Below are 513,962 nucleotides of genomic sequence, written 5' to 3'. Positions count from 1 at the left end.
GCTTGAGCCCTGGAGAAAGATCTGGGAGGCTACTTCTAGGCTGATTTACTTCTAACAAGCAGTGTGACCACATCCAAGTCACAACCTCCCAGCATTTCAAATTCCTCCCCTGTAAAAAGAGGATAATGATCCCCCTTCGGACTCCTTCCCAGAACTTCTTAGAAAAAGATACAGTGGGATGGCAATACCAATGGGAATGGCTGTCATTGTTGACACTTCTTACATATCAGGTACATTATATACATCATCTCACTTAACCCAAAACATTCTATATGCGCGAAGGGGGTTACTATATTCCACGTTTTTACCTACCGATGGGGAAACTGACTCCAAATTGTCATATGGCTTACCCAAGATTACATAACAGAACCTGTATTCAAACCTAGGTATTTGCCATCATTTTTGCGTAGTGTCCTGATAATAAGAGGACAGTCATAAAAAAATGCTTGGAAAATACACAGTGCCATTACAATGCAGGGTATGACAGTCATACTATAACACAGACGGCTGATTGCTGCCCCTTCTTTGTTTCCTTTTCCCAATGCTCCGTGAAAGGATCCCTCTAACAAAGATCAAGACCATGCGAGAAACCCTCAGGGAAAAAAACTTGCTGACAAACTTCCTGGAGAAGAACAATGATGACAGGTCCCAGAATGTCGCTCATGACCCGAAATTGTTTCTTCATCCCCTGAGGAACTACCTGGATGTGAGTGTGTTGGGCGGATGGCACTCTACCGCGCCCCCTGGTGCTCTGGCCTGGCACTGGGGTTCATCTGGAGGCGCCAGGCGGCGTGTTGGGGCTAGGGCTCCTGCAGGAAGCAGAGACACTGGGGAATAGGGACCCCATTCCCAGAGAAGAAGGCACTCTCATCCTCAACTCTTGGTCAGTGGTAACTGGGCCCAGCAATGACCAGGTGGCAGGTAAACATCCATTTCTTGCCAAAGATATGTCATTAGTTTCAGGGAGATTGTTCCTCCTGAACTAAGTGAGCCACTGAGTTACAGATGAAAGGTGAGCCATGTCTGATCGAAAGATAAAGCCAACTGCACATCAAGATTGAAACCCCAGGCAGACAAAGTTCAGCCTCCGCAGATCCAAGAAGGACACAGTAAAAAGTTACTGAGCCCCTATGGCCTGTGACGCCATAAAAATCTAACACTATGGTGATTGTGACTGATTTTTAAAAAGGTCTCGTCTCTTCATCAGGAATGCATAGGACAGCCTGAGTGATAGGCAAGGAGTAAATACATGTCAAATAAAAGGGCCAGCAGCGTGGTGGTGATAGGACATGGTCTGAGTTTAGAGGAGGTGGCCTGGGGTGACCTAGGAGGGCCAACTGGAGAAAGAAACAGGCTGGGCCTTAAAGGGGACACTGGGGAGCTGCTCAAATGAACGCACAGGGACTTGCCTGGAGGTCCAGTGCTTAAGACTCTGCGCTTCCACTGCAGGGGGACCGGGTTCGATCCCTGCTCAGGGAACTAAGAGCCCGCATGGAGGAAAAAAAAGAAAAAAACCAAATGAAGGCACCGGTCTGAGCAGAGGCTGTGAGGTGGGGTGGTTGGAAAGTGATCTCAGGAGACACGGGACACCTCGAGGGAAGCAGTACTCCGGGAATCGAGGGCGGCCAGGGCAGCCAGGTCTGACCAAACCACCCCTCCCCGGCCCCTGTAGCTAGCCTATGTCGGCAGCATCACCATTGGAACGCCCCCTCAGCAGTTCAAGGTCATCTTTGACACCGGCTCAGCTGACTTGTGGGTGCCCTCCACCTACTGCGACAGTGTCCCCTGCCGTGAGTACCTGCCCTCCCGCCCACCTTGTACTCCCCCTCCCACCCCCTTCTCTGTCCTTGGCACCTGACGGGCACACATCTCTTGTGTCCGCAGATAAACACAAGGTCTTCAACCCTCACTTGTCCACCACCTTCCGGCTCTCAGGCCGGCCCGTCGACCTCACCTTCGGCTCTGGGAGGATGGTTGGATTTCTTGGCTACGACACTGTTCGGGTAACTGGAAACCAGAAGCCAAGTCAGGGCTGGCCCTGGGAACGACCGCTGCTTACAAAACAGATGCAGGGCCAACTGGGAGGGCCCGTCTTTCCCAAAGTCCCCTAGTGGCTGGCCGCCCACCCCACAGTGCTGTGTCCCTGGGGAGACAGTGTCCCTGCTGGCACATAAACTCCCAGAATGGCTGACCCAGAGAGTGGCCTGGGGTGTGGAGTTGCAGCTCCTTTGCTCATGAGCTGCTCAAGGTTCATTGTGCTGGGAGCAGGGAGAGAGGGGAAAAAAGCACCCACTCTTATATCCTCAGGCTGTGCCAGGTACTTTCATGGTAACAACTCGTTTAATTCTGCAGCAACCCCACATAGGAAGTGCTATGATTAGCTCCATTATACCTATGAGGGAACAGAGGTGCAGAAAGCCAGGGCCTTGCCAAGGTCAGGCATCAGGTAAGCAGTGGAACTGGGCTGGCCAGTCAGGATTCATGCAGGTGTGCGGTACTTGCGGAGAGGATAAAACTGATCTTGGGCCCTTGCGGGGAACTGAGGGCTTTGGGATTCCAGACAGGGAAAGCAGGGGGCCACAGATGTGGGAAGGGCCTGATAAATGGGGGTCCCCGAGTGGGGGCCTTTGTGAGTCTAGTAAAAACTATAGCCTGCATCCCCCAAAGGGCCTGAGTATTCTCTCTCTCTCTCACACATGCAGACGCACATCCCCAAAAGCGTGTTTCCCAGGCAGAATGTTCGTAAGAACCCTGGCAGCGACATCGTACAATGGGCTTCTGTCTTCCTGGGCAGATGCAGAACCCACGATGCGCTGCAATGGATTCAGTCCATTTCTGGCATCAGATCATAGGGATGCCAAAGAGAAGACTACCCTGCTCTCTGCTCATTTTGTCCTCAAGTGGGAACTATTTGGTCCTCTCCTGAGCCTCAGTTTCCCCACCTGCACAGAAGGCATGAGGCGAATTTGACTCACTTCAGATAGTGTTTGCAGGAGGGGCAGGTGTTACTTAAAAGCCACAGCCCCACACAAATGGAACCCGAATTCCTGTCCCAGCTTGGTCTAACCATCTAAGGTCAACCCAGGGCACAGCCAGGCCTCAGTTCTTCTCTGTGGTGCTCATGGCATCTGCATCCCAGCCCAGTCCCAGCCCCACTTCCCAAACCATTATGTGGGTACACTCCCCTCTCCCATAGATCGGGAAACTTGTCGATGTGGTCCAGCCGTTTGGCCTGAGTAAGTCGCAGTTTGGGTTGGAGGATGCACCGTTCGATGGCGTCCTGGGTTTGGGCTACCGCAGCCTCGCCATCCGAGGGACCACCCCCGTCTTTGACAACCTGAAGAGACGAGGCCTCATTTCTCAGCCTGTCTTTGCCTTCTACTTGAGCACGTAAGTCTGAACTGGACAAGCCCTCTCTCTAAGTCAGCTGTAAGATGCTTTCAGTTCCACGAAAAGTTGTAGCCACCTGATCCAGAAGTTTTCTGAGGGACAGTCTAGCCCAGGATAACTATGGCCCCAGGGCCACATCTGGCCTCGCCACTGGTTTTTGTGAATAAAGTTTTATGGGAACACACCCATGCTCGTGAGCTCAGGGGCAGCAGCTTGGTCCAGGGGGTGTGAAGGGAAGAGGGAGAGCAGTGGAAGGTGTCAGGATACAGGTTGGAGGAAAAGGCAACAGGATGTGCTGATGGATTTGATATGGAAGGAAGGAGACGGATGGCGGGAATGTTTCCTCTTCACTATCACTTTACCGGGAGCCCAGAAGCAGCTTCACAATTCGCAGGCATCAGTGCGAAATGAAAACGTGGGACCCCTTGTTCAAAAAGTATTAGGAATTTCAAGACAGGGATAGCAGAGGCGCAGGGCCCTGCTGAGTGTGAGGCCCCATGGCTGGCACAGGTCACACACGCTGGTGAAGCCAGCCCTGGGTGAGCCTGAGCCCACACCCTTGGCGCCCTCGGGCCTCGGCTTTTCTGAACAATGACAGGCTAGGCGAGGGGGCAGCCAGACCCCTCCGGCATGGTGTCCTCGGGGGGTGTCTCTGAGCACTCTGGTTGCTGGAGGGGGCCGGGCCCTCTTCAGAAGGGTGGGTGGTCGGAGCCCAGCCAGGCTGCCCAGCTTCAGACCCCTTCTGTGCCACTCATTAGTCGGTGACCGACCTCGGACAGGTTCTCAATCCCTCCGGGCCTCAATTTCCGCCTCTGTAAAATGGGGACCATAGTAGTGCCTCGGATGGGTGGAGAAGCACAGCCCTCAGACAGTGCCTGCCATTATTCTCCTACAACGAGCCCTCCCTCTTCTCTCCTCAGCCGGAAGGAGAATGGCAGCATGGTGATGTTTGGCGGGCTGGACCCCAGCTACCACAAAGGAGAGCTCCAGTGGATACCAGTGTCCCAACCCCACTACTGGCAGATAACCATGAACCGGTAAGCCTCTCCCTCTGAGGGCCACCCCACGTGATGCTACCACACGTGCATACGGACACATGCAGACACACACAAATAAACGCACAGACACACAGTCACACACACAGACATACGCTCCACCCCCAAAGACACACGTATAAACACACACATAGGCACACATATAAACACACACAGGCACACAGATACACACAAAAACACACACACAGATACACATACACACACACAGACACACAGAGACACACACCACCCATGGGTTCATAATCACCCCAGGCCCCTGACCAGGGCTCTGACCAGGGTCCTGAACAGGGTTCAGAGAGACGTGTGCAGCCCAAGAGGGCTGCACCCACCACACTGTGAGGCAGGGAGCACGGTTTGAAGACCCTAAAGTGCAGTGAAAAGAGATCAGGGAGGATTTCACCAGCCTGAATAGAGTTGTGATAAGTCGACCAACTGTCTAGGGCTACCCGGGACCGAGGGAGTTCTCACTACACAAAACTACCAGTTTCAAAACACGGAAAGTCCTAGACAAACCAGGAAAACTGGTCTCCTTAGGGAGAAACTCCCTGGCAGTGGAGAGAGGTTGGCTGCATTCTTGAGACCTGAAAGCAACTCATACAAAGAGACACTCCCCCCACCCATAGTCACCCACCCCCCATCCCGGGCACACAGTGGGGCAGGGGCTGTGACAGAGAGAATCAGGAAGCCGGGATCCAGGAGTAGCCTGAGAACAAGGGGCAATAATTGATGGGATTCTGAGTGATACCCTCAGACAAAAGCTCACGTGTCCTTTGGAGGCCCCCCGGCTAGCTCAGGCATCGCCTGGCCAGGGCCCTCAGTGTCTGAGCTGGGTGAGTGGGCCCTGCTGGGAGACAACCTCTCCCAGAGCAGTCTGTGTCTCTGACACCCCTACTCTCAGCATCTGCTGCCCCGGAGAACCTCCATCTTCACCACGTGGGTTGACCCATTATTGGTGACACAGCAGATACAGGGCTCTGGTTGTTCCTCATCCATTTTTTCATTCATTCACTCATTCAACAAACATACATTGTGCATCCGCTGTGTGCTAGGCACTTGAGAGAGGCACTGAGGCTACAACTTGCCCTAACATCTAGTAAGGCAGACGTACATGAAACGAGTCACACACATAATAATGAATTTCCACTTCGGTACATGCTAGAAATGAGGAAGAGTCTACAGACAGTGACCAAGACAGGAGCCTGATCTAGTCTCGGGGGGAAGACTTCCCTGAAAAAGTGACAAGTAAGCTGGAACCTGGAAGATGAGGAGAAATTAGCTAGACAAAGGGGATGGGGGTCTTCTAGGAAGGGCGACCAGCACATGCCAAGGCCCTGAGGCACCAAAGAGCCTGATGCATTCAGGAACTGAAAGGAAGTCAGCAAAGTTTAGGTGACCAGAGCAAAGGAAAAGAGAGTCAGGGCATGAGCTGAAGGGAGACAGTCAGGGAGGGGGGCAGTCGTGGGGGGAGACTTCAAGTGATCCTGGTGTCCACTTTGTCCCACTGTCTCTCAGCATCACCATGAACGGTGTGGTTTTTGGTTGTCTCCACGGCTGCCAGGCCATTTTGGATACCGGGACCTCGTTGCTAGTTGGCCCAAGTAGAATGATCACCACCATCCAGATGCGCATCGGCGCCAGCCCTGTCGGTCACGAGGTGAAGGGTCATGCCACAGGGTCACTCCGGGGCTCTCCACACACCAGGGATCACCTGGACCAACATCTCTCCCTCTTTCTCTAACAGTATGCGGTTTCATGTAGATATGTGACTCGCCTGCCTACTATCATCTTCACCATCAACGGCAACAACTACCCAGTGCCCCCTGAAGCCTACATCAGAAAGGTGAAGGGCCAGCCCTGGTGGAATTTCAGGAACCCTTGGGCTCCTGCTTGCAGGAGGGGGCCCTCTGCAGGCCAAGCCACACCATTGCAGATGCCACGGAGCCCCTGTGGCTGGGCCAGTGCCTCCCACAAAACCAACCACTTGAGAGTAATGGGGCAGTCTGGGACTTCCATCATCCTGAAATAAATGGGACACCGCCCCGTGCCAGCCTGCTGCGAGGCACTAGGAGAAGGGAACACTAAGGGCCTCTGCCCTCAAAGAGCTTCAGTTCAACCAGAGCCCTCAGATGGATGAACACGGAAAGTCAGCTCTAGCAATCCCCGCAATAGGCCAAGTGGCAAGTGGGGTGGGTGGGCACAGTCTCAGTGTGTTGTCCCACCATGATGGTTAACGGTCTCCCTCCCATCTCGAAAGTGTCCTGGTTTGGATGACAAATTACATGGTTACCCTAGTCCTCGCCTGCAACTTCCCCTTGCTAAGCCCCAGTTCCCGCTCTGTGCGTTGGGGTACCAGACCCCTCTGTGGGGAGGCTGCACGCTCACGTGAATGAAGGGTACACGGTGACTGCGTGGCCCTTGCACAGGGGTGGGGCTTAATGTCAGCTCCCTATGGGAGTTCAGAGGAGGCTGATGGGCTCAAAGAAGGCTTTGAGGAAGAGAGGGAATTTCAGTCATTCTAAACCCCCAGCCTCATGGAGGCACGAGGAGGCCTGCATGGGTCGAGGCACATCTACACTGGACCCCATGCAAATGGCACCCCCGGGGGCTGAGCCAAGGGGTGCCGGGCGCAGATTAGAGTGATGAGGGCTATACACAAGGGGAGCACCAGGGTAAGTCACCCAACCCGGCCTGGAGTGGCCAGGGAGGGTGAGCGTGGGGCCAGGAAGGCTTCCTAGAGGGGCTGAGCACAGTCTCTAAGAACGGGCTGTGGGGAAGAGGGAGAAGCAAAGGCATTCCCTGCAGAGAAAACAGCGAGCATGGGTCAGGAGGAAAGAAACAGCACAGTATGAGGGGAATTACAGGCCATTCTTGCTCTCTTTTTTAAATTTTTTTTCAAGTGTAGTTGATATACAATGTTGTGTTAATTTCTGCTGTACAGCAAACTGACTCAGTTATACATGTATTTGTATTCTTTTTCTTATTCTTTTCCACTACAGTTTATCACGGGGTATTGAATAGAGTTCCCTGTGCTATACAGTAGGACCTTTTTGTTTATCCATCCTCTCTATAGTAGTTTGCATCTGCTAATCCCAAACTCCCAATCCTCCCTTCCCCCACCTCCTCTCCCTCATGGCAACCACATGTCTTGGCCGTTCTTGGTCTTGGATGGACACCCCACTTCCGCAGCTGCTGAGAGAGCCACTTGGTTCTTACCAAAGGAGGGAAATAAAACCGAGAAGCTGCCGGCTCTGGATGCCGAGATGGTGGCAGGTAAGGGCTCAGGCTGACTGGTGTGCATTTCCATCTCCCGCAGAACCTTAAGGGCGTCTGCCTCAGCAGCTTTGCAGGGGGCACAGAGAACATGAGCCAGTCGGAGACCTGGATCCTGGGCGACGTCTTCCTGAGGCTGTATTTCTCGGTTTACGATCGGGGAAACAACAGGGTTGGCCTGGCTCCCGCAGTGTAAAGGCTGGGGCCGCTCCAGCAATCAATCAGGTGCCCTGCAAACACACATTCACTCACACGAAGGGCACTCCCACCCAGGGATGGCGGAGGACCGTGTTTGGTGCTCTGCAAAGACCCATTCTCAGCAAAGAATAAAAGTTTCCATTCTCAACGGTGCTAATACAAATGGGTGCCTCTCTTTGCGTCGGGAAGGTGCATCATAATCGGGCAGGATCTAGAACCTAGTCTGAACCACAAGTGAGAGGAGCCCAACTCCAACTGGCTTCAAGGAAAGGGGAGACTTACTGGAAGGACACTGGGGATGCGGGACACAGGAACCACAGCAGATGCAAAGATCTCAGTGACTGGACCCAAGACATCAGAAGCCATCAGCTCCCTCTTTGTCTCCCTCACTCTTTCCCGTCTCTCATCTTTGATCCTCTTAGCCTGACAACTTTCTTCCCTCACACTTCTACACATATATCCCTAACGCGCCTAATCCCTACGGAAAGAAGCTCAGAAAAACCGCAGGATACCAAGGAGGGCTCTGATTGGTCCACCTCAGATCATGTGTCCAGCCCTGGACCAACCATCCTGGCGGGGGGGCTTGGGGTACTATGATTGGCTTTACTTGATCACGTGGCCCTGCCCAACGTGATTGACAGTCTCCTCCAGCACCGCGTGACTGCAGCTGGGGCGAGGCAGCCCCAAAGGAAGTGGCGGGGGCTGTTCTAGACTGTGGAAGTTTGTGATGGCCCCCACCAAGTCCGCCCCCTCCTCATTCCGAGGGATGGTAACGGGTAATAAAAATAGATTCTACTCTTCCCATCTCAGAGGTCCTTTGGCAGTGGCCTTCTGCTCCAGGGCGGTTCTGGGTGACGCCCTTCAAGCTGAGATGGTTCCCCTTTGTCCCCCCACCCCAGTCACCAGCTCTCTGCCACCCACACCTGCAGTGTCCTTTCCAGTCCCACTTCCCAAGTGACGGGCCGTGTGGATCCCTGAGCCATGCCCACCCCTCCAGAGCCCAGCATGCTCCGTCCCTTGGCCTCCAAGGCTGCTGGGGAGGATGCCACGCGTGTAAAGGGGCCCCAGGGTGCAGTAAGCCTTCAGCCTTTCTCAGCTTCCTCCAGGGGCAGAGCTACAAACCACTGGTTCGAGCTGCCATGGTTTGGCACATTTGGAGTGGAAGCATCACTTCTTCCCACCTGGAAGCAGAGGCCCAGGCTGGGGACACCAGGGGTCAGAGGTGGAGGGAGACCCACATGAGAGAAGGGGCAGGAAAGAATAAACAAGGTGGAAAACACACCCCGACGCAATGCACAGTATGGGCCTTTACTCGGGCAAGACAAAGCAGCGAAAGGGACGACTCCCTTCCTTCCTCATCTTTTCATTCAGGACAAATTTACTGAGCACCTACTATGTGCCAGGTGCTGTGGTGGACCCCAGGGATAGAGGGCTGGGTTAGGAACCCACCACTGATTCATGGAGACAGATAAAGGACAACCCCCAATGGGGAGGGCCAGATGGAGAAAACAACACAGGTGTGGGTAGGGGCCCAGAGGAGTGAGGGGCTTCCTCTTTGGGGACCAGGGAAAGGCTGCAGTAGGGCGAGAGGGGGGCATTAACTTCAGTCTTGTCACCCCACCCTGAAACACACCCCTAAGCCTTGCAGTTACCTTCTCTGTGCAGATCTGCCATATGTCCACGGTTACGTGTGCCTGGTCCCTCTGGGATGGCACTGGATTATGATCGGCTTGAGGGGGGTGAAAGAGGACTGGTTGCAGAGCTGATAAAGGGGGAAAAGGTGAGAGCAGAAATGGCTTTTTTTTTAAAACAGTAAATATCATGCACTGGGCTTAATGGAGACTCAAGTGAACAGTTTGTCAAACTCACTTTCCAAGTGGTCTTCATGGAACCATAAGCAATGTCTCTATTGGGGAGAAACTACCAATAAGAGTAAGAATAATAGCTCTGATTAATTACATATGCCATTTCACTGTCTCCCCATGAGCCCCTGCGGGGCCTGACCCCCATTGTACAGATGAAGGAAGTCTCCTCCAATCTTCTGGCTCCAGTACTGGTTACAGGCACATAGTAGGCCCTCAATAAGTACATGTTGAATAAATGAATGGATGAATTAGTAGATGCTTCCACTAGAACGCACTGCTGCATCCATGTCGGGAGACATATGGTGTCAGCATGGCTTACTGCCATAATACCAAGCAGAAAAAGTCAGGCTTTGCTTCCCTAGATGAGCCTGAGGCCAGGGCTGGAGCTGTGTCTGTTAATGAGCCCAGTGTTCTTGAGGCTCTATATTTGTAGTCTGTGCTACCAACATGAGGATAAATTCTGATCTTCATCAACTTTTTTTTTTTTTTTTTTGGCCAAGCTGCATGGCATGTGGCATCTTAGTTCCCCGACAATGGATCAAACCCACATTGCCTGCATTGGATTCGTGGACTCTTAACCACTGGACTGCCAGGGAAGTCCCAAAGTCTGATCTTCGAAGCAACAATCTTCCCCCACCTTCCACTTTTATCCTTTACCCCCTGCAGACCAAAGAGATTTATAGCCACCAGTGAGAGAAAAGGTAGAAAAAACAGGGAATAGATAGATCTTGAACCTTCTTGAAAGAGTGTAAATTGGTACAATCTTTTTGGAGATGACTTGTTCTTAAAAGATGTATAGTCTTTGTCCCAGTAATTTTGCTTCTAAGGTTTATGCTAAAGCAATGATCAGAAGCACCTTCAAACATAAGTAAGCAGGGATGTAGTCCTCAGAGTCTCTTACAAAAGGGAAAATCTGGGACATCCCAGGCCCATTAAACATAAAGTGTCCACAGCATAGATAGGCCATCATGCAACCAACCGCTTTAAAATTGTGTTTCAGCAGAATATTTAATGTTATGAGAAATCATTCCAATATGACATTGAGAGAAAAGAACAGAATACAAAACAGCATGATCCCAGGTTTGCTAAGCACATGGAAGACAGTGCAGCGTCCTCGCCAGGCATGTACATCCTGGAGCTTTTCTGCCTGGGTTCAAATCCCACCTCTGGCCCCTACCAGTCATGTGACCTTGATAAGTTCATCTCTGGACATCAGTTCCCTATCCTGTAAATTTGGGATAAGGATAGTTCTTCCCTCACTAATCATCAAGAAAATGCAAATCAAATGACAATGAGATACCATCTCCCATCTATTAGGATGGTCATTATCAAAAAACAAAAGATAACAAGTGTTGAGGAGGATGTGGAACCCTGTACACTGTTGGCGGGGATGTAAAATGGTGTAGCTGCTGGAAAACAGAATGGAGGTTCCTCAAAATCTTAAAAAGAGAATTACTATTTGATCCAGCAATCCCACTTCCGGGTATGTATTCCAAAAAATTAAAATCATAATCTCAAGGGGATTTATGTCCTGTCATGTGCATTTCAGCATCATTCACAAGAGCCAAGATGTAGAAACAACTTACTCCATCACCAGTTGAATGGATAAAGGAGATGTGGTAGAGATATACAATGGAATATTATTGAGCCTTTAAAAAAGAAGGAAATCTTGCCATTTTCAACAACATAGATGAAACTTGTGGACGAAAAAGTGAGATAAGCAGGACAAATACAGAAGGATGAATACAGTATGATTCCACCCATATAAGTTATCTAAAATAGTCAAACTCATAGAAGCAGAGAGTAAAATGATGGTTGTCAGGAGTCAGGGAGGGGGGAAATGTGGAGTTGCTATTCATCTGGTATGAAGTTTCAGTTACACAAGCTGAGTAAGTTCTAGAGATCTGCTGTACGGCTTGGTGCCTATCGTTAACAATACTGTATTGTGCACTTGACATTTTGTTAAGACAGTAGATCTCATGTTAAATGTTATTACTACAATAAATAAATAAACACATAAATACCTTTTAAAAAATGAATAGTCCTTTCTTTTTTGTTTAATCAGAGAAATGCAATTTATTTATTTTATTTTTATAAATTTATTTCTTTATGTATTTATTTATGGCTGTGTTGGGTCTTCCTTGCTACACGTGGGCTTTCTCTAGTTGTGGTGAGCAGGGACTACGCTTCGTTGTGGTGCGTGGGCTTCTCATTGCAGTGCCTTCTCTTGTTGCGGAGCATGGGCCCTAGGCACACGGGCTTCAGTAGGTATGGCACACGGGCTCAGTAGTTGTGGCTCACGGGCTCTAGAGCACAGGCTCAGTAGTTGTGGCACACAGGCTTAGTTGCTCCGCAGCATGTGGGATCTTCCTGGACCAGGGCTCGAACCCGTGTCCCCTGCATTGGCAGGCGGATTCTTAACCACTGCGCCACCAGAGAAGCCCTGAATAGTCCTTTCTAATTGGAGGGAAAGGAGTAGAGTTTGACTGCCAATATGTGCACGGTTTCTTTCTGGGGTGTTGAAAATGTTCTAAATTTAAATCATGATGATGGATGTACAACTTCATGAATATATGAAAAACCACTAAACTGTACACCTTAAATGGTAGAAATTATGATATTTGAAATACAACTCAATCAGACAGATATATAGATATAGATATACAGGAAAGAATAGTCCCTAATCCTTCTAGAGCTATACTGAGGATTAAATTAATATCTATAGAAAACCTTTAGGACAGTGCCTGACACACAGTAGCATGAGCTGTTATTCTTTCACTCGTACACCAGAGAAGGACCAAATGTGTGTAACAGTGGTTACATACAGATGGTAGCAATATGGGCAGTTTTTCCCCTTATCTTATACTTGTCTTAGTTTTTTCAGGAATGGCGTTTAAGATCAGGGTAAAGCTGAGCATTATTCTATAAAAGACAGAGGCTTCTGACAAAGAGAGGACCTTCTCTTTGCTGGAGTTGCCTGAGGGAGCAAATTGATTCCCATAGAAAAAGCATCCAGGAACGGGTGGTGAAGCACTGACATCTAGTGGCCAAGATGGATATTGCAGGCACATTCCACATGGTCTTACCACTCTGCCGGGAGACCTGCCCATTGATTCCAACTACTGATACTTGTAAGGGCTATTTAGCAACATGAAACCACTGTCACATCAACTCTCCCACATTTAGACCTGATAATCACACTTTGACAAATGGATTCCAAATATATATATTTAGTTATAAATATTGTCCCAGGGATTTGATTTATACCAGTAAAAGTTGGAAACCACCCTAGATTCTTTTTTTTTTTTTTTTTTTAATTTTATTTATTTATTTATTTATTTATGGCTGTGTTGGGTCTTCGTTTCTGTGCGAGGGCTTTCTCTAGTTGCGGCAAGTGGGGGCCACTCTTCATCGCGGTGCACGGGCCTCTCACCATCGCGGCCTCTCTTGTTGCAGGGCACAGGCTCCAGACGCGCAGGCTCAGCAATTGTGGCTCACGGGCCTAGTCGCTCCGCGGCATGTGGGATCTTCCCAGACCAGGGCTCGAACCCGTGTCCCCTGCATTGGCAGGCAGATTCTCAACCACTGTGCCACCAGGGAAGCCCCCTACCCTAGATTCTAACATCAGGGAAATTACCACCCAGAAGAAATCAGCTCGTGGCTCTTAAAGTGATGAGTGTGGACTATGGCCATAGATTTGCAGCCTGAATCTCGGGTCACAAACACACTTACACTCCCTTCCTCACCTCCTTCAGATCTATAGGCAAATGACCCCTCCTCTATCTAAAATGTCAACCCTCCCTGCCCCCTCCCTTGATTTCACTTTCCTCCCACATCACCATTTCACACACTGTATCATTTATTTCTTTATATTTGATTATCTGTCTCCTTCCCTGGAGTATAAACTCATGAGGGCAGGGATTTGGGTTTGTCTTGATCCTTGATGAATCTCCAGTGCTTCAACTAGAGCCTGGGACATCATAGATGGTCAATAAATATTTTGGTGACAAATTTATGTGAAATCAATGTTAAGAAAACACCATGTCATTGGCTCGTGCTGAGTACAACTCTGCAAAAGCAAGAGGCATAAATATTGCCAACTGTATCAGTCTGCATGGGCCGATACCAGATACCACAGACTGGGTGCCTTAAACAACAGACATTTATTTCCTCACAGTTCTGGAGGCTGGAAGTCTGAGATCAGGGTGTCTGCAGGGTTGTTTCTTCTAAGGCCTCTCTCCTTGGCGTGTAGACAGCAGTCTTCTCCCTGTGTTTTCATAGGGTGTTTCCTCTGTGTGTGTCTGTGTCTTAATCTCCTCTTCTTATGACACCTGTCAGATTGGATTAGGGTCCACCCTGGTGACCTCATTTAATCTTAATCATCTCTACCTCCAAATACAGTCATTCAGAAGTACTGGGGGTTAGGACTTCAACATATGAATTTGTTGGGGGGGTGGGGGACATGATTCAGCCGATAACACCAATAAACACAAAAAACCCTGGGATGTGTCAAGAGAATACAGGAGTCAGCTTAAGGGACTCCCGTGGGCCAGATATGGGAAATTTCAGCATGAAAATAAATAATGATGATAATGGATTATAACTCACTGACTAAAACAAGAACCTGTGAGTCCATACCGATCAATAAATATAAACAGATAAGTAAACAAATAAATAAATAAGATGAAAGGAAATCTCTTCCTTACCAAAGAATGACAATGTCAGAAATGTACGGACTTCCCTGGCGGTCCAGTGGTTAAGACTCCATGCTTCCACTGAAGGGGGCACGGGTTTGATCCCTGGTCAGAGAACTAAGATCCCGCATGCTGCATGGCACAGCCAAAAAAATAAATAAATAAAATGTAAAAGAAACAACAGAAAATTACAACTCTACAAGCATCATTTCAATCACTGATTCAGGCAGAAATCCTCAATGGTTGCTTAAACTTCGAGTGAAGATTAGATGGGCCACAGGTTACTTATACATTCTCATAGTATCTCCCTGCTGAACACCTTCATAATCACAGCCCAATAACTGCAGTGGAGAAGTTTGGCAGAAGACACCACCTTCATCAAGTAATCAAAGTTAATGTCACCAGTAAAGGGACAAATCAACATCATGTGCCTCCTGATATGATGCACTGAGGACACAGCATTGCTTATATGATATTCCTGCTAAAAAACACATAACCTGAATCTAACGGTAAGACAACATCAAACAACCCCAAATCAAGCGACGTTCTACAAAACTGGCCTGCACTTTTCAAAACTGTCAGCATCAGGAACAAATGCAGGCTGAGGAGCCATTCCAGACTGAAGGGGAGTGAAGTGACGAGATGACCAAAAAAGATGACCCTGGGTAAAATCCTGGAGCACAAAAATCACTAAAAGGGACAATTTTAGGACAATTGACGGACTCTGAACATGTGCCATGTGTTAGATAATAGCGTTGCATTGGTGTTAAATTTCCTGAATCTGATCATTGTGCTATGGTTCTGTAAGCAAATGTCTTTGTTCTTTGGAGAATCACACTAAAGATCAGGAGGAAAGGTCATGATGTCTACAACTGACTCAGATTATCTGAGCAAAATGTAGTAACTCTGTGTGTGTGTGTGTGTGTGTGTGTGTGTGTGTGTGTGTGTGTGTATGCACGCAGAGACAGAGTAAATATAGTAAAATGTCAATAATGGGTGAATCTGGGTGAAGTATGTATGGGAGTTTGTGGCCCTATTCTTGTAATTTTTCTGTAGATTTGAAATACTTTCAAAACAAAAAGGTTTTTTTAGGCACTTCCCTGGCGGTCCAGTGGTTAAAACTCCACGTTTCCACTGCAGAGGGCGCGGGTTCGATCCCTGGTTGGGGAACTAGGATCCCGCATGCCACGCGGTATGGCCAAAAAACTTAAAAAAATAAAAAGTTTTTCTAAAATTTTAGATGTTTCCTGCCAACAAAAAGAAAATGAAGGGAATATTCAAAAACAGAAAGACAAATACCATATGATATCCCTGATATGTGGAATCTAAAAGACAGCACAAGTGAACCTATCCACAAAACAGAAACAGACTCACAGGCGTAGAGACTTGTGGTTGCCGAGGGGGAGGGGGGTGGGGGAGGGAAGGACTGGGAGTGTGGGATTAGCAGATGCCAACTATTATATATGGGATGGATAAACAACAAGGTCCTACTGTATAGCACAGGGGACTCTATTCAATACCTGTGATAAACCATAATGGAAAAGAATATGAAAAAGAATATATATATATATATATATGGGCCACTTTGCTGTACAGCAGAAATTAACACAACATTGTAAATCAACTTCTTGTCAAGAAAATTTTTTTAATTTAAAAATTAGAAAAGAAAAAAGATTTACCTTAGGAAGGGGAAGTTATGAATGATTTCATCTCTCATAATGTTGTTCTAGTGCTTTGACCATAGCAAGGTCACATTTCTTTCCTTCCCACAACAGAAGTGAGGAGAGAAGGGCCCTACATTTTTCGGTTGCCAACTATGGACCTATTTCATTCTATCAATGACCCAACAGGCTAGGTTTTAATGCCCGTTTTAGAAATGAGGACAGTGAGGCTCACAGAAAGGTGGCTCAAGGTCACTGACAAGGAGGCAGGAGCTGAACCAAGGCCCGACCCCTGTTTATCAGCTCTGTCTTTACGTTCTCCACGCCCTGGGCCAGGCCGGAGCAGGTGCTGCCATGAAAGGCTGGGAAGACCCTGTCCCTGTCCTGGGTTCACAGTCCACTGCGTGCGGTCAGGCCACAGGTGCTTAGTGCTGGGGGACAGGACAGCAGAGGGGGACGCTGCTAAAACCTAAGGGAGATGGGAGCTACCAGGGGCCCTTTTTTTCCTTGGCCTCCAGATTCTTTCTCAGGGATCTGCCCTGCTCAGAGCCCAGGAGGCTGCCCACAGGCCCCTAGGGTGGGCGTAGAAGCCCTAGCAGAGATCGGAAGGTGGAGAGGGCACAGACACTCACTCCTGTGCTCTGTGATCCCAGCCCCTGCATCCCTCTGCCTTCAGAACCCCAGGTTCTGGGACTTCCCTGGTGGTTCAGTGGTTAAGACTCCACGCTCCCAATGCAGGGGGCCTGGGTTTTATCCCCGGTCTGGGAACTAGATCCCACATGCCGCAACTAAGACCCGGCGCAGCCAAATAAATAAATACATACTTAAGAACCCCAGGTTCTGGTGGTGCTGCCCCCTCCCTGGCCCCTCCCCCCTCCCAGTGCCGCTGGCTCCTGTGCCTCTCAGCATCCCTCTTTGGGGTCACCCTGCTCCCCACCCCTGTACACAGCCCCTCCCTAAGTCTCTTCAATCAAACCTCTGGGTGGCCATCAGTTTCCTGCAAGGACTCTGACCCCTATACCAGGTGAGGGGAGAGAAGCGCATTCAAAGGGAACAGCATGCGTCAAGGCCCAGAGGCCAGGGAGGGTGCCGCCCACTAGGAGTCAAGTGGCCCAGGCTGACCTATGGGAAGAATGGAAGGCAAGCTGTTCCAGCCCAAGTCACAGCTCTCAGCATTGAACTGGGACTGTGACACCTCCCCTCCCTCCATCCACCACCCCTGCCCGTATGACCCATTGGTAGAGGTCTGCCTACAGCCTTACCTGAGCCAACCATGGGGGCCGTGGCCTGGGTCAAAGGGGCCAGAGGAGGCAGGCCTAGGGCTCCACTCCCCATAACACAGGTCCGCCTCCTGCTGCGAAAACTTGCGAGGCTGCTGTTGCTTGTACACCAGCAATGTGATTTCGGAGCCTCCTGCCAGGCTCGGAACCCTCCTCCACGTTTCCTAGCAGTCCAAAGCTCATTCCACAGGGTCAGCTGGGGTGTTTGATGCTCAACCATTAGCCCAACGTGTGCCAAGTCCAGATCCCCGTGAAAATGTGATTCCCCCTGGGGGATTTTAACTTCCAATCCAAACATTATTAAGATAGATCAAATGCCTCCTCCTCCATGGCAGCCTCCTGGATGCACCCTGGAAGTGAGCTCCTTTTTCTAAATGACCCATAGCACTTTGTCTCTTTTCAGTATCCTGCTCTAGTTAACTATTACTGTCATTTTCTGTCTTACAATGATTTTTAAATGGGTCTTATTCCTCCCATTCAGATGTGAACCCATTAAGAGCAAAATTCACAGCTGATTCAGCTCTATTGAGCTTACTGCCTCGCATGTGGAATGAATGAATGAATGAAGAGATGAACAAGGCAAAGGAATCATGAGGGGTCTGGGTGCTCAGGAACCCAGCCACGGTGGGTGGTGCAAGGCAGGCAGGAGGGCATGAGAAGATGGCAAAGCCTTCCACTTTGACTGCGGCCTCATCCCCCAAATCAGCCAAGGCATGAAGTCGCCTGAAGCTGCTGCTGCCGCAGGCCCTTTGGGCAGGGAGGGCTGGGTCCCCCGGCTGCTTTAAGAGTGGCTTTGTCCATCTGGAGCAGGAACGCATTAAATACCCACCCCGTCACACCCAGCTCCCTCCGCTGTAACCAAACATGATAAAGATACCAGTCAGAAGCCAGGACACAGGTCATCGCAAGAAAGAACAGGGCCTCCATCAAATCAGATTGGATCAGAAAATGCATAGAGGATCGGGTCCAGAGCTGTGCTCACCAGGGAGTAATGTGGCGTTAGAGATACGGAGAACAAAGGAGATGGGGGCCAGTGGGGTGAGACCCATTATCAGCAGAACGAACCCTGACCTCCGTCCCCAAGTGGGGTTCACCCAGGCCACCATCTCCAGTAGGTTCGTGCTGCAGCCCTGGGCAGGTCCAGCTCAGAGGAGGCACAATGAGGAGGAGTGAGGGGCTGCGAGGGGCAGCGGGGGCCTTCTGAGAATCCCTTTGTCCCTGCTGTGGGACTTCAAGCCAATTCCTTGGTTACGCTCCAGTTCTTAGGAATTTTCCGTACCCTGGTTAATAACACCATCCCCCGCCAGCCCACTCCCAGGTTCCAGACATTTCCTTGTCTGCTTCCAGTTAACCCTTGCTCGGCCCAGTTTAAAATTTCTGCCTCCCCCAAGGCCTTCTCTTGCATTTTACCCAAAGCAAGTGTCAGAACCCTTTCTGAAGGCCGACCAGCCTGGTCGTGGGAGGTTGGGGTTGAGGCTCTGGCTATGCCTTTCCCTTCCCTGGACTCTGCGTGGGTATATTCCTGCCCCAGGAACTACTGCCTCCTCTCTGCTTCCTGCCTGTCCTCAAGAGCTTGGACCACAGTGCCCCGTGCCCCCCTAGTCAAGGACCCACAGAGTTGGGGTTATCAAAGCCCAGGATGGTTCTCACTCCCCATGGTCCTTGTCCCTGAAGGCGAGCAGTCTCCTGCTGTCCCCAGGGGGAAACTCATTCATTCATTCATTCACTTAATTAATCTGTATGGAATATCTATTCTGCACCAGCTGCTACATGGCGTCTAGGCCTCTGCTTACATACCTCTCATGGAGCAGAGCTCACTACCTGTATGTCACCTTATCCACGGTCAACAACTCCATTTGCTCAAGGCTGGACCCCAGGGATGGGCTTTGGGAGCTCTGAAACTGGGCGTGTGTGTGTGTGTGTGTGTGTGTGTGTGTGCGCGTGTGTGTGTGTGTGTGTGTGTCTTCCTGGGACGCCACATTCTAAGAGGCAGCAAAAGAGGCACAAGTGTGGACTCAGGAACCAGACAGCCTGGGTTTGAACCCCAGCTCTGCCCCCTGCCAGCTGTGTAACCCTTTAACAAGTTACTGAACCTCTCTGGACCCCATCATTAAAACCGGAGTACCTACTTCCTAGCGTTGTTGAAATGAGACTTAATTCACATCACACAGGTGCCTTTATAGATGTTAGCCATTATCGTGCTCCCGGGCACCTATGCCTTACTGCCACTGGCTCTCATCTGCCTCCTTGTCCCGGTGACTTGTCTGGGTGGAAGGGGCTTTGTTCCACCTGCCCCAGGGAGATGGACTGCGCTGGGGTTTTCAAACTGTGTTCCTTTGATTCCCAAGGGTTCCCTAGAGACGTCTTGTGGGGCTGGTGGGTCTTCATCCCCTCTGCTGCCTGAGCAACTCAGCTGTCCTCCTTTTTCTATAATGGCATCACGTGCACATAATGTTTTAGGAAAAGATATTTTGCTCCTAACAAATTAAATTTCTGTTGTAAAACTCCTACAAATTGTAATAAAAGACAAACACCCTAATTTTTTTTAATGGGCAAAAGACTTGAGCAGATACTTCCTAAAAGAAGACATACAAAGAGCCGATAAGCACATGACAAGGTGCTCAACATTACTATTCATCAGGAAATGCAAATCAAAACTACAAGACGATACCTCCTTATACCCACTAGAACAGCTAAAATTAAAAGACCAACGTACCAAGTATTGATGAGGATGTGGCGCAAGTGGAACTTTCACATGCTGCTGGTGGGAGTACAAAATGATAGAACTTCGGAAAACTGTTTAGCAGTTTCTGCTAAAGCTAAACATCTGCCTACCCTGTGCTCCAACAGTTCCACTCCTGGGTCTATACGCAACAGAAATGCATGCATATGTTCACGAAAAGGCATGTACTAGAATGTTCATAGCAGCACTATTCCTAAGAACTCCACACTGGAAGCTACCCAAATGTCCATCAACCAGAGAAGAGATAAATATAATGTATATTTACACAATGGAAAAATATATACAGCAATGAAAGTAACCGATCTGTACCTATACACAATACTGGTGTGAATCCCACAAACATAATTTTGAGCAAAGAAGCTGGACACACAAACATGCTTGCTACATGGTGCCGCTTATCTAAAGTACAAAAATAGGCCAAAGTAATCTTTGCTGTTTGAAGTTAGAGCAGTGATTACACTTGGTTCTGGAGGCTGGGTTTGTAACTGGAAGGGAGCCTGGGGGAGCTTTGGGGGTACTTGTAACATTCTGTTTCTTGATCTGGATAGCAGTTACATGGATATATTTGTGAAAATTCATCAAGCTATTCCCTATGACATGCATTGTTCTGTGTGCATATTATATTTTAAGTTTAAAACATGATGATGTAAACTTTTAAGAAATCACTTGGAAAATACATGAACACTTAGTTTTTCTTTTAAAATCAGGTTGCACTAGCCAGTTGGAGACACAGCCCCACCCACCAGCAGGCATGCTGCCTTGAGACCCTCTGAGCCTACAGCCACCCTGGGACACAGCCCTGTCCACCAGAGGGTCCAGGACCTGGCCCCGCACACCAGTATGCTAGCACTAGCCCCAGGACCGCCAGGGCCCTGTAGCCAGAGACCCCGGGACCCAGCTTTGCCCACCAGTGAGGCAGCATTAGCCGCTGGACCCCCTGGGCCTCAGCTCCACCCACCAGCAGGCTGACGCCAGCCCTGGAACCCCCTGACCTTGTAGGCAGAGACTCCAAGACACAGCTTCACCCACCACTGGGCTGGCATTAGCCCCAGGCCCCAGCCTCACCTACCAGTGGGTGGGTACCAGCCCTAGGATCCCCTGGGCCTTGACCCTGCCCACCAGCTCTGGGACACCTTGGGTCCTTCAACCAGCTGCCCCAGGATCCAGCCCCACCCACCAGCAGGCTGATATCATCTCTGGGACCCCCAGGCCCCTGCCACCAGAGACCCAGGAACATGGCTCTGACCACCAGCAGGCGAGCACGAGCCCTGGGACCTCCAGGGCCCTGCAGCCAGCAGCCTTGTGACCTAGCCCCGCCTATCAGGGGCCAGCAGTCTCTGCACAAGGCAGGGCCAGGCAACCAACTAGACCGGGGGCCATCCACATCTACCAGACCACCCACAGTAGTCAGCTCACCACAACAGAAGGACCCACACAGCCCAAATAGAGGACACCCCAAGAGCATATAACTCTGGGACTGTAGGGCAGTGCACTGCTGGGACACATAGGACGTCTTCTACAGAGGGCCACTTCTCCAAAGTTGGAAAATGTCACCAACCTACCAAATACATAGAAATAAAAATAGCAAATTAGGCCAGATGAAGAGACAGAAGAATACATTCCAAATGAAGGAACAAGATAAAGCCCCAGAAGAAGAACTAAGTGAAGAGGAGATAGGCAACCTACCCAATAAAGAGTTCAAAGTAATGATCATAATGATAATCAAAGAAACTGAGAGAAGATTGGATGAACAGACTGAGAAGTTAGACGTGTGTAACAAAGAGTTAGAAAATATAAAGAAGAACCAAACAGAGATGAAGAATTCAATAACTGAAATGAAAATACATGAGAAGGAATCAACAGTAGAGTAAATGATACAGAGGAGCAGATCAGTGAGCTGGAAGACAGAGTAGTGGAAATCACTGAAGCTTAACAGAAAAAAGAATGAAAAGAAATGAGGAGGGACTTCCCTGGTGGTGCAGTTGTTAAGAATCCACCTGCCAATGCAGGGGACACGGGTTCAAGCCCTGGTCCGGGAAGATCCCACATGCCGCGGAGCAACTAAGCCCGAGCACCTAGAGCCCGTGCTCCGCAACAAGAGAAGCCACCGCAGTGAGAAGCCCACACACTGCAACAAGAGTAGCCCCTGCTCGCCGCAACTAGAGAAAGCCCACACGCAGCAACAAAGACCCAACACAGCCAAAAATAAATAAATAAATAAATAAATGAAATAAAAATTTTTAAATAAATAAATAAATAAGGAGAGTTCAAGGGACAATATCAAGCACACTAATATTCCCATTATAGGGGTCCCAGAAGGAGAAGAGAGAGAGAAAGGGACAGAGAACATATTTAAAGACATAATAGGGACTTACCTGGTGGGTAGTGGTCAATAATCTGCCTGCCAATGCAGAGGACACTGGTTTGATGCCTGGTTCTGGAAGATCCCACAAGCCGCAGAGCAACTAAGCCTGTGTGCCACAACTACTGAGCCCACGCACCACAGCTACCGAAGCCTGCATGCCCTAGAGCCCGCGTGCCATGACGACTGAGCCCATACACCACAACTACTGAAGCCTGCGCACTCTAGGGCCCACATGCTGGAACTACTGAGCCTGTGTGCTGCAACTACTGAAGCCTGTGCGCCTAGAGCCCATGCTCCGCAACAAGAGAAGCCACCGCAATGAGAAGCCCACACACCACAACGAAGAGTAGCCCCCGCTTGCTGCGACTAGAGGAAGCCTGTGCACAGCGCCAAAGACCCAACGCAGACAAAAAAACAAAACAAATTCAAAAAAAAAAAAAAAAAGGCATAATAGCTGAAAACTTCCTTAACCTGGCAAAGGAAACAGTCGTCCAAGTCCAGGAAGCACAGAGAGTCCCAAACAGAATCAACCCAAAGAGGACCACACCAATACACACTGTAATTAAAATGGCAAAGATTGAAGATAGAGAGAATATTAAAAGCAGCAAAGGAAAAGCAACAACTTAACATACAAGGGAACTCCCATAAGGCTATCAACTGACATTTCAGCAGAAACGCTGAGGCAGAAGGGAGTGGTATGATATATTTAAAGTGATGAAAGGGGAAAACCTACAACCAAGAATATTCTACTTGGCAAGGCTTTCATTCAGATTTGATGGAGAGATCAAAAGTTTTACAGACAAGCAAGAGCTAAGAGAGTTCAGCACCACCAAACCAGCTTTACAAGAAATGTTAAAGGGACTTCTCTAAGCAAAAAAGAAAAGGCCACAACTAGAAACATGAAAATTACACAAGGAAAAATCTCATTGGTAAAGGCAATTATACAGTAAAGGTAGTAAATCAATCACATTTAAAACTAGTAGAAAGGTTAAAAGACAAAAGTAATAAAATCATCTATAGCTGCAATAAGTAATTAAGGGATACACAAAACAAAAAGATGTAAAATATGATGTCAAAAACAGTAGACATGTGGTGGGGAGTAAAATGCATCCTTGTTAAAATGCATTTGAACTTAAGAAATTAGCAAATATATGCACCCCTATATTCACTTCAGCATTATTTACGATAATCAAGATATGGAAGCAACCTAAGGGCCCATCAATAGATGAATGGATAAAGAAGACGTGACATAGATATATTTGCAATATATATATATATACACACACACACATATACAATGGAATATTACTCCACTATAAAAAAGAAGGAAATCTTGCCATTTGCAACAACATGGACAGACCTAGAGGGTATTATGCTTAGTGAAATAAGTGAAACAGAGAAAGACAAAAATTGTATGATTTCATTTATATGTGGAATCTAAAAAATGAAACAACTGAACAAACATAACAAAACAGAAGTAGAGTCATAGATACAGAGGACAAACAGGTAGTCACCAGACAGGAGCAGGGTGGGAGAAGGAAAGATATAGGTGAAAGAGATTAAGAGGTACAAACTTCCAGTTACAAAATAAATGAGTCACAGGTGTGAAATGTACAGTGTGGGAAATACAGTCAATAATTATATAATATATTTGTATGGTGACATATTGTAACCAGACTTATTGTGCCGATCATTTTGAAATGTATAGAAATACCAAAGCACCATGTGTAACAGGAAATAACATAGTGCTGTAGATCAATTATACTTCAAAAACAAAGAAATAAACTCATAGAAAAAGAGAGCAGATTTGTGGTTACCAGAGGTGGGATTAGGGGAAGGGAGACTTGGATGAAGGCCCTCAAAAGGCACAAACTTCCAGTATAAGATAAATAAGTACTAAGGATGTAATGTACAACTTGATAAATTTAATTAGCACTGCTGTATGTTATATATAAAAGCTGTTAAGAGAGTAAATCCCAAGAGTTCTCATCACAAGAAAAAAATTTTTTCTATTTCTTGAATTTTCTATCTATATGAGAAGATGGATGTTCATTAAACTTATGGTGGTCGTCATTTCATGATGTTTGTAAGTCAGATCATGATGCTGTACACCTTACACTTACACAGGGCTGTATGTCAATTACATCTCAATAAAACTGGAATATAAATAAATAAATATCAGGTTGTAAAACAATGTATACGGTATCGTATGGCCTCATTTTTGTAAGTAAGTAAATATATTCATTTACAACATTAATGGTGGATAGCTCTGGGTAGTGGAGTTGAGTTATTTAAAACTATTTATTAACCTATAAATATCTGCAGTGAACATACATTATTTGCAATAACTGGGCCCAAAAATGTTCTTAAAATTTTCATTTTTAAAACCTGGAGAAACTCCACAGATCTGGGACTGGGGAGTGGAAAAATGTTCTCTGTATTGTTGGATGACCACGTGCCTGGGGTGAGACCCTGATTGAAAGCTCCCAGGGGACCAGCCATCCCAAGGCCTCTCAGACCAGCTCAGTAACACTTATCGTGCTTAATGTTCCATCCCAGCCTTGCCATGATTCACTTCTTTAGATTTCCTTCCATTGCTTGATTTGATATGTTCACGGAACATTTCTGAACACCTGTGCCCTTGGCAGGGGGTACTATGCATTAGCAGTGCAGTTCCCAAGGCCCCCTCAAAGCCAAGTGCCAGGTAAGGCTAATGGCAAAGTAAATGTTGCTATCTAATCTTTCTGCCAAGCCAGTCTGGCACAATGAGATTATGTGGTTTCCCTGCTGGCAGTCACGGATCAGCCCTGGCTGACATCAGACTTCATGAAGAATGCTCAGTCCTAGAGTCAGGATTCCACCTTCCCTCCCAAGGGTTCCTCTGGGGACTGGATAGGATGGCTTCTCTGAGTGGCCCTGGGGTGTGACGGGCAGCAGCCATCACGGAATGTCCATTGTACACTCTAACCAATAGACAGAAACCAGGTGGATGTGTGTGGCTACAGAGCCCGGCCCAGGACAAGAGCCTCCCAACACCAGAGCCTTCTAAGAGCCGGGTTCTAGTCCTGCCTGTGTCACTACTTAGTTATGTGAACCTGCACTGATCACTTAACTCTTCTGAACTGTGTCAATGGGGATAATGCAGGAATAATACGTTTTCAAAAGATCATGTATCTCAAAGCACTCAGAAAAGCATGAAGAGCCACAGAAATGCAGTCCTGGTTGTATGGATGGGGGTTTGCAGATAAGCAGACCAATGATGTCAACTCCCTCCTTCTCAGGTCACTTGTATTGCCTGAGCAGAAAACCACCTTGCAGAACACTGAAATGGCCCCCAAATGGAGAAAAGCGTGAGGCAGCCACGTGGATCTTTGTGGAGTTTTCTAGGAGGTTTCTAGCCCTGTATTAGCTTTCCATTGCTGGTGACAAATTAACACAAACTTAGCAACTTAAAACACCTCACATTTATTATCTCAGCGTTTTTGTGGGTCAGGAATCCAACTCATATTTATTATCTCAGCGTCTTTGTGAGTCAGGAATCCAGGCCTTGTTTGGCTGGGTCCTCTGTTTCAGGGCCTCTGATAAGGCTGCAGTCAAGGTGTTGGCCAGGGATGTGGTCTCATCTGAAGCTCGAATGGAGAAGGTCATCTTCCAGGCTCACAGGGTCATTGGCAGGATTCAGTTTCTTGGGGGTTGTCAGACTGGGGCCGTCAGTTCCTTGCTGGCTGGAGGCTGGAGGTCACCCTCCGTTCCTTGCCATGTGGGTCTCCTCATGGGGCAGCTTGCTTATTCAGAGCCAGCAAGGGAGAAAGTCTACACAAAGAGTCTGCTGGCAAGACCCAAGTAACAATCTCACATAATGTAATCACAAAAGTGACACCCCATCTGCTTTGCCATATCTTATTGATGAGAAGCAAGTCACAGGTCTTGCATACGTTCAAGGGGAGGGAATTACAAGAGGCATGAATACCAGGAGGCGAGGATAATTGGGAGCCATCATAGAGTCTGCCATATATTGGGAATTGGTGACATCAAGCGTGTCAGCCTCCCGCTTATGAAGTTTTCCCCAAACTTCAGTATCTTCACCAGTCCCATTAGGGCTTCCCATTAGTGTGATCCAAAGTCCTCTCCAGGTGGAAAGGAAAGGGGCCTCCCCCTCTGTCCTCTCCTGACCTGACCACAAACTCCTCGAAGGCATGGCCTAGTTCCATCTTCCTCGTGGATGCACCCCCAGCAACTAGAACATGCGTACCCAGAACAGAGCAGGTACAAAATAAACACGTGTTGAATGAACGTGTGCGTGTGTCCTGCAGGTTACCGCCTGAGGAGTCTCCTTGGGAGTCTGCTTCCCAAACGTATTTCTCCTCTATCCAAAATTCCCATGTGGGTCCCACAGACAAGCAGTTCCCCGCAAACTGATGCCTAATCTTGGGCCCCAAGCACGGCAAGCCAGCTCCAGGATGCCCAGAGGAGCATCCCTCCTAGATGCACTCTGGTCCCCCCACCCTTACCCCCAGGATAGAATGAAAGAGCCCATCTGGATGGCCCAGCACCCAGGGGTCTGAGAAACGTTCACAGTCCCCACCCAGCTCCTTGGAGCTTCGCCTCAGCCTGCCAACCTTGTCACCCCTGCCATCAGACACGGAGCGTGGACAGATTTTACTCATGGTTCAAAGGACCAAAAGGGAAGCAGGGATGATGACTGGTTGTTCTTTTCTTTTTTGTTTTCTTTAGTCGATTACATCATTTTACTTGAAATGAACCCAATGTGTCCCCTCCAAGGCCTCCACAGCCTTGGGCAGAGCCTAGTATACAATTCTGCCTTCGCTCCTACTGTGTGGCCATCAGTGGCTGAGCACTTCACATGCTGTAAAGTCAGATGTGTCTGGGCTATTGCCACCGAGTGAAATTTACCTCTTCAGGTGTTCAGTCTAGAGATAGACTATTTTTATCCCCCTACAAAGTTCCCCCAACCCCCCCCTTGTAGTCAGTCTCCTACTCTGACCCCAGCCCCTAGAAACCACTGACCTGTTTTCTGTTCCCATTATTTTGCCTTTTCCAGAATGGCATATAAATAGAATCCTACACATGTAGCCTTTGCGTCTGGCCTCTTTCACTCAGCCTAACGCCCATGAGATTCATCCCGTAGTTCATCTGTTTCTATGGCTGATGGTCCTCCATCGTTGGCCATACACTGTTCACTTATCCAGGGACCAGCTGAAGGTCATCAAGTTGTTTCCAGTTTGGGGCAATTACGAAAAAAGCTGTTATAAACATTTGGGTCCAGGTCTTTGTGGGGACATATGTTTTTCATTTCTTTTCAGTAAATACCAAGGAGGGGGAGTTTCTGGGCCAAATGGTAGGTACATGTTGACTTTATAAGAAACTGCTAAAAAGAAAATAAATAAATAAATAAATAATTTTAAAAATAAATAAATGAAACATTTAAAAAATAAAAAAAATTAAAATTAAAGAAACTGCTGAACTGTTCTCCAAAGTGGCCGTACCACCTCGCCTTCCCACCTGCAGTAGAGAAAAGTTCTACTTGTTCAGCATCCTCATCAGTACTTTTCATTTTAGCCGCTGTATGTGTATGGCTGGTGAGCGCTCTGTGTTTAATCCTCACAACAATTCCATGGAATTGATGGTACTATTTATCTCCCTTCTACTGATGAGAAAACTGAGTCTCTCAGAGACTGGATCACCAGCCCCGGGTCTTGCAGCTATTCAGAGGCAGTGCTGGGATTCAAACCCAGAACCTGGAGCCAGGGCTCTTCCTGAGATTCTTCCACAGCCTCCAATACACCTCAGTCCGTGGGTACATAAGGGAGCAGGCACAGGGAGTGACAGAGACCCGGATTCAAGCCCCCGTTCAACCACTTCTTACCTATGTCACCTCAGGCAAGTGGCACAACTTCTCTGGCCCTCAGTTTCCTCATCTGTAAAATGGGGATAATAACGTCACTTACCACAATGAGCTAAGAGTAGTGATCAGTGAATCAGAGCTCCCCTGTCTCCCCTCACTGCCAGGGAAGAGAAACACGTGAACGGTGTTGTTCTGTGTCAGTTACTGCAATGGCTGGCAAACGGCAGAAACCGCCAATTACAAAATCATGGCCCTACTCTGAGCACGTTCCCAAATTGCTCTTAAGTAAGCCGAGTTTACATGGGATTAATTAAAACACTATGTTGAACACTTGATGCACCATATAACTCACTGAGGGAGATGGAAGATGAATAAAACACACGTAATGTTCTTCATGGTTCCTGCCCCACATCTCAACCCTGAGGGTTCCTTGACTCACCCTACTCGACCCAACCTCAGTTGCCTCCATTTCTAAGTTGGAAAGTATGGAGATCCTCCCTTATGTTTTTTAAAGTGTCATGAACAATTTCATATATGCATAACATACACATAAAGTGTAAAGAATCACGATGAGCACCCATGTACCCAATGCCCAGCGTGAGACACCAGGCACCTCTGAAGGTCCCGGAGAGCCCCCAGCACGTGCCCCTCCCTCCACCCTCCAGGAGGGACCCTTGAGCCAGGCTTTCCATCGGCTGCTCCCAGGACCTAGGCAGGCATCTTCAGGACCACCAGCTCCTCCACAGAAGGGCTGAGATCCGCCCAAAGGTGATAGCGTAGATCAAAGCAGAAACGCTCGAGGGGGAGGAAAAGAGAGCAGAGAGAAAGCAGGCATCAAAAGATGTGAAAATGGAAAACGCAGGTCAAGGATCCGCATTTGGGGCACAAAGGTGTCTTAATGGGTGAGTTTGAAATGCCAATATGCTTTGCACTAACCACCACTGGTCCCAAACAAACTTCATCCACACTCCTCACCTCTCCGTACTCATCCAGAAGCGCTGGGGGAAATTTGGAGCTTTTATAGAATCTGTGTCTCCCAATGTTGGAAAAACCAGGGGTGGCCCAGGGAATACGATCTCAGAACAAAATCTGCAGACAGGTCTCGCCGCCTACTGGCAACCTCCCTCCTGCATGCCCCCCTCTGCCACAATTCCTGAATAGAAGTTCTCATTCCACTTTGTCCACTGAATAAACCCCACAAAGGGAAGAATCCATTGGGTTGGAAAGCAGGGGGGATGGGTTCGATCCCTGGTCAGGGAACTAAGATCCCACATGCCACATGGCACAGCCAAAAAAAAAAAAAAAAGAGAGAGAGAGAACTTTTCTAAGTCATTCACACCCTAGTATGAATTTTCCCAGATTGCTTTGCTCACTGCAGCTGATTCAGCCAAGTTTTAAGCACGGAGCACCTGGGAGTCAGACCCAGATGGGGTCTCAAAGGTGGAGGCTTTGAGTAACTGAGAGGGTAGGAGAGGAGCAGTAGGAAGAAAGGGGGCGCAGAAAGTGAGGGGCACAGATTCCAAAGACGAACTCGGCCTGTTTCAAGTTTGCTTCCTCCAGGAAAGGAAGCATTCTTCCACTCCATTCCCTTCCTGTGTACTGTACACACCACTTTCCTAAGACTCAGCCCAACAGCCACAAGAAGCAAGAGCAAAATAAGGCCCATAAGCTAGTTAGACATCCAGCAACCCCATATAATGACATTTCCATGGGGAAAATGTGTCCTGAGTCCCAAACTACGGACCTATGAATGTGCTTGAGGAAAGCAGCTCCAGGGACACGGCCTATCACTGAAAGGACTGCTGCTCTCCAAGGATCCCAGCTGTCTGTCCCATCAGGACAAATCAGGGTGCCTGGAGCTCCTTTGACATCTGTTCAATGTTAAGTGTACTTTGGACCAATTTCGTCAAAATATTCAACTTGTCAAGTTTGGATGCATTCTATTATTTAAGAAATAAGCCGCCACTTCGCCGCTTGCTTTCTGCAGGGCCATCCCAACCCAGGATGTGGTTACAGTGGAAAGCTACTCAACTGGAAACTTCCCAGAACATGGCTCAGGGCAGGGACAATCTTATCAGGAAACTTTCTGTTTGGGGTGAGGGTAAAGAGTGACGTTTAGCGGCTGATAAGGCCATGCCTGAGGACTTGGGCTGTATATAAGGAGCGGCTCCTTCCTGCTGCTGTACCCCTTCCCATCTTCCCTTCTCTGGAGTCTTGGGAGCCAGGAAGAACCATGAAGTGGCTGCTCCTTCTTTCCTTGATGGCGCTCTCCGAGTGCACCACCTACAAGTGAGTCTGGGGGACGCGCTGCACGAAGAGCAGCTTCCCAGGGGCTATTTCTCTTTGCTGCCCTTCCCACTGCCTTTCTTTCCTCCTGTATTTCTCCTCTTCCCTTCCTCCTCTCTCTTCAACCGTCCCAAGCCTCCTTTCTCTGCTCATTTGGGGACACAACACGGCAGACGTGGCTAACAGCCCAGACCCTTCAGTCCAGCCCGGGCTGGGTCCGCAGCTCCAGCACTGGGCCGGGTGACTTTGGGCAACCACGTACCCTCTCTGCATTACTGTGCCCAAAATGGGAGCAACTCCCCTCTGACTTCCTTCTTCCGCTCTTGAGCCAGCTTTCTTTTCCTTCCAGGCCTTCCACGGCACCCCATGAGCAGGCCCCTTGGCTAATTACTCTTCTTCCTCCAAACCATCTGTTTGCAAATGCTCCGCCACAGGGTCTCGCTCACCAGAAAGAAGTCCTTGAGGCAGAACCTGATCGAGAATGGCAAGCTGAAGGACTTTCTGCAGAATCACCAATACAACATAGGCAGCAAGTACTTTCCCTCGGAGGCCACCACCTTGATGTCCGACGAGCCCCTTCAGAACTACCTAGATGTGAGTGCGTGGGCAGGCAGTGGGCCCGCTCCAAGGACTTGGCCCAGTGGAGAGAAGGGGGTGCCAGAGGTCTGGGAAGATGGGCCAGCGCTCCAAGCCCCCAGGCAGCAGTAACCCAGGGATCTGCTCCCTGGATCTCAGAGGCACAAGGAGGGCAGGAAAACTCACAGTCAGAGTTGTCGTTCTCATTCATTCATTCATTCATTCATCCAGTGCTTACATGGATGGAGCCCCTTCTATGTGTCAGGCACTGTGCTGGGCCCAGAGAAGCAGCAGTGAATGAGCCTCAGGGAGCCCCCAGTCTAGTAGGAGAGCCTCACAAAGCATAACGAGTACAACCAGGCTGAGGCCACGCAGTGAATGTGACACACTGAGTGTGTTGCAGGTGGTGGGCAGGGGCACCTCTCCGGAGCAATGAAGAGACAGCGGGGGTTCCAAGAGGACAGGAGAGGGTCCCAGAGAGTGGGACGACTTGCACTAGACCCTGTGACACTGGGGAGCAGAGTGTATTTGAGGAAAGGAAGCCCGTGTCCATTTTCAAAGCGAGGTCTGCGGGGGTCAGTGGGTGGAGCCAGACCAGAGTCTGGGATAAGGGTCTCCATCCTAATTGCCACCGCATCATTTTAACTAGGGAATTTCAGGAAGATCACTTTGACTCTTCTGTTTGGGACGCAAATCCCTTCAGTAGATAGTGTGTCCCCTGTGTGAAGGCCAAGGTTAGGAAGCAACGCGGCCTCTCGTTAAGAGCTTAGCCTGTGAAATTTGCCAGACCTGGAGCAAATCTAGGGTCTAAAGCTCCCGAGCCATGGGACCTTGGGCAAGTCATTTAAATTCTCTGAGTGAGACTCAGCTTCCTCGTCTGTAAGACAGAACCATTACTATCTACCATCAGAGGCTCGTTTCAAGTAATTCATGCAATAATGTAGGTTTGGGGTTATTTTGTTTGTTTGTGGAGTGCTTAGCACAGAGCCTGGCCCTTGGTAAGAGCTTGTTCAAAGCTTGATAAAGTTAGCCCCTTTGTTCACTTAACAAATATTTATGAAGTGCCTACCCTGTGTCAGAGGCTCTCTGCCAGGAGCTGGGGAAACAATGGTGACTGAGCAAAGATCCTGGAGCTTATATTCTAGAGGGGAAGACAAATAAGAGACAAACAAATAAGAATGTAAGATAATTCCAGGTAATGACAAGTGCCACAAGAAAAATTAATTAATTAGAGTAAGGGGAAGAAGAAGAATGGGGCAGGGGCGAATTTAAATACAGTAGTCAGGGAGGGCCTATTGGTGCAGGTGACATTTGACTAGAGCACAGAAGGATTGATGAGAAAATCTAGAATGAACATTTTCCTAGCACAAGGAATAGCAAGTGCAAAGGCCCTGGGATGGGAATGAGCTGGTCATCAAAGAAGAGCCACATCAGCGTGGCTGGGACAGAGTTAGCAAGGGAGAAACTGCTGCCACTAAGAATAAAAAGCCTGAGGACACCCTTTCTTGAAACCCATTATACGCACCCAGATTTAGGAATAAGATATCTCAAGGGGTCTCCACCTTTAGGTGGGTGACTTGTTTATCTCCCCTTCAACAACTTAATGAAAAAGCGCTTAAGCATTTACTCGGCTGGGTGCTGTAAGGTTCCACTCCTGTCCGAGAGTGTACATTCTCTAGGATGGCAAGACTAAGACACTCAAGGCAAGAGGGGACAGCAGATTATTATTGGGTGTTAACGAGGCTTGGGAGAGAAGAGTCAGTGGGTGACAGGAGAGCAATAGGGGAAGACTTCAAGGAGGAGGGGAGACCAGGCTGGGCCTTAAAGGATGGATACACTGGAGAGAGAGACAAAGGCAAGGAGGCAGTGAAGGGAAAGGCGGGAGGTGGCCGAGATGACCCAGAGACAGTCCCCGGGGAGGCCAGGCTGTGGGGTCCCCAGTCACTGAGCTATGCCGTCCCCACCCTGGCAGATGGAGTACTTCGGCACCATTGGCATCGGAACCCCCGCCCAGGACTTCACCGTCATCTTTGACACCGGCTCCTCCAACCTGTGGGTGCCCTCCATCTACTGCTCCAGTTATGCCTGCAGTGAGTGCCCCCCTACCCTCTCTGGGCCCCCAGCACCAAGTCACCTAGGAGCCCTGAACACTCAGGGGCCTCAAATAGGTCCGATTTCAAGCCTGCTGGAGTCACTCAGGGATCCACTCAACAGGCATTCACTGAGCACTTACTATGTGCCAAGCACTAGGCTTAGGTGCCCTGGGAGATGAAGGGGGGAATCACACGTGGTTCCAGCCCTCAGAAATTTCAGTCCAATGGCAGAGAGAGTGTGAAGCTGCACATCACCACGGGCAGCTGTGGGCCTGCTCCACTCGGCGTTAACCTGGGGGGTCCTCAGGAGGGCCTTCAGTCAGTGAGATGGTTAGCCAGATAAGTTAGCTTTCTCCTCCAAAGCCCCGCCCAGAACCAAGGCACCCACCCAGGAAGACGCCCCCATCCCATGACTCTGGCTCAGCTTTTGAAGTTTGACAATGCCTCTTCTTGCCCTCACAGGCAACCACCACCGCTTCAACCCTCAGGAGTCCTCCACCTTCCAGGGCACCAGCAAGACGCTCTCCGTCGCCTATGGCACCGGCAGCATGACAGGCATCCTTGGATACGACACAGTCCAGGTGAGCCCCCGCTGGCCAGCCACCTCGTCCTGCCCGGCCCTGGGGCCAGCTTCCAGGGACCGCACACGCCCCAGAACCAGGTCATTCAAGCAATACGGGTCTCGGTGATCCCAAAAGTAACCTGATTGGGGCATGCGGAAAGTGGCAGAGACACCACAGACATTTCTAGCAGAGGAGCAGCAGTGGTAAGGGGGTGGGTGCCTGGAGCCAGAAGCCAACCTCAGAGTCACCCAAGTTGAATGCTATGGAGGGGGCAGCGAGAAGGGAGAAAATGCCTCAGTTCTCTTTTAGCACCTCCTCTTCTTCCTCCTCCCCCCAACCCACAGCCCCCCTCGAGTCACAAAATCTCCACAAGCACCCCCATTTTCCAGGGCACAGCAGGGGTCAAGGGCTCTGATTTGCCTGGGGTCTGCTTTGCATCCGATCTTCAGAAACACAAACACACGGTGACCATCTGTTCCGCAGCAAATTCTCACACCAAGTTGCAGACGGTGCCCATCTGGAGATCAGCCTCGACTGTTACTTCCAGTGGAATAACAGGCGTTCCCAGGGATAATCCCTCTCCTCTCCTTCCAGCCTGATGCCCCGGAAGCCAAGTCCTACACGAAATGAACCAGGGATGCTCTGGGCCCGGGGCTGGCACCCCGCAGTGCTCAGCCAGCACAAGCTGATTATGAACATCTTGGTTTCCCCACCCAGGTTGGAGGCATCTCCGACACCAACCAGATCTTTGGCCTGAGTGAGACAGAGCCCGGCTCCTTCCTGTACTACGCTCCCTTCGATGGCATCCTGGGTCTGGCCTACCCCAGCATCTCCTCCTCCGGGGCCACCCCTGTTTTTGACAACATGTGGAACCAGGGTCTGGTTTCCCAAGACCTCTTCTCCGTCTACCTGAGCAAGTAAGTTAGGCAAGGAAGTTGCGGTCACCTGGTCCAGCAGGGGGCTGTCGAAGGCTGGGTGGGCTGGAGAGAGTCTTGGCAAGCCGGGGATTGGAAAGGTCAATGTCTAAGGCTCTCTAAGGTATATCTTTGGAGAGAATGGTGCCAAATTCCTCTCTGATGAACCACCTTCATTCGTCTTATTTTACTAGCGAGAGTCTTTGTCACCTTGCCTTACACAAGTCAAATATCATTAGCCATTTGCTCTCCTGAAGACCACCATTTAAAGTGAATCCACTTAAAAAAATAAAAATAAAAAAAATAAAGTGAATCCACTTAAAATTGGGGCCAAAAGTCCATAGCAAAAAATGAAAAGAAGATTTGATTGGGACTTACATCTTGAACAGTGAAACTTTTAAATGATGAAAGCAAGTTTCTTTCATTAGTTAACAAAATCTAGGTTCCAGGTGTGACTATGAGTTAATTCTAAGAAAAAGGAATTACAAAGTCTTGATTTTGGCTGAGTAGAAGTTTATGCCAGAATATCTGAGGGTGTGTCCTCGACTTTCCCAAGACACTCAACTTTCCTCTGACATTCACATCCTTCTCTTTTGAAGCGATTTGTCACCATCGATGTGCTTCCCTTTAGTTATTGACTGTTCTGCTATCATCTCATTGTGACACAGATGCTGTCAGATGTTTACAGGGAAGACAGGGTGGGGTTGGGTGAGTTGGGGTCACGTTCTGTCCGTGTCCAGTTCTTCAGTGATTAATTTCTTATTGTCATCTACATTTGTTTCCCTATCTAACCGAAAACTGCAGAGATTTAGACAATGAATATTCCAGTAACCAGAACTCCTGCAGTTTACAGCAGGAGGGCCCTTTTATCCTTTTTTCCTCTTGGCCACTTAATATTCAAGTTTCAGCTCTTAAACATAATCTGCTTTTATGGGCACTTAGATATTTCACATGGGGCCGACTAGAACAGAGTTTCTCAATCTCAGCACTATTGACATTTTTGGACCAGATGATTCCTTGCTGTTGGGGGCTGTCCTGGGATGTCTGGTAGCCTCCCCGGCCTCTACCTACTAGACACCAGGGGCTCCCCTGACCCCCACCCAATCATGACAATCAAAAACACCTCCAGACGTTGGCAAACCATGAACTACACTGTCAAGGCCTTAAGAGCAGACACTGTCATTCATTCATTTCTCTTGAGGTCCCCACAGCAATGAGAGAGAGCATTTGGTGGAAACCACACAACACTTCAGAACCAGAAAGACCTGGGTTCTAATCTTGGTTTTGAGACTCCCTGGCTGTGTGACCTTGGGCACATTGCCTCACCTCTCTGAGCCTCAGTTTCCTCACTGTAAAATAGAAATAATAATAACAATAGTGACTATGGCATGGATCTTGGTGTAAGGATTACAGGAAGCCCTGTGGGTCACACACTCTGCGTGGCTCCTGGCACCGGCAAGAGTCCGATCAAGAGGAGCTCTTAGAATGCCCACAGTTTATATGTTCAGTTGAATGAGTGAATGAATGAATGAACAAATGAATTCCTGCCTTTTCCCCTCCACTTTCCATAGAGATGATGAGAGCGGCAGCGTGGTGCAGTTCGGTGGCATCGATTCTTCTTACTACAAGGGAACCCTGAACTGGGTGCCTATTTCTGTTGAGGGTTATTGGCAGATCACCGTGGACAGGTGAGGTCACCATGGATGGGCAATATCCTGGCATGGGCCCCAGACCCCATTTCTTTACAGACTCATAGTTAACTAAGAATTCCAGGATCCCCCTGGAACAGGCAGCACAGGGAAACGTGCTCCAGGAGGAGAAGGCAGAGGTTGGCCGAGCCAGAGAGACCCTGACAAGGGCACGTCACAGGAGGAAGAGCGCTGTCAGGAACCCCCAGACACTCTGCAAGGATGAGACAGCCACTTCCCTTCTGAGCAAGGAGGCAGGACAATCTACCAGCATCCCTGGGGAGAGGGGAGGACCCCCCCTGTCATACATCTCGGCATTTAGGGGGCCTGTCACTTTTGGTCTAGGATCAGGGCAAAACGGCAGAGAAGTTGTTTCAAACCATTTCCTCCCACTTTCCCCTTCAAAGCCTGTCTGCCCCCAGGCAGCCTCATCCTCTGGCTGTTCTGCCCCCAGCTGGCCTGCTAGGGTGACCCATTGCCCAGGTTTGCCCAGGAGTGAGCAGTTTCCAGGGATGCCAGTCTTTGAGTACTAAAACCAAGACAGTCCTAGGCAAACTGGGACACACTGGTCACCCTACGTCTGCCCCAGCCATGCTAACACCCCGTCAGTTCCTCGAACTCCCGCCCCTGCTCCCCTTGGGTCTAGAACAGGGCAGTCAGGGCTGGACTTACCTGGCCATCACTCCAGTGTCTCCATCACTCCCCACCCTCTGTCCCCTCTACCTGTGATGTCCTCCTCCAACTCCTCACCTCCCTAGCAACCTCTGGGCGTCTGCTTCCCTGAGAAGCCTTCCCTGGTTGCTCCACACCACCCACCCTCACCCCGGCTTGTGTTCCTGTTCCCTGCTCCTCCTCGATCATAACTTATCTTTCCAGCTAGAGTGGAAGCTCCCTGCAGCCAGAAACCGTGCACCCATCTTGTCTGGCTTTGCATCTCCTGTGCCTAACACAGAGTAGGCACTCAGTAAATATTTGTAGAACACATGAATGCATAGAATGAATGAGTGTGTGAATGAGAGAAGCTGAAATTTTATGCATCGGCCAAAGGATGGGGAAGAGGGACCCTCCAGGGTCGCCTGGTTCCTCCTTGGGAGATGTACCCCCTGGGGGCTCAGGGGACCCTGACTTGCATCTCATCCTCAGCATCACCATGGGTGGAAAGCCCATCGCTTGCAGCAATGGCTGCCAGGCCATCGTTGACACCGGTACCTCTCTGCTGTCCGGCCCAGCCAATGCCATTGCCAACATCCAGAGCTACATTGGAGCCAGTGAGACTTCCTATGGCAGTGTAAGTCCAGCCCTGACTGCCCTGTTCTAGACCCAGATGGTGGATCTGCCACACAGGAGGGATGAAAGCCTTTCTAATCCTCACTCTTTCCAGATGGCGATCAGCTGCTCCAGCATCAACAGCCTGCCCGACATCGTCTTCACAATCAACGGCATCCAGTACCCTGTTCCCCCCACGGCCTACATCCTGCAGGTAAGGGGGCTCTGAGCCTTCCACCTAGATGTGCCCGCAGAGCATGTGGCCACATACTCCCCCTTGGCACAAGGGCAAGTGCACTTCCACAAGCTGGAGCTAACATCTGCTCTGGACAGCCTCTGGAGAAAAAGAACACTTCAAAAATAAAGGCATGAATGAGAATTGGGATGCAACACCCCCAGGGGGAAAAAAGCAAGGCAAGGGCTGATGACGTGAAAAGAGGATTTTTAGTTGGACACCAGAGTCCAAGCTCTGGGTCTCAATTACTAGCCCGTAGATATTGAGCAAGTTACAACCTTCCTTAGCCTCAGTTTCCTCGTCTAAAAGCTAGAGCTTTCCCCACGCTCAGGGTGTGGTTAGGGTAATCACGCGAGATTGTCCACATCAAAGCTACGAAGGGTTGGGCAAATAGAAATCACAGCTTCCATAGGGTAAGGGCTTATGATGCTCCTATTGCCTCTACCAAATAAAAACCTTTAGTCAGATGAGCCACAGGAAAATTCTGCCTTCGATTACAATGCCGGATGGAAAACTAGTTTTGCCCGGTGGGTAGATGTTATTCAGCAAGAAGTAGGGAGGCCCAGGCCCCTCCCCCAGGGATGCTGATTAATTAGGAGGGAGTGGGGCCTGAGCCATGGTGGGAGGTGGGGCACAGGGGGGGGGGTCAAAGCTCCATAGGTGATTCTAATACACAGCCAAGGTTGCTGGCCCAGTGACTTAGTGAATGAAAAGGACTAACAGCTGATCCCATTTGCCACTGGTCAGGATCAGAATAATGAGAAAAGGCTGCGTCACCAGGGCTTCCAAAATCCTTCCCGGCAGCTGAGTTCTCCCTAAAGCCCTTAGCTGCGATGCTGACGTCAGGGCGTATGCATCTGCCAGAAACACTGGATAATGTCTGGTAATCCCTGGAAACCAAGAGTGCAGTAAGCCCCTTATACAGGCAGATCCCAGGCCAGGAAGAGCCAAGTCCCCAGGCACGAGCCAGGAAGCTCCTCCTTGCACGTGCCTGGCAGGGGACCATGACCCTGGATGTTCACGCCCCAGCGCCTGTCACTGCTGGGTCTGTGTCCCAGCTCCAGTTTTATTCTCCTTTCCTCCAGAGCCAGGGAAGCTGCTCCAGCGGATTCCAGGGCATGAACATCCCCACCGCCTCCGGAGAGCTCTGGATCCTGGGTGACGTCTTCATCCGCCAGTACTACACCGTCTTTGACAGGGCCAACAACCAGGTCGGCCTGGCTCCCGCGGCCTGAGCCCGAGTCTTTCCGGCCACTTCCCAGGAAGATCCCGCCCTAGTTTCTGTCCCTGTTTGCTCTTCGATGTAGATAATTCTCCTGATTGTTCTTCCTCTGGGATTGTGGAGGTGGAATCTTGGCCCTGTTCCCTGTCACACCAATAACGTAGAATACATCATAACCTCCTGGAAAATGCTTTATGGGGTTGCATCTCTTTGTCAGTGTTCCCCTTTACATCACTGGGGTCAGAATGCCAGGGCAGGGGGACAGAAATGACCACATGCATTTGGACAGCACCAAACACAGTGCCAGTGGCAGCACACTCTCTGTAACAGAGCCGGGAAGATGAATGGGCCTCGGCTGGGCCAGCTGGGAGCATCATATAAGGAGTTGGGGACCAGAAATGCCAGGCCCGTTGCCTCCTCATAGAAGGGAGCACCTGAGTTCTTGGTTGAGGGAGTAACTTCTTATTTTCCCCAAAGCCAAGTAGAGATAAGGAGAAAAGGAAAAAGATTAAGGGGAGGTGCCCGCTGTTGGTGACTTCCTAAGTAGGGCAGGCAGGGCGGTAATGACCGTGAGACATGGGCAAGAGTGGTGAGAGAAGCTGACACCCCACAATCTACCAGGCTGTCCTGTGGCGAGCTGGTTGATGCAGACTAACCCTTGGGAGCCCCTCAGTACTCTGGGTGCAGGACACCAAGCTGATCCGTTTCCCCATTGGTGATTGAAAGAGGATGGTTTTCCATTCCCCAAGGAGAGGTTGAGAGAGGGAGCTGACATGCCATTGGCAAACCTACCCTAGAAAGGCAGCCAGGAAATATCTAGAGCAGCATTTCTCAGAATGGGTTTTGGTAGCAAAATGTTGAATGAAAAAGTTTCAAAGTAAGTACGGAACAGGCTACCTTCTAGGCCCTTCTTCGAGGTTCACAAGGCACAGTTCCCAATCAAAGGCTCTGAGAACTCCTGCCGCAAAGTGATCTGTTTCACTTTGACTCAGTTCAGCTTGATCCCCATTCCTCTTCTGCTGGTGAACCTATTCCAGTCCTGTGCTCCTCGGCGTGCACGTTGGAAAAGTTCCCATAGCGCCTGCTTCTGCTGGGTTCCAGGCTGTCCGCTGGAGATACCGGCCTGAGCGCTGGAGCTGGGCCTCCCTGCTGAGGCGGACTGACTTCCGGGTGCCCAGAACAAGATGGCTTTAGGAACTCTTGTCACATCATCCCCCAATTTGTAATTTGTCACATAAATACAAGATATTAGGCTCAAGGAAGGGTGAGGTGAGCTCTTCCTACCCAATGCCCCAGATCTTCCCAATGTCACTTATACCCTATCTAGCTGCGCAATCTTTTTAAAACATAAATTCGATCACAACCCTCCTTTGCTTCAAACCTTTCATTAATGCTCTGCAATTGCACTTGGAATAAGACATTATATCTTTGGTGTGGCTTCAAGGCCCTGCGTGCTCTGGTCCCCATGGACCTTCCCTGTCTCACCTTAATCCCTCTTACCCTGAGCTCCCACCTCCCTGGCCTTCGCCCACCTCCACAAATACCCAAGTTCTTCCCCACCTCCAGGCCTTTGCACACACTGTTCCCTTTGCTTGCTGTTCCCTTTTTCTTGACCTGCTAACTCCTAGCATCCTGCAGGTGTCAGCTTACACATCAGTTCCCTGTGAAGCCCTCCCTGACCACCCTCTCATGGGGTGGCCCTCCTTTCCTTTATGGCACTGGGCACAGCTGGAGATGATGCCTTAGTGGGAGTGTTTGTGTCAGATCCACTAAGGCAGAGACTGTGATCATTTAACTGTTGAAGCCCCAGCAGCAAGCGCAGGGCCTGGCACATTGGAGGTGCTCAATAGATATTTGCTGACTGAGTGATGAATTCAAAATAATTCTTTTTTTTGACCGCACTGCGCAGCTTGTGGGATCTTAGTTCCCCGACAAGGGATCGAACCTGTGCCCTCAGCAGTGAAAGCATGGAGTCCTAACCACTGGACCTCCAGGGAATTCCCTCAAGATAATTTTTTTAAAAGGGAACAACTAGGATAAGACAAAAGAGTGGATCTGATTTGAGAGAGGCCATGGTTAAGACCACAGATGGGGGACTTCCCTGGTGGCTCAGTGGTTAAGAATCCGCCTGCCAATGCAGGGGACACAGGTTCAAGCCCTGGTCTGGGAAGATTCCACATGCTTCAGAGCAACTAAGCATGTGTGCCACAACTACTGAAGCCCACGTGCCTAGCGCCCATGCTCCACAACAAGAGAAGCCACCGCAATGAGAAGCCTGTGCACCGCAACAAAGAGTAGCCCCCGGTCTCCGCAACTAGAGAAAAGCCCATGCGCAGCAACGAAGACCCAATGCAGCCAAAAAATAATTAATTGATTGATTAAAAAAAAAAAAAAGACCACAGACGGGTCCACTCTCACCCCCACTGACATTCTGTCCTAGTCATACTTGGTCATGGGACCAACAGGTGGATTCTCAGGCTTCTGGGGATGAATTTCATGATGTCCTGGCTCTTTGCTGTGTTTGTGTTTCTGATATTTCCCCGAGCACCCCCCATGCCCCAGGCAGTATTCTAGGCTCCAGGGATGCAGCCAGGTCTCGCCAGACCCTTCCTGCTCTCCTGCTCTTGGCCCCATCCCCTCCCCCCACCCCGTGTTCCCCCTTCTCAGCCCCGGCAGCTGCAGCTCAGCCCCTCAACCCTGGGATGCTTGGATCCAGACAGAATCTAAAAAGGATCCCCATTAGACAGCTCATTTATACTAGAAAACCCCACGCTAACATATCTGATCTGACACTTTGCTCCATAAGATAAGGTGGATTCACATTCCTTCTCTACGGTCTCAGGCCTCTTCCCCATCCATCTTTCCCCATTTCCTGAGGGCCTCGGGGATCTAAGCTCAGTTCAATCCATCTTTTCCACTCAGACTCGTCCAGGAGTGGTTTAGGTGTTTTTCGTTTTTTGTTTTTTGGGGTTTTTTTGCTGCACCACATGGCTTGCAAGATCTTAGTTCCCCAACCAGGGATCGAACCCCCGCCCACGACAATGAAAGCGCCGAGTCCTAATCACTGGACCGCCAGGGAATTCCCCAGGAGTGTTATTTTCATCTCATAGGTCTCTGCTCTGATCTGTGGAACCCAGGCCCTCCCGAACGTGGATTCCTGCACATCGCTGGAGGGGGCATCCGTTGGTACAACCCCTAAGGAGCGCCATTTGGCAGTATCCATCAAAATGAGAAATGTGTATACCTTTTGGCCCAGTAACTTCACTTCTGGGAATTTATCTTAAAGATAGACTTGCACACGTGCAAAATGATGTAAAGCCGAGGTTACTCTTTGTAGCGTCTTTTGTAAGAGCAAGATTTGAAACGACCCAAATGTCCGCCCCCAGGGGATGGTTAAATGACTTCTGCTGTGTGCGCACAGGAGCCACTGCGCAGCTGCAAAGAGCAAAGAAATGAGGATGCTTGCTAGGGACTGGGACAGAAGGATCTTGAGAAGAGACTGTTCGGTGAAAAACCACAAACAAACTGAAAGACGGGTGATAACAGAGCCTATGCTATTTTATCTTTGAATTATAAAGAAAATAAGATTTGCTTGCACATACATAAACAGAGAAAGGGTACCCAAGAACCAGACACCACAAAAGTGGTGAGGAGGGGGCTTCCCTGGTGGCGCAGTGGTTGAGAATCTGCCTGCCGATGCAGGGGACACGGGTTCGAGCCCTGGTCTGGGAAGATCCCACGTGCCGTGGAGCGGCTGGGCCCGTGAGCCACAACTACTGAGCCTGCGCTTCTGGAGCCTGTGCTCCGCAACAAGAGAGGCCGCGACAGTGAGAGGCCCGCACACCGTGATGAAGAGTGGCCCCCGCTTGCCACAACTAGAGAAAGCCCTCGCACAGAAATGAAGACCCAACACAGCCATGAATAGATAAATAAATAATAAATAATAATTTTTAAAAAAAAGTGGTGGGGAGGGAAGGGGGGGCCTCGGTGGATGTGGGGATGGGGAGACCCCTCACTAAAACAATTTTACACGTCTTTATTTCTAGTGATGGGATGTACTACACATTCAAAATAAGTTAATGGAAGGCATTTTTAAACCTTTGAAAGTTTATCCTAACTTGAAACCTACTGTGGTTTGTCCTCAAGCCCGTTTATCTGATCAACTCCAAAAGTAGGTCTCTTGAACCGGGTCCGATCATTTGGCCCGTCGGCAATTTCCTAGGTCCAGTGACACTGACCCTGTGGAACAGGCTCCAGCCCACCCTCCGCGTCCTCTACTGCAGGGGTCCCCGACCCCGGGACCACGGGCCATACCACACAGCAGGAGGTGAGCGGCAGGCAAGCGAGCGAAGCCTCATCTTCCGCTCCGCACCGCTCGCGTCACCGCCTGAACCACCACCAGCTCCACCCCGTGGAAGAACCGTCTTCCACGAAACCGGTCCCTGGTGCCAAACTGCTGGGGACCACTGCTCTAGTGCTTCCTAGAACCCGACACATGGACTCCTAGCTAGGGGGAAATGCAGGGTGTACTTCCCCAAGAACAAACGCCCCACACACACACACCTGCTTGTTGGAGCCCAGGCTGCTAAGATTCAGACCAGCTCATGCATTCGTTAAAAGCACTCTGTGCCCCGGAATTCCCTGGCGGTCCAGCGGTTAGGACCCGGTGATTTCACTGCCATGAACCAGGATTCGATCCCTGGTCAGGGAACTAAGATCCCACAAGCCGAGTGGTGTGGCAAAAAAAAAAAAAAAAAAAAAAAAAAAGCACTCTGTGCCCATCTGGGGTCTTGAAGGTGGTCCTCTGGCCTCCTGGTGCCAGTCACTGCTGGGCAGGGGGCGTCACACTGGGGCTTATCACAGGCAGAACATGTTCTTACCAAGTTGGGTCCCACCAAGGCCTCCCAACATGTCACAATGGCACTACCTACCCACCGGGTGGGGGGTCAGGGGGTTGGGGAGAGGGGGAGGAGGAGAGCTCCGAGCTGCCCTCAGTGGTCCTGAGAAGGGCCTGTGGTGGCCACGGTGTGGGTGGTGAGAGCCCTGGCCAGCCACGGGGTGCTCTAGAGGAAGCAGCTCCTGCACCTCCTCCCCAACCCCATCCCCCAGGTCTTCTTATGCCCAGAGCGAGCAGACAGGAGGCAGGCGTGATCCTTGGGTGAGGCCAGCTGGGCATGCTGGAGAGCCGACAGGAGCCCAAGAGCAAGAGAGGGACAAGAGTGGCATCCTCAGGCCTTCGGGGGACAATTCTGAGGTGTGTGCCACGTGACCTCCCAGAGGGTCCACAGGAGGAAGGGGTGCCAATTGCCCATGGCAGTGACCTTTTTAACAAAAGCTGATTGGTTTTCTTCCCTTCTCTGTCTCCCTTCCCCCTCCCTCACCGTGCTCTCTGGGATCACCTTCCGGGGCAGCGACTCTCACCCAAATCTCTCTCTCCGGGTCTGCCCTTGGGGAGCTCAAACTAAGATAAGGCGGTCTTGGCACCTTGAATAAACTGCAGCCATCAAATGTCTCTCTGCAACTCCAACGGAACAAGCCAACCAAATGCGACTTGAAGGGGAAAAGCCCAGACTGGGAGTCCGAAGCCCAGAGCCCTCCTCCCAGATCAGCCTTCCTAATCTGTGCAACCTTCGGACACTCTCCTGACCTCTCTGGGCTTCTGTGGTCTCAGCTGTAAGCGGGGGACGGGAGTGTCTCAGATAATCATGTTTTTATACTTGGACCGACTCGAGGGAAGTGTCTACAGCTGTCCTCCCGCCCCCCACCCCTCAGCCTCTTTTTCTTTTTATGGCCACGCCACGCTGCTTGCGGAATCTCAGTTCCCCGACCAGGGACTGAACCCAGGCTCCGGCAGTGAAAGTGCGGAGTGCTAATCACTAGGCCACCAGGGAACTCCCCGCCCCAGCCTTTTTTTTTTTTTTTAATATTCAAAATGAACACCATTTACCTGAGTTCTATGGAGAGGGGAGACTAGTATTAAATCTTGAATTGCATCCTTTATTGAACAGAGGGATAGCGGTGAGAAAATTGGCCCTGACTCTGAGCCTCTACCATGTTGAGAGCTGGCTTGTTTGAGGAGCAGAGCCAGTCAGTGTTCTACACTTTCATCCTGAAGTTAGACCCCAAGTGGCATCATGAAGCTGGGCGGGCTGCCCAAGGTCACAAGCACAAAGCCCCGAGACTTACGGAGTCTGTATTATATGCTATCATCTCAACTGCATGAGGAAGGACTGTTGTGATCCCATTATACAGATGAGGGAACCGAGACCTGAGGGAACCGAGACCTAAGTTCTCACGGCTAGTCACAGCGAGTAGGGCTCAAACATGGGTTTCATGGCACCCCAGACCTCATTCAACCACACCCTTTGTGTCTTAACTGGTCTCTAAGTAAGATGGTCTCTAAGTCCTTTGCATCCCTAAAGTCTTTGGTTTTCATGCCCCTAATTCCAAATTCATTATTCCTGCCATCCTGCTTGGATTAGGACCCCTCCCTACACTAACACCTGGGGTGGATAACCCAGATGGCCTTTGCAGCCAGTGCCCACTGGGGACGCTCCCCACTGGGGACGTTTCCCACTGGGGACGCTCCCCACTGGGTTACGTGGTGAGCAGCAGGGCAGAGAAGAGGCAAGGGGAGGATGGCCCGCGCCAGTGTAGGTGCAGGTTATTCTGCAGCCCCCTTGGGTTTCAGGGATAGCAAGTTGGTGACACGGTGACAGCATAGTTCTCTGTCTTCCACCCCCATCTCACTTTCCCCCAACGATGCTAGCACTGTCCTCTTTCCAGCTGTCATGGGAACTGGGCTGCACCGTCCAGATGCCCCCTTCAGGATAGATGCATCTATTACCCCAGCCGCAGGGAAGGTTGTTGACCGACAGCTCTCAGCCATCAGCCCTCACAGGGAACTGCCTTGGCTGACACCCCTTTCCTGGGCCCGCTCCCCGCAGACAGAATTACTGGCCAACATGGGGGCACAAAGCCCTGTCCCCTTGCCCCAACTTGGGCTGACTCTGAAGGCCAGCCCAGCCTCAGAGCTCCACAGGGGGCTGGCTGAGACCGTGCCAGCGCCGGGCCCCACCCCTGCCTCCTGCTTGCCTCCCTCGGCCCACAGATGTTAAAGCTAAGCACAGGCCCTAAGAATCCACCTGCCTACTATTCCCTCCCAGGGAACCCAACCTGCGAAGGCCTCTCCATCCGTCTTTTCCGCCCCCTCACTTTAGAAGTCTCCTAGCATCAAAGGCCACCAGGTACTTATCTAAGACCCCTCCCAATCTAGCCCCAGGTCTGTGCAGGCTTTTCTCCCAAGCTGGGGGTTGAGGTGGGCACTAGCTCAGCACCCGGGGGCTTGCAGTGACGTTTTCCCACCTTTCCAAAGGCGAGAAGTGAACGAGCAGGGCAGCCTGGGGGAGACCGAGACAGATTTTAATCAGGAAACCTCGGGTGAGGACACATGACAGCTGGTGGCACAATCCCAGTGGAATCCCAGGCCCCTCGGACCCTCCTCCTCCAGAGGAGGGACTCAGCCGCCCCAACCTTTCTCAGAAGACAGGCGGCCCACGCAGCCCAGGGAGGATGCTGACGGTGGAGAACGTGCTGCTGGATTCTCACAGCGCATCCCAGATGCTTCTTGGGAGCAGGGCTACATCGGGCCCTGAGGGTTTTCCACCCCCGCCAGGGGTCCTGAAGGAGTCAGCAGCCTCACTGGCCCCCAGAGCCGCCCTGCAAGCTCCCAGGGCCTCTGGCAGAGTCTTCTCTGTCTGGCGTCTCCCGGGCACGGCCCTGAAACAGAGGCCTGCTTACACTGTGGACTCCTCCTCCGGTGAGGGCCCCATGCTGGGCTCCTGGGGGCCAGGGCTGCCCGTGGCTGCAAGGGCTGCAGAGAGTCTGGAGGTGGCTGGAGACAGTCTGCGAGGCCTGAGGATAGTGACGGGGGCCTCTGAGGGGCTGGGGCCCATCGTGGAAAGGGCTGAGGCTCTACGCCGGATGGTGGCAGGCAGAGAAGGCTGTCTGGATGCGGTGTGGGCCCCGGAGGCTGAGGATGAGGGCTCTGGAGTAACAGGAGGTGGCCCGGGAGCCCCGGGAGAGGCCGGAGGTAGAGAGGAGGCTCCTGGAGGGATTGAAGGCCCTGGTGAGGGCCGAGGGGGCTGGGAGGCCCAGGGCTCCCCTGGGAACATGCCCCCAGGCCCCAAAGGGGGTGAGGGTAAGGCCTGCGCTCCTGAGGGGCTCACGGGTATAGTCTGCATGTTGGACAGGTTCGTTCTCAGGAGGAGCTGGAGGAGCTGGAGCGCTGGCCTCTGAGGCGACACCGCTGGGGGCCCCGGGCAGGAGCTGCAGTTGAGCAGGGCCTCGGGGTCTCCACGGGGGGTCCGGGCCACTTTGCTGAGCTCAACGTCTCCACGAGGGGAGAGACCCCGGCTTTCTTCCAGGGAATCTAGAGAGGGGGCGGGGCAAGAAGATGCACAGTGGTTCTTCCCTACAACTGAGGCAGGTCTGGGATGAGCTGCACCGAGGACAGTGCCCCAGCTCTGTCCCTTGAGGGTCCCTGTGCACCGGCAGCTGGGGTTGGGGGATCCCGCCGGCTCCTGCCTCCAGGAAGGGAAGACCCAAAAGGAACCATGAGCAGAGGGAGACAGTTCACCAAGGCACTGGCTGTGTGACCTTGTGTGAGGCACATAACTCCCCTGGGCCTCCATTTCCCCATCTGTAAAATGGGCATCATAATAACAGGATGACCACATAGGCCACGCAATGAGGACTGAATGAAACGGAGCCTGAGAGGTCTCAGCCTAAACCCAAATGTAAACTCTGGACTTTGGGTGACAATCATGTGTCAGAGTAGGTTCATTGATTGTAGCAAATGTACCATCTGGTGGGGGATGTTGACAGCAGGGGGCGCTGTGCGTGGGGCGGGGGCAGGGGGATTCAGGGAGCTGTCCGAACCTTCTGCTCGATTTTGCTGTGAACCTAAAAATGCTTTTAAAAAAAAAAAGTCTATTGAAAAAATTTGTTTTTAAGTCTCAGCCTGGAGGCCAGCGCATCATAAGGGCTTAATCCATGGCGGGAGAACAAGGGAAGGAAGGAAGAATATTGGAGAAAGGTATGATCAGGGAGGAGACGGAGGCTGGTAAACACATTACAAACTGGAATGATTACATTTTAAAAATCATCAAAAGATAACTTATAACTTTTTAAAAAATTGTGAATCACCCTGCTGTACACCTGAAAGTTATATAATATTGTACATCAAATATACCTCAATTGAAATATATATATAAACCATCAAAAGGATAATCACAAAAACCACTTTACCAAAAACCACTGAATTGTGTACTTCGAGCGTGTGACTTACAGGGTGTGTGAATTATATCTCAAGAAAGCTGTTCTTTTTTTTTTTTTAATTATCAAAAGGAAACAATTCACCTCGTATTTCAATAAAAAGCATTTCTTCTTAAAATGAGTTCGCACATGGTGAACGCAGCTGAGGCAGGTGCCCCAGGAGAAGGAGGTGGGCTCTGCATCTCACCTCTTTGGGCCTCAGTTTCCCCATCAGGAGGCAGGAGAGCAGAATGGGAACGAGCATGGGGTGAGGAATCAGAGAGACCTGGCCCTGAGTCCGACGACACTACCACCTAGAACGTGGCCTTAAAGACAGAAACTTGGGAATTCCCTGGCGGTCCAGTGGTTAGGACTTGGCACTTCCACTGCATGGGGCCCCGGGTTCCATCCCTGGTTGGGGAACTAAGATCCCATAAGCTGTGCGGCACGGCCAAAAAAAAAATTTAAAAGTAAATAAATTCTTTTTAAAAAGACAGGAACTTAACTTCTCTGAGCCTCCATTTCCCCATCTGCAAAATGGAGACAATAAGAGCACCCATGCATAAACATTCCTGGGGCATTTAAATGAGACAATACAGGTAAAATGCTCCATACACCGCCTGGCACCTTAGCTAACGATTAGTCTCTAGAAAGCAGGGGAATAATACCCATCAGCTCGCACAGGGTTTTGTGCTGGTTCAGGTCGAATCTATAAGCACTCAACAGTTCCCAACATAATGACTGTATGGGATCAGGGTGTTTCCAGCCCCAGCAGTCCTGACAGCAGCCCTCCATCCACAGAACTGAAGAGCTGCCCTAAATACAGGATGTCCTCTTCAAAAGGTCAAAGGAGTTAAAGAGGTATTTTATACAAGAGGAAATTCAGGCCACAAATCCGTGGAAAAATTCACTGTCTTCCTGGAAGTTTAAAACATGTACAATAGCCACCGGTAAGGTACTTTATGGACATGTTAAACTGGAAAAATTAAATTCAAAACACAGTGTAGACTTGGTGGGCATATGGGGCACCAGCTACGTCTCTGTAAGTTTCCTCTTTCTCTAGGACCCCATCTGGTAACGTGCTGTCATGCCCTAGGAGTCACCAAACCACTCCCGACACCCTGTGACCTAGTTACTGCACCTATTAACCACAGGGTCTGAATGCAATTCACAAAATTTGAAAACAAAAGTTGTCTGACCAAAGATTTTTCACAGTGGGTCCATTATGGATAGAAAAGAAAAAAAAGAAGAAGAAGAAAGAAACCACCTAAATGTCAACCAAAAAGGCAAGGGGTAAGCAAACCATAATATTTGGGAGCTTTTTTAAATGGCCAGCTGTGGGCTACATCAATATTTTGAAACTGTGTGTTACAGTGGGTTGTCCATGTCCTGTTTATACCTCTGCAAAAAGATGCACATGGACAAACACTCATGATGGAGAAAGACAAACAGATGTGAATCATTTTCAGGAGTCAATGTAGCAGAGTAGCTAAAAGCATGGACTCCGGGCTCAAATCCTGGTTCTACTGTCAGCCAGCTGTGTGACCTTGAGCACCTCACTTCACCTCTCTGTGCCTCAGTTTCCTCACCTGGAAAATGGGGATGCTAATAGTATCTATCATGAAGAGTTGCTGTGAAAATAAGACATATGAAAACAGACAGATGGCCAACAGGGACATGAAAAGATGCTCAACATCACTAATCATCACGGAAATGCAAATCAAAACCACAATGAGATACCACTTCACAAGTGTCAGAATGGCTGTCATCACAAAGACAAGACACAGCAACTGTTGGTAAGGAAGTAGGGAAAAGGGAACCCTCGTGCACTGTTGGTGGGAATGTAAACTGGTGCAGCCACTGTGGAAAACAGTATGGAGGTTTCTCAAAAAACTAAAAATAGAACTACCATATGATCCAGCAATTCCACCACCGGGTATGTATCCAAAAAAAAAATGAAAACACTAATTCAAAAAGATATATGCACCCCAAGGTTCATTGCAGCATTATTTACAATAGCCATGACATGGGAACAACCTAAGTGTCCATCGACAGATAAAGATGGATAAATATGTGGTGTATATATATATATATATATATATACACAATGGAACATTATTCAACCACAAAAAAGAATGAAATCTTACCATTTGCGATAATGTGGATGGATCTAGAGGGTATTATGCTAAATGAATAAATCAGAGAAAGATAAATACCATATGATCTCACTTATATGTGGAATCGTTTTTTTTTTTAAAAACTGAGCACACAGATATTGAGAACAGATTGGTGGTTGCCAGAGGTGGGAGGAGAGGGGTGGGCAAAATGGCTGAAGGGGGTCAAAAGGCACAAATTTTCAGTTACAAAATAAATAAGTCATTGCGATATAATGTACAGCATGGTGACTATTGTTAATAATACTGTATTGAAACACTATACTTGAAAGTTGCTAAGAGATTAGATCAGAAGTTCTTATCACAAGAAAAAAATATTTTGTAACTCTGTGGGGTGACAGATGTTAACTAGACTTACTGTGGTGATCATTTTGCAATATATACAAATATTGAATCGTTATGTTGTACACCTGAAACCAATATAATGTTACATGTCAATTACACCACAATCTTAAAAAAAGAAATAACATTCAATACATGATGTTCCCTGACACATAATGGATACTCAATACTTATTAGCAATTATTCTTCTGCAAAGTTGATTCAGTTCCTAAATTCTAATTTTTTAAAAAGGAAGAAAGCAGAGGAAGAGATTCAGAAAGGAGGAAATGAAGAAGAAAAAGGAACAGTAAACAGACTCGGCAGACGGCACGGCACAGTGTGCCATAGCACTGACGAGGGTCAGCAAGCCCATGCTTGGGCCTGGGCGCACCACGTGCTGGCTGTGTGACCTTGAGCAGGCCACGTTCCCTCTCTGAGCCTGGGTTTCTCACATCCAGCCCTGTACAAGTTCTGTGTTTCTGGGCGGAAGAGCAAAGTGGAAAAGGACGGTGGTGAGGCTCCAGGATGCAGAGGCCGCTTACCTGGACAGGAGAAGCAGCAGTCCCTGGGGGGCGTGGAGGGGTCCGAGCAGGCCTGCTGGCAGGGCATCTTCTCGCAGCTCACCTCTCCCAGCTGGGGAAGCAGAAGGAGACACGTGAGGAAGCCCGGAGCATCTCACCCCTCCACAGCAGGGCCCTCACGGACCTATTACACCAGCAGCTGGACCCACGGAAAGATCTGGGGCAGAAGCTGCAGGGCCTGACCCTCACCTGAACAACAGGTGAAGCCAAACACAGTGGGGCCGCCTTAAGGAAACAACAAAGGTAGAGGACACCACCAAATCCGAAGGTATCCCCACAGGTAATTAAAGTTGAAGAATGGCAGGCGGAAGACCGGCGTACGCTGGCTAAGGGGCTCCGAGTTTCACAAAGGGACAAAAGGCTAGAAGCAGCCCCTGGCCCGGCAGGTCCAGGGTCCCCAGGCCCAGCTCACCTGGCATATGCACTGGGTACAGGGCTCATCGTCCAAGGTGAACACCTGGCCGTTCCCCACCTTCCTCCCCTCGTAGTTGCAGTCTGCAGGGGCAGAGGAGACAGGGGCCGTGAGAGCCAAGGCCCACTCAGGGGCCTTGCACGAGAGGTGGCTGGTCCCACTCACCTCGGCACACTGGACAGCACTCCCCGTCAGGGTGGAAAGGGTAGGAGCAGGTGATGGGGCAGTCCACAGGCGAGCAGGCCACCGAGCCCAGCTACAGGACACAGAAAACGCTGAAGGCCCTTTGTTCTGGGGGGCTGATGGGTCACTCATGAAGGACACATCACATGGCCATTGAGTGCCCATCGGAACCATCAAGGTCAGGTGAGAGGTCCATGGTGAGGGAACAGACTGAGTTAGAGTCTGTCCTCCCACTAGAACGCAAGCCCCCCAGGCCCAGCCTTGTCCTCAGAGCTCCTCTGTCAACAGCTACCTGTCGAACAAATCCATGAACCTCCCAGGGAAGCTGAGTACCAAAACCTTAGGGGGAAGGACCCAGAAGCCAAAGCTCCCCAAAGCACATGGCTGTGAACGAACAGGGCCACTCAGAGGCCAGAGATGTTCACCCCAAGTTTCTCGATCTTTCTGCAGACCCGTCCCTTTTCACCCACCGCCAGCAAAGAAGCCCCATCAGCATGAAACATTTCTAGCATGACAAGCAATAAGGACTTATTTTTTCCATTTTCCAAATACTAAATGATATTCCTGTCATTTAGACTGAGAGGCAGTATGGCTTAGGGGTAAAAGTGTGCTTTCTGAAGCAGACTCAGGATACTAGAATTGATTCTTGGCACTTCACTTGACTAGTTGTGGGGGTCTCTGTGCCCGGTTGTCTCACCTAGCAGCTGGGGATGGAGGTACCCACCTCATAGGATTCCCCATGGATTAACAGGTCGTGCTGAGATCAGGGATTGGCACATGGCAGGTGCTCGAGAATGTGAGTATATTAAAGATTCCGTACAGAGTCCTGGGTTTGCGTTCCTCACCTCCACTCTCAGGGAGAATCCCTGGGCCATATTTTATACCGTAAGGCCCCCAAGACCCTCCCTGGTCACCCAGAAGCAGAGGACTTTTGCCAGGCAGGGTTAAAAGTATTTCTCTGGTCCTGGGTAAAGTCACCCCGGGCAGGGCTGAAGGGAGCCAGCTTTCACCATGATCCAGAAGTGACCATTCTCTTGGAGGTCTCTGGATCTTGCCTCCAGGGTTCAGGAGCTGGTGGCTATTTCTGGGGAGTTTCCGCAGACAGGGGTCGGGTCTGGGGGGTCGTACCAGGCAGATGCAGCTCAGACACGGGTCCAGCACGGACGCGAAGGTCTGGTTATTGTAGAAGATTCTACCTGTGTAGGTGCAGCCTGCCAGAGAGAGCATGTGGTGAGGGCCAGCCAGGGAATGGCTGGCCTTTGCCAGGAAGAAAGTCCAAGGTGTTTCTAGGCAGCAAAGGTCAGGCCAACGGCCTCTCTAGACACTTGCCCAGGGGGCTGGGGAAGGGACAGAACATATGTCTGGATTGGGTGCTGACTTTTTTCTCGCTGGATTCAGCAAAGGGATCATAGTGTCTTTACTTCAAGGTTCTCCCCCAGGGAAGGGAGCCGTTCCTCCTACCCCCTCACTTGGCAGGATCAGGATGAGGGACCCGGAGAATCAACCTGGGTGCCAGGCACCACGGCTGTCCTCTCTGCTCCTCTCCACTCAGTCGAATCCCAAACCCCACCTTCCAGGAGGGTCCCCTACAGCTCCCGTCTCTGCTTTCCGAAGCCCACAGAGGCCCCATCTGAGTGCTGCCACCTTGATGATATTTATCACATACTGGTACGTATAAAAGCAGGTGATGGTGGGCTTCCCTGGTGGCGCAGTGGTTAAAAATCCGCCTGCCAATGCAGGGGGCACGGGTTCGAGCCCTGGTCCAGGAAGATCCCACATGCCGCGGAGCAACAAAGCCCGAGCACCACAACTACTGAGCCTGCGCTCTAGAGCCCGCAAGCCACAACTACTGAGCCCACATGCCACAACTACTGAAGCCCACGTGCCACAACTACTGAAGCCCACGCACCTAGAGCCCACGCTCTACAACAAGAGAAGCCACCGCAATGAGAAGCCCGCGCACTGCAATGAAGAGTGGCCCCCACTCGCCGCAACTAGAGGAAGACCGCGCACAGCAACAAGGACCCAATGCAGCTAAAAATAAAAAATAAATACATAAATTTATTAAAAAAAAAAAGCAGGTGATGGGACAGTAGAGAAACATTTTATAAGAGAAAATATATAGGGAATTCCCTGGCAGTCCAGTGGTTAGGACTCCACACTTTCACTGCCAAGGGTGCGGGTTCCATCCCTAGTTAGGGAGCTAAGATCCCCCAAGCCGTGTGGCTCGGCCAAAAAAGAAGAAAAAAGATATAACAAACATCTATGATATGCTATGTATCTATGACATGATAGATATATAGATATAGATGCATGTTACAGATATGTTATAGAGGTAGAGGTATATATAGATACTGATGTTATATCACAAAAAAGAGACTAGGAAGATAAAACCATGAAGTTAACAGTGATAATGGGTCCTTTTTAATTTTTTTCTTTGCTTTCTGTATTTTCTAAATGTTCTATAATAAAATATCACTTCTGAAATAATGGAAAAGGTGAAAATTACTATTAAAACATAAAGGATCACTTTAATTTCCTCTCCCTGTTCTCTAATTGTCTCACAGGTATGTTCCTTTATCACCCCACCTAGGCTGCAAGCTCTGCATATCTTCATATCTGCTTCCAGCACCCAGACAGGGCCTCCCTTGAGCAAACTGCTTTCCGTCTCTGAGCCTCAGTTTCCTCATCTCTAAAATGGGGTTGCCCCATGGGGTTGTTGCGAGGATGAGCAGAGACGAAGCATGTGTGGTGCTTTGCACAGAGAAGCCTGATACAGGGTGACCCCTGATGTGGGGGCCAGGGGTGCTATGCCGTCCCCGGCCCCCCAGGCAGGGCCTTACCTGCCGAACAGTCGGGGCAGCACTGTCCGGGGATCCGAATCGGGTGAGGGCAGGAGTCCACACAGTCTGTCCTCTTGCAGCTCACTGAACCATCTGCCTGAAGGGAGGAAGAACTTCACCAAGACCCCACCTGCCACGCCAGCTCCCACCTCCCCACCCCACAGGCCCCCAAAAGAAAGGGTGGTGCTGCAAACTGGCCGGAGCCTGCCCTAAGAGGCACCATGATGCAGCTGGGAGGTGGCAGGGGTCCCCCAAAGAGGACCGGCTACTTGGGAAAGGGGGTGTGAGCCTTCCAGAAAAAAGCCTTCCCATATCCCAGAGGGGGAAGGTCGGAGCTGGGGTTTTGGTCTCCTCGGCTTCCCGTCCCTTCCCCGCAGCAGCCAAGGCTGCACCATAACCTCATCCAAACTCTTCTCCGAGTTTCCCTGAAACCCTGGCTCACCCCAAATCTATGGAGTCCAATAAAATCCTATTTTTATAGAAAGCTATTCCACCGGAAATGTCTTTCAGAAGATGAAAGCGCCATATACAGTTTTTTTTTTTTTTCGTAAGAAGTTGAAGTTTCGTGTTATTTTCTTGTAATATGAGTGCCCTAGATCAGTCCTGAAGGAGAAAAAAGGCAGCGGAGGTACTTTGCTCCCCACTCTAATTCCAATGAAACGTTTCCAAGTTTTCTAAGGGTCTAAGGCTTTTTTAAACAAATGGCGCATCAAAGGGACTTGAAGGCCGCGCTTCTCACGCGCTCATGTGCACGTGAGTCACCGGGGGATTAAAATGCAGATTCTGAGTCCGAGCCCCCGGGCAGCCTTGAGGTTCTACCAAGGCCCCCCTGGTGATGGCAACGACACAGCCAGGGCAGGGACCTCATTTTGAGAAATAAAGCTCTAAGCTCCAAGCGACTAAAAACTCTCTTAAAGTAGAAAGGAAAGCCAACCGTACTTGAACATGAGCTAAAACGATCACGTTTCTTGGCAAATAGCTGTGTTTGCATGTCTGTCAATCTGACTCTCAAACTCACGCACCCTCACCCACTTCTGATGAGGTGAGGTCACGTGACTCACATTAATGGAGGAAGCCTCGCAATTTCACAGAAAAGGCCTTAACTACTAGGCCTCGGGCTGCCCAGCTCCCTCTGTTATCGGTGCCCGGCGAAAACCTGCTCCTGGGAATCCTATTTCCAGCTCCATAGGCCAGCAGCTCCCCGCACATGCACGGTGGGTCACACAGCACTCTTACGACAGACAGACTGCCAAGCTCTGTCATCCTGAAAATCTACCGAGGACAGAATAACCTGGATCCCAGCCCCTTCTGTAAAAACGGGATTTGATAGCATGGAAGCGAGACTGGGACAGGCCTGAGGTGGCCCCGCTTCCGCAGGGGCAGGGCTGCCCGGCCCGGGACGGGGAAGGGTGGGGAAAGCAGCTGAAGGCGCGCAGGTTGTCATTCACCTGGCAGATGCATAACTCACAGGGATCACCGGGAGACCAGATCTGTCCAACCGGAAACTCAACCCCGTTGTCGTCCAGAGAGCAGCCTGGCCAGGGGACAGCGGGGGAGAAAGGACGAGTGGGCAGAAGTGCCGAGGAGGGTCCTGAATGCCCGCGGGACCTACAGCACCACCCAGCAAGGACAGACAGACGCCTCTGCTCACTCACACTGAGTCCACGCAGCCCCCCACTGGGCCCAGAGCTGCCCGCTGCTGCCGCCTGGCTCCCTCCGTTAGTGAATTTTCCTGCCTGACATGAGCCTGGTATACACAGGCACGCGCACACAAACGTACACGTCCACACACACCCACAAACACACCCATTCACACACACAGAAACCACTCCCACGCAGACACATGCACACAGATACAACGGACACACAACAAAAACACACGGACACACACACTCAACAACACACACACAGATACCACTCACACACAACCACGCAGACACGTACACAAGCTCACACACAGATGTCACTCATATACAAACTTAAAACACACAAATATACACACTCACAAACAGACACACACAACACACATAGAGAGCACTCACACACACACACAGAGTCTCAGTGGGTGAAGCTCAGCCTCCCCCGGCTCGGGCATCCAGGCCTGGGGCTGGGTGCAGCCTGGGATGCAGGGCTGAGCGGCCCTCACCTGTCATGGGTGCGGGTTCCCTGCAGGTGAAGCAGCACTGCCCAGGGCCCAGCCACCACTCCTCGCGGGGGCAATCCAGTTCTGGACATGGTGTGAAGGAACATTCCACCTCCCCATTCTGGAAGAGAGCCAGGGGGCACAAACCAGTGAGGGCCAAAGAGGAGGCCGGCAGGCTGCCGTCACCCCCCTAAAAGTGACAAATCTCCAGGGAGCAAGAGTGGAAGGATCGGCGAGTCCTTCCCTGGGGGCTGGGGCGGGGCTGGGAGAGGGTCCCAGGAATATGCCGGCTGCGTGGCTGCAGGGCCCCCGGCTGCCCTAGCTGCAGCCTCCAGAATCTTCCTCTCACTTCTGCAACAGCTTTCTGCTCTCACTCCAATCCACTCCCACCTGCAGCCAGAGAACTTTCTCATGCACCAATCCGATCACATCACTCCACCACTTAAAACCCTTGGCAGCTCTGCCAAGTCCAAACCCTCTGCCTGGCTGGCAAAGCCCTTCATGACTGAGACTGACGCAGAGGCTATCGCTGCCCCCTCACAGACCCCTTCCCCTAAGCACTGCCCTTGGCTGATGAGGGTCACGTCCTCCAGGTGCCTGGATGGTTCATTCACCCCCACTCCCCGGGGAGCAAGGAAGTACCTACAACCACCTGATGCTGGGGGTAGAAGAGCCCAGCTCCCTGGCCTCTGGACACACCCACCTCTGCGGGGCCACTCACACTCCAGAGCTCCCCGTGGCATCAGCCCGAGACCCCTCTTCTTGTGGCCCCTCCCCCTGCCTGACTTGCTTCCCCAGCCAGTCTCTCCCGAGAGCACTCCTTCAGAAAACCACTTACACGAGAGGCCCACCCCAGGCCCTGTTCTTGGAACTCAGCCCAAACAGGATCCCCACCTCAGCCGCATTTCCAGTCCCTCTCGCAGTCCGGGCTCCAGCCAGGATGGACACCCCCAGGCCTTAGAACTCGCCCTGCTCTCTCCCGCCTCCGGTCTTCTGCTCACGCAGTGCCCTCTGCCAGGCACACCTGTCTCAGCTCCTCACCGGGTTGTCCTAGTCATCCTTCAGGTCTCGGCTTAGCATCCCTCCCTCCGAGTAGGCTTCCCTGAAGCCCACAGCCTCGTTAAGAGCCCCGCTCCCCTGTCCATTGCCCACCTAGCTGTGGGCCCCTGACGGAGGCGGCTGGGGCTGTCTTGTGCTCAACTGCGTCCCCAGCGCCCAGCATTGTCCCAGGCACACAGTAGGTGCTCTATAAATAGCAATGCTGAAGGGCGAACTTCAATGAGACTGCGGGAAGGCCTTGGCGAATGCTAAGGCCCCTTTAGTCTCTTTCTTGCCTCAGTTTCCCTTTTGCTGCATGGCGGCTCCTCTTCTCCTGGTCAAGGCATCCTGGGAAAGTCGTGTGCCCTGCCCCCTCCCCAGCACCCACCCACTCAGCCCCCTACCTGGCAGACACAGGTGGTACACTCGTCACCACCACCACTGAACACAGCCCCATCTGCATACCACCGGCCATGGAAATAGCATCTCACTGCGGAGGAGAAAGGAAGAGGCAGCTCAAGGTCTCTGGGCAGCTAAAGAAAAGGGGGAGCAAATGGGTGGGGGGGGGTCTCTGGGAAGAAAACACACCCCCACAATATTCCACGGCACACCCACACCCAAAAGCCCAATCGCTGCTCCCCTCCAAACCCTCACCTAAAGGTACACCAGTAGTTAAAAACTGACAGAGAGGGACCTCTCTGGCCGTCCAGTGGTTAAGACTCCGAGCTCCCAATGCAGGGGGAACAGGTTCAATCACTGCTCAGGGAACTAAGATCCCACATGCCGAACGGTGCGGCCAAAAAAAAAAAACTGACAGAGAATGAACCACATGCAAGTTAAGGTCCTTAACCAAGAAGGAAGGGAAGCCCGGAATAACTAAAGAGTAAGAGAAAAGAAGAAATGAAAAAAGACGGCCCCAGACACCTATGGCAAGGTCTGGGAATGCTGCCAGCCCCTGGAGGCAGGGAGGATTCAGTGAGAGCCTCTCATATGAAGATCCCCCATCCCTGCTGGTAAAAACAACCTTGAAAACCTGCCGGGGCCCACCTGGCTTTAGTCAGAGGGCACTGGGTTCAAATCCCAGCTACACAACTCACTACGGGCAAGATACTTAAGCTCTCCTAAGCCTCAGTTTTCTCATCTGTAGAATGGGATTAACAGTTCCTACCTCACAGGGAGTATATTGCCTGTTCAAAACATGTTTTAACTAAAAATAATATAACATTTGGGACTTCCCTGGCGGTCCAGTGGTTAAGACTCTGCACTTCCAATGCATGGGGCACAGGTTCGATCCCTGGTTGGGGAACTAAGATCTCACATGCCGCGCAGCGTGGCAAAAATAAATAAATAAATAAAATTAAAATAGCATTCAAAAGTCAAGGGAAAAATAGTATTTAATAAGAACACTAGCTTTGAAATCAGGTAAGCTTGAGTTCAAGCTCTGCTCCTTTACTCACTGGTGTGTGTCTTTGGGCAGTGATGACCTCTCTGAGCCTCAGTTTCCTCATCTATAAAATGGGGCTAAGAATAGTACTCCCTCAGGGCTGCGCCACACGGATTCAATGAGATCAGGACTGGCAAGGGCCCCACAGAGCAATGGTCCAGAGCCAGCAGTGACGGCCATGAGGTCATCTCAGGAAAGAGAACCACATTTTAACAAAGGACCAACTCATTAGTGTGGCAGGGGAGACCCCCTCCCAGTCTCGGGACAGAGCCACGCCAAGGGTGGACCCAAACCCCTTCCTGTCTGTGTTAAAGGCACCAACCCCGGCAGGGGGCAGGCTGGGCTGTGAGCCCAACCTAGCATCCAAACCACTATGCACACAGTAGGTGCTCAATTAAAACGGGCACTTTGAAATGCTTCATTTGATCTGAGTTTCTAAAGCAGAAATCAATCTCCTTCCTCTCTCCTCCACTCACCCCCCCCCAAAAAAAAACATACTCTAAAGACACCGCTCCACCCCCGTCATAAATTCACCCTGTCCTCTCCCCAGAAAGAGTCCCTTACCTGGCACACAAGTACAGCAATCCGACTTCGGGGAGGCCTGACAGGGGCCAGGAGGACACTCGGGGGAGATGCAGGACACATTTCCAGCCTGAGGAGGTGAGAGGAGGTACGGTTGGGGGAGGGTAGACCGTCAGGCCCAACAGACCAGCTTGTTCCCTATTTCACACCACCCCCAGGATTCCTGTCCCACATGAAAGCCTCCTAAAGGAAGCTATCCTGGGACTTCCCTGTTGGTCCAGTAGTTAAGACTCCACACTCCCAATGCAGGGGGCCCCGGTTCGATCCCTGGTCAGGGCTAGATCCCGCATGTCGCAACGAAGATCCCGCATGCCGCAACTAAGACCCGGAGCAGCCAAATAAATAAATATTAAAAAAAAAAAAAAGGGAAGCCATCCAAGACCTTTAAATGCCACCATGGTCACACAAGGATACTGTGCTGGGACCCAGTACCAGGGTTTATTATGGTGTAGTTTCCAACATCCCCCTTTCCAAGACGAGGGGCAGACCAGAGAGCAGGGCACGCTGCCTTCCTCGTGAAAATGGACGAGCCTAGCCTCCCATGGCACTGCCCCCCATGGCATGGCCCCCACCATGGCATTCCCTCCCATGGCATACAGAAGCTCTGGAAGGATGCTGAGAAGTGGAGAACAGAGGTTACTCCACCAGAGACACCTTCCCGTGCATCTGAGTTTTGAACCAAGTGACTAATACCGGCCAAGGAGTTAAATTTAAAACTCAATTTTTAAAAAATTGAAGTTAAGACAAAAAAGCCCCCGGCTTTGGAGTCAGCCAGACCTGAGGTCCAGGGTCTGCTCCTCCAAGTCGTGTGACTTTGGGCAAAGTATATCACCTCTCTGAGCCTCCCTCTCCCTATCTGTGAGATGAGCTGGAAAGGGCACCTCTGCTGGGGTTGCTGAGGATTGAGTGAAATGTGATCAGGCACGAAAGCGCTTGGCCACTTCACAAGTGTGGCGCACAGGAAGGGCTCAATAAGGGTGGCGGTAGCGATCTACGTGCCCCGCCCCCCCGCCCCGCCTTTACATTACAGCTTCCGCCATCACTGCCAGACCAGGGCTGCTTTTAAAGATGGTGAGAGGCAGTGAGGGTTGGTGGGCAGAGCCTGGGCTTTGGAAGCAGACAGACCGCGGCTCAAATCCCAGCTCTGCCACCTCCCAGACTCAGTCTTTTCACCTGTAGAATGGGGACTGTAAAGCCGACCCTGAAGAGCCGCCAGGAGCCTCGGGTGAGGAGCTAGATGGAAAACACCAAGCCCCTTCCTGGTATGCACCGGGGGGGGGCTCATGATCCAATCCAAGGGACAGCCTCTGGCTGGGTCTGGCACATGGTAGGAACTTAATAACTATTCTTGGAGGAGTGAATTTGCCTCAAGCAAAATACTCTTAACAAGCTGAGTCTGGTAATGAGCCTTCTCCCTCCCAACACGGCTACCTTTATTGTGCCGGCAAATATTTTGCCTGGAGAGAAAAACTGCCTCCCTGGTAGGAAGTTTCCGAGGGAGTTTCATCCCCTCCCCTTCCTAGACAGATGGACCCTGTTTGCCTGTTGGCTCTTTTCTGCTCAGCAAAAGCCTCCCTGACTCCACAGGCTACAGGTTTCCCATCCCCCACGCTTTTAAATTCCACAGGTTCCGACCAAAATCCACAACCTGAGAACTCTCCCTCCATTCAACGAGCTCACCTTTAACATCCGGTCTTTCCCCCTTCCTCTAAAACCCCCAAAGGTTAAGAAAACACCGGCGAGGCTTCAGGGATCTTGTGATACTCACCAGACAGACACAGACAGTGCAGTTCTGGTTGGGAGGTGAAAACACGTCCCCTTCAGCCCGGATGACGCCACTGTGAAAACAGCCTTTGAAAGACAAACAGGAGTGGAGGCATCAGACCTCTTCAAAGTAGAGGAAGCTTGAGGTCTCATTACTTTTCCAGGCATAATGTACCTGGAACCTTCTCTCACTGGCTCGGATGCCCCAGGAGTGACAGATCTAGGTACTCAGAACGGTGTGGTCCCAAGACCCCTGGAGAACTACAGGAGACACCCACACAGGGTGCCCTGGGAGGGTCCCATTTATGTCTGATAAACCCAGAACTGTGTTGAAAGCATGGCATTTTATTCCCATAAGGCAGGAAAGGCAGCCAGACAGCCCCAGGTTCCAAAACTGGCCTGTCACCTGAGTGGCCTTGGACCTGGACATGTCACTCAACCTCTCTGGGACTCAGTTTCTTTACTGTAAAATGGAAATACTACCACCATATGCCCTGCAGGGGACTTGGAAGGATGCACAACCTCAGATGTAATGTACACAGCAATTTACACTCAGGGCTTAGTACACAGTAGGGACACAGTGAAAGATCACAATTATCATTAAGAAAATCAGTTAAGTTGCATTCTCATTTTAACCCTTAGGAAGACTTTTCCACTGCTGCTCAAAGTGCAGCAACCTCAGCATCTTACCACCAGGAGCTTCATAGAAATATAGCCGCTCAGGCCCCTCCCCACATCTACTGAATGAGAATCTGCATTTTAACAAGATTCCCAGCGATTCACGTGCAGGGTGCGTGTTAAGGAGCTCTGCTGAAGGACTTGTTAAGATTTGAGGTCTTTATCCTAACAGCAATGGGAAGCAAATGAAAAATGGTCAGTAGATTGTGGGAGGGAATCAGAATGGGGGTAGAATTTATAAATGATTACTCCTCCTGCAGTAGGAGGGGGACTGGGGCAGGGGAGGGGACTGCAGAGTGGGTCTGGAGAAACTTGCTGAATGAAGGAATAAATGAAAGAACGAAGCCCAAAAAGGATCCCCGGAAGGTCAGAAGTTCCCCTTGAGAGCACAGACCAGTGGTTCTCAAAGTGTGGTCCCCGAAGCAGCAGCCTCAACGTCACCTGGGAACTTGTTAGAAATGCAAATTCCCGGGCCTTACCAAGCACCTGCTAAATCAGAAGCTCTGGGGGCTGGGCCCAGGGATCACCCTTCAGGTGACACACGGAAGTTGGAGAACAGCCTTTCAGCTGCAGAAAGGCTCGGAAAGGGAAGAGGCAGTACCATGTGAGAAACTCACAGCCTTCCCCAGACCGGCTCCCACCTGTACACAATGGGCAGCATCCCCCATCTCCGGAGGGAACCGGGTGAGAACAAGCAGCTTCACACGTCACCTTTTCACAGGTCACCTCCCCATCCTAGAAGCAGAAACTGGAGTTCCAGCCACCACAATGCCCCAGACACCAGACCAGGGAAGCCCGGAGGACCCCTCACACCCACCTCGCACCAGCACTGGGAACAGCCAGGCTCTGTCCAGCGGCTCCCGGACTCATGCATGGCTCCCAGGTGCCAACAGGCAGAGGGCCCTGGTGCCAGCTGTGTGGCCTCAGGGCCCCTGGGCAAGGAAGGGGTCACCACCACCTTCTCCTGGATTTGTGAGGGAGGTCTGAGGGTCCCCAACAGAGAGGGACTAGGCACTGGGGTGGCCACTGGGGTGGACAGCAGCTGCGTCAGGGCAGAAGCAGAGGCCGTGGGCAGTGCAGGTGTGGGAGATGGCAGTCGTGTGGTCCTGACTCCAGTTGGGGGTCCTGGAGCCCCAGAAGGAGGGCTGTGCCCTGGGGAGAGGGCGGGCCGGCCTGCCTCTGGAAGCAGCAGTAGCATCTTAGGGGGGTGCTTCAGGGGCTGCAGGATGGCAGATGGGGCCAGCACGGCTTTGGGGAAAGCTGAAACGGAAACACAGAGGCGTCTGCAGGGAGGCAGCAGGGGCGGGAGGTGAGATTCGAGGGGCGTGGACTCAGGCCCACCACCACAAATCACTGAATGCCTCTGGGCCAGTTTCTTCATCAACATGATAGATCTAATACCACCAGTTCAACCTCAAACTAATGGGGCTGCGGTGACGATCACGGGAGAAGATTGATGAAAAAGTACCACGAGCAGCCCGAAGTTACAAGCTGGTGGTGCGGGAGGTCCAGCTGCTTCAGATGCAGCAAAATCAGCGTCTTCTCCCTTCCCTTCCTCGCTGGCCACAAAGGAGACTCGGGTTTTCCTGAACCAGGCAGACCTTCTCTAAGCCCTCAGGGATCCGACCTGGGAGTGACCCTTCCCTATTCCTGACAAGTCAGGAGTGTGTCCCCTACTCTCCCATCCAGATGTGGCTTCCCAGGAGGAGAGGCTGAGGCTCAGGGGGAGGAAGAGCCCAGGGTCCTCTCTGGGCCCATGGCAGACAGGCCAGCTTCCAAGAGGATGTCTCCCCTGAGACACACACACACTCGCACACACACACTTAGGAACAGTGCACATTTTCCCTGCAGATGGACACCAACTGCCCAACAGTCTGAAAGACAGAAAGAGAGAGAGAGAGTCCGAAAACAAGAGGGCGGCAAAGGAGGCAGATGAGGGGCAAGGGTGAGAGACAGGAAAAAGGAAGAGAGTCACAAACCAGAGTGAGACGGGGAGAAAACAGGTTGGGCTGGGAGGGGGAAACGGGGTGGCTGAGCTCAGACCATCGCGGGCGATTACACGCTGGAAAACTGGCCCTGGACTAGAAAGAATGCCGTCGGTGTTGACACGACATTATATGGACGTTTACACGCACGCTGTTAAATCATGGCAGAGATCTGACACCACACCGTCCAAAGTGCCCCTGGGAGCCCAGGTTACTGGGACTCCTACGTCACATGCTCCTCTATCATTGTTTTTTTTTTTTTTTTTCTTTTTCTTTTTTATTTTATTTTTTTATTTTTATCATTGTTTTTTGTTGTTGTTGTTGTTTTTTTTTCCTTTTACTATTTGGGAGGAAACAGTAGGGCTGGGGAAACAGTGAAAGGAAAATAAAAGAATGGATAAAGAAGTGGAAGAAGACACAAAGGATGAAAGGGGGATGTTGGAAATAACAAACGAGATGAACTGAAAAAAAGTTCAGGGGGAAGGAAGAGGGCCCGCTCCGGGAGGGTGGGGCCTGGGGCCGGGGGGCGGGGCCTGGGACCGGGGGGCGGGGCCCAGCGCTCACCTTCACACGACACTCGGTCAGCTCGGAGCCTGAAGCCAGGTTGGCAGGTGCACAGGAAGCTGCCCACGGTGTTATGGCAAGAATGGTGACAGACCCGCCTCTCCAGTGGCCTCCGACACTCGTTTACATCTGCGGGAGAGCCTCGCTACCGACGGCTGCCTTATCGGGGCTACCGAGTCCTTCTTCCCCCATCCCTTACCCCAAAAGGCTGGGGGAGTCTCCCTGCCATGTTCTTATGGGGTCCTTCCCTGCCCCAGGGTGCCAATGTGACTCAGATGTCTGGGAATGGGGCTGAAATCTAGTGCTAGTCTCCTTGGAAGGTTCATACATCCAGTAGGCATTTAATGGATGCACCAGTGGCTCATACCCCAGCACTGTGCAGCAATGATTAAGTGTTGGCTGGTGGGCATGGGCCCCACTGGGAATCTCATCTCCAAACCTTCCACCAACCCACTGTCGGGCATCGGGTGCTATGGGCCCTTCTGAAAAAAGAGTCTCAAAAATCACCACACTGCTCAGGGCAGGCTTCAGGACAAACACCCAACTCTGCTAGAACAAGGTCTCTTTTCAGGCCCATGGGACCCCACCTTCAACCCATGAGCCAAGCTCAAGCCAAACATGCCAATCCCTTTCTGGAAATTTCTGCAATGGGCTGAGAAAACAGGGGTCTCCTTCTAAACCAGAGGAATCAAGACATAACGTGCTTTATTTACCAAGGGGAGCAAAGGCAGCCAAGAAAATGGGTGAGCAGAGAGGAATCCTTGGGGTGTATCTGGGAGAGGGTGGAAGAGAAACATAACAGGATGAAAGTGGCATGTGGCCAGGAAAAGTCCAAGACGGGGTCTTCCATTAGGAGCCACGCCAACCCCAGGGAAAGGCAGGCTCTGAGCAAAGGCTCAAGCGCTTGCAGGCTCCAGGGAACCAGGAGGTCCGGACTGTTGACCTTTCCCTGTCCCTGGGCTCGCCCTGTCCGTCTTCCTGATTGGCAGCCTAAGTGTGAAGACAACAGGGTCCCCTGCCTTACCTACACAGGAGTGCCGGTTGCCGTGGAGATGGAAGCCAGTTCTACAGGAACACCTGTAGCTGCCAATGCTGTTTTTACATCTCTGCTGGCAGGGGGTCCCAAGGCATTCATCAGTGTCTGGAAGGGAACAGGACACAGCTGGAGCTCATTTCCCCGTAGAGTTTTGGAAATAGGTGGTCCTCTCTACCTACCTCTCTCATCACTATCCCCTACCCGACTCTTAACCCCTCTCCTTCTCACCACCCACATTCAGTCTATCAACTCCTAAGTCCTCCCTGGACCAGCCCACTTCTCTCTACCCTCACTGCCATACCCTAGCCCAGGTGCCCTGGGCTTTGTCTCTGGTCTAGAGGATAACAACAGCCTTGTGTGTCTCTCTGCCCCTCCCTGTGCTCCTCCCAAGCCACCCTCTACAGAGCCCCCAGGATATTCTGACCAAAGGGCACCTCTGATCAGGCCACTTTCTGCTTAAAATCCCTCCAAGGCTCCCACAAGCACCAATGCAGCACCATAGCTCACGAGTCCTGGGCTGCCTTTCCCACCTCTCTCCTTGCCCCTCACCTTTACTCTGGCCCAAATTCTTGCCATCTTCCAAAGGCACCATGCTCTTGTGGCCCTCCCCCTTTGCCCATGTTCTCCTATCTGCTTGGAATGCCTTCCCATCTTGTCTGGCTGGAAAACTCCTACTCATACATCGAAACTCAGCTTCTAAACTACCTCCTCTGTCAAAGCTTCCCCAAGCCATTGTTTGAAATTGGGAAAAAGCTGGAAACGATCTGCATGTTCATCAATAAGAGAAGAGTTAGTAAACTATGGGATATCTGCACTGCAGAGTACCAGGCAGAAGCTGAAAAGAATAAAGCAAGTCTATTGACCCTGATGTGAAGAGATTTTCATGACAGATTGTTGAAGGGAAGAAAGCAGGCAGAAGAATGACTGGGTTCACATCGAAGCTCTAATGTGATCTTGAGAAAGTTAACTTCTTTAAGCCTCAGTATTCCTATCAGGAAAATGGAACTAAACAGTACCAACTTCATAGGACAATTTTGAGGATGAAATTGAGAAAATGCATGTTAAATGCTTAGCATGGTGCCGGGAATACAGGAGTTCAACAACTGTTAGCCACCCATCTCTTATCATCATACCTCTGTAAGTGCACATGTGTGTATGTACACATACTGGGGAGAGGCAGGCAGGGCACTCATCAGATTGATAACTAAGTGCTATCGATGAACTGCATTCCCTCCAAATTCATAAATGGAAGCCCTAACCCCCAATGTGATGATATTAGGAGGTGGGGCCTTTGGGACGTAATTAGGTTTGGATGAGGTCTTGAGGGTGGGGCTCTCATGATGGGATTAGTGCCCTTAGAAGAAGAGCCATGAGAGAGCTTGCTCTCTCTCTGCCTTGTGAGGACACAAAGAGAAGGTAGCTGTCTGCAAGGCAGGAAGAGAGCCCTCACCAGTAACTGAGTGGGCCAACACTGTGATCTTGTACTTCCCAGCCTCCAGAACTGTGAGAATAAATTTTTGTTGTTTAAGCCACCCAGTTTGTGGTATTTTGTTATAGCAGCCCAAGCAGATACTGACACCAGGGCTATTCTCTAGGGAGCATAGAGGTTGGGAGTGGGAGAGACGGTCTGGGGCTAGTGCCATGACTTTTAAAACTTTTAAAATAATTTATGAAAATTTCAAACACCCAGAAAATGATACCACAGTATCAAGGGGAGCTTCTGTCTTAGCTGCCTTGTTAAAGAGAGAATGTTTTCTGACATAATTTCTGTAAATAAAAATCATTTTTAAGGAATGAGTAATTATTTTAAAAGGTCTCGCTCATCCTGTTCACTTAGTTGGAAAGATTCCTTCTCTTCCCTGGGTTCCCACAGCACTTAGCCCCTCGACCCACCCTCATTGTTCTTCCCCTCCCACCAGACCGGGGGTGGGGGAAGTGGGGAGGTCGCTGGAGGGCAGGATGTTTTCTTACTGGCTGTGTGTCTCCAGGGCCTGGCCCAGTACCAGGGCAGGTGGCTGAGGTGACTCTCACAGCACGGCTCTCCCACAGAGCCCCCGGGACGTGTCACCCGTCCCCTCAGCCCTCCCCCAGCTCAGCGGCCTCCTCCCTCCGGTTAGTCTGCTCTCCTGACCCTAGCCCTCCCCTCGGCCTCTCCCTCACCCCCACCACCCCCCTACCCTACAGTGATGGCAGCAGCAGTTTCTACTGAGTCGTGGTCCGGAGCAAAGGCCCTAGCGTCAGACGTGCCCGCATGCAAGCCGACTCCTTCTCCTCCTACTGACAGAATGGCCTTGGGCAAGCCTCATCCAGAATGTGAGGATGAGAACAGCATCTCCCTCAGAGGACTGTGGTGAAAGTGAAACGCAATCATGCCTGGAGAGCACGCGTTGGGCCTGGCAGGGCCGTGAGTTCAGCATCAGAGCCTAGCAGCGGTGGCGACGGCACCACCATTACCCCTTCCAGAGCCACTCACCTTGGCAGCTGTGGCGGTCAGCAGACAGCTGCATGCCTGGCCCACACTCGCACACGAACCCGCCTTCCGTGTTCACGCAGTGGCCCTCACAAGAGGAGCTTAAACATTCATCGATGTCTGGGGAGCGAGGAAACACTCTTGCATAGCTCATGCTGAACGTGGTTCGGGTGTGGGGAGAATATGCACCCCACGAGGACCCTGTGCCCACACAGGGCCTGCCCTCAGCAGGGTGGAACCCACCCCCACCCCAGGAAGAAAGAAGGCACCAGGTTAGTCATACAGCTTTAGGGATGCCCCCAGAAAGAAGAGGCCGAGGGGCCAGGTCTCTTTTTGACCCACGCAGAACAGACGACGGAGAGGCTGGCTGAGACAGAACTATTTCCAATGGTCCCACCTGCAGGGTAACCCCGAAAGGGCAGGGGGAGTGGGCAGGAAGGCTGATTAAATTCCCTTAAATGCTTATTGAGCACCGCCTGCATGCAGCAGACCTGGAAGGGGGGCTGCCGAGGACACAAATGTCACTAAGACACAGTGCTGACTCTCCAGATGGCTGCAGCCTGAGAACATAGGAGCCACGACACACAGCCACGACACACAGCCACGACACACAGCCACGACACACAGCCACGAGAGGCCCGCGTGCGGCCGGCAGTATGCGCCCTACCAGGGACTGCCCGGCCACGGCAGGTGTGTGCTGGAAGAGAGGTGGGCTGAGAGGACCAAGAGGCATCAGGAGGGGGGCCCACAGAGTGGAGAGTGTCTGAGAAGCTTCCGGGAAGCACAGGGACCGCCGGGGGCCCAGTCTGGCTGAAGCTCAGGTTCCCGTCGGGGCAGTGTGAGGCTGAGCTGGAGAGGTGGTGGGTAAAGGCTCAGCGATAGAGCGCAAAGGAGTCCTGAGGCTTCTGCCCAGGGTGGGGTGACTGGATCCAAGTAGTGCTTTAGGGAGGTTCAGGCCTGAGGGGGGAGGGGGGCTGGGAGACAGATCTTCAAGGCAGCCCTTCCTATCTCAGAACCTTAAGGACCTATGAGGTCAGCTCCGCCCACTCCAGTCTACTCTGCCCACTTGAGCCTCCCTCCCACCCCCTGGCCCCCATGCCTGCTGGTCACCTCCATTCTCCTTTCTTGCTCTTCCCACAGCAGGTACCTTTGGGACCACACCCACCACTTCTAAGAAGCCCACCCTGATTCACCCGATCCCACTGGGCCCCTTGTGATGGTGGCCAGGGCCCCACTTCCCTGCACTTGCTTTGACATTGGTCTCTGGCTTTTCCTTGGTCCAGTTTGCCTCTGCAATGAGAAGTGTGTCTGCAAAGTACTTCAACCTTCTGGAAGGGGCTGGGGGGGAGAGCACCAAAACTCCTTCATGGGACCCTTGACCCAATAGTTCTCTTTCTGGGAATAGTCAGAGGGGCTGACAAGAAGCCTCTTTATCGCAGCATTATTTGTAGCAGTGAAACACTGCAGACAAGCTAAGGATGGATAGCACAGAACTGGGTACTTAGATTATAGCAGCTACATCTGCAGCCGTTCAAAATGATGTTGTATGCTGAGCAGCAGGGACTGTCATCCTGCCCTGCCACTACCCCCAGGCTTCCATCCCCAACCCGGGCCCAACTACCCTCCCTTCCTGCCCCACCAGATGCAGCCGCAGGTCCCACCGCTCCATTACCAAGAGCTCATGCCACCCGGTTCCTGCATGCTGGAGGAGCCCAAGCCAAAGAGGGTGAGAAGGTCGTGGCCCCAGAAAAGTTCTCATCTCAAGGCACACCTGCGAACCCACACAGGTGAGAAACCTTACCACTGTGACTAGGACGGCCGTGGGTGGAAATCTGCCTGCTCAGATGAACTGACCAGGCACTACGGCAAACACACTGGGCACCGCCCCTCCCAGTGCCATTAGCGCGACCGGGCATTTTCGAGGTCGGACCACCTTGCCTTACACATGAAGAGGCACTTTAAAATCCCCAAACAGTGGATATGGCCCACACTGCCAGATGAGAATTCAGTATTTTTTACCTTTCACACTGTCTTCCCGGTGAGGGGAGGAACCCAGCCGGAAAGCACTACAATCATGGTCAAGTTCCCAACAAATCAACTTGTGAACGGATGATCAGGAGACATGAGGAAATCAAACAACAAAGCACATATGGGGTCTCTGACTGGATCTTCTATCATTCCAATTCTAAATCCAACTTGAATATATATTCCTGGACTTACAAAACGCCAAGGGGGTGACTGGAAGTTGTGGATATCAGGGTATAAATTAGATCCGTGAGTTGGGGGGAGGGAAGACCAGAATCCCTTGAATTGTTTCGATGCAATATAAGCATAAAGATCACCTTGTATTCTCTTTGCCTTCTGAAAGCCATTATTACGATCTTAGAAGAAGAGGAAGAAATTCAGGTACAGAAAATGTGTTTTAATAGCCTAAACGATGGTGCTTGGTGAGTCCTGGTTCTAAAGGTACCAAATGAGGCCAAAGTTCTCAAACTGCTGCATACTTTGACAAGGAAAATCTATTTTTGTCTTCCGATCTACATTTATGACCTAAGTCGGGTAAATACACATGGTTTACTTTAACCTTTTTATGCAGACAGTCTGTTATGCACTGTGGTTTCAGATGTGCAATAATTTGTACAATGGTTTATTCCCAAGTATGCCTTAAGCAGAACAAATGTTTTTTTCTATATAGTTCCTTGCCCTAATAAATATGTAATATAAATTTAAGCAAACATCTATTTTGTATATTTGTAAACTACAAAGTAAAAAAATGAACATTTTGTGGAGTTTGTATTTTGCATACTCAAGGTGAGAATTAAGTTCTAAATAAACCTATAATAGATTATCTGAAAAAAAAAATGATGTTATAAGGACTATTTCCTACTCCCAAGACAAAGTTAAGTGAGAAAAATAATGAACGAAAACTATAGATAAGGTATGATCCCAATTTTATAAAACAGACAGATAGGCATGCCTGACACACATATACCCACAGTCATACACACTCACAAACACCTACACACCCAGGGGACAGGGCAGGGAAAAAAAATAACTTCATTTTAGTAACAAATATCTCTGGGTAGGGACTTCTGGGACAGGTTTATTTTCACCTTTCTACCCTTCTTGTACTTTCCAAATGTTCCAAAAGAAGTTATTTTTTACTTTTATATTCAGGGGAAGAAAGGTTATTTTTACAAAATCCAAATTAAAAAAATTTAAAAAGGCTTTCAAGCTCTCTGGAAAGATAGGTAAGAAACTGGTCACCGTGGCTGCCTCTGGGGACAGTAACAGACTGTGCATAGGAAATTTTTAAAATCGTGAACCAATAATACTTTTACAAAATAACTATTGAGTTTCTCTTGGCTCATATTTCAAATGTCACTTTCCTGAGGGAGGCTTTTTGCGGTCAAGCCCACCTCCAGTCCGGTTCCCTGTGCCCCTGTGGGCCCTGGCACTGTGCACTCCACAGGTGATGGCCCCATTATGGGGGGACTGTCATTGTCCTTAACTTGTCTCCCTGCCTCACATTCTGAAGTAACATAAGAGCAGGGACTGCCCTCGTAACCCCAGCCCCAGCTCAGTCCCCGGTCCATGAGGTGTGCTCAATAAGTATTTGTGAGATAGCAGAAGGGGCATATTTCTTGTGTTTGCCTGCCTGCCTGCCTGCCCACTCTTACACTTCAGAGCTGCTCGTGGCTCAGCTTTGCTCTGGCATCTCTCCGGAGACCATCCTGGGAGGACAGGGAAGAGACCTCATTCCCGCCCGCCCCCTCCTTGCTGCTCCCACGCCTCTCACCAGTACACCTGATGCCGATAGCTGTCTCTGTCATCGAGAAGCCCACAGGGCACACTCGGGCCACCTCCTGACAGCCACCATGGTTACAGGTGAGGTCACAGCCGTACTCCCCACAGGGTCCGTGGGCTTCTGAAACAGGCACCGCACCTGTGAGCATGCGCCACTCGACAGTCCCAGCCGCCCCCGCCTTCCCCGGCTCCTCCTAAATTCTGCTGGGAAGGGGGCTCTGGAGGCAAACAGGCCTGAGTTTAAATTCAGCTCTGCCACTTGCTGGCCATGTAACCCTGGGCGAGACACTAGCTTCTGTGCCTCGGTTTCATCATCTATAAAATGGGAATGAGAATGTCTACCTAATAGGGTTGTTTGAAAATGATATGCTAGGGCACAATTGCCCAGTGCCTGGCACATTCTCAGTGTAAATAGAGTTCTTCCCATCAGCCATTGCCCGCCCCCAGTTACCTGGGCAGGTGGGCCCTTGCTCTCCATCCTGGCAGGAGCAGACATTGGGAGCGATGCAGATGCCACTCCCGCAGCCAAAGGAGCAGAGGGCTGAGAGGATAAAGACAGGCGAGGGAGTGGGGACTGGGGCCCCCAGTCTGTCCCTCAGGCAAGCCCAGGGAATGAGCGCCCTGCTGTGGAGGATGTTTGGGGCACGGGGACAGGCACTTACGAAGGGTGCAGTGTCCACTGCCCATGGAGGGCGCCCAGCCAGGGCAGCAGCCACTCCCGAACCCCGAAAGGCAGACGTGGGGGCCCAGCCGGCGTCTGCAAGAGAGGAGAGAGCACCTTCCACATTCTGTACCAAGGGGAGGATTCACCTACTGGGCAGTGAAAGCCTCCCAGCCAGTCAGTACGTCAGTCAACAAACAGTTCTGGAGACCTCCTCCACTCCCACTCCCCGGGAGGACAATGGGAAGTTTCCATAGAAAAATGACTCAGACAGTCAGTCCCTTCTGGAGGCAGGACAAAGACAAAGGTATAAGAGAACAGACACTAGTCTCCTACAGATGCCTGCCCCATGGACACAGAGCAAAGAGGGTCTAAGAGCTGAGGATAGAAGACAGCAATGGATGAAGAGCCGCAGGGATGGCTGCCTCAGGGCCTTTGCACTTGCAGTCCCCTCTGTCAGGAAGGTTCTTCCCCAGACACACACAGCTCCCCCACTCCTGTAAAAGGTCTCTCTGCTTATGTCACCTTCTCAGAGAGGCCCTACTTGTCCACCCTTACCTTGCTTTATTCTGCTTCATAACACTTACTTCCTGGGACATTAAATTACTTATTAGTTTGTTGATTTGTTCATTGCCTGGCTCCCCTACCACTCCCTGAGGACAGGGGCTTCATCTATTTTCTTCAACTCCGCAGCAAGGGTAGCGCCTGGCACATCATAGGTGCTTAATAAATGGCTGTTGAGGGAAAGGTTGAGAAGGGAAGCCAACAGAAAAGAGAAAGGGGGGAGCTGGAGAGAAGTCATTCCCCAGGTGACATCTCTGGGATGGGGGAGGGGGCACTGGTGAGCTGTCCAAAAGAGTGAAGGGGAATCCAGTGTGCTCGAGACTGGGGGAGGCAGTCCAGCCACGAACAAGCCACTTTCCCCACCTTCAAGGGGCGGACAAGGAACCAGGTATAACAACATAGCGTGACAAGTGCCAGAACGTTACAGGCTATGGAGGCCCAAGGAGCTCAGGGGAGGTTTCCTAGGCTGAGGCTGGAGAGAGAATAGGAGAAGCCGGTGAGAATGGAGGAATGTTCTAGACAGGAGCTGCATGTGCTCAGGCCTGGAGGGGGACAGAGACGATGACTAGAACTGGTTCTGGGATGGGCTGGGCAGAGGATGATGAAGTCCAGCCTGGTTTGAACTGGGAATCCTGCTGCAAAAGAATAGGGACAAGAAAACCCTTCCCAGAGACTTCCGTGGTGGCACAGTGGTTAAGAATCCACCTGCCCATGCAGGGGACACGGGTTCGAGCCCTGGTCCAGGAAGATCCCACATGCCACGGAGCAACCAAGCCTGTGGGCCACAACTACTGAGCCTGCGCTCTAGAGCCCGCAAGCCACAACTACCGAGCCCGCGTGCCACAACTACTGAAGCCCGAGCTCCTTGAGCCAGTGCTCTACAACAAGAGAAGCCACCGCAATGAGAAGCCTGGGCACCACAACAAAGAGTAGCCCCCGCGCGCAGCAACAAAGACTCAATGCAGCCAAAAATAAATAAATTAATTAATTTTAAAAAAAAAAAGAAAAAGAAGAAGAAAACCCTTCCCAGCTGTGTTCTACCCGTGTTTGGAAGCTGATACTGCCAGTCAGGCAGTCTATAGAGCACCCGTGATGTGCCAGGCACGGCAGCAGGCACTGGGGACGTGAATGGAAAGACCCAGTCTGCTCTGCGGGAGAATAATCTGTGTCAAAAGTGACAAATATTCTAGAAAGGGAAACTCAGGGCACATGGCAAAACAGAAACGTCTGCAGAAAACTGTCCCTGGAGCCTCCAAGAGCCTTTTCACTCTCTGAAGTCATCACAGAAGAAGGGGCCCTGGAAGGGGGTGGGGGATGCAGCAGGGATGTCTCACCCGCTGCCCTCGCTGGAGCGATTAGGGCAGCAGCCTGGGAAGGAGAAGCCGGCAGCTCCTACTCCTCAGATGGGGGTCTCAAAGGGACAGGAGTGCCACCAAAGCGGCAGATGGAAGGATTCCCGGGAGGCTGGTGGAACCTCACCCTCAGGTGGGCAGGGGCCGAGCCCCCGCCAGAGCGCCCCAAGGAGCCTAGGGCGGGCGGTGACGGGGGACAGGTGGCAGGCAGGAAGGCTCTGACACGCCGCGGAGCCGGGCAGATCTGAGCAGGAACTGGCGGTGGCTGCGGAACACACGTGCGAGTTGCGAGCCTGGCGGGGCCGCCCCCCTGCGCGCCCCCGAGGCCGTGGCCGCGGGCCAGGCCGCCCGCTGACACCGTGTTCCCTCGCTCGGAGCATCACGCACACACGCGCTCGGCCCGCGGCGGCCCGGCCTCCGCCGGGAGGAAACGCTAGGGGAGGGCGACATCAATCGGGAAAGAGCAAAGGGGCAAAACACCCAACCCCCGACCGCGCGCACACACAGGCGGAAACCGAAACATAACCCAGAGAGACCCCGGCGGCTACAAGGTCCACGGCGTGCGCAGAGCCTGGACACAGGGAAAGCCCCCAGCCTCAGAGCGGCCAGAGCCGCGAGGCAGGCCAGGCACTGTCTAGGCAGAGCCACGGGCACGTTCGGGAGCGAAAGCCAGCCAGTCCGGAGACCAGGTGGCACGTCCCGGGGTCCCTTCGCCAGGGGTCGGGGCTCCACGGGACTCAGAGCGGCTCACCTAGCGCCTGGATCTCCGTTCCCCCGGCCAGATCCCAATCAGGACAGCCGCGACCAGGGGCGCAGAACGGGCACCCGCCCAGAGCACAAGCTGCTGTCCCTTTGTCCGGACCTCCTGGGCTGCGCCCGCGCGCGGACAGTGGCCCAGGGGGGCGCCCCGACCCGCAGCTCCGGGACGCCCCTCCGCGCCTCCCCGCACCGCGCCGGTAGCGCTCCCGCGGAGGGGCAGGGGAGGGGCGCGGGGCGCTTACCTCTCGGCCCCGAAGTGCCCGGGCGTCTTCCTCCCGGTGTAGCCGCGGGCCGGGGTCCCCGGCAGCAGGAGCGCGACGCAGGCGGCCCGGAGGAGCAGTCCGGCCCACATGACCGGCGGCGGCGGGTCCCCCCGGCTCGGCTAGGCTCTGGCGCCGCGCGCGGGGGAGGGGGTTGCCGGCCCTCGCCCCTCCTCCTGGCGCCGCGGGGAGCGAACCAGCGAGCCCCGAGCTGGCACGCGGAGCCGAGCAGGGGGGCTGGGGACGCCGAGAGGAGGGGCACGGGGCCGCGAGGGGACGCGGCGGACGGCTGGGCGGGGGGTCTCTGGCACCTCGGAACGAAAACACACAAAAGGCAAAGGCGACCGCCCGCCAGCCGGTGGCCATCAGGGGAGGCGCGGAGCCCGGGGCGGGGGCAAAGATCAGGGACCCCTGGGGGCGGGGTTTCGTCCTCGGCCCACACCCCCTGCCCGGGTTTGGGAGTCGGCTTCCTGCGACGGGCTCTGGGCGTCAGACTGAGGCCCGGAGAGGAAAGGGACTCCGGGAACAAGGCTGGAGCAGGAGGCTGCGCGCCCCGGTCATTGCTGGTCTAGGTGGATCCCGAGATGACTGTGCTGTACAACGTGGGACGCTGGGTCGTTTCGCTGCTGAGCACTTCTAGGCCGGCCCCCAGCCTGCCAACAGGTCTGCACCCTAACCCTGGGTGCGCCGGTCAGTGGGTCCACCTGCTCCCTGGTCAGGGGGCACTAGACAGTCTTGAACCCACAGATTCCTCCTTGTCCCCTTCTGCAGCTGCCTCAGGCCACAGTCAGGGATGGTAGGCAGGGAAGTGGTGAGCAGGTGGCGGATGAAAATCAGGATCATCCAGCTGGGAGAAAGCTGAAAGGTTGACTAAATTCTACCTTCAGCTCTGTGCAGGTACCTTCCCTAGCCACCTAGACCCCATCAGTCAAGCTTTTGCTTAAACACTTCCAGGGATGAAGACCTATCAAAAGGCAGCCCAATCCAATTTTGAATAACTCCATTTGTTAGGAAGTGTTTTTTCTTCCCGGTTGAATAACCCCAGTTCCTTTGGTTCTACCTCTGCAGTCCCCACTGGGTACCTCAGCCTGTCACTAAGGTCCTTAACACTGGTGGCCACAAATGAACATGGTGTGCCAACAGTGGTCTGGACTCTTGCCTCCTTCCTTCCAGATGCCATACTTCTATCAACACAGTCTAATATTACCTGGCTTTTCTGGCAACCCCATGATGCTGTTAGTTCATAACAAAGTTTACAGTAAAGGGAAGCCTCAGATGCTTTTTGTTGTCATGTCTTTGTTATTAAACACAAGCTACTAAGCCGATCTCCTTACCTTAACCTGTGTGGTTGAGTTTTTGCAGATGTTCACTTTAGGGCTGTTATCTCACCTTGTTAGTTTTGACCCGTCTAAGTAACACATTTTCAACAAGTAGGTTGCCAAAATCCTCCGTTATCTTGAGATGAATGCTACTTCCATATTTATGTCCATTCTGAGTCCTAAGGACCCTCAGGCCATCTTTCCTTTTTATCTCAAACATCCAAAGGTGCACTTTCCCCCTCTGCCGCTCAGACTGCATTCCTGTCACTTACAAAGTACTTCAATGCCCACCTTCAAGGTCCAGAGTCAGAAATCTAGCCCTGAATTATTCAGTAGGGATAAACAAAGCCCTTCCTTCACTTGAGCCCGCAAAATCTATCGCACCACTGCCCTTATCATTCCTACCTAGACCACCACTCAATGTCAAATAGACCACCACTCATTCTTCCTGGCCCTAGAAGCTACCCACAAGTTCTTAACTCATTTACACAGGACAAGGTTCCTTTTACACACCTGTCACTCCTTGTGCCATCTTCTCTCACACTTCCGCACACCTCGGCTTTCTCCATTCTGAACTCGACTACTTTATGGTGCCCCAAGCCCTCCATATCTCACCCCTGTAACTCTGGCAGGCTTTGCTCCATATTGGTCAGTGGGCAGCTGCAATGACTGAGATGCAAGTTTGTGCTTAAAGAAAATCCTCATCTACCCTCAGGAGGAGGAGCTCAGGACATTTAAGACTAAATTCCTACCAGTGAATTTTGAAAGAAACTTTCTAAACAGCCCCTGACATTTCTTTCATTTCCCATTTCTTTGACCTTATGGCATTCACCTTGCTCCTCACATCAAGTTTGTGTCTTTAGTTTGGTTTTCACCATTTTCTGTTTTTCTTATCTTTTGGCTTGTTTGCCCTTGAGGCTTCTCAAAGTTTGGACCCTGAGAGTCGCTCACTTAATATCATTCATCTTCAAGGACTAGTTTGGGTGCTTATTAGTTCCTCAGTGTTTCCTCCCCAGTTCTGTGGCTTGTGGCTTCTCAGTTACAAAAGGGACCCTCCACCAAGGGCGGAGGATTCAAGTTGTTGTTGGCTGTAGAAAGAAGGCCTCTGGCTTGTGACCCTTCCAAATGGTCATGTGATGAGTCAGTGTTTCTATTATTCTCCCAAAGGTCCATTCGTGCAGAGGCCTGGAGTGAGGCGAGCTCATCAGCGCCTACATGGAAAGGAGCCATTCCAGCTGGCTGTAGCAAAGCTCCAAAGGCAACCTTTCACCCTGGGAGAGGTGATTAATGGTTTTAAGAGGGGATGTGGGAGTGTGGCAGTAGAACATCAGTTTCCAAAGGATTGCTGGAATTCAATCCAGAGTGAATATACCCAAGATTGTAGGAAACAAAAAACTGCAAGGACTCCAGTTTCCAAAGTCAAGACTGAAGCCACTGGTTAAGTAATAACCTTCTACTGAACATAGCAGGTCTCCGTGGCTGCAGGTCAGACCACTGAAAAGCATCAGAATAATAATCCCACCACATTGTTTTTCTGACCGTGGCACCTTATAGTCAATCCTCCCATCTAGGATTAAATTTTTTAAATAATCACAATCTGGAGACCGTTGCTTGCCTGCCTCATTAAAGCTGGTCTCTGGCATGGGGGCAGGCCTTTTCAATTCAAACCATGACTTGAAGAATTCAAATCACAGTGTTGAGTTTCAAGTTCAAACTGTGGTTTTTGAGAGATGATTATTTTTTCCCCTAAGACCCTTATCCTCCACCCTCAGAAACCCCAGGAGAGTAAGGGGAAAAGAACAGTAAAGAAACACAAGGAATGCCTCCAGGGAAGGAAACTCACTCCGGAAGACCCCCAAAGCAGAGATGCTTCCTTGCTCTTTTCCTTCTAAGCTAGAATCTCTCAAAACCACAGTTTGAACTTGAAACCACAATTTTCCTGACACTGTATCAAAGGCTGGTCTTAAAGGAGCCAGCCAATATGCCTGGGATCAACCCTGCTCCACTGTTGGGACAGAGCAGCCTTTATTCCCACTGGATCACTGGTGGAAATATGGGCCCAGACACTCTGACCCACTGAGCTGAAAGAAGACAGGCTCTGTGTGCTGGATAGAAGGGTGAACCCCAAATGTGCCCTACTCCTGTATTTTCAAACCTAAGGCACCAAAGGTTTACTCAATTAAACCAGAAGAAATAAAATCAGAATCCAAAGCCCATGTGGCAACAGGAAGCTGGGCAGTGAATGAGGAGCAGTGCCTGGGGAGCTAGTTGGCTGAATGTTCCATATACAACTGGCTGTAAAATGACATAAGGAAAGGCAGGCCAAGCAACCCCCAGGCCCCGCACATTACTAACACAGGCACCTGGGAATCAAACAATGACTACAGAGTCAAGGGCAACCAAAGACCACTGAATTTCAAAAACCTGACATCCATCATCCTTGGGATCCCACCAAGAGCGATCACCTGACAAAGGAAATGGACAGATGACATTTCACTACTTGAAAGGAATGTTCCAGCAGCAAGGACAAGGGACTGCTACAGTGGCTGTGAAGGAAGGGATGGAGCTTGCAGTAAACTGGGCACAGAGTGACTGGGATGCTGGAGAGCCGAGCAGGGGAAGAAAAGCAGAAACAAATGGATCCTTCTTCTTAGACTCTACTTTATTAGGTAAAACTCAGAAACTAAACCACCAATTCATGTCCCCCCACCTCCTTCCCTCTGAAGAAGGCAGTTCCCCAGAGACAAAAAGGCTGTGGCTTGGAGATCATCCACCATCTGCAGGTTTTATACTCAAGCAGCCCAGTGTCTGGTGGTCAGCCCTCCAGACCAAAGCTCTCAGAGGCAACAGAAGAAAGCAAAGGAAGCTCTCATTTCAAAGACGACGAACCCCTCCCGCCCCTCCTCCCTGCTACCCACAACCTCCCCACACCCCCAACCTAAATAAAAAGATAGTGAGGACAATGCATGAGTGTGGGAGACACACACACACACACGCACACACACCACACACACACACACACACACACACACACACACACACACACACATACACAGAGCTTCCTTTCAGCCAAAGAGCTGCAAAATTGCTCCCTGGAAGGACGACAACTGGCTACACCAATCAAGGCTTGGTGGCCCAAGGTGATGGCTGGAATCATGTGAGACTGGTAAAAATCCAGGGAGAAAATATTTCACCTTCAGCCCTTTCCCAGGTCTCCAGCGAACTGGTTTTAGTTCTACAAAATCCCTGTTTCCACACAGGTAGGCCGTGGATTCTAGGGCAGCTGGCCTAGGGAAAGATTTCCCATGGCCAAGAGACAATGGCAGGGGAGGAGGAGGAGAGCAGGCGGGCAAAGCCTTCAGAGAGGGCCTGGGAAAGGGGATTCCTGCCCTCGGCTAATGGATCCGAGTTAACTCCTCCACAACCTTGATCAGGTCATCCGCGGTGGCTTCTCGCTTCATTCCGCTGCCATCATCATACTGCAACGAGGAAGGGGCAGGAGGAGAGGCTGTGAGGGCCGAGAGGGTGCTCTCCCTCCCCTGGGAAAGGGGATGCCCACCACAAGGGAGGCGCCCCATTCTACCACTGCCATGGCAGGGAGGAAGGACTCACAGTCGGAAGCCCACACCTCTCCTTGGGGGTTCAGGTCAGCCAGGTCGGCTGACAGCAAAGCTGCCCGGAGCCTGCCACCCAGTATATACTCCCCCAGAGGCACCATGTCCAGTGGGCAATGCCCCAAACCCCAGCACCATGGAAACTTCTCTTCCCTACAGGATCCTGACCCTGCCCCCTTCCTATGGGTCTGCCAGAGATCCCAGACATGCCCAAATGTGCCCTCGTTGCTAAAGTTACAGTGTTTGGTGCCTGATGGGGGAACCCACGAGCCTCAGCTTTATCTCCTTGCCCTTGGACCCCACCTTCCCGTGTGGGTAGAAGACAACTTGAAAAGGGCCGTTAGCACGTGGGGACCGAGTGAGGGGAGGCCCCGGAGTTCTGCCGGCCTCCTGGTATGCCCGGCCCTGCAAGGGACTTGAGAAACTGGCCCAGGGCTAAACCCTGAGCAGCTCACCTGCAGGTTTGCCACAACCTCCTGCATCTTGGGCCGGCTGATGTCCAGGAAACTCTCAATCAAGTCCCCATCGATGAAGCCTGTGGCCGGTTCTGTCTTCCGTTCAGTATGAAAGGATCTCCAGGTGGACAGGTGAGTTAAGGAAAGTGCCAATTATCTGGAAATAAGTACCCTTACTATGAGTCACCCCCACCTCTGCACAAGGTGCACCTCTACACAAGGTGCACAAGACCACAATCTAAAACAATCACCAGGATAAACAGGAAACAACATTTTCAACTAAAAATCACACGGCTTTTGGGACAGTTTTAGAATTTCAAAGACCTATAAGCTATTACCTCATCCAATGGTTCTTAACTGGAGTAATTGTCAAAATAACATTTAAAAAAATACAGGGAATTCCCTGGTGGTCCAGTGGTCAGGACTCTGTGCTTTCAATGCCAAGGGCGTGGGTTCAATCCCTGGTTGGGGAACTAAGATCCTGCAAGCCGTGCAGCAAGGCCAAAACAAATTTAAAAATAAAAAATACAGATTAAAACAAAATACAGATAAGACTCTTAGTTCAGAGCCTGGACGTGTATGGATGGTTTTTTTTTTTTTTACAAGTGCTCCATGTGAACTGGATGCTTGCCTGGGAAGAACCACTCTTTAAGTCTAGCCTTGACCTTCACAGAATAAACTGAGGCTCGGGACTTCCCTGGTGGCACAGTGGTTAAGAATCCGCCTGCCAATGCAGGGGACATGGGTTCGAGCCCTGGTCCGGGAAGATCCCACATGCCGCGGAGCAACTAAGCCCGTGCGCCACAACTACTGAGCCTGCGCTCTAGAGCCCACGAGCCACAACTACTGAGCCCGCGAGCCACAACTACTGAAGCCCACGCGCCTAGAGCCCGTGCTCTTCAACAAGAGAAGCCACCACAATGAGAAGCCCACGCACCGCAACAAAGAGTAGCCCCCGCTCACCACAACTAGAGAAAGCCCGTGCACAGCAATGAAGACCCAATGCAGCCAAAAATAAACAAACAAACAGAGGCTCAGTAAGACAAGAGATGTGCCGAAAGTCCTGCGGGTTGTGGCAAAAACCAACCCATCAGCCTCCCTCCTCCCTGACTCATAGCAGGAGCCCCTCGCCCCTCCCGCCTCCCGCCTCCCTCAGGCTCCTTGTCTCTCTCCCGTAATAAACAAACTTCCAGCAGTACTTGGATCCTAAGTGTCCCACGGGGGCTGATCCTTGGGCTTCTGGAGTTTGCACATTCTTTGCTTTTCCCCTCTTCTTCCGTTAGCCTCTCTAGTGAGGGTCCTCAGATACTACTGCCTCCAACAAGATCTCTGAAAGGATGTTCCGAAGTTGTGATCTAAACTTACGTTTGACAAGCAACACCAGAAAGGCCAGAGGCAGACACATTTCAGGAACAAAAATGTACATTTTCAAGATGAACCAGTGAAGCTGGGTGATAAGTACATGGGGATTCACTACACTGTTCTCTCCACTATTGTGTGTTTGAAATTTTCCATAAGAAAAGGTTTTTTAAAAGCCTGTTCCCCACGGGAACCTAGTCAAGACATTTCCTAAACGGACAGCAGTTTCCAGAGGCTGCTTAGGGTAATGCAGCTCTCTGCCTGGGTCAGAACGTGCTTCCTAGCAAGGGGGCACCTCTGGGAAGGATATAAGGAGTGTTCAATCTTGCCCACACTTTTGATGACTTTATTGAGTCGATTCTGCATGTCCAACAAGAGGTTGTACCAGCTCTCTGACAGTGAGGTCACCAGGCCTGAGGAAGCAAAGGGAACAGGGAGCTGCAGAGCGGGCACTGCCCGCCAAGGGCAGCCCAGGCAGCAGCACGAGGAAGGACGAGCTGGCCACAGGCTCCACCACGAAACCCTGCTCTTCCTCGTCCCCCAGAACGGGAGCGCTGCTCTCAGGAGGGAGGCCTGCACGGGAGGTGCGCCCCACAGAGGTCACCCTTACCAATCATGCCGTTGACCGTGCCGAAGAGCACCGAGCCCTGTGTAGGGGTGGAGGTCTCGCCCAGATTCTGCATGACCAGAGAGCCGTGGCAAAAGACGTTGACAAATTCGCCCAAGTGGAACAGCCCAACCTCCTGGAGGTGCTGCCGCTCCTCGTCAGTGGTGGCGGCGCTGCGAGGCAATGCGAGAAACTCACTACCCAGACTTCTGTCCCCCCCCGACGGGGCCCCGACAAGGACTGCGTGCAGCGGACAGACTCCCCGGTGAGCCCACCCGCTCCACAGCAGAGGATCCAGCCTGAAGAGCTCACCTCTGTGGCCTGCCTGTCTCATGGAAACCCTAACCCTCTGTGAAGAGGAGCACCGGAGCCTGAGAGAGGACCCGGCGTCCTCATTCCCGGCAGACCATACCCACAGCTGGTCACTCACCTATCCTTCTGACACACAAACAAGTTAAAGGCATTTTCAGCCCCCAGGAAATTGTCATCATCCAAGATTTCCACAGCACTCATCCAGTTGGGGTTAAAGTCTCGAGCAATCTTAAAAAAGACAAGGTACAAAAGGAAACACAATCAGCAGTTTGCATGGAAGCCATTGCTGGGACTTGGCCAAGAGCCTGCCCTGCCCCATGTTTAACAACCACCCCTTCAGAGAGATTCTCCCCACAGTCTCTGGCCAACTCAGCCCAGAAACGGAGCCTACTCAGAGCTCACGTTGGGGGTTTCTAAGAACACTTAACGGATGTAGAATGTAGGCTCCAGGGACGACATTTCTGCCCTCACTGGGCTCGATTATCCCTCACCACCAAGAAACACCCTCGGGGTCGCAGCTTAAGGGAGAAGTCTGCCCCCTGCCCCGCTACCTCTTCGAAGTTGCCCTCCATGGGCTTGTAGGCCAGCAGCAGCACCGAGCGCATCAGGTCGCCCACCAGGATGAAGTCGCCCTTGGTCTTCAGGTACAGGGCCATGATGTTGTTGTAGTGGTTGCACTCGGTGCGGAGCTCCTTCTCCGTCGTCCACTCGTAAAGCCGCACCTGGCACAGGCATTGCACTTCTGTCAACTCGAGGGGCCCGAACCCTCCTTAAGCCTCCATCTGCAGCACCATTTACCCAAGTGCAATGTGGGGTGTGAAGTGGTTTGGTGTGGAACTTGCATGAACGTTTTTAATTTCAGTATTATGTATTTATGAAAAATGAAAATAGAATGAGCCCATGAAACTAATAATACAAAGTTTTCCTTTATATAAAAAAATGAGTCAGGGTAAAGAAAAATATTAAGTAAACAGTAACGCAAGTAATACTATGCATGTGACAAGAGATGGTTTTGTGACTGAAGTTTGGTAACTGACGTACAGAAATCGCTCTAGAAATAGAGGATCCATCTCCAATTTCCTGATCAGAAAGGAACAAGATCACCTCCCAACAAACTGCCTCTTCTAACCCCTTCTCAAAACTCATACATTCCTGGCACCTTTTGATATGAACCCAATGAGCAAAGAAAATAGCATGGGAAAGTCCAACAGAAGCTAAAGGTCTCTAAAGCACTAGACTCTGTGGCCACCCCTCCACCTAAAGGGAAAAAAATACCCCTTTTTTCTTCTCCACTGCAATGTTTCTTCAGTTACAACTACAGCTCCAAAAGAATGAAGATGCTTTAGAATCAGCAGACAGATGAACAGATACTCAGCACAGCCCAGCCCTGGCAGACCCTTCAGGGTCCAGGCAGCCCCACCCATGGCCTCTGCACATACAGACACTCTGGACAGAATATATTAAGCCATGATTTCTCGAGATGTGTCCAAAGGATCCTAGCTCCACAGGTATGCACTCCAAGAGTCATTCGTAATAATTACAATGGCTACCACACCTCCATCGGCAGGGTTAAGGGAGCCCAGAACACCCCAGACTGGGGTAAGCCCAGCCTGGCTGGGCCTCCAGTCCTCCAAGAGTGGAGTAAAGTAGAGGCCAAGAGCTCCACACGCTCCTGGGAACACACCCCACACACCCCTCTTCATACTCCCAGCCTCCCTTTCTGCCGTGGAGGTAGTCAGGACCAAGGTCAGACACCACCACTCTCAACCCAACAGGTCCTAGGTCCCCACTGTCCAATATGGTAGCCACTAGCCACATGGCTACAAACACCTGAAATGTGGCAAGCCCAAACTGAGATGTGCTTTAAGTGTAAACTACACACGAGATGTGGAAGTCTTAGTATGAAAAAAATGTAAAATATCTCACTAATAATTTTTTATATTGATTACATGTTGAAATAACACTTTAGATGTCCTGGGTTCAATAAAATACATTACTAAAATTAATTTCACCTACTTTGAACTTTTATTCACGTGGCTACTAGAAAGTTTAAAATTACACATGTGGCTCCTATATTTCTATTACACAGCAACGGGCGTCTTATAATCTGACCCCCCCCCACTTCCTGCATCTGCTCACGGTACCCTCTGGAATACATGCTCGCTACTCACAGGCAGCCTGCTCTCTAGCCGATCCCTTGTCAGTCTAACTGAAACGTGGGTCTTTCAAAAGGGTTCTGTGGCCCTCTCAACTGGGCTATTCTCTCTCCCACTGTCCCTCGTACCACTGGGACTGCAGGGAGGACAGCCTTCCATGCACCCTGCCTGCCTCCTAAACATGCCAGTTCTCAAGTTCACACCACCAAACAACTGCCCCACTGTCACATCTCCACCCCCACGCCGTCACTCTCTCCTAACATAACACCCCGGTAATTCTTAGTGACTTTAATGTTCACAGAGAAGATCCAATACCCTGATCTCTGTCCTTTTCTGACCCCCTCTTCCCCACCTACCTTGTCCATTCCTATGGTCACCCCTTAAGAGCCTGTCATTAAAAATAACTCCAGAATCTTTTGTCCCCAGTTTTACTGCTTCTCAGATGCCCAGAGTCCATCACCACAATCCTCGTCTTATGGATTCTCCACTCCCTTGCCCCTCTCTCCCTCGATCATGCTCACCCAACAAAAACAGACTTTGGTAAAATTCTAATTTTCAACTACAAGCTGAGGAAAAACCACCAACCAGCATGACTGGTCTCATTTTAAATTCATACCTCCTCCAGTCTCCTCAAAACTCTAATACCATGGGCTTCTCTGGTGGCACAGTGGTTAAGAATCCACCTGCGATTGCAGGGGACACGAGTTCAAGCCCTGGTCCAGGAAGATCCCACATGCCGTGGAGCAACTAAGCCTGTGCGCCACAACTACTGAGCCTGAGCCCACAAGCCACAACTACTGAAACCCGGGCACCTAGAGCCCATGCTCTGCAACAAGAGAAGCCACCACAATGAGAAGCCCACGCACCGCAACAAAGAGTAGCCTTCGCTCGGCTCGCCGCAACTAGAGAAAGCCTGCGCGTAGCAACGAAGACCCAACACAGCCAAAAATAAATAAATAAACAAAAACTCTAATACCTCCTCTTCCAACCTTCCTCTCAGCTACTTCACAGAAGATGGACACAACCGAAGGAGGATTTCCACCTGCTTCCACCATCTGAAGCCAACACTGTGCATTAGAGCCCCCTTAGCTACTCAAAACATGGCTCCAGCAACTCTCCTTTAATGGACCATTGCCATCAGCTAGAAATGTGCAGCAGTATTTCCTAACTTAAAAAATTAAAAACTCTCTTGTGCTGACATTCCCCTGTAGCTACCCTATTACTCTCTTCTTTACTGCAAAACTCCTGGAAAGGGTTTCCTAATCCTAGCGGTCCTCGCCTCCTCGTCCTGGTTGAACCCTCTTCAGTCAGGTTCCATCCCCACCACTCAACCAAAAGAGCTAAACCAATGGCCATTTCTCGATCCTTATGTTACCTGACCCACCGACAGCACTTGCAGTTTATCACTTCCCTCCTGCTTCAAATACTTTCTTTCCATGGCTTCCAGAACACTTTTCTTGGTTCCTCTCCTACTTCACTAGGCACCTCCTCTCTGTTTGGCTGGATCTTCCTTCTCGCCCCAACTTTGAAAGGCTGGAGGGCCCCAGGGCTCAGTCTTCAGATCTCTCCTCTACCCACTCTCAGCAGGCAGGTGATCTCAGGTGATCTCCGCCACTCTCAGCTTTACATGCCACCTAATAACTGCCACCTGGTATCTCCAGTCTGCTTCTTGCTAGAACCCATACCTCTCTCATCCACCTACCTACCTGACATCTCCACTGAGATGACTACTGAAACTTAGCATTTTCAAAACCAAACCTCTGGTTTCCCCACTGCAACATAAGAAGAAGTATACATTTGGTCTCTGCCCCCTGTTCCTGACATAAAACTCCTAAAACCTTTGTAATTTCCTAATAGGAATGTTTTACACAGAGCTCCTAAATCCCCTGGAATTTCCTAGGTGATAGGAGTCTTTTGTTCTAATGATGCAATTCTTGGTGGTTCCTGGATAGCTACAGGATGGGGGATGGTCACCAGAAAGACCAAGCCATGAACAGAAGCTTGGAACTTTCAGCCCCACCCCCATTCTCCAGGGAAGAAAGAGGGGCTGGAGATTGAATTAATGATGGATCATGCCTATATACAGAAGCAGCTATAAAAATCCCTAAACTATGGGGTTCAGAGAGCTCTTGGGTTGGTGAATACAGCCACATCCTGGGAGGGTAGTGCATTCCAACTCCACGAAGACAGAAGTTCCTGCCCGCAGGACCCTTTTGGACCTTGCCCTACATACCTCTCCATCTGGCTGTTAATTTGTATCCTTTATAAAATCCTTTGTAATATGCCACCAAATATAAGTAAACATTTCAAATTTTGTGAGCCCTTCCAACAAATTTTCAAACCTAAGGGGGGTGGGGAATTTGGGGAACCCCTGACTTTGTACCAAGTCAGACAGAAGTTTGGGGACCACTTGGGACTGGGGTTTGAAGTAAGGACAGTCTTGTGGGACTGAGCCCTTAAACCTGTGAGGTCTGACACTAACGCTGGGTGGCTAATATCAGAATTCAATTAAATTATAGGACGCCTGGTTGGAAAACGGGTTGGTATAGGGATTAAAAACCCCATACATATGGTGTCAGAAGTGTTGTGAGTAAAGAAACAGTTTTCCTTTCCCCTCCAAACCTGCTCCACTCACAATCTCCCCCCATCAGTACAGAGCAACACCATCTTTGTTACTCAGGCCAAAACTCTTGGCCCTTTATTCCCTTCTCACGCCTCATCTTCAATCCATCACCAGAGCCCCTCAATACTAACATCTGCAGAATCTGACTACCTTTCACCTCCTCTATCAGCACCCTGCTCCCATCAACCACCAACTGCTATCTGGATCATCACCAGAGCCTCCTAACTGATCTCACTGCCTCTACCCTTGATCCCCTACGACCTTTTCCAGCATGCGCAACGAGCTTTTCGAAATATAACTACAGTCATGTCACTCATTCGCTCGAACCCTCTAGAGGTCTCCATCACCCTCAGAGTAAAACCCAAAGTCCTTACACACTCGGCCTATCAGGTTCCACAAGTGCTGGCCCTCTGCTGCCTCTCGGACTCATCTCCCGGCACCCAGCAGCGCCCACCCACGCAGAGCTCAGGCTGGCCCCGGACTCCTGGCACTTGTCTTCTCCCAGACCGAGGCATGGCTTGCTCCCTCCCTTCCTTCAGGAACCTGCCCGAATGCCACTGCATAAACAAGACCCTCCTGGCCACAGGACAAAACAGCGCCACCTGCCATGCTTGCTCTGGTACTCCTTCGGCTTCTTGTCCCGTTTTTATTTCTCACCATGTATTTCTCATGGTCCTGGGTACACATATGTATTCTATTTGCTCACTGGCCCCAGAAGGCTAGCTCTTTGTCCATTCCGTCTACTGCTACATCCCAACTACCAAAACAGTGCCTGGTATACTGCAAGCGTTCAGTTAATATTTCTTGAATGAATGTTGATCTAACGTATTTAAATAACGTCTCTCTACTCTGGATCTTCTCAGAACCTTTAATATGATAAGATGCACCATGAAGCTTCTAAGAAGAGGATACAGGATACAGCAGTTCCCAAATGTATTTGACCATGAAACTCATTTTTTTTTGCAAGGGAGGAGGTGGGGTCATGCCAGAAGCAAAGTGGCACATTTCACAGGCCTAGTATTTCAGGGACGTACTCAGGATAATGCGGTTTGGCTCATTTTGTTCCACACAGATGAAATATTCTCACGTCACGACACATTCTAAGCGCAGGGACCACAGCTCTTACCCCTTTCTCAGTTCCCGCAGCGCTTAGGATGATACGATTGGGCTTCACATAACCAAATCTGCTGTCCGGTCCAACCCCAGCTCCCCATATTCCCAACCCCATCCTCCATACTCACTACTTCGTTATCCTTAAAATCGTGATACACGTGCAGCTTCAAGAAATACAAGGGAAACATGTTCTGTGGACAGTGGTGTGAGGCCTAAGGCATGACACCAGTGGGAGGGGCCTCACCGTGCTGTTGATGCTGGCTAACAACTTCCCGTTAAATTCCACCATAGAGTACACAGCCCCTTTCACCTCCTTTTCAGCCACAGTCTGTAGTTTTCCTGGGGGAAAAAAGATACTCTTAAGTCTCCTTTACGAGCCCACGCTTTAACTAATCAAAAGAATCCCATGCTTCCCCTCTGGCTCTAATTCCTGCCCCCAAAACCACTCATCTGAAAGCAGGAAATACAGAGTCAGTATACACTGGGGTTAACCACCACTGGAAGTGTGAACCCCAAATGTGCAGTGATTCTACACATCATTGAGGATGTGTCTCCCACCCTGAGACTCCAGATCTCTCTCTCAAGATGGAGACCAAATTCCATCTCAGCCACCTAATCTGAGATTTCGGGGCTGACAGCTAGTCTTTAGAACCATCTTGAGTAGGGGAGATGAGAAAAGATGTAGAAATGAACACAAAGTGCTGACGCTGGGAAGAGGACCTTAAAGGCTGAGCAGCCAAGTGGGAAACACACCTAGGATTCCTACTAGGATTCCTAACTCTCGTTCTGGTCGGCAGGTTCTCTTATTCATAGTTCACCTCTCCCCGCTGTTCCTTCCTTTCAAAGAGTAAAAAAGGAAGAAACACGTGCTAGATTTTATTTGTGCCTCTGCTCACATACTCCAAAACTCATTCAGATCATCAAGAGCTTAAGAGAAACATCGTGAGTCTCACGTCACAGCAATTAACCCAAGTTCTTCTGCGTAACTGAGACTGAAACCTAAAAGAGTCTGCTTACTTTCCCAGTTCCAAATCTCTCAAAAGCCGGAGACTGCGTCTGCTTACCATCTGAATACTGAAAGACCACAATACGACCCTGCTTGGGCTCCGCCTCTTCAGGGTACACCATGGCCGTGCCCACGATGAAGTACGTGTTGGGGTCTTTGCCCAACCTGCAGGAGACCAGGCTGAGGGCGTACTCGTTCTGCAGGAACTGGTGGGCGTGGAGCACTAGAAGGGAGGAGAAGAGACGCGACTGGCTGACAACTCCCATGCAAGCACGCTTCTGTACTTCTGTGAGGCCCACAGCTCAGCTCGAAGTAGATCTGCCTCCTGCTGTTCCTGTCTCCTCACCAATCTATTCTGACCTGAGGAGGCCCAGCACTCTGGACTCATGGCCAACTCAGAGGCCCCACCCCTTTCTGCTCCTCCTAGGATGGTCTGCCAGTGTCTATCAAATTCTGGAATACAGCAGAGCCCAGAAGAGCCTAGCTTAGGGAGGACGTACGTACAAAATGACAGAAAGAGCTCATTTGCACCTTCAAAGGTGTGCTGGTCAATGATAAGGAGGTTATGCACCTCCACCTCTTCTCCAAAGGAGGTCTCGTGAGGGGCTGTGCTGCTGGAGAACAGCTTGCTGGAGCTGACGCTGCTGGACAGGGCCTGGGAACAGAGAGAACACACAGCACCCCTCTCAGAAGCAGAACGGGTGCCGGGAACAACAGAGTGAGCATCAGGCAGGATCAGGGAACAGTGGCTGAGTCTGAATGAGGAAACCTTAAGGCTGGCCGCTTGCATGGAGCCTAAAGAACAGAGGGCTTCCAAGAGGACTCAGGGACCAAGGCTAAGGATCCAAGTTCCATATGGTATTGACATAGCAATCCAAAACACCGCCAGAATCCAAGGGCATTAGAGAGCACTAACACATTGATGCTACGACAAGCGAGAAACTCAGGCGCCCTAGTAAAGTGACAGGCTTCCACCTCTCTCAGTGGGAAGAGCAGGAGAGCACTGCAAATAAAAAGAAAAATGTAAAGACCTTCTACTCTGGATTAAGGGAAGAAGCCATACCACAGATGTCTGCGAGCAAGGAAGGCAGAGAATACGTGGAATAAAATGATCAGCTAACATCTCCATTGGGTCTGTGATGTGCGGCCCCATACTGTCCCACTATTACCATTTTGCAGATGAGAAAACTGAAGTTGCCCAAGGTCACGCAGCTAGCAATAAGCTTCGGAGCCAATGCTGTCAGACTCCAAATCCCATGCTCTTACCTATTATACTGCACTGTTACCAATACCCTACACAAAGCACCCAAACTGATGTTAAGAGAAAAGGAATTATTCATCAGGCAAGGCTACCAAGTAGCAAAATCACTGACAGCCACGCTTACTCAAAGTTCTTCTCAAGCCTCTAATGAAGGGGCCAAATCCAGCTCACTGCCTGTTTTTATAAAGTTTTATTGGGGACTTCCCTGGTGGCGCAGTGGTTAAGACTCCGTGCTCCCAATGCAGGGGGCCTGGGTTTGATCCCTGGTCAGGGAACTAGATCCTACACGCATGCCTCAACTAAGGAGCCCGCAAGCCGCAACCAAAGGAGCCCTCAAACCGCAACTAAGGAGCCTGTCTGCTGCAACTAAGACCGAGGGCAACCAAATAAATAAATAAATAAATTTTTTTTTTTTTTTTAAATAAAGTTTTGGGACTTCCCTCGTGGCGCAGTGGTTAAGAATCCGCCTGACAATGCAAGGGACACAGGTTTGATCCCTGGTCCAGGAAGATCCCACATACCGCGGAACAACTAAGCCCGTGCGCCACAACTACTGAGCCTGCGCTCTAGAGCCTGTGCTCCGCAACAAGAGAAGCCACCGCAATAAGAAGCCCATGCACCACAACGAAGAGTAGCCCCCGCTCACCTCAGCTAGAGAAAGCCCGTGCACAGCAATAAAGACCCAATGCAGCCAAAAATAAATTAATTAATTAAAATTTTTTTTCTTAAATAAATAAATAATAAAGTTTTATTGGAACCCAGCTATGCCTACCTGTTGTCTATGGCTGCCTTTGTAATGGCAGAGTTGAGTAGTTGTGACTGAGATCATATGACCTGCAAAGCCAGAACTATTTACTAGCTGAGCCTTTACAGAACAGTTTGCCCCGCTCTCACACCATCTTTCTTTGTCCACTGCCCTCACCTGGGTGCTGGCGCTGGGCCTCAGAGCAGTTGTGCCCCCACTCGTGTCCTGGACTTCAATACGGCTGGAGAGGACCCCAAAGCACTGGGACACCTCCTGGTAACAGATCTTCCTGTAGAACAAGTACAGAGCAACAGGGCCCCCTCAGGAGAAGTCTGAGGCGCTCCACACCAACCCCCAGGGCACCCCTGCCCCTGCAGCTCCCCTACCCTGCCCTCACCTGGGAGATTCGTAGAGGGGAACTGTACGAATGTGCAGCTTCTGGATCTCATCAATGGTGCCAATGGTGAGGGTGCTGTTGTTGGCCAGTGCCAGGCTGGAAAGAAGGTTCTGGGTTTAGACTGAGTAGACCCAAGATAGGAAAGGATTCTACGAGGCAACTCCATAAGGGGAAGGAAAACAAGGCAGAATTACACTAGCTTACCCCAGGGTAGTGGTTCTCAACTATGACTCTATGCTAAAACGCACCTGGGGAACATGCCTGGTCCTGCCCCTGAGATTTTCCTATTTAATTGGTCTGGTTGGGCCTACGCTGAGATTTTTAACAGCTAACAATTTAATACTAAAGCATTCGAATATAGAACAGTGATGCTCAAACTATCAAACCATGCTGTAATCAGAATCAGCTAGGAGGCTTGTTAAACTGGACTGCTGGGCTTCCCTGGTGGCGCACTGGTTGAGAATCCGCCTGCCAACGCAGGGGACACGGGTTCGAGCCCTGGTCCGGGAGGATCCCACATGCCGCGGAGCGACTGGGCCTGTGAGCCACAACTACTGAGCCTGCGCGTCTGGAGCCTGTGCTCTGCAACAAGAGAGGCCGCGACAGTGAGAGGCCCCCGCACCGCGATGAAGAGTGGCCCCCACTTGCCACAACTGGAGAGAGCCCTCGCACAGAAACGAAGACCCAACACAGCCAAAAATAAATAATAAAAATTAAAAAAAAAAAAAAAAAAAACAACTGGACTGCTGGGCCCAACCCTGGAGTTTCTGATTCAGTGGATCCATGGGTGAGGCCTGAGAATTCACATTTCTAATGCGTTCCCAGGTAGTGCTGTGGCTGCCACGAGGAGCCACACTTTGAGAAACCCTGCCCCAGGGGTTTACATAAAGATCTCTGCGTCAGGGGTTCTGAAACTTGACTGATCACTTGAATCGCCTACGAGGTTTTCTAAAAATATAGATTCAGATCTAGGGCTCAACCCTAGATCCACTAAATCAAACTCTAAGAAGGATTCAAAAACAATTCTGTACATTTAAAAAGGCTTCCAAGGTGTTTCTACTGCATAGCCAAGATTTGCAAACCTCTGCTCTATACTTCCCATCTCAGCTGGTCACTGCCTCTGTCACTGGGAAAGGGCTGGAGGGGGAGGGTCTGAGGAAAACAACACGATGTCCTCACTCCTGGCTCTTGCTGAGGAAAGAAAAAGAGGCTCACCTGTCAGGGTAGCCATCTGAGTTGAGGGGACACATGTAGTTCACCTCCTTGAGGTTGACATTGGAGAAGACCAATTTGTGGTTGCTGCTGTAGATGACAGTGGGGCGGTCAGAGCAAGCAAAGACGTTGGTGGTAGAAAGAGAACGGAAAGTCCTCAATACGGTGGGCTGTGTGCCCAGAGTCACCTTCTTACGGTCGCTCAACAGGCCTACAGAAAGAACGGCATCCGGAGAAAAAAGGAAAGAAACGAAACAGGACACACAGCTAGATTGTGAAGCTTCAAAAGTAGCACCCTGAGGCTAAGAACTCTGCCAACTCCAATACTCCAGATTTTCCGAAGAGCCCCTCATTCGAAGTGCTAGTCTCACCTGTCTCAATGTTGAGCCCAAAGTAGAAAAGCGCCCCATCTCCCAAGGCACAAAGGAGGTAGTGGCTACTCTCAAAGGTGGTCATCAGGATAGAACGAGGAATGATCTCTGTGGGAAAGAGGTACATTAAGTTCTTGTTCCAAATTCTGATCCCAACCCACGTCCTTAAAAGAAACACACCTCCACCCAGCATCTCTTTGTGCAGTAGCTCAAAAGAGGGCAGCTTCGCGATTCGGGCTGAGATGTCTGTCCAGAGACCAATAGCACAAAGAGGGGACATTCCATTGCTGTCCCCTAAAGGGGTGATGTCCAAGCAGGCCACTTCGTGTTCCATCTCTGTGTGGCTGAACAAGGAAGAATATGGCAGAGGGAAGGAATCCAAGGATCAAAGAAGTCCCAGAGAACAGGGAGGGCAAAAAGAGCAGATAAACACACACCTGATCTGTCGGAGCTCCTGAGGATGGATCTGCAGGTAGTAGAGGGCCCTTCCCACGGCTACCACTACCTGGCTGCTATTGCAGGAAGCCACACTGATGTTCTTGCCCTGAGGCTCCTTCCACTCACTGACGAGAGCTTTGGGATCTTGAGAGACCAACCTCACAGATGCTGAAGTGATCTAGAGAAAGAAGAGCAATGTCTCCAAGCCCCTGCAGGGATCTATACAGGGGTGAGAAGGTGGTAAACGCTGCCCTGGTGGAACCCTAAGAATAAGCTCCTCTGCCATATAGATACATTTTTCCAAAGTTCTGCAATGATTAACTACATGAAGGTGTCATTTTTAGCTGAAGCCCTGAAGAAGACTGGCTTCAGGCAGCTTACAGCTTACATACCTACAGGCAGAAAAAGAGAAGGCCTGTTTCTCTCTGAGTAAGGCTTGGGTAACACACCCTATGGAAAGGTATCGATGGAGTAAGACCTACAACTACAAGTCTAGCTGTTTTTCTCAACCCAAAAATCAGACCTCTAAAATATCCAAGTTCTGGGAATTCCCCGGTGGTCCAGTGGTTAGGACTCCGCGCTTTCACTGCCGAGGGCGCGGGTTCAATCCCTGGTCAGGGAACTAAGATCCTGCAAGCCACGCAGCACAGCCAAAAAAAATAAAATAAAATAAATAAAATATACAAAATATACAAGTTCTTTACTATGTATGAATACCTTTTATACATTTATTTCATCACTGAAATAAAACAAAAAGCAGGTTGATAACACTATTACGTATCAATACACCTTACTTATCAAAATTGAGTTTCTACTTAAAGAGGAAAGCCCTTTAGAATTATAAACACCATGGGGGATACAGAAACACTACAAGCTATTATTCATACTAATGAACTACAATGGGATTACATAATACTTCAAAGGGTTATTAGTCTTTCCATTTGGTAAAGAAGCCCATCATTGTAGAGAACAAACGTATGGACACCAAGAGGGGACAGTGGCGGGGGGTGGGTGGTGGTGGGATGAATTGGGAGATTGGGATTGACACATATACAATAATATATATAAAACAGATAACTAATAAGAACCTGCTGTATAAAAAAATAAAATAAAATTTAAAAAAAAAAGACATCACTATAAAGACAAGCCTCAAAAAAAAAAAAAAAAAAGTATATGAGAAGGCTCATTTAGAGGGTTAGAAAGAAAGTTAGAAAAGAGGGAAGTGGACAGAAGCTCAGGAAGGACACATCTCAAGAAAGAGGCAGCAGCTACTGGAATGTGCACCCAATTTAGTAGGAGAGGTCATATCGGGCAGCCTGCAGTGAAGACAGAAGGAAGACAGCCAGTGTAGACAGACTTTTTTGATTCCAGAATCTAGATGAAAACGGAGATGGGGCAATAGCTGGAGGGAAGTCCTGGGGTCTAGAAGGTATTTTTTTATTTTTTTAAGGCCAGCAAGGTCTACGTGTAATTCAAAGCTAGAGGAGCCAAAGGGGGAGGGGTGGTTGTCTTCAAGCCCCAGTGCAGGGTCTAGAGGACCAAGGACAGGGTGTGATGCCAAGCTGAGGCTGCAGGATCACAGCTCTGAGAAAGGAAAGGCTCTAGTTTGGGAGAGATCAGAAAGCAGAACTCTGGTTTCATACACAGAAAATGTGGTCCTTTTGATGGCTGAACAAAGGTGTTTCAGAAGCTTCAATGGGGAAGACTAAAGATTTTAATTAAAAACCTAATACTGCCCTTGAAAAAAAAAGAAGAAACTCATCATTAGTAATAATTGGGCTGGTATAAAATAGGAAATCAGCTTTTGAAGGGTCTGGTCTAGTGTAAATTATAAAATCAGGGCAGCTGCATAATTCTGAAAATCAAAAAAAAAAAAAAAAAAAAAAAAGGAAAGCCCTTTAACAACAGATATGTGAGTTGGGGCCAGTATTCAGGCCACCAGTTAGAAAACACTGACAAAGCGATGAGTCAGTAACTGGGCACTTCCCACATTTGTTCAACAAACTGACAGAAGCTTCCCTCTGGTTTTTACCAAAACCACCACTGCCTGTTGCCTAAAAGGAAGACCAAGAGGATAAAAAGATAGAGACAGTTCAATAGTCCTCAGGCCCTCAAGTGCTATACCTGCCACAGGCAAATCACTGACTCTGCTCAGTGTGGAGAACGGCTCAAAAGGTGAGGAGGGTGTGCAAAAAACCAAGAGCATCATGGTCACTCCAAACTTAAAAAGACCGCCAGGCGTTGAGAGGTGCGAAGAAATCAGGCTCTCACAGCTAACAAAAGTGCCAAAAGGTTATATGCCCCCCATATCACAGAAAGATTTAAAAAATAAGGATCTGAACAGAGTTAGAACTCTGATTATAATAATTAGTACCTTGTAAGTGCTGCCAAAAGTCATATATGGACGGTAGCCTATGACTAGTTTTTTTTCTTCTTTGTGCTTTTCAGTATTCTCCAAATAAGTATATACTAACTACTACTATAACATGGGGAAAAAATGTGCCTCAGAAGACAGGATGTAATTAGTGTGAAAATGATATCCCCCTGCCCACTCCCCAAAAAATATATATATAATGATCCCATCCATAAAAGAAAATGTGAATAAACACAATATACAGTCATCCCTCAGTATCTGCAGGGGACGGGTTCCAGAATCCCCCAGCCAATACCAAAATCCGCAGATGCTCAAGTCCCTTATATAAAATGGAACAATAATTGCTTATAAACTACTCACATCCTTAAGCGTACTTTAAATCATCTCTAGATTAATTATAATACCTAATATAATGTAAATGCTATGTAAATAATTGTAAATACAGTGTAAATGATACGTAAATAGCTGCTGGTGCACAGCAAATTCAAGTTTTGCTTTTTGAACTTTCTGAAGTTTTTTTTCCCCATTTTTTTTTTTTTTTCGGCCGTGCCACTTGGCTTGCAGGATCTTAGTTCCCTAACCAGGGATGGAAGTGAAAATGCCAAGTCCTAACCACTGGACCACCAGGGAATTCCCACCCCAAATATTTCTGATCCACGTTTGGTTGAGTCCGTGTATTACGAAACCCACAGATACAAAGGGCCGACCGTACATACATTGGCAAAGAAAAATTAAAGCTAAAAGGAACAACTCCAAAGTTAAAAGAGTTAAGTTGCTCTCAGTAGTGGGTGATTAGGTAATTTCAATTTTTTCCCTAGCCTTTTTACATTACTTTTAGAGCCATAAAAATTGACTTCAAAAATCCGGTGGTACTCTGTACTGCACTCCAGGTCAAATTCAAGTGTAAACGAGGCCCGCCCTTTTCTCCGTTACTACCTGGATGAGTTGTTGATGAGCCACGTTGCCACAGAAGAAAGTCTGCTGATCGTCCACAAAACCCATCAGTTCAGTTTCTTCCACTTCCTCTCCGTTTAACATGAGAACTCTGCAGCAGAATGGAAGGCCAGGGTCAGCCAGACCAGCTGCCCCACCTTGCAACCTTCACATGAGCACCTGGAGCTGGCACCAGACTCATCTTACCTTGTCTGGCCCACAAAAGAGAGCACCAAAGTGTCATCAGTCTCCCGATTAGGATCAGACCGCAGGGGCCACAGGCCTGGAACAAAGATCAAAGATTAAGAGGCACAGCACAGACCAACACTCGGCTCCCACAATCTAACGAAGGAGCAGCCTAACCCCACGGGAAGAGCGAGAAATTTGGCGTCAGTTCTGAGATGAAATACCCACTCTGTTCCTCCCTGGCTTTAAGACTCTGAAGAAGTTAGATATTTTTAAAGCTGTTTGAGCCTGATATTTTTAAGTTTTTCATTTGATTTTGCATGGGATAATTCATTTCCATGACTCAAAGTCAAAAATTATTTTTTATTTTTTAATTTTTTTTAAAATTTATTTTATTTTTGGCTACGTTGGGTCTTCCTTGCTGCACACAGGCTTTCTCTAGTTGTGTCGAGCGGGGGCTACTCTTTGTTGCGGTGCGCGGGCTTCTCACTGCAGTGGCTTCTCTTGTTGCGGAGCTTGGGCTCTAGGCACACGGGCTTCAGTAGTTGTGGCACGTGGGCTCAGCAGTTGTGGCTCGCGGGCTCTAGAGCGCAGGCTCAGTAGTTGTGGTGCACAGGCTTAGCTGCTCCATGGCATGTGGGATCTTCCCGGACCAGGGCTCGAACCTGTGTCCCCTGTATTGGTAGGCGGATTCTTAACCACTGAACCACCAGGGAAGTCCCAAAATTTATTTTTCAAATATTTAACACAGAAGTCTCACCCCTATACCTCTCCTTCCAACCTAGCCCCAAAATAAGTAAACAATAATAGTTTATCCTTCCAATTCTTTTTAATTTAGGAAAATAGGTAAACACTGTGTTGCAAGCCAACATATACAATAGCCTATCACAAACTGCACCTTGTTTTTTCATCTAATATATGCCTGAGCCCTTATGAGAACAGAACAGTTTCTTGTTTTTGACATCTGCACAGTATTTAATTGTATGGATGTAACAGTTTATTAGTTAGTTCCCACTGATGGACCCTTTTTCAGTATATTGCCACAATATACAATGCCACAATGAGTAATCTTGTATTTATGTCATTTTATACATATAAAGGTCTATGGGCTAGATGCCCAGAACTGGGCTTGCGCGGCAAATCACTAAATGCAGTTGTAGTTTCCGTAGACATTTTCAGTGAGCATGCTCATTTTCTCACAGCCTCACCAACACCATGCGTTGTCAAACTTGGATTTGGGCATCTGGTAAAGTATAGTATCGCTATTTTGTTTTGATTCGCACTTCTCTTATTATAAGTTAGGCTTGTTACCTGTCCATTCATGTACTTTGCTAATTTGGGGGAAGGAAATTTCGTGGTCTTTCTAGAAATTTTTTATGAATTAAGAGAGATTAGGCCTTTGCCTATAAGATGAACTACAAATGTTTTTATCCAATTTGCCATTTCTTCTAACTTAGCTTACAGTGTTTTGTTTTTGCCATGCAGAAGTGTTCTATTTTTATGCTGATGAATTTATTAATCTTTCTTTTTGGCTTCTGTACTTTTGAGTCATTGTTTGACTATCCCCACTCCAAAATTAGAAAGGAATTCACCACCTTTTTCTTTTAGCTTTTGTATGGCTTCATTTTTTTACATTAAGTCTTTGATCCATTTAGATTCTAGCAAGATATATATTGCACAGTATGGATCCAAACTTATCTTTTCCCAAATGACTCCAGTTATCCCAACACCATTTATTCAAAAGAATTATCTTTACCTTACCGACTTGAGATACCACCACTATCGTACACTAAAGTCCCACATACAGTTGTGTCTATTTCGGGACATTTGAGTCTGCCCATGGGACTCTTGCCTATTCTTGCACCAAAACCACACTTTTAATTTCTAAGGTTTAATAGTACGTTTTTATATCTGGTAGGACTAGGCCCGTCTCATTACTCTTTTTCAAGTTTTCCTAGCTTTTCTTGCTGCTTCTGTTTCCCATTTGGACTTTGACTTGCCCAGGCCAAAGAAAAAAAAAAAACCTATTGATATTTTTATTGAAATATATTAAATATAAAAATCAGAGAGAAAAGGCTTTATAATGTTAATTTATAAGACCTTGGCATGTCTTTTTCATTTGATCAGTCTATCCTTTTAATCCTTTAAGAGTATCTTAAAGTTTTCCTTACATAGGTTTTGCACAATTCTTGTTAAACTTATTCCTTGGTGTTTTATCTTTTTATTGCTATTGTAAATTGGCTCTTTCCCTCTACTACACCTTCTAATTGTGTTTTTACATGAAAACTATTGATTTCAGTACATTAATTTTATATCCTACCTTAATGAATTCTTATTGTCTGTAGTTAGCTTTTCAGTTGATTCTCTTGAGTTTTGTAGTTTTATGATCTCTTCCTAATTCATAAACCTCTATTTTTTTATTAATACGTTCTCATCCTCTTACTTTTTTATATTCTGAATTACTTTTTTTTAAGATGTGCCTCCTATATACTACTTTGAATTAATTTTTGCCTTATGATCCAATCTGATCATCTTTTTCTTATAACAGGTGGGTTTAGCCCATTTATGTTTACTGGTATCAGATATCTGCTACATGAGTTACTCATACAGATGTTTGATATCAGTTCTGTCATATTATTTTAGACTATGTTTACTGTTTGTATATTATAAAAGTCTTTCACTATGTAGTCTTTCTTTGATCTTTTTGATTATTATAGTTCTCCTGGAATTTACAAAGATCTGTACTTTTGTTCTAGAAGTTACCTTTACATGTACATCTTTCTATGATATTCTCAGTCTCCTCTCTCTTTAGGGATTCTATCAGTTCCCTTACATAAACAACATTAAATTTCACTTGTAATCTTTCTTCCACCATTCCTCTACTCCACTATCCAATTTTGGTCAATATTCTCTTTAAGTTTACTTTGGAACTTTTCAATATATTTAAGCATCTACCGCTTATTTGGCATTATGACTTTTTTTACTCTTCATTTGATCTGCTTTCCTCTAGCTCCCCCCGGAAGTGTCTTCATGACATGTAATGAGGCCAAAGTCACTCAAATAAGATCTGCATCCTATGTCCACCAAAAAGGTACCTTTGATGCCTGGCAAGTCAATGCTGGCATGCTCGTGGATTCCAATTCCATTCCGGATGATCCGCAAGGAGCCTTCCTTGAAAGCCCCAGAGCAAGTGACCAGCTGCAAGTAGAGAAAAGGTTTCTAAATAAGCCCCTCCAGACTGGGGCAACTACACTGATGCTCAGAAAGTAAACAAACTATACCTAAATCCAAGGACCCTTTGTTGTGGAGCTAGGTTTGAGGATGCAGACTTAGCAGAGGTTGATCTCCAAAGTCTCTCAAATTTATCAAGCAGACAGGATGTCCTAGTCCAAGAAGCAAAAGGCTCCTACCACTATTCCTAGCAAGCTTGTTTCCACCCTGGGAACCTAGTTTACTGGAAAGAGCACAGGATCTGAAGGCAGACATACCTGCCATTTAGTAGTTAGGTAACCTTGGACAAGTTGCTTAATCCTCCTCAGCCTTAAGTTTCCTCACTTCTGAAATGGCCAAGAATCCCTATCTAACACAGTGCTTGTGTGATTATAGATAATGTATGTAAAGTGCCTGGCAGACCAAGATAGGCACTCAATAAATGGTAGTTATCCTCACATCACTGGAATTAGTGAGTGAGGCTCTTAAAAGTTATCTGCAGTGCACACTCCCCATTCTAGCTAAGCAGACCCAGGAGGACACAGTTTGAGTGGGCATACCAACTATCCCTTTCCAGGATGACCCCCTTACCTGTCCCTGCCCCTGCCTCTCCAGGTCCACCACACACATGTCCACAATGGGTCCTAAATTGGTAAAGGTTTCCATGGCCACTACATAGGAGCCTTGTTCGTTGCTGTCAACATTGAGCTGAAAAAGAAAGAACAATGCTAGTCCTAGAATGCTCCAGACCCACCCTAAAGAGAGAGTTATCATCCAAAAGAAACTCAACCCTAGTAGATCTTCTTATGCTCTAAGATCTTATGCTCTTACGGATGCTTCTTATGCTCTACTGGATGCTTCTAGAAGGGAACTGCTAAGGAACATGGTTATCCTACAGGTGACCCACTAACCAGCCAGGGATTGCTAATCTGGCATCCCATGGATGGATTTCAGAGGAACAGCTGGAAATTAATGTAAAATGTTTGCATGCATTCTTCTGCAGAGAAGGTTCAAATTCTCATATTCTAGAGGGGATCAAATACATTAGACTATGACCTATTTGAAGGTAGAAGCTAGTTCTTGTTCATCATTGTATCCATAGTACCTAGCACCTTGCCTGGCATATTTGTTGAATGAACATTTAGGACAAAGAGCTAGTCAGGGTGGGATGCTAAGTCAACCAAGTAGAAAGGTGGATAGTAGGCATATGCATGAACTGAAGAAACTCTGAGAGGTACTAAACACAGAAAGAACCTAATGAAGAAGCAGTGAAGACTGCAAAAAAGAAGCCAGAAAGAAGAAAATGTCTTCTCACCTTCACAAGCTGGGAGTCACCAAGGCGAGACCCGACAAACACAACGCCGTTATCAAGGTATGTCAAACACTCAGCAATAGAGGTCTAAAAGAAAATCAAGGGCATGAAAGACATGAGAATGGACTTCACGTGGGATCCAGACACCGTCCTACCCACCTCTCAGACATGTGCTGAGAAAAATCACACCTGCAGTCATGATTCCCAAAACAATTCTCCATTTCAAATCCCCAGGTCACACTCAACAATCATTCCTAAATCTCTGAAGTTTGTGACTCTTCATTTATCACATCCCTATAGTCAGAAAAATCAATAATTTGTCTTGCAGGTGCCTGCTCCAAATAATCATTTTAATCCCAACAGCTCCAGTCTCCTCAAAATAGCTAGAGACCTCTAAAATTTGCTACATTGTTCTTAACAATACTTTTTTAGAACGTCCCCCCATAACTGAGTATCAGCCTTAGATTAACCTTTAATTCTACAGCGTATCTTTTTTGTTTCTCTTTTTTTTAATACTTGAGGTAGTATCCCACTGCCTGTGAGATTCTCGAGAATCTACTCATTCAAAAACCAACTTCCACGGCAGGACTGAGCATTTGTTGTTGGGTGTTAAGTAATATAATTCCCAGTTGCAGTTTGGGACCACACATCTGGGGTCACTAGGCACTGAGGAGAATGTAGAAGAGGAGGGACAGGGCCTACCTCCCCAAGGAGTTCCACTCGGAGATCCTTGAGGGTGACGGTGCCATCCATCTGTTCCTCCTTCTCCAAAAGCAGCATGAAGAGCCGTCCTTCCATGTCTCCCAGCAGATAGCGGGAGCCATTGGGGTCCACGCGATTGTGACACACAATTGTGCTTTGCTGCCAAGAGGGAAGACACAGTCATTAGACATTAAGCGTCCTCCACAACCAGAGAATAAACCCTAGCAGACCATTCCCTTTACCAAACCCAGCCACTTCATGAGCAAGGAATCCACTCAGCTCACATTACATGTGTGATCAAAAATGAGGACGTTTTATTTTGAAGACAATGTTCTGAGGAGCTCAACATACTTTAAATGTTTACTCACATATTATTTTACTGGAAAACAAATACATAAAAGAGGAGGCAGCTGTAAGTATTGACTGGACTATGCATGCTGCAACAGATTTTGTTATTTATCCTCAAAAAAGAAAATATAATTAAGCTTTTAAGCCTTCATTTCTATGACTTGAAATTCTAAGGTGAAATTTTTTATGATTAATTTTTTAAGTCTATATATATTTTTCACTATATTATTTACCTGATTTGAGCTCTAAAAACATTAACATTCATTAGAATTCCCGAAATTTTTCCGTTCTTCAAATTGCCCCAATGAATGGAAAGGATAAACCAAATTTTGATTATTTCTCTCCCTTAGTTAGCAAGCAAGCTCTTTGTAAGCAACACCAAGCCAATCTCTTTGTATTCCCAATGACCAACACAACATCTTATATACATAGTGAATAATGTGACAGATAACTCTGAATCCCCTTCTGACAAATGGTGGGGAAAGGAAGGGGGGGAACAAACAGAAAGAAGAAAAAGGGAAAAGAATGCTGCTCACCTTAATGATGGGAGGGGCAATCGCCAGATATTTGTCACCGTTGTGATAGGTGATTGATTCCTGTCCAATGATGATGGCGCCTCCAAAAGGCTCTGGGACTGCAGGAGAAAGAGTAGCATTAAAATGCTCAGCATCTGGGACCTGCCAAACCCTGAGGCAGCAAAGGCACTGATCCAGTTATCTCTGAGGCAAACTTGAAGATAATCATTTTTTAGACATCAAAGTCCAGGGAACATGATAACCTTTTTCTGAGATTACTGTCTTAGAAATTGTAGGCTGCCCACTCTGTACTCCTGGTTGTATTTTTATTGCCACTCTTTCAGAGTTTCTGAGATTTTTTTCCTTGTTCCTTAGCTTCATTTCCCCCATTATCAGGGCTACCATATAGAAGAGCCAATTTGCACTTAATAGTTTTAAAACTTCTCTACTAGGTGAAACACACAACAGTGTTGGGGGAAGAATATAGGATAAAGAGCAAAGATGTCTGGATTCCAGCCTAGGCTTTGTCAGTGAGGCACAGGCATGGGCAAGTCCCTCGGCCTTGTTTCCTCATCTATGAAATACAGGAGCCAGATAAAATAAGCTCTATTGGTCCCCTTCAGTTTTTTTTAATTTTTGCCCAACAATAAAATAATGAGACTAACTTCCATATGCCACTCTGCAAATCAATCTCATTGTTTTAGTTAACCTCACCACCCCAAATAAAGGAAAGTTATACTTTTGGGGGAAGGGTAAAAAACAAGACAATCCCAAAGACAGAAATGCAAAAAACAAAGGGAAGCACATTTACAGATAGGAGACATAAGGGAGGGCTGAACAATGCATGTGCTCAACAGCAGTGGAGCGCTGAGATGAAGGGCAGAGAAGGTGAGGAAAGAGCAATAGGGAACTGGCCCAGAAGTGGGGCAGAGGCAAATTTCCCAAATCCCCCAACAAACCTGCAATCACCATGGAAGCTTCAGCTTCTACGTTTTCTTGTTTCCAAGGGCCCTTATTGAACTCCTTCTCTCGGAGAGACACCTCATAGGTTTTTACGTGCCGCCCCTGAGGGTCCTAGGTGAGGAAAGGTAGAATCGTTAGTCCCTACAAAGGGTGCCCTGGGCTGGAGAGGGGCCCTGAAAGGGACAGCATCTGACACTCCTGTCACGCCAGCCTTCCCAACCTTATCCATCAGCATGCTAACGGCCACCAGCTGAGCTTGTGATAGTCTGGGTAGACTGTGACTGAGGCCAACTGTTTCTAACAATTGAACCAACAAAGAGAGATTTAAAAATTAGAAAAATGAACTTGTCACGCTGTACTAACCACTACAGAAATATAATGTACATATGTGTACATTTGTGTGTGTATACGTACATAAATAAGATATATATATATATATATATAGTCTCTGGTCCTTATCTTCAAGAAACTTATAAAATAGCTAAAGAGGAAAAACAAACACATTGAGAAGTGAAACACATCTAACAAATTTTTAAAATTTGTTTGATACAAATGAGAACCTACTGTATAGCACAGGGAACTCTACTCAATGCTCTGTGGTGACATAAATGGAAAGCAAATTCAAAAAAGAGGGGATATATGTATACGTATAGCTGATTCACTGTGCTGTACAGTAGAAACTAACACAACACTGTAAAGCAGCTATACTCCAACAAAAATTTTTTAAAAATAAAATAAAAATCAATTACAGTCTAAAACACAAATCCGTCTGATACAATTCTCAGATGCATTCTGATAGGGTGACGGTAAAGAGCAGAGCATGCTGCTCCTCTAAAGTCAGTAGAAACCTCCAATCCGGACACTGTCAACACCATCCTCCCCTCCTTTTTTTGAATCATGACTCACTTCAGACCTGGAGCTATCAAAGACACCTTTAAGAGACTAAAAGAGCCGGCATGGGGCCAGTGGAGGGTGGCCTCATCAAAGGCCAGACCAAGCTCTAAGAAGTTATGGAAGGAATCCGACAGCGTGTTTCAGGGCAGGGCCCACATCTTCATCATTGTTACAGCTCCTGAAGCACTCTGCATGACTACCTTTCACATGGTATTTTCCTTCTTTTTTTTTTTTTTTTTTTTTTTTAATTTTGGCCACACCACGTGGCTTGACGGATCTCACTTCCCCCAACAGGGATTGAACCCGGGCCACAGCAGTGAAACCGCTGAATCCTAACCACTAGACCACCAAGGAACTCCCTCACGTGGTATTTTTCAAATTGACCTTTGGGCACAAAACAGGAGAAAAAGTCATTTTTAGTTGATGAAAAGATTTTCCCATCAATGATCAGGGGTAAGACTCAACTTCACCATAAATTCAAGCTGGGGTTTGGATTTGGACCTCTGAGACACACATACGGAAATGAAGATCATTCACAACCCACAGCCCTGAGGCTGCACAGAGTCAGCCTTGAATAACCAACATCAATGTTTTAATGACCTGATATTTACAAAACTGAAGAAGTGAGAGAGATTCCAAGTTATTATTTCAGACCTGATATTTAATGTATTGTAAATAAGATTAAACAAAATCTCCTAAGTTGGTTTCAACCTATTCAAATGAACTTTATATCAACCAGCCTCAAAACTACAGCACTTACTGTGACACTAAGAAATACAAAAAAATACATCAGCATTTCCAATACTTAACACAGTGTTTAAAAACTGTTTACATGCCCACACACAGTACTACAGTACTTAGATTTGGACTAAACTTTCTTCCATCATTTATTCAACCACATGCTAGTGAAATAACCTCATACTGTATGGTCCTTTGTTAAAAGGCTGAGATATTACCAAGACACAAGCATATTAGTCTGGTGCTCTGCCACCCTGCCCCCACCCCACACCCCCTCAACAGATGTAGCCCAGAGAACAGCTGCCCAGGATCAGCTCTACAAAAGTTTTAGGCACAGACTAAAATAGAAGTCAAGAGCCAGCGGTCACCAGAAAGTGAGTGCTGATCAAAATGTACCTCTTCTTGGAAGACACATAAAGCATCCCCAAGACATTTTCTCATTGCCTGTAAGGGAATTTCCAGATCATTTCTTTACAGCTAAGTTTTAATAATCCCCTAGCATGCCAGTAAGAGACAAAGTATAAACTGGGTCACCCTATAAAATCTCCAAGGCCCACAACCAGAGTGTAATCTCAGGATTAAAGCCTGCTACAGGCCCCAGACTGCTTCCTGCCTCCACGATAAGTACTTCTTCTCTCAAGGTGCATCCAAAACCTGACACATATTAATTATATCATTCAAAACATTTCAGGACAAATACATTAAACACTTCTGCCTACCCTACCATGACATCCAGACATTCTGATTAGCAAAAATGAACTCCCACTGTGCCAAACCATACGGCTTCTCCCTCTCTCCTCCTGCTCCAGTACCTGGTAGACAAAGCAGATGGTAGGTGCTTGGCAACCATATAGGAACTTGACGTCAATAACATGCAACTCCTCCAGGCGGATGTTAAAGGCCTTGAGCTCTTTATTGTCCCGGTCTAGTGGAATAACCTTGAAAAGGCCATCATAGAGTCGCAGGCCAATCATTCGGCACTCGGGGTCAATGATGCCAATAATGCCCGTCTCTGAGGGGCGGCCAATTCGGTCCTGAGAAATAAAACTGGGGTTAGGGAAGAACCTCAAACACCTAGAGTAACAGAGAACGCTGGGCACCACCTTCCCAGGATGATTTTAAGAGTGGCAATAAAACTAGTGGCGTCTTTTCGACATGTCAGGACGCCCAAATGCCAGTGCACGCCTTTTTGCAAAACACTGAATCTCAGTGAATTATTACCCTCTCCCTTGGACTCTGAGTAAACTACAGAAGTCCTTAGTGTTTTCTCCTTGTTTCTCTGATCACACAGAGAGCTGCCCCAGCACTACAATTTTCTTCACCAAATCATGACAACCCTACCTGGAAAACTCTCATCAGCCTGAAGCAGCCACCTCACCTGGACATTGCCATGCGCTCGCGTTATGATGTCAATGCTCTCGCCACTCTGCTTATACTCCAAGATGCAGGCATTGTACTTAGCTGTCAGGATAAACAGTAGGTCCTTGCTCTCCCCCTGGAAACCAACATCATACTATCAAAAGAGGTTTCTTTTGAAAACAGGAGTTACTTGTCTAGCCTTTAATCATTCTTTAAGCATATTAAATTCTTCAAGAATTTTCTTTTCTCCCTGAAAAAACCCCACGGTAAGTATGCAACACACATTAGTTACGCACACACCCTAAGGGTGTGTACAGAAAGGCCAGAACTGAAGCTGGTAAACATCTAGTCTACTTTCATGATTCTTCATCTCTGCTCTACATATAATGTATTCATCTAGTTCCACGTCAGCTAATCTCAATTACTCCATTCAAATTCTGAAAGATGAATGTAACGTCTCCTCTAATCCCCTCCAAGTACATGGAAAAAGAAAAAAAAATGTGAACAAAGGAAGCTGAAGTGCATCTACAAAGTCTCTCTTACTTATTAACACAGACTCCAACAAAGTGAGTATTTTGTTCAAAGGGTTATAATTTAAATTTTGAACCCACTGCTTCCCCATCTGATTCACTTACAGATGGAAACAGTCGAATTATAATAACAATAATAATTTGATGATGTGCTAACAGTGAATGCTTGTTATGTGCTACGTCCTGTTATTAAATCACTTAATCTTGACAATAACCCAGAGGACTGGATACTGTTATCCCCATTTTGCAGATGGGTAAATAAGGCTCTGAAAGGTTAGATGACACCCAAAATTAGATTTAATAAGGAATAAAGCCAGTACTGCCCTAACTCTAGAGCCTACTCTCTGAATCATTATGATGACCCACAGGATGGTGACCCACATTTCAAACTGCTTTAATATTCCCTTCTAAAAAGTCAACTTGATAAAAAAAAAAAGTCAACTTGATAAATTTTTCCCTAGCAAATCTCTCCTTCTATTTCTTGGAAGCTTTTTAAATAAGAATATAAATTGAAATCTGCCATTCAAAAAGAGAAGAGTTTGTCTCCTAAGCCTTATTGCACCCATCCTAAGCAAGCAGTGACATAAAACAACGTAAACCCGACTATAACTAATAGTTCTCCCTTTGTTGCTGTGCCCAACCAACCCAGAGCACTTACCTTGGGCCTGAAAAGCTCCATGACAGCAATCTTCCCATACATGCCCACCTCTTTGACGGGCCGAAGCCCCTCAGCAGTGACCACATAGATCTCTAATCTCGTATTTTTGGCAATCAACAGGTTCAAGTCTTCAGCTGAAGTAAAGTGTCCTGAAAGAACAGATCCTCTAAATTTTGAAGCTAAAGCACTATCTAAGTAATCCTATCACTTCTACCTAAAACCTCCTGAATTCTCGATTTACTTCACATATTTCTCCGGTTCCCTCCATTCACTCCCTTCTCACCAAATCCTCAGAGTCTCACTTCACACATTCAAGAACGCTACTTCCCTCATCAGATTAAGAAACTGGACTGGGCCTAAGAGCAGCATGTCCTTCAACTGCCAATGACTGTGAAAACCCTTCAGATGGCTGTGTGCCCTCGAATTTCGCTTTTCCTATCGCAGCGGCCGACTCATACTCTAATTAAGGGATGCTGGAGAAAGTGTTCCTCCCTATTCAGTCCAAATTTGAATTTTCACAAAATCTTTACCAAACAGACTAGATCAAACGAAGAGAGTTCTCAGAGCTTTCTCTTAAAACCTTGTTTTGTTTGCACCTCTTGCCCTCCCAGCAGTCTACCAAAACCCCATCCACACTCCTTCATAGCCTCCAACTCTCCAACAACAGTTTTCTTTTGGAATCGTGATTCGGATTTACATAAAAATACAAGTTTGAGGGCTTCATATTCTGTTGAGAACTTGGTTCAAGATGATTATTCCCGGGTTCTGGACATTTGCGTCCTTAACAATTCTTGCATAAACAAACAAGGCAAACCCAGCACTGGGCTGGGCCATTCTAAACCCTCTTCTCCAACAGCTCCCTCTTGTAAACAACAGCCCCAGGCAAAGCGGACTCCTCTCTTTCGGGTGAGTACGGACATTCCTCACATCCCTCCACCTCCTGCACCTCCCAGGCTCTTGCCCCAAAGTCGCCATCATCACCGCCCCTTCCCCCCTAACCACACGAGGCCAATCTCGCGGCCCAAGCAACACCGCACAAACAACTCACACTCCACTCTCTGTCCCACTGGGCGCGTCCCTGTCCTCGAGGCCAAGTGACCTCCGAGAACGAAAGGGGACCCTCAAGAGCAGCTTTTACTCCCCCAAAGGCGCGTGTTGAGACAGCTTCTTTTAAGCCGTGGGCTGTGGGAGGTCCCTCGGCCGCCAGCGCCTTCCATTCCCTGGGCCCGGTCCTGGCGGCAACCTGGGGGCCGCGGGCCTCCCTAGGCCTCGGTTCCCCCCAGCTCCCTCCGTCACCGGGGTCTCCTGCCCTGGCAGCCTCACCGGTCACGCAGCCGTTCACGGCGGTGGGCTTCTGTGCCGTTACCACGTAGTTGTACGACATGTCGAGGCCTGGGGCAGCCCAGCGGGACTCAGGCGAAACGAAAAAAATAGACGGACACTAGCAAACAGACAGGGAGCCCCCACCCGCGCGCGGCGAACTCCACTGCCACTGTCTCCGCCCCAGAGACACGTTGCAGGCCAGAGCGGCCGGGGCGCGGGGCATCACGGGACGGGCTCACCTGGCCTCTTGGAGGACTCAAGGCGCCGAGGCGGCCAACCAAGGGAGGCCCCGCCCCCCCAGAGGCCCCGCCCATCTTCTACCCGAGCTTGGAGTACCCGGATGAGGGCGCCCTGTCGGGTCTTTGGGAAGTAGCGGCGGTTTCTGAGGTGGTGGACGCGGGCGAGAGCTGGTCGCGGAGGTGCGCCGACGCCTCCTCCTCCTCCTCCTCCGGAGCTGACCCGCCGACCTCATCCCTACTCCGCGCCCCTCGCCCTTTCCCAGACCCCGTCCACTCCATCTTCCTTGCTCCAGGAGCCTTCGGGGTTGTTTCTCCTTTTGGAACCGGAAGGTACTGCAGAGGCCTAGAGAGGGGAGGAAGGTGACATCAATTTGTGCACCTCCCAGACTAGAACCGAGGTTTGTACCTCCCTTCCCCTAGCTTTCCCAGTACCTCTAAACCCAACCGTGCCCTGACCCTAGATTGACCGATCACTCCGCTTCTCCTGGCATGCGCGGGGGGGAGGCACTTAGGCTCTCCCCTCTCCCCTCTGAACTTGTGTTTGTGTTTGAGGCTTTGTGTTTCAAGGGCCCAGCAGGCCACTTGCCCAGCACAATTCGTCCCCCCGTGGCTGTGCAAATTCTGACCTCAAACACAAAACCAAAAATTCCCTGGTAAGAACCTTAGTGACCCAGGAAAGCAGTCAGTTAGCCCTGCAGCTTCCAGGCCACTCCACATCAGACAGGCCTTGCAAGGAGTAGGGGGAGAACCACGTGGCTTGAAGCACCTGCTGCAAGGCCACAGAGGAGGCAACCCCCATTTTACAGATGAGGAAGCTGAGCCTCAGGGGAACTGGTTTACCCAAGATCCCCCAGTAAGAGACAGAGCTAGGTGCCGAGGCAGGTGTGGATTCTTTCCACTGCAGACACATGCAGTGAGCCCAAGACCCTGGATGACTCCAAGACACCTCTGAACCTGACTGAACCGAAAGGAGCTAAAACGTCGTTGTGGTTTACTGTGTGGTTTTCCGCATCTGGGACTTTCTGCCTTGCTTTAGAGGCATTGAATTATCAGTAGAAAGAACACGGGATTTGCAGAAAAACTAAACATAGGTTTGAGTCCTGGCTTTTAATAGTATGACCTTGGACACATCACTAGAGCTCTCTGGGTCGGTTTCCCAAAAGCAAAATGGAGTCAGACTCAGCCGTCACCTCCCTGGTGTGGTCCCAACACTGACAAGAGCAAGTGTGTGAAGATCTTTATGAATGTATTCACTGCATGCGAGGCCTGTGTAATAGATGAAGTTACTCTGTGGGTAACTTTGCCCCTTGGTGATAAGGTGGGCACCACTCCTGAGCATAAGGCAGCCGTGTGCCCAGCGTGGATCAGTCAGTGTTCTGGCAGCCAGGTGCAGGCATGAACCTTGGTCAGCCCCATGCTCTTCTCCATCCCCAGCTCACATTCTAGAGTTTGGACTTGGATCAAAGTCTGGGGCAGCTCCCTAACTACTAGGGCCCTGAGAGCATGATTGTGCCAGTAGGCTGCAAGTGCCTTCAGCAGCTCATGTTGTTACCCCCTCCTGCAGATACTGCTTGCCACCTTCACTGTGCTCAGGCCCGGTAGCACCCACGGGATTGCCCATCCTCCGGCAGCTCAGTGCGAAGGTGTGAACTAACTCAACTTCCTTCAGAGCCTCCGCACCATGGTGAGTCCCATGAGGGCCAGGGCAGAGGAAGGGCACTATGGTCTTGGGGCAGTAGGGGTGCCAGCCCTGGGCATGTTGGAGTTCCTTGCTCCCTGACCAAGAGATGCTGCTGCCTCCTGAGGTTAAGAGAGAGGGTCATCCTCCGTCTCAGGGCCTGACTTCCCTTCATTTCCCAGCTGGACCCAGCCAGGCCTGTGGCTGCAGCCTCTGAGTCCCTCCAGGGCCCATCTGCCCCTGGTCCGGGTCATGCCTTTAGATTAGAACATTAACAGCTGCCTACTCTGTAATAGACACTACCAGTCACAGGAGTCGTGAAGAAGGAAGGACCTGGTGCCTCTTCCAGAGCCTTGGGTATGTGTGGGCTTGTGGGATCTACACTCACTGCAGGAGGCTCAGCATGCCCCTGTGCATGCCCCAGGCCCATTTCTAGAACTGATCTGGAGGAAAACAGGCCTGGGCAGACCTGGGTTCAAATTTCAGCCTACCACCAACCAGCTGTGTGATGTTTTACCAAAGACTTGATCTCTCTGAGCCTCTTTCCTCATCTGCAGTTTAAAAGGTGAGATGTTGATCAGACCAGGGTCCTAGGGGCCTCCCATAGTTGCCCGGTCGACTTTTCTTTCTTTTTCCATCCCCTCAGGGCACTGGGAACCAAGGATGGCACTGGACCCCAAGCCCTCCTCTAGCTCTGGTTTGGGAATGGTTGCAAATCCCAGGCAGGACAGACTGTCAGGGATGGCGAGGGAGCACGTTCTTGGAGGGTCGTGGTGCTGGAGACTGGGCTTGGAATTGAGACCCACTCTCAACTTCATTGCGTATTCCAGTCCCTGGCAGGCTCTGAGAGCCACAAGCCCGTGCCCTCCCTAGGACAGGACCTCTGCCACTCTCAGCCTCCCTTCAGCCCCTGGGGAGAGCAGCATGATAAGGCCAAAATGGAACCAGCTTTGGAGCCAGGTGGACCTGGACACTTGCTGGCTGTGTGACCTTGGGCAAAGTCATGTAAATCTGCCTGTTTCTTCACTGGGCTAATTTTCCTCCATAGGGTTGTTGGAAGATTAAATGAGATGTGCTTAAAAGTACTTAGAACGAGGTGTGGCTCACAGGCACTGCTCTGGCCCCGCCAGACCCAGGAAAGGCCAAAGTTTGCATGAAGGAACGGAGTTCTGGCAGGCTTGGGGAAGGGGCCTCCGGGAAAGCTCAGCTGCAGGCTTCCCCCAGGCCACCAGGCGGTGCTGGTAGCCTGACCCTCTCTGACCCTATTGGGCACCAGTTTCACTGTTTGGGACAAAGGTAGGAGCTGCACACAGTCTACAGACCTCATTCAGCTAGCTCCAGCTTTTCAGAGCTGGTTGAAGAAGGGAGTGGCTCCTTTGCATTCAGTTTTTGCTATATAGCGGGCATATACTCTAGTTTATTAAATCCCTATTTTGCAGAGGAAGCAGATGGGTGTGGGCCCTGTCTGGCCCCCTCCCCTGGCACAGGAGCGCCAACCTGGAGCTTCTCCTCCTTTGACAGAAGGCTGTTGGGCCCCAGTTTTAAATTTTATTTTACTTTATTTATTTTATTTTATTTTTTTGGCCGCACCGCGCGGCATGCAGGATCTTAGTTCCCTGACCAGGGATCGAACCCGTGCCCCCTGCAGTGGAAGCTCGGAGTCTTAACCACTGGACCGCCAGGGAAGTCCCCCAGTTTTATTAATTTTTTTATACTCGGGACTCCAGTGACCCCATTTTCTTTGTATCAAAGCCATTCTGCAGGATAAATTTAAGCCATAAATTAGTTACTGAATAAGAAGTTGCAAAATAAGAAATCATGGGAACATCCACCTTAGAAAAAGATGCCTAATTCAAGGAACCACTGTTGCCTGGAGTTCCTGGGTGGGTGTGGGCTAGGGGTCTTAGTCATAGCAACGTGGCTGGGCAGGATGTGGGTACCCTGCCAACTCTACCAGAAACTCCTCCCACTCCTCTGTTACAGACCTCCAAGAAGCTAGTGAACTCGGTGGCAGGCTGTGCCGATGACGCCCTTGCTGGCCTGGTGGCCTGCAACCCCAACCTGCAGCTCCTGCAAGGCCACCGTGTGGCCCTCCGCTCTGACCTGGACAGTCTCAAGGGCCAGGTGGCACTACTGTCGGGTGGGGGCTCTGGCCATGAGCCCGCCCATGCCGGTGAGCACCCTGGGCCAGAGGAGGCAGTGGGCTCTGGGCAGAGTGGACAGGGGGCTCCTGGGAGATCTTTGGTGCTGTTAGGAGGTTCAGGACAGAGCCTGGCCCAGAGTCAGGAGCCCAGTCCTGGCTCCGGCTCGCCCACTCCCTTGAGCTGTGACCTGGGGCCAGTCGTGGCCTCTCTCTGTGCCTCAGTCTCTACATCTGTAAAAGCACAAGGTTGGGCCAAATGACCTCTCAGGCCTTTCCAGCTCTGACAGTCGGTGATTCCGTGAATCCTCCTGGCCTCTCAGGCCCAGCTGACCTGCTGTCCCCTCCTCCATGAAGCCTTCCTGACTTTTCCAGCCTAGCGCAGTATTCCTCTTCCCACCATGCATTTTCACATTCAACATGGACAGTCCTGGATTGTTTCCTGTTTAGTGCCAGGCATGTGAACTCTCCATGAGAGCTCGGGGATGGGGGCATGGGGAGGAGTAGGGACCAGGCTTTGTATCTTCTGTATCTTTCCTGTTTCTCTCTGGCAAATTCATCCATCCATTCAGCAAACATTCATGAGCACCTATTGTGTGCCTGGCACTGTCTGGCCACTAGGGGCGCAAAAGTGACCCAGACAGACAAGGCGCCTGTCCTCATGGAGCTTCTACTCTCCTTTGGGGAGACAGAAACCAGGTAAACACATAAGTGAAAGAGATCATTCCGGATCATGTGAGTGAGGTAGTGAAGACAGGAGAGCAGGGTAAAGGGACAGCGAGTAGCTGGGCATGGGTGAGTGACTACTTCAGTTGGGAGGTCAGGGAAGGCCTCTCCAAGGAGATGATAGATCTGGGGAGAGCAGCGCATGTACTCTTCTGCACCACGTGCACAGTAGGGCTTACCAAACCATGAAGGCCAGGAGCGTGGGGAGCCCCAGGGATTGCAGGCACAGGTCCCCCCCCAACATCCTCTCCCCACCTCTCTGTCTCAGGTTTCGTAGGGAAGGGGATGCTGACAGGGGTCATTGCGGGAGCCGTGTTCACCTCCCCGGCAGTGGGCAGCATCCTGGCGGCCATCAGGGCAGTGGCCCAGGCAGGCACAGGTAAGCCTGGCATGCGGGAGGGGCTGCTGTGGGGAGCGCAAGTGCTGATGGGGCCCTACCGACTGCTCCCGCAGTGGGGACCCTCCTCATCGTGAAGAACTACACTGGGGATCGGCTAAACTTTGGCCTGGCCCGGGAGCAGGCCCGGGCGGAGGGCATCCCTGTGGAGATGGTGGTCATCGGGGATGACAGCGCCTTCACCGTCCTGAAGAAGGCAGGCAGGCGTGGGCTCTGTGGCACAGTGCTCATACACAAGGTGAGGGTCCCCTCCTGGGACACCACTGGCCAGCCCGTCCCAGCCCTGTCTCTCCAGGCAGCACCTGGTGCTGGACCTTTCCAGCCATCTATCCCACGCCCCCCAAGAAGCCACTCCTTCCCCAGCGCTCCCTTATCCAGGAGGGCCCCACCGTCCCCAAAACCACGTCCGCCCGGATCCAGGTATTCATCCTCCCGGCCCCTTCCCTGCCCTTCCCCACCTGCAACCACCGCCCCGTCCTGGTGACCCTGCTCCCCAGCGCCTCCAGACACACATCCTCCTCCAAGCCCTGCCCTTCCTGTCAGCCTCGCTTCACTGCTCATCTGCTCGCGCCCGGGTGGCTGCAGCTGCCTCCTCAGCCGGCTCCCCTGCCTGCTTCCTGCCCGCTCCCCGTCTCTTCCCCACACCACCCCAGAGGTGTCTTTCGAAAATGCGTATCTGACCAGGTTGTTCCCCTACAGAAAGCCCCCCAGGGTTCCCAGAGTGAACCCAGGCTCCTCGGTCAGGTGCCCACCACACTCTTGCCCCTCCTCCCTCAAGTTCCTCTCCCATCATCCCTGTGGTCCCCTCATGCTCCATTAACACCAGTTCCCTGTACTACTGGGCTGTGGCTCACCTTTGGGGCCTTGCTGCTGCTGAGTCGTTGGCCTCGAAAATCCTTTCCCTGTCCAACCCCCCTTTGGCCTAGCTACGTCCTACTGTTCTGTGGAGGCCCACCTCTGACGTCTCCCTCTGGGAGGTTTTCCCTCCCACCACACCAAGCACGCTAGGACCCCTCCTCAGTGTTCCCGTAACACCTGTCCATCGTCGGATTTGCCACCTCACATGACATGTTCAGTTTGTGTTTTCTTTCCCCAACCCCTTCCCAGACCGAGTTCCTTCAAGGTCGGGACTGTGACTTAGACGCCCCTTTTCCCCTTTTCAGCACGTACTAGATGCTTGGCGAAAAAGTGGGTAGGTGGGTAAAGTGAGCCACGGTGTATATGCCATGGAGAAAGAACTGTAGGCTAGGAATTGGGAAACTAGCCACCAACCGACTGTGTGACACTGGACAAATCATCTCCCCTCTCTGGGCCCATCTCTCCATTTGTAAAGTTCCTCTGGCTCTGGGATTCTTGAGTATTCCTGGCAGGTGCCCTAAATATGGTGGGCCAGGTTGATGTGGCAGGACGAAGAGATTCCCTGTTCCCAACTAGAAATTCAGCCCCAGCCTGTCTTCTGCCCTCAAGTGGTACAGTGACTCCTTTCCCGTTGGGGGCCTATCTCTGTGTGGGTGCAGGTGGCGGGTGCCCTGGCTGAGGCAGGTGTGGGGCTGGAGGAGATCACAGATCGGGTGAGCGAGGTCGCCAAGGCCATGGGTGAGTGCCGGCCCAGGGCTCAGGGAGGAGGCGGGGGAGGTCGAGGTCCCCCTTGGACCGGGAGCAGGTTCCCGGCAGCAGCACAGGAGGCCTCCCAAGTCACTCCCCAGGGGCTGAGGGAGGGTCTCCCTGCGGGAGCTCCTGAGAACAGCAGCCTTCGGTCCCCGAGCCAGGTTTCTCTTCTCTCACTGAGATGAAGAGTCTGACAGCTTGTCTCGGTGAAGAGGCTTCCGAGGCATTGCTGCTGCCTGACGCCAAGAGCACAGCGGTCGTCCCTTTCATACCTCATTTCTCTTAGGAACCCTGGGATTGAGCTTGTCCTCCTGCAGTGTCCCCGGTTCCAAACCCACCTTTGAGCTCTCAGCCGATGAGGTGGAGCTGGGCCTGGGTAAGCTTGTGACCTCCGCCCCCTCCCCGGTCCAGCCATGCCTGCTGCCTGGGTTTTTCCCTGTCTTCTGCCCTGGGAGCCATGTACCTGGTCCTTCTGCTCACGTGGAGCCGTCGCCTAGGGGGTCTTAGTATTTTTAAGTGGGTGCATGAGGCCCTTCTGGCCCAACGTGCCTGATTTCTACCAGCTTTGCCCTCCACACGCAGGGCTCTGGCCACAGGGGCTCTGTGCCTCGCCCACCTCCTTGCCTGTGCTCCCACCATTCTCAGGTACCCCTGCCCCTGCCAAGATGCAGCCCCTCTTTCAAGAGCCGTTCAGAGCCCACCCCAGCTGCAAAACCTTCCCTCTTCCTCTCCTGTGCTTCCCAAGTGAATGGTAGAGGCCTCAGCTGGCCTCTCTGACTGCCTCTAGTTAAGCTACTTAACTAGTTAAAAGTTAAGGGGACTTCCCTGGCGGTCCAGTGGTTAGCACTCTGTGCTTCCAGTGCAGGCGGCATGGGTTCGATCCCTGGTCGGGGAACTAGGATCCCACATGCTGCACGGGGCAGCAAGAAAAAAAAAAAAATTAGAAAAAAAAGAAGTCAAGTTCTGGCTCTCTCCACCACCAAGCCAGAGATGGTGTATTTTTCATTATTTTGTCGGTTTCCCCCCAGCCTGCACTCCCCACGTCCACATGCCTAGCCTAGTGCTGAGCACTTAGAAAATCCTTGACCAGAACACACTGAGCGATTCCCCAGGCCCCGAGCAGGTCAGCAGTGCTTGCATCTATCCACAGGGATCCACGGGGAGGCTGGCGTGCACCGGATAAAGGTAGGTGGACTTCCCGGCGAAGGTTGGCCCAAGACCAAGGCCCCCAACGCAGCTCACTCCCGGCTCCCTCTGACAGATGGCGACCGCCAACGAGATTGTGGAGCTCATGCTGGACCACATGACGAGCTCCTCCAACATGTCCCACGTGCCTGTGCAGTCCGGTGAGGGGCGGTCACACTGTCTCCCAGCCTTTCCTCCCGCTCTGGGAATGGGGCCCAGAGTCTCACCTAGGTGTCGTGTCTGCCCACAGGCTCCTCAGTGGTGCTGATGGTCAACAACCTGGGTGGCCTGTCATTCCTGGAACTGGGCATCATAGCCGACGCCGCCGTCCGCTCTCTGGGTGAGCCCCACACTGAAGGGGACCTCCTGACCCCCAGAGCTTCTTCCTTCCAACCCTCTGAAGCTGGATGTAAGAAAAGCAGCTGAGATAGGGTCTTGCAATGGTCCAGAGCATGGGCTGTACACGTTTGTCAAGCCCAAGTTAGACGACGGTCCCTCTGCCACTTACTTGCTGGGTGCCTTGAGCCTGTTTCCTTGTCTGTAAAGAGGGGGTAATAATAGTACCTGCCTTATAGGGTTGTTGTGAGGATAAAATGGGATTAAACGTTATGTAACACACTTAACACGGTACTTGGGACCTGGTAAGAACGCAGTAACTGAGACTACTTATCTGCCCCTGTAGAAGGGACACCTCCAGGGAATGTGGTCATTCAGGGCATCACTGAGGGATGCCCCAAGGATATCTGACCGGCTCCCTACTGACCTCAGAACCCCAACTCCCAAAGTTCTTGTTTTTCTCTTACTCTATTTCTTTCTCTGATGCTCTGGGGGGAAGTGCCCGTCCTTCCCTCCTTTTCTCACACACTTCCATGCTCTGGTACTGCAGAGGGCCGAGGGGTGAAGATTGCTCGTGCCCTGGTGGGCACCTTCATGTCAGCCCTGGAGATGCCTGGCATTTCTCTCACTCTTCTGCTGGTGGATGAGCCCCTCCTGAAACTGATAGGTGAGACCTGGAAGCTGGGGTCAGCGAAGCCAGGGGCCCCTGGAGCTGGAAGGAGCCAAGGGGACTTGGAGAGACCCCATCAGGGCTGACCATGACAATCAGGACCCTGTGGAGAGGCCCTTTCTGGCTTCCCCAGCCTTCTCCAGCTCTCACTTGACTGTGAAGGAGTTGGTATTAGGATCCTCCCCCAGGGACCCTCCCCTTTCCCTTGTACACAGTAGGCACTCAGCACTTGCTTGTTGCAGTGGAGGGAACTGGGCTACCAGGTGGGGAGTCCAGGCCCCACTTGATCCCTGGCTGGCCAGCCTGTCTCTAAGAGAGTCATCCTGCTGTCCCTAGATGCTGAGACCACCGCCTCGGCCTGGCCTAACGTGGCCAAGGTCTTGGTGACTGGGCGGAAGCGGTGCCGGGCTGCCCCCGCCAAGCCCCTGGAGGCCCCTGATTCCACTGCTGCAGGAGGTACAAGCCATGCTGTTGGGAAGGGTGGCCCAGGGCTTTGGCCTGAGGCCTAAAGGGTGCAGGGAGTGCAGAGGGGCGTGGAGGGGCCCTGGCACCCATACCTCCCACGTGGGTCACGTTCGGCTGTGAGAAGGGCCAGGCAGGCCTCCTTCCCACTGTCCTCCCTCTCCAGGCGCAGCCTCGAAGCAGATGGTGCTTGTGTTGGAGCGGGTGTGCGCCACCCTCCTGGGCCTGGAGGAACATCTGAATGCCCTGGACCGCGCCGCCGGCGACGGGGACTGTGGCACCACCCACAGCTGCGCTGCCAGAGGTTGGTGCCAGGACCCACCTGGGGCAGCAGAGGGGGTGGTGTGGCACACTGATGGTGACGTTTTGGCATTTCATGAACCAGAAGGATTTCAAAAACATCTGGAGTGCTCACGTGGGGTTGGCAACTTTTATTTTGCCAAGAGAGGTCGTTCACAAAACCTAGCGTCCCTTTCACCTGTTTTCATAAAGAGACACTTCTAACACTACAAATGTAGGAAGGTTGTTATCGCAGAATAAAACGTAATATTTTACAGTGAATAAAAACTTTAGATTATTCTAAAGGGAAATTCATTCTGTTCTTATTTTTCTCAGCCTAACCAGACTAAGTAAAAGTTCTTAATTATCCAGCATCATTGAATCAAGAAAAATGTATTTAGTGCCAACCACAGGTCAGGTGCTGCCCTCGACTCTATAGATAAAATAGCGAGCAAAGCAGATTAAAATCACTGCCCTCGTGGCTTATGCTGTGGTAGGAGAGACAAACCATGATCAAGGTAAATCAGTAAAAGACAAAAAAAGAAAGAAGCAGGGACGTGAGGAAGCATCATCACCTGTTGGGTGACTGTCGAGGTCCCTGCCCCTGACCTGTTCCCACCTCTCTCCAGACTGCAGCAGGATACAGAGGGAGCCTGGGAGTCTCTTCATGTTGGTTCCCTCAGCCCCTCCCAGCACCCATTCCTTCCGGCTGGCAGCGAGGCCTGGGTACTTGGTTGGAATCCAGGCAGATGGGAGGATGGGTCTCTGAATTCCTCACCATTTCTCTCTGCCTGCAGCAATTCAGGGGTGGCTGAAGGAGGGCCCACCCCCTGCCAGCCCTGCCCAGCTACTCTCCAAATTGTCCCTCCTGCTACTGGAGAAGATGGGAGGCTCATCCGGGGCGGTGAGTGCCGGCAGCCCCCAGGGGCGGAGAGCTGACATGGACGGGTCCTGGGTTGGCTGAGGCCTGGGCCAGCCCCGTGTGCTCAGCATCCCGGCCCTCCCCAGCTCTATGGCCTTTTCCTGACTGCGGCGGCCCAGCCGCTCAAGGCCAAGACTGACCTTCCAGCCTGGTCTGCTGCCATGGATGCCGGCCTGGAGGCCATGCAGAAGTGAGCCAGGGACCTGGGCCTTAGACCGGGGGTGGGCTGGGGGAGGTGGTTGATGTCACCCACCCCCGAAGTGATTCCCTGCAGGGAGCCTCATTTGTTCTCTTCCCTGCCAGGTATGGAAAGGCTGCCCCAGGGGACAGGACTATGGTATGTATCTGGCCCAGCCCTTCCCGCTTTGAGCGTAGAAGCCCTGCAGGCCACCCTCAGTGGCAGGGCCTGTCCTCAGCCCCACTCCTTCACCTTGTCCAGCTGGATTCTCTGTGGGCAGCAGGACAGGAGCTCCAAGCCTGGAAGAGCCCAGGGGCTAATCTCCAAATCCTGACCAAGGCAGTCAAGGTGAGCGAGGCTGGGCCCAGCCACCCAGGGAGACAGACGCAGAACCACCAGGCTCCCATCTCCATGCGACCTTGAACAAGTTAATATCCTTTCTGTACCTCAGTTTTCTTCTTCACAAAGGGAGGAGAGCACCTGCCTCAGAGGGTTGCTGTGGGACTGAAAAGATACGTAGGGTGCCCACACAGGGTCTGGGACATAGCAGGCCCTTGGTGAATGGTGGCCCCTTGCCTGGCTAGCAGTGTGTGGGGTGTGACCTCTCCACCCTGGTGACGGTGCTGGGACAGAAGGGTCCGGGGTCCATGGCAGGAAGGAAGCCCGGTGTGGCTGCTTCTTGAACCTGCTCCACACCCCCACCCCTCAGAGTGCAGAAGCCGCAGCCGAGGCCACCAGGAACATGGAAGCTGGAGCTGGACGAGCCAGTTACATCAGCTCTGCGCGCCTGGATCAGCCAGACCCCGGGGCGGTGGCGGCCGCGGCCATTCTCCGTGCCATCCTGGAGGTCTTGCAGAGCCAGGATGCGTGAATGCCTCGCTGGGCCTCAGGGCCTCACTCACTGCTATGCCCAGCGGCCACTGTCACTTATTTCTGCCTTAGAACTGTCGCCCTCCCGCGCACCTCTCGCCCTCGGGGCCTGTCTTCTGAGTTCAGGAGGAATTCCTCAACCAGCCTGCAGAATTCCTCCACTGTAGAAACTGCAGGCCCAGAGTGGGTCACTGACCTTTCCCTCTTCAGGGAAGGGGCAGTCCTAGGGTCACCCGGCTCTGCCCCCAGCCAATTCTGAGCTTCGATGATAAGGCTTTTCCCTAGGTGGCAGCACAATCTTTAACTGGCAACGCTAATTTGGTTTTAAGACTCCCTGTGAAAGGTCTTCTGCACCTGAACTGAGTGTGAAAAAGCAAGCCAATAAACCACATTGAAGCAAAAGAGCTGCTGCTTCCTCTAAGGGACCTTTATCCAAGCGTGTGAACAAGTGGGCCCACTAACGCCCCCGACTGAGACCTCACCCCACCACTGAAATGCTCATCTCCCATCGCCTACCGCCTGAGACCCAAAGGCAGGGTCTGTGCAGCTGGGCCAGCTCCACTGGGGTCCCCATTCCTGTGCTTCCAATGCACACACACCTGATGGGTGTGCTTTTCTCAGCACTAGACCAACAGAATTCACTGATTCTTCAGGAATCAAATGGGCAAGCGGGTCTCCAAAAGGAAAAGAAATCACCATATTCTAAGGCTCAGCGGTAGAACAGAAACTGTGCCCAGGCCAGCCCATGGGTCTCTCTCTAGAGCCATCACTGATGGCCCCTGGGAGAGCAGGAGGGGCTGCTGAGTCTACGTGGTGTCTGGTGGAGACCGCACGGTGCACACCTGGCCCATACTTGGCGCAGGGGGGCGGTTAAAGGCACTGGCATGCATTCACTTTAGACATAGATACGACTTTGAATCCTGGTTCTGCTTCAGACTAGCTACATAAACTCAGGCCTATTATTTAGCCTCTTAGGATCTGTAAAATCCGAATGGTGCCCACCTCATGGGCACGTGGAAAGGATTCAAATGAACTGGTGAAGATAAAGGCCTCAGCAGTCCAGGTGCTTACTCACTGGGAGTTACCAGTATCACCGATACGTGCATCCAACTCCTTGAGTCGTCTGCTCCACCACCAGGTGGCCTCAGCTCATCACACTTGGAAGGGGGCCACCACTTACTTGCCCAAACTTGGCTGCAGGCTTCCTCAACCCCTCGGCTTCCCTTTTTCTGCGCAGGGTCCCCTGTCCCTCAGCCACACCACAGGTCCCTGACCACAAGGCACAGTTATCAGTGAGCACAGATGCACACACCAGCAGCTGGGAAGGAAACTGGCATCAGGCACCTGGACTGTGGATCCCAACTCTGCCATTTCCTGGCTGGGTGACCTTGGGCAAGTCACTTACCCTTTTTGAGTGTTGTGTTTCAGATTATGAAATAGGAAACATCTCCTTCCTTGTAAGATAATCAAGTGCTCAAGGGCCATTCACTATTAAAGACACGCACACGAACCAAGAGTCACATGCGGTTCCAAGAAGACAGTTATGCGGTTCTTTGGTGTCTTCAGGTCTGCCCATTTCCGGGTCTGAGGGTCAGAACTAGCCCGAGGCTTCTGCAAGTTGCCCAGAGCTCACTTAACCACAGTGTCATTTCAGCAGAGAAGGCTTTGATTCTTAAAAACATGTTTAATGAAAATCAAGCTTCGTAAGTGAAATGCCTACCCATGCGGAAAGAGGGGGAGCTGGTCCTATGACCAAGGTGCCTGGCAGTCATCCCAGTGGCTTTTGAGGGCTTCAGCCACTTGAGAAGTTCTGTCATAGTCCTCCTGCCAGCATCTGGCCATGTGGGTGGGGTGGACAGTCAGCCTCGTGGCCCCTGCCAGGGAGTAAGGCCCACTCGGGACCCCAGGTGTCATGCTGCTTGTCACCTAAGCACAGCAGTATGGAGCCTGGGACCTGGCAGGGCTTGTTTGGAGAGGGCAGTGCCAACACTTAGGAGAGGAGCAAGACGCCACCACAGTCTCGTCGGAAGAGCAGCGGCACACTCTGGCATCACACCCGAGACTGGGTGTGCCAGGCACGTAGCCATCGTGGGGGCAAGTGAGGCACTTGGACGCTCAGTGAGGAACGCCTCTGGAGGTGGCCTAGCTCCCAGGGCTCTGCTGGGTACAATGCACCACGACTTTGGCACGTTTCGTGGCAAGCTGGAGAGTGAAAACAGCTGAGCAAGTGCCCTGCCGAGAGAGCAAGGTTGAACCTGCCCGGGGACAGGCAGGCAAGCCTGGACCCGATGAGGGAAAGGAAAGGAGGCTCGAGGCACCCCTGCTACTGCTCCGTGGGACAGGCTGTTCGTGGGAGAGCAGGTTACCAGGGCTCATAAGGCTGTCTGACAGCCCGTCCGTCATAGGGAAGGGCCGGGATCCAGGCCCCAGTTGTAGCAGCAGCTAGAAGGGCACATACAACACACGTCGACACAGAGTGCAGCGACGGGAAACAACAGCGAGCGGCCAGCTCCTCAGCTTCCCCTCTGCAGAAGCAGCTCTGCCGTTCTCCCCTGTCCTTCCATCGCCTCACCGTGTTCCCGCCCAGCCTTGTGTCCAGATGGGCTGGATGGAGGTAACAGAGCAGATGAAGCCTGGCCCGGGGCAGCGGCCTAAACTTCAAGGGAAAGCCGAGGAAGCATCGGCTCCCTCACTTTTCACGGTATGGATTGCACTTGATTCCCAGGTCAGCTGAGCTCTCGGGATTCTCTACCACACCCCTAGGGGTGCGAGGGGAAATGAGCTTGACTTCATACGAGCAGGAGCGGCGTGAGCAGCCAGGGCAAGGAGGGCCTGGGGTAAACGAACAACCTGAGAAGTCAGTGCCAAGAAGAGGTGGAGAAGCCAAAGACACCAAGGAAAGCATGTGGGCAGCAAGCTGGGGAGAGAGCAGGTCCACCACAGAGGCGAGGGGAGACTGGACGAGAGCCCCAGGGAGAGCAGAGCTGAAGGAGTCCAGGCCGCACCACCGACTGCTCCTGGCAGCCCCTTCCTGCTTCACTCCCCGCCGTGCAACAGGGCCTGGAAAGACAGGCAGATGCACGCAGGTTAATGGCATAACGTCAAAATGGCCCCTGACCTGCAGGAGTCATGCCAGGCCTGAAATGCTCAGACCCCAACCTGCAGGGCGAGTCCCAGCCCATGCCACCACACCTTTCAGAGAAGCTCCGAAGTCCCCTCAGCCAATACACAACCCCATCTCACCGTGTCCCCTCAGGTGCCTGCGTGGCCAAGAACAGGCAAAACCTGCTCCAAGCACTCAAATTGTCACCAAGCACCAACTAGATAAGCTCCCATCCCACTAGATAAGCCCTAAAGCTGAAGAAGTAGAAATTACCATACCCCCCTCATCATGCTCAAGCCCGTCCTTGGAGAAGATAAGGCTACACTTCCCCTCATGAAACCACAGCAATTTGGGGAGGGGAGTAACCCCCATCCTCTCCCAGTGGACAGGCCCCCAGGAGCCTGAGCCTAAGCAGCTGCACTTGCTGCAACGGCCAGGAGGTGCTGGGTTGATTCCGGTGCTCCCCCATCAGCCAGCCTAACCCCACCTTCAAGCAACTTGGTTTCTCACCACGTTACTGGGTTGGTCTTCCTGGCAAAGCCCAAGTCTTTACTGGGTGACCCTTCCCTAGACCCGGCCTACCCCAACCTGGAATGGGAGACCAAAACCCCATACCTGTCTTTCGGCCTGCATCCCCAGCTCTGGGCGTTTCCAAGACGAAGCCAGTAGGATATAGAGCACCAGCAGCCCGAAGACCACCACCAGCATCCCAGAGCAGTTGGCAAAGACGGCCTCACTGGGCAGGCTGGAGTACGAGTTGGTGCCATTTTTCCTGAGGATGACAAAACAATGTGGGCGCTCAAGAAACTTTTCTACCTGTTTTTGCCCAATGAGAGACTCAGTGCCGCTAACAGAGGATGAGAAAAGCTTCCCAGGACCTGCTGTGACCTGGAATATTAACATACTTTCCAAGTCTCTGCCATGACAAGTGTCTGCAGAATGCTTTTTCCCTGTGAGGAAGCTAAAGCTTCCAGACATGAAATGAACTTGTCCAGAGTTACATAACTAGGAAATGGCACAGCCAAGATCTATACCCAGGTCTGACCTCAAATCTTGTTTGCTTTTCAGTGCACCCCCACTACTTCAAAGAACGGAGAATGGTAGTGGTTAGGCATGCAGGCTCTAGTCCTAACACAAAGCTCTGCCACTTACTGGCTGTGTGCCCTTAGGTGCATTACTAAACCTCTCTGTGCCTCTGTTCCCTAATGTATAAGTGGCAATGACAACAAATGTTGTAGGGCAGTTAGAGGATTAAATTTAAGATGTTTAGAATAGTTTCTGCCACAGACTAGGTTCTAAATCACTTTGATGCTGGGTAAGTATTTGCTGACCAGTTTACCAATCTCAGCCTAAAGAAAGACCAATTCCATTAACCTTCCAGATCAGGAATGAGCCCCATCCCAAAAGCTTTCCTCCCTTGGATGGGTCCTATGATCATCGAGTGCATCTTCTGAAGACCCTATTCCTTCCCCTCCACCTTAGAGTTGGGGGCCCCGTCCCACTCACAGACTGAAGAAAAGCTTCTCATTAATGCCGGAAATGACAGATGCAATGGCCAGAGAGAGAATGGAGGCTCCAAAGAAGACATGGATGGGTTTAAGGAGGCTGCGCAGCTGCACGGACGCCCAGGGCAGCAGGAAGACCGCAAAGCCCAAGGACCACTGTGGACACAGGAAGTACCTGATTGTACTGTGTGTGACCAAAGGCACGCCAGGTCATCCCACCCACCAGTGCCTCCTACCCATCAGTGAACCTTTGCCCTTCTCTCCCAGCTCAAACCTCCCACCAGGCATTGCCCCAGCACCACACCCAGCCTCCTCACTGGGGTCTGCTTGTCTTACACAAAGGAATGTAGGAATGTTACCTACATGAAATGCTTAGCTATCCCCAGTCTCCCGCAAACCCAGCCATCCTTGTTTGTCTCTGCTTCCTTCCTGTCCTGGCTCACAAAACTCCTCATTTGTACAGGGCTGACATCAGAATACGGATACTACTTCTAGAATTGCTTCTGGTTCACAGAAAGCGGGGAGAGAAGAGGGCGGAAAAGATGATTTAGTCAGTGTGGTGCGTGCTGTGACAGAGTTAGCTTAGAGCGCTCCAGCACCACAGGTGGGCCGTGTGAGGGGTACAAGCAGGAACAGGGTGAATTCGGGAACCACCAATCTCCCACAGCCCTTCAAGCTGCCGATCCTACAGGATGTGCCCTGCAAGACCGTCTCCAGCCAGTAAGCACAAGGGATATTTGGTGCTGATGCAAGTGAAGCCCCAACCAGAGCTGGCAGCTGTGGGAATCCAAAGGAGAACAGAGAGTACCCACCTGACAGGCGAAGAGGAAGACGGTGGTGATGCCCAGCCAGCTGTGCAGGGAGTAGAGATTGGGGATCTTTCTCTGGTTGTGGAAGTCAAAGACGGCGTGCAGCCCCAGTACAGTCAGGATGAAGGCCAGCAGGTGCATGGCTGCGTGGCCGAATTTCCAGGGCAGCTTGGGCCCTACCCATGACTGGGGCAGGCGGTAGACCAGCGATGCTGTAGGAGAGAGAGCAGTCCCAGGGCGCGGCCTCTTCCCCTGTGCTCACCCGTGCACTAGGGGAATTACCCTGCCGTGATCCCAGACAGCCTCCCAACAAGAGAAGAAGGAAATGCTAGGACGTCAGTGTCAGCTCCTCAGCATCTTCCATCCTTGCGTCATTTCTGGTACAGCCATCAGCCATGAAGTGGGGAGAGGAGGGACCATGATAAAGGGGAGGAGCAGGAGGAGGGACAAACTAGGCGTCTGGGATTAGCAGATACAAACTACTATATATAAAAGAAACAGGTCCCTACTGTATAGCACAGGCAACTATATTCAATATCTTGTAATAAGCTATAATGGAAAAGAATCTGAAAATATATACATATATATGTGTATATACATATATATATACACACACACACACATATATATATATCTGAATCACTTTGCTGTACACCAGAAAACACAACACTGTAAATCAACTATACTTCAATTTAAGAAAGGTCGGGGGGGTAGAACAGGTTTCATGGACTTACCATTCTGTCATAACAATAATAAATGCCACTTGTATACAGTTTTACAGGTTGAAAAGCAATGTCACATTCATTATTTCATCTAACCAAATGAATTCTTAAAACTGAAGTGAGTTGTCAAGGACACGGGCTTTAAGGTTAGATAACCAAGGTCCAAATCCAGTTTCTTCCTCTCAGCTATTTGGCATCTTTCTAAATCTCAGTTTCCTCATCTGTAAAATGGAGGCAACAATAGAGCCCGCCTCACAAGCTTCCTGTAAGAACAAAAATGGGAGGATGTATCCAAAGTACACGGGGTAAGCTGCTATTATCAATGTCATCATTATTCCCATTTTACAGGTGGAGAAAATGAGACTCACCTGGGCCCCAAGGCCTGCCTCTGAATGCATGGGGCAAGGATGGGTCTGGCAGGAGTAAGAAGATCCCTCAGGTAAGGACCTGACTGTGCCACGAGAGGCTTCAGCGTCCTGCTCCCTAGAGCAAGGGCTGGCGGACTGCCGCTCACAGGCCGGGTCCAGCCCGCTGCCGATCTTTGTGAATAAAGTGTTTTTACTCCATATGACTAAACATCATTTATTGAAAAGAACATCTTGTCCCACAGCTCTGCAGAGCTACCTTTCCTCACTTGTCTATTCACTTATCACTACCACACTTTTTTTTTTAATTGGAATACAGTTGATTTACAATGTTGTATTAGTTCCAGGTGTACAGCGAAGTGAGTCAGTTATACATTTATATATATCCACTATTTTTTAGATTCTTTTCCCATATAGGCCATTACAGAGTATTGAGCAGAGTTCCCTGTGCTATACAGTAGGTCCCACGCTGTCTTAATTACAGTAGCTTTATAATAAACCTGAATAGATGGGAGAGTAAGCCCTCCAACTCTGCTCTTTTTCAAAACCTTCTTGACTAATCTTGGCCCTTTGCATTTCAAGATAATTCAGTCTGATTGTCAGTTTTCACAAAAATAAGCACTGAGACCTTGGGGTTGAAATTAACCTACAAAACGATTTCAGGAGAATTTACATCTTTACAATGTTTAGTCTTCCAATCCACTTACACAGTAGTATATCCCTCCATTTATTTAGGGCTTCTTTAATTTCAATACAGTTTTATATTTTTCTCTGTAGAAACCTTATATGGCTTTTGTTAGATTTATGCCTAGGTAATTAATGCTTATGGATGCTATTATCAAATTATATTTGATATTAAATAATACTTAAAATAACATTAATTTTAAAAATTTTACTTATTTTTTCCCAGTTTTATTGAGATATAACTGACATACAGCACTGCATAAGTTTGTGTAGAGCGTAATGGTCTGCCTTACATACATCATGGAATGATTACCACAATAAGTTTAGTGAACATCCATCTTATATAGATACAAAATTTAAAAAATAGAAACAAACTTTTTTCTTGTGATAAAAACTCTTTGGATTTACTCTCTTAACAGCTTTCATATATAACATACAGCAGGGTTCATTATATTTCTCATGTTGTACATTACATCCCTAGTACTTATTTATCTTAAAACTGGAGGTTTGTACCTTTTGACTGCCTTCACCCAATTCCCCCTCCCCCCACCCCTGGTAACCATAAATCTGATATCTTTTACTATGAGTTTGTTTGTTTTTGAGGTATAATTGACCTACAGCACTATGTTACTTCCTGTTACACAACATAGTCATTCAATGTTTCTGTACATTTCAAAGTGATCACCATGATAGGTCTAGTTATGATCATCACCATACAAAGATATTACATAATTATTGGCCACATTCCCTACACTGTACCTGTGCCTCATTTGTTTTGCAACTGGAAGTCAGTACCTCTTGCTCTCCCTCACCTATTTCTCTCCTCCCCCCACCACTATAAATAAAGTTTTATCAGAACACAGCTACACGTTTCCGTGTTGTCCATGGCTGCTCTCACAACACAGTAGCAGAGCTGAGTAGTTGCAACACAGATCATAGGGCTTGCAAAGCCTAAAGTATTTACTGTCTGGCCTTTAACAGGAAAAGTCCGCCAACCCCTGTCCAAGAGTATCCATGAAGCTACCCTTCTCAGATGCTCCCGTTTGCACGACTTCGTCCTCCAAATGACACCTGGGCCCCAAAACAACCCACCCCACCCCACCCCCCATAGCCCTGAACCCGACAGTAACACAGGCCAGGATGGAGAGGGACAGCGCTGCCCTGTATGGGCCCAGGCCACACCATGTCTCCTCTGCTGACCTGTACTCACCAGCACTGTAGACCACCACCATGCCCGTAACCATGAGCACCGGGTGCCAGTTGAACATGAGCATGGTGCCATCCCAGGCAAAGCCACCTTGCCAGTACCGCATCCAATAGATGGTGGAGAGGATGCACATCGAGCCCAGGGAGCACAGCACCATGACAGACAGATAAAACCATCCCACAGCCATTCTGATCAAGCACTCCTAGAGGAAGCAGAAATCACACGTCCCTGTTGGCTCGGGTGCACCCCACACGCAGGCTAAAGGAGGTAACGTTGACCTTGCTCTTGGCCGGAAGGGTGGTTCCCCTGCCATCAGCCTGGGCACTGTCCCATGAAGCCTTGATGGCTGGGTGAACCCAATCTCTGGTTATGAACAATGAGTGAGGCCCCGCCCCAGCACCCGGCAGCATACAGTGCAGCCAGCTTGGGCCTAGGGCTGGCCCTGGAGAGAGGCCTCCTCTGCTGTGGCTGGATGCCAAGGCTCGAGATGCAGAGCCCTAGGATGCGTCTCCCCTCACAGGACCAGAAGGTAAAGAATTATAACCCCACTCCCCACGAAAAGAAAGGACAGAAATCAAAATCCAGGCTAGATCACACAAATGCCCAGGCCTTCAGTTCTAACGTAAGGAGGCAAAAATCACAATCTTCACACTACTATTAGGCCACTTGGGAGAAAGCGCTATAGGATCCCACTTCTGCAGCAAAGTTCTTCCCCAGACTGTGACCTCTATGGGCTAATCCTCCCATTGGGAGGTAAGGTGGGGTCTTCAGAGTCCCCATTCGCCACACCTTTAATTGAGCAAAAGCCCCCCAGCTGTCTCCAGACCTGAAACTTCTGCTTTCTCTTCTCTGGGGAAAGTCCAGAGGAGAAAAGAGGAAGCAAGAACTCATGATCTAGAAAGCAAGAGTTTATCTTGAGGTTTCCACGTGTACCTGATAAACTCAGAAACCAACTCTGGTTTCAGGCATGGTGAATGCCTAGCCCCCTAAGCAGCTGCTCTTAAAAGCCAGGCAAGTGGGCGTGAGTTGGCAGGCAGTCTGCAAAGCCACAGGACGCCCCTGCTTTCAGCATGGGCACAGCTCTCAAGACAGGCACACTGCCCCGTGGACTCAGGCCAAGAAGCTGACACAGTGGCTTCCTGCAGTTGAGGTCCCTCAATCTGAACCAGCTAACAGAGAAGACGCCCCTGAAATCCCCAAGAACTCCCAAGGAGATAAAACACTTGACCCTCACCTTTATACCTAGTTGCAGGCTGACGGAGTGGTGGCCTGGACTCCAATTCTTATGCTCTGAGGCTCCTTGAGCAAATCACTTAACATTTGTAGGACTCAGTCTTCTCATCTGAAAGAAAGCCATGGCAATAGGATATAACTTACTGAAAGGCAGCTATGAGCAAACACCACACCAGAACCTTACACACATGATCCCATCTACTCATCTTGACAACCCCGTGAGGAGTTATCCCCATTTTACAGATGAGGAAACTAAGGCTCAGACAGATTAAATAGGACCCAGTAAGTGGGCAGGGAGTTTCAAACCCTTGTCTGTTCGGTTTCAAAGCCCATGTGTTTAATTTGACCACAGGTTGTCAGAGGGTCGAGAAAATGTATGTAAGCACATTGTGAGAGTACAGTATTGTAATTTTCTTAGTATTGTTACAGCATTTCATCCTAATGACTAACAAAAACCTCAAGCTCATGGCCCCCATGGCTGCCCAGGCCTCTCAGTGGCCCCAATTCCATGTCGTGCCAACTCTCTCCATGCCAGGTGTCCACCTAACCACAAACAGATGCTGAGCTCTCACAAAGAGATCCAAGGTGGCAGTAATCTCTGAGAAAGCAAGATCTGAGGTCCGGGGGAAAAAATAAGCTTCCAAGAGGTTGGAGGGAGAAAATCATGCCACCTGATTTCTGGAAGCTTTCTGCCTTAGCTACTGAGCTCAGAGATTTGCTACCCAGCCTCAGAGTTATCCCCTTAGTTCCTGTAAGGGCAGCGGAAGTTTCAGGTCACCAGAGGTTCAATCATACCCCCAGTGAGTGTCAGCACAAAGGAGCTCTCGGTCAGCAGGCTCCAGCCACTGAATAATATCTACTTTTTTTTTTTTTCCCCCTTTGCAAGAGGAAAAAAGAAAATATAATCCAAAAGGGACCACATCTACCCCCTTAGAAGAGGTCCTGGATTACTGCTCTGGGACAGACTTGGAAAAGACAATGGGGACACTTCCCTGACAGATGGCTGGAATGTTTTACCAACAGTACACAGACAAGCCCTCCCTCTGCTCGAAATAGAGAACAAAAGGAGAGAAAAAGGAAGAATGCAGTGAAAATTGCAATCCAAATGCTAAGGATATCCTCTCATTTATTCCAAGAGAACAGGATGTGCTAAGATTTCAGGATGTGCCCACCAGTCCTATTCTGCCCTCACTTGTAGAGACACATTCTAAGACAAAAGTCGGTGAACTCCTGTAAAGGGCCAGAATGGTAAATATTTTAGATTTTGCAGGCCATACGGTTTGTCACAACTATGTCATCAACTCTGCTGATGTATTGCAAGAGCAATCATAAATAATACCTTCACAAACGAACATGAGCTATGTTCAAAAAAACTTTATTTATGGACAATGAAATTTCAGTCTTTATATCATTTCCACATGTCACAAAATATCCTTTTCTTTTTTTTTTCAATCATTGAAAAATGTAAAAACCATTTAGGCCGGCCAGATTTGGCCTGTGGGTCATGTTTGTTGACCCTGATCTAAGGAGTCTACTCTCCAACCTAATACACTTCTCAATCCCTTAGCAAAAAGGATTCTCCCAGGCTGCACTAAAACAGATGAGGCCCTGGGGTAGGAAACGGGTATATCCTACTTGGCCCTAGCCTTAGGAAAAGGCTCTATTCCAAACCCTTCCACAGTTATTTAGAAGTGCAAATAGATGAAGGAACAGGAAGTCTGTTTGTTGCTCCCACTTCTCAGATGAATGGTGCGGGCTTTAGGAATCCTGAGAACCAGATTTAGGGCTCAAGTCCTGAACTCTTATATTACGGATCAAAAATATTCGGTCCCAAAGAAGGAAAGTGACTTGGCCACGGTGAGTGGCCGAGCTGGTACAAGGCTCCAGGTTCACTCCCCCTGTGCTCCAAGGACTCCTCACTTCCAAACGTAGCTTCCGTTAAGTCAGAGACTCAGGAGTGAGGGGCCCTAAATGCCACTCAGGGGGTAGATAAGCAAGGCCCTCCTTAGCACCAGAGTGATTACAGCCCCGCCCTTCGTACTGCGCTCTGGTCGGCCTCAGGTGTCCAGAGAAGGGTTCCAGGAACCCGGGGACCGATCCCTGACTCCTCCGCCGGGACCAAGAACCCTTGGTCCCAGCTAACCTTGGGTGCAAATTAAGGCGAGGGGCTCCACCTGCTGACTGCGACTTCCGAAGAGCTTCTGTGCTTTCCAAAGAGCTTCCTTCCACCACCTGTGGAAGGAAGGGCACAGAGAACGATGTCCATTTCCTAAAAGAGAAAACTGAGGCCGAGCGAGGGGTCGCGACAGCGCGAAGCGAGGCAGTAGCAGAGCCAGCACTCGAACCCAGGTCCCTGAACTCCCAGCCCGGGCTCTTTCTCACCCCCGAACCACAGTGGAACGCAGGAGTACTGTGGTCTCCAAGACCCGCCTCTTGCCACCCAGCGCCGGACCCGCCGCTCCCGAGGCTCCTGGGAGATGGAGTGAGAGACTCTCAGAAACGCCCGCTATCACCAGTCACAGCCGCTCTACAGCCAACTACCGGGGCCGCTCCATCACCTTATAGGCTTATAGCACTTCCGGTCGCGCGCGCGCCCGCGCGCGGCCGCCTGGGAAATGAAGTCCAGAGCCGCGGGGTTGCCGGCTGACAAGGTGCTGACACTAACTCCAGTTCCTCCGCGGGCGTTTCTTCCCCAAGCCCGGGCTTCCAGGGACCAGGAACGCCGTCATGGATCGGTCCTGTCCCTCACCCCCACCCCCTCCCCCTCGATTCCCTAGAAGCGGAAATGTTCGGGCCGACGCGAAGCCTCTGGCCAGGGGCTGGCCCTAGGGGCGGGAGGCCTTGGCCCGCAGCTGGGAGCCCTGGAACAGGGCGCAGCGACGCTGAGAGAGGGGCGGGCCCAGGAATACGGGGGCCCAAACATGGCGACCGGGCGGGCCATAGAGCGGGGAGAAAAAGCCGAGGACAAGCGGGTAGCACGGCGCAGACGGAGCCCGCGTCAGCCATCTACTTCCGGAATTTAAAACCGGTTTCCGGAAGCCAGGACGGTGTCCCCGTGACAACCGACGTTGGGCCTTCTAGGTGAGAGCGCTGAGGAGGAGTGGGTAAAGTGGCCGAAGTCGGAATTTTGTTAATTGCTTTGGTTTTGGTTTTTTGCTAAGGCAGCCCTATTTTAAAGTGGATTAGGAAGGGTGAGGAGGAATATTACTCAGGGGACAGAGAGAACGCGGCAGATAGCGGTGGACAAACTGCGAAGACCGCTTCATTACCTTGGGAATCACCGCTGCCCTAACCCGAGGTGATGGTCATCCTTCCCGTAGAGATGGCGGTGGGCGGCTCTATATAACGGATCCTCACAGCAGCCTTCTGTGGTGGCCTGTGAAGTAGTAAAGAGCACGGGCTTTGTTTTCACACCTAGTTGTGAATCCTGGCTCTGCTCACCTGCAACATGGAGGAACGACTTGAACTCTGACCCTGTGTCCTTGCCTGTAGAATGAGGATAATTCTTTCCCACCTTGCAGAGTAGTTGCGAAGATTAAAGGAAATTGTCTTGGTTGACAAATTTATCATGGTGCCGGTATGTAGGTGACAGCTATCGATATTATTTGATGAATAAGGAGACTAGGTTCAGAGAAAAGCACCTTCGTACATCCACTAAAGTGGGACTTCTCCATCAGGTGAGATGGACGAGGTTCCGCAGCTTCTCAGAGCCTCTGTGTAAAGTGGGGTAATAAGCGTAAGAACGGCTACGTCTCAAGATGGGTGTAGGATTAAATAAGGAAATGAATATGAAGAGTTTGTAAACTGTAACATTTTACCGATGTTAATTGAATCATTCTGTAACACTTCGAAGCATTCTGAAATTTGTTTATAGATTTGATCCAGCTGGAGGGGGTCACAGGACACCCCCAAAGCAGCTTCTGGGTCTTGGAATAAATGAAAATAAAAGCCCAGCTCCCCTTACCTGGTGCCACTGTGTTGCTACCATAATCGTAAACGTTAGGAGAGCACTGTTTCCTCTCAGCTTTTTCTGCCTACACCACTTCCCACTTCTCCTATGCCAGCGTTTGTTTTTCCCGCCTAGTTACATATAAACCTGTCAGTTATATAAGAGGCAGCTTTGTGCAGTAGTTAAGAGCACAGGCTCTGGACCAAGACTGCCTAGATCTGAATGCTAGCTCTGCCACTTATTAGCAATGTGAACTTGGACAAATTATTTTACCTCCCTGGGCCTCAATTGTCCCCTCTGTAAAATGGGGAGAGTAATAGTGTGTCTTCTACCTCAAGGGTTATTGAGAGATTTAAGTAATGTTAGTGCTTAGAATTGTAAGCAATATTGTAAGTGATATACAAAGGTTTTGCTGCTGCCGTTAGTAATAGAATTAGTATTGTTACGTGACCAGTCACTGTGTGTAGTATCCCTAGATTCCTTTGGACTCAAAAGTGTTTAGAAAGAGCTCTACATTTAGAGGGTTCCAGGCATGGAAAAAGGTTTGAGGGTGAGGGTCCCTGGAAGGAGTGACTAGTTGGGGTTTTTTTGTTGTTGTTGGTTTTGTTCATTGATGTATCCTAAGCACCTAGAATGGTGCCTGGCACATAATAAGTCCTCGGTAAATATGTATTAATGAATTTCTAACCTCCTTTTTTTTTTTTTTTTTGGAATCAGTAGGCCCTTGTCTGAGAGCAAGAGAAACAGCTCTGATTCTGAGGAACTATAGCTTCTCCCTCAGTGCCTGGGAGAGTACTAGGACTGCTTTCTGGGAGCTGTGGAATGTGCCCTTGGGGGCCCAAGATAGAAGGACGATGCTCCAGACCAGTAACTATAGCCTGGTGCTCTCCCTGCAGTTCCTGCTGCTGTCCTATGACCTCTTTGTCAATTCCTTCTCGGAGCTACTCCGAATGGCTCCTGTCATACAGCTGGTGCTCTTCATGTAAGTTCAGTGGGTGGGACAGCTCAACCCAAGCAGTCTGAAGTCCCCGAAATCATAATTTAGCATTTTAAAGTTATTAATAGAGAAATATCAGGGAGAATAAAATTGCACTTTGTCCTGGGTACTCCATGGTCCATAGACATGTCGTGGTCCATAGACATGGGCCTGTTTTGATACACTTCTAACAAGGGTTTGGGACACAGGGAGCAGTGCACATTGAAAATGAGGGCCAGATTGCTGACACTGTCGTCTTCTCCATCTTCGAGTAGAAATATTGTCTTACAGTGCCATGAAAGAGGGTTACAAAATGTCAGGTAAAAAGGGTAATCAGGGACTTCCCTGGCGGTCCACTGGTTAGGACTCGGGGTCTTCACTGCTGTACTCGGCACTTTCACTGCCATGGCCCCAGGTAAGGATAATCATATTAATAACATATATGCATCCCGTAGGATGGAAGCTATTGGCACTTTCCCTCCACAGTGATTTTTAGTCTCCATGAGGCAAGTTCTAAACAGAAAACCACAGTCTTAGACACTGTCTTCCTTCACTCAGCAAGTGTTCTTCAGCCTGCCAGTGTTCTAGTTGCAGTGGTGAACCTGACAAGTTCTTCCTTTGATGAAGTTTCCATTCTAGTGGAGAGAGACAACAAATACATTTTAAAAAGTAAAAAAGATAATTTCAAATAGTAATAAATGTTATACAATGGATATAAAGTACCTGGGGTGGGGAGGGAAAGGCTACTTTAGGTAGTGGGGTGAAAGAAAAGTCTTTTTGAAGAGGGGACATTTGCACTGAGACATGAATGGCACTAAGGCAGCCAGGCGTGCACAGATGAGGGAAAGTGCATTGCTGTCTTGCTAGAGGAAAACATCTGACAGGACCAGGTTATGTGACAGACAGGGCTGGCATTTTCTGGATACAGGGAGGCAACTAGCTGCTTCTCACAGGTGCCTGGGAGCTTTGTTGAGTTGGGAGTGTCAGCAGGAAAGCCTTGTCCATAGACTGCCACTCAACTGATGGCGCCAGCAGGTAGTTTTAGCTTCGTGTCATTTGGGGTCCAAAACCCAAACTACCTCTGGGGGGGTTTCAGAGGACTATATATAACAAGGAAGGACAGACTCCATGGTGTCCCTCAGGGCTGGCTCTTGGGTCCTCCCCAGGCCTCCATTCGGCTGTCCTTTTGTTTTCTGTGTCTACAGCATCCAGGATATTGCAGTCCTCTTCAACATCATCATCATTTTCCTCATGTTCTTCAACACCTTCGTCTTCCAGGCTGGCCTGGTCAACCTCCTCTTCCATAAGTTCAAAGGGACCATCATCCTGACGGCTGTGTACTTCGCCCTCAGCATCTCCCTTCATGTCTGGGTCATGGTAAGAGTGAGGCTCTGAATCCTTAAAGGGCTAGGAATGCTTTTCTGTGGGAACCCAGAATCTCTGGATGTTTATATCTCACAGAGTCCTTGATAAGAAACAGGTGAAATGAATGTGGTCCAGCCTGAAGCTAGACACATGAGAATTTCATAAGGCACTTTTATCCAACCTTATATGTTGAAGAACAGCCTTATCCAAGAGTCCAGGGACACTTCTGGAACATTCAATTCACTTTTGCCCCAAAAGGCCTGCCAGGGCTAAAACAGGAAGTTGAATCTGTTTCATCGTTAGCTGTTTGGGCAGGTGAGTGTTGGTACAGCACATTCTTAGGCATCAGTGTGCCATGGGAAATAGCCAGGCAGGAGTGCCGCTGGCCCTTTAGTGCTGCATGCCCTCTGATGCATCCCCATAACTTACACTAGGAGAACCGACCCCCAAGATGCCTCCCTTTGGTTCTAACATAGGCCTCAGAGCAGATCCAGTTTTCATGGTTTCGGATTTGTTTTTTGTTGTTGTTGTTGTTTTGGCCACGTGGCATGGCTTGTGGGATCTTAGTTCCCTGAGCAGGGATTGAACCCCTGCCCCCTGCAGCGGAAGCACGGAGTCCTAACCACTGGACCGCCAGGGAATTCCCTCAGATTTCTTCTGCCTCACAAATTCTTCCATCCCTTTGGGTATCTCATGTGCTTCTCATGTACTCATTTTATGGAACATATTAAAACCTCAGGGTTCTCTAGTCATTTCTTTACTAAAGGTACCTTCTCAGACCAAACGTCCCGTTAGGTTGCCCTTGTGATTCCACAGAGAGAATCACAGGGAGCTCACAGGGAAGAAGCAGAGCAGTGCCGAAATCTCAAGGTGCTTCCCGGAGAGGATTGTCTCTGCTCTGGTTCCTGGGGCCAAAATAGTCCTGGCTTTGTACTGTGAAGCTGTTAATCTGATTAAGCCCTGAGTGCACCAAGCCTTTATCTGACAGGAACTGAGCCTGAGATTTCCAAGGCAAGACAGTGACCATACTGAACTCCTGAGATAATGTGTATCATTTCTCCTCGGCAAAGGCTACGAGATGAAAGGGAATAAATGGCTTAGTTCAAACTTCCTCCCTCAGAGTTACAAGAATTTTCCTTCTGTAGCAAAAAAAGGGAACTTGAGGTTCCTTTGAGAAGCACTCCTCGGGCTTGTGGAAAGAAAGAACGAGGGTGAGATTAGCCTGATATTAAACCAGGTGGCATCTCTGCAGCTAACCAAGTTGGAGATGTGAGGGCCTCATCTAGCCATTCACATTTCTCTGTGTACTCATGTCTCCTTCAGAACTTACGCTGGAAAAACTCCAACCGCTTTGTCTGGACAGATGGACTTCAAACGTTATTTGTATTCCAGAGACTAGGTAAGGACCAGAGTATCCTCAGGCCTCACTTTGGTCCCACCTGTGGCTCTGGCAGCCAGGGCCTTGATCCTGGCTTCCCAGCCCATCACAACCAGCGTGGGATGAGTGGGACAACCACACCAAGAACAGGGGCGACCACTGCCCTCTGCCCTTTCTGGGAGTCACTGGGAAATCATGAAGCAGGGCCCCTCAGCCTCGTCCGGTTATGTTCTTACCCGGAAACAAATACTCAGGAGCATCCCTGAGGCTTCTTTTCTGTTTATTATCCACAGCGGCAGTGTTATACTGTTACTTCTACAAACAGACAGCTGTGAGACTGGGTGATCCTCGCTTCTACCAGGACTCCTTATGGCTGCGCAAGGAGTTCATGCAAGTCCGAAGGTGACCACTTCTTGTCACACTGATGGATGCCTTTCCTTCCTGACAGAAGCCACATCTGGGGCTCTGCAGAGGGGGTGGTCAGCCCTGTGCGCTAGGAAGCAGCTTGACATTTCTAGGACAGGCCCAGGCCAGTTGTGTTCAGCAGTTGAGAAGGAAGATCCTCCCTCTAGCAAATTAAGTGTTCCCTAATACAGACTCCCCTACACCATCCCTTCCCGGCCTCCTGCCGCAGCTCTGCCCCCTTTCCTTTCCTGTTCTCTACCCCTCTTCCTCACAGAGGGCGCTGTGGCTTTATCCTGGGGGAGCTTTCCACTGAGCCCCGTACAGGAGGAACTCCCAGCCCCTGTTCCGTTTGCACTACACACTGATGACTGAAGGATGCAAAGAGTGACTTTTCTGGGCTCCTGACTGATCACACCTCAGACATTTAGATTTTATACCCAGGGTACTTTTTCTACATTTTATAAATAGGAAGTAAATTCCTTCCCATAAATGATGGAGTCTCTGCCTCACTAGATCTCTTCGTGGTTAAGAGGCATGCCAAGTCCCAGCCTTAGCATCTACTCGGTCCAGTGGCAGATTGAGCCACAGAGCAGATACGGATATTTACTGAATCCCACTGTAAGTACAAGATGAAATTCAGGATGTAATTTGATGCCCCACCTCCATCCCTGGAGTTCCAAGGCTTCTGTGTTTTATTCATCTCTCCCCCTGTCAGAGCCCTAAGTTGCCCTCAGAAGAGTAAAAATGTTCCCTAGACTCTTTTGGCAAAAGAAATTTAAAAGTTTGTGTGCCCATAGTATCAGTTTTCTACTGCCAGAATAATGTTGTGTAACAGACCCAGCACCAAACTTAAGTGGCATATAACAATAAACAGTTTCGTGGCTCTTGAGTCAGGGATCAGCTGATCTGTCTGGGTTTGGGTAATTTTTGCTGGGCTTGCACATGTGTCTGTGGTCAGCTGTGGGTCAGGCAGGCAGGTGTGATGATCTTGAGATCCTTGATTCTTGGCTAACTTAGGCTGGCCTCAGCTGGAATGACTCTGCTTCACATGACATCCTCCAGCAGACTTGCCTGGGTCTGTTTACAGACAGTGGCAGGGGAGCAGGACAACAAGCCCTAGGGTGCAATCCCATTTCAAGCCTCTACTTGTATTGTGTCTCCAGACTCCCATAGGTCAAAGCACGTCATGTGACTGAGCCCAGTGTCTGGTAAAGTGCTACAAAGTTTCCTGGCAAGACATGGATACAGAGAGGGCCATTAATTCAGTCAGTCTACCCCACCAGAAAGCTGCTCTGTGAAACTTATTATTTGGAGATACTCTAGCCCAGGAGTTGGCAAACTTTCTGTAAAAGACCAAATAGTAAATGTTTTAGATTTTGAGGGCTGTGTGGCCTCTGTTGCAATTACTCAACTCCGACATCTTGTAGCATGAAAGCAGCCAGAGATGATACATAAATGAATGACCTGTGTCACAAAATATTGTTCTTTTGGTTTTTTTTTCAACCATGTGAAAATATAAATTTAATCTTAACTTGAGGACCGTACAAAACAGGCTAGATTTGCCCCCAGGCCATGGTATGCTTACCCCTGGTTTAGAAGGCTAGAATGAAGTTCTGGGGAAAGAGAGACTAGTTAATCAGCCATGCTGTCCAGATTTATCAGGTATTTTTTTAAAAAGGTACAGCGTTCAAAGAAAATACCTAAGATCCCATATCCTATAATTGGAAGAAGTGATCTAAAAAGTCCTAACAAAGCTACTGTCTATACTTAACTATACCTTCATCTGTACAAAAAATTGACAGTTAATAGCCCAATTTTTAAAATATTTTCATAAAAGCTCTTAATAGGAATATCATAATCCCCTTTGTTCATCACAATCCCTGAAAGATGATAGGCAATTTTCTGTGTCCCAAAAGGAATCAGGGCTAGGCCGTTCTCTGTAGTCTGCAGCTAGTGAGTACAACCAAATGCCTGTTTCCTCACTCACAGTATAAATGGCACTTTGTGGCCCTAGGAGTCTCAGGCCAGGGGTGGTGTTCCTTCCTTCCTCCCTCCTCCCTCCCTCCCTCTCTTCCTTTCTTTCTTTTCCTTAATAGTTAATACATTCATGTGATACAAAATTCAAGTTATAAAAAGGTTTATACAGTTATTCTTCCCACGGCTATATCTCAACCACCGAGTTCCTTCTCCCTCCCCTCCTTGACAATCTACATTTACTTACATACCTCTTACAGACAATAGGACATTTCAGAAACATTTTTACAAAAGAAATAAATTGCCACATCCAACCCCAGTTATTTATTTCAAATCTTTGACAGTATGTATTCATATTTTATACACAGTTGTGATTATGGGGAATAAGCCATAACATAGTTTGCTTTTTTTTTTTCCACTTAGCAGTAGGGATATATTTTTAAGTTGTGATATAAATTGACTGCTTGGGGACAGTCAGTTTTCAAAGATCAGAGGAAGAAAATAAACACTTTAAAAGTGCTTAGAGACTTTTAGTAGCATGGAGTTGCTTCTGGCTGCCCAATGCTCTACTCAAGAACTAGAAAAACCAGATAAAATACAAAAATTGTCTTTATAAAAGGCCTTAGAGAATTGCTGAAGGAAAGAGGATTAAAAGGCCTAAAATTTTGAAGTAGAGCGAATCATAGAGACGTGAGCTGACAGTTTGCAGCACATTTTCCCCTGGGAGCATTTGCTGACTTGGGTCTGAGCAAGAGGCTGAGAATCCAAGCATTGCCCAGACAAGAGGGCTGCAGCCGGAGACCAGAGAAGCCAGCTGAGCTTAGTGCTCTCACGACACTGGAGGAACAAAGCTGGGGACTGGAAGAGCCTTAAAAACAACACATTTTCTGTTCAAGATACTTAACAAAATTCTGAAGCTGTGTAGGGCCAGAGGCTATGGAAAGCTAAGCCTCAAACCTCTGAAAAGCAGAATCGAATTTTTGGCAGGCTTACTGTGCTGATGATTAGAATTCAGGACCCACCAGGGGGAGGGGACTGGTGAACACACAGGGCTTTCAGTTGCAAGCTCAGGGGGGCTCCTTACTAGGAACAAGGTGAAACAGGTAGCCTGAGGCTCATCAAACTCACAGTGTAGCCGCAGACCATGTAGTCCCTGAGTGGATTAAGGTGATCGGCCCCCATTCTATTTGCGTAGCAGAGGAAAGAGTGGAAGAAAAAACATCTAGAGGGGCTTCCCTGGTGGCGCAGTGGTTGAGAATCTGCCTGCCAATGCAGGGGACATGGGTTCGAGCCCTGGTCTGGGAAGATCCCACATGCCGCAGAGCAACTGGGCCTGTGAGCCACAATTACTGAGCCTGCGCATCTGGAGCCTGTGCTCCGCAACAAGAGAGGCCGCGATAGTGAGAGGCCCGTGCACCGCGGTGAAGAGTGGCCCCCGCTTGCCGCAACTAGAGAAAGCCCTCGCACAGAAATGAAGACCCAACACAGCCATAAATAAATAAATTAATAAATTTTTTCAAAAAAACATCTAGAGATGCTCCAATTTTTTTATACACAATTTCCGGATCTAATAAAAATTACTAGCAAGTCAAGAGGTATTATTTGAAACCAGAGCAAAAGTAGGAAATAGAAACAGGTGAGCCAGATATTGGAGAAAGTTGACAAGGAGTTTCAACTGATTGATATGCTCAAGAAATAGAGGGAAATATGGAGGAAATAGATTAAATATTTAAACTACACCGAGGGACTGAGTAAGATGCTTGGGAATGATCCCTCCACAAACAACAAATACGAAAAACAGCTACTTGAAGACACTGGAGAATGAAGGGAAGCAGAAAGTTTGGTGGGGAGTTCACACTCAGAAGAGGATTGTGCAGAGAAAGTTCCCTGTTTTTGCTGCTTGTAACTTGGCAGCTGACAAAGTGGTAGGTACAATATGCTGGTGGAAAATCACAGTACGAGTACTGAGCCAGGACAACTGAAGCCCCTGGAGGGAAAGATGGGAGTCTCAGAAGGGAAGAGCCAGAGAGAGGGGAATCCCCAAGTTCTGTCTGCCCACATCTCTGCCCAAACTCTGGACCACAAATGTGCCGATTAGACTCAAGGCAGCTCAACTAAAGACTGAAAATCTAAACTAAGGTTGGAGCTGCCACCCCGTAAGTGTGATTTGCACTGTATATCCACCCAAGCTAATTGCCTAATAAAAGAACCATCACTCTTTGGAGACAAATAATAGAAACCAGAGTCTCCACAGTTTAACATTGAAAACTGACACCAACACTGAGGTGATCCAGATGCTGGAATTAATATACCAGGATATTATAGCAGCAATGAAAGTATGTTCTCAGTGAATAAGAAGATAGGCAACCTACCTACCTGAGCATAGAAACAAATGACTTGAAAAATAGAAACGCTGGAAATAAAAATCACAGTAACTGAAAATTTTTAAATTAAATGGATGGATTTAACAGCAAAAGAGGTGATTACAGAATGGGTCAATGAACTACAAGATAAACCAGTAGAAATTACCCATGCTGTAGGACAAAGGGAAAAAAGGACTTTTAAAAAAGACTCACAGACCAGTTAGATAAGGTCAAACAGTCTGACAGATATGTGATTGGAGTCCTAGAAGGCAAAGAGAAGGAAGAGAGCAGAAAACAATCTTTAAAAAACAGTCAAAAATTTCCCAAATTTGATGAAAGAAATTTACAGATTTTAGATACTCCACAAAGCCACCTTGATTAACACCGAAAGGCCACATCTAGGAACATCATAGTCAAATTACTGAAAGCTGAAGATGAAGAGCAAATCCTGAAAGCAAGAGAAAAACAACACACCACATACAGAGGAACAACAATTAACAGCTGCCTTCTCATCAGAAATCAGAGGCCAGAGGAGAGTGTAACGACATCTCTAAAATGCTACAAGAAAAAGGTCAACTCAGAAATCTAAATTTACCAAAAATATACTTCAAGAAAGAAGTTGAAATAAAGACGTTTTCAGATAAAACTAAGAGAATTCATTGCCAACAATCCTACGCTGTAAGAAATGTTAAAGCGGTTATTTGGCTTGAAGGGGAGTGATAACAGAGGAAACTCAGATCCTCAGAAAGAGATGGAGCACATCAGAAATAGTATCTGAGTAAATATAAAGACTATTTTTAAATGTTTTTCCTATTAATTTTTTAATAATACATATGAATATAAGATGCAGATTTTTTTCAAGTACACAGAATATTCGGTATAAGCCGCATGCTGAGCCATAAAACAATTCTCAGTACATTTAAAGGAATAAATTAAAAGGATAAAGAGTATGTTCTCTGACAATAATGGAATTGAGTTAGAAATTAGTAACAATAAGATAGCTTGGTGGTTCAGTCTAAGTCCAATCAGGAGATGGAACCCCCCAGTAACTTAAACATGGCAGGGTTAATATATAGAATCATTAAATTATACAAGGAGAACTATAAAGATGTAAAGAGAACTCTAAAAGGGTACCTGAGGGCTGAGGACAAACTTCATAGGTCCCCCACCCCCAAGGCTGGGGTTCAGACCTCATGGCAGCCTACTGGCTGGTGGACAGGTTCACTGGTTTGCCCAGGCCAGAGCTGGTTCACAGTTGCCAAGCAAGAAACAACCCTCCAGGACACAGGCAAGCTGAGGCTGATGGGCAGGCGCACAGGGAACGTAGGGACACAACCTATAGGCACCAAGCCCAGAGCACACATTTTCCACAGAGGGAGGATCCCAGGAAACAACCCTCCAGGGCACAGGTGAGCCAAGGCTGTTGGGCAGGGGCACCAAAAGAGTTGGAGTGCCCTGTGTGCTCAAGGCCTGGAGTGTATGATGTCCACGCAGGGCGTGGAGGACCATGGGAATCCACCCTCTGGGGAGAAAAGCCAAGGTTGGTGAGCAGACACGTGGAACTGGGGGACCGCTGTGCACACACGCTGTCCATGCCTGGCGGGCTTCGGGAAAAACAATCCAGGGCATAGATAGACAAGGCTGAGGGGGCAAGGGCACAGAGTTAGGGAGTTGCCACGGGTGCAAGGCCTGGAGCGTGCAGTATCCTTGACAGGAGGGCCACAGCAAAGTGGTCACCGGGTGTGGACCAGGTTTGCGAGGTTGCCGAGGGAGCGCCTCTCTTGGCATGTGGCTGGAGGAGAGCACCACCCGATATTCTAGGTGTCCCCTCACACAGCGCACTTGCACGCCTAATAGACCACAGCACGTGAGCAAGGAAAAGCAAACCAGAGCTCACTGGAGCCAGGAAGACAAGCCCTTTCCTTCCTTCAGTATCCCTCCAGCACCCTCTACTGATAGAGATTACCACTGTGCTCACTGTAAGGGAGAAATGCTGATTCCAGTACCGCTATCACAGGACAGGTTCTGCAGGTGAATGTGGAGGTAATGTCCATCTTTTTTCGTGCACCATTCTACACATATTTGAACTTCCATATTCCTACTAACAACATATATCTATCCTTCTTAAAAATGACGTTCTCACTCCTCCCCCCAAATGAGAAGACATACAGTCCCAACAGTCACTGTATCCATCACTGACTGTATTAATTACTCCACAAATTTTGTCGTGGTCCCACTAAATGTTCTGTTACCTAAAGATTAAATTATAAAGTTGGGGCTTCCCTGGTAGCGCAGTGGTTAAGAATCTGCCGGCCAATGCAGGGGACACAGGTTCAAGCCCTGGTCCGGGAAGATCCCACATGCCACAGAGCAACTAAGCCCATGCGCCACACCTACTGAGCCTGCGCTCTAGAGCCCGTGAGCCACAACTATTGAGCCCACGTGCCACAACTGCTGAGCCCGTGTGCCACAACTACTGAAGCCCGTGTGCCTAGAGCCCGTGCTCCACAACAAGAGAAGCCACTGCAATGAGAAGCCTGCGCACCGCAACGAAGAGTAGCCCCCGCTCGCCACAACTAGAGAAAGCCTACATGCAGCAATGAAGACCCAATGCAGCCAAATATACATAAGTAAAATATAGATTTATTTTTAAAAATTATAAAGTTGACCTCCAACAAATTGTAAATAGGTAAAAAGGAGAAAATGGTCAGTATATACAAATAAACACATGCATACAAGAAGCAAAGAAACATACACAAAGCTACCACAGCCCTCGTTTTTGTAATTGGTCACTTTTGTAACTGTTCACAAGGTCATAGTTAATATCCATGGCTTGCTTCTTCAGTTGCCCATTCCATATTTCCTTTGCCCTCAGCTAGAGCTTCTGCTGCTGCTACGGGATCTTTAACTGGTAGAGTGACCCAAACCCCCATTCCTAAATCATCTGAGTCCTACTTCTGGGGGTGGCCATGGATATACTAATAGGTGCCCCAGAGAATCCTCTGGGTTCCAGACATAGTCCTCCTTGCCTCCATTGTGTAGCAGCAGCCCAGTTTCCCCTTGGGACTCAGATCAGTCATTCCAACCAGTAGGTTGGAACCCCCTCCCCTTTTTTTGGGGGGGGTCATTGGTTTAGTGGCATAAGGACCCCAAATTGGCCAGGTGGCAATCTCATTTTCCAATTCAGTGGTACCATTGTTGTGTCCCCTTATGGAATATTACTCACTTGAGAACTAAGATCCCCAAATCAGCAGGCTCTAATTTTTCAAGATAAGAGGCAAAAACTCTGTGGGTGGGTTATTAGGTATAATAGTGAGAGGAGTCATTCCTCTCCCACCCCTTGATTCCTGGACCCATGTGTGCTGGCCAGGGGGTTGACAGTACCATATAATAGTCTCTGATTCAAAGACATACTTCATTCTGTAAATTAGAAGCCCCATCATTTCAGGGTGTTGTCTCCCAACTGGGGCCATAACTGAGTCTTCAGTAAACCATTCTACTTTTCAATTAAACCACCTTATTCCAGGTGACAAAGTATGTGTAGTAAGACCAGTTATTTCCACAGGCATAAGCCCGTTGCCACACTTCCTTTGCTGTGAAATGAGGATCTTGGTCAGATGCAATGCTATGCAGAACGCCTGAGGAACACACCATGTCTCTGTTGGGAGGGACCCCAGGAAACTTCACTTTTATGAAGTGACCCAAGGCTGGTGGGTGGGTTACAGAGGACCTGGGGCACTGCTGCAGAGGCAGAGTCTGGAGAGTGTGGTGTCCACACCAGAAAATCCCTGGGAAACAACCCTTTGGGGTGCAGCGAGCCAAGGCTGGTGGGCAGGGGTACACAGGGGATCAGGATGCTGCTGCAGGTGTGGGGCAGAGGCAAGGTGATCACCTAGGAGACCAGTGAGCCCCACAGCCCCTTGGCATGCAGCTGGGGCAGAGCACCAGTGGAAGTCCCCACACACATGCACCTCTGACAGACTGTGCAGCAGGAGCAAGAAAAATCACAGCACAGCACGCTGGAACCAGGAAGAAAAGCCCCTTTCTTCCTGCAGTGTCCATCCAGTGCCCTCTACTGACAGAGCCTAACACTGTGCTCACTGTAATGGAGAGATGCTTCCAGGCTAGTCCATTACCGCAGAACAGGTACCGAAGTGTTTATCTGGAGCTGAGGAGCAATATGTTGATAACTGCCACACTAGGAAACCATTAAATATTTACAAGTTAAATAATACACTTGTAAATAATCATCGACCAAAGAAGAAACCATAAGAGAAATTAGAAAGTACTTGGAACTACATCGTGATGAAAATACATTTTAAATGCATATGATGCAGCTTTCATTAGAAAAGAAGAAAGATCTAAAACCAACGGTCTAAGTTTTCACGTTAAACTAGAAAAAGAGCAAATTAAGCCCAAAGTAAGTAGAAAGAAAGAAGGCTAAATGTACAACCAGAAAAAAACAGAACATGGGTAAATAATAGAGAAAAATATACGAAACTAAAAGTTAATTCTTTGAAAAGTTAGTTGATTAATCTTCAGCTAGACTGACCAAGTGGAGTTTATCCCAGGAATGTAAGGTTGGTTTAACATCTAAAAATCAGGGACTTCCCTGGCGGTCCAGTGGTTAAGACTCTGCTTCCACTGCAGGGGGCACAGGTTCCATCCCTGGTCGGGGAACTAAGATCCCCCATGCTGCATGGCGCAGCAAAAAAAAAAAAAAACTAAAAATCAATGAGTGAAATTCACCAAATCAGTAGAATAAAGGGGAAAAAACATTTGATCATTAATTAGCTGTATCTGTGACAAAATTCAACACTCATTCATGATAAAAATTCTCTGCAAACTAAGAATAGTTAGCATGTACCAAAATTCCAGACTCCAGAAGGAGGCAGGTGTTCAGCATAAACCACATAGTTTGTACTAACATTTTAGAGACAGTGAGACGCTTTGGATTGGTGGAAACCCTTCTGAAATACAAGTTTCCAGACCCAGGCAAAGGCCAACCTTGCAAGTAGGACTTTCTAAGGATAGCAGTCTCAGGCCTGCTATGTCAACTCTTTTCTGTTCAATATCACAACCATATTGGTTTCTTTCCAGGAAGGCAAGGTTGATTATACCTTTGCAAATCAATGTAATTCATAGCATTAGCAGAATAAAGGGAGGAAAGCACATGATCATCTCAACAGATACAGAGACAGTATCAATAAAATGTATCAGGGACTTCCCTGGTGGCGCAGTGGTTGGGAATCTGCCTGACAATGCAGGGGACATGGGTTTGAGCCCTGGTCCGGGAAGATCCCACATGCTGCGGAGCAACTAAGCCCGTGCGCCACAACTACTGAGCCTGCACTCTAGAGCCTGAGAGCCACAACTACTGAGCTCACGTGCCACACTACTGAAGCCGGCATGCCTAGAGCCCATGCTCCACAACAAGAGAAGCCACCGCAATAAGAAGCCCAAGCACCACAATGAAGAGTAGCCCCTGCTCACCGCAACTAGAGAAAGCCCGCGCGAAGCCACAAAGACCCAATGCAGCCAAAAATAAAATAAATTTATTAAATAAATAAATACTTTCCCCTGATGTTAGGAGTAAGACAAGAATATCTATTATCACCACTTCTATTCAACATTATACTGAAGGTCCTGGCCAGTGCAATAAGGTAATAAAAAGAAATTGAAGGTACAGGGATTGAAAAGGAAGAAGTAAAACTATACTTTCTGATAATGTGATATTATGTACATTAAAACCCAAAAGAATCACAAAAGCCTACTAGAAATAACTGATTTACCAAGGGCACTGGATATTGGGAGAGGCAGCCTGCCTTGGGCCCTAGCATCCCTGCACATGTTTTTTTTTTTTTTTACAAATTTATTTTATTTATTTTTGGCTGCATTGGGTCTTCATTGCTGCACGCGGGCTTTCTCTAGTTGCAGCGAGTAGGGGCTACTCTTTGTTGTGGTGCGCGGGCTTCTCATTGCAGTGGCTTGTCTTGTTGTGGAGCACGGGCTCTAAGCGCGTGCGCTTCAGTAGTTGTAGCACGTGGGCTCAGTAGTTGTGGCTCACGGGCTCTAGAGCGCAGGCTCAGTAGTTGTGGCGCATGGGCTTAGATGCTCCACGGCATGTGGAATCTTCCTGGACCAGGGCTCGAACCCGTGTCCCCTGCATTGGCAGGCAGGTTCTTAACCACTGCGCCACCAGGGAAACCCCTGCACGTTGTTTTTTTTGTTTTTTTGTTTTTAACTTTTTATTTTATATTGGAGTATAGGTGATTAACAATGTTGCATTAGTTTCAGGTGTACAGTAAAGTGATTCAGTTATACATATACATGTAGCTATTCTTTTTCAAATTCTTTTCCCATTTAGGTTGTTACATATCATTGAGCAGAGTTCCCTGTGCTATACAGTAGGTCCTTGTTGGTTATTCATTTTATTTTATTTCATTTTTTTATTTTTTCAATTTTCTCTATAGTTTACTAATAAGTCAAAAGAAATTAAAAAAAAAATAGAAGCATCATAGACCTTTTCCTTCTCCTAGTTCCTGGGTCTTTTTTTTTTTTTCACACACACACACTGTATTTTATATTTACAAGAGATAAATAGACTGACACCAAGCATTGTAAATGGAGGACCACAACAAAAGCAACAATGATCTGCATGTTGTTTTTGCTGAAAACTCCAAAACGAAAGGCCTGTCTCCTGACACTGAGCACATAGGCAATTAGGTAGGCCAAGGCCACCACAGTGTGACTACAGTGTAATTGTTCCCTCCCCCAGAGTAGGGGGAGCCTGGCTTATTTGCTGCTTGCTAAAAAAGGTTCTGAGCCCTTGGCCCTGGGCTCCTCAGATGTGGCATAACCCACTGTGTGCACCACCACTGGGGCTCACTGTGTCACTCACAGGACGTGGGTACTGGGGAAACAGGCTGCCATGATGATGCTCCTGCTGTTTGCTGTGCTGTGAGTAACTCAATCTTATTGCCTACTTGTAGCACCTGTGGAGTTGTGGCACGTTAATCCTTGCCATCCTCTATGACAGGGGTCAGCAAAGTTTTTCTTTCTTTTTTTTTTTTTTTAAGTCTTATTTATTTATTTATTTATTTATTTATTTATTTATGGCTGTGTTGGGTCTTCGTTTCTGTGCGAGGGCTTTCTCTAGTTGTGGCAAGCGGGGGCCACTCTTCATCGTGGTGCGCGGGCCTCTCACTATCACGGCCTCTCTTGTTGTGGAGCACAGGCTCCAGACACGCAGGCTCAGTAGTTGTGGCTCACGGGCCTAGTTGCTCCGCGGCATGTGGGATCTTCCCAGACCAGGGCTCGAACCCGTGTCCCCTGCATTGGCAGGCAGATTCTCAACCACTGCGCCACCAGGGAAGGCCCAGCAAAGTTTTTCTTAAAGGGCCAGATGGTAAGTATTTAAGCCCATGGGCCATATAGTCTCTGTTGCAACTATTTAACTTAGCATGAAAGCCTGTAGCATGAATGCAGCTGTATACAAAATGTAAATCTGTGGGTGTGTCTGTGTTCCCCCCAAAAACTTTACTTACAGAAACAAACAGCTGGCCCACCTTCCTTTTAGAGTTGGACATCTGAGGTTCACAGAAGGAACTTGCCTAACTCTTGTCTAGCAGGCAGGGGAGGCAGGTGTGCTGGCTCCAGAGCCCTTTCCACCCCTCCCAGCCTTGCTCTGCTGACACTAAAGAAAGCCCGCCAGGCTTGCAGTTCAGTTCCAAGGGGAGGCACAAGCGGAGATCAGAGCGCAGAGGAGAGGGGAGGGGAGGAGCTCAGATATAAGTTCACCAGTTTTTCAGACCTTCACGGCTCCTGGTGGGACTTCTCCATGCATATTACTCTCTCCAGTTTCAAGGAATTGCTTCTGCTGCTTCTCCTTTCAGCCCAGAAAAAACAATTACTGACCCCTGCCTCCACCCCAACTAGCTAGGAGTACAGCACTGTCTGAAAGGTTAGTCACTCAGAATGCAAATCAAAACCACAGTGAGATATCACCTCACAACTGTCAGAATGGCTATTATCAAAAAGACAACAGGGACTTACCTGGTGGTCCAGTGGTTAAGAATCCTCCTTCCAATGCAGGAGGTGCGGGTTCAATCCCTGGTCAGGGAACTAAGATCCCACATGCCGCGGGGCAACTAAGCCCGCGTGCTGCAACTGGAAGATCCTTTATGCCGCGTCCTTTATATCCTTTATGTAGATCCTGCAACAAAGACCTGATGCTGCCAAAAAAAAAAAAAGAAAGACAACAAATAACGAGCGATGTTGAGGATGTGGAGAAAAGGGAACCCTCCTGCACTGTTGGTGGCAATGTAAATTGGTGCAGCTGTTACCAACTTGAGTCCTTGAACTCCTTAATCAACAGAAATTGATAAGAGGCCAGATGAGGAATTTAGGCAAAGCTTTACTGGAACTCATGCTGCAGCATGAGGAAGTGAGAACAAGAAACAGGTGCCCTTGCTCACTCCCCAAAGAGGGGGCGTGAGTGAGCTGTTTCCTTAAATAGGGTGAGGGTAGGGGTGGGTCCAGCCGGAGGGATGGCTTTGGTGGTCTGCCTACCCCCTCGGTGGTGCTGTGTGCAGGGATCGTGCGCAGTACCCTGCTTCTGCCCCCCTCCCCCACTCAAAAGCAGCAGTTGGGTTTTGGCCTTTTTGTATCTTATTGTTCATAATTTGTCCAAACCGTGCATGCATGCAGTTATTTTCAGTCCCTTATAGTTTCTTTGTATTCTTTTGCTTGGGGAGATGTTTGTCCAGGTGCAAGCACTCCAGCAAAGGATCCCAGGTCCAAGCCACAATGAGATATCACTTCACACCTACTAGGATAGTGACAATAACAATTTTAAAAACAAAATAAAAAGTGTTGGTGAGGACGCAGAGAAATTGGGACCCTTATTCAGTGCTGGTGGAATCTAAAATGGTTACAGACACCGTGGAAAATAGTTTGACGGTTCCTCAAAAAGTTAAACATACAATTAACAAAACACTCAGTAATTCCACTCCTAGATATATATTCAAAGGAACTGAAAACAGAGGCTTCCACAGATACTTCCATAACGATGTTCACTGCAGCATTTTTCTAGCCCAAAGACTGAAATCCGTGCCCACTCCTCAATAGATGGATAAACAAAATGTGGTGTACACACACACACACACGAATATTATTCAGCCATAAAAAGGAATGAAGTTCTGATCTATGCTACAACATGAATGAACCTTGAAAACATGCTAAATGGAATTACGCCAGACACAAAGTACTTTGTTTTCTCAATTCCCATACACGTCACGGGTCACCTGGTGATCATGTTTCATCTTCCTGTCTCACGCTCCTTGAAAGGAGCCTCTAGTTCCGATTAATTTTGGTATCTGTTAACTACCTGGTTCATAAATCGGAGGCACAAAACCCCCTACTACCCTTCCCCCCCCCCGAAAAAAAAAGACTGCTTGCTAGACAAAAGACCCCAAACCCCACCGCGCATTTGCATAGCACTGTCGTGCACACCGTTTCTCATTTTCAGACCGTTGTTAGTAAAGAGAATCTTGGGGCCGGGGCCTATTTGCCAATCCTGCGGTCACATTACCACTACTGGCTATACTAAGACGACTCATTGTAAACCTGGGATGGGGAAGCGCAAGAGCCGCTCCCGCCCCCGGGGTCCTGAGGACAACTGCTTGGTGGGCGGCCACTATTCTCTCTCCAGTCGGCAGCCGAAACCCCAGCGAAAGCAATTTGCTGGCACGCGCGGACGGCACCGAGACAGCCCAGGCACCACGTAACCATAGAGTGATGTAGGCGGGTAGAGAGGCCAGAATCGAGGGCCGCTCCGTCCCCAGCTTCCGGCAACGCCTCGCTGCTCCAGGAGTAGCTGTAGCCGCGTATGCAGTTTCCATGGGGACTGAAGATGGCGCCGCGAGGTGAGATTCCGGAGGTGTGTGAGTCGCTGGTCCTGCTCTCCTCAGTACCCGCCCCCCAACCTTCTCTCCCAGCGCTCGACCTAAACCCTTCATTCTCGGGTGTTAGGGACATCACTCCTCACTTGTCCAAAGCAGGGTTTGGCGGACTCACCCACCCTGAGTGTCTGAAGGTCTCGAGGTGCGGGTCTCAGATACCCCGCAATCCTTGGCTGGGCCTATTCTAGGCCAGCTCAGTTGCGAATTTGCAGCGTGACTTCAAACAGGCCAGTGCTGGTCTCTGAGCCCCAATTTCCCTTCCCAAATAGTGACGAGGTTAGATCTTAGAGAGGCTTTGACTTTCAGCCCCAAAGCCGAAGGAGTCGAGTTTGACGGTATTCCGGAAAGAAGGGGATTGAAGGAAACCCCCCTCCACACCGTATATACACACGCACTCCTCATCAGCAATCAGAAGTGCCCCCAAGTGGCCCTTTCCACTAGCTGCGACCTCGTGTTTCCTCGAAGTTAGACACAGAACCATTGAAATAACTTAGGTTGAGCTGCCCTCCAGCCCATCTCTTTTCTCTGTGCTCATATTTTCAGGTAAACGGTTGTCCTCCACCCCCCTGGAAATCCTGTTCTTTCTGAACGGGTGGTATTATGCTGCCTGTTTCCTGCTGGAACTCTTCGTATTTCTGTATAAAGGTAAGGCCTGGGGTTTGACTGCCCTTGCCCCAACATGCCTTCCCCACTTCAGCCCAGAGCCAGCTGCCGCCAAAAGCCTTCTTGTTTTTCATTCTTTTCTGCCCCCTGGGGCTCCTCTTCGCTGCACGGTGGAAGTCTCTTCATCAGGTGACTTTCTTGAGAATGATTTAGTAAGAAGCCCCTCGGCAAGATTTTCTTGAGTTTGGGAAATGTGGGCTTTTCCATTCTGACTCTCCCCCATCACCTCTTTGCTGAACTCCACTTTAAGCCCATTGGTGACCTTCAGCAGCCTGTGTACCCATGTACGTCTGATTACTGTGGAGAGCGGAGTCCCCATAGACTCTCCGAGTTAGGAGTAAAACCCCGTAATAACGAGCCTGCTTCTAACAGACGTAGCCGCACCAGGAGTTAACAGATCCTGCAGCAGGTTAACAGATCCTGCCCACATCTCACTAAGTAGTTCATGGAAAGCTGATAAGACTCGTGTTCTCTTTATTCCCAGGTGTGTGGGAGTTCTTGTGTGTACTGTTCTATGTTGTTTGCAAGCTCTGACTTTTGTATTGGCAGGTCTCCTGCTACCATATCCAACAGCCAATCTAGTACTGGATGTGGTGATGCTCTTCCTTTATCTTGGAATTGAAGTAATTCGACTATTTTTTGGTGAGTGTTGTCCAGAGAATATTTCCATTCCTTATATGAGACGAGTTGGTATCTGTAACCTGATTAACAAGGAAAAGTTTCAATACATAACCTAGGCTCACCATAAGAGATTGGATCTGGTGGTATATCCCGTTACTCCCTCTCTGAAGTTTCAAGCTGCTTCATATTTTGGGTCAGGATTTATCTGTCTGTTGCTCTGCAGGGCCAGAAGTAGGTGGTGACATGAGATATTAGATAATTCCTTCCCAGTTGTCTAACTGCTACAAGAGTTCCTGGTTCCTCTCACTGGTTTGCTTGGGAGAATAGATTCAGTTGTAACTCCATGTCCAGAGCAGTAGACGCCTATCCAGGGCAGTAGACGCCTGCACAGGTCAGCACTAAGATCCCCTCCACTTCTCTGAATGAGGATTTCTCTAGGACAAGTTTTATATTCCCAGAAATACAGAGCAAGCCCTTATTAGTTAGAATATCTCATCCCTGAAAACGGTGTTAAAACACACACTGAGGGGAAAAAAATAGTTTCAACACATATAACAAAGGATAAAGAAGGCTCACATAAAGTGCTAAGAAAAAAACCTAGTTTTAAAAATTAGCAAGGGGATTGACATATATACACTAATGATACTATGTATAAAATAGATAACTAATGAGAACCTACTGTATAGCACAGGGAACTCTACTCAATGCGCTGTGGTGACCTAAATGGGAAGAAGATCCAAAAAAGAGGCGATATATGTATATGTATAGCTGATTCACTTTGTTGTACAGTAGAAACTAACACAACATTATAAAGTAACTATACTCCAGTAAAAATTTAAAAAAAAAAATCACTAGCAAAAAAAAGAAAAAATTAGTAAGGGACGCTAATGGGCAATTCACATAATAATTACAAAGGGCCAATACACATGATAAAATGCCCAGACTCACTAACAAAAAGCAAATTGAAAAAACAAGGTAACATTTTCACCCATCAGATTAAAAAGGTTTCCAAATTCCCAGTATTCTAGTGGCTGTGAGGAACAGGTCTCTATGGTCTCACATTCTTGTGGGTATTTATATTCCCACACCCTTTGGGAATATAAATTAGTACAACCTTTTTGCTAATAGTTTTACCAGGTAAAATTCGTATTCTTAGACCTAACAATTTCCCTTCCAAAACTGGTTGAAAAAAACAGATACTTCTACAGATATGCTAAGATATCTGTATGAGAACGTTTATTGCCATGTATTTTTTTTTATAAATTTATTATTTTTAAAATTTTATTTATTTTTGGCTGTGTTGGGTCTTCGTTGCTGCACGCGGGCTTTCTCTAGTTGTGGTGAGCGGGGGTTACTCTGCTTTGTGGTGCTTGGGCTTCTCATTGCGGTGGCTTCTCTTGTTGCGGAGCACAGGCTCTAGGCATGCGGGCTTCAGTAGTTGTGGCGCACGGGCTCAGTAGTCGTGGTTCACGGGCTCTAGAGCGCAGGCTCAGTAGTTGTGGCACACGGGCTTAGTTGCTCCGCGGCATGTGGGATCTTCCCGGACCAGGGCTCGAACCCATGTCCCCTGCACTGGCAGGCAGATTCTTAACCACTGCGCCACCAGGGAAGCCCCTGCCATGTATTTTTTAACATCAAAGCATTAGAAACAACCTAAACATCTATCATTACAGGATTAGTTAAATAAATTATGGCATTGGTTCAGTGAAATTGTTCATAGCCGTTAAAAAAGGGTAAGGTAGTTATGTGTGGAAAGATGTCTAACTATGTTAAATGGTTAAATAAGTTGCAAAACAGTATGCAGAGTATGATTCTATTTTTAGAATAATAAATAGTAATATGTGACCATACACATAAAAAAGTCTGAAACAGTATACGTCATTCTGTAAAAATGGCTATCTCTAAGGGCTGAGTCATGTGGTCTTTTAGTTTCTATATTTTCTAAAATGATTTTTTATATTTGTTTTTCTATTTTTTGGCTGCCCCGTACGGCATGTGGGATCTTAGTTCCCCAACCAGGGATCAAACCCATGCTCCCTGCAGTGGAAGCCTGGAGTCTTAACCACTGGACTGCCAGGGAACTCCGTATTGTCTATATTAATTGAAAAGTTTTCAATGATTATATATTATTTTTATGATTTACAAAATTTTTCCTCAAATAACGAGCCCATTGTCCCTTGCCTGGGAGCCAGGCTGGAAGCAGGACCTCTCGGCGAATGACTGCAATGCTGTAGCTGCTCCTAAGCCTCTAGTTTTTAACACAGTGGGGCCGCATTTATAAACCTGCACACCCCCATTCAGGGGCATTTTCCTCTGCTTGCCAGTCCATCGCATCCCACCTGCCTTTCCTCTGAGGCCAAGGAAAGCAGGCCACTTGGAGGTGACTCCATGGGCTGTGTCTGACAGGTACAAAGGGAAACCTCTGCCAACGGAAGATGCCGCTTGGTATTAGCATGGCCTTGACCTTCCCATCTGCCATGATGGCCTCCTATTACCTGCTGCTGCAGACCTACGTGCTCCGCCTGGAAGCCATCATGAACGGCATCTTGCTCCTCTTCTGTGGCTCAGAGCTGCTGCTTGAGGTGCTCACCCTGGCTGCGTTCTCCAGGTACTGCTGCTGAGGGACCATTTCCCATCACCTGAGGGCTGGATTCCCATCCCAGGGGGGGATTCATTGTTTGTCTAAAGCCTGAGGGGTCTAGAGGATTTTTAAGGGCGAAAAGGGTGTCCGTGGGACTGCCTTTCCCACTTAGGGCAGATATTCTCCTCGTTCTTTGGGGCCAAGAGGCTTGGAATATAGAACAGTTCCAGCCAGCTGCTCTCATTCACTGGTCTTTTAACATTTTGTTTCTTTCTTTCTTTCTGCCATCAGTATGGACAGGATTTGAAGTACAAAAATTTCAGCCAGCAGCCCTCACAGGCTGAGACCACACATACCTCTGGTACTTTAGCCATACCAGTGAGAAACGGTGGGTCAAGTTGTCCTGGGAAAGGTTGCAGCTTTTCCTCAGCACAGACACCTTGGGGAACAAACCGAGCATAAGGCCACTGGGCACCGTCTTCTAAACCGGGATCATCAGCCCAAGAGACTCTTCTACACTCCAGTATAGGGAGGGGCAAGGCTGTCGCCATCCTGGCCCTTCTCAGAACCAATTAATTCCCTTCTGACCTCAAGTTTTCCTCTTTGATCATCGTGGCCAGAGCGTCTTGTGTGGACCGTGCAGGCTCCTTGGGCTTCCAGCAGGACCTGAGCTGCACGCTCCCTGTGTGTGCTGTGCCCCACGTCCTGCAGGAGCACGGGGCACCTCAGGAGGGTGTGCTCCCAGAGTGATGCAAAAGCCGCTCATCCCGTTTCTCAGAGACTGAGCTCCAGAACTTTCTCTGGAGCTCATAGTGTTATTTTTCTACTCTCATCATGAAACAAAACATTATTTTATAATAAAGATGTATTTTCTGTGGCGGAGGTTGTAGTAGCCTTTTCCTCACGGCACCCATCCCTTCTCTTCCACTTTAAGAGAAGTTAGAGACTATCCCAGCGGTTTGTTCTCGGCTGTGCTTGGTGATTCAGTGTGGACGCAGAGGCAGTGATGAAGGTGTCCCACTGAGTTTCTTCCCACAGCTGCAGCCTCAATTAATCCCTAAAGGCCCTGCCAGCTTCTGTGTCTTCTTCAGATCTGTCATCCTGACTGCTCACATTTGTCACCTGTGCCCCAAAGCCAGCATCTTGTCTCTCATTCCTCTTACAGATAATTGTCATCTTTCCAGGATGAGGCATGAGTAATTGGAAGGAACATATTCTAAACTTACCAATATTTTTTGGTCATTTGTTTTAAAATTTCAAGTTAATATAAAAGGAACACATACTTTTATTCTTTAAGCTGGAGGCATGTTGCACTAAATGAGTGAATCATTCCCTTCTCCAAGTAACCGTCTTTAAAACTATTTCTCATCTTGCATGATAGCAGCCATTCTTTAGCCCCAAGAAGCCATAACAGAAGCCACTTTAGGAAACCTTGAGCCATATGGCCCATCTGCTATCAGATGAACCCTAGAATATCTGCTCTTACTCAAAGTAAAAACTAATTGGCCTTTAAGAATGTCATGCTGGTTTTTAACTGCTTATTTCCTGTGATCAGGCTCATTCTCATCCTATGTAGGTTTCCACTTTCCAAAGCACTGATGCTTTTTCTTATTTCCTAACCCTCCGTGTCCTTGCCTAAGAGCTGCCTTTGGGGTCCATCCAAAGACTATTAATAGGTCTGATTAAGCATGAAACAGTAACAAAAAACCCAATAGGAACTTCCCTGACATTTCAATCACATATCCCACTAATACCTTAATTTTCTGCTGCTTCTCACACTGCTTTTTTGTCTAGCCCTGCTTTGAAGAAATTGCTGGCATCAAACTGGAGAAGAACTCATTCTCCATGGCCTCTCTTCATTTAGAGTTTCATTGGTTAAGGTCCCCCTCTCAGCAACACAGAAAAATGAATGGGAGGCTCAGTTGAAAGTTTAGAGGTGGCTCATAATTCAAAGGGGCTTTAGAGATCAACTTAATCTCATCCCCAGCTTGGCAGGTTTAGAGATGAGGAAGTAACATAGCCAAGCATCATACAACTGGTTACTAATTTGTTAGAAACTTTGTCTTACGTGTCTCAATCTGGATCAAGTAAATTCCATTCCTGAACAGGTACCACGTGAGTATAAGAATGAATGGTTGAAAATGGGGCTAAGATTAGAACAGGAAGTCCTCACATTTTCTTCATGGGTATCTGGAAGCTTAGCGCGTTGTGTTTCCCAGGCGTAGCTCCATAGATGCTCATTCTTCTTACTGTTATTATTATTATTTTATTTTTTTTGGCCGCGCCGTGCAGCTTGCAGGATCTTGGTTCCCTGACCAGGGATCGAACCTGTGGCCCCTGCAGTGGAAGCACGGAGTCTTAACCACTGGACCGCCAGGGAAGTCCCATAAATGCTGCTTCTTCTTGATGCTTGTTGGAGCCAGCTGTGTGGATGCAGTTAGTCACACCAGAGTAGAACATCATACAACAGAAACTGAGGCAGTGGAGGATGGGAATCAGCACAGCTAGTCTTTCAGGGTTAACGTGTCAGAGGCTGTACTCACTGTAGTGTCAAGGGAAGCCACTATACCCCATACACACCTGAAGGACTAACATTCTGGGACAGTGAGAGGACTGAGCCAAGGAGCAGGCCCTGGTCACAAGAGCTGGCAGAGGCCTGCTAGGATACCCCCCCTCATGCCTAGAACTGTCAGGTGACTGCAGTGGTGGTCTCTAGGGGCTGAGGTCTGGCTCATTTCAGGAAGCACTCAGGAACACAGAGGTGACCGAAAGGTCATTCCCCTCCTATACTGCCATGGTAACCCCTAGGAGAAACTCAAGAACGTATTTGCTTTTCTAAACTAGCAGTCCTCACGCTTTAGTTTACGTACGTCATCTGGAGCATAAAAAGGAGATTTCTAGACTTCAGAGATTGATGCAGCCAGGAAGGCATTTTAGCAAGCATGGCGCATAACTGAGATGCAGGCAACCGTGGAACTCAACTTGAGAACACTGGTTTAAGTTCTGAGAGGCACTCCAACTATTTTTTTTCCTTCAAGTTTAATAACATCATAGACCCTCAGGGAATTTCCCTTCTACTAAGGGTTACTTGTTTTTATACTGCTCTTGCCTTTACTGGTCTCAGCAACGCTTTATACATCACCTGGTTGCTGGTTCATCTTTTTATTATGCTAACTCTCCTCTTGTTCACCCAACTTTTTAAAAAGCCAGCTTTCAGGAATCCCAAGGATTACCCCGCAACACTTCGCTAAACTTTCTAATCTGTACTTCCTTATATTTAGATAGCAGTGCAGTCTACATAACACGCTCACATTTGTTATCTGATTCTTCAGATATCCCAATGTGGAAGGCAGAACAGCTATCATTTTCATCTTACAAACGAAAGAGACTGAGGTTGTACTGCTCGTCCACGGTTAGACAGATTTAGATGTGAAGGAGGCACTAGCCAGCATATCTTCTAACGCCTAGCAGAGGACTCTTCCCTTTATCAACTTGATGACATCGCAACTGAACTGTACAAGGTAGGACATTTATTCTGAGAATAAATCTTAGGAACCTGGAAGGATAAAAGATGACTTGGAATTAACTAGGCTGTTTAGATGGCTAAGGAAAAAAGCTAAACCTCAAGGGGCACCTCCAAAGGTTCGCACGAGGTCTCCTAGGTGGTGTACCGCCCGCACTACACACGCCCACCGTGCAATTCCAGCGGAGAACTCGGGGATTCACTCCCCTCCCAAAGCCTCTGCAGCAGCCCGCACCCATGTCCCAGACACCTCAACAAATCTATTCAATGCAGAATCCGTGAAACAGCTCACACCCCATTTATTATTTAAAAATATTTTGTTACAAAAGGAAAAAAAATACAATGCAGTATAAAAGATTGACAGTGTCATCAAGTTTATTACACAATTTTCAACCTATTGGAAAGACAAACAAATCACCAACAACAGGGGGACGGGGCCTTGGCCTTTTTGAGGGTTGGGTTTTTTTCCTTTTGCTATCAGGAAATAAAACTAAAAATTGTGTCATTGAGTAAAAACAAAACGGGGAGAAAAAAATTCTCCGGGTAAACGGCTTTTCTGGTATTCTATATATTTTTTTCTCCTTAAACTGTCACCTTACTTGGTTTTCTCTACATTAAAAAGACACCCGGAGCTGCTCTCGAGGATAAGCACATCACTTAACGCTTGGCCGGCTGGGCGGGGTGCCATATTCTGAAGTGGAGGTGGGGATGGGGTTGGGGGACAGGGGGAAAAAAGCTACAAACCTGTAGCCTCTGTCCCAAGGGAATGTGCCTCTCCAACCCTGGGGGACTCCCTCAGTGACTGAGCGAGGGCTATGTCAGAAACGTGCAGGGAACAAAGGAAGGCTTCGGTCCAGCTCAGTCTCTCCCCTCTGAGCCAGAAGGGTCTCCAGCGACCCTACATCCCACGTGCCACGTTTCCTGTTCGATGTCACGTGCCCTACAGACGCACGCGGAAGTAGCATCCGTCGCCCCGTGGGTACCGCAGGACCCTGTTGCTGCTGCTGCTTTCAGCAGCAGCGCCTCACAATCTGGATGTTATGGGAAAAGCAATTCCATTTGCCTGTGTGGAAAATGGCCCCCAGGGTGGTGGTCCTTAGAATTCTGAGCTGAGCTCGTTAAAGTCAGGCTCCACTTCTTCCTTGCTCCTTATGCGAGGCAGCAAGTACCTCCAGGCAGAGCGAGGGGAGCTATTAAGTCAAAATTCAAAAGGTGAAAAAATACCAAATTTGTGACTTTACCTACTAGTGCCAGGTTATCCCACAATAAGTAAAAGTATGTACCTGGAGGATGCAAGCCCATGCTCACATCAAACCTGAAAAAAGAAAAGCCTATGGAAGTAGGCCATATCCTGCCCAACTTGCCTCCTTCCCCACTCCTAGTATTTCACAAGGGTTCTTCACTGCTGAGGTCCGATGTCCCCGACTCCCAATGGCAGTACCTTCCTCTAAAACAAGGAAGCAGCCTTCTTGGGGGAAGGGCTCCACGTGTGAAATGGAAAAGCCCCGGGGAAAGGGAACATCTGCTGGAGCTGGTTATTGCAAGAGGCAACCAAGCAAGCAGCAGCAGAGGGTGGTAGTCGGCTCTGCCAGGCCCCCCAGCAGAAGGCAACCCCATGGGCCTGCTCTGCTGAGGAGAGGCGAGTCCACTGAGCAGGCTGGGCAGCAGGGGGTGAAAAGGGTTGTAGCCCCCTGGGAGGTCAGGGAAACAAACCGTCAATAAGTAAGAGGGAAAAGCAAGAACAGGAGAAGCTTTCCATAAAGTAATTGCTGTTCTCATGGTCCCTCCTCAAAGGGCTGGGAAGGTAAAGGAGTTAGAGAAGTGGTACGTTAGCAAGGGGTTTGGACCCTCTTCGCCCCACCAAACCTAGTGCTGAGGGCAGGACCCTGGGCATATTTTGGCACACCCAGTCACTCTCCTAGATCCCACAGGGAGGATCCGTTTTCTTTGGGAAGGATGTCTTCCCATCAACCTCACCACTGAACTGCTCCTGGAGAATCAGAAACTCATACGTTTCCTTGGACAAAGCACCGTTCTCTATGGAGACCAGGGACCTGGACATGGTTTCTTCCTGTCTGCCACCCTCCCAACCACATGAAGTCTTCAGGTTCTTTACCCTGGCAAACAGGAGCGGGACTGGGAGGGCTGCCAGGCAATCTTCAGTCTTGTAGGGCAGAGGGTATTCCCTGTGGGTGTCTGGAAGGGGTTAGGGGCTTGGAGGAAGGGGAAGGGGTGGAGCGGCCTCCGTCCTTTAGTCCTGATCAAGGTGAGGAGATGCAAGTCCATTAAAAAAACATTTGCTTCCAACCAGACTCCTGCAATGAGAACATCAGAAGAGAAGAAAGAAAATACAAGTTAGAGGTTACTTTCTGATTAACAGGGGCTTATATAAATTATACTGGCATTTTCTAAAGTTAAAACGTATGAAGTAGGGGATGCAGACAGAGAGAATGCAAGCCTGGGAAAGTAAAAGACAGCAGCACTGTCTGGGAGTGTTTGGCACTGTGAGTAGTGAGGGAATGGTTGGAGGAGAACAGAGGAAAGAGGAGTGACATTTTACTTTAAGGTTAGGGGGAAAAACATAGACAATGAAATGAGGCATCAAAGCAGTTTGACTGAAAAGGAGACTTTGGCTGGAAAAGTATGGAAACTGCTACATTTCAAGAAAAGTTGCTCTAAGGGAGCATGGTGAGTTTAAACACTGTTTCAGAAAATCTATTCTGAGCAAGTCATAGCTTACCTTAAGGGGAAGGGGAAAAATCTGGAAATGGGAAGTACAATGGTAAGAAAACAAGTGTGTACATAACCAAATCCATTAACCCCCAAATACCCAAGAGGCCCTTGCAGGGAGCATGTACTTACACAAGAAAACTAAACTTTTTTCCTTCTTTTAAAGCAGCATACACATACACATAGAGCCAGAGATGTTCCAAGTACCACCACTCAAGAGATTCTAAGTCCTCCCCAGATGACAGGTGTGGGTGAGGGGCCAAGAAGCATACTAACAACCAAGCAGGAGTGATGTGGTCAGGCCAGAGCAGAAAGCAGAGCACGGAGGTCAAAGAAGATAATCAGTAGTCACCATCCAAGAAAACTAAAAGCACGGTTAAGAACTTCTGCTGAGCAGTGAAGGACTGTTAAGCCACTTGTCACATTTCGACCTAACTTAAGGTCCCCAGTACACTCAGCCCTCTTTCCAACGTTGTAACATCAATCTGCAGGGGGTGGCCTGCTCAATCTTACCACACAAAATAGAACTGATAGCGAAAAGGAAAAGGGGGAATTAAATTCAGGCTTCGGATTTCTACTAATGCCCAAACTGGCAACATGGCCTATACATAAATGCTCACCCTTAATGTATGCACTTCTGTAACCTGGAGGAGCTATGCAAGAAAAAATACATCCATAAGCTGCCTGATCCTTCTACACTCTGAAATGGCACCATTTCACCCTGGGGTCCTCAGAATCTGTCATGGCCTCTGGTTTCTCTAAACATCTATGCAGGCAGGTATCTTTCTCATTTTCTGTAAGAGAAAACTAAAACCCTCAGTGACTCCTCAATTTCATACCATTTGGGTTTCTGAATCTTTGCATTAGATCAAAATTGAACAGAATGCTCAGTTTTCACTGGACCAGGAGGATAGCAATGAGGTGAGAATGACTATATTTCAAGCAGGATAATGTCCTAAAATAATGAGACAGCAGCCAACAACTACAAAAAGCCGAAGCCACAGACAACCTAAGAATATCCTCAAACTCCAAACCGTATACACATATACAACAAAAGAGATGTAATTTGGGAACTGTTGCTACAAAACAAGACTCAGAGGATAACTAATGCATCAGAAATAAACTACAGTTGACCCTTGAAAAATACAGGTTTGAACTGCGCTGGTCCACTTATATGCGGATTTTTTTCAATAAATGCGTACTACAGTACAACAGAATCTGAGGTTGGTTGAATCTGTGGATGGAGAACCGCAGAAATGGAGGGCTGACTATAAAGTTATACTCGAATTATTGACTACGCAGAGGTCAGCTCCCCTAACCCCTACACTGCTCAAGGGTCCACTGAACAGCACCCAATTCTTAGAGGTTATGGCTCCATGTTGGTGGTAATGTTTGAATGCAGACAGAGGACAAAGCGGGTCAATCAGACTTCAGGTCCCAGAGGTCGTGCCCATCCTGAGGAAAGATGGACAAAAAAGGCTGCTGTTTTTTGCTGCCCCTAGATGGAACATACCCTTTGCTCTCAGGGAACAGCTCTCCGTATAGTATAAATACTAGTATTTTCTAACTAAAAGGTATTGTACTCAGAGCTTGCAAAGTTATCAAGGTAAATGAGGCCCAGGCACCATCTCCTCAACGTGACATCTCCTAAGTCACAACTTGGTAACTGCAGATGAAGTTAAGAATCCCAGGATGAGAATGTGAGAAATGGACATTTTTGGGGGGTCAAATTCAGTTCTTTTGGACTAATTAACCAGAAGGAATAACCAACATATCTAAAGGGGTGACTAGGAAAAGTGGGGAACTGGAAAACCTGCCTCAAGAGTTAATTTTCCTCATTTGTCATAGGCCTGCACTAGCCAAATGACTGTTTTCTAGGAACTACTGGGTTATAGGATTTTTCAGAGCTTTTCAAATTGAATCATCCTCATAATGGAAGAAAAGTCCCATTTTACAGGTGGAAAAAAAATGAAGCAAGATGACAGCTGAAGTCTCAGGTTCAGATGTTCAATCCCCAAAGTTCTAATGATCAGAGGATCTCACAATTTTTCTATCAAAAGGCTGTTAGGAGCAAAGCCGCCAAGAACAGTGACATGCAGTTACATGTTCCGACTACTAACCTATGTGGCCCCAGAGATTATAATTCATGCTTTGCACAGACCAAGTACTACCTCCTTCGTCACTCTTATCCTAGTCAGCTCCAAAGGACACACACGGGGGGCTGCAGGATTGGGGGAGGGTGGTGACTGATACTGAACCTACAAGCAACACTAGCAACTGTGCTAGCGCAAACAAGGGAACTGCTGCTGCTGCTGCAGGAGGGACGAGATCCCTCACGGACCCGCTCTACCCACCCTCCTGCCCACTCCCTGAGGCTCAATCAGGCCAAAGCTGTTTAAAACTCCGCTTAAGTTAATGGCAGATGACAAACAACAAAGTAGAGGGCAGTAGCCAAACATAACAAGACTCCTTTCTTATTTGTTTAGTAGGTTGTCACTAGGCAACAGTTTACAGTCCAGCTACCGCTTGTGAACTACAGGCACTCACAAGAAGGGGGGAGGGTTTCCTTTCCTTTCTGCATCCAGTCATCCATCTATCCACCCCAAAGATACCAAGCAGAACTATTCCTACTCACCTTCCACAATTACCATTACTTCAGACCAACCAAATCAGCCAAACACCAAGGACATTATCCTAATGTACTTGATGTGAAGCCACAAAATTGAGAAGAGACCCCAAAGTCACCTGGGTCATGCAATAGCCTTCAGGAACCAGAAACATACCATCCCCGCCAGAGTCTCGACTACTTTTACAGATCTCCAAAGAAACAGAGTCAACAACTGCTCTTGCTTGCTTATATACTAGAAACAATCTTTGTTGGAAGCTTGTTTTCAGTTGGGATTGCCAAGCTGGTGGGATGTAACCTGGAGCCTGAGAATGAAAATAACAGAGCTGAAGCTCCTGAACCAGCCAAGCCTAACTCAACTTTTCAGTTACTTGAGTTAATATAGTTCCCCACCCCTAACTCTCCTGCCTTTGTTTTGCTTTATTAAAAAAAAAAAAAATCAGTAAGTTTTTCCAAAACAAATATATCCTGCCACTGAAATATCCTCCACAGTCTCTAAAGCTTTAAAGATAATTTTTTTTCAGATCAGCTTTCTCCTCTCTGACTAAAGTATCCTATTTTCAAAATCTTTTTAATAGATATTAATTCTTAAAAATCATTCATGTTGCACCTTGAAAACTTACAAGTAGGCAATGGTCTTACTTTTCTGTCTTGGTCAATTTTCCTGATTTTTTCATTTGAAAGTTTGGTGGGGTTAAAGTATAACAATGAGGGACTTCCCTGGCGGTCCAGTGGTTAAGACTCCGTGCTCCCAATGCACGGGGCACGGGTTTGATCCTTGGTCAGGGAACTAAGATCCCGCAGGCCACACGGCGCAACCAAAAAGAAAATAAATAAATAAATAAAACATAACAATGATAATAACAATAGCTATCATTTATTGAGCACTTACTATGTGACAGGTACTATGAGTGCTAAATGCTCTATATGGATTAGCTCACTGAATACTCAGCAATCCAATGAGACAGTTGCTTTTATTATCTTCATTTACAAATGAGGAAACCGAGGAAAAGAAAGTAATATGGCTGGAGGAGCTGGAATTCATAACCTGGCATCTACCTGCAGACACTGTGTTCTTAGCCATTAAGCCATGTTGTCTCAGATACCAGGTGAAAGCAGTCAAAAAACAAGCAAAAATAGCTTAGTCTCAGGTCCATTTCAGGGTGAGACTCCTCACAAACAAGAGAAAACCTGCCCTCCTGAATTTTTGGTTACCTAAATAGGAAGTCTTCCCATACCCTTTTCTTGTTTTAAAAGGAGAGAGAGAAATCTTTACTATCAATAATTTTTCTTTCATAAGAGATCATCAACCAGCCAGCAATGGGGCTTCATCCCACCTTTCTCAGTGGTGCCGGTCCCGTTCTCTATCCCGGTGTCTCTCGTGCTCTCGGTTCCTTTCTTGGAAATAATCATCATGCCGATCTTCGTTATGAAGCAGGTCCCGGTGCCTCCTGCTGCTTTCCCGGGACCGGCTTGGTGACCTCTCTCGGGACCGATGTCTTTTCCTATTAGAAGGATCCTTTTCAGCCTCACTCAGAGGGCTTACCCCATTCTTTCTAAGAGTATTGTGTTTTGGTGTCTTCTACTATTTGTCTAAACCACTCTTCTGTTACTCTATCATGGCCCCTAGTCTTTTTTGGAAAATTAATAGCAATTAAACTTGTTGAGATCTTACTAACGTATCAGGCACAGTGCTAAGAGCTTTACATGCATTATCTCACCTAATCTTTACAACAGGTCTGTAAGATAAGTACTACCATTGTCCCCTTTTTAAAAGTAAGAAAAATGAGGCTTGGAAAGTTGAGTAACTTTCATATTCAGGGCCATGCAGGTAGTTAGGAGCAGGACTGGGATTCAGATCCAAGAACGTATGGCTCCAAAGCCCATGTTCTGAACTACATCAGTCTTTCTTCCTAAATAAGCCCACTGCCTCACCAAACACAGATTTCAGACATTACAACATTTATTAATGTAAACGTTTAATTTTTTCCCCTTAAAGACATGAGGGCTAGGTCTGCTCTTTCAACTAGGTCCTTGCCAGATACCCTGGGCTCCTTTCCTCCCCCTGCCAATCCCTGGAAGAGTGCTGCTCAGGGCTGGCAGGCTGCTGAAGCAATCATCAACTCACCTGGATGAGCTCCCGCTGGCACCCACACTGTAAGACTTGGCTTCAATGCCATGAAGACAGTCCTTAAGAGAGGAGATGAGGACACGGCAACGCTCATCATTGGCGACCCGGGACTGTTTGATAACAGCAATGGCTGTGAGCAGCGTCTCAATCGCGTCACTGTAATCCCCTGACAGGGGATGGATGGGAAAGGCCAAGGATGAGCAGAGGCAGTAAACTAACTGATGAAAAGGAGAACTCAGGAGGACACAAACCAAGAGTAACTAGCTGTCCCACAGAACCACGGTAAAACGGATGAGGCAGAAGTGGCAGGTATAAAACTGTATGGCACCTATACTCTAGTGGTCTGGAATCGGGCAGATACCCTCAGATACTGCTAGTGGATGTATAATCCGGCACGTCATTGTCTGTGGGCTATCAGACAGCATCCATTAAAATAAACAATGTGCATACTTTTTGACCCAGCACATCTAAAAATTTTCTACTTCTGTTCACAAGTATATAATTTAAACAATGTTTGTTTCAGCATTGTTTGTTGTATTAAAGAATCAAAAACAAAGTTCCTTCAGTAGGATTTGGCTATATAAATTATGGAACATTGGTTCTACAGAATACTACATAGTCGTTAAAAAGCATGAGGTAAATCTGTATGTAAACAAAGCAATCCATGTAAAGCACTTAGCACAGTGCCAGGCACACAGTAAGGGCTCAATAAACGTTAGGTATTAGTTGATGTAACAGATGTCCAGAATGTATTTTTTAAAAGCTGTGAAACAATATTCCATTTTTGTAAAAACAATCAAAATTACATATATATTTTGCTACATGCACAGAAAAAAAATCTGAAGGACACTAAATTGTACAAGGTGGTCTTATTGATGGTCCTCGTACGGAAGCCTTTCATTTATTAACACTGCACATTTCTGTCTGGATTATTTTAAATCTATAACCAAATACATATATACATACAAGTAACATATATCTAAGACATGTATGTTGTGTGTGTGCGTGCGTATATATATATTATACATGCACACACACGTATTTTTAATTATGCTGCCATCAAGAACTAGCTCCTTCATTCCTCACATCTGAGCAACGTTTGGACTCAAGGATAGTGGTCAGGGTGGGTACTTGCACAATGCTTTTCCAAACTAAAGCTTTCTTAGCATTAAGGACAAGACAATGCAAGGAAAGCATGAAACCAGGCAGGGGTCCAGTGACAGCGAGGACTGGCAGCTTCCTCTGTGCAAGGCAGTTAAGAACAGAACAGAGACTGTGAAGGACCTGCAATTCTGTGGAGATCTAAGAACACCAGGATTTTGGCTCTACCAGAGTAGGGAGTTTTTGCCTATTTTGTAGGCATTCAATAAATATTTGTGGTTTGAATGACTGGAATGAGAACAAAACAAAGGGAGGAGACAGAGGTTCGTTATTGATCATCTCAGTGTGAAGGAACGGGTGGAGAAGAACAATGTTTTTCTTTATACTCTGTATATCTGACTTGCTACAATGAGCATAGACTACTTTTTAATTTAAAGAGATTTACTCAGATGTCAATGAAGGTTTCTGGTGGAAAAAAAAAGAGAGAGAAAATATACATACTTTCTGTCTTTCGTCCACTCTGCATTCAAATTTTGTAGTCAAAGATGAGAAATTATGGAAAACGGACGATAATAGAGTTAACTTATTTCTTAGGAGATCTGACAATCTATATTTACATTCATGTAGGAAACTCACAGGAAGGAAGTGAATATGATTAGTGCTATAATGTGAAACTTGGACCAGAACCCGGAAACTTCCTATATTCTCTTCTCTTAGGAACCAAAGGTTCTGTTCCCCTGGTTCTCAAAGGCATGGCTTCTGGTTCTGCCCACTTAATACTGACAGCAAGGCAAAAGTTAGTTGTAAGGGTATATTATGCCTTAAGATTGACACCGAACAGACTTGTCTCTTTCTAGGATAGGTTACATGGAGGCCACCAGCTCTACCTCGATCCCCAAATGTAATCAGATTCCATATCCACCATCATCATCAGTTCTAAAAACCCAAGGTCTACACTTGGCATTGGACTCATTACATAGACACTAGATCCACTGATCAACCACTGAGATGAAGATCTCCATGAGGCAGGAATTTCATTCTATAACAAACACCACAATGAGATAGTATTAGTTATTTATATTCTAGGCACTAAGTTGGTTTTCATGGGGCAGGTCTAGACACAGGCTAAATAAACAGCACCAGTGGAGCTCCCCAAAAGCCAGGAAACCAGGTTACCATATTGCTTTTCAAAATGTGCCACTCTTGAGAATCTACTAGTGCTCCAACTTTATCTTGTTGAATTTCTTGCCAATGGAAATGACAAAACAATGGAAAAACGAAAGGTAAGGAGAAGGCAGCAACGGTAAGGATGAGTTACCTGCACTGGCTCCAGATACAGCTTTGGAAATGGCACTGCTGGAAATTGCTCTGTTCCGCTTCATGATCTCTTCAAATTCTGCTTCACTCACTGTAGAGGGCGGAGGGCCCGAATCTCGGCTGCACACAGAAATAATACCACTCCTGACTGCCCACACCCCTTGTTAACTTTACCATACTCTAGAGTACTATGCTATTTAACTATGCTCTCCTGTATAATGTCTTAAATGGTTCTCAGCCTGTTCACATGTTTTATATGTTCACGTTCTCTTCAAAGACAGGATTTATGTCATATACTTTTGTAATTCTGGCATGGCCCAACAGTGCTAGACACTCATAGCATTCCTAACAGTGACTTACAGCACTCCATTTAATCAACTGCCTTAAAAAGGGATACGAAGGACATGGTTTGGGTTGAGAGGTAAGATGCAAACAAAATACCAAACAAAAACATTCTCTAATAGTTAACTATTTCCCAGGACTCAATACTATGACAACAGTTTCCACAAGGGAAAGCACAAGAATTCAGTGCTCACTTACTTCCTCAGGGAGAACAAAATGCTTAAAACACTGTCTACCCCACTATGCCTGGCTCAGATCTGAAAGGAACAAGATAGTCCTTACCTGCCATGGTGGTTATAGGGTGCCGAGGCCTTCATGTAAGTATCTGGTGGAGGCCCCACTGTGGCATTTGGTGGGGGGAAGAAGGCTGGATTGAGGTGAAGGGCAGGTGGGATGGCCCCAGGGGGAGGTACAGCCAGATGAGGAGGTAATCGAGGAGGAGGGGGCATGAGATGCTGGTAGTGGATGCCAGGAGGAGGAGGAGGGACCCCAAAGCTTGAGGAGAGAGGTGGTGGGGGTGGAATTGGGGGTGGGGGCAGACCCATCAGGGGAAGGGCTGAAGGAGGGCGATTGAAGTAGGGCAGCACACTGGGGGGCTTATCCACACGGGCAGATGAGGGTACAAGGTTCTCAGAGGGTGTGGCCCGTCCATCAGCAGAATCACTAGAATCTCGGGAGTGGGCCCGTGGAGGTATTCCTATGAAACAAAACAGAATTACTGTTACTGCCCAACCTTTAAACATAACCACGGGACCAGGTCATCCTTCAGCAAGTCATCTGACACCGTAATAAGGAAGGTGACAGGTAGCTGAGAAAGAAGGTAAAATCACCTACTGTTTTTCTTTGGCCTCAGAGAGAAAGCTCAGAGGCAACCTAGTTAAGACATAAACCCAGGAAGCAAAACCACCCTTAATTCTGTATGTTAAAGAATGCTCTTTATCTAGAACTCTCAGTGCTTCACATTTAAGTCACCCTTAGATTTGTTTTCTATTTTTAAATGCAGAAGGATCCTAATAACCCATGAGAAAATGACAGTGCTGAAGTATGTTCATTACTTTTCAGCTGGATTCAAGCTGATTCGAAATCCCATTTTCTCTGGTAGGAGTTCAGGGACTCTTTCCTTAGACTAGTAATAGTTAACCTTCTTTATCCTGCTATATACTTGAAATTTTCTCTTTGCCATGGCTCTTTGGCCAGGGAATTTGGGGGAAGGGAGGGAAGGGCAGGGGATGGATAACACTTCCTCCATCCAAGTACCAAAACTGGTAACTGGGATGGGGAAAGAGCCGCAGAACAAAGAGTAGAAGACTGGAGGTTAAATGAGAAAAAATGGGAGACAAGCCAAGGAAAGATCTGCCCACAGAATGAGATGGCACACAGCGGACACCAGGGACTCCTCGCAAAAGCCTGGTACAAAATATGCCTGAAACCTGGGAAACTCCCCCTACATTTCAACAGCCCAAACCCTCTACCCCACAGGGCAGCCTACTAGGAACATCATCGTGGAACGGTGGTATGGTGTTGTGCAAAACAGGGGCTCAGACATGTTTGTATACAGCTGGAAACATGGCTCTGACACCGTCAAGTCATTTGGTTAAACTTGTTTCCTCTTTCCAATTTAATAGTCTACTCTAAGCCTGGTTAATGTGGAATCCAACAGAAGAATGTGATCACATGGCCTTTGGAGTCTTGGAGGTAGAAAGATGCCATTAGCAGACAAGTGTGGACAGAAAGAAGAGTGCTCCTTAAACAAAAACTTGTTAGTGAACACTAACTCCTGATGAAAGCACAAGGTGGAATTAATGCCCTCGGCAACCACCTTGGTTTCTCTAATACAGTATATCACCAGTGGCTACCACAGCATTCTCTTGCTTTTCATGTCTCACACACATGTCAACGTGCTTCTTCCCTGAGTTCTCTCAAGCTGAAGAAAGAAGAGGTATTAGCAAGTGTAATCCTCTGAAAGTTAGCTACCTTCCCAGCTACTGTTCCCACATTAGCAAGGGTTCTTTTTGTATCTATGGCCACAAATCCCAAGAGTAGCAACCAGTGTTAAGCAGACTAAGTCAACCAGCTATACTTAGTGAATTAACAGAGCCCAAGTCCATCAACATGACAGCGCAGAAAAACACCACTCAGTCAGCACCATCACTTCAGCAAAGAAAGGTAACATCAAGGAGTAAACAGCCAAGTGGTGCTAGGACTGTTAGGTGCTCAACGCAGCTGTAAAATTATACATCTTAAGAAAGTTAGAAGAGGCGTGAATCATAGAAAGACTCTGAAACACAATGGACTTTGAAAATTCAGGTTATCAAGGAAGAAAAGTATGTGCCTTCCTAACCCAGAGCAATAGCTCACACCACTTCCATCTAGGCTTTCAATATAGTTATAAGAACATAGTTGTTCCTATGCAAGAGTTGAGTGGCCATATTTCCACCTTCAATCAACCTATCCAAGGTCCCAGTGGACTACCCAATCAATAAATACAAGGCAGTATTTTGAGAGCAGGACCTAAGCAGTGACAGAAAGTGGGTAACGAAAACTTTGCCATACCCCCACTGTAGTAAAAGGAAAGTAATGGTAGCTGACTGTTTCAGGCAGGGCCTTGCAGGGTGGCTGCACCTTCTGAGGTCAGGACAATCCAAGGTTGGTCCCCAGGTTTCGCAGGTTCAGAAACTTGATTTTAACAGTTCACCCAGGGGTGACTGGACCCTAGGAGATTGATTCACGCTATCCAAACTCACAAGAGACTGATTCATAAACCAGAATGACAATTTATTAATTTACAATGAGAAATATAACTGCCAAGCAGACTGGAATACTTGTGTCGGCTGGTCAGCGCATTCTCTTCCCAGTAGGAGAGCCTAGTTGGGAAACCAAATTAGTATCAGAAGGTGGCTTGGTGAGCACAGGGTCAGAATAAAGGGAATAAGGTGAGCTTAAGGCATACTATCATCAAGCTAAGGTAGTGTGATGCAACTTTCTTTACTAATGGGAAACACTTGCCAACCAAACTAAAATCGCAGGTAATCGAAAGGGTACCCACCCCCCTGGTCAATGCTGGAGAAACACTGTTAAATTCTTACTCTCCAGCACTCCTCCTGGTCGATTCCTTACAGAGCACCCTTCCAGTGTATGTTTATGACAAGATTACAGCCATCTTTATGCATCATATTTATATTTTATGGTGGTTGCTTCTTAATAATTTATAGAGACATGTCTTACAATTAAGTCCATTTGCTATACACTTGATTTTTTAGATAGGAACACGTAATTTAGAGTTGACAGGAACTTTATATGTTGTGTGTCTAGTTCAAATGGGGAAGTAGGCCCTAAGCAGTAAAGTGACCTGCCCAAGGTCACATAATGAGTTAGTGGCAAAACTGAGCCATAACCTGAACCCACCTGACTCCTAGCACATGAGCCTTGTTTTTTGGCTTACCTACTGCCATGCTGCCACCCATGATCACCACCACCCTCTCTCCAACTCTTCCACATCGTAGGCCAAGCCTACACCACAGAAAACAAACCCACAAACTTCCCCCCCTTCATACAGATGGTCTCCACGTACCCCCTCTTGGGACTCGGACGCACTCACGTTTCCGAGCCTGTGCCTCAAACTGTGACAGGTTCTGGCGGGTGGCTGGCCTCACATCCACTTTTTCTCCATTAAGAACTTTTCCTGGCAGAAGTTCCAATAATTTGTGGACAGAGTTTTCAGAGGCTACCACCACCTCAGCATACCTTGAGGAAGAAAAATTAAAAACAAGTGAAATCTACTAGACAACCAAGAGAGGAACACAGAAATTCTCTTCCACTTTTAGTGAAAACTGGTAAAGCCAAGGATACCTTGCTAATATTTTTTTTTTAAGATTTTTTTGATGTGGACCATTTTTAAAGTCTTTATTGAATTTTTACAATATTGCTTCTGTTTCATGTTTTGGTTTTTTGGCCGTGAGGTATGTGGGATCTTAGCTCCTAGACCAGGGATCGAACCCACACCACCTGCATTGGAAGGCGAAGTCTTAACCACTGGACTGCTAGGGAAGTCCCATTTTTTTTTTTTTAATCTTTCTAATATTAAACACACAAAACTACTAAAAACAAACAGGTGTCATGCTAAAATTTTCCTATTTATTTCAAATTAGAAATCAGCTTTCTTTGCCTCTCAATGGATGGATGTTCTCCTACACTGCAGCTAGGTCCCCATTCTAAGGTGGTTTGTTAAAACCAAGGCAGTACACTGGGCCAGGGGTGGGAGGGATTAAATTACAGGGCCAAAATAACAGTACAGATCTGTCATCCCAATGGTTACAAACTAAAAGGGGCTTCTCAAATCCAGACCTCACCCTTTGGACTGGCCATTTGCTCGATTCTCGGCAAATTTCAACTCCACCACATCATAGACTCCTACAGAGCGAATAACCTGGATCAGCTGCTGGTCTGTGGTCCACTGGGGCCGGCAAAATGGAAAAGGAAGAAATGTCAAGAGCTACACCCCCCTCCCCCAGAATGTCCCAAACCCTTCCCCCAAACCTAGGATTCTAGTCACAATCATGACCTCCCACAGGAAACCCAGAAGGCCATCAATATTTCAATTAGAGCCAAGTTTTTCCTATTGTCCTCACCCATACAGAATTCCAAAACCACCCACCCCTGCCCCAATCCCCATCTTTGAGACTAAGAAAATTAAAACCTATTTTAACTTTGACTGCCACTTGGGCTGGCTGGTCATCAGCTCAAACAGTGATTACTAGCAGCTTTTAGTTATAGATCTGATAGGCTAGAGTTGATCACTGACAGCAACTTTCCCCTCAGTATATACATTTCTTAATTTGAAAACACCACCTCCCATCACCAGCCCAAAAACATGTCATACAATAACTTTTGCAGAACAACAATCACCACCTACCCCGAGCGTACTACAGCTATCAAGGTCTTTGCTCCCTCTCACCCATCATTATCATAGGACCATCTAATGACCACCAAGAGTTCAAGGTGTTCACTCTGAAATCTCATCCCACAGATGACCCTGGTAGACATAAAAGCCCCAGGGTCAGGGGCGGTAACAAGATGGCAGAAAAAGCAACTACCCACATAATCATTGCTTTCTTCGGCACCAGTACGTCCTCAGGATAGTTCTCTTTCAGAGATCAATCCAACCTGATCCCAGGAAAAAGAAATCCAACCCCATCAGAGCACAAAACAGTGCAACAGTGGTTTTTGAAAATGCCATCTCCTCCCAGTGCTCTCCCTCCAGCCCACCCACAAGCCTTTTTGGTTACCCATGCTCACCCAGGAGAAACTGCCCACATAGACAGCAGCTCGCCTATTACGCAGGCCACTGTAGGTGTAGAGAATTGCAGGGGTCTTGTTATTGGGCTTGGGAGATGGCTCCTGGCGAACAGGAGGTGGCGGCTCAGTGCTGCTGCTTCTGTCATCTGAGGGCTGTGAGGTGGCTGTCAACACGTCATCATACAGGTCAATCTGATCTGTGTTGTTGAACTCTGGGTCCTAAGAGACGAGGGGTTGGCAAAGGTGGGTTTGAAAACCTTTCATTTTGTTTATTCTATTTTACTCTAATTTACTTACAATCCACGGTCAAATATTTTATAAAATATACAAAACTTCCTCGTCCTACTCTAAGAAACTAGGAGGAAAAACTTCCCCATGTAAAACAATTTTAACACTTAATTATACTTATGTAGGTGTTTCTCCTAAGACCCTGTTAGGAGTCTATAGTGTTTCTAGCTTTAATCAACTGTGAGACTCAAAAGGTACATGATGATTAAACAAGCAAACTAAGAATGCACAGAGATGCATCTGCTACTGCTATCAATGTGGCCAGCTTCTCAAGACCACATCTAAGATACACTAATGAAAATTTATTTTCAACATCTTATGCTATTTCCAAAATCAAGAGTTACACAAAACTTACTCTTCTACTTAATAAGAAATAGAGTAGGGCTTCCCTGGTGGCACAGTGGTTAAGAATCCTCCTGCCAACGCAGGAGACACAGGTTCAAGCCCTGGTCTGGGAAGATCCCACATGCCGTGGAGCAACTAAGCCTGTGCATCACAACTACTGAGCCTGCGCTCTAGAGCCTTTGAGCCACAACTACTGAAGCCCGCGTGCCTAGAGCCCATGCTCCGCAACAAGAGAAACCACCACGAGAAACCCGTGCACCGCAACGAAGAGTAGCCTCCGCTCACCGCAACTAGAGAAAGCCCATGCGCAGCAACGAAGACCCAATACAGCCAAAAATGAAAGAAAGAAAAAAGAAAGAAGGGGGGGGAGGGGGGAGGGGATGGGGGGAGGGAGGAAGGAAGGAAGGAAGGAAGAAAAGGAAGGAAGGAAGAAAGAAAGGAAGAAAGGAAGGAAGAAAGGAAGGAAGAAAGAAAGGAAGGAAGAAAGAAAGAATTAAGGAAGGAAGAAAGAAAGAAAGGAAGGAAGGGAGTATATTTATTTAAAAATGGAAATCAGGGGAAAAGCATGTTAAAGTGGGAACCAAAACACAAAAAAGAATGGGAGTTACTGGTTTAAACTCTTTGATTTACACAAATGATTTAGAGAAGCTCTAAAACTCATAGTACATAATCCCATCTTTCCATTAACCATCAAAGAAATATAAAAAATAAAATAAAAGGGAAGTGAATAACAGGGGGATTTTCCATTATAAGTTCTATTTCTCAAATGACATGCGGATCCAATACATTACCATGACATTTATATGAGACATCTTTGAGCAATACCAGAGATGTCCAATGATACACAAAAACAGTGAAGTTCTCTAAAATATAAAGGTCAGGAAATAGGACAAGCACCGATATCATAAGCTGTGTTATAGTAAGCATTCAAATATGAACGTGTATTCTGCATGATAGGCAAAATATACTTTTTACCTATGTGATATATTACTGTTATGGACTGAATGTTTGATTCCACCCCACATACACTGAAACCTTACTCCCCAGTGTGATGGTATTAGGAAGTAGGGCCTTTAGGAGGTAATTAAGATGAGATGAGGTCTTGAGGGTAGAGCCCATGAAAGGGATTAGTGCCCTTATAAGAATCAAGAGAGCTTGCTTGCTCTGCTCTGCTCTGCACCGCATGATGTGAGGATACAAGTTGGCAGTCTGCAACTGAGAGAGGCTGCTCACCAGAACATGAACTTGATCTCAGTTTTCCAGCCTCTAGAACTGTGAGAAACACATTTGTTTATAACCCACCCAGTTTTTGTTACTTTGTTACAGCAGCCCAAGCTAACACTTATACAAAAAAATCCTAAAATCACAAGAACTACTACTAAGGGACCTTAATGTTTCAGATTTTGCAATGTCATTATCTCAGAGAGGATCTTTTTATTTTAAGGATCAGACAAGTATATTTTCAGGTAACATTCTAAAACATCCAAACAGTGCTAAAGAGGATACTGCCAAAATGAGAGATACAGGGAGACGTTCGGAGTGTTTTAGGGAAACTATAGCTCATTCACGTCATTGCTGTCTTTTAAAAACAGGAATAAAGAAAGAGCCTCTACTAAGGGAATAAAAGAACCTGTATTAGGTAACTTGTTTAACTGCCTGAAGGAGAATCATTTCCCCGAATGCAACTCAGGACAGGAAGCTCCAGTAACTTTCTCCCTTCAATACCATCACGAGAACTGCTGATCCTGAACTTCGACTAGAGAGAAGAGACTAACTACAAAATGCATTCTTAGACCTACATACCATCAGAAACTTCTGGAAACGATCTTTTAGTTTCTCAGTTTACCTGAAGTACAAGGGAAGGACATGCACACCACGATAATACTATTGGATTGTTCTGGTATTGAGGGGGAAAGGATTCTACTTCCTGAGGCATGTAAATAGCTTCAAATATTACAAATACTCTTAAGAAGCCCCATAGGAGAGGAGTTTGAATCTTGTAAAAATCTCACAAAGAGAATGGCAAAAGGGAGTAAACTTTTTAGGGGCAACTTAAAAGCAAGAAAAGGAATCAGTGAGGCAAATAAGCACAGGAAAACTATTTTAGGTAGTCAAACCTATAAATAAGGACCTTGCATAAAAAAGGATGGGTATGTGAAGAACAGGGAGAAGCTAACACTGGAAAGCACAGGAAGGATAATAAATTAAAAAGGTGAAGAAAGCTGCGACTAATAACTCAACATTTTATGTGTAAAATATTTCACAGCCTTGTATCTCAAACAGTCTTAACTCTAGACAAACCACTTATTTGTTTCTTCATGTACTATGTATGATTTGCCCTTGTAGTTCAAGGTAGAGAAGGAACTTAGAAACCACTCAGTCCTCTTCAATGCTCTAATCCTTGGACAACACTACTTCACACTTCAAACCAGGGTGCCTTTTTTTTTTTTTTTTTAAATAAATCAAGGATTGTGAAATGGAACTTAAAGGGAATAAGGAAACACACCATCTTGGATGGTCAGTGGAACCAAACCGGAATTCCTTCTGTGCAGTATCTGTGATTCAGAGATGTGTGTGTAAAAGTTGTAATACAAAAATTATTGCTGATAATTGGGTAGAGAACATGCAGACTTGGGCAGCTCAGAGATCAAACGTATCACCAGGAAATCCCCCATACTGTAAGCCTCAGCAAACAATCTACTCTTTCAGGGTTCCTTAGAGAATATGACAGACTCAATCCTGGAAGACCCTGGTGGATGGATTACCTTACCACTTTAAGAAACACAAACGGATTCAATGAATGCAAAATTGTCACAAGATTCAAATGGTCTCTCTGTGCCACAGAGCCTCAGTTCAAAGAAGTCTGTGGGAATTATTCTGATGCACAGACCTGTTGAGGATTCTGCTGAAGATTTTATTGAAGAAACAATGTATCAAGTTGTGTTTGGATTTAAATTTGCTAGCAACATCAGTTCATTTTACTCTTCAGTTGCTAAGACAGAAAAACAGATAGGTCCTGAGGTCTTGCAGATTACCAAATGAGCTGGTGTTTTACGCAGTTAAAGAAAAATCTAATTCTACAAATTAGGTGAAAAATACAATGTTTTACAGGCATTGATGTCGAGGGATTCATTTCAGGGAGCTTAAAAAAGAAGTATGTATTTAATACTGAATTAATACCAGGGACAATTCTGCGTTTAATAGCATAGGAATAACTGTGATTGTTTCAGGAAGCCTCTTGGTCTACAAAAGAGAACTTGCATGATTATGAATTTAAATGAGAACTTCCCCACCTGTCTGCTCAATGTTCCTACCTGCCAGCCTTTTTCCTGATATCTAAGGGGAATAATAAAGCTTAGGATTTATTTTTCTCAAAGCAACCTATTTGATATAATTTTCTTTTAACTGTAACCAAAGCCCAGTTTTTGGCTTTGTAATTACTATTTCCACAGTTCTCACCTCACACTCTCCTTCCGTCACTGTCCACTGCTCTCAACCACCAGGAATGGAACCTCTTTTGAGCAAAGAAATCCATTTTTTCCTTTGATCTCACTACTTCTAACACAGTGCCTAGCAAACAGAAGTAGCTCAATAAATACTTGTTGATAAAAATGAGGAAAACTGAGCATACTGTGCAAAGTGCCTGTCTTAGCACAAGGAACAGAACAGAGACAAAACACTCAGCAGGATGGCAGCTTTCAGTCTCTTTTCTAGTTGTTCTCCCCAGCCTAAGAAAGCAGTTGTGAATCCTAAGATTCCAACTGTAAAAGGAGTGAAGTAGCTCTGCAAAAGAGGCTTTTTTTTTTTTTTTTTTTTAAAAAGTCTTTATTGAATTTGTTACAATATTACTTGTGTTTTACATTTTGGTTTTTTGGCCATGAGGGATGTGGGATCTTAGCTCCCTGACCAGGGATCGAACCCTCACCCCCTGCATTGGAAGGCGAAGTCTTAACCACTGGACCACCAGGGAAGTCCCCAAAAGAGGCTTTTGCAGTACATGTTTTAAGAGATCCGGGAGTCAGCACGATAGGGTTCCACCTAGGAACAGTGCTTATTTTCCCCGGGGAGCAAAGTACACGTGACAAGGTTCTTGTGCATGGGTAAGCTTGGGGTGAATCAATAACATTCTTATAACATTCTAAAACACAATGTGTACTCGCTGCCTTCAGTCTAAGCTTGCTTCTAACAATCCTAGCCAAACAGAGCTTTTACCACTCCTTTAGCAGCCTCCAAAATATACTAAAACCAGCTTTGCTAAAAATTAACTCACCTGTGGGGAAAAAAGCACCCCTCCCCTGACCTTCCCCCAGACATAAGACATTCAAAATCTATACTTTCTTCAACTTACTAAGTATCAAATACTGTCCATTTGATATAAATGTCTACTTGATTTCACACACCATCTTTGGCCTATCTTAGACCCATAAAAAAGTCCTGTTTAACTAAAGAGACCAGAGAACAAATTGTTGAGGCCAATGACTTCTACCTTGACAAAGCAGTGACCATTGGATGAGGCCTATGTCTCACCTATGACCTACAAGCTGCATTGCTTAAGAAATTATGGAATCTCATTTCTCAGACCAAATGTCCCTGTGGTCAAGGACCCTGTTCTACCCATTTCCCAAAGTGATTCAGCAGCACCGTTACCAACCCACAGATAAGGAAATTAGGGGCAAAGAAGTTTTTACAATTAATAATGGAAAACAACTAAGGGAGCCTTCTTTTCTCGCCATCTTGTACTAAAAAAAAAAAAAGTAAAAAGTAGTAAAAGTCTGATTCAAAGTAATATGAAAAACTCAGGAAAACAATGGTTTGTAACTAAATATTCTAAACCTTTCTTTTCATCCATAAATAATTATGACTTGTTTGAAATTTAAAGAAAAATCTTCATGTATTTAAGTTAATCAGCAGCCACATGTCCATGACTTCAGTTTGCCTGAGAAGACATGGGAAAATGACTAACTTATGTCAAGTGAAAGAAATGGCATATATCAACCTCTTCTGTTGCTTCATAGCAAAGTCAGGGTCCAATCAGAGCACTTTCCTTCCCTAGCCTATCTTTTTTTATTCTCTTTCCAGGTCCTGACATGTAGTCATTGAAAGATGCCAATAGGAAGAACCAGCTTACTCGAGTAGAACAGTGTTGAAAATAATCCAGGCAAGATATTAGGAAGTTTTAAATAGAGATTTTGGGACACTCTTGAGATTTGACCTCAAGAGCTCAGAAATGAACTGTATATGAGATTATTGTTTCAAAGGAGATTACTGTATCATATTTCTTGACATATCACAGAGACCAACAAATCCAACTTCGAGTATGTGACTGGGTCTATATCTGCTTCATAACTGGTTTGTCCAACACCTTTACCTCCCCCCACCAAACAAGCAGATTCATCAATAAAATTTATTACACTAAAATGCCTATGGACTTCTCAAGCCTGGAGTCAAGCTACTTCTGAAAGGAAGGAAGATAGAAAACAACTGGAATGCAGCTGAAATTAAACGTCAAAGTTATCTTTTATACTGTGCCTCTCACTGCCTTATGGGGGAGGAGACTACATTTCTCCAGGGGCAGTTTGAGAGAATCTCAAAAGAACAGGTATCAACATCGTCCTCATGAATACTATAGCAAACCTAATTCTGATTTTTAATTTTGGTTAGTCTTCGAAGAGACTGACATCCAACTTTGGCTTCCTGGGGGAGCAAGTTCCACAGGTTGATTCATCACTCTATTAAACCTAATTTTTATTTACTCTTAAATCAAAGCTTTTAAAATTAAACCTGGAGGCTTAAGTTAACATAAAGCAGAACGGTCAGAAATCTTGGAAGTCTGTGCTAGAGGGAAAATTTTAGATCTGACAGAGGGGTGTTTAGGCCTAGAAAATCTTCAAGGACTGACATAGCCTGGAACCACAGCAAGTCTGGTGCAAGTGATTCCTCAGCTGATACAGGAAAATCCCAGTGTTCCCGATGACCCCTCACCTGATTGAACTCCTCGTCAGCATATATATCAATCAAGTCCACTCCTTCTGACATGGCTCCGGAAGGAAGATCTCGAGCCCGGAAAATGGACAGGGTAAGAAAGATGCCACTGCAGTATCCAGAAAGAAACAAGAGTTAGAAGGCATAAGGGTCCCAGGGTGGGATGACGGCATTGGTTGCCAACCTCCCGTCTCCAGAGACGCAGCATCCCGGCAGCCCGAGCTCTGCCCCACCCGCTCCGCCCCGCCCCGCCCCCGGCCTCGCGCCGCCCCTCGCTCTCCCAGGCCACCGGGGCTCGCGGGGCTCGCTGCCCATCACCCTCGGGCCCGACCGGAGCTGCGCCGCAGCTGCCTGGGGCGCGACGAGGAAGTGCAGGCCTCTGCTCCCAGGGGCCCTCGGATGGCGCTGCGAAGAACGATCGCGGCAAAGCCCGCAGCCACAGCCCGCCGCACCTGCCGAGGCCCCAAGCGGCCCCGGCTAGAGTCCCTGCGGGTCCCGGAGCTCCAGCCACCTCCGCTCCCCACCCAGGCCTAGTCCTCGCCCCCCCGGCTAGGCCCGCCGCGCTCCCTCCCCACAGACCCGGCCCGACGCCCTCGGTCCCCTCCCTCAAAGGCCCGCGCCTCCCGCCGCCCGCCAACTCCGGCTACCCCAAACTCAACCGACCCCCTCCCCGCCTCAGCGCCGTCCCCGAGCCCTCTTCCGGCCCAGCCGGCCCCCGGCCGCGCGCCCCCGTTACCGGGAATATGGCGGCGGCGGCGGTGAGTCCGGACTAGGCCCGAAGCGCGCGAACCGCTCTCTGCCCCAGGTCCCCCGCCGCCGGCGTCACACGCACAGCCACTTCCGCCATACGCAAGGACGTATCTTCCGGCTCAGGTCCTCAGAGCCGCTGTCTGCGGGACTGGTGCCCGGAAGTTCCCGGAACTGGCCGGGCCTCAGGCTTCTGCTGCGGCTCGGGTAAAATGGCGGTGGCCGCTGTGTTCCCGGCCCTTGCGCGGGTGAGGAGAGTGGGGGTTCTAGGGTCCTAGGCAGGCCGCAGTGAGAACTGTATCTCGTCTTCCTCTGAAGTGGAGGCCGAGAGAAGCGTCCAACTGCCTAATAGCCCAGGGCAAGGGCAGACCCAAGGAGAGGTCGATCTTGCAACGTAGGGAGATTCAGGTTACATCCGCCCTTGCCTGAGCCCACTGTGTGTCTGTCTCGTAATATCGTTGAACCGTCAGTCTTCGTGGGAGACCCAATTCAGATTTCACCTATTTCCCAGGTGGAGCTGGCCCGACAGCCTCTGGGCGCCCCTTCTCTCTTTTTTTAAGTCTCTCTGTTCTTTTTAAGTCTTTAGTATCTGTCATGGTTTCACATAGTTTCATAAGATCGTTTTTCTTTTTGAATATAGGCTGTTAACACTGTAAACTTCTCTCTTAGAACTGCTTTTGCTCAATCTCATAGTTTTGTGATGTGTTTTTGTCTCCAGATATTTTCTAATTCCCTTTTGATTTCTCTTTTTACCCAGTGGTGGTTCAAGAGTGAGAGTGTTGTTTAATTTTCACTTATTTGTGAATTTTCCAGTTTTCCTTCTGCTGTTGATTTCTAGTTTCATTCTGTTGTGGTCAGAAAATATGCTTTGTATGATTTCAATCTTTTTTGTTAAGACTTGTTTCGAAACCTCACATGCTGTCTATCCTGGAGAATGTCCTCAGTGTGCTTGAGAAGAATGTGTATTCTGCTGCTGTTTAGTGGAATGTTCTGTATATGTATGTTTGGCCCTTTTGGCTTACAGCGTTGTTCGTGTCCTCTACTTCCTTATTGATCTTCTGTCTGGATGTTCGATTTATTATTGAAAATGGCTTTTGAAATCTGCAAATATTATTGTGTTACTATTTCTCCCTTCAGTTCTGTCAATATTTGCTTCATATATTTGGATGCGCTGATATTGGTTGCATGTGTACTTGTATCCTCGTGGTGAATTGACCCTTTAATCATTATATTATGTCCTTTTAAAATCTCTTTTGACAGTTTTGACTTAAAGTTTATTTTGTCTGATATAAGTTGGGCCATCTCTGCTCTCTTTTGGTTACCTTTTGCATGGAATATATTTCAGACTTTCACTTTCAGCCTACATGTTCCCTTACATCTAAAATGAGTTTTTTGTAAGGCATATAGTTGGATCTTGTGGGGTTTTTTTAAATCCATTCAGCCACTGTATGTGTTTTGATTGGTGAGTTTAATCCACTTACATTTAAAATAATTACTGATGGGGAAGGACTTACTATTGCCATTTTGTTCATTGTTTTCTATCTGTCTTGTAGCTTTTGTGTCCCTTTTTACTCTTTTGCTGTCATCCCTTGTGTTTCATTGATTTTCTTCTATAGAGACATGCTTCGATTCCTTTCTCATTTTCTATTGTGTATAGGTGTTTTCTTTGTGGTTATCGTGGGGCTTACATAAAACATTTTATAATCTATTTTAAACTGATAATAACTCAATTTCAATCTCATACAGAAGCTGCTCTTTTACTCCTCCCACCTTGTTATTGATGTCACGATTACATATTTTTGTTGTGTATCCATTAGCGTATTTTATAGTTTTTTGTCTTTGTCTTTTAACTTCTAAGCCAGAATTAAACGTGATTTACCCACCATCATTACAGTGTTACAGTATCCTGTGTTTGTTCTATGTATACATTTACCAGTGAGCTTTATGCTTTTGTATGTTTTTGTGTTACTGTCTAGCGTCCTTTGTCTCCTTTGGGTTTCTTCAATTTGGATGTCCGTTTCTTTCCCCAAATTGGGGAAGTTTTTGACCATTATTCCTTCAAATAAACTTTCTGCCCCTTTCTCTCTTTTTTCTCCTTCTGGGATTCCCATAATATTTATATTGGTCAGCTTGATGATGTCCTGTAAGTCCCTGAAGCATACTTCACTCTTTTTCATTCTTTTCCTTTTTCTTCCTCTGATTGGGTAGTTTCAAATAAACTGTCTTTGAGTTCACTGATTCTTCTGCTTGAACAAGTATGCTATTTAACCCCTGTAGTGAATTTTTCAATTTGGTCATTTCCAAAATTTGTTTTTGTTTTTTTTTAAATATTTCTCTTCATTGATATTCTCATTTTGTTCTTGCATTGTTTTCCTCAGCTCATTGAACATCTTGATGAGAGTTATTTTGAGTTATTTGTCAGGTAGTTCGTTTACCTCTGTTTCCAGGGTTGGTTTCTGGAAGTTTGTTTTATTTCTTTGATTAGGCCTTGTTTTGCCATTTCTTCATGCAGCTTGCAACTTTGTGCTTAGATCCATGCATTTGAAAAAACAACCACCTCTCCCAGTCTTTTTGGACTGACTTTGTACAAGGAAAGACCTTTGCCAGTCGGTCCAGCTAGCGAATCTAGGGGCCTGTCAAACCTTTTGTGTAGAAATGTCTTCTCTAGACTTGTGCATGTAGATTCCCAACTAGAGGGATTTGCTGGCTTCTTTTTTCAGGTGCTCATAATCTCTTGCTCCCTCTGGTGTCCCTTTGTGGTACTACAGGTTCTCTGGAGCTGCCGCAAGCCTCCCAGCTCTCCTTCTCAGCAGCCCCCAGGCTTCAGAGTATCCCAGGTCCCATGAGCGCTGCAGGTTGGCCAAGACGGAAACCAGTCCCTTGTGCTGCTCCTTGAAAAGCAGAAGTTTCGGATGCATGCTCCTCCTTTCTTTCCATTGGCCTCTGTCTGCTGTACCATAGGTCCTCAGAAGCAGCAGCAAGCCGCCCAGCTCTCTTTGGTTTTCAGAGGCCCCCAAATATCTAGAGTATGCTGGGCCCTGTCAGTGCTCTGAGACAGGCAAGACAGAAGCCATTCTCTCAGGCAGCTCCCCAAAAAGCTGGAACGTAGACACACATTCTAACTCTTCCTCCCCAGGTAGAAGTCAGGAATTGGGGGTTTTCTTCTGCTTGTTTTGTGCTAAGCCACAGGTAGGGACGATGGCGAGTGAGTGTATGCTAGTGCAAACCCTCACCTATTTCTCAGCAGCCCCCAACCTGGCACCTTTTCCGTCACACTTAGATTCAGACAAGACAGAAACTAGTCAATCAGGCATCCCCGTGAAAGGCTGCATATTGGATGTATGTTTCAGTCTTTTCTTTCCCTCCCAGGGAGAAGCCAGGAGCTGAGAATTTTCTCCAGTTGCACTGGGCTAAGCCAAGGGGAGGGACTATGTTGAATGAGTACCATAAATTTTTCTTCCAGCTGTAGTGCAGCTGGTTTTGTGCTCACCTGAGGTTCAGGAGCCTCTTAGCTGGTTTCTGGATTTCTCATAAAGGGAATTGGTTGGTGTATTGTTGGGTAGTTTGTGTCTCCGTGGGAGGAGGAGAGTGTGGGACTTCCTGTTCCACCATCTTGCTGACGTCACCACCTTCTCATTGCGTCTTGATAGTTTTTGCCCTTCTCTAGATTGGGAGACTTTGGGGAATTAGGGACCATACCATCACCGTATGCTCAGATTTTAACCCAGGCAGGTGATTAGAATGCAAACCATATTGTAAGAATTTTAAGGGAATGCAAAGGAAGGAGAAAATATTTCTGCTGGAGAGGTTCTGGAAAGACACTGGTTAAGAACATGTTTGCAGTCAGGGGTGGGTTCCAGTCTTCACAGCAGTTACTATTTGGGTGATCTTGGTAAGTCATTTAATCTCTCCGAGCCTCAGCTTCCTAAGCTGTAAAGTGGGGACAGTGTCCGCATAACTTCTTTTTTTTTTTTTTTTATTGAGGTATAGTTGATTTACAGTATTTTATAAGTTTCAGGTGTACAACGTAGTAGTTCACAATTTTTAAAGATAAAACTCCATTTATAGTTATTATAAAATCAGCATAACTTCTTAAGGGCTGAAGGAGATCAAATGCATTTTGCATGTAGTAAGTGTTGAGTGAATGACAAGGATGGTCGTCCTTGTTAAAAAGTTGTTTGTGGGGACTTCCCTGGCGGTCCGGTGGTTAAGACTCCACATTTCCACTGCAGGGGGCGCAGGTTCTATCCCTGGTCGGGGAACTAAGATCCCGCATGCTGAGGCCAAAAAAAAAAAAAAAGTGTGATATTTGTGGCTTATTTGTTTCAGATGCTTCCTCTGTCAAGGCGCCACCTAGTGTCTCCTTCACTCAGAGTGACATCATTCAGACGCTGCTACAGAGGTGACAGCCCGACAGATTCCCAGAAGGACATGATTGAAATCCCTTTGCCTCCGTGGCGGGAGCGAACTGATGAATCCATAGAAACCAAAAGAGCCCGGCTGCTCTATGAGAGTAGAAAGAGGGGAATGCTGGAAAACTGCATCCTACTTAGGTAGGGGGATAGGAGTCTGGATGTCACTTCTCTTTGACTGGAGACTGGCTTTTCAACTTCTTTTTCTTTCTTGTTTCTAGCCTCTTTGCTAAGGCACATCTGCACCACATGACAGAGAAACAACTGAACCTCTACGATCGCCTGATTAATGAACCCAGTAATGACTGGGATATCTACTACTGGGCTACAGGTACTGGGCATGATAAGCAACATAAGGTGAAAAGTAGGATGACTTGGGCTGATGTGAGTCTGGAATGGTATCCTGGGCAATTTTTTTTTCTTTTATCATGTAGTAGACTCTCAACCCAAACACTCTTCCAATTTTTCCAAAGCGTGCAAGATTTGTTTTATGAGGTAAGGTTCTTTGTTTGCAAGCAAGAGAAACCTATTCTGTCTAACTTAAGCAAAAAAGGGAATTTAGTGGAATTGTACGGGAAGCTCCCAGTATCAAAGGGAAGGTTGAAGAAAACCAGGCCAGGAATGGAGTGGAACGAGACAGCTCAGGCTGCATAGCACGTGGTCTCCAGGAGTCTCGCTCTGGCACCACCTTTGTGAGGAATGAATTCTCACTGTGTATAGTTAGGATTAGCTTTGGCTTTGAGTAAAAAAAAACCCAAACAATAATGGCTTAAAGAAGACAGAACAATGTTTCTCTTTCTCATAACAGAAGTTCAGAGGTAGATCCTCCAGAGTGCACAGAGGGGTTTCAGAGGCACGAAGGCCAGATTCCTCTTGACTTGCTGTTCCTTCACCCTCCGCCTGTGTAGGGCTACCTCATGACCCAAGATGGCTGCTGAGGCTCTATCTGTCATGTCCATATTTCAGCCAGGGAAAAAGAGTAGGAGAGTACACCCCATTTTTTATGGATCCTTCTCAAGAAATTATACACCATAATTCCACTTATTTTCCACCTGTCACTCTTTAGTCACATGGCTACACCTCACCATAAGGAAGAAATAATGTAGCCTATTCCATGTGCCCAGCTAAATTGGGGATCCTATTATCAAGGAAAAATGGGAGAATAGATATTAGGAGACTTCTCATCCATTTCTGTCACTCTGCATCTCCTGTTTTTCCACTCAATATTTGAACCTTAAAATAGAAGCTATTCTATAGGTTCCAAGTGTGAAGTGTGACGATAATACAGGGTCTAGAGGCTTATATAACCGTTAGAAAGCCCACAGAGTGTAAAATATTTACTATCTGGCCCTTTATAGAAAATATTTGCCCCTGACTTAGCATAGTGCATTTGACATTCATCCATGTTGTTGTATCAGTAGTTCATTCTTTTTTTTTTTTTTTTTTTGGCTGCATTGGGTCTTCGTTGCTGCGCTCAGGGTTTCTCTAGTTGTGGCGAGCGGGGGCTACTCTTTGTTGCGGTGCATGGGCTTCTCATTGCAGTGGCTTCTTCTGTCACGGAGCACGGGCTCCAGGCATGCAGACTTTAGTAGTTGTGGCTCGCGGGCTCAGTAATTGCGGCATGCAGGCTCTGAAGCGCAGGCTCAGTAGTTGTGGTGCACGGGCTTAGTTGCTCTGCGGCATGTGGGATCTTCCCGGACCAGGGATTGAACTTGTGTTCCCTGCATTGGCAGGTGGATTCTTAACCACTGCACCGCCAGGGAAGTCCCAGTAGTTCCTTCTTTTGTATTGAGTGGAATTGCAGCGTGTGGATGTACCACAGTTTGTTTATCTGCTGACCAGTTGAAAGACATTAGGATATGTCCAGTTTTAGGCAACTATGAATAAAGCCTAAACTGTAAATCTTTGCATACAGGTTTTTGTGAATGTAGGTTTTAGTTTTTCTTGGTAAATGCCCAGGAAAAGGGTTTCTGGGTCATATGGTAAATGTATGTTTAACATTATAGCAAACTTTATTGATGGACATTAAAATTTGAATTTTGTATAATTTTCATGTGTCATGAAATATTCTTTTGACTCTTTTCCCTCAACCAGTTAAAAATCATTCTTAGGGCTTCCCTGGTGGCGCAGTGGTTGAGAATCTGCCTGCCAATGCAGGGGACACGGGTTCGAGCCCTGGTCTGGGAAGATCCCACATGCCGCGGAGCAACTGGGCCCGTGAGCTACAATTACTGAGCCTGCGCGTCTGGAGCCTGTGCTCCGCAACAAGAGAGGCCGCGATAGTGAGAGGTCCGCGCACCGCGATGAAGAGCGGCCCCCACTTGCCACAACTAGAGAAAGCCCTCGCACAGAAACGAAGACCCAACACAGCCATAAATAAATAAATAAATAATTTAAAAAAAAAAAAAAAAAAAAAAAAAAAAAAAATCATTCTTAGCTCACAGACCATACAGAAATGGGCAGTATGCCATCGTTTGTCAACTCCTATGCCAAGTAAAAGAGGCCAGACTCAAAAGACTCTACACTGTATGATTTCCATTTATATGGTATTTTGGAGAAGGCAAAACTACATAGCAGAAAACAGACCAGTGATTGCCCAGGACGGAGTGAGAGGGGAGGAGGAGATGTTCCACATCTTTACCAACACTTGGTATTATCAGGGTTTAATTTGTTTTTGTTTTTAGCCATTCTATGAGGTATGTAGTGATGTGTCACTGTAGTTTTAGTTGGCACAACCCTAATGACTAAGGATATTGAGGGTCTTCTCTTCTCTTTTCTTTTCTTTTAATATTTATTTATTTATTCGGCTGCACTGCGTCTTAGTTGCTGCATGCAGGATCTTCGATGCGGCACATGGAATCTTTTAGTTGCGGCACGCGGAATCTTTTAGTTGCGGCGTGTGGGATCTAGTTCCCTGACCAGGGATCGAACCTGGGCCCCCTGCACTGGGAGCGTGGAGTCTTACCCACTGGACCAGCAAGGAAGTCCTGAGGGTCTTTTCAAGTCATTTGCCATTCATACCTCTTTGGTGTTGTGTCCCTAAATCTTCCTCCTGCCTTTTTTTTTAATTGGGTTTTTTGTTTTCTGTTTCACTACCAGCATTTGATGCTATAAATTTCCAAGCACTGCTTTAGCCTTATGATACAAATTTGGATGTGTTGTGTTTTCATTTTCATTCAATTCAAAATAGTTTCTAATTTCCCTTGTGACTTCCTCTGTGACCTGTGAGTTATTTAGAAGTATGTTTAATTTTCAGATATTTCTAGATTTTCCAGGTATTTTTCTGTTATTGATTCCATTGTTGCCACAGAATGCTATATATATGTATGTATGCTATATAATTTCAGTTCTTTTAAATTTCTTTAAATTTGTTTTATGGCCTGAAATGTGTATGTCTTTTTTTTTTTTTTAATATATTTATTTATCTTTGGCTGTGTTGGGTCCTCGTTGCTGTGCACGGGCTTTCTCTAGTTGTGGCCAGTGGGGGCTACTCTTTGTTGCCGTGCACGGGCTTCTCATCGCAGTGGCTTCTCTTGTTGCGGAGCACATGGTCTAGGCGCGTGGGCTCCAGTAGTTGTGGCTTGCGGGCTCTAGAGCGCAGGCTCAGTAGTTGTGACGCATGGGCTTAGTTGTGCCGCGGCATGTGGGATCTTCCCGGACCAGGTCTCGAACCCGTGTCCCTTGCATTGGCAGGCGGATTCTCAGCCACTGCGCCACCTGGGAAGCCTGAAATGTGTATATCTTAATAAATGTTCCATGTGCATTTATTTGAATACAACATGTTGTTCTGCACTTGTTGATGAAGTTTTCTGTAAATATCAACAAGGTCAAGTTGGCTGATACCGTTCTTCATGTCTTGTACATTCTGGTTGATTTTGTCTGTACTCTCTATCAATTAATAAGGAGTGTTGAAATCCCCAACTATAATTGTGGATTTGTCTATTACTCCTTTCAGTTCTCACGGTTTTTGCTTCATATATTTTATAGCTCTGTTATTATGTGAAGACATATTTAGGATTGTTAGATTTTCTTGATGAATTGAGTCCTTTATCATTATATAATGTCTATCTTTATTGCTGATAGTTCCAAAGTGTCTGATAGTAGTCACTCCAGCTTTCTTTTGATTAGCGTTTGCATGGTATATATTTTTCCATTTATATTAGTTTTCTATTGTTACCACAGACTTTAGTGACTTTAAGCAACAACCGTATATTAGCGCACAGTCCTGTAGGTCAGAAGCTGTGCCCAGATCTCACAGCCTGAAATCAACATCATCTCTTCTACATTCCTGCCCGGAAGCTCATTCAGGTTTCAGGGAGCATTCATTCCCTGAGGCGTAGGACTGAGATACTGGTTGTCTTGCTGTTAATGTCTTTCAGCTTCTAGAAGCTGCTCTCGGGTTCTTGCCACATGGCCCCTCCGTCTCAGCATTGGAGATCCTCCCTCATGTGGAATCCCTCTCATGCTTCAAATCTCTCTGACTTCCCCTTCTGCCACCAGCTGGAGAAAATTCTGCTTTTAAAGAGCTCACGTGATTAGGTCAGAACCACCTGGATAATTTTCCTGTCCTGACTGTGCCGTATAACATAACCCAGTCACGGGTGTGAAGATCATCATATTCACAGTCCTGGGGATTACACAGGGCTTGTACACAGGGGAGTGGGAGATACTGAGGGCCAACCTAGAAGTCTGCTTACCACACCATTCTTTTAATTTATCTTTGTCTTTTTATTTAAATTGAGCTTCTTATAGATAGCATATATAATCATTCTTTTTTATCCAGTCTTATAGTCTTTATCTGTTCATTGGTGTGTTTTGGCCATTTACACATAATTAATTACCAGTGTGGTTGAACTAAAATCTACCATCTTTTTTTTTGTTTCCTATTTCTGCTGTCTGTTCTTTGTTCTCTTCCCCCTCTGTTTCCATGGATTTTTTTTTGAGTATTTAAAATTTCATTTTATCTCCACTATTGGTTTATCATTTATATCTCTCTATAATTTTTTTAGTGATTGCCCTAGGATTTACAGTATACATCTTTAATTAATCATAGTCTACCTTCAAGAATAGTATACTGCCTCATGTATAATGTAAGAACTTTCAGTAGTACACTCCAATTTCTCTCTTCCATGTTTTGTGCTTTTGTTGTCCCACTTTTTACTTTTACTTACATTGTAAGTCTACACTACATTTCTATTGTTTTACTTTAGACAGTTATCTTTGGAGCAATTTAAAATAAGGGAGAGAATACATTGTATTTTGTATTTGTAAATATGTAAATTATAACACATATATAAATATGTATGTAACATATAACACATATTATGTATAAGGTACATTATATTTACCTTCATTTTAATCATCTCTGGAGATCTTCATTTCTTTACGTAGATCCATGTTTCTCTGGCATCATATTCCTTCTGCTTGAAGAACTTCCTTTAATATTTCATTTACTGTAGGTTGGCTATAATGAATTCTCTCAGCTTTTGTTTGTCATTTCAAAAGATATTTTCAGTGGATATAGAATTACAGGTTCACAATTATTTCTTTTATTTTTTAAAATGTTTTATTTATTTATTTATTTATTTTACTTATTTACTTGGCTGTGCTGGCTCTCAGTTGTGGCAGGTGGGCTCCTTAGTTGCGGCTCACCGGCTCCTTAGTTGCGGCATGTGAACTCTTAGTTGCGGCATGCATGTGGGATCTAGTTCCCTGACCAGGGATTGAATCCAAGTGCCCTGCATTGGGAGCTCAGAGTCTTAACCACTGCGCCACCAGGGAAGTCCCCACAATTATTTCTTTCAGCACTTTACATGGGCCCTCTTCTTTTGTGAGGCTGTTAGTATGCAGGATCGAGTCAGTCTGGTTAGGAATTGAGCTGGATTTGATCTGTGTTTTCTGCCTTATGTTATTGTTGGAAATTTTTCATCCATTATCTCTTCATATGTTTCTTCTGCCTCATTTTCTTCCTCTTTTCCTTCTGGGATTCCAGTTACACTTAGTTTAGACTGATATTGTCCCACAGCTTTTGGATTCTGTGTTTTGTGTCTTTTACTCTTATTTTTCTCTTCATGTATTAGTTTGAGTAATTTGTATTAGATAATATTTATTGACCTTTCTTCCACTTCACTAATTCCTTCCTTGACCATTAAATCTTATGATGAGTCCATTTTGCTTATGGGCTACTATATTTCTATTTTTATTTTTAACATTTCCATTTGACTTTTACAATTTCCACCTCTGCTGGAGCTCCTTATCAGTTCATGCATTTTTCCTACTTTTTCCACTAGCACCTTTAACACAATAGTCATAGTTACTTTATTTAAATCCCCTATCTAATAGTTCTAACATCCGCATCATCCCTGAGTCTGTTTCTGTTGATTGCTTTGTCCCTTCACAGTGTGTTGTTTCTCACTTTTCTTTTGTGTGTGTGTTAGACACATTTGATTAAATGTTAGACATCATAAGTGAGACAGTAAAAACTGAGGGAAATGGTATTTGTGCTTAGAAATGGGCATGATTCTTCTGCCGGGCTGTTGGAATGGGAATCGAGTCAGTCTAGTTAGGAGTTAAGCTTACTTTGAATTTTGTTATTGCTTTGGTTCCCTTCAGTTCACCACCAGCCTCTATTGTTACCATGTGCATCTTCCTGTATTTCTGTGCTTCAAAGGAAATCTCTCTCCATGCTCTTGCCCTCTCCCAGCTGTAGATACCTATTGATTTCCGCTTGGTGCTTGTTGGTTTGGGGAAGAGAGGGTATTCTCTATTATCCTGGTCCAGCTTTGGTCCCTGTGGCCATGGGTCTTAGGGGTGGACTTTCTCAGTGATCCTGCTGGTCCCATCAGGGTAGAGGGTTTTTTTTCTTTTACCCTTCCACCAGCCCAAATGTGTCCTCACATGTGCCCTGTAGGAGACAGGATTCACTGATCTACTCCCAGCCTCTTGAAGCTTTTGTTCTTCGGAGAAGGAAGGGCCAGGCTGGGCATTATGCTTTTTTGGGTGGGCGGGCAGTATTGGCTGCTCCCCTCCTCCTGGCCTGTATCACTGAGGGAGGCTTTCTCCAGCTTCCTGCTCTGGACACAGTCTTTGTCATGCGCATACTTAGTGGGGGATTGCTGAGAAGAACCTGCACATTGGGGCAAATTCTCCTTGTGTCTGTGGCTCCCAGAGATTTTGTACTCTCAGGCTAGCCTACTTGGCTTTCAGCAGTTGATGAACAATTTTAGCTAAATTCTTCTTACCTGTTTGTTTGTGCCCAGCGCCTCGTCTTCCTGTGCCCTGTCTCAAGTGAGCATGTGTTCATATCCATTTTCTCCTTTGAGGGGTCTCTCTTTGCTTAGATTTTATTCTCTTGGGTACCCTGTGACCTCAGCTGTCTGATGACTTCAGAAAGTTATGACAGTTCTACTTTATCTGACTTTTTCTTGTTGGGATGAGTATAATGTTCTTTCTAACTTTCAGCATCCTAGGGGGAAGCCTAAACCTCCTTGATCTTATTCTGATTGTCACACACAAAAACACAGATGCCAGGTCCACCAGATGCCAGGCTCTGTGCCAAGTGAGGGGAAATCAAACTTTGTTTTGGGGAATTCCCTCTCCTAGCATTGTACTTAGTCTTGCTAGGAGGGTAATTCCAAAGCATATCGCCTAAGGTTTCCCCGTGGGAGGCTTTGCTTGTAATTTGAACCTTAAGTGAGCATCTCACGGTTGGAAAGAAAGATCAGAGGTGAGCAGCATCCTGCCAGACTCTTCCTCTGGCCTGAGGCTGGCATCCTCATCTCTCTGCTCTCGGTGCGTTTGTTGCCTCTCCATGCAAATCTGGTTCTCCAGGTTCATGTTAATTTGGGGGGCCTCTATTAGCTTTCCAGTAAATTCTTTTATGCTTAAGTTTACTAGAGTTATCAGTGGCTGTCACTTACATCCAAGGATTTCTGCCTCAGGAAATATATAGGCTAGAAGGGAAAACAGTACTCAGAAAACAACTGAAGTACCAAATGCAGAGCAAAACAGTACGGCCAAGATTGGACAGGCCAGGGGTCAGCAAAATTGCTCATGGAAGACCAGATAGTAAATGTCATCGTCTTGCAGTCATATGGTCTCTGTGGCAACTACTCAACTCTGCCATCGTAGCACAGAAGCAGCCACGGACAGTATGTAAACAAGTGAGAGCAGCTGTCCCAGTAAAGCTCTTTACAAATACTGGCTGCTATAGGTTGCCAACCCGCGGTACAGGCTGCCGTGTACATTCAGAGGAAGAATGGAGCTGCTCTGTGTATCCACTGTGGTTTTTGGCCAAGGCCAGAGTTTCGAGTTTCAAGATTGTTATAACTGACAACTGACTGACCAGCGTAATTCTTTTTGCCCATCCTTCTCTTGCAGAAGCAAAACCAGCCCCAGAAATATTTGAAAACGAAGTCATGGCCCTGCTGAGAGACTTTACTAAGAACAAAAACAGAGAGCAGCGACTGCGGGCCCCAGATCTCGAATACCTCTTTGAAAAGCCACATTGAGCTGAGCGCCACTGCCTGCCTGGCCTCTGTCTGCGGATGCTCACTGCTTATGATGGGTATTGGCCTTGATGTCCTGCTTCTCCTTAGATGCTCAGCCCACCCAGACCGCTGGTCCTGTCTCCAGTGATGGACCCGCCTCTCTCCTGAGGACATGTAAATGTTCAGTGTATCTCATTCTAAGACCCTGTGGTTCCGTTCTAAGCCTCAAAGCGGTTTGTCTAAATTACCGGTGTTCGGGCCTGACTTTCTCTGGCTCCACAGGAGGGCACTGTAGGGGAAGCAGCTGTGCCAGCTCGTTGCTTCAGCCAGAAGTGAGCTCAGTGCAGAGGGGCAGCCAGCTCTGCATGCTGTGTGGAAAGCTCCCCGGGTGACCCAGGGCTTTGTTCCAGTGAAATTCCCCCTTCCAACCTGGGATGGTTCTTTCTGCCAAGGGAAGCTGATCCAAGCCCCCTGAGCGGAATCCTTCAAAGGCCCAGCAGGCAGAATGAGGGCAGTGGGCAGGAACGGTGTGGGTGTGCTGCTCAAGAGTCGGCATCCTCATCAGATTTTCTCTAAAATGCTCACTTTGTAAACTGAACGATAATTGAATATTAAAGAGTATTTTAAAAAGGAAAATCACAACTCCCCAGCCCTCACACAGTTATTTTAATTTTGTCTCTTCTCATGTAATCCACAGGCATACGTTTATAGAGCTTTACAAGGTCACAATCGTAGGTTTTATCTTCTTGCAGCACTATAGCAAACATTTTCTGTATTTCTACAGTCTCCACGATCGTTTTAGTTGACAAACTAATAACGCATAAGAAATAATATGTTAGGATGAATTAGCTGAAAGTGTTTAGCTCTAGGACTAGAAGATTTCGACATTGCCAGGAGGGTAGTCTCACTGGAGGAATTTTCCCCTAGGAGCTGTAATCCAATCAGAATGGCCATCACCCAGACTGGGCCAGGACCATTAAAGGTGAGGAAGGCAGGCCAGAATTGCTAGGCAGGCGGTTGGTGAGCACAAGAGCTGCACGCAGGCAGGAAGTACACATTTCCAGCATTATTGAGCTTCGGGGTTCCCACGGAGCTTCCTCGTGGTCCTGCCTGCCCCTCAGTGTTCCTGGCTGAGGAGAGAAGAGGAGAGAACCAGCCTTTATTTATTTACCTTATCTCAGTAGAGCTTCACAGCTCTCCTGCAGACAAGTGGTGTCACACCTATTTTGTAGATGAGAAAGTGGGCTCAGAGAGAGTGATTTGTCCAAGATTAAGTCACTACTCAGTCAGAAAGCCAGAATCTTGCTTAGTTCAGTCTGTCTCCAAAGTTCATGAACTTTCTGCCAGAACATGCTACCTTACTGGTGGAAAGTGTGTAGAAATCTACGCTTTGAGAAGTTATAGCAAAGAAACTTGACGGTTCTGAGCCATGACCTGTGTGTCACCTAGGGCAGGGGTCCCCAACCCCCGGGCCATGAACTGGTACTGGTCCACGGCCTGTTAGGAACCGGGCCGCACAGCAGGAGGTGAGCGGCGGGCGAGTGAGCAAAGCCTCATCTGCTCCCCATCACTCGCGTTACCGCCTGAACCATGGCCCCCTCCCCCCCACTGTCTGTGGAAAAATTGTCTTCCATGAAACTGGTCCCTGGTGCCATAAAGGTTGGGGACTGCTGACACAGGGGACAGGAAGCTGCCAGATGCTTCCCAAAGTAAGCCCTTGGTCACCCACGGTAGCTCTCATGAGGGTAGGCACGGGTTACAAGTCAGATCCTGACTCTGCTGCTTACTGTCTGGATAAATGAATTGGCTTGAGCCTCGATTTCCTCATCTGTAAAGTGGGGATGATGACGCTCCCTGTCTTAACTATTTATGAAGAGCAGACGTGAAGAGATAAAGCACACGGAGCTCTTCCGTGGTCCCCAGCACGCAGTAAGCTCTCCATAGAGATGAGGTGTCAGCGTTAGGTCATGGCCTCAGCCTGAGATTTAGGAGCTGTCTCCTAACACAAATGGCCTGGCATGTCAGCGAGGTCACCAGAGCTTCATGCAAGGCGGAGTCCTGCAGGTAGGAAAGCCAGACCTGTTAAGGAACCACGGGATGTCTTACCAGCCAGTAAAGACTGGAGAGAAAACAGACCCTGGTGTCAAGGACTTCGATGGAAAAATCTGTAGCACTGTCACCTAAGCAAGGAATGGGAGTGAGAAATGGGGCAGAAGCAGACATCGATCGCCCTGAGAGCTCACCACAGACTCTGGCCAATCTCTCGGGCCTCATTTGATGTACTATGTGGAGAATGTTAAACAGAGTTTATGTTGAGAGATGTCTAGACTGTCAGAAGTGCACATGAGTTGGGCAGTGACTTACGCATCTATCCTGGACTCTTATGCAACAGATCCCAGCAGCCAAGTATGCAGCTTGGGCTTTATCCCCCGGGGGTTTGATCTCTCCTAACCCTGATTTTGTCTTATTTAACATAACGTTCAGCTGCTGCCACTTTGACCTGGGAATGGCATGCTTCTAAAGGAGTTGTTTTCTTCCCAGGCTGCTGTCTTGTGTCATCTCTGAAAGTGAAGGATCTTGCTTAACTTCAGCTGCTCAGTGTCAGACCAGGGGTGCTATGTAAACAGTTTTTCCCTTTATTAGGCATTAAGTAAAACTAGGCCAGCCACAGGACATTTTTTAAAAATTAATAAACATATTGCAAGGGCCAGCAGCCCCGCAAGGATCTGTGATGAACAAAGCTGGACTTATTCCTCTCCCTGTGACACATCACTGCTCACTGACCTCATTCAGAGCCTCTGTGGGGCACACAGGCGTCTGGCTCTGCCCTGTCCCATCTGAAGTGGTCTCACAAGACCTGTCGCAAAGGCTCTCACATCAGACGTCAAACTGGGGCAGTAAAAGCTGTCCTCTCCCCATCATTTCCTCTCTTAATCATTTTAAGTCTTCAGAATCCATAAGCCAAATCCCTTTTGCCCGACCCTGAGCCTTAGATGGGGCATATCTGTCGGGGTCATCGCAGAGGCACCTCTGACTGGTGTTGGCCATCGTCTGGAGGTCATCTGCTCTGTCTCTTCAGCTCAGCGAGGGTGGCACTGACCCAAACCTTGTTCATATTTTTAAACATCCCCAGGGAAAGATTCCACTGGGAGAGTAGAGAGTCTTACTTTTATCTTTCCATCCATCTTCTGCTATCCTGGCTAGACAGGAAGTTTCCATGATGGGGAAGTTCACGCAGCCTTAAATGGCAAGCTGGGCTGGGAGACCTGCGCTGACAGCATCTTATTGGTACAGCCCGTCGTATCTGAGGATGGAGGACTTGCCATCCTGCAGCTGTCAAGCTGAGGGTGCTGATCAGCTCCCAGTTAAGCCACCTTGTTCGGCTTCCCAGTGAACCCTCTGGCACTGAGGACCGGCGTTAGGCTCTTCCCTAGTCAGGTGACGTGACTGGGAAGACGCATTGGTGAGACAGGTGACCTGAGGCAAGGAGTGCAGTGCTCCTTTGCCTTTAAGAAACAAATGTCTGTCAGCAGTCAGACATTTCAGGGCGGATGGTGGAAAAGTTGAAGCTATCCAAGATAAATAACATCAGGCGTCCAAGGAGAAGACGTGCAGAGGGGAAATCTCCCTCCTCGTAACCTGAGAGGTAGTCTTTTGCTAGGTCCCAGGTCTCGCCTGAATCCAGATACTCCTGCCAAGGAGAATGTTCTCCTTAAAAGGACAGTGTGAACACATTTTACGTAACTCCACATCACAGCATGTAGAGTTAAAAAAGCAAATTATGATGTTAAGATGTGCATTTTGTTTCGCAGTGGATTTCAGTTAGTTAGTATGTGGTGAAATGTTCACATCTGGTGATGCCCTGGGACACGTGTTGGAGAAATAGAGCAGAGCGGTTCAGGGCAGCTGCTTGGGGGTCAGGCCTAAGGTAGAATCCTGGCTCTCCCATTGGTCAGTTGGGTGACCTTGGTCACGTTGTTTAACCTCTCCACGCTTCTGTGTCTCATCTGTAGAAAGGCAAGTCAAAGAACCACCTCACGTGTGGGTGTAAGGACTAAAGAAGTCACCTGTGTAAAGTGCTCAGCACAGTATGTGGCACCTGAGTGACACTCGTAATCACGGCTAATGGTGGTGTTGGCCGAAGGCACGCCCAGCACCGATAAGAGCTTTCCTCGAATGACGTCACTCAGGCCTCACAACAGGGATACGAGACAGGCACAACTATCACTCCCTTGGCCAGGTGAGGAAAGTGAGGCCTGCTGAGATGAAGCTGCTTGCCGGAAGCCGCAGGCGGGAAGCCGGGGGGCTGGAATTGGAAGCCAGGCCTCCAGGGCCTGTGCACCGAGGCCCCGTCTGCTACCTCAAAACACGGAACTGTTGTCATTACTCTTCTGCTCCTGACTCCTCACCTGAATCTTGTCTTGGTCCGTGGAGGACTGTTGTGCAGAGCCCTTCGCAGAGACCCCCCTCTCGGTTCCCTATAGGCTCCCCCCTCCCCCTCGGGCCCTGACTCTTGTAGAGATGATGTCACAGCCTCAGCAGTTCCAGCCTGAACACCTGAGCCCTCCAAGCAGGACGGGTGCAACCTAGCTCTCCAGGTGACGGTCTGCAGTTCAGAGAGACTGCCTTTGGATTTTCGGGGGGCCAGGGGCAGGGCTCGATCTCTGCCCTGCTTCAAGGCTTTCATCCTTACCCTGAGCAGCAGAGATGAGGATGGAAGCTTTCTGGGTCTTGCTGTCGCTATCCGTCTTTTCCCTCCAAGCCACAGGCTGTCTCTGAGAGCTGGATGTGGCTGGTCGGAAAGACTATGTGAACCCCATTCCAGGGCCCCGAGCTGAGTTGTCCAACCTCTATTGCGTCCACTGGCTCCAGCACTTTTGCTGACAAGCCACTGCTGGCTGCTCCTAAGAGCACAGGCTCTCCCCTGCTCCCCTGTCTCTCTTTGCTCCCACCCCTCAGCAGAGTCATGCAGAGGTGAGAAGGTTTTAGTAGATAGATAACTTATACTAGATACTGTGTTTCCTGCGCAAATAGAAACAGCAGTGGGCTTGGTCCAAACAGGAAGAGTGATGCTCAGAAATCTAATTAGAAAGATACACTGTAACGGTCTTCACTAGATGCTGGGGATCAGAGAAGGATTTTTTTTTTTTTTTTTTTTGGCCACGCTATAAAGCATGCGGGATCTTAGTTCCCCGACCAGGGATCGAGCCCATGTCCCCTGCAGTGGCAGCGCGGAGTTTTAACCACCGGACTGCCAGGGACGTCCCTATAATTTCACTCTTTATTTCACTGATCACAAGCAGAGGTTGTCAGCCCTAGCACCATGTGCTAGGCCTAGTGCCAGGCCGAGGAGACAGAAGTGAATGAGATACAGCCCGTGCTCCAGAGGACCTTTGAAGGAGGGATAAGCGAACAGAAGAGAAGTGAGGATTGGTCCGTGTGTCTCAGGCACTGACTCAACTGGGCACAGGCCGTGGGACATCCAGCCTCATGTGACAGGCGCACCTCCACACCAGGCCGTGGAGCTCTGAGACACCTACTTTTAATATCCTAGAAATAGCTTCCCTTGTTCTGAATTCACTCTCACCGATCAATTTTATGAGGGTCTGGCAGACTCAGCCCTTGTAGCCACTCCCTTTGCTGTGATTTTGCAGGGCCCTCCCCTCTGACCCTGGGGTCAGCCAGGGCCTTGCTTGGCCAACGGGATGTCGGTTATCATGAAGTAAGCAGGGCCTTGAAAAGCACTGGCACGAGTGGGCTTGCCGGAGCGCTTGTACCTCTTCTGCCACCACCTGAAAGCCTGCCCAGCTTAGCTTTCTGGAGGATGAGAGTCATGTATCCAATTCATCCCTGTCCCCTTAGCCAAAGTCAGCTGGTAGGTAAGTGAGACTAGTCAAGACCAGAAGAATTACCCAGCCAAGCCCAGTCCAAACTGCAAACCCAAAGACCCTTAAGCTAAATGAATTCTTATTATTTTAAGCCACCAAGTTTGGGGGTGATTTGTTATGCAGCATTATAGCTACATACAGTTACCAACAGTATTATAGCTGTTGGTAACTGATAACAGATGGTAATTGGGCTTCCAGTGTAGATTTGCTTATAGAGAAAAAAAAAATCACCGACTGACCAGCATGAGTGAGTATCCTGTCCCCTGGGCAGGTGAACTTCTCACTATAATACTTTTTAAAAGGAGGCTGCTTAGTATATCAGACTCTTGTGAACTTAGTATCAGTCTCACACGAACACATGTAATTCCTCCTCGACTATTTGAACAGCACACATGTACCGAGTGCTTTCTCTAGACCACACATTGGGCTAACACAATACCTGCATTGACTCATTCAGTTCCTATAACAGCCCTATGAAGTAGGTTGTACTGTTATCTTCATTTTGCCAATGAAGAAACAGGCCCAGAGGAATTGAGTTACTCGCCTGTGGTGACATTGGCTTAGCACTTGGGCAGAAGTGATCAAAGTGATGTAGGATCCTTGAAAAGTAGGAGTTCTGTGTTCTGCACTAGCGAAACACTGGGTAAAGCTAATGCCTGCTCTGACTGGGGAGGTACCCTATGTGTTTTCCAAGCTGGCAGCCCACAAGGAAGAGGCTGGAAAGCAGAAAACCAATCAATCATCCCTATTGGCTACTACCGGCTGCATTTGGTGAGGATTTAGAAGGACAAGATGAGCTCAGCAAAGAATTACCTGGTGTTCAAGTAGGAATGAAAGGAAATAGAATCCAGAAGTCTTGGGCCTTCCAGGGTTAAACATCTATACGCTAAATAGAAAAAGATGAGATGTAAGCAATGCTTTGGGCAACAAAGGCCCAGTAAGACTTTTGCCTTAGATGAAGTGTCTCAGGACAGGATCAGATTAAAGGCATGCCTCCTATTTATTGTTCTAAATGTGCCTCAAGATAGACACTGAGGAGGGGAACCAGCAAAACAAGTTAGGCTCAAGAATTAGGTCTAGGGAAAGACTGGGTGAGTGTGGCTACTGGCACATGAAACCTTTTCCTTTCCTGCTCTTCACAAGTCAACTTCTCCGAGGGGTTGACTACACTGTCTCCACTTCCTTGTCTCCTTTCCTTATCTTATCTTCACCTCTCTGGCTTTCCACCTCATTATTTGAATGAAAGCATCTCTCACTAAGGTCACCAGGACCTCCATATTACTAAATCCAGCGGACATTATTCAAAGCTTTACTTTTCCCTCTGACCAACGATAGAAACCTCCCCGTCCCTTGGTTTTCATGATTAAGCATTTTCTTTCGTTTCCTTCTGCCTTTTCAGCCCCACCTCTACCTCTTTGGAGGCATCTCAGCCCCACCCCCACCCCCCCACCGTCATTAAATTTGAAGTTCCTCATGATGCTGTCCTAGGAGCCCTCCTTTTTTCTCTCCGTACTCCCTCTAGTGATCTTACCCACACCAGGGTATGGACAATTCTTTTTTTTTTTGGCCGTGCCGCGCACCTTGCAGGATCTTAGTTCCCTGACCAGGGATTGACCCCGGGCCCATAGCAGTGAAAGCGCCGAATCCTAACCGCTGGACCGCCAGGGCATTCCTGACAATTCTTAAATCTATGTTTCAAACCATACTTTCCTTTGAGCTCCAGCCTGCACATCTAACTGCCAGCTGGACTCCTCCAGTGTGTCTCAAAGGTCCAGCAAACTCAGCACATCCAAAAGGGAACCAGGCTATTCCCCTTTCCTGACCCACCCCACAAAACCTCCCTAGTCTTCCTCTGTAGTCCCTCAGTGAAGGGCATCAGTATCCATCCAGTCACTCAAGCTAGGAATTGTTCTGAACCCCTCCCTCTCCATCCATTTCGTCCCCAAGACTGGTTGACTTACCTCCAAAAAAGCTCTTGAATCCATCCACTTCTTTCCGTCTCAGCATCATCACCATGGTCAAAGCTACTCCCATCCTTCAGCTGGACAACTGCTACAGCCATCTGAACCCCCTTTGAATCTGTTCTCTACCTGCAGCCCTGAAATCAGTGTATTCCAATGCATGGTTCTGACCATGGCTTCCCCCCTCCTGAAAACCCTTCAATTTCTCTTAAATAAAAATGAAAACCCTTGACATGACCTTTAAGGTTCCTGCCTGGGATGCCCACATCTTAAACCTCATCTTGGCCTCACTCTCAGTTTCTGTGCTCCAGCTCCTCCTAGGCTCCTTCAGCCTCTCATCCTCTCCACGACCTCTCCCACCACAGGGCCTTTGCACGGTTCCCTCTGCCCAGAGTGCTCTTTCCTCCCTTTCCTTCTTCACTCCTATCCTCTTTGAGATCTCTGCTCAGGTGCCACTTCCTCAGAGAAGCCCTCCCTAACATCTCAATTTTAAATCCGTCACTCTCTGATCAATGCCCGTCTCCCCATTGGACTTCAAGTTCCATGAGGACAAGGATTAGATCTATTTTTGTTCACCTGAGATCCGTAGTACCTGGCACATCACTTGGCATGTAGAAGGTGTTCCCAATTACTTAAGAAATGAGTAAAAAAAAAAAAAAATTGATGTGTCAATCTGATTGCAAGAGCTCAAAGCAAACCTTCCCAACAGCAAGAGCTGTGGGTCGGCAGGGGTCAGAGGCCTCTTGGGTCTCCTGCTGTCCTGAGATTTTTTTTCCCCCTCCCTAGTTCCAATGGTTCAGTGTGCTTGAAGGATTGGTCCCCTTCTTTCCAGGTGGCTGGATGCCCTCGGACTGGGGAGAAGGGTTTTAACGAATAAGATCTGTCTTTCTCACTGTGGAAAGTGGAGACAGTTCCTGGTTCTCTGCCCAGGCGTCTGGAGGACCTGAGATGCTAAAAGAAGCGAACTCCCAAAGCCAAGCATGCTTCAGGAAATAGATGCACCAGAGGGCCCTGGAGCCGGGGCCGCTGGGGTCCATCCTCCCCTGCTGAGTGTGGGCCTCACATTTCCCACAAGGCAGCAGAAGTAGCTGGGACTCGTGTCTGCGTGGGTGCTCTGTACTTGCTCGCTCTCTGCTTTCTTACTCCCCGTTCAGTGTGGTGGACCTTCTTAGAATCTCCCCCGACCACTCATCCCCACCAAGCACGTATACTCCCTGCCTTGGTTGTATCCTTCAAACTGTTTTCCCAGGTAGCAATGTTCTCCGCCCTTCCCAGATGCAGGGAGGCGGGTGGCGCTTACTGTGGCCTCCCAAGCCAGGCTTTCCCTGGGTTGTCTCACAGCAAGCCTCCTTTCAGAGGAGATTGCATTATCCCATTTCTACACGAGGAAACAAACTCAGAGAAGCTTGCCCTCGGCCACACAGCTGGCAAGCAGCAAAACAGGGTTTAAATCAAGGTTGCCCCAGAACTTGTGTACTTCCCAGCACCCCACTTGTCCCAGACTTACCCTGTTCACTCATTGCCATCGTGAGCTCTGCCGTATCCATGCACCATCTATACTAACATTCACTTGCTCTCGTTCTTAAGTTGAGCCCCTTTTTATTTAAACAAGTTAATTTTATTTTATCCTTTTTAACTCTTCTTTTTTTTTCTTTTGGCCACGCCACGCAGCTTGTGGGATCTTAGTTCCCCAACTAGCGACTGAACCTGGGCCCTGGCCGTGAAATCGCCAAGTCCTAACCACTGGACCACCAGGGAACTCCCTAGACAAATTAATTTTAAAAAGAAACTTTATATCATCACTGTAAATGGAAAAAGTCATATCAATAGTGTCACTTGCCAAAATTAAAAAGGTTAACTATAAAAATAAGTACATAAAATGTTATTGAATTTTTCTAAATTATAAAAAATTTCAAACATACAGCAATGTTGAACGAGTTTTACGGTAAGCACCCAGCACTTAGATAACCATTAACTTTTCACTCTACTTTTCACTCTACTTGATTCGCTGCATATCTGTCCATCTTTCCATCCCTCTTCCCACCCATTCATCCATCTACTTTTGGATGCATTTCAAAGAAAATTACAGACATCAGAACACTTCCCCTAAATACTTCAGAATGCATATCATTAACTCCACTTTGATATTTTGTATTTAAAGTTTTTTTCTCTTTTGCTGTAAAATGTACGTACAGTGAAATGCACAAATCTTAACTCTACATTTGCTGAGTTTTGACAAATGCTTGCATCAACCTCCTGTCAAGATGCAGAAATTCCCGTCACCCCAGAAAGTTCCCTCATGCTCCATCCCAGTCGGTCCTCACAGCACGCCTCCCCACAGCCCAAGCAACCGTATCTCTGATTTTTTCTCTGCCATAGATTAGTTCTGTCTGTTGTAGAATTTCATATAGATGGAATCGTACAGTGTGGACTCTTTTGCACGTGCCTGCTTTCGTTCAGCTCAGTGTTGTTGAGGTTCATCCGTGTCATCGCACACATCAGTATTTGTCCGTGTTTAATACTGAGCATGCGTATTCCGTTTTCTGACTTGACCACAGTTAGTCCATCCATTCGCCTGTGAATGGACACCTGAGCTGTCGCCAGTATTGGGCTATTATGAATGAAGACACTACAAACAAGTCCTGTGAACACATGTTCTTATTTCTCTTGGTGAACATCTAGAAATAGAATTGCCGGGTCATAGGAAGGTATATGACTGGCTTAAAAGTGACTGTCAGGACTTATTTATTTATTTATTTATTTATTTATGGCTGTGTTGGGTCTTCGTTTCTGCGCTAGGGCTTTCTCTAGTTGCGGCAAGTGGGGGCCACTCTATCGCGGTGCGCGGGCCTCTCACTATCGCGGCCTCTCCTGTTGCGGAGCACAGGCTCCAGACGCGCAGGCTCAGCAATTGTGGCTCACGGGCCCAGTTGCTCTGCGGCATGTGGGATCTTCCCAGACCACGGCTCGAACCCGTGTCCCCTGCATTGGCTGGCAGATTCTCAACCACTGCGCCACCAGGGAAGCCCCGTCAGGACTTATTGATGTACCATTTTACACTTCCACCAACAACGTATGAGAGATCCAGCTGCTCCACAGCCTTGCCAGCATTTGGTGTTGTCAGTGCCTTAAATTCTAGCCATTCTGGTGGGTATGTCCTGGTGCCTCACTGTGGTTTTAATTTGCATTTCCTTGACAATGAATGCTGTTGAATATTTTTTCACATGCTTTTTAGCCATTCATATATCTTCTTTTGTGGAGTATCTGTTCAACTGTTTAGCCCATTTTATTTTATTTATTTTTAAATTTTATTTATTTTATTTTTTGGCCGAGTTGGGTCTTCGTTGCAGCACATGGGCTTTCTCTAGTTGCAGCGAGCGGGGGCCACTCTTCGTTGCGGTGCACAAGCTTCTCATTGTGGTGGCTTCTCTTGTTGCGGAGCACAGGCTCTAGACACGTGGGCTTCAGTAGTTGTGGCTTGTGGGCTCTAGAGTGCAGGCTCAGTAGTTGTGGCGCACGGGCTAAGTTGCTCCACGGCATGTGGGATCTTCCCAGACCAGGTATCGAACCCGTGTCCCCTGCATTGGCAGGCGGATTCTTAACTACTGCGCCACCAGGGAAGTCCTGTTTAGCCCATTTAAAAATTTGGTTCTTGTCATTTTATTACTGAATTGTAGGTCTTTATATGTGCTACATACAAGTTGTTTGCCGGATATATGTTTGCAAATCTTTTTACCAAGTCTGTGGCTTGTCTATTCATTTTCTTAACGTGACTTTTGAAGAGCTGAAGTTTTAAACTTTGATGAAGCCCAATTTATCAGCTTTTTCTTTTATGGTTATTGCTTTCTGTGACCTGTTCAAGAAGCCTTTCCTTATCCCCACGTCATGAACAGATCTTTATATCTTGAATGAATTTTTAGGTATGGTGTGAGGTAAGGCTTGGGGTTCTTTTTTTTTTCCCCATGTACATATCCAGTTGTTCCAGCATCATTTATTAAAAAGACTTCTTTTCCCATTGGATTGCTTTGGCATCTTTGTCAAAAATCATGTCTGTGACTGTAAAAACAAACAACAACAATGTTATTAAATTTTTAAAAATTTTAATAAAATGTTTAAATGAAAATTAAGTGCACATAAAAGTACTCTAGGGGCTTCCCTGGTGGCGCAGTGGTTGGGAGTCTGCCTGCCGGTGCAGGGGACACGGGTTCGGGCCCTGGTCTGGGAGGATCCCACATGCCGCGGAGCAGCTGGGCCTGTGAGCCACAGTTACTGAGCCTGCGCGTCTGGAGCCTGTGCTCCGCAACAAGAGAGGCCGCGATAACGAGAGGCCTGCGCACCACGATGAAGAGTGGCCCCCACTTGCCGCGGCTGGAGAGGGCCCTCGCGCAGAGGCGAGGACCCAACACAGCCATGGATAAATAAATAAATAAAATAAATAAACCCAAAAAAAGTTAAAAAAAAAAAAAAGTACTCTAATTGTTACAAAAATTCATATTTAAAAATAAGTTCCTCACTGAGAAAAATGGAAGTGGTTACACTCATGTGTCATCAAAGGATACTTAGTTTAATATCATTTAAATCTAAAATGAAGGTGAAATTCTCCATTAAGACAATTTTCTTTTTTTTTTAAATTAATTAATTAATTTATTTTTGCTGTGTTGGGTCTTCGTTTCTACAACTTTCTTTTTAAGCTGTGATATTAACCAACTCTGAGAATGCCAACAGCCATATGCATATAGGTGGAGAGTTTGAAAGATTTCAGCTGGCTTCTCCAACACAATTATGTATTGGTTTGTCCCATAAAAAATGGTTGTCAATGTCCAGGCATAATGTTTGCTGTGGTGGCCCCCCACCTGTGCTGTGCATTGACCATGTGGCAGGAGAGACAAGCCGCCACGTGGTCGGTGTCCTGGTCTGTGTCAGGAAGACAGCCGAGACCGGACGGGACGCCGGCAGTCTGGTTCCAGCCAGCCCTCCTCACCCGTGGCATTGCCTTCTCCTAAGAAAGGGCTTTCTTTGGTGTGCTGCTTATGTGTGCCATTCCCATGACTCAGCAATTTAAGGATATAAGTTGTTAAGAACCTGTTTGTCTACAACCCGCCTAAAACCTCAGGGAGGGTGCCTGCTTTGGGAACCTCACTGCTCTTTGGGGCCCCCTCCCTGTTTCCTCCCAGTCGCTGCCTCGCCTCTCGAGGCCTCTGCCAGGGGCACAGCAACCCAGCGCTCTCATCTCATCCTCTCCCACTCTCTGCATCCCCCCGCCTGCTCCAGGCAACTAACCCCAACCCCACGTTATCTGCCTTGCTCTCCAGTTGTGGTAGCACACGAGATTCCACTTAATAAAATGGCCTTCATCTATGAAAACAAGCCCTCTGATTCAGCTTGAAAGTGATTTCCTCGAGGCACTTCCTCTAAGAACTCTCAGAGAGCTATAAGAAGAGAAGTGACTTACTTAGATCTGTGCTTTAGAGAGAGCGTGGGGACAGGGAAAAGGCTTTCCAGGCAGAGGAGGTGAGACAGTGCGTGGCATGTTTGCGGAGTCTTGAAGTGGTCCCACTCGTGAGGCTGGAGCAGAGGGCACCTGGTGGGAGGGGTTAGAAATGAGGCTTGGAAGGGAGGATGGCAGACTTTCTATGCCATGCTAAAACCTTTAGGCTTCTTTCTGAAATAATATAATACAATAATGTTTTAAAGTTATAATGCTTGGGAATTCCCTGGCGGTCCAGTGGTTACAACTCAGTGCTTTCACTGCTGTGGCCCAGGTTCAGTCCCTGGTTGGGGAACTAAGATCCCACAAGCCATGTGGCATGGCCAAAAGAAAAAAAATTATAAGTTAGGGTGGGTTAGCTTGCAGGCTTTGAAGTCAGCCAGGCCTGGGGCGAGTGCATGAGTGTGTGTGTGTGTGTGTGCGTGTGCGTGTGAGTGTGTGTGTAGCATTTGCCACCCGCCAGGCAGGCAGTGTTCTAAGCAAGCACATTACATGGAATTACATGGAATCAACTGGGATGAGAACCCAGCCAGGTCAACCTCCAATACCCTTGCTCATACTGCTACCCTCCATGGCCCTTGGGGGGCATGGAGAGATTGTTTATTGTTTATGTTAACCCTCACCTGCTACAAGTTTCCTGGAGGAAGGGACCATATATTACACTCCATTCTATCCCCTTTTTTAACACAATGCCTGGCACATCATTGGTGCTCATTAAATGCTCACCGAGTGACTAATTGATTGGATAAATGAAGGTGGAGGTTCTTTGTGGAGCTGTCTCTACTGGATGCCAGACTATTCAAGTGTGTGGCCAATGGAGCTTGTTCAGGAGACCCAGCAAGTTAATGGAGAATGTTTGAGTATTTTATGAGGTTCCCTTTATGTCCTAAACTTACCACACTCTGCAGGCGTTTCCTCTCCCTCCTATGCATGCTCTAGCTACAATCTTTCTAATAGAAAGGTGTACTTGTCAGGCCAGGCTAGACTATGATAGGAAATAAACCCCCCAAATTTCAGTGGCTTAACAAAGCAAGGTTTACTCCTCACTTGTGCCAAGTCCAGTGTGAACTGGGCATCTCTTCAGCACAGCTCCTTCACATGGTGACCCAGCCATCCAGGCTCTGCCATCTCAGAGTGTGGTCTCCACAGCTGCCACCGAAGAGGTCGAGAGAGTGGCGAGGACTCCCATCCTCTCAATCCGGAATCGACACGTGTCACTTCTCACAGCCCGTGGGCCGGAGCTCGTCACGTGGTCCTGCTGTCTGCAAGGAGCCTGGAAAGGGTCGTTCACCCAGGGATCTGGGAAGAGAAGAGAATCAGACCTGGCTGAGCCCTAGAAGTCTCTATCCCAGTCTGCCCTTCTGATCTCCAAATACTGCACTTGATTCACTCTTTTTTCTACACACAACACACAGGAATGCCCCCTTTCCAAGAAGAAAAACCCAGCCCCTGCCTCCAGCCCAGGGTCCCTTGGATGCCCTGAGGTCTCTTTATGGGTCTAGATGTGGCCCCTCTTGATCCAGAGATGTATGAATTTAAAAGACAAGTTATCTCCTCTCCCTACATGCTCAGTATACAAACACAGAGCAGGGGCAGGATAACCACAGTAAAGATGCCGTTGGTGAGGGGAGAATGAGAGGCACCAGTAGCCATGGTCTGGAAGCCTGAGGGGCAGACACTGTGCAAGTCCCTCCTCCAGGGCAGGGGAGACCCCGTGGCTGCTCTCCTACAAGGAACTCCCTTCACCGGCTTTCTGGGGCGCTTGGCTTGCAATCGTTGGAGACTCTTCCTTTCCCATTATCCTCCCTTATTGCATCTGAAGCAGGGGTTGTGGGCTCTGCCTTCTTTGAGGGTTGTACAGATTTCTCAGCCCACTTCCTGCCCATAGAAGTGTCAAGTCTTAAATAGTCGCTGGCTTTTTTTGTTAGATTTTAATTTTTAAATTTTATTGTTTTTCTTTTTCTAGCTTTTCTGAGATATACTTGACATAGAACATGTGTAAGTTTAAAGTGTGCAACATCATGGGGCTTCCCTGGTGGCGCAGTGGTTAAGAATCCGCCTGCCAGTGCAGGGGACACGGGTTTGAGCCCTGGCCCAGGAAGATCCCACATGCTGTGGAGCAACAAAGCCCATGCACCACAGCTACTGAGCCTGTGCTCTAGAGCTTGCGTGCCACAACTACTGAGCCCGCGTGCCACAGCTACTGAAGCCCGTGCACCTAAAGCCCATGCTCCGCAGCAAGAAAAGCCCACTGGAATGAGAAGCCTGTGCACCACAACAGAGAGTAGCCCCCGCTCGCTGCAACCAGAGGAAGCCCGTGCACAGCAACAAAGACCCAACGCAGCCAAAAATAAAAAAAAAATTTTTTTAATAAATTTTGAAAATAAATAAATAAATAAAAATAAAGTGTACAAAATCATGATTTGATATACACATATATTGTAAAATGAGTACCACGATAAGGTTAGTTAATACATCCATCATCTTACATCGTTACCTTTTGTGTGTACATGGTGAGAACTTTTAAGATCTACTTTCTTAGCCACTTTCAAGTGCACAAAACAGTACTGTTAACTGTAGTCATCATGCTGTACATTAAATCCCCAGAAGTTACTCATCTTTTAAAAAATTTTTTTTTTATTTTTTTAAAATTTATTTTATTTAATTTATTTTTTGGCTGCGTTGGGTCTCCGTTGCTGCGCGTGGGCTTCCTCTAGTTGTGGCGAGCGGGGGCTACTCTTTGTTGCGATGCACGTGCTTCTCATTGCAGTGGCTTCTCTTGTTGCAGAGCACGGGCTCTAGGCACATGGGCTTCAGTAGTTGTGGCACTTGGGCTCAGTAGCTGTGGCTCGCGGGCTCTAGAGCGCAGGCTCAGTAGTTGTGGCGCACGGGCTTATTTGCTCCGCGGCATGTGGGATCTTCCTGGACCAGGGCTCGAACCTGTGTCCCCTGCATTGGCAGGTGGATTCTCAACCACTGTGCCACCAGGGAAGCCCTGTTACTCATCTTATAACTGGAAGTTTGTACCCTTGGACCATCTTCACTCACTTCCTCCCCACCCCCAGCCCCCACCCCCCACCCCCTGCCTCTGGCAACCACCAATTTACTCTCTCTTTCTATGAGTTTGTTTTTCTTTTCTTTTCTTTCTTTCTTTCTTTCTTTTTTTTTTTTGGCTGCACTGTGTGGCATGTGGGATCCTAGTTCCCTGACCAGGGATTGAACCCGGGCCCTTGGCAGTGAAAACTTGGAGTCTTAACCACTGGACCGCCAGGGAATTCTCAAGTTTGTTTTTCTTAGATTGCATATAAGTGAGATCATACAGTATTTGCCTTTCTCTGTCTGCCTTATTTCGCTTAACATCATGCCCTCAGTGTCCACCCATGTTCTTGCAAATGGCAGGAATAATATGGCTGAATAATATTCCACTATATACACACACTTAGGAACACTTGTACATCCTATTGGCTCTGTTTCCCTGGAGAACCCTGACTGATACACAGAATCACATCTAAACTTCTTTCCCAAGAAGTCCTCAAATCTTCAGTTCTTTGCTTATGCTGCAGTAGCAAACAAAATCCCAGACCTCTGGGCCTTGAAGCTGCAAGGTTTCTCTCTCTATCACATCCCCGTGTGCTGAGGGAAAGCCCGCTCTCTGGGGCAGCTGACCTCCAGGAGGTGACTCAGTGATCCAGGCTGCTTCCATCTTTTGGTTCTTCCATCCTGACATTCCTGTCTCCACCCACAGAGAGTAGAAAACTCACAGCCACTGATAACTGCCTCAGACTGAGAGTGGCATTCCTCAATTCCTCATGCAGCACATTGGCCAGAACTGGCCACATGGTCCTTATCTAACTGCAAGGGAGGCAGGGAAATGTAAAATAATCATAAGCACTTATTGAGTGCCTTCTCTATGCCAGGCTATGTGCTAAGCACTTAAATATTATCTTTCCGGAGTCCTCAGCCTGTGTGAGTTCTACCGTGACCTCATCATATAGGTAAGGAAACAGGCTTAGAGGAGTTGAGTCCCAGAGCACAGATCCCAGAAAAATAGGGCTGGAGAGTCAAACCCAGATCTCTGTGCATCCAGAAGCCACCCTCTTGACCCCTGTCTTCGCTTTCTCGCTGTTCACTGACGAGAATATCTCTATCCCATTGGAAAACTGAGACTGTGTTCTTATTTTCTGCTCCATCTCGTTCCATCTTCCCCGGGAGTCATGAATTTTTAAACCTTGTGCGAGATCAACCAGTTCACCCAGAGGAGACAGTAAAAGAACAGAACAGGCAGAAACAGAACAGCCATCAAATATGCTCAGCAGAGTTCTTCCAGGAAACATCTACAGACGGGAGTGGAAATGAACTACAGGAAGTTATGCTAGCTTGGCGGGAGGTGGGGGGGAGAGAGCGCTCAAACCAGCAAGGGAATCATTTCCTTTTAGGAAAGACAGAGACGGAGAGGGATTGGACTTAGGCTGTTAGACTCGGGCTATTTCAGTTCCTGGTGGCAACAGATCAGTGAGCAGAGCCTCCAGGGCACGTTTTAAAGGTGGGAGTTTTAGGACCCCAGTCCCGGGCACCTCTCCTGCCTCATTAAGGCAGCAGCCGTCCTAGAGGCCCAAGTCACAGTGCAGAGATGCTGGAAATGGGCAAAATCGATAGTGAAAACTGAAGTCATCCTGGCCTGGCTGCTGGCCTGCTCCCAGGACCCAATGTTTACACCCCTAATAATCACAGCCCCCATCACTCACCAGTCCCACGGTGCAGGTGTCACACTGAGTCCCTTTCTTACAGTTCTCATTTCATTCTCACAACAGCCCAGGGAGCAGGCAGCACCCTGCTGTCACAGGGAGGAAAGCGAGGCCTGGGACATTGTCCTAGGTGGAGCCAGGATCTAAAAGCAGGTCGGTGAGGCCCCAAAGCCAGGGCTCCTATCCTAACACCATGCCGTTCAGACCCAGGAGCCTCCGGATCCACTTCTCCCAAATCAGTTACCTCAGCCTCAGAACCGCTGAGCCCTTCAGCGGGGCAGCGCCACCACCCAGGGCTGAACCAAGAGGTGGCTGTGCGAATCCAGGCCACCCTGCTACCCCCATGCCACGGACAAGAGGAGCCCATGGGCTTGGCGTTGCCCCATCCAGCCCTTCCTGTCATGACCCCCTTGATGCCATGTTCCAGTTTCAAGTTGCTCCATCCTGGATCACAGAGTGGGGGCACCTGGCCTGGATGAGGATTGTCAGGTGGGCTTAGAAGAATCTGGGTTCAGAAACAGTGTTCCTGTGGGCAGAATGAAGGGTTTGATGAGCTCTGTTCCTCAAACGCTGTGCCCTCCATAGACCCACCTCAGGGTCTGGGCTGGGAGATACAACCAGTGCTGGTCCAGCCGGCCCCAGAGGGTGAGGCTGAGTGTGGGCTAGGGGGCGGCAGACTCCCCTCCACACTCTCCTGTAACAAGGGGAGGGACCTGGAAAGAGGGTGGGCTGGGGTCCTGCTGTCTCACAGATGAGGGGGGTGAGGGAGACACAGAGCCAGTCATCATTTTAATATCTGTTTGAAGAAAGAGTTCCAAGACCTTGAGGCCAAATAAACAACACATCTCAAACTAAAAACAAACAAGCCAAACCTCCAGGTCTGGCCTAGTTTCCTCTTTCACAGGCAGCAGGACCAGAGAGTGTGGTTAATTAAGGAAAGTCACACAGCACTATTTGTGCCAGAGGCAGACCTCAAACTCAAGTTCCAGAAGTGGCTCAGAAAGGAGTAGAGATGTGACCTCGGCACACCCAAGACATTGGCATCCCTGCCTCTTCCTCTTTCACCTAAATGGACTCAGACCAGGCCTTTCCTGGGGGCAACACCTGATTCCATTCTCCTCCCCCAGCAACCCCCTTGCCTCAGGGCCCACCTGAAGCCAGGAAACATTACCCTTTGTGCCTTCCCCAGCCTCCGGCACACGGACTTCAGAAGTATGAGTGTAGTAAGTTCCAGCAATTCTGCTTCTGGGTGTGCACCCCTCAAAAATTGAAAGCAGGGACTCAACAAGATACTTATACACCCATGTTATAGCAGTATTATTCACAATAACCAAAAGAGAGACACAACTCAAGTGTCCATCTACAGATGAGTGGATAAACAACGTGTGGTATATACATATAATGGAATATTATTCAGCTTTAAAAAAGAAGGAAATTCCGACACCTGCTACAGTATGGATGAACCTTAAGGACTTTATGCTAAGTGAAATAAACCAGACACAAAAGGACAAATATTGTACGATTCCTCTTATATGAGGTGCCTAGAGCAGTCAAATTCATAGAGATGGAAAGTCACCTGTGGGTTGCCAAGGGCTTGGGGGTGGGGGGACTGGGGAGTTAGAAAAACTGAGGCCCAGAGGTGAGAGGTCCAAAAGTCACACAGCGATGGGGTTAGCGCTGGGACCAGCACCAGGTGAGCAGCCCCTAGGCTCCTGCTGCTTGTGAGCTGCAGGCCCTTGGTCTCCCGAACCCTCCTTGCCCAGGCCGGGCCCCTCTGTTCTGGAGAACCTGGTGGCCGGGCGATCTAGTAGCTCCGCCTTCTCCTCGCGCCCCTCCAGGAGCCCCCCAGCTTTATGAGGGCAGCACGTCTATCACCTGCAGTTCTGAGTTATGGCCGCTGGGTGTCGCCACACAGCAAAAAAACCACAGGCCACCAGGAGGATCACCGCTGCCTCCCAGAATTCCTCCCCGTCTTTCGTGGGCTCCGACCCAGGGGTCCCCAACAGCTCAAGAGCTCCCGTCACAGCGTTATGGGACAGTTTCAAGCCTTTCACAACCCCGTTTGCCCCTCATCAACTGCGAAACGGAAAGCCTGGCCACAGCCTCCCTCGAAGCTGCCTCCCCCAGCTGAGCTAGCCCCTCCCCTTCACACAGTGCTCCAGCCGCGAGGGACCAAGTAGTCTCACCTTTGTTCTCGCCGGCCCTTCCACGTGGAGTGCCCTCCCTCATCTTCGCCTGGTGCAGGGCTACTGCCTGCTAGACACGGTGCAAAGTGTATTTCAAATCCACCAGCAACCCTGCAACATCGGGACTGGAGGTGAATCCCCGAAGCCGGGAGTTGCAGAGCCAGCGCGTGGCAGAAGCGAGTTCTGATCTCAGCCCTCTCAGGGTCCTGCATTGAGCTCTCGCTGGCTACATCACATTGGCAGTGACTGAGACCCCTGGAGACGGTGGGCTCCCTGAGGGCAGGGCCATGTGGAATTCCTGTTGTTAACCCTTGAGCCCTATCCTTTGCCAAGACCTTTCCCTAATTCTTAGATGGCACTTACCACCTCAGTGTGCCAGCTACAGCCCCACAGGTAGGTACCATTATCACCCCCACTTTCCAGAAGGGGGAAACCGAGGCGCATGTAACATGCACCAAGTCTTTTAGTTATTAAGTGTCAGAGCCAGGGCCGTGCCATCTGGCTTCAGAGTCTGAGTCCTTGCTTGTAACCTTTCCCTGCGATGCAGACACTTTAAGGAGAGCCTCTCTCTCCCTCCGCCCTGGGTGAGTCCCACCTATTCTTCCCTATCTTGTGTTTCTTGAGTGGAGCTCATGGGAGCCTCCGTCATTACACTTGGAGCTCCTGGCTGGAGGGCCGGGCTGTGTCTCTTCAATTCTGTCCCTGCAGCTTCTGACCCCCGAATAGATTCATTCCTCGAGGGTGGGTGCCTGCCACGCCTCTGCTGGGTCCTGGTCACCTCTGAGTCCAGGGCCTCTCTGTGGGGTTCAGGTGCAGACACAAGCTCCCTCACCAGCAGGCCGGTCACCTCCAGGTGAGTGCGGCAAGGGCGTCTCCTGGGCGAGGGCAGCCCCCTTTCCCTCGGCCTCCCCTTCATTCACACCTCATTCTCCCCTAAGAGCAGGGGCGCACTGGAGCACTGGAGCCAGCTCATACAGCTCCTGAGAGCTGACGGTGAAACTTCCAGGAAATCTGCCAGCTGATTGTTGAACGCAGCCGTTGTTAAAACGTCAATGATATAAACTTACATATTACTAAATTATATTAAAAAAGAAGCTAATAAATACTTCAAAGTCATCACCTCCTCATTACATTCCCATATTTTCCTGTCATTTATGCTCTTGGGCTTACTTCCATCTACTGTATCCCTATGGTGGAAGTACTATAATTGTGGTGGGTTGCTGACCTTGTCTACCCAATTCCCTTTTCAGTAACATAGCGTTGGTAGTTTGAAAGCAGCCATGATGGGAGTGTTTACGCCATAGAAATCGACAAATGCTACAAATCAGGACACTCCCCCCCACCCCCCCACCCCCACACACAACCGCTCAGTCCCCAGAGATCCAACTGTTAGACATTCACAAGCCTTAGAGCCGACGTGAGGCAAATGGGCCCTCACAGAAGGGGCATGACCTGTGGATCTGGCTCACACCGTTTTAATCCAGACTCTTCCACTGCCAACTGTGAGGCCTGGGCCCCACCTTTCCCATTGCAAAATAAAGCTAAGAAGAGCTTTTAAAAACCGAGCATCAACTACCTGCCAGGTGCTGAATCCACTCTTTCATCAAATCTTCCAACAGCCCTAGGAGACAGGTCCAGTGACAACCCTCTATGAAGATGAGGAAATGGGGGCGTTAAGAAGATAAATATCTCATCAAAGGCGACAGATCAGGTTTGAACCACACTCTTTGCTGCTGTGGTTTATTGGACCTAGAATAATAGTAGCCAGTTGACAGGGTGGTTTCAGGGATTATGCGAGGTAATGTGTGTAAAAGAGCTTGGCACAGATTTGGCTCTAGCAGAACATAGTCAACATTAATTTACCCAGAGGCTTAAGAGTGGGATCTGGACCCACCCACATTTGAATCTCAACTTTACTGTTTTCTGATTGTGAGATCTCTGGCCAGCCAAGTCACTTGGCTTGTCTAACCCTCCTTTTCCCTGTGTGAAAAGAGGGATAATAATAACTACCTGGAAGAGCTATTCAGAAGACGGGAGATAAAAGATGTAAAGTGTCTGGTGAGAAGTGGGTACTCAATAAATTGGAGTGATTGTTCAGGATTATCTTTTATTTCATGTCACTCAGACAGCAATTCTGCCTGGCTCTGGTGAGGGACACCACGATAGGGGCCGGAGCCATGGAGGCAGTACCTTGCCTGGGCAGCTCCTGGCCTCCCCTCCTGGCCAGGTCAGCCCCTCAGTGGGCCCTGGCTTCAGAAGGGCTTCCAAGGCATGGGGACACTGTTGCTAGGCACCTGTTGCTAGGCAATGCACTGTTTCTTCTGGCCTGGCCACTTCCCTGAGGGCGCAGGCTTCTCTGGAGCGGATCCTGCCTCCTGCAGCCTCTTGCCCTACCTCAGAGCCCCTGCGGAGGGCAGGTAAGGGTGGGGCCAGCTGGGTGGTTGGGCCCCAAGAGAGCTGAGCCAACTTCTAGTGGGAGGCGGGCAAGGCCGAGGGACCCTAGGGAGAGACAAGGAGCCTGGGGCTGGGAGTGAACTTCCCAGCTGGGGTGGCCAAGAGTTCTCAGGGTGGGCGATTGTCTGGCTATTCAGTTCCCAGAAGAGGGGTAAAGATCAGGAGCTGAGGAGTCAGATACCCTGGGTCTGAATCCCGGTTCTACTACCTATTATGAGCTAATCCTTCACCGCTTGGAACCTCAGTTTCCCAGCTGTAAAATGGGGGAGGGGCGTTGGTGATAAGGTGTGAGGAAGGTGAGATGAGACACAGGGTACACAAGTGTTGATGATTACTAGTCCTTTCTTCAGTTTAGGGTGTGGGTGTCGGTGGAAAGGCACAGACCTGGGGGAAGGGCCGCTGTGTGGGCTTCCATCACCTCCTCTGTGGTCTCCGCAGCCTGGGCCTGGGGCAGGCTTGGGACCCTTGGGCTGCCAGACCTATGGGGCTCCTTGTGCTTCTTTCCTAGGCCCCCTGGGGGTCCTGCCCCACAGCATCATGATGGGGAAACTCCCCCTGGGGGTTGTCTCCCCTTATGTGAAGATGAGTTCGGGGGGCTGCACAGACCCCCTGAAATTCTACGCCACCAGCTACTGCACAGCCTACGGTGAGGGCACCTTTGTGTAGGAGCCACGCCCAGGGCATGGGGCAGGAGTGGGGACACCCTCCTAGACCCCTGGTGCGGGGGGAGGCTGGTCCTGCCTGGGAAGCCCTGGTCACTGCTCTGCCACTCTGCAGACCCTGAGTCCTGTCTGCATGCTTCTCTTCTGGCAGGTCGGGAGGATTTCAAGCCCCGCATGGGCAGTCACCAAGGCACAGGCTACAAATCAAATTACCGGCCCGTGGTCTCATACCAACCCAATCTCGATGCCCTGGACAACCCGGCCATGGGGTACAGTCGGTCCAACCCCTCCTCACCCCCTGCCCTCCCGGGCCTCAGCCCTCAGGGCCATCGGACCTCATCAGACCAACTCCAGGCTCCGCGCATGGGGTCCAGCGTCCTGGGGGACTCAGGGCCTGGTCCTCAGCCTGGGGCCCAAAGGCAAGCAGACTCCCGAGGCTGCTGTGGGAGGTCTGAGGGAGGTGGAAGCCTCCAGGGGACAAGGAGAGGTGGCCCTGGTGGTAATAGCTCCTGCTCCTGCCCCACCCTCAGGGCACAAGTCTGCAACAATTTCCAGACCGTGACCAGTCAGAGTTACCTGGAGGTGCCTGATGGCAAATACCCACTGCCCTGGAACATGCACCAGACCCACCCTGGCTCCTCTCGGGAGAAGGCCAGGGCAGTCACCCCCACCAGGGAGGTCAGTGCTGGGCTGGGACCAGGACAGAGGGGGACCCTAGCCTGGGGTGGAGGAAGGGCTAGAGGGTGGACAGGGTGAGGATCCCTCCAGAGGGTGGGGCTGCACTGCTAAGAGTTGGGCAAGGCTGAGATGACTGGGCATGGAGGAGCCACAGTGTGGGCTGGGGTCCCCTCCCCTTTATCACCTTTGACCTCACCCCCATCCCCCATCACCTCCCCCTCCATTTCCATCCCCATTCCTGTCACCATCATCATGTCTACCATCCCCACCTCCAGTCCTGTTCCCTCCCCACCCGAACCCCATCCCCTTCCCCATGATCTCCACCATCCCATCCACATCTCCATGCCCGCATCACCATCCCCACTGCTGTTGTCACTTTCACTTTTGTCACTATCATCCCCATCTTCTTCATTTCTATCATTGTACGACCATCATCCTTATCATCATCACCACCACCAGAATGGATGCTGTCATTCATTCATTCAGGCAGCCAATATGTTCTAAACACCTCTTCGATTTTTGAAGGTGATAAGTGCTGGGAAAAAAATATAACAGGGAAGAGGCAAGGAGTGAAGCAGAAGCGAAGGAATTGGACCTGCAAGTCAGGAGGGTCAGAAAAGAGCTTACTATGGAGACATTAGACAAAAACTTGAGGGACGTCAGTATTCCTCCGGATGCAGCAAAGTAAGGGAAGAGCATTCCAGGCAATGCAGACAGCAAGTGCAAAGGCCCTGAGGTGGGAGCACCTGATGGGAGGAGGGACAGCAAGGAGGCAGGTGGCTGGAGCGGAGTGAGGAGCTTAGGTCCTTGTGGGCCACTGTCAGGACGTGGGATCCTACCCGGAGTGCAATGGGAATACTGCAGGGCTTTGAGCAGAGGAGGGATATGGCCCAGCTTCGTCGTAAAGGGACCCCTCAGGCTGCTGTGCAGATACTCTGTAGGGGTCAAGGGCAGAATCAGAGTCAGGAAGTGATTGCCATCCCCTCACCTGGAGGGTAATTGGCTGCTCCCTCCTCCCAGGTCAGGAAGGTCCATTTTGACACCCAGGACTATGGGCCCCAGGCCATCAAGGGGCTGGAGCCCAAGGAAGTGCCCTTGCTCCACCAACAGCAGAACAAGGGCTCGCTGGAGTGGGAGAATGCCCGACACGTGAGTGGGTGGCCCCGATGAGGGCCTTGGGCCGGGCAGAGGGGCCAGACCCACCTCCTCCCGCTTCCTCGAGACAGGTTCTGTGCTGACTCACCCAGGCAGCCGACTAAACGTGGGCTCAGGGCACACACGCTCAAAAAGGCTGGGATGAGCCGAGGATTTGATATTTGGTATTTCCAAGGCAGCAGCAAAGTGGTCCTCACAGCCTTCCTTACATGTATCTTAGGATTTAATACCTGAGCTCCCTTGTCTCCTGATCCCATTCAGGGGCCCACTGTACTGTGAGCACCCATTTCCTTCCATCAGCCTCTCTCCTCTCTTTGGGCCCCTCCCGCTCTGGGTCGCAGGGGCTCTGGGTCCCGTTGTTCATTACTGGAGTCCAGCGTGGGATATGACTTAGTTTTCATTGTCACGGAGGAACTGTGCTCTCCTGGTGGAATTTCTGGCGCTGTGATGCCTGATCAGAGAGAGATTTGTGTGGGAGCATGCAGGTCTACTCAAAGCACAGAGAACCGGAGAGCCAGCACCGCCCCCACTGCCTTTGGGCCCTGGTCTACCTTGTGTCCCCCATTGCTCCACTCTTTGTGTTCCAGGGCCCCCGCTTCATGACTTCCGAGTATAATTCCAAGTATCTCAAGGAGCCTTCAAACCAGCCAGGTAGGCAGGCGTGAGTCTAAGCTCAGGCCTCCCACTACACCTCCCTATCCCCAACCCTTGGGAGAGACCCCCGGGAACCCCAGAGCTGGCACAAGGCTAAGAAGGCACCAGCGGAAGACAGAAGGACATATCGGCAGCTTGGGGAAACCATCTTCCCTGGGCTGACCTCTGTGCTTTAGGACTGCTGATCTCCAAAGGACAACTCTCTTGCTTAGGAGGGCTGTTTGAGGCTTGCCCTTCCTTTTGCTCTCCTCTCTTGCTCTCTGCCCTGGACTCTGGAGTCCCCCTGTTGCCCATGATCCTGGCGGCTCAGGCCTCCAGATCCTTGGAACCAGCTCCCCCCCGACCTACTGGGACACTGAGCCACTGGTGGCCACGTTGGTGGGGCCTGCTGGTCCCAGGCCAGCACAGAGGGCCTGTCTTTGGCAGATCTCTTGCAGAAGAAATCAGTTGAGGCCAAGGAGGAGACTGGCTTAACCAAAGATTCCAACAAGAACCCCGTGATCTTCCAGCCGCCCTCCCAGGCCCTCCCTGGGGAGCCGGTAAGTCAGGCTGGGCCCCACTAGAATTTCAAGGTGATTGAAGCTCTCCAGTCTGGGGGTTTCTAGCTTTAAATATATATATATATGAGCTGCAGAAGCCTTTGCCCAAACACAAGATGAAAGAGCTTGAGCGAAAACCACCACTTTGGTCCAACTCCCCCATTTTCTGGATGAGAAGACTGAGGCCCAAAGAGGAAAAGCAGCATAGTCAAGGTCACTGAGAGTTCAGACAAGAACGCTGGCTTGCTGGTTCCCATTCAGCATCATGCCCTCCCCTCCCTTCTTCCCAAACTCTCCCCTTTCCTTTGTAAGTCCAATTATACCCATTTGTGCTGAGCCCTTCTCTGTGCTCAGGACAAAGGAGCACCTGAGCAGCCTGATGCTCCTCTGTGGCCTCTTTCCAGGTCCTCCTCCCCGGCCGGAGTGTCACCAAGTCAGACTTTCTCCCCATGACCCATCCTCACGTAAGCTGAGCCAGGGTTGGAGGGGAATGTCTGTGCCACAGCCTGAGGTCCTCCCATGGGGCAGTTGGGATGGTGCCGGAAGCCGTGCCAGGGGCTGCTTTGCTGCCTTAGGGGGATGAGTTCCTGCTGCTGCTGGCCAGAGGCTCCGAGCAGGAGACCGGCTTCAGCCGAGTGAATGAGAGGACTCTGAACCCCAGAGTGAGTGGCCTCGGGGGGCTCCCTCAGAGAAGGGGGCACTCAGAGAGGAGGAGACGGGGAGGTTTCTTGGACCTGGTGCCATTCGATCCGGGCAGTGCAATATGGGAAGAATCAGGATATTTGGAGATGCAGAGGAAGGACCCCTGGGTGGAGGGGAGAAGGACCCCTGGGTGGAGGGGGGAAGGCCCAGGGGCTGGAAAGTGAGGGGCGTGCCGTGACTTCAGTGGGGCTGGAGGGGGACGCATCCTGGGGCTGGGGCGGTTGAGGCTGCATGGGCCTCTGCCTGCCTTCCCTCCATCCTGCTGCCTCACCCTGGCCACCTGGCCACCCTTGTGATTCTGTCCCTTGCAGGTGCCCCCTTCTGGCCCAGAACCCAGCAGCATGAACCACCGGCAATTCCAGCCCCCGCAGAAGATGCAACAGACAAATGTTGCCCTGCTTGGCCGGGAGATCGTGGGGAAAAAGGTAAGGCCTGGGGTACCCAGCCCCCGCCCCAAATCCCCACCCCCTCCTGACCTGAGAAGTCCCCTCTCTATCCCTCTGGTGCAGGAGCCCACAGGGTTCAGCCTTAACAACCCCAGCTACGTCCGGAGCCCCTATGACCCTGACCTGGATAATCGCTACCTGACCACCTACAACCAAGGGTAAGCCCCTCTTCCCTACCCACATCTAGGGCTGTGAAGCTGACCCATTTTACAGACAGGGAGACTGAGACTGGGAAAAGTAATGAGCTCACAGTAATGAGTGAAGAAGGCCAACACTTGATTAATGTGGGTTCCCCCAGAAGCAGACCCCAAGCCAAGGAGTTGGGTGTGAGCCCTTTATTAAGGGTGTCACGGATGGGGGTAATGGGGTAGAGAAGGGATGGCAGCCAACAACAGTGTGTTATTAAACCAGGTATCCCATGGGGAGACTCTAGAAAACGGTGCAAAACACACAATTCAGAATGATCCCAGCCAAGGAACGAGAGAGCTGGGGTATTTGTACCCCACATCCATTGATCCTTGGTTAAGGGCTGTCCGCAGGGGCGATATTAAATCCCAGGTACCTCCTTGCTCCAGTAACCCAAGGGCAGCTTTCCCAGAGATGCAGTGCAGGCCATTGGTGGACAGGGGAGGAATAAGGGAGTACAATGGGGTCTATGTGGAGCAACAGGGCATTTGCTAAGACACTACAACCAGTCCATGGCAGGTGGGCTCCGTGCACTCTCAGAAGGTAAGCTCTGTGCTGTGTGAGCCCTGGGCAAGGAGTGAGTGTCCTGGGCATCAGGGAAGGCTTCCAGGAGGAAGTGGCCCTAGAGTCATGGGGGAGGCTACCCAGGCCAGGACTGGGTGGGGAGGGCATCACAGGAGTGGGATAATGGAGGTGTAATTCTTAGGCAAGAGCCTCCCCTCCTGGCCTCTGTCATCTGTGTGTCAGCCTGTGTCATCCGCGTCCACACTGCTCCCCCCCAGCTCCTCCATCTCCCAGGGTGCTCTCCCTGCTTCCCCCCATCCTTGGAGCTAAATGCTCCCTCTTTTGAATGGGGACGCTGAGACTCAGAGGGTAGAAGTGGTGCCTGAGCCTCACAGCAGATCCGTGATGCATGTGGCTGCTCCAGTTCCCACGGAGGGCAAGGGGGAGGGGCGGAGCCTCACTCTGGGTGTTGGGGGACAACTGTGTTCCTGCCCCTCTCCAGGCTCCCGCAGACCCTCAGGCCCAGCCATCTCTCCTTCCCCCACCCGCCTGTCTGGTTTCCTGAGCACTCAGCAGGTGTCAGGCACACCGCTCCTTCCTCATGGGCCCAGAGCCCCAGGGTTTGTAATCACTGATTTTCTCATTTTTCTCTCTGCACTCCCTTTGTAAACTCAGGGGCTGGGCCCACATCTTGCTCATTTTGGCACCTTCAGAACCCGGTCCAGTGCTCAGTGAAAATTGGCAAAATGGAAGGAAAAGTCAACCGCCTGGAGAGAAATGGATGCGACGGTGTCCCCAACCCCCATCCTCTCCCACCCCCTGAGACGTTCACAGGCCAGGGAGGGAGGCATGGCATCTCTTAAAAGTCTTTTACACTCCAGAGTGCTGTCTGAGCCTCAGGGGCGGCACAGAGGAGGGGCGCCCAGCTCAGGGGCAGAGTGAGGGCAGGCTTCCAGGGTAAGAGGTGAGTGAGTGGACAGGGCCTTCGGGAGTTCCTGGCAGAGCGAACGGCGTGGGCAAAGGCAAGGAGGCTGGAGGAGCTGCGGCAGTCTGTGCTCCGCTGGAGCCAAGATTCCTGCTGGAGAAGAGCAGAGAGGCTGCCAAGGCGGACAGAGACCAGCTTACCGCCAGCTACTCTTCTGTGTCGTAGATACTTCGAGAACATCCCCAAGGGTCTAGACCGTGAAGGCTGGACTCGAGGTGGCGTCCAGCCCCAGAAGCCCGGAGGCTATGCCCTCAACCAGCCGGTCACCCGCCTGGAGGCCACCCCCAACCCCACGGAGAGCCTGCGGCGCCTGCATCCCCACGTGGGCAGGTAGCACGCCCCCCTCCTGCTGTCCTGTGCTGCATCTAGGTCTTTCCCCGGCCTCTCCTCCCTCCTTCGTCTGTCTGTCCATCTGAGAGGCCCATTTTCTCTCTCTGGTTTGTTCATTGCCTCTCCTGCCCAACGGGGCTGCTGCCCTCCTCTGCCCAGCGACCCCTCCCTCTGCCCAGCTGCTCCCCCCGCTGCCCCAGTCCCCGGGGCGCTCGTGTTTCCGGGCATTTGGCCAGCTCCGACCTGCTCCCTGCCAGCTGTGGGGTGGGGTGGGGTGTGTGGGGACAAAGCTGAATGACTGTGGCTCTGCCTCTCTCTGACTCCTTTCTGCTCAATCCAATTCCTCAGAAATCCCGTTTGTACCAATAATGGCCCAGAGCTGGCCGGCAAGGACTCTCTGTGGCTCGGCCGCCCCGGCTGAGCACTGGCCCCGTGCGGAGGTGGGGGGAAAGGGAAGGTCCGGGCTCGCTGCCCCTACGCCTCCCTCACCTGCATCCCCTCCTTCCTGCAGAACCCTGGTCTCGGCTGACCCCTTCTACCGAGCCACGCCTGCCGGCAGCCACGGCAGCGGCTTCACGGCGCCCCTCTGAGCCTGAGGCATGGGTAAGGGGCCGGGGGACCTCCACCCACAGCTGCTCCCCGTGCAGGGGTGGCCATCGTGGACCAGCCCCACATCCTAAGCCCTGGGTCAGGCCAACCCTGCCCGGGGACCGCAGCCCCAGAGCGGGGGGTGGGAGATCAGGGGCGTCTCGGGGTGGGGAGAGTGCACAGACCACCGGAGCCCCTCAGGCCTCATCTCTGTCTGCACAGGTTTGCCGACCCCAGGGGACAGGAGCTGGCTACTGTCCCTATTTCCACATTCCCCCGGGGGCTCCCCGGCTACTTTCCTAATGAAATAAAGAGCAGTGAAGCAGAGCAGTGTCCGCGCGGTCAGAGGGGGCTGGGAAAGGAGGGGTGAGGGTGGGAGCGGGTGCAGGGCTGGAGGGGCCAGGGCCAGGTCTGGAGTCAGGGAGGCCTGGTTGGACTCACCGTCACGCTCTGGACAGGGCACTTCACTCTTGAGACTCAGTTTCCTCTCCCGTGTAGGGGTCTCTGGGGACCTGTGCTAAGCGGTCCGTCAAGTGTGGAAGGGAGGAAGTCCCAGGGAGGGGCAGGCGGGCCAGAGTGGGGGGAGGCGGAGGTGGGCGGGAGGTAGGTCTACAGCATGGGGCAGGGGATCAAAGCAGGAAAGCCGGGAGCCCTTCTAGGTTTAAAGGGGAGGAGAGGAAGACTCCCCTGGCCGTCTGGTGGTTAGGTCTCCGCGCTGCCAATCTTCCAACGCAGGAGGCGCGGTTTGATCCCTGGTTGGGGAACTAGGATCCCACATGCCGCGTGGCGCAGCCAAGAAGTTAAATACATACACACACACACATACATACATACACACATGCATACACACATGCATACACACATACACACATGCACACACATGCATACACACATACACACACATGCACGCGCACACACACACACACACACACACACACACACATACACTCATACACATGTAAATAAAGGACAGGGGAGGACAGCCGGGCAGGAAGAGTCGCAGAGATCTCTCTCCAGAGATGGATGGAGGAGGGTCCGCAGTGGATGGAGTCCCCGGACACCGACACTGGGAGGGGTGGCGGCTGGTCCCAAAGGCTGGTGCCCCAGTGCCTTTGTGCGAATTAGAACAAGGCTCCCTCTGGGCAGACGCCCCCACGTGAGCACAGGACCTAAAGAGCAAAAGTCTTACGGGAAGAAAAAAGCCTCTGTTTCTCCAGGTGCTGCAGCCTGAGAGCGGGGCCCTCAGCCTGCAAGGCGGAATCTGGGCTGCCTCTCAGAGCCTTCCGTCACCTCTGCCAGGTGCTTTTGTGCAGTACACAACCGTACAACTGTACGCCGTGGCCCTGCTAGCACCAGCCCCTTATTTTATAAATGAAGAACCTGGACCCAGAGAGGAGGGTGCATGAGCTGCTTGAAGTCGCATAGGACAGAAAGGCAGCAGCCGCCCCCGGTCGGGGATGTCCCCTGCACCTTGCAGCCCAGCCCCACGTGCAGAAGGGCAGACTCAGTGGTCCAGCAATTGGTCCCCACCCTCCACCTCTACTCCTGCCCCTTAGTGGGAGTCTGTGGAACAGCTCTGCTGGCCCTGGGGCCTGGCTGTACCCAGCAGTCTTGAGCAGCCGGCCTGGGGGCTGTCCAGGGCCTGTCTGGGGCTCCATGTGGGTTGTGGGTGGCTCCAGCATTGGAGGAGGGGAGGAGGGGACACAGAGTATCTCGACTACAAACCCAGCCAGACTCAGGACCCACCGACAGCCCCACAGACTGTGGGTGCGGCCCGCTGGTCCATGGCCCCCAACATCAAGGGTAAGTCACCAAACCAGAGACTTGCCAGCAGGGCTGGGCCACAATAGCAGTCTGGCCATAGTGAAGTTGGGGGAGAGGGAGGGGGTCAACCAGCGCCTCCTGCCCACAGTCGCACACACACAAAAGCACACTCAAACACAAGACGCACACAGACCTCTGAAGACATGCATATACAAACACATACAGACGCATAGACGCCAACAGGCAACTACACATAGATTCACTAACACAATCACACATGGAAACATATGGAAACACAAAACAGACACATACACAAACACACACCTTCACATAAACACCCAAGATGCTTGTACATGCAGACCCATAAACACACACAGGCAGACCTACACACACTTCATAGACCCAGACATGCAGACACACAAAAACAGATGTATAGAGACCTCCAGGACAGACGTGAGCGCACACACACAGACACGCCGCAGCCCACTCCGTTTCACCTCTCCATGTCCTTCCCCGCCACTGTCCTGCTGCAGCTCGTGTTTCCTGCCCACCCTACCTCTACCGGCTCAACAAGGGATATGGTGTCAGGGACACTGGCGCCGGATGACACCCTCTCTCCCCCGCCCTCCCCCATCGTCCTGCATCCAATTTCCAGGCCACCACGTGACCTGGGGCCACCCCGGGATGTTTCCTGAGCTGGAGCTGTGGACCCCACCCCTGAGCTCCCCTTAGACCCTGTCTTCTCCCCCTGCAGCTTCTCTCCCAGGTGGACCATCCTGGCCTTGCTGTTTGGGTCCTGGGCTCCAGCCCAAGGGGTCGTTTGAGGATGGGGTGACCCAGGGCGTGGGGTGGCAGGAAGGGGGTCCAGGAGGGACCAAGGTCAAACCTAGGTGGTTCTAGAGCCCCTGCCTGGTGCAGGACACAGATTTCCTCATCTCTAGATGAGGAGGCTGACACAGAGAGGTAGAGCGACTCGCCCCAGGTCACACAGCCAGTAAGGAAGTCTCCTGGTGGGGGTGTGAGTGGACTCCAAGTCATTCCGGGCTTCCTGACCTTTGCTCTTCCCACCGAGTCACTCAGGGCAGGACCCCTTGGGGAGGGAACTCAAATTAAATGGGCAGAGTGGCCAGTAGTGGGCACCGAAGGAGGCAAGGCTGTGGGCAAGGACCCCGTGGAGGGGCCAGCCCAAGGCTCTGCCAGGGGGGTGGGAGCAAGTGAGGCTGAGAGGCGGGCATCCCCGTGGAGGAGGCGGGTTGGGCAGGTTTCAGGGGCCTCGCTGACCTTATTACGGAGCCCTTCTCTGTCCCCCTCCTCCGTTATGAGGCTCCAAAAGGGCACAGACGCGTCTGTCTTGTTCACACTGAACTTCTAAAGCCCCGGGTGGTGCCTGGCACCTTTGCAGGTGCTCAGTAAATATTAAATAATGGAATGAATAACAAATAAATGAACGAATGAACTCTGCCTGCCAGTGGGGGCACCAGATGTGGGCTCTGGGTGCCACCTACGCTGTGCCAGGATGTCAGTCACCCAGGCTCCCTGCATCAGTGCAGCCCAGCGGCTGAGACCCTGTTGTGGCCCAGACCCCTTGCCTGGATGCCGTGACTGCGGCCCCCGGGACCCCTGTGCTTTGCCCTCCAGGCCGCCCCTGCTCCCTCTGCATGTGCCCTGTTGCTCTCCCCTCCGGCCCAGGCTCTGACCAAGCCCAACCACGCTTCCCTGCAGTGGCCTGAGGGCCCTGCATTCCAACCTTGACCCCCGGCAGGTCCCACGACCACGGCCGGATCAGTGCCAAGCAATCCTCTGTGCGTCACCAGGGCAGGAGGGGTGGGCACGTCTCACCCTGTGGCCACTTGTGTTACTGAAACCCCGTGGGAGGGACTGGCTTTTGCCACATCACCCTCCTTTGTGCTGTCCGGTGGAGAGCTGGAGATGTGGCTTCATTTTCAGGGGCCCGTCCGCTCATGCCTCTGAGACTTGAGCTTCCAGTCTGGCCCCGACCAGCATCAGTCTGGCCTCCTTTCCTCGCCTGGGCCCAGGCTGTCTGCAGGGGGTAGCTGTCCAGGCCTGAGCTCCGGAGTCAGACTGCTTGGGTCCAAGTCCCGGCTCCCCACACCCTGCGGCTGCCTCCTGCCTCCAGCTGACCGCCTGAGCTACAGCTAGGAGCCGTGCCCGCCCTGTGGGCTAGAAGAGCTGCTGCAGTGATGCTGGAGCAGAGGAAACCCGAGTCCCAGATAGGAGTGGGGACTTGAAGTTGTCACAGGGTCCGGCCTTTGTCCACTCCTGCTTGGCCCTGGACAGGCCCCCGAGGACCCTTCTCTGGGAGCAGACCTCCACTTGTCTGGGAGAGTTCGGGTGGGTGATCCACCTGTACAGCCTTACAGCCTAACCTGGAGGCCCCTTGAGGGGGCCCTGTCTCTCTCTTTTTTTTTTTTTTTAATATTTATTTATTTGGCTGCACCGCCTCTTTAGTTGTGGCATGTGGGATCTTTAGTATCTTTAGTTGAGGCATGTGGGATCTTTAGTTGGGGCATGTGGGATCTAGTTCCCTGACCAGGGATCGAACCTGGGCCCCCTGCGTTGGGAGCGCAGAGTCCTAACTGCTGGACCACCAGGGAAGTCCCGTGGGGGCCCTGTCTCTGAGGCCAATTCCCCCAGGCCCTCCTGGAAGCTGTTCCGCTCACCTGTAACCAGGCGAGTCTCTCCTTTCAGCAGGTGCCTATTGACTCTGTTCCCAAAAGCTTCCTGCCCGCCCCACCCCCTGATATTTTAGAAACAGTTCTGAGGTGTACAGTGATGATGATTACCCTTTATTAAGCCCTCACAGCCTGCCGGGTGCTGGGAACATTCCGTGGGCCTTCATCGTTTCAGCAGGAACGCAGAAGGACCTCCCTCTGGGGGAAGTCTGGGGACGCAGGTGGGTGCTGCGCTGACGACATTGGGGTGGGGTGTGGAGCCCAGAGGGCTGATGGGGTGGCAGGATGAGGACAGATGCTGGGTGCCCACTTGTGACGCATGCGGATGTGTGTGAGGCTGAGGCCCGTCGTGGCGCTGTGGCAGCTGATATTGACAGGCACCATCTGGCCTGAGTCACGTGGTGACCTGAAGATCTACCAGCTCATGGGCTTGACAGCTGGCCCGCTGGGAAAAGGCTTCTGTTCATGGGAACGGGAGGCCTGGGGTGTGGAGGGAGGCCCTGGCTGGGGAGGCTGCAGGACAGTGGGTCTGTTACCCACAGACAGATGGAGGGCCTGAAAGTCAGAATCCCATCCCCAATTTCCTCTCTGACCATCTGGAGGGCCACCCATTCCCATGGAAATGTTCCCTGAATGGCAAATATTTTAGAAGAGGGATCAGACCCAGGAAATCCCCACCTGGGGCCTCTATTCAAGGTCAGAGGAGGGCCTGCTGGGGTCTTCCAGGCACCCTGACACTCCTTGCTTCTCAAGATGCTGCTACAGACAGGGTTTGCCAAGAAAGTTCTTTGAGTCATAAAACTTCACCCCTGGAAGGACCTTTGTAAAAACCAGGTCAGCCTGAGCCAGAGAGATGCAGCCGGCTCCCAAAGCCTCACGGCTTAGTGAGAGCACGCTTGGGTCTCTGCTAGGAACACAAGGCCTTTCCCATCACATCATTGCACTGGGGGTCTCAAGTTTGCAGCTGGTGAAAAGCATGGGGTTTTATTTTCATTTGCTGAAGAAGAGGGGTGTGTGTGTGTGTGTGTGTGTGTGTGTGTGTGTGTGTGTGTGTGTGTGTCAGAGGTCCCCAGTTAAAGAGACAGGCCAGAAAGGTATCTAAGAAAGGCATCCTAAGAGAGAGATTGGGCGAGATCCTGAAAAAGCTGTGCTCAGGAAAGACTTTGGGAGGCTCTGGGCCCAGTGACGTGTGTTCCCCGTGGTCCCTTCGAGTCCCCGTGGTAGGACAATCTTGCTGCAGGGGCAATGGATGCGGCTCCTCCTGCTGCCGCCGTCCCCACCTGTCCTCAGAAGGGATCCTACACAGTCCCTTCTGCTCTGCTCTCATTTCCAATTCAAAACCTGGGGTGGGTGCTTCTGCTGGGTGGCTCCCAGGTCACACGCCTGCTTCCAACCTGCAAAGGAAGCTGGGAATTCCCAGAGTTTTCAGCTTCCATAATAGGACGTGTGGGTTCTGCCTTGTAAAGCAGTTGGGGTTCTCCAACCTAGGAGAATGCTGGGAGGCCCAAAGAATTCAAATGTCCTTCACATGTGGGTTACCATCAAGAAGAAGGAAATAAGCATTTGTGGAGTGCCTCCTGTGAGCCAGATGCCTTACACACCTGGCAGGGATGCTGTTGGCCCTTAAGGGCTTTTTGTGAGACATGGGGAAACAGGCCCTTCCTCTATTGCCCTAATAGTATACCAATCTATGAGGTTCCTGATGCAAACGGAGCCCCTTGGACGTGGTTCCCGCATGCGGGGCACCACCCGTTCAGCCGTGTGCACAGCAGGTGTGCATTTCACGAGCACATCCTCAGGAGCTCAGAAATGTACCTTGGTCTCTCTCTAACTGGCATCCATCTCTTTGTTTCCAGTCCAGCTTAGTCCTCTTTGAATTTAAACTGTCGACTGAAAAAAAATGCACAGTGTGAGAGTTGTGAGTTAAGTTTTATTTGGGGCAAAATGAGGACTATAGCCCAAGAGGCAGCATTTCGGATAGCTCTGAGAAACTTCTCCGAAGAGGTGCGGGGGAAGTCAGTATATATGTGATTTTGGTGAAGGGGGAGTACATGCAGTCGAGTACATGCATATTTTTTGCAGAAGGTTGCTGCTAGTCTTGTGAAGGTTGCTGCTAGTCTTGTGAAGGTTGCTGCGTGTCACGAGGAGCAGACGTCACCATGGAAGGATTTTAGTGCTTTTCTATATACAAGGCGATGCAAGAAGTGGGCTCATAAAATCTTCTCCTGAAAATATCTAACTATCTGAAGACCTGTTCTGCCAGTTTTTCCCAGAGCACAGAGTGCCGCATTCCTGATCTCCACCCCGAACTCTTTCAGGGGGTGTTGAAAGTCAGCAGCTGCAGTGACTCACACTTTAATCCTTGTAGAGGTGGATGGCAGGTGCCAATTTGTAGCTGGCAAAACTGTCCATTCAGGACTCAAATCCAATCAGGTCAGGATCTGCCCTTGCTGCCTTTCATTTCCTTCTCCAGGAGGGTGCACACATGGAGCTTGCTGCCCGGGGAGAAGCATCCCTCCATGCTGACTCCCCCTGAGATGTGTGAACTCAGTGGGCTTTGGTCATCCACACCTGTCCTCCCTGCACCTGATAGGGACAGAGTAAAGGGACAAAGTAGGTAATTCAATAGTTAATCCTACTAGGGGATTGTAAATAAAGAAAAAAGTATGGGAGACCCCTGTAAGTTAATGATCACTCAAGAAAGCAGGTTTGCTTAACCACAAAACCAAGCAGCCTTGCTTAGCAACAGAAGCATGAGACACTCCCCCAAACAATAAAACAATTATGGCATGAGACCCACTTCCTGCCCAGTGAGCTCAGTAAGTTAATGATTCCTAGGACATGCTCCTCTGGGCGCATTAAAAACAAAAACAAAAACAAACAAACAACAACAACAACAACAACAACAAAAAATATATATATATATATATATATATATATGGAAAGGGTGACATTATACTGAAGCCTGAAATGCCATTTTTAGCATATGTTACCGCCTTTTTGCTCATTTCCATTGTGCCATGACAGTCCTGGCTTGACCATGTAGGGATAAGAAAACTCCCCCACCTGACATGGAAGAGGAGCTGATGATGGAAGCGTGATGTCTACTCAAGAATGAGGAAGAAGGTAGTCTTTTCCCCCTCGCCACTTTTCCTTTGATTATAAAACTGCAGCCCACTAAGTTCTTGGGGCGAGGCATCCTCTCGCCTGCCCACTTGTGAGCCTCACAAGCGTCCTATTCTAATAAATCACTTCTTATCTATCACTTTGCCTCTCGCTGAATTCTTTCCGCACTGAGACATAAAGAACCGGAGCTCCTCAGAGCCCCGCAAAACTCCACCAAGCGGTTTCATACCTGCCCAGAATCAACTGTGACACTCTGATCTCTGGTTGCCAGGGTCACGCAATCAATCCTTCAGCTGCCTTACCTGGACCACACACGCATCTCCTCCAGGTCCGTCAGCTTGCTCTCAGACACACCAAGTCTGCACTGGAGGTGCATAAACTTCTGGATGCTCCCCCTCGTGATACAGGGGTGTATAGAGGATTCTGGGGAGGGGCCAGTTCTCCTCCATTTCTACTGAGGCCTCGCCATACCGTGGGGGGGGCATTGTGGGAGGACTGTTGCATCCTCAGGACATACCTGGTAAAGGAAGTGTAGGTCCCCTCTGCCCTGGTGGCCCCCAAATGTACTTGGGACCTTTTCATGGCACCCTCAGGCTCAGCCCAGAGCAGGTAGCCAGGGACCCCTTTGAGGGCCAGCATCCAGGTTTAGGAGTACTGCTCTGCCCCTTCTCTCCCACCTGCCTGTTGAACCTTTATCTCCTTTTGGGTGGAATCTTGGCTTCTGTGATGACACATGCTTCCCCACTCCAGGGATTACAGCGTCAGTTCCCTGCTCTCCAAGTTCAAAGCCAAGCTTTTTGACTTACAAAAAATATTTCTCTCTTAAAATGGGCTCTGTGTTTCAAAGCCTCTTTTGCAACTCAAAGCCAAGGAATTGACTCTTTGTTCTGAGTTTCCTTTGGAGAGCAGAATATGAGAAGCTAGCATCTGAATGGAGGGGAAGGGATATAAGGAAACTGCCTCCAGAGGAGCAGCAGTTAATATCTCAAAATGATAATACCCAGCTCCCGTGTTATCTCACTGACATGATAATCCTTCGAGGAGAGGGTGATTGTACACCATTCTAGGGCTGGGACTAGGATGAGGCGAGTGAGGCATTTCCCTGGGCACAAAATTTAAAGAAGTGCCCCCAAACTGAGGAATGCAGATAAATAGTAGTTCAATGCAATCATTTTTTTTTTTCTTTTTTACTTTTTTTGTTTCGGCTGCACTGCACAGCCTGTGGGATCTTAGTTCTCTGACCAGGGATGGAACCCGTGCCCACTGCAGTGGAAACGAGGCGTCTTAACCACTGGACCACCAGGGAAGTCCTTAATGCAATAATTTAAAAAATCAAAATTAATGCAAAAAACTCATGATGAACAAAATATCAAAATTTAGAATAAAGACAGGATTCGTACTACTGATTTTTCCTTTTGCTGCAGGCTCCAATATGGATCACAGCACTGGTAGCAATCCTGCCTATATTGCATTCAACTATTATTTCTCTTGATTACTACTGAGCTTTTTGGTGCCCCCTTAAATTTTGTGCCCGGGGCAAGTGCCTTACTCACCTCACCCTAGCCGCCCTCCGCCCCCCTACCCCGCTTCCCCCACCCCACCCCAGCCCCACTCCGTCACTATCTGGGACTTTTTCCAGATGTGGGAATTGAGGTTCTGAGAGGGTGAGTAGCTCAAGTGGGACAGATGGCCCCAGGGAACCTCTGGGAGAGAGACTTCCCATTCATTCATTCAACACATATTCCTCGAGTAGGTACAATGCAGCAAGCACAGGGCTGAGTGCCACGGAACATCAGTGAACAAGGTCCCTACTGTTGCCAAAATCTTGGCTTCTCTGTGCACCGATGCCAAACAGAAATACGGAGACAGAGATTTTGGAGGAAGAGAGAGATGGCTTTATTTTCCTGCCAGGCAGAAGGGAAGACACAGCAGGCTAGCGCCTCAAGAACTGTGCCCCCCACCTCGGGGAATCGGAGATTTTATATGTGGGGCTTGCAGTCTGGGGTATATGATAAGGATCAAAGTAGTGAAGGTCTTGCATTCTTCTTCCTCCTGCATTATTTCAAAACAGTCACATCTGGCGTCAGGCAGACTGGTAATTGGGTCCATCTGTCTCTGGGTTATCGCCTGCGACCTTCTATGTGACATGCAAATACTATAAGGGGTGATTTGCTACAAGGGAGTGCAGGATGTAATTCACATAGTGTTAAAGAGTGATAGGTTAGCTTTGTGAAGTACAAATCTAGTTACAAGACACTACAGATTAGTAACAGTTCAAATAAAACTAGGAGTGATTCACTCTTTCAGGCCAGGTTATGTTTCTTCTCTAGCCTGTTCACTGTTCCCTTTATTTTCCTTGTTCTCATGGAGATTATATCTTGGTACAGAGGAAACAGACTTCAACTAATTCATGGTTAATTATTTATTTAATTATAATTGGAATAAGTGTTTTGAAGAAGAAATGTGGGAATTCAAGAATCTGTAAAACAGGGGCTTGACTCCCGTGTGCTCTGGGGGATCTGGAAGGATTCTCTGAGAGAGGAAGGTTTCAGCTGAAATCTTAAGGATAAGCAATGTGAGCCAAGTAGAATGGGAAAAAGAGGGACTAGCATGTGCAAAGGTCCTGGGGTAGAAAGAAGCTGGTGCATTTGAGAAACTGAGAGAAAGTGTGTTAGACCAGGCCAATTCTGTAACAAACAACCCTTAAGTCTAAATGGTTAAACATATTAAAAATTTATTTCTCATTTTCTTCACAGTCTAATGTGGGTCAGATAGCTCGTCTTCAAGTGATGACTCGGGGATCCAGTTCCTTTCCACCTTCAACACTGCAGAAAATAAAAGAGAGTGGAGGATTGTGTGGGATGTGGCATGCGTCACTTCTGCTCACATCCATTGGCCCAGTGCTCATTCCAGGGCCCCACCCCGTCAGCCTGAGAGCTCAGGAAGAAGTGGGGGGCAGGGACAGAAGCTGGTGACCCTCAGCAGCTCCTGCCACAGGGAGGGGGACGAGGCCAGGCAAGTCCTTGATGGTCATGATTGGGACCTGTGTCTGTAGTCTTGGAGCAAGACTGGACTTGCACTTGGCCACAGATCTAGGAAGGTAGTAACATATGGGCAGTTGCCAGCCGTGACCACCATGGCCTCTTCCAGAAGGAAGGAGCCATCATGCTCAGAAACCATTCTGGAACGTGGAACCTACCAGAACCATTAGGATGGTCAGGTTCCCATGCACAGCGTGGAGGCGTGGCCCTGGCCATCGAGTCAGCCTCTCTCCCTTGGCCTTGTTGCTCCAGCTCCGGTGTCCTTGGGAGAGATGAAGGGGGTTGGCGGGGGGAACTGAATGGAAAATGACACTCTCAGCTTTCAACAGACCAAGCAGGTCACTCTCAGAGCTCTGGTTTCAGGGGAGAGTGATCCCCAAGGTATGTCTAGGCTCCAGTTTCTAGGGAGTCTGGGCTAGCCTTGTGAGTTTGGCTGTCTAATGAAGGGCTCTGGGCCAATGGGGGGCCAGAGACTGCCTGGGATTTGCTAACAGGGATTTGCTAACCCTGAGCCCAGATCACAGCCCCTAGGGGCCTCTTTCCTCTGCCCTCCCCAGCCTGTTTTGGGGTTCCTAGGCTTGCCTTGTGGGTTCTAGGACACCCCCAGTTGGGCAAACACTGAACCCCAGGGCCTGGTATCAAGATCTCCAAGTAGGGCAGTCCTGGAAATCTTTGTGCTATTTGCAGGATGGGGGCAAGCATTTCGGCATCCTAGGTGGTTTCTCTGATTTTCCGTAGCTAAGAGGCAATGAGACATAGTAGGAAGAGGCCTGGCTTTTCAATAAGATGGACTGGGTTGGAATCCTGCCTTTGCCCCTGACCAGCTGTGTGACCTCGATCAAGCTACTTAACTTCTCTGAATCTGTTTCCTCATCTGTAGGGCAGGGGGATTTAGTACCTGCCTGGCAAAGCTGTGGAGAAAGGTAAATTAGATAACCAGTAGATGCTCAGTAAATGATAACCATCATCACCTTGTGGAAGAGAACCAAGACGGGAGGGGTGGGAGCCGCACAAACTCCTCCCCCCACCCCGAGACACACACAGACACAGACACACACACACACAGGCACACACACACGCGCGCACACACATCTTTCTTGCAGCTGCAGCCAAAGGGATCCTGTTAAAATGTGTGTCAAATCATGTCACTCCTCTGCTCAAAGTCCCCCAGTCATCTCTCACCCAAAGTCAAAGCCAAAGCCTTCACAGAGGCCACAGGCCTTCCGTGGTCTGCCCCCTCCCTTTCCCTCTCCGGCCTTGCCTGCTGCCAAGCTCCCCTTGCTCCCCGGGCTTTCTGTGGCTCCAGGACACCCAGGCACACTCCTGCACTGGGGTCTTGGTATCGCCATCCCCTCTGCCTGGAATGCGTTTTCCCCAGACGTCTGTCTGCTTGGTTTGTTCCCTCTTCTTCCCGTCTTTGCTCAGATGCCATCCTGTTGGTGAGGCCTCCCTGGCCACTCTGTTTTAAATGGGGTCCTCATTCCTCCTCGTCCCTTCCTTGCTTTATCTCCTCCATAGCCTGAACATTGCCTGACACACCGAAATGCGTTTTCTTGATTATCTCCACTCACAGGAATGCAAGTTCCACAAAGGCAGGGTTTTTTGTCTATGATGTTCACATTCATAGCCATCCCCAGTGCCTGGACATACAAGTAGGGGCTTGACGTTTGTTGAATGAATACCTGAATGATGCTGAGGACTCAGGTTCTGGCCGGTGCAGGTAAGGGGAGTGGGCCACGGCACGAAGGATATTGTCGCTTTCCTTTTTGGCCAAATGAGGGAGCTGGACTAGACCCTCAGGAGATCACGAACCATGGGAACTGTGTGCATCACTGAGCGAGTTCCAGCCTCCATGCACTTTTCTGGGATGAGGGTCACTGGCTTCTTACAGACATTTAACAGAGCCTGTGATCTCCCAGAGGAGCTAAGCACCCTCCCAGCTCTGACATTTCGTTGTTGGCTCTAATACGTGCAAATCCTTGCTTTCTAAGAACCTACGAGGCCAGCATTCCATGATCTTATTCAAGTCTCAGCAGCCACAGTGGCTCCAAAGATCAGCAGGGGGGCATCGGTGGGGGTGGGGAAACAGAGGGGCCTTGGCAGGGTCAGTGGGTCAGGGGTCTGGGGTGCTTGTGGGGGCACGGGAGGGGCGACAAAGGAGACTTCTACATTACACGTGCTGTTTTCTTCCTTTTATTTAAAAGAAAATAGATTTAAAGCAAGTATGACAAAATGTGAGCAATTGTCAGCGCTGGATTCTGGGCACAGGGGTGTTTATCACAGACGGCTTTGTACTTTTTCTGAATTTCAAAAATTTATTTTAAAAATACAGATTTGGAGGTGGGCAGGACAGTTATAGCTCATGATTAGGAACAGAGAGGCCGTTTTGGGGGGCCGAGGGGCCTGTTCCTTGGACATTTTTCCAGCGCACGTGGGCAGAGGGGCTGGCCGGGATCTGGGCCCATTCCTAGAGCTGTCAGAGCCCCTCCCTGCGCCCAGGTTTCAGTTTCCTGCCTTCCCAGGGAGTGGGGAAAGGCTGAGAGGCCCCGTGCTGGGGGTGAAGCTAATTCATTAGTGACGCCTTGACAAGGACTGGGCGCCCGCAGTGACAGTGTGATTCATCAACACGATTGCCCCACTGTCAGCCTGCGTGGGCCCGGAACGGCAGTACATTCTACCTTTACTCACTGAGAAGGGCCTGGTGGGAGGCGAAGGTACAGCATCTACCCAGAGCAAGAAAAAGACTCGAAGAAAGAAGAGGGCTGGTCCCCTGCACCCTTGAACCCAGGAAGCTCTGCCAAGCCTGGTGCTGGCGTTGCAGGGGCTCATGCAGTTCCTGCCCATGCTGGCAGAGCCCAGGAGGGCTGCCTGGTGCTGGAGCGCCAGCTCCGAGCATGTGGTGAGGGGAGCTGGCTGGGCTTCCTCCTCCACAGCAAATGTTCCCTTGGGGAAACTGCTGGGGGAGGGTGGGCAGGAGGAGGTGGGGGGTTGTGGGGGAGGTGCTCATTCTTATCCCGGCTGCCTGGCTGGGTTTTCCTCAGCCTTCTGGTGTCTGAGGTGTCACCTTTTCCCAGTTCTCCCAAATGAGTAGAAGGGAGAAAGTTGGACTGGGGCTTAGGTGGGGTCTGGAAGGAGCTTGAAGTCCCTCTGGCTGGGGCTCAGAATTCTCCTACATCCCAGATCTGGTGTCTGGGTCCCACTTATTCTCTGTCCGGGTCTTCTACCTCAGCTTGCATCTTATCAGTCTTCGTTCCAGGACAGGGGTCCAAGGCTAGCTCCTGGCTCAGAGCAGTACCCGTCTCTATGTTCACCCCATGACACCCCTTGCCTGATTACAACTACTATTGCTCTGCTCTTTCGTTTCTTTATCCAACACATAGATATCGAGTATCTGAGAAAAAGATGCCAGGAGCAAAAAAAGGTACACACTGAATAATTCCATTTATATGAAATTCAGGAGCAGGCAAAACTGATCCATGATGATAGAGGTCAAGATCATGGTTGCCTCTGGGATTGACTGGAAGAGGCAGGTGTGAGGGAACTCTGAGTGATGGAAATATTACATGGGTGTTTACATTCGTCAAAACTCACCAGACTCTACACTTATGATCTATGCATTTCACTCTATGTAAAGTTCACCTCCATCTTTTAAAATGTTGATAATTTTCATGGAATGACTACTATGTGCCAGACCCTGTGCCAGCAGGGAAGGAGACAAGCTTACCTGCCCCAGCCAGCTTACATTTCAGGGGTTGTAGTTTTCATCCTCTCCTTGCACTGGCCCCTGCTGTCTGCCCTTGGGCTGGCCTCCTTCCCAGATTGTAGTGGAGATGGGAGTGGGGGTGGGTCAGAGGGCAAGACGCCGTCTAGAGGTCTGTCCCTGCAGCCAATTACATGGTCACACCCACCAAGGTGGGAAGGCAGGATGGAGGAGGCCTGGAGCCTGCAGACTTGACTTCCTGGCTGTACACTCTACTCGCTGTGTGACCTTCAGCAAGTTGCCTGCCTAATCCCTCTGGGGCCACTTTCCTCATCTTTCCTATGGGATTAATAATGCCTTTGTCGTAAGAGTTAGACTGAGGCTCTGCTGTGAGAAAATTCATGGACAGAGGTGGAGTCATTGTTTCCATTTATTGGAGTGGTACTTGGTTAAGAGCAAAAGTTGGAGAGTCAGACTAGTTTCTCCATCTTTAAAATTGGGGCAAGGAGGGTACCTACCTCATAGACTGTGGCAAGGACTCAGCGCAATGCTTTCAGCATAGTGCTGGGCCCATGGCAGGCTGGCAATAAACCAGAGGGAGTGTTTCTGCTGGCAGCTCTGGCAGGAGGGCTTGGTGCAGGAGGGGAGAAGTCATGGGCAAAAAGCTGTAGGTGGGAGCGTGAGCAAGAGGAACGGTTCCAGAACGAGCGTGGTCATCACTGGTGGTGCTCAAAGGCGCTCGTGTGCGCCAGTCCTCCGTCCACCGCAGCCACACACCGACCTTGAGCGTAGCTGGAGGGACTCGGCAGGAGAGGGGGGTGTGAGTGCACGAACCAGGAACCTGCTGTGCACTGCGGGTGCACTGGGCGGGGGAGGGGGGCGGAGCCAAGCTTGGGTCCCCGCAGATCCTCAGCTGTGACCCAGTCTGAAAAAGCCCAGAAAGGAACAATGGTCTGAGTTACTATCCTAAAGTGACCCCAGCGGGAAGACTGGGCCCACGCCGCTGGACACGAACGGCCGGCAATGACCGCGCCCCTCAGTCCGTCCTCGAGAGCCACTTTTCCAGAGTCCTGGGTCGCGCGCCGGCGTTTCCTCGGTCCTTGGCTCCTTCTTCTTGGACTTGCAGCTCTGGACGCACACAACCGCACACCAAACGGCTCGCTGTGGCTGGAAGTGTAGACAGCGTCTGTCGTCGGGTCTGTGCTGGCACGGTGCCAGGTTTGCGGACAGCGGATCTTGGGTTCCCTCGGCGAGCGCTGGCTCCGGGGCTGGTCGGGTGGGAACACGGGGCGCGAGCCCCGGCGCCCGTACCCCGCTCTGGTGGCACCTTGGCCCCGCCCCGCCCTCCCTCCGCCTCATTGGCAGCCGCACGCGCGTCGGGGGTTGCCAGGGCAACGGGTCTCCGAGTTGCAAGTCAGTGCTAACCTGAGCCAGTCGGCCTCCGGCGGAGGGAGCAGGGGAGGCCGGAGGGCGGGCGGCGGAGCGCGGCGCGTGGCGCGCGGCGCGCGGCGGCTGGGCCCCAGGAGGGCGCCTCCTCCCAGCCAGGCACGGCCCCCCTCCCGGCGCAGGGGCAGGCCGGGGCGGGGGGCCCCGGAGCCGGCGCGGCCTTGGCCCCGTCGAGGAGGCCGGGGGGTCGCGAGGGCGGGGCGATGCCGGGCGGCGGCGGCGGCCCCGGCCGGGGCCCGTGACCATGGGCATAGCCGAGTCCACGCCGGACGAGCTGCCATCGGACGCGGAGGAGCAACTGCGCAATGGCGAGCAGCAGTTGGAGCTGAGCGGGAGGCGCCTGCGGCGGCTGCCCAGCGCCGTGTGCGCGCTGAGCCGCCTGCAGAAGCTGTACGTGAGCGGCACGGGGCTGCGCGAGCTGCCCGAGGAGATCGAGGAGCTGCGCGAGCTGCGCATCCTGGCGCTCGACTTCAACAAACTCGAGCGCCTGCCCGACGGTCTGTGTCGCCTGCCGCGCCTCACGCGCCTCTACCTGGGCAGCAACCGGCTGCCGGCGCTGCCCGCCGACTTCGCGCAGCTGCAGAGCCTGCGCTGCCTCTGGATCGAGGGCAACTTCCTGCGGCGTTTCCCGCGGCCGCTGCTGCGCTTGGTGGCGCTGCAGTCGCTGCAGATGGGCGACAACCGGTTGCGTGCGCTGCCCGCGGAGCTGCCGCGCATGACGGGCCTGCGCGGCCTCTGGCTCTACGGCAACCGTTTCGAGGAGTTCCCGCCCGCATTGCTGCGCATGGGCCGCCTGCACATCCTCGACCTAGACCGCAACCGCCTGGGCGGCTTCCCCGACCTGCACCCGCTGCGCGCTCTGCGCGTCTTCTCCTACGACCACAACCCGGTCACTGGGCCCCCCCGCGTCGCCGACACGGTCTTCCTTGTGGGCGAGGGCGCCGTCGAGCGCATGGCCGAGCGCGACGAACCCACGCCCCGGCCGCCGCCGCGGCGCCCAGCGCGGGCCTTTGACGATGAGGAGGAAGAAGACCTGCTCATAGGGGGCGGGAGCTCCCGGGCTCTGGGGCCCCCCGTGGACAGCCTCTGCGCCCTGGAAGCAGCTCCAGGACTGGGCACCTGAGCCTGTGCCCTGGGTGTTGGGCCTCGGCCACTCTGGGAGGAGGGCCTCTGGGAAGGTTTGTGGGAACGGTGGGTCCCTACTTGGGGCAGAGAAGGGGTCTCTTTGGGCAAGCTGCCGGGGACAGGCAGGCCTGGGGGCCATCTTCAGACATTCCAGGGTAATGAAAAGACTGCCTACTGGCTGGTCTCTGGGCGGTCTTCAGGCCAAGAAGTCCTGGTTCCGTCCAGTTCTTATAGCTCCGTCTGGTCCCTGATAGAGTCACTGACAACACAGTAGTAAAGGCACCAGCTTCTTCCTGGAACCAGGGTCACCACTGACCATGGAATCATCCCCTTGGCTGAGTCTGGAAGCTCAGGGCACCCACCAACCTCCCTCCTCCTGGAGTCTGGATCTTCTAGGTCCACCCTTTCTGGTGTAGGAGCCGCTACCTCTGGAGTGGACCACATGCCTGCTTGAGGCAGAACTGCCCCCAGAAGAAGGCCTGGCCCAGGGGCAGGGGCTTGGAGTTGGGGCTGGTGCCCAGGACAGACAGGTGTGGGAAACCGGGATTGGGGCCCTAACACCATAGCTGCCCTTGTTCCTCCACCAGGGCTCATGGTACATACCTCCTTCCCCAGGTCCCCTAAGTTTTGTGTGGGAAAGGGGGGACTCAGAAGGCAAGGTCTCTGCCCTTGCCTTTTATTCTGTTCTCTTCTTCCAGCTTGTGCCTGGAATCTTGCTGGAAAGAGAACATTCCCTCCCTTCCCCACAGCCTGAGCCTTCCAGCTGTCAAGTTTGAAAAGAAGCCACTGTGCCTCTAGGGCCTCCTGCACTGGAGAGAGAGGCTCTCTACTCTGGGCGGCTGCTCCAGTGTAGCCACTGCCTGTACTCTCCATTCCCTTAAATGGGCACCATCGGGGTGGCTGGCATGGCGTGGGGCATGGGACGAGCACTGTGTGCCTCCACTCCGTCACCAGGACAGCCTCCGGGGGTGAGGAGTGAGGCCTCGCTCTGCAATTCCCAGGGCCAGATCTTTCCCATCCAAGCAATAATGGGAGGAGGGCCCAGGGCCAGGGCCACTCAGGGACACTGTCGGGGGCAGGGCCCCCCCATGGTAGCGTTTTCTTTAGGAAGAAAAAAAAAAAAAAACTGGCTGTAAACATAAATTATATTTCTCGGAGAAAGAATGTTCGTTTCCCACATGCCTGTTTATTTATAAGCCCTGGGAGCACTGGGTCCCGTTGCTGTGGGGACCGTGGACTCCCTCTGGCACTGCCCTCTGTCCATGTGCTCCAGCTCTATGTCACAGTGGCCCTGGCCAACTGTTGTGTCCTGTCTGGGGAACAAGAGCTTGTCTTCAGTCACAAATGGCTTTGGCTGCTCAAGACTGCTCTCTCATCTGGTTGTATCTTACTCTCTGCCACCTGGCCACCGGCCCTCACCCCCAGTCCCCCTTCCTTGGTCTTCTCCAGCTTAATTCTCAAATTCCCGACTCTTAATATGTTTTTGAATCTCAAGCTTGGCTGACCTTTCTCTGTTCTTTCACTGGCACTGACCCCCATCCTCCCTGTCTGTGACTCTGTTCTTCCCTCTTTCCATCTCCCTGGCTCCATTTTCCTCTCTCTGTCTCTCCCTCTTAGTCTTTTTTTTTTTTTTTTTAACTCAGTCATTACTTTCTCCCCTCATTGTTCAGGAAAAAAATGTTTAAATATTTAGAGAAAGAGAGAAAATTGTAAAACCTCAAGCCTAGAGGCCCATCTCCCTTGAGAAGATGCTGCCAGGCCACCATCACCATGGCAACAGGGATGATGTCATACAAGGCCCAAAGGTCAGGCCTGGCCCAGCAGCTCTGCTGGCCACTGGGCTGGACCTGGGGGTTAGGAGGAGGCTGGGGATGGATCTGAAGGAGTCAGCTTGGGAGAGTGAAGGCCTCCAATGGACAGAAAGTGCTCTTAGGGTGGGAAAGATTGGAGGCTGCCTCCTTCTCAAGGAGGAAGAGAAGTGCGGGGGTTGGCTGCAGACCTTGTCCCTCCCAGGGCTCCTCAGGTGCCCATGCTCCCCCTGTTGAGGCTCCATCAGGGCCAATGGTCCCTCCTGGGGTCTTGGAACTTGCAGGAAAGAACTTGAGTTCTCAGTCACTCAGGTGGGGTAGGAGTGTCAGCCATCCAGACTGTCCTCTTGCCCCGTGATTCCTATGATGGCATATTCCCCTGGGCCTAGAATCAGAAGGCATGGATTTCAGTCCTGGGACTTCCCTGGTGGCACAGTGGTTAGGAATCTTCCTGCCAGTGCAGGGGACACGGGTTCGATTCCTGGTCCGGGAAGATCCCACATGCCGCGGAGCAACTAAGCCCGTGCGCCACAAGAGCCACAACTACTGAGCCTGCGTGCCACAACTACTGAAGCCCGCGCACCTAGATCCCGTGCTCCGCAAGAAGAGAAGCCACCGCCATGAGAAGCCCTTGCTTGCCGCAACTAGAGGAAGTCCGTGCGCAGAAACGAAGACCCAACACAGCCAAAAATAAATAAATAAAAATTAATTAAAAAAAAGAAAAAAGAAAGCATGGATTTCAGTCCTAGTTCTACTCTTGACCGGGAGACCTTAAGCAAGTCATGCCCCTCGCTGCCCCCCAGGCCTCAGTTTGTCCATCTGCACACAAGGAGCGGGGTTTATTTAGAGCTGATGCTGCAGCTCAGCGCTCCATACAACCTGGTGTTTGTCCACCTTCCCTTCATGCAAATCTTAGAGGTAGGGGGGCGGGGTGCAGGGGAGCCGCAGTTATCCTGGAATAACTGCCAGCCCAGATTCCCTTCCTCTCCCTGGTCTGTTTCCCTGTGCCTCTTCCCCCGTTGCACTCGCCCGGAGGACTCTAGATACGGGCAAAGGCCCTGTGATAAGTCCCCCTGGGCCATCCCGAGGCACACAGGGCTGTGCCGTTTTGCATTGTCAAGGACGGCACCCTTATCCACAGCCGCTCGCCAGCCAAGCAGGGCTGCTGAGGCCGAGTTTCTCCGCAGGGAAAGAGGAGAGAAATCTGTTACGGGCCCGGGAACCAGCTCTGCTGCTTGCTTGCCCTTCACTATCAAGAGCCGCTTTCTCTCGGGAAGTTAGAGAGTTGGGTTAAAGTGGGTGCTGATGCCTGGTTCGAGAGCGCTGCTGAGGGTCTCCGTCTCCATGTAGAAATGGGGGAGACTAGGATAGGAAAGGAGCTGTTGCCGGGGAAGCTGGGCGTCACAGCTCTCCTTGGTGATGAAGAGAGCACTGTATTCGGAGTCTTAGCCCGCCTGCTCCCCACCCCCATCTGCCTGTTGGGGACTTCTCACTTGGCCTTGGGGGAGCAGGGAGAAAGGGAGATGACTTTTGTAGGGGCACTTGTAACAGTGGCCACATCGACGGTTCCGCACGTTGTTGGGGGGACAGTCAGGGGTGGGTGGGCCATGGGGGAGCAGGGCAGAGGCCAAGGGAGTTGGCAGATCAGACCAGGAAGGCAGGCTGTGGGGACTGTGGTGAGGCCAGAGCAGAGGCAGCGATGGGGCAAGGGACAGGCCTGGGGAGGAAAGTGGCTTGCCCATAAATGGGTGTTAGGCCTCCTAACCCAATGCTCAATCCGCGCCACGGGAGAGCCTCTCTGTCCATGGCTGGTGGTCAGGTTTGGGTGTGGAATAAGTGGGAATCGTAGCCTGTCTTCCTCCCGGGGCCTCCCAACAGCCAGACCTGCTGGCCGGCGGAGCAGCAGAGATTGGATCCTTTCCTGGCTTCGTTACTGCCATCCCCCTCTTCCCATCCACGCTCAGGGGCTTCGGAAAGCAGGAGAATAAGGTGCTCGGGACCTGGGGGCCCTGCCCAGAAGCATCTCCCTCACATCCAATGCCACCACATCAGCTTGCTCAGCCATCGCCCCAGAGCTTCCTTAAGACACCTGGGCACTCTCGTTCTGAGGATGGACATTTATTAGCACACCCGAGTGCGCTGCCCAGAACATGTATTCAGACAGGGATCCCTGCCCAGGGGGGCTCACAATCTAAAGGCGACACCACACATACACACAGGACACAGACACAGAGAGCGGGGCATCTTCAAGGGACACAGATGGTTGGGGAGACGCGGGCTGGGGCATATGGGGCGTGTTCAAGCGTTGTCCTTCTGGTTGTCTTTGTTGGAGAGGGAGAGGAGAGCAGGACGTGGCCTGAGAAGGCCTTCCAGAAAGCAGCGGAATCCAGGAGGGACTTGCAGGAGAAAGAACACCAGAGGGCACTGGTCCCAGCCACAGGGAGGGATGGGGAGTCTCTGCAGGCATGGATGAAGAGAGACGCCCCAAAGTGGAGGCAGGAGAAGGCAAAAAGGCCAGGAGGAGGCCTGGAGCCCGTGGCATGGGGCTGCCACCTCTGCCAGGCCGAGCTGTCCTGCTTTCAAGCCTAGTTTTTCCAGAGCGAGCCTGAACAGAAGTCCTGGCAAGGAGTGCTCGTGAGGCTACCTCCCAGACCCTAGGGCTCCCTCCAGTCTCTGAGCCAGAGATCAGAACCTTTTAACGGGACATTTAAACCAAGCTGTCGGAAACTCATGGGGCAGAAGGGGAGAAAACGGGCAGCTTCAGGTGGGGGTACTTAGTGCAGGAGGCACGGTGGCCCCTTCACTCGGAGTGGGCAGGGGACACACGACAACAGAGGGCACTCATTTCTTGTGTGCCTGTAACAGATGTAGCACCTTCCTTCTGAAGCACCCCGAGAGCTGCCAGGCCTCGGCTTCTCCTGGGCTGTGTGTGGGAGGGAAGGGGAAAGGGCTGGGATGGTTATTGCTCTTCTGTGGACGGAGGGAACCGACACCAGGAGGAAGGAACTAGTTTGCCCGGGGCCACTGTGTCTGGAGAAGGAAGACACTGGGGCCCAGCTTCTCAGGTCCTCAGGCTAGGACTGGCCTTGGGTGCTTTTCAGTTGGGGAGACTTGTAACAATCCTAAAGGATGAAACCAGAAAAGGATGGAGAGAAGCTGCAGGTCCAGCCAACAGACCCAGAGCTTTGCAGGGAACAGAAGGAGGAGGACGTGCTGGCCTGAAACAACAGTGGCCCAGCCAGAGTTCAGGTGCTGGCGGGGAAGGTGGAGGGTCTCCCTTTGGTTTGTCTGACCTGCCTTGGAGGGTGGTTCCCCTGGGAACTGAGGAAGGGGATGTCGGGCTGGGTGAGCTAGAGGGGCACCCCTCAGGCCCCGAGTAGACTCCACTCCCGATAAGCCTCGCTTTAGGCCTGATCCAGGGGGTATGGCTGCTCCTCTGCTTTCTGGGCAGCTGGTGGGCTCATATGCTCAACCTGAGGATGGGCTGGAAGGGCCTCATCACCCGTGAAGCCAAATCCCAAAGGTGACAGGTGAGGGGAGATGCAGCCCCAGGCTCCCCATCCCCTCACCCCACTGCTTCTTCCCCTGCGAGGAGAGGGAGAGCTAGGACCCACGGAGGAAACAGCCAAGGCCCTACTTTTTCACGATCCTTTATTAATCAGAACAGGCCTTGCCACAAAAAGCAGGGCCCATTCCCACAAAAATATGATTTTGCAAAGAGGAAATCTTGCTGGCTTAGAGGGTGCGTGTGGTGGAAAAATTTTGTATGATTCTTTTTTTCCTTTTTTTTTTCTTCAGTTTTCCTTCATTTCTCTTCGCTGCAAATTTTTTTGTGATAGTGGGTTTTTGTTGTTGTTGTTTTTATAAAACGCTTGCACTCAAGGACTCAAACACAATACAAACAGCGACCACCAATCCCCACCCCTGGGACCCCAGAGGGGCTGGGGATTCTGGGGGCTTCCCTTGGTTTTTTTTGTGGCTGTTTTCCTTGTCCCTTCCCTGGCGTCTGGCGCCGGTGGGCAGGTACGGGGTCCTGGAGCAGGTGGAATTTGTACAGCAGTTACGTGGGGAGATGGTCACAAGAAAGGATACCTGAATAAGATAATGATTAAGTCTAGGGCGCCCACAAAGATGGCAGATGACCGCTCATGAAGGGACCGGGGACACAGTGGAGAAGAGATAGATGGGCCCAGGCAGGCCTCAGCTATCCCTGGAGGCTCTGTGGGGGGCGGGGAAGGCGGGCCTTGCCTTCGGGCTACGGTAATAATACTTTACTCACGGGTAGCACCTTCAGAATCCTCCTGCCTCCACCCCCAGGTCAGGTGACAGCGGCCTTACAACCTCCCCTATGAGGTAGGTGAAGTATTATTACCATCATTTTACAGATGGGGAAACTGAGGCCCCGGGAGTGTGGGTGATTTGTCCAAGGTCCTAGGATGGTGACAGGGCACGAGGGCCCTCCCCCCACCCTCAAGTTCCCCCTTTCCTTGTTCTTCTATAGCCTTAGACCGCCCCCGCCCTCACCCCATACCACCCGCTGCTTCCCTTGCTAGCCCACCCTGCCTTTGGCCCACCACTTGCCACCCCTCCCCCGCATCCCGGAGCTCAGGGTGCCCGTCGCGGTTGGAGAACCCCAGGTCCGGTTCATCGACGTGCTTGGGTGGGGTCAGATTTGGAACGGGCACGGCCTGGAGACGCTCTCTTTATGTGATTGGCTAAGAGCTTCGGGGACCGGGCTCGGAAAACGGGGATGCAGCTGCCCCGCCCACTCAATGCAAGTTGGTTCAATCCCCGAGTGCTCTGTAGCAGACACCAGGGCCTGGGACGGGGATGGCTCTCCCACCGGCCTCCAGCGTGGAGGGGCACAGGATTCCAGCGAGGGATGGAGGATGGCCGATCCCCTCCGCTTCTCAAAGCTTCCAACAACACCCTTTCTTCGCTTCCACTGTCTCCGGGGTCGCTGCCCTCCCGCCCCCACTGGGGGCTGGTTCCCCAGCCTGCCCGATAAGGACCGTGCCACTGGGGCAGACCCCCATTTTAAGCAAAGCTACAATATGGAAAAATTGGGATTTATAAGGAATGTGGGTGACTGCTTTACGTTAGCACTCTTCACTCTACAAAATGATTCACCTACTTTGTATGATATTCCTCTAGACCCTTGGGGTTAGGGAGTAGGGGCGGGGGCGTGAGATTCTAGGTAAGAAACTTTTGATACGGGCAAAAATGTGAGCGTCTACTGCACAGAGCAAACGCTCAGCTCAAAGGGAAGTCTACTTAAGGAAAATGGTTCCCGACTACCTATGCTTCTGCCGTGCTAAGTGGGGGACCCTTTCCAGAGTCTCCTTCCTGGGGTGTCAGACCCATCTGGGGTTGCACTGTGCTCTCAGACCTCGTCCACAGACTGTAGTGTCAGGGCGCCACCTCGCGGTGTGTGCCAGGAATGTCAGGCCCAGGCTCGGGGACCCCTGGATTTGAGGCTGTCACCGGCTGTCTTGCATCAAAACCGGGACCGGCGTGGGGGTGAGTGGGCTTAAGCAGGGATCATCCCGAAATCTGCTGCCTCCAAGGGGATGCCAGTTCTCGTCTCTGCAGTAGCTGAGGCAGAGGAACCACAGCTTCTTTGTGTGGGGGCAACCTCAAAACTCACAGAATCCTGGTATGCTCCCTGCTTCCTCTGCCTGAACGGAGAGGGGCAGAAGGAGCTGCTCTGAGGGACCAGGAGCTGTGGGAAAGGTGAAAGGAAAGCCCTGGAGAAGGTCAAGTGATGGAAGATCAGAGACCATGACGGGATGAAAGGGAAGGTCTATGAGCACAGGGGATGGAGGGGTGGAGGTGCGTGGGTGGGGAGGTCTGCACAGAGACGAGGAAAGGGAAGGAAGCTGGAAGGCGTGGCAAACGTTGCCAACGTGGCTGGGATACAACATCTGGGAAGGCTGAGGGTGCCTTTGGATGAGGGTGTTAGGGAAGAGAGCTAGTGGGGGCTTGGGACCCCTGAGACAGAAGGGAGCAGGGGAGTCCTGGTGGAATGCGATACACACAGTGGGTGCCTGAAAGGCATGAACCGGTGTACAAGAGACGAAATCGCTGGGGAAGGAGCTAGTGGAGAGTTCTGGGGCGGCGGGGGTGGGGGAGAAGGAGGCAGCCCAGTTCTCAGCCCAGCTCCTGTCTGCCCCCTCTTCCCCACCCCACCCTGCCTCCATCCCTGCCTCTCCTCTCCCACCCCCTGGCTCTGTGCATTGACTTCTCAGCCTCCAGCCCTACCTCACTTCACGAAACCCTGCCCTCTCTGCATCGTCTTCAGCACTGCGGGCCCCAGGGAAACAGGGAGCGAGTTCCCCCACCCGCACACACGCACGCACGCACGCACACGTACACACACACGGTGAACACAACACAAGTACACAGGGCTGCGGCTCCAGGACCCCGGAGCGGGCTATATACTATCCTCGGCATTCAGGGCCCAGCCGGCACCTGAAACTGCCCTGGAACAGGCCTCTCTTGGTCGGGCCGGGGCTAAACGCCTCGACCTCCCCTCTCCTGGGCCCACGTTGGGGGCTGGGGAGGGGGCGGCCTTTCTCCACTCCAGGCACTGCCTTAAAGAAAACGGGGGACCGTGCCCACCTGGCGGGCCTCTGGAGGGATCTGCTCGTCTGCCCGTCTGGCTCTCGTGCTCCGCCCCCCACTTCTTTAGTATCGGCAAGTCAGGAAGGAAAGGGGCAAAGCAGGAAAATGGCTCCCAGAGCCCCTCCCCCAGAGCTGGACCGGTGGGGAATGGGGCTGGTTCTCCCTAGAAATGGGGCTGGATTCCTGGGACCCCTCCCTGGCCGAGCCCTCAGGATCCTTCCCTCACCCATGGCAGGGGGGCCAGGCCAGGCATTGTGCATAAAGTGGTGAGGGTATGATGGGGACCCAGGCCCTTGGCCCCCTGGGCCTCCCTTGGCCCCATTCAGGCCTTCAGCTGGTGCCACTGAGCCACAGGCTGCCGGGGACGGGCAATCATGTCCTTCCAGTGTTTCACCTCCCCGGGCCCACTCTTCCAGGACAGGTAGATCTGAGGAGAAAAGGAAGAGGACAGCATTAGTGGCACTCTCTGAGGCGCTGCCCCTTGTGTCATTATGGAAATGGAGTGTCAATGGTGGTGACACTCCATTTCCACAATGGCCTGTGATCATGGGGACCAAGGGGCTTCTGCCTGCAGTGACAACCTACCCCACAGAGGCCCCCCTCTTTTCCTTGTTGTGCCTCCCCTCGGGAGCCTGGGCATGTCTGGCCCTTCTGAATTAGACTCCCAGACTCTTCTGTGGTTTGGGATTGATGGGGATGGGGGAAGTTCTCTCCCACACCCTTCCCTCCCCCACCTGTTGGGCATGGCCTATCTCTCCTTACTGACAATCACTCCCACCTCCTGGGCACTTACTACACACCAGACACTGAGCTAGGGACTTTATATACATAGATCATCAAATCCTTACCTGTGAGGCAGGTATGTTATTATCCCCATTTTACAGATGGAGAAACTAAGGTACAGAGAGTTAAGAGACTGGCCCATAGTCACAGGATTTATGAGTGTTGCAGAGGGATTTAAATCTAGGTCTTTTGGGCTCTGTACTATTGGCCCAAGTCTACCTGCCTCTGTGTTAGGGGCCTCACAGACTCGGAGGGCTGTGTGCATGATCCCCGGGCTGACACCGGCCTTGTGACTGGTGATTAGCTAAGAGCATAGGGCTCTCTAAGCTGCCCAGACCAAAGTGAGAACAAATCCACCTTCACCTTGGTTCAGCCAACAGAAGGTAAGACTGTTTCAAAGGGAGCTATAAGTGGTATCCAAAGAACACCCAACTCCAAAAGGCTAAGCTTCAGAAGAGCTTAGAAGTAGGTACGGTTACTTGGCCTGAGCTCGTCAAGGAAGGGCTCAGCAGGTCCTGCTAAGAACACGTAGTCCCACTGGGGTGTGGGTGATGCTGTCCTGGGGACCTGTCCCACTTGTGACCACAGGTCGGCAAGTCATACTCCCTGGGCCTTGCTAGATGGCAGGCAGGGCCAGCTCTCCTCTTTGGGGCCAGCTGCTTCTCTTCCACCCCCAGCAGCTAGGTTCTCCATTCCTATCTGTCTGAGAGGTGTCTCCACCTCGGCCCCCTTCCCTGTGGGTGCCCAGGTCACCCCCTCTCATTTCCCTCATACAGGGCTGTGCCCTGGGTGATCCATGTTCTCCCCTTACTTGCTCCTGGCATCTACCCTTCCCCTCTGCCTGCCCTGATCACTGGCTTCCTGCACTGTTCCTGGTCAAACTTCCAAGCCTAAATGGACACACATGCCCTTACTAAGAAGTTTTCAAAAATAACTCTCATTATAATAGTAGCTAATATATATGTTCCAAGTTCTGTGCTAAGCATCTCACCTGTGTTATTTAATCCTCCCAGCACACTGTGAGGTTAGGATTGTCTTACTCTCATTTCAAGAGGAGGAAATGAGGCTCATAAAGGTTATGACTGTTAAGAGGTGGAACTGGCACCTGGATCCAGGTAGTATGACTATCAAGCACATACTCTCAACACTAAGCCATAAACAAACACAGGACTAGACATTTCAAAGTAGAAAAGTGGATGCGTTTATGTCACAGAACCGTATCCTGCAAAAACTCAAGGCCAGGCATGGATTTGGAGTTAATATATGATGAGGAGAGGTCACTTTCTACAAGGAGAATGTCCATGTATCTCAGGTAATTCTTATGCCACCCTGTGAGGTGCTGTAGGGTTGGTATTAGCAGCTCCATTTACAAATAAGAACGCTGAAGCTCACAGAGGCAAGTGACTTGCCCAAGGTCATACAGCTGTTGAACAGCAGATGAGGTGGGAACCAAAGCCAGGTCTTTGGAACCTGACTACAGCTCTCAATACTTGCCTCACGCAGCTCACCCTCTGCAGACGGGATGCTGGGTGACATTGCTCCGATGTCCTTACCCTGTCAGAGGGTCCTGTCCAGAAAACCCTCTTTTGGGGATCCATGGCACTTTTTCCTACCACCTCCTTCTTTCCCTGCTCTTCCAGTGGTCTGTCCTGAACTGATGGACCCACAGTAGGATACTTAGGGAGAATCTCGTCCAATCCTCTCATTTTGAGATGAAACGGAGGCCCTGACAGGGGAAGGGACTGACCCTCTCTCTCCTGCTGTCCAGCCCTGTGCTCACCCACTACCCCGGCTGCTTCTTTTGAGGACAGACCCTTGCTGGGTGCCCCCCTACCTTGCCAATGACGTCGTTGCGGCTGAGCTTGTCCTTGTCCATGACGGTGATGATGATGGTCGTCTCCCTCAGCTTCTCCGTAGGGATGTCGAAGGCAAAGGACTCGTTGAAGATGGGGTTCAGGTTCCTCTTCATTGTCACCGTCTTCTTCTTCTCCACCCGCTTGTCCTTGTACATTAGCCACACCTTCACGTAGGGGTCTGGGGGACAGGTGGGGGAAGGGTCAGAGGAGCAGCGGGGGGAAGCTGGGGCAGGAGGGGCTGGGCGCTTTCCTCAGAGGGTGAGAAAGCCCTAAGGAAGGAGGAGGGGGATCTGGGGGATCAGCAGATGGAGAAGCCGCGAGGGCCCTTAGCCATCACCTAGAGCCCTGCTGTGAACACGAATGAGAAGACTGAGAGGCCAGGTCTCACCCGAGGTCACGGGCAAGTAGTGTCGGAGCTGGGACTAGCACCCAGGTCTCCCCACCATCGTGTGCGCTTTCTTCCTGATTCTGGGAAGGACAGAATCCAAGATGATGCTGACCCTGAGGGCGCTCCAGAGACAGCGCCAGGGCTCTAGGGTAAAGGAGCTGGGACTGGAGGTGGGGCACGGGGGACAAGGGTGAGGGCCACAGCCAGGACCCTGATGTCCACATGCAGCGAGGCTCCCGTGCGCCAGAACCTCCCTGGCCCGTGTGCCCTCTGCTGCGAGAAGCGCCAGCACCTGACGTGCCCCCGATGTCCATGGCTTTGAGGTTCCGGGCTTTGATGATGTTCACGATGATGGAGTTGGCAGAGGGGTTGTAGCAGAGAGACAGGAGCAACTCCCCTCGGCTCCCCTGGGAGGGAGGACAAGAGGGCTGTGGGGACAAGGGGAGGCCCCCCCCCCCGCCCCAGGACCCCTCCACTTGGACCTGGGTGCTTACCCGCCCCCTCTGCCTGTCACCGATGCACACCTGGTCTCCCCTCATCCGGCAGGTCTGGGCCCTGCTCCCCAGGTTCTTTATCACAGCCCAGCCTCCCCTGAGATTGCGGGTGGGAATTCTGCTCCCTCAGGCCTGCCCACCTGCCCTGCCCCAACCATAACCCTCCCAATTCCCTGAGCTTGTGAAGGGACTAGGACCCGGCCAGGATCTGCCAGCCTCCCAGCCAGGACCTGCAGGTGGGGCCTTACACTCCCATCGCTGCATGGCTTCAGATCCTTCCAGAAGGTCTGCATCTGGGTCAGGTCCACCTTGTTGAGGGGGATGGACACCTCCCCGATGGGGTCATTGCGGCTGAAGCGGTCGTAGTCCAGGACCTGGAGGTAGAGGACCCTCTGCACCACCTTCTCGTAGGGGAAACCTGGGAGACAGACAGCACAGGGGAAGAGCAGGACAGAGTGGCCACATGGGGCCGGGGCAGGGCAACGCTCCTCGGCAGGACGGCCCCGGGAGGAAGGGGAGGGCTGGCCCTGTGTCTTCCTGCTGCCACCCCACCTGGGTGCAGCCGGCAACACCCACGTTCAGGCCTTCCTGAAATGTTAGCAAGGACTGTCATGGTCTCATCTGTCTCCCTTGACAATTCTGCGAGGTGGATGGTATCTTGTCCATTTTACGGATGAGGAGACCGAGGCTCCGATGGCTTAACTTACCTGCCCAAAGTCCCACAGCTAATAAAGAGCAGACTGGGACCGTTCATTCACTGATTCATCACGTGTCCGTCTCGGTGACTGGGCAGTGGCCCCCTTGCTCTCTGGGCAGCCCTGCCACTGCCAATCATCCTGAGACAAGTCTGGGCAAGTGGCCCTGCCTGAGATGGCCACAGCTGGCAGAAAGCAAGCCCCAGGAGGACTCAGGGCAGAGGGAGATGGAAAAGGCAAAGAAAAAGCAGTAGACGCCTGTCCTAGGACTCCGCGCTTCCCCTTCCTCCTCCTGCCGATGCATCAGTCAGTCCTTCTGTCCTCCCTCATCAGACCGGCAGCTGTCCCTGTCTCCACCGCCACCTCCCCATCCAAGCCGCCGGCACCTCTTGCCTAGATAGTTGCAAGAGTTTCCAAACAGCCCTCCCCGCTTGTGTACTTTCTCCTACAGCCCCCTTTCAACACGGCAGCCAGAGTGATCTTTTAAAAATAGAAATCACATTATGATACTCTCCTGCTGAAAGCCTTTCAGTGGCTCCCAGGGCACTTAGAATAAAAGCCGTGCACCTTGCCTTGGCTTCAAGTCCTTCCACAACTTGGCCCGCTGTCCTCTCCCTGCTCATCTTGTGACCGCTCTTCACTCAGTGACTGAGCTCCAGCCACCCTGGCTTTTCCTGCCCCGGCCCCACCATGCCCCGTCCTGGCCTATCCTCTTCTGTCAGGTCTCAGCTTTCTTTCCTAACGTCCCAGATGGGGTCAGATCCCCTGTTTTATACACTAGCACTTTCCTTTCGCAGCACTTATCACAGGCTGTACTAGAGATTTATGTTTCCTTGAGTCTGACTCTCCCACTAGGCCAGAATTTCCAGGAAGGCATCTCTGTCCTCAACCACCGGATCCCAGCATCTAACACTGTTCCTGGCACATAGTAGGCACTCGATTAAATATTTGTTAAGTGAATCAATAATTGAACAAATGAATAAATGCCCACGAAAGGGCATGGAGTGTGCTGGGCTGGAGCAGGAGATGAGGCCAGAGCGGAGAGCCAGGGGAAGGAGCTTGGATGGGATGGTAGATACTAGGGAGCCGGGGGAGGTCTGAAGCTGGAGTCACGGCCTTGGGAGGCTTAGTCAGAGGAGGGGCTGGCCTCGGGGGGCAGGGGGTGCAGGCCAGCCTGGAGGCCTGAGGCGCTGAGATCCTGAACGAGGGTGTGAGCAGGAAGAAGAGAGGATACTTACTACCTTAGCTCAACTGGTGGAGAAGATGAAGGGAGAGGAAGGGTTCTGGAGGATTCTCGCACCTTTTGCAAAAGACGCTAGAAGCACAGAGTTACCTCTCACCAGAGCAGGTGCACTGGAAGAGGAAATCCTATGTTCCCTCAGCCCCAAGACTCTGAATTCCTTCAGGGCCTCTTCCTCATATTGAGGGGGGTTATGGGCCATGTCTTGCTCACCTCGGAGTACCCCAGGGACCTGTCCAGGTGACTTTTTTTTTTTTTTTTTTGCCACGCTGCGTGGCTTGTGGGATCTTAGTTCCCTGACCAGGGATTGAACCCGGGTCCTTGGCAGTAAGAGCATGGAGTCGTAACCACTGGACTGCCAGGGAATTCCCCAGGTGACCTTTGGCATCCATTCAGGTAAAATGCATGAGGACAAGTGTTCTGGAAAGGTTGAAGGCTCCAAGAGGTCCCTGAGCCTGAGTCAGCTCTCTTCAACACCAGAGGAGGCAGTCTCCCATCTGGCAAACTCCTATTCATCCATCAGAACCCATCGTGAATGGCCTCTCTTCTGGGAAATGTTTTTCAGTGCCACCAAGGGGAGTTTATATTGGGTTCTTGCAGCATCTGTCATGCAATGTATGGCTTAATCATCTACACGTCTGTGTCCTCCAAGGAATGCCTTGAGGGTCACAATGGTTCCTCATTCTTTTCTGTACCTCAAGTACCCAGGACAGTGCCCAGCCCATACTTGATGCTGGGTAAATGTTTGCAGAAGGGATCAGTGGATTGGGGCTCTGCCCATAAATTTCACCCCACCAGCTGGCTACATACACCTGCAGACAGACAGCCAAGCCTCTCACTGGTTGTGCCATCTCTAAACCTGTTCCCATGCAGAACTGAGGAGGGAAGAAACGAACAAGCACTCACTAGCTCACCCTCAATGATTTATTTAGTGGGTGAGCTGGCTGTCACTGTGCCAGCTGAAGCGGTGGGATATCAAGTGGCTGGTACACCAGATGGGGAAGATTCCTGATTCCCTGGGGCACACACTGTAGGTTCTGAAGAGCCAGGGCACCAGGCAGTTGGTGTTGTAGGGATTTATTCTCACTGGTTGAACATGGCTGTCAGGAAAGGGTAATGGTTTCTCTAAGTGGGGTCCAGGCACCCAAAGGGCCTGGGACAGGAATCACTCCCTGATCACACACCCAGTTTCCTGGTTACCTTGAATCCTCAGAGACAAGAGATAAAGATGGGCCTGCAGGAGAGCGGAAGGATATTTGCCTCTAGGACCCTGGGGCATGGTTCAGAGCTCTTGTTCCTGTGCATCTGGAGGGGCCTGTCCCGAGTAGGGGGAGGGGTCAGAGAAGGGGAGCCGATGGCGTGTGTTTAACAAACTGGTATAAAGTGTTTTCTGGGTGCTGTAAGTGCTTTCACAATTCACTGAGTTGTTTAACCCTCACTAGTATCTTTATTTTAGATGGGGAAACCATGGCACAGAGAGGTTCAGGAACTTGCCCCTGGTCACACAGCTAGTAAGTGGCAGAGCTGAGATTCAAACTCAGGCAGCCTGGGCCATGGTAAGGGGCCATGGGCTCTTACCCACTACACTATGGTCACTGCAGGTGCCCCACCTCTGGATCCTGTGGCTGCCTCCCTTCCTTCCTGCATGCCTGAGGATGGGTCCTGTGTCCGGGCAGTGGCCCAGCTTTCCTCTTCGGCCTCTGGCTGTGATGCTGGCTCCACTCAGCTCCGTAACCTCATCCCAGCTGGACACGGCACGCAGCAGGTTAACTGGGCCGAGTTACTCGCCTGTGTGTGTTGGTACGCGCGTGTGCGCGCGCCTGTACGTGTGCGTCTGTGCATGTGGTCACGTGGAGGGGGGAGGGTTGGGCGGGGGGGTGGAGGAGGGGACGAGGGGGACTCTGGGGGCAGGGGCAGCACAGCCTCACCTTCAAAGAGGAAGGTCTCGTTCCAGTGGGGGTTCAGGTTCTTCCGCTTCACCTTGGTCTCCAGCTTGTGCTTCTTGTCTGGCAGCAGGTAGATCTTGACGAAGGGGTCGCTGGTGCCGCTGAAGTCCTTGGCTGGCAGCTCCTGGGCCTTCATGATCTTCACGGTGAGCGTGGACTCCTGGAAGTTGTAGCCGACACTGAACTGGATCCGGCCCAGGTTCTCTCGGCTGCAGCCCTCGTGGACCTCGTCCTCCTCAGAGCCTGGGGAGAGCTGGGGACGGGGGGAGAGGCAGGCAGCGCTGGGGAGGATTCTGCTTCCCTGAAGCCCCCTCTGCAGCCCAGCAGGGTTGGGAGGCCTCGCTGTGCCCAAGGCCAGTCCAGCCGCCTCCTCCCACTGGTCACCACGCGGGGCTGGTGGTGGCACATCCCACATTCAGATCTGGGCGAGGATGCTGAGGTGGAGGGCAGGTGCCTTGACCAGGGTCACATAGGGAGGGAGGGGCAGAGCCGGGACAGCCCCTGAACCCCAGAGCAGTGTGCACCCCACTTCCCAGCCTCTCCTCGGAGCCCCGGGTCTGCTTCGCCTCCCCTGGTGCACCCTGGGACCCCCCCCCCAGCCCCCTCCTCTATCTTTCCACTCTTCCAACAGCCCTGCGGAGTCCCCTGTGAAATACACCAACACAAAAACCTGGGCTACAAAACAGATGAGGGAGATTGTTCTCATCTCAAAAGAGTTTACCACGATATTTCTTTGGAAAGTGACTCTCTGGGGTTCTGAGGATGATGTGATTTACAAAATGAGAGAGGCGAGTTTTCAGAAGCAACGTCTGTTTGTGTAAGGCAGGGACACTAAAAGTACAGATTCCCAGGCCCCATCCCTGGGGAGCCTCATTTGATGGGGCTGGGGTGGACCTGGGCGGCAGAATTGTGTAATAGGAGCCTCAGATGACAGTACTGCAAACCAAGGCTGAGGACCACTGGAAGGGAGGCTACACCTGCATTCAGTCCTCATCCCCCGGCGGTGGCACTTGAGCCGACCCAGCAACCGACAGACATGTGGGGGGTGGCATGGTGTCCCATTCCCAGGAGGATGTTGAAAAACTAGGAAGTAATTGGGGGGAGGGTCTCCCAGCCAAGTGTTTCCAGCTGTGGTTGCTCGTTGGGGACACCTGGTTAGGTTTTAGAATCTTGCCCATCCCCCAGCCACCTGGTGGTTAATAGATAACTAATAAGGACCTACCGTTTAGCACAGGGAACTCTACTCAGTACTCTGTAATGACCTATATGGGAAAAGAAGCTAAAAAAGAGTGGAGATATGTATACGTACAACTGATTCACTTTGCTGTACACCTGAAACTAACACAACATTGTAAATCAACTATACTCCAATAAAAATTTAAAATAAAAAAAAAAGCTCCCGAGGTGATTGGGTAAGAGCCAGGATGGGACTCAGGGTACCATATTTATTTTATTTTATTTTATTTTTTTTTTACCATATTTATGACAAAACTGCTGGTACCAGTTTGCTTTCCATCCTTCCCCTGCAGGAGACTTCTCTGTGCCCTCCCCCTTCATCCTGGAGAGGTGACCCCAGGCTCTGAAATACTAACTAATACAGATGATAAGAATGTGTATAGTGTGCACCAACCGCGGCGGAAGACTCTTACATCACCTCTTCTTACTGAATCCTGACAACAGCCAGGAGAGGCAGTTATCACCGGTCTCTAGCTGAGGAGACTGGCTCAGAGAGGTTAAGTCATACGTCCAAGATTGCACAGCAGTATGGACTCTCTCTGACTTGAAAGCCCACTCTTTCCACCAAAACGGGCCCACATCCCAGGAAATTTTGAGACTTCCTCCTGCAAGCCAGTGAGGACTCAACTGCCCTAGGCGAGGAGCATGCAAATCACACTAACGTTAGTAACTACCATGCTCCTTGTACTGTATGCTTTGCCCTCCTCTACTCCCTACAACATCCTGATGAGGCAGGCCCTACCGTGCTCCAACTTGGTTGGGGGCACAGAAAGATTACCGCCTCAAGTTGCCTGTGACTAAGAGATGAGCCCGGAGTTCGAACCCAAGTCAGCGCCCAGCCACCATGAGTGCCCTTCCAGCTGCCCTCACTCTCACACTCACATCTGGGGCTTCACTAGCCACACCCCTGGTCCTGCCTGGAGGTGGAAGGGGGGCTGAGCTGCCTCCCTTGCTCTTCTCACAGTGGAAGCGGGTCCCTCAAGCCCTGCCCCTTGGCGGGATCCAGGCAGCCCTGCAAGCTCCACCCAGGCCCGCTGAGAATCTGGCTTCCCGACCCAGATCCAGTTTTCCCCTGGAATTCCTTCCTTCTCCTCTTACCAGCCCCACTCCCTTTTAACCTCAGTTTTTGCATCTGTAGAATGGGACCATGAGACAGACCTATGTTACGGGGTTCCAGGGACTGTTAAGGGGGGGGGGGTCTACATCACTTTCGTGGTCCTGCTCTGTGGCCTGGCCCCTGCCACTGCTGGCAATGGACTGAGAGCCTGGGCATGCAGTCCCTGCCACGACCACTTGCCCCTCCACATTCCTTCTAAAGTTGGGGTGGAGACCCTGGTGACTGGAGCCCAGGTGGCCCCAGCCTCACCTGAGGCTGGTCACTTGGATCTTGATTCCCAAACAAGGTAGTCTGGGGTGAGAGGCCCAAGCTGGGCCAGTGGACTTCACCTCAGAAGTGGGCAGTGGCTCTGTGCCCACCCCCAGCTTTCCCAAACCACAGCCCTGAGCCTTAATTAACCAGCTGGGGCAGGGCCTGGATCTGTTTCCATGGCAACCAGGCTAGCCACCCCCACCAAGGGCTGGAGGAGGTGCTGCCTGAGCCCCAGCTCTGGCAGAAGTAAGCAGGGCAGGAGTAACTCAGATGGGGATGCGGCCCAGCCTCCTCTCTGACCCCATCCCCTCAGTCCCTTTGTCTGTAAGGCTGCGGGTGCCCGACTCCTGTTTCTCCACGCCTGGGGCAGGGAGATCAGCCCATGGTTTACTTCTGCCCTGTTCATCTTCATCATCACTATTAATGCCAGTGACCCAGCTTTGGCCTAGGGCTAGGCAATTAGACCCTGCCTGCCCACCTCTGAGCATCTGCTGAGCACGTGAGAGGGCGCTGGGGCCTGCACTTCCTCCTTCTGCCTGCGGCTCTTGGCTCCTCCCCGGGGGCAGCAATGGGTAGGCAAGCTAGCTGGGAAAGGGCCGCCCCTTCTGGGAACCTGGCTACCGGGAAGCTGTAGCCAATTAAGAGGCTGCACAGGGAGGCAGGATGGACTGTGGCGACGGCCTGTCCAGAGGAGAGGATGGCCGGGCTGGTCTACATGGATGGGGGAAGACAGAGAGGAGGTGGTGGAGGCCCAGGCACTGAGGGCCCAGGGGGCAGGGAGAAGGAGAGAGGTGGGGGGGCCCAAGGGAGACCAGATCTGGAACATGGAAAATCTGCATCCGAGAGAAACGCAGATTTGGGGGCCCGTAGCGGGCTTGCTGACTGGGAATATGCATTTTAACAAGATCCCCCAGTGATTCGTGTGCCTATCACAAGTTGAGAGGCGCTGGGCTAGAAAAGAGGAGTGCGGATGGATGGTTAGAGCCGGCCGAGCCCTGAATGGCAGGAGGGTGGGGCCTGGGGGCTCCGGGGGCCCCGGGGGAGGCTGGGGGCTGTGGTGTCAGAGGAGTGGGCAAGGGGCCTCTGAATTGAATGATGTCAGGTCTGGCGAGGGCCTGAGAGCCCACCGAGCCCCCTTCCCTCTCTCTTTGGGAGGAAGGGGGGAGACAGGGAGGAGGGAAGGGGGAAGAGGACGGGGGGCCCAGGTCCCAGTAGGAACCTAGCAGGCACCGGGTTCCCACCCTCACGTCCTCGCCAAGCCTTCCTGGAAACCCTGGGCTGCCAAGCCTGTGACTGACTCCCGCCTGAAATCTCCAGCTGCCAAATCACAGTGTGCTCACTCGCCCCGGGGCCTTGGTCCCTCCAGGAGCTCTTTGGAAAGTACAGATGAGGCAAATGGCTGTGACTCACTGCTGCCACCAGGGGGCGCCATGTGAAGCCACAACCTCTCCCGTGGTGAAAACACCCCAGATCCACAAGACAGGGATCCCGGGAGGCTGGGGTGTGGACAGGAGAACCCCAGCACAGCTGTCCCCTCATAGGGACTAGGACCAGAGGAGTTCTGCTCTCCTGTTCTCTTTGGGCCTCAGCTGGCCCCCCCAGCCATGGGGATTGGGGATGGTCCCTGGGATGGGGAGATGAGACCCGCTCCACTGGGAGCGCCACCGGAGACCGCTACTCAGTGGGATGCCACTCCAAGAGAGGGGACACCTTCCGCCCCCCAGTCCTCGCTCCACTAGCCTTTCCTTCTAGGATCTCATAGCAGGTTTCTTGGGCCCCTGCTCAATCCAGAGACTGGAGGAGGATGGGAATTCTTAGTCTCTCTTGACAGATGACCATGCTGGTTCCCCTGCATGACCCCCACGCTGTCACCAATCTCCACAACTGCCCCTCCCCCTGCCCCGGGCCTCCTGCCCTTCTCACCATGAGCATCTCACTGGTGAGGGAGTTGACGAGATCTGAGACGGAGGAGCGGGGCTCGGTCCGGCGGTCAGACTCATCGTGGGGCGTCTGGCCCGGCACTGGGGCTGTGTTCACTGCCTTCCCTCCGGTAGGCAACCTGGGGGTAGGAGGAATCCGAATGAGCATGGACCTAGAGGTGGGCTGGGCTGGGCTGGGCACCACGGGTCTGGGTGGCAGCAGAACCTTCTGAGACCCAAGTAGCTGCCACCTCCTGCGGGCCAGCAGGAACTACGCTTTTGTCCATGGGAGCAGGGCCGTCCCCCTCGCCTCTGCCCCAGGGTGATCCGGCTTTGACTTCCCCTGGCAGGTGCTTTTTCGGCCAGTGTTCCCACTCCTCCTGTTCCCCAGAAAATCCCCCACCCTTCAGCCCCTGCTTGCATGGTGGTCCCTGAACATCCTCCCTCTCCAGAGGTTCCATCCATCCCTGCTTGCCCCAGCCTGGGAGGCCGGCGGGGAGACTCCCAAGACGTCGTGTCCTCTCTCCGCGTCATTACCCTAGGCAAACACGCCCAGAGCACCTGTTTCCTGGAGGCCCCACCTGTTTGTTCAGGCTCAGCGGGAACACAGGTGCCCTTTAGACACGAGACTGACCAGGTGAGCTCAGGACCACTGTCCACACAGCTCTGTCCAATAGAACTTCCTATGTCCACCCATGGTTATTGAGCATTTGAAATGTGGCCAGTATGACTGAGAACTGAATTTTCACGTTTGTTTGACTTAAACTAATTTAGATTTAAATAGCCACCGATTGGACAGGGCAAATCTACACCCCCCTTGCCCAAACCCGACCCTTCTCCCACTCTGAGGACTACACGTTTGATAAGGCTCTCGCCCAGGGTCAGAGAAAGACAGGGTCCCACCGAAAAACCCCAGATCTGACAGCTCCACTCCAGACCCTGTCTGCACCCCGGCTCCACGCTGCCCCCGGCAAGCTGAGCTCTCTGGCCCAGAGGCTGGGTGGTGAGCCCAGTCTCCGTCTAACTGGGGTTCAGGAAGGGGGCATTAAAAGCCTGCCCAGGGACCAGGCTGGAACATCCCATGAGGAGGAGAGATGGGGGCAGGCAGCGAGGAAGACGGGGTGATGGGGAGCACAGGGCTCGGGATGGGCTACAATAGAACAGCTTCGAGAGTACCAGAGCCACAGACTCAGAGACACACACAGGCTGGACACAAGCCATGGCCCTCGGAATGGACCAGCCGCCAGCACACGGTTGACTACGACAGGCAGACAGACATGCACAGTATATGCCAGGCCCTGGAGGTGAGACACCAGGACCCAACAGCAGGGTGTATGGGCGCGCGCGCGCGCACACACACACACACACACACACACGCGCGTGCACACAAGCCTGACAGACACCCAGGGCAACAGGGAGAGAATGGCAGGGGCAAGCAGGCAGGTCAACCAGAGCAGCAAGATGACAGACATACAGCGACGTGCACACTTAGATCCTGAGAGGACACACATTCAGGGAGGCCCCGGCACGCCAAGGTGCGCGTGTGAATTGGGAAACGCTGAAACAAAAAAGCAGGGAGCGGTTTCAGGGACAGACACTCTGAGAATCAGAGGAACGGCGCACCTGCTGTGAGGGCCTGGCCTGGCCCGGACGACACGGAAACGCCCCACCCCAGCCGGGACGCGCGGGGCGCCCTCCCAGAGGTGCGGCCAGAGCAGAGCACGCGCACATATACACACGCGGACACGTGCTCACACAGACAGGCACAGGGAGGAGGAGGAGACCGAAATAGCTGGAGAGGTAAAGTCAGGTTAAAAATAGAGTGGGAGAGGAGGAGAGAGCCGAGATTGACTGCTGAAGGTATGAGAAAGTCGGAGTTATTTTGGCCACACCACAGCACCAGCACAGCTGCGAAGCAGCCTGGGAAGAGATGGTCAGCGCCACTGAAGCTATCGGAGGTCACAGGACAGAAAGAGACAGAGAGACAGGAGCACAGAGGCAGAGGGAGAGGCGGAGGGCCCGTCACTGGCCCAGGGACATCCCTGTGAGGAGCAGATGGGAGGGAGGAGACGGGGAGGGAGAGAGAGAGAGGCCGAGAAAGGTTAGTCGGAGGCGAGTGAAGAGGCTGCAGGGTGCACGAGGGGACAAGGAGGAGCAAGGCCGCCGAGAGGACAGGCAGAGAGGAGGCGGGGGACACACACCGGGACAGAAGAAACATGGTGGCTTCGGAGCCAGGGCAGCGTGGGGGTGGCCAGGTCCCGCCCTGCCCCGCCCCCGACTCCGGTGGGGGTGGGGCCACGGGGGAAACCATTCGGATCCCAAGGAGCGAGGGTGAGAGGGATGGCTGAGAGCACGAGGTGCGCATAGGTGCAGGGCAGCATGGGTGAGGTGGAATGGGCACAGCAGGGCGTGGGGGCCAGGGGCGGCCTTGGCCTCCTTCCCTCCCTCCTGGGCCCAGCAGCATTCTGAAGTTCCTGGGGCCCCGGCGCTGAGGCCCAGGGGCTTGGGGGATCCTGGATGCGGGGCTTCAGGGCCACCAAGGACCCTGGGAGTGGGGGGCAGCGACTTGCTAGATGCACCCCACCTTGCTTGGGACCTGGAGTGGCCACTCCTCCTCCCGGGGCCCCCCTGTCTCCCAGGACCCTGCTGCTAATAGACCTCAGGGGGCAGAATGTCCTCCCCAACAACAGCCAAGGGCCACCCACCCGTTACCCCGGTGACATCCGGCCAAGGGGTCAGCTGGGTGGAGAAAGGGGCACTGGGGCCGAAGGGCAGACCCTGGGTCTGGAGGCAGAAGCTGAGGAGGAAGGGACAGCTGACCCAAGCCCATCATTCCAAAATTCATGCAGCCAGGAACCCAGAGGGGTGGAGCCCTAAAGCGCCTTGTGGGTGGTGCTAATGCCAAGCTTGGGGATGGGGAGAGTGCCGGGCAGGAAGCACCCTTGCAGTGGCCGATCGCCTGGGAACCCCCCCAAGAGCCACGAGAAATGAGCTTCCAGGATGGGGTGGGCGTGACCGGGTGGGAATGGCCTGTGTCCACTGGGAAAGTCGGGCTGGGTTGGGGCGTGGGCGCAGGGCCTCCAGCTCCACACCCACCTTTCCCAGGAAGGCAGGGGACGACTGATGTAATGATCAGAAGGGGTGAGTGTGTTAAAATATGGAGTGAGACCTAAGTGGCAAGGAGGTAAAAATAGGCTGTGGGTGAAAATGGAGCCAGTTAATTAACACATGGGTGATGTGAAATCTCGTTTCCAGCCTGCATCTGCTCCCTCACGCTTCACACCTTTCTCGACAAGGGGGTCCTTAGCAGGTTTTCAGAGGGCTCCAGCCCTGCTCCTGCAGCCTCTGGCCCATGGCCCCTGGCCCTCTCCCCATGGCCCTCTGGCCCGCCTGCAGCCCAGCTCTGAGCCCTGAGCTCAGGAAGCCAGGACCCCGGTGGCTCCAGTGGGTTGGAGGTGGCAGACTCCGTTCCTCCCGCACCCCAGGACTTGGGCTCAGGGTGTGACACCATCTGTACCACTGAGTGAAAGAGCTGGTCCCACTCTCCCCTCCCACTCTCTGGGGACTTCTGGTTTTGTCCACCATAGACATGCAACTGTGAACTCGGGACGGGAAGAAAATAAGAGAGTTGGTTTCCAGAAGCCACCAGAGGGACAGGCAAGTCAGCTAACTCGGCCTGTCCTTCCCTAACACACAGGCCCCTGGCAGCAGCCCGGGACAGTCCCTTCCTGCACCTTCAGGCCTCTTAATAAGCAAGTGTCAGGGTCTCCACCTGGCTGACAGGCTCTGCCAAGTGCCGCAGTCCGAGGCTCTGCTCCCTCATTAGAGGCTTAGCATGTCCGAGCTCGAAGGGGGTCACCCTGTCCAATCCTTCATTCGACAGGTGAGGAAGCAGAGGCCCAGAGAAGGGCTGTGACTTGCCCAAGGTTGCAGAACGAGGCTCTGGTAGCAGAGCTACAAGGAGGCAGCCTGGCTGCCGGGCCACACTCTCCTGGAGGCCTTTTCTGATGAAAAGTACACCTGACCAAGGTGATGAGCCCTCCTCCCACGACTACAGGTGTGTGGCTGGCCCAGCCCAAGGCCAGGTGGGAAAAAGCGGCCAGACCAGGTGCAGGATCATCCCACCTTAGTGATGCTGCCTGAACCCTGGGACCTCTGACCTTTCCCCGTCCCCTTCCCCGTGAGAGCGCTTCTAACGGGGGCATCAGAAGATGCCTCCCTGCATTCCGGATGGCCAGGGCCACGGATGGTTGAATGCCCAGGCCTCGGCTCAGCCTGTGCTGTGGCCACACAGGCTACTCCTGAGGGCCAGCAGCAGGGCTCCCGGTGACAGAGGGCCTGACCAGCACCTGCCGGCTGCTCTCACCCCCCCACCCCCTATCCCATTTCCTCCTCCTGGTACCTCGGGCTCAGGGGCTGCCTTTCTGGTCACCAGGCCTCTCCCAGGCCCCAGACCCTCCCCACCAGGGGCTCCTCTTCCATCAGCCGAGGGCAGCCGTATCACATCTCTGCAGCGGGGTGCGGGGTGTGACCATCACCCCAGCGGGACCTCCAGGCAAGAGGGAGGTTGAGGTGGCGGGGATGAGGGAGAACAGGCTGGCGCCCCTTCCCTAACATCCCCGCCGCTCACCAACCACCGGAGAAACTGGGATTTCTGGGTCGGGGTGGGGCAGAGATGAAAGATGAGGGTGCAGCAGAGGGGAGCCAAGCGGGAAGATGGGGCAGAAAGGCTGGCTTGCTCCGGGCGAGGGCAGGCATGCCCGGGGAGCAGGCTTGATCCAGAATGGTCCCAGGACAGCCACACGGGCCTCAGACCTGAGGGACACCCCCAGGGTGGCACGTGTGAGGGCACCGGCTGGGGAGGGGGCTGTCCTCCCGCTCCAGCATCCGCTGAAGGCGCCGCCGCCTCGTCCAGCGACCGGCGGTCGAGGCTGGTGGCCTCTCCACGCCTCCTTCTCTGCCGCCGCCGCCGCCGCAGGCCCTCGCCTGTGCTCGTACCTCTTGTCCCCCTGAGCGTTCTGGTTCTGCTGGGTTCCTGGGTTTTGCAGGTCAGGGATATTGGCAAAGTCATCCTGTTCCGAAAGCCCTAAGACCAAGGATAGCACCACCATCCGGCCTTCCCTGCCAGGGGTGGGCAGCCCACCAGCCAGGGTGAAAGGAGGAGGCCCCAGGGGCGGGGGCGGGGAGGGGAAGGAGAGAGAGACAGAGACAGAGACAGAGACAAAGAGAGAGAAGAAAAAAGCGTAAGAAACTGGCCCTGCAGAAGAGAAACCAAACTTCAGCACTGTCAACAGTTGTAGAGCAGAGCAGCAGGAGGCGGGGGACAGAGGGGAGGTGTCCACGGCCTGAGACCCAGCTAGCCACGGGGAAGGGGCTGGGCAGAGGCCTGCGAGGTGGCGTGTGGCTGGGACGTCCCAAGGAAACACACGGGGAAGGCTGGGGGGAGTGGAGCCCAGGCCCTGGGACACGGTCCCTTTCCAAGGTTGATTGACCTCCGGCTGAACAAAGGCCAGAGGCTACTCGCTCAGACCATCTGGGCACCTGGGAGAAGAGGGAGGGCTGTGCTGCCATCTTGCTTGGGGACCGCGCGCGTGGGTTTGGGCTCCCAGGCGGGAGGTTCTCAGAAGGTATGGAGATCCAATGGGCACTGCACCCAGTTAAGCCCCTCATAAAGACATCTCTGGGTCCTCTGGTCAGCCAGGTGTGCTTGATGCCAGGAGGGGGTCTCAGGAGCTCCCTCCCCCAGGTCCCTGGACACACGGCCCATTGGAGGAGAATGCGAGTCTCTTCCGGCGTATGGCGTGCTGGCCGTCGCGGGCCTTCTCCAGCGTCCCCCTTCCTGGAGATCCGGGGAGTAACCACCGAGGCTTCTTGGGCCAGTTCAGGGGCCTCTCCTTAGAGAAGCAGTCCAGAAGTCATCGAAAGGCAAAGGCGGAGAGAGAGAAAGTGCAGGAAGCTGGCAAGGTCTGGAGACGTCCCGGCAGGACTCGAGGTAGCCTGTGTCTGCGGTGAGGACAGTCTGGAGGAGGCTGGCGGGATCCTGCTCTGAGTGAGGCTCAGTCCAGGTGGACAAGGGGTCGCCATGTGGGCAGCAGTGTGCGGCCAGAGGTCAAGGTGAGACATCTTTAGTGTGAGGCTCTCTCGGAGAATCGCTGGGCAACTGCGGGGCTGCCTGCACTTTCCAGGGGTGAAAAGCGACCCTCTGCCTCTCAAAATCATCTGAGTTCGTGGGTGTCTTCTGGGTGCTTTGCTAAGCTCCTCCAGTGTTGAGCTCTCATCTGAACAAGGGGAGAGGGATTCTTGGATGGGGCAGACATGAAAGCATGTCTCAGGAAGGGCCAAGGGAAAGATGGTAAGCCTGATGGAAGGTCTGGAGGGTGGGAGATCCTGGGTTAGGAAGTCTACGACTTCAACCACCATCCAAGAGGGCAAGGTTCAGAGAGGAACCGCTAGCTATGGCTGTTTTCCAGAGAGGCTGTCAAAAAGGGAACTCTACCAGTGAGAAATGACAACCGAGGGGAGGGGCGGGGGTCCGGGGGTCTTGGAAAATGGGAGATGGCCGTGTGGTCCGAAGCTAGGTAGGTGCTGCCTTCTTTGTCTTTGCATCTTTGTCCTGGGCACAGTTGCTCCAGGCTGACACTTGCAGTGGCATCTAACTTTTGGGAAACAACTCCCCCCACCTTCCCTCAGGACGAATCCTCATTTTCTTTGTTCCCTGCCCACCGGTACTGTTTCAGAGTTGGTAAAATTCCATTTGGCTGCTTGGGAGCTGGTTGTGCTGGGGGAAGGCAAACCCGACGAAAACAACATGTTTTTCCCTGGTTAATGCATTTTTTGGATACTCCTTTTTCTCTTCCTAAAAACAAAACGGCTCCTCTGCATAAGTTCCCGATTTGTCGTTCTCCGTGGCATCACGGGGCACAGGGGCGAGAATGAAGGGCAAGAGGTGGAGATTTGGGGGAGAAGCTAGTGGTGTTGGGAGGAGTCACATCCACGAAGCAGGAGGAATGCCTTCTCCCTGCAAGGGGGGGGGTGGGATCTCGGGGGGGGGCCTGGTTAGCCTTCTCACCCCGACTCTCTACCTGGGCCACCAGCATTTGGGGCAAGAGGAGGGCGTCAGAAGCACGCCAGCTAAACTGTAAGGCAGGGGTCAGGGGCTGGCAAACTACAGCTGGTGGCCTGTTTTTGTACAGCCCACAAGCTAAGAATGGTTTGTACATTTTTAAAGGATTGTTTAAAAAAAAATGTGATTGAGACCACATGTGTCCCTCAGAGCCTAAACTGTTTATAATCTGGTCCTTTACAGAAAAAGTTTGCTGACCCATGCTGTGAGGGACTACAGGTGGAAGAGGTAGGGGGATGAGGTGAGCTCTGGAGGTGGCCAGCAGGTGAGGGGCACGGAAGCGGCGGTGGGCAGAAGAAGCGCAGACAAAGATGCTGGCACATGAGTGATGTTCATCAAATCTTCGCCAGCTAGAGAGGCGGGGAAGAGTGGGGCTTTCCTGCAGCTGGTTCTTTTCTTCCCAGAGCCCAGGCATAGCCCTTGCCCCCATGCGATGGCTGCTAGAATGCAAGGCAGGAGGATGGCTGTGCAGAGAGCAGCCTGCAGTCAGGAGCAGCAGAGGGTTGCAGGCTTCTGGCTGGTTCTCAGCTCTGTTCAAGCCACAGCAGAACCAATTCCCACCACTCTCCTAATCCACGCTGGTGCCACGGCATCCGTCCCAGAACAAACCGCCAGCTGGAGGCCAGGAGGCTCTGCTGGGCGTCTTGTCTCATGCAGGCATCCAGCTGGATTCCCAAGGGTCCTTGGGTGGGGGAAAGCCCCAACAGATGCGCTGCCCGGTTTTGCCAAGTAGAGTCACAGGCGGCATGTCCTGCCTGGCCAGGGCCATAGGCCACTTGCATGGGTATGGGAAGCTGGCGCGGTGGGGTGTCTTCCATTGCGGTGCTCCTTCCAGGGGCAGCACTCCCGACCACCCTTTCGGGCTGGGGTCTCAGCCAGAGAGGCAGGATGCTCTGAGGACTTGTTTGCCTTCAGAATCCCCACATCTTGCCAATGAGCTGGGCCTTGACCTTGGCCTTCCCCTTCCTCCTCCCTTTCTCCTCTCCCAGGCTTAGTGTGCTGGTCTCCTGCTCCGTGAAAAGTGCTCCCAGGAAAGACCTGGGTGATGAGAATAATCCCCAGAGCCTGGAAGGAAGGTCACGTTAGGCCAGAGGAAGGAGGTGATGTCAAGGACTGAAGCCCAGGCCTGTCCTGGGCTCTGAGAGTGAGTGTAGATGCCCAGAGGGACACTAGGGAGAGGGCACCCTGGGCAGGGTTCTACCAGTGAGGGCGGGGCAAGCGGGGCACACGGTGGGGGGCGTCGGGGGACACACACACACAGCAGAGGGGAATGGCTAAGGCCAGACACCGATGGTGTCTTGTTACTTCTCTGACCTGTACACGTGAAAGAGGGCTCCGATTCAGAAACATTTTCTAAAGCTTCGGGGGGAACATCCGAGGTTTGTCCTCAGGGAATGGGTCATGGCGGGAGCCAGGGAGGGAGCTGGAGGGGGGCAGGTGGCTACAGAAGGTCGGAGAGGCAGAGGACAGGGCCCACAGCAGGGACAGGGGAAGTGGGAGGGAGGGAGGGAGGGAGGAAGTGGCGGCAGGAAGGTGAGCAGAGCTGGGTTACAGGGAAGACGGAAACTGGAGGGGAGGAGGCGAGGCCTGGCCGATGGAGTGAAGGAGGCCAGGTTTGGGAGGAGAGGAGGAGAGAGGTCACAGGAGAGCAGGGAGCGGAGGGAGGCCAGGAGAGCCTGGGACTGGCTGGGAAGGGGAGAGACAGATGCGGGGATCTCAGCAGCATCCCCTAGTGTCTCCACTGACTTTTAGGGAGGAACTTCTCCAAGCCCTGGGGGCACCGAGCGGGGCTGGGGTCCTCAGAGGGGTGGCTCAGATACAAGTCCTTCCACGGGGGGCTTTAGGCACGAGCCGCAAGCCACAGGAGGCTGGGGAGGGGGCAGCGGAGTCTGCTGGGCACCGTGCCTCGGAGATGGAGGGCTAAGAGTCGTTCTGGGCCAGCCACTCCCAAGGAGACAGGGAGGAAAGAGGCTGGGTCGGGGAGGGGGGTGGCCGGGCCACTCAAGGGGGGGACTTACAGGAAGGATTTCATGTCCAAGCCTCGGTTTCGAATCTGCCCCACCACGTGGTCCCAGCTGCCTGGGTTGGAGCGGCTGCGGCCGCCGGCCGGCCGGTACTTGGAGCCGGCCGAGGAGCCCTGCCGAGCCTGGCCCCGGCCGTAGGCCCGAGAGTTGGGGCCCGGCACCGAGGCCACGTGGGCCTGCAGCTGGCCCAGGCTCTGGCTGGTGGTGGGCTGGCTGGTCTGCCGGCCCCGCTGGTGCTGGCTCAGCGGCTGCTGCAGGCTCTGCTGCCGCATCAGAGTGCAGGGTCGCTGGCATTTCGGCTCTCCCGTGGAACTGGGGATAGACTCAAGGGTAGTGGTCGTGGACAGAGTGGAGTCCTCGAAACTTGGGCCGGGTGGAGGAGAGGAGAGAAAGGAGAAGCAGGTGAAGGGATCACAGTGGAGGAGAAAGAAGCCTAGGGCCAGGACGAGGAGGCCCCAGTATGGGGCGCGCTCTGCCGGACCTCGCCGGGCCTCCATCGGAGTTGTCGCCTCTGCCGTCGTTGCTGCCTCCCCCTCAGCCAGGCGGCCGCGGAGCCCCGCGCCCACCCTGAGGCCCCCAGGCCGGCCCCACCCAGCAGCCCCCCGGCCTGGCCCTGGCTCAGCTAGTGCCCGATACCTCCTGTCTGAGCCGACCTCTGAGCTGGTCTGGGTGGGCCGCGGGAGCTGCGGAGGCTGCGTGGTGAAGGCAGGTCCCAGGGCCCTGCGGCTGCCTGTCATGTTGGACTGGGAGGGGGTGGAGGGAGCTGGGCCACCCCCTCCCGCCGTCTCACTGGGGGACCCCGGGAAAGTCTGCCTCTGCGTTCTAAGTACTACTGGCCTTTGGAGACGCGAGGAAATCCAGGCCAGTGCAGAGCTGGCCTAGTAATGCGTGGTGAGTCAGCGGAAGCCAACGATTCTCATGCTTTGTCCTCAGACGCTGGGGCGTGTCCTCGGGCTCCCGGACCTCTGCCCTGTGGCTGGCGCTGACTCAGGGTTCAGGCTCTGGAGCAGATCTTTGCCCTCCTTCTGGGGTTCCTTGTTTCTGAGGCTTAGGGTCAATTCCCGGGATCTTGGGAATGACTCCCAGTCAGAGGAGGGGACGCAGGAAACCACTTGGCTGGCCACTTTACCACAGTTCTGACAAAGAACAGGGTAATTATCCTGTCCTCTGTGCACCTGTAAGATGGCACCTGCCTCATGGGCCACCAGCATCTCTGAAACATGCTGGGAACAGGGCAAGGACAGACAGGAGACAGGACATGGCTCATCAGAGGTGGTCTGGGGTCAGAGAGACCCAGGGTTCAAAGCCCATCTCTGCCGCTTCTTAACTGTGGGACTTTGGAAAAGGGAGTCCACCTCTCAGTTTCCTCTTCTGTAAAACAGGGTAAAAATTCCTGAGTTGCCTCCATCACAGGGTTGCCATGGGGACCAATGAGGTCAGGCCCAGGGAAGCATGCTCCCTTGCCAGTGGAAGCTGCAAATGTCTCAGGAGGTGGACACAGAAGGAGTCAGAGATCCCTGGCCTCCCCGGGCAACCTGTCTGCTTTGTCTCCTGGCTAGAGATTTCAGCGCATGCAGGGCCACAGCTTCAGAGGGCCCAACCTCCACTTCTTCTGTTCCTTCCCTCCATCTTCCATTCCAGTTGCCTAGGGCAGGGGTTGGCAAGCTATGGCCTGTGGGCCAAATCTGGCCCGCCACTTGCTTTTGTAAATAAAGTTTTACTGGAATACAGCCATTGTCATTAATTTACATCCTGTCTGTGGCTGCTTTGGGGCTACAAGGGTGGGGTTGAGTAGTCATAAAAGAGACTGTGTGACTTGCAAAGCCTCTTCCCTATCAGGCCTTCTATAGCGATAGCTTGCCACCTCCTGGTCTAGAGCCACAGGGTAGCCGTGGTACCCCCGAGCTGCCCGAGGGAGGCCCCAGGGCCCTTGGAGCCACTTTCACCACTGCAACCAGACCTCAGCCTGGCTCACCCCCTGAGCCTATCCTGGGAATCAAAAGGACAACAGTTAGGCTGCCCCTGTGGGCTGAGAGAGAGAAAGAGAGAAGAAGAGTGAGAGCAAAAGAGGGAGAGAAAGTCAGAGAATGGTAAAGAGAAAAAGAAAGAAAGAAAGAAAGAAAGAAAGAAAGAAAGAAAGAAAGAAAGACAGAAAGAAAGAAAGGGAAAGAAAGAAAGAAGGAAAGAAAGAAAGAAGGAAAGAAAAGAAAAGAAGGAAAGAAGGAAGGAAGGAAGAAAGAGAGAAGAGCAAAACAGGGCTTTAGCTGGGGTCTCGGAAGGAGTAGCAGCCTTGCCTGCCTCAGGCCTGGAATCAGGGCGACCACCAGGGGCAGGCGCAGGCCCGGCGGGCCAGGGAGGCCCACAGCTCCCGGGGGGCAGGCCGAGGAAGGGGGTGGACGGCACTTGGGCGGCCGCCTCCTCCTCCGTGCGTGACCTCATTTTGGTTTTCTGTCACATCCCAAATTAGTCCAACTTACAACCTCTCAGTCACAGGAAAGTAAAATTGGTTCCTCCAGGCCTGGAGCCAGTGGATGGTGCGAAAGCCTCAGCCAGCCTGGAGTCTGTGGCCAAAGCAACCTGGCGTGGGTGGGGCACAGGGCCTGGTTCTCTGAGGGGGTGTGGGGCTTCCTTCTGGGGTTCTCCGGAGGCTCAGTGTCGGGGAGAAATCCGCTCGTGCTCCCTCAGGCCAAAGCAAATGAGGTCTCAGCATGGTGGCCCTAGGTGGTCCCAATGGCAGGAACCACAGGCTTTCTAAAGAGAACCAGCCCGACCGCTAAGAAGGGGTCAGGGCTGTTGGCCTTCTAATTGAGAGGCTGCTCCATTAGCTGGGAACGAGGCAGTTCTAAAAGCTGAAAATGGAACCTATATCCCAATGGGTGAGAACGGTCATAGTTCAAAGGATTTAGAGCCCGGAAGGCTCAGCTGTGGGGAAATGGAAGGTTCTAAGAGCCAAGATGAGAATAAGGCTGCCCCATGGTGGGAGGGGAGAACATACTGTCTGCTGAGAACAGGAGCCAACCCTATGTCTGCTGCTCCCAGGGAGGGACTGACTGTTTGGCCAGCTCAGATAGTTATTAAAAAGGAAACGGCTCTTCTGTCTGATGTCCAGACCACCTTCGTCAGAAAAGAGAAGTTAGCTAGGGCTCAACAACCCAATCTCCAAGAACACACAATCCCAACAGCTGAGAGTGGGACCGCTCACTGACCAAGACTGGGACAGCCAATGGGGATGGCCGAGATGAGGATGAGCCAATGGGGACATCCCGGCTGCTCAGGGTTGGCTTGTGGAACAGATGGTGTCATGGTGTAAGCAAGACTGGGACAAGCCAATGGAGTCGCCTGATAGTCAAAATGAAATGGCTTAACCCCTGGGTCTAGAGCCATCTGCTGGCTGCAAGAGGGAAAGCCCGGTGGCAGATGAGTGGCAGAAAACAGGCTGAGAGTGGGCCAGCTCCCCAGGGATGGATGGTCCAATGGCTAACAACTGCAGCCTGATGTCCATGGAGGCTGAGATGGGGCGGCCAATCAAAGAGGATGGGATGACCCAAGGACTGAAATGAAGCTGCCCTGGGGGCAGAAAATGGAATGATCTGGTCACTGGCAAAGAAAGAAACTGATGGGGCAGCAGCCGGAGGCTGAGATGCACAGTGCATGGCTGAGTTAGTCGTGCCCAATGGCAAGGATGATGGGAGTCTCGTGAAGGGATGGGATGAGCCAGGGGCCGAGGACGGCACCTCTGGGGGCAGCAGCGGGCATGCCAGGGGTCCTGCTGTCCACACTGGCGGGGGCAGGCCTGAGCTCACGGCTCTTGCGGCCGTGGGGCCATCACTCACTTGGACAAGTTGAGCTTCCCGGCGGCCAGGTGGCTCTGCACCATCCGCCAGCGGCCTCTCCCCGCCTTGCCACCGCTGCCCGGCTCGCTGGGGGCAGCGCCGCCGCTTCTCAAGGCGTCCTCTCCGGGTGGCGGCACCGGCGCCGGCTTCTCCCCCAGCCGGCCTTCCCGCTCCACTGCCAGCCCCGCAGCGGCGGCCACTTTGGCGCCAGCCAGGAGGGTGCCACTGGAGGCACCACGAGGCAGCCGGTCCAGAGGGGCACCGGGGGTGGCGGTGGGGGGACGGAGGGCAGGCCACACGTGGGGGTGGGGATGGGGTGGTAAGAGGGGGAAAAACAACGACAGATAAAAGGAAGAAAGAGACAGTGAGAGAGGAGGAGGAGAGAGACAGACGGACAAGAGACGACAGAGAGAGAGAGAGAGAGAGACATCAGCACTGCAGATGGGTCACCAGCGGAGCCTGCAGAGAGGAGAGAGGGGACCGGGCGGGCTGGGGTCGGAGAACAACGCACCACGACAGTGGAGGGGGGCCCCTCCCCACCGCCTGGGGCTGGGGCGGCGGGGGTTGGGGGAGGACAGCCACCTCCAAGTCTATCCCACAGGACAACGAAGGGTTAACGACGGAGGAAGAGCGGGCTGTCCAGGCCAGGAGGCCCCAAGGCAGGGAGAGAGAGAAAGCCGAGTTAGTCAGAGTTCATCACCACCACCACCATCACCGCCACCACCGCCACGACCACCGACCACCGACCACCGCCAGAGCAGCCAGGGCAGCAGCACACAGCAGGGAGGAGGAAGCGAGCCACACCGAGAGGGAGGGACCAAAAACGGGCAACCCCATCCTGACTGCACAGAGGGGGCCGGGGCCACGGGGACCAGCTGGGGGGCCGGGTGTGGCCGCGGACGGGGTGCTCCTGGTGGCTAGCCCTGGGGGAGGGGACAGGGGAGGGGCAGGCAGGCGAGGGGGGTCAGGAGGGGTTGCTCGTCTCCATGGTCAGCCTGCCCATGGGGTGCGCGGGTGGGGATGGGGGAGGAGCAGGAGAAGTGAGGGGCCGGGTGGGATGGGGGGACGGAGGGCGTGCGCGGATACTCGGATACTCGGTACATATGATCAAACCAGGTAAAGTCACTCACTTGAGGGACAGTCGTGGGTCGCCATAAGGGGCGTAGGGTGAAATGTTTAGAATAAACTCCTTGGGAGGGTAGGAGCTCCATTTCTGCTGCACTGTGCTCTCATTGTTATTCCAAAAGTCTCTGTCTAGATCACTGGAGGGGCAGAGAGAGAGGGGAGAAAACAGGGAGATACAAGAAGAAACAAGAACCGCAAGTCCTGTGCGGGCAGAGGGGCCGGGCCCGGGGCACGGAGGGTGGGGCGGGCCGGGGTCGGCTCCTGTGAGGGGAAGAGAGGCGGGTGGCACACGCACGGGCGCACGCGCACACACACACTCGCACACGCTCCAGGGCGGGAGAAGCCGAGTGCAAGGAGGCGAGCTGCAGGCGGGCAGACTGGAGCCTCGCACCGGGAAGCTGGTGGGAGAGAGAAAGATGGTGAGAGAGGAGGGGAAGGGGAGGGGGGGCCGGGGACGCGGCCTGGGGTGGGATGGCGATGGCGTGGGGAGTGGGAGGAGGACAGGGTGCTGGCATCCGGCTGGAGATTGCTGAAAGGCAGATCAGACCCTGCTGCCCAAGTGCTGGGCCTCAGTCTCCCTGCCTCCCACGTGCTGGGCCTCAGTCTCCCTGCCTGTCGAACCCGAAGGCTGGCTGTAGCCGCTGAGCCATCCGCTCTCCCATGCCGGGGTTGAGGCCCCAGTTCTGGAAGACCGGAAGTTCTCCCTCCTTCCAGCTACCCAACAGAGCCACTCTTGGGACAGGCCCAGCTCCCTGCCAGTCTCTCCTCCTCCCACTGGCCTGAGGTCCCCCTGGCCTCCTCTGTTCTCTCCCGGCCTTGGGAAAGCCTGGGATGCGGCCTTCACAGGAGATTGGCCAGATCTCAGCTGAACTGAAGGCACTCTGCTCATTGCAAAAGTGGTGGCTGGGTCACCCCAGCAAAGGGAAGCGTCTCCAGGCCTCTGACCTGGTGGTTGTCGGCGGGTCACGGAAGGGCCCTTCACGTGGAGGCCTGGGCCTGTGCAGAGGAAGCCTGCCCTTCTCTGGGGGGACTGATGGGCAGACTCAGCCTCCAGCCCTTGGCATGTACCTGGTCTGCCCCTGTCCCTTTCCAAACTGGAGCTGCTGGGTCTGGAAGGGAACGTGTACCCCAGCCTCCCCACCCCCTCCTGTTCTGAGACATGTCCTACCGAAGAAGCAGGTATGCTAGAAGCACAGAGAAGGCAGGAACCTCCACTGGAGGAGGGCAACAGAAGCCGCAGCAGAAGGCATGGCCTGGAAACCCCAGGAGCTGAGGACCAGGGGCTTCACCAGCTCGTCAGGCTCCTGGGACCCCGAAGAGCAGAACTGGGAGCACAGGGAGAGGAGGGCAACTCCCAGGCCAAAGGAACATTCCGGAAAGGAGCCATGCCTGAGCCCTCAGGAATGTGTCTACGGGAAGGGGCTCGGGGAGGAGAGTCAGGGGTGGGCCTGGCATGTGCTGAGGCCATGTCACTGCTCAAGGCCGAGGTGAGAGCCCTGCTGGGGGGAGGGCAGTGTTGGGAGGCACACCCCCTGAGGATGGAGGAAACGTGTTCTTGGGGGACCTGCTTCTCCCCCACGCCACCCCCAGAGTTTGACCTCAACCTTGGTTCTCAGCCTTAGACTCAGGAACAAAGGAAAGAAAGAGGGAGAGAAGCTGAACTGCCCCCCCCCCCAGGCCAGGAGGAGACAGTGGCCCTGGCCTGAGAGTGCGCAGGGCCCCCTTGGGCCTCCCTGGTGTGGTCAGTCTCTGCCAGTCCAGAGAGCACCTTGGAAACATCTCACAGGAGACTCTGTGCACAGGGTCCAAGGCCAAAGCCCTGAGCCAGCTCACAGGGGCAGTGGGCGCCGGAGGTGGGAGAGGCAGAACAGTCCACTGGGATGGAACCCTACTGGGTGGGGGGGTCTCCCTGGGGAGGCTCCCTCCACAGAAGGGCCTATTCCCTTTTCCCACCAGAGACATCCTTCGGCCCCCTCCCCTAGTGTAACAGAGAGACGGAGCAGTTGGAAGGCCTTACTCCCCCTGCTCCCTCCAGATCTCCAAAATCGAGGGCCATCCAACCCTAGGTCCTGGAGAGAAAGATCCACCCAGGGTCATCCCTGCCAGGCTGGTCTCCCACCCTGTGCTCCAAGGAGCTCCAGGGTCCCTTGGGTTGTGCACTGCAGTACCAGAAAAGAGGATCTTTAATTAAAGAAGTTTATGAAACACTGATTCCTGTACTGCAGGACTTCTCAGAGCCTTTAATGTGCCAATGAATATCAGTGTTTCCCAAACTTAGTTGGTCATGGAACCCTTGATTCATGGGATCACTATTAATCTTTTATGGGGCACAAGTGCTCTGAGGAACACAGTTTGAGAAACACTATTAAAGAATGCAGCTTCCCAGAATCCTTGATAACATGATCCTTTTGGAGGAGGCCCTAAGCCCAGGGGGAGATTGTGCAGCAGGTAAACCCTGCTTCCTGCCACTCGACTGGCTTTGGGCCCAGGCAAGAGGCAAAGGCCTAGGAACCTGGGGGTATGTAGACAAGAAAGGTAGCTTCCTTCCCTTGGGGCAGAGGGTCTGAGAGCTCAGCAGGGTGGGAGGGCGCAGGGACTGCAGGGCCACAGAGAGGCAGGGGACGACCCACTGTTGCCCTCACTTTGCCTTAGAGAGCCTGCAGAGCCTGCTCCCCGCCCCACTGCCCCCTCTCCGCTTCTCTTGTGGGCCCTTTTTAGGTCTATCTAGTACACACACAGCCTTATCCAGGAAGCTGATGGTCAGCTGGCAGAGACAGGCTCTCTGGCCCAGACCGTGGCTGCAAGCTCGGTTAGAGGCCTGGCCTGGAGGTGGCAGGTGCCGGGCTGGCCCCGTGCTCCCGCCATGTGGTCCCTCCCCTCTTCAGAAAGCCTGGGGCCTGGGCTCTGCAACAGCCCCTGAGACCTGCCAGCTCTCGGCTTTGAAGACTGGAGAGCGTGCAACCAAAACCAGCTTCAAAGGCTCCCCGCAGCCTCCTCCCAAGCCCAACCTCGGCCTGGCCCACCCCTTCACTTACCCGCCCCCCAACAGACACACACCCACTGCTTCTGCGAAGGCCCCAAAGGGTCAGAGCAGGAGATGAAAAAAGAGGAGGGGGGCCGAGGAGGGGCAGGGAGGGAGCCCTCAGGAGAAGGGGAGAGGAAGGAGGGAAGTAGGAAGAGAGGAAGATGGACCAGGGGAAGGGCAGGAGGGAAGGCGTGGGCAGGCGCGGCTGGGGCCTTGAGTTGAAGGAGGCAGGGTGGGGCAGGGAGGGCTGGGGGAGGCCCCGCTTCCAGGCGGAGCCCTTGGCTGGCAGGCTAAGATGGAGGGGCGCCCAGCAGCCTCCCCGTGCAGGCCTAGGCCAAGAAGCAGAGAGGAAAGGGCCAGGCCATTGGCCAAAGGGTACAGAGTCCTCTAGGGAGAGCCCCACCCCTACAGCCCTGTTCCCAGAGCCCCCAACCAGGTGAGAACCTTCTCCCAGCGTCTCCCAGTGACCCTCAGCAGGGGTCTGCAGGCGGTCTGCAGTGCAAGGCAGACCTGCCGACTTGAAGACGGATCTCAGAGCCAAATGGGGAAACCGGGGCGAGCCAGATGCAGCAAGATGTGCAGTGGGGACCGGGCGTGACAGGGGAGGGGAGAGTCTCTCCCCATCGCTCTGCTTTCCCTGAGCAGACCAACACTGGGTCCTGCTGGGCTCCCCAGGGTTTTTGTGTGTCCTTCTTCCAGGTTACCCTCAGAACATTGGTGGGGTCTGAGGAAAGAGTCTGAGCCGCCACCACCCCAGCCCCAGGGCTGAGGGAGGAGCTTGGAGGTGCAGGGGAGTTAGGCAGGGCTTGGGGACAGCGCGTGTGTGATGTGAGGGTTGGAAGGAGGAAGCAGCACCCGGGGTTGAGGGAAGAGGCAGACAGTGCTGGGAGCGAGAGCAGCCAGAACACGGGGCTGGGCGCCCTGGAACACTGTGAGGGTCTGGGAGGCACAGGCAGAAAAGGCGGAGCCCTGGGCCCCCCTGAGGTGCTGGGAGTGCGTGTACGGGACTGGGCTGGGGAGAGAGCAAGGCACCAGGTTGTGAGAGGGAAACTGAATGTGTGTGTGGCCAGATCTGGGGGGGTGGTCCTCCCACTTGGGCTGCCTGCGTGCCCCACCCCAAACTCGAAGCCTGGCACCTACTTGATGGCCTTCTTCTCACTGCGCCCACGCCCTGAGTCTGGCGTGCCCACCGTCTCCAAGGAGTTCTTGTAGCGTTTGCCCTGTGGAGACAGCACCAGGGTCACTCCTGGGAGACAGGGCTGGACTCTCCCTGCCCCCCCAGAACGGGGCCCTGGGGGGAGGGGAGTACACTGGAGCCCAGCCTCGGCAACAAGGCCTGGGGCCAATGTGTGAGGGTGTCACCACCTTGGGGTGCCAGCCCTATCAACCCCTGATCCCTGGTGGGCAACTCCTGGGCCCCATCGGGCTCTAGGACTTGGCCCACCCTCTTGACCTGCACCCCATCCCTGACCCCTAGGGATGAGGTCCCTCCCATCTGCCTGTCTTCTGGGGCTCTGGCTCGGCTCCCAGAAGCATATCTCCCTCTGCCGTGGACAGACGGCTCTCAGGCGCCTGGCCACGTCCCACTGGCCACGTCACTGCCCCCAGATGGTGGGGTGGCATCCTGCAGGGCAAGGTTGGCAGTGGCCAGTGACGTGAGTGGCAGGGGCGGGGAGAGGGCCCGTGTCCAGTCCTGCAGGGGCCATGTCCGTCACTGTCTGGGGGGCTCCCTGGGGTCCCTCCTGCCCTGGGCCCATGAGGCAGGGCAGGGCCTGAGCACGCTCCTTCACAGGAAGGCAGCCTTGGGAAGCGAGGCTGCCCACTGACGCTGGGGCCGGGGCAGCCCGGCTCTTCCTCAACCAGCGCGAGTGGAGGGAGGGGCAGGGCAGGATGACGGGGTGGGCGTGCCAGGTCCCCTGGCTAGAGGAAGGGCTGTAGCGGTGACAGGGCCTGCTGCCAGGAAGGTGAGCACCATTCACCTTTTCGGTTTGGGTTTCTAAATTTAGCTCACGCAGAGCCCGGCACCATTAACATTCCTGGCTGCCACCAAGTGTCCTCACGCACACCCAGGGGCCACGGGCCTGGGCGGGGGAGCGGGGCTGTGCAGGGGCCAGAGCTGTCACCCACTGGGCACTGGCCTGCCCCTGCCCAGCCGAGTGGAGTCGGGGACACACACACATACGCGCACACGCACACGCACATGCACACGCACACGCAGGCACGCATTTCTCCAACATCCCGTCATGTGAGCCAAGACCACAGCCACAACAGTCAATTATTGCATCCTCCCTAAAGCAAAATAAAAGCCGCACAGCCGCGTTCCCCGACTCTCCTGCCAGCTGCAGCCCCTTCCAGGGACTGGAGCCGCCTGGTTAGGGAGAACAACAGCGGAGCTCCCAGGAAGTGGGTGGAGGTGGGGGGAGGGCCCTCATGCCACCTCCAGTACCCCTATGTCTCAGGGGTGCCAGGGTCCTGTCCCAGCAGTGCCCCACATTCTCCATGTCACCTTGCTCACGTCCCTTGCCCTCTCCAGCCTCCCTTTCCCCTCCTGTCTGAAGTGGTGTGATGTCACTGGATCAGCCCTGGGTCCCTCACCCTTCAAGCTTCTCATCACAGATATTATTATTATTATTACTCTGCTTACCTACTTCAGCTCCCACCCCTGGGAACGTAGTCCCCAATGGCAGGGACTGAATGGGCTCTGGTACTTGGTGTGGAACCTGGTACCCGGCAGTTCCCCCAATCCATTAACTGGAAGCCCCACCCACCCAGGGGTCCAAGCCTCAGGCTGTTGCCTCTGAGCCAGAACTTTAAGAGTTAAAAAACAGAGCTGCTGGATCCCCTGGGTCCACAAAAGCTGCCCTCTCTCAGCTCAACTCCCGTCCCTCCCATCATTACCCAGAAGTTCAAATCCCAAACAATTCCTAGTTCCAACTGGGAAGATCAGGAGCCTGGAGCCCCTCCCTGGTGGCCAAGGGCCCTTCTTGGGCAGGACCCTCAGGCAGGAGCCCCGCCCCCCATTCTCCAGCAGTTCTGGCAGCGTGGGGCAGGGAGCACCCTGCTGAGAGCACCCCCCGCCCCCGTCCCACCCCTCACCCCTTCTCCTCTTTCTTCCTAGTCTTCAGGGAACTTGCTCTGGTCAGCACCGTCTTGTCTTCGAAGGCTGGTCCGTTGCCCCTTCCCCAAGGCCCGGCACCTGGTTCACCCAGGGTGTTCTGGGAGCTTCTGCCTGTCCCTCTTCCTTCCAAAGCTCAGAGAGGCTTCCCCTCCAGCTGCAAGGACCCCTTTGCAGAGGAGCTGGGGCACATGGGGGACAGAAACCAGGGCAGGACTTGCCTTGGGGGTTCGGGGGGAAGTAAATGGGGCAACGATAGGAACCCCAGGTGGGGTCCAGAGACATAAAACAGCTCCAAAGGAGCCCAATCCCCTAAGCCTGCTTATCAGGGAGGGGGTTGGCCAGGCTGATCCGGAAAAAGCCAGTTGGAGATTAAGGAAGTTATTAATGTTTGGAAATGGGATCTGGGCTGTCAGGTATCACGTCACTGCTGTTGAGGGGATAGGCAGGCAAGGAGAGCCCAGCAGCCACTGTGCAGGGGGAGCATTTTAAAGCCCCTTCCATGGAGCATGGAGACAGCCTGGACAAAAAAGCCCCCTGGCTTCTGAGACCAGGGGTTGGAAGCGGGTGGCAGGATTGTGGGGGGTCCTAGGCAAAGTAACGTTCTATCAGCAGCTCAGAGGAGCACGTCAAGAGGGACATACTGTGGTCTGGACCCCCGAGGAAGTTCTGGCTGGAGGCTGGGAGGAGGGGCTGGGCCAGGGAAGGTTCTGCAGTTCTCAGCTTCCCAAGGCACTTACTGCACTGACAGCCCCCCACCTGCTACAAAAGCTGTCAGCTCTGAACTCCTGTCTCCAGGTGAGTGGGGGTAGGGCTCTCAACAAACACAGAGACACACACACACACACACACACACACACACACACACACACACACACACTGCAGCACTTACGTGGGGATCTGATGAGATGATCCACATCCCACCATACAGGGCTGAACAGACACACACACACACACACACTGCACCAATGCCCACAAAGTCGACACCCTTAGCACAAAAGACCCCCACTCAAGGTCACCAGCAGCGCCTGTTCATACAACCCTCCCCTGCCTTCAAATAGAGACAGACAGACAGCCGAACGGGCCTGCAACGAGACACTCAGGGCTGCGGTGCACGCTCAGCTGCTCCCAAGCCTCTGAGGACGTTCGCGCGCAAGCACGTGGCCGAGCCCCCCCTCCACCTCCCCTGAAATTCTGAGACGGACGTAGAGACAGGAAATCCAGGGACAATGCAGGGCAGCCAGTCTGGCACCCGCATGCAAGGAGTGGGCCCGAGTCACACACACACTCGCACACACTCACACGTGGGGCAGGGCTGGCCTTCTCCCTGGCTCCTCTCCAGGGAAAGGAGCTGCCTGAAGCTGAACATCCCGGGATGAAGAATCACACTCCCATTTCCCGGGTTTGCCCTTCCTGAAGGAAGCACGTTGGGTTATGGGCCCCTTGGGCCCTCCCCAGGGGCATCTGCCCCTTCTCTTCTTTAGGACTAAGGCACTGAGCCCCCGCCTACACAGCACCCATGGCCACAGCCCTTCCCCCCACCGCGCCCCCCGCCCCTCTGTGGCCGGGCAGGGAGAGAATGGGGCTCCCAGATGCGGCACCCTGCCCTCACTCCCACCATTCTCAATCTGGGGCATGGAAGGTGCCTGCCAGGGACCCTTCTTCACCTAAGCCCGGAAAGGCCCCACACCCGGGACACCCCTGGGCCCACCTTCGGGGGTCCCCCCTGCAGTCCCCAAAGTCCCCATCGCACTTCTAAGCTGGGGCAGCAGGATGGGGGATGAGTAGGGTTCTCGAGGCTCAGCCCCACTCCGGGAGCTGCCGGGGCGCAGGGAGGGCGGCTCAGCCCGGCTCCTCCTCCCGGCGCCCTCCGGTGATGAATGTCCCTCCTGATGGTCTCGTTACTTACTGATGGCCTAATCCTGCTCGTTAATTTCCCAGCCCTCGTTAAAAATGAAAAGAAGCCGTTTGTGCTTGTACAAACCCCCAGAACCAGGATGGATGTGCGGGAGCGGGGCGGTGGGGGGGGAGGGCGGGTCAGGCGGAGCCTCCTCATTGGACAGGGACCCGGCTCGGCCACGCCCAGGCCTGTGCTGGGGGCCGCGGGCGGAGGGGAGGGGGCGCTCGGCGCTATGTGGGAGGGGGCCTCGATTCTCAGTCTGCGCGTGCGTGCGTGTGGTGTGAGTTTCCACGGAAGTGTGCCGATGTGGGCAAGTGGGTCATCTGCGCGCGCCCTTGAGAGCGTTCACGAGCCTGTAATTGGGGGTGGGGGGGTGGGGCGCAGGGCCAGGCCCCGTCCCCAGGGCCCTTGGGAGCCTCACCAGTTTGCGCTGACACCAGTGGCAGAGGCCGCAGAGGACGACAGTGACGCTAAGGCTGACGGTGATGATGGCAGAGACCAGCAGGACATCGCGGGTGGGCGCCCCTGGAGAGGACACACACAAGTCAGACCCTCACTGGCCAGGGCCAGCTACCCTCCCTCAGCCCAGAGCCCCCCAGAACAACCACCCTACCCACACTGGGTGCTCTGCGCCCCAAGTTCTACTCCCAGCTCTGCCTTGTTGGCTGACCTTGGGAAGTCTCTTCCTCTCTCTGCATCTCACTTTCCTCATCTGCAAGATGGGAGTCTCCGGCAGGTCTCTCCCAGTCCCTCGCTGCACGAGCCCTGCATGGGATCCTCACCATCCCCCAAACTTCACACCCTCGAAGGGAGAGGCCAAGTGTGCCCTTGGACTAGCCAGGCCTCACCCACTGGGCTTTCAAATGCCTCTAAAAGAGCCACCGCTTCTGCGTGGCATGCTTCCACCACCCCCATCCCCCCACACATACCCGGAGCCACAACTCGAGCCGAATTTGCCCAAAGCGTTAGTTCCCATAGTTCCTCTGAGGACATCTGCCCCACAGGCAACGACAGACCCTCTTAAGTGTTGCCCAAGACTCAACAGCTACATGTATAGTCAAAGAGGGAAACTCTGGAACCTTCTGACCCGTCCTCATCCCCTTTAGCTCAGCTTTTCTTGGGCTGCAAGTCCACCCAACTGGCCTCTGCACACCCTGTCCTCCCATGCCCTAGCCCCTGAGCTCACCTCCAGTCCTCCCGCCCCATCGGCTCAGCCCCGCCTTTGTTGGCTGGCAATGTCCTAAATGTTCCCAGGGGCTGCCCCACAGCTTCCATTCTAACAGCTCGGGGGTCCTATGCTTTAGGAGTGGAAACCTTGATGGACTTGCCCTGGGAGCAAAACCCTGGGTTTCTGTGCAAATCCCACCACTTGCTAGCTGTGTGGCTTTAGTCACCTAACAGCTCAGTTTTCTCCCCCTGTAAATGCGGATTAAACCTCCTCCCTCCCTCCTCACAGGTAGCTGTAAACACGAGCCCAAAGCAAATGTAAGGAAGGCAAAACTTGACCAGAAATTGTCATGTGGGGGAGTGAGTCGACAGAGACCAGCATAGATCACGCGTGTTCTGTAAATATGTGTACGCGGGGATGCGTCTTAAAGTCGAGGAGACGCTGTTTATTTACAGAGGAGCCTGCTTAGGCTTTTCGGTTTCGGCGATGGTGGTAATTAAGAGTTGACAAGATCTGTCTGGTCCTGGTTCCTGCAGTTTTAGCATCCGGTGTCTCATGCTTTGCTGCGGGGCCTCATGAAGGAGGGCCAGGCGGTCATCCCCTGTTCTCAGGGCCCTCGGGCCGCCTCCCACCACCACTCCAGTGCCCTGGGCAGCCGATCTGCTGCCCGCTCTCCCCAGAATCCTGCTTGGGCCCCACCCCTCCCTCCCCAACCTCCGGAGCCTCCGAGCTGTGGGAAAAAGCCACCCTTGCTGGGCACCTGCCAGGCCAACTAAGCTTCCTCCCATCCCAGGTCCACAGCCTCGGTCCCCAGGAAGCCACTGCACCAGTTCACTGTCAACCTCAGGGCCCGCAGCACCAGGGAGCTCTGATCCGGACAGGCCACAGACACCGAGGAACTGGTCCTGCCTTTCCCTCCCTTGGGTGGAGGAGCACAGCTCTGCAAGGCTGGAGGGGCCACATCTGTCACAGTTCTCAGGCCACATGGGAGGCCTCCATCTTTAACCTCCAGGCTTCTGGGGGTGGGGCGGTGCATAATACCACAGGGCACACCACCAGGGCCCCCAGACCCAGGCCTGTGGTAAAGAGGTGTGCGAACATACCTTCCGAGAATGGGGCCGGCGCTTTTTCCAGCTCTCTTCATGGAAGCTGCGCCTGCCACATGGGGAGGGTCTGGGGGGTGGGGCGCTATGTGGGCTGGGGGAGCAGACCTTCCTTTGTTGAACTCACTTTTAAATAAAGTAAATTCCATTCTTGGGCTGAGCTTTCTTCAACCACTGTCTATTAAGAACGTACCATGAGGCACAGGGGACAGGTGAGAATTCAGCTAATTATTTCTTAGCACGCCAGGTGTCCTAGAACCAGGGAGTGGCAGGGCACCCAGGCTGAGGCTCAAGAAAACACCCAAAATACCTGAGAAAAGACCCAAGTGTGGCTACAGCCTCTGCTTCTCAATAGCTGTGTGGCCTTGAATAAGTGTCTTAACCTCTCAGTGTCTCCACTTTCTCCTTTATAAAGTGAAGATAGGGGATTTCCCTGGCGGTCCAGTGGTTAAGAAGCTTCCACTGCAGGGGGCACGGGTTTGATCCCTGGGTGGGGAACTAAGATCCTGTGCGCCGTGCGGCACGGCCAAAAATGAAAAAATAAAAAAATCGGGACTTCCCTGGTGGCGCAGTGGTTAAAAATCCGCCTGCCAGTGCAGGGGACACACGTTCGATCCCTGGTCCGGGAAGATCCCACATGCCACGGAGCAGCTAAGCCCGTGCGCCACAACTACTGAGCCTGCGCTCTAGGGCCCGCGAGCCACAACTACTGAAGCCCGCACACCTAGAGCCCGTGCTCCGCAACAAGAGAAGCCACCGCAGTGAGAAGCCCCCGCACCACAACGAAGAGTAGCCTCCCACCCCCGACCCCCCGCTCGCCGCAGCTAGAGGAAGCCCACACGCAGCAACGGAGACCCAACGCAGCCAAAAATAAATAAATAAAATATAAATAAATTTATAAAAATAAATAAATAAAAAACGCTACATTAAAAAAAAATAAAGTGAAGATAATAATGGCACCCACCCCGTGGTAGTACACAGTAGATACGGATTATTATTAAGGTTGTTGGGTTAGTTCCCTCTCAGGTGTACAGAGAGCTCTGGAAACACAGATGAAGAAGTGGTTGCTGGACTAGGGAGCTATCTGGGAAGGCTTTCCTGAGGAGGTGGTATTCAGTGTGGTCTGGGAGAGGGATGTGAGGTGAGGGTAGGACAATCTGGGCAGAGGGAACGGCAAGAGCAAAGGCATGAGAGGGGAAGAAGGGTCAGGTATGTTGCTTGAGGAGCTGGACTAGGTTATGGGGAGTGAAGTGGCGAAGACCAGGCTGGGAATGAGCGCAGGGCCTGATGGCAAGGGGCTTTGTCTTCCAGACCGAGGGGCTTCCCGCGTCTGTAGGCCGTAGGAGCCATGGAAGGTTTTCGAGCAGGGGAGGGGCAGGATCAGAGGGGGAGTCAGCGAGCTCACGAGCTGGGAGCTGTGGCAGGAGGTCAGAGTCCAGATGATTCCTCTGCCCTCGTGCCCTTTCTGCACGCACCCTCCCCCACATATCTCCGGCCAGGGGGCAATTCTCCAAGGAATTACCTCCCTGGAGCCTCTTCCTCTCTTTGCCAAACAAGGTCCTTATCAAAACCTGCTCCTCAACCCCTGCTCTAGGCTGGAGAGCTCCTGAGGACAGAGGCTGTCAATCCCCAAAGCCAGTGGTCCCTCTGAATGGTCCCCAGAGACCCAGGGAATGCCCATCTTAAGCAATTAGTATTCTGCGGGCATGGAGAATGAGCCCTGGGCTTGGAGTCTAGGAGAATGAGGCTGAGGCCTTATTCTGGCCACTAACCACCTGTGTGGCCACAAGCAAGGCACTCGACCTCTTGGAATCGGTGCCTTCATGTGTGGAGGGCTGATCCTTCCTCACTCGGATGAGGAGCAGGTGTTCTAGGTGTTCCACATGCAGCAACAAATTTGTCTTCACAACAATAACTGAGGTGAGCATTAAGATTGTCCCCATCTTACAGATGGGGAAACTGAGGTACGGAGAGGTCAAGTACTCTGTCCAAGGTCATTCAGCTAGTAGGCGGTGGAGCCAGGGTTCCAACCCAGGCAGTCTGACTCACAGTCTACACTCTTTGTCTTGACATCACACTCACTACAGAGGCGAGTGGTCAGTGGTTTTCCAGGTGTGTTCTTTGGAACACCTAGGGTTCCCAGGAATTTCTCAGGGGCCACACAGATGGATGGCGATTAGATGAGGCTGTGTCCCCTCAAGCCCTGTTCAACCAAAGCAGCATGGTTTCCCTGTTTCACATCTTGGGCTTCCACAGGAAGTTCCATTTGAGGAAAGGGATGTGTTACTAAGGAAAGCTGAACCCTCCTGGATCAGTGACCCTAGGAACCCCTGCAGCATGAATGGATGCTGTCATCTTCCAGGCAGCTGACCCCTCCCCCAAAGATTCCCTGCCCCCCACACCAAGCAACCCTTGGACAGCCCTTGAATCCAGGGTAAAACAAATGCTTGCCAGTGAAAATTGCACTGATGCTGTGAACAAAAGTGACACGATGTCCTCGGCCTGCACGCGATATTGCCGTCAAGGGAGGCAAGCCTGTTCTTGCCTGCAAGCCAGGGTGAAACCATTCCCAGAGCACGGAGTCACTGTGTCTCGGGCTGCAAGGGACCTTGGAAGTCAGGCCTCATCAATGAACGAACGCCCTGGGCAGCCCTGTCAGGGGCAGGAAGCTGCTTCTGCAGGATGCAGACCCTCCACAAATGGGCATTGGTAGCTAGGGCTGCTGTGTCTTGAGCTGAACTCAATCTGTCTCCCTGGAACTTCCCCCCGAAGTCCTAAGCTTGTCCTCTGGAGCTGCCGGGAACAAGCCGGCTCCCGCTGCCACATGACAGGCCTCCAAATCCTTGCTGACAGCTCTCATGTCCCCTTCCAGTCTTCTCCAGGCAAAGCTGCCCCAGCCCTTCTAACCCTTCCTCCGATGACATACATGGTTTCAAGTCCCCTTAGCGTCAGCATATTAACATTTGGGGAAAGAAAATATTGCAGCCCTAGTCAGCCTTTTGACAGAGCTGAGTTCCACGACCTATCCTTGGGCAGAGGAGACATCTGGGTCCCAGGGATGAGACACAGACAAGGGCGGACAGATGACATCGGGAGACCTGGGAGGCTGGGTGAACCAGGAACAAGGAGAGCTAGGCCTCTGGGGTCCAGTCCCAGGGGTGCCAGGACGTGAGATGTAAACTCAGGCATGTCCCTGCCCCTCTGCCCAGGCCTTTGGTGGCCATGTCAACCGATTAGAGCCCAGGATTAATGACAATCCAGTAGAGTCCTGTGGGCTTTGCCAGGTGCTGTGGGCAGAGCCCATGGTCCTGACCATGCCACCCCACCGGGAGCTCTCAAGGTGAATCAAACCTGTGTGCTTGAGGAGGTGGCCCCCCTTTGAAGGTGGACAAGACGCCCACACACAGTCTTCCCTTCTAGAACGTCAGCTCCATGAGGTCAGGGCTCAATCTCGTGTTCACTGCTGTTTTCCCAGCACCAAGGACAGAGCCAGGCATGTAGCAGGTGCTCAATAAATGCTCGTTGAACGAATGAGTGAGGAGGAATCCCAAGCCTCTAGGAATGATAGTAATAGAGGCTACCATTTATTAAGTGCCTACTGTGTACCAGACTATGAAGGTAGGGGCTGTATCTGCTTTGTTCATTCCGATAACCTCTGTGACAGGCAAACCCACAGGAGGTGCTCAGTAAATATTTGTTGAATGCCCAGTGCTTGCATACGTTATCTCACTTGTCACCCAAACAAGATGGGAGATGGGAGAGAAGAGATGGGACGGGCTGCAGTGACAGAGTTTGAGAGCCTCTCTCTTTTAAACACACACACACACACACAAACACACACACACACACACACCCCAGGATCCCTTCTGGTCTTCCCCCATGCCCATCTTTGCCTGACAAGTCCTGATTTTTCTAGACCCAGATGAAAAGCACCTCCTCCAGGAAGCCTTCCATAATCTCCCCAGTGGGAATTAATTTCACAGAGCTCCCATCACACCGTGCCTACACCCTTGTTTTAAGGTGCAGTACTAAGTGCCAGGGCTCTGGAGCCAGACTGTCAGGCAATTCGGATTCTTATTCTTCCAAGCTGTGTGACCTCATCTCTGTGTGCCTTGGTCTCCCCATCTGTAAACAGGGATAGTACAGGCCCCATAGGACTACTGTGAGGTTTAAAGGAATTAGCACAAAGAATGCACTTAGCACAGTGCCTGACACGGAATAAGTAGGCAATAAATGCTAGCTATTATCGTAGCATTACCACGTCAAACCCTGCATTAGAGACATCTGAGGCATGGAGTTGGCCCTCAATGAGTGTTGAATGAAATACTGAATACACGTTTAGTTTTCCCCACAGGATAGCGGAAGCCAGGGGTCACGTCTTATTCGATCTTGTGCACCCCTGATCCCTGCCCCAGGACCTGGCCCAGGGCCTAACCAAGAGCAAGCATCAGTGAACACCTATGGCAAGGAATGGGGAGGGCTGAGGCATGGGGCTGGGGGGTGAGGGTGTGCAACAGTTGGAAGCTAGGCTAGGCTTCAGGTGTGAACTGCAGACCTGACCCCGTCCCTTGCCAGGGCTCTGCCCCCACTCCCAACTCCTTCTCATCTCCTCAGCAAGCCATGATTTATAGATGAACAGAATCAAACAGGGCCGCTGGCTGCTGAGATGCCCTGAGGAGCTGCTGGAGAGGGAATGGACTTCTGAGGGCAAGCTCACCAGCTGCCCAGGGTGGAACAGGAGGGGAGGGCGGAGCAGGCACACACCTACAGGCCAGAGACGTGGACACCCAAGGCTCACATACACATACACGAGCCACGGAGACTCACCCTTGGCACAGACGCCTATGCCCGCCTCCTGCATATAAACACACACGCACGTGCGCACACACACACACACACACACACACACACAAGCCATGCTGACTCACCCCTTGAATTGACACCCATGCTCACACTCACACACAAACATGCACACACACCCACGGTCACGGTCACGGTCACGAACAGATGCCTAGACCACTCTGCTGTCCACAAGGTCTAAATGTTCATGCACTTCCTCTGGCCTGGAATTCTCTCCCCATGCACATCTGTCCTCTAGAGCAGAGCAGTGGGACAGGCAGTAGACTTGCAAATGACTTGGGTTCAAGTCCCACCTCTGCTCCTGGCCAGTGACCCAGGGCGAGTCCCATTCTGGGCCTCAGTGTTTTACCTTCAGATGATGATAAGAACCCCTGACCTCCCCTGCTGGGGTGTTGTCAGGATCAAATAATAGCTAACATTCATTGAGCACGTGCCTTTTGTGGCAGACACTGTGCCAGGAAGTCTATAGGCACCATCTCATGTGATCTCTGCAACCTTTACCATTATTATCCCCATTTCGCAGAGGAAAAAACAGGTGTGGAGAATTAAGGCAACTTGAACTCGTCCTTGACCCTGCTATGGCTGTCCCCCTCTGAGCTGAAGCACGTGACAGCACTCTGTAACATGCTACACTGCGTGACCCAGCCACACCCCACTTCCCTCCTTCTTTCAAGAAGGCCAACCTCTTTCACACTTGAGACTTCACGTAAGCTCTTCCCTCTGCCTGGAATGCCCTTCCTTCTATTCTCTACCTTCCATCCTCTTCTTTCTATTCTCAAGATCCCTAGACAAAGATGGTCTTCATTCCCTCCCACATTCCTTTCTGTTGCCCCGTAACTATGACAATTCATCACTGTGGATTAATAATTAGCATTTTGTATGTCTTTCCCCACTGGGAACACTTGGAGGACTGAGACCCCCAGATCACTCATCTCTGTAGCCCAAGGTCTGGTACATAGGAGAGGCTGGATAAATACGTGCTAAACAAATGCATGAAATTATTCAAGGTCCACGTGAGCCTTCCTCCTCCAGGAAGCCCTCCCTGATGACAAGTGCTCACAGCAGTCTCCAAACTTGAATGAACTGCCTTCTGTCCAGCCTCCTTTTCTTGGGAGTAGGCCTGTCCTCCAAGCAGGGCCAAGAGGTTCTCCTCATTGCTCGGTGTCTCCCACAGCCCATAGCCCAGGACACGATATAGAGGAGCCATCGGACATGCTGGAGATCTGGGCACATAGGCTCTTTTCCCCAGAATTCACTTGCTCTGACACTCTCAGATGGTGACACACACACTCCCCACATCTAGCCCGTCGAAAGTTGTCCCATCACCCCCAGACCCTCCTAACGTCCTGGAGTCATCCTCAGATCCCAGGCCCTTGCTTTCCTCACCAAGTGCCTTTAGTCATAGTAACTAATGTATGCTCAGCACTGAATCATGTTCACAGTTTTTAGCACCCTCTAAAGGTAAATCCTCTTATCCTCATTTTACAAAGAAGGAAACTGAGGCTCAGAAGGGGTCAACACTTGCCCACACAGCAGAAGAGAGACAAAGCCAGGATTGAGCCTGGAGTCTGGAAGAGCTCAACTCTGTGCCCCACGGGAGCTAAGCCTTAAAATAAGTTGCTCCGAGGATAGACGGAAGGGGAGAAAGAAATGGAGTGAACACAAAACAAAGAGCAGCCAGGGAAAGGGCTTCCACTTCCCCACAAACTTCCCCAAGCAACTTCAGAGACCCCTCTTACCCACACACCTTTGCCACAGCTCCTTCCCACCTCCACTGCCCCAGTCCTTGGCCTCAGTAAAGCAGCCTCATTAGACAGATGCTCAGATGTTCTCAAAGTCTCAGAACGGGTTGGGGGTTGGGTGCCTGGGGCCGGGCAGGAGCAGGAAGAAGAGGCGGGTGGGGTACCTGAGGACTTTCCCAGGGCCGTGCCTCTGGTGCGGACTAGGGTGCAACCACTATTCCAGAGATAAAGCAGTGACGCTGCGGATCACATTCCCATCCTGGTCCTGCCTCCTCCCACCTGATTCTGCACGACAGTGCATCATGCCCCAGCGCCTCCCCCCACCATCCTTCGGTGGCTGCAGGATGACGTTCGAGGTGGAAAACAGCGAAAGCTGGAGTCACAGGTTTCCACAGGAAGCACCCCTCCGCGACGTGCACGGAGAGCAGATGGAAACGGGGGAAGGTGGGAGGGCAAGGGCAGAGCCTACCAGCCCCAGGGCTATTTGGGCATGGGAAGGGAACATTTCTGGTGCCTATCCCACCTCCCTTCCTCTTCTCGACCCAACACACACAAGAAAGCCAGAAAAAGGCAGAGTGTGGGAGAAAGCAACAGAAAACCAATGAGCTAAACTCTGAACCCCAGACAGCCAGGCAAAGCTCCAGGCCTCCTGTCATGCTGAATTTTCTGCCCTCTCTTCACTCTAAAACTCCCCACTCCAGGCCACCCACCTTGGGAACGGGGGCAGCTCCTTCCTTGCAATAGGAAAAACAAAATGAGATGGGCGGGTAGAAAGAAAGAAGACAAAGGAGAGGAAAGAGAGCCTGGCACTCATTTCCCAGGAGAACTGAGCTTTGGCCCTGCCCCCATGCCCTCCGGACAGTCTCTCTGAGTTTCCTTCAGAAAGCAGTGGCGGCCTCACCTGGGGCGGGAACAAGGCTGGCAAAAGAGGAGGCCTGAGGGGAATTGTTTTGGAAAGTTACAAGTAGCTGAAAATAGGGGCTTAGTGAGAGCAAGCCTCCTCAACTTTGAGTGTAATAAAAACAGATAATGTGTGAGTGAGCTAGGGAGAGTGTGCTGGCAGGGGCCGCAGAGGCCGCCTGGATGCAGACGGTTTAGAATTCAGAGGAGATGTCAAGTGCGTAAACAGCGAATGAAGGATTATCCGGATGGGCCAGGAGCCGTTCCAGCAAGAAATTGGATGGGGACATGTCAGGATCCACAAGCACTCCGACTCCTCATCAGGGAGCGGGGCCTGGTGAGCTACGAGGGCCTCATCCACACCTTCTCTACCTCTGCTCTCTCTTCCAGCAGAGAGCGTGGCCTTGGTAATAAGGGCTCAGGTTTGTTCAGTGCAGAACAGTTTACAAAGTGCTCCAGAGTCTACCGAGGGTTTTAAATCCATTGTCATATTTAATGGAGATGATGGGGGTATCTTCTGCCCGGTGAGCCCCTTCTCTCACCACAGCCACCCCCCCAAAAACTCCCACAGTTCCTGGCTTAGGGAAGCCTGGTGCATCTGGCTTCAGTCTTCAGCCTCAAAAGAGGGGGTGCGGGGTAATAGGCCATCTGTAGACACCAGAGAGCTGCTGAGTATGGAAGTCATCAGGGTCAAAGCCATTCAGGACAGACAGGGCCAGGTGCCAGCTCTGAGCAGGGAGCCCAGACTGAAGGGTGTCCAGCCAGAAGTTAGCCCGGAACATGCCACCCACCCTGATCCCAAAGCTGATGAGCTGCCTGGGCAGCCATGAAAACGATCATGTCCATCAGGGCAGCAGGAGCCCAGGAAAAGGAGGAGCTCAGTTGGAGGGTCTCTCCACCAGGAGTGTGGAGCGGGGGCAGGATCAGGGACGTGTGATGATTAAGTGCAGGCCTTGACCACTAGTTACTCTTATGAATAATGCATTGTTGTGCCTTGGCCTAAATCAGCATCTTATTGTTATTAATAATACACGGCTGCAAAGAAGCTGGGGTTGGAACGGTGTGCTGTATTTTATCTGAGGATCTCAGAGCACTTAAGAGTTCTTCATGCTGATGACTCAACACTACCTCCCCAAGTCATAGGCTTCCTTACAGGACAGGGCACCTGTCCTGCCCTGATGCCCTCCCACCTGAAGCTTGGAGCCATGAAAGCCACAGGGGCTAGGAATCTTCTATCCTGGGATTCAGATTCTTGACTTGAGCTTTTGGTGGCGGAGGGCGTCCACTTAATCTTCACCAGCTCAAGGGCTCTTGGGGATGCAACGTAATGTGAAGCTGCTCTCAGAGACGATCAGGAAGGAGGGATATAACCAGTGGGAATCCAGGTGTGGGAGAGGTGGATGGAGAGAGACCACTGTGGATCTGAACCCAATTCTGCCACCCACTGTCACTGTGGCTGTGTGACCTTAGTCAACTAACTCAATTGCCTGGCCCCAAGTCTCTTCGTTAGAATATAAGGTGTCTGAGACTCCCTCTTGGAGGTGCCATTCTTTCATATTATGGGGGTAATTTTTGCACCACAAATATTTGGATGGATCCACAGAGCCCGCTGCTCTGAACTCTGTCCGCGGTGCTGAAACAACGATCGGCCCACGGCCTCTGTCCGTGGTGCTGAAACAGAACTCAGTCCCGAGACTGCCCCCTCCTCCAGGCCACCCCGTGCATTGCCCCGGGCGAGCGGAATTCAGGAAACGAGAACCTTTTTCAGGACTGCAGCGTAGCGGTCCTACCTTACTCTGCTAATCACTCCCTAATAAGTCCGAAGCTGAAGCCACAGCAGTGAGCAGCCCGACCTCAAGAGCCCCCTTTCTTGGATGAGGTCCGCAGATACCAAGAACCCCAGTCAGCAGCCCTACTCCAGACAAAAAGAGTTTCCCCGCTAATGTAAATGCCGCATCCCATTCCCTCAGGGGACCCCGCCGCACTGCCTCCTGGCGGCTGGCGCGGGTACTGCGCTCAGAGCAGGAACACAGAAGGTCCCCAGCGGTGGTGCTGGGCGTGTGGGGAAGGAGAGGCAGACGGTCGGGCCCTCGCCGCCCCCTTACCCCTCCCGGGGCAATCTGGAGCTCTGAGCTTGCAGTGCTGCCCAACACCCAAAAGCTCCAGGCTGTCTGACTGTTTTCCAGCCACCCTGGGGTGCCATGCTGCCCCATTCACAGCAAAGGCTCAACCCACATTGCTGGACCCTACCAGGTGAAACTTCCTGTTCCCTCCTCCAAGGTGGGTGGGGTAGACCTGTTTAAACAAACACAACCTTTTCTCCCGCTGCTGGGCCAGTCCTAACGAGATGAACACAAAGACCTGTAATACCCCTCCACCAGGGCAGAGGCTCTCTACCTCACACCCACCCACATAAGACACTTGCCCACAGCTCTTGCCTAGGAAGAACCGTGGGTTGGGGGAGAAGCCCACAGCTGCAGCCCACTCCTCTCCTCCCACCCCACAGGTAGGGGCACTTTGAGAAGCAGATCTGCTTGGTTAGCCTCACTGGGTGTAGAAATTCCCCTCTTCCAAAAACAAACAGCAAAACAAAACCACCTGAAGACAACCCCCCAAATCAGCTTCTCTGGATCCAGGCATGGAGCAAAGATAATAGCCTTTAATTACAGTAGATATAGCTAATAGCAAATATTGAGCACGTACTGTAGGCCAAGCACTGTACTAAGAGCTCTGCGAACATTATCTCACTTAGCCTTACCAAACCTCCCTCCCCCAGGAAAGCATCATGATCAGCATCCTACAGATCAGGAAAGTGGAGTTCAGAGAGGTGAGGTGACCACTCAGGGTGGTGCAAGTACTGAGACTGGCATGGGAAACCACATCTGTCTGCCCTTAATCTTGCAGCTCAGCTGGGTCTACCTCACCATCCTTCCATGTTCTTCGGGAAGCCTCAGTGCCACTTAGGTGTTTCCAAGACTACCCCACCACTCCACGATCCTCATGTCTCAGCTGAGAGCCACATGGAGGAAGAGAGTAGCACCTCACACTCCCACAGCACTTTGCAGCCTGCAAATTGCTTTCATAGCCACTGTCCGAATCAGCCCTCATGGCACTGAGGCCCTCCTTTGATTTTACAGGAGAGAAAAAACTAAGGCTCAAAGGAATAAGTTTTGTCCCAAGTCACACAATGAGTAGTGGAGCCAGAAGTCAGATGAAGATGGTGGGACTCCCAGCCCAGTGCTCTCTCTCCCCCATTCTTCAAGGCTGGGGGTCTGCAGGCAAGCCAGAAAGGGGGTCTTAAGGGCTTTCATCTCAGATCAGGCTTCCTGAGGCCCTGACCTGAGCTGCTTCCCTTCTCCTGCTCCCTAGGGGCCATCAGTTGGCTCAGCTCTAACTTGGAGTCTCGAAGTCTCATTCTAAATGAAATTTTTTTCCAGGCAATTACTTCCTGCTAATTAGGAGGCAAGATTGCCAGTCCCTGGGCCCTGGGCTGACCCCTTTACTCAACTCACAGGGGTGGGGGGTTGTTGAGGTACTCGGTAGCAGCACCAGCCACAGAAACTGCCTGGATCGGCCCCATCATTTGAAGGAGGCCAGGAAACTTTTGAGGGCAGGGGGACTGCTGGTGGAGTAAGAGTTTCCAAGGAATGGGAAGAAGGGAGGTGGGGATGCTGAGGGGGGAGGGACTCTGAAGTGGAAGAGAGCCAGGGGACAAGAAGCTGGAAGGAGCCTAGACGTGCCGTGCAGAGTAAGAGAGAGACCTAGGCTCAGCAGCAGCAGGGGGAGGCGGGAGGATCCAGAGAAACGGGGACACGTCATAGGGAGGAAAAAGGAGGCATCTCAGGAAGCAGGAAGACAGAAGAGGAGGGAGAGATCTCCCTTCTGCAGAGGGAGGAAAGAAGGCACCCTGGAAAGTGGTCAAGATTACAGAAGTGGAAGAGGTAGTGACGGGGAGATACTGGGAGACTCCAGAAAGGGGAAGGAGGAATTGCTAAAGGAAATCCCTGGGGAGAAGGGGAGGAGAGCCGGGGAGGACAGCTGGAGTGGCAGCTCCCAGGGCCCCAAGAAGGGCTCTCTCTACATCATTGTCCTTGAGCCTCCCCCAATGTCAGTGCCCAGCCAGTCGGGCCTGCACGCCCTCCTACGCAGCCACAGGTGTGGGCGGGCATGATGGCAGGCCACCAGCCGGCTCAGGCCCCAGATGCTCCACTCACCCAAGGCAGCCAGCCGACTTTCCTTCCTGCCAACCTGCCACCCCCTCCAGCAGGCTAAGCCAGGACCATCCTGGGTCACAAAACAACATGACCAAGGGGCTCTGGGGCTGTGTGGTCTAGCCCCTCCACTTTACAGAGGGAGGATCAAGGCCCAGAGAGGAAAGAGTGCTTGTCCAAGGTCATAGAGCAAGTGAGTGATAAGGCCAGGTGAAAAGGGATCAGGGGCTAAGTTGCAGTGGTGGGTCCTGTTCCCTCCTGGGCAAAGCCAATAACAGGAGACAAGACAGGTCTTGGTCGCCAGCAAGTCAGTCCCTGATCAGTCTAAGCTCTGTGGAGTGTGGGGTGGCAGGCAGAAGGGAGTGAGGGTTGCCAGGGGCTGGAAGGGAAGCAAAGGAAGTCACCATTTATGGAGCACTGGGTGGGAGGGTTCTGCAAGGGTTATAATTGCAGCTAACATTATTGAGCACTTACTAGGTACAGTGTTCCCACCACTTAAGACATTACATGCAGATCTCATTTAATCCCCACGATAACCCTATAAAGTATGTATTACTGTTATTCTCTTATAAGGAAGAAACTGAGACTCAGGAGGGTTGAGCAATTGGCAAAGTCCGCAGACTAACCAGTGGCCTGGTTCTAACTCAGGCGGCTGGCCACTGCTTTGAGGACCCCTCTACGCCAGCATTATCTGAAGATGCTCAAATCCCAGAGTTCCCAAGATCCCAGCCCAGCTCTGGCAGAATCTAGGCCCCAAATGCCAAGGGGGTTACTGTTCTGTGGTATGGGGGCTTCTTGTGGCCCAAAGGAGGTCTCAGACTGGAACAAGCCCTGTCTTAAGGTGCTGGAGTCTGGATTCTAGTCCTGGCTCTGCCACTAACATACTGTGTGACCTTAGGCATGTCACTTGCCCTCTCTGGCCTGGTGCTCCCACCTATATCATCAAAGGGTAGGACCAGATAACAAGAGCTAGTATGCACGGTGCTAACTCTGTGACAGGCATGGTTCCAGGCGGTGTACGGGCATTAACTCAGCGAACCCTCCCAGCAGCCCTCTGAAGTAGGAGCTATTATCGTCTCCATTTTACAGACGGGGAAATGAGGCAATGAAAGGTTAAGTAACTTGCCCAAGGCCACAAAGCTAATCAATACGTGGCCGATCTGGGATTCGCACCCCATTGCTTTTGATGCAGAGCCCCTGCTCTGGCTGCTACTCTGCATTATTTCCCTAATGACTCTCTCAGCCCCTGCTTGGTGCCCCAGAGAGATCTGCCTATGTCCCTCTGCACAGGCACACATGCCATCATATTTCCACATGGGAAGCACACACACCGTCATGTGTCTGCATGACACGTCATGCGTCTGCTCATGCTTCCACGCCCGCTCCTGTGCTTCCACCCAGATTCTGTCTGGAATAGCCACACACGGCCATCCGTGTCCGCAAGAACAGGCCAGCTCCGGCAGGCCCACATGCACGCATACACACGGACGGCCCCCTTTTCCGGGCTGACTCGTGGAAGCCGTGTGCCAGGCTGCAGCACATGGCCATGTGGTAGTGATGTGGGCCACCACGCCCCTTCTCATCTGCCCCCCTCCAGTGCCTGGGTGGCTCGCACGTCACATCCCGCACCTGCCGGCACCCCCATCCACGCTGCCTTCCTCACACCTCTCCTCTAACAGAAGCGGGCACCTTCTCCAGGAAGGAAGCAGGCACACGCCCAGCCTGGCTCCCACAGCCCAGAGATGCCAGCCAAACCGGGGGTGGAGAGGGAGAAAGAGGCATCGATCGGAGGCTCTGGGGGCCCGAGGTCCACGGTTCCTGTCTGAGACTAAGCCCTCCCTTAGGTCTGAGTGCCAGAGCTGAGCTCTCAAGACCCTAGAGATGCCAGCTCCCCTTTGCATTGCCAGATATGGAGCCAGACGGGGGACCAGGGGACAGTGGCTCTGCCCATCACTCCCGAGCAGGACCGTGGTGCCGAGAGGGCTTCTCTGCCCAAGTTACCATTGCACCCCCTACAACCCCATCCCTGGTCCCTGCTCTCTCCTCCCTCTGCCCAAGCATCTCAGAGTTCTGGGTATTTTTAGGCCTCAGCTGACAGGCTGTGAAATCGCTCCCTTCGCACCTCCCTAACCAGGCGGGGGCTGGAGAGGGAGGAATGGGGTTCTGTTGGGGGGGGGGTACACACACAGCCGATTCATCAGGCTCCTCCAGGGCTGGCAGGTGCCAAGCAGGGAGTAAGGGGTGCCTCCCCTTGAGTGAGAGGATCCTTCCACGGGGCTCCGCCCCGCTCCAGGGACCTGAGAACAAAGCTTTAGGGGACACCGAGCGCTAAAGCAGGCGCTGGGGCCAATACTGATTCCCAGCCCTCCCTTCTGAGTGATGGGCCGAGAGACAGGCTGGCTCAGATCCTAGTGGGATAAGGGAGGCACTGGACAGTGTCGCCCAGTGGTTAAGACCTAGCTTTGGGGGTGAGGCTGACTTGCAATCTCAACCCTGCTCTACTGAGTGACCTGGTGAGACACTCCACCTCTCTGCGCCTCAGTTTCCTTATCTGTACAACAGTGGTAATGATATCTCCCTGAGGGACTGCTGTGAAGATTAAATGAAAGATGTATGTGAAGAACAAGACGGTCTGTGGACCCACCAGGCACGGCTAAGAGATTCTCCTTTGCTGCTTTCCCTTACCGGCAAATCCTCCTAACTATTTCTTCTCTGGGCTGCCCTCCTTACCGTGATCCCTGAGGCAGGAGCCCATAGTTCAGCCTAGCTCTTTGGTGCCTGCTGGACCCTCTCCCGCAGGGGAATAAATCCCCAGCTAAGGTGGTTAGAAAACGTAGACCATCCCCACCCCCTGCTTCCTACTGCAGGGCACACATACACATCACGTGTGCACACGGACCCAAATGCCAACATGCTCGCATGCTGCCAGTGCCTGGGTGTGAGAGCGTTTGCTCTGGGATGGCCCCCTAGGGAAGTGGGAAGATGTACCCAGGCCCTGCTGTGAATGGGCTCCTGTGCCAGGGGCCGTGGGCACGGGGAGGGGGGCGGCCTGCCTAGTTGCTGTGGAGACAGGTTGGCTCTGGCGGGGCTCTGGAGCTCAGGCCTGGCAGCTGGAACTTGAGCTGTGCGGCTCCTCCAGGGCTGGGCCCTGATGCCCACGGTGGGGGCAGGGGGCGCGGAAGCGATTCTCAGGAACCTTAACCGCGTTCGCTGAGCCCCTGGGCCTGTCCACCTTGGCTCTACGTTTCTCCCTGGGAGGCTTTCTCTGATACCTCAGCCCCCGAGGTAAGCCCCCGGTGGGGAGGGGAAATCTGTGCCCACCTGCGCCAGGCTGTCCCCTTGACTGCCCATTACCCACCACAAGCTTTCAAAGGCCAGGGCCCCAGACCACCTGGTATGGGTGCTTTGGACACAGCCCTGTGCAGGTGAGGGACTGAGGAGGGTCTGAGCAGAGGTGGGAACAGATATGTTAATGGCTGGGCCCCCAGCTCCAGATATGGGCCTGTCTCCAGGCTTCCCACCCTCCACACTGCCACCGAGTTAAAGTTCTTTATAGAGATATGCTTGAAAGCCATCCATGGCCCACCATTGCCCTAATTTAAAAAAAAAAAAAAAAAAAGTCCAGCTTTCCTATTTCAGAATGCCAGGACCTTCATAATCTGGCCCAGCCCACCTTTCCCAACCCTCAACTCCTGCTATTGCCCCCCAAAGGCCTTCCTTCCAGCCCCCCACGCTCAGACACTCACTGCTTTCTCGACTGGCCAAGACCTGTCACACCTCCAGGCCATTGCATGTGCTGTCCCCACCACGCAGAATGCCTCCTCCCAGCCTGCTCACATGGCAAGCTCTTATTCTTCCTTCAAGACCCAAAGCCCCGGACCCAACGCTCATGCTCCTGGGTCTGGTGGTGTGGCTGGAATCCCAAATCAACTTCTAACTGCAAGTGCCCCCATGCCAGGGTGGTCTGAGGATGGACAAGCTAACGTACGTCGTGGCACCTATGGAACGCTCCACACATCTTTGCTGTTTTGATGGTAACTGACAGACACTGCCTCGGTGAAGCCCTCCCCAGGCCTCCTCCACCAGGGCTGAGGCAGGCCTGTCTTCCTCGGAGCTTCCGGAACCCTCGTCCCACACATCAATCACTCGGTGCAGGGTGATGTTGATAACAGCTGCCGTTGACTGAGTGTTTACTATGTGCAGGGTTTTCTGCTAAAGATGTTTTCTGCCTTATCTCATCCTCCAACTCCACGGGAGGTAAAAACCATCATCATACCCATTTAACAGAGGAGGAAACTGAGGCCAGGGTGGTGAGTAACTTGCTTCAGGGACACAGCCGCAAATGTCTCTGCCAGAAGCTGTTTGACCCCAGAGACCTAACTTAAGCAAGCCATCCCCTGCTTTGCGGATGTAAAGAGCACAGCACATACTGCAGGCTCCACAAATAAGAACTTGCTATTATTGTCCTATTGTTATTATGAGGGGAGGAAACAGGGTATGTTGGGTGACCTAAGAGGGGCTTCCTTAGGCTGAGCCCCCTATAAAGCAGGGGACTCCCGTTTTCCTGTAGAAAGAAAGTGAGGGCTCAGAGGGGCCCTTGGGCTGCCAGGGACTGGGGTTGGGATGGCAAGGATGTGTACAGGGAGCCCCAATATCTGGACCCGGTGGACCTGAGGAACCTGAGGGAGGCTGGAGTGAGCGAGTGCTCGAGGGTTTCATGGCAGGCCCAGGTTGGGCAGAGCAGGAGAGGGCCTGCCGGGCACTGGTTGAGCTGGCCACCACTCTCCGGCCCCACTGACACCACCCCGTGGTAATGAGACGGATCCAATTTGTACCCAGGGCCCCGCCGGGAGCATCTGCCACGGCAGGGTTTGAAGTAATTTAATTGGACACATTAGCCACACAGCTCTCTCCTCTGCTCCCCTCGTGGAGGGCCTCAAGCAGGCACCCCTCGGGGCCTCCCACACCCGCCACCCCGTCTGGCTGGAAGCAGGGTGCTCGCTTCGCCAGCCAGCACTGTGAGACGGACCTGCTAGGACGGACCCCTTGGCACCCCACCTCTCTCATTTTGGGGGCTCCTGAGGGCTCTAGAACCACAGGGCTGGGGTTTTGGGGTTCTCTAGGCCCAAAGTTCTCCCCTTTTGCTGATGCAACCAGCAACTCCCAGCTGGGGCTCAGACCTCTCCCGCCTGCCTCCTCCGATGGGCAGAAAGGGTCACCCCCTTTTCTCCCCGAGCCAGCTGGAGAACTCCAACTTCCTGCACTCCAGGAAGGGCATCGAAGACAGAGGGCCACTACCAAGATTGAGGTTGGGTGGGCAGTTCTCTTAGGGCTCTGGGAAGGGGTGCATACACACACACACACACACACACACACACACACACTGAATCAGACAAACACATATGCATGCCCAGTTACACACACACACACACACACACACGGACAGACCCACACGCTATTGTGGTCATGCCTGTATCTGTACAGGCCAAAGCTCCACCCCATCCCCACCCCCCATCCACGCCCGTGCACGCCACACAGCCAGGAGAGGCCCTGCTCCCAGCAGATGGAGTCCTCGGAAGCGGCCAAGCTGGCAGGTGGGAGGGTGTGGCAGGGGGCAGGCAGGGCCCCTCGAGGGCACAGGCCCCGCCTGGCTGGGTACAGGGCCAGGGGAGCTGCCCTCCCCAAACGCTTTCCGTCACAGCTCCCTGGGCACCTCGATGCACCTCGCTACAAATCCACTCATTAGCTGCTGTTGACAGCGGGCACGGAGCTCAGACGAGCACAGCTATTACGGCCGTCCAGCTGCCACCCGCGCACACACAGGTACGCTCGCAGCGCAGCGCTTCTGTGCACCGGCCCCGCCCTCCCGCTCCCTGGGTGCTGCAGCCCCACACACTCAATCCCTCGGATATGTCAACTCCCCAGATGTCCCAGCTCACCATACCGGTCGGCTCCCAGCCCAGCCTCACAGGCGACACACCTCTTCCAAGGGGCTCCTCCAGGCAGAAGCTGCAGAGCCCCCCAGGGCAGGCCCGACGTGCCAGCCCACTTTCTGACCAACTGGGTCCAGAGTTCCAGGCACAGGCTCTGGGCGCCGTCCAGCCCCTTCCACAGGTCCCATGCTGCCTGCCAACTCCATTCCAACCCCTGGGGAATTCTGCTGGGTGAGACCGAAGTCCTGCCCTCCAGACACAAGTTGGACAGGACCCAGCAAGGCTGCCCCTGCTGCCCGGAAGGTCAGGGACGTCCACGTCCACGGAACTGGCAAGGTCCACCTGGTACCACCGGCTGGGGTCCCCTGGCAAGGCAGGTGGGCACCCGGGCTGGCCTGGCACAGGCTGGCTCTGGCACCTGGCCAGACCAGTGACTGCCCCAACAGAGAACGCTGACCTTACCGGCGGCATGTGCCACCTGCCCGGCACTGCCCAGGGGACAGGGCGCCGGCTCCACGCGGGGCTGCCCGCACCCGCCTGAGATGCCCCCGTGCCTCCGAGGAGCCTGGGCAGCCAGCTCCTCTTCCAGCCAAGCGTCCTCTGCTCAGGACTGGGCCTCCCGCACGCCCCCCCGACCCCGAGGCCCCCCCCCCCAAACCACGAGGCCCCCCTTACCACTCCTCTCCCTGCTGTTCCCAGCCTCATTCCCCTGCGGGAAGCAGTTAGTGAGAACGGTCCATCAGATTCAATAAAGATTCAAAGCCCCTGAGAGAATGGGGGTGGGTGGGCGGGGAGTGCGGGTGAGGAAAGGAGGAGTGGGAAGGGGGGGACCACACACTTTTCCTCTGCTGGTCCCTCAGGCAGGGCTGGAGGGGGTAAGAAGGGGACAGTCCTCCACTGTCACTCTATGTTGCCTGCAGTGCCCCTTGGGCCTGAGCTTGGGGTCAGCCAGGGGCAGGGCCCAGCTGTCCGGGGCCTGTCTTTGTTCGCCTGACACCCACCTGTTCCTCTGCCTTCCAGCTGTCCCTCACCTGTCACCTGCTGGCCTGTGGGCTCCCACCGCAGTCCAGCCTGCTCTAGCCCCTCTTCCCCAACCAGGAGGCGCTTTGAGGCTCTCTCCCTCTCCACCATCCCCCAGTCCTGAGCACCCAGCCTATCGGTCAAGCTGTCCCCACAAGGCCACTGAACAGCATGATCCAAGGCCAAGGGGCAGGGGGCAGTCCTGTCTCCCTGGAAATGCTACAGCCTGGGGGCACTGGCTACCCTGACCCAAGCCCCTCAGAAGTCATACGTCCAGCCCTGCATTTTGGACCTGTCCTGCCCCAAGTCCCCCTCACAGCCATGGCCCGCTGGGAGGTCACTTGATCTTCAGTCCCAGACTGTGAGCCAAGCCCAGGAGGCAGGCCAGGGAGGTCTGGGCCCGTGCAGATGGGGTAGCTGGGGGTGGGGGGAGGGTTTGTCAGTGAAATGGTCAGTCAGGTCTCCTTGGACAGCCCCACACCCCAGCCCCTGTCCCTAAACTTGATGGCCCTCACAGCATGCACCGCTGATCTGCCCTTTCAGCCCCGATTCCTGCGCCACACGCTACCCAAAAGCCTCTGTCCCTCACTTGTGCCCAGTGGGTGGAGGGTTGGCCTGGACAATCGTGTGGATCCTCCTGCCTTGAGAGAGAAGACCCTCTGTGCCAAGGCCCCCTGGCCCATGCAGAGGGTCCCCCACACTCCCTAGGAATGACCTGCCTGGAAGAGTTGCTGTAGGGGGCAGAGCCCACTAACAGGTGGGACAGACAGAGAAGACTTCAAGTACTGCTATCCCCAAGGACAAGTTCATAGAGGGCTGGGGGCAGGGCTGGCAGCCCTCAGGACCTGAACCCTCTCCCAGAGCTGCTGCACCAGCCCAGACTTTGCCTCTCTGGCCTTGCTCACCCACAAGGTCACCTCTCCCTCCCTCTCTCCCTGCTGCCGTCCTGCCTGCCCACTGCAACACTGACCCCTGCAGGCCTGATGAGGCCCTGCCCTGCCGGGGGACAGGGACACAGGGAGGCCTGGCCAGGCCAGCTTTGGGATGGACAGAGGATGGAGGCTGAGGGCCGGGAGAGGGCCGCATGTTTATTGGAGGGGACAGAGAGGAGATTGCAGGCATGGCTGGGGGGAGGCGAGGCAGAGTTTGGAGGAGAAGCGAGGGCGGGGGGCTGTCTTCGTTCTTCACTGGGCTGTGGCTTTTCCCCACAGTCCCTTGCTTCAGCCACAAAAGATCAGGAAGAGAATTGCCTGGAGGCTAGGGGCCCACAAGGGGAGGGAACTGCTCCTGTCCCCTGCCAGGATAAGGGTCTTAGCAGCAGGCTGAGCCCTGTGGGGACTTGCAGAGTGCATGGGCTGAAGGAGGGGGTACACAGGGACCTTCTGGAACCATCCTGGAACAAGAGGACAGGAGATTAAGATTTTTTTTAAAGGATTGGGCCACAGGTGTTCCAGGCAGTGGGATGAGGGAATGAGGATATAAATGGTACTGGCCTTTGGGGGACCAGAGGGATGGGCCTGAATCACACGGGAATTAATTTGCATATCTTACTCCCACCTGGTGCCTGCCTTGGGGGACACATACCCTACCCGGGCGAGCAGGGTCTGGGGAGCCTGGGATGAGCTGGGGCAGAGGGGTGGTGGTGGGAAGTCTGGCTTGGAGCTGTAGGGATTATAGGAGGTGGGCCGGGATGCCAGGGGGCACAGAGGCCAGATTGAGGCCCCCAACCCCCTGGCCCCTCAGAGATCCCCAGGGGACTAGGATCAAAAGCAAATTCTGCCCTCTCCAGCCTATGTCTGACCCCATCCAGCCCAGTGTCCACATCAGAGAGAAGTAAACGTAAGGCTGGTCTGTTTCCCGGTCAGAATTGCCCCTGCCACAGGACTAGTGGGTCCTGCAACCAGAGTGGGCAAGACAGGTCTCCAGCACAGACAGCAAGGCCCATTCAAGGGGGAGAGGGAAAAGTCTGGGGGCCGCCAACACACCAGGGGCAGCACTGGGTTCCAGGCCCTTTCCCCAGAAGATGCCAAGCACATCAAGTTGGCCTCCATGGAGAGGGCAGAGGTCCTTGGAGGAGTGGTGATGTCATGGTGCCCAGGCGTGGGAGGAAAAAGGAGGGAGGGAGAGGGGACGAGGGCAGGGCCCCAGGTCACTGGCCTAACAGGAAAGGGGAGGCTGCCAGCCTGGCAGGGCAGGGGGAGGGGAGTGTCCTCACTGCCTCCCCCCTTCCATCTTCATACCCTGGAGCTGGTCTCTGAACTAAGCTTTTGGCTTCTGAGAGGGTGATCCAAGCAAGAGAACACCTCTGTCTTTGGTCCAAGTGCTGGAAGCTGGCAGTCTCTTGGGGAAAGATGCCAGGGTAGGTGACCTGGGTCCAGAGAGATGAAGGGAGGGGTCTCCAAAGGCAATGTCCCTTCCGCCATTACCTAGAGGACATTCATAGATGGGCATGAGGTTCCAGAGAGGGAGACTGAGTCTCTTTCACCCATATACGCAAGCACTGAATGAGTGCAATGCCTGTCACCCAGGAGGTCCTCCTCAGTGGGCTCGGGCTGCCATGACTTGATGAGGGTAAGAATGGAGGCAGGGACAGGCTGAGGCTGCCCCTAGAGGGAAAGAGCAGATGTGGGGCCGGGGCAAGAGTGGGCAAAGCCGGCGCCCACTGGACTGCCCTCAAAAGCCTTGGGGCTCTAGGCCCCTTTTGTGGAGGGCCTTAGAGCTATCCTTTCCCCCAGGACCCCCAGTCCCCAGAGGTTAGCAGGAGTAAGCCTAGAGGCTCTTCGTCCGGGAGCAAGTCCTCAGGCTGAGGTGTCGTGCTTTTAGCATCAGACAGAAACCCAGAAGGGGAGACCCTGCTGCCAGAACTGGCAGACTGCGGGTGCTGGGTCCGGGGTGGGGCACCCCAGGTGGGAGCTGAGACTGAGACTGGGCAGGAGCTGCAGGCGACCTGCCTACAGGTGGGCGCTGTGTGAGGAGGCGTCCGGAGCCAAGGAGGAAATGGCAGAGCAATTTCCTGAGGAAGGTGGAAAGATTCCTTGGCTTGGCTTCCAGGATGCCAGGCAGACGTGGGCTCCCAGGCCACTCCCCGGCTTGGGCTCAGGAGAAATGCAAAGCAGCACGGCCCCTCCCCCTGCCACCCCTGACAGGACTGGAGTGAGTTTGGGGTTCTTTGCTTCCCCCCTCCCCAAGCCCAGGAGAACATTCCCCTGGTACCCCTATTCTCACCAATCTGTGCTCTCTTTCCCTTCAGGTACCCCTGCCTCCCTCCTCAACGTTCCTGCGGCTCACCACCCCCTAGAAGCCCCCCTCCCCTGCTGCTGCACCAGATTCCCACTTGCCCCCTGGCACCCTCTCAATTCACAGTTGGCACCGCCGATGTCACTGTTTCCCGGTGCCCACAACCTTGGCCGAAAGCTGCCCGGGATCCTTGTTCTGGGGTCCCCTAGCACTGGCTACCGGGAGGCACTGGTGCTGGGGACCCGGGGGTGCCTCTGAGGGCACTGCGGGGGCAGCGGCTCCTCGCTCCGCCACACACGTTGTCCTTGGGCTGCTGGGGGTGGGGGGGAGGTCCTTGTGGGGACACTGCAAAGCCGGCGCCCGGCATCAAGCTTGGCAGTGCCCGGACTGCGGGGGGCCGGGGTCCGAGCTGCTGCCGCTCAAGCCCGCGCCCCCGGTGTGGGGTGACCCTGGGTGGGAGGAGTCCGTGCGGCTCCGGCGGACAGCAGCCCCGGGCTGGGGCTCCGAGACGGCTCCCGGAGCTGCCGCCGTCCTGTCCGCCGGTTCGGGGCGCCCCAGCCCGCGCGGGGCCGCGCTTACCTGGGCTGGCCGCCTCCGGGTCCCGGTACATGGTCCCCTCGTCGCCGGCTCCCTCCGGGCTCTTCAGAGCCGCCCGTGGCCGCGCGTTGCTCCGCCGCCGCTGCAGGGCATGGGGCCGGGCGACCCCCGGGGGCGGGTCCGAGGGCGGGGGCCGCGCGGGCTGCACCGAGCCGCCGAGCCGGGGAGCGGGGACCGCCCGCCAGCCCTCCCGCCCGCCCTCCGAGCACGCTGCAGCCGCCGCCGAGCCGCGCCGAGCCTCCTCCCTCCGGCCTGTGCGCCGCGTGTGCGCGCCGGAGCGTGTGTGAGTGTGTACGAGGCCGTGTGTATGTGTGTGTGAGCTCGTGTGTGAGCGCGCCCGGGGCACCGCCGGCGCCGCCCGCCCGCTGTCGAGCGCCTCTGCCACCGCCTGCTGCCCGCTGCCGGCCGCGCGCCGCACTGCAGCCCGCGCCCGCCGCCGCCCCGAGGGCACCACCGCCGCCCCGCGCCCCGCCCGCAGCCCCCGCAGGGAGGGCACGGAGCCCGCCGGCTGGGCTCTTTGGGCCTGCGGGTCCCGCCGCACCGATCGACCCACCCCGCCGGTGCGCCCCTGATGGCAGCGGCTTCGAACCCCGCAGGGCGGCAGAGCCGGCCACCTCCTCCGAGGTGCCCTTTGACTCCGTTCCAAAAAGCGTGGAGATCCACTCCGGGTTTTCCGCTCGGTAGCGGCTGCAGGGCGTCAGCTCGGGACTCGACAGCGCGGCGTCCCGGGCAGGGGAGCTGGCGTGTGTAAAAACCAGGAGTAGATTTTTGCCAGCGCTGAGCCTGGGTCCACCACTCTGGCCATCCCCAGAGCTTGCGCACAGCTGGAGTCTAGGAGCTCCACCCTCTATGAGGGACTAGGCCTAGTGACCCTCCCCACTTAACCCAGCCGCACAATAGAAGAAAACAGACCTTTCAGCCTCTGCCCCTGCTTCTCTCGATCCACTCCTCCAGTGCCCCCCTCCTTTTCCTTGACCCCAGAACTTCAGGGGGTAAGAAGGAAAGGCCTCCTTCCCCTTCCAACCCTGGGGCTCACTTGGCCCTCTCTGCCCCTCTGTCAGCTCAGCACAGTCCAAATCAGGTGAACCCTAATTCTCCTTTCTCTACAGAATTGGAACTGTTTGATTCTGGGGCAGGGAGGAGAAGGGGCCCATATCCCAGGGCTTTTAAAAGCCTGGAACTGAACCATTGGTGGTTTCAGGTACACCCCCCCCCCCCACACACACACACAGGCACACAAATACACCTCCTACACAACGAGATACGGACGCTGAAGCATCACACAATACAGGGCATGCCCCTACCCTGAACTGAAGGGAATAAGCAGGAGGGCAAAATCCCTGGGCCTGCCACAGCATCCTCCCCTCCCCTCCACTGAGAATGCAGTTCACAGGTGAACCAGGCTTTCCAGAGTCAAGGATTCCTACTGTCACCTCGAGAAACAGACTCTATACTGCTCAGCTCACCCCCAGCCACACCTCCACCTTCCCACAGCATCCACAGGGGCAAGCCTCCATCTCAAGTCTCCCCCAGCACACTGACACACACAAACCATCGCCTTGAACTCACATGGAGCCTCTTACACACACACACATTCACCTCCACCCACAGCTTTTCTGGTTGAGAAACAGACAAGGAAATTCCCCCAAGCAAACCTGCATGAAGACTGTTCCGGTGGAGGACAGATTTCCTTGGATTGAATGTTCTAATTAAAAAGGGAAGGAAAAAAGTCAACTGTAGGTTCTAGCCCATAATTCCTCAGTGGCCAGAAATCTCAGCTCCTCATTCCCTGGTCAAGGGCCATTATGTTTCACACACCCTGCAGCCAGTCTCATCCACGTGCAGCCAAGAATTCAGGTACTATCCACACACCCCTTTTTGGCAAACCCCAGAAAGCCAAGCCAACAGGCTGGGACTCCAGGGTCTCCAGGCTTGCCTTGTTCCTGCTCCCACCCCCAGCTGCCTCTCTCACTGCCCTAGTGAAGAGCAAATAGTTCATCCCTCCCCCCCAACCCCAAGTTCTGTACTTGGAGCACAGAACCTACTCTTGATCGATTTTGAATGCCATTACTGTCATTTGTTTATCCTTAACGGGGACACCACATACTCCCCATTCCCATGTTTTGCCTGTCAGGGAAGTTCTTCTAGATGTCTAACCTTGAACCATTCTCCTGAATTTGAAGGTCATTCTCTCCTGCTGAAGCATCATTGAGACCCAAGCCAACTGTGAGCTCCTATCCTCTGAGCACTCACGGAGGGCTGGGCACAAGCAGGAAATGAAGGCTGGGGGAGTGAGCAGGTCCTCTGAGAAAGGAGATCAGAGTGTGTGAATCACCCCTGTTCTGCCCGGTCCCTCGCAGATGAGGGCCTCGGGATTTGGCCTCTCCCCTGCCCATCCCACTCTCATTCTCTGACGCTGCTGGCCCCTGTGTCCTGGGTTCCATGTCGTGGCAGGAAATGCTGGCAGCACCTGGTTCTCCAAGGACTATCACAGTGCTTGCTGTGGACCCCTCAGGCCTGCTTCTGATCTGGTGCTGTCTTCAGGGTCCAGGTGTCCTGGGTCGGCTTTGGGAGGGATGCGAAGCAGGGAGGGACGTTCTGTCCCACAGAAGCAGATGCCAGGCCCGCACTCTCCTAAACAGGGCCCCTGAGGCCATCTGGCTCTGTTGCTAGGTCACGGCAGGAGGCAGGGCTCCTGGGTTCCCCTCTGGCCTCCACCTGCCATGGTCTCCAGTGCTGCTATCTCCCCACAGCTCCTGTCCCCCCTACCCCGCTTTCTTGGCCATGGGCTGAATTATTAATAAAATGCTGAGGAAGCTGTTTGTGCAGCTCATGTGACAGAACAAACACACCTCTCTCCTTGCCACCATCCATGTGACACTCAGGCTCAGCACCCCCCTGATGTAGGAGGGGCAGGCTCAGAGATGGGCCAGAAGGCAGCTGTGCAGGGCAACAGCAGAGCCTGCCAATGGGCCGGACCAGGAGCAACCTGTTCCGCCACCCTGTCTCCAACCCCGCAGCTACCCCCGCCCCAGGCTTCCCCTTCCTCATCTACAGAGGACAAGAGTCTGGACAAGGTAAAAGCACAACATTAACAGACGTTATCTCCCCAGAAAGGACGCAACGGCAAACCCCTAGAAGGCAGCTGCAGCCCTCTCTCTGCCCACCTCCTCACAGTGGAGACCCAGTAACCCCCGAATCTCAGAGGTCTACCCAGGGCCCACACTTCTGCTGGGTCCTGCTTTGGAGGCCTGATACTAAAGAGGCAGGGTCTGGCCCACAGCATCCAGGGAAGAATCCTAGACTTAAATTCTGGTCCTGCCTCTGCCACTACCTAGCTGTTTGGCCTCGGCCAGTTACTTTACACCTCTGGGCCTCACTTTTCTCATCCATAAAATAGGGCTCATAGTTGCACCACATGGGTCTGTGAGAATACACTGGGGAGACAGCAAGGCAAGGGCTAGGTGTTTTTCTTAGTTCCCTGGGGGGTGACCCCAGGGACCAAAGACCCTGCTCCAAACTGACCTCTCATAGCCCTGGGTCCCCATTCCACATCCTTGGGTCATGTCGTAGGGACAGAAACATTCTCTTGCCAGAAACCCCTTCCCCACTCCCAACCCCACCCACATCCTTTCTCCCTGTAACCTCCTCCCCTTCCAGATTCTGGCTCTGAGTCTCTCTCTCTCTCCATGGTCACCCTGACACCCTTGAGGGCTTGGCTCAGCAGCTCAAACCCCCGTCACCCCAAAAGATGAAAGCTAGTGCCCTTTCTCCTTGCCAGTCCCTGCTGGTCACAGCCCCACCCTCAGTCAGAATCTTGGCCTTAGGCCTCTGTTTTGAGACACCCCTACCTCAGTTTCAGGCATCTCTGGGCCCCTGAGACACACAGAGCCATGGGGGCTAGTGAGATGCCCTTATCAGAGTGCATTGTGGAAGCACCTTGGCTTGCCGATTACAAGCTGAGTGACCTGAGGTAAGTGATTCCATCCTTCCAAGCCTCAGTTTACCAGTCTGTACAACAAGGATGTTGATTTTTAGTCTTAGCTTGGCCTTGGACTCCTCTGGGAATCTAATGAACTCCATGAACCTCTCTTCCCTAGAAAAACACATATTCAAATACAGACAACAACATTCTGTCCATAATTGGGTGAGAGAGAGTCCTACAGGTTCCAGATAAAAATCCCAGACCCAGAACTTCCCTGGCCGTCCAGTGGTTAAGACTCTGTGTTCCCACTGCAGGGGGCACGGATTGTGTCCCTGGTCGGGGGAACTAAGATCCCACGTGCAGCGCAGCTTGGCAAAAAAACCCCCAAAAAACAAACAAAAACCCTGACCCAGAGATTTACAAGGTCTCTTCCAGCTCTGACAGTCTGAGCCCAGTTCTCTGCCCTACTCACCCTCCCCACAGTGATTCCTGGGTCATGGTAGGGGAGGGCTGGTGGTCTATCTCCACCATTTCTCCCTCCTGCCTCAGCAGCCCCCTCCCCCAGCACTCGCTATGGCTGGAGCCAGCTTGCCGGCAGCTCAGACTAACATTTCAATACCTCCTGGAGCCTACTGAACAGGCTTCACCTGCCTTTCAAGGTATTTAAAGGTTTTTTGACCAAATGCTTTTTGATCCTCCGCTGATGGGAACCAAGCAGAGGCTCTTTCACCAACGGCCCCCCTCCCCCCCCATAGATTAGTGACTAAGAGCTCTTTTGATATTGCAGAAACCTTCTGTGGTTTGTTCAAAGCCCTGGCCCTTGGGGCCACCTCCCCCAGAGACCCAAGCCGGTCAGCTCCAGCCACCACCGCCCACCCCCAGCAGTGGCCTAGTTAATGGGGGCTACCCAGCGTTAGACGGCTCTGCCTGCAGTGGCGGGACCCCAGACCCGAGCCCCGCTGGTAGAGGGGCCAGTTCAGTCAAGCCCCGCTCCTCCCAGGGAGCCCCCACCCGGTCCAGATAAGGATGGGGTCGGAGTAAGTATCCCCCAGACTCTGGCGGCGGAACACGCCTCTTCTGCCCTCCCTACTGAGGCTGCATAGACGGGCACGCGGCCCAAGGGATCGATTAACCTGTTTCCAGGGTCCAGTAAAAGAGCCCTTAGCCTGAAGCTGAGAAGGGGAAAATGAGGCTTTGAAAAGTCTCAGGTACAGGTCTCGGTGTGTGAGGGGACAGGAGCCGGCACCCACCGACTCAAGACCTTCGCCCGCTCTGCAAGCCCCCAGCACAGCCGGCGCCACTCGCCCCTCAGCGCTCCGGTTCCTGCAGGGCTGCGCAGAAGGCGCGCTCGGGGTGGGCCCCTGCTGCGGAATCCGTGGGGGGCGGGGGACGAGGCATCAGGATCGGGGCCATCAGCCCCCGCGACGGGCGCCCCCAGCGCGGCTGTCCTTCTCGTCAACTTGGACGGACCCACCCAGAGCGCCCGGAGCTGAGTCTCGGGCCGGGCGGGGGCCGAGGCGGGGATGCGCGTGCGCGGAGGGGGCGCCGCGGAGCCCGCGTGAGCTGGTGGATTACCGCGTACGGGAGAGGAGGCGTCCGGCGTCCGCGGCCGCGGCCGCCCCGAAGGAGGAGGCGCCGGAGGCGCGGGTGCACCGAGCCGGGGACACGATACGCCCGCCCGGGGTCTGAAGCCCCCAACCCCGCGCCCCATCTGGAGTTGAAGACTGCAGTGGGTGTGGGGTCCCCTTTCTCAGCAGGTGAAACGGTTATCCGCGCCCAGAGAGCTGTGACTGCCCCAGTTCCACGATGCCTGGCTCTGCGCTTGGGAGGGTAACAGGAGGGGCCTCAGCACTCCGGGAGCTGGGAGAGTTAACGTTGCCAGGCTCCCTTCCTCGCTAAAGGCTCCGGGGGCTGCTGGGCTCCTTGGCCCGGCCAGACCGAGCGCCGGAATCCAATCCCGGCCCTGTAATAATCATAATAGCAGCAGCCACCATTTATTGAGCTCCGAGGGCCTGCGAGGCCCAAGTGCCAAGTGCATAACACGCATTATCCCACTTAATAGTCACAGCAGCCCGATGAAGAAGTCCTGTTGTGATCCCCTCGGGAAGGCGAAGAGGCTGAGGAACAGAGGAGGTGTGGCGCACGTCTGAGGTCACACAGCCAGGAAGGGTGAGGGAAGGGGCACTCCCCCCTCCCCCACCTCCCTGGCTCCGACCAGTTCTAGAGCCCAAGCACTCCAATCGCTGGCTTGACTGCCTTTCACCTTGGAGCCTTCCGGAGGCTGGGCAGGCACCAGGGTCCCTCCGGCCCCCACTCTTGAGGTAAGGGGGGAGCAGAGGTGGGGCAGCCCTGGAAAAGAGGGAGAAGATGGGGGAACCACCCCCATCTCTCTGGCGGCTCCGTTTCCTCCTGGCTCCCTTCTCTTCCTGCTGCTGTACTCCCACAACTGTGAGAGTCCTCCAAGGCTCTGTTCTCAGCCCCATTTTCTTTCTCACCCCACACTCTCTCCTGCATGAGCTCATCCACTCCCAGGGCCTGGGCTTTTGCTTCAGCCCAACTCCCAGCTCTGTCTCTGGGGCCCTGACCTCCCTCCCAAGCTGGCATCTGCCTTCCTAATGAAGCATCTCCACCCGGGTGGAGTGAACTCATTACCTCCTTGGGAAGCAGCCCCTCCCTGGGATCACACCATGCCTGTTAAGGCCCCATCACTCTCCCAAACTCCAGATCAGTTCCCCAGAGCCTCACCTGCTCTGCCCTCATATCTAATGGGCTTCCAGATCCTTCAGACCCTTTCTCTGTGGAGCCTCTCACACCCTCATTGCAAACTTGGGGGCTGCCTGCCTAAGTCAGACACTCACCCCCTCACCCCCCGCCTCAGCGGGGGCTCCTGACCCGTTGCCTGCCTCCTCCATTCCAGTCCAGGGTCCTCCTCACTGATTTTCTGGTCATCTGATCATGCTGACCTCTGGCCCCGAGGACTTCGATGGCTCCCCACTGCCTGTGGAGTCAGGTACGAGCAACTTTGCCTAACACAGAGTACCCCCCGTCTGAGGACCTTGCCCTCCTTGTCTTGCCCAGTGCCCTGCCTTCAGCTAAAAACTGTTCCTGAGTTTCTGCCCTGTGTTTCCACCCTTCAAGTCCCATCTCAAATTCCACTTCCTCCAGGGAGCTGTCCCTGATTCTTCCAGGTGATTCTCCTCCTCTGTAGGCCCATGGTACTTCTTCATCTCTACTCTGATGGAATTGTCTACTTTAATAGTGTTTGTACATCTCTCCAGTCCTGCTCTCTACCCACCTTCCCCACCCATGGAACAGATGCGGAGCTCTTTAAAGGCAAGGATAGTCCATTCCTATCCATCTTCATCTTCCTTCCTTCATTTTTTAATTGATCTGTTCAGCCGACATTATGCTGCTGTATGCTAGGTACTGCATATTCACAACCCCTATCTGGGCTCATCCCCTGGGTAACTGGCATTCAGTGGGACAAGTACACTAATGGAGAGATGCTTTGGGCAAGCATGCCCTGGGCAAGAATGTCTCCAGGCTCCCGAATGCCAGGCCCTGGCCTAGACACTATGGGAGAAAGCAAGCTTGAATAAGACCAAGCCCGCCCTCCAGGATTGTTGATCTATAGAAAGAGGATGACATGTGCACAGATGCAGGTTTGAACAAAGTGCTCTGAGACCACAGAAAACAGAGTAATGACTTTGACCCTGGGGAAATCCAGAAGCTTCTCAAATGCCCAGTCCTTGCACCAAGTGGGGGGCCTCTTAAATCTTTGCTGAATTAAATTGGATGGGAGAAGAAAGGAAATAATAGAGGCTGAAGAAGAAAAGGAAGGTTATGGAGGGGAGGGCAATGACGGAGCGTTTTCGCAACATCTGCACGAAGTGGCCCTGCAACCCATCCCAGTGGGATGTCTTGTGGACAAATGAGATCACAGATATGCCCCACTCTGAACTCTCAGGAAGAAATGAGTTTTATATATATATATATGTCGATATTATTAGTCTATCTGCATCAGAGCAGTAAGTCCTTCTCTCCAGGAAGCCTCAGTTTCCCCCTGGGAAAACCAGATGTACCCTACAACAGCTCGCTTCTCCCTCTGGGCCTCAGTTTCCCCATCTGCAATGTGAGGCTGTGAGATGAGATGGTTTTGAATATCTGGCTCCTCCAAGGAGATGGTCTGTTGGACAGCTGTGTCTGACCAGGAGATGCCCTCTGTCCTCTGCTATCCTCCACACCCTGGGCTGAGAGCTCAAGAGTCCCTGTGATGTCACAAAGGCCACTGCCTGTCCTATTTGTCTTTCTGTTCAAACAAGGCCAGGCAGAAAGTGAGGCAAGTGTGGACTTTTCGGCTGGACGTTCTCCTATCAATTTAGGGGCACAGGCTTCAGGCCTGTGTTCTGAAAAAGCCCCCTTTGTGGGGCCCTCCCTGCCATCCCAGGTCCAAGGTCTGGATTCCTCTGGGGAAACCCCATCCTTCTCCAAATCCCCATGGGCTGCCCCCTTGATGGCCAGAAGTGTTGGGGTGCAAGATGCCCCAGTGAAACGGCATGGAGGCTGGAGCTGGGGGAGAGAGAAGCTTGTTCTATAAACCTCCTTTCCCCTGCGAAGTGTGATCCCTGCCCATTCCCGGTGCCTGGCCAGCTCGTCACCCCATCCAACCCTGTAAATCAGACACCTCGGCTGTGTTCCTCCCACCCCGAATTGGTGGCAAGGCCTGGCCTTTCCCTGCTCCTGGCCACCTCTCCAGTCCTCCTTGGCCTCCCCGCTGTCCCTCATCCACTGCCAGCGGGTCCTCTCGCCTCTCACCAGCTTCCTCCCTGGGTCCCCTCCTCCGCCTCCAGCTGGTTCCCCTCCCACCCACCATCTATGGGCATCAAAGCACATATGTGACCATGAAGCTCAAATCCCTTCCATGAATTCCCATTGCTCTTGGGAAAAAGCTCACTCCCTGCCTGGCAGGCAGGGCCCTTCCTGACCTAACAAGAGATGAAGTGTCTGGGTGTGTGTGTGTGTGTGTGTGTGTGTGTGTGTGGATGGGTGTAGGGGAGGGTACATTTCAGAGAAAGCGAACAAGTGCAAAGGTGGGAGATGTGATGGAGCCCGGTGGGGGAGAAGTCCGAAACCCTCCTGGGGTGGGTGTCCAGGGGGTATCAGACACTCCTACTGTGTGCCAGCCCTCGTCTCATGCTCGTGGACAGCAGTGACCAAACAGAGAGCCCCCTGGGGAGCTGGCATCCAGCAGGGGGAGATGGGCAATCAGCAATAAGCAGAGCAAGTAAATGTCATAGTATGCTATAAGGTGATGTGTGCTGTGGAAAAATGAAGGGTCTGGAGAAGTAAGGGTGATCTGGAACGCTGGGGACGGATTGCAACCTTAAGACAGGGTGGTCAGGGCAGGCCTCGTTGACAAGGTTGCATCTGAGCAAAGGCTTGAGAGAGGTGAGGGTTGTGGCTGTCTGGGTAACAGTGTACCAGGGATCAGGTACAGCTAGTGCAAAGGTCCTGAGGTGGGACTGTGCCTGTAGGCTTTGCTAGGAGGCTTGTGGGGCTGGAGCAAAGTGAGTGAGGGAGAGAGGAATAGCAGAGGGCTCAGGAGAGGAACAGGGAGTGGGGAGGGAGGACCACTGTGAGAACTTTGGGAGATGGGAAGCTTCTGCAGTGTCTGGTGAAGAGGGACATGCGCTGACTTACATTGTAAAAGGATCACTCTGGCTGTGTGTCAAGGGAGCAGGGGCAGGGAGACGAGAAATAATCCAGGCGAGAAATGAGGCAGCTCAGACCAGGGTAGATTCTGTGGGGGTAGCAGGGAGGGAAGTGGTTGGATTCTGGATCTATTTTGAAGGCAGAAGCAACCGGATTTCCTGATGGATTGGATGTGGGTTGTGACAAAAAGGGAACAGCCAACATCCCTTCCAAGGTTTTGGCCTGAGCGAGGGAAGGAGGGGCTTGCCATCCACTGGAATGAGAAACCTGTGTTAGAGCAACACTGCTTCTCAGCCTTTTTAAAAATTATCACCCACCCCCAAGGAGCCTTTTTCGACTTTTTTCGTCTAATCACCCCCTCCCTATGAAATTTTAATTCCACAGCTGTGCGGTATATACGTTTATGTACTTTGGCCCTTTGGAGAGTCACAAACCATTGCAGTAGCTAAGTGTGAGGAGAGGAGATCGTGAGAAATAGTCCCCCATTGCAATAGCTAAGAGTTTTTGTCCCCCCTCCCCGCAAAAAAGCAATTTTCGCCCTCTTAGGGGAGATGGCGCCCCCATGCTGAATGTGTGTGTTAAAGCAAGTTGCGTGAGTGAGAATAGGACTGGCACCTGACAGATTCAAGCTGTCTCTGCCGGTGGGGGAGCGGGGGGTTGTCCAAGAGACAGTTGGGCATTTGAGGTCCAGGCTGGAGGAAAGGGTTTGGGAGTCATCGGCATAGAGGTGGTTGGTGTAAAGCAGTGAGATGGGTAGGATGGCCCAGGGGGGTGAGTACTGAGAGAGACCAGGACTGGAGGCTGGGCTTGGGGTACCAAGGTCTGGGAGAAGAGAAAGAACCAGCAGAGGAGACCAAGGAAGAACGGTCCAGAGAAGCTGGAAAAAACCAGGGGAGCACAACAGCGGGGGGAGTGGTGCCCAACTGTCCGGTGCTGCGGGGAGCGCCAGTGCCGCCACACTGAACTGACCCCTGGATTTTGCCATGGGGAGGCCACTGGCAATCTGGACAGGAGCACTTCCGATGCAGTGGGGTGCAGGAAGGCCAGATTGGGGTGGCTTTGAGAGAAACAGGAAGAGAGACACGGATGATAGTGGATACGGACAACTCTGAAGGGTTCCCCTGCAGAGGGGAGCAGGGGAATGGTGGTAGCTGGCCGGGGTGGGGGGCGGCGGGAGTGGGATCAAGACAGGTTTGTTTAAGATGGGGTAAGCTGTGACAAAGTGAGAGAGTGGCATGGACATATATATACTACCAAATGTAAAATAGATTGCTAGTGGGAAGCAGCCGCATAGCACAGGGAGATCAGCTCGGTGCTTTGTGACCACCTAGAGGGGTGGGATAGGGAGGGTGGGAGGGAGGGAGACGCAAGAGGGAAGAGATATGGGAACATATGTATATGTATAACTGATTCACTTTGTTATAAAGCAGAAACTAACACACCATTGTAAAGCAATTATACTCCAATAAAGATGTTAAAAAAAAATAAAAATAAATGACAAAAAAAAAAATAAAAGATGGGAGGAAGAACAGCGAGTTTGTTCACCGATGGGAAAGATCTGGTGGAGAGGGCAAAACTGATGATGCGGGAGCAAGGGAGAGCGAGCTTGCAGGGTGGGGAGACTTGCTGGAGTGATGTCCTTGAGCGGAGCATAGGCTGGGCTCCGAGTGGCAGTGGCGGTGGGAGCGTGGGTAGTCGTGTCTCCCAGGACGAGGGAGGCCGGGCGAGTGGGTACAGATGCTGGTGGGGGCGGATGTGCCCCTGTGGATCTGGAAGCACTTCTGAGAGGCTGGATTGTCTTTGGGGAGTGGGAAACAAGGTCACAGCTGAGAGTGAGGGTGGGGGAGGCAGGGGTGGGTGTGAGGAGAGGAGATCGTGAGAAATAGTCCCCCTCGAGCAGCGGGTGGTAGTTGGCGAAGGGATCTGCGGCAGAGAGCCTTCCCGCCCCGGGCCCAGGTCAGCTGCCAACCTCCCGGCTCCTAGGGCTCCCCAGCTCCACTGAATTTTAGGTGTTTACTGCCCTGTTTCCTCCAGGAGAGGGTCTCTTCCTAAGCATTCCCATTTCCAGCAAGGGCTGTGCAATCAGGCAGCCAGCGTTTGAATTCTCTTCCATGACTCACTTGCTGTGTAAACTTGGACAAGTGTTTTCTTGTCCCCATGCCTCAGTTTTCTCATCTGTGAATTAGGGGCAATGGTAAGAGTTGTTGAATGGCACACAGGAGGGCTCAGTGGATGAAGAGTGAAGGCGTGACTGAGGGGAGGGGAGTTTGCTCTGGCCCCCTTCATGCCAAGGAGTGGGGAGAAGAGGGCAGCTGTCAGGTCTGTGTCCCCCTGCTGACAGAGGACTCCACCCCCCATCCTGTGGCCAGCTCCCACCACGTGAGCTGGGGGCCCTGACATAGCTCTCAGGTGGGCAGCGGCCAACTGGGGACAGACCCCCCCCCGCCAGCGCAGCCCATGACAGTCCCTAACTCAGCCCTCAGCCAGGGCCACACTGGCCACTCCCTGGCGCCTCTTCCTCTGGCCTGGCACCACCCCCAGAACTTCCTGCCCAGACTGGCCCTTCCTGTTTTTCTTCCCTGGCCCCTGGAGGCCATTTCCTCCAAGGGGTCAGGACGGAACGTTGCTTTCTCTCTCCAGAGCCCAGAGTTTTTTAGACTTGCAGACTTCCAGATGTGGGCCTTCGGGACCCCTAGAAAACAGCCCACTGGCTAGCCCCTCCTCTGAGGCTGTGATGCAGGGGGTTCTGCTGAGGGCGTGTTGTGTGTGTGTGTGTGTGTGTGTGTGTGTGTGTGTGTATGGAGGGACGGGATAGAAGGATTCATGGGGATAACACACCAGGGAAAGATCTTGGGATGGGAGCTGGCATCCCTAGGCGAGGGCTCACAGCCCTGGCACGGGGACCTACTCTGCCATTCCCAGCTGGGGCCTCTTGCTCCTGGAATTTCACTCATCCTCCCAACCCCCTGGAATCTGGAGGTAGACACCCTCACCCTGCACGGAGCGAGTGCTAATCACCAGAATGGGCTCTGTAGTCTGTTATGAGATCCCCAACGTTCCTTACGTTCCCAAATGCCTGGTGGGAAGGGAGCTGCTAAGTGCCAGGTGGTGGTAAGGCTGACGTGGGAGTGGGAGCCGATGAAGTGCTCAGCAAGGCCCTAGCCCTGCCCCTCACCCCCTTAACGAACCAGGCAGCATCCACCATCAGCTTGGCTCTCAGGCCGGGCTGATGCCTGGCTTCCCTGATCACTCATGTGTCCTGCAAGCAGGCAGCCTGATAGAGCCCAGGCTCCCAGGACCCTCGCAGACTGGCTACTGCCTCACTCCCATCCCTCGTGTCCAGCCCTGCCCCTCGGCGCCCCCTCCAGGTACCCCAGAGGGTAAGGGTCAGTGCCCTTAGGCAAGGCCGTGGCACAAGGTCCAGGAACAGTTCCTGGACCTGGAGGACTTCAGTCATCACTTGGCAATGCCCACTCTGTACTGTGGGGAGAAACCAAACAGAAAGAGCATGGGACTTGCCTAAGGATGCACTGCCATTCTTTCTAGGATGCTGGCTGCTGCCCTCTGCAACAGCCAGATTCCTCCACTTTCCTTCAGGGGACTTGGGAGTTGAAGATGTCAGCCAGAAGTAGCGTGGCACACGGTGACGATAACTGCTCCCTTTTACCGAGGGCCTGCTGTGGGTCAGGTATCGTTCTGGGTGCTGGGAACACAGTGGTGAATGAGGCCAAGTCTACCCTTGTGGGGCTTGTGTCATTGCATTAAATCCTTAGAGCACCCTATGTGGTCAGTACTGCTATCCCCAGTTTACAGATGGAGAAACTGAGGCTCAGAGAGACTAGGGAGTGAAGGGAGGTCCCATAGCCAGTGAGTGGCAGAGCAGGCATTCGAGCCCAGGTCTGTCACACTCCATCCACAGCCTGGCCTCTTAACCACTGATATACCAGGAGAGGCTGGCCTAGAAGTCAGAAGACGGGCATTGGCCACTCACTAGGGTCTGGGCTTTGGGACAGTCTTCCCCTCCCTGGGCCTCAGTTCCCTCATCCATAGGTGATCCAGAAGGTTCCTTCCAGCATTTCTGTAATTCTGGAATGTCAAAAGGTCTGGAAGTTTGGCTTCTCGGGAGATCCAGGCATGAATTCCTTATCTCCCTCCTACTGCACCCCAGTTGGTGGGACAGGAACCCAGCCCACCTATGGACAAACCTTTTCAGCACAGGGGAGGCATAGAAGCCATGGTCAGGCTTGTATCCTGACCCTGGAGCAGCCTGGCCTGGCTCTGTCACAGTCCTCAAGGTGACCCTGCTTTCCATCCCTGCCGCTGGTCCCAGCCCTGGGACAGGACTCAGAAGCCCCAAGTGCTGTGTTGCCTTGGAGAAGCCCTGGCCTCTCTCTGGGCCTCAGGTTTCCCATTTATTGGATGAGACCATTTCTGATGTCCCCCCCTGACTCTGCCAATCTGATTCCATAAGCTTGTTAAGCCCTTCATGGGGGCCCAGGCTTTCCGGGAATTGAGCCAGGCTCGGTGTGTCTGCTGGTCGTGGACTCCACTCCCTCCAAACCAGGAAGGGAAGAATGACCGGTGTCAAGCTGGTCCTAGGGCTCCCCTCTCCCCGCTCTGTCCTCCTCGCCCCGACACCTACCTCCGAGTCCCCAGCCCCGAGTCCCCAGCCCACCGTGAGGGATGCCTTTTCCACCCCTCCCCCAGTCAGGCAGGGGGCGGGCAGCCAGAAGATCATGACAGGTAGGGCTGAGTGGTAGCGAGGGCTCAGCAGAGAGGCGTTTCTCATCGTGGGCACGCCTGCCAGGTGGTAGGAGGACAATTTCTTTCGTTTCTTTTTTTTAATCCCCATCCAAAGGGGCTGGGAGGGAGGCGGGCCCAGAAAAAGAGACTCCTGAGACAGGGGTCCACAGCCTGGCCTCAGACTGGTGGGCACGATCTCCCCGCATTCCACCGCTGTGGACCCAGGCCCCAACCCAGGCTGCACCCCCTGGCCAGGCAGGGAAAGGACTGAGCCTGCTCTCTTCTCCTTTGGGTGTCTCAAAATATTAACCATGTGGGCCTGAGGGCCCGCCCCCCCCCCCCCCCCCGCCATTTAACAGATGAGGCAACTGAGGCTCAGACTGGAGAAGTGACCGGCAGATCAGGGGGCATGTGGCAAATGGCCAGCCTCTTGGGAGTTCTTGGTCTGTTCAGGCAGGGATAGGAGTTTGGGAAACTCATCCAATGGGAGAGAATGATCTCCCTTTCTTTTATTAGAGGAGTGGGAAAGAGCCAGAGAATCAGGGGGCTAGCCTGACTACTGAGAGTTTCCATAATAAACCATGCTTCCTTTACACTCCAGACTCTGTCTGGGCTGTTCCCTGTTCCTGGAACCCTTCCCTCCACCTGGCTAACTCCTACTGATCCTTTGAGTCATAGTTTAGATGTTGCCTCCTCCAGGGAGCCTTCCCTGGTTTTCCCAGGATCAAGTAGCCCTGATATGTGTTCCCGCTTCTCCCTGGGCTCTTCTCCACTAGGGATCTAATCACCTGCTATGTAGTTGTGTTTCTCCTCAGCAGACTGAGGGTAAAGCTGTGCCTTATTAGCCTCTAATATCCATATCCCATTACCCAGCATGGAGCAGGGTCCACAGTTTGCCCCAAGAGCTGTCTGTTGAATAACTGAAGAACTGAATGAACATCAGTAGAGATCAACCATGTCCCAGGCCTGTGCAGGGCGTCCAGGTGTTGATAAGACCCAGCCCCAGCCCCAGCCCCACGGAACACCCACATGCACAGTGGTCCAGGACACTGTCCAGAGTGAGCCTGGACAGGGCGTGCTGGGGGCTCAGAAAAGAGAAGGGCAGCACTGGAGAAGGGATCTTAGGAGGCTCTGCCTGGAAGAGATGCAAGGGTCCTGGAATGACAAATAGTTTGGGTCAGGGGTTATGGCTGAGAGTGGGGAGCTGGCTTAGTGACCCAAGAGTAGGTGGCTTTGTCCCAAGCTTGGGACCGCACCCAGGAGTGGACCGGTGAAAGGGCTGCTGGACAGAGAAGTCGGGTCACATTATGGAGAACCATTTCCAGACCAGAAAGGGCACGCCTTGTGCTCAAGGTAACACAGCTGGGCAGTGGCTCCCAGCCAGGGCTCTGCGCCATCCATTGCCCTGCCCCCCGACCTCCTGGCTCCGGGCAAACAAGCTGCCCCAGGTCCCGTGGATGCAGCACCAGAGGGAGGTGACAATAAAAGCTTATCAAACAGCATGTAGGAGGCAGCCACAGATTTCAGCAGCTAAGTAAGCTGTGTCTAATGTTCACTTAGCAGAGCGCGAGCCTCTGAAATGTCAATGCTCGCGGTCTGACCCTGCAGCAGCCAAGACTGTTGAAGCTGGGGAAATGGAGTCACTCAGTGTTCCTAGAGCTCCGGGCCCGGGCTACAGTGGAGGTAGGAGAGTTTTCAGACGCCAGACCGTCCTGGCAGCCTTAGCTGGCTGCTCCCTGGGGAGTGAAGAAGCATCTTTTTCGGTCCTGGGGAGGCCATTCAGGAGCATGGAGTCAGAGCTGGCCATTTACAGATGGGGAGATGGAGGAGGCTGGTGGGAACACACCGCGGAGTGACTTCAGAGCCTGGTTTCACCCAGGAGCCTCTGCTGCTGCTGAGTGCCCTGGAGCCCCTCCCGCAAGGGGCGGAGGAGAGGGGTCCTGGGCTCATCCAGCCCCCACCCCCCAGGACCATAGAAATGAGGCCCTGCATGGACCACATTGGAGTCAACCTCACCTCTGAGCCCACACACAGGGTCTTGGGGTCTGCCTCTGCCCTGTCTTCCTGGGCAATATCAGGCAAATCCCTAGCCCTCCTGGGCCTCAGTTTCCACATCTGTCAAGGGACTGGAAAACACTCCAAGATTTTGTTTTTCTACAATATCTTTCAAATGATGAATAAGGCGACCACCCCACACCCTCCCTCACCCTGCTCTGCTTTTCCTGTTCCCCAAAGCATGGGGTCTTGTTTCGTTCACTACAATATTCCCAGCGCTGCAGCTATACCTGTCACATAGGAGGTGCTCAAAAAACTTAACCTCCCAGCAGGCATGTCCCTTCCTGATTAACTGCCCCCTCCCATCCCTCAGGTTCTGTTTAATCCCCTCCTGGGCGGGGCTGCTTTGCAGACCACTGTGCACAGGTTGATATGCAAATCTGGAAGCTTCCCCTGTTTCTATTCCACCCTCTCCTTTCCATAGTGGGTGCGTGGGAGCCAGCCATGGCTTCTTTTAGATCCCCCCGGCAAGGCTAGGACGAGTGCCAGGGCCTTGGTGGTACAGCCAGTGCTCTGTAGAGTTGTTTACAGTCTGCCCATGACTCACCCACAACAGCCCATAGAAGGCTCTGCCCAGGCTGGGCCCAGGCTTGGGGAAGCGAGGCAGACGCGGTCTGAAAAGCCCGCTGGCATCCTGGAACCAGGGAGCAGTGCGCAAAAGGTCTCCTGGAATGGCCGTGGCCAGGGGAGCCAGCACGGGGGCTAGACAGGCCAAGGACGGGCCAGGCTGGACCAGGACTGAGAACCTGTTCTGACTCAAGCCCACCGATTCTCCAATGCCAGTCCTTTATCAGGGCCTCACTCTGGGTGCCCTGGGCTGGGACTGGGGGCCTGGAGATGAATCACCCAGGTCTTGGCCTTCGGGAACTTGCAGGGTGATCTAGAAGGTAGTAGGCATTACTGGCTGTAACGGAGGTAGCGTGGGGGGGGGGGGGGTGATGTGGAGCTGCCAATGAGGTTGTCATTCATTTGGTGGGCTGAGGCCACACCGAGGAAGGGCTTTCCTGGCAAAAGGACCAGCACTTGCAAAGACATAGAGACGGAGCTCAAACGATAGTGAGCGGTTAGAAGCTGGCCCTGTCCTCCTGCGCTGTGACCTCGAGCCACTCCCTTCCCTCTTGTGTTGTTTCATCTGTCAAAGTGGAGGCGGTGTTGCTTGGGTAGGCGGTTAGGGGTTGTCCTAAGAGTTTTCCATGGGCCTCTCCTGCTCGGGCAGGGATTCTGTGGGAGCAAGAGGGGGGTGAGTCGCTGACGGAGCAGGGATCTGGGCGACAGTGAGGTCCTGGTGGCTGGGCAGACAGGACAAACAAGGCTGTGTGTTTAGACAAGGAGGGGAGCTGGGAGTAGGACACTGCCAGCCAATTAGACTGTCTCTCTAGGCCCAGTGTTTGCTGATGGAATAAGGGAGACGGGTGTGTCAACAGTGGGGAATGAAGTGGCCCTGACCTACACACACACATGGGCTGTCCCTGGAGTGAGTCATGGAGGGTACCACACAGGGCGTTGGCTGGTGGGAGCCCGGGAAGCCTGATACACCCACGGAGCCCTTTACGCCCATTAGAGGAGGTGCTCAGAGAACGGGGCACAGGCTGGGTCTCCAGCCCTCTTCTCTGGCTCAGCCCCGAGAAAGGGCCCGGGGAGCGGGGAGCGAGGCCATCCCCCTCTGGGAGGCGAGAGAGCCCTGAGTCTCCTCCTCGCTCCGCTGGGGCAGTCCCACCGCCTGGGTCTAGTATTGACTCTGCCTCCAATATGATGGGTGACCCCGGTCAGTCCCTCCTTTCCCTCCACTTCAGTTTTACTCTCTGAAAAGGAGAGGCAGGGAGAGAAGCCCATATTCAGTTTTCCGACGGGACCCTATCTTTGCTTCGGCCAGAGCCGTTCTGCTTTAAGCAGTTTGCTGAGGATTCCTTCCTATACCGAACAGTTGCTGAGTGTCCCCTCAGTGCCAGGTGGGTATGAAGTCTAATGGGACAGCCTCACTGAGTTCCCACTTGAGAAGGGGAGCCCCTGCTCCCAGATCCTGCGCTGGGCCCCGTGTGGCGCTATGGCTCCGTGAGGGGGCTCCAGAGTCACACAAGTCGTGGTTCACACCCCAGAGCTGCCACGTGCTAGCTGTGTGAACTTCTGGGGCCCTTTGTGCCTCAGGATGAGAACACCCCACTTGTGAGACCACCTGGTGTAAAGCCCTCAAAGGGTGCAGGGTGGGTTCTCCATAAGCCTCAGTTGCTATTGTTATTCCTGAGGGTCCTGATGGCTCCTCCCAGTTCTGGGAAGGGGCAGCCGTGGAGAACAAGCCATGTGATCCAGGCAGGAGGGTACTGAGGGGATTGAGGACCCCAAAGTTGGAGAGCAGCCTGGGGTTGGGTGGAGCTAACAGGTACCTCTGCCCTCCTCCCTCTCCACTGCACCCCATCCACACTCCAAAGGAGTCAGCAGTTCAGTGTCCTCTACTGGACCCCAACACACACAGGAGCCCCAAGAAAAACATGTCGGGAAAACACCTTCACACACAGTAGGTCCAGTTGGCTGGAGAAGCCGGGAGGGAGCTGGACAGCCATTCCATCGTGCAGATGGAGACCCTGAGGTTCAAGTGTCACGGAAACGAGTCATTGAATGTCCATCAGGGGCCAGAGACAGACCCCAGCCTCCTGAGCCCCCAGCCTGGACCCCTGGCCCATTTGTGGGGAACAGAGCGAGGCTCAGAGGCCCCAACACCAGGCCAAGGGAACCTCGACTCCGCCCTGCCTTTCCAGGGGCGCAAGCACCCTGGCACACCCTCTGCGGAGCCTACTCCCCAGGGGGAACAGATGGTGCTGGGCCTGCTGAGAGCGGGCTGTCGCGGAGCCCAGCTGTTGCACAGATGTGAGGGGTGGAAGGAGGGTGGAATGGGGGCTAGGAAGGCAGGGACCCTTGGCAGCCGGGCAGAGGTAATGAGCAGGTTAGAGTTATCACAGCCGGAGGACTTGGAGCACGCTTGCTCACCGCAGCAACCGCCAGCGAAGGGCTGATGACCGCGACTGCCGCAGCCATCACGCCAGGCCCACCTCGCCCCTGCCCTCCCATAACCTTGACCCCGAGGCAGCCTCTGTGGCCCTCACATGCCTCATTAGAGCCTCCTGGGCGTGCCTGCCGGCCCTCTGCGCAGACATCACCCGCCCCCCATTGCTCTAGCCTTGCAGGGGGGACACTGGAGCCTGCCTTGGAGCACTGGTAGGTGGGCACAGGACCCCTGTCGAGGGAAGCTGGTATAAAGTCCCCCCATCCACTTGGAACTGGGGCAAGGACAGAGTGTGGCAGGGCCAGTCCTTGCCTGTCTGGTCACCTTCACCAGGCATCTGAAAACAGTGGGGGCCACATAGATCTGGGTCAGGGACACCACGGTCTGCAGTGAGGGCAGTTCCTCCTTTCCCACTGGGCTTCATGTCTTCCCATCTGCTTCCCCCCAGAGCAGGAACAGAGAACCGACATGTCACGTAGCTTAGGGCTGAGTACCAGGGTGACAGTAATAACAAATAACAGCTGAGACTTAGTGCTTACTATGCTCTAGCAGGCTCTGCTCTGAGTGCTGGACATGTTTTAATTCACTTTGTCTTCACAGCAGCCCTAAGAGGTGTGTTACCACCATCCCCATTTTATAGATGAGATGGCTTAGGCCCAGAGGGGTTAAGTAACTGACCCAAGGTCACACAGCTGGCGAGCAGTACAACTGGGCTTCAGTCCAAGGATCCTTACTCCAGAAGCCTCTCTTTCAACTCCCATGTTCTGCTTGTCACTGCACCCGCCCCAGCGCCTCTCTTCCTGAGTTGGTGCCCCACTGGTGGCCTGATCACCTCCTCTAGGAATCATCTTCTAGAAAGACACTTCTCATCGTGCCTGTCCCCCAATCAGAAGCCTCCCATGGTGCCCCAATGCTTCTCTCCTGGCTTTCGAACTCCATCCTTCTTGACTAGCCTCCCAGCCTCCCTCCATTCCCCACGCTCATCCTTCACACTGTCGAGACCAAGCTCACATGTCGCACTTCTCGTCCGCTTTCTGAACGGTCCCACCTCTACATACTTTTGAGTGGGCTGTGCCCTCTTCGCGGAGTGCTCATTCCTGTAGGTTCTACCCGGCTCCAATGCCCCTGGCCTGTGTATCTGAGCTGACCCAGGACGTACAAACCCCTCCAGAGGCACGGCGGGAAGAGACAGTGGTGGGGAGGCAGAAAAGAGATCAGGGGCTTTGGGGGCAGGTAAGTCACCATCCCTCTGAGCCTCAGTTTCTGCAAAAGGGGAATATTCATCCCAGCTTTTCATGAGGTTTAATCACGATGTAGGTGAAAGCCCCGACACAGTAGGTCTATAACCACCTGTTGAGATAAGTGTACGGCAATCCCTCCTCCATTTGTGGAGTCCAGCGAAGACCCTCTGGTGTTGGCAATGCTGGAAAAGCCATCACCTGAGGCCCTTGTCCCTAGGGAGCCACCTACCCTCAGTCCCTCTCTGCTCTGGTCCCGCCACTAACAGACTGGGAAGGGGTTTCTCCATACACAAGGCAGCCCCCGGTGACCAGTCCTGGTGGAGGGCCCACCCCCCATCTCTGAGAGCCCAGCACCAACCATCCCCCGCTCTGGGAGGTGGTGGGCGGCACCCTCCCTCCTCCACATCACTGCCGCCTCAAAGAGTCAGAATCCAGGGAGACGGTCTCCTGGCAGCACAGCTTCTGCTGCTCGCCCTGCCTGGGTGTCTGTGATGCTGTCACGCCCGGGGGCCACAGGCGCTCGGGCATCAGGGCTGACTAGACCCTGGGAGTGGGCCGGGGGTCTGGCCAGGGAGGCTGGAGACAGGGCCAGCGTCAGGTGTGCACTGGCCAGGGTGCAGGTGACAGCATGGCACACCCCACAGGGAGCGCGGGCGGGTGAGACAGCGGTCCTGGCTGCCCCAGGCCTGTCCCACCACGAGCGAAGGCACCTGGCACAGGGACACGGCAGGTGCTCGGTGAGTGGGAGGAACCTTCCCCTGCTGGGATTCTGAACACTTAGGTGCCAGCAGGGCCAGAATCCCCGGGGGAGGGGGTGGGTATCTGATAATGGCTGTTGGGAAGATGTGGCATGTTCATTGTTTCTGCACATGAGGGGCAGTAGGGGTGACCTCAACCCCAGGACCCTCTCGTACCTATCACATCCACCCACTGCCCCCTCAGCATGCCCGCTCTGTGCCAGCCTCAGCCAGATGTGGGCAGAATATAATGAGGGCCGACCTGTCCTCTAGGGCTTTACACCACCTTTGGGGCCATGGCTGAGCAGGTGCCAATGTAGCTCCTTGGTCCCAACATTTTCCTGCCTTTGGGGTGGACTTGAGGTCACAGGCCTGGCCCACCCAACTCCTGGGGGTCCCCCCTCACTGCCCAGACCCCTGGGCCCAGCTTCTGAGGTTCCCACCCCTGGAAATATGGAGCCAAAAGCCCATCTAAAGCTCAGTCTCAGCCAGGAGAGTCTAATTTTTAAAACGAATATTTAAAAAGAAATTACAAAAAAAATTTTTTTTAATAATTTACCTTTGTATTTTGAATGGGTAATGCATTCACATGATTCAAAATTCAAAAGGACATATAGCTGATTTACTTCATTGTACAACAGAAACTAACACAACATTGTAAAGCAACTACACACCAATTAAAAAAAAATTCAGAAGGGACATACAGCGGAAGGTCATTCCTCTACTCCCGCCCGGCCGCCCAGGTCCCCTCTCCAGAGAGGAGCACTGTTGCCAGCTCCCGTGTGTTCTTCCAGAGATATTCTATTCTATGTATCAAGCATCACCTTCATACCTGTTCTCATTTGCTCTGCTTTTAAAATGCATACGCATCCTGCTCTGTACCTGGCTTTCTTCCCTTAAAACTATCTCTTGGTTATTGTTGTATGTCAGTTGAAAAACCGTTCCCCATTCTTGCTTTATGGCTGCATATTACCTCATTGTATGGAGGGGCCACAAATTATTTAACTGATCTCCTACTGATGCACGTTTAGCTTGTTTCCAGTGTTGGGTAATTACATTAAATATTGTAATAAATAACCGTGTACGTATGCCACTTCAAATGTGTACTAGTGAACCTATAGAGAAATTCCAACGAGTGGAACAGCTGAGTGGGACGTGGCTACGAGCAGCCATAAAGGAAAGGAGGGAGTGAAATCGCCCTCACCGGGGCTGCGTCATGCTACCCTCCCGCCAGCTGTGTCTGCATTTGCCTGTTCTCCCATAGTTTTGCCAGCACAGTGTTTTATCAAACTCTGTGAGCTTTGCCAATCAGATATTTGAATAACGGTACGTCACTGTGGTTAGAAATTTTAAAACAGCAATTATGGGACTTCTCTGGTGGCGCAGTGGTTAAGAATCCGCCTGCCAATGCAGGGGACACGGGTTCGATCCCTGGTCTGGGAAGATCCCACATGCCGGGGAGCAACTAAGCCCATGCGTCACAACTACTGAGCCTGCGCTCTAGAGCTCGTGCGCCACAACTACTGAGCCCGTGTGCCACAACTACTGAAGCCCACACGCCTAGAGCCTGTGCTCCACAACAAGAGAAGTCACCTCAATGAGAAGCACCTGCACCACATCGAAGAGCAGCCCCCACTCGCTGCAACTAGAGGAAGCCCGCACGCAGCAACGAAGACCCAATGCAGCCAAAAATAAATAAATTAATTTATATAAATAAATAAATAAATAAATAAATAAATAGAACAGCAAATATACCGGTGGCTGTTTACTGAGCAGGAAGGCACCGTGCCAAGCACGTGTTGCATGTGATGTTATGTTCATTTCTCACAAAGAACCGTTGGAAGCTGATAGCAGTTGTCCCATTTTATACAGGAGAAAACTGAAGCCCAGAGAGGTTAGGTATTTCCCTAAGATCCCACAGCCTTGCAGAGGCAGAGGAGAGATTTGAACTCGGATTGTCTGCCTGGAGCCCATGTTCCTTCCTCATTTCTGGCTGCCATCCAGTGCTGGGCTGCTGAAGATTCCCCAGGGTGAGGACCACCCCCTCCTTGCCCTCCCCAGCCCTACCTGGGCTCTAGGCCCACCCGTGGATGTTCCTCCCCAGGAGTAGGTGATGGACAAGACCTGGTTCCCCACAGCCCTGGCTGGGGATGGGGCCTCCCTGAGAAGGACTCCCAGAGCCCCAGCGCCGCCCTTCGAGGGCAGAGGCTCAGCAGGAGGTGGGCTCTGCTGGTCCTCAGCTCCAGGCAGGTTGGCATCCCCGGAGGGCAGAGCCAATACTAGCTCCCGTGGCCCCCACGGGGGTACGTTTCGCAGCAGCAACTTCTGCGGGCGGCTCCCCCAGGCCTCTCTCTTTCCAGAGCCCTCCCCTCCTACCCTCCCCAGGCAACCCACAGCCTCAGCGGCCTGTCCACACTTAGCACTGGGTCCCTCAGGCCTGGCCCCTCTGCTCCCTGAGTCCACGCCCTCTCTCTGGCACAACCGACAACCAGCTGGTGAATGTTTCTGGATTCTCCCCGGCAGTCCCGGAGGTGGGGGAGGGAATGCACTGAGCCAGGGGTCAGGAGTCCACCTCACTGTGTGGCCCTGGGCCCTCTGCCTCCCGGCCTCACCTCACCCACACCTCCTGCAAGCAAGCGTCAAGTGCCTCCCTGATCTGCCCCCTCTTCCAGGCTGGCCTCCGTCCCAAGAAGGCTGAGGAGACTCCAGCTGCCCAGGAGGGGCGGTTCCCCTTATACCACCCACCAGGCGGCTCTGGGGAGACTGTGAGGCCTTCACTACTAAGGCCTTTTTCTCCTGCTCCCCGCTCTCAAGCCCCAAAGCCCCAAGAACAGCTCTGAACTCTGGGCTGGCCTGTCCAGCATGGTGGGGCAGTGTCAATAGGATTAGAGGCTCTGATGGTCCAGTGGCTGAGTGTGATGTGACGTGACATGACGGACGGCGGAGAAGGGCTCCCCGGGGCAGGGGTGTGCATGTGTGTGTGCATGTGCATATGTGCGTGAGGGCTGGGGAGAGAGAGAGAGAGAGAAAGAGAGAGAGAGAGAAAGAGAAAGGGAGGGAGAATGAGTAAGTTTGCAAACGAAGATTGAGCCCTGAGAAGTGTTCTGCCTGGAAGCCTTCCGAGGAGGCTGTGGACAGCCTCCCAGGGGACTCAGAGTGACAGGTGTGTCACTCAGGCAAGGATGAGCTATTATCAAGCACCCACGGGGTGTCAAGTTCTGCACTGGTTGCAGCTGGGGCGGGTGGGAGCTGGAAGAGCAAAGAGAGAAGAAGGTCGCTTCAGCCCTGGGGGGTTCCAGACACACGGAGGAGCAGGCAGGGGGCCAACTTAGAAAGATCTCTGACCATTGCCCTTGGGTCACTGCCGAGTCCGAGGCTCAGAGAGGCTAGGGGAAGGTCTCGAGGTCACTCAGCAAGCCCGGCGCAGATCGGGTCCCGAACCCAGGACTCCTGGCCCAGTGCTCACTGCAGAGTGTGACACAGGCACAGACTCTCGGTGCCTGGTGCAGGGTGGGGAGGACATCTTTTCAGGTCTTCTGGGCTAAGTGGCCAGGAGTGGTGGGGGCCGAGTAAAGCGTAGAAACCTGCTCCCTGCATGTCGGAGATGATGGAGACCCGGGTCTGAGTCCCAGCCCCGCAATTCCGTGCATGTCTGATCTTGCCAAGGGACTTTCTTCTCTGAACCTCCGTTTCCTCTCCTGGGACAGCAGGATGATAATAACAGGATATTAGCAGGTTTAAAGGAAAGGCCCTGGCCTGTAGCAGGGCTCCACGATTCTGCCCGGGAAGGTCGGTAAAGTCTCATGGAACGGAATTGGCCCTGGACAGAATCTGAGGGCCGCCAGAGAAGCAGAAAGGAGGGCTGGTTGGGGTCCAGTTGTTCTTGTCTGGCCCCCAGGACCTCTCAGCTGTGGAGCCAGTAGAACTGGTGGTGGAAATCCCAGGCAGACAGCCAGGGTCCAGCAGGATGCGCGCCCCCCAGCAACCAGAGCAGCCCTGCCCGGGCCCTGCTGAGGCCCCTCCCCTCACCGCACCCCGGGGCCCTCCTTGGGGAGGTGCCCGCAGCAGTGGGGAATCCCAGAGCTACCCGGTTCTGGGCACTGCCCAGGACATCTGTTGTGCCCGTGCTGCCCAGGCTGCTGGCTGGCATACAGACAGGCCGGCAGGCTGGCCAGCGGGCACTCAGGAGTGTAAATTCCACATTTGCATCGTGGATATTCCTGGCCCCAAGGGCTGACCTTTACAGCTGCTGCCTCGGTCCTCCTTCCCCTTCCAGGCCTCTGGGCTCAGCCTGGCTGGCTGCCCCTTGGATGCCGGAGTCTTGTAGAACAGCAGGAGGGGCAGGGGGCAAGGGGGCCAGGGGCTCCTGGGCAGGGGGCCTGGGAGGTGGGCCCCGCCTCTTCACCCAAGCAGGGGGAGCCCGCTGTCCCCTGACTCAGCATCAGTTACCGAGTTACTCAGCCCAGTCACTGCCTGACTCACGGGCAGCTTGGGCCCCCAGATTAGCAATGTCACTGAGACATCATGCGCCCCCAGCTGGCACCTCCCCGGGGATTGCCCCGTCTGCGCCGAGTGACAGCAGTGCCGAGCACACTGTCAGCTTTTCTGGGCTCCGCAGTCAGGCCTGCCCTTCTGAGGGGCAGAAACCCCTCCTGGCCCCAGAGGACCGTTGTCACGGGTGGCTTGGTCACCCAGCTGGCTGGGAAAATTCCCCAAGAAGCATCTAAATTAAAATCCATCTAAGGCCCTCCAGGAAAGGTTCCTCTGCCCCGGGTGCTAGGAACATGGAGATGGGGATGCTGAGTCCTACCCCTGGGGGCTCGCTATCAGAAGACCACATTTATTCATTTTTATTGTCCATCCCACTTACCTCTCTAGGACCAGGTGCTGGGGATGCTTTGATGAGTGTTATGGGTTGAACTGTGTCCCCGCAGAGGATACTTTGAAGTCCTTAACCCCCAGGACTTCAGAGTATGACCTTATTTGGAAATAGGGTCATTGCAGATGTAATCAAGTTAAGAGGAGGTCACACTGAAGTAGGGTGGCCCTTAATTCAATATGACTGTTGGTGTCTTTATAAGAAGAGGGAAGACGGCAGTGTGAAGACACAGACACAAGAAGAGAACACCATGTGACAACAGAGGCAGGGATTGGAGAGATGCATCTGCATGCATAGGGACACCAGTATTGCTGGCAACAATGGAAGCTAGGAAAAGTCAAGAGGGGATTCTCCCCCACAGATTTCAGGGGCACCAGGGCCCTGCTGACACCTTGACTTCAGACTTCTGGCCTCCAGAACTGTGAGACAATACATTATTGTGGTTGTAAGGCACCCAGTTTGTGGTACTTTGTTACAGCAGCTCTGGGAAATGAATACAAAGAATGACAGGGTACTAAGCTACTGAAGCTTACAGTGTAGCAAGGGGAGATGGGACTCGTTAACAAACAGGTGTAGAATCAGACAGCGCGCTCAACAAACAGTAGCTGACCTTTATGGAGTGTTAGCTACCTGCCTGGCATTGTTAAAAGACTTTTTAGATAACAATTTCAATCTCCACACCAAAACTATGAAGTAGGTACTCTTAGGATACCCATTTTACGGATGAAGAAACTGAGGGACAGAAAGTTTGGATAGCTTGCCTGAGGTCACACAGTTGGCGTATTGCAGAGAGAGGATTTGAACCCAGGCAGTTTGGCTCTGGATCCCACACACTTAACCACCACTCTACATCTCCATGTAGGAAACAGGAGGAAAATCAAGAATATGGACTTTGGGGGCGGTGTCTAGAAAGACAAACAAAGATCCTCTTAAATACAAATGGGACCATATCACCTTCCTCTTGCTCAGACCTTCAATGGCTCCCCGTTCTCAAAGTCCGGGCTCTGCTATTGGCCCCTCATCCTCCCTTCCAACTGCAGGCAGCCGAGCCATGTGGAGGCTAAGAGCACAGACTCAGGAGGGAGGCAGATCTGAGCTTGAATCTCTGTTCTGCCGCTGACTAGCTGTGTGACTTCTGAGCCTCAGCCCCTTCACCTATGAAATGGGAGTGCAAAGAGGACCCCATGGTTGTTGGTGGGTTTCACCCCCTCGCAGCAGTTACTGCATAAGTTGTCCCCACCCCCACCATGTGCCCTCACTGGGAGTTGCAGCAAGACGGACCCTGACAGGCTGGCAGTGCCCCATGCCTTTGTTCATGCTGTCCCCTCTGCCTGGGATGCCTTTCGTGCCCTCCTTTGCTTCCTCCAGCTTGAAGCATCCTCTGCCCTGCCCTCCGCCCCCATTTGGGGTGGCGTGGCCCCCATCAGGGCCTCCCAGGGACGTCTCCCAAGGAGCCTGGAGACCCAGTCACAAGAGAAGTCCTACACATTAGCTCACTCTATCCCTGGGGCAGGGGTGTAACCTCGGTCTTGCCTCAGTTTACCCATCCTGATGGTGCTGTGGCGCCTGGCATCCTTGCTCTGCCCCTAGCCCCACTGTCTTCTCTCACTTGTCTATCTGCCTACCAGCTGGCCCCCCTCACTGGCTGCCCTGCCACCCCCTGCTTGCCAAGTGTCAGCCTCAGCAGGGGGTGGAGGAGGGGGGCCCCCCTCTCTCCAGCTGACAGGCAGATTATACGGCTGTCTCACCCAGAAAACAGTGGGTGACAAGGGTAATTAACTGCCTGTCAGCTAGCCACCCCGAGCAGCCGGCCCTGCCCCTGGGGGATGGGGGCAGTAGGGAAGGCCTCCTACATCTCCCACTATGGCCCATGTCTCTCCTCCTCCAGAATGATTCTGGGTGCCAGAGCCTTGGGGTCACCAGCTCCTGAGTCCTCTAATGGGGGCTTGTCAATGAAGTCATATCATGTTGGCCAGGGGGGACAGTGGAAAGAGTTCTGCCTGTGTGCTTTGAAGGCCTGGGTTTCAGTACACCCTTGCTTTGCTGTATGACCTTTGCCAAGTCACTTCCCCCTCTAAATCCTGGTGCCCTAATATACACATGGGGGAGGATGAGCTTCAAGCCCCCTCCGTCATGTGACTTGTGGCAAACGCTGCTGACTGCCCACCTAATACCCGTCCCCCCCGCCTTGCTAACCACACTCCAGTTTTTTTCGGGGTTGCCTTGTCCCCTATCCTCATGGATGGATCAGGGATTATCTGAGCTAATCATGTTCCCCAATTTCCCAGCTTCCCCTGAGTCTATGGCTGACCAATGAGGCATAAAAATAATTTGATTGTGGGAATTTCAGGAGAGTGTTTGCCTTTTTTTAAATAAGGGGCAGACTGGGCTGGTAGGGTTCCTTTTTATTCCAACCTCCCTTTTTCTTTTTCTAATATAAATTTATTTATTTATTTATTTATGGCTGCATTGGGTCTTCGTTGCCGCGCGCGGGCTTTCTCTAGTTGTGGCGAGCAGGGGCTACTCTTAGTTGCAGTGTGCAGGATTCTCATCCCAGTGGCTTCTCTTGTGGAGCACGTGCTCTAGGCACGTGGGCTTCAGTAGTTGTGGCTCGCGGGCTCTAAAGCACAGGCTCAGTAGTTGTGGCACACAGGCTTACTTGCTCTTCAGCGTGGGGGATCTTCCTGGACCAGGGCTCAAACCCATGTCCCCTGCATTGGCGTGTGGATTCTTAACTACTGTGCCACGAGGGAAGTCCCAACCTCCCTTTTTCTTGTGAGGAACCTAGACATGATGCCTGGAGGTATGGCAGCCACTGTGGCACCATGAGTTTGAAAACCAACATCTAAGGATGGTAGAAGACATCATGAGGCCAGCCCTGGGCAGCTTACCTCTAGATTCCTTGTTATGTGACAAGAGGAAGCCCTGAAATGTTTAAGCCACAGTTTTTACGTTTTCTTTGACTTGTGCCCTAATGTGTTTCTCACAGATGCAGACTTAAATCTGCCTGTGGATGTCTCCATTGCTCTAGGCCACTGTAGGATATTTGGACCCTGTGCCTGGTGGCACTACTACATGCCTGTTGACTGACTGAGTGAGTGAATAGTAAGGATCAAGTTTATATAAATTTATGATAATAATAATAATTGTCATATCATCATCATCATCATCATCACAACCCCACATACTGAGGACTTGCTATACCCTCTATATGAAGCATTATCTCATTTAATCCTTACAGCAACACTATGAAGTAGAACTGTAACTGTTCCCATTTTATAGATGAGGAAAACTGAGGTCAGAATGGGCCACACAGCTGGCAGGTGGTGAGGCTGGAGTTTGCCCTGGGTCTGTGAGCTCCAGTGCACACTTTCTGTTCTCCTCACCTCACACCTTCAGGCTGAGGAAACCAGCTTGATCATTTTGTCTTTTGGCCAAAGAACAGTATGGGGAGAGAGGGTGGTCTTGCTAGACAGGGTGGCCTGGAGTTTCCCTGAATCTCAGCTGTCATGTGCAACTGTGCTGAGCTTGGGGAGCTGAGGGCTGGGGTGAGGGCTGGAAGTCAGGGGAGGCTGAAAGAGGGGACCTGGGAGGGAGGGTCTCAGGGAGCTCACGGTGGACCAGGCAATGAGGAGTCTGCCCCCAGGGCCTCTGGCCTCAGCGACCCAGATCATGAGGGGACCACGAGGTGCTGCCCACCCGGCCCCAGAGCCCTCTGGGAGGAAACCACTTGCTCTCAGAGATATCACCACAGAGGAAAAGGCTATGCAGGAAACCGGGCCCTGCCCCTCTCCTAGCACTTTAGGGTGGCGCTTCCTTGCTCAGCCAACTTGGCCAACACCCTGTTCAGGGAAGGAACCCTGAGCCAGGCAGCAGGTTCCTGCCCTCTAAGGGCTTATCCTCTAGGTAAGAGGAGTGGGGCCAGGGGAACGTGAGAGCCACTGCCAGAGAAGAGAGAGGAGAAGGAGTGTTCCCGGGAGTGGGACCCGCATGGCAGAGGCCTGCTGGCTGGGCAGCGAGGGGGTTTCAGAACAGCAGCGTGAGGGGCAGAGGAGAGAGAGGAGGCTGGGGGATAAGCGAGGGCCAGCCCTGGGGCTTGAAAAGCCACACTGTGCCACAAGGAGGTGTGGGATGTGGAAGGGCGGGGGACAAGCCAGAAGGGACAGGCATTGGGCTAGCTTTTGAAGCATCCCTCAGGTCTCTCCTGGCTTAGATGTTCTGTGTCTCTGAGGCCATAGTTTAGAAAACCATGCAGAATGGGTACCAGCCGCATGGAAACATTCTTGAGAATGAACCCACAGGAATGGGAGACCCAGGGAAGGTCTGCAATTTCCCTCAGTCCCACCCTCAGACTAGGGGTCGAGAGTCATTTTCTGGTTCTTCTTCATGTACTAACTCTTGGTTCCAGCAGTTCTTGTGAATTAATGCGATATCCACAACGATGCCCGTGGTGACTGAGGAACATTTATCTTGCAATATTTAAACAATTTCTATTACTCCTAAATCTGTACATATAAATTTAGATGTAATGTGCACGGAGTGTGATACCATTTCTTTACATTACCAGCTAGAGGGGCATTGAACACTAGAATTGCTAAGAACATTATTTTTTCAAAAATGTTTCGTAACATTTAATTAACATTTCAAGAGATTAATAAAAATTCAGATTTGATTTTCAATGTTTTCTTAATTAGGATTTGTATTCTGCCTTTTGATTTCAATAAATATCTTTTTTGAAAAATATTGTTAAATTTTTACATTTACTATAATTTATCATTTTTGTGAAAACATATTTTATTTCTTTAGTCTTTTCAGATCACTCCTTTCAGTAGAAAGCAAATTAGTATTTTTGGTGAAATGAAGGCATGAACATTTTTGTGGAATAAACCTATAATAATTTATGAATTATGTATGTCTTTATTTTATCACTTGTTCAAACAGAGCTGTTCTATCAACAGAATACCCAAACACGCCAGCTTTCAAGCATATATGAAACTTAGCTTTATACATACTCTTCAATTTTGCCACTATGGAGGTATATTTGTCAAGGTAAGAGAAGGGAACATATTTTATTTGATAGCTTGTTTGCTTGATTTTTAAATATTTAGGCATATGGTATGTGTATCTCCATTTATGCTCTTGCAAATATTAGAGACAGATCTGGGTTGTTTTATTGAGATATAATTCACATACCATAAAGTCCATCCTTTTCAAGTGTACAATTCAGTAGTTTTTAGTATATTCATAAAGTTGTTCATCTACAACCACCATCTTATTCTAGAACATCACCCTCCAAAGAAACCCTGCCCCCTTAGCAGTCACTTCCTATCCCCCCCGACCCCGAGCCCCTGGAAATCACTAATCTACTTTCCGTTTCTATAAATTTGCCTATTCTGGATATTTCATATAAATGGAATCATGTGTGTGGGCTTTGTGTCTGGATCTTTCACTTAGCATAATGTCTGCAAGGATCATCATTCATGTTGTACCATGTGCCAGAATTTCACCCTTTTTAAAGGTTGAATAACATTCCATCACATGGATACACCATGTTGATATCCATTTATCAGCTGATAGGCATTTGGATTGTTTGCAGTTTTTTGGCTCTTATGAATAATGCAGCTGTGAATGTTCGTGTACAATTTTTTTGTGGACATATGTTTTCAGTTCTCTTGGGTATATACGTATGAGTGGAATTGCAGGGTCCTATGGTAATCCATATCTAACTTTTTGAGGAATTGCCAAACGGTTTTCCGAAGAGGCTGCGTCATTTTTTTGCATTCGCACCAGCAATGCACAGGGGTTCCGATTTCTTCGCATCCTCAGCAGCATTTGTTATTGTCTGACTTTTTGACTCTAGCCATCCTAGTGGGTGTGAAGTGGATCTCATTGTGGTTTCACTTTGCATTTCCCTGACGACGACGAATGGTGTCGAAAATCTTTCGTGCGCTTGTTAGCCATCTGCCGATCTTCTTTGGAGAAATGCTTATTCAATTCCTTTGCCTGCTTTTGAACTGGGTGATTCAGGTCTGCTTTTAATAGTTGTAAAGATACAGCAACAGTTATTACCGATCCAACACAGAAGCCTTGTGCTTCCTTCCTCACCAGCCTGTGCTCGTCGGGATGCACAGACCGCCTTTTCTTTTTTTCTTTTTTCTTTTTTGTGGCTGCCCACGTAGCTTGCAGGATCTTAGTTCCCTGACCAGGGATCGAACCCGTGCCCTCAGCAGTGAAAGCATGGAGTCCTAACCACTGGACCACCAGGGAACTCCCCAGACTGCCTTTTAGTCTTTGCAGAGTCAGTTCCTACTGCCTAGAATGCCTTCCCTTCTTCCCTTCTCAGCAAAGCCTTCTTGGTAATCCTTCTCTGCTTCACAGAGTGATACCTGACCACACTGTAGTGGACCAGCATCGCTTGTAGCCCGTGGCTAAGAACTCAGGCTCTGGAGCCAGCCTGCCTGGTTCGTACCTGGACCCCTAAGTCTCAGCTGTGCAAACCTGGGCAGCTAACTTCTCAGTGTCCTCCTCTGCGAGATGAGATTGCAATGCCTTCCTTATGGCCCTGTTGGAAGGACTTGCCGAGAACATACACGGAAATCCTCCTGCATGTTGTGCGTGATCAGTACTTGGTGGACGTCTCCCCGGGCAGAGCACTGCCAATGACAAGAGGGTCACTACTTTCAGGGCAGGACTTGCCGTTTATGGATGATATGAATTGGAGGAAGCCGTTGGGGTATCTGGCTGAAAATCTCCTGCCTGTGATCCCCCCCTGCAGGGTCCTGGGGCAGCAGCCCCAGCTTCCGGAGCCTTCGAATCTAGAGCGAAGGCTGTGGGTCCCCCCACCTCTTCTGGCCCCAACCATCCATCCACTCCTCCTCTCTGTGTCACCCACGCCTCCTCCCTCCTTCCCAAGTGGCGTGTGACTGCTCAGGGGACGGGAGAGGCAGCTGGAAATCAACACAACGTCCCTATTTACCCTTGTTCCTTCTGTATCCCAGCACCTAAATTTAGCCAGCAGAGCCTGGACACTGGGGACCTGGCTCCTCCCCACCAAGCCCCCCACCCTCGGCAGAGGCAGGAAAATGAGCCCCAGGACAGGGTTTCTTACCCAGCACCTGCTCCTCACCGCCCTGGGGGTGGGTCAGGGACGTTGCTAAGAGGCTGGCTGGGGGCACTGGGCTCCTAGAGGGATCCTTCCTGCCGCAGCTGCCAGCTGGGCCCCCAAGTCATGACAGAGCAGAGTGCCACTTGCCCACCCCCTGCCCTTCTTAATGATGGGGATGCCTGGGAGAGAGGGTCGGAGACAGCGGCTGGAGTGTTAGGGACACAGGTTTGGAGATCAGACAGCCCTAGGTTCTCAGCTTCTACTCTCCACCTGACAACTGTGTGACATTGGGCAAGTCAGCATACCTCTCTGGGCGTGTTTCCTCATCTGAGAAATGGGGACAATCATAGGATCTCCCAAGTAATGTAGTTGTGAAATTGAAATGAGATGATGCAAATAAAGCATGTAGCACCAAGTGGGTGCCCAATAGACTGTTTCAAAGCCCACCCCCTCCAGGAAGCCTTCCTGGCTGGCTCCAGCACAGGTCCCCCCATGTTCCCCAGGGGCAGAGTGTGTCTGCTGCAGACCACGATCCCCTCCCAGGCTCCAAGACAAGTTCCACAAGGGGAGGGCTTGCTTGTTGCTTCTGTGAGCCTTTAAAGTTGCAGGACAGAGTTGCTGTGAACTACAAGTCACTGCTCTTTGGAAGAAATAGACAAAGGGGGAGCCAGCAGGTGGGACTAGAAAAGTGAGTTGGGGTAGAAGGTTGGAGCTGGAGGAAGAGAGTCAGCCGAGGAAGGTGTGCCCGGCCCACTCTGTATCCCAGGGAGGTGACAGTGGCTTCACCCCGGAGCCGGGAGGCCGGGATGTCCTGGTCGGGGTGGGGACCTCCAGGGTCGTTCAAGCCTGGGATCGACACCGCGTTTCTGGGTCTCTGGGCCTCAGTTCCTCATCTGCAGAATGGGGCAGTACACGCCAGCCTCCTAGAGGTGGAGAGAGGGGCAGGCACCCCCCCTGTGCCCCTCATGGGTGGGCCCCCCAGCGGGGTGGGAAATCTGGATTTAGCTTGAATGTCCTGTTTCACCTGAGGCAGGTGTGGCCCCTCTGGGCAACTTCCCTGAGTACAGCTCTCTCTCTCACACACACACGCATGCACACACATGCACGCACACGCACGCACGCACACACACGCATGCACACACACACACACACGCACACACACACACGAACACTGCTTCTTGGCCACGCTGGGACACAGAGGGAGGTGCTGGGGCAGCCACTCCCGCTACTGCACTGGCTCCTGGTCTCCCCACACCACCAGCGCCGGCTGTTATCCCAGCTCATGTGGCACTTATTGTCTCACTGATTCATTATCCTGTGTCACCGGTGAGGAAACGGGGGCACAGAGGGGTTAAGGAATGTTCCGGAAGGACAGAACTTGGGTTCAGACCCAGGCAGTCTGGCCTCAGAGTCTGTGCTGGAAACTACTACACTCCTCCGCCTCGCTGGATGGATGAGACCTTCTCCCCTGCTGGGCTGGAGTAATTAGACAGCTTTACAAAGTGAGAGGTGACGTTTCCAGGTGTGTGCTAAGGTAGCACCTCAGGAGTTAAATTCTTCACCGGAAGGTCCCTTCACTGAGGGGGCTCATTGAGTTTGAGCTTCTCTCTTGCAATATATAATAGTAATAATCATAATAATAAACTAGCAGCTGATATTCTTCCAGCCCGTTTCATACACTGTGCGCCCATCCTAAAACTTGACATGTGTTAACTCATTTAATCCTCATGACAGCCCAAAGAGGAAGGCATTGTGAATTTCCTCATTGTCCAGATGAGGAAACTGAGACTCAGAGAGGACGAATCACTGGGCGAATCCCAGAGCTGCTGGTGGAGCTGGGATCAAACCCAGGCATTCATTCATCCCAGCCCCTCTTAATCTCAGCCTCTTGCCTTCTCCTGCCATAGCTGGTGCAAAGAACCTCTCCCTTTCCCCCTGTCCACCCCCGTGTTGGGAAGCTGCATCCCGGCCACCAGGAGGGACCTTCCCCCAGCAGCCAGGATAATGAGGAATGGCCCAGGCAGTCCCCACCCACACCCCCTCGCAGGGAGGCGGGGTAGGCTTGGCCCTAGTGACAGCCCCGGGTCGTCCTGGCAGAGCCCCTGCTGGCCCACCCCAGCCTCCCGCTGCAGGCGTGGCCTGGCTGAAAGCTCTGGGAGCCTCACAAGCCGCTACTGAACGCAAACATAAGTCTCAGAGACAGAACAACCTGAGCCGCGTAGCGAGGAGGAAAACGTTTTCCCAACTGCTTCCCCTTCTCAACAGGGCTCCTGCCTGGATCCAGTAAGTGGCATGACCATAAGAGCAGTGCCCAGGCCTTTAACAACTGCTGCCTCAGTCACGTAAGGAGGTTATTCCCGTAAAGGGCTCCATTAAATCCTTAGCCGAGGGCTGTATTCTCCATCTCAGCTGAGGGGGAGAGGCCACTTGACCAGTCCTCTCAGACAGAGCTGAACACTAGAGGGGCTTCATTAAGTGGCAACTTACTATCATCATTAGTTATCATTATCATTTCATCATGGCAGAGATAAGACCACACAACCCTGTCTATTGGGAAAGGGGTTAAAAGGACCCACCCAAGCATGCCAAGGGGGCTATAACTAAAGTTTCTCTCATGTATTTACTCCTCCAACCGTGAGTGGCTCAAGCCTCTGGTGCCTCTCTGAGCATGTGACTCTCAGGCCAGGGGGTGGGGTCCCTGAGTCATGGCATCCAGAAGAACAGGTAGTCTGGCTTTCTCAGGATGTTGTATATTATCTGCAATAAAAGCAGTGCGCTTCCAAACATCTTATTGAAACTACAGGGAAGGGAGACTCTGGAAAGGGTCCAGTGGATGAGGGTTGACACCTGGAATGAAATTGTACCGTGCCTGTTGTTACTGCTTAACAGGTATAAATACCCCTGGGGTTTTCCTTTTTTGTTTTGTTTTGTTTACGGATTTATTGCAGTGGTAGAACAATTGGATATAAGGGTTCTCAAGGTTCACTTCTGACCTGTGCGTTGTTTACAATTACGTTCTGCTGAATGAGACAGAAAAGCTCAAAGAAACAGAGTGTCAAACAATACAGAAGTCTCTTTTCTCCCAAATAAACAACATTTGGACATATCTAGTCTAGGACTGATGTGGCAGCTTCACGAACATCAGAACCCAGATCACTTCCTTCTGGTTGCTCGTTGGGTCATCCTTAACACATGGTGTCTACCTCGTGATCCAAGGTGGCTGCTCCAGCTCCAGCAATCATATGAATATTCCAGCCAGTGGAAAGAAGAAGAGGCAGAAAGGGTGCAAACCTCTGTCTTTAAATAACATTTCTTACACCCCAGTGGTAGAGCTTATTCACGTGACCATAGCTAGCTATAAGGGAGGCTGGGAAATGTCTTTATTTCAAATGGTTATATGCCTAGCTAAAAATCAGGAGCACTATGGCAAAGAAGACAGGGAGCACAGATTTGGGGGAGTAGTTAGCAGTCTCTAGCACACCATAACATTCTTCCGTTCCACTGGGGAAGGATGGCCATGTACTTTCTGGCACTGTGTTCCAGGCAGTCTGGGCTTGCCCTCAGCTTGTTCTCGTGTGTTATTCTTGACTCCCCATCACAAAACTAGAACTACTCTGAGAGCAAGATGCGGCTCCCAGAACATAGCCCTTACCCTGGCATTCAAGGCCCTTGGGCATTGGGTTTCCTCACCTGCCACAACCCCCTACAGCCTTCGCCCAGCGACCCTGAGCCCCGCGCCTGCTCCATTTCTTGCTTAACCAGATTGTTGCCTCTTCCTGAATTCCTCCTCCCAGGCCTCCTCTGCCAGGGTGACTCCTATTCAACCCCGAAGACTCACCACGGAAATGTTGCCTTGTCATTGCAGCCTCACTGGGCCCCTCTGGAGAGAATCAGAATCCCTCTCTCCTGCCCTCCCTTGGGCTTCCGGAGCCTTCCGTCATCCCTCTATTTATAGCCTGTTCAAGTCAGGTGCCCCTGGACATGTTGCCCGGACGGAGGGAGGGGCCCCAGGCTGGGAGAGAAGGTTCTGTGACCTGCCTGGGGAAGGGCTGGGAGTTTCCAGGATGGCTCTTCTGGCCTGACATCCCCTCTCATTCATCTGTCTATGCGGGGGACGGAGCTCCCACACCTGGAGCAGCCCCATCATGATGCATGTGGTGGTCGTGTGTCTCCCCAGCTTTGCCGCGTGTCCTGGGGGCTGGACTGTGCTCATCTCCATCCCCCGAGGCCAGAGCCCAGCCCAGGGCCTGACACTGGCTCCACCATTGCTGCCCTGAGTAACGGGCTGGGGTTAGATGTCTCCATGCTGGCGAGGGGACTGACTCACGCCTGCTCTGGGGGAGGGTCCTGGCTGGGATGCCCTGACTGGGTGAGAGGGCAGGAGCTGGCTGTAACTTTGGGGAGGCTAGGAGGCTCTCTCCCCAGACACTCGGCTTCCTTCCTGCTTTTCCTGGCTGATCCAGGCCACCCGCCCTGGGTGGTAGAGAAGCATCCATGCTTCAGAAAGCCAAACAGGGAGAGAAGGGCCCTGCAGCCCCACACTCTGTCACTGTCACTTCCCCTCACCCAGCCTAGCCCCTCCTGTCAGCTCTGCACCAACTCACACTGGATCCGTTGCTCAACACCCTTCCCCAAATGACAGCCTTCTCACCCCCATCTCCGAAGGCCTCTCCCCACCCCAGTTCCCCAGTCAGCACCATCCTCATTACTCCCATACGCTGACAAATCTGAATTCTAAGCCAGAGTGACCTGGGGCTCCTGAGCCCGACGCACGCCCCCTCCGCTCCCACCTCCCACTTACACACCCACTTTCCGTTAAAGATGCCGACGCCAGTGTCAAGGATATCCGCCAGCTGCCAGCTGAGTGCCTCCCCTGCCCTTTCACAAGCCTCCATGCCCGCCCCTGACTGCCCCGACCGAGGGACATTTTGGGGAAGGCTCAGCCCTTTTGTCACCACCAGGGCTCACAGGCCCAGCTGACAAGGACCTTCCTGCCTGCTGTGGACCACCTGAAGGGCTGAGTCCAGTGCACCTGCCCAGAGCCTCCCCTGAACCAGGACTGGGCTCTGGCATTTAGAACCAGACGAACCTGGCTGTGTGGCCTCAAGCAAGTTACTAACCCTCTCTGAGCCTCTGACACTTGTAGCTGACCCCAATCTGGCACATGGGGCTCCCAAGGGACCCAAGGAAGGAACCAATGGGCCCTGTGGGTTTGAGACCCCTCTCTTTTCTCCCTCAGCCTTGGAAGGAGGCTCCTCCATAGGGGGTGGGTTGGGAGGGAGAGGGAGGACCAGTGTGCCTTCTGACCTTGCCCCAGGAGCTGGCAGCCCAGCCCCCCTAGCTCAGAGAGCACCCATTGGGCGGGGTGGGTGAGGGAGGAGACCACACAGGCTGAGGAAGAAGGTGCTGGTGCCAACCAAGAGGAGCAGTCTGGGGCGCCTCCTAGTGGACACCAAGGGAATGTCTACCTGGGCAGAGAACACTCGCGGGGCTTCTAGTCCAGCCGGGTAACGAACGGCTCTCAGCTTGGAGTCGGGGTCCAGTACTGACCCATCACTGCCAGCTCTGGCAAAAGTCACCTCTCCTCAGGAAACCTCAACTTCTTCATCCCTCAAACGGAGCTGACGATAACAATACCACTCCTGGGACCACAGCGAGGCTTCAGTCAGGTGGCCCGGCCACCCCTCCTTGCACACAGCAATGTTTCTCAAGGTCCAGAGAGGCAGGAGCTTGCCGAGGGCCACAGCGAGCTGGTGGCCAAGCCGGGGTGAGGAGCTGGGGGCTCAGACTCCTGGTCCAGTGCTCTTTCCACTCCTGGGTGCTGTTCAATGTGACCTTGGACTCTCCAGGCCTATTCATTCCTCCGTGTGGCTCTGGGCATTTTCAGATGTTCTAGTGCTATTAGCATGCCTGTCCCAGGAACAAGCTTACGACCGTGTCCAATTAACCTTCCTGCCAACCATTATGGGATGTGATATCTTTTCCAGAGCTGGGAGGGATATCTCTGTTCCCATTTCCTTCCCAAAAGACAGAAGCCTCACGTGAGCCTGGCAGCGGCTGTCATGTCCCTCCAGCTGGTGCCATGAGACCCCAAGCAAGGCTGACCTGCTCAGCCAGGCCCCAGGTGGGACCTTGCTTCTGCTGCAGGAGAGAAACTGTGTGTGTCTGCTGTGGGGTCAGAGGAGAGAGGCCTCCCCAGGGGAGAAGGGGGATGTGGAAGGGGAGCCCCAGCCCCAGCCCCTGAGGACCAGTTTATTTGGTCTCTCATGAAAAGAGCCCTTCCTGAAACACACGCTCCTGAATTCCTCTACGGTGGGGCTCGGGGTGACCCTGGGGACACAGAGGGGACCGGAGGGGAACTGGGCCCAGCCTGATGCTGTGTTTGCACAGCGGGCTCTCTCTTTTTACTTGGGTTGTGTGCTTATCTGGGGGCGGCTGGAGACCGCCCCACACCCCACCCCCGGCTCCCTCATGCCAGCTTCATAATTCTGGGCCCCCAGAATCCCCTCTTTCATCCTGGGAAGGCCCTGGGGCCTCACTGAGAATCTGAAGGGGTTACATTCATACACCTGTACGCGCTGTGGCACACCCAGCTTTTAAGAAACACCCACAGGTGGGGCTTCCCTGGTGGCGCAGTGGTTGAGAATCCGCCTGCCAATGCAGGGGACACAGGTTCGAGCCCTGGTCCGGGAAGATCCCACATGTCGCGGAGCAACTAAGCCCGTGCGCCACAACTACTGAGCCCATGTGCCGCAACTACTGAAGACCACGCGCCTAGAGTCCGTGCTCCACAACGAGAGAAGCCACCGCAATGAGAAGCCCGCGCACCGCAACAAAGAGTAGCCCCCGCTCGCGGCAACTAGAGAAAGCCCGCGTGCAGCAACGAAGACCCAACACAGCCAAAAATAAATAAATAAAATAAATAAATTTATTTAAAAAAAAAAAAGAAACACCCACAGGTACACAGATGTACAGACAGGCAAAGACAGAGACTGCATGATCACATGACCCTGAAAAGACTCACACACACACACACACAGGGTCCAAAGGATAGGGTCAGGCCCTTGGGAAGTGAGCTGAGCTAGGGGTGTGAGTGGAATGTTGGGGCGCTGTGGCAGTTCCAAGCAAACAGAGCTGCGCCCCTTCCCAGGCAGAGCACCTTGCAGAGGGAGGCCCCCACGGGCGTGTGGAGCAGTGAGGCCTCACTTAAGCCTGAAGCTGGTAAACTGATCCACGCTGGGCGTCTGACGGCTCCAGGAGGCCAGGGTGGAGCCTGGAAGCTCTCCCCCACCGGGTCCCAGCTGAACGGACCTTTACCTTCTCCCTGCTCAGCTCCTCACAGACCTCTTCTCCCCTCATCTTTCGCTGTTCTCCCAGCTCCCCCCGCCCCCCAATCCCCTCCCCTCAGGGCCTTCCCCTCCTGGCTTTTGCCTAGCTGGCCCTTTACCCCGGTCCTTGACAGACACCAGCTTACCCTCCAAGGCCCAGCGCCGTGCCTCCTTCTCTGAGAAACTTTCCTGCCACCCCCTCCCTAAAGCAGGATTAATCCCTGCCTCCTGGTGCCCCAGGGCCCTTGCACAAACCTCTGCCATAGCTCCAAAGGCTTCCTGGTGTAACGCTCCATGAACACACCTAACTCCTTGACTCTGCTGAGAAGGCTGTGCTTTTTTCTATTTTGTACTAAGGGCAACAGGAGGCCGTGCAATGGTTTTAATGGAGCTGTGTAGGATCAGATTTGTGATTTGGAAAGGTCACAGGGCAGCTGCTTGGCAGAAGGAGGCAGGGAGAGAGGGCATATGGGACTTTTCATCATCAGGGTGGGTGGCCGAGGCGGGGGAGGTGAGCAGATTCGGGGGACATAGCTTCCCCGCCACCAGGGGTCCCCAAGCCTGGCTGTGAACCCGATCCCTGGGGAAGAGTTTAAAAAATAGATTGCTAAGCTCTACCCCAGCTATATCTAAATAGGATCTCAGGAGTCAGGGACAGAATCAGTAATTTTTTTTTTTAATTGTGGTAAAAAACACGCTACATAAAATTTACCATCTTGACCATTTCTCAGGATACCATTCAGTAGTGTTAAGTAAATTCACATTGTTGTGAAACAGATCTCCAGAACTTTTTTTATCTTACAGATCTGAAACTCAACAGGCATTAAACAGCTCACACACACACACCCCCAACCAACCCCTGGTGACCACCATTCCTCTTTCTGTTTCTTTGAATCTGACTACTTTAGATGCCTCATATAAGTAGAATCATGCAGTATTTGTCTTTTCGTGTGACTCTGTATTTTTTCGAATCCCCAAGTAGCTCTGATCCAGGTGGTGTGCGGCCCAGAGTTTGGAAACCACTGTCCACGTTAACCAAGCTGAAAGGGGCCCTCTCCCTGTCTCTTTGCTCTTAGGAGCAAATTCAGATCCTCGTGACGTCTAACCTTCAGGGGGTGTTCCCCTTGACCTCTGGGGAGAATTGTCTCTCAGACAGGGTCCTGTAGTCTACTAAAGTCAGACCAGATAATAACTCAGTCACCCACATTATTATTAATTTTCATGACCTATGTTTATATAATGTTTTGGATCCTGGCTCCTCGAGTCTGGTCCCAAACCAGCAGTGACGGCATGCTTGGGGGCTGGTGAGAAATACAGGGTCTCAGGCCCAGCTTTAGGGTTTACAGAGTGTGTCGGCTGGGGGCTGGGGGAAGGAGAGGTAGTCGAGAGGCTGGGGAGGTGGCCCAGGCTGAAGTGGGCTTGGTTTGTCTCTCCCACCCCACGGCCACAGTCTTGAACTTGAATAAGTTCCCCACACCAGGCTTAGCTCCTCAGTCACCTGCCTCATGGTCAGCTCTCCAGGGCCTCGGCTACACATTCCTGGGGCTTGGCCTCTGTGTGGGACATAGTTTGTCTCCTTCGCAGCCCAGCTGTGGAATGATGCCCTGGGCCTCTTCCTTCCCCGGCCTGGCCTGACACTGACTCTTCCAGCAGGCCACCAGCTCTTGTGACGTCCCAGCAATCCCATCTGGTCTTCACAATGACCCTGAGAGGTCATGGTCGTAATAATGGCTTACTGAACACTCATTAAGCCCCAGACACTGGGAAAAAGGCTCAGGCCTCCCAGGACTCCATGAGGTTGCCACAGGGATTATCTCTACTTGGCAGACAAGGAAACCGAGGCTCAGAAAGGTGAAGTGACTTGTGCAAATTCCCATCACTCAGAACTGCTAGAGTTGGGGTTTGAATTCCCGTCAGCGTGTCGCGTCTGAGTTCTTAACAGGGATGCCTCTGTTCTTTCTGTCTTTTTACAGAAGGGGACTCTGAAATTCACTTCTGTAACTTGCCCAAGGTCATATGGCTGGTAAGTGCTGGATCTGGGACTTGAACTCAGGACCGTATACGCCCACACCCTGAATTCTTCACTGATGGGCCTGCTCTCTTTATCCCAGTAGCATCTCCGAGTGCTGGTCTGTCCACCCCATTTCCAGCTGCATCAGACTCTTCCGCTTGGGTTGTCATGTCAACGATAACTGGCACCGGCGGACCAGGGTCCCTGGAGTCACAGCTGCAGCCAAGAGTGCCCGGGAGCTCAGCACTGCGAGGAGAAATGGAAGGTGACACTTCCTGGCCTCATGGCTCTGTGCCTGGGCCGGGGGGCAGATCGCACACCTGGGCACAGGAGGTGGCAGAGCGCAGCAGCTGTCAGAGGATCAGGAGGCGGAGGGAATGGACACTGACAGCTCACCCACCCGGGCACCGCTGGGCACTCACTGCAGCTGGGATGGAAGCTGGCAGGGCCGGGGCTGCAGAGCTCCTGGGATGGCCCCTGGCTACCCAGGCAGGAAGGGGCAGGGGCTTTCAGAAGGCTGCCCATAAACATGGCAGGAGGACTAGGGGCTACAAGCATGGATTCAAACAGCAGGTGACCCCTCACAACTAGCTCTGCAACTGCAGGCAAGTTGCTTAACCTCTCTGGGTCTCAGTGCCTCATGTGTCAAACGTGGACGGTAATAGTACCTCTGGCACCGCTAAGAGCCTTAGGAGTATCAGCATATATAAAATGCCTAGCAACCAGCAAACATCATCATCCAGGCCGACCGAGTCGAAGAGAGGCAGTTTACACCTGGGTGCTGTGGGGGACAGATGAATTATAAATAGGAGAAGCAAGTAGTAGCTGGCATACAGCAAGCTTTTTGTCAGTAATAGGTATTATTATTAGGAGCAGGGCAGGCTACATAATTCGCAGAACTCAGTACAAATGAAAATGTGGGGCCTCTGTTAAAATATGATTAAGAATTTCAAGATGGTGACAGCAGACCATTAAACCAAGCTTGGGGCCCTGAGCCACTGCACAGGTTAGACCCCCGTGAAGCTGGCCCTGATCAGGAGACAGGACACCCAGGTCCTTACAGTGGCTCAGCGGTCTTTCTTCGGGAAGATTGCCCATCTGCTCAATGCTGGAGCTGGATGGGAGCTTCCCTGACTCTGCCTTCCACGGTCTCCAGATTATTCCAGGAGACCCCCCCCTTGTGACCGGGACCTCCTGACAGCCCCCTCTCATTTAGCCCAGGCCCAGATTCACTTGTCCTGCATGAGAGGAGGGCCTTGGGGCTGCCCTGGGCTTTGAACCCTTCCTGACAGAGTCTTTGAGTGTTAGGACCCTTTGAGATCATCCCTGTGCCCACCCCAAGACAGGCAGGCACCTGCCCAAGGACACACAGGGCCCAGTGGCAGGATGAGGACCCGGCCTCTGACCGTCAGCCTGGGAGTTCTTTCTCGGGGAACCAGCTCAGACACAACGGGGGGTTCCAGGGCTGTGGTGGGAAAAGGGTGTGCCGGGGAAGGACATTCTTCCTTGGGGGAGGGGGGAGTTTCAGAATGGGGGAGTTTCTGTTCTCTTGGCTTCTCTGTGTTTTCTGCAATGGCACAAACTCCTTTTGTAATACCAGGAAAAAAATAAAACATAAGTGAACCTGCAGTTAAGGAAAAGCACAGCGTTCTCATAGGAACCAAGAAGAAAGCCCCTGATGCAAAGTATATTCAGAGGGAAGAAAATTTAAAAATAAAATAGAGAGACGATTAGAGCAACGGATCTTGTTGTAATAGATCCTCAACGCTCACCTCCTCTGGTGTGAGGGGCTAAGACATCTTGGCCAGTCTCTGAGATTCCGGATGGGGGCCTGTCCCGTGTGTGTGTGTGTGTGTGTGTGTGTGTGTGTGTGTGTGTGTGTGAGTGACTGAGTGTGTGAGGTGGGGGACAGTCGGTCCCTCCAGAAACCAGGCATGAGGTGCCCCAGGGGAGATGAGGGAGGCAGATGGCCCCGGAAAGCACACAGGCTCTGGAGCTAGGCCTGGTAGAGCCAGAATTCAGACCCATCAATGACTCTGGCACTTCATTTCTCTGAGCTGCAGTTTCCTCATTTATAAAATGGAGAAAATGACATCTGCTTCACAGGCTGGCAGCTGTAGGGATTAAAGAAAATGAGCTGGCACAGAGAGTTAGCGCATAGTAGGTGTTCAACCACCATGAACAACCCCCACTCCCAACAGAGACCCCTCCCTCTTACACTGACATTGTGCTGGACAGTTTCAGAAGCTGATCCTCACCGTCATCTGTGATCTGACCCCAGGAGGGATCAAGGGGTACGGGTGGCATCCTGGAGGCCAGGGCATGGCATCCCAAGCGGGTCGCCATCTAACCTGTGCTCAGCGGGGCGGACCCTTCTCCCAAGTTAGCCAAGGCCAGCGGAACACTTGAGGGACCCTAGAGGAGCCATTGTGTGGAGCGTGGAGACCCCTAGTGGCCACATGGGGGACTGCAGTCTCCTTGTGAAACCCACCAGGAGTGGGGCAGCTCTGTCCAGGAACTATCCTCTGTGGCATTTCTTGAGTCCCTATTAAGTGTCAAGGCTTGTGCTAGGTGCTGTGGAAGCAAAGAGGAGAGAAGCCCACCACCCCAGAGAAGCCCACCACCATGAGAGTTGCAGAGGCTGCCTCCCCGCCTTGTACTCCCACATCCATCCACAAAGAAGAGAACGCGGGGGTCAGTCAGAGACCTGGGGCAAGACACCCCCTCTCCCACAAAGCACCTGGAATGAGCAAGATTTTTAAATTATTATGATTATTAAACGTATAAAAGGGCAAATGCATTGGGTTAGAGGTTATGCTCCCTTGCTTTTCTCAGAGCACACTGGAAACTGCTAGATACTTGCATAAAACAAGTGCTTACATATATGACATCTGTCTGATCCCTGAGGAACAGATACTACTAGCCTGTGGATGAGAAAACCGGCACTCAGGGAGGTTTAGGTAATTAAGTAAGAGTTGGGATTTGAACCCAGGTCTACCTGGCTCCAGAGCCCATGCTCTTATGCAAGAGGTAATATGTCTGCCAAGTGAGGCAGCCTGTGACTTGTCAAGAAAATTGACTCACCTCTCTGGTATCAGAGCCCTCCTCGGACAGGCCAGATGTTTCACTTTGTTTGTTTTGTTGTTGTTGTTTTTCAAGCTCACATGGGCACCTGTTCCGAGTCCCGGCTGTGCATGGGATTCACCGGATTTCCTTGGTCTGGGTGCATCCAGGGCATTGGGATTATAAAGCTTCCCAGGTGATTCTAAGGTGCAAGGAGGACTGGGGAGAGCCTTGCTGGCCATGACACAGAGATTAAACTTTATTCTGCTCGGTATTAAGCCTGTGGGGCTCCCTCCAGCTCCCTGTGCCCAGTTCTACTGAATTGCCTTTTATTATTTATTTATTAGAGAAAATTCCTCCTTCTAAAGTGTACAGTTCACGGGTTTTAGTATGTTCACAAGGTTGTGCAAGCATTCCATATCAGATTGCAGGAAGTTTTCATCACTCGAAAAAGAAACCCTGTACCTATTAGCAATCCCTCCCCATCAGCTCTCCCTGGCAATCACTAATCTACCTTCTGTCGCTACAGATTTGCCTCTTCTGGACATTTTATGTAAATGGAATCATATAGTACGTGGCTTTATGTGTTCAGCTTCTTTCATTTACCTTTATAGCTTCAAGGTTCATCCTCGTTGTAACGTGTACCAGTTCCTTTTTATTGCTGAATAATACTCCATCGTATGGCTAGATCACATTTAAAAAATCCATTCATTGTCAATATTATGACATAGTATGAGTGTGTTTCATGTTTGGTAATTGCAATCATTGTTGCTTTTGTTGTGGTCATCCATGTACAATGCTTGGTGTCAGTCTATTTATCTCTTGTAAAAATAAAATACAGTGTGTGTGTGTGAAAAAAAAAAAATCCATTCATCAGTTAACAGATGGTTTTAAGGCTCTGATGTTCTCTTGGGCAAGAGAGGTGACTTGATTTACCCAGGTGGAGGGGCCGAGAGAGGAAAAAGGGAGCCTGGGGCTTCCCTGGTGGCGCAGTGGTTGAGAATCTGCCTGCCAATGCAGGGGACACGGGTTCGAGCCCTGGTCTGGGAGGATCCCACATGCCGCGGAGCAACTAGGCCCGTGAGCCACAACTACTGAGCCTGCACGTCTGGAGCCTGTGCCCCGCAATAAGAGAGGCCGCGACAGTGAAAGGCCCGCGCACTGCGATGAAGAGTGGCCCCTGCTTGCCACAACTAGAGAAAGCCCTCGCATAGAAACGAAGACCCAACACAGCCAAAAAAATAAAATTAAAAAAAAAAAAATTCAAATCAAATAATAAATAAATATTTAAAAAAAAAAAAAAAAAAAGGGAGCCTGGACGCTGTCTCTCATTCCTGCATGAAGGAAAACCCAGAGGGGCAGAGATGTGAAAATCAACCCTCAGAAGCTCCAAGGGGGCACAGTGGGACAGAACCTGAGCAGCCATGAGAGGTGGGTCATACCTGGTCCCCCACTTCCTTCCACAAAGATAACCAGGGACCCAGGCAAAGCTGTATCCACAAAGTTGCATCATTGCCACATAGCTGAACAGTGAAAAACAGAAATAACCTGGGTGTCCAACAATAGGGAACTTGTTCAGTAAGTGGTGCTACTTCTATCCAAGGGGATACCATGCAGTCAAAAATGATGCAGTTATCAGCTCACTTTTATTATAGTGCCAAACTCTCCTTGTGCATTTCACATGTGTTGACTCTCTCAATCCTTAGGGCAACCCCATAAGGTAGGTGTTCTTAGGATCCCTGTTTTAAATGAGGAGACGGAAGTAGAGGACAGTTAGGTAACTTGCCCAGTGCTGTGGAGCTAGAAAGCGGTAGGGCTAAGATTTGAACCACGGTCCGTTTGCTTAATATCTCAGCTCAACCACCTCCTCGAGGGTAGAAAAAAATATTTACCAACACAAGAAACCGTTCACAAAATATTGGTTCAGTGAATAAATCAGATTATGGAATAGGATGCAGGGTACGAAGCAAGACTTGAAGGAAGTATACCAGACTGTGGAAAGGAGAGATCTCTGCACAGCTGGAGCAAATATAATTTTTGCTTCTGCTTTGTGTTTGCATTTTCCCAGTTTCACACAAGGAGCATGTTTTCATTTTTAGGAAGAAAAGTATTTTACTTGATTCACTTAAAAAAATAAACGACTTTCATATATTCCTGGTGGGAATTCAATATGGCTCATTCTCTACGAAAGGCAACTTTGCAGTATTTATCAAAGTTGCAAATGCATTTGCCCTTTGACTCAGCAATCCTGAATCTACATTTTATCCTATAGGTAGAGCTGTTCATGGATGACATATGAGGCTACTCCCTACACCATTGCTTATTATATAGCAAAAGATCGGAAACAAATTAAACATGCACTGTATAGGGGTTTGGTTAAATAATCTTTGAAAGGAATACTATACAGCTGTAAAAAAAAAGAATGAGGATGCTTTCTATACTGCTAGGGAAAGGGCACTGGGATATTTTTTAATGAAAAGGGCAACATTCAGAACAGTGTATTCATAACTTCTGTGTGAAAGACAGGAAGGGAGAAAATATATTTTGTGTCCGCTTGTACTTTATCATAATGATGCTGAAAGGCAAGGTGATAATGAGAATATTTAACAGCTAGTACACAACAGATTACAGCTGGCCTTATAACCACTGCTGAAGGGGAACCCAAGAAACTAAAGAAGTAGCTGCCCTTAGAGATGGGAAAGTGGGGTGCACAGGACAGGGGTGGGGACCAGATTGACTTCTCAGACTCTGCCATTTTATACTGTTTTAATTTTTGAACCATGGAACTGTATTACCTGGTCAAAAAATAATAATTTCAAAAACACCACACACAAAATAGTGGCTTTCAGTCCCTGTTACCGCACCCCTGGGACATGAGGAAGGGGAGAGGGCTCGTTGGATTGCGTGAGCAATGGGTATCAGGGCACCCCCTGTTGTACTGGCCCAGGCATGTAGAAGACGGCATAGGTAAGGGTCAGGGATGTTCCTCCTGTCCTCAAAGGCCTCCGCAGGCTTCCTGGTGAGAGCAAAGGCCTTGGGGCTTTCTCGGCTGCCTCAGCCTGGCACAGTGCCTGGCACACAGTAGGCTCTTAGTAAGCGTATGTCTAATCAATTGCTCCGCCGCTGGCCTGATTATTTCACCCTTTGGGTGTAGGTAAGCCTCTTACCTACACAGATCTGCCCCCGTGGCTTAAGCCGTGGAGTTGCTGGTACGCGGGGCCATATTACTTTAATCAGATAATCAGATTACTCTTTCCCCTTGCATCTGGCAGAGACCAGGGCATTACTGAACGGGAAATGAAAGCATAAAGCGTCCATCCCATTGGGCAGATGTTTATCAAGTACCTGCCATGCACGGGCCCCAGACCTAGGTTCTGCAATACAACATGCCCTTGGACTTCCTCTCCCAGGGCAGCCGGTCTCTGTGCACCCCCTTGCAGCTAATGTCTATGCAGCACTCACACGCAGCGTCTCTCTTGGTCCTCCCCCTAGCCCTGCATGAGAAGCGCTTTCATTATTCAGTGCCTGCAGGTGCAAGTGACACAAACCAGACTCGAACTCACTTAAGCAAGAGGAGATTCCTTTTTTTTTTATTTTTATAAATTTATTTATTTTATTTTTGGCTGTGTTGGGTCTTCGTTGCTGCGCGTGGGCTTTCTGTAGTTGCGGTGAGCAGGGCCTACTCTTCGTTGCAGTGTGCGGGCTTCTCATTGCGGTGGCTTCTCTTGTTGCGGAGCACGGGTTCTAGGCGCGCGGGCTTCAGTAGTTGTGGCACGTGGGCTCAGTAGTTGTGGCTTGCAGGCTCTAGAACGCAGGCTCAGTAGTTGTAGTGCACGGGCTTAGTTGCTCTGCGGCATGTGGGATCTTCCCGGACCAGGGCTCGAACCCGTGTCCCCTGCATTGGCAGGCAGATTCTCAACCACTGCGCCACCAGGGAAGCCCTCTTTCTTTTTTAAAAAAATATTTATTTAGGCTGCGCCGGGTCTTCGTTGCGGCATGAAGGATCTTTAGTTGCAGCATGCAGACTCAGTTGCGGCATGCATGTGAGATCTAGTTCCCCGACCAGGGATCGAACCCGGGCCCCCTGCATGGGGAGCACGGAGTCTTACCCACTGGATCACCAGGGAAGTCCCTTCCTAGGTGTTTCTAATGCACAATGAGGGCCTCAGGATTAGGCTTGGGGAATTGTCTCCCAAGGAGGTCATCTGTCCAGTGAGAGAGAGCCTGGTCTGACTGAATCAGAAAACTTCACACCTGTGGCCCATTGCTGGACCCTGCCGCCTGTCATACCAGCAGTTAATAATTTTAATAAATCCTATAATTTTCTTGTGAATAGTGTAATTATATTGCTTAGCAATTTGTGTGTGTACTAAAAGCATTAATTTGTTAAATGTAAACATCTAAAATATGCCACAATTATCGTAAGCTCTGTTAGCATGTCTTGGTTTTTTAATAAGCTGGGAGCTTCCAGAACTGGGTGTAGCCCAGGCCTCTAGGCTTCTGGGAGATTCCCAGCCTGATGTCACCCAGACCCGGACCCTTCCCTTTTTTGGAAATTTGAAATTTTGATCCCAATTCTTCATTGCCCTGTAGTGGTTTTGGCAATACCCCTTCACAGGGGCCTTGTGGTGGGTGGGGTGCCCTCCCTGCTCTTGACCGTGAGCTTGATCACGTGACTTGCTTTGACTGGTGGGGGAATGAGGTGAACCGAGGCTTGAAATGTGCTTTCCTGGCTGAACTTGCTCCCTATCTTGCACATCTGTCACAGCCCCTGGAAAACCACATCCCAGATGCGTGGCCCCTTCAGTCTGGGCCAAGGATGAGACATGCATCTGAGCTGAGCTGGACCTGCTGCCTGGAGCAGAGCCACATAGCCAAGCCCAACCCTGCTGCAGACCCATGAGTGTGAGAAGTCGTGATTGTCCTTTTAAGCCACTGAGTTTGGGCGTGTCTTGTTATACATCACGATTGCCACATTCATTGCCTGATACAGCTTCTCAGACTGTGCGGTGGACAGACATATCAGCCCCAAGCTCTTTTGGCCCCAGAGGACATTAGGGACCAAACATGGTGACAAGGAGAGTCTGAACAGAGAGCATTTCTCTTCTGCGACCCAGTGATAGCATGCAATGCTTATGAAGGTTATGGCCAAGCCTTAGTGATTACAAGCATAGGTTAATTTGGAGCCAGTTTGCCTGGGTTTAAAGCCCAGCTCCACCACTTACATGCTGTGTGACCTTGAACAGGTCACTTAACTTCTCTGGGCCTCAGGTACCTCATCTGTCAAATGAGGATGTTAATAAGAATACCTACCTCTGTTGTGAAGATTAAACAAATTAATTTGTATAAGATGCGTAAAGCAGTGCCTGACACATAGTAAACAGTATACAAGCGTGGGCTCCTATTATTAAGCACTCTCCGTGCGTTTAATTCTCTCAACAAAGCAACCAGAGGATCTTATCACTGTTTTGTGGATAAAGGAACTGAGGTTAAGAGAGGTCAAATAACTTGTCCAAGGTTACATAACATGTGAGTCACTGAGCCAAGGTATGAAAACAATTCCATCTGATTCCAAAACATTCTTTTATCTCTGTATCCCCACATTTAGTGCGAACTTGGTGCCTGTCAGGAAACGATGCATGGTGATGAATGAATGAACAGGCATGGCTGGTGGGCAGCAGGCTGGGCTGTGACCGGAACTCCTTATCCAGTGCTCTCTTTACTTCTCCCAGTTTTTAATTGGGCTGGGCCTGGTTGATGAACGGGAACCTCCCCCAGGATGGAGTGGGGGGATAGGGTACCGTGGAAGCTGCCCCAAGTTGGGAGGCCAGGTCCCACATTCCAGTCCTGGCTCTGCCCAATCCCAAGGCCAGAGGCTTTGCAAACTCTCTGAGACTCGGTTTACTCTCCGCTTAAAGCAGGATCCTGCGGGAAGGAGAGCCAGGGAGCAGCAGGGCAGCCAAAGCCAAGGTCTCCCCTCTGTCCTCTGCTGCCTGCAGAAAGGCTCTGTCCTCCGAGGGAAATCTGAGCCCTGCTGAGCTGGCACATTCTGGGGTCCAGACAGCTGTGTCCCCTTTACCCCCAGCCCAGAGTGAAGGCCTGTGCCTCCAAAAGGCAAGGACAGGCATGGGGCCTTCTCAGGGTAGCAACGTGCCCTGGGCTGGACCCATAGGCTGAGCCCAGAGGGCTCAAGGGCCAGATACACCGAGGTGTCTCCTAATGGAAAAGGGCAGGCCGAGCCCTGTGGCCTGGTGTAGGGAAGAGAAAGGACCCGGAGGCAGAGCCTAGGGCTCACGTCCCAGCTCTGGTCTCTTAGCCACATGGAGCCTGAGTTTCCTTGGAATGGGAATCATAATTCCTGCATCTCAGGGTTGTGCCGAAGCTACAAAGGGGGTTCCTAGAGGGAGAAGGCCCTCTGTAAACTGTAAGGTCATCTGCTCCAGGAGGCTGCTTTCTGGATCTCAGTTTCTATGTCTTAAATGAGAGCAGGGAGCTCAAAGGATGCTTCTAGCTGGGAAGACCCTCGGCCCAGCCCTCTAAGAAATGGTGACCATAAGTCAGCATCCCTTATGAGATATTAGGCGGCTTCTGGTGTGATGCATTGCAAAGGAGACCACCACCAACCACCCTCCAGGCGTCCTTGTCCAAAATGCCTCATAACTGGAGCCCAACAATTTTCCTGGCAGTACAGGAGACAAAGGGATGAACTTAACAAGGCAAGAGGGAAACAGGGAAACAAATCCTGAGGGTGGAGCATTTGGCAAGACAACCAGTCTAGTCCTCACAAATCACTGTCATAAGAAAAGGACCTGCCAAACCCAAAGAGACCTAAGTGCAGCCAACCAGAGGGTCCTGATAGCACCCTAGTTTACACAAATCAGCTTAAAGGATGTTTGGAGGACAATGAGGGAATTTGAAAATGTGCTGTGCCTTAGATAAGATAAAAATGTATTGATGGAGATGTTGTTAATTTAGAAAAAAAGCAGGGCTTCCCTGGTGGCGCAGTGGTTGGGAGTCCGCCTGCCAATGCAGAGGACACGGGTTCGAGCCCTGGTCTGGGAAGATCCCACATGCAGTGGAGCAGCTAGGTCTGTGCGCCACAACTACTGAGCCTGCACTCTGGAGCCTGTGTGCCACAACTACCGAAGCCTGTGTGCCTGGAGCCCGTGCTCTGCAACGGGACAGGCACCGGGACGAGAGGCCTGCGCACTGTGGCGAAGAGTGGCCCCCACTCACCGCAATTGGAGAAATCCGCGTGCAGCAGCGAAGACCCAACACAGCCAAAAATATAAATAAATAAATAAATAAATTAAAAAAAAAAAAAAAAGACTATGTAGAGGCTGACCTAGTCAGATGCACATTTAAAAAAAAAAAAAGCAAATTACAAGGCAGCAAGGACATTTTGAGCTTGTCTTAATAAAAATATAGGGACTGCCCTGGTGGCGCAGTGGTTAAGAATCCGCCTGCCAATGCAGGGGACACGGGTTTGAGACCTGGTCCGGGAAGATCCCACATGCCACGGAGCTACTAAGCCTGTGTGCCACAAACAACTGAGCCTGCGCTCTAGAGCCTGCGAGCCACGACTACTGAAGCCTGTGCACCTGTAGCCCGTGCTCCGCAACAAGAGAAGCCACCGCAATGAAGAGTAGCCCCTGCTCGCCGAAACTAGAGAAAGCCGCGCAGAGCAACGAAGAACCGATGCAGCCAAAAATAAATAAATAAATAAATAAATTTAAAAATATATATGTATATATATTCATAAAAAGAGATCTGGGAAGACAGACAAGAAGGTGTTTACAGCGATCCTTCCCAGATGGTAGGAATAGAGTGGTTTGTTTTATTTTTGCTTATCTGCCTGTTCCAACTTTCTACAATGCACATATACAGCTTTGGTGATAATCAAAGGTTATTTTCTTTTATTTATTTATTTGCCGAGTCGTGCAGCATGTGGGATCTTAGTTCCCCAACCAGGGATCAAACCCACGCCCCCTGCACTGGAGGCATGGAGTCTTAACCACTGGACCGCCAGGGAAGTCCCTCAAAGGTTATTTTATGTTATTTATTTATTTATTTATTTGTTAACATCTTTATTGGAGTATAATTGCTTTACAATGGTGTGTTAGTTTCTGCTTTATAACAAAGTGAATCAGTTATACATATACATATATCCCCGTATCTCTTCCCTCTTGCGTCTCCCTCCCTTCCACCCTCCCTATCCCACCCCTCTAGGCGGTCACAAAGCACCGAGCTGATCTCCCTGTGTTATGCGGCTGCTTCCCACTAGCTATCTGTTTTACGTTTGGTAGTGTATATATGTCCATGCCACTCTCTCACTTCGTCACAGCTTCAAAGGTTATTTTAAATTAGAGAAGTTCTCTGCACGGTCCCTGACTCTGATGGTCCCCTCTGGCCTCAGCCTCCTCTCCGAGCTCCTGTCCCATCTGGGACCTGCTATCGACACCAATCAGGCACTGGTGTCTCCCTCCCTCCCATCGTGTTTCCCCCGTGGAGGAGTGTCCATTGAATTACAGTAACATTCCAGCCTCTCCTGTGGAGCTCACTCCCTCTTTCTCCCCTGCAGAGAAGTGACTTATCTGATGGTCAAGTTTCAGAGGAGCTCTTGGGCACACCCAGCCCAGCCCCTTCTCTTCTGGAAGCCTTTACTGCATCCCCACTTGGGCCAGGGACTGGGTAGTTTTGGTGGGTGAATGTCAAATTCAAGGGTGGGATTGCAGGAAGCCCCCTTGGTCAGCAATCTGAAGTCACAGCCAGAGGGAAATATTTTGATCTCTGTCTGGATGGCTGCTGTGTGTTTCTCTCAGTGGGTTCCAGGCTTGGATAGGGACGAGGAATGTTCTTTGCTGAATTCTCTAAAACCCGCATCTTGCTCTCCCTCCCCCAGTGGCCACTGCTCCCCTGCTCAACTTCAGGCCTCAGAGGAAACCCATCTTCTACCAGTGGAACTTCAGGGCTGAGTTTCTACTGAAGAGGAGAATAAGGCATCCCTGGGTGTGAAACCATGCACCTCAGATTGGGACTTGAACCCACGTGCCGGGCCTCTAACCCAGCCTAAACCCAGACTGGGACTCGAACGCAAGCAGCCAGGACTCGAACCTGGCCAAAACCCACGGTCTTCCAACTGAGATCACACGTCTGCTTTCAGGACTTAATGCAGCTCAGGTTCTTGATATCTCATGGCAGGAAGAATTCAGTGAGAGAAAGTGATAAGGAAGAAGTGGATTTATTTAGAGAGAAACACACGCCACAGACAGAGAGTGGGCCATCTCAGAAGGCGGGAGTGGCCCTAGGGTATGCGGTTGTCAGTTTTTATAGGGGTGGGTAATTTCATAGGCTAATGAGTGGGAGGAGTATTCCAGCTATTTTGGGAAGGAGCGGGGATTTCCAGGAATTGGGCCACCGCCCACTTTTTGCTCCTTATTGTCTGCCTTGGAACTGTCATGGCGCCTGTGGGTATGTCATTCAGCTTGCTGACATGTTACAATGAGTGTATACTGAAGTTCAAGGTCTGGTCGACTTGTCCGCCATCTTGGACCCATTTGGTTCTAATCCGTTTATGTCTTGTCCTCGGGCTATGTCATTTTTTCAAAGGTTGTGCCCTACCCCCTTCCCTCCTGTTTCCAATCAGAGTTTTGATGGGTTTGAGTCCCAGCTGCGTGGGTTTGAGTCCCAGTGTGAGTTGCACGGTTTCAGGTGGATGGAGCTGAGAGTGGTGGTGAGGCTCCGGCATCCAGACAGAGGAAGCAGCCTGGGCCCAGGTACAAAGGCTGGATGGCAAGGTGGGAGGGAGGAGTGAGCAGAGAGGAGGCCGTGCCCTGTGCCCAGGCTCAGCGGGCACCCTGCGGGCCAGGCTGAGGGAGTCGAATGCGGGGCCACAGACCGGTTTTAGGTCCAGATGGGGCACAGTCACCTTCAGATATTGGGACCATCCCTTGGGGCCACTTTGTGAGGACAGACCAAGGAGGAAGTGGCCTAGGAGTGAGGGGACCAGCAGTGGGATGGTTAACCCAGAACATTTACAGGGAAGGAAAAAAAAAAGAACATTTACAGGGGAGAAGAAAAAGAGCTGTTTAAAAGAATAAATGATGGCAGCAGCCTCCACATTCAAGTGAGCTGAGAACTTCATTTCAGAAACAAATCACTCCTGGTTGGCAAGAGCTCAGGAGTGGGCTCTTAATTATGCAAAGGTGGGCCCTTGAGCAGTGGCTGGCAACCCCGGCAGACCCAAGCCCCCTTCGGACGACAAATATTTTGTAACTACCCCTGTTGCCAAGCCGAAATGAAATTCCTAAGTAAACACACGTGCCCTCATAAGTGCTTTTTTAAAAAAAATGAGTGTAATATCCTAACTATAATACAAAGGTGAAATTAAAGGAAAGTAATTTATAATAAAATCATTTCAGGGACTTCCCTGGTGGCGCAGTGATTAAGAATCCACCTGCCAATGCAGGGGACACAGGTTCGAGCCCTGGTCCGGGAAGATCCCACACGCCATGGAGCAGCTAAGCCTGTGCATCACAACTACTGAGCCTGCGCTCTAGAGCCTGCGAGCCACAACTACTGAGCCTGCGTGCCACAACTACTGAACTCCACGTACCTAGAGCCCGTGCTCCGCAACAAGAGAAGCCACCGCAACGAGAAACCTGCACACCGCAACGAAGAGTAGCCCCCGCTTGCTGCAACTAGAGGAAGCCCACGCACAGCAACAAAGACCCAACTCAGCCAAAAATGATTAAATAAAATACAAAATAAATTTATAAAAAAAAAATCATTTCAGGGTGAAAACGCACAAGCAGACTGCAGAGGAGATGGGATGACGTGGCCCTGACACTTGATCCCAGTGGGACCACTGGGAATACGACAGCCACGGAGGCAGACGGACCCAGGTGGTCCTGATGGTGACTCAGACACCACGAGCCGTGCTGTGGCTGGTGGTGTGAAATGGGCAACAAGTCTTGGCAAAATTCCGAACAAAACAAAGGACAGTCTTTTCCTTCCGTGTACGTAATAGTCGTGTTACTGGAAAATTCTGTGTGTATTAGAAGCATGCAGAATTACTTTGTGTTTATATATAATAACTGGTTACACACACATTGTGACAAAGAAAAATGCCCTTACAGATTTCCCTGACCCCTCCTAACAGGGCTGTCTTGGTCTCACTGAGCATCATTGTCTTAGAGCCTCTTCTACAACGACAGCAATTGAAGCCAAAATGTAGATGCCCTGAAAAATCAACTTTGCATCTTCTGGTGGCTGAGAAGTGGGCAGAAGCCTAGGGAAGTGGGAGGAGGGTATGGAAAAGGGGATGGTGAGCAAGCCCCAAGAAATGGCATCAGATCTGGGCCAGAGGAGGCAGCGGGCTGGTGAGACACTTCCTGAGATGGGCATGCACAAGAGATGCTAAACATGGTGAGGTCCGCGGTTCAGCTGTAAACTGTTCTGCGGCTGCACTGTAATCCCCCTCCTCTGTCCCCAGACCTTCCATAAAATCAGTTATAAATAGTAATACTCAGTGGGGGATAAATAAAAATGATGGCTCATGCCCTGTAACTGCCAGGCACTGGAGGCTTTACCCACATCAACTCATGTGACCTTCAACCAGCCCAAAGAGGAGGAGCCACACCTGCCCATATTTTATAATGAGAAAATCAAAGCCCAGAGGGACAGAGAACCTTGCCCAAGGTCAGGCAGCTGTCTGTCAATAGCAGAGCTGGGCTTTGAACCTGGACAGTCTTGCCCTTGTGGTCCCGCTTGATCACCCCATCAGCAAGGGCCAGGCCTGTGCCTGGGTGAAGCACAATGGAGAGAAATCGCTGCAGGGGGGACCTGAGACAAGGTTGCAGAAATTTGGACTAGGAGGAACCAGGAGAGAGATCATGAGCATCTATTGGAGATTCTCAGAGACGCAGAGAAGGATGCCAGACTTCCCCAGTACAAAGAAGAGGGACTCAAGCCACTTCAGCTGGATCTTCTGGGAAAGGGTGACTCAAGGGAGGTGGAAGACTTGAAACATTCCACCTCCCCCCACATTTTGGTTACCCCCAAATGGTCATACTGGCTGACATCCAGGGCCATCTGATCTCTTTTGTTTTCTGAACTCCTACATTTCAGTTTCACCTATTCCCACCCCATTTATCAACAGTTGTATTTCTGTGAATTCACTGAGAAAATATAACACAAAGACGACTGTGAATACTGAAAAGCTTTCAGTAAACTTGAATGTTATTAATCACAGTGGGATCCACATACATTGAAAAACATTACATACACAGAAGCCGAATGCTTTCCAGCTACAATGCTTGAGGACCTCCAGATGATGCTGGGTTAAGGGCACAGGTGGGAACCAGAGGCATAGTAGGGGCAGGCGATGCATCGGTCACGCAATTCTCCCAGGCCCCAGATCACCCCAAGGTCGGGGGGGCGCTTAGGGTCACCACAACAGTACTGATGCACATCATCGGCTCCCTGCTGGTACTGTACGTCCTGAGGAAGGGCTTTGACTGGGTGGTCCTAATGCCACACTTTTTGAGATTCCTGGACCCAATTTCAATGTGTGTGTGGGGCTTCCCTGCACCAACAAGCAATTCTGCCGCACCATCAGTGTGTCTGAGAATTCAGCTCAATCCTGACACCATCTACCCAGATAGCATCAGTTTCCGCAGGTTAAGGGCTCAGTCCCACAAGACTGCCAGTCACAAGCCCAGGTTGTTGCCTGTGCTTCTGGCCGACCAGCTATAAATCAAAAGTTCCTCCTTGGGTTCAGTTAATTTGCTAGAGCGGCTGCTCACAGAACTCAGGAAGCCAGTTTACTCACCAGATTACAGCTTTATCACAAAGGCTATTAAAGGACACGAATCAACAGCCAGATGAAGAGGGTGAGGTCTCAAACAAAGGAGCTTCTGTCCTCGGGGAGTTTGGGGCCAGGCCTGGTGGCACGTGGAAGCATTCTGGTTCCCCAACCTGGAAGCTCTTCCAACCCCCATCCCTTTTGTTTTTTTAATGGAGACTTTATTACTTAGGCATGATTGATTAACTCATTGCCATTGGTGATTGATTCAACCTCCAGCACTTCTCCCCAACCTGGGAATCAGCCCCACCTCTCCCTCTACTCATGGTGGTTCCCCTGACAACCAGCCACCATTAAGCACTTTCCAGAAGTCACCTCATTAACATAAACCCAGTTGTGGTGGAAAGGGGTTGGTTATGAAAAAACAAAACACCCATTTCACCTTTATGTATGTGGAGAGATTTCAGGAACTGAGGAAAAGAGACCAAATATTATTATTATGACTTTTAATAAAATTATTTATTTATTTATTTATTTTTGGCTGCATTGGGTCTTCATTGCTGCACGCGGGCTTCCTCTAGTTGTGGTGCCCAGGCTTCTCATTGCGGTGGCTTCTCTTGTTGCGGAGCACGGGCTCTCGGTGCGTGGGCTTCAGTAGTTGTGGCACGTGGGCTCAGTAGTTGTGGCTCGTGGGCTCTAGAGCAGAGGCTCAGTAGTTGTGGCATACGGGCTTAGTTGCTCTGAGGCATGTGGGATCTTCCCGGACCAGGGATCGAACCCGTGTCCCCTGCATTGGCAGGCGGATTCTTAACCACTGCGCCACCAGGGAAGCCTCAAATACTATTATAAAAGATGCTCCCATTGGTCTTACTGCAAAGGAAATTCCAAGGGTTTTGGGAGCTGCGAGCCAGGAACCGTGGACAAAAGCCAAATATATGAGATATATATGTTTGGCCATCTGAATGACAAAATATATATTTCTTATGTTATCTGTCATAGCATCAAATACTCATTATAGTGTGACTTCATGGGGTGGAGCTTAGGTCAACCCCCACAAGGGGATTAACTGACCTTCTGTCCAGTCCGTATAGAGGTGCCTTCAGACTGGGGGCCAGCCCAGGGCAATCAGCTCTGACCAATGGAGTCACTGCAGGGAGTGGGAAGGGGAACAAGTTGAGTCACATTAGCTGGAAAGTTGGCTAAAACTGAAAGGAGAGACCCTACCAAATGTTGGCAAGGATGTGGAGCAACTGGAACTCTCATACATGGTTGGTAGGAGTGTAAATCGGTAAAGCCACTTTGTGAAACTGGAAGAATTGGCCAAATCTAACATACATATATCCTATGACCCAGCAAATCTACCCCTTGGACTATACTCAACAGAAATGGGTGCATGCATATGCTCACCAAGACATATAAACAAATGCTCATAGCAGCAAATATCCATCAACTATAGAGTGGATAAATATTAGATTGAACCTTATGAAATGGTCTTTTATATTGTAGATTAAAAGGCTGAAGATTTGCAATTTCATATGATTAATCCTAATAGATTGTAGTATAGCCATGCAATGGAATACTACACAGCAATGAAAAAGAATGAGCTACTACTATATGCAATGATATGAATGAATCTCACAGATATAACAAAGAGTGAAAGAAGCCAATAACAAAAATAAACACACTCTATGATTCCATTTATTTGAAGTTCTAGAACAGGTAACATTATTCATGGGGATATACATCGGAATGGTAGTTTCCTTCATGGAATACTGACTGGGGGGAACCTCAAAGACTCTTCTGGGATGCTGGAATGTTCTAAATTTTGATCTGTATGATGGTTACCCAGTTGTTTAATAAATTACTCAAGCTGCACACACTGAAGATTTGTATGTAACTTATACCTCAATAAGAATAAAAAAGAAAAAAAAAACTACTTAGAAATGGCCAATAAGCACATGAAAAGATGCTCAACATCACAAATCAAAATCACAATGAGAGGGACTTCCCTGGTGGTGCAGTGGTTAAGAATCCGCCTGCTAATGCAGGGAACACGGGTTCAAGCCCTGGTTGGGGAAGATCCCACATGCCGCGGAGCAACTAAGCCCGTGCACCACAACTACTGAGCCTGCACTCTAGAGCCCACGAGCCACAACTACTGAGCTCGCATGCTACAACTACTGAAGCCAGTGCGCCTAGAGTCCGTGCTCCGCAACAAGAGAAGCCACTGCAATGAGAAGCCCGCGCACCGCAGCGAAGAGTAGCCCCCGCTCGCCGCAACTAGAGAAAGCCCACGGGCAGCAATGAAGACCCAACGCAGCCATAAGTAAATAAATAAATAAATTTTAAAACTCACAATGAGACACCACTTCACATCCATTAGAATGGCTATGATAAAAAATAAACAAACAGGGAATTCCCTGGCGTGCCAGTGGTTAGGACTCCGTGCTCTCACTGCCGAGGGCCCAGGTTCAATCCCTGGTTGGGGAACTTAGATCCCACAAGCCATGCCGTGTGGCCAAAAAATAAACAAAAAACAAAAACAAACAGAAAATAAGTGTTGGCATGGATGTGGAGAAATTGGAACACTTGGGCATTACTGGTGGGAAAGTAAAATGTGTAGCTGCTATGGAAAACAGTATGGTGGTTCCTCAAAATATTAAACGTAAAATTACCATATGATCCAGCAATTCCACTTCTGGGTGTTAAAAACAAGGTAACAGGCCCAAAATAAAGTTGCTTAAACCCCATGTCACCAAACTGAGACTTAATTAGTTCTGGCTTTCCCAGAAATGGAATCTTAAACCAGTCAATCAGGAATCGCCTGACCAGTATTAGTTAGGTCTTCTGCCTGATAGACCCCTAGCAACCCCTAAAGGAAAGTAGTTTTGCAATAACCAACCTGCTTTTTTGCCTAGTGTAATTTGCTTGTTCCCATTCCCTTCTGCCTATAAAAGTCTTTCCTTCTGTTCAGCTCCTCAGAGCTCCTTTCTATCTGTTAGATTGGATGCTGCCTGATTCGAATCAATTTTTGTTCAAATTATTAAAATTTTTAATATGCCTCAGTTTAACTTTTGACATAGGTATATACCCAACAGAATTGAAAGCAGGGGCTTGATTGGATATTAGTACATCCATGTTCACAGCACTATTATTGTTATTACCAAATAACAATATTACCTATTACCAAAAGGTAGAAATAACCCAAATGCCCACTGATGGATGAAATGTAGTCTATACATACAATGGTATATTATTTGGCCTTTTAGGAAGGAAATTCTGTTGCATGCTATAACATGGATGAGCCTTGAAGACATTATGACCAAGTGAAAAAAGCCACACACAGAAGGAAAAATATTGTGTGATGCCACTTATAGGAGGTACCTAGTGTAGCCAAATTCATCCAGACAGAAAGTAGAACAGTGGTTATAAGGGGCTGGGGAGAGAGGGAAATGACGAATTCTTGTTTAATGATACAGAGTTTCTGTATAGGGTGATGAAGAAGTTCCGGAAATGGTTGCACAACACTGTGAATGTACTTAATGCCACTGAACCGTACACTTAAAAATGGTTAAAATGGTTAATTTTAGATCATGTATATTTCACCATACACACACACACACACACACACACACACACATTTTTTTACACTGCTAAGAAAAGAGTGTCTGAGAGCAAAGGTCAGTCCTGAAGTTTCCTGAGTTGATCCTGCCCACTGCAGCCCATCAGGTTCTGTCCCCTCTGATATCTGCCCTCCCAAGAAGACCCATCACAAACCTGCCTCCAGTGCCCTGTGGTACAAATGCTAGCTTACCCTTCTTGACGTGGCTTCAAAAGGCAAGGAAAACAACAGGGTCCTACGGTATAGCACAGGGAACTATATTCAATATCCTGTGATAAACCATAATGGCAAAGAATGTGAAAAAGAATGTATATATATGAATAATTGAATCACTTTGCTGTACAGTAGAAATTAACACAACATTGTAAATCAATCATACTTCAATAAAACAAATTTTTTTTTAAAAAAGGCAGGGAAGGGAATTCCCTGGAGGTCCAATGGTTAGGACTCTGAGCTTCCAGTGCCGGGGGCCCGGGGTTCAATCCCTGGTCGGGGAACTAAGATCCCACAAGCCACTCCTTGTGGCCAAAAAAAAAAAAAAAAAAAGTTAAAAAAAAAAAGGCAGAGAGAGCTTCCCTGGTGGCACAGTGGCTGAGAATCTGCCTGCCAATGCAGGGGACAGGGGTTCGAGCCCTGGTCTGGGAAGATCCCACATGCCGTGGAGCAACTGGGTCCGTGAGCCACAACTACTGAACCTGTGCGTCTGGAGCCTGTGCTCCGCAACAAGAGAGGCCGCGACAGTGAGAGGCCTGCGCACCGCGATGAAGAGTGGCCCCCCGCTTGCCACAGCTAGAGAAAGCCCTCGCACAGAAACGAAGACCCAACACAGCCAAAAATAAATAAACAAATAAATTTAAGAAAAAAAAAAAAGAAAAGAGCCTCTTATTAAAAAAAAAAAAAAAAAAAAAAAGGCAGAGAAGTCTCTGAAAGGTGCCCCATCCCCTTAGAGCCCATTGGGAAGCCATTTTCATTCATGAAATTACCACCTTCCGACTCACAGTTCAGGATGAGGATGGATGACATCGGTTTGTCCGATCAGGGGATCAGCCTTGAGTTCCTGCTAACTGTGCTCATGTCCAGCCTGGAATGTCGCTGAGACCCCAGGGCAAAGGCTCCGGGAAAGCACCTTGGTGCCCAGCGCCAGGCATGGCATCCTCACCACCCCCAAGCCGGGCAATGTTATTAGACTTATTTTCCTGATTAGGAAACTGAGCCTCATTGAGGGTTTTACAGCCAGGAAAAGCAGGGGTGGGGGTTGTTTAGCTGGCTCTACTTGGCTCCAAACCCTGCTTGCGGACTCTCCAGCTTGGGACTGGCCTGGCGAGAAGCAGGTTCCTCGAGCTTGGGGCCAGCTCAGTCCTTCCTCCGAGGTGAGAGGAGGTGGCGGGGAGGGCAAGGTCCATCCTGTGAAGCTCGTCCACATAGATTTCCCTCCACACCTTGCAAGTCTGTTTGGTAGAGGAGGCTTCAAGCTAGAGGGACTTCTGGTGTTTTCTACAGAATATATGTCTCCTCCCCCCTTTGCCTGTCTCCTCACCCACTGTGAGGGTCACCCTGACCCTTCCCAGAGGGGAACCCTTGGAAGAGGATGGAGAGAGAGAATGTGTGTGTGTATGTGTGTGTGTCTGTAGGGGGAGAGCTTGAAAGGAGGAGGAGCTAATGACTCAGAACAGGGCTGAGAGGGGTGGGGCGGGCGGGTGTAGAGGTGGGGCACTCCTAAGTTGTACTGAGTGGAAAGAGCCCTGGAACAGGAATCAAAGTCTTGAGCTTTAGTCCTAACTCAGCCTCCACCATGCTGTGCAACCTGAGGCAGGTCCCTTCCCTCTCTGTGCTTCTGTTTCCTTATCTGTACAAGGACAGGGTTAGAGTTCATAATTGCTAAGGGTTCATCCACTAGTCACACAAATATTCATTGAGTCCCTGCTCCAGCCACCAGCCAAGGTCCGGGAACACAGAATACAGACCCGTCCCCTGCCCTCCTGAAGCTGAGTCTAGTGGGGAAGACAAACATGGCGTGACGAGGAAGTACAAGCACACTGCGCGCTCTGGGAGAGAAGTATGAGGGTGCTACAGACACCCACAGCCGGCAGATCCAACCCAGCCACAAGGATTGGGCTCAAAGAACAAAGAATCAGCTCAAAGAACAACCTGCTTTCTGCCTGGCCTTGACCCTGGATCCCCAAGAGGCTCCCCGGGTGCTCCAGATCCCAGCAGGGGCACAAGGATCCCAGACGGGGGGGGCTCCCACCCCTGCTTTCCTAATGAGCCTGGGGGTAACAGGAACTGTCATTCTCTGAAACGGGAACTCTTCAGAATCAACCAGAAAGGGCTGAGAGGAGCTGAGAGCAGAAGGGCCTACAGCAGAGTGGTTTGCAAAGGGGAGCAGCTGAGACTGCGGGGTTTCCCAAGGCTCTTCCAGGAGACAAAGGCAGCATTATCGTGCCCTTAGCAGCCAAGAAGCGAGTTCTGCTACACAGTGGTTCTCAACCTCAGCTGCCTGCTGGAATCGCCAGGGGAGCTTTGAAAACTCCTGATGCCTGAGTCCAACCCCCAGAGATTCTGCTGTAATTGGCCCGCGGTGCAGTCTGGGCAGATAATTCTAAGGTTTTAAGTTGAGAACCAGTGTCCTGGCAGAAGGCTGGGGTCTGCTCAGAGGCTGAAGACCGTGAGTCAAGGAGGCCATAGAGGTCAGAGGGTGGCCAGCTCTGTCCAGGGGACAAACAGATCATGAGGACTCAGGTCCCCAGACAGGCCTGCTTAGTAGTGAAGCAGGGATTAACCCTCACCCAACTCCCGCAGCCCCATTGCCAGATAAAATATAGGGTGTCCAGTTAAATTTGAATTTCAGATGAATGACAATAATTATTTAGTATAAGTATGTCCCATATAATACTTGGGACATACTTATACTAAAAAATTATTTGTTGTTCATCTGAAATTCTAATTGAATTGGGCATCCTGTTTTTTAATTTGCTAAATCTGTCATCCCTACCCTACCCCACTACTGAACTAGGAGTCAAGGGCCCCAGTCTCAGGTCCCAGCTCTGATTCTAACTTGTTGGGGAGCCTTGGGAAACCCACTGCCTCTCTTGGAGTCTTGGTCATCTCCAGACTCATAGATAACACCTCTCCTGCCTCAGGGGCCAGGCTGACTGTTTCCAAGGCAGTAAGTATGAGTCACAGGTCCCTGCAAAGGCATCAAGCTGTCTGTAAAGGAATACAGGGCCTTTCTCACTAAGAGATCAGCATTTCCCTCCTGAGGGTTTGATTCACATGAATGGTTTTCAAGAGTCTTCTTGCCCTGGTGGATGCTGGTGAAATGAGACTGAAACTGAGGGCAGAATCTGGGCCTTGGTGGTCTCCAGGGTGTGTGTTTCTGTCTTTCCTCCTGTCTCCTTTCTTCCTCTTCCTTCCTCTTCTCCTCACTTCCTCTGACATCCTCACTGTACCCAGACATCTCCCCCTCCCTATCAAACAGAAGTTCATTCATTCAATAGGGAGGAGGTAGCTGCTGTGGGCCTACTATGTGCCAGGCTCTGGGGCTATGTGCTAAGGACATGGGGGTGACCCAGTCCCTACCCACATGGAGCTTCTAGTCTGGGGATGGGGTCTTGGGGAGGGGAGGGGATGGGGGGCAAACTCAACCACCTATATGAATATGTCATGGCAAACCTTGACAAGTGGCCTGGAGGAAAAGAAAAGAGTGCTTGGATATCACATCAGTAACTGGGAACCTGACCTTCTTTCCCTGAGGAAGCATCCTGGGAACTGACAGCTAAAGAGTGGGGGAGGGGAGAGCCTTCCCAGCAGAGGGAACAGCACATGCAAAGGGCACCTCCGAGGAACAGCATGGCTGGCTTGCCTGATGTGGCTGGAGGGCAGAGAGAAGAGCTGAGAGTGGCCCAGGATGGGGCTGGACACGTTGGCAGGGCCAGACATGCTGGGTGGTGGAGATCACAAGAAGAATTTGAGTCTTTTGCCCATCCTGCGACCCAGCAATTCCACTCCTAAGCATCTACCTGTATTAGTTTCCTATTGCAGCTGTCATAAATTGCCACAAACTTGGTGGCTTAAAACAAATCTGTATCTTAGAGTTCTGAAGGTCAGAGGTCCAGAATGGGTCTCACTGGGCTAAAATCAAGGTGTCGGCAGGGCTGTGTTCCTTCTGGAGGCTCTAGAAAGATGAACCATTTCCTTGCCTTTTCCGACTCCTTGGCTCATCTTCAAAGCCAGCAATGGCTTGTTGAGTCTTTCTCATGCTGTCATCTCTCTGGTTCTCTCACCTAGCTTCCCTCTCCCAGTTATAAGGACGCTTGTGATTACTCTGAGCCCACCCAGATAAGCCAGGATAATCTCCCATCTCAAGGTCAACTGATTAGCAACCTTAATTCCACCTGCAATCTGAATTCCCCTTTTTCATGTACTCGAACACATTTACAGGTTCTGGGGATTAGGACGTGGACATCACTGGGGGACCATTATTCTGCCTACCACCCAACCTAAGAGAAATAAGTGCAATGTCCACCAAAAGACTTGTACAAGAATGTTCATAGCAGCCTTATTCATTAGAGCCCCAAGCTGGAAAAAGCCATATATCCATCAACAGCAGACTAGACAAACAAATCATGGTATATTTATCTAATGAAATATTATACAGTAATAAAAAGAATGAACTATTGATACACATAATAACATGGATGAATCTCACAGACATAATGCTGTGCAAAAGAAGCCAGAAACAAAGGAGTATGTCCTCTATGATTCCATTTGTAGGAAGTTCAGGAATAGACAAACCTATGGCATAGAAGTCAAATAGTGTTTACTTCTGGGGGTGGCTATTGACCATTAAGGGCACAAAGAACTGGAAATATTCTGTATCTTTGTCTGGGTCTGGTCACAGGTATATACATACGTAGAAATTCATTATCTGTACACTTTACTGTATACCCAACAAAAATTGGGGTCTGTATTTTCAGAGCGATAAGAAACCAGAGCAGGGTTTTAAGCAGTGACATGATATAATCTGATGTTCATTTATAGAAGGTCACTCTACCTGTTTGGTGCAAAATCGAGGAGAAGTAAGAGCAGTTAGGAGACTATGGCAGTGGCCCTGAAGAGACAAGTGTGTCCTGGACTTGGGTGGTACTGGTAGAAATGGACAGAAGTGGGTAGTTGCAAAGATATTTAGGAGGAAAAATCAACTGGACATGATTTAGGACATAGTTGGGTAGATGGATGGGTGGATGGATGGAAGAGTTGATGGATAGATAAGTGGATGGATGGATGGAAAGATAGGTGGATGGATGGATGGGTTGATGGATATGTGGATGAGTAGATGGGTGGGTAGGCGGATGGAGGAGTGAGTGGATGGGTAGGTAAGTGGGCAATGGACAGACTGGGTAGAAGAATGGGTGAGTGGGTGAATGGGTGGGTGGATGGATGGGTGGGTGAAGAGGCAGGTGGGAGAATGAGTTGTTGGGTGAATGGGTGGATGGATGGATGAACACCCTCAAGAGTACTCTCTACTCTTGTTATTATTGTCCAGAAAGTGCAGATGAATCACACCAGTCAGTAAGCAGGCAATCTTTCCCCTGAGACATCTGTGTTTACGTCCCATAGCTCCCTAGCGCCCCAAGGAGAAAAACTAGTTACTACAATGCTCATTAGGGAGCAGACACTTACAAATAGGCTGGTTTAATGAGATGCAAGGATCCCCCAATCCTCTGGGCATTACAGTGAAAGTGCTGGTGATACCCAAGTGAATGGAGGATGAGGTGGGAATGGAAAAACCCCTTGGAAGCCATCAGTCCTCTTTCTCCTCCCTATCTTCACCACCGCCTAGACTACCATCACTCTCACCTCCTCCAGCATTTCCACCATTATCACTCCATCACCACATAGATTTGTCGAGACCCTGACGGCAAATTATGCTTACTCAGGTAAAAGGTATGGGTTGTAGGCTCCCCTCTGGTGGGAGGGGACAACTTGCTTCTTGTACAGGACCTCAGCACATCCCAATGGTGGCTGATCTTTTAATCCCTGGCTGGTCCAGCCCCTACTTCCAGGCTATTTGCCCCCATGACACACACCTGTATCTCACAGCAGGAGGAAAAAGAAGGCAGGAAAGAAGCTGTTTTCAGAGGGAAGGAGGATTGAAATCCTGCCATGAGATAGCCAGGATGATCCCTAGCTGGGTCCAGGTGTCCCAAACCCCAATTCATATGCATTGTCTAGACCTCGCAACTGGCTACTTTCTCTCCCTGTGGGAGTCTGACAGCTCAGCCTCCAGAGCTTTTCTCTCGCCTCCCCAGGCAGGCTGAGTTTGTGCTATGTGGGTAAACAACATTCCCCTTGGTTGTGAGATGCAAACATTTACCTGGTGGTGGGACTGAGTGATTCCTTCCCATCCACCCCATCATGGGTACCAGGATTCTGGGTGAGAGCCAGCACCGTACAACACTCAGAGATGGGGGACCCAGCAACTGGGAGTGGGCAATGATCTCACACTGACTACTGGGAAAGTCACATTCACTATTTCACTCAGGGGCCTCCCTGGATTTTTGCATTTGGGAACAAGCCTGGCTAAAGTCACCGTGCACAGAACTATGATTTCATCCATTATCTGATACCCTGCATCCAAGCTAAAATGTAGTCATTGGATCTCCCGCGGCCATAAGCAGATACTATATACTTCAAAACACTGCATGCTTTGAATTCCCCCAGCCTTAAGCCAGTATGCCACATTGGCTTTCCCTCCCTCGGGCTGTGAGGAAAGGCGGTCAATCGCTGGGACCACGGGGCAATGCCGTCAGGGGGTTGGTACCCAGCTCAGGAATTCTGCAGTTGTCTTTCTGCAGGCAGCTCTAACCTGATGCAATCACTAGCCAAGCCATCCCATCCTGCAGCTGCTGGGAGCTGAGAGTCTGGGGCAGGGCACAGCTGTGCCAGCTGTCGGAGATAGATTACTCTACGAAGCTGGGCCGTGACTCAACGTTCCAGTACAGGGGAAAGGAGCAAAAGTTATACACCGTCTTTGGGGGTGCCAAAAATCATCTTGGTTTTGCCTTGCAAGATGTTCAGCTTGCAGAGCATGGGGCAGACGGAGGAAGGGGGTGGGGAGGAGGCGAGGGGAGCAGATCTGTCTCCAGTCTACTCTGCCTGTCACACACCCCCCATTACTCCAATAACAACGCTCAGCATTTAATCAGCCCCTTTGTGGAAGCAGACGATGTCACACTCATTAATTAGTTAATCCACACAGCGCCCCTGGGAGGAGGAGCCATGTTATTATCCCCACTGGGACCTAGAGGGAAACTGAGGCCAGAGTGGGAATTTGGCACCGAGCTGAGGGAACACAGCCTGGCAGCTGGACCTGGACCAATCTGTGGCTTGTGGCCCATTCTGGAACCTTCACTCTTGTCTCCCTTCCCTGCTCCACTCTGCTCACAACGCTCGTGGCTGTCTCCAAAGACACCTGGTCAGACTCTGTCAGAATTGGGCCTGAGGGCATTCAGAGGGGAGGACAAACGTGTTGTTGGAGTGGAGGGGGAACAGCCTGGTGGCTGGACCAGGTAAGGCCCCCAGTGAATGTGTGCTCTGAACCAGACATCTGTTATGGTATGTTTCCTCCAAAGGGTCTGGGAACTAGGGGTGGAGGCGGTGATGTGAGTTTCACCATTGTCAAAATGCCTGCTGTCTGCCTCCTGTTCAGGCAATTCTGAGTTTTGATTGTCTGGTGGTCTTGGAACTGAAGGGAGGAACATTTCCACCAGGAGGCACAATAACGGTTCCACTGAATTGGACACTGGGACTACCACTTGGTCACTTGGGGATCGTCATCTCACACACACACACACACACACACACACACACACACACACAGGAGGGATATGGGTGGAACGCAGGGTCCCTGTGGAGTACCTCCTACACCATCATGCCCAGTGGTAAAGGCAGACAGAATTCTGCTGTGATGCTTTACAGCCAGATCACCAAAGTCTCAGGCCCTCAAGGATGGAGACTCGGGTCAGTCCACCAGGAAAATGAGATGCAGGCAGGAGGCAAGTGAACCAAGGAATAAAGAGTTAGAGGAAGAAAGTCATAAACACCTTTTAGGAGTTTTCAACTGGTTGCAAAAATAAAGACTGCAGCCGCTACCTTGATGGTTACTGGAGTCGGTTATTTCCTTGTTGGTTACTGGAGTTGCTGAAGATTAAATAATTAACCCCTCCCCCTTTTCTTTTTAAACAGCAATGATTACCATTGAAAAGCATTTTTCATACATTTCCTTTTCCTTTCCATCCATATTTATAATAGCAGTGCTTCTCCAACTGTAATGTGCATACAAATCACCGGGGGATCTTTTCAATCTGCTGAGATGTGGGGGCCTGAGATTCTGCATTTCTCACAAGTTCCTCGATGGTGCTAATGCCACCCTTTGAGCAGCAAGAATTCGAAGGACATGTTTGTGGTAGTTAAATGCACCCTTTAATTCAGTTGTTAGATGCCCAGATGGGATCACCATAAACCTTGAGGAAAAAGAGACATGGACATCACCTTGAAGACCTTGAACTTGGATCTTGATCATGACAGCAAGTCTGGAGGTGGCCGATCAGGGAATATTGGAACACAATATTGTTTGGTGAAGATGACTTTGGATGAATGGGAGGAAGATATGTGTGTGTGTGTGTGTACATGTGTGAATTTGTGTGCACTGGGCAGCTAAGGGGGTAGAATGTAGCTGCTATGATTGACCATGGCCCAAGCTGGACCAACAAGATTCTTTCTTTTGGGAATCTAGAACTTTGAACCAAGGGACATTACATTTGGCAGTTTTGATTCGGATTAATTGCAATGATCTAGACAGAAGGTCCCCAAACTGCTATGCTACAGTCAGTCCTTAAAGCCTCCCTGATACCCTGCCCTTCCTGAGGCTGGGAGAGTCCAACTCTTTCTTGAATCCCCTGTGGTATCCCACCCAGTATTTGCCCTCCCCACCCCCATTTTTCTTTTTTTAAAAATAAGCCGGAGTTTGCCTTCAAAATAACCACGGGTAATACAGAGCTCCTTCCAGAAGTAGGTCCCACCTGCTTCAACAGAGGGGAAGACTGCCCTGGACTCAGAGTCTCACTTTAAACCCAAAAGTCCAGATAATTTTCAGGCGGATACTCCACCGCAGGCCCCCGTACACATAGCTCCTTATGCTCCCACTTACACTAAACTGCTATGTATCACCCTGTTTTCTTGGGGTGACAACAGGGCCCAGAGAACATTTTAGAGGCACTCCCCGTGCTGAAACATGCTACTCCCCTTTTTGCCTCTGAATTCTACTCCACCTTTGAGACCCAGCTGGGTCATTTCAGCCTCCAGACCCAACTCCCTCCCCCACGGCTTGCTTAAGTGCCCCTCAAAGAGCTCCACCTGCCCTCTCTGCTGAGCTCCTACACCACAAGCACCCTGTACTGTGATGGTCTAGTACCCCCTAGACTGAACCGAAGGGCAGGGCCTGGGTTCTGCTTGTCTTCGGGCTCACTCACTCCCCCAGCTTAGCACAAGGCACGTGGACAGGGGCGCTCCCCGCTCAAGGCTAGCTCTCAGGGAAGATGTGTTAAGTGAATGAATGGATGCGTGTGAAGCAGAATAGGAAGGGCAATTTTCTTTATTTTCCAGGAATTCAAAATTGACCAAGCGCCCTCTTGGATGCCAGGCACGATGCTGGGCCCTGTAGGGGTAGAGGGTGAGGGGAGGACACAGATGATTATGATGTGCTCTGACCCCCCCCCCCCAAAGGAGCGCTCAGCACCCCGAGGAGGTGGAACCCATCTCTCTCTTTCCTCCCCCCAAATGAACCAGTTCTCCAGTGATCCTACATGCTTTTTTGCCTCTCCCACGCTAAACCCGGTCACGCGGGGCCTGAAGGAGGGGGACCCAGGCAGCTCCCTTCCCCGCATGCAGCGCGGCCGGTCCTGCCCCTCCCGGCCGCCCACGAAGCTGCAGCGGCGGCGGGAGTCCTGCACCCACCGCCCCCACGCGTGGAGCCCCGCGAAAGACTCCGCTAACTCCGGCCTCGGCGCCGCTCCCCTCCCTGGCACCAGAGGGCGCTGCCGCCCCGCGGTCGTCGCCATGGTCACCGCTGGCGGCGGAGTGGGGTTTACGTAAAGGACGCAGCGTCCCCCGGGGGGCGGAGGCGGCCTTCGCGCCGGCGCCGGCGCCCTGCGGAAGCGGCGTTAGTGAATTGGGGCCTTGGGGAGCCCAGGATGGAGGTGGCGGTCGCGGTGGCGGCGGCGGGTCGAGCCCTGCGGCGGGCTGGAGGTAAGGGGGGCCGCGGGCGCGGCGGGCCGGGCCGCGGACTCGGGCGCGGTGTGAGCGGTGCGGCAGCTGGGCAGTGTCCAGGGCGCGCGGTGGCCCGCCCGACGGGTCCGCGGGCGGAGGCGCGGCTGCCACGCGCGGCCGTGGCAGGTGTGAGATCCGTGGAGCCCCTGGCACCAGTGTGGGAATGGTGACACCCGTGGCACGGGCGTGGGCAGCGTGGGTCTGGCACAGGCAGCGTGGTTTTCCTGGCACGGGTGTCAGAAGAGTCACCCCCACCTTGGTGCGGTGGTGGGTGCCCAGGTGTTAGGCGGGCGCAGCCCTCAGTGCAGGTTGGCGGTGGGCACAACACTTGGACTGGTTCTGGAGTGGCGGTGGCCAGCTTGTGGGCGCATGGTGGTGCCCCTGGCAGGGGTGTGAGGAAGTGCTCTCATTAATAAGGTGTCGGATGGCTCTGGCCTTGACATGGTCTGTAGTGATGGCACCCGGGGCTTGAAGAATTCGTGTCCTCAGCATGGCAGGAGTTCCTAGCGTGACTGTGAGAAATGGCCCTGGCACAGCGTGGTGCCGGGGCAGCCTGGTCCTGCGAGGGGAGAATCCATGGCCCTCAGACCCTGGTGGATGGGAAGGGTAAATGCCCATCCTCCCACCCTGGTGATGATGAGGGGCATTGCCTCTGGCACTGCGGGCCCACCTTTAATATCTGTTGGGTGCACTGGACTGAGGAAGGCAGAAAGCTTAGAGAAGGTTGGTGTCCTTTATAATGGACGTGAAAGAGAGATGCCTGGAGATGCTTCTACCCTGAGGACGCCGATGGTGACCCAGATGGAGACCTGTCCCAGCATTGTCCTGGGCTCATGAATTCATCCAGCTTTGGGGAAGAGAGGAGAGGTGGACGGTTCTCAGCTCTGCTCACTCTCCCTGAACATGTGTCCTGAGGAATGTGCAGGGCTGAGAGGTGGGCCATGTCGGTGGGCGGGGGGAGGTGTGTTGCTCTATCCGTCTGTAGTTCCCGGGCCCTGCCTTTTCCTTCGCTCCTGGGTGTCTGGGAGTTGCCTCTCTTCTATGATGCTTGGAAGCCTTTGGGTCCAGAGGATCATTTGGGTGATGTTTGAAAGATGAGTCTGCAGGCACCAGGAGTGTGCTAGGATTGCGTCTGCCCTCATCAGTCCTTTGGGAAGCTCTGGGTGAGGGTCATACTCAGCGTCACATGTGTTCTACTTCACAGAGGGGCGATTTACGACCCCCAGAGAAGTCTTAGGATGTGGGGGAATTTGTTAGGTCTTTGTGGATCTCTCGGGGGGAGAAGAATAAATGAGGCTGGGCCTGGAGAAGACCTTTAGGAGTCCAGAAAGACCAAGTTGAGGGTGTGGGAGACTAGGGTGGGGGTGGCAGCTCACTTGCCAAAGTGGGTGCTTGGAGATGCTTCTGAGGTTCCTCAAAGCTAGAGTGTTGTCCAGTGCATGCGGAGCCAGGAAACTTGAATTCCAGTCTTGCCTGTGTGACCTTGAGCAGGTGACTTTACCTCTCAGAGCCACATCAGAAGGTGGTCGCAGAGGATGAAAGATGGTGCCTGTGGAAACCCTTTGTGAAAGGCTGTCCAAAGGTCAGGGGTTATCATCAGGTAAAGAGACCAAGGCAGGAGGCAGAGGAAATGGAGGCATGGAATGTGATTGGGGAAGAAAGCAGCCGGAAGGTCGAGGGCCTGTCATAGGGAATTAGAGGCCCTGAGCGTAAGGGCTCCTGGTGGGGAAAGTGGGATCTGTTGACATTGTGAGTCAGCTGCCGAGCAGGAACCAGGCCCCAGGGCTCCCGAGGACTGTCCGAGCGTGGCCACAGCAACTGTAGCGTCCTGCAGGAGTGGCCAGAGCAAGAGGGAGCCCTTTGCCGAGGCTGCAGACGTGCTCATGGCCGTGCAGGGCTGGGAGGTGTCCTCGGCTGACAGATCTGGGGTACCTGGGTGGGAGCGAGAATTGGAAGTGTGCACTTTCTCTTGAGAATTTCCTTTGGCTCTGGGTTCAGAGGATGGGGGTGGGGAGCAGCCGCATCAGAGTTTTGGGGGCTGTGGCCTGGAGAAAGCCCAGTGGGTCACAGTCACCAGAGGGATGCAGGGCTGGGGGGTCCTGTGAGCGAGGTTGAGGCTGGTTGGCAGGAGGCTGGGGCCCATGGGGGGGCGCCCTTGGATACACGGGGCAAGGAGAAGGGGTGATGGGTACCCTCATAGGGGGTCTCTAAGGGCAGACAGGTGCAGCAGGAATTCCCCAGGACGTGGGCCCACTTCTGCCTGAAGGGCCTTCCCAGGTGGAGAAGCTGAGGGTGGCTGCCAGTTGCTTTACTTTCTGCCACTGGGGCCTAGTTCCTGATAATGGGCTGCAGAGCCTGGATTACATACCCCACGGCGAGAAGGCTTTGCACTGGAAGGCCTGATTCCGTGAACCCAGGCCCGGTTTCTCCAGCATTCCATGTGAGTGTCTGCCTTAGCCAGCAACCCGTTTCACAAGCTTGGTCCCGAGGCAGAAAGTTTCTGTCCTGTGTCCATGCTGCAGTGTCAAGCCACGAGGGGAGAAAGAGGACACGACCCCCCAGGCCCCTGCCCAGGGGTTGCCGCCTGGACACTGCCTGGCACTGCAAGTGCCTCCTCGGCCACTTGTTCCCAGGTCATCCGCGGGGTGCCCGAGGCCTGTCCCACATGCTCCCTGGGCCCCTTTTGCTGCCTCCGCAGGAGTTGCCAGCACTTCAGCTCCTGCCTGGAAAGCTCTCCTAGTGCAAGTCCATTAAGAGGAAGCCTCAGGCCTCCCTGATGTGAATATTCAGCATTCACATCCCCTCAGCTCACCCTCCACACCTCCGCCTGTTTTTTCTGATTTGTGGCTCAGCCTCATGGTTTGGGGATCCAGGAGCCACCCCTTGCTCCACCCCTTTGCAGCCACCCCTTGCCATCTGCTTGGGATGCTGGGACTCTGCACAGCAGAGCTGGGTGGCAGGCGGGGCAGATCGGAGACGTCGACAGGAGGAATTGGCCTCTGTTTCCCAAAAGCAGAGCAGGGCTTTCTTCCGAGTCCTCAAGGTTTGAGGCCACAGGGAGCCCAGCCAGGTCACCACCACCCCTCGTCGTGCTGCACAGCTGCTGATTTTGAGCAGATTCCAGCTGGGGCAGGGGGCTGGTAACACAGGAGTGGCCATCGAGGGCAAGCGGCTCTCTGGAGCTGAGATTTTTTTCAACTCTGGTCCTCAGTCCTATTCCTATTTCTTTGTCCATGTTTCTCCAAAAGTTGCTTAACTCAGCTCCTGGCAACCTTTCCTTCCTCAGCCACCTCATAAATCATGGTGCCCAGTGGCTCAGCTTCAGGGGTGCCTGGGAATCGGGCATCTTTGGACAGAGGCTTCCTGGGCCACAGCTGAAGGCCCAGACCCTCCCCACAGTCCCTCTCGCCGGGACCAGAAAGGGATCCCCCTTAGGGTTTAATCGCCTGTTGGCCCACGTTCCATCTGAGTTCGGTTTCTCCCTGGAATAGCTTTACATTACACTCTAGTGGACCGGGTGAGTGGCGCTGGGGAAATATCAATGAGCGTGCGGTCAGAGGACGATAAATCTTTTAGAGCCGTGGAGCCCAGGACGTTGTGGGATGTGGTTACATCTCAGCGGGTAGGGCTAAAGACTGTTAATGTTGATTTTCCTTTTTCCTTTCTGATACAGACTTTGGCTGGACTGGATCTCCCTGGGTGGACGGGACACTGGGTGTGTAGGCGAGGAGGATCCAGGAAAGCCCCTACCCTGTGGGGTCCTCTCAACTGCTGAGGGGGGCCCAGGGAGGTGATGTGGAGGGGAGTGGTTTGGCCACAGGTGAGGGCGTTGGGCAGGAGTGCCCAAGTCCTCTGCAGGATCACGGAGACGGGCAGGGGTAGGGCCGTTGTCACTGCACGGCTGCCAGGCGATTGCACGTGTGCAAAGCCGCGTGTGCCCGTAAGCAAGCGTTTCTGTGGGAGGTGAGGGCTGAGGGGGTGTGGAGCGCCTGGTGGCGGGGGAGCTTGTGGGTTCCTGTGTCTGGCTGGCCTGGTGTCAGTGGGTGTGTGCAGTGGGGTGTTGCTGGGCCCCACGAAGCAGGAGAGAACAGTGGGAGTCAGGGGGAGGTCTCCTTCCAGCTCCAGGAGGGTGAGTTTAACATCTCCATGTGATTCTTACGAGAGCAACCTTTCTGCTTTCTCAGTATTCCTTAGAAGGACGCCCAGGCTGGGGGTGTGGCTCTCTGACGCCCGTATGTACTCACACACGCCTGCTTCCACCTCCTCCCCAAGCCCACTGGGATGTCAGCCGGGGACAGTCCGCCGGGGTGACAGAAGAGAGCACTGTAGCCCAGAGGCCTTACGATTTGGGACTCTGGAGTCAGACAGACCCGAGTTTGAATCCTGCTATCTCTTTACACCTCAGTTTCCCCATCTGTAAGATGGGGACAGTAAAACCTCCCACAGGGGTGGTTGTAAGAATCCCATGCCTGACGAGTGGAGAGATCATGATGGAGGCAAGCACACTCGGTTTACGTTTTTGCTCCTGCAGGCAGGATCTTTTCCACAGAAAAGCAGTTACATCATGATCTGCATACATTAGCACCGGGGGAGATGTCATAGGTCATGTCCCTTTTCTCGATAAGGAGAAATTAGCTCCACCCTACCCTTGGCATGGATGGAATCTGGCCTATCTGTTAATAGAATCACACACAAGATAATGTTTTGGCCCCTGGGGAATGGTTCCACCCCGACTGAGTCGATAGTTATTTCTTGAGCACCCACCAAGGGTTGGGGTCAGTGAGGGCCATGAAGATGAAGTGGACACACTAGCGCCTCTAAGGTATAGATTCTGGTGTTCACAATCTATTGAGAAGATATGAGATGGACACAGAGGTCTACGCTGTAACGTCAAGAGGTGGGTGCCACCGGCGGTCAAAGGAGATCAGGGGAGACTTAAGTGGTGGTGACCTTTAACCTGGGCCAGCCAGGTGATTGTAGAGGAAATGGCAGCAACGGGGGATATGGCTGGGAAAGCGAGGGGCTGACCGTTTGTGGTCTGGCTTGACTACGGGCGCCGGAAACAGAAGTGATGAAAGGTTGAAATCGTGAGCTGGGGCTGGGTCCCCAAGAGCCATGACAGTGAGGCTGAAGGTTTGGCCCATGAACGTGGGCAGTCACTAAAGTGTTCTGAGCGAGAGTCTGGCAGCCGGTGCCGGCGGGACCGGGGGGCAGGAGTGGGGAGGCCAGCTGGCGTCTCGGGCAGGTGCCGGGTTTGGAGGGCTTGAACCGGGGCAGGGGCCGCCCTGGGCAGGGCGGGGAGAGACCACCCTGACTGATTACAGAGGGGAGGTGGAGGCCCCGAGGTTTGTCACTTTGGTCAGTAGAGGCGGGGCCTGGAACAGGGCCTCTTCCCTGCCTCTGATGCGGCTCCCACACTTGACTTTCAGCTGCTTTGAGTCTGGTGGGTTCCAGGCCCAGAGTGTGAGTGGGAGGCTGTTGGGGATCCCCTGAAGGAGGCTGTTCTCGTCCCTGAGGACCCACTGAGGGGGTTCCAGTATTCTTAGCACTTATTTCCGGGTGTTTGATCATTTTCTCACCAAATTACCCCTTGAAATTTCTCCTGCCTGAGTTCAGCCCAGGATGTTACTATTCTGGGAAGTTTCATCAAAACCCTCTGGGCATTTGAGAGCTCTCTTAGCCTGGGGGGTGGGGGGGGAGGGGAGAGGGGCGAGGGGAGAGGGGGAGAGGAGGGGGAGGGGAGGGGAGGGGGAGGGGAGGGGGAGTGGGGAGAACGGGGCTTATCTTCACCTGTGTTTTGGGAGCTGCTCCTGAGAACCAGTTCCGCCACCTGGAGATGCTCCTGGCCACAGAGCCTGCAGGCCGGGGCCAGAGAGGGTGGGCTGTGCCGTGTAAGGTGAGACAGGAGGCCGCCTCTAATTCATCCCAAAGAGGCCCCTTGTCCTCGCGTCTCCTGGAGCCATTTAATTAATTTATGATTGATGTTCCTGGACTTACTTGAGGTTAATTTATTATTGATGTCTCCTCATTATAGACAATCTACCCTGCACCTCCCAGCACATGGCTGCCCCTGCTGGGCAGGCCTCACGGTGGGGTGAGCTTGGTGGGGCTGCTCCTCTGGCCCCCACCCCCGCCCCAGGAACAGCGCCTTGCACTTGGCTTTTGCCAAACCCTCTCAGGTTTGGGGGTCGGGAGGCCTCAGGGCATCTGTCTCCAGGAGCCTTTGCTCAGCCACAAAACAACAGTAATAATAACAATAGTTTCCATTTTGTGAATTCGGGGAACTCAACCTGGCACAGCATACAGTATAGACAGGATCCCATTTACTCCTTGTAATAGGTATCCCTCTACTCCCCCCATCCCTCTACCCCTGTCTTACAGGAGGCTCAGACAGGGTGAGTTACCTGCCCAAGGACACACAGCAAGTAGGTGGGAAGCCAGAGTTTGAAACCAGGACCCCTCCCTCTGCTCTGTGAGCCCTGCCTCTCCTTCAGGCCCACACAGACCCCCTCTCCCGTGACGCCTTTCTTCCAGCCCCATTGCACTCCAGGACTGTCCTACCTGACGTGATCAGGGGGCAGAGCGCTGGCGCCCCTCTGAGCGTGTGTTGTTAAATGTTCGTGGCTTGTTCCCCTCGCTAATCCATGTCCTCACTGAAGGCTAACAGTGATGGCAAATAGCACTTACTGAGTGCACACGCCAGGCGCCATGCTAAGCACTTGACATGCGTTAGCTCATTTAATCCCCGAAACCACGCGAGAGGCAGGCGGTATTAACCCATTTTATAGGTGAGGTTTAGAAATGTGCTCTAGGCACTCAGCTAATAGAGGCCAGGGCCTCCTGGACTCCAGCGGCCTTGAGATACAGGGTGCTGGTCTCGTTCTTCTTGTAATTCTCTTCTCTCTCCATCTCCTCTGGCCTGTATATCAGATATCTGTATATTTATCCAACGCCTCAAACCTTTCGCCTGTCTGGCCTGATGTGTCAGGCACCCTCCTTTGCCATGGGGACCAGGAGTACCCACTCCTGGGATCCCAGGATGGGTGATTTTAGGGAGACAGCAAGGCAGGTGGAGGGTGCTGGGCCTGGATTCTGCCCCTGGCTCTGCTGGGCAACTTCAGATGAGTCACTCAGCCTTTCTGAGCCTCAGTCGCCCCGTTTGTATAAGAGCAACAATGATACTCTCTCTCCTTCATGGGCTGTCCCCATGCTCAGAGGTGATGCTGGATGGGAAAGACACTGTACTGATCAAGGGTTAGAATTGCTTGTGTGTCAGATTCAAAGCTTCAGGAGCTGGCGTGAAGGCCAGGAATGCTTAAGACGGGGCATAGTCCCGGGCCGGGGCATCTGCATCCACCCTCTGAGTTGCCCGGATGGGCTAGTGAATTCCATGGTTTGCCAGCTGGAAGGCCTTGCTCAAGGACCCTGTTGGGCCAAGAGCTGGGCAGGAGGTCCCTAGAGTGGGGGCCAGACCGCTGTCTGGTGTCCCGGTTGGCTGACCAGTGCCTGGGCCCTTGGAGGCGGCCCCACCTGTGCTGGGGCCTTGGGTTGCGTGGAAGTGCGTGGGGCCCACCTGGGGTTTCTGGGCCTCACCACCCTTCTGGTCTCCCACACGCCCGGGCAGCCTGACCAGGTCGCTTCAGGCAGGGTTTGGTGAGGAAGGAGGATAGCTCACCACGCAGCCGCCGGGACCTCTCCTCACCCCTCAAAATATGCGGAAAGCCTGGTGAAGAGGTGAGCCCTGCGTCTGTTCCGGAAAGCGGTGAGACTGTCAGCCTCTCGATGGCAGGCTTCCCAGGGCGTTGGCTAGAAACCCTCTGCTTTCTCATCAGCTTTACTCCGAGCACGTTTCAGCGCCGAGCTGGGCATGGGGAGCGCAGCATGTGCTTCCAGGGCTCCCCCGGGCCCCGGAGAGGAGGGCAGAGGCCTCAGACTGTGGGTAGGGGCGAGGCCTGCCTGGCATGACTGTTGGAAATCTGTGGCCGGGCTGCAGTGAGGTGACGGCTGGTTTCACTTCCCAAGTTTCCACCCTCTGCAGGCGGGGATTACATCAGGCTCCACTTCATCCACGCTCCTGCACTGCCCTGGGACAGCTGCCCTGCTGCAGCTTCAGGCAGGACCTCTCGGCAGCCCGGGGCCCAGCAGCCGAGGGCACTGTCCTGGCCTTTGCAGTCTCGCTGGATGCGCTACCTCCCAGTTGGCACTGCCCACCTGGCCCGCTTGGGACTGCCAGGTCTCCAAGACGATGCTGCCCTTTCGTTCCTCCCGTCACCCACCTCTGATTCATTTTCTTTCTCTTTAAACTCAGTGTAACATAGGCGTGCAAACATGGACTTCAGCGTAAAGCTCCATTCGAGTCCACTACTACTTGGGCAAGTCACTTAACCTCTCAGAGCCTCAGTTTCCCCATCTCTGAAATGGGGGATCTAGTGGAATATGGCACACTGGGCAGCTGTCGGGATCAAATGAGACGCTACCTCTTTGGAAGTTCCGCCCAATGCCAAGAGCACTGTCAGTGTTACCCGCTGTCCACTCTTCTGTCCCCCCAGGCGGTGCTAAACTGAGAGGACCCTCCCTTTCCTGAGGCTGCGTCCTGCAGCCAGGCAACCCTTGCACCACCCCTGGCACTTGTCAGAGCTGGCAGCGTCTCACCGTCCCTCTGGCACTGACCCTGTTCCCGCCCCAGCACTCTCTGAGGCTGCCCGTCCCTCTTTGGTTCCTCTCCTAGTTTGGTTTCCTTCCCTTTGGCGCCTCTTCCATCCGGCTGCCTTTTTTTTGGTCCACCTTTTCCTCCCCTGAGGCCTTTGGGGGAAGCCAGGTCTTTCCTTAGACACTCTCTGACCCTCCCTGTGCCAAGTGGCAGCCCCCCAGCCCCTCCCGCTCCCCTCGGCTGTGGGAAGATGGCCTGTGGGTGAGCTTGTGCATCCCGAGCATGGCAATCATGGCTTGGCCTCACAGCCAAGAACACTGGCAACCTTGACAAGTCCGGAGTCCCGTCCGGCCCGTTCCAGCCCTGGGAGCCTGTCGGTTGGGGCAGCGACTGGAGAAGGAAGCCAGCCTGCGGGGCCACAAAGCCCCACCTGAGGCTGGAGTTTCCCGTCACAGCAAACCCTCCCTGTCCTCCTCGGTTCCAGGGACGTGTGGAAGGAGAAGGCCAGAGTCAACCCCAGTGTCCCGGAGCCAGAAAAACCAGCCGCATCTGGAGTCTCTTTCCTCCTGGGAAGCCAAGGAATTTTTCTCAAGAGGTGGTTTCAGCCTCATACCTTTGAGAGAACTTGGTCTTCTGCCGACACCGTCCCCGGGACTGGGGCCAGATTGCAGAGCAGGGAAGAGTCCTGCCGCTTGTAAACTCCCGTCACCCGTTCTCAGGGACACTCGTCAAGCAGCTTACTGCACGCTTAACCCTGTGCCTGGAGCTGGGAATAAGAAAAGTTACCACCACTTCCTCAGAGAGTTCCCAGGTCAAGGACTGACACATAAACAGACAAATGTAACAACAGCAACAATAGCAAAGCGAGCCCTCTCTGCCAGGCACCTTCCTAAGTGCTCTATGTGCGGTAACTCATTTAACGCGAAGGATAGCGACCGCTCTCGTGCGGCGGGCGCTCACCGTGCTCTGTGCTGGGGCACTGCCCTGGGAGGGAGGCGCATGTGTTTGACAGCTGAGGGACAGGTTGAGGATCTCAGCTTCCTTGGAGAGCTGAAGGGACCTGCTAGAGGCCGTGTACCTGCAGCTGGCCGGCTGGGCCTCGGACCCCCGTTTGTCTGGCCCCTGCTCTCGGGGTGTTCCTTCTTGCTCCCCCATCTCGCATCAGGTTCAGGGACCCCGTGAACCACAGGAAGGACAGACAGGTTCCTACAAAAGGAAGACTCCCTATGGCCACCCTGTTGCTGAGAGGACCAGCCTGCCCACTCCTTTTCATTGCCCATGTGTGGGCCCGTCTGTGGCTCAGACCCTGCACCTCGCCGCCCTGGCAGGCAGCACAGGAGGCTTCCTCTCACCCCCATGCCCCCTGCCAGCGGTGCTGAGCTGCTGAAGATTGTTCTCCTTGCTGCCTGCCCGCTCTACCGTGCAGTTTAATAAACGGCTAACAGAGGGCCCCCGTGCTCTGGGGCCGCCTTCTCCATTTCTTGGCCCCTTCAGAGAGCCTGACCCACCCCCCACCCCAGGTGAACCCCATTCAGCAGGCTTCCGGTGGCGGTAACTAAGCCGGGTGCCCAGCCCACCACCTGCTCAGTACTTTATAAAAGTTTAACCTTAATGGTGTAATGAACTCCCATCATAAAGCAGCTGGAGCAGTGCATCCTGGGATGTATAAATTATAGGAGCCCTCTGAAGTTGTAATTGGAAATGGCAGCAAGTGGAAGGTTGAAAGGGGCCGGCCTCGTTGGGCTGAGCACGGCTATTCTCTGCTGCCTTTCAAAAGGCACACTGAGCTGAGTCTGACTGCGAAGAAAGAATGTCCTCAGACCAAACTGAACTCCTGGTTGCTCCGCCCCGGTTCCCACTTCCTGCCCCCGACTGTGTCCGCAGAGCCTGCGGGCTTAGGAGGCGGAACCCCTACCCCGGCCTGGGCCGCAGACGGAGTGGGCCGGGAGGGAAGAACACAGGCGTGGACGCAGCAGACTGGGAGGCCCCCGGCCCGCCGTTTCCCGGGGAGCGTTTCGGAGCGGTTGGTCTGACTCCCCCGGTCTCCAAGGTCTCATCTGTAAAGTGCGGAGTCGGAGGCCACCTGTCACAGTGGTTGTGGGGCTTGAACAGGAATCCGCAGGGGGTGTTGTGATTTGGGGTGAGGGGCTTTGGAGCTGGACCGCCCGGCTTCTGGTTGCAGCTCCTGCTGGTGGCACTTGGGAGACCTTAACCAAGTCATTTAACCTCGCAACTGCAGAATCTCAGCTGGAAAATCAGGGGAATCATTGACCTGCGTCTGAGGAGTGTTAGGAGGATGGGGTTAAGGTCTCAGCAAAGTGCTGCTTTAGGGACTTCCCTGGAGGTCCAGTGGTTAGGACTCCGAGCTTCCACTTCAGGGGGCATGGGTTCGATCCCTGGTCAGGGAACTAAGATCCTGCAAGCCTCGAGGCACTGCCAAAAAAAAAAAAAAAAATTAAAAAGTACTGCTTTAATGGGCACACAGATCCCCAGGGAGCTTGCCAGTGCAGGTTCCCGTTGAGACTGGATGGGACCGCAGTTCTGCTCCTCAGGATGTGGCTCACGGAGCACACCTTGAGCGGCCAGGGCACAGTGTTCGACCCATAGGAAGTGCTTACTAAGTGCCAGCTGTGATCGCCCCTCCAGGCACAGTGCCCATCGCCGGCACCTGCACGTGGTACCCACACGGGTTTAGTTGAGCGCTCCTGAGTGTGGCCCATGAGCCAGCAGCAGCACCTGGAAACAGGTTAGAAAAGCAGAATCTCAGGACGCCCCTCCATCCCTCCCTCCACTGAATCAGCATCTCTGGAGTGGGGCCCAGGACTCTGCAGTTTAACCAACTCTGAGGTGCTGCCTCTGCTTGCTCAGGTAGGAGGAGCACTGGTGGGCTTCATCCTCGAGAGCCGGGCTTCTCGGTGTGCAGGGAGGTTCAGAATCTCCTGGGGCTGGCCATGCTGGGGCTTGCTCAGCCATAGGCTCCTGGGCCCTACCTTGGACCAACTGCTTCAGAATGTCTGGTAGGGCCTGGAAGCCTGCGTTTACCCATCTCCTCCCTGCCGATTCAAGTTTGAGAGTCACTGGAAAACACTCACTGTCTGAGAGCTGTGGAGAAGGGCAGGAACCCCCATCCCTACCCCCCTCCCCACGTTCTGCACAAGGCTCCGCCTCTGCTGGGGGAGAATGAAACCTAGAGAGAGCCAGGAACCCCGGGCTCCAGCACCACCCCGTGGGGGCCTGGAGCCACTCATCCTGGGGCCCAGCTGTGGGGCTTTTCTCACAGCGAGAAGAGGGAAACAGCCTAAGGGCCACCAGTAGGGAACTGGTTGAATAAACTCACATACCCCATGTGCATGGACTGCTCCACAATAATGAGGGAAGGTAAGGCTGGAAAAATGTTAAATGAGGAGAAATGTTCACCTTCTCTAGCTCAGTGAAAAAAAGCGGTAGGTACGGAATGATCCCATATTTGAACAGGGAAAAAAAAAACTAGACAGATGTTAATAGTTAATAATTTTCCTAGAGGGATCATGGATGATTTCTATTTTCTTTCCCTTTCTCTTTCTCTTTTTTTGGTTTCTGTTTTCTGTGGAGAACATGTACTTTGTGATAAGAAGGAAAAAGTAGGCATAGATAAGTATGTCTGGTCCAGGGTCCTCAGGACACAGGTGCCAGTGGCAGCCCCAGACGCCCAGGACAGTGTTTCTCTTGCTCGACCTACCTGCTGGGGTATCCTTCACCTTGGACCCTCTCCTCCAGGCTGTGCCCAGTGTTCCCCGGTCCTTCCTGCTGTTTCTCCCACTTTCTCACTTCCTCCCTGCCTTGAGTCTTCCCTGGTGATGGCGGGGCACGTCCTCCTGTTTACACAAGAGGAATGAGTGGGGAGGGGAGAGCCGAGGGATGGGAGGCCCCCCCGGCTTGCAAGCCTCTGGGGCAGAGTTCAGTTTTCATCAGGGCATCACCTAGGAGGCTAAGCCCAAGTTCCAGAATCTAGACACATAGCATGTGCTTGAGAAGTAATGGTTGAATGAATGAGGCTTGGAATGCAGCCAACAAGAGGACAAGGACCCATAGCTGTGTGACCTTGGGCACATCAGCGCACCTCTCTGGGCTTAAGAGTCTTCATCGCTAAGAGTCAGGGAGTCTTGAACTCTGATTTCCCCGGGCCCTTCCAGCTCTCATCTCTGGTGAGTCACATACCTTCCCACTCCTGCTCCTTTGCCTGATTTTCTAAGCAATTTGTGTTGTCCAGGAAGACCCCACCTGTCCGTTCCAGCTGCCCCGTGAGAGTGTGTGCAAAAGCAGCTGCTCAGGGCAGGGCCCTCAAGGCAAGGGACAAAGGGAGGAGCAGGAGGAAGGGAGACCCATGGTGCTGAGAAAGCCACCAATAGTAGAGGGCTTGAGGGCATTTGAGCGTTCCTGGATCTGATAGTGGCCTCCCACGAACGAACGCTTTGTTGCCTGTGTGTCATTTTTTACCTTCTCCTGACCAAAGCTGCCTTTATCCCAGTGCCTCTTGCCTGGCTTTGCAGCTGAGACCCAGTTTCCATCAGGCCCCAGCAGCCCCGAGTGTGGCCCTTTGAGCTGCTGTTTTCTAAATGAGTGGCTCAGTGGAGAGAAGGGGTGGGAGAAATCCATTCAAGCCATTTGTTTTAAAGACATTTCAGTAAACTCATGGGATTTGTGGTCACATCTTTTCAGTGTTCTTTCAAAGAAATGGGTGGGTTTCTGGGTCTCTCCAACCACCAACTCCCCTTCCTGGCAGCAGCCTAGAGGCAGGAGTTGGGCGCTAACGGCGGTGCTCAGCACAGGGCAGAGGAGAGGGAGACAGGCTCTGTGCTGGCTGGGGCGCGGCCCCCGGGGGTTCTGGGAGGCTTCTGTGTGCGGGGTGGGGGGCAGGGGCCTGGCTTCCCCCCTCTTTCTGCCTGGTGGCGAGCTCCTGCTCAGCTGTGAGCACCCTCCTGGAAGCCTTCTCTGTCTGCCTTGGGCTAAGCAGCTCACCTTGCTGTGGGGCCCCTGGCATCAGAGCCTTGTACTCCCTGACCTGCGTGTGGATTTCCTCCTCATGCTGCACTGTGAGTGCCTCGAGGTTGGGGCTTGTCATCTTCGCGTTCATAGCCCCCGAGGCTCCTTCTTCTCTTTTTTTTTTTTAATTTATTTATTTTTTAAATTTTATTTTTGGCTGCATTGGGTCTTCGTTGCTGCGCACAGGCTTTCTCTAGTTGCGGTGAGCAGGGGCTACTCTTCGTTGCGGTGCGCGGGCTTCTCATTGCGGTGGCTTCTCTTGTTGTGGAGCGTGGGCTCTAGGTGCGCGGGCTTCAGTAGTTGTAGCACGTGGGCTCAGTAGTTGTGGCTTGCGGGCTCTAGAGCGCAGGCTCAGTAATTGTGGTGCACATGGGCTTAGTTGCTCCGCGGCATGTGGGATCTTCCCGGACCAGGGCTCGAATCCGTGTCCCCTGCATTGGCAGGCGGATTCTTAACCACTGCGCCACCAGGGAAGCCCCCAGTGGCTCCTTCTTAAGATCCCGTTGAGCGCATCTGAAGCCTCGGCTGGGCGGGTCTGCTTCCCCACCTGAGGCAGTGGGTGGGGCGGACTCAGAGCTTCACCCTCCCCTTACCTATGCCCAGAAGGTGGTCCTACCTGGGCAGGTGTCAGGCTGGAAAGGATTGGAGTAATGGAGTAGGTGGCGTTCAGCAGTGAGGCACCGGCCTGGCAGGACCTTGCCCACCAGGCCCCCTGCACACTCAGGCAGCCGGAAGCAGCGAGGTGGCCGCTAACGCCAACCGCCAACCGGTCTGGCGGGTTTTTGGGACCTGGCCGGGTTTCTTGAGGGATGGGATGTCCTGCTGGGAGCAGGCTTTGTGCCTGTCCTTTTTGTCTTTACCCTTTCAGGCTGCTCCTCTCCTGGCCTTGCTCTCCTCTTTGCCCCGCCTCCCTCCTCCTGGGCAGAGCCTTGACCCTGCCCTTCCTGGGGTTCAGGGCAGCCTGTAGTGGAGGTGCCCAGGCAGGAGACTAGCCAGGGCCCCACAGGAACGAGGTGGCCCCGTGAAGGCCTAGAGGCACTGAGACCCTGGGAGGCAGGATGCCCAGTGGCTGGGGGGACAGGCACGGGGCCGGAGCTGGCAGTGGCCTTGGCGACCGAGCTCCCACCCCCTTCCTCACTGCTGCATCAAGCATAAGGGACCAGAGCCCCGAAGAGGCCCCAGGGCAAGGCCCAGGGCCTGAGCCCTCACTTGTAGGGCCCCTCTGAGCCCTGACTCCTCCCTGCCCCGCAGCGAGGCTCCCCTCTCAGGGAGCAGGAAATGGGGGTGTTCTCTCGCCCTCTGCGGGGAGGGGCTGGGCACCCCGCTCCGTAGGTGTCAGCGGAACTGTCACCCAGCGGTGGGTGCGGGTGCCGGGATTTCCCTGGCTGACTCACTCACCCCGGCCTGGCTGTGCCTCAGCCCAGGCGGGAGCTGTTTGTGAAGGTGTCTGGGTAGCGAGAGCGGCTCACACGAAGGGAGTCCCGGGAACCGCGGGAGTGGGGGCCGGGGGGAGGGCGGCAGTTCCCTCCACGGAGCCTCAGGCCTCCCTCCTGCCCCACGGCACGCCCCCCGCCCCTCCCCGCCTAACCCCACACCTCCATCACGCACAGCGACCCCACTTCCCGACACGGGAGGAGCCATGAGGCATCGAGGGTCCTGAGCCCAAAGAGCCGGCCTGGCTGCTCCCTGCCTCCCTGAAAGATTCCCCCGGGGGTGATGAAACGCCCTCCCTCCAAAGGACAGAGGAGCCATTGAGTCCCTTGATCCCCAGGCATTTCACAGACAGGGTGACCAATGGGGGTGCTGAGAGGCAGGAAGTGGGGCCGGCACAGTGACCCAGCCCAGGGGCCAAGGACCCCTGGAGAAGGGGTGAAAATTGTCGGCTCCCCTCCAGAAGAATTCACACAGGCCTGTGCGCAATTTCCGGGCCCACAGATGCCCCGGAGCACAGCTTCGGGCCCTCCGGGCTGCCAATGGCCTGTGCCGCCCTCCGGAGAGCAGGCCGGGGGACGCAGGTGTCGCAGTTACGGTGTGTGGGGGGCTGGGGAGGACCGAGCAGACAGAATGTGGAGCGCACGGCTGGCTGGAGAGCGGGCCTGTGGGGGCGGCAGCAGCAGGGCCGCGTGGGGCGAGCTGGGCTGGGGGTGGGATGGGATGCACAGTTCTGGGTGATTGCCCCAGAGCTCCTGCCTTCCACTTGCCGAAGCGAGGAGGAGTCGCCCCCTGACCTCTCCGGGCTGGAGTGGCAGGGGCCGGCAGTCCCCCCAGCGCCCTGGGGGCCAGGCTGCCAGGGCTGAGGTCCCTGGGCGACATTTAGGACCCTGGCACAGTTCAGTCTAGGTGGGCAGGCTTCTCAGCCCCCTACCCACCCTCCTGGTCTGGTGAGAGATGCAGCGGTTTTTGTTGGCTGGGTGCCGGCGGGGAGCTCCAGTGTCTCTGATGAACGAGCTGCCTAGCCCCCTGGCCAGCATGTGCAGCCTTGTTGGCCACATTAACCCCTCTGTGAGCAGGGTCAGGGCAGGGTGGCCCGCGGAACGAATGGGGTTCGCCGGCCCAGCCTCCAGAGCAGTGGGGCTGCAGGCACAGCCACGAGGGCAGGGCTGTCTCTCCCCGGCTCTCCGCTCGGCCCCCTGCTGCGGTCGGGCACGGAGGCTACCGAGCAGGCAGGACACGAGGGAGGCCTGGCCCGAACTGGGATGGGCCCTCGAGACAGGGCCAGCACACCTCAGCCCTCCAAGGGCAGCTTTCTTTAAAGGCCAGAGGACAGCCCTGCACAGGAGCCTGCAGAGGCCCTGGGAGCTGGGTTGCAGGCCAGCGGTCATGTTCTGCTCCCGACCTGCTGCTGACCTTGGTGCGGCCTGGGGCAGGTCTCTGCATCCTTAGCCCTCACTTTCCTCCCTGAAATGAGCATGTGTGACTCAGTGGCCCAGAAGGTTCCTTCCCACCCAGATGTTCTCCTGTTGTTCACTGAGCCCCCAGCTTAGAGACTGAGGGAGGGCCCGAGGACCTTCTCCTGATGGGCCTAGGTGGCCAGGTGCCCCCGTACCGCGGAGCAGGGCAAAGGTCCTCTCTTGGACTCTCCGTGTCTCCTCCCTCCTCCCTGGGGTGATGGGCTAAAAAGTGAGATAATGGCCACAAGCTCCCAGTACAAGACCTCTGGCAGGTCGCTGGGCTCTCGCTAAATAGTAGTTGGTATTGTCACCCTTATTATCATTATGTTTGAGATGTTATTACTGTGGTGGAGTTGGCTCCGCAGAGCCTGCAGGGGGCTCCCTGGAAGGGGTGGTGTGGCCCATGCCCTGGGCTGGCATCCGGGCCCCCGGTCTGCTTGAGAAGCAGGAGGTCAGACGGGGGCAGCTGGAGGGTCTGGGCAGGCGGGAGGGGGCCTGGCCCCTTTCAGGCTTGGCTGAGCCACCGGCTCCCATCTGCAGAGGGGCGGCCCGCCCTCCGCGAGTTGGCTGGGAGACCTCAGAGCTGAGGAGTGCGTGTTCTCCAAACATCTTGTTCACAGCAGATGGCAGCCACAACTCCCTTTCTCCCTGCAGTTCCGGCTGCACTTCCCTTCCCTGTGCTCGCCCTCCTGTTAACTCTGCTTTCTGCTTTTGGAGGTGGAGAGGCAGCCTGCAGCCCCCGAAGCCGCCTCTGACTGTGGTGAAGCTTGGTGCTCAGAGCGTGGACAGTGTCCAAGGGAGGGGAAACCTCGAGCCCCCATCTGCTCCGTCAGGGAAGCTGTCTTGCCCAGGTTCCCACACTCTGTCTTAGGTCTCTTTGGCCAAACAGGCCAGCAGCGTGATCTCAGAAGAACAAGGGCCTGGGCCTGGTTTGACTTTTCTTGAGCAGCTGCTAGGCACCAGGCACTGCCTGGGTGCCAAGGACACAGGCAGGAGGTGCAGCCCCGCCCTCTAGGAGCTCCCAGCCTGGTGGGGAACCAGGTACCTGGGGCAGGAATGGAGGGGCGCTGATCAGGTCTGCCTCGGGGTTGGCAGGCTTCTGTGGGCTTCACCGAGGAGGTGGTGTTTAGGCTAAGCCCTGGCGGGCTGAGGAGTTCCCAGGAGAACAGGATTAGAAAAGGCATCCTGTGCAGCGAGAACGGCCTGTGCAAAGGCACGGAGGCATGAAGAGCTCAGACCCTGCAGAGCGCTCGACTGTGGCGAGTAGTAGAGCAGATAAAGGCCAAGCTGCTTCATCAGCGTGCCCGTTCAACCCCAGGGTGGGGTCTGCGAGGAGGAGTAGACAGTGCCCCTCTGGCTGCTTGTGGGGCAGGGCCAGCCTGAAGCAGGAGCCCTGCATGGGGACCAGTGGGGCCCTAGGCAGCTGGAGGGAATTCTGGGATATGACTTATGGCTGCCCTGAGTTTGGGGCCAGCAGGAGCATCCCCTGCTGGTGGAGCATCCCCTGCTGGTGGAGCAGCCCCTACTGGTAAAGCAGCCCCTGCTGGTGGAGCATCCCCTGCTGGTGAAGCAGCCCCTGCTGGTTGAGCCATAGGTTAGAAGTCTCCCCCAGGGGCTGAGGCCAGGAGACCATGAATGAGCATGCCCTCGGAGGGTGTGGTGCAGACTTCCACGGTGCCGCCCCTCGTTCTGGGACCTGTCCCAGCTTCACCCCACATCCATGTGGCACTGGACAGAGCCCCCATGAATTGAGACCCTAGTCTATGCCAAACTGCGCTAAGTGCTCCCACGCGGGCCTCCTCTCATTTAACCTTCACGAGAGCGGTGCACGTGGGCATCACCCCAAGGTCCTGAGACTTGTTCAGAGTCACCCAGCCAGGACGTGGCCAAGCTCCAGGCCCAGGTCAGCCTAACCCTCCCCTTGCACGCCTCCTGCAGGGTTTCGTACCCTGTCCCCTAGAGAAGTCTCGATGTGCAGGGTTGGGTGGGGGTGACCCACAGTATTTGCTTTTCCCAGCCCTGCTTTTGCTGCGCCGCCAGCACCTGGCTGACTGTTTGCCCAAGGATTCGTCCTCCAGGAAGATGGGTGGGGCTGGACGGGGCTGGCAGGCAAGTGGTCCGCTGCTTCTGGGCTTCCAGCTTTTCTGCATAACTGAGAAGGGCTGCACTGCCCATAAGCGCCACACCCTGCAGTCCGCGATGCTGCCCCAGCAGTGCCTGGCCTCGCCCACGCAGAGCATGTGACTTTGCAGTGCTGGGCCTGGCATGCCTGGCGTGCCAGGGCAGCAGTGGCAGCGGCAGCTGGACAGTCAGCAAGGAGCAAGAGAGGTCCCCAGAGCCCTTGTGTCAGGGCACCAGTGTGGAGGCGAGGGGTGGCATCAATGGGACTTTTGTGTGGCCAGGGGCAGAGGAGCACATGGCCCAAGCCAGGAGCGTTCCACCAGACCCCTCTGCCCCTTCCTTTCCTGGGGTTGCTGCGCCTGTCCACGGCCCCTGCCCTTCCTCCCATCGAGGAGAGCCTGCCTGGATTCAACCAATCCCTGGCCTGCCCTCACCCCCTTTCAGAAGAATCAGCCCCAGGAACTTCCCTGGCCCTGGGCCCTCCCCTCCGCCTGCCCTCCTGAGACTGGCTTTCACTGACCCCGAATGTGCTGGCGGCTCCCTGAGTCCAGGGGCCTGGTCCTCGGGGCCAAGGGAAACAGATCAGGTAAACAGAGGCTGGGAGGGCCTGGTGTCCCAGGGGAGAGGGAGCCCTTTCTTCCCCGGAGCTGGGACCCCAGGGAGACGCCTGCATTAGCTGGGCAGGGAGCCGGCACCTCCCTCCCCGCAGGCCTGCCTGTGGCTCCGGTCCTGGGAGGATGAGGAATCTCGCCTCACTGCGGGGGGCCCACCTTGCTTTGCACTGTGGCCTTTAGCAAGCCCACTGCTGTGGCCTGTGGTCACTCCACCACTTGGTAGCTGTCAGACAAGCGGTGAGGAATAGCAGGCTGTCACCAGGAGGCTGTACTGCGCCCACCATGGGCAAAGAGCCCCGTACACAGAGGGAGCCAGGAGAGCGTCCTCGCTCAGGCTTGGGGACAGCCTTCGCAGGTGAGCGCAGCTGCAAGAGGTTGTCCAGTCACCCATGCTGGCCCTTGGGGGGCCGGCTGTGTGCTGGGGCTGGGGAGGCAGCCTGGTCCCTCCACCACCACCTCTTATCTGGGGAGCAGGACTGACATGGAAGAGGGGAGTGCCAGTCTCCTTTTAGATCACAGTGGTCGCCAGGCCCTGCTCAGCCCTCTCTCCTGCTGCTGGTCAGGGATGGGTGCCCGCTTGGGGATGGACACAAAGTCTGCAAGCTCAGGCGGCATTGCAAACAGCCCCATCCTCAGGCCTTTCATCCAGAAGGAGGCTCCTTAACGCACCTTGTGCTCAAGCAGCCCCTGCCAAGCACTCGACTGTCACCCCCAGGAACGGGAACGCGAGCGCTGTGAGGCTGGTACCCTCGCAGTCCCCGTTTGCAGGTCGTACTTTAACCACTCAGATCTTATCTCCCACCCCTTTTACAGGAATCGGGGCTCCAAGAGGTTGCAACTTGCCCACAGTTAGTAGCGGCCGAGCCCAGTACCAAGCCTGGATTCTCTGACAGCGAGCCCCATGCGTCTCCCCCTCTGCCCCCGACTGAAACCAAAGTGCTAATAAATGAGCACATTGATACATAATTCATCCCACCTTGGATCCCTATGGCCTTTTTTCTCTGAGGAACTCTGAGCCCTTCCCAGACGTGATCTCATGTGTCCTCCCAAGGCCCAGAAGAGTTGAGAGGAAGCCAGGCGCTGAGGGTGGTGGAAGGGCCGCAGAGAGCGGGCCACGGGGCCTAGAAGCCAGCCTGCCCGCCATCCAGGCCCCCTTTAGCCCTCTGCCTCTGGTAGGGGAGATGCTGGGGCGGGGACGTGTCTCCCGGTGGGCCTGCGCTCTGCCTGTGGGCCTGCGCTCTGCCTCTGGTCTCCCGATTGTGCAGGTGTGAGCCAGGAAGAGGAGGGACGCTGGGACGGCGGGGGTGGGGGAGGGTGGTGGTGGAGGGGGGATGTCGAAGCCCAGGGCTCTGTCTTAAAGGGAAGTAATCACATTGTGAGGCTTTTTATAGTGCTTTCCTTCTAAGAAGCCTCCGCTCTGTCTTGTTTGTTCTCCTCACATTCCTAGGAAGTTGGCAGAGAGCAGATGAGGGTCACGGGGAGGAGGCAGAATGAGAATCTGCAGGGCAGGCCCTTCACCAAGTCGTCTGCCGTCCCCCAGCAGCCCAGGAGGCAGCCACTGTTCCCGTCTCCGTTGTCTGGAGAGGAACGAGGCTTAGAGGCTCCAGGGTCACAGGCAAGTCACTGACGGCCTAGGTTTTGGCCTTGGTTCTGATTGATTTAAAACACTGTGCCTAGAGTGGTCCTTCCTGGCCCATCTCCCTCCCAGGGCAGCCGTTCAGTGGCATCCGTATTTCAGCATCTTCCCTGGCATTGTGTCCCCCAGGCAGAGGCCGAAGGCCCTTGGCAGTTGAGCGTTCAGGGGAATCAAAAAGCGAGTCCTGGGGAAACGGGAGATCGCTGAGGCTCTAAGAGGGGAGTCATTCCCCAGGTGCTCCCTTTCCTCCTTGCTGACAGCGGGCCCCAGGATCCTGGGGAGCCCCCCTGGCCACCCGGGCTGCAGGCACATGGGTCCCTCAGGGACCCTGTGGCTGGGAGGGCACTCGAGTGCCCGCTGCGTCCCGAGAGCACGGCCTGCGGTGCCCTCCCCGCTGATGTGCGCCCGCCCCCCAGCGGCAGGTGGGCCCTACAAGCCGCCCTCCCGCGGACAAGAGGCCGGGGCGCCCGCTGGGAGGCGCAGGGGAGCCAGCTTCTCAGGGCGGTGGAGCCCCTCAGCGGGGCGGGGCTGGGGTGGGTGGTTGGCCAGCAGACAGAGACACCCTCTCTCCGAGCCTGTTTCCCCTCCTGTAGGGGGTTCGCATCAACTCTGAGGTCTCCTCTGCCTGAGTTAAGGCCCCCTCCGCATGGCCATATCCGTGGTCAGAGACAGTGGCCGGAAGAGTAAGGAGTTGAACATTGAAGGAGAAATGCCTCCAACCTCTAGCTCATTGTGGGGAGCCCGCAGTTGTGGGAGCAGAGCCCAGGGACCACCCCTGAATGGGTGCCTGCTGGACCGACACCCCGGCCTGTGGCACACCCGAGGGCAGGACTGGGCCGAGCTGAAACTCTGGGGAGTGCGTTCCTCCAGGATCGGGGGAAGCAGGGCGTGGTCCATCCTCCCCTGACGGCAGGAAGTGCTCCAGAGCGGGCCGGCCCGGTGTCTCAGGGATCCCAGGGCCGGTACAGTGCCGGCCCCTCCGCCTGTCCGGTTGCACGGCAGGCAGCCTGGGGCATCCTCGGCAGCGCCCAGCCCGTCTGTCACCACCGCCTGCTGAATCTCAGTCTGAGCCCTGCTCCTCTCCCCACCCCCGTCGTGCCCGCCTTGGCCCGGAGTTTCCCACTGCCCCCAGGATGAAGCCTGGCTCACAAGACCCCAGGAGCGTCTCCAGCTTGGCCCTCCCCTCTGCTCCCCCGTCTGGCCGGTCTGGTCTTTAATCCATCCTCCGGGCTCTGCACACGGGCCTCTTCCATGTGGTCCTCCGCTACCCTCTCTTTGTGGCTGCCTTACTCCGTCTTATCCTTCAGATCTCAGCTCCGGCTCCCAGTTCTTAAGACAGCTGCCCCTCACCTCCCTGCTCAGGCTCTGACACGACCCCTCTTCTGAGCACAGGTCGTAGAATTTTTCACCGTTGTGTGTGAAGATTAGCTTGAAACCTCTTTCCTTCTAGCCTGTCAGCTCCGGGAGGGCTGGCCCCACCTGGGCCTTTCGTTACTGCCGTGGCCCCTGGCATGTAGCGGGCACTCCGTGTGGCGGAGGGTGGAGGGTGGCTGCGTGCGTGAACTTAACTTTTACTAGGGCTTCACCTGTGTTCACACCCCCAGGCCCCACCTGGGGAGCTGTTCCCAGCCTCTGCTCGCCTCACGTCCCGGCGCCGCACTAAGCCGGGGAGTCTGAAACCAAACTCTGGCCACATGTGAGGGCTGGGGTCCTCACCGCTGCCAGGCCCGGGGCCGCCTCGTGTCCTGTGCTCCTGGGTCAGCCCAGGCTGGGGTTTGGGGCCCGGGTCCGCCTGGGGTCTCTTGAGGAGGGAAGGGCTCACTCAGACGCCTGCCACCGATTAGAAGAAGGACAGTCACAGTCGAGTGCATCCAGGGAGGCTTCTGGGGAGATGGCAAGTTTGGAAGCCAGGTGGGGTTGCCGAGGAACCGTGGACTGAGGAGGGGGCGGGGGGCCCGGGGTCAAGGGGCCTTGGAGCCTTCGGGCTTGAGGATGGAGGCTGCGGTGGGTGGTTACGGGCCTCACCTCCTGTCTCCTCTGTGGGTCGGCCAGGCCTTCGCTCTCTGGGGACCCAGTGTCCCTGGGACTTGCCACCAAGGTGGTAGAAAGGACGGTTGTGGGAGACTCGGGGTCGGGAAGCCGCAGCCGTCCCCTCAGTGTCAGGGTCTTCCCAGCCCTGGCGGGGGCCCCGCTCGAGGTGGGGGTGGGCTGTCGGGCAGCAGGGACGTTCTGGTCGGGCAGCTCCATCTGACGCTGGCAGGGAGGGGCACCCAGGAGGCCCCAGAGCCCACGATTCTAGGTCACCTCCTGCACCATCCAGAGGCAGGAGTGGTATTTATAGCAGCCAGCAGCCGCCGAGGGTGGGGCAGTCAGCAGGAGCCGTGACGCAGGCCGCCCCCCTCTGGTCCCCTAGCTCTCACCGACTCCCTCACCCCCCCCCTCCGCCCCACTCCAGAGCCTTCCTGGGCAAGCGGCGAAGGGCTGGGCCTGCCGAGGGAACAGGAATTGTCGCACTCCCCCCCGAGCCCCAGAGGAGACAAGGTGCCACTTTCTGCCTGGCAGGAGCCTCGGCCTCAGCTGGTCTGGCCAGGACCCTGTCTGTCTCCTGAACCCCAGGTGGGCATCCCTTTAGCACTCAGTGCCCGGCCCTGCTGGTCTCTCTCGATGGCGCCGTCGGCTCTTGTTGAAAGGTTCATCCCCTGGAGTCACCAGCAGCTTTGCCGACCTCCCCAGGGCCGGCAGGTGCAGTGAAAGGCCTGTCTCATCCCTACTGGTAGTGGGCAGTTAATGGGGCCACAGGCACCTGCCCCAGGTTGACTGGGAGAGGCCCCGCGAAATGCCCATTAGCTCCGTGCCGTGACCTTGTTAAGTGGTTGTGGAGTGCCACTCAGGGCTGGAAGGACGGGCGGCTGTCCAGCCCTCGGTCACCAGGGCTGTGCCGGGCAAGCGGCCCCGGCTCCACCGCCTGCCACACCCAGGGAGGAGGCCGGGAAGCAGAGGCCACAGAAGTGACAGTGTGACGAGGCTGGGGCCCCAGGCCCTGAGGGTGAGTCCCCTGGGAAGGAAAGTGACACCCCGCTCCGGAGCCCGAGGTCGGGCGCTGCTCTCTCCGAGCCTTCACCTGCCCAGATACGGGGCAGGACCGAAGGGCGTGAGGAGGCAGAAGGCTGACCTTTATCAGGTGCCTGATGGGGTAGCCCCCACTGTGGAGGCCAGTGCTCCCCCCATTTCCAGTCTATGTGGCCCCGAGCCTCTGGGCCCATCCCCCAGGCCAGGAGAGAAGCAGGGGGAGGCCAGGGTTTCCTCCTTGGGCGCCTCCAGCGTAGCAGAGAAGGTGAGGCAGCAGCGCCCGGAGCCTGCAGGAAGGTGGGCTGCCACTTCACTGGTTAGCCACAGGCTGACCAGCCAGGGCTGGGGCTTAAGGCCAACTGGACAGGCCCTGAGCTTCGCCGGGGAGGAACCCCTGAAGTGAGCAGGCGTCTGGAGAGCAGGAAGCACCGGGCAGGGCCCACTCCACTGATGAGCAGGAGATGGACATGGGAGCAGGAAACGGGCTTGCCCAGCGGCAGGGCCGGGGTGGGGGGCTGTTGGTGGAGAGCTTTATAGCTAATGGTTGGGAGCTTTAATCTTATTTAAAGGGCAGCTAGGAGCCCTAATGCACTTTTGAGGAGGGGGTTGATTTAACTAAAACTGTAAACGTGTGTGCGTGTAGCTAATGCTACCAAACAGCCCCCCCTGGGCCGGACCCAGCTCTCAGCACTTCACAGCTTTGAACTCACTTTGCCCTCTTCCACGAGGGAGGCGCCGTCATCACCATCCCGTTTTACCGAGGAGGAGGAAGCAGTGGTTGATTCGTCTTGGGAAGTGACTCCATGCTGTACTGTACTTGGAAGGTCGTGGCTCAGTGCACGTCTGAGAGGACAGAAGCACTAGGACAAAAGCCAGGTCCAACCCTGTCCTCCATCCAGTGGCCTTCGGAGCCCGCACCGCTTCCTGGAGGCCTGTGGTCACGTGCTTGGGTCTGGCTCTGTCATGCCTGGGGAGGTGCGAGGGGATGAGGGGCCTGTAGGAGTCTCTGAGCACCTGGCTCAGTGTTTCCTTTGGTCCCTTGTGGCTCAGGCCAGGCAGACACGTGTGACGGTCGAATTAGCTTGGGCTCCTGGGTGGAGCCGTCCTGCACCAAAATAGCAAGTAGAACTCTAGAAGTCAAGGCCAGAGTGGACCTGACAGGTCATCCTGTCCAGGGCCTCTCAAACGTTTTTCAGCACTGAGACTGTTTAGCTCAGACACAGTGTTACGAGGAGCCCCAATATGTAAAAGAGGTAAAAGCTGCTCTGACCATCATAGCCTGCAAACCCTAGCCTGCTGTGACCGTCTCCCCTCATCTGGGGGTGCCTCAGGGTTTCCAGAAACCCACTTGGGAGAGCACTGCCATCCGCTCACTGGGCACAGGAGAGGAGGGCCACAGAGGGGCAGGGCCCGGGCCGAGGCCTGAGGGCCGTTGGAAGCAGCACCTTCCGCCTCCAGCGATGCTCTGTGGGGGACAGGGGACGCTGGCCCTCCGGTCGCACACGGGAACTCTGCAGACCTCCTCCCCCCGGGAAAGAGCTTGTGTTACGCAGTCACTCGATCCCTGCGTGCTTCTGCGATGCCCAGGGAATGGTTGAAGTGAAACTCAATAGCCTGAGTGCGGGCCTGTGCCCTAGAAGGCCGTGCTGCCCGGGCTGGTGGCCCCTCCGCGGATCCTCCGTGGCCCACGCAGCCTCCCGGAGTCTGGAGAGCGTTTCCCCCAGTGCAGGCAGAGGAGGCAGGCGCAATAGGACCGTGGTGGCACAGGGTATGCTGGGCGTGGGGGTGGGTTCCCAGAGGGGAGGTGTCAGGCTAGGTGTGCCCACTTAGCACCCTCATTAGCAGCCTCGCTAGGGGGCCCCTCATGAAGTGGAGGGTGCTAATTCCTCTCAGAGGTGTTGCCAGCACCTGGAACAGGGAGTCTCTTCTCGGAAGCTCTTGGGAAGCCGGCCAGAGCATTGCAGATGAACTGCCTTCTAGGGGCCCCCAGGCACTGGCTTGCAGGAGAGCAGAGGCCCTGGGGGAGGCGAGGGGTGAGAGGGCCTGGCGGGGACTGCCAGTAGGATGCAGAACTGGGCAGATGGGCATGAGCAGTGGGCTGCTGCCCCTCAGGGCATCCAGAGTCTGAGCTGGGAAGGGGCCTACAGTGGGGCACTGGGAAACTCAGAGACACAGACAGACAGGGGCATTCCGCAGGAGCACAGGTGTGGCCTTGGGCCGGAGCTCCCTAGTCCCAGCTGAGCCGTGGGATGGTGATTCCCATCTCAGTGGCTCTTCGTGGATTAAGGAGGCAGGGCCAGTGAAGCCTCAGCCTGGCAGGTGGGGCTCCTAGGAGAAGCTGCCATCCCTGCCTGAGAAGGTAGGTCAGGGCATTATCTAGGCTGGCACGGGTGAGGGCAGGCATGGGTCAGCCTGGTGCCAGGGGTCGGGCGCAGGGCCTTTCCGTGTGGGAGGCTTGACTTCCCTCACGGAGATCAGCAGCCCTGCCACAACTCGGGCAGTGAGGACGAGGTCTACGCACTCTCAGGAGAGATGATGGATAAATAATAATGATATCAACTAATACTTCCCAAGAGCTGAGTGCTTTATATGCATTATTTCACTTACTCCTTATGAATCCCTGTGAAGCGGGTACCTCCATTGTCCTCTTTTGCAGATGAGGAAACTGAGGCTCCAAGAAATGAAGGTCACAGGCAACTAGAAGTGACAGAACCAAGATTCAAACTCGGGGCAGTCCCACTCCAGGGCAGGAGGGAAGGCAGCGGCAGGCTCCTTCGATGAACCATCACCCTCCAGGTGCACGCATTTGAGAGGGTGGGTTCCAGGGGAGGCGGGGTAAAGACGTCTTAGCGCGTGAGGGAACGTGAGAAGACCACAGGGGCAGCACAGAAAGGACTCCGCCTGGATAGAAACAAACCTGGGATGGGTGCCTGCGTCCATCCACAGACAGACGGGAGGAACTGGCCAGGGACTGGGAAACCCAGGTGCCGCGAGTGCCCATCAGGAGGCCAGCAGAGCCCGCCTCTCTGGGCCGCTCCAGGACACCTCTTCCCCGGGCACCAGAATGAGTGTGGGACAAAGGCCATTCCTAGTTTCAGGAAAATCAACAGTCTCCAAGGAAGAATTCAGAAATAAAACCTGGCCTGGCCAGAGGGGAACCTCTTCCACTATGGGAAACAGGTCCATTCTGGCCCAGGACTAAGTAAGCCCTGGTGTAACCGCACCCCCCCCACCCCCCAGGAGAGGACAGGGAGGGCTGCCGAGTAGCCACGGGAGGGTCCTGCTGCCTCCCGGGCCCTCCCTCCTCGTCCCTCCGCAGCCAGCCACTCTCCCAGAACAGCTAGTTGATTCCAGGGGAGCTGGCTGGTGTCAGTGACAGGGCCCGTGGCAGATGGCAAATTCTGCTTGTTGTAGATGAGTGGAAAATAATTAGCGTGAGAACGAGAAGCTGGAGCCTCTGGGATAAAGGGAGCCCTGATGAGGGCCCGGGAGGGGCTGAGAGCACAGCCTGGAGCCTCGCGGCCTGGCCCTCACCAGCTGAGTGACCTTGGGCAAGTTCCTTAACTTCTCTGGGCCTGTTTCCTCATCTGTAAAGTGGGTTAACAATAGCACTTACCTCATAGGGTTGCTCAAAGGATGAAATTAAAGTAGGTAATATCTGTGAGCTGCTTGCTACTGTACCTGGCATGTAGTAGATGCCACATAAGAATTTTTTTAAAATAACTGGTGATAGAATAATTGTTGGAGCTATTTCCAGGTCCAGCCCAGCATGACCATAGCCGTGGCCCCCAGTAGTTGGGGCTGCTCCTTTTCATCCTCTTCCCTGAACTCTGTGCCCAGCTCCCAGATTGCTCTTTCATGGGGAGGGGCTCTGGCCAGCAAACACGTGGATGTGGAGAGAACGCAGCAGAGAGACCTGGCTTCGAAGCCTGACTTGGCCTCCCACTCCCTGGGTTATTTAACCTTGGAGCCTCGGTTTCCCCATCTGTGACATGAGAACAGCCATACCCACCCATGGGCTCGTGGTGGGGAGGGCCGGGAAGGGGCTTGCGAGTCTGAGACTCTGCGGGGGGAGGGAAGCAGAGGCAGCAGAATCCCCCTCCTGCCCCCACCGGTTTCAGGCCCACCGTTTCAGTCCCAGGGCCTGGGCGTGTGAGGACCCATCTCTTGCCGAAATCCGGCCTCAGCCCTGGGCTGGCTCGGCTCTGCCTTCTGCTTCGGCACAGCTGACGTGTGAAAAGCAACAGCTTTCCGGCCCCTAACTTGGGTTGCACGCACCCAGGCCCAGGCTGGCTGTGCACGTGGCCCCCGGCCCACGCGCGCTCCTTCTCTGTCGCCTCCCTCGCTGCCCTCCCCCTCCCCATGCCTCCCAGAGCCCAGCTTCCGTGTGGGACCCCACACCTGGGAGGGAGAGGGACTTGAAAGGCCGAAGGAACATGTGGGAATAAGGAATCGCACTGACGGGCAGAGGGTTTTCCTTTTAAGTAACTCAAGGAGGCTACTTTGAAATCCCAGCCCTGCCTCGTCTTTGTCATGGGATCTTCGGGCAAGCCATTGCCCCTCTGTGACCTCGGTTTCTGCATCTGTAAAGCTGGGGTGGTACCCCTACTGTCTGATGAGGCTGGAATAAGAGGACACATAAAGTTTCTAGCTCTGGGCCCACCACCCACGCACCTCCAGGCAGCCCTCGGTTTTCCTTATCTGTAGAGTGGGGCCAATGCCCACAGTCTCCCCGTGGTGGTGTGACCAGGAGTCTGGAGCCACAGGAAGACCCAGAGAGCTCTTTGTGGTCCCTGAGGCCCTGGCCCCTCACTCCATGGGGGACACGGGACGCCCGCTCCTGGGTTCAGAAACAGGTCTTTAGCTGAATCCTGCTCCTCAGAAGCAGCAGTTAAGACACGGGCTCTGGAACTAGGCTGTGTGACCTGGAGCAAGTCACTTCATCTCATCTGTCAAACGTGGTAATAGCAGTGCCTACCTCACAGAGTTACTCTGAGGATTAAGTGAGTTATGTTTGCAAAGGGCTTAGACAAGGCCCGAGACATGGTAGGCAACTGACAAATGCTGGAGGGAGCAGAACAACTGGGTCCCCAACTTCAGGTGGGCTGAGCTCTCCTCCATCACCCTGGAACCGCCCTGCAGCCTCGTGAAATGATTCTAGTTAATACGTGCGGATCCCCTCTCTCTGCAGGTGCTCCCTCATTTAAGCCTCACAAGCCAGCGGAGAGATTAACTAGGTCTCTTAACTAGCCACACAGCTGAGAAGTGGAGGTGCTGGGATTTGACCATCCCTGGAGCCCGTGCTCTGGATACGGCTAAAGAGGGCGGGAGCCGTCTGCCAGCCCACGTAGGCCAGAGGGCGGCCCCTGGTGAGCCCGCCCCAGCTGGGACAGAACCTCTGGGGGCCGCCACCCGCCCTGCAGGCTGCCCGGGGTCCAGTCTCCCTGCAGTCAGTCCCCCAAGTCAGATGCACCCCTCAAGACTAGTCAAGCTCCAGCGCCCAACACAGACAGACCCAGAGGGTCTAGCAGGCAGCAGGTACCTGTCCCTTTCACTGTTTTTGGAGCATCTTCTCATTTCAAAGCCCTGTCACATGGGGCATCCCATTCATTACGGGAATGGGAGTCCTGGGCCCTCCCCTCAGGGCCCCAAGGATTGCAACACCTTACAGAGCCAAAAGAGTCCTTACCCAATTTCCCTTTTAACTTTGGCCACCAGGAAGCATGGAGTCTAATGATAGTTTTACATGTAGCTCCTGTGAGGGCCTTTACGTCTTAACACATGTACAACAATTTCCCCAACCTTCTATTTTAATCTACTTACTTTTTGTTCTGAAGTTTGTTTCTACATTTATATTCCACCTTTTCATTGTTTGTGGTTCCTGTACAGGCACATGCAGCCTTAGCTGGGGATGCAAATAAATACTAACAAATACAAAAATACAAGCCTCCCCTTAGTCCAGGCTCCTCATTCTTCAGAAGAGGTAACTGAGGTCTGGAATGGTGGTGACTTTCTGGCCTGGGGATGCTGCCCTTGGTCTGAGACTGGCAGCTCTGGCCCAGTCACCAGGCCTCAGCAGGTAGGGCTAAACGGGGTCTAGGGAAGGTGGGCTTGAGGCTGAGGTGTCCTCTTCTTCACCAGCTGAGCTGCAGAGTGATGGAGACCCCACCCGCGGAGAGGTGGAGAGCTAGCCACTGATGACTCTGCATGAAACCGTACAAATGATTGATGCCTTCTTTCGGGTTGATCTCCAGCGAGGGAGCTCGTGTGGATTTTGCCGGCTTCCAAGAGAGTTATGTATCAAGAGTGCAAAAGAGAGGATCTCAGCCCAGGCTCCCTGGGGTGACACTCTGCTAATGGGAGTGCCTCTCGGGGAGTTCGAGAAGGGCGTGCTGTGAGGAAGGGAAAGGGATGGGCCAGCTTGGTGACTCTGACTGTGTATTCAGCACCAGGTGGGGTGGAGGTAATGGGAAAGCTGGGAGCCTCTGGGGCCTTTCTGAGCCTTGGTTTACTTACCCATAAAAGGGGGCCCCAGGACTGTTTCCAAGGCCCCTTCTAGCCCTGACGTTCCTGCAGTAGGTGTGGGCTTTGGATGGCAGAAGGAAGGACCTGTGTCTCTTGCCTGCTCAGCCTCCTGCTCCTCTGAAGGTGGGGGGCAGAGTCTCTGAGCCTCAGCCTCCTCGTTCTTCAATAGAAATATTTAGCGGAAGAGCCAGATTCACTGAGCACCTAGTCTGTGACAGGTGCTGGCTTAAGTGTATGACTCATTTAACCCTTGTGACAATTCTGAGGTAGCTACTGTTCTTAGCCCCACTTTAGACATAAGGAACCATGGCACAGAGAGGTTAAGTAACTTGTCCAAGCTCACACAGCCAGTAAGTGCAGAGCCAGGACTCAGCCACAGTCTGTTTTTAGAGCATGTGGAGTGAGAGCGAGGCTGTCACCCTGCGTCACTGCTGTGAGGATAGCAGGTGATTAGTCCAGGACACGGGAGGTGCTCAGTTGATGTCAGATGTATCCTGGTGGCCTGGACCTGGCTGTCATCCCTTCCTTCAGGCTCAACTTCTAGCCCATTTTTGGCCCAGATGCCTGAAGCCGCCTCTACCAGGTGGGAAATCTCATGGGCTGACGTAGAGGCTGCTGGTGACACTGGACGGGCCTCCTACAGCATATCATCCTGTCCTCTGTGGTTCACACTGACCCTGGTGTCCTGGCCCCGCTGCAGGCAAGCGAGATGACCTCCCATGTCCCACCAGCCCCAAGCTGGAACTCTCTGTCCCGGAGGCAGCCCGTGCCCTCCTCCCTTCCCTGGGAGCTCTCAGCACCCCACCAGCTGGAACCCACTGCCAAGGGGCACTTCTCCCTGAAACCTGCTCCCTGGACCAAGCCCAAGGGGACCTTAGGATCAGGGGATGAGCGCCCAGCCCAGGGCGCTTTAAATAGCAGCCCCCCTGCTCAAGGCCCGTGGCGGGAGCAGGTTACCCTGTCAGGGCTCATATGTGCTCAGTCCGGCCCTTACTGATCAGCTGGAGCCAACCATGGGCATCAGCAGCACCTGCCCAAACCCTGGCACCTGTCGCAGATCACCCTGCCACGAAGTCCCCAGAAGCCCCTCAGGAGCCCTGTTGATATGATGCCCCCCACCCACCCACCGTGAATGGAGCCCTGGGCTCCGCCAGGACCTATGCAGACCTCCGTGACCTCGTCCCAGCCAGCTCTCGCTGCAGCCTTCCGTGGGGGTGATGTTGTCCCCGTTTTTCAGCTGAAGAAACCAAAGCCCTAGCACAGTTAAGACAGCCAGAGGAGAGGATGGTCAGGGAGAGCACTGGGGAGGGACATTTCCCCAAAACTGAAGGATTTGAGCGAAGACGGGAAGGAGCCATGCCTCCAGCGCTTATGGCAGCTGCTTCAGGGGGATGGAGCAGTGGTTTGGAGGGGCCAGGGCTGCCCAGGGGGAGAGGGGGTGTGAAGGAGAGCAATGCTGCAAGGCCCCCGCCCTCCGGGACTCTCGGTTGAGCTGGGACAGGGATGGGCAGCAAGGAATCAGCAAGTTTAAGACAGTGCCCAGGGCTCCATTGGGATGTCTATGCCTGGGATCCTTAGGGCTTGGGGAGTATCTTCCTGCTCCAGGACTCAGAGAGGGCAAGGCACCTGCCCAAGGTTGCACAGCCTGCCTGCCAGTTACTGAGGCCCTTAGCTGCTGCCTGAGAGGCTTGAACTTTATCCTGCAGACCACTGGAGCCGTGGAAGGTTTTTAAAGTAGGGGTCAGCATGTGCATTTTAGAAAACAGTTTTGCATTTTTAGAGAGAGGAACTCCGAGAATGGTTAATACTTAACTCGGGGGCCTGAATCTCCATCAAGGAAATTGGGCTTTGTGGGTGGAGGAAGGGGGCCTCGGAGTGCCACTCAAGTCATTCCATCCACGTGTGGGGGGTGTCCTGGTGCCCCCCCTCACACCTGCCTCTGTTGGGGGTGGTGCCCAGCCAGGGGCATGGGAGGCGCCCAGCAGTGCCCCTGTTCTCCCCCGCCCGCCGGAGGGGGCGCCACACCTCCCCTGGAAGTGCCCCTGGTCTGGGTAAGGAAGGAGGCTGTGCGCTGCCCCCACTGAGGTTACTGAAGGGCACGGACCCTGTGCCCTAGGGGAGGAGAGCCAGAGGTAGTGCTTTGTGGCAGCCCCAGACCAGGAAGTAGCCTCTGCCCTCCCCCATCCTGAGACATTTCCTCCGGATGAAATCACATCCCCAGCAGGGGAACAGGCCCCCATTGTGAAGGGCTGGGGTCTCGAGAGAAAGAGCGTCTTTCAGGCCCTTAAAAATAGCAGCCCTGAGATGTATGAATCTGCATGGAGTAGAGTGGCCCACCCTCCCCCCAGCAGCAGCACAGGCCCTGTCGCCCCCCAGCCCACACCATGACCTGCTGGTGACCAGCTGGAGAATCCACTAGCCCAGGCCGGGGAGGGGCGGCTGGTCCACCGGGTTCACACACTCTCCCTCTGCTTCGCCCGCCTGAGCTAAGACCGTCGCTGGCTTTGTCCAGCACTGCTGGGCCCTCTCATATGGTCCGCACTAGACCCTTAGCAGGTGGGGATAATCGACACTTTACAGATGAGGAAACTGAGACACAACTAGTAAGTCATACCTTTCGTGGGTGATGGAGCCCGGGTTGGAAGCCAGGCAGCGCTGGGCCTAGGATTCTGCAGTGGTGGGCTGGGCCCGGGTGCAGGCTGGACGGCGCGGGGTGTGGTCCCCAGGCCTGTAATGGGGCACCCGATGGGGTCAGCCCGCAGCAGCCCTGCCACGTGACCTTGGTGGGACTGGCACTGACCACAGCTGTCGGCTGGGCACTCCCTGAGCTGGGGGACAGAGGCTGCCACTGGCCGTATCACTCCAGGGTCTTGACAGATCTTCGGCCACTTCTGCAGGGGTGCCAGGCTCGCCCCACCTCTCCTGTGAGAGCAGGGAGGGCAGGGCCGCGTGCACGCGAGGTTGTTAAGTGAATGATACGTGTGAGTTGAGGGAGTTTTAGCCATTCTAGACTCCAAGAGGTGAAGGGCGGGGGTGAGAGCAGGCGATTGGGAAGGGTTCACCCTTGCATCCCTGAGAACGAGATGTTCTAGGCTCCTGGCAGGGCAGCCCTCACCCGCCAGCCCCTCTGGGACAGCCCTCCCCTTCCTCTGCCGGGGTCTGGCCTGATTAGAGCGGTGCTGCAGCACCTGCTGGGACCTCTCAGTCATTTCATTTGTGTGAGGGGCCCCTGAGCCCAACCCCACGCTCCAGCTCACCCTCCGTGGGCCACCTGGAATCAGGGAAGGGCTGTAGAGAGCTGGCGGCTGAAATACCAGCTGTTGGCAGCTCTGTCCTTCCCAGCCCTGCTGCCACCCATGGAGTCCCAGCCCCTCCCATCCCGTCCGTCCTTTCAAACCGGAGCCGGTGCGGTCAGCCACTTGTCACAGACACAGGACTGGAGCCCCGGCTTCCTGCAGTCCCAGACCCCCACCCCCGGACACCCCGCCACGCAGCTCCGCGCTCTCCATCCTTCTCCCGCTTCCCAGAATCCGTGCTCCGACTCCTCCTAGGAGAGAGTGGGATGATGTCACTTCCTGAGGGTGGGGGGAGGAGTAGGCACGACCCCAGCAGGCTAGCCCGCCAGCCTGCCCGCCAGGCCGCCACCTCTCTGGGAGCAGCCTGGCAGCGGCTGGATGAAGTGGCTGCGCCAGGGAGAGGGCGACCGAGACGGGCTGGGCTGGACGTGCTGGCCGGCCACCTGGCTCCACACCCCGTCGCCCACCCTGAGGGCCGCGCCCACCGGCCGGGGAGACTTGGCCACTTCCCGAGTGATGCCGGTCTCCGCAGACACTCTTTTTCCCTGGAGCCGTCACCGGGGAGAGGAGAGGAGGACTTGCCGCCCACCTCTGGACCAGGTGCCATGTAAGCCTCTGCCAGCCTGGGGGCAGCTGCCCACCAGCACCCAGCCTCCCGCAGCAGGGGTTCCTCCGCACAGTTGAGCGCAGGGCTGCCACGGAGCCCCTCACCCGTGTCTCCCGGGCCCCCCCTGTGGGGAACCAACCAGCCGGCGCCCCCTGCCCTGGTTCCTGGGGCTCTAGGGAGGGGGGGCCCGGATTCCTGGGCCCTCCTCCCTGAGCTTGCCTGTGGCTAACTTGAATTCAGCTACTTCAGAGAGTTGGGATCTGGGCGATAAAGGCTGCATGGCCCAGGGTGGGTGTGGGAGCAGTGGTCGCCAGGAGGATGGGATACCAGCTGGGCTTGCCCACTGCCCTTCTGGCAGAGAGGCTGGGCACCCCAGCTACGCTCCTGACCCCCCATCTCAACCACGTCCTTCCCTGCCAAGAGGCATAGCTGTGGTTGGGAATTCTTTCTGACGGGTGCAAAATCAAGTCATGGAGCGTGCTCCCAGCATTCCAGCAAAGCACAAAACGGAAGACATCATTCAACAAATATTTACTGAGCACCTACTATGTGCTGGACGCTCCCATCCTCCATGTGTGCCAGCCCCACGCATGCCCTCACTCCTACCTTCCCCAAGGCCTTCAGCCTTCCACCTGCCCGGCTCGGCTCATGCCGGGAGACAGGCTCAGGCTTGGCCTGGGAAGCCCTCACCCAACCCCAAGGAGAGCATGAACTGGGCAGCAGGCGGTGGGTGAGGGGGTTCCCTGATCCCATGGAAAGGGAGGCAGGGGTGAGCCCAGGTCTTTAAAGGAGCTGAGCAGTTCCTGTTGGGGTAACCCCAGGCAGAGCTGATCCCAAGGGGTCTGTGCCAGTGTTGGGGGGAGGAGAGTCCTCAGGGGTAAGGCTGAAGCCAGTGTCTGGCTGCTACAGTTTTAGATGTCGGCTCCAGGGGGTGGATACGGTGGGGGATGGATACGGCGGGAGGTGGATCCTGCCCAGGGATGGGCCTGAAAGGCCTGGGGCTGCAGGGCCTGGGAGAGATGCCTGTGCGGCTGGGCACGCCTGACCAGGAGCGCGGTGGCCCTGGGTGCCGCAGCAGCCCGGGCAGCCTCAGGGTCCTCTGCTCTGTTTCAGGAGGTGAGCGCCAGGCCCGCTGAGCCTCTGCAGAGCTGCCAGCCATGCCCGGGATCGTGGTGTTCCGGCGGCGCTGGTCTGTGGGCAGCGATGACCTCGTCCTGCCAGCCATCTTCCTCTTCCTCCTGCATACCACCTGGTGAGTCTCGGGGCCACGCCACAGGCCTGGAAGGAGGCCTTCTGGCCATCTGTCCCAACCCTGTTGCGTTCCCAGCTCCCCGGAGTTGGTGCTGAAATGGCTACGCCTTTAGGGCGATACCCCCGTGGAGCCCAGAGACCCCGCCTGGCCACCGCCGGACCTGACCCCAGCACTGGGCAGAGCTGCTGTGCTGTCTGCCCACGGCTGGTGGGTGGGCTCCCTGCTCTCGCTCCCCTGTCCCCGGATGCCCGTGTCCTCAGAGGGACTTGCTGCCAGGTAGACAGTGGTCCTGCTCCCAGAGCAGTGAAGCCCTCCACCCCGAGTCCAGGCCGCCCGCCAGAGGCCACGGGAGGTGCGTGGGCCGCCTGGCCCCTCTCATGTGCACGTTCCCCCAGGTTTGTGATCCTGTCCGTGGTGCTCTTCGGCCTGGTCTACAACCCGCACGAGGCCTGCTCCCTGAACCTGGTGGACCACGGCCGCGGTTACCTGGGCATCTTGCTGAGCTGCATGATCGCTGAGATGGCCATCATCTGGCTGAGCATGCGCGGCGGCATCCTCTACACGGAGCCCCGCGAATCCATGCAGTACGTGCTCTACGTGCGCCTGGGTAAGGGCCCCCTGCCGTGGGTGAGGGGGCCGCTCCGGCCCACCCCCACCCCCACCCCCACCCTCCTCCTGGGCCCAGCGTTCTTTCAGCCACACACGATGGGCTGGGCCCTGTGCCAGCACCGGGGCCAGCAGCGAACAGGCAGACTTACTGGGCCCGCTTCTGGACCAGGGGTGGGCAGACTGCAACCTGAGGGCCAAGCACAGCCCCGCCGTCTGTTTTTTAAATAAAGTTTTATTGGAACCCAGCCACACTCATTCATTTAGTACTTACTGCCTCTGGCTGCTTTTGCGTGACCGCAGCAGAGCCGAGTAGTTGTGACGGACGTTATGACCCACAACATCTAAAAATATTATTTACTCTCTGGCCCTTTACAGAAAAAGGTTGCCGACCGCTGCTCCATCTAGGCTGTGCATATCTCTTCAGCTGCTTTGTGATCCTTCCCCAAACAGCCCCCCACCCTCCCAGGGAAGCCCCTCAGGGGCCTGGACCAGCTCCCGGAGGACCCGCCCGTCTCCTCTTCCTGGGCTTGGGTTCCAGCTGCCTCTCCCAGTCACTCCTGGTGGACATTCTTGTGCTCCTGTGGCCTGTGCTAAGTCCTCTTCCCGTGTTAACTCAGGGAGGAGCCATTGCTGGTCTCATTTTGCAGATGAGGAATCTGGGGCCCAGGGAGGTTACTTTGCTCTCTTAAGGTCACATGGCTAGTAAGCATATGAGTGTCAGAGCTGAGATTTGAACCCAAGTTGTCTGGCTCTAAAGCCTGGGCTCTCGGCTGCCACACCGGGATGCCTGTAGAGCTGGGGCTTCCAATGCTGCCCCCTGGGGGGGCCGTCAATTCTCCCACCTGCCTCCCTAACCCCATCTCAGCCCTGGGCCCACTGCTCTGGTCTGGGCAGGGCACCTTGGGCAGCTGGCTGCTGGGGCCCCTTCCCCCTCCTGCCTCAAGTGCCAGAGGCCTCCTCCTGGGAATAGCAGTTTCCATGAAATGAATACCCCGTCACCCAGTTCTCACAGCCCTGTACCATGGACCTTGTCACCCCCATTTTACAGACAAGGAAACGGAGGCTCAGAGAGATTAGGTAACTTGCCTAAGATACATCTGATCCCAGAATTCATGGGTATAGTTCTAATTCCTGAACGAACAGAGAAACGCCTCTTCGTCATGCACCTTTGCAGTCACCTTCTCAGGGAGGCGTCGGGGCCTGAGGGCACATGAGTAGAACCGGTGGTGGGACAGCCACACTCCCTGGGCCCTCTGCGCCACGAGGCCTGTGTGGCAGGGGCGGCGGGCAGTCTGCTGCCGAGCTGGCCGGGCATCCTGTGGCAGGAGGAGCCGGGCCCAGGTTCCAGGGCCTCTCCGTCCTTCAGCTGGGGCCCTGCTCTCCTTGCAGCCATCCTGGTGATTGAGTTCATCTACGCCATCGTGGGCATCGTCTGGCTCACTCAGTACTACACCTCCTGCAATGACCTCACTGCCAAAAACGTAACGCTCGGTATGTTGGTCGGCCCGGGGGTGGAGGGGCTGGGGCCAGCCCTAACCCTAACCCTAACCCTAACCCTAACCCTAACCCTAACCCTAACCCTAACCCTAACCCTAACCCTAACCCTAACCCTGGCATGGAGAGCACAGGGCCAGGTTAGACAGGGCAGCCCTGGGGATGGAGGGGACAGGTCAGGTTAGAGAATAGGAAGCTCAGGCATCGTGGGAGGGAAACAGTTTCCATGAGGACGCCGGGCAGGTTGCCTTCATCCCGCAGTCTGCCATACCCCCTTGGGGAACCCTGGGTTTCGGGGGCAGCAGCAGGCACAGCGCTGCCCGGGGCTCCGGAAACCCGCACAGCCGTCTGCTCGTGCCAAGGATGGGCCTTGGGGTCACGGCTCAGCCAGGGGACGGCTGCGTGGCCAGAGGCTAGGGCCAGGGCCTTTGGAGCCTTGCTGTTGGGCCCCAGAAGCAGTTGGGGTAGGGAGGCTCCCGTGCCCCTTCTTCAGAGCCAGAGAGGTGTCCCCAGCACCATGACCCTTGGCTTCCCACGGCCGCCTCCACAGGGATGGTCGTCTGCAACTGGGTGGTCATCCTGAGCGTCTGTATCACCGTCCTCTGCGTCTTCGACCCCACGGGCCGCACCTTCGTCAAGCTGAGGGCCACCAAGAGGAGGCAGCGCAACCTGCGGACCTACAACCTGCGGTCAGTGGGCCGGGCGGGCGGGCGTCCCCCGCGGGGTTTGCTGACCGTGGGCAGAGGCCGGCCCCGCGCCTCCCTCCCGGCGTCTCAACCTGTGTGAGCCCCGGGCGCCGGCCAAAGGCTTACCTCAGGCTCCTGGTCGGTAAAGTGGGAACCGCAGTAATTCCTGCCTCGTGCTCTGCTGTGAGGTTTAACAGAGTGATTAACACCGTGCTCACGGGAGGTTCGTGCTCGGTAAATGGTAGCCACTGTCATCACCTTCAGCGCTACCAACACGAGAGTAATGGCGGGAAGCGCTCGGACGGCGAGCCAGGAATTGCATGTATTAACTTACAGTCACTGCCTGAGGTAGCTGTTAGCGTCATCTCCGTGATATAGAGGAAGAAACAGAGGCACAGGGAGCTTATGTGACACAGCTGGTAAATGGTGGGGCTGGGGTCAAGCCGAGGCAGTCTGGCTTTAGAGCCCTTGCTCTTAAGCACTAGGCGAGGCTGCCTCTAGGATTAAGGGGGCTGGAGGAGGTTAACCAAGGAAGGCTTCCTGGAGGGGAGATGTTTTGCACAGTGTTTTGGAGAAGGGGGGAGGCCGTGCCATGGCAGAGCAAATGCGGGAGGACGTGCAGGCACATTCACAGGGTTCCTGTTTATTGAAAGAGAAAGAGATGGGGGTGCTTCCAGGGTGGGTCACAGTGACTCCTGTATATTGAGCTTCTGTTCTGCGTTAGGCCCTGCACTGAGCCCCTTCCGCCATCAGTCTGTTTAAATTTATTTTTTATTTATTTTATTTATGGCTGTGTTGGGTCTTCGTTTCTGTGCGAGGGCTTTCTCTAGTTGCGGCAAGCGGGGGCCACTCTTCATCGCGGTGCGCGGGCCTCTCACTATCGCGGCCTCTCTTGTTGCGGAGCACAGGCTCCAGACGCGCAGGCTCAATAATTGTGGCTCGTGGGCCTAGTTGCTCCGCGGCATGTGGGATCTTCCCGGACCAGGGCTCGAACCCGTGTCCCCTGCATTGGCAGGCAGATTCTCAACCACTGCGCCACCAGGGAAGCCCCATCAGTCTGTTTAATCCTCTTGCCAACCCTGGTGCAGTTGTGAGCCCCATTCTACAGATGAGGGGTCCAAGTCCCAGAGAGGGCAGGTCACTTGCCCCAGGTCAGGCTGGTGGGGAGTGGAACTGGCACTCATCCCCAGCCCAGGGCAGCAGGGTCAGGAGCCCTCAGCCAGGGGAGTGTGCTGCCCAGGCCCCCACCCCACCCTCGCACGCCTCTGTGTCCCAGCTCCCCTGGGCCCTCCACGTCAGCTCGGCACTGCAGCCAGAGCCACACCCGTGCCTGGGCTGGCCCCCTCCCAGCCCCAGATGCCTGGTTTTGGAGCCAAGGCCCCAGAGCTCGTTGTTCTTCCGGGCGCAGCTGGCCACTGCCACCAAGTACCATTCTGCTCATTCCAAGCACGTGCCCCCACCTGGCCTGGTTTCTGGGCTCCTGGGACCCTGGGGAAAAAACTCTCCCCTCCCCAACTCTGGGTAATTGCCTTTGGGGCCCAGGGCAGCCAGCGCCTTTGCAGTTGGGGGTTGTCGGTGGCTGTCATCTGAATTAGGAAGCTTTCCAGCGGTGCCAGGCCCTGAGCGGTAGTGAGAGTCCTCAAGCTCACAGGTCCCCACCTGTTGTGGTTTGTCCAGCTCTTGAGCGGGCTTGGGAGGGCAGCCCAGGCCACAGCTGGGCTGCTGTGACCACCTCTCAGGCTCTTCCCCGCTCGCCCTCCCTCTGCTCTGAAACCAACAGACAGTTTTTCTAACAGGGACGTTTTCAAGCCTGCTGACCCTTCATCCGCTTCCAGGTTTGGGGCTGTGCACAAGCCCTACTGCGTCACACCAACGGGTTATTTTAGTTTCTGGGAGTCAGGGAGCTGTTTAAGTCCTTTGCTCTTTCTCCTTCCAGTGAAATCTGGTGGGGTTTGGGGTGGGTTCTTCCCACCACTACTTCCTAGGAGCCTGACCTTGGATCTTTGCGGAAGGAGTGTCTGCCCTCCCTTCGCTTTAGTGAGCCCCAGGGCGGGGGTGTGCTGGGTCCATGAACTTTCTGTCCAGACTTTTTTTTAAAATTTATTTATTTTATTTATTTATTTTTGGCTGCGTTGGGTCTTCGTTGCTGCGTGCGGGCTTTCTCTAGTTGTGGCGAGCGGGGGCTACTCTTCGTTGCGGTGCACAGGCTTCTCATTGCGGTGGCTTCTCTTGTTGCGGAGCACAGGCTCTAGGTGCGCAGGCTTCAGTAGTTGTGGTACGCGGGCTCAGTAGTTGTGGTTCACGGGTCCTGGAGCGCAGGCTCAGTAGTTGTGACGCACGGGCTTAGTTGCTCCACAGCATGTGGGATCTTCCCGGACCAGGGTTTGAACCTGTGTCCCATGCATTGGCAGGCGGATTCTTAACCACTGTGCCACCAGAGAAGCCCCACTTTCTGTGCAGATTGAGTGTGTCTCTCCCTGTCTTGGTCTATGTAGCCTAACTGATGCTTTAGGCCAAATGTGTCATTGGCTCCATCTGCCCCCTGGTGGGCATAAAGGGTACTGCAGTAGAGTATACAGCACTTAACATCTGCCAGAGGGAAGGGAGGAAGTTCTCTTCGAATGTTTAAAAGCCAATTTGGTTAAAGGGTTAAAGAACGTGATGCTCTGGGAACTCAGCTTGGCCAACATGCTGTCCCTTCATCAAGTCCCCAGTAGGGGGGACGTTGGCTTAGGATGTGAGTCTGCCCAAGTCCCTTAGGGCTGGCAGGTCCCAGAAATAGCAAATCCCTTGCACCGTTTCCTAACCCCCTCCTGTAGCCCTGGAAGACTCTGTGGCTTTCCCTGTCCTTGTGGCCCATGGCCGGTGAAACCAGGGTTGGGAGCAGGAAGCGGCCCTTAGCTGCAAAGAGGAGCCGAGAGGCGGGGGAGGAGGACCCCGTCTGTCACTCCTGATGGATGCTAAGTGCCTTGCAGGCATCCAGGGCCACCCGTGTCTGCCCCTCCTGACCACCCAGCACCAGGCTCTGAAGGAGCTGATGGGAGGGCACGTGTCACAAAAGCAAGCCAGCCCCTCTTGCTCAGTCTGGAAATTTACATTTTTAATATTGGATCTGTTATCTTTATGCTCAGAACACACCGACTTCTGGGCACCCAGCATTGGAAGGGTCTCCGTGGATAATCGGTCAATTGCTCTCCCTTTGGGTGCAGACTCCTGGGTACCCTGACTCCCCATCAGAGCAGCCAGACCCACTGGGGCTGGGGTTGAGGGTGGAACAGACAGGGGCCAGCCATGCAGATGAAGGGCAGGGGCCCTCTCCCCTCTAATGTAACAGATCCAAGGACTTGAAGAATACAGAGCCTCATTCAGCCCCTTAAACTTCCCCAAGTGCAGACAATGTGAGAACTCCTTTCTGAGAGGGGAAACAGGTCTCTCCGGCAGGTCTGCTCCAGGCCAGGAAACAAGTCGGCAGAGAGGCCAGCACCCTGCCGCCATCTCCCAGGGCTCTTGATTTGAGCTTTTGGAGTGGGCCGCAGGGCAGCCCCTAGTTCGGGCTGCCAGCTCTGAAGCCCCCAGAGTGTGCTGTTGTCAGTCTGCCAGAAGCTGGGAGCGTAGGCCCTGGCCTCGGCCAACAGTGCACCATCTTAGGCCAGCAGGAGCCCCCCAGGGAGAGCCCTGCTGGCTGATAGGCAGGTCATTGGCCACCCAGCCTTGGCCGGACCCAGGCCTATTCTCCCCTAGACCCTCCTACTGGGGAGCCCTTTGCTGGGGTCCTGGGAACAGGCTGTCCTGTTTCTGTAATGTCTGGGCCCAGCTCTTCTGGTCGGGCCCTCTGACCTCACACATACCAACTCTCCCCCACTGCAGGCACCGCTTAGAAGAGGGTCAGGCCACCAGCTGGTCGCGCCGGCTCAAAGTGTTCCTCTGCTGTACTCGGACGAAGGACTCCCAGTCAGTAAGTACTGGGAAGTCGCCGTCCTGGGGCTCACATCCTGCTGTCAGCGACTCAGGAGCCTTCGCTCCTCAGCTCTGCCGGGTGGGGCAGGGCTGGGCTTTGAGCAGGAGCGAGGTGACAGCCTGCTCCTAAGAGGACCTGTTATTATTCACTGAAGGACTCCCTCCAGCATGTGGAACAGCCAACCCCTTGCTTTGTCAAGGAGACAGAAAAACGTGAAGACCTTTTATCCAACCCCTTGGAACTCAAGAGTTTAGTTTAGGAGAAGAGATACTCAAATATCAGGGCAACCTGAAGACAGAGAAAAGCAGCATCTCAGCAGCTGCAGGTCCCTCTGGAAGATCCGTCGGAGCCGCGCGGTCAGCGCGGCCCTCGATGTGCAGTGTTAGCCCTACGCACCTGCCAGGGCGCTGCGGGTCAGTGGTGGGTGGCCCCCGGGTTGGGGAGGGGAGGCAGGGCCCTGGGGGGGGGCCCTCGGCGGAGCCCCCCCCAGCGCTGGCAGGGCCCTTAGGGGTCATCTAGTCCCACCCCTCGTTTTGCAGATCAGGCAGCTGAGGCCCAGAGAGGCGGAGTGACTTGCTCAGCATTCCACAGCTAGTTAGTGGCAGAGCTAGTGAGGTCAGGAGACCACTCCTCCCCAAGCCAGACAGCGAGTGCCCTCCATGGAAGCCACTAGAAGCCTTGAGTGGCTCCTACCCGCTAGCAGCCCCTGGTGAGCGGTGGAGTGAGTAATCAAGCGTAAGAAAGTCCCTCCCACCCCCAGAGGTTCCCTGGTGGGTGGGAAGCACCCCCCCGCCCGGGGCTCTCGGGGGAGTCTGAGGGGTCTCAGCCCAGGGCGTGCAGAGGACACACCCACCCCTCCTGGCAGATAGCTTCAGGGCTGGCGTTGGAGCCTGGGGAAAAAGCAGAAGGTCTTTTCTCAGAAAGGCCAGGGGTCCCCAAAACTTAGGTCCCATCAATCACTGACGGCCTGGGGGGTCAGGTCAGGTCAGGTCCAGCCCAGAGAACGTTTCGATCAACTCATGCTGTGTTGCTTAAAAATTTGAATTGGTTGCCAACATTTAAAAATCAGGGGAGTTTAGGTAAAGTTCAGTATTTCTCGATTTGCCCAAGGTGGGCCTCTCAAAGCAGTAGCAGGCTCTGTTTGGCCCCATTAGGCTTTTGAGTTTGTAGCCCTTGATTTTTCCTCTCTTACATGTGCCAGACACTCAAGGGTGAAACCCAGCGAGAGAAAACCAGTTGCCATGAGTTTCTTCCCACCGCAGCCTCTCCTGACCAGTTAGGGAAGAGGTTCCAGACTTCAGCTTGTCGTGAGGCAGGGAAGACTGCACACTGCTAGCAGGGCTGCGTCTGTCTGCCATGCCTCCCGCCGCCAGGCCCCAAGCATGGCTGTCCTGAGAACAGAGCTGGCAGGACAGCCAGGGGGGCCAGTGGCCCCAGGTCACGTGCCCCTTCTCCAGGCACATGGTGGGGGTCCCTGAGCCTACAACTCTGGACAGGTTGGGGAGGGGGCCTGAGACCCAGGGCTCCATACAGCCCTTAGCCGGGCGTGCAAGGTCACAGCTGGTGGGAGGTGGGAAGAAACTCAGTGAGGGGAAAGCAGCCAGGAGCTTAGTTTGGGCTCCTCTGCTAGAGACAAAGGCCGAAGGAGAAACAGGCCAGGCCCAGGCCTTGATTCCTAGTCCTGGGGAAAGAACAGGAAATGGCTCCCGGGGGCATCTGTGCAGGGTAGACGGTGCCCGGTGAGTGCCGAAGGAGAAGGGTCAGCGATGTCTGGGACAGCTTCTGCCGGGTCTACAGGGGCCCGGAGCCCAGGACAGGGCCCTCAGGGTCACGGCTGCAGAGGGCCGCGTGTGGGGGGCTGGGGGGAACTTGCACAGGGGACCCCGAGCAGACACCCAGCCCCGGGCATTCACTCCCCGTATCTCGTCCTCTCTCCTGCTCCCCTGCCGCCGCCTCCTGCCTCCCTGGACCTCGTAGGACGCCTACTCGGAAATCGCCTACCTCTTTGCCGAGTTTTTCCGAGACCTGGACATCGTGCCCTCCGACATCATCGCTGGCCTGGTGTTGCTCCGGCAGCGGCAGCGGGCCAAGCGCAACGCCGTGCTGGACGAGGTGAGCACGCGGCCATCCTCAGGCCGCCTCCCCGCACCGCCCTCCTCCCGGCCCTCCCTGCCGCCCCTGCTGCCCCCCGGGTTCTGCCCACCCTCTTGGCCCAGGAGGCCACCCTTTGACGTTCACTCCCCTCCCTTCCCCAGCTCACCCTTCACCACTCGTGGCTCTTGCTTGAGCGGCTTCCCTCTGCGGGGCCGCAAGGCTGCCTCCAGGGCCCCAGGGGACGTCTAACCACAGGGGCCCAATGAAGCATCCAGCTCCGCGCTCCAGCCTCTGCGCTTGCCTCTCCACCCCACCCCAGCCAACACACCAGTCCTAGTTGGGGTCTCCCAGCATCCCATGCAAAATACGTTTTCTCCCGGCCTGGGCTGGCAACGTCCCCGGGGATTGATGCCTTGGGTGGAAGGGGAGCAACTGGAGACATGAGGAGACCTCAGATTTTGGAAAACTGGCCAGGTCACGGAAGAGCTAGAAAGCACACGCTCCTTTGGGCTCTCAGGCCCTGGGGAGGCGGGCAGGGTGCAGAGCTGGGGGCCTGGACCCCTTTCGCAGCCGTGCAGCTGGGCCCGGGGCAGTCGCCCTAACGCGCCTGTCTTCCAGGCCAACAATGACATCCTGGCCTTCCTGTCTGGGATGCCGGTGACCAGAAACACCAAGTACCTCGACCTCAAGAACTCGGTGAGTCAGAGCCACCCCGCCTCCACCCCGTGCCGGCTCCCTCTCTCCCTCTGCCCGGGCGACCCGAGCAGACCACCTGCCCGCTGCCCTTGCAGCGTCGACCCCACCTGCTCAGCCCTCCAGGCGGTCCCCCTTCCTCCCGAGTCCGCCCCCGCCAGCGGCCCCACCCCCACCCCTGCGTCACGCTGGTTCTACAGAAAAGACCCCTGAATCGGCCTCACGGTGCTCAGATTGCTTGGTCCTGGCCTCCTGAGATGATAAAGGGCTTCAGGAGGGCGAGCTGTCACTATTATTGCCACGGTTGTTACTGTTACAAAAGGCAGCAGGACACAGCACTTTGGTCTCCAAGCTTTTCTGAGTAGCAGAACCTCTTAAGCGCCTTTAGGAGAAATCCGGTGTGTGTGTCCCAGTAGAGGAGCTCCTCACCCAGGGCTGAAACTGCAGCCGGAGAGCCGGCCCTGCCCCAGAAGCAAACCGATTTAGTGTAGCGGGGGGCGGGGGGGGGAGGGCTGTGACCTTGAGCGAGTCCCTGACCCCTCTGAGTCTGTTCCTGCAGCAGCATAAACAGCGCTGGGCCTGCCTTTCACCCAGAGCCCCGGTGGGGAGGGGATGAGCCATCCTGAGCCCCGTTCCCTGCACGGCGCGGTATACAGTGGTGCCAGTCGGGACAGTGTGAGAAGGATGACAGTGTTCATCCTTCACATCTGAATCCCCTGGAAAAGCCTGTTCTCCGTTTGCCCCCGCTCCCCAAAATGGGCATTTGTATCCCTTCTTAAAATAGCCTGTCCATAGCATGTGCCCAGAGCGGCCGTCCCAGCCTCCCAGGGCTGCCCTGGCTCGCTCTCACCATGCCCTCTCTCGCCTGTGGGGGGCAGGGGAGGGGCAGCTGAGCCTTCAGGTGCCAGCGCCCCGCCCTCCGGCCTGAGCCGAAGAGGATAGCTACCTTCTCCAGTGCTTTCCTGGAGAGCAGACAGGGCAGCCAGGAGACGGTTCTACCCCTCGGGGCCCTGATGAAGGTGCTGTTTATTTCACTTCACAAGATGACTAATCACCCTCTTCACCTTTTACAAGGTGACTAATTCCTTCTAAGTGCAGGAGTCCCCAGTGCCTGGGGCACCCGGGACACTGGAAGCCGCTTTGCTGGGATACCTGGGCCTCCTGCCTTCCTGCAGCCGTCAGGCTGATAACAGCCACCGGCCTCAGACACCAGCTTTCAAACCGGTGCCTTTCTCAGAGATCCCAATCTGCCCAGACGCCCTGATGGTGGGCCACTGGTGTGGTCCCCAGCATGTCCATGTCTCCAGGGCCGGCCCTGCTGCTCTGTGGCCTGGGCAACCCCCTCTGGAGGGTGCGGGCCTCTCAGGGTTAAATTACCCTTCTCGGGGGGCCTGATTGCCAAGGTGGGTGACTGTCGCTGTAACCTCCCCCTCTCTTCCCTTCTCGGGAAACCGGGCAAGGAAATTGATCCAGTGCTCTGAGTGTTTTTCTGTCCCCAAATCATTAATTTCTGAGATTGGAGCAATGGGACAGGTCTTAGGAGGATTCGTGCCCTGGTTGCATGGAGATAATTAGGGAAATGCAATTATCTGGAGGAACGGGTCCTCCAAGGCGGGGGTGGGGGTGGTCTGCAGCCCGTTGGGAGGGCAGCTCCTGCCTCCATCCTCCATCGAGGGGAGCCCATGGGCCCTGAGGCTACAGGCAGGAAGGGCAGGAGGTGACCGCCCTCTGCCTCTTCTCTTCCAGCAAGAGATGCTCCGCTACAAGGAGGTCTGCTACTACATGCTCTTTGCCCTGGCTGCCTACGGGTGGCCCATGTACCTGATGCGGAAGCCGGCCTGTGGCCTCTGCCAGCTGGCCCGGTCCTGCTCGTGAGTATACCGGCCCGTCCCCTTAGCTAGCGGCATGTGCAGAGGGGCTGTGGTCACGATGCCGGGCCTGCCCGTGGGGGGCTCTCCCTAAACGGACTGTACCTGCTACCCTGTCCCCTTCGGCCCGTGTTGCTTCTCTTCTGCACCATCTCTGGGCCTCAACCTTTCTAGTTCGGCATTATCCCTGGATGGGGAAGAGCGTGGGCTTTGGAATCACACGGTGTCAGGTTTGAATCCACGCTTTGTCACTGGCAGTCTTGGGCAAGTCGGTCTACCTCTGCAAGCCTCAGTTTCCTTATCTGTAAAATGGGGATGGTCATACATACCTCCTGGAGTTGTTTCAAGAGGACGAAATGAGACGTTGCCCAGCATCTGGCTGTGCAGCTTACCCCCGTCCCATCTCTCTCCCTGCCCCCTCAACTACTCCCCTCTGCCCGCATCTTCCTTCTCCCAGCTCCCTTCCTGTGCTCTGCCTTTCTGGAAGAAAGGCCTTTCCCGGTTGAGGCCCAATCCATAGAAGCCTCTGGAAGGGCAGCAAGAAGGCCCTTTGTGAAAGGCTCCAGCCCTCTTCACAAGGAGCTGGCAAGGCCTCAGCCGGGTGCCGCCCTTAGCCCACTGCCGGGGGCCGGGGTGGACTCTGCTTTCCTAAGTGGGCCAGAGGAGGGCTCGGCTCCACGAGGGCCCCTCCCCTTCTTTGGTGTCTCCATGCTCTGCCCAGGCCGGGCAGAAGGAGGACAGCGCCCTGGGCTCCCTGTTCCGAAAGGCTGGCATGCTGGGCAGGCAGCTTCTGTTCCACGACACTACCGCCCTTGGGGCCCAAGTAGCCACTCCCTCCTCCAGCGTCCTTTTCCCAGAAAGCTGGGGGGCTCTCAGGCTTGTTCTCACCATCCCCCAGCGACTGACACAGCTGACCAGGGCATCCCCACGCCCCTCCCCGTCTTTGCCAGCCCGCACACTGCTTCTCCCCCCCAGCGTCCTTGGGAGCCCCTGCAGCGGCTGAGAGCCTTCTCCAAGTGAGCACTGGCCCAGGAGTCCTGAGACCTGGGCTCCGACAGCCCTGCTCCGTTACTCACGGGCAGAGTGGGGACGACATTTGTACGGGCAGGGTCCGTCCTGCCCACCTGTGGGGTATTTCAGAAGCCGGGGAGTCACTGGCAGCCTGGGCACTTGAGGGGCTCTGCAGACAGGAGCGAGGCTTCTCGATGCTGCAGGGAGAGGAAGCAGAAGGACCTCAGGCCCCGTGAGGGCTCTGTGAGAGCCCGGTGCCTTGCGGGGCGGAGAAGAGGCAGGCCTGAAGTCCCGGCCTACGGCCAAGGGTGTCGGGACGGAGGCCAGAGGGCCGGGCTCCCTTTTCCGGACAGTCCCAGCCTGTCCACAGCAGCCCAGAGTCCCAGCACTGGCTGGAGGAAGGAGGGCAGCCCACCGGCCTCAGGCCCAGGCCCTTCACCTGGAGTGGTCCTCCCGTCCCACACAGAGCATGGCAGGCCATGCCTGCCTATGGCCCCGCCACCCTGGGGACACCCCACTCAGCTCCAGCCCTGCCCTGGACGTGTGGTCAGTCTCCTGTGGGCAGGAGAGGCCCTGCCATGGGCCAAGCGGGTCCTCAGGCTCCCAGGACCTTGGAGCCCCTCAGCGCCCCAGCCTCCTCCAGGCAGGAGTGCTGGCCTCGGAGGTGCCGCAGGCCCCTCCCTTCCAGGCTGCCGGCCCCGCTGCTCTCATCGGTTCCCCTGGCCCTCAGATCACCGACTCGGGCAGCCTTCTCCCTGGAGAGAGGGAGAACCACCATTTATTGGGTGCCTGTTGTATGCCAGCTGCTTCCTGCACCACCATTTATTGGGTGCCTGTTGTATGCCAGCTGCTTCCTGCCTCTCGGGCCTTTGATCTCACCCCAGCCTTGTGAAGTAGCTATCAGCACCTGCCCACCAGGCCCTCGCGGTCAGGAAGGGCCACCAGAGCAAGGATTCAAGCCCAGGTCTCTGTCTCCGAAGACTACGTACACTTTGGCAGCCACGTGCTCGGTGCTGGAGGGCGGGGCTGAGGTTGGAGAGGGGCCACAGCTGCCTGGAAACGGGAGCCTGGCCCACAGACCCGGACCTGTCCCCACTTGGCCCAGCAGTGGCGGGGGAGGGGTGGGGGGGTCTCCCAGAGTAAATGGAGGTGGTTGCCCACCCCAGGCCTGGTTGCTTCCGAGACTTGGCTCGACCCTGGGTTTTCTCAGTGAGGCCTCTTCCCAGTGGGAGTAACGTATCAGTCACTCAGGTGCTGCCCGAATGAAGACAAACCTCTGCATCACCGAGATCTAGGATTCTTAGTATCAATAAAATCTCAGCCGTCAAGCCAAGAAAGCAGGCAGACACAGGTCACATGCTCTCGGGGCTGCAGGGACCCATCTGCTGGGTGCTGGCTCCCTCTGGTGGCCCGAGGAGCAGCTGCACTCGAGCTGGGTGCCCAGCTCAGCCGCTCACCCGTTCATTTTGGGGAATCCTGCTATGTGCCTGGCGCTGTTTTTGGTGCTGGGGACATAACTGTGAACCAAGCAGAGCAAACCTTGCCCTGTGGAGCCCACCGCCTGGTGGCAAGGCACAGACAAGGAAATGCAGCCCATTGGAGCACATCAGTGTTCTGGAGAAAAATTAGGCTGGCTGTGTTGTCAGGCTTGGCAGGGGCTAGCTATGTCAGATGAGGTGGCCCAGGTGGCGGACCTCCCAGAGCATAACATTTGAGCAGAGGCCTGAAGGAGTGAGGGATCCGGCCACACACAAACCACGAGAAGAATGTTCCAGGGAGAGGGAACCACAGTGCAAAGAGGCTGAGGCAGGAATATGGTCAACGCATCCGAGGGGAGTCGGAGGCAACAGGCCAGGGGACCAGGGCCAGATGGGGCAGGGCCCTCGGCCCTTGCATGGACTCTGGCCTTTATACTGGACAGGAAGGGCAGCATCAGAGGGTTTTGAGTGCAGTGATGTGGCTTGACGTATATCTTAAAGGGTCGCTCTGGCAGCCACGTTGAGAACGTAAGGGGCGAGTATAAATGAGGGAGACCAGTCAGGAGGCCCCTGTGACACTCCAAGGCAGGGATAAAGTGGCTTGGAGCAGGTTAGGGGGTGGCGGTGAGGGCAAGCGTTCGGAGTCCAGATCTGAATTTGAAGGCAGAGCTAGCGGATGTGCTGACGGACTTGATGTGGGATGTGAGGTGGGGTGAGGACCCGATGGCGATGGTGCCGAGCGTGGGGCTGAGCCCTGAGGGGTGGGTGTGGGGACTGCCGGAGCACAGGGGGCGGGGCCTCGGGGACTGGGGCCTGGAAAGGTTGCAATCCTGTGGGACATCTGGGAGGACGTGTTGCACAGGCAGTTGAATGTGAGCAGGTCTCTGGGGCTTATTGGTGCATAGGTAGTATTTAAAGCCCAGGACTGGATGAGGCCCCAGGAGCGAGTGTCGCTAGAGAGAAGAGGAGCTCCAGGGCTGACCTCTGGGTCCTCAGTGAGAGGACTAGTACGAGGAGGTTGCCCCTGAGGGAGAAGCAGCCCAGGAGAAAGGGTGCCTCCAGCCGAATGGGGAGAGCATTTCAAAGGGGAGGGCGAGTCCCACTGGGTCTTGTGCTGCCGAGAGACCCAGTAAGATGAGGGCTGGGCCCGGGCCGGACCGGTGGAGCTTTGCAGGGGAGGCTTTGGCGAGGGGGTAGGGCTGCAAGAACCAGTTCCAGAGAGGATGGGGGAGACCACTGCTCCGTCGGGGTCCCTGGCCCTGAGCCCTCTGCCACCCGCCCAGGTGCTGCTTGTGTCCCGCACGGCCCCGGTTTGCCCCTGGAGTTACCATCGAGGAAGACAACTGCTGCGGCTGCAACGCCATCGCCATCCGGCGCCACTTCCTGGACGAGAACATGACCGCGGTGGACATCGTCTACACCTCCTGCCATGATGCGGTGAGGGACTGGGGCGGGCTGGCCAGGCAGCATCCCCCCGGCCTCGGTCCTCCACAGGCCACAGGAGGCAGGCAGCGCTGCGGCCTGGGGTGTGTACGCTGTCCCCCTCAGCGGCAGCAGCCCTTGGCTTGGCTGGCATGGCTGACCGAAGCCTCCAGGCCTCCCCTCGCTGGGCAGACCAGAGATGGGCTGCCTCCTTCTCCCCACATCCTGGCCTGCATCTGCTCTGGGGCTAGGAAGTGGACCCCAACCCCGCACCCGGCACTGGGGCTTCCTGGCCCCAGCCTTTGGGGGAAGGAATTGAGAGGGAAGAAGCAGGAGGCACTAGGGAGGGGGCAGCTCCCTCAGGACTAAGCAGGCAGGACGGCAGCAGTCAAGGGCACCGGGGTCAGCGGAATTAGGAAGGCCGGGTAGGCCGTGTGCTGGGTTGGGAGGGACCTACTGTGACCCTTGCAGGCGACAGGGGCCCAGTGGCCAGTGGAGCCAGATTCCCGGGCCCTGAAGGAGACCGGCTTCAGTCACTTCCCCAGATCTGGCTCCACCTCGGGGGCCGTTCAGGCTCATGAGCCGCCCTTCTCCTAGGTCTATGAAACCCCCTTCTACGTGGCAGTGGACCACGATAAGAAGAAAGTGGTGATCAGTATCCGGGGAACCCTGTCCCCCAAGGTACGCTGCCCCCTCACAGCCCCCGAGGGTGCCCGCCTCCTTCTTCCTGTTCTCGGTCCCGCTCCTCACCATCCTCTCTCCCCACAAGGACGCCCTGACAGACCTGACCGGTGACGCCGAGCGCCTCCCTGTGGAGGGGCACCATGGCACCTGGCTGGGACACAAGGTACCCCTCCTCGTGGGCTCCCCCGGCGGCCCCTGGCCTTCTCCTCTCCGCTGCCAGCACGCAGGCCTGTCCTGTTGGGGTAGGGGTTCCTCCGGGGTCACTGGGCTCACCAGGAGAGACTGGTCAGAGAGGTGCGGATTCGTCTGGAAAGTCCACTGCCCCCCACTTGCCAGGACCCCCGCAGCCCTGCCCGGCACAGATCCTGTCCCACAAGAGCTCAAGGAGGCAACTGGGAAGAGATCTCACGGGTTCCTATTAGGCACACCATCCCTCTGAGCCTCAGTTTTCTCATCTGTGAAATGGAAATGATGTGATAAAGTGTCCACCAGCGCCCCCCCCAGCCAGCTTGTCATGAGGACCAAAGGGGGAAATGGGCGGGACAGGGTTAGTGAGCTTCACATCCCTGTGGTTTTGCTGGCCCCTGACAGGCCTCCCTCCCTCCCTGTGACACCCACCTCTGTTCCTCCTCGCCCAGGGAATGGTCCTCTCGGCTGAGTACATCAAAAAGAAGCTGGAGCAGGAGATGGTCCTGTCCCAGGCCTTCGGGCGAGACCTGGTGAGGCGTTTTCCATGCCATGAGCCCTTGCCACACCCAGCTCGCCCACCCCCAGGGCAACAGACTGGGGACAGGACAGGTGAATGATGGAGCCTCCCCTGCAGGCCAGGCTCCTACACTCTCCTTCCATCCCTGGCTCCCAGCCCCCTCCTCACTTGCTCAGTCCCTCCCACCCCCTCTGGCCCTTTCTTCTTTTGTACCAGCTCCTCTTGAACACCCCTGCTCAGCCCCACACAGTTGCGAGCACCTGCTCGGTGCCAGGCACTGGAGGCTAAAGATGGCTCAGTTCTGGGGCTTCCAAAATGTTGGGCAGAATGAACATAGAAAATAATTGCAGAACAGATAGAAGGGGTGCTGCTCTGGTTGAGGGCGATCTGGGCCCTGCCCACTGCCCACTCCTCCCTGTGCAGGCAGGCAGCTCCTGAGGTGCTCCCAACTGCCCTTCCCAAAGCCAAGCAGTCCCTGGCCTCAGGAGACCCCCGTCTAGTGGTTGGGGCACAGGGATGGGAGCAGGTGACCAAATGATTATAATAGAGTGTAATCATTATATTTAAAGGTCTACCCCAGGTGCAGATGCAGTATCTAGGAGGGAGCAAGCCTCTCCTGGAAAATCAGGAAGGGCTTCTCCAAGGAGGTAACCTCTGAGCAAGGTTTTGAAGGATGAATAGGAGTTTGTTATATAGTCTCCCTAAGAAGTTGCTCTGTGGGGGCCTAGCTTGGCTCTTCCTCTGCCCCAGAAGCCACACAGCACAGACATGATCCCAGGACTCTGGGAAGCCCCCTCTGCCTCCCTGGTGTCAGCTTGGCAGGCAGCGGGGCAGGACTCTCAGGGCTTCTCTCGGTCCCCAGGGCCGCGGAACCAAACACTACGGCCTGATAGTGGTGGGCCACTCCCTGGGTGCAGGCACTGCTGCCATCCTCTCCTTCCTCCTGCGCCCCCAGTACCCGACCCTCAAGTGCTTTGCCTACTCCCCCCCAGGGGGCCTGCTGAGGTGAGCAGTCTGGGGCCTCAGACTTGGCTGGGGGCGACGGGTGGACAGTGCTGGGAGCTGGCTCGGTCAGGGGGCTGGACTAGGCAGTCTGGGTTCCGATCATAAGGGAACCTGGGAATGGCCTGGAGAGTGGAGTTGGGGGTTCTGTCAAAAGCCAGGTGGACCCTGAGATCTAGTCCCAGCAAAGCCTTGCTGACTGGATAGGCGGGCAGGGAGCAGGCAGCCCCGCTCCCCAGAGGGTCTTGGAGTGCTGGAGCAGAGCCCCCTCGGGAACACCACGCCCCTCCCCTGCCTTAGCACCCCCTCGGCTTCCCTTGCAGCGAGGACGCCATGGAGTATTCCAAGGAGTTTGTGACAGCTGTGGTCCTGGGCAAAGACCTTGTCCCCAGGCAAGTCGCTCCCTCTCTCCACCTGCCTGGCCTGGGCTGTTCTCCCACCTCGGGGCCTCACCCAGGTGCCCCGTCTCTCTCACTCAAATTCCCACCTCCTCGAGGGACCCCAGAATCCCCCCTACTCAGGTGTCCAGGGTGAGAGGGCAAGGTGGGCCCGCCCTGCCTGGCCTCCCCTTCCTGGCTGGGCCCTGCCCAGCTGCAGGCTCTTCACCCACCCCGTGACCCTGATGGCCTGGTCTTCGTGTTCCCGGGAGCCCTGCTGCCCCTCACCCCGCCCGTCTCCCCGTCCCGGGCCAGCTCAGGCTGACGCCCCGACTTGCTTCCTTCTCCAGGATCGGCCTCTCCCAGCTGGAAGGCTTCCGCAGACAGCTCCTGGATGTCCTGCAGCGAAGCACCAAGCCCAAGGTGAGCTCACTCCCCTCCCTGCTGCCGGGGCACCCTGGGCTCTGGGCTCCCCGTTTGTCTTCTGCCCCACCTGTCCCTCGGCCCCCCGCCACGTGAGGCCAGGCTGGGGTATGGTGGATGTCTTGGGGACCTCAGGCCATCAGGCCCTCAGCATCTCCGAGCTCACCCCATCCGCCCCCTACCTGTCCTTGTGCAGATGGGGAAACGGAGGCCCAGGGTGGGCAAGGGACTTGCTTTTGCTCACACAGCAAGTCGTAACGCAGTCAGGACTGGAACCGAGGGCTCCTGAGTCCTGACTCCTGTGGCACAGAGCTGCCTGCAGTCGGGACAAAGCAGTCCCGAGGTCAGTGCTCCGAGCGTGGCAGGAAGGCCTCCTCCAAAGCCCACTGCGCTCCCCAGGCTCAGGGAGGCTGGAGGTCGCCTGGGGAGGGGGTCTGGGGGCAGTTTGTTCTGGTTTTCCCTGCGGCTGAGAGGAGAGGACCAGCCCTCCCTAACCCCTCTTCAGGCCTGCAGAGGACACTGGGGGCTCTTCCTGTAGCATGGCCTTCGGCGTTCCAGGCTGGGGGGGGGCATGCTGCAGCCAGGCGCCCTGAGGCGGGCAGGGGGCGGCTGGCCAGGCCCAGCAGGGCCTCTGTGCCCCCAGGCCCGCCCTCACCCCATTCACCCTCTCAGCTCAGTTGGGACTGTTCCCAGCCTTGGTGCCCGTGACCGTGTGGCAGGCAGGGCACCAGGTGCCGGGGTGAGCAGGCAACGAAGACTTAGGAGGAGCCTAAGGACATGGAACTGCCCCTCTCAGACCCAGTCCCGGGTGCTTGTCAGGCCCAGGAGGCAGGTGGCGGGGCGCCGACCCCAATGTGGCCGGGCCTGGTGGGTGCAGCTGGACTGAGCTTCGGGGTCTATTCTGCCTCTGACTTATGAGACGACCTAGAGCAAGTCCCCTCCCTTCGCTGGGCCTGTTTCCCCTCCGCTAGATAAGGGGTTGACTGGTGTTGCAGCCCTGAAATTCAGCCATTCCATGTCATCTGTCCTTGGCACCTTTTTGGCCATCGTGGCCGCTGGACACCTCAGCCCCCGCCTCTTCACTGGGCGCTGCCCTTCCCTCTGCCCCATGGCCATCCCAGTTCCCCACCATCACCTATGAGCTCTCCTGAGCACCCCCTGCCCACCCGGGCAGCGCCCCTCAGCTCCATCCCCCTCTTCTCCCTGTCCCCACAGTGGCGAATCATTGTAGGGGCCACAAAATGCATCCCCAAGTCGGAGCTGCCCGAGGAGGTGGAGGTGACCACCCTGGCCAGCACGCGGCTCTGGACCCACCCCAGTGACCTGACCATCGCCCTGTCAGCCAGCACCCCTCTCTACCCCCCCGGCCGCATCATCCACGTGGTCCACAACCACCCAGCGGAGCAGTGCTGGTAGGTGCTGCCCGCGCCCCGGTCAGCTGGGAGGTGGCGGCAGCCAGGGCAGGGGAGTGGAGGATGGGGCCAGCCTTCATTCTGTCACCCTCGGGGCGTAGGTGCAGAGGCTGGTGATGGTGGCCCAGGGCGCCCACAGCAGGGTTGCCCCAGCCTCGGGCCCTGGAAGTGCAACGACAGGCCGATCCAGAGCAGGACTCCAGGCTCCTCTCTTGATGGTCCCGGTCTTCGTCCCCAGTGTCACCCTTCCCTGGTGTCCCCCAGGACAGCTGTCCCCACTCGCATCCATTTAAAAACGGACGCCCTGGAGGGTCACCCTAAAGCCCTGGCCAAGCTCACGCCTCAGTTGTCACTTGGCATCGCGGCTGGGATGAGTTGGCAGACAGCTGGTGGGGGCAGGAGAGAGAACAGGAGAGGGCTGGTACGGCGACCTCTCCCACCTCACCCCCCGACCCCTTCCCGCTCTCTCAAAGGGTTGGGCTGCCTCCTCGACAAATGGCTTGTGAGCCGGGACCCTCCCTGGGGTGGAGCAGGTATGGCCCAGGCCACAAGCAGGTGAAAGGCTATGTAGGGATTGGGGCTGAGGCTCAAGGTCAGGTTTTCTGGCTCCATTTGGCATAAATGTTCCTGGCTGGGGAGGGGGTGGTGGCGAGGGCTGAGGTGAGGCAGAAGCAAGGAGCCCAGGGACACAGCCTTGCTGGTCCAGCCGGGCAGGGCGTCTCCAAAGCCACCCCACCCCCACCAAGCCAGGGCAGAGAGCAGGGCCAGGGGCCTGGGGGCCAAGGCCAGGCTGCCCCCCTCCCGCCCGCTTCCCTCTGGCCCCTGTGCCCCTCAGCTGCTGCGAGCAAGAGGAGCCCACGTACTTCGCCATCTGGGGCGACAACAAGGCCTTCAACGAGGTGATCATCTCGCCGGCCATGCTGCACGAGCACCTCCCCTACGTGGTCATGGAGGGGCTCAACAAGGTGAGCCCCACGGCGCCTGGCCGGCCGGGTCTCCGTCCCCATGTTACACACAAGGGTGCGACGCTCAGAGAAGTGTCCGCTCCCTGGACATTCAGTGGGCCAGGGAGCCCACTCGTGTCCTGGGCTCCACACCCGCCTCTGTCCACACCACCGTGTGGTCCCGTGGTGGGTAGGTGCTAGGAGACGCCCAGGAACCTGTCCCTGAGGCAGGCTGAGCTCAAACCCCGAAGGCCACCTGGCACTTGGCGGACACATGGCCAAGCAGGGGCAGCCTTGGCCATTGCCCGGCCATGGAAGGGCCGACCACAGGGTAGGAAAAGTCCAACCTGTCCCATCTGTGGGGCGGGTGAGGCACGATCACGGGGCCCGGCCCCGACCTTCCCGGAGGAGCTGGGCCCTGTTGGGGGAGGAGAGCAGCCCGGCTGACCCCATGAAGCTCTGCTGGGCCTGAGAGGCCTGGCCTGCCGCCCCGCCTCCACACGTGATTGTCACCCCTCCGCCGCCACCAGCTTCCCCGTCCTGTCCCCAGGTGCTGGAGAACTACAACAAGGGCAAGACGGCCCTGCTCTCTGCTGCGAAGGTCATGGTGAGCCCCACGGAGGTGGACCTGACTCCCGAGCTCATCTTCCAGCAGCAGCCGCTGCCCACGGGACCACCCGTGCCCGCCGGCCTGGCCCTGGAGCTGCCCGCCGCAGACCACCGAAACAGCAGTGTCAGGTGAGCGCCGTCGCCCCGCAGCCCCGCCCCAGAGGGTGTGTGCAGCGGCCACGCGCGTGCTTTCAGCGCGCAAATGTTTGTGCACGTGTGCATTCTGTGTACGCGCCGGGCCCTCGTATGTTCACGCCGCTCTGTACACGTGCACGGGAGGGATTGAACTTGCCTCCGCTGCTCGAGGTCTCTCCTGCTCTGCCCCCACTGTCCCCCAGCCTGCCACCACTGAAGCCCATGTGGGCTAGTAGGCATCTAGGAATGCACAGACCCCTGACCACAAACACACAGATTCACTCATAGCTGTTTAGACCCAAACAGATGGACACCCGTGCGCTTACACGCACACACATATTAAAGCTTACACGTGTATATACATGTGTTCACAAATAGTACCTCTAAGTGCACAGAGCCCCATACAGACAGACTCACGTATAGGACACACACCAAGACGGAGGCCAAGACGCTTGTACACAAGGACACGCTTGCGCGGGCAGCCATGTGTGTAAATGATGGATGCACCTGTACCCAGACCCAGCCTCTCAGATACACGGGCCGACTGACATACAGACGCCTAATATGCATGCTGCACGCAGAGACACAGCGTGTACACGCTTCCAGACGCAAACACACCCCACATTCGCATGCACTCTTTTGGGGGTTGGGCTCTGAGGCCGTGGCTCCTGGGGTGGGTGGGGATCCTCCTGCCTCTCTGGGACCCTTCCCGCCCAGGTCCTGGGTCCAGGTTACAGATCTGGCCCAGAGGCTGCTAAAGAGGGTGGTGGCGGCTTCCTGGCCCTTGGTGGGGACACCTGGGCTTCTCTCCCTACCTTACAAGCATTTCCCATAGCGGCTGCACGACCAGATGGGGGAGCCAGCGTCCGTTCGCAGCTGCAGTGACTCCTACGTCCCCCACCCTGGCCCTTCACTCACTCCCTGCAGGCCGGTGTGCGGAGACAAGGGGCTCCAGGGCCCCATCCAGCAGAGGGCTACACCCCATGGGAGAGGTGGGAGGAACCCCAGGGTGAGGAAGGAAGTGACAGGAGCTCAGGAAGGGGCACAGAGGGATGCTGGCCCGGAGGGTGGGGTCGGACCCAGCGGAGGCGGCTCTGGGCCATGCTCGCTCCCTCCCTACCTTCCCTCCTTTCCTCTCTACCCTTCCACCTCTGCCTCCAGTGACCTGGGGCAGCGAGTCTCTCTGGGCCTCAGTCTCCAGGTGGGTACAGCGACGTAGGTGCAGTGATGGGCACCAGTGCAGACCCCCGGCCCCCTCTCCCCAGCTCAGCCCTGCATCAACTCTCTTGTCTTCTTTCTTGGGGTCTCGTGAGCTGGTTTTTTAAAATGAGGGTTCCCTGTCCCCAGACTGTTCAGCCACTTTCCCCTCCTCCCCCTCCCCAAGTTCCCTCCCGCCGGGGAGCTAGGGGTGGGCCGCCGCCCCTCTGAGTCTCACCCCTCCCTGCCCCCTCAGGAGCAAGTCCCAGTCTGAGATGAGCCTGGAGGGCTTCTCGGAGGGGCAGCTGCTGTCCCCCGTGGCCGCGGCAGCCCGCCAGGACCCGGTGGAGCTGCTGCTGCTGTCCACCCAGGAGCGGCTGGCAGCCGAGCTGCAGGCGCGGCGGGCGCCGCTGGCCACCATGGAGAGCCTCTCGGACACGGAGTCGCTGTACAGCTTCGACTCGCGCCGCTCCTCCGGCTTCCGCAGCATCCGCGGCTCGCCCAGCCTCCACGCCGTGCTGGAGCGCGACGAGGGCCACCTCTTCTACATCGACCCCGCCATCCCCGAGGAGAACCCGTCCCTGAGCTCGCGCACCGAGCTGCTGGCGGCCGACAGCCTGTCCAAGCACTCGCAGGACACGCAGCCCCTGGAGGCCACCCTGGGCAGCGGGGGCGTCACCCCCGAGCGGCCCCCCAGCGCAGCCGCCCACGACGAGCTGGAAGAAGGGGGTGGCGGCGGGGCAGCCCCCCGCAGCGGAGAGCTGGCGCTGCATGATGGGCGCCTGGGGGACTCGCCCAGCCCTCAGGTGCTGGAGTTCGCCGAGTTCATCGACAGCCTCTTCAACCTGGACAGCAAGAGCAGCTCCTTCCAGGACCTCTACTGCATGGTGGTGCCCGAGAGCCCCACCAGCGACTACGCCGAGGGCCCAAAGTCCCCCAGCCAGCAAGAGATCCTGCTCCGCGCCCAGTTCGAGCCCAACCTGGTGCCCAAGCCCCCAAGGCTCTTCGCTGGCTCGGCCGACCCTTCGTCGGGCATCTCGCTGTCGCCCTCCTTCCCACTCAGCTCCTCGGGCGAGCTCATGGACCTGACACCCACGGGCCTCAGCAGCCAGGAGTGCCTGGCAGTGGACAAGATCCGGACTTCCACCCCCACCGGCCATGGGGCCAGCCCCGCCAAGCAGGATGACCTGGTCATCTCGGCACGCTAGCACGCCAGGAGTTGCTGCCAGCTGAGGCCCGGGCCAGAGCGGGTGGCTCCTCAGGCTCCTGGTGGCTGCCCCCCCCCAGGCCGGGCAGCTTTGCGGAGAGGCCCCCGCCGGGCCAGTTCAGCCTCAGGCATTGGGCATTGCTGCTGAGCTGGGGGCCCGCATCCCTACCTCAGCTTTGGAACCCCCAGAGCCAAGGCAGCTGGGATCTGGGCCCCCCAGATAGGGAATGACAGGGAGGGGCATGGAGCAGGGAGAAGCCTGGGGCAGCCTGCCGGGTGGGCAGGGCAACACTCCGCCCTCTCAGCCTGAGTGCCCCCCACGGGGGCATCCTGGCACCTCCTATTCCGGGACAGGCCATGAGTATGCTGACGCCCCGTCACTGCCCTCTGGCTGCTCTCCCAGGGTGGACATGGAGAGCAGCCCCCTCCCCACATATTCTCATCTGTGGTCCAGGCTGGCATCTGCCCTGGCCACCCCCAGATCTGGTGCCTGCTGGCCAGCCCCCTGGGGTGACCCCCCCCCCCACCAAGGTGGCCCGCAGTGCTGTGTATGTTTACAGAAGCTGCTGGGCTGGGCTCAGGATGTGTCCTGGGCTTGCAAGCCCCCTGACCCCCGCTGCAATCACGTGTTTAGTAGCCCCCTTCTGGGCAGGCAGGTGCCAGCCTCCTCAGGGCCCAAGGCAGCCATGGGGCCTGGAGGGGCCTACAGGAGGGTGGGGTCAGGACCGCCCCTTCTCTGCTTGATATCCCTCATGCTGATCCCTCTGTCGATGGGTCCTGGGTACCCAGGCCTGCCCCATTACTTCCTGGCCTGCCTTCTACCCCCGGGAATCCTGGCCACTCAAAGGGTGGAGGGCACAGGTGTGACCACCCCTGCCTGCAGAGTCAGTGCCCTGGAAGGAAGGAGGGCCCCACCAAACCCCCTTTTAATCACCTCCCCCCAGGCCTGGGCACCCCAGGCCCTGGGCTCTGCAACCAAACACGCCTCCACTCTGCACAGCTGCCCCTCCCCGCTGGCCTGGGCTCTCTCCTGGGAGCGGGCCTCTCTTCCCTCCCACCCCCAATGTCCTGTTGGCCCTAAGTGGAGCCAAGCATGGGGTATTGTGGGACCCGGCTAGAGACCCAGGAGGGCCAGGGGCCCTGGGGCCATCCCAGTTTAGCCTGAGGCCTCCACAGCCCCCACTTGGGAGGGTTCCTTCCCTGCTGGGTTGGAGAAGCAGCGGGGAAGTGGAGCCCCTGCCTGTCCCCAGAGGCAGAGCGGCGAGGGGGCGCATGCCGGCACGGGGCGTGTGTGCGCATGTGCATGAGTGTGTGCCGAGGAAGGGGCTGCTGGGGCGCCCTCCCCGCCCTGCCCGCCCTGCCTGCCTGCCTGCTGCCCCTCCCAGCCTGCCAAGAAAACAGGCAGCAAACATGATGGGCACCATGCGGCGGGGGCCGCGGGACGAGCTCGGCTTCGGACACGGCCCGTCCCCCTCATCTCGCCGGCTGCTCTGACCCCTGGTTTTGAAAACTGGTGTGTGCCGAGGCGTTGACCGCCCGCTTGTGCCTTCATTTCCTTGGAGGCAAGGTCCCCCGACTCTGGGCCTGCCCATGGCCTCCCTGGGTTGGCTAGGCTCCCTTGACCAAGACCCCCGTCTCATGATCACTGGTACCTGGGACCCCTGCCCACCCTGACACATGGGGACAGAGACCTGGGAGCTGGGCCCCCCTCACCCTCTGCGACTCCCAAACCTCATCAGCCCCATCAGGCTTCTGCCCCTGCTGGGCCCACCCCCTTTCCCGCACAGAAACAAGACGGAATCAGTGGCTCTTACAGTTTAAAGAAAAACAAAAAAAAAGACAAATCATAAATCAGAGTAAAGTTCCAACAAGCACCCCAGCCCGTAGCAGGGAGACTTGGGGTCTGGCCTTTTAGTTCCTCCTCCACCAGGGTGGGCCTGGGATCTCTGAGGGGGCGTGGTGCCCACCCATGCCCAGGACTGAGCCATCAGGGACAGACCCCCCCACCCCCAAGGCTGCAGCCGCACAGGGTTACAGGCTTGGGGCTGGGGCAGGCTCGGACTCAGCCCTGGACGCTCCAGGGTCAGCCCACATCTCACCCGCCCCCTCCCCCACTCTCCCCTGCAGGATGGGCCTGCTGTGTGTCTCTCCCTTCCTCTGCACACCACACTTGGGGGGTCTGAGCCACCCCCCTCAGCCCGGCTCAGCTCAGACCGACCCCCATTCTGTCCCCCAGACCTGCAGCACAAGGTTTCCTGGCCGTACGCTGGCCTGTCCTCCCAGGGGCCCGGGCGACCTCCATATGCAATCAGTAGTGAGCAGCTGGGCCCCGCAGACACTCATGCACTGTACGTGCCATTCTCCCATGACTTTTTTTGTACTTAATGTATGAAAGATCCAAACTAATATTGCTGTAAAAAGGAGAGACAAATTAATATAGCTTATTCTATAAATATATCTGTATATAAAGTTTTCTGTATATTGTATAGAGCTGTGTATAAACTGGATGTAGAAGCACACTGGCAGCCTTGAGTGACCTCTCTTCCCCGCAGGTGGGGTGGAGGCTGGGTCTGAGTGGCAGAGTGGTGGGAGGGGCCTCTGAGGTTGGCTGTCACCGCTGTCGATGCCCTGGTCCAGGACCACACTTTGAGTCGCAGTGAGAGACCGGAAGACCCTCAGAGCCCCATTTGAATGGGGGCAGCTCCTTGTTGAGCCCTACCTTCGTGGGGTACATGCCAGGGGCTCCGTCTGACCTCATTAGGGCCTTGAAAGATGGGGCTTCTTAGCCCCTTCTCCCTGAGGGGTCTGGGGCTCCGAGAGGGTAAGTAAACTGCCCAAGACCACAGAGGTAGTGATGGGGTACCAGGCAGGTCTGACAGTGCCCGCCCCTTCCCCCCAATGCTGAGAGCCAGGGTGGGGTGAGGGCACTAAAACTCCCTGGCTGGGTAGCACTGGAATGCAGGGCCCACTGGAAGTCTTTGCTGAGGGCTTCTCTAGGAGGGTGCAAAAGACCCGGCCAGGCCCAGGGCACCCCAGGGACAGTGAGGCCAGGGGAGTGGCTGCAAGGCCACGGTGGGCAGGCAGCTGGGCCTCCAGCCAGCCCCGTGCCCAGGCCTGCCCCCTCCACGCAGCAGATGGCGCTGTTCCTCCAGCCAGTCCCAACGGGACCTGCAGCGTGCGGCCCAGGCACTGACCCAGCCAAGCTGTGACCGGACCTTGACCTTCCCCTCCCCACACCGCCCACCCTCCCAGCCCTGAGTCCAGAGTGGGGAGTTGGAGAGGATGATAGAACCGTTCTGTCTTCACCCAGGCCTCTTTGAACGGAAGAAATGGAGGCTACGTAAGGGTGGAAACTTGCTCAAGGTCACTCAAGCCTGGGGACAGATCTAGGACCAGAATCCAGGCCTCCAGGCCAGGACTCCGGCCTCCACCCTCTCCTCATGGTTTTCAGAGGTTCTTCACACCCTGTAGTCTCATTTGGTCTGCATATTATCCTATCTAATTAGTGGAGCAGAGGCAGAAGAAGCTGAGGACCAGAGAGGTTCTGTGACTTGCCTAAGGTCACACAGCCAGAGCGAGGAATGGGGAGGGCCCCTCGTGAGGAGCAATTCCGGGAAGGGCTGGAGCAGCACTTTGCCTCCCAGACCCTCGGATGTCCCCTTCCGTCTCCGCTGGGAGAGAGGTGGGAGAGAGGTTACCCTGCAGGGTCCCCAGCCTCACTGACTCCCTGGGTTCACACCCACCACCCTTTGGGCCCTCCTCTCTTCCTCTGCAAAATGGGCAGATGCCAGGGCTGCGTGGGCCCACGGGAAGCCTGGAGTCCTGCGGTAGGGAGGGTTCTGTCCACAGAACCCCACCCTCTCCTGGGCTGGCCTCCAGCCCGTTACTCATTAACTCTCAAGTCCCTGCCCCCCTTTCCCCAGGGCTGCCTGCTGAGCTGCCGGCTCCTCCTGGCCCTACTGGCACTCAAAGGCCAGCACTGGGCACTGGAAACTGACCTGGAATCAGAGAAAACACCATTTATCAATCACTTCCCTGGTGCTTTACCTACACCGTGAGGTGGGAATAATGGGCTGATTTAGAGATGAGGCCTCCAAGGACGAGAGGACAGGGTTTGGAGAATGGCGGAGGCAGCCCACAGGGACAGCCGTGTCTGCCGGGCCAGGACTGAAATCTCGGTCCCTCACTCATGTGGCTTGGTGGGGAGGGGGTACCAATGGGGACCCCTCTCCATGGATGGGCCCCTCAAGGTCCTGATTGTTCAAGGCTCCCTGGGGCTCCCTCGCCAGTCTCCACCTCCTTCATTATGGATTTCGGGGTGGCAGCCTTGACTCTTAGCTGAGCCCTGGAGTCTGGGACCTTTCAGTCACCCTTCTCCCCCAGCCCAGAGATGAAGATCCCTGGGGACCGTTGCTCCTTTGCTCAGTGGCTCAGTGGAGTCAGGGGAGACGGCAGGGCTAGAACCTCTGAGCAAGGCCAGCTCCCACGGGATTAACAGGAGGCTGCATCCCACCCCGCGCAACTTCAAGGCTGACCCAGAGACATAGTAATGCAGCCTGCGGAGTTGGGTGTTGGGAACAAAATATGCATAGCCCACCCACCCATGGCAAGGGCAACGCATAGCTCATTGGGATGGCCCTCTAATGCTGGACTTTTTGGTACCCTGTAAGATGTGGCAGAAAGACCTGCTGGTGGGGGAGGCTTATAAAGAAGCCGGTTTTCCAGCCAGTAACTGCTAAAATAAATTCATGTTTTTATGAATTTAACTGGGCAACTGCTAAAATAAATTCATTTTTAAATATCACACGGCGTAGGCGGTGTCTACTGTGTCCACAGGCAGGCCTGACCCGGGTGTGGGAGGGGGCAGAGCAGAGAATAACAATTGTCTTAAGGGAGGCTGCAGAGGGAGAAAAACCTCTGGGGTGTATCAGCTGGAAAAGAATAGGCGTCTCAGTGTGGCCCTCTCCCCCCGCTCGGCCCGGCCCCTGCGGGGGGAGAACTGGTCAGCACACACAGCTGGGGCCTCCAGCAAAATCCCATTCTATATATCTAAGAGCAACAGCTCGGAGAGCGGCCCCTGGGGGACAAAACCTCATTGTGAGGTGCCCGCCGGCCTGGGTGCCCCCTCCCCCAGCCCCAGAACTGTCGTGGCATTGACCCTCCTCGGCGGGCCACCGCAGGCCTGCTGACTGGGCCACATCTGGGGCTCAGGCCCTGGCTGTCCCTCCCCCGTGGCTGGCCGCTGGGGAGGGGGAGGGTGGCCTGGGAGGAAGCCGCTTTGCAGGCTCTCACCCCCACCCCGACCAGGCAGCCCAACTCGTACCCCACTCTCCTCTGGGGGGCCACTGGTGGGCAGAGTTGAGAGCTCTGGGCTGGCTAGGCTGGCATCTTGATCTGCCAGTGAGTCCTCCCACCCCCCCAAGGGCCTCAGTTTCAGTTTTGTCTTCTGTCAAACAGTTCTGAGGTGGGATGGGTTTTTCCAGCTCTAACCTGCTGTGTCTGAGGACCCAGGGAGGCTGTGAGCTGAGCCACTCTGTAGTGAGATGATTTGCTGGGTCCGGGATTCCATAATTCTCTGCTTCCAAGGTTTCAGAGGTCTAGGATTCTGCCGTGTGAAGCTGCCACCATCCATTCATTCATCGCATATTTATTGAGCACCTACTGTGTGCCAGGTAGTGTTCTTGGTGCTGAAGCTAGAGCAATCACCAAGCCAGAAAAATCCCTTACCCTCATAGAGCTTCCATTCTTGAGCGAGGAGAAGGATAATAACAAAGAGTAGATACAACTCTTTTATGTGGGGAGAAAGAAAGGCCTAGGTAGGGGGAATTCCTTTCAATAGGATGGTCAGTGAGGTGATGAGTGAACTGAGACCTGACTACTACAAAGGAACCAGGCCTGTGGGATCAACATTGCAGACAGACGGAACAGCATGTTCCAAGGCCTGCGGCAGGGAAGTCCCTGGTGGTCCAGTGATTAGGACTGTGTGCTTCCACTGTAGGGGGCACGGGTTCAATCCCTGGTCAGGGAAATAAGATCCTGCATGCTGTGTGGCCAAAAAAAAAAAAAAAAATCAAGACCCCGCGGCAGGTATGGGTCTGGCATATGTGAGTGATGGCAAGGAGGCCTTTTGGTGGCTGTGACTTAGTGAGCAATGGAGAGAAAAATATAGGAGCTGAGGTCAGTGGTACAGGCAGGGGCGGGTCATACAAGGCCTTGGAAACCAGGGCGGGAGTTTAGATATTGTGTTTTAAATGTTTATTGAAGTATAGTTGGTTTACAATGTTGTGTTAGTTTCTGCTGTACAGCAAAGTGAATCAGTTATACATATATAATGCCATTTGCAGCAACATGGATGGACCTAGATATTGTTTTGAGTGCAAAGGGAAACCACAGGTTTTAGCAAAGAAGTGAAATGATCTGATTTACATTTTAAAAAGAGTAATTTGGGAGGATGGTAGAGGAGATTGGGTGGGGAGAGAGGCTGTGCAGTTGGGCAGAAAAGAGATGAGGGGGCGCTCACAGGGGTGGAGGCAGAGGGACAAGGCTGGTGGATTCACTCAGGACCCTCCTGGATGATTGAAGGGGAAGTTTCCCAGGTCAGCCAGGATCTGGCACTGATGCTGCCTTTGATGCTAATTACTTGGAAACCCTTCGACCTGCACTGTTCAATACTGCAGCCACACATAGCTATTTAAATTTGAACTAATTAAAATTAACTAAAATTGGGAAGTCAGTTTCTCAGTCTCAACAGCCACATTTCAAGTACTCAGTAGCCACATGTGGCCGGCGGCCGGCGTTGACCATGCTGGACAACGCAGAGAGCATTTCCATCGTCACAGAAGGTTACACAGGACAGACTTCCTCAGACGGTACTGAACTTCACTGAGCCTCAGTTTCCTCATCTGTAAAATGCACATAATAGTTTCTCCTTTGTAGGGTACCTGAGAGGACAACGTGAGATAACCCCTGTAGAGCGCTCACTGTGGGCCTGGCACATAACAAATATTCGAGAAATGCAGGTTATTATTATTATTGCTGAGAGGGGGGTGGATAAAGGAGAGGAAACGGGGGATGTCTCTGAGGTTTGGTTCTGAAAATCTAAGATTCAGAAGCCAGCTATCTTCCCCTGCCCAAGGGGCGGCCGAGGACTGCGGGGGCCCTGCCCTCCCGGCATAGAGGCTGGGCCGCCCCTCGACCCCCAAGCTGGTTAGGACCCCGCGCCGAGCGCCCCCTGGAGGAGCCCCGCGCGTCCTGCCCGCCGCGGGGCTGCGGCGCGGGGATGGGACGGGCCGGCAGGGGGCGCTGCGCGCGGCGGGCGGGCGGGGCGCGTGGGGCGGGCAGGGGCCGGGCCAGTGCCGCGCGGGGGGCGAGCGCGGCGGCGGGCCGGGCGGGACCGCAGCCGGAGCCTAGCCGGGACTGTCGCGCGGGCCGCGCCGGCGATGCCGCGCCCCCGGGCCGGGCTGTAGCGGGGCCGGGGTGGAGTGTACGCGGGGCAGGCCGGACATGGAGGTGGTGGACGAGACGGAGGCGCTGCAGCGCTTCTTCGAAGGTGAGGGACCGCGGGCCGGCGGGGGCGGCGACCCTCTCGCTCTGGGAACCCGCAGCCGATCTCCCCGGGGACTGGGACCCCCGACTGTGCTTTCATCAAGCTGGGACCCCCCACCCCCCGCCCAGAACGCCTCCTCTGGGCTGGGGCCCTCCTCTGTCTCCTGGAGGTTACTACCCACCTCCGCTGAAGTTGGGCTCCCCACTCCCCGTACCCCAACACACAACTTCCTTGGAGCTGTATCCCCTTCTCTGCTCGGTCCTCCTTCATGCCTTCCAGGACCTGCAGTCCCCCCTAAATTCTGACACCTCCCACCCCCAGCGCACTTCCCGACGCCGGGACCCTCTACTGTGCTTCCCTGGGACCCCATCCAGGCTGGGGCCCCCAGCATGCCTTCTAGGATCTTCCATGCCTCATAGGCTGGCACCCCAGCATGCCTCCCAGAGACTGGGACCCCCGCCTAGAGACCCAGGCACCTTGTGTGCCTTTCAGGTTGGCACCCTACCCCCAGCCTGACTCCTACCCCCAGCGCCTCCCCACCAGTGCTTCCCTGAGACAGGGACCCCCTTCAAGACTGTCACCCACCCACCTTCCACAAGGCTGCTCCCTCCCCCACGGCTGAACTTCCCCTTGAAGCAGCTATCTCTCCCCTACTTAGGGCTGGGAACCCCTCCCCAGCATTCCTCTGTGGGCTGGATTTCCCCACCTCCCACCCTGGAATACTCTCCTTGGTTCTGGAACCTTCTTGAAGTTGGCATCCCCCCGTTAGCCACCTCCGCACTCCGAGACCCTCCCAAAGCTGGGAACTGCATCCTGCCAGCTCTGTGTGGCTCCTCGGGGCTGTTTCGCTCACACCTGTCCCTGGAGCTATGCCTCCTCTGGCTGTGCCCTCATCCCAGGAGTGACCTCATCCCCTCACCTTGACCCTGATAGGACCCTCCCCAGGGCTGGGATCTACACACACCCTACAATATTTTCTTCTACCCTCTCCCCGCTCCTGGCCAGTGGTTTTGGGGGTCTGCTCCTACATCTCACCCACTCCCCTTTCCTGAGTAGTCTCTGCCCCTTGAGGCTGTCCCCTCTTAGGTTCTGGGTTCAGGAGGGGTGAGACAGAGTGTGGGAGGGGGGTGCAGAGGTGCAGGCTGACATCTCCCAGCTTCTCAGACCCTCACTGGAACATCCAGCCAGACCCTCTGGGTGCTTTTGCATCTCTCTCCGCCAACCTCGATAGCCCAGCCTCTGCCCCCACCCTCCCCCTAGTCCCTAAGTCCATATCCTGCACCTCAGTGCCTTCAGAACCCAAAACTCAATGATCCAGAACCTTCCATCAGTGTGAACCTGCCCGTGGCGAGGCACGGGTGGCCCACGGGGCACACCGTGCTGCAGCTGTTGGGCCACAGGGCAGGGAATTAGGGTCCAAGTTTCAAGCCCAGCGCCCAGAGCCCTTTGGAGTCCCATGAGGGAGCAAGGAAGGCCTTTCTTTGACTTAGTTTCTCCCTGTCTGTGACTGCCGGGGGGGTGGGAGCCTTTGTCCACTCTGCTTGCTGAACAGTCCAGGTAAGGGCATCCCCAAGCCTCAGGCCTCCCCACTCCAGGATTCTGGACACCCCCAGAATCCAAGAAATCAGGTTTGGACTAGATGAAGTGGTTGATCCTCAGGTAGTTGGGCCATTTGAGGTTCCTAGGCGTTTCCCCGTCAGTCCCTGGGGCTCTTGTTCTCCCCAGATCCTGTTCATCCTTTAAGAGCCTTGAAGGGCCTTATGGGGGCTGGGGGCTCTGGGGAGGTAGGAAGGGGACACTAGTCCTTGCTTGGGGGCCACTATTTTGGGGGTGCCCGGAGCCCGCCGGACATCCCAGATGACTCACGGGCCAGGGCCCCCTTGCTTCCTGCAGAAATCCCTGTGCCTCCTCCCCCAGGACCCTGGGCCTGGGCAGAGGGGTGGACCTGGCTGGCCCAGGCTCCCTGTCTCCTGAGCCAAACTTTCCCTCCTGGCCGTGGGCGGGGGGTGGGGGTGGGGCCTGACGCCACGGCTCAGCCATGCGGCCGGCCTGGCTGGCCTGGCGGGGAGGCTGCTCTGCTCCCTCCAGAGAGATAAGAGCAGACTCAAGAATGTCTGTGGAGGGAGCCAGGGGCTGGAGAAGTGCTCCCAGAGCCTGAGATGGGGGGAAGGTGGGGCGGGCGCGGAGGGCTGGGGTCTCCGGGGCCACCTGGGGGGGGAAGGTCTGGCCAGGAATCCGGTGGGCAGCGGCATGTGGGGGACGCAGTGGGGGTGTTAGGGCGCCCCTGGGCGGGGGCGCTGCTGAGTGTGCTCACGAGTGGAAGCGTGGAAGTGCAGCGGTGCTTTTGCGCACGTGGATGTATTTCCCAGGAGGAGGGAGGGGAAGCAATGCCTGCGTCGCACTTGGGGCTGGGGACACCTGAGCGCTCATCCTGGGTCCCGCTTGGCCTTGGTCACTCCCCAGGACAGTGGGTACGGCGGGCAGGGTCTGTGCTTTGAGCTCTGGACTTGGAGGTGGGAAAGGGCTTGGCTGAAGGGGGCAGAGTGTGCCCAGGCCCCTCGTGTGCCATGGCCCACTCTCCAGGCACACCAAGCATATGCCCTGGGTCCTGCCTGGTCCTGTGCGGTGGGCCCGGCTGTACCCTGCCTCAGGGTGGTGGGCTGGAGGCTAAGGCGCTTTGGGCCTCAGGTGGGAGGCTGGGACAGGGCGGCCCCCTCGAGGCTGGTACAGCCGGGCCCCCGTGACTGCCCTGCTAATCCCCTAGAGGGAGGCTACGGCCGCCCAGATCGGCGGGCACAGGGCCTGCAGAGAGGGGACCCTCCGGGCAGGATGCACTGGCTCCCAGCAGGTAACCGGGGCACAGTGGCAGGTATTCTCCTCATCACCTGACCGGCTGGGGCCTTGGACTCCCAGAGCTCGTCAGGGACAGGGCAAGGCAGCATCAGAGGATCCCCATAGGACTTTAGAGGTTCTGGTGCAGGCTCGGCCACTGAGAGCTGCATGACCCTGTGCAGAGCTCTCGCCCTCGCTGGGCCCCTTTTCCTCACCTGCAAGACAGGAGTGGGTGGCAGAGCAGGTCCTGATGATGCCCTCGGCTGAGCCTCGTCCTCCAGCCCCGGGGAAGAGGGACGTTTTAGAAGGGGGAGGGTGCTGGCCCCTGGCTCCGGGGGCACACGGGGCATAAGTGAGCAGCGATCAGCGCTCAGGAAGCCGGTGGATGTGGAGGAAGCGACTGAGGGGAGCTGGGCTGGAAGGGCCACCGAGAGGTTGGGGGACCTCCCTTGGCCTCTAGAGCCCCGCCAGGGCTGGAGCTGGGAGCCGGGTTTTCACTCCTTCCATACCTGATGGGTGCCTTGGCCTGGTGACTTTCTTTCTCTGGCCTCATGTCCCCTTCTGGGGTAGGCAGGTGGGCTGGACCAGAGCAGGGACTTCCAATGCGATTCTTTTTAGCCACCAAGCAAAGACAAACTCCTGGTCTCCGAATAGGACATATACACTGGACACGGGGCGGATGGGCTCCTCACAGACCCCAGACGCCAGATCCTGGTTTGAAAGCCACCCTTCCCCAGCTCTGGGATGTGGGAGGGAAAGGGTGGCATTGGCCCCCTTTCCCAGGGCCCAAGACTGCGGCTCTGAGAGAAGGGAGTTAGCCAGCGTGAGCCAGGGCTGACACCCAGGCCTCAGCACAGCCCTCTGCCACCAGGGCCTTGGGGGAGGGAGGGTGGCCTTCCTATGGGGATCAGCATCTCTGCCTCCAGAGGGCAGGAGGAGGCCCCAGGAGGAGACCACCTGACCACTTGTGGGAGAGGACGCCCACCCTGGGCAGGAATCGGGGGCTGAGGCGCAGTGTGTGATGGGGTGGCACTGTGCCTTGTGTCCGCCTGTCTGTCTGCCATGCGACCAGGGAGTAGGTGGATGGGGGAGACCGCCGGAACCCTGACTCTCAAGGAGATGAGATGGGGTGCCTCTCAGGTCCACCCAGAGCCCCCCCGGAGGACTCCTGTCCCAGCCCCACCTCCCAGGGTCCTGACTCCAGCTGGAGGAGAAGTGGTAGCCAGGGGTCTGACTCATCGCCCTGTCCCCAACACGCAGCACAGGGCCACACGGGGTGGGAGGGGGGCAGGAAATGTTCCCAAGGAATGGAAGCAACAATGACTGTGTGAACAGAGGCGGGGTGGAGGGCGCACCCCAGGAAGCTGACTCTCTGTGAGGGCCTGGCTCGGTGCAGGGGAGCGGAGCCGGCTGCTTCCAACCTGCTGGCCTCAGGGCCTCTCCTGAGTCTGGGGGCCTGGGCAGAGTACCCCTGGGGGTCTTAGGCAAAGCCAAGCAGGGTGTCTGGGGGAAAAACAGGCATCTCTGGGCAGAACGGCCTCCTCCTGGGGGCCTGGCCCCCACTCCCTGACTCCCAAGGGCCTACAGGAATGGGGGGCCCTGGCAGCAGAGGCCGCTGGGTAACAGCCTGGCAGGGCTGCTGATTGGCTGCTGCCCTTGGACTTTGCCCACTCGATAAGGACGGGGAGAAGAAATCATTAACTGAATTATTAACCAGGGATGGCCCCGCCCCACCCAGGCTGCCTGCCCTTTTTTCCCACCTTCTTTCTCCTCACGGCCCCCTCCTCTGGGCCTCAGTTTTCCTCACAGCCTGGGTGTGTGTATGGGGGGGCCTCCCCTCTCACCTCCATCTCCAGCCCCTGCTGCCACCGTGTTGGGCAGCCCCTTGGGTCTGTGTTGGTCATGTGCACTCCCTGGGGTGGGCTGAAGGTCTGTCCCTAGCTCTGCCGCTTACCCACGGTCCTTCTCCTGGGCCTATCACTGCACCTCTTTGTGCCTCCATTTTCCCATCTGTAGAATGGGAATACAGTTGCAGTAGGAGTACCTGCCTCTCAGGGTTTCCGTGGGGGTTAGGTAAAAGGGGCTTGAACAGGGCCTTGTGCAGTGCCTGGCACTGTTCCACTCTATGAATGTCAGCCTGGATTGTGATTATTCTCCCCTGGGAGGCTTACAACAGGTATTATCCTCCCCACTTGGAGGATTTATTGGTCCATGGGTAGGTCGGTGCCCCCAAGCTTGGGCTGGGGCCTGTGGCTGGCGCTGTGTGCCTTGGGAAAGCCCCTCACCCTCTCTGGGCTACTTATCCCAGGGATGAGCACACTCTATACTCAGGAGCTCTGCTCCATGACAGGTCTGGCCCTGCCTGGTCCTGATGCCTGCTCCAGCTGGGCCTGCCCTGCCCTCTACCCCAGAGATGCAGAACTTGGGCCTTGGGTAGGTGGCAGAGTGGGGGTGGGGGGAAGGGGCTTGACTGTCCTTTGTCTTTGCCTGCCACACCCAGGCCGGAGGTTTTCGCATGTGGTGTCTCCCGGGAGTCCTGGGCCTCCGTGGAAGTGCGGGTGTCCCCTCACTTCCGAGAGGGGGCTGCTGAGGCAGGAGGGGAAGGCAATGGGTCAGGCTCACTCAGGGCGGCCACGGCAGAGCTGGGCTGGGATGCCGGGTCTCCTGACCCGTCACAGTTGGGTGCTAGCTTGGAGTGGGGCGGGAGGGAGCCTCTCCTCCTTGCGTGCTGAGGGTCCTCACCCACCACTGATGGCTGCGCTGGGTGACTGCCGTCCAGCCCCTTGACCTCTCTGGGCCTCAGAGCCCTCACTCAGATGATCTAGGTTGAGTGACATAAGCAGTGAGACCCCAAGAGTGCCAAGGCCTGGAGTGGGAGGGAAGGAAGTTGGGTCCTGAGCCCCCACTGGCCTGGACTATGCACAGGGGGCTTCAGGGCTTCCTGGCCTCCCCCTGTCTCCAGGCTGCATCAGTGCGAAAGTTTTCCCTCCATCTGACCTAGATCCCTCCAGCCCCACCAATGCACAACCGCAGCCTCTGTCTCTGTGAGGAGCTTGGGGATCCTCCCTCACTCCCCTCTTCATCATCTCAGTCCCCTGTGTTCTCTTCTCCCCCCATGGTTCTCCCTCCTAGGGTCTGTGGCCTTGGCGGGGGCTGGGGGGTGGGGGGGAGTCCCCATCCCCTGCTTTGCTAACTTGGAGGGGGCTGCCTTTGGTGGTGGAGTTTGGGGTCTGTGACACCGAGTTCGCTCAGCTGGACTGGCTCCACCTAGAGCTGATGGGGAGGTGTGTTGGCCTGGGCCTGCCATTGGGTCAGCGAGCATTGGTAGGCACAAGTGTAGAAGTCTGTGAGGTGTGCTGAGATGTGAACATGCCTCAGGGCCTTTGCAGTGCCTCCCCACTGCCTGGAATGCGCTTCCCAGATGTCCATGTGGCTCACCTCCTTCGTATCTTTGCTCAGTAAAGCCCTCCCTGCTACCCTGTTTAGAATTGCAACTCTTCCCCACCCTCCTAGCACCCCAACCCATCTCCCTGCTTTATTGTCTCCGTAGCATTTGTCACCTTCTAAAATGCTGTGGATTTTACCCATCTAGCTTGTCATCTGACTCTGCATCCAGAATGCCAGCTTCATGTAGGCAGTAGGTTTTGTCTGTTTACTGCTTTATCTCCAGAGCCTAGAATTGTGCCTGATACATAGTAGATGCTCAGTAAATAATTGTGTGAATGAATGAATGAGCACACTTGGAGCATGCTGGTATGTGCACATGTGTGTGTCAGCGTACGGGGGGTGTGCCTCTGTATATGCGTATGTTCAGATGTACACGATCATGTGCGTGCCAGTGGATACATGCCTGGGAGTGTGCCCTTGTGTATACACATGCCTGTGGGGCATGCTGGTGTATGAACACAGGTGGGCATGGGTAACCCTGGTAGAGAGACCTGCTCCCACCCCAAGCTGCAGGGTCTCTACTCTGCCTCTGTGGGGAGGGGCCTTCCCCAGCCTGCCTGGCCTGGTCCCTGTGGGAGAGGGCTGGGGCCCCCCAGAGCAAAGTGGAGATCCCTAGGGACCAATGTGGGTTCCCTAAGAAGAGGCCACAACTGCTGGGCCCAGCTCTGTTGGACCTGGCTTGGGAGCATCTTCGGGCTGGAGTTCAGCCTTGTGTGGACCTGAGGACAGGGTGGCAGCTGTGTGGGGACTAGGGGAGGACATAGCTATAGCCCAGGGGTGGCTAAAGATTTCAGGTCCCCTGGAGGATCTGGGTCTCTGCAGACAGGAGGCAGAGCTCTACCGCATTTTTGGCAAGAAGTTGAGAGGGAACAAAGACAACCGTGGATCAGATTTAAGGACCTGATGGCAATGACTCCAGAGCTACATCCTTGTCATTCAGCCCCAAGCTAATTGGGGATTTGATGCAGAGATGCAAAGCGTAGCTTGCAGAATCAAGCATTTGGCCTGAAGGCATTTTGAGTGAGAAGGCTCTGGTCACAATTTGAAGCCTGAAGTAGTTGTCATGTTAATCATAGATCATATTAATAAAGATAGAAAGTCCAAACCAAGGGAGGTGAGAGCCCTCTGTGCCCTGTCCCAGTGTGAACTAGTTTGGTGCATGTTGATCAGCTCAGTCAATATTGGGAAATGAGCCACAGCACTGGGGGCCCTCTGTGACTGGGGTGATTGAGGAGGGACTGCCAGGGTAGGCAGGCAGTCACAGAAGGCTTACCCACTGGAGAGGGGATGGCTAGAGCCAAATCCTGGAGGCTGGACTGTGCCATGCGTGTGCCAGAATAACATCATGGCACAGGTTGTGCCTGGGCAGGAAAGGAGATGGGAGTCCCAAGAGAGATGGCAACAGAGCAATTTGAGGAATGGCCTTCTAGGGGCGAGGAGCTTTCCCACCATCTCACTGAAGACTCACGACCACGCCGTGATGCAGGGATCTCCTTCACTTGAGAGAGAAGGGAACTGAGGCACAGGGAGGTCAGGTCACTTGCCGAGGGTCACGCAGCAATGAAGGGGGACCCGCGTTAGCAACCAGGCCTCTGACCCCAGGGGTCCCTTAGGGCATTATGGGGATGCCAAGGTGGGCAGTCCCCTGACCACTGCTACCCTGGCCCAGCCATTGCCTGGAGGCAGGATGCCCCTCAGATTCAGATGGCTGGAGTGGACACTCAACAGCAGGGGGACAGACCTGTGTCCTGTTAGCCCCAGGTTCAGATCAGCTAGGCCTGGCCGGCATCCTTAGGCCATGGCCTGCCCTGCCCACGGCCACGTGGCCGACGGGATTTCCGCCATGTTTGGGGCATGAATTGACAAGTGCCCCATTGACGGTTGAGGGGGAGGGTGTGGGCAGGGCACAAGCCTCCCACTGTGCCGGGTCCCCACCCTCCCCCGTTCCCCGGGACAATGGCCGAGACTCAGCCAGTGGCCACAGCTGGTGGGGGGGGGGCGGGCATGAGCACGAGGGGGCAGGAAGGGAAGGGTCCAGGGTGGAGGACCACCTGGGCCCCCATCCGCCCTCATCCCGCACCTGGTTTGTGTCCCCTCGGTTCCTCTTCTGCCTAGCTGGGTGGCCCTAAAGGGAGGAGGAGAGAGGAGGGGAGGGGCTTCCTTCCCACAGCCCCGATTCCCGCCTGCCTGGGAAGGAGCAGTGTCTGGCTCCTGTTAAAAGCAGGTAATAAAGGGCCTAATTAATGAGGAGCAGCTGGGGTGCATAGCTCAGCAGGGCAGGGGCGGTGCCTGGAGGGGCCCTGTCTAGCCCTGGACCCCGACCACGGCATGGCCAGGCGGAGGTGTCCAGACTCAGGCAGGCCTGGTCCCAGTGCCCCGCTTGCCACTTTGCTCATTCATCCCATGAACGTTTATCGTGTGCCTGCGGCATGCTTAGATGCTTACACCGCTGAGAGACAAAACGGGGCAGGACTCACAGCCCCGCTGCCACACCTCTAAGCTATGGGAAAGGCGTTTATCCTTTCTGAGCCGCAGTTTCCTCATTTGTGAAACAGGGAACAAGAAAACCACCTACGCCGTAGGGTTGTTATGGGAATTAAATATGAGCCATATACCGTGTGTGGCATGGGGCTGGGCCGAGTGACCGCTCGGTGAGTGTGTGCTATGGGCAGCGGGTGGGCAGAGGACCGATTCTTCCCACGAGGTGTGTGCTGGGCAGGAGAGCAAAGAGCCTGATGAGAAAGTAGAAAGGAGGCCGCTCAGGAGAATGGGAGAGTCAGACATGGTCTCTCGGAGGAACTTACATTTAAGCCAAAACCTAAAGAGTCACGAGGAATGGGAACAGCATGTGCAAAGGCCCTGATGTGCAAGGGGGTATTTGTCCCAGGATGGAGTGAGGCGGGGGCTGGACTGTGGAGAGTTGCAGGGAGGGGCACTGGGGCAGGAGCGGCCATGGGGGCAGGCAGGGGGTCGACCACGTCAGGCCTTGGACGGACGAGGGTTCTGGTTATCCCGAGCAATGGGAAGTTGAAGGGTCTGGGGAGAGGGAGGGCAGGGATGCTGGTTTGTGACCTGGTGGTGCCACCTTCAGGCTGTGGGACCTTGGGCAGCCTCCCCACCTCGCAGGGAGGTCTTGAGGATCAGCATGAGACACTCTTAGCTTCCTGCCTGACGGGTATCTGCTGCTGCTCAACGGTGTTCCAGGATGTTCCGGGTTTCTTTGGGGAGCGGTGGGGGAGGGGGCCCTGCCTTTCTCCTGGGCTCCTGGGGGCTCTGCCCCAGCCTCAGGAGTCCCTGGGGCTCTGCAAGTCCCCACTCCCCCCTGTCCTGCTGGAACGTTGGGTTAGAGATCTCCAGTGTGGTTCATGGGATAGGCGGGGGGCATCTCCTGGGTGGCTGGACCCTTTGGGACAGGCGGTGAGGACTCCCCGAGAAAGAGGAGGTGTGGGGTCAGTGTTCCTCAGGAGGCCCACCAACCCCCCAAACCTCATACTTCTCTCCCACCCATTGGCCCACCCCCACCCTGCCCCAGTGGCTCCCCCCTCCCTCCTCCATCCTCCCGTCCACCCGGCCCCTGGCACCGAGGGTCTCTCCTCCCCCCAACCACATCTGGTTCTCGTTAGGGTCTCCCAAGATGCCTCTGTCTGAGGCACCCCCCATCCCGGGGGAGGTGGGCAGGAGGATTAGGGGTGATTAGGAGTGCTCCTGGCCAGGGGAGGAGGAGGAGGGGAGGAGGGGGCCTGGCCTGTTATAAATAGCAGCACCATGACTCTATCACCCCATCATTCACTGTGGATTCCAAGTTCAGTCTCAAAAACCTGCAGCTTCAGCAGCCAAGGTGGGAGTGACGCTCCAGTACCCCCTCCCTCCCCATCTCCTATGCCTGATCCTCCCTCAGGACCACCCCCTCCCCCTCATCCAGTGGGGCAGCCCAGGATGGCTGGGAAGCCTCAGCGACCACCAACTACACTTTCCCTCTTGGAGTCAGGCCCCTGCACTTGAGTTTGGCTTCTCCTTGCTGTGTTGCCTTGGGAAAGAGACTTGACTTCTCTGAACAAAGGGGATGATGCTAATAACAAACACCAAGTCTGCAGGGGCGACTGGGAGGTAAACCTGTAAAGCACTTCGGATAGCGCTGGGGCCCGGCACGCACTCAGTCAGTGTGAGCCACTGTCATCGTCACCATTATAGATTGGGAGAATTATGTCACAGGAAGAGCCTGCAGGATGCCTTACATATAATAAACTCCTATGATTATTAATGTACTTGGCTCTGAAAGTGCCTGGCACACAGCAGGCGCTCAATAAATGGGACCTTCGGTTAACAGGGAAGGACGGGGTGGGGGTCCTAGAACCTTGGCATGCAGCCTGGTCATTCCCAGCTTGAGAAGCTCCCCTTGCCCTGGGCGGCCATTGGCGGTGCTTGGTGGGTGTCCCTTGTTCCTGGCTGGGTGAGTCCGGTGTGGGGGCCAGCAGGAGGGCCTGTCCCAGGCAGCGCGTGACTCCTAGGAGGGCTTAGCCACTCATTAATCACCTAAGCGGGGCTCAGCATTCTTGAAATGCCGGCCAGGGCCAGGGAGGGGCCTGGGCTGGGGGTTCCTGGGGACCCCAGGGCTCTGGGGAGTGGGGACAGCCACTCTGTTTGCTGAGCACCCACTGTGTTCCGGGCACTTTGTATACCTTAACTTGTTTCATCCTCAGAACAACCCTGTAAAGTGTTAGCTGTTCATGTCCCCATTTTACTGAGGCGACTGAGGCTCAGAGAGGGTATGTGACCTGCCCAAGGTCACACAGCAGGGAGTAGGTGAGCTAGGATTTATTACTGGACCTGAGCTCTGTTCCCAGGGTTCACCAGGGGAGGGGGCATGAGGCGCAGACCCCAGACTCAAGGCCTAGGGGCCTGTGGGAGGGGCGCCTCCTGCCTCAGTGGGGCCGGCCAGCCCAGGTCAGCAGTGTGGGCGGGGCCGTCCTCCATTATCGGAGTTGACGCATCTCCCACGTCAGCCCCCTTATCACCCAGCACTCCAGCTCCCCCTGCAAGGTGACCCCGGGAGGGGAAAGGCCAGCGCCTCCCCCTCTCCTTCGCCGCTGATGCCCAAGAGAACTTGGCTGCCTTTTCTGTGAGTCCCTCCCGTTGGCGGGGCTGGGGCTCGCGGGGAGGGCCCAGGAGAGGTCAGGCAGAGGAGCAGCGCTCAGGCCACCATCGTTCCCCGCCGAACCTCTCCGGGGCTGTTTCCTCCTCTGGGCTCAGCCCTCGATACGGGGGTGATGGGCATACGCAGGGAGGGTGGGCTGGGCACTCCTGACTCCGACCCCTGCTCCCTCTCCACCTGCAGCTGGGGCCCGGGGTTCAGGCGTCTCCCCCAGCCCCATGGGCCCCCCAGGATGTGTGGTCCAGGCCGGCCAGGCCTCCTGCTCCCGGCTGCCCGCAGCTGGGCCGTCTGGAACCGCCTCCTGGAGGACAGGGCAGGACAGAGTCAGTGAGTCTGGGTCTGAGTCAGTGAGGGGGGTGGTATCCGCTGGGCACCCAGCTAAATAAAGCGCCTCGTTTGCTCCTCACAGCACCCCGTAAGACGGGGACACGGTTACCCCATTTTATAGACAAGACGAAGGGACTTGCTCATGTCACGAAGCTGGAAAGGAGAATGGAGGGGCAGGAAGCGGCCGGTCTGTCCAGACCTGCACTCTGGGCCCCGCCCCTCCCTGCAGAGCCCAGGTGGCCTTGTGGACTGAGGGCAGCAGCACCAATACCTCCTGGAGGGGTGTCAGGTGGGGGACGATGAGGGATACACAGATGGGGAGGGCCCAGCCTGGGGAGAATTGGCGGGCTGGGCCCAGAGGCCTAGGAGTCTCGGGGAGCCGATCTCTCCCCTCTCTCACGTCCACCCCTCCCCGACAGGCCACGACATCAACGGCGCCCTGGAGCCCTCCAACATAGACACCAGCATCCTGGAGGAGTACATCAGCAAGGAGGACGCCTCTGACCTGTGAGTGGCCCCCGCGGCACCCCAGCCCCTTTGGCCTCCACCTGGGAGGGGTGACGTGGCCCCGCCTCTGAAAGCTGCTCCTTTCCCAACCACTGAGCCGCCCTGCGGGTGGGAGCCCCGGGAGGGGCGGGGGGGTGGGGCCCGGCTGGCGCTGAGCTTCCGCCCTTCTCCGCAGCTGCTTCCCTGACATCTCTGCTCCAGCCAGTGTGGCCTCCTACCCCCATGGGCAGCCAGCGATCCCCGGCTCCAGCGGGGTCCACCACCTGAGCCCCCCCGGGGGCGGACCCTCCCCGGGTCGCCATGGCCCCCTCCCACCCCCGAACTACAGCGCCCCGCTCAACTGCAACAACAACAACGGCATGGGTGCTGCTCCCAAGCCCTTCCTGGGGGGCTCTGGGCCCCCCATCAAGGCAGAGCCCAAGGCTCCCTATGCCCCCGGGTGAGTGAGGGCAGTGGGGTGGGGTAAGATGCAGAGGCCCAGGCGCAGGCGGCCTGTGGGACCAGTGACTGGGGGCCTGGGAGGTACCGGCCAAGGCTGGGCGGTGGGGATCGGGCTGCCCTGTGGGTAGGTAAGGTGGCTGGGGGACCAGGGCCAGGCTGAGGAGGCGCTCACGGCTTTGTGCTGAGGCAGTGGACAGCCACGGAGGGTTCTGAGCAGGGGAGTGATGAGGGCTGACCTAAGTGCTAGAAAAATCTCCATCCCCGAGAGCTGTGTGGAGAGTGGCGGGGAGGGAGGGAGACTGGAGGCAGAACTGTTTACGCTCAGGGGAGCACCTCTGCACGCCTGCAGGCACCCGGGGCACCCAAACCCCTCCCTGCACCAGGCCCACCCAGTCACTCGTGCATTTATAGCTGCCGTTTCCCGCGGCCTCAGGGAGTTGGCCGATGGCACAGGTGCGGGACCTGAAGTTGGTGCAGATGTGGGGACCCTACCCAAACCGGCCCCCCAGCTCCTCCCCAGCTCCTCTCCAAGGAGCCCACGTCAGCGCCTGACCCAAGGGCTCAGCCTGGGCCCGGCTGTGACCCAGGGTTCCAGGTGGCCACCAGCCCAGCCAGACCGCAGGGCAGTCCACAGGCACACGCTCGCGGGGAGAGGCAGGGAGCGTGGGTCTGCTCGGCTCTGCAGAGGGGCTCGGAGGAAGTTCTGGGCTCCCCAGGCTCGGGCAGGGGGCAGGCGACCCTATCTCTGGGTGGAAGGATGACAGGGTGCTGGGAGCACAGCGCCGGCCAGGCAGCCTGCCTCCGTCGCCAGCTCCACCATTTCCGGCCTTCTGGGGGCTAACCCATAACCTCGGCACCGCGGCTGTGAACGGAGCCCCGAATGCTTCCGCCCCCGCGTGACTGGGGAAGTCAGGGGAGGAAACCCAGAGGAAGTACTGGGGGGACAGTGGCTGTGTCTTGACTTACAGGGGGAGGGCCGTGGAGGGGAGCTGGGGTGCCAGGCAGGGGTGAGCCATTGCTGCAGGACAGCTGGCTGCTTGAGCCGCAGAGGCTGTCCCTAAGCCACAGGCCCCGAAGGGCAGGGAGGGAAGGGGACTGACACATAATAAGCCCCTGCTGGGCGCCCGCTGCTGTTCTCCATGCCTCTGCGAGAGCTCATCGACTGTCCCCAGTAACCAGCTCCTGGGGGACCCCAAAACCAGCCAGCCTGTGAGTAAAGCCCCACCTCCCTCACAGCAGGATTCGGTGGCACACTGGGGCCATTTCCTAGAGAGAGAAAGCGCTTGTCCAGAACCACTCAGACACGCTGTGGCCCCCGGGCCGCTCCAGGGCCACTGCCCCCACCCACGCCAGGCCCTGTTCTAGGTGGTAAACAAGGCAGGCACATCCCTCCCTGTAGTGGCTGCTGCGGTCTAGTGGGGGAGGGAGTGACTAATCAATAAATCAGCAAATCGAGGACTCGTGAGCTCAGTGAGGAGTTATGAGGAAGAACACAAGGTCCTATGGATTCGGCACATTTGATAGGGGCCAGAGGGTGAGAAAGACCTTTACACAAGGCCGCTGCCAGGGCAGCGCAGGGAGTGGGGGGAGATGATGGACCCGGAGCTGGAGAGGCCCCGGTCAGCACGCTGGGCGCAGCAAGGACCGAATCCCCATCACTTTTTCTTGTCATCTTCACATGGCCTGCAGGGTTTGGGTGAGGGGTGGCTTGTCCAGGGGAGCTGGGGGACCCTGCAAGCAGGCCAGGGCTGTGTCCACAACAGCTGGGCCGCCTCAGAAGCTGCCTGGGCATGACGGTGGGCAGCCTTTCCAGATGTGGGGACCAGGATGGCCAAAGAGTCAGATCCCTCAGAGAGTGGCCGCAGCCGCCCCCTCTGGGCGGACTCAGGGTTCACGCAGGACGTGTTGACCTCTCAGAGCTGAGTTTGTTCTTTTGCCCGAACCACTGATAAAACAAAACCTGCAAGAAAAAAATAAGTGCAGGCCTGGCGAGCTGGCTCCCTGCCCAGCCTACACCTGCCTGTGGCAGGGCCGCCCCCCTGGTGACCCACTGAAGTTTCCCAGGCCCGGCCCCTAGAGTTTCCAGGAAGTGGGACTTCAGTGGGTGCAGGAAGGAAAGAGCTGGCCTGGCCCTTCGGTCTGCAGAGGGAGTCCTTGAATCCCTGTGCCATCATCAGGGACACAGGTGACAGGCTCCCAAGTGCCCTGTAGGTCTGAGGGGATGCTGGGCCAGAGCCCAAGGCCTGCACCCACGACTGGGCCCTGCCAGGCACCCCAAGGTAGCTGGTACAGAGAAATGCCCATAACGGGGACTGTGAAGAAACCTCGAAGCCTCCAGCCCCGGGGTCTCCGGGACCCTGCGCCGCAGAAGAGCTGCCCGGCTGGAAGGCAGGGGCTCAGCTGCCCACCCAACCACCCTTTCCTCTTGCTCCACAGCACGCTGCCAGACTCCCCCCCAGACTCTGGCTCCGAGGCCTACTCCCCCCAGCAGGTGAATGGTGAGTCCAGCGGGCACCGCCCTCCCCCTCTGGGGTTTGGGCAAGTGGCTGGGGCGGCCTTATCGGGAGGGAGGGAGCAAGCAAGGGAGGGAGGGGGCCCGCGGCCGCCCAACAGGCCCAGATTATCGCTGGTCAAATACTCCCCGGCGCTGGCTATTGTTTCCCCATGGGCGGGTGGGGAGCCTGGCCCGGCCTCTGAGCAAGTGTCCCTGCCGGTGATGCCACCCGCCTGCCCGCCTGCGCCATCATGGACGCGCCCTTCGGCGGTAAGTGGACGGCTGGGGGAGGCTGGGTGCAGCCTGGACACAGGCCTGGCTGCCGCCGGGCCCACCTCACCTTGGGAGGTGCTCAGGGGTGCAGTGGCCCCCAGGTGGCCAAGAGCAGAGGGCTCACGGGCAGCCGTCTCCCCACAGCCCAGAGAGGGGTCAAGAGTTCTGTTTATCTTACCAAAAACATCTCTGGAATGCCTCCTGGGGAACAAAGGGAGCTGGGGCCTCCCCCCTCAGGCTGGGGGGCTGGCCCCTGGGGCCAGCCGGAGGGAGGAGGGCCCCCCGCAGGACAGCGCTGGGGGTCCCCGGAGACTCCTTCCTGAGGTTCAGAGGAGGAGCAGGCCTGAGAGGGGCTGGGGGAGAACCTTGGGATGCGGGACCTCCCCAGGGAGCCGGGCCTGGCCCGGCCCGGGGGAAGGAGCTGGCTCGGATGGGGTGAAAGGCTGCCCAACCCCTGGGCAGGGTCTGGCCTCCCCACCTGGGCCTGTAGTGGCCAGCCTCTAGGCTGCCCAGCCTCCTCCCACGTGGGATCGGCGGGAGGGCAGCCCCCAGGCTGGGCTCAGGAGGGGGCGGGTATCAGGAGACCCTGCCCGGGGAGAGCTGGTGCCAGGAAACCTAATGGCCACCCCGCATCTCTCCCACAGACCCCCATCTCCTGCGCACCCTAACTCCTGAGAGCCTTTGCCACGTGGGGGTGCCCTCCCGCCCGGAGCATCCCCCCCCGCCGCCCCCGCCTCACTACCCCGTCCTGCAGCGGGATCTGTACATGAAGGCTGAGCCTCCGATGCCCCCCTACGCTGCCATGGGGCAGGGGCTGGTGCCCACCGATCTCCACCATACCCAGCAGTCCCAGATGCTGCACCAGCTGCTGCAGCAACACGGAGCCGGAGCCGAGTAAGAGTTGGGCAGCCTCCCCCGGGGTGGGGGGCGGGGAGATGGGCTGGTGGGGGCGGGGTGGGGGATACTCAGGGCAGCAGCAGGTAGGATAGAGATGGAGGTAGGGGCGGGGATGAACCCAGGAAGGATCGAAGGCTCTGGCCCCAGAGATGGGGGTCAGTGTTATGTATACGTATGTGCGAGCAATGCATCGGGCACTTACAGCCAAGGCCAAGTGCTCACAAGTACCTTATTTGACGGGCATGGCCACCCCCATTGCCCAGATAGGTAAACTGAGGCTTGGGGGGTGGGATGCTTGCCCTACGGAGGTAGGAGGGAGCTGAGCCAGGACTTGAACCTGGGACTGTGCTCTTACCCAGACACCAGTGACTTTCCAGTCACCATGGAGTCCTCGGGTTTCTGAGGAGGTTCTAGGCATAGACCCAAGCTTCCTGCTCTGACTCCAACACGTAGAATTGTCTTTTTATCTGTTTTGCACATTGAGATGTTGTGAAAGATTTCATTCAAGGAAAGATTCCACTGGCAAAGCTTTTTGTAAACCATAAGGGGAAGGGGTGCTGTGTAGCCCCCAAATCGTCAGCCCCCTTCCCAGGAAACTCTGTTTCCCAGCCTTCGTGGCCCAGGCCCTCTGTGGCTTGTTTCTAACCATGGAGGCTGCTCTCCAAAGAGCCGTCTCTATAAAGAGTGACACTGAGAATGACACCACAGGGAAGGGACAGACTCACTCGTTCATTCCACGAATGATTCTGAGCACTTTGTGTGCCAGGCCAGTTGCTGGGCGTGATGGGGACGTACAGACAAGTCAGGTGTGGGTCCTGCCCTCCTGGATTCCACAGTCTGGGGGGTAGGGAGGAGGGACAGAAACAGAATGATAACACAGAGTAATGGGGGAGCACTTAGTAGGTAAAGGCACGGGCTTCGTGCAGGAGGTATCCCCTGGGCTGGGCGTGTCCTGCTGAGACAGGGTGAAGAGGGGAGCAGGGGTACTGCCCAGTGGGAGGGGACTCGGGGAGGGCCAGCCCCCCATGGTGCACACCTGTGTCCCCCGCCAGGCTCCCCACACACCCCTCCAAGAAGAGGAAGCACTCCGAATCACCCCCCAACACCCTCAATGCCCAGATGCTGAATGGAATGATCAAACAGGAGCCCGGGACCGTGACATCCCTGCCACCGCACCCAGCTCGAGCCCCATCCCCACCCTGGCCTCCCCAGGGCCCGCTCTCACCCGGCCCTGGCTCCTTGCCCCTCAGCATCGCCCGGGTCCAGACGCCGCCTTGGCACCCACCAGGTGCACCCTCACCAGGTACATGGCTGGCCTGCTCAAGCTTTCAAGTTGGGGGTGTGGGGCCCGGGGCCCAGAGCCCGTGGCCCATGGCCGTTCTCTCTCTCCAGGTCTCCTTCAGGACAATGATAGCCTCAGTGGCTCCTACCTGGACCCCAATTACCAGTCCATCAAGTGGCAACCACATCAGCAGAACAAGTGGGCGACACTGTACGATGCAAACTACAAGGAGCTGTGAGTGACCTATGCCCCTCCTCACCCCTCCTGGTCACGCCGTCCGGAGACCCCCAGCCCTGGCATCACAATCCTAGAGCAGGGCTGGGGAGCACACCGGGTACGAGATGGTCCCGTTTCACAGAAGAGCAGACAGGCTCAGGGAAGAGGTAGGACTGGCACTCAGGGTTCCTGACTGCTGAGCCAGCCCGAGGCCTCCTGAAGAAGGTGGTGTCTGCCAGGGAGGGGCCAGTGGGGCCAAGTCAGGGAGCAGTGGGTGGAGGGGTGTTCGCTGGCTCCTCCTCCCCCTCCCCCTCCCCCACTCCTCCTTCTGCATTCCAGGAAGGTAGCCGGAAGTGGAGTGTCAGCAAGGCCCTTCCAGCAGCCCCCTCCCTGGAGGGGAGGGATGAGTGGGTGGGGGAGGACTGGGTCAGAGGCTGGCCGGGCATTCCTCGCTCTCCTTCAGCACCCACCCATGTGGATTCAGCTTCCTGGGACCTGGCCAGGAGCACTCCGGGACCACTCCCCTCACTCCCACGGAAGGCCATGGCTCACCGTCAGCTCATTTGGACATTGCCAGGCCTGGGCAGGGTGTCTGGGACTTGGCCCTCTCGCAGCTAGACCAGCCTCCTGGAGTTGGGTGTCCCAGGCTATGTCGGGTTGTTAGGCACAAGCCCTCAGGGCTGGGGCAGGGGGTGTCCAGCTGGTGTAGTGGTGAAAGGGTCCTTTGAGGCCCTGTCCGGGTGGCAGGGGAGGGAGGTCTTTGGCTGTCCAGCCCTATGGCCTGGTGAGGAGCCCCCATTCCTACTACTGTACTTCTTGGGCCAGCCCTGCCACCCCAGGTCCCAGGGCCAGGAAGTTGGCAGCTGAGGCCCCCAGTGTGGCCCAGGCACTTCCTGGGTGTTCCCCTGGGTCAGGTAGGTGGGTGGAGCCCAGGGAGGGAGAAGTAGTGAGCTCTGGGCCTTCCCGTGGATGTTAGCCAGGCCCAAAGGCCTCTCCCCACAAGTTTGGAAACATTGTCCCTGCCCAGCTTCCTCCAGGCGGACCCTGGGCATCCGGGGCACTGCTTTTGCCTGGGGACCTGGGTGAGGGCGGGCCAACAATCACCCCCTTTCAGGCCACCTGGAGGTCCCCCAAAGGGTCCAGACTTGGAACACCTGGCCAGCAACAGATGCGTAAACTGAGACCGAGGCCAGGCTGCCCAGAGTGCCCCCTCCCCAGCCGGGCAGACGGAGGAGTCAGAATGAGGACGTCTGGGGGCTTGAGCAAGCTGGTGGGCAGGGGCTGGGCCAGCGCAGAGCCGGCGCCTGGTTCCACCGTTTCCATGGCAACCAGCTGTCAGGCGCAGTGAGGCTCCACAGACGCATCCCCTCTCACCCCGTCTCCCGTGAGGGAGGGGGCTTTGGGCAGCGTTCTGGGAAGAAGCCAAGTGTGGTGAGGGGCCGTGAGGCCCCCTCCTCAGGAGTTCCCTCCCGTCCAAGTGTCTTGCCCAGCCTCCCCCCATCACCAGGGTGGGGTGGTCCCAGGCACGTAGTGGGAAGAATATTGGCTGAGGCATTGGCAGACCTGAGCTCAAATCCTCCTGGGGACTCAGTTTCCATTTCTGAGAAATGGGGGCAGCCCCGAGAGTGCTTTGAGGATGGGGGCGCCAGATGGGAAGTTGCGTTGGAACGCAGGCATGTGGGTGGGACGGGCAAGGCAAGCCCGGTGTGCGGGGCCTCGGGTGAGTGCCCCCACCTGCCCCCAGGCCCATGCTCACCTACCGCGTGGACGCCGACAAGGGTTTCAACTTTTCGGTGGGCGACGACGCCTTCGTGTGCCAGAAGAAGAACCACTTCCAGGTGACGGTGTACATCGGCATGCTGGGCGAGCCCAAGTATGTCAAGACGCCCGAAGGCCTCAAGCCCCTTGACTGCTTCTACCTGAAGCTGCACGGAGTGAAGGCAGGTCTGGGGCTCGGCAAGGAGGGCAGGGCAGGAGGGAGGAAGGCTGGGGGGAGTCGAAGGAGCCCAAGGCCAGGTGAGTGTGTCCTGAGGAAACCCCTCGGGGCTAAGTCCAGTCCCCCCTTTCCGCCTGTCCTCCCGTGCCTGCCCCTTAAGCGTCAGGCCCCTCAGCCCTCTTCTCAGGTACGCTTCCCGTTTCCTTCTCTACCCCGTGATCCCAAGTCTGCGCCCCCCAGCCAAGACCCCTCTTCTGACCCCACTGTCAGCGGCCTCAGTGCCACACCCCCAAATGAACTCCCTGGGAACTTGCCCCTCTCCCGGGCCCCCTCTCTGGGAACGGGGCTCCAGGGCCCTGGTTACCTGAGCCATGAATCCGGGGCCCACTTGCCCACCCCTCACCATGCACCAGGCCCTGCTGTCCCCCAGAACTCCCCTCCATCTGGTCCCCTCCCCCTCCCCCACCTCTGCCGGGACCAGGCCACCTGCCTCCTTGTCTGACCGTCCTCGGCAGCTTCCGCTGTGGCTCCCGACTTGTGCTCTGCCTGAGACCTTTCCCATTCTTCCTTCCAAGGCCTCCAGGACCCCATCTCCCTCACCCCAGCAAAGCCCTGACTGCTAGGCTGGGCCTGCAGAGGCCCTCGGGAACCCAGCCTCACCTGGGTCCTGCCATTCGCTGTGCCCAGTCGCAGCCCCGCCTCCCCCAGGTGGCTCCCTTTCTCTGGGATGCCCACTGAACACCACTCCATCCCTCCTCTCCCAGCTCCACGTTTCTTGACCTTCACCATTCACTCTGCTGCATCCTCGGGGACACCTGCCCTGAGGCCCATCTTGACTTGAGGTCCCTCCCCTGCGATCCCCCGGCACCGCCACAGTGGTGGTTGATCTTGAACCCATGAGCTCCCCGGGGGGTCGGCCGGGTGCATCTCCATCAGTGTTGCGAGCGGGGTCTGGCGTTGGCGTGGCACAGCCAGTGCTTGTGGAGGGGTTGAGGGGAAGTGGGTGTGGGATGGGGTCTGGGGAATGTGGGGTGGGGAGTGAGCGGGTGACTGTGGAGGCCGGTTTGGGGTGTGTGCTCAGGGCTGGGAGGGGTGTGCGGGCGTGGATTGGGGGCCAGTGAGGGTGAGTGTGTGTGTGCGCGCTCATGCGTGTGCACATAGGTGGGGGAGTGGTGTGGGCGTGGGGCTGTGGGATGTGTGGCGTGTAGGAGAAGGCACCAGCATTTGTGGGCTGAGGGGAGGGCAGGGCCTCGGTTTCCTCACAAGCCCCAGCTGGGCCAGGCCTGGGCCAAGAGGCCGAAGGAGGGCGGGACCAGGGGGAGAACCTGGGCCCTGAGGTGCCTTTGGCCTCTGCTCCTCCCCCAGCTGGAGGCCCTCAACCAGTCCATCAACATCGAGCAGTCGCAGTCAGACCGAAGCAAGCGGCCCTTCAACCCTGTCACGTGAGTGTCTGGCCCGTGGCGGGTGGTCCCCAGGAGGGCTCACCCTGGCAGGAGCCGAGGGGAGCGCGGGAAGGCACCCACAATGTGCACCTCCTACACACTCCTGACCCCAGTGCCCCACTGTGGCCTGGCTCTCCGCAGCCCCCTTCCCTGCGCCCTGAGTACCCTGCCCCTCCTCTGCAGGGTCAGCCTGCCCCCCGAGCAGGTCACGAAGGTGACTGTGGGGAGGTTGCACTTCAGCGAGACCACCGCCAACAACATGCGCAAGAAGGGCAAGCCCAACCCTGACCAGAGGTGAGCAGGCTGGGCCCCTGCCCTGGAGCCGCTCCACTTCTGAGGACGAGGGGCGGGAGGGTGCCACCCCACATAGCACGCCAGGCACGGGGTCCCACAGACTCACCCATTTCACAAAAAAGGGACCTGGGATTCAGAGCCCTTAATGACTTACAGATGGGAGAGCAGAAGCCTGGTTCCTAGCGGGTGGGCCCTGGGGAATTTCCGCCCCCTAGTGGAGACTCAGGTTCCTCCTCTGTAAGACGGGGTGTTCATGCCCTCTTCCTGGCTGGTGGGAGCCTGGGCGAGATGACCGAGTGGGCACTGTACATCTGACCCAGGAAGGCTGGCGGGGGGTGGGGAGGCAGTGGGGCAGAACCCTGGGTGCCTCTAAGACCCCTGTGTGCCCCAGGTACTTCATGCTGGTGGTGGCCCTCCAGGCCCACGCACAGAACCAGAACTACACGCTGGCCGCCCAGATCTCAGAACGCATCATCGTGCGGGTGAGGGCCACCTCCCCCCAGAGGGCTGAGGGTCCTCCCCAGACCTGGGAGAAACAGCACTCAGGAGAGATACAGGCGTCCTCAGGAGTCAGGAGCCGGAATGGGGATCCTGCTGGGCACTCGCTGTGTGGCCTTGGGCAAGGCTCCCACCCTGTCTGGGTCACAGCGTCTCCTTCACAATAACATGTGGAGGTGGCCAGGACCTGGTTGCCACAATGGGAGGGACAGTTTAAGCTGGGCATGGTGGGGTGAGGAGGTCTGGCTGGAGCTGGAGAGGTGGCTGCGGGGTTTCCCCCTTTCCCAGGGCGCTGCAGGTCCCCCATCCCCCAGGGCTGATCCAACCCCACCTCCTGCTAGGCCTCCAATCCGGGCCAGTTTGAGAGTGACAGCGACGTGCTGTGGCAGCGGGCGCAGGTGCCCGACACCGTCTTCCACCATGGCCGTGTGGGCATCAACACAGACCGGCCCGATGAGGCGCTGGTGGTGCACGGCAACGTCAAGGTCATGGGCTCGCTCATGCACCCCTCGGATCTGCGGGCCAAGGAGCACTTGCAGGAGGTGGGGGCGGGGCTGTGGGCGGGGACAACTGAGCGGGAGGAGCTGGTGCCCGGGGTTGCCCGCGGGGGGCGGGGTTGCTTTGTGGGCGGAGCTCTGTAGGGGGCGGGGCTGCAGGGGAAGGAGTTGGGGGAGGCTGGCCCTGGATCTCTGGATCCCGCGACCCTAGTAGCAGGGTCTCCCCTCCACACTGCTGCCTCCGGACGGGCCCAGGACGGGAGGCTTTCAGTTCGGCCCTGGCTCCCGCGCAGGTGGACACCACCGAGCAGCTGAAGAGGATTTCGCGCATGCGGCTGGTCCACTACAGATACAAGCCAGAGTTTGCCGCCACTGCTGGCATCGAGGCCGCGGCGCCAGAAACGGGTAAGGATTCACGTGCGCAGGCTGGGATCTGGTAACCCCGACCCAGTCCCTGTCCTCTGGAAACCCTACTCCCAGGAACCCCTTCCCATGACTCCTGGAAACCTGCCCCCGGGAATCCAGGCCCCCCCGGAAGACCTCCCCTTCGGGCCGGACCCCTCGCCCTTTGACACTGGAAGCCTGGGACTTGTGGCCCTGGGATCCTCGCTCCTCTGTTCCCTAGATGAATCTTGCCTTTATTCTCCTGGATCCCTGCTCCCTTTCCCCTGGGGTCCTTACTCCCTGGAATATGCGCCTATCCCTAGCCCAGGGAACCCCACACCTTGATCCCTGGAACTGCGACCCTGTGCCTCGGAGCCCCCTGCTCCAGGGCTCCCTGGATCCCAAATCTCTAGCCCCCAGAATTTCACCCTCACCGATCCCAGCCCCTGCTTACATTACGGTGCTGTGGGCAGTCCTCCCCCCGACACACACTTGGCTTGCCTCTCCCCAGGTGTCATCGCTCAGGAGGTGAAGGAGATCCTGCCTGAGGCCGTGAAGGACACTGGAGACGTGGTCTTTGCCAATGGGAAAACCATAGAGAACTTCCTGGTGGTGAACAAGGTCTGTGGAGGACGGACTGAGGGAGCCCAAGGGGCAGAGGGGTGGACCAGCTGGAGGGCGTTCACCCCCTCCGTAGAGACCGGGGACGCTGAAGTGCGGAGAACAGGAGCATTCCCCCTGCCCCCCAGTCTTCTCTCATGCTGCTTCCAGAGCCCCCTCCCCACCCCACTGGGAGAGGAGGAGGTGGGAGGTGGGAGGTGGGGACTCTGCCAGTCTGTGGCTGTGCGATCAAGGGCAAGAAGAACGTCCTGAGGGTCATCTTCCTCCCCTGCAAAAGGAGGGAAACGATATTTACTGCTAAGAAGTTCTAATGTGGTTATGGCAAAGCTTAAACATGGGGTTTGTTGTGAGGATAATGTTTGTAACTTTCCTGGCATGAGGATGGGCACCAACGAGCCTGTGATATGTTTTGGCCTCTGCTGAAGTCTGAGACATCGTGTTCATCAGACGGGGAGATGGAGGGTGGGAGCCTCTGAGGGACAGCGGGTTCTGACCGCGGGTGGGGAAAGGTGCAGAGGCGGGATGCTGTTCGGAGGCAGGCACAGGGAGCCGAGGGAGCTGAGGCTGGACGAGAGGCAAGGCTGGCCTGGGTAGGGAGCCTTTGAGTGCCCTCCTCCTGCGCCCCGATGGGCCCGTAGCCTGGGGCTCCCAGGGGCTGACTGTGCCCTCGACACTGGCCGTTGCCCGCGGCAGGAGCGCATCTTCATGGAGAACGTGGGTGCTGTGAAGGAGCTGTGCAAGCTGACGGACAACCTGGAGACGCGCATTGATGAGCTGGAGCGCTGGAGCCACAAGCTGGCCAAGCTGCGGCGCCTCGACAGCCTCAAGTCCACCGGCAGCTCGGGCGCCTTCAGGTGGGGGCTCGGGGCCGGGGAGGGCAAGACCCCCTTCCCAGAGGCACCTCTGACCCTGCCCTCTTGCTGCAGCCACGCAGGGAGCCAGTTCAGCCGGGCGGGCAGCGTCCCCCACAAGAAGAGGCCCCCCAAGGTGGCCAGCAAGGTGAGGGTGGGCAGGGACTGGGCCCTCCCCATCCTCGTGGCCTCCCTTTCCAGCTGGCGCCTCTCCAGGCTCACTGACTCCAAGCGCTTCCCCTCCCCTCCCTTCTGGACCCTCTAGCCCTCCCAGCCCCTAGTTTCTCCTTCCTCTCCCTCTGCCCCCCGAGGGGATGAGTACCCCACCTCCAACAGAGCCCACCGTGGGTCAGACCATGGGCTCCGTAAGTCTGGGCCTTTTCCTCCTTCTTGGTCTTCAGTCATCGTCTGTGGTCCCAGACCAGGCCTGCATCAGCCAGCGGTTCCTGCAGGGAACCATCATCGCCCTGGTGGTGGTCATGGCCTTCAGGTGACTTGTCCCCCAGACTCTGGGGGCGGTTGGCCGGGGACATTGGGCTGCCCACGGGCCCAGGCCTGGGGGAAGAGGAGGGCGGGGCCTGGGAGATGAAGTGGCTGAGGTCTCAGGGAAGGAAGGGGGGCTGCCTCGTTCTGTCTCCTCCCCCTGGGCCTGGGGAGACCCGCGTACAGGCATCACTTGGGAGTCCAGCCCCTGGGACCAAAAACCACAGGCCCTGCCCTGGAGAGAGGGCACTGGATGGTGGCTCCAGCTCTAACAGTGGCCCCTTCCTGTGGCTCCCAGCGTGGTGTCCATGTCTACACTATATGTGCTGAGCCTGCGCACCGAGGAGGACCTGGTGGAAACTGATGGGTATGTCCCTGGAGGCCTGGCTGCGGGGCCATCGCCAGGCCGGGCGGGGCTTTGGTGGGCAGCCCAGGGTCGGAGGAGCCCTGGAGGCTGTCTCCTCTAAAGGGGGTCCCACCTCAGGCTCTTAGCCCGCCAGGGGTTTGTGGGGGCGGGTGGGAAGGCCTCTCTGGAAGGGGGGCAGCTGCTTCACAGTCCTACCGAAGCCGATGTTTCTCCATGGCCTACTCAGTGCTCCTCCAGGTAGCTGGGCCTCTGAGTGGCAGGGGGCATCTGAGGGGCCCAGGTTAGAACAGGGGGTAGGGGAAGGAGGGCCGGGGTGGGGCCTTGGGTTCTTCTGCCCACTGTCACCCTCAGTCCTTGGGCCATCTCTGACCGTGTCTTCTCTTTCTCTCCTCCCCTGTGCCTGCCCCCTCTTTTCCTCTCTGCTGCCCCTTAGCTCTTTTGCCGTGTCCACTTCCTGTCTTCTGGCCCTGCTCCGGCCCCAGCACCCTGGGGGGAGTGAGGCCATGTGCCCATGGTACGTGTCTGGACCAAGCCTTCTCCCTCCTGCCTCTGCCTCCTTTCTGCCTTCCTTGTCCACCTCCTCGCGCCCCTCCCGCTTCTCTGGGACTCCCAGGCCTCCTGCTCAGGCTCTCCCAGCCCCTCTGAGCTCAGCCCACCCTTCCCCAGCAGGTCCAGTCAGAGCTTTGGGACCACTCAGCTCCGACAGTCCCCTGTGACCACTGGGCGGCCGGGCACACGGCCCTCTCTGCTGCTGGGTGCGTGCCGGGGCGTGGGTTTGGAGGGATGGGATGGGGAGAGGTGGCTGTGTTCTGGGTCGGGGGGCTCTGCTGCCCCACTCCGGCTCATACAGCCTCTGGTTTCCTCAGTTACCACTGGCCCGACCAGCTCGGCCCCAGCTCCAGCCCTCCGCACCTTGGACCTGTGCTCCAGCCGCCCCTGCCCAGTCGTCTGCTGCTCCTCGCCCAGCCCCAGCCCCACCACTGACCCTAGCCTTGGCCCCAGCTTTAATCCTGGCCATGGTCTCAGCCCCAGTCCTGGCCCCTCCACCAACCGCTCAGGTATGGCTCGCTTGGGGCCAGGTTTTGGGTTGGAGGGGTTTTTACAGGAGGCCTGAGAAAGGCCCCAAAGACTCATTGGTGGGAGGGTCTGGTCTCCTGGAGCCCAGAATGAGGCTCTGGAGAAAGACTGGGGGTTCCCCCTGCGGAGACCAGGAGATAGAAGGGAGTCACCCAGAGTCCAGTCGGGCCCTCAAGACAGCTGGGCAGGAGGCAGCCCGTGCCTGCCTCTCAGCCTGTGCCTGGTTCTCTCCACAGGCCCCAGCCAGATGGCCCTGCTGCCAGTCACCAACATCAGAGCCAAGTCCTGGGGCCTGTCGGCCAATGGCATTGGCTACTTCAAGCATCCAAAGAACTCGGACCCTGTGGCCAGCCCTGTGGTCCCCTTTCCTGGAGGCCAGGGCAAAGCCAAGAACAGCCCTAGCCTTGGTCTCCATGTCCGGGGCCGCCGAGGGGTCCCTCAGCTTGGCCTGAGCCCTGCTCAGCCCACGCAGGCCCGGAGCCAGCCAGGTACCTGCCCTACCCCCTCCCCCGCTCAGCCCAACCCGGCAAGGCTCACTGGCCGGGGCCCTTTTCAGCCCATCACCAGAATACCTGGGTTCAGAATTGGCAGTCGACAGACATTTGCTGAGCATTACTAAGTCCCAGGAATCAGGCCAGGCTGATTATATAGCGTTATATCGATCACCTCGTTTAATCTTCACAACACTCCTGCGAGAAAGGAATCGTCCCCATTGTTCAGATGAGGAAATGGAAACTGGGGTGAAGTGACTTGCCCAGGGTCATACAGCTTTTTAGCGGCAGAGGTGGAATTTGATCCCAAGTCCACGTGGCTCCTTTTATGTCACCATGCCAGGGCAAGAAGGGTACTGTTCAGGGTCCCCCCAATTTTCCAAACCTCAAACCTTTGGTTTTAACAAAGCTAGGGGACCCTTCATTGGTTTTCAAACCGGGTTTCTCTGAAGTATCCCCGGGGCTGCCTTGGAGGTTGAAGGGGAGGCCGAGAACCTTCCTGGCTTCAACCAGGCACCTCTGCTCTAGGTATTGGGCCTCCTCATCAACTTCCATTTGATGGGTTTTGTGGCTTAAAGAGAAAAAAATAAAAAAGCTTAGAAACTGTGGTTTGCCGAGATTGAAGTTCAGAGTGATGGGGAAACCCCACGGGGTAGATGCTTACCAGGCAGCTGTTTCCTGGGCCCCTTCTCTGTGACTGGCTCCGTACAGGGCACCGGGGGTGATGGAGACGCATGTGCCCTGCCCCCAAGGGCTCACAGACACGAAAACAGCAGTGTGGTGAGGCTCTGAGGGGACACACAGGCAGCTTGGCGACTGGGGAGGGCACAGAATCCAGACTGAGGTGGGGAGGTGATCAGGAGAGGCTTTCCTGGAGGAGGCGACATTGAAGCTGAGTCTTTGAAGGACAGTGGGGCCCTGATTTGTGTGTGTGAATACTCCCGCCATGGCAGATTTCAAGCTACCAACTTGATGTCACTGCCCCCCGAGTTGGGAAGCGATGTGTGCGGTCAGGAACAGGAGCCGGAAGAGCGGGCTCCTGTACGCCCCGTGCAGGGATACGGAAGACCCATCCCTACTTCTGGGTGTTCTGGGTCCGTCAAGGAGGCACACCTCAGGCTCATGGGAACTGCGTAGTCCTAGGGCTGCTGGGGAAGATGGTGACCCCAGCCGTTGTGAGAGTCTGGAAAGAATAACCTGAACTTTATTCCTGCTGAGGTGTGAATGACTGATGCGAGTCTCGGCAAGGACAGGTTTGGCTGCTTCTCATTTGTGTCCTGTCTTGTCACCCTCCTTCCTGCGCCAGTGGCCTCTCTCCTTGCAGACCCAGTGCCGTCCCTGACCTCCATCCAGGTGCTGGAGAATTCGATGCCCATCACGTCCCAGTACTGCTCCTCAGAGGACGCCTGCAGGTGGGCTTGGCTACCTCCCTCCCCCCGCACCCCGGACAGGTTCCCTCTGGTAACATGAGCCCAGGCAGTCCAGGTGTTCAGATCTTGCTCCCCTCAGGGAGGAACTTCCCCCTCAAGGTGGGGCAGCGTCTTTCCAGGCCCCTGAAGGGCTCCACTGTAGACTGGGGGCTGAGGAGTTGATGGGAGTCGGGGGGCGGGGCACAGGGTGGCCTTGGGTTGAGCAGTCAGCTTTGCCCTTTCAGGCCTGGAAACTTCACCTACCACATCCCCATCAGCAGCAGCACCCCGCTGCACCTCCGCCTGACCCTGCAGATGAAGTGAGTGCCGCCGGGGGGGGATGGAGACCCAGTAGTCCCAGGCAACCGGGGGAGGGGGCGGAGGACGGGTGCTAGCTTTATTGCCTGCTCCATGCTTCACTGGCTGTGTGACCTGGCAACCTCCAGGCATCGGTTCCTCATCTGTGAAATGGGCTGCTGCCTCCCAGGGGCTGTGAAGGCTGTGTGGGACGGTGGATGGGAAAGGATTTGTAGCCGTCTGGAGCCTTGACGGCTACGCATCATTTTCAGGCTGTGAGGATTCAGTGCCCTGTTTCACCGGGGTGAGGGAGGTAGAGTGGAGGGCTGGCTGGGAGCGGGCTGGGGTGGAGGAGCTCAGAACCCCACTTCCCTGCTAACTGGGTCTCTCCCAGCTCCTCGGCCCCCGTGTCCGTGGTGCTGTGCAGCTTGATGTCAAAGGAGGAGCCGTGTGAGGAGGGGGGCTTTCCACAGAGCCTCCATGCCCACCAGGACACGCAGGTAGGAGACTGGGAAGCTGTGGGCCAGCCAGGCCGGAGCTTCCTCCCCCCGGCACATCTGGGCTCCCAAGCGGGAGAGGAGAGGGAGCCGGAGTCAAGAGTGCAGGCATCTCCACGAAGGACACTTTGGGGCCTCCATGTCTCAGGGAGGGGGGCATGCGTGCACCGCTCACCGCTGAGTGTCTCCCGGCCCTGTCCCTGCCCTGACGAAAGCCTGGGGAGGAAGACAGTTCCACAAGGCCTAACCTGGGGTGAGCACAATGGTGGAGACCGGGAGGGCGTGCGGAGGGCGTCCTGGGAGCCTGTGGCAGGGAGAGCTGACCTTGTGTGGTCTCAGGGTCAGGCCAGCTGCCCCCAAGTCATGTTTGATTGAGATGAGACCTGAAGGGCAATATGGGATCAGCTGGGGAAAGGAAAGGGGACAGCGTCCCAGGAGTAGGGGAGCAGCGGGTGCAGAGGCCTGGCAGCCAGGGAGAGCACGGCGCGCTGGCAGAGCTGGAAACGTGGCGAGGGCCGTGCGCCAGGGGAGACGGGAAGGAGGCTGGGCCTGAAGCTCGGGCGGGGGCGGTGGCATGGTTCCATCTGTGACTTTGGAAGGTCTCTTGGGCTGTGTGGAGGGGGCTGCCTCCTGGTCTAGGAACCTGTCACCGTCCGGCTCCTCTCTGGCCATGTGACCCGAAGTTGTGACTCTCAGCACAGGTTAAGGAAATTTCTTCTCACCCACTCGTGTGTTTATTCAACAAATATCTATTGGGGCATCCTCTGTCCCAGGCCCTGCGCTGGGCCCAGCTGAGGGGAGACAGAGGTAGGGAAGAAACAGGCCTTGCCTTCCAAGAAAGCACTCTCTAGCCAGGGAGAAAAGAGGTGCAGAAAGTAGCTTGAGTAGAGGATGGAGTGGGTGAGAGCCCTGAAGAGGCTCAGGCCCTGGGCGGGGAGGGCTTGAATCCCAGCGTCCGTGGAGTTTAGGCAGGTAACTCAGCAGTGTCCTCGCCTGTAAGCAGCACCGCCTCAGTGGGTTGCAGTGCGGATGGGGTGAGTGAACTACTTGGATGTGCCCGGAGCACAGTGGTGAGAGGGAAGGCAGTAAGAGACCAGCGGCTGCGGGCCCCCAGGTGCCTGGCACGCAGTACACACAGACGGTGGGTGCTGTTGCTCCCCGAAGTAGAAAGTGCCCCCTCCAATCTCTCTTCACGTCTCTGCTTCTCCGCTTTGTAAACCGTGCCACAGAGCCAGGGCTGCGACGGCCATGGCGAGGGATGCCGGTTGGGATGGGGCAGGGGGTGGGGGACTGCGCAGCTGTCCTGACCCCTCTCCCCCCCAACCCCCTCTCCCCAGGGCACCTCCCACCAGTGGCCAGTAACCATCCTGTCCTTCCGCAGATTCACCTACCACTTCCGGGTGGCACTGCTGGTGAGCACCGGCGCCCTGTCTGCCCCCAGAGGTTCAGGGTGGGGCTTGGGAGAAGGGGGGGGGGACTGAAGATCACATGGCGGGACACGGGGCAGTGTCAGGCGACGTCAGCAGGGGGAGCGCCTCTGGCCCCCACCCCTGGAGCCACCTCACTGGTTCCCACTGCCCTTCCCCCCAGGGTCAGGCCAACTGCAGCTTGGAGGCCCCGGTCTGGCCGGCCGCAGACTACTACTTCCACTTCTACCGCCTGTGTGACTGAGCTGCCCTCGGAGGCAGCGCCACAGCAGGGCCCGGGGGTCCCCGGGCGCCCCCTCCACACTGGATGCCATGGTGTTACACTGGAGCCCGCCGCTGGCACCTCCGCGGAGGAGGTGAGGCGGCTCGGCCCTCCCCGCGCCTGGTGACACTGGAAGTCCTCACACTGGAGCCGCTAGTCCTGCTGGCGGCGCCCCCAGACCACGGAGGGCGCTGGAGGGAGACCTGTGGGCCCAGGCCGGCCCGATTCACGTGTGTCCAGATATGGCCGATGGAGGGCTGGCGGGCAGCAGCGCCCCAGAGGCGGGGGAAGCCCGTGACTCAGCCCAGAGCCCCCCCTTCCTGCCTCCCCTTCTGCGACTGGGAGCCACCCCTCTTTTGGAGAGAGGACCCATCCGCCTTTGAGACCAGCGGGGGCTTGGCTCGAGCCCTCAGAGACTTGGCTGGACCCACGAGTCAGTGGAGGGCGGACAGCCCTTACCCTTGAAGCTGCTCCCTGGGGAGGGCTAGGTGGTGGACTTCTTAGGGTCTGACTGTTACTAGACTTGGACTTCTAAGCTTTAAGCACGGCCCAGGAGGTCTCTTCTCCCTGGGAGAGCTTGGCTCCAAGAGCTCCCAGGGCAGCTGAAGCCAGCCCTGGATGGGCTGACCGCGTGCCTTGTGTACACTTAGTGCCTGGCTGAACCAGGGGAGCCTGTGGGCCAGGTAAGCCTTGGACCCTTGAACCTGGAGTATCCCGAAGGGAAGGAAGTTCCCTGTGAGCCCCCAGATGGCGTTGTGGCCCCACGGCCTGGGCCCCTGGGAGCTTCCAGAGCTCACAGAGGTCTCTGAGCAGAGGAGCGGGAATCCCTGCAAGGCAGCAGGCCGGTCTTGTCTGGTGGGTGGATGCAAAGAGCTTTTGCTGTTATTAATGAAATAATTACTAAAATGCACTTAAACCAGGGCAGGAGTGGAAGGATGGAGATGGAAAGCCCGGAGTGGGCCAGAGCCCTGGGGGGACACTTGAAAGGCAGGGCCCTGGCTCTGATCCATCCCAGGGAGCCTTGAGACACCCATCCCACTCCCTACCACCAGGAGTGGCTTTTCCCTCCACTCTTGTCTGCTGGTGGCCTCACCTCCTCGGATTAAAGGGCTCCTGTGCTGGGCTTGGACAGCCAGGCTGGGGGCCCCGTGCTCGGCAGTAGTCCCAGTTCTGCCCACTCCTCCCAGGAACAGAGTGGTGGGCTTGGGTTACAGAAGAAGTCTTATCTCAAGTGCCAATGTTAACCTTTCTTAGTGGGTATCTGGAGCTTTCTGAGCCCACATCCAGGCTCATGGAAGGAGAGTGGAAATCATTTCGCCGTTGTCTGCCATGGGTTCAGAAATGGGGATGGAAATGCCGTCCTTGCCCTGTGATATTCTGCCACCTCTTTGGGAGCCAGGCCTTGCCCCATCTACCTCTCATTCTCAGCTTTGAGTGGGAGGCCTTTCTGTGAGAGACCTGAATCTTGAAGAAGCCTAGGAACCGCGGGCCCCCTTCTGCTAGGGATGTCAAAGCACTTCTCCTCGGGATAGGGAAACACAGGGGGAATGGGGGTAGCAAGGATACCTCGCCTCCCAGCCCCCTCCCCAGTGTGGCCCCTCCTTCCGACGTAGGAATTACATGGCTCCCCACACCATGCTGGCGGCCGAGGCCTACTTAGCGCTGCTCTGTTCTCCTTCCTCCCACTGGTGGAACCCTCCCTAAATGCCATAAAACTACTGAGCCCTGCCCCTTCTAATAGGATTCTGGGGCTTCCTCAGTGGGGGCACAAGTTCTTGGACCGCGGCCCCCCTGTACTTAACTGGAAGGTGACCCTCCACTGCCCCCTGGAGCCATCTGGACACAGCATCGCCCCAATCTGGTTGGCAGCTGGCTGTTTCCATGCCTGGGGAGGGGGTCCTCAGTGCTGTTTGGGGCCAAGGGGGGGGCGGGTGGTCAACCTTGGACTAAAGTTGCCTTAAGCCCAGTGAGGGAAAGGGGCTTCAGGGAAGGCCAGTGGGCCACCTGCTGGAGGCTGACAGCTGCCTGGCGGGCGCCGGTGAGTGGGAGTCTTGGCTCCACCCCCTACCCCTCCCCTCCTCTCTCCCCTTTGCATCTCCCCTCCCTTCCTCTCTCCCCTTTGCATCTCCCCTCCCTTCCTCTCTCCCCTTTGCATCTCCCCTCCCTTCCTCTCTCCCTACAGCATTTACTCCTATAGCCACTGGGCCGATCTCCCCCACGCTTCAAGCTGTACACAGCGCCTCTCAGTGCACAAGTGCCCCTGCCCACGTTCCAGCCCCGGGAAAGCCTGCGTGTGCATAGCGCGCCCCTTCCCTCCCACTTAACTCCCCCTTCCTGCCCCTGAGCTTTGACTCATATTTATCGCATACCAACTCTGACTCTGGAATGGGCAGAGGGAAGCAGCCCCAGGCCTGCTTGCTTCCTGTCCCCTGAACTGTTCTTTTCTGAAGTAAATATACGTATATAAATAAATGTATAAACACTGCTTTGTATCTGAGCTTGCCTCCCCGTCTTCTTGAGATTGTTCTGGTGGGAGATGGGGTCGCCTGTGGGCCTGGGACCAACTGCGGCCCCTGAGCCCGGTGGATGCTTCGTACCCCATTATCCCTCGTAGCTTCAGGCCCGGCTGGGGAACAGGATGCAGCAGCCCCTTCCCCTAGCCACACCCCATGGACCTACTGCTGCCCTGCCTGCGTTAACAGTAGCCACCTTAGGGGAAAGCTGAGCCTTTCGAGGGTCCCCGGCACCACTCAGAGGAGGGGACTGGCCCAGGGCAGACTTGACTGGTACGGGTTCCTACAGAATTTTACACTAGAAGCCACGGTGGAGGGCAGGCCCAGCCCCTTCCTATCCACAGGTGAGCCCTCAATTCTAAGGAAAAGACACTCCCCATATCCCTCTCATAGGCAGAGGGCAGGGCTTCCCAGCAGCAGGAACCACCTGAAAGGCAGGAGAAATGGGAAGGGGTGGGACTGGGGAAGTCGTGGGTCCCAGCACCTGCACCACTCCCACCCCCAGGACGGGCACCAGGCGGGGCTGTCACACATCTGCCTTTATTGTGAGCAGCAGGTGGGACACTTCTGGCATAGTAAAAAAAACTAATTTACAAAAGCAGGGATTCAGTGAAGCCGCCTGGCTGGTACCTGAAAAAGAGGGGTATCAAAATGAGAGCAGTGACCCTTCTTTCCATCAGCTTTTCTCCCCAAACCCCTATGCTCCTGGGGCAAGGGCTGATGGGCACAGTCCTTTGAAGCAGGGCCACCAGAGCCAATTGACTCTAAGTGACCTGTTTGGTGGATTATCTGCAGCAAGGTTGCGGGTATTTTTTTTCAGTCAGTTAGTCAAAATTTATTTCAATGACTGAAAACGTTGAAACTAACTAAAATGCTACTCCTGGCAGCAAGTCCAGGATCCTGGCCCCTTGCTGGGTCACTCCCCAGAGGCTCTCCAATCACTGTGTACGACGGGTAAGAACGCAGATGTGTAACCACGGGAAGCCTGTGCCCACAGCCCTACGTAGTATATCCCAGAGCCAGGTCGAGGCCTTGGACAGTGTGGAGACCTCAGAACTGACAAAGGTGGTCCCACTTCGCTCAAATCCCCATTAGGGGACAGGGAAAGGGGCACGTGTGTGGTGTCCCTATCCATTCTGCTGAGTCTCACTCCATTAACCGAGGGGTCATGCAGGCCCAAGGACCCCGCTGATGTGGGCATGGGGAGGCCCCTCCAGTGTCCCACCCTGTCACTGCTCTTACCCTTGGGAGCTCATACGTAGATGCCGACCCAGAGCAGCAGGAAGAGCACTCCAAAGCCCATGAAGAGTGAAGCCACCAAAGAGATGAGGAGCTCTTTGTAGATATCTCGAGTGTATTTGGTGGAAGTGACCTCATAACTGGCAGGGCAATTAAGGAGAAGCAAAGGGATGGCTGGTCTGGCTCCGGGCAGAGGGGCCCAAGAGGTGACCTAGACTCTGGTGCTCCTACCACCCTTCCACCACCCATGAAGAAAATGAAGCCCAGAGGGGTTAGGTCACACAGCTAATGAGCGGCAGAGCTGGGACTGGCCCTCGTACCTCCTGACACCTGAGCGCACCACTCCTGACACCACTTTCTCAACTTCAGGTCCCCATGCCTATAGCCTCCAGTGCAGCCAGGCCCTCTGCTCACCGTCCTGGAATACGGAAGAGCGAATTGAGCTCACCTGAACCTGGAAAATAAGGCCACAACCTGACTTTGGACGTCAACAGCCTTCCCTCAACCTCCTTACCATCCCCCATCGCCACACCGGAACAAAACCGGCAGGGTGCATGTACCCAGCATGGTTCCTCCCTCAGTTTCCCACCTCACTAATTCTGCCCCACTGGCTGCTCAGTGAAAGGATACACGAAGAACCAGGCGGTGAAGAACATGCCAATGGCCAACAGCACCACAGTCAGATGCGGAAAGACAGCTGGGTTCACTGGACTGGTGTATCTGCTCATGGCCTCAAGCTCCTAAGGGAAGGCGTGAGATCAGAGCCGTCAAAGAATCCCATGACCTCAATCTGGGGGGGACTATGGGGTTATCACAGAGCCTCGTGCTACTGTGACTGCTAGAAGCTTATTTCAGCTTGGGAAATGTGGAAATCCTTCAGAACCACCATCAAATGATTCCGTTTGGGAATGACAACAATTACATCTTAAACTAAGGTGGCACTTCGTCTTTTCAATACGAGACAAGATGGGCAGCTGAGAGTCGGAGGCTGAGGCACAGAAGGTGACTGATTAGCTACAGATCAATGGTCCTTAACATTTTCTGAGGCCACCGGCCACCATGAAAAAAACGTGATGAAAGGGACAAACCGCACACAAGAAAAAGTTTGCTTATAATTTTAGGAGCTTTATGGACCCATGTCTGTAGACTTCCAGCTCAGAATCCCTGCTGAAAGACAGACTCTGGACTGGTACCCAGATCTCAACTCCTAATCGTGTATTCTTCCCACTACACAATTAAGGAATCTCAGGACCTACAGGCAAAAGACATAAGTTAAAATTCTGGGGCTTCACTGGTGGCGCAGTGGTTAAGAATCCGCCTGCCAACGCAGGGGACACGGCTTCGAGCCCTGGTCCAGGAAGACCCCATGTGCCGTGGAGCAACTAAGCCCGTGAGCCACAACTACTGAGCCTGTGTTCTAGAGCCTGTGCTCTGCAACAAGAGAAGCCACCGCAATGAGAAGCCCAGGCACCGCAACGAAGAGTAGCCCCCACTTGCTGCAACTAGAGAAAGCCCAAGTGCAGCAATGAAGACCCAAGGCAGCCAAAAATAAAATAAATTAAATAAATTAAAAGTAAGTAAATAAACAAAGTGATTATAATAACAAAGTGATTATAATAATAACTCTCTCACAAGGCTGACGTATGATTTAAGAAAGGCGACAAACGCAATAGCATCTAACTCACTGCCTGGCATAGAGTAGTTGCTCAATAGGTGTTTGTTTCCCTCCCAAGGTTATAGGGAAGATTATGAGATAATGCTTGTGAAAGAGGGCTGTAAACGTAAAGTTCTGTACAAATGTTAACTTCCATTGTCACCCACCAGCCAACGCTTCTAAAGTCCAGAACACAACAACTCTAGAGAAGTAAATTGACCTCATTGTTCTCAGAGACACTGGAATTCAATTCAGTAAACATTTATGCCCCCCTAAAAATGGTAAAGACAATCGCTGCCATTGATTGAGCCTCCAATTGCTGGCCCCGTGTTTGGCACTGGAAATACAAAGATGAATAGACATCATCCCAGGGCTAGAGGCACGTCAGATGGTGGTCACTAGGAGGCGTGGCAAATAACATAGAAGTCCACGACACGTGGCAAGAGGTCTGTACATAGGTTGCGAGGCTCCCAGGAGAAAGAGGACAAGTGCCCGAGACAGTTGTTAGTACTTCATCAAGAAGGTGACTTTTGCCCGGGACCGTATAGTATGAGTACGAGTTCGGCAGGCGGGAAAAACTTTGCAGATAGAGGTAACAGATTGATCACAAGTAACAGAGATAAAAGCTCGAAGGTATTAGAAATGCTCCCCATGCTCCTCATCCTTATAAATCGTTAGACCAGAAACCCAGTGCGATCAAAACCTCAGCCTAAGGACTCCATGGCAAGGGGCTTCCCTTCCCCGCCCCTCAGCCCAAGCCGAAGGATCCAGGAGCCTCCAGCCCTCTGGACCTCGGACATCTGAGGCTTCTGCGAGAAAAACAGGGCGCGGGACGGGCCCCGAGGGGTCCCCAAAGTCCCATCCGGAACTCCCCTCAACGCTCTCACCATTTTGCCAGGCACAGGATAAACCGCCGCTCAGCCACCGGAAGAACACGTCGGCAGGAGCAGGCGCGCTGCTCAGCCGGAAGAGGAAGTGCAGCTGCACAGGTGGCATTGTGGGATTTGTAGTCGTGTGGTTTCGGGTGTGGCGGGATCTGGGGCCTGCGGGGCGACCGTGGTGGAGTGGGAGCAAGCGGTAGAGAAGGGTAGGGTCGGCTCGCTGAGCGAGTCCGTTCACCCTGGCGGGACTGTTTGTCGTGAGAGAAGCTGGCCGAGAGGGCCGGGGCCTGTACTACACTTCCCAGGAGGCTGTGCGCCGCGGCAGGTCACGTGACGGGAGCGCGGGCTTTGGAAGGCGACGGACTGAGAGGGTATCTGCGGCTAGTGCCTAGGAGGCGGCGGCGCTGAGGAGGGAGTTGGGCTGAGATCTGTCCTGGGCCACGCCGGAGCGCCCCAGAAGCCAGGTGAGACCCTCCGGAAGCGTCTCCGAGAGCGGCGGGCCGTTTTGCCCCGGATGCTGGGGAAGACCGGCGGCTGCCGCGGGCGGGGCGGAGCGAGCGCGGGATTCGCAGTCAGGCGGGCCCGCCACTTTTCCCGCTATGAGCCCAGGGCCAGTCGCTTAACTTCCGAGCCTCTTTCATCATTTGTAGAAAGAAGATAACTCCCAGCTCATGAGGTCGTTGTGTATTGTGACTAAGCTCCTGGAGGAGAGACATTTTTTTGAGCTGCACTCGTTCACATCCCCTTCCTGCCTGCGTTTGTCGGACGTAGGGGGAGGATGCCCGGCTAACGAGGCGTTGTCCCCTCGGTCCACGTTCTAGCAAAGCAGGCAGCTTGAGGCACGAACCAAAGGATCGAGTGGGTTCTGCAGGGAGAACGTTTACAGAACACCTAATGTTTGTCGGGGGTTTTTTGTCTGTTATCTCAGTTAACTCTCAGGAGGCCTTAGTATTAATTGAGTGGATTTCCTTACCGGACTGTACGTTTCTTGACGATGGGAACCTTGTCTTGTTCTTCTCATCTTCCGAGGTGCTGACTTGGTGTCGTTTTGTTGTGCTAGATACGTTTAGCCGAGGGCGTGAAGTTGGTGAGATAGCACCCCTGGTAACCCTTCCTCCTTTTGCATCCTTTAAGTTCTTCCTTGTCTTACCCGCCTTTCTCTTTTAGCTGTCTCTCTGTATTGCTATGGGAATTCAAGGACTGGCCAAACTGATTGCCGACGTGGCCCCCAGTGCCATCCGGGAGAATGACATCAAGAGCTACTTTGGCCGCAAGGTGGCTATCGATGCCTCCATGAGCATTTATCAGTTCCTAATAGCTGTTCGCCAAGGGGGGGATGTGCTGCAGAATGTGGAGGGTGAGACCACCAGCCACCTGATGGGCATGTTCTACCGCACCATCCGCATGATGGAGAACGGCATCAAGCCCGTGTACGTCTTTGACGGCAAGCCGCCACAGCTCAAGTCAGGGGAGCTGGCCAAACGCAGCGAGCGGCGGGCTGAGGCGGAGAAGCAGCTGCAGCAGGCCCAGGCTGCTGGGGCCGAAGGGGAGGTGGAGAAGTTTACGAAGCGGCTGGTGAAGGTCACCAAGCAGCACAATGATGAGTGCAAGCATCTCCTGAGCCTCATGGGCATCCCATACCTCGATGCGCCCAGCGAGGCTGAGGCCAGCTGTGCCGCCCTGGTGAAGGCCGGCAGAGTCTATGCCGCGGCCACCGAGGACATGGATTGCCTGACCTTTGGCAGCCCTGTGCTCATGCGGCACCTGACCGCTAGCGAGGCCAAGAAGCTGCCCATCCAGGAGTTCCACCTGAGCCGGATTCTGCAGGAGCTGGGCCTGAGCCAGGAGCAGTTTGTGGATCTGTGCATCCTGCTGGGCAGCGACTACTGTGAGACCATTCGGGGCATTGGGCCCAAGCGGGCCGTGGACCTCATCCAGAAGCACAAGAGCATCGAGGAGATCGTGCGTCGGCTCGACCCCAACAAGTACCCTGTGCCAGAAAATTGGCTCCACAAGGAGGCCCAGCAGCTCTTCCTGGAGCCCGAGGTGCTGGACCCGGAATCTGTGGAGCTGAAGTGGAGCGAGCCAAATGAAGAAGAGCTCGTCAAGTTCATGTGTGGTGAAAAGCAGTTCTCCGAGGAGCGAATCCGCAGCGGGGTCAGGAGGCTGAGCAAGAGCCGCCAGGGCAGCACCCAGGGCCGCCTGGATGATTTCTTCAAGGTGACTGGCTCCCTGTCTTCAGCTAAGCGCAAGGAGCCAGAACCCAAGGGGTCCGCTAAGAAGAGGGCAAAGACTGGGGCAGCAGGGAAGTTCAAAAGGGGAAAATAAACGGGTTTCCCTTCATTATACCTCCTTGACCCCAGAATATCTGCCGTGTTGTACCCGCAAGAGCTGGCGCTGGAGAGACCTCCGTGGGGGTGGGGAGGGGCTTGCTTTGCTTCCCTAGCACCACCCTGCTCAGTAGTGCTTTTCCCTTTGTTACTTGATCTCATGGCAGGAAGGCCACAGAGGTTTGTTGTTTTCTTCTTTTTTAGCTCAGGAAAGTATGTCAGGCTCAAGCCACCTCTCAGGCAATTTAATGGACACTGAATCCATTGTTAGTGAAAGTGATAGCAGCAAGTTTTGAAGAAGAAAGAGGGAGATAAATGGTGGAGACAAAAGACTGGAAATGATTTCCTGCCTGGCCAACTGGTGGCTGGTGGGAGGTGACCGTGGGACTAGACTGTGCTTCTCTTTGGCTCAGCCGTGACCCACCCTGAAGGGTAGCCATCAGGAAGATGCAGTCTTAAACAGATGGGAAGAGCTGCCGAGAAATAAGATAGGCAGAGTCCCTGGAGTTGGCAACAAGGGTTTGATTACCAGCTGTGTGTCCTGAGGTGGGCAGAAACTTGAACTTGCTATGCACATAACTCTAGTTTTTACAGTGGTTATTCAGAGGCATAAAGTGGTGGTGCTTCACATGGCCTCTGAGGCAGTTGAGTTGAAACTTTGGGATAAGATGCTGGGTTTTTTGTTGTGAAAGATATGAGGAGAAAAGAGTCAATAAAATTATAAAAGTAACCAGAATGTCCTGTTCTTTGAGAACATTTGAAGACATCTCAAGTGCCCCAGGTTTCAGGCAGTATAAAATATTCTTTTCACTCCAAGTTAACGTGCTGGAATTGCACTGTAGTAATGGGTGGTTTGAGAGTGGCCACAAGATGGCACCGTGCTCCATAGAATGGCCAAAGCAGTTTTGGCAGTACTTCAGCCATTTAGAGGATGATGCCTAGTTTATCTTGCTGGGAAAGGAGTTTTAATAAATTGAACGAATTTCTAGTTTTCCACCTACTGTGTGAGATAGAGGAGCTCCTTTGAGAAATCCTCACAATTTAGATCAACTACTTCATAGCATCCAAGCATTTACTTTACCAGTTTGTAAATCGTGAAAGCTGCCATTCAAAAATCACTTTCTTAAAAAAAAAAAAAAAAAAAAAAATCACTTTCTTGTTCCCTTTGTGACGTCAACTTCAGGTTACTGTATTTCATAGAGGTGGAATGTTTTTGTACTGAAATTTTTATAATCCTAATAAAACTTGATGGGGGCTGTCCTGTTTGAGTTTCTAATTTTGTAGCATTCCTATCACTTACTGCCATTTAAAGTTAACCAAGGACACTTAAGTGGTCTGAAATTTAAGTTGACAGTATTTCAACAGATTAAGCAGGTAGAAGACTAAAGACTAGTAGTTTTCAAACTCTTGATCTTAGTTATCTGTTCACTGCTCTGTCTCTAGCAGTTGACAAATGAAACCAATTTTCCAGATCGAAGCAAGCCACACAACTTATTTGAGCTCCGTTTTTTTTTTGGCTGCACCACGCAGTATGTGAGATCTTCATTCCCCAACCAGAGCTCAGACCTGTGCCCCCTGCAGTGGAAGTGTGGAGTCCTAACCACTGGACCGCCAGGGAATTTCCCTGAGCTCCATTTTCTCATTCAGGTAATTTGATTCTAAGCCTGCAGTAATGGTGATGGGGCCCAGAGGTGGGAAGACTTAGGTGTTACCACCTCAGCGCAGTAGCTCTAGTTAAGGGCCTGTCCCCTGTGGTAGCAGGTAGCGTGGTTTGTTTTCCTTTTATTTTTGAAGTTGAGTTATCTGGTCTTTTCCAGTTTACTAACCACTGCAGGGAAAATCAATCCTGCAAATTCTATTTAGCACATTTTTTAAAATAAATTTATTTTTATTTATTTTTGGCTGCACTGGGTCTAAGTAGCTGCGCAGGCTTTCTCTAGTTGCAGCGAGTGGGGGCTACTCTTCGTTGTGGTGTGCAGGCTTCTCATTGCGGTGGCTTCTCTTGTTGCAGAGCATGTGCTCTAGGCACACGGGCTCAGTAGTTGTGGCTCGCGGGCTCTAGAGCGGTCTCAGTAGTTGTGGCGCATTAGTTGCTCTGCGGCATGTGGGATCTTCCCAGACCAGGGCTTGAACCCGTGTCCCCTGCATTGGCAGGTGGATTCTTAACCATTGCGCCACCAGGGAAGCCCTGGCGCACTCTAATATTCGTGCTTGGAGAGGAGAGCTGTTCTAGTAGGGCAGTGGTTAAAAGGGCATTGCTTTGCAGTCCAGCTCTGAGGTGTTATGCCTTACAGAGATTTAGGCAAAAAGGAAACTTATGGAGACTACCTACACAGACTATCAGAGTTTAAAAGGGTGAGGGCATCGCCTCATGGTAGAAGGAAGCAGTGCACTAAACACTAGAATTCGCTAGCGCACACAGTCTAGCATTGGAACACGTGGGTATCATGGGAATGGGCTGGCCTTTCTTCTTGCCACAGCCCACCTGTGCCTTGGTGTTTCCACAGCAGCCTGATGATCCTCCCTCTGCCCCAAGGGACTTCGGCAAGGGGGACTCAGTATGGGGACTCATATTCGGAAAGAAGTGAGAGCCAGAGGCGGAGAGTAACTTGTAGCAGAGGTACAGGGACTCCTGTCAACAGATGCAGGAGAGCATCATGGATTGTAACAGCCTTCGTTTGGTCAAAATTACCTTTATTTCTCAGTTTTTACTCCACTGGCATGTGGTAACAAAATTGGCACACACAAAAAGGATGCTGATATTGGGTCTAATTAAAATGCCTCCGGCAAAGTGGTAGGAAGATGGAAGTAACAAAGATAAGCATATAAGTTGGAGTTTTTAAAAAGTGAGTTCAAATGTTAGTTCTGCCACATCTATGACCAGAGGCAACTTATCCTCTCTAATCCTGTTTTCTCGTGTCATTGTTTGGATTTGCGATCACTCATGTTACCTTGCAACGTCTGAGCTTTTTGTCACTAGCCTGTCCCTTTGTGGCCATGTGAGACCACAGTGGTCCAGGCTAAGGAGAGAAGGCCACAGTGGTTGAGGTGCTTTGAGGGCTCGGACTTGGCTCAGTAAGTTTCACTAGCTTTGCTCAGATTGGGCAGTCTGGGCCCAAAGCCAGATGGCTTGATAGGCTGGGTTCAGCACCTATTCTGGAATGAAGGAGCCAATGAAAGTAGAACTCTCCAATTCTGCTCCTAATTGTTCTACCCAGACTGTTTTAAGCCAGGTTCTGCCCAAATGGGAAAGATCTAAAATCTTCTGTAACCTGTTCTGCCATGTGGGCGTGTGTGTGTTTAAGTCTGTCTTTGTCTTGACAAACCTCTAAGTAATCACAACAGCCTTTCCGTTAGGTGGTGCCTCTAATCCCACCCCAACATGCCTTAGGACCTTCATCTCCCTGATTACCATTCTCATCTCCTTGCCATTCCTTTCCTAAACTAAATATGAATTCTCCCAGGTCTCTGCTTTTTCCTTGTAGTTTAAGGTACTTTCTTTCCAGTGTCCAAAATGCTCAATATGCTTCGAGTAGATGCTGCTGGGACAGGTGAATGATCCCCTCACCTCACCTGCAAGGCTGTGGGTGTGGGAAGGGGAGAGGGTGTGAATGTTGGTAACCCATGGGGCACAGTCCTGTGTTCACTCTCTAGAGATGGGTTAAACTGTTTCTATCTTTTAAAAAACCAGATTAAAAAAATTGTATTTCAGTATTAGACTGATACACCTTTAAGAGATTCTCCTAAATTCCTACCTGGTCTCCAGCAGAGAAAGGTACTTGAACAGAATTGCCAGAGTAAGGATGCTGAAGGGCAGCCATGATGATCACAAACGTCTGTGTTTTTCCCTTCCTATTTCTGGTTGGAACTATGACGTCATTACACTTAACCCACTGCTCCTGCTCAAAAGTAATGCTGTAACATAATTTAGGTTATGGAAAATCTCGTACAGCCCTTATATTCTTTATGACTGAACCCTGCGTTTTCGTCATGACTGGTAATTCACCCTCTCCCAGCTTGGTCACTTTGTGCTAACTGCTACTTTATTAAATTTGGAATTACAGGTCGGGGAGCAAAGGGAAACCACTGGAGGAGAAGACTAAGCGCCCCGTCTGCCCACCTGCTTATGGAGCAAGAAGTAGACTCCCCATCCTAGGAGTGTTCTCTCCCTTGGGTGGTGGTCATTCGCTCTCTTGGGTGGTGGTCAAAAGAGGTGAATCAAAAGCTGGAAGGACTTTTAATGGCCAGCGACTCTCTGCTGGCTGTTTTGTTAAGCCCTGGGACCTTATGCTCCTTTGGTACCCTGGATGGAATGTGGGACCAAATCCTGTAGTGCCAGCATCCTTCAGGGCCAGATGCCTCTAACACCACAGCCCTGGCCTTTGCCCTCTCTGCTTCTAAAAGCGGAAAAATTGCTTCTCCAGGAGCCTGAGGCAGACATGGGTCACACCTAGCCCTAGAGTGAGCCAAGCTGCCAGGCCTCAGGTGCTAATGCTTCCTTTCTAAATCTTGCCCAGAAGGTTCAGCTGCTCTGTCCTCCTCCAGCCTGTGAACCTCTGAGGTTTGCAAGCAAGAGTGGAGAAGGCACTGAGAAGTGGACCAGTGGGATGAGCTCCTCCCTTTCCTGGATGGAATTTTTTTTTTTTTTGGCCACACCACGCAGCATGTGGGGTCTTCGTTCCCCAACCAGGGATTGAACCCACGCCCCCTGCATTGCAAGCACAGAGTTTTAACCACTGGACCGCCAGGGAAGTCCCCTGGGTGGAATTTTAGTGCTAAATCTCTTCCTGATTTCTGGGCTCAGTAGGCCCTCCCTATTCTAACACCCTCCTGACTCCCTCTTTGGCCACCAACCACTTGCATCTGCTAAACAAAAAAGGAAACAAAACTTTCACATCCCTGTCCCAACAGCTCCACCCCTCCTTCCAGGGGGCTTGCGCACCCCTCTTTGGGTCTCAGATCTGTGCCTAGAAGATAAAGGGGAGGGGTTTGAGTCAGAGCCTTTATCTCCTCAAACCCACCCCCTCTGAGTGTTAGGATTGTAGTGGCATTGTCCCCAAGCCCCCCTCTGCTTTGGCTCCAAGGCTCTTCTTCCAGATGGGACGCTGCTCTTACTGGTGGAGATAGGCATCTAGCCAGAGCTGCCCGGACTCTCTCAGTGAGCTGAGGGGACAAGATGGGAGCAGGCGGTGAGGGAGACAGAGTGGAGAGGAGCCCCAAAGCCATACCCGCCAGAAGTGCAGCAGTGAGGCCCTTCCAGAGGTGAGGTAAGGCCCCCTTGACGTGAGCACTCGCCTCCCCTTTGCTTCTGAGAAAGGGCTTGGGCCATGGCACTGAGAGCAAAGGCCCAAACTGGCCACAAGACCAACAGAGCACCTGGCCTTGGTGACCTCCATTCCAGACGACCTGGGGACACCTTCCTGTGGCTCCCACCCCATACTTCACCACTGACCCCACTGCCCTGCCCTCTTCCGGCCCTCCCAGCCCTCTTCCCAGGCTCAGATACTCACTGGACAATGTCGGCAAAGGCTGAGAACAGGGGCTTGGACTGGTACTCTATGCCATGCTTGGCACACAGGGACTGCACCAGGGGAGCCACTCTGTGGTAACTGTGTCGAGGCATCGTGGGGAAAAGACTTCACGGAGAACAGGGGACAGTCAGTGGCTCCAGCTCCTCTGGCCCCCCATCCCCCTCCTACGTGGACCCTCCCCAGGTCCCTGCTTCCCAGGCCTCCCTACTCACTGGTGCTCAATCTGGAAGTTGAGGTGGCCACTGAACCAGTCATTGAAGGCCGACTTATGGACATTGCATGTTGCCTGGAGCTGGAGGAGAAGGTCGGGGGAGCATGGCTCTGGGTACCAGATGGAAAGGCCAGCCCAGCCTTCTCCAGGCAAAGCTGGCCTGTCCCTGGTCACTCCCTTCTCCACGTGGTGGCAGGAGAGAAGCTTCAAGCTAACGAGGCAAGGTTTGGGAGCGTCTGTTGTTACCACCGCCCACCCCCTACCCTGGGTCTGTGCCCATCCACCCTTATTAGTTGCGCCCAGGTCTTCCAAGTGACTGTCCCTCACCTGGGTGGAGACCCAGTCCACGTTCCTGTCGTAATCAATGTGCATGGGGATGTGGTTCATCTGTGTCACCCACACAAACCAGTTGCTTTCCAGGAACCTGGTGGACATGGCACCCAGACAAAACCAGTACAAGCAGAGCCCAGAGTTCTGACTCTCGCTCAGAAGCTGCTCCAACCCCGCCACCTTCCCCAGCCAACGCCCCCAGACCAGACTGGTTACTCCCACACATCTGCTTCTCTGCGCCGCTCCCTCCTCCCCCATCAAGTACTACCTGACCATGAAGAAGAGGCCCAGGAAGCCTTTCAGTCCCAGCAGTGGCACGTAAGTGAGGAAGATGCGGACGTAGAAGCTGATCATCCAGGCCAAGTCCTGCAGCGAGAGGCAGAGCCCTGTGGCGGCACAAAGCACCTCTCCCCTCACGGCACTTGTTCCTCTGCGTGGAGCAGCCATCCTCCCTGGTCCTCAGACTGGAGTGCTCACGGCAGCCTCTCTCAGCTGCCCGTCCGGCACCATCTAGCTCCGCTCCGTTCCTAGAGGCGCCCCCAGCCCGCCTTGCCTGTTTCCTTCACAGGTGCCAGGTCTCCCTGCCTCCACTTCCTCCCAACCCGTCTCCATCCTTCACCCCTTCACTCACTTCTACGCTGCCAAGTGAGTCTTCCAGGATCGTGGCTCAGTCCGTGCCAGTGCCCTGATCAAATCGCTGATCAGTTTTCTGTACCACCCTCCTCCCCTGACACCCGAGTCCTCCACCACATGTCCAGTGCCCAGATTCGCCCCTTAACTCCCAGCTTCTCTGCTCAAAGTCCATCCCGACTCCCCCGCCTCCGCCTGTCCTCCAAGGCCAGCTAGGTAAGTGACTTCGCGAGGTCTTTTCTGATGCCTCCCATCCAGCCGGATGCAGTCAGGCCCCTTTCAAAATCCCCAAACCTCCTGCCTGTACCTCTTGTCTGGTGTCAACCACATCCTGTTTCATCAGAAGTTTCCTGAGTGAAGGTGCCGTCTCTTTTTCATCTTCCCCCTCCCCAGCCTGGCCCCTGCTTTATGCCGAGCACAGTAACCTCAGGAGATAACTCGCTGAATTAAATAGGGCATCAGGAGTCAGGTTGCCTGCTGAGCCCAAATCATCTCACCTAGAGATAAGGAAGGGTCTATACCTGGTTCTGTCACTTTGCTCTAAATTAGGTCTGGAATAAATCTCAGTGGGACCTCCCCTGGAGAACCCCCTTCCCATCCCTCAGGGTACTGGAGACAAAGGATGTGGGATTTGGGGGCCATGGATACTTACCACCCACTTCTTCCTCTGAATGACAAAATAGAAAATATACCACTGGAAGTAGAGAGGCAGCAAGGCCGGGGGCCCAACTGGGGAGGAAATGGACATGAGGGGGGAGGTGTGAGCAGCACTGAAGGGTCACTAAAGGGCCAGTTGGTGCTGGACAGATGGCCTCCAGCACAGGGCTGCCCCTCTGCCATCTCCTCCTGTTGCCCCTCCAGCCGCCTCGGCAGTCCTCAATCCACTGGAACCGACAGGCGCTGAAGGTGGGCATGAATGCAAGTCTGAAGAAAGCAGAATCTCCCAGTGGATGCTGAGAGGGTGAGGTGGGGGGAATGTGGCATTCTCTTCCACGGAAAAGGATGGCTGGGGAGACAAGCTCCACGCACGGAACTTGCTCTGCTCCCGTGCCTTTAAAAAGGTACTGCTCATCCTCCCGGAGTTGCGCCGCCCGCAGCCCTGCCCCTACCAGGGGCCTTCCCCCTGGCCCTACGCCTGTCCCTGCAATCATCTGCCCTGTGCTCCTGGCTGCTCCACCACGCAGATGAAGGGACAGGAGCAGGAAAGTGTGCGTGTTGAGTGGGGGAAACCTGCTGATCCTTCACAGGCTGAAAGCTCTCTCCCCTGGACTAGGGAGACAAGCTTGTGCCTCCCAACCTGAAGCAGCCTGGAGGTCGGCTGTGGAGAGGGGCGGAGGAGCTTCTCTCAGAACTGGGAGTTGAAGTGGGTCCTGTCCTATGTGCTCGTCGGTTTCCTTCGGTGTCCCTTCTCTGCAGGGCCCTGTTGTCACCCGTGAGCCCGGCATTACAATGCCCACACATGGCTCTTCTATCCTGACGTGCCATGAATTCTAACCTTTTTTCTGGATGTTTCTGCTCCGCCCTTCTATCCCTTCCCCCTTTCTCCACAGGGATGGAGTAACAGGCAGTTAAGATAAATTCCTTTGAACGAAAATGGGATCGATGGACTCATCCCCTCCTTTCCTTTAAAAATTTGAATTTTTAAAAGGGTTTAAAAAATTTTAGGCATTATGGAGATTTTTAAAGCAGGGAATATACACAGCAGTCTTCAGAAAGAGCTTAAGACGACCACAGCAATGTTTTCTCCTCAGCTCCCTCTTCAGGTCCAATCCTCCCATTGCTAGTCTATCTACCTTTGTCCTTCTGGGTGTTAGACTGTGTCCCACTGCGTCACCTTGGCCCTGGCCTGTTTGACAAGATTTAAAGTGAGGTTTCAGGCTTAGTCGGGATGCCCCCCACCATTCAGTTCCCTTGTGGAAGCCAGGGTGGGGCTGGAGGAACTAGTTTGCCCCCAACACGAGTGACCTTTGACCAAACATCAGCCTAACTCTTGACTTTGCCCCTTGAGAAGGTAGACTGCCCCCTTGCAGGGGGCACCCTGTTCCAGGTGGAGAACTTCCTCCAGCCTTCACTTCAAGTACCGTAGTCCCGGGAGGGGCATTTGCTCCTCACATCCTTTCAGCAACTCCTGCCGAGGCAGCACCCCACCCCCTGCCCCCGGTGCTGGACGAGGACACTCACTCAGGAAGAAGTATCTGTGCTGGTGGTTGTATGGCATGTACTTTTTCTTCTGTTTCCCAAGCTGTGAAGGAAAGCAAACACACATCAGCACCCACAGGCCAATCACCCATTCCCCTCCCCTTGTGACCTTGGCTTCTCCCTGCTCAGGAGCCAAGGCCTCCTGCGGGGGCCGTCAGCTTGCTGGCGCTGTGGAAGGCTCCAACAAGCCCAGCCTTACCTCCAGCTCCTGGCGCGTGAAGCCCGGGCTGCTGGATTTGCCAAGCGCGCCACACCGTGGCCGCAGCTCGGTGGCCCACACCCACACTTGGCATGGGCACAACGAAGCCTAAAGGTCCTCAGTACTCCTCGTGTTCACCCCGAGACGCCCCTGTCAGGTTTCCAGGCCCCTCCACCTCCCCTTCCTTTCTCCATCTGGTGCTTTTTTGACACCAAGGTCTCCACAGACAACAATTTTTACCCTTATAAGGGTCAGGATCCCCTCTACATCCAGCCCCTGACCTTCTCCAAATCTTTTGGTCTCTTCAAATGTCAACATGAGCTTTATAAAATCCCTTGAAAGCTAAGCACAGTTCGGCAAATATTTGTGGAAAGATTACCAAAATCAGCTTGGCAATCTGAAGGTTCTGGCAAGGTTTTCCCCAGCGGCTGGTGGTGATTTTGTAAGCTGAGTGGCTGTAGAGACAGGCTGGGGCTGCCAGGCTAGCCAGTCAGTCCGGGTCCCCTAGCGGGAGCTCTCAAAACCATGACAGCGAAGCTCTGCGCTCGTGTTCAAGTCATGGCTCCTTCTGTTCCTCGTGTCCTGGTTAGTTCTGGTGACCAGATGACCACAGGGCACAGGAGGAACTCTACCCCAGAGCAGAATGCCAGCTCACCCTTCTTTCATGAGTCCATCTACTGTTTTGACAGAACATTTACTGATACCTTATCCTGTGCCAGGCACTTCTGCTAAATGAAGCCTTCTTTCTCCATTAAGTGATTCACGCAACAATTTATTTATTGAGCATCAATGTGCCCGGCACTGTTCTAGGTGTGAGGATACAGAGATAAATAACACAAAATTCCTACCCTCATGGAGCTTATCACCTGAGGAGAGGAAGCTGGTGATAAATTTGTAGACAGAGCTCAAGGTAATTACAGATAAAAAAGAAAATATGACAAAGTGAGGTAGGCAGCGTTTTGGCTAGGGTAGTCCTATATATATGGCCTCCTGGGGCCCTGACATCAGAACTGAGACCTAAATGGTGAGAAGGAGCCAGCAATGCAGACATCTGGGGGAAGAGCACTTAAAGCAGAGGGAACAGAGGTTTGGGATGTTCAAGGGCAGAAAGAAGGCCAGTGTGGCTGGGAATATAACAGGGGAGAATAGTTGATAAAGCCAGAAAACTAGGGACGGCCACATCATGTTGAGCCTTAGCCCTGGGAAGGCCACAGTAAGGAGTTTAGATTTAATTCCAGTGGGGATGGGAAGCCCTGGATGGCTTTCAGCAGGTGGCACTATCTGCTTTGCACTTTAAAGGCTCACTCTGGCTAGAGGTGGGGGAATGAACTGTAGAGGGCAGGTAGAGTTGAAGGGAGACCAGTGAGGAGGCTGGAACAATGATCCAGACCTGAGATGGACCAGACCCGGGGATGGGAGGCAGGGGAGAAGGAGAAGTCGATGGATTGGGATATGTTCTGGAGGCAGCAAGCCTTGCGGATGACCTGGAGGTGGGGGTGAAGTTCACCCCATCCCGAGCAACATTAACTGAGGTATGGGGGAAGCCGGAAGAGGAGCATCTTTGTTTGGTGGGGTGCATGGGCAGAACCCTGGCCTCCTTATTTTGGGACTCTTAGGGAAGGGAGCCCTGTCCGCTGGCTGCCTCTTCGAATGGCAATCAAATTAGGATTGTAATGGCCATTACAACCCTGATAACTGCCCCACTGTGTTTCAACTCTTGGAGGCCAGAAAGGTTGTATTTTGGGTAAAGTGTCCCCTGCACTTCCTTGTTGTCCAGGAGAGTTGGGAGGCACTGGGGCGGATGCTACTGGGTCAGCCCAGGGATCAGTGCTCAGTCAAACTGGACCCAGTGAGGCTGAACCAAGCGCCAGGCAGCCTGTAGCCCACGCATTTCCTAACAGCCTAACCTCAGCCTCATAACTAGGCAAAAAAAAAAAAGTTATTTTTTTCCCAGAGCATTCTCTATTTTTAGTGTCTGCAGATAGGAGTTTCCTAAAAACCTTAGTACCAAGAAGCAACAGAAGCAGTGGTGTGAGAAGATTCTCTTCCACTTAAGACTCCCATCTTTTTAAAAAAATCTTCTAGTGACACCAGAGGTGCTACCAGAGCCTCATGCTCTGCCCAGTAAATAATCCACACCCTCTAAGGAGCCACCGGAGCCACGGGAGGTCAAGGCTGGTTTGTCATTTGCACACTGTTAGGCATGGAGCAAACCAAGTAAGTCCCTATTTAGGAAGTGGGAAAATTAGGACCTTGTGGCCAGCGGAAACACAAGCCTCAAGCTAGGGGCTCCTGGTGCTAGGACAGCCAGTGCTGCCAGAGCCTTCCCTCAGAGGTCTCCTCATGGCCAGAGAGGAGAGGAGAGCCAGGCTATCTTGAACTCATGCCTGGAACTGAAGTGTATTTAACAACAGTTTAATTCCTGGCGTGTTGAAATGTTATAATGTGTCATAAAGTGGGGGAGGGGGACCTGGCAGAACTCCGACTATAGTCTAGAGCCTTGGGACAAAAGGTTTTATTTTATTATTATTTTTTAATGTTTTGGGTCAAAGGGTTTTAAATTAACTTTTTAAAGAATTCCACTGGCCACTCTCAGCCGTCCATCGCTTTACACTCACTAAAGGCTCACCAGATCTCCACCCACCCCCAGGCTTTAGCAGCTACATTATAATGGTTGCTCACACCCTCAGATGACAACTCAAACCCAGTGCTGGGGCTTCCCTGGTGGCGCAGTGGTTGAGAATCCGCCTGCCAATGCAGGGGACAAGGGTTCGAGCCCTGGTCCGGGAAGATCCCACATGCCGCGGAGCAACTAAGCTCGTGCACAACTGCTGAGCCTGCGCTCTAGAGCCCGTGAGCCACAACTATCGAGCCTGCGTGCCACAACTACTGAAGCCTGCGCACCTAGAGCCCCTGCTCCACACAAGAGAAGCCACCGCAATGAGAAGCCCGCTCACCGCAACGAAGAGTAGCCCCCGCTCGCGGCAACTAGAGAAAGCCCGTGTGCAGCAATGAAAACCCAACGCAGCCAAAAATAAAATTTAAAAAAAAACAAAAAAACCCAGTGCTGACCACCCTGAAAGTCAGGCTAGGATCAAGCGGGTGGGAAGAATTACTCAGTGAATGAATATTCTAGATAATGGGCATCAGAGAAGAGTAAGCCAGTGTAGCCGTTGTGTAAGAGAGAGGATTACAAAGTGCAGGGGGCTGACTGCCTGGGGTGGGAGTGTCTAAAAAGCACCTGCAAGAAGGGCCATCCATCACCTTCGAGGCCGACAGGGTTTACACAGCAATCTGGTCATCCTTTGGGTCCTTAGCAGCGTGGGGTACCTTTCTGCAACAGCTATTTGCTGACTTGAACTCATGAGGGAGGACAGGTGAGTGTCCTGGGCAGCCTGCTTACTGCCTGTGGCGTCCCACAACTTCCAAACAGCCAGCCAGCCCGGCCCCAATGTCTGGCCCACACTGACAGCACTGTGAGCACTTCCCCGCAAGCCCTGTGTGCTGCCTGGTTCCCATTCTCCGAGACCTTCACCGATACCTCTGCTCACCTCCACCGAGAGGATCTTCCCCAAGGCAAAGAAGAAGGGGTGCATGTTGATGTCCGGGTCTTTGCGGAAGCAGTTGGGCTTGGCATGGTGCTGGAAGTGCAGGTGGTTCCACCAACTGGCAGGGGCCCCCTACAGAAAAGCGGGGCGTGAGTAGGAAAGCCTGGTGCCCCCCCTCCCCCAGGCAGCCCACCGTTGACTGGAGTTTCAGAGAGCCCCTCCCCGTCCCATTGACCTTCAGGTGGCCAATCACGAAATGATGTAGCAGGTGGTTCCATGTAGAGGTGCTGAAGACGGACAGGTGTCCAAAGTCATGCTGCAGCCAGCCAGCCTGGGCCTGGGTGAGAAAGGCTAGCGCTGAGAGCAGCCCACCAGCCCCACATCTGTCTCAAAACTAACTCGGCCTCTCCCTCTTCCTTCATCTACCTAGGCCTGTGCTGGCCTAACTGAGCACATCAGGAAAGGAGTCAGGAAGCCTGGGTCCTGCTTCTGGCTCCGCCGCTGACTCACACGAGAGCTAGGGCAAATCACTACCCCTTCCCTGTTCTTCAGTGTCCCCAGCTCTGGAGTTCTATGACTTCCGATGGACTGAACATCCAAACTATGGAACAGGACAGAGTGACAAACTCAGGCAAGTAGAAGGCTTAACTAATGGGTTCTGACAGCCAAGTATTAGGGCCCCAGCTGAGAAACCAGAATCTTGGTTCCTGGCACAGCTGGACTGTGACAGAACCTGAACATGAAGTTTCAGAGGAGAAACGCCACGGGAAGACGGGAGCCCTGGGAAAAGCGGCTGGAGAGGCAGTGGGAGAAATGAAGGTGCACACGTGGTGAAGACGAGCAGGTGAAAGCCACACACAACGGAACGTGTGCTCTTTCTGCACCAACTCTCCCGCATGTCCTCAGCTCTGCCCTGGTCACAGGGCTCCTCGGCCTCCTGAGGGGTACAAAGAACTTTCCCCGTGGAAGCTGAGCTGGCTGTGTTCTTGACAAGCCCAGGGCTCTCACCTGAACTGTGCTGAGCAGCACTGCACAGAGGAGGAGGGGCAGGAAGGACGTCCCACAGAGCCAAAGAGTGAGCCAGGCAGCGGCATCCAGCAGCAGGATGTGCAGCAGGTGCAGCAGGAAGAAGACAGGGTTCGCCTTCATGAGCCCCATCCGCTCCACCGTGGCCTGCAGCTCCCGGAACTCCTCAGTCAGCTCTTTCTGTAGAAGAGTGGAGATGGAAAGGGTGTTATTCTCCCCAGATGCAACCCAGCACTGGAGCCAAGGACCCTCTTAAGCTCAAGGCCCTCCCACCAAGTTAGCTGAGGGAAGCCCATGGTCCTAGGTAAAGATACCACAATGCTGAGGAAGGATGACAGGAGGTGCTATGGGATCAAGTCTAAGAGCATGTGGTCTTTGGAGTTAAACAGAATTCATTCAAGCCACCGCTCTGCCACTTAGTAATGGCGTGATCCTTGGCCAAGTTGCTTAACCTCTCTGAGACTCAGTTTCCTCATCTGTAACTGTGTGTGGCTGATATGATGTTATGCTTGGCACAGAAGAAGTGCTCGGTCGATAGGTCTCATGTTGAGGATGGGGATGGTGGTGGTGGCCTTGTGAGAACCACAGGTTCCAAAGCCCTGCAACCCAGTGACTATGCAGGAGAAGCAAGGATCTCGAGATTCCCAAGAACTACTGATTGTGGTCACCTGTGATCATATCTAGGCCTTCCTTCTACCCTCTGCCCCTCAACAACCGCAGGATCTCCAAACAGCAAACGGGGTCTCACATTCTTAGTGGGCTCAAAGCTGGGCTGCTCCGGAGACAGTTCTCCAATCAGCAGAGAGTTCATATACTTCCTCACAAGGCCCTTGTTGATGTGGAATGCCACAAAGGGATCCTGCAAGTTTGGGGAGAAGGCAGAACAGTGAGCAAGTCAGCCCGGCCCCCCAAGACTTGTGGAGGGCTCACACCAAAGACCATCCTCCTGATCCAGCAAGGAGGCTGTACCCAAGTTCAAAGAGACCCCACCCCCTCCAGGCAGCTGCCCTTTGAGAGTGCTCAGACCTGTCCCTGGTGTCCACAGCTCAGGATCACCCAGCAACTGTGTTCTAGCAAGAAGGGTAGGTACCACACCAAGGAATAGGAAGCACGGGTAGGGCGACCACAGAAAGACCTGCCTGGGCTGGCCTTTCCTCTAGGTGTCTCATGAAATGTGCTGAGGAAGACTCCCTGTGTCCAACTGGAGGACTTTTGCATTTCTCCCCCTTCCCTCCGCTGCTGTTCTGGTTGGGGGTTCCATATTTCCCTTCCCACTCTGAACACCCCCTGCCCTAGGGCACTAATTTTGGTTACGCAAGGTGGGGTCCTCAGTGACTAGATTAACGAGATTAATGTCCTGAAGGTCAGACAGCCCCAGGCCCAAAGCCACAAGCTTGGAGGCGGAGGGAGCTGGGGCGGAGCCGGCGGCCGGTGGCACCACACATCCGGACCAATCGCGGTCTCCGCTGCGGCCGGCCCCGGCCCTAAATCACACTGCAAGAAGCCTGCTCCGTCTACGCATGCGCCAGTCCACACCTTCGCCTTCGGCCACTGCCTGAGCTCCCCAGTGGTTACTCCGGAGACGAGCACAGGCTCAGGCCTGGACTCCTAGGCCAGCCGCGTCGGAGGGAGGGGCGGGTCCTTACCGCGTTAGGCTGCACCGCCACATCACGGGAACCCTAGTGGCCCGAGGCGCGCTCCGAGATGGCAGGGAGAAAGCTGGGGACAGTGGAAGGGGTCACGCCGCTTGGCGAAGGATGGGGGAAGGATATAGGGGGAGGGGACACGGCAAAGTGAACGCTCCAACCTTTGGGTCCCAAGGAGTGGTCCCCCAGCTCTCAAACCCAGAAGGGAAGTGCTAGGTGCTTTAGTTCCGAGAGCAGGTTGTCTAGAGAGGGAAGCAACAGAATCGGGGCTGGGACGCGCGCTGGCCCGCAGTGACGCCTGAGGCAGCAGGGATGCGACCCAGCACCGGGCCTACAGCCCAGGACTGCAAACCGCTGCTGGTCTGAGGCTGCGTGACCTTCCCACAGGATTCCAGGACTGTTCCAGGGCCCTCGCTAAGTGTATGCTGATGCAGCCCCCCACCGCACCCCCACCTTCAGCACGCTGCTCCCACTCTTTTTTGTGCACGAGCAGGCGCTAGCCCTCTCTGGCCGGTGCTGCCCCTTCTCCACCCTCCGGTCTTCACCCTGTGCAGGGGTTCCTAAGGCAGCGGGCACTAGGTGGCTTCCCCCCTCAGGAAAATCCCCGAGTGTGGTTCCCTCGTTCTCTGCCCTGCTCACGCTCGCCAGTCTAGTCCGGCAGGCTCGGTCCAGACGCGTCTGCGCTTCCATCCCAGCCACCCAGACAGGTCAAGACTTGATCCCTCTCCCTGCCACTGACCCCTCCTCCCTCGGTCTCAGCAGTGCCGCCGTCCGGGGGTTCCACATCCCCGCTGTCCTCCCGCCTACCCCTGCTCCGGGGACTGCCCACGCCTGGGGACCGCAGACTCCTGGCAGCAGACGGAGCGCACGGACCGATGGCGCGGCCCTTTGTTTGTGCGTGCACATTGCCGGCCTCCCTCCCTCCCTACTCCCCAGACTCCACTTTTCGCAGCCTCTCTCCTGCCCTTGCATCCTGTTTTCGCAGCACACCCAATCACCTGGCAACCGGTACGCTCCTGCGCCTCCCGGCTTCTCCCCGAATTAGAGTGTTCGGCCCTGAGTGCTAAATCTCTTGTCTCGCGCGCTGAGCCCCAGGCTCCGACCGCCCGGCCCCGCCTGCTCCCGTTCCCTGGTCTGGCAGCGCTCACCGTGGCGTCCTGCCCCGCGTAGTGGCTGATGACCCGGGAGCCCCCGGGGTGCTGGCGGGTGAACTCGCTGATGTTGTACACCTTCCGGTCAATCACGAGCCACCGCTCTTTGTCGCGTCCCGAGCGCTGCGCCACCTCGTCCCAGGTGAAGTAGCGCGGGGTAGGCCCCTGGGCCGGGGTCTCGGGGGCCATCGGGGCCGGGCGATGCCGCGCACCGACTGGGCAAGGGAGGTCAGGCGCGCGCACGGGACCCGCGGGGTAGCGCGCACCGGCCTCGGTGCTCTGGGAGCCGGTTCGCTGGCGCCCGCCTAGAGCTCGCCGCCCGCGCGTCGGGTTTTCAGCAACCGAGGTGGTCGGCGCCGAGCCCCGCTGCGCGCGCTTCTATTGGTCGAGCCGCGTGGCGCGGGGACCGAGTCCCCGCCTTCCCGCCGGCCCCGCGCGGGCGGGCGCTGCAGGAGGGTCGTGGCAGGCCGGCTGAGCGCGGGGACGCGCGCCCCCTCGCGGGCTCTTTGCGGGGGTCGCCGCTGGACCCCACTCTCCGACTCACGCCTGTAGCTCACAGGGGGCGCCGCGGGCAAGATAACGGTTCCTGTGGAGGCTCCTGGGTGCGGGGCCCGGCTCGCGGGGCGGCGGCACCGGGTGCGCGGGCGCCCTGGGCTACTAGAGTAGGGTGGGCTCGGCCGAGCCGGGTGAGTGGGTGCATGGAGGGCCGGCCTCGCGGCCTGGGAGGCCTGCCGGGCCCGCGGGGTTGGAGATTGAGGGGTTTGGTGAGGGGGTGTGGAGAGGGGTTGTCCCACGGGCTTCGTCTTTGGGGTGGGGGCGTCCTCGCCAGTCTCCCGACGCTGACCCTCCAGAGATCCACCTGATGAACTCCCGCCTCCTCGCCACGCCGCTCCACCGGTTGTGCGGCTGGAAGTTAAGAGCCTGAGAACCCTGGGCAATTATCTTAAAACAGCGTAATTACGGTTTATCGGTGCTGGGGTGTGGGAGTGGTTAACGCTTTACTTTGCTCAGTATAACATTAAAAATGCCCCACAATTTTCGTAACTCTGTGTGCCTTTTTTGTTTGTTTGCTTTTATTTTTATTTTTTTTCAATTAACTGGGATCCTTAAATAAAAGGAAGTGGCCTAGCATCTCTGGACCTCTGGGAGGCCCTGTGTGAAGAGCCTGGGTCTTCCAGCTGAGGCATCAATGCTCCATCCTGGAGGAACCTGGGAGCCGTAGGAGGCCTTTAAGTAGAGAGATTAGGGGTTAAGAGCTCTGAGCTTTAGGGAGGGGTGAACACAGAGGCTGGGGCCGGGGGTGGGGGGTAGTCAAGAAGCTGTTAGAGTTATGAAGAGATTCAGTTCACGTACTAAATTTTATTTATTCAAAAAACACTTTATAAAGCACTACGTGCCAGGCACTGTTTTTAGTGCTTTGCAAACATTAACTCATTTAATTCTCACAAGAACTCTTTGAGGTAGGAACCTCACTTACAGATGGAGAAATTGAGCCACTGAGAGGTTAAGTATTTTATCACACAGTGAGTGGCAGGACTGAGCTTCGAACCAGCCTGTAGCTCTGCTGTCTCTCCTCTGATTATACTAATGGGATTCTGCAGCCAGGGGAAAGGAAGCCAAGCTTTATTCCATGCACTTGAACTAGGGTCTTTGCCCCTAGGAGTCAGGAGACTAGGAGAAATACAGCTAGATTTCTGGTAGAAAAGGACCTTCATCCATTCAACCCAAATCCCTCATTTCTTGAGATATGAAAATTGAGGTTCAGAATGCAGAAGGGACTTCCCAAGTTCCCAAGGGGAAGCTCCAGTTAAGATGCCAGGCAACTGCACCTTGCTCAGGAATGATGGTCCATGCAGCTGCCCCTCTGCACAGCCGATTTTCCACTTAAATAAAGACTTTGCTGAACAACTTCACGGTGTGTAACACAGGAGGTGGGGGGGGGCAAGGGGCTCGTGAAGGATGAACTCATGGGATTTCCTTAATGCAGTTGTCTTCTTCTTGTTGTATAGAGGATAGACACCTTACAGACCAGTATATTAAACCTACTATTTAACAGATAAGGTGACTGAGATCCAAAGCGTGGGAGCCACACATTTAAAAATAGGACATCTGGGGCTGCAATTTACCCTAGGACTCATTTATACCTTTTAGTTCCTCTCTGCAGGAGTTCCTAAACAGTGGGTTCAACGAACGCGTTTGATATAAGTCCTCCCTGGTTCCAGAAAGAGGCGGCAGTGTCAGTGTTGCTGTCCTTGCTTCTCTGGGCACCTCCTTCCTTCCAGGTCCTTAGACCTGCCTCTATAAAATGGGAGAAGGCAAGCCTGAACAGGTAGGCCCCAGACGTTCGGATTTCCCCAGGAAATTGGTCTGCACTGCCCCAGCCATTGATGTCAGCTTTTTGCTGCTCTTCTAATGCAACTTTACAGTACGAAGGATCTCTATTTAAAATAAAGCAGGGCTTCCCTGGTGGCGCAGTGGTTGAGAATCTGCCTGCCAATGCAGGGGACACGGGTTCGAGCCCTGGTCTGGGAAGATCCCACATGCCGCGGAGCAACTAGGCCCGTGCGCCACAACTACTGAGCCTGCGCGCCTGGAGCCTGTGCTCGCAACAAGAGAGGCCGCGATAGTGAGAGGCCCACGCACCGCGATGAAGAGTGGCCCCCGCTTGCCGCAACTAGAGAAAGCCCTCGCACAGAAACGAAGACACAACACAGCCAAAAATAAATATAAAAATAATAAATAAAATAAATAAATAAAAATGCAATAAAAAAATAAATATAAATAAAATAAATAAATTAAAATAAAGCAAAAAGGGGAATTCCCTGACGGTTCAGTGGTTAGAACTCCGTGCTTTCACTGCCTAGGGCCCGGGTTCAATCCCTACTTGGGGAACTAAGATCCCTCAAGCTGAGCGGCGTGGCCAAAAAAAAAAAAAAAAAAAAAATTGCAGTGCTGAAAAAATTTTAAACATAGATATTAGTTTATATTTATGAGCATTTTCTTAGGATAAGTTCTATGTGTGTAATTAATGCACTAAGTAAGAACATTTTTAGGCTCCTGTTATGTGTTGACACATTGCTTCTCAGCAAAGTCGGTTTACTGAGCATTTACTGTGGGTTGTTTAGTTTCGCCGCAGCTGCTGTCACCAGAACAAGAAAGGAATGCTGATCTGCCGCTCCCTGGCCAATTGCCTCCCCGCCAATACTGTGAGCTCTAAACATTCAGGAATGAAGCACCACCACTTGGGGTCTCTCCAGGGAGTCTCTCAATCCCCCCACATTCTATCCAAATAATTGTACTATCAACCTACAAGCAAGTTCTATTCTAAATGCATTTCAAGAGTTAGAGAAGGCTCTATCAAGTTCCAGCAGGATGTAATCACGAAGGGAGGCAACGTGATAGACGAGGAAGAATAAGGATTGGTATTTGAGAGACCTGGGGACGTCCTGCTGCTCCGCCTGCTGCTGTGTAATGTTGGATGCCATGTTAGCCTCTCTGGTCACAGATTCCACATCTAAAGAGGCCAGATTCCTTCCAGCACTAGCAGTTCCTGCCTTTTTTGATGAAAATGTTACTCAAGATCCCATATCTCTGGTTGACATTCACCTAGAGATGATGCTTTTGATGACAACTCCTTTCTTAGATAGACTACCCAATAGTTGCCTGTCATTTAAGGCAACTGAATTTGACAGCCTTATTAAGTTTATGCCATTTTTTTAAAAAATTTATTTATTTATTTATTTTTGGCTGTGTTGGGTCTTCGTTTCTATGCGAGGGCTTTCTCTAGTTGCGGCAAGCGGGGGCCACTCTTCATCGCGGTTCGCGGGCCTCTCACTGTCGCAGCCTCTCTTGTTGTGGGGCACAGGCTCCAGACGCGCAGGCTCAGCAGTTGTGGCTCACGGGCCTAGTTGCTCCATGGCATGTGGGATCTTCCCAGACCAGGGCTCGAACCCGTGTCCCCTGCATTGGCAGGCAGATTCTCAACCACTGCGCCACCAGGGAAGCCCAGTTTATGCCATTTTTATTGTTGAAAATTCTTGAATTTTTTTAATAGTTAACAACTTTGGCTGCAAATTAAATTGTTATCTAGTGTACTTAGTTAAAGTAGCTTGGCCTGACCAATATTGTTAGCTAAGATAGTATGTGTACGTTTTTTTTCATACAACTTGTGTTCTTTGATCTTCATTATTTAAACAACAAAAAAAAAATTGAGTAAGATAAGTCAGAAATTACAGTCTCCATTTAATCATGAGGAAACTGAGAGGCTGTGAGACCTAACATCAGGCAGTAAGTGATGGGGCAGGAATACTCATGTGGCCTGTGATTGCTTTTGATCTGTGACTTCCCACAAGAAGGAACAGACACTCTTCCCGAAAGCCCAGATCCATGGCTGCATTTGTGACCTAGGCCTAGCCAAGCAGAATGTCTCATTCCTCTGACAACTGTAATTGGCCCGAGGGTCAGAATGTGACCTTAAGCCCAGCAGAGCCATTCCTGGCGGGTTAGTGCAGGAAGCAGGGGCTGGGGAAACATTCTTTCTGCTGAGGTTGCTTAGCAGGTGCAGCCATCTTTTTTCATCACATGGAGACGACCTTTCTGCAGTAAGAGAGAAGCAGGCCAACAGGGAAGGAAGAGCAGAGACAAATAGCAAGTGTTGAATTGCTGCTTCCAGAGGCCCTGGTTGCTGAAGCTGTTTAGTTCTGTGACCTATCTGGCTAGTCCTCCAGGCTAGGTGAGCCAGTAAATTTCTTTTTTTCCTTACACTAATTAGAATTCCTTTTTTTGTTATTTGCAGCCAGGAAATGAACCTAGAACCTCTGGCTCTTAGGCCCCAGGGCCCTTTCTTCTAATGTTAATAATAGCAGGGAGTCATCGAGCACTTCCAGTGTGCCAGGCAGTATGCTAAACACGTCACTTATTTACTGGACCAAAACTAAAGTCCCAATCCAGAAAGGCTGAATATGGGACCTTGGAAAAGAGAAACCCCTTCCCCAGGTACCATGGCATCTGACCTATCTTTTTAAGGACTGAGGAGATTAGAGTTTTTGTAAAAGCGTGGCCAAGTGATTCTGAAACCGAGTTCCCCTAAAACCGAGTTCCCTTACCGAGTTTATGATTAATCTCTTTATCCAAAACTTATTCCCTTTCTTGTCCCCTCTGACCTCAGTCCTGTGCTAACTGAACAGTCATCAACCAGAGTCAGATGACTAAAATCACTGTTGTTGATAACATCATTAATGTACTGAAATTGCTATTCTAAATATCATCATTAAACATACAAACTCAATTGTTTCTCTAGGGCAATATGAGCTAACAGATCCCTGAGCCATGGACCACTTGGCCAGAGAATCGTAAACCAGAGACATCCTGATTCCTGAAACTACGTTTAAGAAATGCCATAGAAATTTCACAAGACGATGATTAATCCCAGCCTCTTTGTTCTTCCCCTTTTAAAAAAACCCCTCACTCAAAGTCCAAGTTCGAATACATCTGAGGCTTGTCTCCCATTCCCTTGCTTGGTGCCCTTAGGTAAATCCTTACTTTGCTGCAAATTCCCACTGTCAGAGTTGGGCTTTCTGTGCCACGGGCACCTGAGCCCTTGCTGGGTTTCAATTCTGCCCTGGTAGAGAAGGGCACCTAACTGTGGCGGAAGGGCTCCAGACTGCAGCACACTTTTCTTCTACGATGGAGGAGCTGGTCCTTCCCCTGCCTCCTTCCTGCTTACTGCTCCGTCATTCTTTCTTTCTTTCTTTCTTTCTTTGGTTGAGCCAGGTCTTAGTTGTGGCAGGTGGGCTCCTTAGTTGCGGCTCGCGGGCTCCTTAGTTGTGGCTTGCGGACTCCTTAGTTGTGGCATGTGAACTCTTATTTGCGGCACACACGTGGGATCTAGTTTCCTGACCAGGGATCAAACCCGGGCCCGCTGCATTGGGAGCGTGGAGTCTTAACTACTGCACCAGGGAAGTCCCTGCTTCCTTATTTT

The 513,962-nt window shown here is 53.4% G+C and overlaps 18 protein-coding genes and 1 long non-coding RNA gene across 86 annotated transcripts in view; 11 read left to right on the top strand and 8 right to left on the bottom strand.

The window, feature by feature from the left end:
• The window catches only part of LOC309606138 (pregnancy-associated glycoprotein 2-like), a 14,258-nt gene extending 6,197 nt beyond the window's left edge, over nt 1-8,061 (top strand). The window contains exons 4-11 of the mRNA XM_082342814.1: nt 556-706; nt 1,673-1,790; nt 1,885-2,003; nt 3,197-3,390; nt 4,311-4,427; nt 5,958-6,099; nt 6,187-6,285; nt 7,759-8,061. Of these exons, the coding sequence (XP_082198940.1) occupies nt 556-706; nt 1,673-1,790; nt 1,885-2,003; nt 3,197-3,390; nt 4,311-4,427; nt 5,958-6,099; nt 6,187-6,285; nt 7,759-7,911 (1,093 nt within the window). The 3' untranslated portion in view covers nt 7,912-8,061. The remainder of the gene's footprint in view (nt 1-555; nt 707-1,672; nt 1,791-1,884; nt 2,004-3,196; nt 3,391-4,310; nt 4,428-5,957; nt 6,100-6,186; nt 6,286-7,758) is intronic.
• Nucleotides 8,062-30,181: 22,120 nt separating this feature from the next.
• LOC309606094 (pepsin A-like) lies at nt 30,182-39,421 on the top strand. Its single transcript, XM_082342682.1, has 9 exons — nt 30,182-30,676; nt 31,108-31,267; nt 33,222-33,339; nt 33,805-33,923; nt 34,623-34,822; nt 36,391-36,507; nt 37,651-37,795; nt 37,889-37,987; nt 39,094-39,421. Exons 1-9 carry the CDS (start codon nt 30,621-30,623, stop codon nt 39,241-39,243), a joined length of 1,164 nt encoding a protein of 387 aa, XP_082198808.1. The 5' UTR covers nt 30,182-30,620; the 3' UTR covers nt 39,244-39,421.
• Nucleotides 39,422-46,628: 7,207 nt separating this feature from the next.
• On the bottom strand, nt 46,629-76,371 carry VWCE (von Willebrand factor C and EGF domains). 8 transcript variants are annotated; one of them, XM_082342652.1, is made up of 21 exons: nt 76,149-76,369; nt 73,233-73,327; nt 73,022-73,111; nt 72,563-72,691; nt 68,767-68,883; nt 66,282-66,398; nt 65,258-65,386; nt 63,526-63,968; nt 63,350-63,443; nt 62,035-62,117; nt 60,249-60,336; nt 58,645-58,730; nt 57,206-57,323; nt 56,508-56,593; nt 55,060-55,156; nt 53,345-53,427; nt 52,199-52,289; nt 52,034-52,116; nt 51,583-51,673; nt 47,459-47,661; nt 46,629-47,337 (listed from the first exon to the last, which is right to left on the bottom strand). In XM_082342652.1, the coding sequence occupies exons 1-21, from the start codon at nt 76,256-76,258 to the stop codon at nt 46,870-46,872; spliced, it is 2,901 nt and encodes a 966-aa protein (XP_082198778.1). In that variant the 5' UTR covers nt 76,259-76,369; the 3' UTR covers nt 46,629-46,869. The 8 variants fall into 8 exon arrangements, 7 of the variants coding, with proteins under 7 accessions (XP_082198778.1, XP_082198779.1, XP_082198782.1 ...); XM_082342653.1 differs by having other exon boundaries at nt 55,060-55,152; nt 56,528-56,593; XM_082342656.1 differs by lacking the exon at nt 76,149-76,369 and adding an exon at nt 75,899-76,101.
• A 3,755-nt stretch (nt 76,372-80,126) lies between these two features.
• Nucleotides 80,127-111,425, bottom strand: DDB1 (damage specific DNA binding protein 1). Its single transcript, XM_082342651.1, has 27 exons — nt 111,200-111,425; nt 109,877-110,025; nt 108,708-108,824; nt 108,142-108,363; nt 105,694-105,808; nt 104,756-104,853; nt 103,872-104,030; nt 103,173-103,256; nt 102,449-102,565; nt 101,743-101,845; nt 98,669-98,744; nt 98,465-98,573; nt 95,154-95,332; nt 94,897-95,060; nt 94,717-94,824; nt 94,349-94,556; nt 93,134-93,229; nt 92,914-93,025; nt 91,262-91,385; nt 90,789-90,953; nt 89,969-90,063; nt 84,384-84,554; nt 83,951-84,060; nt 83,524-83,693; nt 83,224-83,326; nt 81,555-81,678; nt 80,127-80,964 (listed from the first exon to the last, which is right to left on the bottom strand). Exons 1-27 carry the CDS (start codon nt 111,258-111,260, stop codon nt 80,881-80,883), a joined length of 3,423 nt encoding a protein of 1,140 aa, XP_082198777.1. The 5' UTR covers nt 111,261-111,425; the 3' UTR covers nt 80,127-80,880.
• Nucleotides 111,426-111,506: 81 nt separating this feature from the next.
• TKFC (triokinase and FMN cyclase) lies at nt 111,507-129,594 on the top strand. 6 transcript variants are annotated; one of them, XM_082342672.1, is made up of 19 exons: nt 111,508-111,836; nt 113,003-113,122; nt 113,541-113,681; nt 115,100-115,289; nt 116,251-116,361; nt 116,436-116,617; nt 117,897-117,975; nt 118,274-118,363; nt 119,138-119,172; nt 119,249-119,333; nt 119,423-119,512; nt 120,059-120,175; nt 120,515-120,634; nt 120,807-120,944; nt 121,717-121,823; nt 121,928-122,031; nt 122,145-122,178; nt 122,281-122,367; nt 122,729-123,291. In XM_082342672.1, exons 5-19 carry the CDS (start codon nt 116,268-116,270, stop codon nt 122,888-122,890), a joined length of 1,524 nt encoding a protein of 507 aa, XP_082198798.1. In that variant the 5' UTR covers nt 111,508-111,836; nt 113,003-113,122; nt 113,541-113,681; nt 115,100-115,289; nt 116,251-116,267; the 3' UTR covers nt 122,891-123,291. The 6 variants fall into 6 exon arrangements, with proteins under 6 accessions (XP_082198795.1, XP_082198798.1, XP_082198797.1 ...); XM_082342669.1 differs by lacking the exon at nt 113,541-113,681 and having other exon boundaries at nt 111,507-111,836; XM_082342671.1 differs by lacking the exons at nt 113,541-113,681; nt 122,729-123,291 and adding an exon at nt 129,377-129,594.
• Nucleotides 124,554-135,211, bottom strand: CYB561A3 (cytochrome b561 family member A3). 9 transcript variants are annotated; one of them, XM_082342703.1, is made up of 8 exons: nt 134,900-135,062; nt 134,692-134,749; nt 132,519-132,626; nt 131,288-131,486; nt 128,310-128,518; nt 127,499-127,653; nt 126,608-126,764; nt 124,554-125,949 (listed from the first exon to the last, which is right to left on the bottom strand). In XM_082342703.1, the coding sequence occupies exons 4-8, from the start codon at nt 131,469-131,471 to the stop codon at nt 125,926-125,928; spliced, it is 729 nt and encodes a 242-aa protein (XP_082198829.1). In that variant the 5' UTR covers nt 131,472-131,486; nt 132,519-132,626; nt 134,692-134,749; nt 134,900-135,062; the 3' UTR covers nt 124,554-125,925. The 9 variants fall into 9 exon arrangements, with proteins under 9 accessions (XP_082198829.1, XP_082198828.1, XP_082198823.1 ...); XM_082342702.1 differs by lacking the exon at nt 134,692-134,749; XM_082342697.1 differs by lacking the exons at nt 124,554-125,949; nt 134,692-134,749 and adding an exon at nt 135,076-135,211 and having other exon boundaries at nt 125,964-126,764; nt 134,900-134,987.
• On the top strand, nt 135,112-144,049 carry TMEM138 (transmembrane protein 138; the record flags this gene model as incomplete). Of its 10 annotated transcripts, none has more annotated exons than XM_082342693.1 (6): nt 135,112-135,168; nt 137,184-137,448; nt 138,648-138,819; nt 140,131-140,206; nt 140,479-140,587; nt 143,760-144,049. In XM_082342693.1, the coding sequence occupies 5 exons, from the start codon at nt 137,321-137,323 to the stop codon at nt 143,788-143,790; spliced, it is 516 nt and encodes a 171-aa protein (XP_082198819.1). In that variant the 3' UTR covers nt 143,791-144,049. The 10 variants fall into 10 exon arrangements, with proteins under 10 accessions (XP_082198819.1, XP_082198811.1, XP_082198810.1 ...); XM_082342685.1 differs by having other exon boundaries at nt 135,136-135,168; nt 137,187-137,448; XM_082342684.1 differs by lacking the exon at nt 135,112-135,168 and adding an exon at nt 135,303-135,489.
• Nucleotides 144,050-153,165: 9,116 nt separating this feature from the next.
• On the top strand, nt 153,166-159,631 carry TMEM216 (transmembrane protein 216). 2 transcript variants are annotated; one of them, XM_082342708.1, is made up of 5 exons: nt 153,166-154,853; nt 155,433-155,534; nt 156,102-156,194; nt 158,580-158,781; nt 159,046-159,631. In XM_082342708.1, exons 1-5 carry the CDS (start codon nt 154,817-154,819, stop codon nt 159,059-159,061), a joined length of 450 nt encoding a protein of 149 aa, XP_082198834.1. In that variant the 5' UTR covers nt 153,166-154,816; the 3' UTR covers nt 159,062-159,631. The 2 variants fall into 2 exon arrangements, with proteins under 2 accessions (XP_082198834.1, XP_082198835.1); XM_082342709.1 differs by having other exon boundaries at nt 154,741-154,867.
• Nucleotides 159,632-162,559: 2,928 nt separating this feature from the next.
• On the bottom strand, nt 162,560-185,281 carry CPSF7 (cleavage and polyadenylation specific factor 7). 5 transcript variants are annotated; one of them, XM_082342677.1, is made up of 10 exons: nt 185,171-185,281; nt 184,435-184,543; nt 177,820-178,038; nt 176,874-176,977; nt 176,096-176,268; nt 172,807-173,221; nt 172,184-172,302; nt 169,762-169,930; nt 168,971-169,138; nt 162,560-164,592 (listed from the first exon to the last, which is right to left on the bottom strand). In XM_082342677.1, the coding sequence occupies exons 2-9, from the start codon at nt 184,486-184,488 to the stop codon at nt 168,976-168,978; spliced, it is 1,416 nt and encodes a 471-aa protein (XP_082198803.1). In that variant the 5' UTR covers nt 184,489-184,543; nt 185,171-185,281; the 3' UTR covers nt 162,560-164,592; nt 168,971-168,975. The 5 variants fall into 5 exon arrangements, with proteins under 5 accessions (XP_082198803.1, XP_082198805.1, XP_082198806.1 ...); XM_082342679.1 differs by having other exon boundaries at nt 176,123-176,268; XM_082342678.1 differs by having other exon boundaries at nt 164,455-164,592; nt 185,098-185,235.
• Nucleotides 185,258-198,724, top strand: SDHAF2 (succinate dehydrogenase complex assembly factor 2). Of its 3 annotated transcripts, none has more exons than XM_082342705.1 (4): nt 185,258-185,388; nt 189,511-189,734; nt 189,815-189,924; nt 197,973-198,724. In XM_082342705.1, the coding sequence occupies exons 2-4, from the start codon at nt 189,511-189,513 to the stop codon at nt 198,101-198,103; spliced, it is 465 nt and encodes a 154-aa protein (XP_082198831.1). In that variant the 5' UTR covers nt 185,258-185,388; the 3' UTR covers nt 198,104-198,724. The 3 variants fall into 3 exon arrangements, with proteins under 3 accessions (XP_082198831.1, XP_082198830.1, XP_082198832.1); XM_082342704.1 differs by having other exon boundaries at nt 185,295-185,429; XM_082342706.1 differs by lacking the exon at nt 185,258-185,388 and adding an exon at nt 188,161-189,073.
• Nucleotides 198,169-229,086, bottom strand: LOC309606102. Its single transcript, XR_014231657.1, has 6 exons — nt 228,675-229,086; nt 219,927-219,996; nt 218,351-218,461; nt 212,467-212,718; nt 211,384-211,512; nt 198,169-209,987 (listed from the first exon to the last, which is right to left on the bottom strand). It is a non-coding gene; the product is annotated as an uncharacterized lncRNA (long non-coding RNA).
• SAXO4 (stabilizer of axonemal microtubules 4) lies at nt 218,695-235,955 on the top strand. 8 transcript variants are annotated; one of them, XR_014231650.1, is made up of 17 exons: nt 218,695-220,767; nt 221,313-221,450; nt 221,618-221,885; nt 221,997-222,144; nt 223,165-223,293; nt 223,887-223,950; nt 224,380-224,492; nt 224,897-224,956; nt 225,068-225,154; nt 225,506-225,619; nt 225,704-225,798; nt 227,481-227,645; nt 228,157-228,248; nt 229,451-230,036; nt 232,034-232,349; nt 232,813-232,911; nt 235,718-235,955. XR_014231650.1 is itself a non-coding variant. In XM_082342675.1 (14 exons), exons 2-13 carry the CDS (start codon nt 221,342-221,344, stop codon nt 228,233-228,235), a joined length of 1,431 nt encoding a protein of 476 aa, XP_082198801.1. In that variant the 5' UTR covers nt 218,697-220,767; nt 221,313-221,341; the 3' UTR covers nt 228,236-228,248; nt 228,456-228,560. The 8 variants fall into 8 exon arrangements, 2 of the variants coding, with proteins under 2 accessions (XP_082198801.1, XP_082198802.1); XR_014231651.1 differs by having other exon boundaries at nt 229,451-232,349; nt 232,822-232,911; XR_014231652.1 differs by having other exon boundaries at nt 229,451-232,349.
• Nucleotides 235,956-239,145: 3,190 nt separating this feature from the next.
• Nucleotides 239,146-246,292, top strand: LRRC10B (leucine rich repeat containing 10B). Its single transcript, XM_082342683.1, has one exon. It carries the CDS (start codon nt 244,248-244,250, stop codon nt 245,124-245,126), a length of 879 nt encoding a protein of 292 aa, XP_082198809.1. The 5' UTR covers nt 239,146-244,247; the 3' UTR covers nt 245,127-246,292.
• Nucleotides 246,293-250,570: 4,278 nt separating this feature from the next.
• On the bottom strand, nt 250,571-312,811 carry SYT7 (synaptotagmin 7). 10 transcript variants are annotated; one of them, XM_082342659.1, is made up of 13 exons: nt 312,385-312,811; nt 288,053-288,156; nt 283,757-283,836; nt 279,597-279,728; nt 278,467-278,691; nt 274,628-274,996; nt 270,485-270,607; nt 265,491-265,626; nt 260,945-261,215; nt 257,330-257,499; nt 256,880-256,994; nt 256,178-256,377; nt 250,571-253,987 (listed from the first exon to the last, which is right to left on the bottom strand). In XM_082342659.1, the coding sequence occupies exons 1-13, from the start codon at nt 312,413-312,415 to the stop codon at nt 253,883-253,885; spliced, it is 2,061 nt and encodes a 686-aa protein (XP_082198785.1). In that variant the 5' UTR covers nt 312,416-312,811; the 3' UTR covers nt 250,571-253,882. The 10 variants fall into 10 exon arrangements, with proteins under 10 accessions (XP_082198785.1, XP_082198789.1, XP_082198787.1 ...); XM_082342663.1 differs by lacking the exon at nt 278,467-278,691; XM_082342661.1 differs by lacking the exon at nt 279,597-279,728 and having other exon boundaries at nt 312,385-312,777.
• A 71,975-nt stretch (nt 312,812-384,786) lies between these two features.
• DAGLA (diacylglycerol lipase alpha) lies at nt 384,787-447,166 on the top strand. Of its 6 annotated transcripts, XM_082342930.1 has the most exons (21): nt 384,789-384,934; nt 411,615-411,754; nt 420,500-420,638; nt 421,034-421,245; nt 422,637-422,738; nt 423,292-423,430; nt 427,295-427,382; nt 429,363-429,497; nt 430,098-430,175; nt 431,919-432,043; nt 435,813-435,966; nt 436,549-436,632; nt 436,721-436,798; nt 437,274-437,354; nt 438,204-438,346; nt 438,667-438,735; nt 439,071-439,143; nt 440,359-440,555; nt 441,391-441,520; nt 442,050-442,237; nt 443,697-447,166. In XM_082342930.1, the coding sequence occupies exons 3-21, from the start codon at nt 420,544-420,546 to the stop codon at nt 444,646-444,648; spliced, it is 3,123 nt and encodes a 1,040-aa protein (XP_082199056.1). In that variant the 5' UTR covers nt 384,789-384,934; nt 411,615-411,754; nt 420,500-420,543; the 3' UTR covers nt 444,649-447,166. The 6 variants fall into 6 exon arrangements, with proteins under 6 accessions (XP_082199054.1, XP_082199057.1, XP_082199056.1 ...); XM_082342928.1 differs by lacking the exon at nt 411,615-411,754 and having other exon boundaries at nt 384,787-384,934; XM_082342933.1 differs by lacking the exon at nt 421,034-421,245.
• Nucleotides 447,167-452,032: 4,866 nt separating this feature from the next.
• On the top strand, nt 452,033-483,021 carry MYRF (myelin regulatory factor). 11 transcript variants are annotated; one of them, XM_082344268.1, is made up of 27 exons: nt 452,033-452,196; nt 464,371-464,458; nt 464,634-464,897; nt 467,336-467,390; nt 468,421-468,560; nt 469,616-469,866; nt 469,956-470,079; nt 471,806-472,001; nt 473,363-473,439; nt 473,623-473,733; nt 474,125-474,215; nt 474,573-474,773; nt 475,022-475,133; nt 475,624-475,733; nt 476,427-476,587; nt 476,660-476,732; nt 476,986-477,074; nt 477,366-477,434; nt 477,868-477,948; nt 478,101-478,189; nt 478,301-478,492; nt 478,748-478,999; nt 480,309-480,414; nt 480,657-480,731; nt 481,103-481,208; nt 482,543-482,617; nt 482,796-483,021. In XM_082344268.1, the coding sequence occupies exons 1-27, from the start codon at nt 452,151-452,153 to the stop codon at nt 482,874-482,876; spliced, it is 3,315 nt and encodes a 1,104-aa protein (XP_082200394.1). In that variant the 5' UTR covers nt 452,033-452,150; the 3' UTR covers nt 482,877-483,021. The 11 variants fall into 11 exon arrangements, with proteins under 11 accessions (XP_082200394.1, XP_082200391.1, XP_082200388.1 ...); XM_082344265.1 differs by having other exon boundaries at nt 467,336-467,397; nt 468,311-468,560; nt 478,104-478,189; XM_082344262.1 differs by having other exon boundaries at nt 467,336-467,397; nt 468,311-468,560.
• A 2,910-nt stretch (nt 483,022-485,931) lies between these two features.
• TMEM258 (transmembrane protein 258) lies at nt 485,932-489,275 on the bottom strand. The gene is made up of 4 exons (XM_082344309.1): nt 489,188-489,275; nt 487,277-487,386; nt 486,650-486,786; nt 485,932-486,037 (listed from the first exon to the last, which is right to left on the bottom strand). The coding sequence occupies exons 1-3, from the start codon at nt 489,188-489,190 to the stop codon at nt 486,660-486,662; spliced, it is 240 nt and encodes a 79-aa protein (XP_082200435.1). The 5' UTR covers nt 489,191-489,275; the 3' UTR covers nt 485,932-486,037; nt 486,650-486,659.
• Nucleotides 489,276-489,413: 138 nt separating this feature from the next.
• FEN1 (flap structure-specific endonuclease 1) lies at nt 489,414-492,787 on the top strand. Its single transcript, XM_082344304.1, has 2 exons — nt 489,414-489,645; nt 490,349-492,787. The coding sequence occupies exon 2, from the start codon at nt 490,367-490,369 to the stop codon at nt 491,507-491,509; it is 1,143 nt and encodes a 380-aa protein (XP_082200430.1). The 5' UTR covers nt 489,414-489,645; nt 490,349-490,366; the 3' UTR covers nt 491,510-492,787.
• Nucleotides 492,788-494,188: 1,401 nt separating this feature from the next.
• On the bottom strand, nt 494,189-508,367 carry FADS1 (fatty acid desaturase 1). The gene is made up of 12 exons (XM_082344292.1): nt 507,980-508,367; nt 505,934-506,044; nt 505,168-505,365; nt 504,395-504,496; nt 504,163-504,291; nt 500,395-500,455; nt 498,866-498,942; nt 497,852-497,949; nt 497,581-497,677; nt 497,255-497,334; nt 497,022-497,147; nt 494,189-496,674 (listed from the first exon to the last, which is right to left on the bottom strand). The coding sequence occupies exons 1-12, from the start codon at nt 508,169-508,171 to the stop codon at nt 496,623-496,625; spliced, it is 1,323 nt and encodes a 440-aa protein (XP_082200418.1). The 5' UTR covers nt 508,172-508,367; the 3' UTR covers nt 494,189-496,622.
• Nucleotides 508,368-513,962: the final 5,595 nt, after the last annotated feature.

This window comes from Balaenoptera borealis (assembly GCF_965194805.1).
Source record: "Balaenoptera borealis genome assembly, chromosome: 11".
In the NCBI taxonomy this organism is placed as follows: Eukaryota; Metazoa; Chordata; class Mammalia; order Artiodactyla; family Balaenopteridae; genus Balaenoptera; species Balaenoptera borealis.
This window is presented reverse-complemented; position numbering and strand designations above follow the sequence as displayed.

Coding starts and splice junctions, on each gene's coding strand:
- LOC309606094 (XM_082342682.1), top strand. CDS start 30,621: ATGAAGTGGCTGCTCCTTCTTTCCTTGATGGCGCTCTCCGAGTGCACC. Junction 33,924..34,622: donor TTGGATACGACACAGTCCAG/GTGAGCCCCCGC, acceptor TTCCCCACCCAG/GTTGGAGGCATCTCCGACAC. Junction 37,988..39,093: donor CCACGGCCTACATCCTGCAG/GTAAGGGGGCTC, acceptor CCTTTCCTCCAG/AGCCAGGGAAGCTGCTCCAG.
- VWCE (XM_082342652.1), bottom strand. CDS start 76,258: ATGTGGGCCGGACTGCTCCTCCGGGCCGCCTGCGTCGCGCTCCTGCTG. Junction 65,387..66,281: donor CAACCGGCACTCCTGTGTAG/GTAAGGCAGGGG, acceptor GCTCTCCCGCAG/ATGTAAACGAGTGTCGGAGG. Junction 57,324..58,644: donor GTACCACCTGTGTCTGCCAG/GTAGGGGGCTGA, acceptor GCTCTCTTCCAG/AATGGGGAGGTGGAATGTTC.
- DDB1 (XM_082342651.1), bottom strand. CDS start 111,260: ATGTCGTACAACTACGTGGTAACGGCACAGAAGCCCACCGCCGTGAAC. Junction 110,026..111,199: donor CGTGAACGGCTGCGTGACCG/GTGAGGCTGCCA, acceptor CTGTTCTTTCAG/GACACTTTACTTCAGCTGAA. Junction 83,694..83,950: donor TTTGTGTGTCAGAAGGATAG/GTGAGTGACCAG, acceptor ATTGCCTCGCAG/CGCCGCCACCACTGACGAGG.
- TKFC (XM_082342669.1), top strand. Junction 121,824..121,927: donor TGGGAGGCTCATCCGGGGCG/GTGAGTGCCGGC, acceptor GGCCCTCCCCAG/CTCTATGGCCTTTTCCTGAC. Junction 122,368..122,728: donor TCCTGACCAAGGCAGTCAAG/GTGAGCGAGGCT, acceptor CCCACCCCTCAG/AGTGCAGAAGCCGCAGCCGA.
- CYB561A3 (XM_082342697.1), bottom strand. CDS start 131,471: ATGGCTGTGGGATGGTTTTATCTGTCTGTCATGGTGCTGTGCTCCCTG. Junction 128,519..131,287: donor GGTGGTGGTCTACAGTGCTG/GTGAGTACAGGT, acceptor TCTCTCCTACAG/CATCGCTGGTCTACCGCCTG. Junction 126,765..127,498: donor GAGAAGCTTTTCTTCAGTCT/GTGAGTGGGACG, acceptor TGTCATCCTCAG/GAAAAATGGCACCAACTCGT.
- TMEM216 (XM_082342708.1), top strand. CDS start 154,817: ATGCAGTTTCCATGGGGACTGAAGATGGCGCCGCGAG. Junction 154,854..155,432: donor ACTGAAGATGGCGCCGCGAG/GTGAGATTCCGG, acceptor TCATATTTTCAG/GTAAACGGTTGTCCTCCACC. Junction 155,535..156,101: donor CTTCGTATTTCTGTATAAAG/GTAAGGCCTGGG, acceptor TTGTATTGGCAG/GTCTCCTGCTACCATATCCA.
- CPSF7 (XM_082342677.1), bottom strand. CDS start 184,488: ATGTCAGAAGGAGTGGACTTGATTGATATATATGCTGACGAGGAGTTC. Junction 178,039..184,434: donor CTGACGAGGAGTTCAATCAG/GTGAGGGGTCAT, acceptor CTCGTCTCTTAG/GACCCAGAGTTCAACAACAC. Junction 173,222..176,095: donor CGTCCGAGTCCCAAGAGGGG/GTACGTGGAGAC, acceptor TTTGTTTCATAG/GAATACCTCCACGGGCCCAC.
- SDHAF2 (XM_082342704.1), top strand. CDS start 185,394: ATGGCGGTGGCCGCTGTGTTCCCGGCCCTTGCGCGG. Junction 185,430..189,510: donor TGTTCCCGGCCCTTGCGCGG/GTGAGGAGAGTG, acceptor TATTTGTTTCAG/ATGCTTCCTCTGTCAAGGCG. Junction 189,735..189,814: donor GAAAACTGCATCCTACTTAG/GTAGGGGGATAG, acceptor TCTTGTTTCTAG/CCTCTTTGCTAAGGCACATC.
- SAXO4 (XM_082342675.1), top strand. CDS start 221,342: ATGATGGGGAAACTCCCCCTGGGGGTTGTCTCCCCTTATGTGAAGATG. Junction 222,145..223,164: donor CAGTCACCCCCACCAGGGAG/GTCAGTGCTGGG, acceptor CCCTCCTCCCAG/GTCAGGAAGGTCCATTTTGA. Junction 225,799..227,480: donor CTGACCACCTACAACCAAGG/GTAAGCCCCTCT, acceptor TCTGTGTCGTAG/ATACTTCGAGAACATCCCCA.
- LRRC10B (XM_082342683.1), top strand. CDS start 244,248: ATGGGCATAGCCGAGTCCACGCCGGACGAGCTGCCATCGGACGCGGAG.
- SYT7 (XM_082342659.1), bottom strand. CDS start 312,415: ATGTACCGGGACCCGGAGGCGGCCAGCCCAG. Junction 257,500..260,944: donor CGAGACCTTCCTCTTTGAAG/GTGAGGCTGTGC, acceptor TCTGTCTCCCAG/GTTTCCCCTACGAGAAGGTG. Junction 256,995..257,329: donor AGCCATGCAGCGATGGGAGT/GTAAGGCCCCAC, acceptor CCTCCCTCCCAG/GGGAGCCGAGGGGAGTTGCT.
- DAGLA (XM_082342928.1), top strand. CDS start 420,544: ATGCCCGGGATCGTGGTGTTCCGGCGGCGCTGGTCTGTGGGCAGCGAT. Junction 435,967..436,548: donor ACACCTCCTGCCATGATGCG/GTGAGGGACTGG, acceptor CCCTTCTCCTAG/GTCTATGAAACCCCCTTCTA. Junction 436,799..437,273: donor GCACCTGGCTGGGACACAAG/GTACCCCTCCTC, acceptor CTCCTCGCCCAG/GGAATGGTCCTCTCGGCTGA.
- MYRF (XM_082344262.1), top strand. CDS start 452,151: ATGGAGGTGGTGGACGAGACGGAGGCGCTGCAGCGCTTCTTCGAAG. Junction 475,134..475,623: donor GGCCGCGGCGCCAGAAACGG/GTAAGGATTCAC, acceptor GCCTCTCCCCAG/GTGTCATCGCTCAGGAGGTG. Junction 477,435..477,867: donor GACCTGGTGGAAACTGATGG/GTATGTCCCTGG, acceptor GCTGCCCCTTAG/CTCTTTTGCCGTGTCCACTT.
- TMEM258 (XM_082344309.1), bottom strand. Junction 486,787..487,276: donor TTCACCGCCTGGTTCTTCGT/GTATCCTTTCAC, acceptor TTGCCCTGCCAG/TTATGAGGTCACTTCCACCA.
- FEN1 (XM_082344304.1), top strand. CDS start 490,367: ATGGGAATTCAAGGACTGGCCAAACTGATTGCCGACGTGGCCCCCAGT.
- FADS1 (XM_082344292.1), bottom strand. CDS start 508,171: ATGGCCCCCGAGACCCCGGCCCAGGGGCCTACCCCGCGCTACTTCACC. Junction 505,366..505,933: donor GCTTTGAGCCCACTAAGAAT/GTGAGACCCCGT, acceptor ACTCTTCTACAG/AAAGAGCTGACTGAGGAGTT. Junction 497,950..498,865: donor TTCAGAGGAAGAAGTGGGTG/GTAAGTATCCAT, acceptor CTCTCGCTGCAG/GACTTGGCCTGGATGATCAG.